The 576,716-nt window shown below is 42.8% G+C and overlaps 5 protein-coding genes, 1 long non-coding RNA gene and 1 pseudogene across 8 annotated transcripts; 2 read left to right on the top strand and 5 right to left on the bottom strand.

Moving 5' to 3' along the window:
* Positions 1-9,379: 9,379 nt before the first annotated feature.
* Positions 9,380-15,883, bottom strand: LOC135564313 (uncharacterized). The gene is made up of 3 exons (XR_010460907.1): positions 15,525-15,883; positions 12,967-13,763; positions 9,380-9,884 (listed from the first exon to the last, which is right to left on the bottom strand). It is a non-coding gene; the product is annotated as an uncharacterized LOC135564313 (long non-coding RNA).
* An 86,342-nt stretch (positions 15,884-102,225) lies between these two features.
* On the bottom strand, positions 102,226-117,849 carry LOC115108042 (sialomucin core protein 24-like). Of its 3 annotated transcripts, none has more exons than XM_029631931.2 (6): positions 117,626-117,849; positions 116,585-116,650; positions 109,665-109,766; positions 107,288-107,347; positions 107,026-107,106; positions 102,226-106,846 (listed from the first exon to the last, which is right to left on the bottom strand). In XM_029631931.2, exons 1-6 carry the CDS (start codon positions 117,693-117,695, stop codon positions 106,671-106,673), a joined length of 555 nt encoding a protein of 184 aa, XP_029487791.1. In that variant the 5' UTR covers positions 117,696-117,849; the 3' UTR covers positions 102,226-106,670. The 3 variants fall into 3 exon arrangements, with proteins under 3 accessions (XP_029487791.1, XP_029487790.1, XP_029487792.1); XM_029631930.2 differs by having other exon boundaries at positions 107,288-107,404; positions 117,626-117,848; XM_029631932.2 differs by lacking the exon at positions 107,288-107,347.
* An 18,719-nt stretch (positions 117,850-136,568) lies between these two features.
* On the top strand, positions 136,569-192,354 carry LOC115107510 (polyphosphoinositide phosphatase-like; annotated as a pseudogene).
* An 18,444-nt stretch (positions 192,355-210,798) lies between these two features.
* LOC115107353 (G-protein coupled receptor 12-like) lies at positions 210,799-211,929 on the bottom strand. Its single transcript, XM_029630751.2, has one exon. It carries the CDS (start codon positions 211,927-211,929, stop codon positions 210,799-210,801), a length of 1,131 nt encoding a protein of 376 aa, XP_029486611.2.
* Positions 211,930-299,615: 87,686 nt separating this feature from the next.
* Positions 299,616-449,200, bottom strand: LOC115108040 (actin-binding protein WASF1). Its single transcript, XM_029631928.2, is given in 13 exon segments — positions 299,616-301,441; positions 301,743-302,009; positions 302,012-302,134; positions 302,137-302,175; positions 302,178-302,287; positions 311,338-311,514; positions 313,445-313,617; positions 317,523-317,579; positions 323,620-323,737; positions 334,696-334,849; positions 374,824-374,958; positions 375,216-375,378; positions 449,088-449,200. Coding segments are annotated over 12 exon segments (1,647 nt in total). The 5' UTR covers positions 375,349-375,378; positions 449,088-449,200; the 3' UTR covers positions 299,616-301,280.
* Positions 449,201-459,684: 10,484 nt separating this feature from the next.
* LOC115107509 (pre-mRNA-processing factor 17-like) lies at positions 459,685-484,585 on the top strand. Its single transcript, XM_065008496.1, has 17 exons — positions 459,685-459,862; positions 460,514-460,600; positions 460,704-460,833; positions 460,985-461,063; positions 461,679-461,689; positions 461,845-461,984; positions 462,141-462,234; positions 462,372-462,511; positions 465,586-465,660; positions 468,193-468,238; positions 470,284-470,385; positions 471,008-471,123; positions 471,439-471,572; positions 475,639-475,697; positions 476,064-476,129; positions 477,304-477,448; positions 483,794-484,585. Exons 1-17 carry the CDS (start codon positions 459,695-459,697, stop codon positions 483,969-483,971), a joined length of 1,770 nt encoding a protein of 589 aa, XP_064864568.1. The 5' UTR covers positions 459,685-459,694; the 3' UTR covers positions 483,972-484,585.
* Positions 484,586-487,513: 2,928 nt separating this feature from the next.
* Positions 487,514-573,821, bottom strand: LOC115108039 (probable methyltransferase-like protein 24). Its single transcript, XM_029631925.2, has 5 exons — positions 573,092-573,821; positions 520,607-520,705; positions 507,236-507,381; positions 499,814-500,039; positions 487,514-490,688 (listed from the first exon to the last, which is right to left on the bottom strand). The coding sequence occupies exons 1-5, from the start codon at positions 573,446-573,448 to the stop codon at positions 490,371-490,373; spliced, it is 1,146 nt and encodes a 381-aa protein (XP_029487785.1). The 5' UTR covers positions 573,449-573,821; the 3' UTR covers positions 487,514-490,370.
* Between the last annotated feature and the right edge of the window lie 2,895 nt (positions 573,822-576,716).

Raw genomic sequence — 576,716 nt, 5'->3', positions numbered from 1 at the left:
ATGTAGATTGATGTAGAGACCGAAAAGCATGAAGGTATTTACGTTGACTGGTATTTCATCAAAGAAAAAAATGATTTCCTTCGCATCGTCATTTTTTCCAGCAAAATAGTCCAAATTGGTGAAGTGAAATGAAAAAAAAGAACTTGTTTCAAAAAATAAAAAATAAAAAAACAGAAAAGTGGCGCGTGCATATGTAGTCACCCCCTTTGCTATGAAGCCCCTTAATAAGATCTGGTGCAACCAATTACCTCCATTTGTTAAATAAAGTCTGCATGTGTGCAATCTAAGTGTCACATAATCTGTCACATGATCTCACTATCTATACTTCTGTTCTGAAAGGCCCCAGAGTCCGCAACAACACTAAGCAAGGGGCACCGCCAAGCAATGGTTGGGTTATAAAGGGGTTGGGTTATAAAAACATATCAGAAACTTTGAACATCCCACGGAGCACCATTAAATCGATTAATAAAAAATTGAAAGAATATGGAACCACAACAAACCTGCCAAGAGAGGGCCGCCCACCAAAACAATCGGACCAGGCAAGGAGGGCATTAATCAGAGAGGCAACAAAGAGACCAAAGACAACCCTGAAGAAGCTGCAAAGCTCCACAGCGGAGATTGGAGTATCTGTCCATAGGACCACTTTAAGCCGTACATTCCACAGAGCTGGGCTTTTCGTAAGAGTGGCCAGATGTATTTATTTTTTAAATAACAAACACGTTTGGTGTTCGCCAAAAGGCATGTTGGAGACTCCCCGAACATATGGAAGAAGGCACTCTGGTCAGATGAGACTAAAAGTACCATTAAGGAAAATGCTATGTCTGGTGCAAACCCAACACCTCTCATCACCCCGAGAATACCATCCCCACAGTGAAGCATGGTGTTGGCAGCATCATGCTGTTGGGATGTTTCTCATCGGCAAGGACTGGTAAACTGGTCAGAATTGAAGGAATGATGGATGGACCTAAATACAGGGAAATTCATGAGGGAAACCTGTTTCAGTCTTCCAGAGATTTGAGACTGGGACGGAGGTTCACCTTAGGGACAATGACCCTAAGCATACTGCTAAAGCAACACTTGGAGTAGTTTTGCCTTGAAGAATGGGCAAATCCAGTGGCTAGATGTGCCAAGCTTATAGAGACATACCCCAAGGTGGCTCTACAAAGTATTGACTTTTTTTGGGGGGGGGGGTGGAATAGTTACCCACGCTCAAGATTTGAGTTTTTTTGTCTTATTTCTTGTTTGTTTCACAATAAAAAGTATTTTCAAAGTGATAGGCATGTTGTGTAAATCAAATGATACAAACACCCCAAGAATCCATTTTAATTCCACGTTGTAAGGCAACAAAATAGGAAAAATGCCAAGGGGGGTGAATACTTTTGCAAGCCACTGCACAATTAAATTGTATTAATATTAATTTGCATATATTTCCATTAATACCCATATACTACCCTAATTCCCACGGAAAGTTTCCACCTTTGAATATTCCCCAAAATGTGTAATCCTCATGTGGACACACCTACTCATTCAAGGATTTTTCTGTATTTTTGCCATTTTCTACATTGTAGAATAATAGTGAAGACATCAAAACCATGAAATAATCATGTAGTAACCAAAAAAGTGTTAAACAAATCAAAATATATTTTCTATTTTAGATTCTTCAAAGTAGCCAACCTTTGCCTTGATGACAGCTTTTCACATTCTTGGCATTCTCTCAACCAGCTTCATGAGGTAGTCACCTGGAATGCTTTTCCAAAAGTCTTGAAGGAGTTCCCACATATGCTGAGAACTCATTGGCTGCTTTTCCTTCACTCAGGTTGTAAAGGCAATAAAATAGGAAATAGGAAAAATGCCAAGGGTGTGAATACTTTCGCAAGCCACTGTACACATACACAGTATAGAGTCCAGCAGTCAGCAGTATTCCACTGCCAACCCTATGTGCACGTTAGGAAGGCCGTGTTCCCAGGGATGTTATTTTAACAGTGAGGGATCGCAGCTGTTACAATACAGGCCCCAAACAAAAATATCACATAGAATAACAGAAAATACAAACCCTGCTCAGGCCCAGCTATCTTTAGCATGATATATAACAGACTGGCAATAAATTAATGAATAGAGCCCCCCCCTTCCAACAAAGTTACCCCTCCAAAACACTCCTGTGTGTGATTAATGCCAACATAACTCCAACCCTGCTCTAATTCCCCATAATCTCCTGGAGTTTGGTGTATCATAGGGTTCTGTGGAAGATACTTCGCTACAGAGATAAGATGTTTCGCTACAGAGGGGTGCAAGGAAGCGTTCAAAGGGTAAAGTTCAGGGAGTAAAGAGGTTTAAAAAAGGGAGAGTGTGCACATTGTAAAGAAAAATCATAAACAAAGATCTGGGATCAGTTAACAATCCCAAAACTATAACCTTGATGCAACATGCAGCTCCTAACTATCCAAACCCCTGCTCCCTTGGCAGAAAGTCCCAGCAGTTTTTTTTGGTGGGTGAGAACCAGACTTGATTGGGCACAAACGAGTCAGCTCACTCCCAGGACCCCGTCCAACACATCCCTAATCAGTTTATAATAAACATTCATAACAGATCCAACCGTTCACCTGAGACAATAATTCACTCCCCTAAGCCTCTCCATCTCCACAAACAACAAGGAATGCCACACCACAGTAAAAACAGCTCACCATCTTGCCACTAAATCATAGGTCATAAAACCTCATAACTAATATAAAACTCCATGAACCTGAACCTCTGCTCAGCCAGCCGGTACATTACAAAGTTAGGGTGTTATCAGTTTCATCTGATTGCTCATACGGTTAAAGGAAAGAAAAACAACAACCTGTCAATGAACTCTGTATGAGAGACCAGGACTAGGAGAGTAGCAGACATGGGGTGATAAAACTCAAGGCTGGATTGTTGGACAGGTTTTATTGTAGCACATTTATGGAAGTGTAAAAGAGTGCAGGTATGAGAGGTACGTCCAGGTCAAATCCTGACCACTGATTCTGAATGACTGACATACTGGGCAGTGAACAAACAGACAGACAGAACCGAAGACAGTCTGATGCAACGTATTGCAGATAATGGCAAACGTCCGAGATATAAAAAGGATAATACAGTGCCACTAACGTGGCCCGCTACCTAGGACTGTGGGCCCCCTTCTCCTTCTCCGTGGCCGACGTGAGTAAAACATTCAAACGTGTTAACCCTTGCAAGGTTGCCGGCCCAGACAGCATCCCTTGCTGCGTCCTCAGAGCATGGGCAGACCAGCTGGCTGGTGTGTTTACGGACATATTCAATCTCTCCCTATCCCAGTCTGTTGTCCCCACATGCTTCAAGATGGCCACCATTGTTCCTGTACCCAAAAAGGCAAAGAAAACTGAACTGAATGACTATCGCCCATAGCACTCACTTCTGTCATCATGAAGTACTTTGAGAGACTTGTCAAGGATCATATCACCTCCACCTTACCTGCCACTATAGACCCACTTCAATTTGCATACGGCCCCAATAGGTCCACTGACGTTGTAATATTTGGACAAGAGGAATACCAATGTAAGAATGCTGTTCATTGACTACAGCTCAGCATTCAACACCATAGTACCCTCCAAGCTTATCATTAAGCTTAAGGCCCTGGGTCTCAACCCCGCCCTGTGCAATTGGGTCCTGGACTTCCTGACGGGCCACCCCCAGGTGGTGAAGGTAGGAAACAACATCTCCACTTCACTGATCCTCAACACTAGGGCCCCACACGTGTGCGTACTCAGCACCCTCCTGTACTCCCTGTTCACCCATGACTGCGTGGCCATGCACGCCTCTAACTCAACCATCAAGTTTGCAGACGACAACAGTAGTGGGCATGATTACCAACAATGACGAAACAGCCTACAGGGAGGAGGTGAGGGCTCTGGAAGTGTGGTGTCAGGAAAACAACCTCTCACTCAATGTCAGTAAAACAAAGGAGATGATCGTGGACTTCAGGAAACAGCAGAGGGAGCACCCCCCCATCCACATCGACGGGATGTAGATAGGGGGGTGGAGAAGGTGAAACGTTTTAAGTTCCTCAGCATCACATCATGCCTATGCCGCTAGGTCATCGCTCATCCAAATATTCACATGTGTATATATTCTTATTCCATTCCTTTACTTAGATTTGTGTGTATTAGGTAGTTGTTGTGGAATTGTTAGATTACTTGTTAGATATTACTGCACTGTCAGAACTAGAAGCATTTCGCTACACTCACAATAACATCTGCTAACCATGTATGTGACCAATAAAATGTCATTTGATTTGAATTGCATTCTCTGTTGCTTAATAACTGTTGCTCAATAACTATATCTTTCTACAGTGCATTCGATAAGTATTCAGACCCCTTGACTTTATCCACATTTTGTTACGTTACAGCCTTGGTATTTTTGCCATTTTGTTTCATGGGTGTCATGATGATCCAGCTCCACTATAAAGCAGAGAGGATGCGATATGCCCTAATCCTTGTGGCGCTACCATTTTCCCCAGGTCCCATTACCTCATAAATAGGTACCGTCCGGCCGAACAAAACCACCGGCAGAGACTCCTTTGAATGCCACACTGCGACCCGAACAACCCCATCAATATTTAATTGTTTATGAAATGCCCATTTGGTTGGGCAGAAATTCAACGTAGTTCTGTCTCCCCCCCACTCTCTCTCTTTCCCTCTTCATCCCCTACTTCCACTACGTAAACATTTTCACACATGAAATATGGAGGGAGGGAAATGTACTGGCTGTAACAGCTGAGGACCTCCATCTATATATCATCTTTCAGGCCTTCTTTCCTCTCCTCATCCTTCACTCCCTCCCCTCTTTTGGCTCTCTATCTCTCACTATGACTAGCTTCATCTCCCTCCCTCTATCAGTCTTTTAATGTCCTATTGTGGTTGACTTTACTAAGCAGTGCTATTTATAAAGAGTGTACACTGAACGTTCTGACTCACTTCATCCAGCGGAATATCAAATAAGTCTGTAAAAGTAACAGAACACACACAAACAAACAGCGCATGTACACACGTGCAGTCTCCTGCACATTTACTTCCATATATTCAAAAACAGACATCTTCAAACATGTTGTAAGGTTTAGTACAACTGGCATGTTGTCTCAAAGATGAGGTCTAGCTCAATTCACAAGAACAACAGTTATACCTGGACTTTTAGGACATTATATTTATAGAATAACAGACTGGTTGGTGAAATGTCTCACCCTCTCTGGATTTCACGGCCCATGTCTGACTATGCCCATCTTGGTGTGTGTGTGTGTGTCTGTGTGCGAGTGGCTAGTTGAGCAGTCCTCTGATGGCTGCGGGTGAGATGTTTGCCATGTGGTTAATCAATAATAGGACCATTAAAGCAGGAGAGGAGAACAAACCAACCAACCAAGGGAAAATCTTCCATATGGCTCACTAGACTAACAGGCCAAGGATGGAGGGAGAGAGGAGGAGAGTGAGGAGGAAGAGGAATGGAAGAGCAGGAGGAACAAAAGGGTTTTTCCGCCACATTGACGTGAGACAGAAAGGAGGGGACTAAGAAGAAGAGAGGGAGAAGAGGGGGTTAAAGAGGGAGAGAGAACCTCATGGTCACGCAAACACTGTGCACCGTACATCTGGAGTGGCATCATCGTCCCAGAGAATCAATAACTAGCCACTTCCTGTTTAGTAATTGAAAATCAATGACTGAACACTACCTATCTGCACCCACACACCTGAGACACATACACACACACACCACATTTGCATGCACACACACAATCGTAGTTAGGACCAGAGTGCAGATTACACATCAGGGGGCCTCTAGTTTTTTTCCACAGGACCTCTTATGTGTGCATAAAAAATGTTTATGGGCATAATAGTAAAGCCAAGCCATTTAACTGTTTTTTAAATTAACTTTTACTTTGGCATGAACCAAACCAGTCAATATGTTTTGCTCTTATTGTCAAACAAATCACTTTATGTGTTCGTCCACTTCAAAATTATTCCAGCATCCACGCTATTTGATGAACGGAAAGAGACATCTGTTACATGACATACAGCGATTGCCATTGGGTATACTCTTCTTGCCGAAATTAATTGACGCGTATTGCTGACCTTTTTTGTAGAAAGAAAAGTTGGGACACTGGAAAAGGGCCTGAGATATGGGACTGTCCCAGGATAACAAGTGTAGCCACATGGAAAACAAATGGTTTAAACCATGACACAGAGTTAGGGGTGTTAGTTTTATTTGGAAAAAGCTTTTATTTCAATATTTACCACAGTACAAATTACATTTTTAACAAATAGGAGAATGATTAAATAACCACTATTTAGAGACCCCCCATATTTGGACTTTGGGGGACTCATGTTGCATTTAGGGGGACTCATGTCTCATTCAGGGGGTCTGACCCCTCTTGGCCCCTTGTAAATTAGCACTCTGTTTGGGACACATAAGTTCCTGTTGATGTCTGCAGAGCCCAGCTCAAGCAGATATATCTCAAGTTTCACCCCCCCAACATCCCAGACTCCCTTACCCCCCTCCCCCTCTTCCACTACTCTCTTATGCTCTCCTCCACTCTCTGTCCCAAACATGTTATTATGTTGCGGTATTGAAACCAGACACCAGAAATAAAAGGCCATGTAGTCACTTGACAGAGATCAGCAACATGCAATAAAAGAGAAGGGAAACACACACACACACGCACAGATGGCCAAGCAGAAGTACAAAATATTAGCCATGCAAACAATTTGTGTCACTCAATACGAACTCAGAACAATGGCAGTGATCTTTCACTAGTGATGCCAGTCAGACATGCAGTCCATAAGGTTCCGTCTATGAGGCTCGCGATTACCTATCCTTGACTAAAACGTAGAATTCAAGTTAAATCATTCTGATGCCGCATATACCATATAGGCAAATGTACATTCATTGAATCACTACAGTTAAGTTATACAAAGTTCACATCCATGAAATCCAATTTCCCTCAGATCACCCCTCTCCTGTACCAAGTCATAGAGCTAACAGAATGTAGTCATAGAGGTTTTGGAGCTTGCAGAAGAGAGAGCCATCAGACTGACAAGGCTGTTGTCAACGCAATGAGCAACTGAGCACAAGCACTACTGTATATCACATCAATCCACCCACTTATCACCTTCTAGCCGACAGAGAGTGCGAGAGAGAAAAGAGGAGAAACAGGTTCCAACAACACTTCAACAACAAGTCACAGAACAGGGGGGGGGAGAAAAAAAAACTATTTTAACAGAAAAACAAAATGGTGCAATGTCACCCATATTAGACACAGCAGATAAGCAGAGAAGTGTGAATACAATACCTGGGGGTTACTGTGATAGATCTATTTGTATTTGGTGAGTGGGTGTTTTTTTTCTTCCATAGCGCCTTACTTGCCTCTCATTATCACATATATTTGTTTTGAGACTAGGATTTTTTCTGTTGTTGCCAACAGCGTACTGTATTCTCGAAGTGAGAATATGCCCTACTGCTGCCTGTCTTTATGCAGACATTTGAGTTGAATATAACTGTGTGGGCTAGAGGGTAATATGCTCTATCCTCCACAAGCCCAACAGTCTAGATCCCCTACAGGGGCATCTGTCCGTCTGTCTGTACTCACCTGCTGAGGTGTCTGTCTGCCCCCCACCTCTAGTAGAGACACCATATGGCACACAGACACCAGTAATGTCTAGAGCCCTCAGCGTGTGGATGCCTGCGTGTGGACCATGATAATATTCGGTTGGCTCGTCGACTAGACTTAACAATGACCATTGAAACGTGTCGCCAGATAGCTACTGACTCAGGGAATATTTTATTTGAAAATCCAATGATTCGTGTTAGTATTGGTGTGTGTGTGTCTGTGTGTGTGTGTCCGTCCATCCATGTGTGTCCCTGTGTGTGTAGAGAGAGAAGGTATTCATTTGCTGCACTAGAGCAAAGTGAAAAAAGCGTTGACCCTTTGCTAACCTTTTCTGAAGACCAGGTCTATAGGCTCCATGGCTCAGTGTAAAGCCAGCAGCCACAGGAAACACTAACATAATACAGACAGGGCCCTCCTCGATATAGACAGACAGTGTGCACAGACAGACGCACAGGTCTCACACCTATCGTGCACTGCAACTCTACCCCAATTTGGTTTGACTTTGATTTCCAACAGACATCAGTTTAAAACGGATAGCAGAAAAAGATGCAATAAAATCATCTCTGAACTATAGAGCAATGTTGTGCAGCGTAGCGTAGTAGCGTAGCCTAGTGGTTAGAGCGTTGGACAAGTAACCAAAAGGTTGCAAGATCGAATCTCTGAGCTAACAAGGTACAAATCTGTCGTTCTGCCCCTGAACAAGGCAGTTAACCCACTGTTCCTAGGCCGTCATTGAAAATAAGAATTTGTTCTCAACTGACTTGCCTAGTTAAATAAAGGTAAAATAAAATAAATAATGCCGTGGATTAAACAGGACACCATTAATTGGCATAAGTAAAAGATAGACAGTAGGGAGCATAGTGAGACAGTACCAAGTATAACAAGACAGTGTATGAGTGAAAACACTAACTGATTGTGAGAAGTAGTGGAAAGGTCAGCTCTAAAATAAAGAACAGAAAACAGGAAGGTTTTATATCCTGTTGATTGGTAGGCCCAAGCACGCACTGTAAAACTATATTGGAGGACATAGCCTACTTGCCACATAAGATCGCTTTGAGCCGGTCGGTCTTATGTAGCTAAATTTGAAATTGTGTTTTTTACATTGGATAAAAGCAGAGACTCAGAGCTACAAAATGGTATATCATACACTGCATTTTTGAGGAATAATGTATTTGAAAGATGACAAACTTGTAAGCTCACTTTTGAGAAAATGGCCTTTGAATGTTTTGGTACCTACTGGGGAGCTCTCCTTTGTCTACACCCATTCAGCAATGTTCACACCCTCTTAAGCCAGCCCCACGCACCTCCTTAAGGATTCACATGTGAGGTCATGTGCTAAATAGTGAGTAGTGTAGAAAATATTAAGACAAAAAAATTGTAAAAGTAGTAGTCTATATAAAAATATTTTATAAATATTAGATGATGCTTTTATCTAAATTGATGGGTCATGTGAAAGAAATGCTATAACCCCCAGCCAAATCCAATGGTGTAAAAAGTACAAAATTGTCATACTTGAGTAAAAGTAAAGATAGCTTAAAAGAAAATGACTCAAGTGAAAGTCACCCGTTAAAATACTACTTGAGAAAAAGTCTAAAAGTATTTTGTGTTAAAAATACTTAAGAATCAAAAGTAAATGGAATTAATAAAATTTACTAAAGTTTCAAAATTAAAATAAAGAATAATTTCAAAATCCTTATATTAATAAACCAGATGGCACAATTTTATGTTTATTTCTTTATTACGTAATTTACAAACAAAGGACTTGTGTTTAGTGAGTCTGCCAGATCAGATGCAGTAGGGATGGCCAGGGATGTTCTATTGATTAGTGTGTGAATTGAACAATTTTCCTGTCAAAATGTAGCAAGTACTTTCGGTGTCAGGAAAATGCATGGAGTAAAAAATACATATTTCTATTCAGAATGTAGTGAAGTAAAAGTAAAACATGACTGGTCTGTCCGAACCATGCATGAACAAGGGAATCTATATTCGGAGAGCCTGTTTCTGTCCTGCCCTTGACTTTGTTGCAGGGCATGTGACGTCCATAGTCTCTTTGTAACAAAACTCCCTTATCTTCTCAAAAATATATGTTTGTCTAGCTGTGTCCAGTCCAGGTGGTGCTTGTACAGGCAGACCATCTATGGGAGGAAGGATGTCAGCGTTGCACAGCTGCTGAAACCTGGTCCTGACTGAGTCCGAACGCTCCTTGCCGACAACACCAGGTTCCAGAGCATCAAAGCTGTAAAACAGGAAATAACTAAATAAATTGAGAAGACATTACAACTTTGCACAAAATCAATTCACCTCACAAGTTTAGATAAGAAGAAGAATAACCTCATACAATGCAATGACAATGATATTCACGTGAAGTGCTGGTACTGTTTGATCAAATCAAATCAAATCAAATCAAATTTTATTTGTCACATACACATGGTTAGCAGATGTTAATGCGAGTGTAGCGAAATGCTTGTGCTTCTAGTTCCGACAATGCAGTGATAACCAACAAGTAATCTAACTAACAATTCCAAAACTACTGTCTTATACACAGTGTAAGGGGATAAGGAATATGTACATAAGGATATATGAATGAGTGATGGTACAGAGCAGCATACAGTAGATGGTATTGAGTACAGTATATACATATGAGATGAGTATGTAGACAAAGTAAACAAAGTGGCATAGTTAAAGTGGCTAGTGACATAAGAATGCAGTCGATGATCTAGAGTACAGTATATACATATGCATATGAGATGAATAATGTAGGGTAAGTAACATTATATAAGGTAGCATTGTTTAAAGTGGCTAGTGATATATTTACATCATTTCCCATCAATTCCCATTATTAAAGTGGCTGGAGTTGGGTCAGTGTCAATGACAGTGTGTTGGCAGCAGCCACTCAATGTTAGTGGTGGCTGTTTAACAGTCTGATGGCCTTGAGATAGAAGCTGTTTTTCAGTCTCTCGGTCCCAGCTTTGATGCACCTGTACTGACCTCGCCTTCTGGATGATAGCGGGGTGAACAGGCAGTGGTTCGGGTGGTTGATGTCCTTGATGATCTTTATGGCCTTCCTGTAACATCGGGTGGTGTAGGTGTCCTGGAGGGCAGGTAGTTTGCCCCCGGTGATGCGTTGTGCAGACCTCACTACCCTCTGGAGAGCCTTACGGTTGAGGGCGGAGCAGTTGCCGTACCAGGCGGTGATACAGCCCGCCAGGATGCTCTCGATTGTGCATCTGTAGAAGTTTGTGAGTGCTTTTGGTGACAAGCCGAATTTCTTCAGCCTCCTGAGGTTGAAGAGGCGCTGCTGCGCCTTCTTCACGACGCTGTCAGTGTGAGTGGACCAATTCAGTTTGTCTGTGATGTGTATGCCGAGGAACTTAAAACTTGCTACCCTCTCCACTACTGATCCATCGATGTGGATAGGGGGGTGTTCCCTCTGCTGTTTCCTGAAGTCCACAATCATCTCCTTAGTTTTGTTGACGTTGAGTGTGAGGTTATTTTCCTGACACCACACTCCGAGGGCCCTCACCTCCTCCCTGTAGGCCGTCTCGTCGTTGTTGGTAATCAAGCCTACCACTGTTGTGTCGTCCGCAAACTTGATGATTGAGTTGGAGGCGTGCATGGCCACGCAGTCGTGGGTGAACAGGGAGTACAGGAGAGGGCTCAGAACGCACCCTTGTGGGGCCCCCCGTGTTGAGGATCAGCGGGGAGGAGATGTTGTTGCCTACCCTCACCACCTGGGGGCGGCCCGTCAGGAAGTCCAGTACCCAGTTGCACAGGGCGGGGTCGAGACCCAGGGTCTCGAGCTTGATGACGAGCTTGGAGGGTACTATGGTGTTGAATGCCGAGCTGTAGTCGATGAACAGCATTCTCACATAGGTATTCCTCTTGTCCAGGTGGGTTAGGCAGTGTGCAGTGTGGTTGAGATTGCATCGTCTGTGGACCTATTTGGGCGGTAAGCAAATTGGAGTGGGTCTAGGGTGTCAGGTAGGGTGGAGGTGATATGGTCCTTGACTAGTCTCTCAAAGCACTTCATGATGACGGAAGTGAGTGCTACGGGGCGGTAGTCGTTTGCTCAGTTACCTTAGCTTTCTTGGGAACAGGAACAATGGTGGCCCTCTTGAAGCATGTGGGAACAGCAGACTGGTATAGGGATTGATTGAATATGTCCGTAAACACACCGCCAGCTGGTCTGCGCATGCTCTGAGGGCGCGGCTGGGGATGCCGCCTGGGCCTGCAGCCTTGCGAGGGTTAACACGTTTAAATGTCTTACTCACCTCGGCTGCAGTGAAGGAGAGACCGCATGTTTTCGTTGCAGGCCGTGTCAGTGGCACTGTATTGTCCTCAAAGCGGGCAAAAAAGTTATTTAGTCTGCCTGGGAGCAAGACATCCTGGTCCGTGACTGGGCTGGGTTTCTTCTTGTAGTCCGTGATTGACTGTAAGACCCTGCCACATGCCTCTTGTGTCTGAGCCATTGAATTGAGATTCCACTTTGTCTCTGTACTGACGCTAGCTTGTTTAATAGCCTTGCGGAGGGAATAGCTGCATTGTTTATATTCGGACATATTACCAGACACCTTGCCCTGATTAAAAGCAGTGGTTCGCGCTTTCAGTTTCACGCGAATGCTGCCATCAATCCACGGTTTCTGGTTTGGGAATGTTTTTATCGTTGCTATGGGAACGACATCTTCGACGCACGTTCTAATGAACTCGCACACCGAATCAGCGTATTCGTCAATATTTCCATCTGACGCAATACGAAACATGTCCCAGTCCACGTGATGGAAGCAGTCTTGGAGTGTGGAGTCAGCTTGGTCTGACCAGCGTTGGACAGACCTCAGCGTGGGAGCCTCTTGTTTTAGTTTCTGCCTGTAGGCAGGGATCAGCAAAATGGAGTCGTGGTCAGCTTTTCCGAAAGGGGGCGGGGCAGGGCCTTATATGCGTCGCGGAAGTTAGAGTAACAATGATCCAAGGTTTTACCACCCCTGGTTGCGCAATCGATATGCTGGTAAAATTTAGGGAGTCTTGTTTTCAGATTAGCTTTGTTAAAATCCCCAGCTACAATGAATGCAGCCTCCGGATAAATGGTTTCCAGTTTGCAAAGAGTTAAATAAAGTTCGTTCAGAGCCATCGATGTGTCTGCTTGGGGGATATATACGGCTGTGATTATAATCGAGGAGAATTCTCTTGGAAGATAATGCAGTCTACATTTGATTGTGAGGAATTCTAAATCAGGTGAACAGAAGGATTTGAGTTCCTGTATGTTTCCTTCATCACACCATGTCTCGTTAGTCATGAGGCATACGCCCCGCCACTCTTCTTACCAGAAAGATGTTTGTTTCTGTCGGCGCGATGCGTGGAGAAACCCGTTGGCTGCACCGCATCGGATAGCGTCTTCCCAGTAAGCCATGTTTCTGTGAAGCAGAGAACGTTGCAGTCTCTGATGTCCCTCTGGAATGCTACCCTTGCTCGGATTTCGTCAACCTTGTTGTCAAGAGACTGGACATTGGCAAGAAGAATGCTGGGGAGTGGTGCGCGATGTGCCCTTTTTCGGAGTCTGACCAGAACACCGCCTCGTTTCCCTCTTTTTCGGAGTCGTTTCCTTGGGTCGCTGCATGCGATCCATTCCGTTGTCCTGTTTGTAAGGCAGAACACCGGATCCGCATCGCGGAAAACATATTCTTGGTCGTACTGATGGTGAGTTGGCGCTGATCTTATATTCAGTAGTTCTTCTCGACTGTATGTAATGAAACCTAAGATGACCTGGGGTACTAATGTAAGAAATAACACGTAAAAAAACAAAAAACTGCATAGTTTCCTAGGAACGCGAAGCGAGGCGGCCATCTCAGTCGGCGCCGAAAAGATCTGTAGCAGCGGCCTGAAGTAGAGAGTCAGGTGTTGTTTTCAGCTATGGCTTTCCACCAGCACCGTACCATCCTCCAGTCCAACCAGCTGTGGGATGTTGACCCCTGTCAGAGTGCTGTCCTTCACTTTGCTGGACAACATGCCTTCATCAATCAAGTAGTTGACTTGTTGTGGTATTCCTTCACAGCAGACACCAAACAAGCCACACTTCCGAGGAGTAAAGAAGTAGATGGGACCTGGCTGCAGGCTAGTGCACCTGCAAACAACAAAAGAACATTAAGATAAATTACAATTAATTGTCTCACCCCTGTCAGTCTGTCTTTACACTGCTCAGTGAAAGGTATTTGCCTTATATATACAGTTGTAGTCATAAGTTTGCATACACTTAGGTTGGAGTTATTAAAACTTGTTTTTCAACCACTCCACAAATTTCTTGTGAACAAACTATAGTTTTCGCAAGTCGGTTAGGACATCTACTTTGTGCATGACACAAGTAATTTTTCCAACAATTGTTTACAGATTATTTCATTTATAATTCACTGTATCACAATTGTTTACAGATTATTTCACTTATAATTCACTGTATCACAATTCCAGTGGGTTGGAAGTTTACATAAACTAAGTTGACTGAGCCTTTAAACAGCTTGGAAAATTCCAGAAAATTATGTCATGGCTTCAAATAGGCTAATTAACATCATTTGAGTCAATTGGAGGTGTATTTATGGATGTATTTCAAGTCCTACCTTCAAACTCAGTGCCTCTTTGCTTGACATTATGGGAAAATCTAAAGAAATCAGCCAAGACCTCGGAAAAAAAGTGTAGACCTCCACAAGTCTGGTTCATCATTGGGAGCAATTTCCAAACACCTGAAGGTACCACGTACCGTATCTACAAACAATAGTATGCAAGTATAAACACTATGGGACCACACAGCCATCAAACCGCTCAGTAAGGAGACTGTCTCCTAGAGATGAATGAACTTTGGTGCAAAAAGTGCAAATCAATCCCAGAACAACAGCAAAGGACCTTGTGAAGATGCTGGAGGAAACGGGTACAAAAGTGTCTATATCCATAGTAAAATGAGTCCTATATTGACACAACCTGAAATGCCGCTCAGCAAGGAAGAAGCCACTGTTCCAAAACCGCCATAAAAAATACTGACTACGGTTTGCAACTGCACATGGGGACAAAGATCATTGAAGACATGTCCTCTGGTCTGATGAAACAAAATAGAACTGTTTGGCCATAATGACCATCATCATGTTTGGAGGAAAAAGGGGGAGGCGTGCAAGTCGAAGAACACCATTCCAACCGTGAAGCACGGGAGTGTCAGCATCATGTTGTGGGGGTGCTTTGCTGCAGGAGGGACTGGTGCACTTCACAAAATAGATGGCATCATAAGGAAGTAAAATTATGTTTATATATTGAAGCAACATCTCAAGACATCAGTCAGGAAGTTAAATCTTGGTCGCAAATGGATCTTCCCAATGGACAATGCCACCAAGCATATTTTCAAAGTTGTGGCAAAATGGCTTAAGGATAACAAAGTCAAGGTATTGGAGTGGCCATTACAACGCCCTGACCTCAATCCCATAGAGAATTTGTGGGCAGATCTGAAAAAGCGTGTGCGAGCAAGGAGGCGTACAAACCTGACTCAGTTACACCAGCTCTGTCAGGAGGAATGGGCCAAAATTCACCCAACTTATTGTGGGAAGCTTGTGGAATTTAAACTTCTGCCCATTTAAGAATGTGATGAAATAAATAAAAGCTGAAATAAATCATTCTCTCTGCCAATATTCTGACATTTCACGTTCTTAAAATAAAGTGGTGATCCTGACTGACCTAAGACAGGGAATTTTTACTAAGATAATGTCAGGAATTGTGAAAAACTGAGTTTAATTGTATTTGGCTAAGGTGTATGTAAACTTCCAAATTCAACTCAATATATATTTTTGGAGTGTACATCTATCTATCCATCTACGTCCTTAATCAGTATAAAGGAGGAAATGTTACTAACTTGTTGAGCAAAATCAAAGCTGTAATGCATCCTGATGTCTTTGCTTGCTGGTTCAGTAGGGCCCCCACAGGTAACTGCAGGTCTTGACAGGTGGTCTTGCAGTCAGCAACCGTCTTCTGGCATTTTGTGACCCTTTGTCTAGGCTGTGCAAGTAAAAAAAATTGTATTGCCACGTTCTACCTGTTCACCTCAATCAAAACGTCCTATTGTTGGGGCGGATAAAAGCACAAATAGAAAAGTGCATTATCCTCATGGTTCCTGTAATAAATTAAAACAGTCTGCCACTGTGCCTGCCTGTTTCGCTGGGGCCGTCTGTTGTAATGAGCGAGCCTCTCAAACGCTTTCTCCCCCTCGTGTGCTCCTCGTGATTGTATAACATTTCAAAATGCTATTGCAGCAAAAAAACAAATAGTTGTCCATATTAAAGAGAGAGGGCAGCTTTCTGTAGAGATAATTTATTTTAATTGCCAACAATCATTATTGAGTTCAAAGTACAGTGTTTTACAATCAAGATATCTGATATGGCATTGAAATACGGAGTGTGCGAAATTGCATATCGGCCATCGCGAGTGCACTATGACTCATTGCAAAGTTTTTTTTAGGACATTACATTTACTGTTAGATTAATACATGGCTACTAGCAGTAGGTGTTATATTTAGAGTTAGCAATCTAGCTAATGTGTTGAGTTTCCACTTCCTCAGCTGGTGAGGATTAGCACCAATTGAATTAGGCCTATATATAATATTAGCGCACATAAAGATGAAGGCAAATCCATCTCTTATTGAACACCCAAAAAATCTGAAAATTCTGGAGCACTATTTTGACAGTAAAATATAACAAAAATGACCCAATTGTCAAACCAAAATTCATGACAATCACTAGATTAGGTTGCATTTCAAAATATATACACATTCTATTACACTTCTTAATAAAGCATTGTGAATAACTTTATAATGAGATGATAAGATGATGAGATGATAAGATGATGACTCAAACGTATTATATTGTGTGACGCTGCGAGCTGGTGCCACCAACTGGAAAAGTTAGTGTCACCAGTGCCATCGGGGGAAAATAGTATTCTGGAGCCTTGCCGTAACTGTCAACACGTTAGACATCCCAGTCATTGGGAACTTATGGGTTGACTCAAATATGTGTATCCCTTATATAACTCCTCCTACCACCTGTCAAAGGAAACCATTGACAGTGTTCAACTTAACGCCAATTGCATGGTGGGAAATATCCATTGAACTTGAGTGAGCTAGCTTGTCAGCAGACCCTCTTTTTTTCCACATCTTCCAGTCTTTCTAAGAAAAACAGATTCCCTGAAAAGCAAATTGATCTACAATACAATAAGTAGCCTTGTTCTTAAAGTGGATAATAACAACAGTTGCCAGCTTCTCTGGTTGTGCAACAAAATATTTGACAGACCAGAAAGACTTACAGTTCCTTCAGAAATTATTCACACACCTTGACTTTATTCACATTTTGTTGTGTTACAACTTTTAAAAAATGTATTAAATGTAAATGGTTTTGTCACTGGCCTACACACAATACCCCATAATGTCAAAGTGGAATATATATACATGTTTTTTTACAAATTAATAAAAAATGAAAAGCTGAAATGTCTTGAGTCAATAAGTATTGAACCCCTTTGTTACGACAAGCCTAAATCCATTCAGGAGTAAAAATAAGTGCTTAACAAGTCACCTAAGTTGCATGGACTCACTGTGTATTCAATAATAGTGTTTAACATTATTTTTGAATGACTCCCCCATCTTTGTATCTCACACACACAATTATTTTGAAGGTCCCTCAGTCGAGCAGAATTTCAAACACAGGTTCAACCACAATGACAAGTTTCTTTTTTCAATGCCTTGCAAAGAAGGGCACCTATTGGTAGATGGTAAATTTAAAAAAGCAGACATCGAATATCCCTTTTGAGAATGGTGATGTTATTAATTACAATTTGGATCGTGTATCAATATGCCCAGTCACTACAAAGATAGAGGTGTCCTTCCTAACTCAGTTGCCTGAGAGGAAGGAAACCGCTGTGATAGGAGAAAACTGAGGATGGATCAACAACATTCTAACTACTCCACAATACTAACCTAATTGACAGTGAAAATCAGGTAGCCCTGTACAGAATAAAAAATATTTTAAAAAATGTGTCCTGTTTGCAACAAGGCACTAAAGTAATACTGAAAACAATTGTGGCAAAGCAATTGCGTTTTTATCCTGAACACAAAAAATGGTTTTGTTTTGAGCAAACCCAATACCACACATTGCGGAGTACCACTCTCCATATTGTCAAGCATAGTGGTGGCTGCATCATGTTATGAGTATGCTTGTAATCGTTAAGGACTGGGGAGTTTTTCGTGATAAAAAAAAAACGGAATGGAGCTAAGAACAGGCAAAATCCTAGAGGAAAACCTGGTTCAGTCTTCTTTCCACCTGACACTGGGAGATGAATTCAACTTTCAGAAGGATAATAACCTAAAACACAAGGCCACATCTACACTGGAGTGAATGTTCCTGACTGTCCAAGTTACAGTTTTGACTTAAATCTACTTGAAAATCTATGGCATAACCTGAAATTGACCTCTAGCAATGATCAACAACTATTTTGACAGAGCTTGAAGAATTTTTACAATTTTGGCAAATGTTGCACAATCCGGGTATGGAAAGCTCATAGAGACTTACCGAGAAAGACTCACAGCTGTAATCACTGCCAACGGTGCTTCTACAAAGTATTGACTCAGGGGTGTGAATACCTATGTAAATGATATATTTCTGTATTTAATTTTCAATAGATTTGTTAACATTTCTTAAAACATGTTTTCAATTGGCCATTATGGGGTATTGTGTAGACTGGTGAGAGAAAAAAATCATATTTAATCAATTTTGAGTTTAGACTGTAACAACAAATGTGGAATAAGTTAAAAAAAAGTATGTGAAAACTTTCTGAAGGCACTGTAACTGGGCTGTTTATTTTACCATCCCTCTTCTCGCTCTTTCACTCGCTCTTCCCACTCCCTCGCTTTCTCCTTTAGGGCACTGTACGACTCCCTTCACACAGGGATTTAAATAACATGTCCTCAGACTCACAGAGCAAGGGAGTGAGAGAGAGCTAGAGGGGGAAGAAAGAGAGGGGGGTTATGTTTTTTTCCTCCCTGCTGACTTTGCTTCAGTTTGATAAATAGCAGGCCTCCTCAAAGCACCAGATGCCCAGGCTCAAACCCCTGCCAATTCCCCAGAAAAATAATACATAAAAAAACAGCCCTCCACAGCTGTCCCACAAAGTGCCTGCAGCAGGGAACACAACACTGTCTGGATAAAAAAACAGGCCCACTTCAACCCTGATATCCAAACCCCACCCCAAAACAGCACCAGTCAGAGTAGACCTCAATCTCCAGACTCACATGAAAGTTTGGCCCCCATATGGAAGACATGGATTTTTAGTTCAAGTTCAAGGTTATTCTGGGTCTTTCTTTTGTGCTATCTTTAACTTAACACAACTGTCTGACATCAAGCTCTACCCACACAGTAACACTCCTACAACTTAGTAATTGTACAGTTGGCTCAATATAGAAACAAGTGTAGAAAACAAGAAAATATGTTTTCCACACATTTCAGCAAACATGAACACTGTTTTCCAAAGACTCGGAATGGTATTTTCAGCGAGAAGCCTGTTTTAAGGGTGTTAATTCTTTTGTGGGTTGTGCAGGAGAATGTTTGCTCTGAGGTGGTGTTGTGCAAGTTGTGTTTGAGTTTAGGAGCCGGTTTGTGGGCTGAGTAGGAGGGTGTTTGGGGACAAACAGAAAATTGTGAGAGTTTGTCAGAGAAAATGTTTGTTTAGGAGAGTGTTGGTGAACCCAGCACAAAGACCACATCTCCCACCTTTCCCATTCTCTCTTTCTCACTTATTTCTCTCTATCAGTCTCTCACATGGTGCTTGTCTCCCATACTCTTGTTATTCTCTCTCTCTCCATCCCGCTCTTTGCACATTTATTTTTGTTCCCTCATCCGTTTCTCTCTCTTAACAGAGAGAGAGCAGGCCAGAGTGGTGACTGACATGGAATGAGCTATTTAAACACGCATAAACTATCTACAGTAGAGACTAGGATGACTGTCCAGTCACTGTGTCTACGTCTGTGTGTGTCATGTCGTGTGCCATTCTGTGTATGTATGTGTGTATGCATGTCTGTTTACAGTATCAGTGTCTTGTTGATGTTTAAGTTTGGCAGCCAAGCACATGTTTATGTGATCCACACATAGGGGAAAATAAAGGCCAGCAGATGGAAGCTGTATTAGAAAGGTGTGTGGAGCCATATAATTAGTTATGTTCTAAGGATGGTCCTTTATGTACAGTACCAGTCAAAAGTTTGGACACACCTACCCATTCAAGGGACTTTCTTTATTTGTACTATTTTCTACATTGTAGAATAATAGTGAAGACATCAAAACTATGAAATAACACATATCACTAAGCACAAACCAGGTGGGATGGCATACTGCTGCAGAATGCTGTGGTAGCCATGCTGGTTAAGTGTGCCTTGAATTCTAAATAAATAAATCACAGACAGTGTCACCAGCAACGCACCACAACACTATCACACCTCTTCCTCCATGCTTCACGGTGGGAACCAAACATGCAGAGATCATCCATTCACATACTCTGCGTCTCACAAAGACACGGCAGCTGGAACCAAAAATATCAAATTTGGACCAAAAGGACAGATTTCCACCTGTCTAATGTTGATTGCTTGTGTTTCTTGGCCCAAGCAAGTCTCTTCCACAAATTAACTTTTAACAAATAATTCCTGTTCATTGAAATGCATTCCAGGTGACTACCTCATGAAGCTGGTTGAGAATATGCCAAGAGTATGCAAAGCTGTCATCATGGCAAAGTGTGGCTACTTTGAAGAATCTCAAATATAAAATATATTTTGATTTGTTTAACACTTTTTTGGTTACTACACGATTCTATATGCGTATTTTCAGATTTCGTTATTTACAAATCCTGTGAAAAGTACAGTAAATGTAAAATGCACATACAATCAATATTGTAATGTTTAGATTCAGTCTTGTGTCAGGTGAACTGTTGTGACCTCACCTTTGGTCTGATCATGTCCCCATAATCCACAAAGTGTTATCTTTCAATTGCTGCCCTGGTCATGCATATGCTTTTTATACTTCTTCTGTTAGAATATTTCCACAAAAGTAAGGGGGTTAACTTCACTTCAGTTGAATGGGTCTCCCTTCGATGACCCGGTTAATTGTGTCTCTTGGGGTTCTGAGAAAAGAGGAGGGACAATACAGTGCTTTCAGAAAATATTCACACCCCTTGAATTACAGCCTGAATGTGAAGGTTTTCCTCCTCTTCAGACGAAGAGGAGGTGTAGCAAGGATCGGACCAAGATGCGGCATGGTAAATGTCCATGGTTGTTTATTTAAAAAACATAAACTGAACACTCAATGAATGCAAAACAATAAACGTGAACAAAACCGAAACAGTACCGTGTGGCGAACAAACACAGACACGGAAACAATCACCCACAAAACAACAGTGAAACCCAGACTACTTAAGTATAATTCTCAATCAATTTGGGGCGTCAGGGTAGCCTAGAGGTTAGGGTCGGCAGAGTAGCCTAGTGGTTAGAGCATTGGACTAGTAAACAGAAGGTTGCAAGTTCAAATCCCCGAGCTGACAAGGTACAAATCTGTCGTTCTGCCCCTGAACAGGCGGTTAACCCACTGTTTCAAGGCCGTCATTGAAAATAAGAATTTGTTCTTAACTGACTAGCCTAGTTAAATAAAGGTCAAATTATATTTAAAAAAAATTCAGGAACAACTAACGACACCTGCCTCTGATTGAGAACCATACTAGGCCGAACACAGAAAAACAACCTAGAAAAACGAAACATAGAATGCCCACCCAACTCACGTCCTGACCAAATAACACAAGAACTAGGGTCAGAACGTGACACTAAATTTAAAATGGATTCAATTTAGATTTTGTGTCAATGGCCCTCACACGATACCCCATTATTTGATAATGGCTGACGTTTTACAGGCTCCTAACTACATGTGCTATTTTGTGTGTTTTTTCGCAATGTTTGTAACTTATTTTTTACATAATGTTGCTGCTTTTAGAACACCTACTAATTCAAGATCTTCTCTTTATTAGTACTATTTTCTACATTGTAGAATAATAGTGAAGACATCAAAACTATGAAATAACACATATGGAACCATGTAGTAACCAAAAACATTTAAAATAAATAACATTTAATCAACATTTATTTTATATTTGAGTTTCTTCAAAGTAGCCATGCTGCCTTGATGACAGCTTTGCACACTCTTGGCATTCTATCAACAGGCTTCACCCGGAATGCTTTTCCAACAGTCTTGAAGGACTTCCCACATATGCTGAGCACTTGTTGGCTGCTTGGCCTTCAATCTGCGGTCTGACTCATCCCAAACCATCTCAATTTGTTTGATGTCTGGGGATTGTGGAGGCCAGGTAATCTGATGCAGCACATGGGAACCACACATGCAGAGATCATCAGTTCACCCACACCACGTCTCACAGAGACACAGAGGTTCGAACCAAAAATCTCCAATTTGGACTACAGACCAAAAGGACACAATTTCCACCGGTCTAATGTCCATTGCTCATGTTTCTTTGCCCAAGCAAGTCTCTTCTTCCTATTGGTGTCCTTTGGCAGTGGTTTCTTTGCAGCAATTCGACCATGAAGGCCTGATTCTCAAAGTCTCCTCTAAACAGTTGATATTGAGATATGTCTGTTACTTGAACTCTGTGGGGCATTTATTTGGGCTGCAATTTCTGAGGCTGGTAACTCCATTGAACGCCTCTTAAAGAAGAAGTTAGAGGTCTGTGAGAGCTTGTTTGTAGGTGACCAAATACTTATTTTCCACCATAATTGGATTTTCTGGATTTTTTTTCTCTCATTTTGCCTGTCATAGTTGAAGTGTACCTATGATGAAAATTACAGGCCTCTCTCATCTTTTTAAGTGGGATTACTTGCACAATTGGTGGCTGACTAAATACTTTTTTGCCCCACTGTATGTGTGTGTTCTTGTATGCGTTTATTTGAATGAGAGTGTGTGTATATGCATGTATACAAACACCTGCAAGGCATCAGCCTCAGGCAAACCGGCATTAGTTGTAAAAACACTGCCACTTAGTGTCATTCAAATGCACTTTTATTATGTTTTATTTGGACTTTTTTTCCCCTTTATCGTTTGACCATCATTCTCTCTCTCACACAGCAACTCCACACCCACTTGTCTCCAATTCCACATACCAACTCTCAGCTTCCCTCAGCCCATCCCATCTATCTCTGCTGGCCACCCACTTCGTGTTTCTACTCAACACATACTTTTCAACTAAGCTATGATGTTTAACGTACAATTTCAATCTATCTAATCGAATAGAATCTACAGATTGTGTGTTGAAGATAAATACTTTTACTAAGAGTATTAGTATATTAGTAATTGACTGACCCGGTCTCTCCAGACCTCCTAACTACTATTTCTAGGGTCAATTTTAGATCAATGCTATGCATTTTCAGCCATTCCTGAACCTGAGACCAGAAACAGGCTACCTGAGGGTAATACCAAAATAAATGGTCTATTGATTCTGTATCCTCACAACAAAATCTGCAGAGCTTCGATGATTTTATGCCCCAAATATTCAACATTTTGTTGGTGGCAAGAATTCTATATAATAATTTTAGCTGAAAAGCACGAAGTCTTGAATCTTGCGTTGTTTTATATATCAACTCAATGCTGTAATCAATTGGTTGTACTCTTGGATTGAGCAGACCTTCCCGTACAATTCTGATAACTCCATGAAGGACATAACTCTACCATTCCAATTTACAATATAATTTAAGAACAAAATACCCTTTTCAAACATCTTTCCCTTAAATACCGCTGTATTTCCCCACCATACCCCTGTCTGTGCATTATGCCCTGAATATATTCTACCATGCCCAGAAACCTGCTCCTCTTATTCTCTGTCCCCAACGCTCTAGGCGACCAGTTTTGATAGCCCTTAGCCGCACCCTCATACTACTCCTTCTCTGTTCCGCGGGTGATGTGGAGGTAAACCCGGGCCCTGCATGTCCCCTGGCACCCTCATTTGTTGACTTCTGTGATCAAAAAAGCCTTGGTTTCATGCATGTCAACATTAGAAGCCTCCTCCCTAAGTTTGTTTTACTCATTGCTTTAGCACACTCTGCTAACCCTGATGTCCTTGCCGTGTCTGAATCCTGGCTCAGGAAGGCCACCAAAAATTCAGAGATTTCCATACCCAACTATAACATCTTCCGTCAAGATAGAACTGCCAAAGGGGGAGGAGTCGCAGTCTACTGCAGAGATAGCCTGCAAAGTAATGTCATACTTTCCAGGTCCATACCCAAACAGTTCGAGCTACTAATTCTGAAAATTACTCTCTCCAGAAATAAGTCTCTCACTGTTGCCGCCTGCTACCGACCCCCCTCAGCTCCCAGCTGTGCCCTGGACACCATTTGTGAATTGATTGCCCCCCATCTAGCTTCAGAGTTTGTTCTGTTAGGTGACCTAAACTGGGATATGCTTAACACCCCGGCAGTCCTACAATCTAAGCTAGATGCCCTCAATCTCACACAAATCATCAAGGAACCCACCAGGTACAACCCTAACTCTGTAAGCTAGGGCACCCTCATAGACGCCATCCTGACCAACTGGCCCTCCAAATACACCTCCGCTGTCTTCAACCAGGATCTCAGCGACCACTGCCTCATTGCCTGTATCCGCTACGGTGCCGCAGTCAAACGACCACCCTCATCACTGTCAAGCGCTCCCTAAAACACTTCTGCGAGCAGGCCTTTCTAATCGACCTGGCCCGGGTATCCTGGAAGGACATTGACCTCATCCCGTCAGTTGAGGATGCCTGGTCATTCTTTAAGAGTAACTTCCTCACCATATTAGATAAGCATGCTCCGTTCAAAAATGCAGAACTAAGAACAGATACAGCCCTTGGTTCACTCCAGACCTGACTGCCCTCGACCAGCACAAAAACATCCTGTGGCGGACTGCAATAGCATCGAACAGTCCCCGCGATATGCAACTGTTCAGGGAAGTCAGGAACCAATACACGCAGTCAGTCAGGAAAGCTAAGGCCAGCTTCTTCAGGCAGAAGTTTGCATCCTGTAGCTCCAACTCCAAAAAGTTCTGGGACACTGTGAAGTCCATGGAGAACAAGAGCACCTCCTCCCAGCTGCCCACTGCACTGAGGCTAGGGAACACGGTCACCACCGACAAATCCATGATTATCGAAAACTTCAACAAGCATTTCTCAACGGCTGGCCATGCCTTCCGCCTGGCTACTCCTACCTCGGCCAACAGCTCCGGCCCCCCGCAGCTCCTCGCCCAAGCCTCTCCAGGTTCTCCTTTACCCAAATCCAGATAGCAGATGTTCTGAAAGAGCTGCAAAACCTGGACCCGTATAAATCAGCTGGGCTTGACAATCTGGACCCTCTATTTCTGAAACTATCCGCCGCCATTGTCGCAACCCCTATTACCAGCCTGTTCAACCTCTCTTTCATATCGTCTGAGATCCCCAAGGATTGAAAGCTGCCGCAGTCATCCCCTCTTCAAAGGGGGAGACACCCTGGATCCAAACTGTTACAGACCTATATCCATTCTGCCCTGCCTATCTAAGGTCTTCGAAAGCCAAGTCAAGAAACAGGTCGCTGACCATCTCGAATCCCACCGTACCTTCTCCGCTATGCAATCTGGTTTCCGAGCCGGTCACGGGTGCACCTCAGCCACACTCAAGGTACTAAATGACATCATAACCGCCATCGATAAAAGACAGTACTGTGCAGCCGTCTTCATCGACCTTGCCAAGGCTTTCGACTCTGTCAATCACCATATTCTCATCGGCAGACTCAGTAGCCTCGGCTTTTCGGATGACTGCCTTGCCTGGTTCACCAATTACTTTGCAGACAGAGTTCAGTGTGTCAAATCGGAGGGAATGTTGTCCGGTCCTCTGGCAGTCTCTATGGGGGTGCCACAGGGTTCAATTCTCGGGCCGACTCTTTTCTCTGTGTATATCAATGATGTTGCTCTTGCTGCGGGCGATTCCCTGATCCACCTCTACGCAGACGACACCATTCTATACACTTTCGGCCCGTCATTGGACACTGTGCTATCTAACCTCCAATCGAGCTTCAATGCCATACAACACTCCTTCCATGGCCTCCAACTGCTCTTAAACGCTAGTAAAACCAAATGCATGCTTTTCAACCGATCGCTGCATGCACCCGCTTGCCCGACTAGCATCACCACACTGGATGGTTCCGACCTTGAATATGTGGACACCTATAAGTACCTAGGTGTCTGGCTAGACTGCAAACTCTCCTTCCAGACCCATATCAAACATCTCCAATCGAAAATCAAATCAAGAGTCGGCTTTCTATTCCGCAACAAAGCCTCCTTCACTCACGCTGCCAAGCTTACCCTAGTAAAACTGACTATCCTACCGATCCTCGACTTCGGCGATGTCATCTACAAAATGGCTTCCAACACTCTTCTCAGCAAACTGGATGCAGTTTATCACAGTGCCATCCATTTTGTCACTAAAGGACCTTATACCATCCACCACTGCGACTTGTATGCTCTAGTCGGCTGGCCCTCGCTACATATTCGTCGCCAGACCCACTGGCTCCAGGTCATCTACAAGGCCATGCTAGGCAAAGCTCCGCCTTATCTCAGCTCACTGGTCATGATGGCAACAGCGCTCCAGCAGGTGTATCTCATTGAGCATCCCCAAAGCCAACACCTCATTCGGCCGCCTTTCGTTCCAGTACTCTGCTGCCTGTGACTGGAACGAATTGCAAAAATCGCTGAAGTTGGAGACTTTTATCTCCCTCACCAACTTCAAACATCAGCTATCTGAGCAGCTAACCGATCGCTGCAGCTGTACATAATCTATTGGTAAATAGCACACCCATTTTCACCTACCTCATCCCCACAGTTTTTATTTATTTACTTTTCTGCTCTTTTGCACACAAATATCTCTACCTGTACATGATCATCTGATCATTTATCACTCCAGTGTTAATCTGCAATATTGTAATTATTCGCCTACCTCCTCATGCCTTTTGCACACATTGTATATAGACTCCCCTTTTTTTCTCTTCCGTGTTATTGACTTGTTAATTGTTTACTCCATGTGTAACTCTGTGTTGTCTGTTCACTCTGCTATGCTTTATCTTGGCCAGGTCGCAGTTGCAAATTAGAACCTGTTCTCAACTAGCCTACCTGGTTAAATAAAGGTGAAATAAAAATTTAAAAATTAAAAAATAAAAATACAGGTATTTTATCAACCAGCACATTTGAGTTCCGCCATAGTATTTGTTTTATCTTTTCAGGTGGATTAAATTGAAATTGTAGCCAGCTCCCCAATGATTGTTTGAAAAAGACAGATACTTTGAAAAAAGTATAATTTTCAATTAATCGAAAATGAGACTATCCAGTCTGCACAAAGGCAAAAAGGCCATTTTGAACAATGGATGAGCTTTTCTTATTAATATACTTGAGAACCATTTAGGGTTCAAATAATACTTTTGAATGAGTCAAGCTTTTAGAGAGAGGTTTAGTGCTTTTATATAGTCCACCGATACCGGATCCGGGTTCGTGACTAGGGCTCAAGCTCATTAGCATAACGCACAATGCGAAAAAATATTCCTAAAAATATTTAACCTCCACACATTAACAAGTAAAATAGCTCAAATGAAAGATAAACAAGTTGTTTATCTACCCAGCAAGTCAGATTTCTAAAATGTTTTACGGCGAAAACATAGCACATATTTATATCAAACCACCACCACAGACATAGCTCATTTGCATAGCCAAGTAGGAAAAAATATGCAATCAACAAACGCAGGATTAAAAGAAAAATCATTTCACTAACCTTTTGAAATCTTCATCAGATGACAGTAATATAACATGTTACACAGTACATTCATTTTTTTTTTCAATAATCTGCAATATATATCCATAAATCTCTGTTTACAATGATGCATCGTTCAAAAAATGCTACTAAAATGTCAGGAGAAATGCCGATAGCTCCGGCAGATAACGTCAGCTAACAAGGAATACACATCATAAACTTTGACTAAATATGCATGTTTTACATATGTATAGGAAGATACACTTCTTCTAAATGCAATCGCTGTGTTACATTTATTTTTAACGTTACAGGTTGCGTTCACTAGGCTATACTAGGAGTCGGCGCTCCAAAGGTATCATTATGGCTACTCTATCTTGGAGTCGACAGAAACCCAAAATTACCACATAAATATTCCCTTACCTTTGCTGTTCTTCCATCAGAAGACCTGGAAGGGATTATACTTACCAAACCAGCGTTTAGTTTTCAAGTCTGTGTCTTTCGGTTCTCAAAATAGCCACATTTCGGTCGAAATGTAGGCAAAATTCAAGTGGATGCGCACCAAAACGTCGAAATTATATATTATATGTCGAGTAAACTTGTCAAACTATGTTCATAATTAAGCTTTAACATGTTATAAAGGTGCACAGAAATCGTGAGGACGAACAGAAACACACACGTCGTTTAATCGATCCTGAATGAAAGACATCACCCGGCCAGAGCGCGCGTAACAGTCACCTTTTTTTCCCGCTTGGCCGAGAGGTTTCAGCTCGCTCAAACTCCCGTGAGCGCACGATTCTCACAATGAGAAGCCCCATTGAAAGCAGGCTTCGCGCTGAACACGTACAGACTGTTCCCAGAGCGGTAGCTGTTTGGGAAGTGCGTGTGAGATGACGTCAAAGTTGGGCCAACTTTTTCCATGACAAGATAGCATTTGGGAGAATGCATGCCCTGAGAGTTCTGCTTTACATAGAGACAAAATTTAAATGGTTTTAGAAGCTTTAGAGTGTTTTCTATTCGATAATATTTTTTATATGCATATATTAGCAATTTTGGGGAAAAATATTTTCAGTTTACTATGGGCACGCACTTTCTCCAACAGGGGCAGTATAGAGGGGGAGCTCTAAGAGGTTAATAATATCAACCCACCCAATTCATATTCATTATATAGATAGGCTCATTTGATTTTTCCCGGTTTAGCGTCCCAGATAAAGCAAAATATTTTTTGATCATATGATTTTAAAAATGAATCATCAGGAGTAGTCAGCGCCAAGTAAGTGAGTAAACTGAGATATGACTAAGGAGTTAATCAGGGAAATTTTTCCATAAATAGACAGGTATTTACCTCTCCATGGTTGCAGGATCTTGTCTATTTTTACAAGTTTTCTATTGAAATTCATTGCGGAGAGCTTATTTATATCTTTTGTGATATGAATACCGAGTATGTCTACTTCACCATCAGCCCATTTTATAGGTAACCTTCAAGGTAATGTAAAAGTTGTATTTTTTAAGGATTCAATGCGTAATATTGTACACTTATCATAATTAGGTTTTAGTCCAGAGAGTACAGAAAAGTTATCTAGATCTTTAATGAGACATTGCAGGGATCTAGCTTGCGGACTTAACATAAAACTTGAGTCATCGGCATACACGTAACACCTTTGTTTTTAACGAATGGATATGGTGACAGCGGACACCCTTGTTTAACTCCTCTTGACAATTCAAAACTCTCTGAGAAGTAGCCGTTATTTATTATTTTACACCTGGGGTTGCTATACATTATTTTTACCGATTTCATAAGAGAATTACCGAAATTGAAAAATTCCAGGCATTTATAAACTAAATCTTACCTTTTTTTTTAAACCTTTAGGCAAGTCAGTTAAAGAACACATTCTTATTTTCAATGACAGACTAGGAACAGTGGGTTAACTACCTGTTCAGGGGCAGAACAACAGATTTGTACCTTGCCAGGTTGGGGATTTGAACTTGCAACCTTCCAGTTACTAGCTCAATGCTCTAACCACTAGGCTACCCTGCCTTTTTGAAAATCCACTATAAATACCATTCCTGGCTTCTTATAAGTTTCATGATGTTCTATTATTTCTAGTAGTTGTCGTATATTATCTCCAATGTAGCATCCATGTAAAAAACCTGTGAGGATGAACAATACCTGGTAAAACGCTTTTTAATTCTGAGTGCTATGCATTTTGCTAATATTTTTGCATCACAACATTGAAGAACAGGTATATTTGCCATCTGGGTCTTGTTTTAATAATAGAGAAATCAGACCTTCCTGCTGAATACCTGACAGACTACCATTTCTATAGGAGTAGTTAAAACAACCTAACAATGGAGCTTTTAGTATATCAAAAAATACTTGATAAACCTCTGCCGTTATGCCATCAAGCCCTGGGGTTTTTCCAGACTGAAAGGATTTAATAGCCTCAAAAAGTTATTCCTCTGCAATTTGGCCTTCACACTGATCTTTCTGCACATTTGTTAATTTTGTGCATTTTTCTCCATATTCCCTCCAGTTTGCTTAATCTTTGTAATAGATTACATTAGATCGTTCTTGAATAAGTTCAAGTTCTTTTTGTTTTTCCTCTAACTTATTTTGTATCTCTGTAGTATCGTTTTTATTGCTATCTACCTGTACTATTAGTTCATGGATTTCCCTTGTTAGTCTTGTTTCTTTAGTCAGAAACTGCTTTTTTTTATTATTGATGAATATTAAATTTAATGACCCCTGAAGGTACATTTAAAGGTATCTCAAACAATAAGGGGATTTGCTGAACCTATATTATACTGGAAAAATTCAGTTATAAATTCCATTATCTTAGTTAAAAATAAGTTGTCCTCCAGTAAACTTTGATAAAATTTCCAATATCCTCGTCCACGTGGAAAATCTATAAGAGTTATGTGAATGCCAATTAGATGATGATCCGATCACATTCTGTCTACTATTAAAACTTTTTTAACCTTTGATGCAAGAGAGAAAGACACAAGAAAGTAGTCAAGATGACTAGCTTGATTAAGTCGCCTCCATGTATATCTCACTAGGTCAGGGTTTTTTAGTTTCCAAATTTCCACTATTTCTAATGTGTCCATAATATTTGTGATTTCCTTAAGGGCACGGTGATGATAGTTTGTAGAGTGATTACCTTTACGGTCCATTGAGGTACATAACACTGTGAAATAGTCTCCTACCATAATAATTAGATCATGTGTTGCCTGTAAGTTCCATAAATTGGTATAAATGTTTTCAAAGAAGTGTGGATCATCCTGATTTGGACCATATAGATTATTGAGCCAAATCTCTTTTTCGTCCACTTTCATATTCAAAAGGATCCACCTTCCTTGAGAATCATTCCTGATTATTTGCACATTCAGATCAACATTTTTGTTAATTAATATCATCACACCCTTTGAGTTCCTTTGTCCATGACAGAAAAGTATTTCACCACCCCATTCCTTGTTCCACGCAACTTCATCTAAGGATGTAGAGTGAGTTTCCTGTAAACTTACCATAACTAGATACTATTCTCAGGCTAAATTGACCATAATTAGTGCTTGTAAAGTTACTGCCATCATAGGTATTATGAAGGTCAAAACTAGAGCTTTCAAATGTCTGATATTTGGAATTCAAGAAATAGGTTCTAGCAATACGCTTTTTATTCCCTTGCCTGTTTGCCTGTGAGCCTGTAACTCTGGCAGATCCTGGCTGACTGGCGGCTCTGGCAGATCCTGGCTGACTGGCGGCTCTGGCAGATCCTGGCTGAATGGCGGCTCTGGCAGATCCTGGCTGAATGGCGGCACTGGCAGATCCTGGCTGACTGGCGGCACTGGCAGATCCTGGCGGCACCTGGCTGACTGGCGGCACTGACGGCTCTTGGCTGACTGGCGGCACTGGCGGTCCTGGCAGACTGGCGGCACTGGCGGCTCCTTGCAGACTGGCGGCACTGGCGGCTCCTTGCAGACTGGCGGCACTGGCGGAGGAAAGCTCTGGCAGCTGGACAGGCAGGAGACTCCGCTCCTTGCCAGATGACCCCGGACGTGCAGGCGCACTGGAGCTCTTGAGCACCGAGCCTGCCCAACCTTACCTGGTTGAGACTGGCGGCACTGGCTGGGGCTGTGGGGGCTGCCTCACCGTCTCCACCGGGCTTCCTTGCCAGCCGTGTTCCCCTCATATCGCCCCCCCAAGACATTTTTGGGGCTGCCTCTCTCCGCCAGCTGCCTCTGCTCTCCTCCGGCTGCCTCTGCTCTCCTAGCAGCCTCCACCTGTTCCCATGGAAGGCGATCCTTTCCCGCCAGGATCTCCCATGTGTAGCAACCCTTGCCGTCCAATACATCATCCCATGTCCATTCCTCCTTGCGCTGCTCCTGCTTCCGCTGCCTGTCACCATGCCGCTTGGTCCTGTTGTGGTGGGTGGTTCTGTAACGGTTTTCTTCTGGTGAAGGAGAGGCGGACCAAAATGCAGCGTGGTTATAATTCATGGTTCTTTAATAATGAAACCATACATGAATAAACTACAAAAACAAGAACCGTGAAAACCCGAAACAGTCCCGTGTGGTACAAACACTGACACAGGAGACAACCACCCACAAAACCCAACACAAACCAGGCTACCTAAATATGGTTCCCAATCAGAGACAATGACTAACACCTGCCTCTGATTGAGAACCATATCAGGCCAAACATAGAAATAGACAAACTAGACATGTAACATAGAATGCCCACTCAGATCACACCCTGACCAAACAAAACATAGAAACATACAAAGCAAACTATGGTCAGGGCGTGACAGAGCCAATGCCACAAATGTTAGACAATTGAGACAAATTATGTGTGTAACAAATCTGTGTAGGTTGATGTGTATGATATTGGATATGATATAATGAGAGTGTGTATGATGTCTGCATAAGAGTAAGACTATAATGTGTGATGTCCAAATAAATAATAACTCTGCCAATTTGCATGTTTGGGTGTCTATGTGTCTAACATGTAGTGCGTATAGCCTTAATATTCATAATTGTAATCCATATCCTATCACCATCATAGTTGCATCATAATTTCCTTTAACATAATTGAAAAACACATCCCAGCATTTCCATAGCAATTGACGTTTCACATGATCATGAAAAGCATTACTCTAGAGACGGCTTCACTACAGTACAAATGTATTCTGTACAATATTCCCCATTGCCCTTATTTTGATATCTTCCCATTGCTTGATGTAAACAGATACAAACTTGTAGACAAATACATAAAAAAGATAGACAAACAATAAACACATTAAATTATAAAATGATTCTTGACAATAGAGGGAGAGAAGAGGAGAAAAGAGAGAAAGAGAGAGTGAGAGAAGAGAGCGAGATCAGGTGTGTGTGTGTGTATGTATAAGTCCGTATGTGGAAGCAAGCATGTCTTAAAGTTATGATGGACTGTCATTTAGCTTTGCTTATTTGAGCTGTTCTTGCCATAATATGGACTTGGTATTTTACTAAATAGGATTATCTTCTGTATACCATCCTTGCCTTGTCACAGCTCAACTGATTGGCTCAAAGGCATTAAGGAAAGAAATTCCACAAATTACCTTTTAACAAGGCACACCTGTTCATTTAAATGCATTCTAGGAGACTACCTCATGAAGCTGTTTGAGAGAATGCCAAGAGTGTGCAAAGCTGTCATCAAGGCAAAGGGTGGCTATTTGAAGAATCTCAAATTTAAAATATATTTTAATTTGTTTAACATTTTTTGGGTTACTACATGAGTCCATGTAGTCCATGTATATTTCATAGTTTTGATGTCTTCACTATTATTTTACAAAGTAGAAAATAGTAAAAATAAAGAAAAACCCTTGAATGAGTAGATGTTAGAAAACTTTTGAGCAGACCACCATAGTTCCAGTGTCCAAGAAAGCGAAGATAACCTGATAAAATGACTACAGACCCGTATCACTCATGTCGGTAGCTATGAAGTGCTTTGAAAGGCTGGTCATGGCTCACATCAACACTATCATCCCGGAAACCCTAGACCCACTCCAATTCGCATACCGCCCCAACAGATCACACAGTCTCAATCACACTCCACACTGCCCTTTCCCACCTGGACAAAAGGAACACCTATGTGCAAATGCTGTTCATTGACTAAAGCTCAGTGTTCAACACCATAGTGCGCACAAAGCTAAAGACCCTGGGACAAAACACCTGCCTCTGCAACAGGATCCTGAAATTCCTGACGGGCCACTCCCAGGTGGTAAGGGTGGGCAACACACATGCTGATCCTCAACACGGGGGCCCCTCAGGGGTGCGTGCTTTGTCCCCTCCTGTACTCCCTGTTCACCCACGACTGCGTGGCCATGCATGACTCCAACACCATCATTAAGTTTGGCAGTGTGGTGCCGGGACAACAACAACCTCTCCCTCAACGTGAGCAAGACAGAGGAGATGATCGTGGACAACAGGAAACACGCCCCTATTTACATCAACGGGACTGTAGTGGAGCTGGTCGAGAGTTTCTCAAGTTCCTTGGTGTCCACATCACCAACAAACTATCATGGTCTAAACACACCAAGACAGTCGTGAAGAGGGCACGATAGCACATTTTCCCCCTCAGGAGACTGAAAAAATTTGGCATGGGTCCCCAGATCCTCAAAAAGATCTACAGCTGCACCATCCACAGCATCCTGACCAGTTCCACCACTACCTGGTATGGCAACTGCTCGGCATCTGACCGTAAGGCACTACAGAGGGTAGTGCGTACGGCCCATCCTGCTATCCAGGACCTATACACTAGGCGGTGTCAGAGGAAGGCCCGAAAAATTGTCAAAGATTCAAGTCACCCAAGTCATAGACTGTTCTCTCTGCTACCACATGGAAAGCGGTACCGGAGCGCCAAGTCCAGGTCCAAAAGGCTCCTTAACAGCTTCTACCCCCAAGCCATAAGACTGCTGAACAATTAATCAAATGGCCACCCAGACTATTTACATTTATGACCTCCCCCCTCCTACCTTTGTTTTTACACTGCTGCTACTAGCTGTTTATTATCTATGCATAGTCATTTTACCTCTACCTACATGTACAAATGACCTCGACTAAGCTGTACCCCTGCACATTGACTCGGTACCGGTACACCCTGTATATAGCCTCCTTATTGTTATTTTATTATGTTACTTTATTTTATACCTCAGATTATTTAGTAAATATTTTCTTAACTATTTATTGAACTGCATTATTCTTTAAGGGCTTGTAATTAAGGGCTTGTATTCGGCGCATGTGACAACATTTGATTTGAATGTCAAACTGGGATTTGTTTGTTTATATATACATTAAAAATGAAAAGCTGAAATGCCTTGAGTCAATAAGTATTCAATCTCTTTGTTATGGCAAGCCTAAATAAGTTCAGAAGAAAACATGTGCTTCAGTTGTGCTTAAGTTGCATGAACTCACTCTGTGTGTAATAATAGTGTTTAACATGATTTTTTTAATGATTACCTCACCTCTGTACCCCACACATAAAATTATCTGTAAGGTCCGTCAGTCAAGCAATGAATTCCAAACACAGATTCAAACTGAGACCAGGGAGGTTTTCCAAAGTAGGGCACCTATTGATAGATGGGTAAAAATAAAAAAGCAGACATTGAATATTCCTTTGATCATGGTGTTAATAATAAAGTTAAAGTTAATAATTACACTTTGGTAGGTGTATCAATACACCCAGTCACGACAAAGATATAGGCGTGATATAGGCGTTCTTCCTAACTCAGAAGCCGGAGAGGAAGGAAACTGCTCAGGGATTTGACAATGAGTGACTTTAAAACAGTAACAGAATTAATGGCTGTGATAGGAGAGGACTGAGGAAGGATCAACAGCATTGTAGTTACTCCACGATACTAACCTAACTGGCAGAGTGAAAAGAAGAAACCTGTACAGAATAAAACAATTCCAAAACATGCATTCTGTTTGCAACAAGGCAGTAAAGTAGTAATGCAAAAAAAATGTGGTAAAGCAATTCACTTTTTGTCCTGAATACAAGGTGTTATATTTCAGGCAAATCCAATACAACCTATTACGGAATACCACTATCCGTATTTTCAAGCATAGTGGTGGCTGCATCATGTTATGGGTATGCTTGTAAATCGGTAAGGACTGGGGAGTATTTTAGAATAAAAAAGAAACAGAATGGAACTAATCATAGGCAAAATCATAGAGGAAAACTGGAAGATTACTTCACCTTTCAGTTGGACAATAACTTGAAGCACAAGGTCAAATCTACACTGGAGTTGCTTACAAAGAAGACCGAATGTTCCATGAGTGGCCGTGTTACAGTTTAGAATTAAATCTGCTTGAAAACATATGTCAAGAACTGAAAATGATTGTCTAGCAATGACCAACAATTGATTTGACAGAACTTTAAGAATTTTGAAAAGAATAATGAGCAAATGTTGCACAATCCTGGTGTGGAAAGCATTTAGAGATTTACCCAGAAAGACTCACAGCTGAAATCTCTGCCAAAGTTCATTCTAACATGTATTGACTGAGGGAGTTGAACATTTATCTAATCAAGATATTAGTGTTTTATGTTATGTGTTTTTTTGTTGACATAAATACTACTTTAATCCCAATTTGTAACACAACAAAATATGGAAAAGGTAAAGGGTGTGAATAATTAAGCACTGTATATGAATAAATAATAATTATATCATAATTATATCAAATAATTATATCAAATAATAAGGCACTGTATATGTTGGGGCGGCAGAGTAGCCTAGTGGTTAGAGTGTTGGACTAATAACTGAAAGGTTGAAAGTTCAAATCCCCGAGCTGACAAGGTACAAATCTGTCGGTCTGCCCCCGAACAGGCAGTTAACCCACTGTTCCTAGGCCGTCATTGAAAATAAGAATTTGATCTTAACTGACTTGCCTAGTTAAATAAAGGTAAAATAAAGGACTCTTTTGCAAGTAAGAGTTGGGGAAAGGGTGGAGGGGCCAAGGAAGGCAAGGCATCGTTTTCTCATGGGCCTGATAAATGGACCTGTCACCATGACGATGATAGCTCCCAACGTTCTTCTGTGCTGTCCTGACAATGTTGGGTCAGCAGAACAGAGTGTTCCCTGAGGAGAGTGTGTGTGTGAGGTTGAGAGAATTTGCATGATGTGTGTGTGTGTGTGTGAGGTTGAGAGAATTTGCATGGTGTGTGTGTGTGTGTGTGTGTGAACACCACTATTAGAGGAAGAGGCTGGAACATATAGTCCTGCTAGGACTAGGAGGGTATAGTCCGGCCTAGGAGGGTGTAAGCCCACCCACTGGGAAGCCAGACCTAGCCAATCAGAATGAGTTTTCCCCACAAAAGGGCTTTATTACAGACAAAAATACTCCTCAGCATCCCCCCTCAGATGATCCCACAGGTGAAGAACCCGGATGTGGAGGTCCTGGGCTGGCGTGGTTACACATGGTCTGTGGTTGTGAGGCTGGTTGAACATACTGCACAATTTACTAAAACGACGTTGGAGGCAGCTTATGGTAGAGAAAAAAACATTAAATTCTCTGACAAAAGCTTTGAAAAAGCTCTGGTGGACGTTCCTGCAGTCAACATGCCAATTGCACACTCCCTCAACATGAGACATACAATGCATTCAGAAAGTATTCAGACCCCTTGACTTCAGATGTTGTAAAATGTATTCAATTGTTCCCCACTCCTCATCAATCTACACACAATACCCCATATTGACAGAGCAAAAACAGGTTTATACATTTTTGCAAATTTAGAAAAAGTACAAAACTGAAATATCACATTTACGTAAGTATTTAGACCCTTTACTCAGTACTTTGTTGTAGTGCCTTTGGCAGCGATTACAGCCTTGAGTATTCTTGTGTGCCAAGCTTGTGGTGTCATACCCCTATATTTGGGGACTTTCTCACATTCTTCTCCGCAGATCCTCTCAAGCGCTGTCAGGTTGGATGGGGAGCATTGCTGCACAGCTATTTTCAGTTCTCTCCAGAGATGTTGATCGGCATCTGGCTGGGCCACTCAAGGTCATTAAAACTTTCCCGAAAGCCACTCCCATGTTGTCTTGGCTCTGTGCTTAGGGTCAATTCCTGTTGTAAGGTGAAACTTTGCCACAATCTGAGGTCCTAAGCACTCTGGAGGTTTTCATCAAGGATCTCTCTGTACATTACTCTGTTCATCTGTCCCTCAATCCTGACTAGTCTCGCAGTCCCTGCCGCTGAAAAACATCCTCACACCATGATTCTGCCACCAATAATGTTTCACCTTAGGGATGATGGCAGGTTTCCTCCAGACGTGACGCTTGGCATTAAGGCCAAAGTGTTTGATCTTGGTTTCATCAGACCAGAGAATCTTGTGTCTCGTGGTCTGACAGTCATTTAGTTGCCTTTTGGCAAACTCCAAGCGGGCTATCGTGTGCCTTTTACTGAGGAGTGGCTTCCATCTGGCCACTCTACCATAAAGGCCTGATTAGTGGAGTGCTGCAGAGATTGTTGTCCTCCTGGAGGTTCGCCCATCTCCACAGAGGAACTCTGGAGTTCAGTGACCATCGGCTTCTTGGTCCCCTCCCTGACCGAGGCCCTTCTACCCTGTTTGGCCAGGCGGCCAGCTCTAGGAAGAGTTCCAAACTTCTTCCATTTAAGAATGATGGAGGCCACTGTGTGGGTACCCCAGATCTGTGCCTCGATTCAATCCTGTCTCGTAGGTCTGCGGATAATTGCTTCGAACTCATGGCTTTTTCTTTGCTCTGACATGCACTGTGTGTGTACTGTCCCCTTCCTGCTGCGTGCGATGTAAGGGCCTTGTATGAAGCAGCTGCATAGGCTACCTGCCAACACAATCAGGTCTGCCAACTCTCTGTCCCCCTTCTTTGTTTTCCTCTATCCTCCCAACTTTATTTTTTAAATGCTTTAAAAACCTCTTAGAGCTCGGGACCATTTTTTCAACATTTTGTTAAAAATCGCGCAAAACTTCAAAGTCATGCTACTCATGCCAGGAATATAGTATATGCATATGATTAGTATGTGTGGATAGAAAACACTCTGACGTTTCTAAAACTGGTTAAACCATGTCTGTGACTATAACAGGACGTGTTTAACATGCGAATTCCCAAGGAAAACTGTTCACCCCCCCCCCAAAAAAGATCAATCCGCCAGGAGGCTGTATTGTCTATGGCCTGCAAAAATATATACCTCCCAGTTTACAAGTCCTACAGCTTCCACACGATGTCGCCAGTCTTGGCAATTTCCTTGAAGTTGTTCCTTGGTCAAACGAAGAAGAAACACTTGATTTCATCCAGTACACGACAGGATGTTTTGGAAGAGAGAATTATCGACCATCATTTCAAGACGTGGAGCTATTGAATACACATCGCCCCGCGATCAATTTGATTGATTATTAACGTTTAGTAATACCTAAAGTTGGATTACAAAAGTAGTTTGAAGTGTTTTGTCAAAGTTTATAGGCAACTTTGTTAATTTTTAAAAATGACGTTGCGTTATGTAAAGCAGTTTTTTCTTCATAAATGGACATTTTGGTTATACATGGACGGATTTAAATCGGGAAAAAGACCCAATTGTGATGTTTATGGGACATATAGGAGTGCCAACAAAGAAGCTCGTCAAAGGTAATGAATGTTTTATATTTGATTTCTTTCTCTTGTGTAGCGCCGGCTATGCTAATTCTTTTGTTTACGTCCCCTTCAGGTATTTCGGGGTGTTGCATGCTATCAGATAATAGCTTCTCATGCTTTCGCCGAAAAGCATTTTAAAAATCTGACTTGTTGGCTAGATTCACAACGAGTGTAGCTTTAATTCAGTACCTTGCATGTGTGTTTTAATGAAATTTTGAGTTTTAGTGAGTACTATTAGCATTTGGCGTTGCTTTGTTAATTTTAAAAAATGACGTTGCGTTTTGTAAAGCAGTTTTTTCCTGGATCAGACGGGCTTCATAAATGGACATTTTGGGTATACATGGACGGATTTAATCGGAAAAAAGACCCAATTGTGATTATGGGACATATAGGAGTGCCAACAAAGAAGCTCGTCAAAGGTAATGAATGTTTTATATTTTATTTCTGCGTTTTGTGTAGCGCCGGCTATGCTAATTCTTTTGTTTACGTCCCCTTCAGGTATTTCGGGGTGTTGCATGCTATCAGATAATAGCTTCTCATGCTTTCGCCGAAAAGCATTTTAAAAATCTGACTTGTTGGCTAGATTCACAACGAGTGTAGCTTTAATTCAGTACCTTGCATGTGTGTTTTAATGAAAGTTTGAGTTTTAGCGAGTACTATTAGCATTTGGCGTTGCGCATTTCCATTTCCTGTTGGCTAGGTGGGACACAGACGTCTCACTTATCCCTAAGAGGTTCACTTATTCTGTCGTTCTCCCATGCAATTGCCTTGTTTCGCCCTCTCATTTAAGGCCTAAAGTAGTCAAAAACGCGATTTCTTGTGTTTTAAATATATATTTCCACACTGAGCTTGGAATAATACTGTGAAATTGTCTAAATGATAGCAAAAGTCCTTTTAGCAAAATAGCTGTTTGAAAAGGCTGTCTGAAATTTCAGCCTGTTGTGTTGGGATGGAGTTTTTACCTGCCTGTTGACATAACCAGGCGGTAAAAATGTGTTACAGTTTTTTACAATCACTTTGGCACGAATTTCGGAACCTTGATGTAATTTATCAAAACTCTAGACACAAAACTCACAACCAATGATCAAAATGCATATTTTTCAAAACTCAAACACTTTTTCCAATTGCTTGGATACAATACACATAAAGCTAAGATCATTTGTTAACTAAAATCACCTGTTCAAAATGACACAATTTAACATCAAAGTATTACCATTTAAAAATTAAATTCACACATTACATCTGAGATGACTGCCTATTCATTTCATTACAATGATCTAACTATCAATTGATACAACTGCTCAAAATGATAAGTAACTGTTGCATTACTCTTACATCGTTTTTTGGAAACAATATTCCATGTTAAGATCATGAAAGTTTCAGGATAACGAGATCCATTGACACCAATTACCGTGGAACATGAACCAATTGGACTACATTATCTATGGATGTAATATTTCATCATCATTCTTTATTAGACACAGTTTCTATGGTCCCATGTACCACTTTTCCAGACCATGTTTTCAGATTTGACATTACTGTACACTCACCGGCCACTTTATTAGATTCACCTATCTAGTACTGGGTAGGACCAGCATTTGTGTGGCCTTTCTGTTAGCTTGAATAAGTCTGGACATTCTCTTCTGACCTCTCTCATTAACAAGGTGTTTTTGCCCACAGAACTTCCGCTCTGTAAACTCTGTAAACTCTAGAGACTGTAGTGCATACAAATCCCAGGAAGGCAGCTGTTTCTGAGATGCTGGAATCACCATGTGTTGCATCAACAATCATACCACGGTCAAAGTTGCTAAGATTATGCATCTTGCCGTTCTATTGTTAGGTCGAACAACAACTAAAGCTCTCTACTCTATATATTGAGTTGCAGGCAGCCACATGATTCGCTGTTCAAATGTAAGTTTCCTTGATGGGCTAAACCAGGTCTGTAGGGCTGATGGCATGACCTATGTCATTGTGTGGGATAATGTCAGGTTCCACCATGCTCAAATGGTGCAAGCATGGTTTCAGGCCCATCCACAATTTACCACCCTGTACTTACCCCCATACTCTCCTTTCCTAAATCCCAAATTAAGAATTTTTCTCCACATGGAGATGGAAGGTATATGATAGGTGCCCTCACAAACAAGCCACCATTCTCCAGGCCATAGATAACGCATGCAATGACATCACTGCAGACCAGTGTCAGGCCTGGATTCACCCTGCCGAAGATTCTTCCCAAGATGTTTGGCTAATGAAAACATCCATTGTGATGTGGATGAGAACCTGTGGCCAAATCCACAAGACAGGGTTGATGGAAATATAGAAGTACAGTAATCAATCCTTTGTTTTGCTTTTTACAGTAAGCCAGGTGAGGAACACCGCAGTTGATGTTTTACTGTAGTTTTTTCTTTTTTGTAGCTAATTATTTTTGCTTTGATTCAAAGAAACCTATGAGTGATTTTATTGTATTTCATCAATACATTTCAGATTTTGTTCAAGGATTCCACTGTGTGATGTATTTACGTGTAGTACCATAATGAAACATGTATCACATATTTTGTACTACAATATCTAATGATTGAACGAACAACTACGCAGTGAAACTATCGATATATTGTGTGTGGGTGATCTAAATTAATGTTCCTATGGTATTTCATGATAAATTTGTTATATGAATCAATGATTCTGCAAGTGCAAGATTTCTTTAAAGATATGAATGCACAATGCAATGTTTTGAACATTGGACAGCCTGTGTTAAAAGTGATGGCCGTTTTGAGTTTTGTGTCTAGAGTTTTGAAAAATGACCACACGGTTCTGGAATTAGTGCCAAAGGGATTGTAGAAAACTGTAATAGACCTATAAGAAAGAGAGTTCCAAACCTCTATGCCAATAACAGCTGGTTTTCAGATTTCCCCTCCCAACTCAGACCAGAAATTGCTCTTTGCTATAAGAAGCTAATACATTAAGGTACTTAATTGTTATCTATAGAAATGATTTGATATCAAGATAAAAACTGCTGCATTGAACTATTAATGGGACATTTCGGGATTTGAAAAACTACAAGGCAGTAACCACGCCACTTGTATTGGTAAGTATGTACTTACTTACGTATGACATAAATTAGGGTTAATAATTATTTCCCCCCAGGTATATTCTTTAAATGTCCTCACACACACACACACACACACACACACACACACACACACACACACACACACACACACACACACACACACACACACACACACACACACACACACACACACACACACACACACACACACACACACACACACACACACACACACACACACACACAGTGTACACCTTAGCCAAATACATTTAAACTCAGTTTTTCACCATTCCTGACATTTAATCGCAGTAAAAAAAATCCCTGTCTCAGTTAGGATCTCCACTTTATTTTAAGAATGTGAAATGTGAGAAAAATAATAGAGAGAATTATTTATTTCAGCTTTTATTTCTTTCATCACTTTCCTAGTGGGTCAGAAGTTTACATACACTCAATTAGTGTTAGGTAGCATTGCCTTTAAATTTTTAAACTTGGGTCAAACGTTTTGGGCAGACTTCCACAAGCTTCCCACAATAAGTTGGGTGAATTTTGGCCCATTCCTCCTGACAGAGCTGGTGTAATTGAGTCAAGTTTGTAGGCCTCCTTGCTCGCACACGCTTTTTCCGTTCTGCCCACAAAGTTTCTATAGGATTGAGGTCAGGGCTTTGTGATGGCCGCTCCAATACCTTGACTTTGTCGTCCTTAAGCCATTTTGCCACAACTTTGGATGTATGCTTGCGGTCATTGTCCATTTGGAAGACCCATTTGTGACCAAGCTTTATTTTTCTGACTGATGTCTTGAGATGTTGCTTCAATGTATCCACATAATTTTCCTTTTCTCATGAAGCCATCTATTTTTTGAAGTGCACCAGTCCCTTCTGCAGCAAAGCACCCCCACAACATGATTCTGCCACCCCCACAACATGATTCTGCCACCCCCATGCTTCACGGTTGGGATGGTGTTCTTCAGCTTGCAAAACTCCCATTTTTTCCTCCAAACATAATGATGGTCATTATGGCCAAACAGTTATATTTTTGTTTCATCAGACCAGAGGACATTTCTCCAAAAAGTACAATCTTGGTCCCCATGTGCAGTTGCAAACCGTAGTCAGCCTTTTTTATGGCGGTTTTGGAGCAGTGGCTTCTTCCTTGCTGAGGGGCCTTTCAGGTTATGTCGATATAGGAATCGTTTCACTGTGGATATAGATACTTTTGTACCTGTTTCCCATGATGTCAAGCAAAGAGGTACTGAGTTTGAAGGTAGGCCTTGAAATACATCCACAGGTACACCTCCAATTGACTCAAATGATTTTAATTTGTCTTCAGAAGCTTCTAAAGCCATGACATAATTTTGGGGAATATTCCAAGCTGTTGAAAGTCACAGTCAACTTAGTGTATGTAAACTTCTGACCCAATGGAATTGCGATACAGTGAATTATAAGTGAAATAATCTGTCTGTAAGCAATTGTTGGAAAAATTACTTGTGTCATGCACAAAGTAGTGATACACTGCTTCTATGTTCTATGTCCTAACCGACTTGCCAAAACTATAGTTTGTTAACAAGAAATGTGTTGAGTGGTTGAAAAACAAGTTTTAATTACTCCAACCTAAGTGTATGTAAACTTCTGACTTCAACTGTATCATCCTAAAAAATCTCCAGTGAAAAACACAGACCAAGCCGCTAACATTAGAGAGCAGTAACTACAGTGAAAACACACACACACACACACACACACACACACACACACACACAATGTCTTCTTTGGCGAAGTCACCAGTTCTTCTCAGACTGCCAACTAAAAAGAGGGATAACAGATGTTTTGTTTCTGGAGCTTCCCCTTCCTTTCTACATGTTGTTGGAAAGATCCCTCACACTATGTGTCCTGTGTGTGTGTGTGTGTGCCCCTCTCTGTCAAAGTGTGTTATGAGGAAACTGAAAACATAAACCATAAGACATATCAGTTGAGAGGTCAGAATGTCACACAGGAGTGTCAGAGATCAGAAATAACCCCTGTGGTCGTCACTGCTGGTGACCATGGGTTACACACTGTCCCCAGGGGGCCTTACTGACTGAGAAACACTCATGTCACATAACTTCCAGCAGCCATCAATGCTATGTTAAGTTATGTGAGTGTGACCTATAGGGGCCCAAGCCTGACTCAATCAGCCAGGCCATAGTCTATGCAAGGTTCATGCAGCATCTTGTTTACATAGCCTACTACTGCCTAGTGTCCATAGAGTGTGATTCAAATTCCTGGAAGGAATCTAGAAGAGGAGGTGGTCCTTGCACAGTAGCACAAACCCGTTCTGTGATTTTATTTAGAGGGAAAAGGTATGTTTATAGGGCCTAGGCTTCACTTTAAATGATGTAATGTGAGTCAGAATAAATGAGTTGGGATAGGGTAGACCACAGAGAAGCGTGGGGAGCACAGAGAAGAGCAATGGAAGGGGGTGTGAGGACAGCTCGCCTCTGATAACCTCAGTGGGTGGCTGGAGGATTAGGGGTTACTTAGTTTCACATGAGCTGGGGTGCCTCCGTGTGCCATGTCTGTGTCTCCCTCTGTGTCTGTATCCTTTGTCAGGGCAAGAAATCATTGGCCCTTGCCCATCTCCCATGCCCCCAGTTTCTTGCCCTAACCTCAGCCCTGAAGGTATCTCATCTTCACCCTCTCCACCTCCCAGGCATAGTGGTCACCGCACCCAGCCTCCCTTTCTCTCGCTCTCTCTCTCCCCCTCGCTCCACAGCTCTCCACAGCTCTGTCACCTCAGTGTTTGCAGCTGTTTAGACAGGAAAGCCCACTGCCAGCTGACAACAATAACAGCCAGACCTTCGTCACAGCTACAGAGTAAGAGGCAGTGTGCGTGCATGCGCACGCATGCTTGCATACGTGAGAGGGAGGGAAAGAGAGTGTGAGAATGACAGAGAGAGAGAGAAACAATATTGTAAGGTATAGGCCTTAATACAGTATGTCACTGCACATACAGTAGCAGTGGAACACTGGATGTCCTTGAACTTATAGCATACAGTACATATTCTGTGTGCAAACACTGTGTATACAGTATACGCACACAGCTGGCTGCTGAGAGAAGGGACTTCCCCCCCAGGATCCTGGCTGAGACGACCTCTTACCCACTCTACCTCCATATCCATCCTGTCAGGGTAACAGACCACTTCCTCTGGCACCAACCAACACACACTTTCTCTGCTTCTCTCACATTACAAATGTCTCCTTCTCTCTGTCGTTCTATACCTTTACAGCTGTCATCTCTTTCCCACACCCTAACGTTTCGCTCTGTCTCTTTTTACATCTTGTTTTCACTCGCTCTGTCTTTCCATCACTATTTCTCCATCAAGTTATGAGTTACCCTGGGAAACACATGTTTGCTTAACTCATGAGAACATTGAGCCTAAAACTCTATCAAACACTGCACAATAACCATGGCTGCTTGGTAGGTACCCCTCTGTTGTGAATAATTCTGTGCTAGTCTTACTATCCCTGTCCATGCTCAGAAGACAAGCCTCTGTTATTACGAAGAGCTCTGTGTAGCCGAGCCACCGCGCTACATCCCACGGAGGAACTAATTTAAACCAGCTCATGCCTAATGAACACACACACACACACACACACACACACACACACACACACACACACACACACACACACACACACACACACACACACACACACACACACACACACACAGACAGAAACCACAGCAGGCCCCACACACACAACCATCACTCCAACACTTACACCATGAGCACGCATCCTCACACACAGTATGTGGTCATACATGTGCTTACCTAAGTCTGTGTGTTCTGGTATGTGTCCGTTTGTTTTAGATACACTACCGTTCAAAAGTTTGGGGTCACTTAGAAATGTCCTTGTTTTTGAAAGAAAAGCATTTTTTTGGTCCATTAAAATAACATCAAAATTGATCAGAAATACAGTGTAGACGTTTTTAATGTTGTAAATGACTATTGAATCTGGAAACGGCAGATTGTTTATGGAATATCGACATAGGCGTACAGAGGCCCATTATCAGCAGCCATCACCCCTGTGTTCCAATGGCACGTTGTGTTAGCTAATCCAAGTTTATAATTTTAAAAGCCTCATTCTGCAATTATGTTAGCACAGCACAGCTGAAAACTGTTGTGCTGATTAAAGAAGAAATAACCTGGCTTCTTCAGTCAAGTTGAGTATCTGGAGCATCAGCATTTGTGGGTTCAATTACAGGCTCAAAATGGCCAGAAACAAAGAAGTTTCTTCTGAAACTAATCAGACTACTCTTGTTCTGAGAAATGAAGGCTATTCCATGTGAGAAATTGCCAAGAAACTGAAGCTCTGGTACAACGCTGTGTACCACTCCCTTCACAGAACAGTGCAAACTGGCACTAACCAGAATGGAAAGAGGAGTGGGATGTCCCAGTGCACAACTGAGCAAGAGGACAAGTACATTAGAGTGTCTAGTTTGAGAAACAGATGCCTCACAAGTCCTAACCTAATGCAGTAGTCTGTATTTATGTCTAAAGTTTATTTATGCCTAAAGTCTAAAGTTGAACTTGAAATCTTCCAGAATGAGAGAACAGAATGTCTAGAGCAGGGGTATTCATTCAACCGGGGGTCCAGAGGTACTGCAGGGGGTCCGCAATTTAAAAAAATAAATAAATAAGTGAGTAGGTGTGTCCAAACTTTGGATTGGCAAGGGTTTTTCTTTATGTTTACTCTTTTCTACATTGTAGAATAATAGTCAAAACTATGAAATAACGCACATGGAATAATGCAGTAACCAAAAAAGCGTTAAACAAATCAAAATATATTTTATATTTGAGATTCTTCAAAGTTGCCAACTTTTGCCTTGATGACAGTTTTGTACACTATTGGCATTCTCTCAACCAGCTTCACCTCTTGAAAGATTTCCCACATTGGCTGAGCACTTGTTGGCTGCTTTTCCTTCACTCTGCGGTCCAACTCATCCCAAACCATCTCAATTGGGTTGAGGTCAGGTGATTGTGGAGGCCAGGTCATCTGATGCAGCACTCCATCACCCTCCATGGTCAAAAAGCCCTTACACAGACTGGAGGTGTGTTTTGGGTCATTGTCCGGTTGAAAAACAAATGATCGTCCCACAAAGTGCAAACCAGATGGGATGGCGTATTGCTGCAGAATGCTGTGGTAGCTATGCTGGTTAAGTGTGCCTTGAATTCTAAATAAATCACAGACAGTGTCACCAGCAAAGCACCCCCACACCATCACACCTCCTCCTCCATGCTTCACAGTGGGAACCACACATGTGGAGACCATCCGTTTACCTACTCTGCGTCTCACAAAGACACGGTGGTTGGAACCAAAAATCGCAAATTTTAACTCATCAGACCAAATCAAATTTCATTGGTCACATACTTATGGGTAGCAGACACAAATGTAGAGGGATGAATAAGAATATGTACATATAAATATATTGATGAGCGACGGTGTGCGGCATAGACAAGATGCAGTAGATGGTGTAGAATACAGTACATACAATTGAGATGAGTAATGTAGGATATGTAAACATTATTAAAGTGACGTTATTTAAAGTGACTAGTGATACCTGTATTAAGTCTGATTATTTAATAAGTGACCAGAGGTTTGAGTCTGTATGTTGGCAGCAGCCTCTCTATGTTGGTGATGATGGTCTTGAGATAGAAGCCGTTTTTCAGTCTTTCGCCTCTGGGTTTCACTGTGGAATCATAACGGACTAAACACGGTGCTCTTTAAAAATGCTTAATACTGGCAATTTAGGAACTGTATTCACATCAGTGAGTGTAAAACCGTGGACTCCACAAATATTGTCAGCACGCGATTGATGTAGGTGTATGTCTACATAACGAGGCCTTAAAGGATGCCTGACTTTTTATTTTATCGCCTTCTGGATTTTTTTTATCACCTTCTGGATGATAGCGGGGTGAACAGGCAGTGGCTCGGGTGGTTGTTGTCCTTGATGATCTTATTGGCCTTCCTGTGACAACGGGTGCTGTAGGTGTCCTGGAGGGCAGGTAGTTTGCTCTTGGTGATGCATTGTCTAGACCATACAACAGTGAAGTTGCCGTACCAGGCGGTGATACAGCTCGACAGGATGCTCTCAATTGTGCATCTGTAAAAGTTTGTGGGGGTTTTAGGTGACAAGCCTAATTTCTTCAGCCTCCTGAGGTGGAAGAGGCACTGTTGTGCCTACTTCATCACACTGTCTGTGTGGGTGGACTATTTCAGTTTGTCCTTGATGTCTACGCAGAGGAACTTAAAACTTTCCACCTTCTCCACTGCTGTCCCATCAATGTGGATAGGGACATGCTCCCTCTGCTATTTCCTGAAGTCCACGATCATCTCCTTTGTTTTGTTGACGTTGAGTGAGAGGTTGTTTTCCTTACACCACACTCAGAGTGCCCTCACCTCCTCCCTATAGGCTGTCTCGTCGTTGTTGGTGATCAAGCCTACTACTGTTGTGTTGTCTGAAAACTTGATGATTGAGTTAGAGGCGTGCATGGACACGCAGTCATGGGTGAACAGGGAGTATAGGATAGGGTTAGGGTTAGGGTCCCAGTGTTGAAGATCAGCGAAGTGGAGATGTTGTTTCCTACCTTCACCACCTAGGGGTGGCCCGTCAGGAAGTCCAGGACTCAATTGCACAGGGCGGGGTTGAGACCCAGGGCCTCAAGCTTAATAATGAGCTTGGAGGGTACCTTGGTGTTGAATGCTGAGCTGTAGTCAAGGAACAGCATTCTTACATAGGTATTCCTCTTATCCAGATGGGATAAGGCAGTGTGATGGCAATTGCATCGTCTGTGGAACCATTGGGGCGGTATGCAAATTAGAGTGGGTCTAGCTAGAGTGGCAGGTAAGGTGGAGGTGATACGGTCCTTGACTAGTCTCTCAAAGCACTTCATGACAGAAGTGAGTGCTACAGGGTGATAGCCATTTAGTTCAGTTACCTTAACACGTTAAAATGTTCTTGAAATTACATGGAAACAACGTTAATTCAACCAGTTTTTGCCCAGTGGGTATTAACTTGTGATGTTATTTAAGTTGGCTAACTTTTTAAAAACGGGAAAACCACATGCCCCCAGTTGAGTACAGGGGCCCTTAAATACTGCTGTTGACTAAATTAGGAGCTCAGCACGCATGGTTCTGGATGTTTTCCAGAATCCCATATTCAATCTCCTCCCCCTATCTCACCTCACCAATCCCACCCCCTGCCTTTCTCCCTCCCTCCTCTTTCTCCCTTTGATTTATGATTTTTTTCTACAGATGCACAATCGAGAGCATCCTGTCGGGCTGTATCGCCGCCTGGTACGGCAACTGCTCCGCCCACAACCGTAAGGCTCTCCAGAGGGTAGTGAGGTCTGCACAATGCATCACCGGGGGCAAACTACCTGCCCTCCAGGACACTTACACCACCCGATGTCACAGGAAGGCCATAAAGATCATCAAGAACAACAACCACCCACGCCACTGCCTGTTCACCCCGCTATCATCCAGAAGGCGAGGTCAGTACAGGTGCATCAAAGCAGGGACCGAGAGACTAAAAAACAGCTTCTATGACATTCTCCCAATCTCCTTCTGGATCATCCAAATGCTCTCTAGCAAACTTCAGACGGGCCTGGACATGTACTGGCTTAAGCAGGGGGACACGTCTGGCACTGCAGGATTTGAGTCCCTGGCGGCGTAGTGTGTTACTGATGGTAGGCTTTGTTACTTTGGTCCCAGCTCTCTGCAGGTCATTCACTAGGTCCCCCCGTGTGGTTCTGGGATTTTTGCTCACTGTTCTTGTGATCATTTTGACCCCACGGGGTGAGATCTTGCGTGGAGCCCTAGATCGAGGGAGATTATCAGTGGCCTTGTATGTCTTCCGTTTCCTAATAATTGCTTTTGATTTCTTCAAAAGAAGCTGCTTACCTATTGCAGATTCAGTCTTCCCAGCCTGGTGCAGGTCTACAATTTTGTTTCTGGTGTCCTTTGACTGCTCTTTGGTCTTGGCCATAGTGGAGTTTGGAGTGTGACTGTTTGAGGTTGTGGACAGGTGTCTTTTATACTGATAACAAGTTCAAACAGATGCCATTAATACAGGTAACGAGTGGAGGACAGAGGAGCCTCTTGTGAGAGCAAGAAATCTTGCTTGTTTGTAGGTGACCAAATACTTATTTTCCACCATAATTTGCAAATAAATTCATTAAAAATCAATACAATGTGATTTTCTGGATTTTTTTTCTCATTTTGTCTGTCATAGTTTAAATGTACATATGATGAAAATTACAGCCCTCTCATCTTTTTAAGTGGGAGAACTTGCACAATTGGTGGCTGACTAAATACTTTTTGCACCACTGTACATGTATCACTAGCCACTTTAAACTTTGCCACTTTGTTTACATACCCTACATTACCCATCTCATATGTATATACTGTACTCGATACCATCTACTGCATCTTGCCTATGCTGTTCTGTACCATCACTCATTCATATATCTTTATGTACATATTCTTTATCCCTTTACACAAGTGTTTAGCTATAAGGTAGTAGTTTTGGAATTGTTAGGTTAGATTACTCGTTGGTTATTGCTGCATTGCCAGAACTAGACGCACAAGCATTTAGCTACACTCACATTAACATCTGCTAACCATGTGTATGTGACAAATAAATTTGATATGATTTGATTCAATTCGATTTTATGTCATAGAAAATCATTACAGAAAGAGCACTCAAATCAATCAATAACATTTATTTATAAAGCCCTTTTTACATCAGCCGATGTCACAAAGTGCTATAAAATAGGAAAAAAAAGATATTTAGATGTTTAGATGTACAAATATTTAGATGTTTCTTGAAAGTCTTTCATGAGCATAACTAGTTCGCTACAGGCAAAACCAAAAATACCCAAACACTTGTTCTGTCGTGTGTGTTTGCATTCACTGAGTTTCTGATGAAAGGAGAAATATTAGTGAGGAAGGAAGAGAGGGTGATGACAGCATGTTTAGCTCTCCTTGCCAACATAAGCACAGATTGTTATGACAATGTGTGTGTGTGTGTGTGTGTATGACCCCTTGCCCCCTCATTAAACTGTCACATGCAAATCTCAAGACTGAGTGGCATTGTGCCCAGGGGAAATTACCCCTAAAAATAAAAACAGAATGCATTCACAGTCTCACACACTACGGACTACATGCCTACATCTTGCAACCAATCACAAACTCAAAATAGACAACTGCTTAGGTATACCTTACATTCTACAGATAGATAGGGGCCTTGGACAATTGTATACAGAATTACAGATCATGGGATCATCACATTTATTGTGTTACATACCACTTTCTAATTGCCAAATAAAGATACACAATAACTATTGTACAGACAGCAACCACAAACACACATAGGCTTATTGAAATGACAACGGCTTTAGCCCAGCTGCCAAGTTCAAATCACTATTTTTTACTTGGGCTGGGAATTGCCAGGGATTTCAAGTTACAATATTATTATGATCGTTCGTAGTGATAGGGTGGCAGGTAGCCTAGTGGTTAGAGCATTGGGTCGGTAACAGAAAGGTTGCTGGATCGAATCCCCGAGCGCACAAGGTAAAAGTCTACCAGGGATCTGTCATTCTGCCCCTGAACAAGGCAGTTAACCCACTGTTCCCTGGTAGGCTGTAAATAATAATTTGTTCTTAACTGACTTGCCTAGTTAAATAAAGATGGAAAGGAAAATCAATAGTTACATTTTGGGATATTATTTGACAATATATTGTATCGCCAATATCACAAAATTATTTTTGCGCTAGATGGCTGTACCTGCACCAAAACTCCATGGCTTGTTTTTTTAAAATAGGGATCCAATTTGTTTTCAGCACTTTAATTTACATGACTGATCTTGTCCCTCTGCAGCAGACATATGGTCTGGTACATTGAATCGCAATAATATCACAGTATCGAATCGCAATACATGTAGAATCGTGAGAATCGCAATACATATCGTATTGGCACCTAAGTATCGTGATATCGTATCGTGAGGTCCCTGGCAATTCCCAGCCATAATACTTAGGTGCTGATACAATGTCAGCCAAACTCAACTGGTGGACCGCGGTCCGGACCCAGAGAAGGGTCAATCCAGACGTCGCATTTTGTTGCTCACCTCTACTAGTGCCCCGTCTAATCCAATCGTGTGGTTATATGCAAATACAAGAGGCCGTGTCTTACCCAATCACATCAATCCAAATATCCTCTGTGGAACTTTGGGAAAAGCAGGCAGAAAGAAACAAAGATTGTTAAAATCACACATATGAGCTTACTTACCAGTATCTTTGTTAATATGGCTAGTTAAAAAAAAGGAAAGTTGACTCTGAAAACCATATATTCAAAGACGGGTGGACGGAGCAGTATTTATTCATTCTCCCCACAACTATTACAACACCTATGTGCCTGATATGCTGCGAGTCCGTAGCTCTTGTGAAAAGTAAGAGCCGTTATGATACCAGGAATAGTTCATTTGATCAGACGTATTCTCTGAACACGGAGGTGAGAGCAAACGAGATTAACCAACTCAATTCCCTGACAGCCCAACAACGTGCAATTGAGTGTTCACTGAGCTTAGCTTGGGTTTTGGAAAACACACACACAAAACAAATTCTGACACTGAGATGGTAAAAGAATGCATGTGTGAAGTTGCTGACACCCTGCTTGAAGGTAAACAAAAAGATGAGATCAGGGAAAAGAACTCACTATCAGATTCCACAGCAACGAGGAGAACTGAAATATTAGCAGAAGATTTAACTTCACAACTTGATGAGGCATTCAGAATGCACCAGGCATTTCATTAGCTGCGGATGAATCAACAGATAATACTGATAATGCCTAGCTTCTGGTGTTTGTCTGATTTTATAATGAAACAAAGAAGGAATTCTGTGAGGAGATGTTGGGCTTAACACATCCAGAAGCACACACACGGGGAGAGGATATCCATGAGGTCATCAAAGGGATGCTGACAAAAAGAGGGATAGATCTGAAGTCAGTGGTCTCCATCACCACAGATGGAGCTCCAGCCATGATCGGAAGAGGGAGGGGACTGGTTGCACATTTGAAAGAGGACCACCCTGACCTGACATCATATCACTGCATTATCCAACCATTTGTCCTGTGTGCCAGAAAGAGTATTCTGTCATGACAATGATGATGACACTGAAACTTTTGAGAGAGCAACATCATTCCCACAACAGGCATTCTGAGACATTCTGGCAGAGGCCCATGCCAGTTTTGATGACTTATTACTGTACAACAATGTCAGATGGCTCAGCAAAGACAGGATTTTGGAACACTTTTTTCTCCATTCAGGAGGAAATCAAAGCTTTCTTATCAGAGCAAAAGAGTGACAAGGCAACTCAGTTTTCTGAGTTTTTGGAAGATGAGAAGATGGAAAGAGTTGTATTTTTGACAGACATTAAATCACACCTTAATCAACTGAATGTTAAGCTGCAGGGATGGGACAACACAGTGCGTGATATGATAACAGCAGTCCAGACTTCCCAAAATAAATTTGAGTTTTCAAGAATGATCTTCAGGGAGAACTTGTCCACTTTCCCAATCTTCTGGCGCAAACGCATGTTGATTTCATTCAGAAGCTGATGGTTAACTTCAAGGCTCGCTTTGAGGACTTCAATGTTGAAGAGAACTGCTGCTGCTCATCCAGAACTCCTTCTTGGTCACAAATGTGACAATGTTGTCAGAAGAAGCAAAACAGATCTTCAGATGGGTACATGTTGCATCACTGCGAATGGAGTTGATGAACTGCAAGAAAATGTGGCTTTGAAGGTGCAAGCTGGTGATTGTGACCCTGTCACTTTCTGGGGAAAGATGGTTCCTGCATCTGATGTACTGAAACATTTCAATGACATAAGTATTTAGACCCTTTACTCAGTAATTTGTTGAAGCACCTTTGCTTAGGTTTGTTGTCCTGTTGGAAGGTGAACCTCCGCCCCAGTCTGAGGTCCTGAGTGCTCTGGGGAAGGTTTTCATCAATGATCTCTCTGTAGTTTGCGCCGTTCATCTTTTCCTCAATCCTGGCTAGAAAGAGGGATACCTAGTCAGTTGTACAACTGAATGCATTCAACTGAAAAGTGTCTTCTGCATTTAACCCAACTCCCCTGAATCAGACCCAGGGAACAGTGCATTAACAACTTTGCTCAGGGGCAGAACAACATCTTTTTACCTTGTCAGCTCAGGGATTTGATCCAGCAACCATTTGGTTACTGGCCCAATGCTCTAACCACTAGGCTACCTACCGGTGCATTCAACTAGTCTCCCAGACCCTGCCACTGAAAGACAATGCTTCACTGTAGGGATGGTGCCAGGTTTCCTCCAGATGTGCTGCTTGGCTTTCAGGCCAAAGAGTTCAATATTGGTTTCATCAGACCAGATAATCTTATTTCTCATGGTCTGAGAGTATTTAGGTGCCTTTGAGCAAACTGCAAGCAGGCTGTCATGTGCCTTTTACTGACAAGTGGCTTCCGTCTGGCCACTCTACCATAAAGGTCTGATTGGTGGAGTGCTGCAGAGATGATTGTCCTTCTGGAAGGTTCTCCCATCTCCACTGAGGAACTCAAACTGTTAGATTGACCATCGGGTTCTTGATAACCTCCCCCATTTGGCCATGCGGCCAGCTCTAGGAAGAGTCTTGGTGGTTCCAAACTTCTACCATTTAAGTGATGGAGGCCACTGTGCTCTTGGGGACCTCCAAATGCTGCAGAAATGTTTTTGTACCCTTCCCCAGATCTGTGCCTCAACTCACTCCTGTCTCGTAGCTCTACGGACAATTCCTTCGACCTCATGGCTTGGTTTTTTCTCTGACATGCACTGTCAACTGTGGGACCTTAGACAGGTATGTGTCTTTCCAAATCATGTCCAATTCACCACAGATGCTCCAATGAAGTTGTAGAAACATCAAGGATAATCAATGGAAACAGGACGCACCGGAGCTCAATTTCGAGTCTCGTTCCAAATGGTCTGGGAGACTAGTTGAATGCACCGGTAGGTAGCCTAGTGGTTAGAGCATTGGGCCAGTAACCAAATGGTTGCTGGATCAAATCCCTGAGCTGACAAGGTAAAAAGATGTTGTTCTGCCCCTGAGCAAAGTTGTTAACGCACTGTTCCCTGGGTCTGATTCAGGGGAGTTGGGTTAAATGCAGAAGACACTTTTCAGTTGAATGCATTCAGTTGTACAACTGACTAGGTATCCCTCTTTCTAGCCAGGATTGAGGAAAAGATGAACGGCGCAAACTACAGAGAGATCATTGATGAAAACCTTCCCCAGAGCACTCAGGACCTCAGACTGGGGCGGAGGTTCACCTTCCAACAGGACAACAAACCTAAGCAAAGGTGCTTCAACAAATTACTGAGTAAAGGGTCTAAATACTTATGTCATTGAAATGTTTCAGTACATCAGATGCAGGAACCATCTTTCCCCAGAAAGTGACAGGGTCACAATCACCAGCTTGCACCTTCAAAGCCACATTTTCTTGCAGTTCATCAACTCCATTCGCAGTGATGCAACATGTACCCATCTGAAGATCTGTTTTGCTTCTTCTGACAACATTGTCACATTTGTGACCAAGAAGGAGTTCTGGATGAGCAGCAGCAGTTCTCTTCAACATTGAAGTCCTCAAAGCGAGCCTTGAAGTTAACCATCAGCTTCTGAATGAAATCAACATGCGTTTGCGCCAGAAGATTGGGAAAGTGGACAAGTTCTCCCTGAAGATCATTCTTGAAAACTCAAATTTATTTTGGGAAGTCTGGACTGCTGTTATCATATCACGCACTGTGTTGTCCCATCCCTGCACTTAACATTCAGTTGATTAAGGTGTGATTTAATGTCTGTCAAAATACAACTCTTTCCATCTTCTCATCTTCCAAAAACTCAGAAAACTGAGTTGCCTTGTCACTCTTTTGCCTGATTTTAAACTGATTTGGAGAAAAAGTGTTCCAAAATCCTTGTCACTCTTTTGCTCTGATAAGAAAGTTGTTTCCTCCTGACAGTAATAAGTCATCAAAAACTGGCATGGGCCTCTGCCAGAATGTCTCAGAATGCCTGTTGTGGGAATGATGTTGCTCTCTCAAAAGTTTCAGTGTCATCATCATTGTCATGACAGAATACTCTTTCTGGCACACAGGACAAATGGTTGGATAATGCAGTGATATGATGTCAGGTCAGGGTGGTCCTCTTTCAAATGTGCAACCAGTCCCCTCCCTCTTCCGATCATGGCTGGAGCTCCATCTGTGGTGATGGAGACCACTGACTTCAGATCTATCCCTCTTTTTGTCAGCATCCCTTTGATGACCTCATGGATATCTGTTAAGCCCAACATCTCCTCACAGAATTCCTTCTTTGTTTCATTATAAAATCAGACAAACACCAGAAGCTAATTATCAGTATTATCTGTTGATTCATCCGCAGCTAATGAAATGCCTTTGTGAAGTTAAATCTTCTGCTAATATTTCAGTTGAAGTCGGAAGTTTACATACACTTAGGTTGGAGTCAGTAACATTCATTTTTCAACCACTCCACAAATTTCTTGTTAACAAACTATAGTTTTGGCAAGTTGGTTAGGACATCTACTCTGTGAATGACAAGTAATTTTTCCAACAATTGATTACAGACAGATTATTTCACTTATAATTCACTGTATCACATTTCCAGTAGGTCAGAAGTTTACATACACAAAGTTGACAGTGCCTTTAAACAGCTTGGCAAATTACAGAAGATTATGTCATGGCTTTAGAAGCTTCTGATAGGCTAATTGACATAATTTGAGTCAATTGGAAGTGTACCTGTGGATGTATTTCAAGGCCTACTTTCAAACTCAATTCCTCTTCGCTTGACATCATGGGAAAATCAAAAGAAAATAGCCAAAACCTCGGAAAAAAACAAGTCCACAACTCCACAAGTCTGGTTCATCCTTGGGAGCAATTTCCAAATGCCTGAATGTACCATGTTCATCTGTACAAATGTTTTGAGGAAAAAAGGGGAGGCTTGCAAGCCAAAGAACACCAACCCGTGAAGCACGGGGGTGGCAGCATCATGTTGTGGGGGTGCTTTGCTGCCGGAGGGCCTAGTGCACTTCACAAAATGGATGGTATCATGAGGAGGTAAAATTATGTGGATATATCGAAGCAACATCTCATGACATCAGTCAGGAAGTTTAAGCTTGGTAGCAAATTGGTCTTCCAAATGGACAATGACCCCAAGCATACTTCCAAAGTTGTGACAAAATGGCTTAAGGACAACGAAGTCAAAGTATTGGAGTGGCCATCACAAAACCCTGACCTCAATCCTATAGAACATTTGTGGGCAGAACTGAAAAAGTTTACGCGAGGAAGGAGGCTTACAAACCTGACTCAGTTACACCAGCTCTGTCAGGAGGAATGGGCCAAAATTCACCCAACTTAATGGGGGAAGCTTGTGGAAGGCTACCCGAAACATTTTAAAGGCAATGCTACCATATACTAATTGAGTGTATGTAAACTTCTGACCTGCTGGGAATTTGATGAAATAAATAAAAGCTGAAATAAATAATTCTCTCTACTATTATTCTGACATTTCACATTCTCAAAATAAAGTGGTGATCCTAACTGACCTAAGACAGGGAATTTTTACTAGGGTTAAATGTCAGAAATTGTGACGTGTGTGTAAACTTCCGACTTCAACTTTATGTAAATAAGATCAGTTTTTTGCCTCTCTCCTGTCATTATGGGGCATTGTGTGTAGATAGATGAGCAAAATGTTTTATTTAATCAATTTTAGAACAAGGATGTAACGTCCTTATGAATATCGCATCAGGCCACAGTGATGTTCTGGTCATTCATATGATTATTTTTGTTTAACTTTCCTTTGTTCTCCAGAAAACATGCATGTTATTAATTTTTTTATTTTTTATTAATTAATTCAAGTCCCATGTACAATGGTTCACAATTATGTAACCACTTTTGTTCTTCAGCAGTGTTGATACAATGTTGCACATGTTTACATTCGAAAGAAGTTGTAATTAGTTACAATTCTTCGTCTCATTAAATGTCAATTTTATATAACATGGTTCCTAAGTTGTAGACGACTATGTTTGTTGCTACACTGTACCACAATGCAGATAAAGGACGATATCCATCCGGACCTTTGCCACCCGTGACATTTGTCAAATAAAATTTGATTAGTCACATGCGCCAAAATACAACAGGTGTGTAGACCTTACAGTGAAATGCTTACTTATGAGCCGCTAACCGACAGTGCAGTTTTAAAAAATATGGATAAGAATAAGAGATAAAAGTAACAAGTAACACGAGCAGCAGTAAGAAATAACAATATATACAGGGTGGTGCCAGTATAATGTCAATGTGCGGGGACACTGGTTAGTTGAAGTAGTGTGTACATGTAGGTAGAGTTATTAAAGTGACTATGCATAGATGACAACAGAGAGTGGCAGTGGTGTTTAGAGGGGAGGGGGCAATGCGAATAGTCTGGGTAGCCATTTGACTAGACGTTCAGGAGTCTGTTGGCATGGGGGTAGAAACTGTTTAGGAGCCTCTTGGACCTAAACTTGGCACTCTGGTATCGCTTGACGTGTGGTAGCAGAGAGAACAGGCTATGACTAGGGTGGCTGGATTCTTTGACAGTTTTTAGGGCCTTCCTCTCACCTCCTGGTATAGAGGTCCTGGATGCCAGGAAGTATGGCTGTAATGCCTTGCGGTTGGAGGCCAAGAATATGCCATACCAGGCAGTGATGCAACCAGTCAAGATGCTCTCAATGGTGCAGCTGTAGAACCTTTAAAGGATCTGAGGACCCATGCCAAATCTTTTCAGTCTCCTGAGGGGGAATAGGTTTTGTTGTGCCCGCTTCATGACTGTCATGGTGTGCTTGGACCATGTTAATTTGTTGGTGATGTGGGCACCAAGGAACTTGAAGCTCTCAACCTGCTCCACTGCAGCCTCTTACGATGAGAATGGGGGCGTGCTCGGTCCTATTTTTCCACAATCATCTCCTTTGTCTTGATCACGTTGAGGGAGAGGTTGTTATCCTGGCACCACACGGCCAGGTCTCTGACCTCCTCCCTGTAGGCTGTCTCGTTGTTGACGGTGATCAGGCCTACCAGTTGTGTCATCGGCAAATTTAATGATGGTGTTGGAGTCATGCCTGGCCGTGCAGTCATGAGTGAACATGGAGTACAGGAGTGGGCTGAACACGCACCCCTGAGGGGCCCCTGTGTTGAGGATTTGTGTCACTGGACCTTCTTAAATAATAGTTGAGTACCACTGCAATATGCGTTGCGATTTCATTTCACAATTGTATATATATATTGCGATTCTATATCACCATCAGTCATGGAAAGAAAAGTGCTGAAAACGTGTTAGCTCACCATTTAAAAGAATATTGAGGCTAAGCTATAGAAGGTGAAATGCCATAGTTTTGGTGCATGTACAGCCGACTAGCGCTAGCTAACATTAACTACCTAGCAAAAAGAAACAATTTATTGCGATTCTCTACTGTATCAATTTTTCTCCTCATCCAGAATTGTTACTAATGAGAAGTTACTAGCTAACATAACATTTACGGTCATATAAAGTGGTTAGCTAGTGCCCGGTCTAGTTAGGCTAACATTGTTTGCTCAAGTCCCACAGCACTAAACTGTAAAGTTATATAAGCTCACAATTCCAGTGTTGTGTAGGATGGATTTATGACAAAGGGGTTAAAAAAGGTTCAAACATCCTGCATCCATTCCATGACAGGGCCAATAAGCGATGTGTATATGCGTTATGGTATCTTTAAGGGTGAAGGGCCAATTTTCCCCCAAATCGTTTTCAATCATTGGAGTATGGTAAGCTGATCCTAGATCTGTGCTTAGGGGAAGTCTTTTTACTTTTCCTTGGAGGTAGTGAAAGATGATGGGGTTGCTAGTGTGAGTAGTGAGGGCCTCTCTGGAGTGTAGTAGTTGAGAACTTGACAAACAGGCCATGTTTCATAATGACTGGATTCCTAGAGACCCACAGAGAGAGCAGAGGAACACAGACAAGGTGTGGCACGCTGCCACAAAGGAAAGAATAGAGCAGGAAAAGGTTTTATTTTTTCTCCTCTCTCCTGATTGGTCTCAGCCTCACTTGGCGTAATCATCCTCAAACTCCCTGTTCCTCCCCTCTCCTTTTCTCCCTCACTTTTTTAAAAACCTTTTGTTCCTTTCAGTGCCTCTCACGAAATCTGACTTACTCAAATCAGATTTTGTGAGAGGCACTTTTCGTTCCACTCACTTTCTTTCATCTCTTCATTCTTCCAGTCTCAGGGCTCCAGACTGAGACTGAGACCATTATTCTAATGATTCCTGTAATGAAAGTCCCTACCCTGCTTCTGTTTCTCTGGGGCCTGCTGCTGTGATGAGCAAGTCACTCACTCCCTCTCCCCCTACGCCGGATGAAAGAAATGCGATCTGAATGTAGGTTGTAACATTTCAAACACATTTCAAACTACTGTTGTCACGGTTGAAGAGACGATATTCATTCTCAGCTTTCTGTATAACTCTTAATATTGAGCTCTATAGGCCGATTTTACAACCAAGATGTTTGATATGGCTTTGAGACATGGGGCCTAGGCTACCTTTAGATTAATACATGGCTACCAGCAGTGGGTATTATGTTTAGAGTTAGCGATCTAGCTAATGTGTTTGGAGTTTCCACTTAAGGCGTCAGCAAGCCTCAGTTCGGCTAGCGCCTTAGCCGAACCAAACGAGCGTGCTCGCATACTCCCTTAAAAATTATTGCGCTTAAAAAACAAGAAGAAAAGCAGCGATAGTACTGTTTGTCCATTTTGAGACAACAAAGCCAGTATATAGTTCCTTAAAATAGATAACTCAAGAAATGTCATTAATGTTGATGTTTTTGTTGCGTGATTTGACATCTAACTAAGATGTTTGATGCAGTATTTTTCAATGAAAAAAATGTGCATGAAAACGAGTTGTCTCTCGTTGAATGACAACAAAGACTTTATTGAAGAATCCCTACCATTGACCAATCACCATCGAAGGGGCGTAGACTTCGGCTCCGTACTTCAGCTTGCCCCGAGAAAAAAATGTGTGTGTCTAAAAACCCTCACCGAAGTCCAAAACGATCAAAAACGTCATGGAATGTCCTAAAATATGCACAAACTCTACCGAACTGTTTCGGCTGGGAATCATGTGGACGCTTCAACTTGAATTAAAGCTTTCCAGACATGAAGCGGCAGCGGAGTTGCCCATTCATTTTCAATTAATTTAGTTGGGGGGCAGAATTCTATCCAGGCAGAGTGACCGGCGGTGCTTCTGGGCCTGAAAGCCGCTCAGCCGATACAGAGAAAATATGGATCTGCTCTATTTTGGCGAACCCCATTCCGCCCCATTGCTTTAAGGGCTGGGAATTGCCAGGGACCTCACAATACCACATTATCACGACTGCGGCACAGTCGATAGCGCGCCGGACCTCGGGCTTGAAGGTTGAGGGTTCGAGACCTGCTCCCTGCTGTTTCATTACATTGGTGTCAGAAGTGATCGGACCTTGCATCCACGACAGTGTGTGTGCTTGGCCGGTGAGTGTGTTCCTGTAAGACGTAGAGTCGCAAGCTAGCGTGAGTGTAACGACCCTGGGTTTATAAGCACGGAAATCGACCCTGCCGCACGAGCATGCTTTTGCGGCACAGTCGATAGCGCGCCGCACTGAGATGCAGTGCCTTAGACCGCTGCACCAACTCAGGAGCAATATATGATCAGAAATAATAATGATATGTAACAGTCTTGATTTATTTCCCCCACCACAAATTGCTTCCTGTCTAGAAAGTCCTTTTAACCCATGATATTACAAAAAATAATTGATCTCCATTGAACAAAATCAAATTATTCCCTATTTTAATAGTCAAATATAAGACAAATAGCCTAATTGTCATCCCAAAATTCATGACAATCCCTGAATTGGGTTGAACATCAAAATATCTTGTATCATTCCTGCATGGACATTTTACGTGAAACAATTTATTTCTTGAATATCATCTCAGTAGATTACTACAGGTTATCGCAAACATTTTGGGGCCAGGGAACCCTTTTGTGATAGCAAATTCATCGAGGACCACCTCACAATCAGTACATATAAAAATAGTCTACATGGAGTTTTACTCTTGACATCAGAAATAAAATATTGCACTTTTTAAGGTAATTTCCTGCAATTCTATACATTTTGTCAGTGGGCAAAGAAGGTTTTGTTGTTTCAGCTTTTTAGCTAATATTCTGCAATTCTTCACATCTCGTCATGAGGCAGAGAGAACCTTTGCCGTTTTAAAACTACTTTACAGTGCCTTTAAGTAAATAAAAAATATTGGGGGAGAGGGCATAGTTTGGAGTTGAAAATAATTGGTGAGTACTGTGGATACCATTATTCCTGTGAGCCTATAGATTGATAATATTACATTGTATTACACACTAAAATTATTCCACGGATCCCTTGGCCAAAAGTAGTTTATTAATCTGTTGCTAATCATTCAAGATTTTTCTTTATTTTTACTATTTTCTACATTGTAGAATAATAGTGAATATATCAAAACTATGAAATTACACATATGGAATCATGTATTAACCAAAAACGTGTTAAACAAATCAAAATATATTTTATAACTTGAGATTCTTCAAATAGCCACCCGTTGCCTTGATAACAGCTTTGCACACTCTTGGCATTCTCCCAACCAGCTTCATGAGGTAGTCACCTGAAATGCATTTGATTTAACAGGTGTGTCTTGTTAAGAGATACATTTGTGGAATTTCTTTCCGTCTTAATGCGTTTGAGCCAATCAGTTGTGTCGTGACAAGGTAGGGGTGGTATACAGAAGATATCCCTATTTGGTAAAAGACAAAGTCCATGATATGGCAAGAACCCTCACAACACAATTGGTCAGAGCTCTTTTTTAATAACTGCCAACTTGAGAAAAGAGGAACACCCATATTTCCTCTAAAGACACGTGGGTTCTGTCTACTAGGGTACATGTCATGACAAAGATCTAGTCTACAACCAGAGAGGCACATACTACAACCCTTGAATATACTGTATATACCCAGTGTATATACAGACAAGTTATCGTTACTCATTGTATATTCATTGTGAGTTGTACTTTTGTACTTTTCTTTCTCTCTCCATTGTTGGGAAGGGCCTATAATTAAGCATTTCACTGTTAGCCTACACCTCTTTACGAAGCATGTGACAAATCAAATTGGATTTGAAGAGCCAATGCGGACCAACATAACCTACATATTATACATACCCATGTATGTCACGCTCTGACCATCGTTCGTATGTGTTTTCCTTGTTTTAGTGTTGGTCAGGACGTGAGCTGGGTGGGCATTCTATGTTGTGTGTCTGGTATGTCTATTTCTATGTTTGGCCTGATATGGTTCTCAATCAGAGGCAGGTGTTAGTCATTGTCTCTGATTGGGAACCATATTTAGGTAGCCTGTTTTGTGTTGGGTTTGTGGGTGATTGTTCCTGTCTCTGTGTTTTGCACCAGATAGGGCTGTTTTTGGTTTTCCACGTTTATTGTTTTTGTAGTGTTCGTGTTTATCTTTTGTTATTAAACATGAATCAAAGAAACCACGCTGCATTTTGGTCCGCTTCTCCTTCACCTAAAGAAAACCGTTTCAATGTACAGTAAATACACACTAACAGCATCAGACACATAGACCAGGCGTCACCAAGCGTCACTTCCTGGTGAATGCGGAATGAGGAAGAGCTCGATTTTGTTTATTTGAAAAGTTTGTAGTTAGAATGTGTATTGGAAAGTTCTTGGTAGCTAGCTAGCTTCTTAGTTTGGATCCCGCGAAGCAGTTTGCATCAGTTGCTGGGACTGCTTGTCTCTTTCCAGTGATCCTGCCGACCAAGGACGGGTCTGAGGAGCTATTTAGCGTCGCAGCTAGCCTAGCTGCTAGCTAACTGCATATCAAGCTAGCGGGGTTTTCCTGAATACAGCCCGCAATGTTGTTAGCCATTGTGGTAGGGACCACGGATTGTCCCAGGTTTGTGACTGTCTAGATCCCTGCTGTTTGTTGTTTTCAATCTTCCTCGTGACCTGCCCTGTCTGGAACTGCGAGGAGTAACAGTGTAACCAAACTTGCTAGCTACCATGACAAAGACCAAAGCTGGCGGGAGTACCATTGAGGACAATGGTGTCTCTCTATCACACATGAAGGATCTTCTAAACTAACAAAAAGATAACTAGAAGCAGTTGTTACAACAACAAGAAAATAGTGTTTTGTCCAAATACTCATGGATTCTAACAGTAAAAGAATGGACGACCAGACCAGAAAGGTCCAGGACCTGAAGAACAGTTTACAGTTCTCCCGGGGTCAGCTGAGTGAGTTGAAACAGGAGAACAGCAAGATGACAACAATCTGTAATTCATTGAGAGAGGACATCAGTTCTGTTTGTGAATCCATGATTACAATGTCAGAGAAATCAGATTATCTCGAGGGACAATCAAAGAGGAACAACATGGTTGTGGACAGAATTGCAGAATCTCCACATGAGAAATGGACGGAGTCTGAGGACAAAGTGAGGGAAATGATCTCTGAGAAATTGAAAATGGACCACAGGAAGATTGAGGTGGAGTGTGCCCACAGGACTGGAAAACCCACCACCGGCCCAGATAACCTCGCTCATCAACTCATCCCTGACCGCTGGCTACGTCCCTTCTGTCTTCAAGAGAGCGAGAGTTGCACCCCTTCTGAAAAAACCTACACTCGATCCCTCCGATGTCAACAACTACAGACCAGTATCCCTTCTTTCTTTTCTTTCCAAAACTCTCGAACGTGCCGTCCTTGGCCAGCTCTCCCGCTATCTCTCTCAGAATGACCTTCTTGATCCAAATCAGTCAGGTTTCAAGACTAGTCATTCAACTGAGACTGCTCTTCTCTGTATCACGGAGGCCCTCCGCACTGCTAAAGCTAACTCTCTCTCCTCTGCTCTCATCCTTCTAGACCTATCGGCTGCCTTCGATACTGTGAACCATCAGATCCTCCTCTCCACCCTCTCCGAGTTGGGCATCTCCGGCGCGGCCCACGCTTGGATTGCGTCCTACCTGACAGGTCGCTCCTACCAGGTGGCGTGGCGAGAATCTGTCTCCTCACCACGCGCTCTCACCACTGGCGTCCCCAGGGCTCTGTTCTAGGCCCTCTCCTATTCTCGCTATACACCAAGTCACTTGGCTCTGTCATAACCTCACATGGTCTCTCCTATCATTGCTATGCAGACGACACACAATTAATCTTCTCCTTTCCCCCTTCTGATGACCAGGTGGCGAATCGCATCTCTGCATGTCTGGCAGACATATCAGTGTGGATGACGGATCACCACCTCAAGCTGAACCTCGGCAAGACGGAGCTGCTCTTCCTCCCAGGGAAGGACTGCCCATTCCATGATCTCGCCATCACGGTTGACAACTCCATTGTGTCCTCCTCCCAGAGCGCTAAGAACCTTGGCGTGATCCTGGACAACACCCTGTCGTTCTCAACTAACATCAAGGCGGTGGCCCGTTCTTGTAGGTTCATGCTCTACAACATCCGCAGAGTACGACCCTGCCTCACACAGGAAGCAGCGCAGGTCCTAATCCAGGCACTTGTCATCTCCCGTCTGGATTACTGCAACTCGCTGTTGGCTGGGCTCCCTGCCTGTGCCATTAAACCCCTACAACTCATCCAGAACGCCGCAGCCCGTCTGGTGTTCAACCTTCCCAAGTTCTCTCACGTCACCCCGCTCCTCCGCTCTCTCCACTGGCTTCCAGTTGAAGCTCGCAAGTACAGTTCCCGCGCAGCCCAGTCAAAACTGTTCGCTGCTCTGGCCCCCCAATGGTGGAACAAACTCCCTCACGACGCCAGGACAGCGGAGTCAATCACCACCTTCCGGAGACACCTGAAACCCCACCTCTTTCAGGAATACCTAGGATAGGATAAAGTAATCCTTCTCACCCCCCCCTTAAAAGATTTAGATGCACTATTGTAAAGTGGCTGTTCCACTGGATGTCTTAAGGTGAACGCACCAATTTGTAAGTCGCTCTGGATAAGAGCGTCTGCTAAATGACTTAAATGTAAATGTAAAAATAATACGTCCAGGCCGATAGTGGTCAAGTTCCTGAGGTTCAAGGACAAGGTAGCTGTTCTGCAAAGAGCCAAGAACTTGAGAGGAACGTATATCTTCCTCAACGAGGACTATCCTGAAGCTGTGCGCCAGACGAGGAAAGAACTTATCCCAGCCATGAAAGCTGCCAGAGTGCATGGGGACATTGCTTACATCCGCTATGACAGGTTCAATCTCCACCCTCCCTCCCAAAAGCCTGGAAAGGATGAGAGAGCCAAGCCTATTGGATTGCAGCTTCAACCCCGCAGCGCGCGCGCGCGCACACACGCGTGCACACACACACACACACACACACACACACACACACACACACACACACACACACACACACACACACACACACACACACACACACACACACACACACACACACACACACACACACACCAATTGATTAACGGACCGCTGAATGTATATTTTTTGCTCTTGCTTTGTTTGCTCTTTTCAGCATTATGTCTATTTCTGATAAGCTACCCAGGAAAGGGCTGAAAATAGCCCATATTAATATATGTTGCCTTTGAAATAAGGTTCATGAAATCAATAACTTGCTAACTTCAGATACCATTCGTATATTAGCCATTTCTGAGACTCACTAATTTGAGGATACATCAGTAGCAATACAAGGATGTAACATCTATAGGAGAGACAGAAATGCTTACATAACTTTACAAACATGTTTAAAACTCATAAAACAATGGTAGATGGGAAAGTCATGCATTTTATTTTTTCAGATTTCTTTGCACTTTTTTTCATGTATGTTTTTTCATATTCAGAGCCATTTCCATGTAATGCTTAGAGAATATCTAAGTATGGTATGGTTCCAGGTTCACTTGGCACATCTAAAGCCTTTTCTTTTGGGGTGTTGCTACCAAGTGCTAACAGTCAGTATCTAAATAATATGTGTGAAATGCTTGATAGTATATGTGATGTAAACAGAAAGGTCTATATTCTTGAGGACCTGAATATTGACAGCTTTTCATCAAGCTGTCCGCTCAAGAGGAAGCTTCTTATTGTAACCAGTGCCTGTAATCTGGTTCAGGTTATTAATCAACCTACCAGGGTGTTTACAAAAACATTATAGGAACAAGATCATCCACATGTATCAATCACATTTTTACAAACACTGTAGTACTTTGTTCTAAAGCTGTGTCTGTACCCATTGGATGCAGTGATCACAATATAGTGGCTATATCCAGGAAAGCCAAAATTCCAACAGCTGGGCCTAAAATATTGTATAAGAGATCATACAAAATATTTTTCTGTGACTCTTATGTGGATGATGTTAAAAATATTTGTTGGTCTTCCAATTATTGATAAACATGCACCTGTTAAGAAACTGACTGTTAGAACTGTTAAGGCTCCCTGAATTGATGAGGAATTGAAAAACTGTAAGGTTGAAAGAGATGGGGCAAAAGGAGTGGCTAATAAGTCTGGCTGCACATCTGACTGGCTTACTTACTGCAAATTGAGAAATTATGTGACTAAACTCAACAAAAAGAAGAAACTGTATTATGCCAAAATCAATGATATAAAGAATGACAGAAAAAAAACTTGAGTAGTTTAAATTCATCTTTATTTAACTAGGCAAGTCAGTTAAGAACAAATTCTTATTTTCAATGACGGCTTAGGAACAGTGGGTTAACTGCCTGTTCAGGGGCAGAACAACAGATTTGTACCTTGTCAGCTCAGGGATTTGAACTTGCAACCTTTACGGTTATTAGGCCAACACTCTAACCACTAGGCTAGCATTAATTCCACCTTTCATTGAATCAGATGGCTTATTCATCTAAAAACCATTTGATGTTGCCAATTGTTTTTATGATTATTTCATTGGCAAAGTAGGCAAACATAGCTAGGGAATGACAACACTGAACAGTGAGCAATTGTATTCATGCATAAAAAGCATGCAAGTTAGAATTTTATAAAGTTAGTGTGGGAGAGGTGGAAAATTATTGTTATCGATCAATAATGACAAACCTCCTGACATTGACAACTTAGAAGGAAAGCTACTGAGGATGGTATCTGACTCTATAGCCACTCCTATCTGTCATACTTTTTTATCTGAGCCTAGAGGAAAGTCTTAGTCCTCAGGCCTGGAGGGAAGCCAAAGTAATTCCGCTACCCAAGAGTGGTAAAGCGGCCTTTACTGGTTCTAACAGCAGACCTATAAGCTTGCTGCCAGCTCTTAGCAAACTGTTGGAAAAAATTGTGTTTGACCAAATACAATGCTATTTCTCTGTAAACAAATTAACAACAGACTTTCAGCATGCTTATAGAGAAGGGTACTCAACAACTGACACATATGACTGATGATTGGTTGAAATAAATTGATAATAATTAGATTGTGGGAGTTGTACTGTTAGATTTCAGTGCAGCCTTTGATATAATTGACCATAACCTGTTGTTGAAAAAACGTATGTGTTATGGCTTTTCAACCTCAGATTGCCATATGATGGATTCAGAGCGATCTAATATAACTCAAAGTGTTTTATTTAATGGAAGCTTCTCTAATGTGAAACATGTCAAGTGTGGTCTACCGCAGGGCAGTGCTCTAGGCACTCTACTCTTTTCTATTTTTACCAACGACCTGCCACTGACATTAAACAAAGCATGTGTGTCCATGTATGCGGATGATTCAACCATACACACATCAGAAACCACAGCTAATGAAGTCACTGAAACCCTTTAAGAGTTGCAGTCTGTTTTGGAATGGGTGGCCAGTAATAAACTGGTCCAGAACATCTCTAAAACTAAGAGCATTGTTTTGGTACAAATCATTCCTTCCTCACCTGAATCTGGAAATTAATGGTGTGGCTGTTGAACAAATTGAGGAGACTAAATTACTACATTACTTAGATTGTAAACTGTCATGGTCAAAACATTTATTTATTTATATTTAATTTTCACCTTTATTTAACCAGGTATGCCAGTTCAAGTTCTCATTTACAACTGCGACCTGGCCAAGATAAAGCAAAGCAGTGCGACACAAACAACACAGAGTTACACATAGGATAAACAAACACACAGTCAATAACACAATAGAAAAATCTATATACAGTGTGTGCAAGTAGAGATATAAGGAGCAAAAAAGGAGCAAAAAAATAAATAACAATATGGGGATGAGGTAGTTGGGTGGGCTGTTTACAGATGGGCTGTATACAGGTGCAATGATCGGTAAGTGCTCTGACAGCTGATGCTTAAAGTTAGTGAGGGAGATATATAGATTCAAATGTTGTAAAAATGGGAAGAGGTCTGGCTGTAATAAAGCAATATTCTGCTTTTTTGACACCACACTCCAAAAAGCAAGTTCTGCAGGCTATAGTTTTGTCAAATCTTGATTATTCTTCAGTTGTGTGGTCCAGTGCTGGAAGGAGAGGTAGGTAGCCTAGCGGTTAGAGCGTTGGGCCAGTATCCAAAAGGTAGCTGGATCAAATCCCCGAGCTGACAAAGTACAAATCTGCCGTTCTACCCCTGAACAAGGCAGTTAACCCACTGTTCCCCAATAGGCCGTAATTGTAAATAAGAATTGGTTCTTAACTGACTCGCCTAGTTAAATAAAATTAAAAAGCTGCAGCAGGCCCAGAACAGAGGGGCAAGTTTGGCTCTAAATTGTAATCAGAGTGCTGATATAAATATGATTACATGCAAGTCTCTCTTTGTTGAGGAGAGACTGACTGCATCACTTCCTATGATAAGAAACATTTAATGTGTTGAAAATGCCAAATTGTTTGCATACTCAACTTACACACACACTTATCCCACCAGACATACCGCCAGGGGTCTTTTCACAGTCCCCAAATCCAGAACAAATTCAAGAAAGCATACAGTATTATATAGAGCCCTTATTGCATGGAACTTCCTTCCATCTCATATTGCTAAAAAAAAACAGCAAACCTGGTTTAAAAAAACAGATTAAGCACAACTTCTCTCCCCTATTTGACCTAGATAGTTTGTGTGTATGCATTGATACGTAGGATACGTGTGCCTTTAATTTTTTTTATATAGTTCTGTCCTTGAGCTGTTCTTGTCTACTGATATTCTGTATTGTGTTTCATGTTTTGTGTGGACCCCAGGAAGTGTAACTGCTGCTTTTGCAACAGCTAATGGGGATCCTAATAAAATACAACAACAAAAAATAGACAAAAAGAAGAGACATTTTGGTACAGTGTCTACACCCCCAAAAGGCAGGTGGAAAAACACAAAAGCACCACACATATTAAGGCATTTGTCCTGTCAGCTCCTGTTGTTCCCCAGCCTCTCCTTTTCCTCGCCCTCCTGGTTTGGACCCTCGCCTGTCCCGTCTCTGTACCGCCTGCCTGACCACTCTGCCTGCCCCTGACCCTGAGCCTGCCTGCTGACCGGTACCTTTGCCCCATCTCTGGATTACTGAACCCTGCCTGCCTTGACCTGTCTCTTGCCCCTTGGACTATTAAACCATTGTTTATTCAACGTGTCTGCATCTGGGTCTTACCTTAATTCCTGATATAGTCTTGGACTAAGTAAGCATGTTCAATGGATTCTGGGAAACCAGCTCTATGCATGTTAACAAACATACACAGTGGTAGCCTATACATCAGTCTCTACACAGAACGGTCTAGCAGAGCAGTGTAGGGTAGTGGGAAGTGGGAGTGGTGACCAGGGGTCAGGGGTGTCATCATCATGACAATCTGGTCCCTCCAACATAAACATCACCACATACACACGGGCCTGAGACAATGCTCCAAAGGATACCACACAATACCCCCACAACGACACCACACCGAGCCTGAAACAATGCCACAGTAACCACACACACTGAAATAACACTGTCACCACAGCTTCAACCAGTCTAACACAATGCAATGAAGTGGGCTTAACAAAACTCTACACAATGTAACAACCTAGCCTATCACAAGACAAAATGTCTGAAACCGCATTAACCCTAGCCTCAAAGTGTGGGATCTCCTAGGTCCAAACACAACCCCTACAGCACACCAGAATCACTTTGAACACTTGAACTAGACTTAGAACAGGACCAAAGAAAATATCCCCAAATAACACCCAGCCTAAACCTTATATCATAAACCAGTTACAAGATTTACAATCAAGCTGCTCACCATCTAGGGACACCACATATGCAGGGATGTCATCAACACAAACAAGAAAATCAAGGAAAACCCAAATATTTAACACCAAGACCCAACAGCTCCCAAAGAAGAACTAAACTATATCCCAGACAGAGGCCTTGGAGTTGTTACCCAACACAGCATACATCAGAATGGGGTCTGGAGACCTGCCATTGGCCTATTCGTGCTTTGCCACAATGTCACCTGATCCTTAAGATGCCTCTCAATCCTGCATGTTATACAAGACGGAAAAAGATACTGTACACATACCAAAAGAGCGAGCAAGATAGAGAGAATCTGAAGTCAAATGTTTACTGATGATATGGTGCTTTGTCCCCCACCAAGGAGGGTCTACAGCAGCACCTAGATCTTGTAAGACCTGGGCCCTGACAGTCAATGTCAGTAATAAAAAAATAATGGGATTTCAAAAAAGATCCAGGATCACAAATACAAATTCCATCTGGACACTGTTGCCCTAGGGCACACAAAAAAATAAAAATACCTATATTGGCCTAAACATGAGCACGACAAGTAACTTCCACAAAGCTGTCTACGATCTGAGAGGCAAGGCAAGAATGGCCTTCTACGCCATCAAAATGAACATTTAATTCGACATCCCAAAAATACATTAAATCAGTTATAGAACCCATTACCCAATATGGTTGTGAGGTCTGGGGTCCACTCATCAATCAAGAATTATAAAATGTGACAAACACCAAATTGAGACAGAATGCAGAATTATGAAAAAACAACGTAATAAACACCAAATAATGCATGCAGAGCAGAATTACGCCGATACCTGCTAATTATCCAAATCCAGAAAAGAGCTGTTAAACCAAACCTTCCATAACAAAGCCATCAGCTACAGAGGAGATTAACCTAGAGAAGAGGCCCCTAAGCAAGCTGAGAGCCCCAGGACCGCAACAGAAACACAATTAGACCCAACCAAATCATGTCAAAAATAAAATGATAAATTATTCTGACACATTGGAAAAAAATTACCAAAAAACAGACCAAACTATATTGCCATTTGGCCCTAAACAGAGAGTACACAGTGGCAGAATACCTGACCACTGTGATGGACCTAAAAGGAAAGCTTTGACTATGTACAGACTCAGTGAGCATAGCTTTGCTTTTGAGAGCAGCCGCCGTAGGCTCGCAAGAGAAGACAGGATATGTGCACACTGGCCACAAAATTGGCTGCACTTCCTAACCTCCTGCCAAATGTATGACCATATAAGAGGCACATAGTTCCCTCATATTACACAGACCTCCAAAGAATTTGAAAACAAATCCAATTTGGATAAACTCCCATATCTATTTGGTGAAATACAACAGTGTGCTTTCACAGCAGCAAGATGTGTGACCTGTTGCCATAAGAAAAGGGCAACCATTGAAGAACAAACACCATTGTAAATACATATATGTATGTTCATTTTCCCTTTTGTACTTTAACTATTTGCACATCATTATAACATTGTACATATTGTCATGACGTTGGCCTGGGGGTAGGTTTATGACAGTCATAAATACCTCTTCCCCCCTTTTTCCTCTCTCTACCCTACTGAGGTTACATTTGCAAAACACTTAGTTAACATAGAGATTCTGGGAACGTCAGAAGGTGGGAGGAAATGAACTAGATTCTGGTAATCTGACCAATGGAACATATGCGGTGGTACTTAATGAATATGATGTCAGTTCGGTTGTCATCTGAGACATTCTCATCAATGATAAGATGACATAAACTCTACAGTGGAAAGTCTACACATCAGAGTTATTAGATTCACATAGAATTGTTGTTCAATTTAAATGTTTGAATATGACATTTTTGGCGATGGGATGAAATATGATTTTAGCTTCTAAAAATGTGAGATTTGGGTTTTCATAAGACAGGGCTCTGCTCAATCAGTGGCCCGCCCCTGTGAAGGGACATGGGCAATAACCTCCTGTTCCAAAGATGTGAGGATGACGGTCCTATGTCAGAATGGTTTAGATAATAACTACAGAACGAAGCCAACATCAGCGTGAGCTTTGGTTGCGAATGGTATGAACTTTGAACTCTTATTCACTACAGAAGTGATACCTCCAAGCCGTTGAGTTAGCAACATCAGATGCAAACGCAGGTTAGGAAGGAACAGACAGAGTATCCCGTCTACCCCACGACGATGTTACTACAACGTATCCAATTGACAACCAGAGACATTCTTCAAAGGACTCGGTTGGGCCACACGGCCTTCCATCTACCACCAACCTACCGAAGCGCAGCTCAGAGTAAGTATTTATTGCATTTTCCTTTTCCAAATGGGCGGTAATTTAGAATGCATCAGATACTGTATTTACAATAGCACAGCTTCTCCCTGTGTCCCTCAGTCTTCTCGCTCTTTCACTCAAACCCAGCCCTTTTCCTTTGTCTAACAAGCTGTCATATTTGTTCCGCCCGCCAGGGACGTTTTACTGTATGACGTAATTTGTAATCAAGTTATGATTTAATTATGTGTATGTGTAACACAGAATTACACATACACATAATTAAATCATAACTTGATTTAATCATGTGCATGTGTATTCACACAGAATTACACATACATCAAGTTATGATTTAATTATGTGTACGTGTAATTCTGTGTGATTAGTTAGGTATTTAGTAAATAAATCATTAAACCCAAATTTGTATTGCTGATTCAAATTGTTAGCCAGGTGTCGTGCAGGTGTCGTGCACCAAGAATTTACAAATTTCAGATGAGACTGAATTAAGACGACGATTGATATTGACTGCTATTGACCTTTAAGAGTCTTTAAGAGTTTATTCGGAAGATAACAGCTCTATAAAGGTAATATCAGCTCAATCAGGTAATAATTAATTACGGAGAAATTATTTTATAGAATAGTATGTCATATCACTTAATCCGGCATAGACAAAGACACAACAATATCCATAATGGCATTTGGAATGTCTCTATTCCTTTGAAACTTTAGTGAGTAATGTGTACTGTTCAAACAGTACAGGGGCGTCAGCGTAGCCTAGTGGTTAGAGCGTTGGACTAGTAACCGGAAGGTTGTGAGTTCAAACCCCTGAGCTGACAAGGTACAAATCTGTCGTTCTGCCCCTGAACAGGCAGTTAACCCACTGTTCCCAGGCCATCATTGAAAATAAGAATGTGTTCTTAAGAATGTGTTCCTTGTCAGCTCGGGGGTTTGAACTTACAACCTTGCCTGGTTAAATAAAGGTAAAATTAAAATAAAAAATTAAATTGCTTTGGCAATGTAAACATATATTTGTTTCCCCTGCCAATAAAGCCCTTTGAATTTAATTGAGAGAAACAGACACACACGGGATGTTTGTTGCTTGGCCAGGGCAGGCAGAAAAAAGTAAAATCCATGCACAGGCATTGCTATCATTCAGTTCAGTGCATGGGAAATTATTTTCTTGAAGCGCAAGAGGCCAAAGCAAGGTGGTGAAGCGTGGATATCTGGCGCCCTGTAGTGCACGGATATAATAACAGCCTTGTTTATTCTGCACATTATTGCAGTGACGTAAACCTAAAGATTATCGTGGTTAACTTGCCTAAAGAATACAATGTCGAGTTTGAAATACAGTGAAAAGGTACACACACATATATACACACAAACGTATGTGGACACCCATTCAAATGAGTGGATTCGGCTATTTCAGCCACACCCGTTGCTAACAGGTGTATAAAATCGAGCACACAGCCATGTAATCTCCATAGACAAACAGTGGCAGTAGAATAGCCTTACTGCAGAGCTCAGTGACTTTCAACGTGGCACCATTATAGGATGCCACCTTTCCAACAAGTCAGTTTGTCAAATTTCTGCCCTACTAGAGCTGCCCCGGTCTACTGCTGTCATTGTGAAGTGGAAACGTCTAGGAGCAACAGCGGCTCAGCCGTGAAGTAGTGGATCACACAAGCTCACAGAAGGCCTGTCCCTCGGTTGCAACACTCACTACCGAGTTCCAAACTGCCTCTAGAAGCAATGTCAGCACAATAACTGTTTGTCGGGAGCATCATAAAATGGGTTTCCATGGCCGAGCAGTCACACACAAGCCTAAGATCACCATGCGCAATACCAAGCATCTGCTGGAATGGTGTAAAGCTTGCCGCCATTGCACTCTGGAGCAGTGGAAACACGTGCTCTGGAGTGATGAATCACGCTTCACCACCTGACAGTCCGATGGATGAATCAGGGTTTGGCAGATGTCAGGAGAACGCTACCTGCCTGAATGCATAGTCCAACTATAAAATTTGGTGGGGGTAAAAAGGAACTGGTTCTCTAGCAGATTAGTAAGAATGGCTCACCCAGTTTTCAAGAATGGCCTATTTCCCTTTATTCAGATTGCAACCTCTCACTTTCGGTTATTTGAAAATGAAAATTACCACAAAAATGGAAGAGGCAAGTGGAAAGGGGAGAAAGTAAGGAACTTGTCTGTCGGCCCTGCATTAAAGACCAAAATCGGTTAAAGAAAACGATATACCAGTTCAATTTAAGGATAAAAAAATGGATTGTTGTGCCATTCAGTTTGCAAAATCGGTAGGAAGAGTTTTTCAATGTACCGATTCCATGGCACATGGTTATGAACTAATACATGAAACGATGCCGGATTCAATACTTTGAATTTTTCTATTTAAATCATAATACAAAATTGCAACCAACAGAATGCTACAGTATATATATACAGTGCATTTGGAAAGTATTCAGACCCATTTTTGTTACATTACAGCCTTATTCTAAAATTGATTAAATACATTTTTTTCCTCAATCTACACAAAATAACCTACATTGAAAAATCTAAAACAGGTTTGTAGAAATGTTTGCAAATGTATTAAAAAAACATAAATATTTGTTTTTTACCTGTGTGTGTGTGTGTGTGTGTGTGTGTGTGTGTGTGTGTGTGTGTGTGTGTGTGTGTGTGTGTGTGTGTGTGTGTCCTTATGGACTGTACTGTCAGAATGCTGTACACTAACTACACTAAAAAATATATAAAAGCAACATGTAAAGTGTTGGTTCCATGTTTCATGAGCAGAAATATAAAATCCCAGAAGTTGTCCATACGCGCAAAAAGCTTATTTTTCTCCAATTTTGTGGACACATTTATATATCCCTGTTAGTGAGCATTTCTCCTTTGCTCAAGATAATCTATCCACCTGATAGTGGAATTTATTTCCTCCTTGATGCATTTGCGCCAATCAGTTGTGTTGTGACAATGTAGTGGTGGTATGATAGCCCTATTTGGTAAAAAGTTTCTTCAAGTGCAGTCACAAAAACCATCAAGCGCTATGATGAAACTGGCTCTCATGAGGACCGCCACAGGAAAGGCGAGTTACTTCTGCTGCAGAGGATAAGTTCAATAGAGTTACCAGCCTCAGAAATGGCAGCCCAAATAAACGCTTCACGGAGTTAAAGTAACAGACACATCTCAACATCAACTGTTCAGAGGAGACTGCGAAAATCAGGGCTTCATGGTCCAATTGCTGCAAAGAAACCACTACTAAAGGACACCAATAAGAAAAAGAGACTTGCTTGGACCAAGAAAGACGAGCAATGGACATTAGACCGGTGGAAATCTGTTCTTTGGTCTGATGAGTACAAATGAGTGATTTCTGGTTTCAACCGCCATGTCTTTGTGAGACGCAGAGTAGGTGAAAGGATGATCTCTGCATGTGTGGTTCCCACCGTGAAGCATGGAGGAGGTGTGATGGTATGGGGTGCTTTGCTGGTGACACTGACTGATTTATTTAGAATTCAAGGCACATTCAACAGATTTCTGCAGCGATGTGTGTGTGTGTGTGTGTGTGTGTGTGTGTGTGTGTGTGTGTGTGTGTGTGTGTGTGTGTGGGGGGGTAAGTAAAGAAATAAAACAACAGTAAAAAGAGAAAATAAGAGTAGCAGGGCTATATACAGACACCGGTTAGTCAGGCTTATTGAGGTAGTATGTACTTGTAGGTATGGTTAAAGTGAATATGCATATATGATGAACAGAGAGTAGCAGTAGCGTAAAAAGAGGGGTTGGCGGGTGGTGGGACACAATGCAGATAACCCGGTCAGCCAATGTGTGGGAGCACTGGTTGGTCGGGCCAGTTGAGGTAGTATGTACATGAACGTATAGTTAAAGTGACTATGCATATAAGTAAAACAGAGACAAGCAGCAGCGTAAAGAGGGTTTGGGGGGAGGCACACAATGCAAATAGTCTGGGTAACCATTTGGAGTCTTATGGCTTGGGGATAAAAACTGTTGAGAAGCCTTCTTGTCCTAGACTTGGCACTCCAGTATCGCTTGCCATGCGGTAGTAGAGAGAACTATGACTGGGGTCTTTGATAATTTTTAAGGCCTTCCTCTGGCAGGTCCTGGAGGGCAGGCAGCTTTGTCCTAGTGATGTACTGGGCCGTACGCACTACCCTCTGAAGTGCCTTGCGGTCAGAGATCGAGAAATTGCCATACCAGGCAGTGATGGAACTGGTCAGGATACCCTTAATGTTGCAGCTGTAGAACCGTTTGAGGATCTCAGGACCCATGCCAAATCTTTTTAGTTTCCTGAGGGGGAATAGGCTTTGTCGTGCCCTCTTCATGACTGTATTGGTGTGTTTGGACCCTTCTAGTTTGTTGTTGATGTGGACACCAAGGAACTTGAAGCTCTCAACCTACTCCACGACAGCCCCGTCAATGAGAATGGGGGTGTGCTCGGTCCTCCTTTTCCCGTAGTCCACAATCCTGTAGTCCACAATCACAGTGCGAATGTTGCCTGTAATCCATGGCTTCTGGTTGGGTATGTACTGTACGTACAATCACTGTGGGGACGACGTCCTCAATGCTCTTACTGATAAAGCCAGTGACTGATGTGATGTATTCCTCAATGTCATCGGAAGAATCCCGGAACATGTTCCAGTCTGTGATAGCAAAACAGTCCTGTAGTTTAGCATCTGCTTCATCTGACCACATTTTTATAGACCGAGTCACTGGTGCTTCCTGCTTTAATTTTTGCTTGTAAGCAGGAATCAGGAGGATAGAGTTGTGGTCTGATTTACCAAATGGAGGGTGAGGGAGAGCTTTGTACGCGTCTCTGTGTGTAGAGTGCAGGTGATCTGTACTGTGGTGGTAAATAAACAGCCACGAAAAGTATAGCTGAAAACTCTCTAGGCAAGTAGTGTGGCCTACAATTTATCACAATATACTCTACTTCAGGCGAGCAAAATCTAGAGACTTCCTTAGATTTCTTGCACCAGCTGTTGTTTACAAATATACACAGACCCCCCCCCACCTCGTCTTACTGTGCTCTTCTATCCTGCCGGTGCAGCGTATATCCCGCTAGCTGAATATCCATGTCGTCATTCAGCCACGATTCCGTCAAACATAGGTTATTACAGTTTTTGATGTCCCACTGGATGGATATTCGTGATCGTACTTCGTCTAGTTTATTGTCCAATGATTGCACGTTGGCGAGTAATATTGACAGTAACGGCAGCTTTCCTACTCGCCTTCTGCGGGTCCGGACGAGGCTTCCGGCTCTTCGTCCTCTGCGTCACTTCCTTTTGCGAATAATTGGGATGTCTGCGCTGTGGGATGTTTTGGAGAATACCGTCCTGCAAATCTTTGTCTAATCCGAGGTGAGTGATCGCTGTCATGATATCGAGAAACTCTTTTCTGCCGTAAGATACGGTTGCAGAAACATTATGTACAAAATAATTTACAAATACAAGTAAAGCGGCAGCCATCTCCTCTGGCGCCATCTTTATGTTTTATTTTTTATTTGTTTAACACGTTTTTGGTTACTACATGAGTCCATATGTTATTTCATAGTTTTGATATATTCACTATTATTCAACAATGTAGAAAATAGTAAAAAGTAAAGAAAAACCTTTGAATGAGTAGGCGTCCAAACTTTTGACTGGTACTGTATTATCTAAAAAAACTATATTTGGGGGATTGGAAATGATGCAGACACTGATAGAAGCCACAATCTGTTTGCAATATTAAAGCTAAGTATTTGGTCACCTACAAACAAGCAAGATTTCTGTCTCTCACAGACCTGTAACTTCTTTAAGAGGCTCCTCTGTCCTCCACTTGTTACCTGTATTAATGGCACCTATTTGAACTTAGTATAATCAGTATAAAAGACACCTGTCCACAACCTCAAACAGTCACACTCCAAACTCCACTATGGCCAAGACCAAAGAGCTGTCAAAGGACACCAGAAACAAAATTGTAGACCTGCACCAGGCTGGGAAGACTGAATCTGCAATAGGTAAGCAGCTTGATTTGAAGAAATCAACTGTGGGAGCAATTATTAGGAAATGGATGACATACAAGACCACTTATAATCTCCCTCGATCTGGGGCTCCACGCAAGATCTCACCCCGTGGGGTCAAAATGATCACAAGAATCCCAGAACCACACGGGGGACCAAGTGAATGACCTGCAGAGAGCTGGGACCAAAATAACAAAGCCTACCATCAGTAACACACTACGCCGACAGGGACTCAAATCCTGCAGTGCCAGACGTGTCCCCCTGCTTAAGCCAGGGCCGTCTGAAGTTTGATAGAGAGCATTAGGATGATCCATAAGAAGATTGGGAGAATGTCATATGGTCAGATGAAACCAAAATATAACTTTTTGGTAAAAACTCAACTCGTCGTGTTTGGAGGACAAAGAATGCTGAGTTGCATCCAAAGAACACCATACCTACTGTGAAGCATGGGGGTGGAAACATCATGCTTTGGGGCTGTTTTTCCGCAAAGGGACCAGGACGACTGATCCGTGTAAAGGAAAGAATGAATGGGGCCATGTATCGTGAGATTTTGAGTGAGAACCTCCTTCCATCAGCAAAGGCATTGAAGATGAAACGTGGCTGGGTCTTTCAGCATGACAATGATCCCAGACACACCGCCCGTGCAACGAAGGAGTGGCTTCGTAAGAAGCATTTCAAGGTCCTGGAGTGGCCTAGCCAGTCTCCAGATCTCAACCCCATAGAAAATCTTTGGAGGGAGTTGAAAGTCCGTGTTGCCCAGCAACAGCCCCAAAACATCACTGCTCTAGAGGAAATCTGCATGGAGGAATGGGCCAAAATACCAGCAACAGTGTGTGAAAACCTCGTGAAGACTTACAGAAAACGTTTAACCTCTGTCATTGCCAACAAAGTATATATAACAAAGTATTGAGATAAACTTTTGTTATTGACCAAATACTTATTTTCCACCATATTTTGCAAATAAATTCATAAAAAATCCTACAATGTTATTTTCTCGATTTTTTTTCTTCTAATTTTGTCTGTCATAGTTGAAGTGTACCTATGATGAAAATTACAGGCCTCTCTCATATTTTTAAGTGGGAGAACTTGCACAATTGGTGGCTGACTAAATACTTTTTTGCCCCACTGTAGCCCTGTCCACAACCATCGTACACCTTTGGGATGAATTGGAACGCAGACTGCAAGCCAGGCCTATTTGCCCAACATCAGTGCCCGACCTCACTAATACTCATAGCTGAATGGAAGCAAGTCCCTGCAGCAATGTTCCAACATCTAGTGGAAAGCCTTCCCAGAACAGTGGAGGCTGTTATAGATGCAAAAGGGGGGGACCAACTTCATATTAATACCCATGGTTTGTGTGTGTGTGTGTGTGTGTGTGTGTGTGTGTGTCTGTGTGTGTGTGTGTGTGTGTGTGTGTGTGTGCGTGCGTGCGTGCGTGCGTGCGTGCGTGCGTGCGTGCGTGCGTGCGTGCGTGCGTGCGTGCGTGTGTTTGTGTGTTTCTAATGGGCTTTCTTTCTCCATGCCTTTCAGTCTACCTCGATCTCTCTCTGTATTCTTCTTTCATTCCCCTCCCATCTCTCCTTCTCTTTCTCAGGTTGGGGGTGAGAGAGGGGTGTGCACTGCACTGCACTTGTGGGGTGCTGGTAGATTTCCACTGGAGGTTGCTGACTGAATACAGAGAGAAAGACATTACAGTCAGTGTGCCGTGAACACTGTCACCCCCCCTCCCCCTCTCCCCCTCTCCTTATTGTCAAATTCTAGGTCTTCTTCCATTTGAACATAATATTTTATTCTCTCCTTTTCATTCCTTCTCTCCCACTTTCTAGCCCACTCTCTTTCCCTTGTTTTTGAATAGCTCTTCCAGAAATAAGCCCAGGCCAGTCCCTTGGTAAATGGGACCAACTGGACACCCTATAATGCCCCTCCTACCACTGGTACCATAGCAACACCCCATCCACCCACCTCAGCCTCCATCCCTCTACGCCAGTATAAAATGCACTTTGGCTAAACATTGAGAGGAATAAAAACAGCCCTACATTTAGAAATGCATGTAGTAAACACCCATCTATTATTACAGTGAGACAACTTTTCCCAAACTCGGTCCTGGAGACCCCAAATACAGACCCCCCAAAACATTTTGTTTTTCGCCCTAGCACTAGACAGCTGATTCAAATATTCAACTAATCATCGTCAAGCTTTAATTATTTAGTGCTTGGGAAATAAACAAATGCTCACCCCTGTGCTTGTATGTAGTGGATAAGAAGTGTTTATAATTTCCATAAAGATTCCAATGGGGTTGACTCTGACCTAGTTCCACACTTCCCACACTCCCCACTCCCTCTCAGCAGTCTGCACTGAGCATTGTGTGACTCGGGAGGAGTCTGTCTTTGGGTGGTTGGAGTTTATGTGTGAGGCGGTGCCCCTAACGCATGTTCAAAATATAGGTCTAGGCGTGGGATGGGAGCATAGGATGTGAAAAACATAGGATGTGAAAAACATATTTGGAGATGGTTGGTTAACATGAAACACATTTCAGCATACAACAAAAGCTTCCCGCATGCAGGTACAGTTTATCTGTCAGATGATCTGATGACATGTCTCCCATAGACCCAACCCACTCAGTCTGATGGCATCCTGAGAAACAGACCAATCTCCCACAGGCCAGGCGGCCCAAACCCCTCCGTCCTGCAACTACACAGGCCCTGCAGACAGCCAGCTGTAAATCCAGGGTGTCATATCACTATCACATTCTCCATACACAGAGAGAGCATCTCTGTGCCAAAGGACGCTGCGCTGCCTTAATACTCTCTCCCCCCACCATGTAATTTGTCTGACCTCGTTTGAGCAATCACAATAATACAGGAGATCTGCCGTCTTCTGTTCTCTCCATTTCTCTTTATTGATACAATAAGAAAATATGTGACTCATTTCAGGAAACTAGAAGTATGTTGCAAGTCACGACTTCACAGGAGAGGCATTTGAAAGTTTATTCAAAATTTTGACCAAAATGCGTTTTTTTGGCAGAAAGGCCTTCTGGAATACTCACCAGCTGGATTCGGTCTTATGTAGCAAAATGTGAAATTGTGTTTTTTTTTATACATTGGATAAAAGTAGAGACTCAGAGCTACAAAATGGTATATCATACACTGCATTTGAGGAACAATGGGAAAGTAATTCAACTTATAAACTCACTTCTGAGAAATGTGCCTTTGAATGTTTTGGTATCTAGTGAAGAGCTCTAATTTGTCTACACCCCCTAGCCTATGCTAGGCTATCACACTTGATGATTTGTTTACCTCTGGATTACATGTATAAACAGCCTAACCAGCTCTGCTGGCAACATTGTCATTACGCTTTTTTGCAGACGTTTATTGACACCGGCCGTATTCAATGGGTGTTGTACACACGTCACGTAATGTTAGCTAACGATCCAGCCAGCTAAAGTTAGCTAGTTAACCTCTTCAACCTATGGGGGCGCTATGTCATTATTGGATAAAAAGACGTGCCCGTTTTAAGCGCAATATTTTGTCACGAAAAGATGCTCGACTATGCATGGAATTGACAGCCTTGGAAAGACAAAACTCTGACGTTTCCAAAACTGCAAAGATATTATCTGTGAGTGCCCCAGAACTAATGCTACAGGCGAAACCAAGATGAAGTTTCATACTGGAAATGCCCCAGATTCTGAAGGCGCTGTGTTCCAATGTCTCCTTATATGGCTGTCAATGCGCCAGGAATGAGCCTGCCCTTTGTGTCGTTTCTCCAAGGTGTCTGCAGCATTGTGACGTGTTTGTAGGCATATCATTGGAAGATTGACCATAAGAGACTACATTTACCTGGTGTCCCGCCCGGTGTCCTGTGTCGAAATTATTGCGTAATCTGTAGGTCCATGCGCATTCCATTTCTTCAGAAGAGAAAGTCAACTGCCACAAAGGATTTTATCGTCGATAGATATGTGAAAAACACCTTGAGGATTGATTCTAAACATCGGTTTGCCATGTTTCTGTCGATATTATGGAGTTAATTTGGAAAAAAGTTCGCGTTTTAATGACTTAATATTTTTTTTTTACCCAAACGTGATGAACAAAACGGAGCGATTAGTCGACACAAATAATATTTTTTGTAAAAACGGAACATTTGCTATCTAACTGAGAGTCTCCTCATTGAAAACATCTGAAGTTCTTCAAAGGTAAATGATTTTATTTGAATCCTTTTCTGGTTTTTGTGAAAATGTTGCATGCTGAAAGACAGGCATAATCCTATGCTAGGCTATCAATACTGTTACACAAATGCTTGTTTAGCTATGGTTCAAAAGCATATTTTGAAAATCTGAGATGACAGTGTTGTTAACAAAAGGCTAAGCTTGAGAGCAAATAGATTAATTTCATTTCATTTGCGATTTTTATGAATAGTTAACGTTGCGTTATGGTAATGAGCTTGAGGCTGTAGTCACGATACCGGATCCGGGATGGCTCGACGCAAGAAGTTAAACAACAATGAACAAAGTGCCAACAATGCCTAACATTAGGCTCTAACTAGAAAAGCAAACAGCTCTGGGAAACGAATAATAGCGTAACGTTAGCTAACGAGCCAGCTAACGTTAGCTAGTTAAACAAAAATGAACAAAGTGCCAACAATGTCACCGTGCTGGGAGCTAACCAACCAGGTCCAATGTTAGCTAGATAACATTAGGCTCTAACAAGAAAAGAAAACTGCTCTGGGAAACAAATAATAACATCAGCTAGGGAGCCAGCCAGCTAATGTTAGCTAGCAAATAGTACACTTTAGCTTGAAATGAAAACACTTTTTTTACCCCTTTTTCTCCCCAATTGGTAGTAGTTACTGTCTTGTCTCATCGCTGCAATTCCCGTACGGACTCAGGAGAGGCGAAGGTCGAGAGCCATGCGTCCTCCGAAACACAACCCAACCACAATGCTTCTTGACACAACACACATCCAACCCAGAAGCCAGCCGCACCAATGTGTCGGAGGAAACACCGCACACCTAGTGACCTGGTCAGCGTGCACGGCGCCCAGCCCACCACAGGAGTCGCTAGTGCGTGATGAGACAGGGATATCCCTGCCGGCCAAACCCTCCCAAACCCGGACGAGGCTGGGCCAATTGTGCGTCGCCCCATGAGCCTCACGGTCGCAGCCGGCTGTGGCAGAGCCTGGGCTCGAACCCAGAATCTCTGGCTTAGACCACTGCGCCACCCGGGAGGCCATGAAAACACTTTTTGTCAAAATTAGAAATGTGTAATATCTGAAAATGTAGCTAGCTAACGCTAGACTATCTTACCTGTCTACATCATCATGCATGATGGACGCATCTCCCAATCAGGAATGCCATTCCACGGTTGCCCTTAGTTTGAAGATGTAATCCAGAGACAGGTGTTTTCTCCATCTCTTTAGCTATCATACTCTAATTCCACTGATTTCAAAACTTGATCCTCCAGAAAGCGGAGAGCAACACTTATGCAGCTCCACTACACAATGATTTTTTTTTAAAGCTGCATTCGACAGGATTACCAACACAGACTGACGAGCTCAAATAGACAGCAGCCTTCAATATGGCAAACCAATCCAAACTCCTCTCTAGGCACGTCCAGCCCACTCATTAACTCAGCCAATTACGGCTTGTGGTAAGATCACTGACTTTTTCTGTGGCTTAACCAACAAAGGTCATAATTTAACAATGGTATTCGTATTTACAGGTGGCATACAAGTTTGTTATTAAGGCATATGAAAGTTTGCATGTTCGAGAAGGCATTTCTGCCAAAAAATGTATTTTGATAAGAAAGTATTTTTTATGTTCAAACGGCTCTCCTGTGAAGTCGTGACTTGCGACATACGCCTAGTTTCCTGAAATCGGGTCACATTTGAACTTTCATGTGCCTTAATAACAAACTTGTATGCCATCTGTAAATACAAATACATTTGTTAAATTATGAGTCTAGTTGGTTTTGCCACAGAAAAAGGAAGGAACCTTCCCGCTTGCCATGATTGGCTGAGATAATGAATGGGCTGGACATGCCGAGAGATGAGTTTCGGATTGGTCTGCCGTGTAGCATCTTCTGTCTATAAAATGAGCTGCTTGTTATGTGTAGATAATCATTTCTACTGCAGTTTTTTTCAAAAGTGATAACGTTAGCATGGAGAACTGCAAATATGTTGCTACTGTGCTCAATAACATTTCTACCCTGAATTTATCAGGCGCTATCAACAAATGTCAGTGGGAAAAAGTTGTGATGGAATAGTTTCAGGAGGACAATTGTATTATGCTGACTCTCTCTGACTCTGAAAATGAATCAAATGATGAGGAAATACCTGACTTAGGGAAAACATTTTAATTGAAGAAGAGTCTTATGATCACAGTGACTGGGAAGAAACGGCGATCAACAGTATTGTTGTCATGGAAGAAGATGACCGAGTTTTGAAATCAGTGGAATATCTGGTAGAAGCAGATCATGATAAGGAGATGAATACAATTCTGGCTTTTCATTGCAAATTCAGAGGGAGTTGAAAAGAGAATACCTGTGTCTGGATTACATCTTAAACTAAGGGCAACCATGGAATCCGTGACAGAGGGAGAAATATCTGATGATTCTCATGGCATTGCACATGGTCAGTGTGAACCAGAGTGACTTGACACAACGGGCCAAGCAAGCTGTACAAACAAAACAGAAACGACAAAGGACGTCTTTTTTAATGACGTGAAGCGTTTATCCATGTATAAGAGTAAGAATCGAGCAACAGTTTCAGACATTATACACTGCTCAAAAAAATAAAGGGAACACTAAAATAACACATCCTAGATCTGAATGAATGAAATATTCTTATTAAATTATTTCTTTACATATTTCTTTACATAGTTGAATGTGCTGACAACAAAATCACACAAAAATTATCAATGGAAATCAAATTTATCAACCAATGGAGGTCTGGATTTGGAGTCACACTCAAAATTAAAGTGGAAAACCACACTACAGGCTGATCCAACTTTGATGTAATGTCCTTAAAACAAGTCAAAATGAGGCTCAGTGGTGTGTGTGGCCTTCACGTGCCTGTATAACCTCCCTACAACGCCTGGGCATGCTCCTGATGAGGTGGCGGATGGTGTCCTGAGGGATCTCCTCCCAGACCTGGACTAAAGCATCCGCCAACTCCTGGACAGTCTGTGGTGCAACGTGGCGTTGGTGGATGGAGCGAGACATGATGTCCCAGATGTGCTCAATTGGAATCAGGTCTGGGGAACGGGCGGGCCAGTCCACAGCATCAATGCCTTCCTCTTGCAGGAACTGCTGACACACTCCAGCCACATGAGGTCTAGCATTGTCTTGCATTAGGAGGAACCCAGGGACAACCGCACCAGCATATGGTCTCACAGGGGGTCTGAGAATCTCATCTCGGTACCTAATGGCAGTCAGGCTACTTCTGGTGAGCACATGGAGGGCTGTGCGGCCCCCCAAAGAAATGCCACCCCACACCATGACTGACCCACCGCCAAACCGGTCATGCTGGAGGATGTTGCAGGCAGCAGAACGTTCTCCACGGCGTCTCCAGACTGGCACATGTGCTCAGTGTGAACCTGCTTTCATCTGTGAAGAGCACAGGGCGCCAGTGGCGAATTTGCCAATCTTGGTGTTCTCTGGCAAATGCCAAACGTCCTGCAAAGTGTTGGGCTGTAAGCACAACCCCCACCTGTGGACGTCGGGCCCTCATACCACCCTCATGGAGTCTGTTTCTGACTGTTTGAGCAGAAACATGCACATTTGTGGCCTGCTGGAGGTCATTTTACAGGGCTCTGGCAGTGCTCCTCCTGCTCCTCCTTGCACAAAGGCAGAGGTAGCGGTCCTGCTGCTGGGTTGTTGCCCTTCTACGGCCTCCTCCACGTCTCCTGATGTACTGGATTGTCTCCTGGTAGTGCCTCCATGCTCTGTACACTACGCTAACAGACACAGCAAACCTTCTTGCCACAGCTCGCATTGATGTGCCATCCTGGATGAGCCGCACTACCTGAGCCACTTGTGTGGGTTGTAGACTCCGTCTCATGCTACCACTAGAGTGAAAGCCAGCATTCAAAAGTGACCAAAACATCAGCCAGGAAGCATAGGAACTGAGAAGTGGTCTGTGGTTATCACCTGCAGAACCACTCCTTTATTGGGGGTGTCTTGCTAATTGCCTATAATTTCCACCTGTTGTCTTTTCCATTTGCACAACAGCATGTGACATTTATTGTCAATCAGTGTTGCTTCCTAAGTGGACAGTTTGATTTCACAGAAGTGTGATTGACTTGGAGTTACATTGTGTTGTTTAAGTGTTCCCTTTATTTTTTTGAGCAGTGTACATTTATAATTTTGTTAGAAAGTTAAAACCTCTTGATATTCCCCATCCCGCATGCGGGAGCGTAATCATCACCTGACAATAATTAGCATAACGCAACAAGACATAAATATCCCTAGAAAATATTCCTATTCATGAAAATCACGAATGAAATATATTGAGACACAGCTTAGCCTTTTGTTAATCACCCTGTCATCTCAGATTTTCAAAATATGCTTTACAGCCAAAGCTAGACAAGCATTTGTGTAAGTTTATCGATAGCCTAGCATAGCATTATGCCTTGCTAGCAGCAGCCAACCTTGTCACAAATCAGAAAAGCAATCAAATTAAATCGTTTACCTTTGATGAACTTCGTAGGTTTTCACTCACGAGACTCCCAGGTAGATAGCCAAAGTTCATTTTTTCCCAAAATATTATTTTTGTAGGCGAAATAGCTCTGTTTGTTCTTCACGTTTGGCTGAGAAATCGACCGGAAATTGCAGTCATGAAAACGGCAAAAAAATATTCAAAATTAGCTCCATAATATCGACAGAAACATGGAAAACGTTGTTTATAATCCATCCTCAAGGTGTTTTTCTAATATCTATTCGATAATATATCCGTCGGGACAATTCGTTTTTTACATTAGGACCGATTGGAGTAATGGATACCTCTGTATTTTATGCGAGAATCTCTCTCTCGGAGCCACCATGTGACCAAATCAAATCAAATTTTATTTGTCACATACACATGGTTAGCAGATGTTAATGCGAGTGTAGCGAAATGCTTGTGCTTCTAGTTCCGACAATGCAGTAATAATCAACAAGTAATCTAGCTAACAATTCCAAAACTTCTACCTTATAGACACAAATGTAAGGGGATAAAGAATATGTACATAAAGATATATGAATGAGTGATGGTACAGAGCGCAATGTGGCCGCCTATGGCTATTCTTCAACATAAATGCGTAAAACTACGTCACAATGCTGTAGACACCTTGGGAATACGTAGAAAGCGTAAGCTGGTTCATAGCATACTCACAGTTCAATAGGGACTCATTGGAACGCAGCGCTTTCAAAACCTGGGGTACTTCCGGATTGGATTTTTCTCAGGCTTTCGCCTGCAACATCAGTTCTGTTATACTCACAGACAATATCTTTACAGTTTTGGAATCGTTAGAGTGTTTTCTATCCAAAGCCGCCAATTATATGCATATTCTAGCATCTTGTCCTGACAAAATATCCCGTTTACTACGGGAATGTTTTTTTCCCAAAAATGAAAATACTGCCCCCTAGTACCAAGAGCTTACTGTTAGCTAGGTGACGTTAGGTGGCTGGCTCGCTAGGTAACATTACGTGCGCGATCTGTGTAGTAATTTTATCTCAGAAAGCCATTTGCATTGCTAGTTATAGCCTATTGTTAGCTAGCTAACTAGCTAACTTTGAACATATCTGGATTGGGATTATGGTTCATTGTTTAGCTCGCTAGCTACAGTTGAAGTAGTAAATTTACATACACCTTAGCCAAATACATTTAAACTCAGTTTTTCAAAATTCCTGACATTTAATCCTAGTAAAAAAAATCCCTGTTTTAGGTCAATTAGGATCACCACTTTATTTTAAGAATGTGAAATGTCAGAATAATAGAAGAGAGAATATTTATTTCAGCTAATATTTCTTTCCATCACTTTCGAAGTGGGTCAGAAGTTTACATACACTCAGTTAGTACTTGGTAGCATTGCCTTTAAATTGTTTAACTTGGGTCAAATGTTTTGGGCAGCTTTCCACAAGCTTCCCACAATAAGTTGGGTGAATTTTGGCCCATTCCTCCTGACAGAGCTGGTGTAACTGAATCAGGTTTTTAGGCCTCCTTGCTCGCACACGCTTTTTCAGTTCTGCCAACAATTATTTTATGGGATTGAGGTCAGGGCTTTGTGATGGCCACTCCAATACCTTGACTTTGTTGTCCTTAAGCCATTTTCCACATGTTATATGTTGCTTCAACATATCCACATAATTTTCCTCCCTCATGAAGCCATCTATTTTGCAAAGTGCACCAGGCCCTCCTGCAGCAAAGCACCCCCACAACATGATGCTGCCACCCCCGTGCTTCACGTTTGGGATGGTGTTCTTCGACTTGCACGCCTACCCCTTTTTCCTCCAAACACAGCGTTGGTCATTATGGCCAAACAGTTCTATTTTTGTTTCATCAGTCCAGAGGACATTTTTCCATGTGCAGTTGCAAACCGTAGTCTGGCTTTATTATGGTGGTTTTGGAGCAGTGGCTTCTTCATTGCTGAGCGGCCTATTCAGGTTATGTCAATATCGGACTCGTTTTACTGTGGATATAGATACTTTTGTATCTGTTTCCTCCAGCATCTTCACAGGGTCCTTTGCTATTATTCTGGGATTGATTTGCACTTTTCTAGGAGACAGAACACGGCTCCTTCCTGAGGGGTATGACGGCTGCGTGGTCCCATGTTGTTTGTACTTGCATACTATTGTTTGTACAGATGAACGTGGTACCTTCAGGCATTTGGAAATTGCTCCCAAGGATGAACCAGACTTGTGGAGGTCTACATTTTTTTGGGGGATGTCTTGGCTGATTTCTTTTGGTTTTCCGATGATGTCAAGCAAAGAGGCACTGAGTTTGAAGGTAGGCCTTGAAATACATCCACAGGTACACCTAAAATTGACTAAAATAATGTCAATTAGCCTATCAGAAGCTTCTAAAGCCGTGACATAATTTTCTGGAATTTTTCAAGCTGTTTAAAGGCACAGGCAACTTAATGTATGTACATTTCTGACCTACTGGAATTGTGATACAGTGAATTATAAGTTAAATAATCTGTCTGTAAACAATTGTTGGAAAAATGACTTGTGTCGTGCACAAATTTGATGTTCTAACCGACTTGCCAAAACTATAGTTTGTTAACAAGAAATGTGTGGAGTGGTTGAAAAATGAGTTTTAATGATTCAAACCTAAGTGCATGTAAACTTCGGACTTCAACTGTAGCTACATGTGTGAACAAAAGACTCAGATAAAATAGCCTCCAATACCCTACTCAATAAATTGGATGCAGTCTATCACAGTGCCATCCGTTTTGTCACCAAAGCCCCATATACTACCCACCACTGCGACCTGTACGCTCTCGTTGGCTGGCCCTCGCTTCATACTTGTGGCCAAACCCACTGGCTCCAGGTCATCTACAAGACCCTGCTAGGTAAAGTCCCCCCTTATCTCAGCTCGCTGGTCACCATAGCAGCACCCACCTGTAGCACGCGCTCCAGCAGGTATATCTCTTTGATCACCCCCAAGACCAATTCCTCCTTTGCCTGCCTCTCCTTCCAGTTCTCTGATGCCAATGACTGGAACGAACTACAAACATCTCTGAAACTGGAAACACTTATCTCCCTCACTATCTTTAAGCACCAGCTGTCAGAGCAGCTCACATATTACTGCACCTGTACATAGCCCATTTATAATTTAGCCCAAACAACTACCTCTTCCCCTACTGTATTTATTTATTTTGCTCCTTTGCACCCCATTATTTCTATTTCTACTTTGCACATTTTTCCACTGCAAATCTACCATTCCAGTGTTTTACTTGCTATATTGTATTTACTTTGCCACCATGGCCTTTTTTTGCCTTTACCTCCCTTATCTCACCTCACTTGCTGACATTGTATTTAGACATATTTTTCTACTGTATTATTGACTGTATGTTTGTTTTACTCCATGTGTAACTCTGTGTTGTTGTATGTGTCAAACTGCTTTGCTTTATCTTGGCCAGGTCACAATTGTAAATGACAACTTGTTCTCAACTTGCCTAGCTGGTTAAATAAAGGTGAAATAAAATAAACTATATTTTTTTTAACAAGACAAAGGAGCTGATTGTGGACTACAGGAAAAGGAGGGCTGAACAGGCCCCCATTGACATCAACGGGGCTGTGGTGGAGCGGGTTGAGAGTTTCAAGTGTCTTTGTGACCACATCACCAACAAACTATATTGTCCAAAGACACCAAGACAGTCATGAAGAGGGCACGACAACACATATTCCTCCTCAGGAGACTGAAAAGATTTGGCATGGGTCCCCAGATCCTCAAAAAGTTATACAGTTGCACCATTGAGAGCATCCTGACCGGTTGAATCCCCGCTCGGCATCCAACCGTAAGGCGTTACAGAGGGTAGTGCGTACGGCCCAGTACATCACAGGGGCCAAGCTTCCAGCCATCCAGGACCTATATACTAGGTGTGTCAGCGGAAGACCCCAAAAAACATCAAAGACTCCTGTCACCCAAGTCATAGATTGTTCTCTCTGCTACCGCACGGCAAGCGGTACCGGAGCACCAAGTCCAGGTTCAAAAGGCTCCTTAACAGCTTCTACCCCAAGCCATAAGACTAACCCTTACCCCCGCACATTGACCCCCTGTACCGGTACCCCCTTTAAACTTTAATTTATTTTGTCAATATTTTCTTAACTCTTTTTATTTTTCTTGTTGGTTAAGGGGTTGTACGTAAGCATTTCACGGTAATGCTTGTATTCGGTGCATGTGGCAAACACAATTATTTTTTATTTTTCAGTTCATGAAACATGGGACCAACACTTTACATGTTGCATTTATAATTTTGTTCAGTGTATATGTAAAAAAAAAAAAAAAAAAAGCTTTAAAGCATTAATAACACTTCCTCCCTTAGCTAGCATAACCTCTGCTCATGCCTAGAAGGCTTTTCTTACTAGCATTGTATAATAGATTAGAGAATACTTTTAATTACAGTGACATTTTTACAAACTTGTGGCAATGAGTCTGGCTTCTTCTGATCAAATCCAAAATGTGTCCCATCTGTGCGTTTAGAAGCTCATGTAGATAATAGGAACTAAATAACATGGTAAAACAGGATCAACTGAGATCATTTATTGTCCCCCATAATGAAATTGTATGTTAGTCACACGTAATATCACAGACACCACTGGCCCGAGTTTGACGAAACATGGGTGAATGATGCATCTTGCCATGGAGATGAGAAATTAAAATTACACTGAATGGCCGATTAGTCTTGGGGGATGACATGTTTATTGTTGCCTTGTTTCACTTTGTGTGTGTGTGTGTCTGTAAAGAAGCTGTGCTCCTACATGCATCGACTCAACCTCTAATGAAAGCACAATGCTAACAAGACCAGGGTGACCTTCTGACCGCTGTTGCTTATGTTGCCAGGGCGAGCTGTTCTAACCTCAGAGCGTTGACCTCTCTGAACCCCCTATACAGTGACGGCTTGTAGAACTCGACCCCCCTGCCCAGCCCTACTATCCCGCAGACATATTTGGACCATGCTCCCCTAACCCTTCACCCCCAGCAGTCTCCAGTACAGAACACAACACCAGAAAAATATGAGCCCACTCCTTTCACTGCAACTGTCAACACTGTCCTACATATTCAGAAGCTTCCTCCTCGGAAAACATAGCACACGACAGCTGCTTATGTTATGTCATGTGCAATTCTGTAAAATGCAGATTGTATTTTAGGATGTGTCTGAACGGGAGAAGCTATTTCTATTTTAAAAAATAGCCTCCATTTACAAACAGCTAACCCAATATTCTCTCAGGCCTTAAGACATGATTTCACTTCATGCTTGAAAGGAAACTACATTATTCAAAGGTCATTAATATAACTCCTGGGTTGTTAACTACAGGGGTATTACAGAAGGATTCTTCTCACTAAGCAGGAAACCCTCACATTGGAGAATATTGTTGGAGGGGGGCAGCTGTGTGATTAGACTAGCCGGACTGCCTGCCCTGTGCTCTCCAAGATTTTCTCTTAATCTTCAGATCCGCCAGAATTAAAGGCCTATCCGCCTGAACCTCTGTGGGACCAGAGCACAGGGATGCTGAGGGACAGATGTGCAGGGCTTATAAATGCAACCTTTGGCAAGCCCTCAACAATGGCAGTTTAACATAATTTGGAAATGCCAGACGGTGGTGCATGCCCTCGGTGGCACACTGTTAAACCACAAAGCAGCTTTCTCTTTGACCCTCGCCCTCTTGCTCTCTCTGTCACCCGGATACACTTTTGGACACAAACATGAATTAATCCTGGAACCTAACAGGGTTTTGTCTATAATGAATATAATCCTATAATCCCATATCGTCATGAGCTGTTCTGATGGTTTGTTCTTATAGACAGATAAACTTTTATCTGGAGAGGATACAGGCTATGTTCACCAACTTATGTAAAATTACACATCATTTATGGCCTATTCTATAGGGTGCATTGTTTAACCTATTTTCCCATGCATGCAACAAATGGCAATATTTATAATAGTCAAAGACACCCCTATGATGATTAACACGGCAAAGTTTCCCTATGCACTGATACTGTTATTCACAGTTTTTAAACGACCGGTATAATTATGACAGAAAACAGGAGATAGGGTCAAGATCAGAGATTAGGTTATTGTCATTTTCCTTTAGTGCTTTGCTGGTTACATAGTTATTGACCATGTTCAGTAGTCAATAATACAGTTGCCAGGAGCCCCTTCAGCATTATGATAGTGTACAGTAATCTCCATCCATTGCAGCCCACACCTGTCAATGGTGATCCATTGAGATCAGAGGTGTGCACAGGGCTTAATAACCAGACAAAAAAAAAGAGCTCACTCTGCCTAGCTACACGATTAAAGGTATTATGACTGTAGGCTAAACATATTGCTACAGACCAACTACTCTTCCTACATGATGTATATTTATAAACAGAAAGACGATGTAGACTAACTGTCACGTTCTGACCTTTATTTCCTTTGTTTTGTCTTTATTTAGTATGGTCAGGGCGTGAGTTGGGGTGGGCAGTCTATGTTTGTGTTTCTATGTTTTTTCTATTTCTGAGTTTGGCCTGATATGGTTCTCAATCAGAGGCAGCTGTTTATCGTTGTCCCTGATTGAGAAGCATATTTAGGTAGCCTGGGTTTCACTGTTGGTTTGTGGGTGTTTGTTTCCTGTGTCAGTGTTTGTGCCACACGGGACAATATATGTTTCGTATATATTCACTTTGTTATTTTGTATTGTGTCATGTTCAGTTTATACTATTAAAACATGGACACTTACGATGCTGCGTTTTGGTCCGATCCTTGCTACACCTCTTCAGACGAAGAAGAGGATATCTGTCATTACACTAACACTTTAGAAAACAGACTGGGACATAGAACACCACGAACAACTGCATCATTGGCAACAGTAGTGGTACAGCCGCTGCCGCATCAGAGCAGCACCACATCTGTCGACCTTGCAATGCGCGTTCTCCTACCTGGACATTCCGTAGCAGCCAAAAGCAACACTCTCTGACATCATCGAAAGGGCACCGCATGGACAGCATGAGTAGATGGGCCAGGATGTCATTCAGGTCGCTGGTGCGGTGACCTACGGTAGCTGGAGGAGAGGGAACAGTAGCTGGTATGGGTCCCTCACCTCCTGGCTGATGTGCTCCATTGCCGTGTCTCTGGATCTCGCGTCACGGCTGCCCAGCGCCCGGGATGTCCATGGTATTCGGATTGTCTTGATTTCTCGTGGCATATGAAATGGACAGTGGTATAAAGTACATAAGTAAAAATACTTTAAAGTACTACTTAAGTCGTTTTTGGAGGTGTCTGTACTTTACTATTTATAGTTTTGACAACTTTTACTTCATTCCTAAAGAAAATATTGGAGTGTTGGAGTGTGCCCCTGGCTTCGCTTAATTAATATAAGGAATTTGAAATTATTTATACTTTTACTTCTACTTTTGATACTTAAGTATATTTAAAACCAAATACTTTTGGACTAATATAGTAGTATTTTACTGGGTGACTTTAACTTTTACTTGAGTAACTTTCTATTAAGGCATCTATACTTTTACTCAAGTTTGACAATTGGGTACTTTTTCCACCACTGGAAGTGCATGAAATGCCAACCGTTGTCAAATACTCAGATGCTAAAATATTTTATCTATAGCCTACCACCAAATGCATTCAATAGACAGCAGCTAGTACAAATATTCATGAATGTTCTTGACAAATATGTCAAAACTTGAACAATGTGGCTGGAGGGTTTCCCCCTATTATGCAAAAGAAAAGAACACATTTTGACTGAATAAAAAGGACATTGTTTGCATTGTCAAGATATGTGTCTAAAGCTGAGGGAATGAACAAAAATGCATATCAATGGACAATGCAGAACAGTTTTCTGAACACTCTGTGCGAAAGCCAGTCGTTTGTAAACCAGAAGGTTAATGCCAACAATGGAAGCCTGCTTTTACAGTAGCACTATTGCAGAGTACAGCAAGCTAGCTGTACAAATCTAGCTAACGTTAGCTGTTTTGCAGTTCGTTAGCAGCTTATAATGTGTTGTTCAACATGCAAAAAAAACACACAAAAAAACATGCTTCCTATGTACTTCCAAAAGGCTTGGCACTGGTCTAACAGTATCCATAACACAGCCATTGTTTTAGTGGTTTCATTAGCTAGTTGTAAACATGTGGTATATGGTTTACAGTTGGTTAGCTAGCCAAATGGTCCATTCAATCTTTTCTTGCTCTCTCGGGCTCGACCCTTTTATGAACAGTGAATGGTTACAAACACCTATTGAGTACAAATATATATTTTAGCATACCAGCAGTTATATACCGTAGCCTCATCTTTCAGTACATCTTGCAAACGAAGGGTGTCATAGACAAATACTTAGTTAATTTACATTATTTCCACAGTTCATGCGGCAGTGAGACACCAAAGCATATTTCATTACTACAGAGCAGCAACTTGGAACTATTTAACAAATTGAAAATGAATCTTGATATGTAATACCTCTGTCTGTTAGGTTTATGTATTCTTGAGGGTATATTTCTGTTTTTTGTATTTGTTGTGTTCATAAAAAAATCTATACAATAAAATGTAAAAAAGCAGCATCTTGGGTTGACACTTGATTGGCAAGACTTATGTCCAATGGTCTGCTCTGTAACCAAATATAGGCAGATCTATCCAGATTTTGGCCTATAGTCATCGTGAAAGGCGGCCAATACCCACTGCAGGGGAAACATGGAAGTTTGTTTCTTTTAGCAATCGGACCCATTCAAAAATGGGATGAAGAGAAATAACAAACTACACCTCCCAGCAAACATAGTGATTGTTGCTGAGCAGAGGGCCCCCTTCCCCTTGTTTATTAGAAATGTATAATAACACAATTTTAGAAGTGCACAATTTTAGAAGTTCTATTCTATATATCAGGTGACACACAGATGCATTTAAAATACTGTTTGCAACAGTGCCAACATTTACAACTCTTTGACTATAGAAATGTGCATTTTTCTATTTGAAGATATAGAGTCCTTCACAATGGTATGGATAACTGAGGAACACTCAACTCTGTTATAAGAGAACGGAGTTGAGCATTCCTCAGCTAGGGGATGGAGAGAATGACATCATTGGACTAATCATTGTGAAAACATTCAGTCTGTGATGGGGAGAGTACCACAGTGGGACGTGTGCAGACTGATGTCCCGTTCACGACTGTCACCAGATGGCAAGTGTCAGACAGACATGTTTTTCTGTTTCTTTATACATGTACACACACACACACAACTCACAAAACCCAAACCTGTGTGGCAAATGCAGAAATCTGCAATTTTTTTCTGCATCTCATCATCATCTGCAAACAGGCTGCTCCAGCGTTGACAACTTTCTGAAGGTATGAAAATATAATTAATCATAATTTTCTACATGGCCAAATATTGAGCTAAAGTTGCTTGAAGTGGCAATTCAATTGATTTAATTATGGATCCAGACTGAGACAAAGAACAAAGGTGTTTTCAATTCTTGTCAATTCTTGTTAGACTGATAAATGAAAAATTTCAGATATGCCCCTGTTCCAAGCCCCTTTGATTCATCATATATTATATTAGTAGATTAAAAGTTAATCTCTCAACGTGTCTCTGATGAGGTCAAACCAAAGAAGAAGAAATCCAATACCGCCTCCAGGGTACTACCCGCAACAGTACGTCCTCTTTTTACTTTGCTCTGCAAGTATATCAATATTAGGTTTGTTGAGAGAACATCTCTGTGACTGACCACATCTCTCCCTATCGTTCTCTCTCTCCCTTTCTCAGTCGACGATCCCCAGCCACTCGGTGCATGCTAACATGCAGAATGTCCTCCACATGATGAAGCTCCACCAGCCCACTCCCCCCACCAGAACTAGCAGACAATATAACATAACACCACAATATGGAATAAGGGGATGTTCTGGGTCTGAAAGAGAAGTGAGAGAAGGAGGATTGGTGGGGACTGGGGAGGGGCTTTTTTGATATGTCTAATAATACTGTATCTCCTCCCCCTGTAAAGACAGCAGGGCTAAGGGGGAGCGGGTTGACACCCCTGCCCTACTCCCCTGTTAAGACCACCTCACGGGAGGGGGGGGGGGGGGGAGCAGGGGTGAGTCAGGAGAACCTAGACACTGTGAACCAGCCTGAAGAAAGATGATATCACCCAGGAGACATACTGTAGCTAACAACATGTATCACAACTGGATATGGCGGATCCTTCTGTGAACAGGTTAATCTCAAACCATGCTTGATTATGTTTAAGAGATGCCGATTGATCAGTGTGATATGAAGATGAAAGCCTGCACACAATTTAACATTTAACATTTAACTAGGCAAGTCATTTAAGAACAAATTCTTATTTACAATGACGGCCTACACCGCCAAACCGGGACGACACTGGGCTAATTGTGCGTCGCCCTATGGGACTCCCATTCACGTACAGATGTGATATAGCCTGGAATCGAACCAGGGGCTGTAGTGATGCCTTTTGCGTCACTCGGGAGCGTATAGGGGTCCTTCAGGACCGGCTTAGGGAAGCACACAAACAAAGCCTTGTGGGTTCCTCATTGTGGTTTTTACATGTCAGCTTCTGCGTGGCCAAATGTCAAAGATATTTTATTAGAATGATTGTAGGGTATCCTTTTGTTACTTGTATTTGTAATGTATGTTTGTTTGTCATACACATTGTACATGCACAAAAATAGTCCTTTTGTAATGATTTAACTATTGTGACATTTGTATGTTTTTGTCTAATAAACACTCTTAATATAACAGCATCAGACTATTTTCTTATGTTCTAAATTCGTCAGATTTTAATGCAACTATTCAAGCCAGATTTGACAACACTACTTCAGTCCAGTGCTTTGTGGCCTAATGGTCACATACAGTCAATATCCACTAGATGGAAATCTTTCTCCGGGATAGGAAACTAGATGCACAGCAAGGCCTCCAGTTCTACTTCAACTCATCAGTCAGTAATTGATTACAGCTTGTTGTGAAATTATTAGTTCGGTTTAGGGACATGGAGACTTATATTTGTTTACAAACAGATGCACAGGCGTTGTCTCAGTCTCAGACACATAATTACCAAAAAAACTCCACAGATGCCCCCAAAAAACAGTGGTCCAACTATTAATCGACCCCAACTTTGGTCCTGACCTGCAGGTGTGTGTGTGGTAATAGGGCAGTGGTCTGCTTTCTCTGGTCTACTCAGGGTTCAATTAAAAGCAAAATCTAAATTGTAAAAAAGTGAAAATGGGGACCTGGCAGGGCTGGTCTCTAACCCTAGCTGGCATGGAATGCACAGGGCCCCGAGTCATGGGAGAAGGGGCTCAGCTGGCACTCGTTGTTTTTACCAGCCGTATGATTCGCTTCCATATCTCTGCCATCACTGGGTTCTGGTATATTCTGTGTGATTCGGAGCTCACTGCATCACTCTGCACAGAGAGAGGGGATAAGAGAGCTGTACTGAATCCAGTGTTTTGTTTCGTACTTCCTTATTAGATTGTCGACTAGCACTGGGAGCAGAAATCAAGTTAACTCAGATGAGCCCTGGCCTTTCTCTACCTCTCCTTCCTTCTCTCTCTCTATCATTCCATCTCTCTCACCAGTTACCTCTTCCACCACCAGCTTTACCCACTCCCTTACTTTCTCTGATTTACTCCCCCTTCTCACTCTCTCAACCTCCTAATCTGGTTTCACTTTCCCTCCCTCCCTCTCCTGCCCTATCTGAAACTGGCCAGTGGACAAGACAGAATGGTTTTCAGTAGCAGCCAGAGGGGAAGCCCAGAGAAATGTCTGTATTGTTACAGTGCCAGGCATGTTGTTGTGGGTGTGTGAAAGTCCCAAAACACAGTCCCTGGACAATTGGCACTCAAGGTCTTTTCAAATTATAATAAAATAAAAACATGAAAAAATAATAATGGTCTCTTTTTCTGTCTGTTTGGGTTACTGACCATCTCTAAACAGTAACTAAAGTGAAGCATGTTGACTTGAATGATTTCACAAGACAAATTCCCTGTCAGTGAGTTGATCAATAATCAAGAAACTGATAAGACTGACTGGGAGATTTTGCCCTCTTCTGTATAAGGGCATCTGGGGACATAGATCAGAGATGGATTTGACTAAAGTAAAAGAACCATGTGGCTCACCAACCATCCATGTCCACTGCACACTAAAAGGCGCTGCATGGTTATTCCAAAGTGGCCGTTTAGCATTTACTGCGGTGCAGCCTCTGCAGATGTCAGGGCTTTCAGAGCTATTGTAAAGGAAGTTGTCAAAGTTGTCAATAGTTTATACAGGACGTACCGCCCCTACCTACCTTCAACCAATCATGTCAATACGGAGCTACGGAACCCTCTGCATTGTTACAAAATTTGAGAGATGCACAGGAAGGCAGTATGGAGCTCGATTTGGCCTCTTGCTTGCCTCCGGAGGCTCCACAATTGCGTCCCACCCTCCATACGAAGCCTCCGGACACATTTTCAGATGAAGCATAAATTTTCATTCAGATGAAGCATAAGTGCAGGGCGTAAGATTGTTAGTGTTGGAAAGATAGAAAGGACAGAGTATTTTGTGTCCAAAACACCTCGTCTTTCCTGTAAGGAAAAGAATGCCAGCCTCGAGTGCTGCTCCTGAACAGAGTGAAACCCTCTAAAAGGCGATGCATTGGTAGATGACGGAGCAGCGCAGATCTGTTGTGAAGTTGTCAAGGAAGTGAGTTTGTTTATTCAGGACCTCTCGCCAACCAAACTTGTCAATGCTGAGCTATACGGAGCCATCTGCATTGTTACAACATTTGGGAGGTGCATGGCAACGCGGTATGGAGCTCAATTTGGCCACTGGAGGCTCCACAATTGCTTCACATTGTCCATAAGGAGCCCCCGACCCCATTGACAGATCAAGCATAAATTATCTTTAACACAGCGACAGCGCAGGCACACACAAACACCTTCAAAAATGCACATGCACTTATTCACACACACTTTCTCTCCCAATAGCATTTTCTGCTAAGTAAGCAGGACTTGTGACCCTGGGAACTGACCAAATATCCTGTTAGTTTGAGAGAGTGGACACTAAACTGGATGTTTGAGGGAAAAAAAAGGAGTGTGAGAGAAAGAGGGGCAAGAGTGAGTGACACCTTTGGTCCAATATAATGTGCCAGTATGGCTCCTTAATGGGTAATGCAGCCTTAACTCTGTCAATAAGTCAGTCATATCAAGGTCACTATTTGCATACACAGCCAGTGGTAGAGATCCTGTTGTGTGTGAGAGCACTAAGTAGAGGAGCGATATAGAGAGAAGGGGTAAAAGAGAAATGTATTTTTTTGGCCAGGATTTGCCCCTACTACCCTGGATAGGCACAAGACAGGTGTGCATGTCTATGTGAGAGACAATGCTGCAGAATAAATCAGTAAAAACCTGTTGCCTTTCTACAGGAGTTGTGGGCAACTTGACCCCTCCAGCACACGGCTAGACCACCAAGCCAAGAGTGATCTGTGTTTATGTTTGACTGTCGCCGACATCCACATCTTCACTCTGGGGCACCGAATGCAGTTGGCACTTCTTATTAATCCAGCAGCTAATCTCTGAAATCTGTAACTTCTGCTGCTGAGCCAACCTGCCACCTTATCCCACTGATAAGAGGTTCAAACTCAAGGCCTTGGTTACCAAACTGTTTCAGTGTAGAGCCCATTGTAGCGGTCTTGGTTTGTGATTTACAGCATGTTGCACTGCATTCTGAATAAAATTTCCCTGCTATGAAACGTCAGAAGTAGCAGCAACAGTAAATACACAAAGTCCATGTTCAACAATATTCAAACTTTATTGAATTTAACATCTTCAAGCTAATGGCAAAACTAATAAAAGAAAACAAGGCAAATCAAGTTCCAGGCAAAATGGATATAAAACAAGCATAACAGAGTAGCAGGCATCATGGCTAAATATAACAGCAACTGTACGTGTACATATTCATCTGCATCTTTGTGCACATGAGAGCAACGCAGAAGAATCATTCCATAAGACCTAGAACCTCTTATTTAACTGGACTAAAATCAAGGTGACATATGGACATTGTTAGAAAGTAACAAACAAAAACTCAATTTTAAAACCTCTATAAACATAAGCTTCACACAGAAAATGGTGGCTGCCCCCAGAGCCATAGACATGTAAACATCAGCAAACTGGGTTTGAGATGTACAATAGTAATGGGTGCCATTGTTCCAAAGACAGCTACATTCTCAGGTCAAGAATGTAAATTGAATTCTATGTTGGAATGTAGCAAAGTCATGGAACACAACAATTTGACATGCCTGTGAATCTGGCCAGCTGACCCATTCTTGTGTCTGGTTTAAGCTCCCAAAGTAGAGCGTGACTGAGAAAACAGACATTTAAAGCTGCTCTCACCACTCAAAGCATCTTTGATTGAATCTTTACAAGGGGTCTGGAAGTGCGGAGTCCCTTTAATATCTACTGGGTGTACTATCAAGTTAAGACAAAAATACAAATCTTAATTTATGTTCAACCGAGTAAGGCACTTTTCTTGAAAAGGTGCATGGAGAGGGGCCGGGCCATGTGACTTAGTTTGCCCGAGCTGAAGAAAAAAAATTGTATCAGAATATTTGTATCAGTTGCTATGGGTACTGGCAATGTCCTGTGACAAACACTGAAAGAAAATACTCACTGCTACATTGTGTGTTCCTACAGCATGCAGACAGTTTAAATCATGGTGTCCTTAAGACCATGGCAAAAGGAGAAATAATGGTGAAGTAACACTCAGAATGCTCTATGGATTCACAAATGCTTATCAGTTGCCTTCACCTGACATTTGGCCATTAACATTCCTTTGTGTGAGTGAGAGTAGAGGACTCAATGTTCAGCATACTGTGAATGCAGACAAAGCAAAACTAGATTTGTACATCTGACTTCCCATAGGTTGGGTGGGGGGGGGTCGTCTTTGGGATGTAGCCTAATGCCATCGGGTGACTGCAGATTCATCTTTAAAAGGCAAACCTAAGGTGATCAAGAACATACATTAAATCAGGGCCAATGAACGACACGTGCACTTTTAAATTACACTGAGTGTTCCATACAAAGCAAGGTGATATATTTTCATAATTATGAAAATATTGAGCTAAGAGTTCTCACAAGCATTCATACATTTTTGGCAGCAACAGGAAGGCAAAAAGTACAAAACAAAACCGTCAGTGACTCCATTTTCCATGCCAAGACTGAGAACTTCGACATTAACACACATTGTTCAGGCATACTCTTCTCTACCAAATTGTTTGACAAATTAATCAAGTGGTTCTTTTTCTTTTAAGTGTCTGAAGCCCCAATAGCATAATTCAACAGAAAATATTATATTTCCATTTGTTTGACATGCATTAATGCAGAAAAAAAGCCATTGCAAGTGAATGCTACTGAAAACTCAAAGAATACTCAATCTTGCCTTTTACAGGATTGAAAGTTCAAATCTTTAAGGTAAATCAACTGAATGACATGATAGCTCTATGTACAAAGGGGACAAAGTCACACTAGTCACACTACAGCAAGCTAATCAAAAAACTAGACCCATAAGGTTTGCACTCTAAACTTGGGAAACTTAGTCACTGCTTTTCTGTAGTTCAACACACATCTCCTCTCCTTGGCACTAGATAAACATTTTTATTTTTTTAAAGGTGCCTCAATAGGAGAAAAGAAAACTCCCAAAATGCAAAGGACAATGTCTCAACATTAAAAGTTCAGGGACCAGTTATTATTAAGTCAGTTATTTGACACTTTCAAAACTCTATCCAATTTTTTGCATGACTCCAGAAAACATTAATTTACTAACTAAGCTTAAAATAACTGCCTGAGGAGGACAGCTCATAATAATAACGGCTGGAACGGCATCAAACCATGTTTGAGATGTGATACTATATACCGATTCTGCTCCAACCACTACGAGCCCATCCTCCTCAATTAAGGTGTCACCAACCTCCTGTGAGAGACACACCGTTTAAACCTCCTATGCTCCTTTGAGACACCTCTATCAAAGTTCTCTTCTTCCTAGCAATGGTAGCCAAAATAATGGGCAACTGGGCATTTTTAATACATGACCCTAATCATGAGCTGTTAATTGCTTTTTTTAACCAAGGAACCCCACCTGTGTGGAAGCACCTGCTTTCAATATACTGTATCCCGCATTCATGCAAGTGTTACCTATAAATGCCTTTCCACCGTTATTATTTTTAAAAACACAGGTCATTAGAATGTGTGTGTACAATATGAGGGGGAACTAGCATTAGGGAGCTGTGTGGAACTTAGGCCCTACATTTAACGAATCAAAATATATTCAGTCTGCATAGGGGTCACTTTTCAACCAATTCCATTCTAAATCAATTTAAACCTAATAGGTCTTCATCCATCCAAAACCACAATGAGCAACTACTGTATCTATCTACTCTTCAATAATAAAAGGCTCTTCAGTACAGCTGGGATACTAGGGTTCTCAGGGTTGGGCTCAATTCCATTTCAATTCATAAAGTAAACTGAAATGTAAATCACTCCCAATCATTTTCTATGAGGAAAATGTGGAATTTCAGTTTACTACCTGGGTTGGCTGAATTAAAATGGAACGGAGGCGGTTGGTTCTGTTCTCGCGATACTGCTCCTGTCCTGTGTCCAGACTGCTTTTACTTCACGACAATCAAGCCTCAGCCAGGAGGAAGAGGAGCATCATCATAAATCTCCCTCATTCCCCCCACTTTAAGTAACAGACATTTAACATTAAAGGCACTTTGCTTCCAATACTGTCAGCATCAAGGTGCATGCTGTCTTTTCTTCCAACTCAATAATTTATACTTCTGATTAATTTATCACTCCCATATATTTACCACAATATTTTATCTGTAGACCCCTACAACCGTGTCCTAAAGACTTGGCTCATTGTGATTTCCTTCCTGTTAAAGGAAGGTGGTGGGTCAAGGGGTCATCTCCAGTCTAGTGGTCCGACTCATCACTGCAATCTGTTTGGCTGAAGTCGGTAAAGATTTGGGGGGGGGGTTGTAGAAATTAGGGGTTGACTTGTGTTTATTGCATTGAGCTGCTCTTTTGGCAGTGTGTATTGTTTGCCAAACGCACACACAGCACTGAGTCTTAACACCAAGAGAGCCCAACTCATCTGCCACTTAGGACGGGGGCATCTACTTAAGCAGGGATCTACTCTGACTTTTTTGTGTGCACCTAAGTTGAAAAATGTAGGCACACAAAGAAATTTAATAGCACAATGCTAAATATTTGAGGTAATAACACTAGAATCATAATTTTTCCTACGTGCATTGGTGCTCCTAAATACATTTTTAAAAATCCAGTTCACACAGCAAAATATTTACACGCATATGTGAGTAAAGTGGTCACACTGTAAGGACCTGCTTAGAGGATGGACCATTGCTTATAGTTCTCCTTTTATTCTTACTTTAACAGGCATCTCTGCCATCAGATGAATACAAACTCTTCATAAAGGAGTTGTGAAAACACCTACCCAGATCTGTCCCATGACAAACAAGAAAAAAAGCTATGCTATCATCCAGTCATTTAGTTCCAAAAAAGAAAGGGGGAGGGGACCTCAATCAAACAGTGTTTCCAAAGCGTTACCAAGGTGCATGAACAAGCTAGTACTCCAACGCTGTGGCAGCCCCACTATACACCAGCAGAATTGAAAGTTTACATAAATTACTATTGGGTCTATTAATGACAGGCCAGGCAGGTAAAACATTAAGATGAAGGGCCAGGGGAGTGAAGCAGTAAACAAGTCTGCTTTTCATCCAGTCAGCACACAGGAGAATATCCACAATGACTCACTGCAGGAGAGGGGGGGGGGGGGTGTAGGATAGGAGAGGGGGAACGAGATATGGGTGGGTGGGAAGCGAGAACGAGAGACGGGGAATCCATAGTGATGTAATCCTCTGTTGAAGGCTCAAATGCCACTGCGCTGGAGTTCACTTCAGCTGCACCAGGGTGTGAGAAATGTGCAGCAAACTACGTACAGTAAAAGATGTGGCGCACTTGTGGGTGTGTACAGTTTATAACCTTGTGTGTATTTAAGCTACAGGCCTAAACCACAGGTTGGCACCGCAATGGCATTAGGCTTTTGGGAAAAACACTGATCGGAAACACTGTGATAATCACAATGGCCAGGGGTTCGGGTTTGGGTGTTCATAGTGGGCCCCAGAGCAGGTATTGTGGTTGGTGGAAGTGGAGTGGGTTCTTCAGAGGGTGTGGTAGTTGCGGTCCTTGGACTTGCAGAACTTGTAGAGGAAGAAGACCACGGCCTGCAGGCCCAAGACCAGCACTATGCCCCCAATGAAGCTCGCTGCGTCAAATGTGGAATTCTTATGAGGCGCTGGAGAGGGCCCCACAGGTGATGCGGTGGTGACACTGACGTCTGCACAAGGAGGGAGAGCGCCAAGTTGGTTATTTCACTGTATGAGCCATATTGATAATACACAGGTGGAATCCAGTTTTTATTCAGTAACAATTTTCTATGGTATCCTTGGTGCCCTACAAGCAGCCATAAATAAAAGTCTTGATTTCATACCAGGCTGGGCAGGCATGGGAACTTACTTGAAGCATGCGTTGCGGCAGAGACTGGGATGGTACCGTTAGTGGCAGGCAGGGCAGTTGGTACTGCAGTGGTCAGGTCAGCTGTAACCAGCGGTGAGATGTCAGTTTAGTATCATTTCACTAAATGCATATATACTAGACATACAAAAACAGTTGACCATTTCACCATATTTAAATTTGACATACAAAAACTCCCTCAAAAGAATCAAGTCACATAGTAAACATACACCGATTTGAAGGGAGCAGACGAGATGCTGGTTACCTGGGGTGGGCTCGGGCTCAGTGGTGCTGCTGTTAGTTGCATTGCTGGCCATATGGGTAACTGGAGCAGCGGTAGGAGAGTGGGAGATTGTGGGTGGGGCAGGGATGTCAGTTACAACTGTAGTAGCAACAGGTGGAGATCCCATTGAAGCGACGGACACCATGAGATAGACAGGGTAAAAAGCAGGAAAGAAGGAGATCGCCAGGTTATGGCGGTGTCTATGTCTGAAAAGTCCCAAAATGATTCCTTCCCTTTCCTTCGTGCCTTCCCTTGTGATCTGACAGTGCTAGATTGGTGAATGTAATAGGGTGAATTAATTTAAACAGCTTTCAGCCATTTAATCCTTTTGGACCAGTGGAAGGATGAGGGATTGCTCACACTGCCCTACCCTGTGCTCTGACCTCTTTCTCCCCTCTCTCTCCAGATGAAATCTCGCGTCTTGTGACGGCCGGCCGCCCAACAACCTGCCCGCTTGACCCTATTCCCTCCTCTCTTCTCCAGACCATTTCCGGAGACCTTCTCCCTTACCTCACCTCGCTCATCAACTCATCCCTGACCGCTGGCTACGTCCCTTCTGTCTTCAAGAGAGCGAGAGTTGCACCCCTTCTGAAAAAACCTACACTCGATCCCTCCGATGTCAACAACTACAGACCAGTATCCCTTCTTTCTTTTCTCTCCAAAACTCTTGAACGTGCCGTCCTTGGCCAGCTCTCCCGCTATCTCTCAGAATGACCTTCTTGATCCAAATCAGTCAGGTTTCAAGACTAGTCATTCAACTGAGACTGCTCTTCTCTGTATCACGGAGGCCCTCCGCACTTCTAAAGCTAACTCTCTCTCCTCTGCTCTCATCCTTCTAGACCTATCGGCTGCCTTCGATACTGTGAACCATCAGATCCTCCTCTCCACCCTCTCCGACTTGGGCATCTCCGGCGCGGCCCACGCTTGGATTGCGTCCTACCTGACAGGTCGCTCCTACCAGGTGGCGTGGCGAGAATCTGTCTCCTCACCACGCGCTCTCACCACTGGCGTCCCCCAGGGCTCTGTTCTAGGCCCTCTCCTATTCTCGCTATACACCAAGTCACTTGGCTCTGTCATAACCTCACATGGTCTCTCCTATCATTGCTATGCAGACGACACACAATTAATCTTCTCCTTTCCCCCTTCTGATGACCAGGTGGCAAATCGCATCTCTGCATGTCTGGCAGACATATCAGTGTGGATGACGGATCACCACCTCAAGCTGAACCTCGGCAAGACGGAGCTGCTCTTCCTCCCGGGGAAGGACTGCCCATTCCATGATCTCGCCATCACGGTTGACAACTCCATTGTGTCCTCCTCCCAGAGCGCTAAGAACCTTGGCGTGATCCTGGACAACACCCTGTCGTTCTCAACTAACATCAAGGCGGTGGCCCGTTCTTGTAGGTTCATGCCCTACAACATCCGCAGAGTACGACCCTGCCTCACACAGGAAGCAGCGCAGGTCCTAATCCAGGCACTTGTCATCTCCCGTCTGGATTACTGCAACTCGCTGTTGGCTGGGCTCCCTGCCTGTGCCATTAAACCCCTACAACTCATCCAGAACGCCGCAGCCCGTCTGGTGTTCAACCTTCCCAAGTTCTCTCACGTCACCCCGCTCCTCCGCTCTCTCCACTGGCTTCCAGTTGAAGCTCGCATCCGCTACAAGACCATGGTGCTTGCCTACGGAGCTGTGAGGGGAACGGCACCTCAGTACCTCCAGGCTCTGATCAGGCCCTACACCCAAACAAGGGCACTGCGTTCATCCACCTCTGGCCTGCTCGCCTCCCTACCACTGAGGAAGTACAGTTCCCGCGCAGCCCAGTCAAAACTGTTCGCTGCTCTGGCCCCCCAATGGTGGAACAAACTCCCTCACGACGCCAGGACAGCGGAGTCAATCACCACCTTCCGGAGACACCTGAAACCCCACCTCTTTCAGGAATACCTAGGATAGGATAAAGTAATCCTTCTCACCCCCCCCCCTTAAAAGATTTAGATGCACTATTGTAAAGTGGCTGTTCCACTGGATGTCTTAAGGTGAACGCACCAATTTGTAAGTCGCTCTGGATAAGAGCGTCTGCTAAATGACTTAAATGTAATGTAAATGGATGGGAGGAAGGAGCCATGGGGTGGAGAATGGCAGGGACAAAAGGAATTAGGAAAGAAGGGAAGCATTTTAGAGTGTTGAGACAAAGCAACTAAGACCACAGAACAAATAGATAGAATCTCTACATATCTCTAGATCAGTCACTTACTGTTGAAGGTAGACTTGTCATGTTAACAAAGTGAGTCACTGGAATGACAACATCTAATCCCTCTGGAGAGGCCTTTAATTGAACCAGGTGATGGTATTAGTCCTTACCTGAGCAGGTTTCATTAGAGCACTTGCCCACGGTCATGTTCTGACCATTTATGGACGAGATGTTGACACAGGAAACATTGGCAACAGTTGGAGTTTCTCTAACTGAACAGGGGGATAAAATAAAAACACAAGCACAAATAAAAGATGTGATTGTTTCCTGTAGAGCACACACTAAGACAAGAAAATATATTCATGTGATCATTTCCAAAAGATTCCTTACACTAATCCTGACACCCCATGGAACACGAGCAGTTTAAAAACACAAGGATCACCTTTGTTTTCAGTCAAATTAATTAGCACAAGGTGAGATGATAATTAAATGGTTGTCAGCTCAGGAGTCCTTCTCCTAGTCCTCCTCCCTGGAAAGTCCTGAGTCAAAGCCCGTTCCCCCTCCCAATGCATGATCTTTCCATTACTGATTACTGTTACATTGTCAGAATCAAGGGCCCTTTAGGGTGTGCATGTGTGAGAAAAAAAAAGTGAGATGAGTGTGGAGGTACAGGAAGAGACTTGAAAGGACCAGAAATCCTAGCCTCTGAGCAAATCCCCTTGCTATGGACATCAGCTACGAGAAGTGACACTGACTAACTCTGTTAGTCTTCATTTAATCCTTAAGAGTCTTAAAACAACCCCCCCCCAAAAAAGATTTATACCATGGATCATTCAGCTGTTCGATTTCAAATTTTAGGACCCCTTAGCGTATCACTTGAAACATTGGATTTGTCCTTGCTGCTATTAGCCCATAGAACACAAAGAATAACAGCTTCTGACATGGATAAACAGATATTTTTTTCTTCTTTCGGGGTGGGCAATGGCCATTACATTTTTTGGTACCCAGCTACCTTCAGTCATTTACATGTTTGTGAGAGACTCACCTTCCCTTAGAGGGGTCATAATAGTTATCTAGGCCAAACCGTTCAGACACGACAGACATTTTCCATCTAGCTCTGCCACCTTTCACCACAGATGCAGAAGAGCGACATCGGCGGATGTGGCGGCTTGAGAGGCAGCCCAAAAAACAGATAGCCAGCTTAAACTGACAAGATTTTGATGGGATTTTTTTATGATGCTAATTACATTTCCGCAGGGGCCCATCAACTCTAAGGGGTTACTAAAGCGAGCGGGAGAGAGTTGTTCCATTGTCAGAGTCAAGGGTCCTTTAACAAGACATTGATTTTCACCACATTTATCATACAGTAAAAAGTTAGGTAGGGCTATACTTACTATTCTGTGACATCATGCACAACAACCACAGCCAAAACTGGAAAACTGAACCAAAACAGAAAATGTATGACAGCTCTCTGCTGAAAAAAAAAACAAGTGTCTGATATTCACCTCGGTTTTGACACAGATCCTCATATGACCAATCTGGTCTGGCCTCACTAAAAAAACAGTGTGAAGACAATTAGCCTAAGTTGACTTGCTGCTGCTCATAGCAAAACATTGACACGAACAGAAACCTTGGTGATCTTATACCCTTCCTTTTCTGTACGTGGAGTGTTGCCACTACCCTTGCAAAGTGTCTGTGACCCCACTACTATCAGTGTATCCAGCAGACATTCTATTGGCCGAGGGGGGGGTAGAAGGGTCCGTTACCTCACAGGCAGCTGTGAAAGATGGAACTCACTCACACACATTCCAGAAGGATTATGACATGCTAGGGGCATCCAGTGAGAGAGCAGAGAGGACGCTTGTTAGAGGAGAAACACTTAAGGCTCATAATACCGACGCGTAAGTGCGCCTTCCGTTTTTCTTACATCAAGACCTTTAAGACCACTGAGCTAAACCAGCTGACACACGTCGCTCTGCGGCATTAAAATACAGCCTTCAGAACAAAATGGTGTCACTCTGACGGAAATGCATTGTTCACATGAAATCCCTAAATCAAAGACAAATCTGATAATAACAGTGGGGTTGAAAAACTCACCACAGCGAGTTGGGTTATTACCTAGGCCTAAGTGAGCTGGGTCTGTTGTGTACTTTAGAACTACCACCTTCATAGTAAGTGTGTGAGCTTTCAGATTTGCTGAGTTCATATCTAATAGGCGATCTGCGAGAAGCATTAGTTCAGTCCTAAGACCTACTGTGTGGTTAGAGAAGTTAGTTCGGGTGTGTGTGTTTAAGAGTGACTGGAGTAGTGATGAAAGTTGTTTGTTCTGGTGTGTGACACACGGTGCTATAGGATTTTGTCTGTCGTTGTGGCTGCTGAGAGGAGTGAATAGGAGCCACACACACTATGGCTGTGTTCACACAGCCACTAAGAGCTAAGGCTGGGAATTGACAGGGACCTTCCGAGACAATATAGTCACGATACTTCGGTGCCGATTCAATATGTATTGCAATTCTAACGATTCTGTGTGCATTGCGATTCGATACTGTGATTACATTGTGATTAAGCGATCTAAAAATATTGCTGCAGAGTGACGAGAGCCATGAAAAAATGTATTTTGATCAGACATGGAAATAGAAGTGCTGAAAACAAATTGGCTCCCTACGTAATTAAAAAAAAATTAGAACAGGCTATGAAGGGAAAATACTGGAGTTTTGGTGCAGGTACAGCAGACTAGGGCTAAAATAATATTGCAAGTGTCAAAACAATACAATATATTCAACAGAAAAATCTAATATTTTCCCCCATCGCTACTAAGAACCCAAATCGGATTCTTTCTACATCTCCACACTCAGTTGTACAGGTGACCCTGTACAAGATAAGATGTGCGCATTCACACGGATGTAGCACACAGATACCACACTCATTTCCTGTCACTGTTCCTTAACATTTTGAGGTGGTAGTCATGGTAACTGTCATTTGCAACAAAAAACTGATCCAAATAAATCAGATCCGAGCATCGAGACAGGAACTTAAGTGGGACAATAACCTATTTTTATACTTGAGTAAAAGTAAAGACATCGTACCCTAATAAAAAATTACAAGGAACAGTGAGTCACCCAGTAAAATACTACTAAGGTATCAAAAGTAAAAGTATAAATAATTTTACATCCCTTATATTTAGCATACCAGACACATGAATTTGAATTTTCCTGCTAAGCATTTGAAATGTAACAAGTACTTGTCAAAATTGTACGGATTAAAACATGCATCGTTTTCATTAGGAATGTAGTGAAGTGAAATTGTCAAAAATATAAAGCACTAAAGTATAGATATCCCTAAAATGAACATTAAAGTATTTTTACTTAAGTGGATCTTTCTATAAAACTAGGGTACGAGTGAGAATTTCTTGTGGAGGACAACTGTTTGGCGCTGTTTCAAAGTCAATAATACATTTGCCCTTTTTTTCCTCATGTAAATACATTAAGATATAAAAAGGGGAACACATGCGTTTAATCAAAAACCTATGCTTTGAGTTCCCATATTTGTCAAAAATCATGTGACAAAGCACTACCTTTCCTTATATGTATGATACTGTTTGTTATATCATATACTAAGCATGTAACAATTGAATTACACATTGACCTTGATCCTGTGAAATTCCTGGATATTGCTGCTGGACTCTTTCTGTATGGAGATCTCGGGAAGTTTACTGGAACCTAATTCAACAGTTTTGTTTCCGTCCGTCTCCTCGCCCCTACCGGGGCTCGAACCAGGGACCCTCTGCACACAACAACTGACACCCTCGAGGCATCGTTACCTATCGCTCCACAAAAGTCACGGCCCTTGCAGAGCAAGGGAAACTACTTCAAGGTCTCAGAGTGACGTCACAGATTGAGACACTATTAGCACGCACCCTGCTAAAAAGCTAGCTAGCCATTTCACACCGGTAACAATAATATTTCATATTTCCCTAGGTTACGATGTGAAAACGGTGTTCAAGGGCACAGATATCCAAAATAATATGCGATTGCAAAATCCAATGATTCAAAACAGAAAGAGGAACTTTAATATGATTAATTAAACAAAACAAACCTAAAATAGGTTTGACACTTCAGAACAAACTTTCTAGAGATTTTTTTGGGGTGGGGACTATGTAGTTCCATGTAGTGAATCTGTCATTCAATGCATTTGTATGGGCTAATAGCAGTAAGGCCAAAAACAATTAAAACATGTTTTTTTGTATACTTCAAAGGGTTCTTAAAAAAATAATAATAAATTGCATAGCAAAATTAACCTTGGTGTGACCTTAAAACAATTCCATAGAGCTTAGTAGTATTTTGGGTTGACAATTAAGCTATTATCGTTATATTTTACTGTTAAAATAGGCCTACAGAAATTGTATTTAATAGAGATTAATTTCCCTACGTCTTTATGTGCACTAACATCACAGGCAAATTTATTTGGGGCGAATTCACCTCCTGAGAATTGTAAACTCCAAACACATTAGCGAGATCACTAACTGTTGACATAATACCCGCTACTGGTAGCCATGTTTGAATCCAACAGTAAATTCAATGTCCTAAAAATAGTATAAATAATAAGAAAAATACTTTGCAGTTGTTGCCTACAACCCAATGAGTCCTATGCACTTTCAATGGCTGTTGAGCATTTCCCACGCTTCATATGTCAAAGCCATATCTTGGTTGCAAAACAGCTGCGATAGAGCTAAATACCTACAGAAAGCTGAGAACCTCCTCTCTTCAACAGTGGCGGCAGTGACAACAGCAGTTGCTTCCAACAGTGTAGATTGCGTTTCCCAGCATCTAGATTTTTATTTCTCTGCCTAGTCCTAACACATTTTTTTCTCATTCCTCTATTCCCTCTCGACATCTTCCTGACATTCGACCAGTCTTCTCCCGTCTCTGGGATTGGAACAGTCTTCATCGAGGTCCACACAGTGACATGGAGAGTGTGTGTCCGAGTAGAACACACGGAAGTCTGTTATGCACCATTGTTCGGCGTCATACTTGCTCAGGCCTACTAGAGGCCTTTCAGAAAGCATCCCAAATACATTTACTCTCTCAAATAGTGACAGGCTCCGAGGGCCTAGATCCAGCTCAGTCCACGTAGTCAAGGAGGCTAGTATGCCTGGAACCTTGACTATAAGCAAACTTACCACACCCACAACTGACAGTATTTTAGGGGACTGTCTAGTTGGTTTGCAATGTTGGTGTTAATTATGCAAATCATGACAGAGAGGCTCTTTATAAAGACATCCCACAACCCTTGGTAGCTTAAGTGGCTCAACCTCTTAAAAAAAAAAACACACAAGCGGATTTGCTTGGGTTCTTCCGAGTATCACTCACACACACACACACACACACACACACACACAGACACACACACACACACACACACAGACACACACACAGACACACACACAGACACACACACAGACACACACACAGACACACACAGACACACACACGAGGGAATGACACAGCTGTTCACCGTTATCATTTAGCAGCGCTCATGGGCTAGGATCTGAGCTTGGCTTAGAAAATCCCATTTACTGGGCTGATAACATCCACAGGCAAACAAATAAAGCAGTGGCTTGGACTAAAATGCCACAGTAACAGGCAAACTGTGAGAGTAGAGTTGGTGGGAGAGGAGAGTTTGGTTGAGTCAGTCGGAGCAGCAGGGAACAACCTCAAAGCAATAGGCTGGCTATATAAAGACTGTTATACTGCATACTGTATGACTCAGGCCTATAGGAGCTTAATATATCACACAATCGACCAAAGCAAAGACCGAAGCCTTAAAAACAAACATCTCCATTGGAGATCCTATACGCACACTATCCTGCATAGTCAAGACATTTCTCAAGTCTGACCGGCACTCCCATTATCATAATGAGATTACTACGTAGAAAACTGTTCTTGTCCAAAGACCATGATATATTTCTCTACTCTTAAAATGGCTGGTGCGGAAGGGATTAAGGCCAAATGTCCTAAACTGACACTTAATGGAGGACACAAATGTGTCTGTTCACTGCCTTGTGCAACCTGCCCATTGTCCAATTCCTTTTTAGATTGTACCCCTTTAGTGGTATCCAATTGGTAGTTACAGTCTTGCCTCATCGCTGCAACTCCCGTACGGACTCAGGAGAGGCGAAGGTCGAAAGTCATGCGTCCCATGAAACACGACCCACCCAAGCCTTACTGCTTCTTGACATAATGCCTGCTTAACCTGGAAGTCAACCACACCAATGTGTCAGAGGAAACACCGTACACCTGGCATCCATGTCAGCATGCACGCGCCCGGCCCACCACAGGAGACGCTAGAGTGCGATGGGACAAGGACATCCCTGCCGGCCAAACCCTTCCCTAACCCGATTGAGCCTGGGCCAATTGTGTGCCACCTCATGGGACCCCCGGTAGTGGCCCGGCTGAGAGTGAGCCTGGACTCCAACCAGGATCTCTAGTGGCACAGCTAGCAACTGCAATGCAGTGCCTTAGACCACTGCGTCACTCGGGAGGCCCGTCCAATTCCTTTTTTACCTGCATCTCAAAATAGCTCAATCTTGATCCTTTGGAATGACTTGGTCAAAAGGCAGGCTCCAGTGGCTTATAATCTACCTGAAGAGACTGGTACTGTCTGGTAGTTCAATGATCATAACCCCAAAATACAGTACATGGCCTAGGAAATTATAAGGCTAACACATTAAGGACAAAATGTATGCCTCTTGATTACAATATCTCACAAATGTAGAAAATGATCGACACTGCCATACCGACCACTTTACCGCAGGCATTTTGTGGATATTGTTCATAGACTATACTAGAGAAATGTGTAGCTTGAAATTAAATACATTTCCTAATATGGGTGATTGTTAATGGGACAATTGATGGCTACAACCATCAAACCAGTAGCAGCAGTATAAAGGATAATGCGCATTTTTAAAAAAGCGGTGCACATTAATGTTATAAACTTAGCGTTCCATTTGTTATTACATCAATTCAGGCAATTTATCACAATATGGATTTTTGTCCATATCACCCAGCTTTAACGGGTAGGTACTACTTACATGTGCAGTTCAACCATTGACAGTCACCGACACAAGTGTCACAAGCGAGTTCAGCACATCCATCATCTGAAAGGGGAACCATCAATCAACATACAAGTAATTAGAAGTGTATACAAAGGTTACTTGTAATATACCAGAATTGTCACCAATGAGGGAATTAGCCCAACTGATGGATATAGACCTAATTGGCCTTATTTATTTAATATCAGGGAGATATTTACTTAATAGGCACATTAGATACTCATCAACTGTAAGCACGTTAGTCACAGGGAGCAGTGAAGTTACTTAGATATGATTTCTGGTAGATGAATGCCTACGAGGTGAGCCTGGTCATGTCAATCGCCAACGTTGGTTTATGACATTCAAAACACCTGTGCATGTAACTAATGGAAATAAGAGGGACTGAGAAACCCGCTGTCCCAATGACGGTCATTAAAATGTATTGTCCCCTCTGTCCGTGTGACTTATGTAGCTTGACCTGTGATATTTTTTTTGCAAATATAGCTATAGATTAATAACGCAATATAAATTAAAATGTGACGCAAGGATGACAGGCAAGCAAGGGCCATCTGGCCAACATAAGCTGGCCATTTCACTAACCACCCATCTTCTAAATTATGTTGTCCAAGGGGACAATAATCAAAACTCTTATTAAACAAAGACATATGTGCCTGTTATTTCAGGGTTGCTGACTTCAGTAATGTTGTCCTAAAAGCGAACAGTAGCAGCTATGACGAAATCAAGCAGCCCACGTTGGCTATGTCGCTCGCAGTCTGAAAAAAAAACTAGAGGGCTAGCTCAGCTGGCTAACGTTACACATCTACCATTAAGAACGAACAAACTTGACAACACGTATGATTCCCACAAATAGTTTTTAGAAACAGTTTGATGTCACATTCGGGGCAACTAGAACGAAAAGTGGCATAAACATGCACTCAAAACGGCTCGCGCATTTATGTATACGAGCTAGCGCTTAGCTCGCAGGCTTTCTTATGCAGAGAGCGCAAAAACAAGCTGTGCTTTACTAGGTCGCAAACTTACCTACGCTCGCAACTGTTGTTGCAGCTACCAATGCAAGGACTAATGTAACGTAAACAAGTTTTAAGTACATGTTTAATTTATATTTTCCACCAACTTGTTCGTCGTTCCACCCGATTTATGGGGAGTCGCGAGAGAGATCTGATATCTGCTGGATACGGGTATTCTGACGCTGTTGCTATCTAACTGGCTACTTCCTTCTACCAGAGATATTCACTTTTGAGGAGATGGGAATTGTATTAACACCTTTTGTATCTTTGCCCAAGGGTTGTCAATGGGCCGCGCGGTGTATTCTGGGAGATTTTGGCACAGGTGCTTATCGGAGTCAATTAGGCGCTTGCTCCCAAAAAATAAATTACGTGAACGAAAAGTACAATATTACAAATATTTTCTGAGATATGAGATGCGCAATTTATTCTCTGAAATATCGTATAGTTTTGTAATCGTAACATTGTGTACTTTCGACGAAAACAGTCAGGTTTCTCATATCCTGACTTTTAGAATAGTTTGCGTTACGGTTAGTTTAGTTTAGCAACCCCTTGACGCAGCATGACAACGTGAACGCAATTGGTCGACGGTGCTGGCCGGAGCGTTATACGTTTTACAGACAATTGTCGATGGGATTATTTTCTCCTCTTTTTCGAATATCTCTGTTTCTACACAGGTCATGTGGCTCTTTTTACTGCTTGCTTGCGGCAGGGTTGCCATGTCCGCGTATTTTTTGCTAATTGTTCTTCATTACAAACTATGTCGCGGGTGAAAATGTATTGGTCACCGGTTTTTGGCCTACCTCACTGCCTCCGCCGTGGCATTGCTCTTATGAAAAATGTCTTTCTTGCAGAGAGAAATATATATATATATATTTACTGTGACCTGCTGACTATCCGGCATTGAGTCAGACTGTCTCTGAGTGATTAAGTGACTTGAGTTGTGGGGAGGGCCGAAGTGGTTTGTTGCGACAGCGCTGCAACTGAGTCACTATTGGCTGAGTCACGTGAGTGAGGAGGCAAAGCAGCACATGCGCATGTCGTGACCTTTTGTAGTTTAAAATTGTCATTAAGGCGACACCTATTTATTTCCAACCCGTTTTCAACAAAACATGCTAAATGCTAGGACTGATGCGCGTTTAAGAAATATTGTCGACATAGCACTGGAAAAAACTTTTGGCGCGCTAGAGCCATTAGACAAATTCGCTATGGAGAAACTGTATCAAGTGAAGTGTTTTACTCAAGGTCAGTTCTTGGGTCTCAAGGGTTGAGAGGAGATTTGTGCTAGTGGACATTTAAAAAAAAAAAAATTGGAAGTTATGGAACTCCCTCTTGTGTTTCTGTTGTGGGGAAAAAGTCCTCAATGAAACTGACATTAAATGTGGCGAATGATACATATGCATCTGTCATTGTAGGCTACTGTAGCCAACCATTTGGTGTAAAGTACTTAGGTAAAAATCCTTAAGTTCTACTTAAAGTAGTGTTTTAGGGTATATGTACTTTACTATTTATATTTTTTGACAACTTTTACTTCACTACATTCCTAAAGAAAATGTACTTTTTACTCCATACATTTTCCCTGACACCCAAAAGTACTCGTTATGTTTTGAATGTTTAGCAGGACAGGAAAATTACCTAATTCACACACTTATTCAGAGAACATCACGCTTCGTTTGTAAATGATGTCTGAGTGTTGGAGCATGCCCTTGGTGATCCATTTTTTTTTAATGATGCCGTCTGGTTTGCTTTATATAAGGAATTAGAAATGATTTATACTTTTACTTTTGATACTTACGTATATTTTAGAAATGACATTTATTTTAAACCAAAAACTTTTAGACTTTTACTCAAGTAGTATTTTACTGGGTGACTTTCACTTTTGAGTAATTTTCTATTAAAGATATCTTTACTTTTACTGAAGTATGACAATTGGGTACTTTTTCCACCACTGGATACAATAAATATGTTAAAATTGCGTTATCACTTGTGTAGCCTATCTGGAGCTGGCAAACATATTCAATAAATAGCCTATAACTTCAGTTTACATCTTCCTTAGGCTACTGTAGGCTATCTGAAATTAGATGTAGGCCTATCAATGGCTATAGACTACCTGCATCTAGGTGAGCAAACCATGGCAAAGTTGAGTTGCAATCATAAACCCAGATTTTACTATGCCGCATATGCCTATTGAAATGACAAGTAAATCTCGCAAATGGTCCATTTATAACAGTTGTAGTCTTAACATCTGGCACATAACATTTGTTTTTTTTTAGTTCGTCCAAGAGTTTCTTGCAGAGAGATTGAGATCCTCTGTCCAACTGTCATCACTCAAAGTTGCCTGTTGGATTTATCTATCGTTATGCACATGTGCAAAAGGGATTTATTTACAATTATAAACTGGGTTTGAACCCTGGATGCGGATTGTCTGAAAGCTGTTGAATATCAGACTGAATACCAGGGGTATGACAAACTTTTTACTGCTCTAATTACTTTGGTAAACAGTTTATAACAGCAATAAGGCACCTCGGGGGTTTGTGGTATATGGCCAATATACCACGGCTAACGACTGTATCCAGATATTCTTGCAACATATTCAAATTTCTTTATGTCACAGCTCGCAATAATGATTATTTTGACGAAAATGTAGCTTCTAATGTCGTTACAAGTTACATTGATACTCCTTCATTGGCACGATAGCATTTTGGAAAAAGGGTTTATTGGACGAATGTGGCAACTCCTCTTGCTGTGAAGAAAAAAAATTGGGCTGGTTTTGATTGGTTATTGTCTATATATTTTTGCTGGACCTGGCAAACCTGGCTTGCATAAAGAGAAGTGTCATGAAGTGAGAAGTTGTCCAGTACTGACTATCTATTTTACAGTCTGGCCTAGGTCTACTGTACTTCAAAAAACTGACCGCCTGTTTATTACTACTTCACCTTAAAGTGGCACAGCTATAACATGTCTCAAGCATCATTATATTGTCTTTTTCTAAAAGAAACTCACACCTTTCATAAATCACAATTGACATGATCTGAAGATCGCATGCCTGCTTACATGCCTGGTTTACATGCCAACAACTCAAAACCTCATGTATACCATACAAAATAATACTTCGGACTTATGGTCAGTGCAGGAAAGGCCTACTGGATTAAATGGAAGACCTAAGATGTATTTCAGTTGAATGCATTCAGTTGTACAACTGACTAGGTATCCCCTTTCCCTTTTTGTCCTCCTTGAGGTCAAGTTAGTTACCATTTCCTGTACAGTCCACCACCACAAAATAATATATCTAGAAGTGCCACAGGTCTTTGCTTTGGTTCACTCAAAGAGAAGAGGAACTGAATCTGACAGTCAGTTTAATCCTATATCAGTTTATGGGGGGGAAGGGTTGTTTCCCAGCCCTTATGCAGGGTAAGCTACATTTCTATCTAGCTTCATTTTCTTGTGAGAGAAAAAAAGCTACCTACGTATTTACAAACATGGTAATATACAGTAACTGAAAAAAGAAAGCAGCAAAGTGTCCAGCCACAAACAGGTCAGGAATAAAGTTGTGGAGAAGTACAGATCAGGGTTGGGATATAAAAAAATAAATATTGAAACTTTGAACATCCCACGGAGCACCATTAAATCCATGATTAAAAAATGGAAAGAATATGGCACCACAACAAACCTGCCAAGAGAGGGCCACCCACCAAAACTCACAGACCAGGCAAGGAGGGCATTAAATCAAAGGCAACAAAGAGACCAAAGATAACCCTGAAGGAGCTGCAAAGCTCCACAGCGGAGATTGAAGTATCTGTCCACAGGACCACTTTAAGCCGTACACTCCACAGAGCTGCGCTTTACAGAAAGGTGTCCAGAAAAAAAGCCATTGCTTAAAGAAAGAAATAAGCAAACACGTTTGGTGTTCGACAAAGGCAGCTCTACAAAGTATGGACTTTGGGACGGTGAATAGTGATGTTGTTTGTTTCACAAAAAATATTTTGCATCTTCAAAGTGGTAGGCATGTTGTGTAAATCAAATGATACAACAACCCCCCCACCCCCCCGAAAATCAATTTTAATTCCAGGTTGTAAGGCAACAAAATAGGAAAAATGCTAAGGGGTCAGGCAGGTGGGTACAGAGTCCAAAAACAGGCAAAGGTCAAAACTGGGAGGACAAGAAAAGGAGAATAGCAAATAACAGGAAAAACCGCTGGTTGACTTGGAAAACATACAAGACAAACTGACGCAGGGATAAATACACTGGGGAAAATAAGTGACAATCACAGGGACAGGTGAAACAGATCAGGGTGTGACATATCACTGTCTTCTCCTGGTTTATGCCAACCAAACAACTGGCAGCCTTGGCTGGGAGAGCTCCTTGGTCTTCATGGTGCCACTTGCTTAGTGATGTTGCAGACTCTCCTTTCAGAACAGGTGTATATATATACTGAGATCATGTAACACTTAGATTGCACACAGGTGGACTTTATTTAACTAATTCTGAAGGTAATTGATTGCACCAGATCTTATTTAGGGGCTTCATAGTAAACGTGGTGAATATATATGCACGCACCACTTTTCCATTTTTTTATAATTTTTTGAAACAAGTAATTTTTTTCATTTCACTTCACCAATTTGGGCTATTTAATGTGTATGTCCATTACATGAAATCCAAATAAAAATGCATTTAAATGACAGGTTGTAATGCAATAAAATAGGAAAACCGCCAAGGCGGATGAATACTTTTGCAAGGCACTGTATGTACTGTATAACATGTATATTAGATTGAAGTATTGTAAAATATGTTTGAGTGTATAGCCCAAACTCTGTCCTCAGTACCCCAAATGGTGCACTTTTTGGTTGTTGCCCTAGGGCTACATAGCTGATTCAAATAATCAACTAATCATGAAGCTTTAATTATTTGATCAGCTGTGTAGGGCAAAAACCCTTGGGGTCCCGAGGACCGAGTTTTGGAAACACTGGTATAGGTTCTTGTGTATTTGATCATTTCATTTTTGACATTTATTACATATCCAATTCCTCAATGTTGGAAATAAAGCTTTACTGAACTGAGCTGAACATACCAAAAATAAAATAGAGTTGGACTAGTAATGTAGAAAACTGTGGTTAAATAAAAATGCGCTGTTACGGTGACACCAGTCGGCCACTTTACAATCCTGTTTGGGTCTCTTATTTTAGGTTTGGACTTCATGTCTCCTCAGTGCCTTCAACCACTTCACTAATCAGTACCCAAATGCAGAACAAATTCAAGACAATTATACAGTATTATATAGAGCCATTATTTATTGATACTCCCTTCCATCTCATATTGCCCAAAAGAACAGCAAACCTGGTTTAAAAAAACAGATAAAGCAACACCTCACGGCACAACGCCTCTCCCGTATTTGACCTAGATAATTTGTGTGTATGTATTTATATGTAGGCTACGTGTGTCTTTTAAAACGTGTGTCTTCCTTCAGCTGTTCTTGTCTATTAATGTTCTGTATTATGTCATGTTTCATGTGGACTGTTTTGTGTGGACCGTAGGAAGAGAAGATGCTGCTTTCACAACAGCTAATGGGAATCCTAATAAATTATCTAATAAAATATCGAATTACAGAGGTGCACCTTGTGCTGGTGACAATTAAAGGCCACTCTAAAATGTGCAGTTTTGTCACAACACAACGCCACAGATATCTCAAGTTTTGAGAGAGTGTGCATTGGCATGCTGACTTCAGGAATGTCCAACAGAGCTGTTGCCAGAAAATTGAATGTTAATTTCTCTACCATAAGCCACCTCCAATGTCCTTTTTAGAGAATTTGGCAATACGTTCAACCGGCCTCACAACCGCAGACCACGTGTAACCACGCCAGCCCAGGACCGCCACAACCGGCTTCTTCACCTGCGGGATGGTCTGAGACGAGCCACCCGGCGAGCTGATGAAACTGTGGGTTTACACAACCGAAGAATTTCTGCACAAACCATCAGAAACCGCTTCAGAGAAGCTTTTATCCGTACTCGTCATTCTCACCAGGGTCTTGACCCGACTGTAGTTCGGCGTCGTAACCGACTTCAGTGGGCAAATGCTCACCTTCGGTGACCCCTGACATACTGGAAAAGTGTACTTTTCATGGATGAATGCCGGTTTCAACTGTACTGGACAGATGGCAGACATCCTGTTTGGTGTTGTGTGGGTGAGCGGTTTGCTGATGTCAACGTTGTGAACAGAGTGCCCCATGGTGGCGATGGGGTTATTTAATGGGCAGGCATAAGCTACGGACAACGAACACAATTGCATTTTATCAATGGCAATTTGAATGCACAGAGATACTGTGACTGGATCCTGAGGCCCACTGTTGTGCCATTCATCCGCTGCCATCACCTCATGTTTCAGCATGATAATGCGTGGCCCCGTGTCACAAGGATCTGTACAAAATTCATGGAAGCTGAAAATGTACCAGATCTTCCATGGCCTGCATACTCACCAGCTATGTCACCCATTGAGCAGGTTTGGGATGCTCTGGATCGAGGTGTACGACAGCGTGTTCCAGTTCCCGCCAATATGCAGCAACTTCGCACAGCCATTGAAGAGGAGTGGGACAACATTTCACAGGCTACAATCAACAGCCTGATCAACTCAACTCTATCCGAAGGAAATGTGTCACGCTGCATGAGGCAAATGGTGGTTATACCACATACTGACTGGTTTTCTGATCCACGCCCCTACCTTTTTTTTGAGGTATCTGTGACCAACAGATACATATCTGTATTCCCAATCATGTGAAATCCATAGATTAGGGCCTGATGAATTTAATTTAAATTGACTGATTTCTGTATATGAATTGTAAACTCAGTAAAATGCATGTTTCGTTTCTATTTTTGTTCAGTGTATATTAGACGTCATTACTTGGCATCAATTACAACACCTTTCTGATCAAATTAAAATTAGTTTCTCATTGAAAGATGGGAATCGGTAGAATTCTAGATAGCTGAGCATCTCAAACAGAATTGTATGTCTTTTTGAAATCGACACAACATATACCATGTAAAACAAACATGTGTTTCTGAATAGGAATCACATCAGTCTAAATATGGCCCAGGTGTTAATGATGCTGCTGATGTAGCATGTCTATATTTTCTCACATTTTCAATTTAAGCAATGATTATGCCAGTTATACCAAAACAACACAGAATTCCATCTCCAAGTTGTTATGTGGAATTTTTTTTTGCAAGAGAATCACTTGGGACAAATCACAATATGTTAAAGGTGGAATCGGCAGAACATCCATTTTTGAACTTATAAATTAATGATATACACTGAGTATACAAAACATAGCATAGACTGACCAGGTAAATACAGGTGACAACTATGATCCCTTATTGATGCCTCTAATTAAATCCACTTCAATCAGTGTAGATGAAGGGTGGAGACAGGTTAAATATTCATTTTTAAGCCTTGAGACAATTGAGACATGGATTGTGTATGTGTGCCATTCAGAGCGTGAATGGGCAAGACAAAATATTTAACTGGCTTTAAACGGGGTATGTGCCAGGTGCACCGGTTTGTGTCAAGAACTGCAACGCTGCTGGGTTTTTCACGCTCAATAGTTTCCTGTGTGTATCAAGAATGGTCCACCACCCAAAGGACATCCAGCCAACTTGACACAACTGTGGGAAGCATTGGAGTCAACATGGGCCAACATCCCTATGGAACGCTTTTGACACCTTGTAGAGTCCATGGGGTCTCAACCTACCTTTGAGAGTTAGAATAGTGGAATGCACAAGGTGCAATTTCGAAATATGGTTGTGCATCAGCAGGTTCTCTTCTTATGTCAGTCACTCAATTAGCCCATGTGAGTCTAGCCAGCTATTTATACTTGCTGTAATCAAGGTCGATCTACCGACCGGGAGGCCGCCATTGATTTTGTTAGTCACTCTCATAAACATTTCTCTCCACCCAATAGAAAAATGTGTAGAATTGAAGGAAATGTGTTATAAAATTGCAAAAAAATTCTCAGCCCCATGGCAAAATGTGTAGAATTGCAGGAAATTAACTATACAACTTTTTCTCTCCACTGTCAAGATGGGGGCTGCTAAAATGTTTTGCTCCCAAAGGCTAGGGACGGCTCTTACTGCATGTATGGGTATGGATGTGGGAATTCTACACATCCATACCCACACATGCAAGTGGTAATTCTACAGATTCCCATTTTTCAATGAGAAACACATTTTAATTAGACCAGATAAGTGTGTTGTAACTGTTGCAAAATAATGACATTAGCATATATTGCTAAGAATTACAGTAGGGTGACTCCCCTAGCAAGTCTCAAACACAGGCCACCAGCACCGATGACGAACACCCTAACCACTGTCCCAATAAGGGATATCTCTAGGTCATGTACTTATTGGGTAAGTATAGTTAGGACAGTAGTAACCCTAACCTCTCCTCCCTAGGCACTTGTGTAGATATGAAACAACTTGATTGGTGTAAGCAATAGGGTGAGTGCACTTTGAAGTAAATCTCAGCTCTGTTAAAAGTACATTCAAGGAAATATTTTATTAATCATAGAGATTCGGGAGTATCATTTTGACAGGTTTTAAAATGCCCCCACCAACTGTATAGAAACCCGTTAAATTGAGTTTCAAAAGTTGAAGTACCTAAAATAAAATAATTAGAATAAGGACTTAGAGGACACATGCCTTTTCTGTGATAAAGAAGGGAAAACTGTTATATGTTATACTGTTATACTGTTTTATGAGTGTGACTCTGTAAAATATGTAATATGTTATTTTTCAAATGAAAACAAAACTACTGAATTTGTCGTTATACACACAAAAACAAATATATGAAATCTGTCCCCAAATGCAATATTTTTACTTGAAATCCAATAGTTAATCAAATCTCTAGAATTAGTCAATAACACAAAAAACATTGCATTCTTACAACTCTATCATAGGTTTATAAAAGTGTCTCAGCTGAAGTTCATAAAAGTCACCTGCATAGAAAATGGTCATCTGGTCGAAACAAATGCATGATCAGAGATGTACATGGCAAATGTGTTTGTTCTTCTGAAGTTCTATGATATTGGGTTGTTTGTTTGAGCACGGTTCGAAACAACATTTTAAGCAGCAATTTAACATGCATCTTATCAGCTAACAACATTTGGTGCATCATCGTTGTCACCAATGACTGTGGTTGTCTCACAGGCCAACCTGCTCGTGGTGGGATGTTTGGCGCTATAGACCGTTAGCTGGGTAGATACAATGTTTCCACTTTCTAGCAGTCCGTTTTATTGTCACACTAACATACATTATTTATTGCTTGTACATTTTGTGGCATATCGTATCAGAGGCCATGTGATCACCTAAGGAACGCGCAGTCCGCGGAAAATCTCAGCTCAATGCACTATACTTGCATGACTCCAGTTAACTTGAATAAAGAAGGACTTATGTTTTAAACAACTGTTGTTTTCTTTAGTATTTCTTCATAAAGAAGATACAACATGGTACCAGGAGTGACAGAACTCACCATTAACTCATCCATCATGGAGTTTTGGTAAAAAATGCTTAACGGTGCCAAGAGGCTTCACGTCAACTAGCTAACTTTAGCGGATGTTAGCTAACTAGCCACTGGGCTAACCAGACTGATGTAAAAAATAACCACGCCAGAGCTAACGGAGCGTGCAGTGCATGTACCTAGTCGTTTTGCAATGCTAGCTGGCTAACGACATGGAGCAGCCTAAAGCCTCCAACAGAACTGAAACTTAACGGCAATGCTGAAGAGCAATGGAAGCAGTTCAAATGACGGAAATAGGAGTGGCTGAAAAAGACGACGCACAGAAGGTCGCACTGTTTCTCACAGTAACGTTTGTTGGCCTGGACGCCATTGATGTATGCAACAGCTTTCAGCTAAGGGATGAAGAGCTAGCAGATTATGAACTGGTATTAGTCAAATTTCTGTCTTTTTGTACTCCCAGAAGAAACAAGACATTTGAGAGTTATGTTTTCAAAAGTAGATGTCAGAATAAAACAGAGACTGTTGAGGAATTTATTATGGACTTAACTGAAATGTCAGCCATGTAATTTTGGTCAAATTGCAGACTCGCTGATATAATTATTATTGGGTTGAGCGACAAGGGACTGAGAGAAAAGTTACTTTGTGAGAATGAATTGAAAGAGCAATACAAATGTGTTAAGCTAGAAAGGTGACTCAGAGTCACATATGGTCAATGGACAGTGGTGTTCGTAGTGACACAGTATGCAGGGTGGAGTATGTTAGCAAAGGAAGAGCTACTTCTAAACGGCTAACTGTACTCTATATCATCTACTGCATCCTTATGTAATACATGTATCACTAGCCACTTTAACTATGCCACTGTCATGTATTGTCATGTTATGTCTTGTTCCTGTTCTTTCTCTTCACTTCGTTTCCCCCTGCTGGTCGTATTAGGTTACCTTCTCTCCCTTTCCTTCCCCCAGCTGTTCCTCATCTCCTCTAACTACCTCGTTTACTCTCTCCCACCTGTTCCATTTTTTCCCTCTGATTAGGTCTCTATTTCTCTCTCTGTTTCTGCTTCTGTCTTTGTCAGATTCTCGTTTGCTTCACCCTTGTCCCGTCCTGTCGTAATCTGCCTCTTCATCAGATGCTACGTGTGATCAGGTACCTCTGTCCTCTACAACCCGCGCCTACCCGGAGAGACCAGCAGTCTGTTGCCGCTAACCCTGCTATAAGGGGACTCTCCTGTAAAGATCAGAGGACTTTATGATTTATTTGTCGCCCTCTCTGCGGGTTGTCTATTTTGTCAACCGATACATCTGAAGAGGATTTATGTCTTCCCTGTGTTTGGACATTAAAAGACTCTGTTTCTGTTAAACCGCTTTTGGGTCCTCACTCACCTGCATAACAGCCACTTTGTTTACATACTCAGCTCATATGTATATACTGCACTCAATACCATCTACTGTATCTTGCCTATGTCGCTCTGTACCATCACTCATTCATATATCTTTATGTACATATTCTTTATCCCCTTACACTTGTGTCTATAAGGTAGTAGTTTTGGAATTGTTAGCTAGATTACTTGTTGGTTATTACTGCATTGTCGGAACTAGAAGCACAAGCATTTCACTACACTCGCACTAACATCTGCTAACCATGTGTATGTGACAAATACATTTTGATTTGATTTGATTTGACTTCGAAGGACAGCGCCCTACAGCAGTCAGCAGCGCACTTCAGGGAACCAGCGCTTGTGCAGCAACTGTGGAGGAGAGCACAGACCTCGCCAGTGCCCAGCATATAGAAAAGGGTGTTACACCTGTGGTGGCATGAAAAAACACTTTGCACTCAAATGCAAGCAGCGGAGACAAAAAATACAGTACACTATGTGGGAACAGTCGCACTTGCAGGACCAGATGAGGGCTGGACTGCTACCTACAAGTCTAATAGAACTGACATTGTGTTCAAATTTGACTCTGGAGCACAGGTCAACATAATTCCAGAAAATTACAGTCGTGAAGTAATTGCTACTTCAGGGACATGCACATTGGTGCTGGAGGTAGATGTAAATTTGTACCTATTCTGGAAACTCACACAAGTCAGGTGAGACATCTACTGTGTAAAACTACAGAGTGGTGTAGGAACAGTAATCACCAGAAAGAGGAGCTCAAGGCATTGTTCACGCAAGCTCCAGTGCTGAGGTTCTATGATGAAAAGCGCAAAAACCAAAATCTCAGCAGATGCCTATAAAGCAGGTTTAGGTGCAGTGTTGTTACAGCAATATGGCACTAGATGGCACCCAGTCGCATATGCTTCCAGGGTTCTGACAACTTCTGAGTGTAACTATGCTCAGGTTGAGAAAGAGGCATTGGCACTGCCACATGCATGTGAGAAATTCCATGTGTTTATCTATGGTAAAACAGTGTTGGCAGAAACAGATCACATATGTTTGGTTACTATTGCAAAGAAGGGTCTAACATACACACCAACAAGGGTATAGAGACTGTTTATAAAACTTCAGAAATATGGCTTGCAACTCAAGTACAGGCCAGGGAAACAATTGTTAGTGGCAGACACATTGTCCAGAGCTTTTGACAGCTCAGAACCAAACCAGATGTACGAGCAGGACGAGACCATACATGTAAACCTTATCAGAAAGACTTGCCCAGTCTCAGATGAAATGTGGACAGTTATATCACATGCTACTGCAAAAGAAGATGTTTGCAAAAGGTGATTCAATTCATAACATGTGAGTGGTCTGTACAAGCTATACCATACCCTTGTGGTCAATACAGGGATGAGCTATCTCTACTTGATGGAATTCTATTTAAGGGTTCAAGAATTGTGATGTTAAGTGTGTTACAGAAAAAGCCATCTAGGGATGGAAAGGTCAAAATTATGTGCAGAAGCAGTGTTATTCTGGCCCAAGGTGAATGCTGATATAGAGTAGACATTCAGAGCCTGTGAAACATGCTAGAAATACAGGTCAAACAGAGCAGAGCCAATGTGGGATGAGGAAAAATAGGTATTGAGACCATGAGGCAAAGTAGTGAATATATCTATTTTCTCTTGAGGGCAGGAGATGCATTATTGATGCGCTATTGCACTCATTACCCAGAGAGCTTTGCTGAAGGACACTACTGCTAGTCAGTTGATAACTCGCATTAAGTAATTCCTTACTCATCATGGGGTCGGAGACATAGTCCGTATGGAAAATGCCTCACAGTTCAACTTTCAGTGATTTTGCTAAACTACGTACGGGTTCAAGCATGTCACATCCAGCCCACTGTACCCACAAACTAATGGGTTAGTCGAGAACGGTGTCAAAACAGTGAAACTACTGCTTAAGAAAGCTCCCGACTCGAAGATAGATCCGTACCTAGCTTTGTTAAACCACCGGGCTACTCCACTAAAACATAGTATGTCTCCTGCAGAGCTGTTGTTCAACAGGAAACTCAATACTACACTTCTCAAAAAAATAAAGGGAACACTAAAATAACACATCCTAGATCTGAATGAATGAAATATTCTTATTAAATACTTTTTTCTTTACATAGTTGAATGTGCTGACAACAAAATCACACAAAAATTATCAATGGAAATCAAATTTATCAACCCATGGAGGTCTGGATTTGGAGTCACACTCAAAATTAAAGTGGAAAACCACACTACAGGGTGATCCAACTTTGATGTAATGTCCTTAAAACAAGTCTAAATGAGGCTCAGGAGTGTGTGTGGCCTCCACGTGCCTGTATGACCTCCCTACAACGCCTGGGCATTCTCCTGATGAGGTGGCGGATGGTCTCCTGAGGGATCTCCTCCCAGACCTGGACTAAAGCATCCGCCAACTCCTGGACAGTCTGTTGGTGGATGGAGCGAGACATGATGTCCCAGATGTGCTCAATTGGATTCAGGTCTGGGGAACGGGCGGGCCAGTCCAAAGCATCAATGCCTTCCTCTTGCAGGAACTGCTGACACACTCCAGCCACATGAGGTCTAGCATTCTTTTGCATTAGGAGGAACCCAGGGCCAACCGCACCAGCATATGGTCTCACAAGGGGTCTGAGGATCTCATATCAGTACCTAATGGCAGTCAGGCTACCTCTGTCCAGCACATGGAGGGCTGTGCGGCCCCCCAAATAAATGCCACCCCATACCATGACTGACCCACCGCCAAACCGGTCATGCTGGAGGATGTTGCAGGCAGCAGAACGTTCTGCACGGCGTCTTCAGACTGTCACGTCTGTCACATGTGCTCAGTGTTAACCTGCTTTCATCTGTGAAGAGCACAGGGCGTCAGTGGCGAATTTGCCAATCTTGGTGTTCTCTGGCAAATGCCAAATGTCCTGCACGGTGCTGGGCTGTAAGCACAACCCCCACCTGTGGACGTTGGGCCCTCATACCACCCTCATGGAGTCTGTTTCTGACCGTTTGAGCAGACACATGCACATTTGTGGCCTGCTGGAGGTCATTTTGCAGGGCTCTGGCAGTGCTCCTCCTGCTCCTCCTTGCACAAAGGCGGAGGTAGCGGTCCTGCTGCTGGGTTGTTGCCCTCCTACGGCCTCCTCCACGTCTCCTGATGTACTGGCCTGTCTCCTGGTAGCGCCTCCATGCTCTGGACACTACGCTGACAGATACAGCAAACCTTCTTGCAACAGCTCGCATTGATGTACCATCCTGGATGAGCTGCACTACCTGAGCCACTTGTGTGGGTTGTAGACTCCGTCTCATGCTACCACTAGAGTGAAAGCACCGCCAGCATTCAAAAGTGACCAAAACATCAGCCAGGAAGCATAGGAACTGAGAAGTGGTCTGTGGTCACCACCTGCAGAACCACTCCTTTATTGGGGGTATCTTGCTAATTGCATACAATTTCCACCTGTTGCACAACAGCATGTAAAATGTATTGTCAATCAGTGTTGCTTCCTAAGTGGACAGTTTGATTTCACAGAAGTGTGATTGACTTGGAGTAACATTGTGTTGTTTAAGTGTTCCCGTTATTCTTTTGAGCAGTATAGTTTGCCAGTACTCCTAGAAACAGAGAAGGGTGACAAGGTCATTCTTAACAAACGGAGAGAAAAGAGTGACGAGAAAAGATACTATGAAAAAGAAAGAGGAGTGGTTGGCACCCCCCTTGGGTTGTGCCGTGGCAGAGATCTTTGTGGGGTAAAATCGGCCTTGTCTCAGGATGGTGAGTTGGTGGTTGAAAATATCCCTCTAGTGGTGTGGGAGCTGTGCTTTGGCAAAGTGGGTGGGGTTATATCCTACCTGTTTGGCAGTGTCCGAGGTTATCATCGGATGGGCCCACAGTGTCTCCTGACCCCTCCTGTCTCAGCCTCCAGTATTTATGCTGCAGTAGTTTATGTGTCGGGGGGCTAGGGTCAGTCTGTTATATCTGGAGTATTTCTCCTGTCTTATCCAGTGATCTGTGTGAATTTAAGTATGCTCTCTCTAATTCTCTCTTTCTCTCTCTCGGAGGACCTGAGCCCTAGGACCATGCCTCAGGACTACCTGGCATGATGACTCCTTGCTGTCCCCAGTCCACCTGGACGTGCTGCTGCTCCAGTTTTAACTCTTCTGCCTGCGGCTATGGAACTCAGACCTGTTCACCGGACGTGTTACCTGTCCCAGACCTGCTGTTTTCAACTCTCTAGAGACAGCAGGAGCGGTAGAGATATCAATGATTGGCTATGAAAAGCCAACTGACATTTGCTCCTGAGGTGCTGACTTGTTGCACCCTCGGCAACTACTGCGATTATTATTATTTGACGATGCTGGTAATTTATTAACATTTGAACGTCTTGGCCATGTTCTGTTATAATCTCCACCTGGCACAGCCAGAAGAGGACTGGCCACCCCTCATAGCCTGGTTCCTCTCTAGGTTTCTTCCTAGGTTTTGGCCTTTCTAGTAGGGAGTTTTTCCTAGCCACCGTGCTTCTACACCTGCATTGCTTGCTGTTTGGGGTTTTAGGCTGGGGCTATATAAATTGATTTGATTTGATAGAGGACTGAGGGTCTTCCAAATATTGAAAGTGTGTAAATAGTTACCGATGTTATTTTATAAATATATATATATATATTTTTTCATATATTTTTTAATCAATAATTATTTATTTTTTCCCATTATTTATTTATTTTTCTCCATTGTTTGGGGGGGGGGGTGTGTTAGAATACCATTTTGGTATTTTGTATATAGTTATTTGTTTCAAAATGTATGCCTTCACCAATTTGGCCACTTGGGTACATTTGGGCTACTTGTGTGGGACACCTGGGTGACTTCATGATAAATGTCATGTAGCACACTCATTTTGGAAGTTATCATTCTGAAACGTTGCACAAGTACAAGTACTCTTATATTTGTCACTGAAATTGTCCCCATCATCCTATCTGAATGTTTATTTTATCTTGTTCATTTTAAAGATGATGATACAAAAATAAAAAACGTTTTTTTCATTGTTTTATCTAAACCAGATCTATTGTGTTATATTCTCCTACATTCAATTCACATGTACACAACCTTCAGAGTGTTTCCTTTCAAATGGTACCAAGAATATGCTTATCCTTGGTTCTGTGCCTGAGCTACAGGCTGTTAGAGTTGGGTATGTCTTCAGGCGGAAATTGCACAAAGTAGGGGGGAGCTGTAAGATTAAAACATTCCCCAACCAGAAACCGTGGATTGATGGCAGCATTCTTGAAAGCGCGAACCACTGCTTTTGATCAGGCAAGGTGACCGGAAACATGACAGAATACAAATTCCCTCCACAAGGCAATCAAACAAGATAAGCGTCAGTATAGAGACAAAGTTGAGACGCAATTCAACGGCTCAGACACGAGAGATATGTGGCAGGGTCTACAGTCAATCACGGACTACAAAAGGAAAACCAGCCCGATCGCGGACCACAATGTCTTGCTCCCAGACAAACTAAACAACTTCTTTGCTCGCTTTGAGGACAATACAGTGCCACTGACACGGCACGCTACCAAAACCTGCGGGCACTGCAGCCAACGCGAGTAAAACATTTAAACGTGTTAACCCTCGCAAGGCTGCCGGCCCAGACGGCATCCCCAGCCGCGTCCTCAGCTGGCTGGTGTGTTTACGGACATATTCAATCAATCCTTATCCCAGTCTGCTTTTCCCACATGCTTCATTGTTCCTGTTCTCAAGACAGCTAAGGTAACTGAGCTAAATGACTATCGCCCGTGGCATTCACTCATGAAGTGCATTGAGAGACTAGACAAGGACCATATCACCTCCACCCTACTTGACCAGACACACTCCAATTTGCTTAACGCCCCAATAGGTCCACAGACGACGCAATCGCAATCACACTGCCCTAACCCACCTGGACAAGAGGAATACCTATGTAAGAATGCTGTTAATCGACTACAGCTCAGCGTCTAACACCATAGTATCCTCCAAACTCGTCATTAATCAAATGACCTTCGTTGACTATTTACATTGACCCACCCCCCTCCCTTTGTTTTTACACTGCTGCTGCTCTATGTTTATTATATATGCATAGTCAATTCACCCCTATCTGCATGTACAAATTACCTCAACTAACCTGTACCCCTGCACATTGACTCGGTACTGGTATATAGCCTCATTTTTGTCATTTTATTGTGTTACTTTTTAAATAATTTTTTACTTTAGTTTATTTGGTAAATATTTTCTTAACTGTCATGACTTCCGCCGAAGTTGGTCCCTCTCCTTGTTCGGGCGGCGTTCGAAGTCGCCGACCTTCTAGCCATCGCTGATCCACTTTTCATTTTCCATTGGTTTTGTCTTGTCTTCCATCACACCTGGTTCCAATTCCATCAATTACATGTGGTGTATTTAACCCTCTGTCCCCCCCATGTCCATATTCGGTAATTGTTTCTTGTAGTGCTTATGCACGGTAAGCTGGTATTTACCGTGTTTTGTTTGACCCATTTATTGTTCTATTGACTGTGTTTTATGAATATTAAATGACACCGTTGTAAATCAGTTTTCGCTCTCCTGCGCCTGACTTCTCTGCCGCCTGTATGCACCTCACTACATTAACTCTTTCTTGAACTGCCCTGTTGGTAAGGGCTTGTAAAGTAAGCATTTCACGATAAGGTCTACACATTTGACAAATAAAGTTTGATTCGATTTGAAAACAGAACTGAAAAGTGTTTTGGAGTAAACCGTTTTGCAACAGACTAAACATTTTGGAATCTGACTAAAGAATACACCACATATGTGTACTGGTCTGAGACAAGGGCTTGCAAACCCTGCCCTCAGCAGAACAGCCTAGGGTTGAGGATCACTTTAGTAAAGAACCAGCTTTGATTACACTGGAAGAGTTTCAGTTTAGCCTTGCTCCTTTCATTGGTTCACTGATGTTCAGACATTAACAACAGAGGTGTAGATGATAGGTAGAACAGGACATTGTGGCCAGACATACTGGATGTCCCCGCACCAAATCTCACACCAATACAGAAACACATAATGGTCAGAAGAAAGATACTCCTAACTTTCATCTTAATTGTGTTCAGGAGAAAAGCATGGTCTGTATAAAACTATATATTTTTTGTACTTCTTTCATCTGACTTCGTTCATCGACCGAAGCACTGCTTTTATCCCGCTGTTGAGTGAGGCTCATAATGTTACTGTATCTATCGATTTCTCGTTTTTCACACACTTCAATGCGTTATTTGATTCCAGAGATATTTTGTTGTGGGGAGCAATCATACCCAAACCAAAAACCGTGTTCTGAAAATCGACCGCACTGAGCCAAACAACCTGGCAATTATTGATGATTGAGTTGCTGCACGCCACGCAACTGCTTTACAGTAGCATCAATCACGGCCCTTATGTTTCACAGCAAACCTCAGGGAAAATTTACAATCTGTCATCTTCCCAGGTGTGCACGGGGGACAGCCATGCTTTTGAGGGCTGAGAGCCTGTACTGTACATTAACACGCCTCCCTTGCAGTCAGCATTTCCACAGTGTATGAGAGTGGAGGAGATTTATTTGTTATCAAATGATTATAATTCCGATTAATTTGTTATTACAGTACAGAGTGGCAACTGGAGAGCTCCCTTTGCATCCATCATCATCCTCCCAATGCTCCCATCCATTCCTGTAAATACTAAAGCCTAGAGTGGGAAATGTGGATCATATTTACATTTGATTGGTTTGTGTTGGTGCACTGCTAAATGGCCAATGCATGTGGTACACGGTAGCTGGCTGCTATGGGATCGTGATGCAGTTCTGGAGTTGATTGATTTAGAAGAGCATCCATTATGTCTTCTTTGGCTGTAGGCTACTGTTCATAATACACATGATACAGTATGTACTGTTCTGTTCTCTGCAGAGGGAATTTATTTACTGTTTGTGATGCAAACAAGCAGAGACTTTACAGTCCATCTATTTTAAAATATATGGCCATTATCTAAATGCTAGTCTAGACAAAACGGCACTCCTCTCCTCTACCAGTTGCCGTAAGAATGGCCATGAGCCTGTCAGGGCATGTCTTGTCTAGTGAGTACTGTACATAAGGGTTTTGGCTGAGATGTGAAGGCTACTAAGACTGAAGCAAGGAGAGCTGATTCTGAATCCGTTATTAGGGGCAAAATGTGTATTTTGTGTACTTGTGTTGCTGTGGGAACCAGCTTTTGGAGGGTTCTGAGATGACACACAGTTAGGGCTCCTAGCAGGCTCTATTTTATAAGAGGCTAATCAATGCTGTCACTGAAGTTTTGGGTTACCTAGTTGACCCATTAATCGGTTGAGTAATCCACCACCATTCAAATGTATTTCTGGCCATAGACATGACAGACACGTTAGTATCTGCCTATTTTTATTATTTTTATTATATATTTTTATTCATAGAAAATGTAACATAAAACATTAAGGCATTGTACATTTTACCCCTTTTTCTCCCTCCTCTTGAAACTCTGGGGGTGGTATTTAATTTTTGGATAAAAAACGTTCCCGTTTTAAACGGGATATTTTGTCACGACAAGATGCTCGACTATGCATATAATTGACAGCTTTGGATAGAAAACACTCTAATGTTTCCAAACTGCAAAGATATTGTCTGTGAGTGCAACAGAACTGATTATACAGGTGAAAGATAAAAATCAGATAAAAATCCAATCAGGAAGTGCCCCATATTTTGAAAGCGCTGCATGCCAATGACTCCTTATATGGCTGTGAATGGGCTACGAATGAGCTTACACTTTCTATGTATTCCCCAAGGTGTCTACAGCATTGTGACGTCTTTTTACGCATTTATGTTGAAGAATAGCCGTAAGGGACCACATTGAGCAAGTGGTCACATGATGGCTCCCGCAGAAAATCTTGCGTAAAGTACAGAAGTAGCCATTATTCCAATCGCTTCTAATGAGAAACCAATTGTCCCGGTGGATATATTATCGAATAGATATGTGAAAAACACCTTGAGGATTGATTCTAAACAATGTTTGCCATGTTTCTGTCGATATTATGGAGCTAATTTGGAAAAAAGTTTGGCGTTGTAGTGACCGCATTTTCCGGTCGATTTTTCAGCCAAACGTGAAGAACAAACGGAGCTATTTAGCCTACAAAAATAATATTTTTGGAAAAAAGGAACATTTGCTATCTAACTGGGAGTCTCCTGAGTGAAAACATCCGAAGTTCTTCAAAGGTAAATTATTTAATTTGATTGCTTTTCTTATTTTCGTGAAAATGTTGCCTGCTGCTAGCAGGGCATAATGCTAATGCTATGATAAACTTACACAAATGCTTGTCGAGCGTTGGCTGTAAAGCATATTTTGAAAATCTGAGATGACAGTGTGATTAACAAAAGGGTAAGCTGTGTCTCAATGTATTTAATTTGTGATTTTCATGAATAGGAAGATTTTCTAGGGATATTTATGTCCGCTGCGTTATGCTAATTAGTTTCAGGCGACGATTACGCTCCCGGATCCGGGTTTGAGAGTCGCAAGAAGTTCTCACTCCCCCCACCGATGCTTTCAAACATGAGTTACATATATCCTTTTTTAAGTATACAGCATAATGTTACTTAAAGCAAACATACAACAGCCTAACTTTGTCAGTTGATAGGTGATCCTAGCAGTAACCTCAAGGGAAGGGGTGGGGGTGAGGCCTATAGTACTAACCTGGATGAAGTGTTTGGAGATGCTCAAAATAGGATACCATCAGATCCCAGGTGGAATAAAATGTGTTTTGATGCTGGACTGGTATACTTAATATTTTTTATTTTTAGGATAGCATCAAATCTTTGAGGCAAAGAGAGGCTAAACGAGGAATGACAGATTTCCAATCGAAGGATCTTTTCAAGTGCTGAAAACAACTATTTGTTTTCAGCACTTTTATATCCATTACTGATCAAAACTTATATCAAAACTCCCTATATAAAAGACGTTGGAGAACTATGGAGGAAAAATACTTTTTTTGATGCAGGTACACAATAATAATATTGTGATATTGTTAAAACAATACGATACCATATCTTCAAAAATCGTATCCAACATGTAACCGTATCGATTGTAACCGTATCCCCCCTGTCACGTCCTGACCTTAGTTCCTTTTTTATGTCTCTGTTTTAAGTTTGGTCAGGGCGTGAGTTGGGGTGGGCATTCTATGTTGTGTAATTCTAGGTTATGTATTTCTGTGTTTGGCCTGGTATGGTTCCCAATCAGAGGCAGCTGTTGATCGTTGTCTCTGATTGAGAACCATACTTAGGCAGCCTATTTTCCCACTAAGATTTGTGGGTAGTTGTTTTCTGTGTTTTACCATACAGAACTGTTTTGGTTTTAATTTATTTCTCTTGTTCTTTTTGTATTCAGTGTTCGGTTATCTTTCATTAAAATATGGACACTAACCACGCTGCGCATTGGTCCGATCTTTCCTACTCCTCCTCAGAAGAGGAGGAAAACCGTTACACCCCTCCCATCACTACTTGTTGGTCTCAACTACTTGTTGGTCTCATTTACACAGCTTTAATCTAAGCGAAACAGCGGTAGTAGTCTTTGTTTCTAGCTGTTGTCAATGACTTCTAAGAGGGGATAAAAGTGAAAAGGCCTGACTAATATGATTGAGAAACAATAATGAGCTCTTAGAGAACATATATTCTGCTTCTCTGTGAGTAGATAAAGTGTACTACAATAGTGAATACACATTCGAGGACTGAAACCATATTTTGGAACCGAAAATATGATTTCACAAAAAGCTTTTGAAGGTTATAATGAATTATGTAAGAATGATGAAAAGGCTGTGAGTGTGTCGTGATCATGCAGCATGAAAACAAGTGGTCTCATGTATCATAAAGACACACGCACACAGATGGGAACTCATTTGCTTGTTGAGATGAGAATAGATATTGTACATAAAAAGGTGGCCTGAAAAAAATCATTGTGGATGAGAAATTCATGGTAAAAGCTGCATACGAGTTGTATAAGTTATCTGGGTGCTTTGGGGTATCCTTGTAAGCTACAGTAATAATAGGCTTATTTGTGCTGTTTATGTGTATTTACAGTGCCTTGCGAAAGTATTCGGCCCCCTTGAACTTTGCGACCTTTTGCCACATTTCAGGCTTCAAACATAAAGATATAAAACTGTATTTTTTTGTGAAGAATCAACAACAAGTGGGACACAATCATTAAGTGGTACAACATTTATTGGATATTTCAAACTTTTTTATCAAATCAAAAACTGAAAAATTGGGCGTGCAAAATTATTCAGCCCCTTTACTTTCAGTGCAGCAAACTCTCTCCAGAAGTTCAGTGAGGATCTCTGAATGATCCAATGTTGACCTAAATGACTAATGATGATAAATACAATCCACCTGTGTGTAATCAAGTCTCCGTATAAATGCACCTGCACTGTGATAGTCTCAGAGGTCCGTTAAAAGCGCAGAGAGCATCATGAAGAACAAGGAACACACCAGGCAGGTCCGAGATACTGTTGTGAAGAAGTTTAAAGCCGGATTTGGATACAAAAAGATTTCCCAAGCTTTAAACATCCCAAGGAGCACTGTGCAAGCGATAATATTGAAATGGAAGGAGTATCAGACCACTGCAAATCTACCAAGACCTGGCCGTCCCTCTAAACTTTCAGCTCATACAAGGAGAAGACTGATCAGAGATGCAGCCAAGAGGCCCATGATCACTCTGGATGAACTGCAGAGATCTACAGCTGAGGTGGGAGACTCTGTCCATAGGACAACAATCAGTCATATATTGTACAAATCTGGCCTTTATGGAAGAGTGGCAAGAAGAAAGCCATTTCTTAAAGATATCCATAAAAAGTGTTGTTTAAAGTTTGCCACAAGCCACCTGGGAGACACACCAAACATGTGGAAGAAGGTGCTCTGGTCAGATGAAACCAAAATTGAATTTTTTGGCAACATTGCAAAACGTTATGTTTGGCGTAAAAGCAACACAGCTCATCACCCTGAACACACCATCCCCACTGTCAAACATGGTGGTGGCAGCATCATGGTTTGGGCCTGCTTTTCTTCAGCAGGGACAGGGATGATGGTTAAAATTGATGGGAAGATGGATGGAGCCAAATACAGGACCATTCTGGAAGAAAACCTAATGGAGTCTGCAAAAGACCTGAGACTGGGACGGAGATTTGTCTTCCAACAAGACAATGAGCCAAAACATAAAGCAAAATCTACAATGGAATGGTTCAAAAATAAACATATCCAGGTGTTAGAATGGCCAAGTCAAAGTCCAGACCTGAATCCAATCGAGAATTTGTGGAAAGAACTGAAAACTGCTGTTCACAAATGCTCTCCATCCAACCTCACTGAGCTCGAGCTTTTTTGCAAGGAGGAATGGGAAAAAAATTCAGTCTCTCGATGTGCAAAACTGATAGAGACATACCCCAAGCGACTTACAGCTGTAATCGCAGCAAAAGGTGGCGCTACAAAGTATTAACTTAAGGGGGCTGAATAATTTTGCACGCCCAATTTTTCAGTTTTTGATTTGTTAAAAAAGTTTGAAATATCCAATAAATGTCGTTCCACTTCATGATTGTGTCCCACTTGTTGTTGATTCTTCACAAAAAAATACAGTTTTATATCTTTATGTTTGAAGCCTGAAATGTGGCAAAACGTCGCAAAGTTCAAGGGGGCCGAATATTTTCGCAAGGCACTGTATTATCCTGGTCTTGCTAGAGGGGTATTACATCGTCTTGATCACCAAGCGGAGGAAGATGGCAGACATTGGTGGTCAATCCATACACAACATGTGTCAACTCATTCTACGGTGGGCCAAGTGTATGAGGGTTTATCGCTCCAATCTTGTACTTGATTGGTGAATTAAGGTCACAAATTAGTAAGGAACTCTCTTCACCTGGTTGTCTAGGTCTTAATTGAAAAGAAAAAGCTAAACCTGCAGATACTCGGCACTCCGTGGAATGAGTTTGACACCCCGATACAGAGATCGACAATACCAACGTGATCCCCAATGACTCAGTGAGGGTGATGCATCCTGATGAGGCCAGGTAAAATAGGTCAACAGACAGTTAAATACCATATACTTCACTGGAGACTTTCTCCTTTCCTTCCACTTTCCTCTTTCCCTAAATGTTTTCTCTCACTCAATTTACGCACACACACACACACACACACACACACACACACACACACACACACACACACACACACACACACACACACACACCAAGCATCCAATGAGATCATTAGGTAATCAACGTTTCACACATGGCTATGCGGTGTGACAGCTTCACCGACCCATTAACCAAGTGTGGCTAGCAAAGGGATAAGGGTCACTCAGGACATGGGTCTATATATGCAGTGCACAGGAAAGTAATATTGCCTTGTCTACTCTCACCTTTTAATTGTGATGACATAAGGTAACATGCTCTTACTGTATAATGTTATATCTCCAGGACTTTTTCCTATGTGACCTGACCAGGGACAGGTCAGGTGATGCGACTGGTGATGAGACAGGAAAAATCCTGCCACTACTATTAGGTCTTGGCTATAAGGTTGTGACTGTTTATTTTTCCCCTTATAGATACGTGAGGATCTTTCAGAACATGGACCTGTCCAGTAACTTCTACTTTAGGTAAGCCTTCCTTGCAGTCTCCAGGGTCTCCGTAGTAATGTGTCTCCCAATGGTGTGTTGTGATGCGTCACATGAGGTAAGGATCTTGGTGGCAGTATGTGTCACCTCAACCACAGTCTATCCAGTTGCCCAATGTCACCACTGGGGCATTGGCATGGCTGCAACGTGTGGGTGTATATTCGCATGGAGTATGCCTGACTTTATGTCCTTTCCCTGAATGTTTATTACGTGATACAATATGCCTCTTGGTTTGTTGTAACAAATGTCACAGATATATATATATATATATAACAGAGGTCATATCTCTCTCACATACTGACACACACACACTTTCAAGACTGAATCTTTCATTGCCGTGGCATTGTGTATGTAGTACTATTCTCCTCATTAAATGTATACACAAATGCAAATTTCATTCAAACAAAAGGTTGTCTTGTATTTCCATCCATCCATTGAATTGTATGTATTTTCTTTAATTGAAAAGTAGTACTATCCACTTCTTGTTAAGTGGAAAAAAACACAATGACATCACTGCCATCTCTGCTTGAGGGAGAGAATAGTTATGTAACATAAAAGTACAGCTGCACTCCTTTCAAAAGTTTCTGTCTGTCTGTCAGTCAGTTTGTCTGTTTGCTTAATATTATTAATTTAATCGGTTCTTCAGTCATTCCTCTATATATTATTCTTTCTACCCATCACTCCATTCATCCATCTCATCGATTCACTCTCTGATTAACAACTGTTGTTCTTCTCGCCATCCCCATTGGCCTTTTCACCTATGATCTTTGACCCCCAGCTACAGCTCTGATCCGAGCCATTTCTGCAGTACAACCTGACCCTGCTGCATAGCCCATGCGACCCGGGCACCATGGAGGAGGTGCACATACAGAGCAACAGGCAGGACAGCTTCAACAACTTTGAGGACAAGGGCCTGCCCACACAGATGATGGCACCCGCCCTCTCACACTATACCTAATTTATTTTCCCAGTTTTAACAGTTTCAAAACAGCTGCTTTTACAGTTTCAAAACATGTGAATAGACAGAATGAATACGTTTGTTTCCATTTCTTATCACTAAAAACATTTATTGTATGTTACATTTGGTTCTCTTTCAAATACTAATTTCGGTATCTCACTATGGGGACACGCCCTTCGAGGCGGTATCACCAGAAATCTCCAATCACACAACGTCTTTCCTAGACAGGAAGCCTGGCGAATAGTGGGGAACCCCACTCCTTATAAGGTGTCACGCTCCTGCCCTCTAACTCATTATCGTTTCTTTATTACGGAGATCACAAGCTGTCTCCAGCTCTTCTCAGCACAACTTGAATTACTGTTGTCCTGCTTAACTGTTCACAGGTGATCCACTAGGATTTGCCACCCATTTAAGGATTACAGCTTTTTGATTAGAGGATTGAGTACTTTTGCCAAAAGGAAAAGTTTGCTTCTTCTCAGTCTCCAGTTGAAGCTAGCACCACACGGCTATCCTTCGCCCTACTAGCCCACTTAGCTACCAGCTTAGTGCTGCTATTTCCGACCACGCTGGAAGAGAGAAAAGAGCCTCTGGAGATGTGGTTAGCTAGCTCACTGAAGACTTATGCCACATGCTTTTTCTTCAGATAGCGGTGTGCTAGCAATAGCTAGGCTATTAGCCCATGAGTTGAACACTAACTAGTTAACGCCAGTAATAGCTTTTTAGCTACCGTAGGCCGGAACATGCTTAGAGCTCATTCTGCTAGTTCTTTCTACCTACACTTGGTAGCATTACTTTTCCCCCCATTTAGCTTACCAGAGCCCTCGCTGCCTAAGCTGACTGGTTTTGCCTCTTGTTACTAGTAGTCATGGGAGATTTTCAGCCTGTAGCACAATACCCCCGTGTGCTGTTCTCCATCTAACGAAGAGTTAACTACAGGCTTTAGCCCACTAGGCTACTGCTACCTAGCTAAGCTGTACAGACCTTACGGTCAGGCTTTGAGTAGGACATGTATAACCCGGTTGATAGAACATTTTCACCCGGAGTTACAGCTACTGCTTCCCCGTACTGGGCGAACTAAGCCAGGCACTCGAATATGTGAAATAACTAGCTAAGGATTAACTGATCAGTTAGACTGCACGGTAGTATGGTCAAAATAGGCTTTCAAGCCTTCTCTTCAGCTAGCACTGTGCTCAGCTAACATTGTGCTAGACAACACTGTGCTAGCCTTGGTTTCCCAATTGACTGCCTCGCCTGGTTCACCAACTACTTCTCAGATAAAGTTTAGTGTGTCAAATCGGAGGGCCTGGCAGTCTGTCAGTCTCTAAGGGTACCGCAGGGTTAAATTCTCAGGCAGACCCTTTTCTCTGTAATATATCAATGATGTCGAACTTGCTGCGGGTGATTCCTTGATCCACATCTACGTAGACGACACCATTCTGTATACATCTGGCACTTTTTGGACAGTGTTTCACAAACCTCCAAACGAGCTTCAATGCCATACAAAACTCCTTCCGTGGCTTCCAACTGCTCTTAAATGCTAGTAAAACTAAATGCATGCTTAACCAATCGCTGCCCGCACCTGCCCGCCCGACTAGCATCACAACTCTGGACAGTTCTGTCTTAGAATATGTGGTCAACTACAAATACCTAGGTGTCTGGCTAGACTGTAAACTCTCCTTCCAGACTCATATTAAGCATTTCCAATCCAAAATTAAATCTGGAATTGGCTTCCTATTTCGCAACAAAGTCTTCTTCACTCACGCTGCCAAACATACTCTCTTAAAACTGACTATCCTACCGATACTCGACTTCGGCGATGTCATTTACAAAATAACCTCCAACACTCCACTCAGCAAACTGGATGCAGTCTATCACAGTGCCATCCGTTTTGTCACCAAACCCACGACTGCGACCTGTATGTTCTTGTCGGCTGGCCCTCGCCACATATTCATCGCCAGACCAACTGGCTCCAGGTCATCTATAAGTCTTTGCTAGGTAAAAATCTGACTTATCTCAGCTCACTGGTCACCATAACAACACCCACACGTAGTACGCGCTCCAGCAGGTACAGTTGAAGTCGGTAGTTTACATATACCTTAGGTCAGGAAGGATCGGTTAGGATCACCACTATTTTAAGAATGTGAAATGTCAGAATAATAGTAGAGAGAATGATTTATTCAGCTTTTATTTCTTTCATCACATTCCCAGTGGGTCAGAAGTTTAAATACACTAAATTAGTACACTGCTCAAAAAAATAAAGGGAACACTAAAATAACACATCCTAGATCTGAATGAATGAAATATTCTTATTAAATACTTTTTTCTTTACATAGTTGAATGTGCTGACAACAAAATCACACAAAAATTATCATTGGAAATCAAATGTATCAACCCATGGAGGACTGGATTTGGAGTCACACTCAAAATTAAAGTGGAAAACCACACTACAGGCTGATCCAACTTTGATGTAATGTCCTTAAAACAAGTCAAAATGAGGCTCAGTAGTGTTTGTGGCCTCCACGTGCCTGTATGACCTCCCTACAATGCCTGGGCATGCTCCTGGTGAGGTGGCGGATGGTCTCCTGAGGGATCTCCTCCCAGACCTGGACTAAAGCATCCGCCAACTCCTGGACAGTCTGTGGTGCAAAGTTGGTGGATGGAGCGAGACATGATGTCCCAGATGTGCTCAATTGGATTCAGGTCTGGGTAACGGGCGGGCCAGTCCATAGCATCAATGCCTTCCTCTTGCAGGAACTGCTGACACACTCCAGCCACATGAGGTCTAGCATTGTCTTGCATTAGGAGGTACCCAGGGCCAACCACACCAGCATATGGTCTCACAGGGGGTCTGAGGATCTCATCTCGGTACCTAATGGCAGTCAGGCTACCTCTGGCGAGCACATGGAGGGCTGTGCTGGCCCCCAAAGAAATGACACCCCACACCATGACTGACCCACCGCCAAACCGGTCATGCTGGAGGACGTTCTCCACGGCGTCTCTAGACTGTCACGTCTGTCACATGTGCTCAGTGTGAACCTGCTTTCATCTGTGAAGAGCACAGGGTGCCAGTGGCAAATTTGCCAATCTTGGTGTTCTCTGGCAAATGCCAAACGTCCTGCACGGTGTTGGGCTGTAAGCACAACCCCCACCTGTGGACGTCGGGCCCTCAGACCCCCCTCATGGAGTCTGTTTCTGACCGTTTGAGCAGACACATGCACATTTGTGGCCTGCTAGAGGTCATTTTGCAGGGCTCTGGCATTGCTCCTCCTGCTCCTCCTTGCACAAAGGCAGAGGTAGCGGTCCTGCTGCTGGGTTGTTGCCCTCCTACGGCCTCCTCCACATCTCCTGATGTACTGGCCTGTCTCCTGGTAGCGCCTCCATGCTCTGGACACTATGATGACAGACACAGCAAACCTTCTTGCAACAGCTCGCATTGATGTACCATCCTGGATGAGCTGCACTACCTGAGCCACTTTTGTGGGTTGTAGACTCCGTCTCATGCTACCACTAGAGTGAAAGAACCGCCAGCATTCAAAAGTGACCAAAACATCAGCCAGGAAGCATAGGAACTGAGAAGTGGTCTGTGGTTATCACCTGCAGAACCACTACTTTATCGGGGGTGTCTTGCTAATTGCCTATAATTTCCACCTGTTGTCTATTCCATTTGCACAACAGCATGTGAAATTTAATGTCAATCAGTGTTGCTTCCTAAGTGGACAGTTTGATTTCACAGAAGTGTGATTGACTTGGAGTTACATTGTGTTGTTTAAGTGTTCCCTTTATTTTTTGAGCAGTGTATTTAGTAGCATTAACTTTAAATTGTTTAACTTGGATCAAATGTTTTGGGAAGCCTTCCACAAGCTTCCCACAATAATGTGGGTGAATTTTGTCCCATTACTCCTGACAGAGCTGGTGTAACTGAGTCAGGTTTGTAGGCCTCCTTGATCGCTCAAGCTTTTACAGTTCTGTCCACAAATTGTCTATAGGAGTGAGGTCAGGGCTTTGTGATGGCCACTCCAATACCTTGACTCTGTTGTCCTTAATTTTGCCTTTGGAAGTATGCTTGGGGTCATTGTCCATTTTGAAGACGCATTTGTGACCAAGCTTTTACTTTTACTGATGTCTTGAGATGTTGCTTCAATAAATTCACATAATTTTCCTACCTCATGGTGCCATCTATTTTGTGAAGTGCACCAGTCCCCCTGCAGCAAAGCACCTCCACAACATGATGCTGACACCCCTGTGCTTCATGGTTGGGATGGTGTTCTTCGGCTTGCAAGACTCACCATTTGTCCTCCAAACATAACGATGGTCATTATGACCAAACAGTTCTATTTTTGTTTCATCACACCAGAGGACATTTCTCCAAAAAGTACGATCTTTGTCCCCATGTGCAATTGCAAACCGTGGTCTGCTCCCTATGCTGTTTCCTGACGTCCAAGATCATCTCCTTTTTGTTTTGTCGACCCCGCCCTGTGCAGCCCGGGGTCTCGAGGTTAATTACGAGTTTGGAAGGTACTATGATGATAAATGCTGAGCTGTTGTAAATGACCAGCATTCTTATAAAGGCAATCCTCTTGTCCAGATGGGATAGGGCTGTCACGGTCTTCCTCCTCTTCATCTGAAGAGGAGAGGCGAGAAGGATCAGAGGACCAAAATGCGGCGTGGTATGTGTTCATAGTGAATTTTAATAAAGAGAACACTGAACACTGCAACACTGTACAAAAGAGTAACCAAAAACAATAAACCAATGACGACCGTGAAGCTACAAATGAGACCTGTGCTGACACAAGCCACTAACATAGACAATCACCCACAAACAAACAGTGCAACCCAGGCTACCTAAGTATGATTCTCAATCAGAGACAACTAATGACACCTGCCTCTGATTGAGAACCATACTAGGCCGAAACATACAAATCCCCAAATCATAGACAAACAAACAGACTGCCCACCCAACTCACGCCCTGGCCATACTAAATAAATACAAAACAAAGGAAATAAAGGTCAGAACGTGACAGTACCCCCCCCAAAGGTGCGGACTCAGGCCGCAAAACCTTAACCTATAGGGGAGGTTCTGGGTGGGCGTCTGTCCGCGGTGGCGGCTCTGGCACGGGACGCGGACCCCACTTCACCATTGTCTTAGTCCGCCTTATTGTCCGCCTCCGTGGCTTCCTAACCATGGCAACTCTTCTCAATGAACAGAGGGGCAGCTCGGGACAGAGGGGCGGAAGCTCTGGCGCCTTTGGGCTGAGGGGCTCTGGCGCCTCAGACTCTGGCAGCAGCGCCGGACAGGCGGGAGACTCCGGCAGCAGCGCCGGACAGGCGGGAGACTCCGGCAGCAGCGCCGGACAGGCGGGAGACTCCGGAGGTCACAGAGGGTACGACATCTCCGATGCACTTGCTAATAAACTCGCTCACCGAGTCAGCGTATGCATCAATGTTATTATCTGAGGTTATCCAGAACATATCCCAGTCCATATGATCGAAGCAATCTTGAAGCGTGGAATCCGATTGGTCAGACCAGTGTTGTATTGACCTGGGCACGGGCGTTTCCTGTTTTAGTTTGTCTATAGGCCCGGGAGCAACAAAATGGAGTCACGGTCAGATTTGAGTTAAATACACTAAATTAGTAGCTAGTAGCATTAACTTTAAATTGTTTAACTTGGATCAAATGTTTCGGGAAGCCTTCCACAACCTACAGAACCCGATGTCACAGGAAGGCCAAAAAGATCCGTATAGATCACTTTCATTCCTGGTTCTGATTATATTCCGTTCTTTTTTTCAGTTCTGTACCCTGAACTGGTTCCTGCCCTGGCCTGAAGAGGCAGACAAATAGTAGAAAATGCATGGACCGTCTGTTAAAATATACATTTCTCGAGGTACAATATTGCAAAAATACGATCAATGGCTCATTCGAGAGAAGACAACCTCCCACGTTATGACATCTGCCAGTATTGAAATCTGAAATGTATGATAGACATTTTAACCATCTAAAAGTCATATTCCTATTAACGTCCAATGTAGTCAGAGTGACTTTATCACAAGGCTACGTCATACTGTCCAAATTTCTGTCTGCTTGAATGGCAATAGCTCGCCTACACATCAAAATAATATCTCTGAGATGCACGATCTTTCCTTTAAATCAGTGGTACCAAAAATAAAAACATCCTCACAACTCATAAAGCCATTCACCAGCTAAATACAGAGTTGATCAGGACATCACTACTAGCCCAGAAACCAAAGCCTTTACTTAGCTGATCCATCTCTCCTCAATACAGTTTCCATGTTCTAATCTACTGTATCTGTGATAAACCACCCCCTTGGTCTAATCCTGTCCATGTAAACTGATCTGCAGTGTTTTGTGTTCCTCTGTAACGGTTCCACTGCAGTGTTCCACAGCCTACAGTGTGAACTGTACGGCAAGTACGTGTGATATGGTAAGCTCCTGGAGCGTCTCAAGGACATGGTGCATCCTGATTGGCTAATGTACATCATCCATGGCTTCTGTGGCCAGTCTAGTATCATTTTTGTCCTCTCTGTTTAATTTAGTAGTCAGCATGAGGTGTTGCAAATGTGCACGTGTTTGTGTCAGTACTTGGTGCATTTGCAATGTTCTAGATGTTGGTATCCACTTAGTGGGTCTTGTTGTGTTATATACAGTAGCTTTAGAATCCACCGATTGTGACCATCAGTTACCTGACAATATTTTTATTTCCATTCCCTGGGTTTCTGAAGCACCTTTTAACGTGCAGCTCAAAGGAATATAATCCACTCTGTCTCCCCAATTATACTTGCCTTTCTTCCCTACCTCCTTCTACCTCCCTCCAAGTCTGTCTCTTGGTCTGTCTGTCCTTTGACTGGCAGCCTTTAGAAGACCAAACTTTTTTCCTCGTGTTCTTTCCCGTCGCCTCGACTCCTCCGCTCCCCCTTGTCGGTGTCTGACATGCTGCTTACTGCCTCCTCGTTCCACAACACGTGAAATACCCAATTAGCCAGATGCTCACCCGGCCGCAAAACTGCGTTAGGCTGCATGATAAACTGATGGTTCAATCCCTGAATCCCTGACTGTAAACCGTGGTATATGAGACCGTATACCACAGGTATGACCAAAACATTTATTTTTACTGATCTAATTACATTTGTAACCAGTTGATAATATCAATAAGGTACCTCGGGTGTTAGTGGTATATGGCCAATATACCACGGCAAAGGGCTATATCCAGGCACTCTTTGGTGCATCGTGTATAAGAACCGCCCTTAGCCGTGGTATATATTGGCCATATACCACATCACCTCATGCCTTCTGATGAATTATTAAGCAATATGTGTTTGTATTCTGGTCTATATATAAAATATAACGATTGAGGCAATTAATGGTTGCTTATCAAGTCTGCAAACAATGAAGTGTTTGCATAATCTGCCCATTTGGTAGAGGAGATGGAGGAGAAAAAAAGAGATGGAGAAAGAGATATTTAGCATAATATTTGTTAATATTAGCTAGACTGTCCTTCTGTTTGGACGAGGAAACGCAGCTAATGTCTCCACTAAGCCAAAGACAAAATACACTTGAATGCCTGGATTGGTTATATGAACTTACCCTAGTAAAACTGACTATCCTACCGATCCTCGACTTCAGCGATGTCATCTACAAAATAGCTTCCAATACTCTACTCAGCAAACTGGATGCAGTTTATCACAGTGCCATCCGTTTTGTTACTAAAGCACCTTATACCACCCACCACTGCGACCTGTATGCTCTAGTCGGCCCTCGCTACATATTCGTCGCCAGACCCACTGGCTCCAGGTCATCTACAAGTCCATGCTAGGTAAAGCTCTGCCTTATCTCAGTTCACTGGTCACGATGGCAACACCCACCCGTAGCACGCGCTCCAGCAGGTGTATTTTATTTTATTTTTTCTACTGTGTTATTGACTTGTTAATTGTTTACTCCATGTGTAACTCTGTGTTGTCTGTTCACACTGCTATGCTTTATCTTGGCCAGGTCGCAGTTGTAAATGAGAACTTAGCCTACCTGGTTAAATAAAGGTGAAATAAAAATAAAAATATTGATGCATGGTTTAGTTAAATTGATGCATATTTGAGTGAGGATGCTTGGGTAGAAGTGATGGAGAAGAACTAAATCTGATGAATTACTGTATGTCCTTCATTTGAAGAACCCTGTTAAACTATTTGTCAGTGCCAATCTTATAAGCAGACATTAAGATATCATCACTATTCATTGAACCAGTGGCGGTTGGTGCCGTTTAAGATGAGGGTGGACATTTTTTCTTCTCATGAGCATGGCCTTATTTCTATTACAGCATATTGGATGACTGTCATTCATTTTCCATTCACCCAGTTCAATGTAACAGCGATAGGTTTAGGTTACTACATGATACTCACATTTTTCCTATACCCATCATGAGGTTGCTAAAACTTAGAGTTTACAACGTAGGTGCACACAGGTCGAGATAAAATTTGAGGTGACAGATAGTGACACATGGACAGACCGCTTTGCACACTCTTGCCTGCATCTAGCTGATCTAGGGTGTAATCATTTGTTCAACAGTTGCAAGCGAGAGTTTCTATTAGACAAATTCCGGTATGTTTATCTCCTTATCTTTCCGTTTGCTTCCGTTGAAGATTGTATTCCTTCTCACATCTATACACTCTCCTCCTCACCTTTTCCCTTCACTTGTGGACTTCAATGCACAACACATCAGGTGTATGTGACCAGGAGACAAAACCTTTCCAAGCCACACCATATCATACTTGTTACACACACTATATCACTATATTAGCTAAAGTAACTTCATAGTCAACAGATTAGTAAACTCACTCACTCCTGCAGTAATGTCACAATGTAGTCAGTAAGCAGTTTAACACTTACACCGGCTGGCCCAGATGCCAATAAATTAGTAAAACCAAAACCTTACCTTACCTTGAGTTACAGTGTTGTGTTGGATAGTCATAGCCAGCTAGCTAACATAGCATCCCTCTGTTTGAGCAGGTTGTTTGAGAAGGCTAAACTAGCTAGCTGCATTTGCTAGCTAAGTAAGTGAACGTGAAAAAAAGTACTAGTCTTGCTTCTCCTTCATTTTGGAAGAAATGTATTTGTTCAAAACTGTTCAACTATTGTCTTTCTCTCTCTTTGTCACCTACTCACCACATTTTATACACTGCAATGCTAGCTAGCTGTAGTTTATGCTTTCAGCACTAGATTCATTCTTAGATTTTTTGATTGAGTGGAAAACACGTCAGTTCATACTACAAGTGCTCTGATAGATTGGAGGACATCCTCCGGAAGTTGTCCTAATTACTGTGTAAGTCTATGGAAGGGGGTGAGAACCAGGAGCCTCCTAGGTTTTGTATTGAAGTCAATGTACCCAGAGGAGGACGGAAGCTAGCTGTCCTCCGGATGCGCCATGGTGCTACCTACAGAGTGCTGTTGAAACTACTGTAGACCTTCATTGCAAAACAGTGTGTTTTAATCAATTATTTGTGACATGTGGATATATTTAGTATAGTTTTATCTAAAAAGGCTAACTTTTTAAATGTTTTACTATTTTTATTTTTATGAAATTCACTTGAGGAGGATGGTCCTCCCCTTCCCCCTCTCAGGAGCCTCCACTACATTGCACCATTTACCATTGAGAGGTTCTTGCTAATCACTTTACTACTTGACTGAAGTTGTTATTGACCTTGTATATGCATGTATTAATCAATCACCTCCACAGTCATGACATTAATAACTGAACTGGGATCTGTCCTCCGTTATATCCCCCCCCCGCTCTCCCAATGAGGGAGAGATGAAAGGGGAAATTGATAGATGCTGTTGTTGACAGCAAACATTGCTGAATAGGACCGGTGTGTGTGTGTGTGTTGTGTGTATATTGAGAGGTAAAGAAGAGAATTGAAGGTAAGAGAGTGACAAAGGGGTAAAGAAGTGGGAGCAAGAAAGAGATGGAGGGTATAGAGAAGGGAACGATGATTAGCAGGGTTGGGGTTAATGCCATTACAATTCAGGAAGTCAATTCCAATTCCATTGTTATTAGAAACCATTATTATTTTATGCCTATGTGTTCCACCTTAACCTCTGTTGATCTACAGTATGGTCCTCCGGGTTACGAGTCACCCTCATCGCCAGGCACTTGAGTAAATTCACCGGCACCCGCTTCCTCAAGAGAGGAGCCAACTGCGAGGTACCCATCCACCACATCCCGTTGCCATGATAACAGGACAAACTCTGGGTGGGTTATGTAGTGGGCATGAGGTTAATGTAACATCTCTGTCTGCATCTCTTTGTGTGTGTGTCGAGTGGTTGATAAATGGGTTCAGAGTCAGCGTGCTGTGTTTTTGAGGTTCAGTGGTGAAGCCTTTTTCCCTCCATGCTGCTAAGCTTAGGCCCATGTTTAGTGTTTCCATTTGGGGATGAGTTTCTCGTTCAGTATACTGTATGGTCCTGACCATGAAACAATTACAGGTCCAAACTTGCACGATTTTTTTAAATAAAAATGAATTAATAAATAAAACAATGTGGGGTCATCAAAGAGTATAGTTCAAGTAAATTGCCCTCATATGTAGATCAGGAGCTCTTCAAACAGAGGTCAAGGTGGTACAATAAGTATCTTACGTCATATTGGTGCTTTGCTCATCATGCAGAGGAGAGGGCGACATAGCCAATGAGGTAGAGACAGAGCAGATCATCCATGATGCGTCGGTGATGTCATTCACGGCGGGGAGTTACTCCTCGTACGTTCAGGTCAGGGGTTCCGTACCCCTCTACTGGTCCCCGGATATCTCCACCATGATGCGCAAACCACCCATAAGACGTAAGATATTTATTGTATTAATGTTATTACATTTACTATGTACACTACAGTATCATTATTTTACTATATTCTATCTCTATCATGATACCTAAACCACATATTCGATATAACATTCTATCATTACCATGTACACTGTACCGAATCAATAATATCATGTATTCTACTGGTCTCTGGACATAACCCCATCATCCATACACTGTGAGATACACTCACAGAGGTGCAGTGCTTACAGTAGTTGTTGTACAGTAGTGCTAATATAATGAACTATACACTGCCCAAACAGACCATGGTAGTATGATATGGTATTGTTTTCCATGGCAGAATGACATGCAACGACCCAAGCAAGAGAGCTGAATAAATGCATACAAAACTGCTGCTGGTTATCCTGAAGGGCTTTTCTCTCTGTACCACTGTGAATGAGATGGAAGAGAAGCCAGGGTGCGTCCCCCCCCCCCAATCTACTCCTCTTTTCATCCATCTTTCTTTTTCGTTATAACTCCAGCAGGATACAATAAATTCTTGGGTGTGTAAAAAAGTGCAAATTAAGTTAATCTGAGGATGACTGAGAATTAGTGTAGGGGTCTATGGCCCTACTATGATATACCATCTGACTCCATTATCATGTGAACGCTATATGCCCATAATCGTACCCAGTGGGTATTGCCAATACTGCAAACCTCACCGCTCGTAATACTATAAGATGCACGTATTTAGGTTAATCATTATGCAACGAGGCTAAGGAGGCTAAGGGACTAGGAGTTCATATCTTGCAATTGATGTCCTAGTATTAACCCTTGTGTAATGTTCATGTTGTGTAGTGTTCATGTTCATGCTGCGGGTCTGATGGACCCACAGCATTATTGGGTTTTTAAAACAATACAGCCATAACAATCTGTAAAATATTTCATACTTAGATATTGACTTTATCAATTACAAGCAATAAAGACAGCATACATGGTTAGTATATACCATTTACCTCTGCTAGATCACATTTATAAATAAAAGTGCCATTTGTTTTTTAAAATTAAATTACACTTTTGTAAACAAAAATCAATTATAATCAAGACGGGTGGAATAAATCATGTCTAACTTGAACAAATATAAATTTACCTTTATTTTACTAGGCAAGTCAGTTAAAGAACAAATTCTTATTTTCAATGACAGCCTAGGAACAGTGTGTTAACTGCCTGTTCAGGGGCAGAACGACAGATTTGTACCTTGTCGGCTCAGGGATTCGAACTTGCAACCTTTCGGTTACTAGTCCAACGCTCTAACCACTAGGCTACCCTATTGATGCTTATTGTTTTGAACTGAAGAAATTGGAAGGACAAATTTTACATGCAGTATTTTATGGAAATGATAAATGAGCCCCATTGAACACAAATTAAGGCCAGTCTACACACCACATGGAGGACAGAGTTTAACTGTGGGTGTGTTGCAAATGTACTATTTCTAGCACTTGATGCATATGTACTGTGTCTTCCTGTCCCTCGGTCTACACACATCGCAGTGCTTCTTCTTGTTGCTGCCGGATGCAATAATCTAGAGTGATGAAAACACTCAGTTTGGGAATTTTACTAACATCTCACTCACTCACATGTGTAGTTACAGCAGGCCAAGGTAGTAGAGTCACACACACACATGAAACAACATCACTCACACTTACTTCCGGTATTGGAGTTGTTGGTTCTGTGGGTCGGGCGGATGGGGCACCAGCATCCTCCTCCTGAATCCTCCTGACAATAGCTGCAGAAGCTGCGGTCCTTGGGATATGTTTCCTCCTCTGGATTTGAGGTCTTACCGATGCCTTGTCCAGCTCCTCGAGAAAGAGCTGTCTCCTCTGGAACTTCCCTCTGTTCCAATCTGGGTTCAATGCCATCCAGATGACAAACGTGTTGTACGCCGAGATGTCCAAGATGTTGAAGAATATCACAAGTGGCCAGCGTAGAGTTCTTCTTTTGCAGCTGTAGCCAGTCACCAGCTTGTCTAAATTATCCACCCCTCCTTTTTTAGCATTGTAATCCATTAAGATTTCTGTTTTTTGAGGTTCCTGGCCACAGATTCTCCCATCCCTATGCAGCATACTCAGGAGTACCACATTTTTGCCTTTCTTTGGCACGTAGGGCACTAGGGACGTGTCGGCCGTGAACACAAACTTTTGATAAGGCCGTTCTGTGTATTCAAGTGCTGAGGTGGGAGCTCTGGTTTGTTTTTTTCGTATGGTTCCTCTCTTTTTTTTTTTTTCGTATGTCAGATTACTCTTGAGGAGCTCCTGTCCCAGCTTGTGCGAAGTAGAAAATGTTATGTTGTGGCCACAGAGTCCCTGTGTCACATCCAGGCCAACCGCATCCCTTGGTTCTTCTCAGGGGCTCCTTCATCTGGCTTCACTGTATACAATTGCAAGTCCCACGCATATGATGAAGCAGCATCACAGGCAGCCCAGATCTTGATTCCATATTTTGCAGGTTTTGACGGTATGTAGTGCCTGAAGGGGGAGTGGCTCTAAATGGCATAAACTGCTCATCAGCAGTAACGTTGGGCCCAGGGTTGTAAAACAGGGGAAGGCAGTCCACCCACTTGTCCCACGCTGACCTGATTGCAGCTAGCTTGTCTCTCTGCCGCCGAGCTGGTCTGGTGTATCAGTTTTCAAAGCGGATAATCCTGGAAATAATGTGGAAGTTTTCCAGAGACATTGCTGCACAGAAAAGTTCTCTGCCAGTTTCTGCATCCCACAGGGATTCTGTGGATTCCCTATCGGATCTGAAAACACCAGCAAGGATAAGAACCCCAAAGTATGCATGTAAATGAGTTAGGTCCATCTCTCCAAAAAACGCCTTCTTTCCAAATTAGTGCACTCACTCCTTTTTGGGATGGTGTCTGGGATGGACATGAGTAAGCACTATCCGCGTCGGCCCTGGTTTTATCCTATCACATTGGCAGCCATGCAGGGTGGCTCATTCCTTGGGCAAGAATACCATTCAATTTCACAATTGTTTTACTTCCATATTTTTCCTCCTGCAGGCTGCTGATGAGCTGGTTACTGATGGGCTGGTCCTGGGGCTGGCGGGCTGGTTCTGGGACTGGCTGCTGATGGGCTGGTTCTGGGACTGGCTGGGTGTAACGGTTTTCTTCTGGTGAAAGAGAGGCGGACCAAAATGCAGCGTGGTTAGTTTTGTACATCTTTAATAAAGATGAAAATACAACAATCTACAAAACAAGAAACGTGGAAAAAACAAAATAGTCCTATCTGGTGCCACAAAGACAGGAACAATCACCCACAAAAGACCTAAAGAATATGGCTGCCTAAATATGGCTCCCAATCAGAGACAACGATAAACACCTGCCTCTGATTGAGAACCACTCTAGGCAACCATAGACTTACCTAGAGTTCTACTCTAACCACAATCCCATACCTACAAACAACCCCAGACAAAACAAACCACATAAATCCCCATGTCACACCCTGGCCTAACCAAAATAATAACGAAAACACAGAATACTAAGGCCAGGGTGTGACACCGGGGGTCAATCTCATCCTCTTCTTCTAACTCACTGTCTGACTCCGAATTGACAGAGACATGATCCTCATATTCGGAAAATTCTTCATCTTCCAAAGTGGAAGACGCTCCTTCCACACTAGCTTCTCTCTCTGCAAAAATTATTTCTAAGTCCCTTTGAGCAGAGATGATTTTTGCCATACTGATTGATTGTGGTAAGGAGCCACCCATGCAAACCTATTTATTTGTTGTGTCCCACCCCCAATTTGCACCTGGATGTGGTAGAATGTGGAAAAATACAACAAAAAACTTCTGTTTCAAAATAATGTATCATGTAACATTGTGCAGGTTCCTGCAAGACATTGTGTAGTTTCACACTCAAATCAAATCAAATCAAATCAAATCAAATCTTATTTGTCACATACACATGGTTAGCAGATGTTAATGCGAGTGTAGCGAAATGCTTGTGCTTCTAGTTCCGACAATGCAGTGATAACCAACAAGTAATCTAACTAACAATTCCAAAACTACTGTCTTATACACAGTGTAAGGGGATAAGGAATATGTACATAAGGATATATGAATGAGTGATGGTACAGAGCAGCATACAGTAGATGGTATCGAGTACAGTATATACATATGAGATGAGTATGTAGACAAAGTAAACAAAGTGGCATAGTTAAAGTGGCTAGTGACATAAGAATGCAGTCGATGATCTAGAGTACAGTATATACATATGCATATGAGATGAATAATGTAGGGTAAGTAACATTATATAAGGTAGCATTGTTTAAAGTGGCTAGTGATATATTTACATCATTTCCCATCAATTCCCATTATTAAAGTGGCTGGAGTTGGGTCAGTGTCAATGACAGTGTGTTGGCAGCAGCCACTCAATGTTAGTGGTGGCTGTTTAACAGTCTGATGGCCTTGAGATAGAAGCTGTTTTTCAGTCTCTCGGTCCCAGCTTTGATGCACCTGTACTGACCTCGCCTTCTGGATGATAGCGGGGTGAACAGGCAGTGGTTCGGGTGGTTGATGTCCTTGATGATCTTTATGGCCTTCCTGTAACATCGGGTGGTGTAGGTGTCCTGGAGGGCAGGTAGTTTGCCCCGGTGATGCGTTGTGCAGACCCTCACTACCCTCTGGAGAGCCTTACGGTTGAGGGCGGAGCAGTTGCCGTACCAGGCGGTGATACAGCCCGCCAGGATGCTCTCGATTGTGCATCTGTAGAAGTTTGTGAGTGCTTTTGGTGACAAGCCGAATTTCTTCAGCCTCCTGAGGTTGAAGAGGCGCTGCTGCGCCTTCTTCACGACGCTGTCAGTGTGAGTGGACCAATTCAGTTTGTCTGTGATGTGTATGCCGAGGAACTTAAAACTTGCTACCCTCTCCACTACTGATCCATCGATGTGGATAGGGGGTGTTCCCTCTGCTGTTTCCTGAAGTCCACAATCATCTCCTTAGTTTTGTTGACGTTGAGTGTGAGGTTATTTTCCTGACACCACACTCCGAGGGCCCTCACCTCCTCCCTGTAGGCCGTCTCGTCGTTGTTGGTAATCAAGCCTACCACTGTTGTGTCGTCCGCAAACTTGATGATTGAGTTGGAGGCGTGCATGGCCACGCAGTCGTGGGTGAACAGGGAGTACAGGAGAGGGCTCAGAACGCACCCTTGTGGGGCCCCGTGTTGAGGATCAGCGGGGAGGAGATGTTGTTGCCTACCCTCACCACCTGGGGCGGCTCGTCAGGAAGTCCAGTACCCAGTTGCACAGGGCGGGGTCGAGACCCAGGGTCTCGAGCTTGATGACGAGCTTGGAGGGTACTATGGTGTTGAATGCCGAGCTGTAGTCGATGAACAGCATTCTCACATAGGTATTCCTCTTGTCCAGGTGGGTTAGGGCAGTGTGCAGTGTGGTTGAGATTGCATCGTCTGTGGACCTATTTGGGCGGTAAGCAAATTGGAGTGGGTCTAGGGTGTCAGGTAGGGTGGAGGTGATATGGTCCTTGACTAGTCTCTCAAAGCACTTCATGATGACGGAAGTGAGTGCTACGGGGCGGTAGTCGTTTAGCTCAGTTACCTTAGCTTTCTTGGGAACAGGAACAATGGTGGCCCTCTTGAAGCATGTGGGAACAGCAGACTGGTATAGGGATTGATTGAATATGTCCGTAAACACACCGGCCAGCTGGTCTGCGCATGCTCTGAGGGCGCGGCTGGGGATCCCGTCTGGGCCTGCAGCCTTGCGAGGGTTAACACGTTTAAATGTCTTACTCACCTCGGCTGCAGTGAAGGAGAGACCGCATGTTTTCGTTGCAGGCCGTGTCAGTGGCAATGTATTGTCCTCAAAGCGGGCAAAAAGTTATTTAGTCTGCCTGGGAGCAAGACATCCTGGTCCGTGACTGGGCTGGGTTTCTTCTTGTAGTCCGTGATTGACTGTAGACCCTGCCACATGCCTCTTGTGTCTGAGCCATTGAATTGAGATTCCACTTTGTCTCTGTACTGACGCTTAGCTTGTTTAATAGCCTTGCGGAGGGAATAGCTGCATTGTTTATATTCGGACATATTACCAGACACCTTGCCCTGATTAAAAGCAGTGGTTCGCGCTTTCAGTTTCACGCGAATGCTGCCATCAATCCACGGTTTCTGGTTTGGGAATGTTTTTATCGTTGCTATGGGAACGACATCTTCGACGCACGTTCTAATGAACTCGCACACCGAATCAGCGTATTCGTCAATATTTCCATCTGACGCAATACGAAACACTCTACAAAGGGTAAAGAGTGCTGACACACAGGTTCTAGGTGCTATGTTGAAAGAGCAGGCCCAGGGAGGAGGAAGGCACCCAGAAAACCTTTTTGTTTCATTTTTACTTGTTTTCGCCTACACACACTTTTCCACACGGCTCCTGTGGACCCGAACAACACATATGTAATATAAACGTGTCGGGGGATGCACATTGTGCACTCAATGAAAATGTGTTATTTTACATGCTCTTCACAGAAAATGGGCAAAGGCCAATGAGTCTCAGGTTTAAAAAATAGTTAATTGTTAACATTGAAAATGGGTCCCAAAGACCCAAACAAGGGTTAAATCATTGAGTTATAAGCTTAGCTCAGAGATGCAGAGTTAGAGACCAAGCATATATGCTATGTGTATTGTGAGTAACATTTACCATTAGACATTTTAACAAATAATAATTCAACGAATATTGCTCGGAAATGTGAGGACTTCGGTTCGTATCCATTCAAAAATAATCTGATTTGTTACAGTTACGGAATAAGAATATAATTAACAAGATAAAAATAATACAACATGTTTGAAGTCTTAACAGCATAGAAAAAAGTCATGGAAATTGTAATCAATATTAATGAGAGAGCAAGGTCAATCACCAATCAGGATATTACTTTATTCAAAACCTATTAATAAGGAAAGCGTAGAGTAATTGCTTCTATAATGATGAGGCTGGTGGGCTCAACACTACCAAGTGTTGTGGCGAGTAGTGCTGACATACGAAGAATACAAATATTTTATAGAAAAGATACTCCCTTTCAGTCTACATGACAAACAGATGTATAGTGCTTATGTTATCGTGTGTGTGTGTGTATGCATGCGTCTTTGCCAATGTTTGTGTTGCTTCACAGTCTCTGCTGTTCCATAAGGTGTTTTTTTTATCTGTTTTTAAATCAAATTGTACTACTTGTGTCAGTTACTAGATTTGGAATAGAGTTCCACGTAGTCATGGCTCTATGTAGTACTGTGTGCCTCCCATAGTCTGTACTGGACTTGGGGACTGTGAAGAGACTTAAAAAAAAAAATATTTAACCTTTATTTAACCAGGTAGGCTAGTTCTCATTTGCAACTGCGACCTGGCCAAGATGAAGCATAGCAGTGTGAACAGACAACACAGAGTTACACATGGAGTAAACAATTAACAAGTCAATAACACAGTAGGAAAAAAAGGGGAGTCTATCTACATTGTGTGCAAAAGGCATGAGGAGGTAGGCGAATAATTACAATTTTGCAGATTAACACTGGAGTGATAAATGATCAGATGGACATGTACAGGTAGAGATATTGGTGTGCAAAAGAGCAGAAAAGTAAATAAATAAAAACAGTATGGGGATGAGGTAGGTGAAAATGGGTGGGCTATTTACCAATAGACTATGTACAGCTGCAGCGATCGGTTAGCTGCTCAGATAGCAGATGTTTGAAGTTGGTGAGGGAGATAAAAGTCTCCAACTTCAGCGATTTTTGCAATACGTTCCAGTCACAGGCAGCAGAGTATTGGAACGAAAGGCGGCCAAATGAGGTGTTGGCTTTAGGGATGATCAGTGAGATACACCTGCTGGAGCGCGTGCTACGGATGGGTGTTGCCATCGTGACCAGTGAACTGAGATAAGGCGGAGCTTTACCTAGCATGGACTTGTAAATGACCTGGAGCCAGTGGGTCTGGCGACGAATATGTAGCGAGGGCCAGCCGACTAGAGCATACAAGTCGCAGTGGTGGGTGGTATAAGGTCCTTTAGTGACAAAATGGATGGCACTGTGATAAACTGCATCCAGTTTGCTGAGAAGAGTGTTGGAAGCAATTTTGTAGATGACATCGCCAAAGTCGAGGATCGGTAGGATAGTCAGTTTTACTAGGGTAAGTTTGGCGGCGTGAGTGAAGGAGGCTTTGTTGCGGAATAGAAAGCCGACTCTTGATTTGATTTTCGTTTGGAGATGTTTGATATGAGTCTGGAAGGAGAGTTTACAGTCTAGCCAGACACCTAGGTACTTATAGATGTCCACATATTCAAGGTCGGAACCATCCAGGGTGGTGATGCTGGTCAGGCGTGCGGGTGCAGGCAGCGAACGGTTGAAAAGCATGCATTTGGTTTTACTAGCGTTTAAGAGCAGTTGGAGGCCACAGAAGGAGTGCTGTATGGCATTGAAGCTCGTTTGGAGGTTAGATAGCACAGTGTCCAAGGACGGGCCGGAAGTATATAGAATGGTGTCGTCTGCATAGAGGTGGATCAGGGAATCGCCCGCAGCAAGAGCAACATCATTGATATATACAGAGAAAAGAGTCGGCCCGAGAATTGAACCCTGTGGCACCCCCATAGAGACTGCCAGAGGACCGGACACCATGCCCTCCGATTTGACACACTGAACTCTGTCTGCAAAGTAATTGGTGAACCAGGCAAGGCAGTCATCCGAAAAACCGAGGCTACTGAGTCTGCCGATAAGAATATGGTGATTGACAGAGTCGAAAGCCTTGGCAAGGTCGATGAAGACGGCTGCACAGTACTGTCTTTTATCGATGGCGGTTATGATATCGTTTAGTACCTTGAGTGTGGCTGAGGTGCACCCGTGCCCGGCTCGGAAACCAGATTGCACAGCGGAGAAGGTACGGTGGGATTCGAGATGGTCAATGACCTGTTTGTTGACTTGGCTTTCAAAGACCTTAGATAGGCAGGGCAGGATGGATATAGGTCTGTAACAGTTTGGGTCCAGGGTGTCTCCCACTTTGAAGAGGGGGATGACTGCAGCAGCTTTCCAATCCTTGGGGATCTCAGACGATATGAAAGAGAGGTTGAACAGGCTGGTAATAGGGGTTGCGACAATGGCGGCGGATAGTTTCAGAAATAGAGGGTCCAGATTGTCAAGCCCAGCTGATTTGTACGGGTCCAGGTTTTGCAGCTCTTTCAGAACATCTGCTATCTGGATTTGGGTAAAGGAGAACCTGGAGAGGCTTGGGCGAGTAGCTGCGGGGGGGCGGAGCTGTTGGCCGAGGTTGGAGTAGCCAGGTGGAAGGCATGGCCAGCCGTTGAGAAATGCTTGTTGAAGTTTTCGATAATCATGGATTTATCGGTGGTGACCGTGTTACCTAGCCTCAGTGCAGTGGGCAGCTGGGAGGAGGTGCTCTTGTTCTCCATGGACTTCACAGTGTCCCAGAACTTTTTGGAGTTGGAGCTACAGGATGCAAACTTCTGCCTGAAGAAGCTGGCCTTAGCTTTCCTGACTGACTGCGTGTATTGGTTCCTGACTTCCCTGAACAGTTGCATATCGCGGGACTATTCGATGCTATTGCAGTCCGCCACAGGATGTTTTTGTGCTGGTCGAGGGCAGTCAGGTCTGGAGTGAACCAAGGGCTGTATCTGTTCTTAGTTCTGCATTTTTTGAACGGAGCATGCTTATCTAAAATGGTGAGGAAGTTACTTTTAAAGAATGACCAGGCATCCTCAACTGACGGGATGAGGTCAATGTCCTTCCAGGATACCCGGGCCAGGTCGATTAGAAAGGCCTGCTCACAGAAGTGTTTTAGGGAGCGTTTGACAGTGATGAGGGGTGGTCGTTTGACTGCGGCTCCGTAGCGGATACAGGCAATGAGGCAGTGATCGCTGAGATCCTGGTTGAAGACAGCGGAGGTGTATTTGGAGGGCCAGTTGGTCAGGATGACGTCTATGAGGGTGCCCTTGTTTACAGAGTTAGGGTTGTACCTGGTGGGTTCCTTGATGATTTGTGTGAGATTGAGGGCATCTAGCTTAGATTGTAGGACTGCCGGGGTGTTATTAAGCATATCCCAGTTTAGGTCACCTAACAGAACAAACTCTGAAGCTAGATGGGGGGCGATCAATTCACAAATGGTGTCCAGGGCACAGCTGGGAGCAGAGGGGGGTCGGTAGCAGGCGGCAACAGTGAGAGACTTATTTCTGGAGAGAGTAATTTTCAAAATTAGTAGTTTGGGTATGGACCTGGAAAGTATGACATTACTTTGCAGGCTATCTCTGCAATAGACTGCAACTCCTCCCCCTTTGGCAGTTCTATCTTGACGGAAGATGTTATAGTTGGGTATGGAAATCTCAGAATTTTTGGTGGCCTTCCTGAGCCAGGATTCAGACACGGCAAGGACAGGGTTAGCAGAGTGTGCTAAAGCAGTGAGTAAAACAAACTTAGGGAGGAGGCTTCTGATGTTGACATGCATGAAACCAAGGCTTTTTCGATCACAGAAGTCAACAAATGAGGGTGCCTGGGGACATGCAGGGCCTGGGTTTACCTCCACATCACCCGCAGAACAGAGAAGGAGTAGTATGAGGGTGCGGCTAAAGGCTATCAAAACTGGTCGCCTAGAGCGTTGGGGACAGAGAATAAGAGGAGCAGGTTTCTGGGCATGGTAGAATATATTCAGGGCATAATGCGCAGACAGGGGTATGGTGGGGTGCGGGTACAGCGGAGGTAAGCCCAGGCACTGGGTGATGATGAGAGAGGTTGAATCTCTGGACATGCTGGTTGTAATGGGTGAGGTCACCACATGTGTGGGATGTGGGACAAAGGAGGTATCAGGGGTATGAAGAGTGGAACTAGGGGCTCCATTGTGAACTAAAACAATGATAACTATCCTGAACAACAGTATACAAGGCATATTGACATTTGAGAGAGACATACAGCGAGGCATACAGTAATCACAGGTGTTGAATTGGGAGAGCTAGCTAAAACAGTAGGTGAGACAACTAATCAGCTAGCACAACAACAGCAGGTAAAATGGTGTTAACTAGGCAGATGGAGGGTCGGATTAACTACACACAGAGCCTGAGTGCGGCTGGGGCCGACAGATAAAACATAAACAAGCAGAATGGAGTACCGTGATTAATGGACAGTCCAGCATGCATCAGCTATGTAGCCAAGTGATCAGTGTCCAGGGGGCAGCGGTGGACGGGGCAGGGAAGCTGGACTGGCGAGTGTTATCCAGGTAAAAAAAAACGAACAATGACTAAATAGCTTGTAGCTAGTTAGCTGGTTAGCTTCTGGAGGTTCTTGAGTGTGTTCTAAAAATTTAAAATAATAGCGATTCCATATCACATTGGGTGAGGCAGGTTACCGGAAGGTATAAACAAATTAAAAATCGAAAGAGATAGAAAGTAAATATGGGTCCAGTGAGTGTTTGGGACGCGGCGATTCAGACGGTTAGCAGGCCTGTGCTAACAAGCTAACAGTTAGTAGGCCGGGGCTAAACAAGGTAGCAGTTAGCGGACCGGGGCTAAACAAGCTAGCAGTTAGCAGGCCGAATTATCAAGCAAGGAGATAGCAAGGGCTAGAGAGTTAGCCTTTGGGGGACGTCGCGATGGGGTGAGTCTGTTAATTCCTCTTCATGCGGTGACATCGATAGACCGGTCGTGGGTCCAGATATTGTAGCCCAGGAGTATGCTACGGTGGTAGCACAAGGGCTCTGGCCGGGCTAGCTTCAAGCTAAGTGGGTGGAAACGCTAGCCAGGAGTAATCATCCGGGGTTGCGCTTAGCTAGATAGCTAGTTGTGAAGATCCAGCTGAAGATGTTCCGTTTGCGGTGGGAATCCGGGGATAAAAAAAATAATAGGTCCGTTATGCTCTGGTTAGAGTCGCGTTGTTCGAACTGGCGAGAGCTTTCCGAGCTAAAGGTTAGCTGATGACCGGTTAGCTGAAGACCGCTAGCAATGTTTTGCTGACTGATAGCTGGTAGTTAGCTGGCTAGCTTCAGTTGAGGGGTTCCGGATCCGAAGTAAATATAAATACTTTAGGAAAAATAGCTACATTGGGTGAGGCGGGTTGCAGGAGAGTATTTAGAAGTTGAGGTTTAGCAAAATGTTTTAAAAGATATGCAAAGAAAAAAAAAAAAACGACATGTCTTGTGGGGTATGCATGGGTGTCTGAGCTGTGTGCCAGTAGTTTAGACAGACAGCTCGGTGCATTCAACATGTCAATACCTCTCATACATTTACATTACATTTAAGTCATTTAGCAGACGCTCTTATCCAGAGCGACTTACAAATTGGTGCATTCACCTTATGACCTCCAGTGGAACAGTAGTGCATCTAAATCTTTTCAGGGGAGGGGGTGAGAGGGATTACTTTATCCTATCCTAGGTATTCCTTAAAGAGGTGGGGTTTCAGGTGTCTCCGGAAGGTGGTGATTGACTCCGCTGTCCTGGCGTCGTGAGGGAGTTTGTTCCACCATTGGGGGGCCAGAGCAGCGAACAGTTTTGACTGGGCTGAGCGGGAACTGTACTTCCTCAGTGGTAGGGAGGCGAGCAGGCCAGAGGTGGATGAACGCAGTGCCCTTGTTTGGGTGTAGGGCCTGATCAGAGCCTGGAGGTACTGAGGTGCCGTTCCCCTCACAGCTCCGTAGGCAAGCACCATGGTCTTGTAGCGGATGCGAGCTTCAACTGGAAGCCAGTGGAGGGAGCGGAGGAGCGGGGTGACGTGAGAGAACTTGGGAAGGTTGAACACCAGACGGGCTGCGGCGTTCTGGATGAGTTGTAGGGGTTTAATGGCACAGGCAGGGAGCCCAGCCAACAGCGAGTTGCAGTAATCCAGACGGGAGATGACAAGTGCCTGGATTAGGACCTGCGCCGCTTCCTGTGTGAGGCAGGGTCGTACTCTGCGGATGTTGTAGAGCATGAACCTACAGGAACGGGCCACCGCCTTGATGTTAGTTGAGAACGACAGGGTGTTGTCCAGGATCACGCCAAGGTTCTTAGCGCTCTGGGAGGAGGACACAATGGAGTTGTCAACCGTGATGGCGAGATCATGGAACGGGCAGTCCTTCCCCGGGAGGAAGAGCAGCTCCGTCTTGCCGAGGTTCAGCTTGAGGTGGTGATCCGTCATCCACACGGATATGTCTGCCAGACATGCAGAGATGCGATTCGCCACCTGGTCATCAGAAGGGGGAAAGGAGAAGATTAATTGTGTGTCGTCTGCATAGCAATGATAGGAGAGACCATGTGAGGTTATGACAGAGCCAAGTGACTTGGTGTATAGCGAGAATAGGAGAGGGCCTAGAACAGAGCCCTGGGGACACCAGTGGTGAGAGCACGTGGTGTGGAGACGGATTCTCGCCACGCCACCTGGTAGGAGCGACCTGTCAGGTAGGACGCAATCCAAGCGTGGGCCGCGCCGGGAGATGCCCAACTCGGAGAGGGTGGAGAGGAGGATCTGATGGTTCACAGTATCGAAGGCAGCCGATAGGTCTAGAAGGATGAGAGCAGAGGAGAGAGAGTTAGCTTTAGCAGTGCGGAGCGCCTCCGTGATACAGAGAAGAGCAGTCTCAGTTGAATGACTAGTCTTGAAACCTGACTGATTTGGATCAAGAAGGTCATTCTGAGAGAGATAGCGGGAGAGCTGGCCAAGGACGGCACGTTCAAGAGTTTTGGAGAGAAAAGAAAGAAGGGATACTGGTCTGTAGTTGTTGACATCGGAGGGATCGAGTGTAGGTTTTTTCAGAAGGGGTGCAACTCTCGCTCTCTTGAAGACGGAAGGGACGTAGCCAGCGGTCAGGGATGAGTTGATGAGCGAGGTGAGGTAAGGGAGAAGGTCTCCGGAAATGGTCTGGAGAAGAGAGGAGGGATAGGGTCAAGCGGGCAGGTTGTTGGGCGGCCGGCCGTCACAAGACGCGAGATTTCATCTGGAGAGAGAGGGGAGAAAGAGGTCAGAGCACAGGGTAGGGCAGTGTGAGCAGAACCAGCGGTGTCGTTTGACTTAGCAAACGAGGATCGGATGTCGTCGACCTTCTTTTCAAAATGGTTGACGAAGTCATCTGCAGAGAGGGGAGGGGGGGGGAGGAGGATTCAGGAGGGAGGAGAAGGTTGCAAAGAGCTTCCTAGGGTTAGAGGCAGATGCTTGGAATTTAGAGTGGTAGAAAGTGGCTTTAGCAGCAGAGAGAGAAGAGGAAAATGTAGAGAGGAGGGAGTGAAAGGATGTCAGGTCCGCAGGGAGGCGAGTTTTCCTCCATTTCCGCTCGGCTGCCCGGAGCCCTGTTCTGTGAGCTCGCAATGAGTCGTCGAGCCACGGAGCGGGAGGGAGGACCGAGCCGGCCTGGAGGATAGGGGACATAGAGAGTCAAAGGATGCAGAAAGGGAGGAGAGGAGGGTTGAGGAGGCAGAATCAGGAGATAGGTTGGAGAAGGTTTGAGCAGAGGGAAGAGATGATAGGATGGAAGAGGAGAGAGTAGCGGGGAGAGAGAGCGAAGGTTGGGACGGCGCGATACCATCCGAGTAGGGGCAGTGTGGGAAGTGTTGGATGAGAGCGAGAGGGAAAAGGATACAAGGTAGTGGTCGGAGACTTGGAGGGGAGTTGCAACGAGGTTAGTGGAAGAACAGCATCTAGTAAAGATGAGGTCGAGCGTATTTCCTGCCTTGTGAGTAGGGGGAAGGTGAGAGGGTGAGGTCAAAAGAGGAGAGGAGTGGAAAGAAGGAGGCAGAGAGGAATGAGTCAAAGGTAGGCGTGGGGAGGTTAAAGTCGCCCAGAACTGTGAGAGGTGAGCCGTCCTCAGGAAAGGAGCTTATCAAGGCATCAAGCTCATTGATGAACTCTCCGAGGGAACCTGGAGGGCGATAAATGATAAGGATGTTAAGCTTGAAAGGGCTGGTAACTGTGACAGCATGGAATTCAAAGGAGGCGATAGACAGATGGGTAAGGGGAGAAAGAGAGAATGACCACTTGGGAGAGATGAGGATCCCGGTGCCACCACCCCGCTGACCAGAAGCTCTCGGGGTGTGCGAGAACACGTGGGCAGACGAAGAGAGAGCAGTAGGAGTAGCAGTGTTGTCTGTGGTGATCCATGTTTCCGTCAGTGCCAAGAAGTCGAGGGACTGGAGGGAGACATAGGCGGAGATGAACTCTGCCTTGTTGGCCGCAGATCGGCAGTTCATAAATAAAAGTAGTGAAGTCAATCTCTCCTCCACTTTCAGCCAGGAGAGATTGAGAAGCATATTATTAATATTGCCTCTCTGTGTACATCCAAGGGCCAGCCGTGCTGCCCTGTTCTGAGCCAATTGCAATGTTTCTAAGTCCTTTTTTTGTGGGACCTGACCACACGACTGAACAGTAGTCAAGGTGCGACAAAACTAGAGCCTGTAGGACCTGCCTTGTTGATAGTGTTGTTAAGAAGGCAGAGAATCGCTTTATTATAGACAGACTTCTCCCCATCTTAGCTACTACTGCATCAATGTGTTTTGACCATGAAAGTTCACCATCTAGGGTTACTCCAAGCAGTTTAGTCATCTCAACTTGCTCAATTTCCACATGATTTATTACAACATTTTGTTGACGTTTAGGATTTAGTGAGTGTTATGTTCCAAATAGAACACTTTTAGTTTTAGAAATATTTAGGGCTAACTTAGACCTTGCCATCCACTCTGAAACTAACTGCAGCTCTTTGTTGAGTGTTGCAGTCATTTCAGTCACTGTAGTAGCTGACATGTATAGTGTTGAGTCATCTGCATACATAGACACTCTGGCTTTACTCAAAGTCAGTGGCATGTCGTTAGTAAACATTGAAAAAAGCAATGGGCCTAAACGACTACCCTGGGGAATTCCTGATTCTAACTGGATTATATTTGAGAGGCTTCCATTAAAGAAGGGCCTCTTGTGTTTTGTTAGACAATTAACCATTTAACCATTAACCAATTAAGCCATAACACATACAATTTCCATCAGCAGACTACTACTAACAAGAAAGCCCCCCCAATCATTTTATCATCAATTTCTCTCAGTCAATCATCAGTCATTTGTGTAAGTGCTGTGCTTCTTGAGTGTTCTTTCCTATAAGCATGTTGAAATTGGAATGGGTCACAGGGTGAAACTTGATATATGAGAAAGAAATATCCCACAGCCAGATATCATTTTCTACGAAGACTGTTCTTATTGTTCAGAGTCTGGCCCCTAAGACAAGGGTCCAATCTCGTCTCAAATGTCAACTCCAGATACTCCCATCTCAATTAAAACCCCTTCTTGACCACACGCCTGGACAAGCTCACTGAGGGGAGTGAGCCTCTAGGTCATACACTATCCCAGGATAGGTGCAACATCAGAGATGACATACAATGGTTCCAGATACTACCCCACACATCTTGTCTCAGACCTTATCTCCCTCAAGGCCAAAGGAGAGAGTGAATGGCGCAAAGACATTGTGGAGACAAGTAGTTGGTTCACCATTAATCACGCCATTCCTTCACATGGTTTAAAAATAGGTAAAGACACATTCACATGTGAAGACAAGTTCCCTCCTGTCCTCTTCTCTTTCTGATATTCTTTCTGATATTCTGCAGGGACATGTGAAAGATAAGCCTGACTTCTCCCCTCTTTGGGCCCCTGGTCACTGAGACCCAGCTGAGGGAGGAAGAGTCCAAAGGGATGCATTCTAATAATACGCATATCATATAAGCATATTATGCAGATAAGAAATCTTAATTATCTATGTTACCTAAGTAATTGTGATTCTTCCCCCACAAAATTCCCCACTATGACTCCACAATCTAAGTTTAAGCCCAGCTTTTATTCTTCCGTGAGCTCCAGATTCCAGTACCTCTCATCGTCTAATTAACATCACCAATCAAATGCTGAGGTCCCCCAACCACTAGAATAGCAGGACCTAAACAAGATGGTGGACTGAACACAGTGGTGCAGATCGCCTCAAGATAAAACATAATATTCAATATCTGTATCTTAGATTAAATATTAGCCTTTACATACTCATGGGTAGTAACCTTCAATCTGGATAACATTACAAAACAAAGCATAAGGCTAGAAAAATGTATTGACAAATATTATGAAAACAAGCGACACCCAAACATGGCAGAGAGTAAACATGGAGAATGAATCTCCAAAAGAAAACAAGACTCCTCGACGGACACAGACACCACTGGGAATGGTAAGGGTGGAAACCGATCTGTTAAAATCGATACATGACAAACTGGGTATACTTTAATTAGTCAGTAAAGATATAAAGGATCCTCGAGACGAGTGACGATAAAGCTACGACAATGGAGAAAGAAACAAACAAGCTAAAAGGGACAGTCAATAAGATTGAAATGGACGTTAATGAACTTTAAAATCTTTCTGAGAGAAGCCTTTACTTGACATACAGACTAGATCTATGAGAGAAGCTGGTACTTATTTGGATCCAAGAACAATAAGGAGAAGTTCCTGAAAGTGTGATGAAGGAATTCTTTCTTACAAGCGCTTCAGATCCCACGCGAAGCTGTCGACAAAATCCGACTCGAACATGTACACCATTTCGGACAGAGAAGACAGAGATATGAGCACCCAATCATTGCCAAATTTGCTTTCTTTAAAGATAAAATAACGGTTAAAAGCCTTGGTAAAAGTCTCGCTGTCATGAAAATAGGCATGAATGATCAGTTTCCGGAGGAAATTGCAGAACGTGGCAAAGTTCTGTACCCAATCTTCAAGGAGAATAGATTCAAAGGGAAATGTGTCGCTCTCGTATTTGATCAACTGTATATTGACAACCAAATGTTCCGAGACACAAAAACTACTCCATGGCTATTTTAAATATTACACAGTTCCCATAGAGGAGTCAAATGATGTAACACCCAATACTAGCCATGGTAGGGATTGTAATAAAAAAAATATATATAGAAAAGCAATAAAATACAACAATTGTTAAAGAAATAAACTACAACTACACTATACCATTCTAGATAGGGAATGTTGGCAAATAATTTGTATTTAACTTTCCATTTATGGTATTTTATAAATGGATAAGACAGCATTAGAAGAAAGGATAACTAGCAAAATAATAGATCTTCAAATATAAGGAACTGGAACACAAAAATATTCAATCAACATGGTAGAGATGAAACACAGCAAACTGAGGACATAGAAGGCACAGTATGTGTGGATGTACTGTGATGGAAGGTGTGGTGTGTGTTTTTGGTGTTTGGAAAAGTGTGGAGTTAAGTGAGTGAAAAAGGAAAAAGGTTGCAAATCCCAGAGCCCATGTGTGTTTGTGAGCAGGGGTTGTGAGAGAAAGCTTTCAATTTTGTGCAGATATGGGATATACATTTAAAAATAAATTAGAAGTATTGTTTATTTATTTATTGCCCTATCATGATGGAACGGTACCCAACCCTATACCCTAGACGCCCACCTGAGTGACCCATACACTTAGGAGAAGTCCTTATCTGTTTTATGGGCCTTCTGTAAGTAGCCGATATGCAGCCAAATCAGAAAGGTGAATGAGGTCAGAGACCGACTAAAGCAGCACAGCCCCCTCAAGATTCTGAGCCTGCTTAGCTTGGCAGGGTTGGTCGAACGCAGATCAGGGTGCCTTGTGAGAATTCGTCAGTGAGTGGGTAACCCGCCTCTACCATCCACTCTATTGGCTAACGTGCAATCACTGGAGAAAAAACTGGATGAACGCTGTTTGACACTATCCTAACAATGGGACATAAACATTTTTTTACATCGTGGCTGAACGATGATGCGGATCATTTACAGTTGGCTGGGTTTTCCATGCATTGTCTATTTGTTATTAACAGCTGGAATGCAATGTATAACATTAAGGTAGTCTCAAGGTATTGCTCACCTGAGGTAGAGTACCTCATGACAAGCTGTAGACCACACTATCTACCAAGAGAATTTTCATCTATATTTTCGTAGCCGTCTATTTACCACCACAAACCGATGCTGGCACTAAGACCGCACTCAACGAGCTACATATGGCCATAAGCAAACAAGAAAATGCTCATCCAGAGGAGGTGGTCCTAGTGGCCGGGGACTTTAATGTAGGCAAACTTAAATCCGTTTTACCTAATTTCTACCAGCATGTCACATATGCAACCAGAGGGAAAAAAACTCTAGACCACCTTTACTCCACACACAGAGACGTGTACCTACTGACACAATGCCCGCTTAAATCAGAAGCCAGCCACACTAATGTGTCAGAGGAAACACCGTACACCTGACGACTGTGTCAATGTGCATGTGCCCGGCCCTCCACAGGAGTCGATAGTGTGCCAGTCAAATCCTGCCCTAACCCAGACAACGCCCCACAGGTCGAGAGGCTCACCAACACCATCATTAAGTTTTCTGATGACAACGGGGATAGGTCTTATCACCAACAATGATAAGACAGCCTATAGGGACGAGGTCAAAGACCTGGCAGTGTGGTGCCAGGACAACAACCTGTCCCTCAATGTGAGCAAGACAAAGGAGATGGTCGTAGACTACAGGAAAAGGAGGGCCGGACATTCCCCTATTCAGATCAACAGGGCTGTACTGGACCGGGTCGAGAGTTTCAAGTTCCTTAGTGTACACATCACCAAAAAACTATCATGGTCCAAACACACAAAGACAGTCGTGAAGAGGGCACGACAACGCCTTTTCCCCCTCGGGAGACTGAAAAGATTTGTTATGGGTCCCCACATCCTCAAAAAGTTCTACAGCTGCACCATCCAGAGTATCCTGACCGGTTACATCACCACCTCGTATGGCAACTGCTCAGCATCCGACCACAAGGCGCTACAGAGGGTAGTGCGTACTGCCCTGTACATCACTGGGGCCAAGCTCCCTGCCATCCAGGACCTATATACTAGGCATTGTCAGAGGAAGGACCAAAAAAAAGTCGGACTCCAGTCACCCAAGTCTGTTCTCTCTACTACCACAGGGCAAGCGTTACCGGAGTGCCATGTCTAGGTCCAAAAGACTCCTTAACAGCTTCTACCCCTAAGCCATAAGACTACTGAACAATTAATCAAGTGGTCACCTGGACTATTTGCATTGACACCCCCCCCCCCCCCCCACTGTTACTCACTGTTTGCTATCTATGCATAGTTACCCCTACCTACATGTACAAATTACCTCGACTAACCTGTACCCCAGCACATTGAATCGGTACCATTATCCCCTGTATGTAGCCTCATTATTGTTATTTTATTGTGTAACTTTTTATATTTATTTTATTTTAATTAACTATCTTCTTAAAACCACATTGTTGGTTAAGGGCTTATAAGTAAGCCTTTCACTGTAAGGTGAACACCTTTTGTATTCGGCACATGAGACAAATATTTTGGGGGTTGAGTCGATTTGATTGAATCGCCATCACCTAGGACTTGACAGTGGTTAATCAAATCTCATGAGTGGCTCCGGGAGAAGTCTCTGAATAACATTGAGTGGCCCAGCCAAAGCCCGGACTTGATCCCGATCGAACATCTCTGAAGAGACCTGAAAAAAGCTGTGCAGCAATGCTCCACTTCCAACCTGACAGAGTTTGAGAGGATCTGTAGAGAAGAATGGGAGAAATTTCCCAAATACCGGCCACTCAAGGAGATTCAGAGACAGTGTGCTTAAGGTGGTTGTCCTGTTGGAAGGTGAACCTTCGCCCCAGTCTGAGATCCTGAGCGCTCTGGAGAAGGTTTTCATCAAGGATCTCTCTGTACTTTGCTCTGTTAATCTTTTCCTCGATCCTGACTAGTCTCCCAGTGCTGCTGAAAAACATGCCCACAGCATGATGCCGTCACCATCATGCTTCAGGAATGGTGCCAGGTTTCCTTCAGACATGACGCGTGGCATTCAGGCCAAAGAGTTCAATCTTGGTTTCATCAGACCAGAGAATCTTGTTTCTCATGGTTTGAGAGACTTTACGTGCCTTTTGGCAAACTCCAAGCGGGCTGTCTTGTCTTTTTACTGAGGATTGGCTTCCATCTGTCCATTCTACTATTAAGGCCTGTTTAGTGGAGTGTTGCAGAGGTGATTGTCCTTCTGGAAAGGTCTCCAATATCCACAGAGAAACTCTGGAGCTCTGCCAGAGTGACCATTTGTTCTTGGTCACCTCCCTGACCAAGGCCCTTCTCCCCTGAAAGTTCAGTTTCGCCGGATGGCTAGCTCTAGGAAGAGTCTAGGTGGAGCCTGTTACGGATACCAGTATCCTGTGTGTGTATCCTGTGTGTGTGTGTGTGTGTGTGTATCCTGTGTTCTTTTCTCTCCTTCTCCCCTCACAGGTGAAAATCATCACTCCCCAATCAGTCACCAATCCAATCATCAATCAGAAGACACACCTCCTCCTGTTTCCTACCCTATCACAGTTCCCTTCCCTTGGTTTAAAAACCCTGTCAGTTGTTTGCTCTAGAGCTCAATCTCTCTGTAAATGCCATGTCTGTAGGTCTCTGTATTTCACTCTCTCTTTGTGTATTGACCTATCTTTTGTTTGAGCACCTCCATAGCACTTTCATCACCTGTGAGTATTGTTTTGGTTATGGTGTTTGTTTGCTGGTGGGGAAACAAAGACAAGTCGTCCATGGGCATACACTACCCGTAGGTAGACTTTGTTAAATACACTAGTTAGAACTGGGCGGACCACCCACTGTATTTTTGGTTAGTTAGTTAGCTGTTGTTAAAGTAGGCTAGTCTAGCTTAGGGGTGTTTTTGAATACTTATTGTTTCTTTCCTTGGGTCCAGCTCAGCCCCTTTTCCTGCTCCCCCCCATTACTGTGTGTTTATTAATAAACCCTGAGTTTGACGGTAGATTTCAGTAGTCGTGGTTATTTCGTTCTCACTTTTACTTTGTCACAATTATAATTTGCATGAGTTGTTACGGGTCTCATTACCATCCCCCCCCCTAGACTGTCGGGCCAAAAGGGATTCGTAACAGAGCCAAACCCCTTCCATTTAAGAATGATGGAGGCCACTGTGTTCTTCGGAACCTACAGTGCTGCAGACATGTTTTGGTACCCTTCCCCAGATCTTTGCCTCGACACAATCCTGTCAGGTTTTTTACATGGACGATACATTGGAGATAATAGAAGACAAGTGTTTCCAATACAACACTATGAAAAATCTGGGAAACCATGCCTGGTATTCAGAGCTGACTTTGAAAAGGCTTTTGAATAAGTATAGTAACCATAGGTGTAAAATAGTACATAATGGCTACTTCTCAGAAGGTTTTGAACTGTCAAGAGGAGTACAAAAGGTTGTCCTCTATCAGCATTCCTATTTATTATTTCCATCAAAATGGTAGCTATTAAAATCAGATACCACAATAATATCAAGGATTTAGAAATCCAGGGCTTCATTGTAACAAAGGTGTCATTGTACGCTGATTCATGTTTTATTTTAAATCCACAATGTGGATCCCTCCACAGCCTCATAGAGGATTATTGTGTTCAACAGGCCTGGTCCTAGCAGCTCGCCTGCTGCCCTATAAGATCAACATATGCCACCCCTGTGTCATGTATAGTAGGCTATAAAGATTTGGAAAGGATTGATCGACTAGAGTAGAGTAATGCTGTGTATCATGCGCAATTAGTGCATTCCAGTAGCACTTGGAAACGAAACATCATTGCCCACTATTCACATCGAAGAGTAACAATGATCCAATCACTAGGCAGCCAGCTGCCTATAGTAGGAAACAGTTATCAACAAGCAACATATATCACACATGACAAGTCATGACCCCACGATAGTTCAAATTACAATAAACATTAACATCATCCAGTAGAACTGTATAAAGAGTGAGATAGGCTAAATGAAATTAGCTGTGTTTTGTTATTTATTAATTTAAAAAAAATAATACAAATAGCCTATAGGACAGGTCTTCACAAATTATATTATTTTTTAAAGTTGTTTTATTACTGTGTAGGTGACTCTTTCTTCTAGGCTAAATGTTTTTTTATATATATAAAAAAATATTTATGATTTATAACAGAGATGAAGACGCAACGTACAATGTTTTGCTTTTCAATAAAACCGGTCATGTTGGTATAAGAACATCGTTCTACTTTATTTTAGTACAACTTTAAAGCCTGATTTCTATTCTGTTAAGATATATTATAATGTCTTAAATATGTTTTTGAGCACCCTAGGTGGACGACCTAATGCGTTATGCACCCAACATATATGGATGTCCGGGTAAATTTCTCAAATGTCAGGTAAATTTTAAGTCTTGCCGGTCACGATATCCCGCGTCAAAATTTCCTGACGGAAACCCTGAGCAGCGCCCCGACACTGCTAAATGAGTATAGGGGAAACAATGCCTCTTCAGACACCACAATCAATGAAAGATACTACTACTGCCTTGGCTTTTATAGCCCATTCCAGCAGTAGTGAGAGGACCTGACCCGCAAGCGGTACTTTTGTTGCCAATATGTTGCTGCTCTGACTTCAAACTCAAAGGCCTCTGTTATTGTGGTTATAAAATAACTTCTATGACTCAATCAGCCATGTTGTTTAATTCTCTCTTTGAAGGAAAGTGATTGTTCCTGGTTCTTGTTCTTGGTTCTGCAATATGTGTTGGAAACTATAGTATTCTTTTCCAAGCTTTCTACGACATTACTGCTTTCTCAAGTGTGTGTCTCTGATGTCTCTTTCACTGTGGGTGGGTGGAGGAGGAAACAAAGGGAGAGGAAGAAACAAGGGAAATCTGATGTAAACTCCAACATGGTGAAAATTAAGTGTTGACAGACACAAGAAAATGACTAAGGATTTCAATTGAGGATTATTCTAAGAAACCAGGATTCCTGGAATTACATCTCTGTGTGATTGGACAAGGTGTAGGCTAAATCCCTAGCTTTGTCAATCCATTGGAAAAGAACAGTTGCTGTGCTTACTCTGAAAGTAAGAGGTATAAAAGAGGAATACTAGAGGGATGAAACTGGTTAGGGGCTAGTGGTTATAAGCCGTTTGAAAACCACCTTAAATATACATCAAATAAAATGTTATTTGTCACATGCGCCGAATTCAACAGGTGTAGTAGACCTTACTGTCAAATGCTTACTTACAAGCTAACCAAAAATGAAGTTCAAGAAATAGAGTTAAGAAAATATTTACTAAATAGTACAAACAATGTGAAAAAACACACAAAATAGCACAGTTGGTTAGGAGACGTAAAACGGCAGCCATCCCCTCCGGCGCCATTACACGCCATTACACACACACACACACACACACCCCTTCTTGCACTTGAACGTCCTGCGCACGTTGACACAAGGGAGCGAGGACAGAAATAGCCTATCACTACCATCCATTGCTTGCACAAGCTCTGGCCATGTGCAGGCAGAGGACTGAGGAGTGGTGTTAGGGAGGGAGGAGGGTAGGGTGGTCACCCCTTATTCACAGTTTCTCCCATCTTCTCTTCTGTAACATAGCTCCAGCTGACCTTAGTTAGGTAGTTAATGGATCGAAATGTTCAAACAACCTAGTTTTGCAGCAGAAGCAATTTTGCCCAAAGACAAAAGTAATGACATTGCCATAGACTTTCATGCCTTTTTTGATAAATCAGAGACTTTTCTTTCAGTCTAAATGGGTAACGCTGACGATGTGTGTGTCTCCGTGTCTGTATGTAGAAACGAGAGAAGAGGAAGCATGATAAGATCCTTCCTGAGGAGCTCTTCCCATCAGTCATCAACCTCAACCAGTTCCTCTCTCCAGAACATTACATTGACTACATCGCCTGGGACATGGCCCGGTACACCAAGAGGTATGGAGGAACCCAGATCTTGGATCAGCTTTCCCTCCCCAAGTTTTATTCTTCATCAATTAAGGGGGAAACACAACCTATACTTCTATGCCTACCACCCCTAACACTCACATGTTCACCCACCCTCTAGATTTGTTGGCGGAGTTGGTGTTAAATTGTCATAATTGGTTTCAGTTGTGATAATTGCTAAGTTTGTTTTAAAGGGTTAGACCAGGAGTTCTTAAAGAATTTCAGCCTGGGAACCAAATGAGAAATTCAGGGTTTCCTGGGACCCAAGCTCATGAAAACGTGCTCCCTTTTGGGGGCTTTAAGCAAGATTTGGTTGGGTGAGAGTGGCTCCGCACTTGACGGAGAGAACATCTTTAGTTTTACATTTAATTTCCTGCAATTCTTCACATTTTGCCATGGGTGTAAAGAAAATGTTGCTGCCATGTTAATATGATATCTGAGTGAGAGTGACTAACAAAATCAATGGGGGTCCCATGGAGGTCAGGGCACCTGCGTACGTGCCCTGCGTGCCTGGCTGGTATTCTGCCAAGATTATTACCATTTTATATAGCTGGCTAGACTAAATTACCAATCTAAAAAGTCTTAACTGACATGACTAATTGAGTGACTGTCACTGACTGACATAACAAGAGAGAACTTTAAGGTTAGACAGTTCCTCAGAGGGCTGCGGTGAAGTTCCATCTGATAGCGAATCATATTTCACAATCATGCATTAATAGCAATTTAATGTAGAACCTTTCCTTCCAATATGAATTATATTCAGTAATGGGAGTAGATGGGTGTGTAAGATGGGAGTTGGTCTTGCTCATGGCCAGGGTTTCCCTGACTTTCTGAGTAGATTACAGTTCATGCAGAATCAGGGTGTGGAGGGGTGCTCTGCTCACAATATCTGCATATCTTAATCACATGCATTGACATTTCCATCTGGTTACATAACCTACTAGCCATGCTTCTACTGCCTGTATTTACTAGCCTTATATGTTACATTATCAAACACCCTCCCACTCACTCGCTTTTATGCAAGCTCTCACTCCTAAGAAACGCATGCACACACACACACACATACACACACAAAGCCGTTAAACCTCTGTTTACTTCTTAATTTGCTATTTGTTTCTTACTTTCAGACATCTGACGTTCTGAGTAGCTCTGGGGTTTCTCGCTTGGAGGCTACCATGCTGCTCTCTGGAGGGCCAGCCTTCTAAGACAACCACAACTGTTTTTTTTAAAGCAGGAAAGAGAATGGAAGGTAAGGATTTTGGGCTCTGCTGGGGAAGAGGCAGGACAATACTGGTTCCTCAGCCAGCCTTGGTTGGCCTGTAACCTTGTCTCCTGTATGAGATGTCAGCATGACCGCTTATATAATCTGTTATCAGGCTAGTACAGCTAGGTCTTAATACTATATCTCTAGTTTTGATTAGATTGCATCTTGAGTTCAACCCCATCAAATCAAGACATGGATGGAAAAAACATTAGCGTATGATGCTTTGCATAAGAACATGGGGCTGGACTTGACAATGAAGCAAGCCTAGAGTGACTAAATTGATAAGCAGAGAAGATTGGATGGTAATCTGGATGGTAATGAAAGAGATGCTATGAGTAGAGCCTATGTTCCTCTGGTTGTTATCATACAGTGCTATAGGCCATTGTGGAATTGGAGAATTACTCCTTGATTCACCTGTCCTAAATGTGTTCAGATTCAGAAACTTAGTTGTGCCATCTCTAGAAAATTGGAGTATAAAAGTTCAACAAACATACTAAACATACCCTCCTCGGGTGGGGAGACCTTGCTGGATTTCTCACCTCAAGAGGGCACATATCAACTTACTGTTTTCCTGTGGCTTGGCTGCTCCTAGCATGACAGCCATTTTTTTTCCCCCCCTTAGCTGTTTTGTAGCTTATATAAGTGAGGAATGATGGATTAAAGATGTTGTCTTGTCATTTATGTTGTATTGTTTATTTCCAATGAATCTGCAGTGGATCTGGGTCAGGGGCTTTAGAAAGACATTGAAACCTCAAGATGGAGATGTTGCCCAACTTTTATCAGCACCTACTTTGAGAAGTTTTTTTGTTGTTGAGATTCCCTCTCCTCAACTCAGACGGGTGTGTTGAGGAATACTGTGTGGACTGTCTGTACCGTACTAACTCCACCCAGTTCATAGTGGGGAAGTGTGCTCTTGTCTATCAGCTCTACTCTCTGGGCATGATTGACAAGCCAAGGTTGCAGTTTGACACGGACTGTGTCAGGTTAAACCCTACCCTACTCCTTACTCTCGCCAGAGATTCATTTAAACATTACAGAAAGCTGACATAAGAACTTAAAGCATTCAGTACATCAAATATACATTGACTTCAGTTCTCTAACCTCTAACCTTGCGGTGCCCCCCCACCTTTACCCCCATGTAGGCTTTTTGAGAAGCTGTATGAGGACCGTGGGGGCCACCCTGTCTCTGCATTACAGGGGCTCCCAGCTGGGCCACATGGTCAAGGCCTACTGCAAGATAACCCCCTGGACACAGCACTCAAAAGACATCATGCAGACCCTGTCCTGCTACGACAGCAATGCTTTCTCAGGTAGACACCACACACACAAACCCCTACCCACACAACACACCCCTGCCCTGTAATTATGAGACCACTGCTTAACTTATCCACTAGTGAATTCCTTTCACCCCATCCTCATCCCCTCACCCCTCTCCCCTTCTCCCACTACTGTTGAACCAGTGCTCCCACTACCTCCATGCTCTCTGTCAGATAATGTGAGCCCTGCCAATTAATCTGTCTGTCCTTCCACCCACACCTGCCCCCCATGAACCTACCAACCCTGCCTCTCCCCGTTACCATGGAAACACTTGATTCGTCATCCAGACCTGAACTCTTGTTACATAACAAGATCCAGCTCTCCCCCCTCCTCCCTCTCCCATCATCTTTCATTTCCCCAAAGCTTTAAATTTCAAAGAAAATCAATGATGAGCTTGTAGACCCAGTGTACGGTGAGCGGCGACCTCTTAATAATATCATACATCAAGTGAATTGTACATACTCTCTCCCACGACCTTGCACACACACACACACACACACACACACACACACGCATGCACATACACATACACTGTGAAGGCACACTGTTAGCATTACAGTGGATACTATGGCTGTAGAGTATTCTGGTAGACAAACACTTTGTAGAGAGCTGGACATTATCCTCATAAATCAACCCTAAATGTACAGTGCATTCAGAAAGTATTCAGATCCCTTGACTTTTTCCACATTTTGTTATGTTACAGCCTTATTCTTAAATGGATTAAATACATTTTTCCCTCTTCAATCTACACACAATATCCCATAATGGCAAAGTGAATACAGTTTTTTTTTTGCACATTTATTAAAATTAGAACACAGAAATACCTCATTTACATAAGTATTCAGACCCTTTGCTATGAGACTCGAAATGTAAAATCTTTCCAACATGTAACATTTTTCCATGTTTCCATTGATCATCCTCGAGATGTTTCTACAACTTTATTGGAGTCCACCTGCGGTAAATCCAATTGATTGGACATAATTTGGATAGCACACACCTGTCTATATAAGGTCCCACAGTTGATAGTGTATGTCAGAGCGAAAACCAAGCCATGGGGTCGAAGGATGCTCCGAGACAGGATTATGTCGAGGCACAGATCTGGGGAATGGTACCAACAATTTATGCATAATTGACAATACAGTGGCCTACATCATTCTTAAATGTAAGAAGTTTATTTATTTAATCAATTTTAGAATAAGGCTGTAACGTAACAAAATGTGGATAAAGTCAAGGGGTCTGAATACTTTCCAATGCATTGTAAATGTGTCCATTTATTTATTGATTGCATTTACTGGTACCATTGTTTGAGGACCTTCTCATTTCCAACAACATTCTAGGGAATAGTTAAAGTAGAGAGCAGAGGGGTAGAATTCTCCATTGTTGTTGCCTTGGAGTACCTTAGAACAGCCAATATAGAACACAGGGGAAATCTTCAATACAGAGCACTAAGTGTTATGTTCCTGGCTTTATCCCTTCAAATCACAATGGCTCTATTTCTGACTTCACAGACCTCTGGTATTGTAGAACACTGTAGACACAGAGTTTATTAGAAAAGCTTCCCCTTGTCTCTGTTTCATATCTCTCCTGTTTAGTGGAGGATTTAATAGAGCTGTAGAAATTCCCCCGGGTCTCCCAGAGAATTTTCTTCTGAATCACCCTCACACACTCCCACGTGAAAATACTTATTCACACACGCATGCACATGTGCGCGGAGACACACACTCTCACACACACACACTCACACTCTCACACACACACACACTCTCACTCTCTCACACACACGCGTACACCCACCCACCTCCCCCATTCTATCATCACCACAAAACCCATATCTCCCTTCAGTCACACTGCCATCTTACAGAGGACAAAATGGCTTCTCAGCTCGTTAACAAACACATTATTTCCTACTCAGGACTTTAGTGAGGAATGCGACTCTGAAGTTTTTTACTGGGGGCCTTGATCGATTTACCTCAATCCTAGTGAGTAATGGGATTGATCCACTCAACAGAGGCCTGATGGGAGAGATGGTAATATTGGATTATAGGGGGAATTGTTTATTTAGATGAGATTATTATCGTTGATATTGCATCATGGTCTTTTCATATTAAAACGTTTGAGGCTCCCTAGGTTGATGTAATTGACCTTGTGTGTTGACTACATACACACAGTGTGTGTCTGTGTGTGTTTGAGTGTCTGGCTGTGTCTTCTCATCACTATCTGCTCCCTCTGCCCCTGTACACACACACACACACACACACACACACAGGGCTTTGGAGGTGAGTTATCTGATTGTGGTGGTAATGCAACTTTGGTTCAGTGAAATGACGTGCACTAAATCCACAGGGGTTATATAAGATATCCACAAAGAGCTCTGCTGGGGCCTGGCTGGTATGGAGTGAGTGGGAGAAAAAAATAGGGCTTGAGAAGTGAGTGAGAAAAGAGGGGATCAGGGGCCTGAGAGTGTGATGTACTTGAGTTCAGTAAGTGCATTCTCACTATGTTGTAGCTTCACTGTCTGCTGAGTGAGAGTGGGAATCAGGTCAATGTCCCAGTGTGGTGGCCAGGTCTTCATTAGTGAGCTTAGTGCATTGCATGTGTGTGTCTTTGTGTGTGTTGGCACGTTCCACACCTCACACTGTCCCCTGGAGAGAGAAACCCACTATACCACTAGCCATTGAGCACAACCATTTGTGTTTGATTCAAATATAAGACAAGAGTGATTATTTCACAGAAAATAATTATGTTCCTTGAGTTCTTTCAATTTAGAGTGACAAAAAAGTAGGATTGGTGTCACGTCAATGGGACATGCAGCGCTTTGTGTCACGATTCCAGAATTGAGAGATTTTAGAGAAACAACGTCGGTACATATAAGTGTCTTCTATCGGCTGAAAGCTTAAACTCTTGTTAATATAACTGCACTGTCCAATTTACAGTAGCTATTACTGCGGAGAAAATGCCATGCTATTGTTTGACGAGAGCTCCTAACAACAAAATACTTTTTTCACAGAAATAGGTTTGATAAATTCACCTCTGAAGTTCAAATGTGTATTGCTCTGATTTATCATCCAAAGGGTCCCAGAGATAACATGAAGGGTTGTTTTGTTAGATAAAATCATTTTTCATATCCTAAAAATAGTGCACGATCGATTTTGTATTTCCACTCGTTCAATTTGCAAAGAAAGGAATCTGTGAAAATGTAACCCTAAACGTTGTTTCTACCAGTCAAATCACGTTCGTATGTATTCCTCAGAGATCCTAGAACTTAGACTTCACTATATAATTAGGGGTGTATCCTATAGGACACCAAATTAGGTCAGAGAGCGACGCCTTCTTGGCACGCCGATGACGCGGCCGGTCTTCATTTGATTGACTAACTTTATCAAATAACCACCAATCGGTGTCAAACAAAGCTAGCTAGATAGCCAATGAGCTGGGCTTTATGGGAGTATCTGGAAACCCTGTATCTGTTGCAAAATGAAGGGGCTAACCTTTTGCGACTGCATGCCTTTTCCTTTTGCACAAAAATTATCAGAATATTCAGAGTTATGAAGTTATGAAAACGGATTGTTTTGCAAATGTTGAACTTATAATATGGCTATTAATACTGGAAAGCTAAATCAAAGTCCAATATACAGATTTGACGATATTCTTGCAGAAAAACGTAATATGAATGCAACTGTCTAGAGACACACACACACCAGCTCCACAACTGTTTTCAAAATTTTAAGCTTTCACTCCATTTCTCAGTTTTATACCCTAAATAAATGTTATTTGGAGAAGGACAGAAATTGCCTTGACATCACATTGTACTGTACACATGTAATCAATTACATTGGGAGCTGTGGAGGATGTACAGAACAGAGAAACTGCATTGTTTAATTAAAAAAACACAAGCTGTCACACACACACAGTTCCCTCACCTGTGTCCCATGTACAATTAACAAACATCGATGACGCACCCTAATAATATGACAAAAACTTGTTTATTTTCTTCTCATTGACGTATGTGGACTCGTGTGCCTGCGTGTGTACTTCTATTGTTTGACATTAATTCCCCTGATTTATTGAACAAATCTTCAGCTGAAAATTGCCTGTAGAAATTACCAGGGAGAGAGAGTGAGAGCGTGTAATTGCAGCCAAACACCCTCGCTTAGTGGCTAATTACCCGCCATGGCCATTAGTACATTACCACATGGCTACGGGGCAGAGAGGGAGGTGTATCTTACCAATCACACCTCGCCCCACCGCAACATGATACAACACGTGGCACATAGACGCTAAATGCACACACACATGCGCACCTGCACCAACCAAAAGATTATCTCTACAGCACCCACCTGCCACACGCCCAAACCGTGTAGTCATCATCATGATGTAGTCTGGTTTTAATTGTGTTTTCCTTTCAGTGATGCTTTCATCTCAGGAGCCCCTGGAGCTTTCATGTAGATATAGTTTGATTAGATTATACATCTTCATTGTCTCTCTCTCTATGCCCTGCCTATCTAAGGTCTTCGAAAGCCAAGTCAACAAACAGGTCACTGACCATCTCGAATCCCACTGTACCTTCTCCGCTGTGCAATCTAGTTTCCGAGCCGGTCACAGGTGCACCTCAGCCATGCTCAAGGTACTAAACGATATCATAGCCAACATTGATAAAAGACAGTACTGTGCAGCCGTCTTCATCGACCTTGCCAAGGCTTTCGACTCTGTCAATCACCATATTCTTATCGGCAGACTCAGTATCCTCGGTTTTTCAGATGACTGCCTTGCCTAGTTCACCAACTACTTTGCAGACAGAGTTCAGTGTGTCAAATCGGAGGGCATGCTGTCCGGTCCTCTGGCAGTCTCTATGGGGGTGCCACAGGGTTCAATCCTCGGGCCGACTCTTTTCTCTGTATATATCAATGATGTTGCTCTTGCTGCGGGCGATTCCCTGATCCACCTCTACGCAGACGACACCATTCTATATACATCCGGCCCGTCCTTGGACACTGTGCTATCTAACCTCCAAACGAGCTTCAATGCCATACAACACTCCTTCTGTGGCCTCCAACTGCTCTTAAACGCTAGTAAAACCAAATGCATGCTTTTCAACCGTTCGCTGCCTGCACCCGCACGCCTGACCAGCATCACCACCCTGGATGGTTCCGACCTTGAATATGTGGACATCTAGAAGTACCTAGGTGTCTGGCTAGACTGTAAACTCTCCTTCCAGACTCATATCAAACATCTCCAATCAAAAATCAAATCAAGAGTCGGCTTTCTATTCCGCAACAAAGCCTCCTTCACTCACGCCGCCAAACTTACCCTAGTAAAACTGACTATCCTACCGATCCTCGACTTCGGCGATGTCATCTACAAAATTGCTTCCAATACTCTACTCAGCAAACTGGATGCAGTTTATCACAGTGCCATCCGTTTTGTCACTAAAGCACCTTATACCACCCACCACTGCGACCTGTATGCTCTAGTCGGCTGGCCCTCGCTACATATTCGTCGCCAGACCCACTGGCTCCAGGTCATTTACAAGTCCATGCTAGGTAAAGCTCCGCCTTATCTCAGTTCACTGGTCACGATGGCAACACCCATCCGTAGCACGCGCTCCAGCAGGTGTATCTCACTGATCATCCCTAAAGCCAACACCTCATTTGGCCGCCTTTCGTTCCAGTTCTCTGCTGCCTGTGACTGGAACGAATTGCAAAAATCGCTGAAGTTGGAGACTTATCTCCCTCACCAACTTCAAACATCTGCTATCCGAGCAGCTAACCAATCGCTGCAGCTGTACATAGTCTATCGGTAAATAGCCCACCCATTTTTACCTACCTCATCCCCATACTGTTTATATTTATTTAATTTTCTGCTCTTTTGCACACCAATATCTCTACCTGTACATGACCATCTGATCATTTATCACTCCAGTGTTAATCTGCAAAATTGTAATTATTCGCCTACCTCCTCATGCCTTTTGCACACAATGTATATAGACTCCCCTTTTTTTCTACTGTGTTATTGACTTGTTAATTGTTTACTCCATGTGTAACTTTGTGTTGTCTGTTCACACTGCTATGCTTTATCTCGGCCAGGTCGCAGTTGCAAATGAGAACTTGTTCTCAACTAGCCTACCTGGTTAAATAAAGTTGAAATGAAAAAAATAAAAAATCCTCATCTTCCATTTCCCATCTTCCATTGGCACCTCAGACCAAGGTCTGATAGAAGATCGACATTCAGACGACTGACCACAGCAGAGGCTCAACTGACCAACACTAGACCAATTTGACTCTCTGTACACCTCAGTCCTGTGCATATTGTCTCCTATCTCTTCTGTCTTTTCTTTCTCTCCCTCTGTCTCTCTCTCCCTCTAACCCCCCCTTCAGTTTCAGACCGGCAGGATGCCATCAACCTGTTTTTGCAGGTGTACCAACCTTTAGAGTCTAAGCCTCACCTCTGAGAGCTGCCCACTGATTTCTACCTGCACCAGAGGAACTCTATGTCAGTGTTTCCCAACCCTGATCCTCGAGTACCCCCAACAGGACACAGTTTAGTTGGCAAACTAGTCCTTGACAAACACACATCATTCAATTCATTGAGGGCTTGATGATTAGCTGACAATTGAATCAGGTGTGCTTGTCCAGGGATATAAAAAAATGTGTACTGTTGGGGGTACTTGAGGACCAGGTTTGGGAAACACCCATGACAGGCGCAGGTGCACGCACGCATACAGTACACACACACACACAGTTTTGTACAGCTAACCTTGTGGCAACACAGAATTCAGTCCCATTGAAAATCTGATTTTCCCTAACCCCTTAACATAACGGATACGCATCATCATGGCAAGCACATAAAGTTAACCTTTTGTAGCAGCTAGAACTGATCACTTGTTTGTCAGTGACAAGTAACATGACCAGATGGACCAATAAAATTCAATTTCACATATCGCGCCAAAACGGCCCAATCACATCGTAGCAGGATTTTCTAACAGTAAAAAAAAGGTAGCTACATGCCATGACAAAAAAAGGTTTCCTAATCAACTTGAAAATAAATGGAGCCTAACGAGGTTGAGCAGGTTCAGGAGACAATACAGGCACACAGAGACAGAGCGAGTGGCCGGGTCTTCTGAAGACCACGACAAAGGAAATCCCTGGCCGCATCTCAAAGAACACTTAAGCTTCAAGCAGAGAAGAGGAGACAGTGTAATTATGGAATGTAAGCTCTGCTTACCAAAGAGGGTGGAGGTGGCTGCCTACAATAACTCTGCGTCAAACTTGAAGCATGTAATGGTACGAAAAGTACGTTTTAAATATATGTTATTTTGTTGTGTAGGTTATGTAATGTAGCTAACAAAGTGTTGCTACTAGCCAGTTTCATTCAATCTGTAGCATAATGCTAACTTTAGCTAGCCCATCCTGTTGCTAGCTAGATAGAAGCTAACCCTGACCGTCTTTACACAGCTGAAGGAACTATAAGCTGTAGTGCGGGCTACTACCGCATTGACATTATGGTGACTAGTAGCTAGCCATCCCCATAAGGTAAGTTGTTGGGGATAGCTAAAAGTTCAATTAAGGAACTTGTGAAAATAAAATAAATAACTCATTTTGAGACCTGGGATTTTTAGGTATGTGCATTATCTTTTTTTTGCATGCTTATTACCTAACGTAAACTCACTCACTTTTGTACATTGCCTTGGTCCGTACAATTGACCTTATTTTAGCGCCCAAAAAACGTAATACTTCCAGATCAACTGTAATGTCAATACCATTGTAAAACACAATGATGCCCATCATGATCATGATGCCCATCTCTGCATGATTCAAGAAGGCAATGAACTCCGTCGGGTCTTTTAAAAAATGGTGGGTGGGGAAGCGAAACTAATGCGTGGTAGTGAGAAGGAGAGATGTCATGTGGGAAAACTGCTTTTTTTCACTCGATCTGTCCAACTTATCACCTTATCGCCTCTAAAATGTAAATAAAACACTAAATAAAATGCAAATTAATTACTTAAAAATCATGTGATTTTCTTGATTTTTGTTTTAGATTCCGTCTCTCACCGTTGAAGTGTACCTATGATACAAATTACAGAACTCTACATGCTTTGTAAGTAGGAAAACCAGCAAAATCGTCAGTGTATCAAGTACTTGTTCTCCCCACTGTATATGTTGAAGAGGGTGGGGCTTAAGCTGCATCCCTGTCTAACCTGTCGTGGACATTTCCTCTATTTACCAAATCATGGGAGCAAACCACACACACAAGTCAGAGTTAGTTATCAAAGTTCATCTTTAATTATGTGAGCTCTATCACAATCCTGTGACTCTCAGGTAATTCAGTGTCTCTCAGTGAATTCTCTGAGAGCCCCCTCCACATTGCAATAGCATTTTGACTCTCAGCAGTTCAGTATCTCTAATGAAAAGTTGAGAGTCCCAACACAACGGCAAAATGGGATCCTTTATAGCAAAGATACACAGGATAAGACAGCATCGACATAATTCATTGTTCAGCTTTGTCTCGTCTCTCAAACTCAGAACCATAAACCAATCCTCCATATCAACAGGCATATATCAAATCCATCCTATCTTGACAAGATCACAGAGACACACTGACTGGCACACAGACATTGTGGAGCCAAGAGATACACGCTTGATGATCCCTTGACCTCTTCCCTCTCTGCGGCCCATGCAACTTAGTCTTGACATAGAACAGATAACTGCAACCTCGCCCCAGTATTATACAAAAATACCATTCTGATGAGAAGTAACTTATAAACATATGATGAATATAAAACATCTTACCTATGTTACCAACAAATTCTGATTATTCCCTAACAAACCCCACGGCCCTGTGGGAAGAAATGTGTGTTTTTTGCCAATTATAACCGCACACTTGTTTGTGTACATGGATTTTATAATGTCGTATGTGCATCAATTTGTATAGCAGACCCTCAGGCCAGATTGAGTCGAAGGTTTTTTTTAAATCAACAAAGCATGAGAAGACTTTGCCTTTGTTTTGATTTGTTTGGTTGTCAATTAGGGTGTGCAGGGTGAATACATGGTCTGTTATATGGTCATTTGGTAAAAAGCCCATTTGACATTTGCTCAGTACATTGTTTTCATTTAGGAAATGTATGAGTCTGCTGTTGTTGATAATGCAGAGGATTTTCCCAAGGTTGCTGTTGACGCATATCCAACGGTAGTTATTGGGGTCAACTTTGTCTCCACTTTTGTGGATTGGGGTGTTCAGTCCTTGGTTCCAAATATTGGGGAAGATTCCAGAGCTAAGAACGATTAAAGAGTTTTAGTATAGCCAATTGGAATTTGTTGTCTGTATATTTTATAATTTCATTAAGGATACCATCAACACCACATGCCTTTTTGGGTTGGAGGGTTTTTATTTTGTCCTGTAGCTCATTCAAGGTAATTGGAGAATCCAGTGGGTTCTGGTAGTCTTTAATAGTTCATTCTAAGATTTGTATTTTATTCTGTATATGTTTTTGCTCTTTATCCTTTGTTATAGAGCCAAACACATTGGAGAAGTGGTTTACCCATACGTCTCCATTTTGGATAGATAATTCTTCGTGTTGTTTAGTGTTTTCCAATTTTCCCAGAAGTGGTTAGTCTATCGAGTCTTCAATTACATTGAGCTGTTTTCTGACGTGCTGTTCCTTTTTCCGTAGTGTATTTCTGTATTGTTTTAGTGATTCACCATCGTGAAGGTCCCAAACTCAGGTTTTCCGGGTCTCTATGTTTTTGGTTGGACAGGTTTCTCAATTTCTTTCTTCGATTTTTGCATTCTTCATCAAACCATTTGTCATTGTTGTTCATTTTCTTCGGTTTTCTATTTGAGATTTTTAGATTTGATAGGGAAGCTGAGAGGTCAAATATACTGTTAAGATGTTCCACTGCCAAGTTTACACCTTCACTATTACAGTGGAATGTTTTACCCAGGAAATTGTCTAAAAGGGATTGAATTTGTTGTTGCCTAATTGTTTTTTGGTTGGTTTCCAAACTGCATTCCTTCCATCTATAGCATTCCTTGATGTTACTCAGTTCCTTTGGCTTTGATGCCTCATGATTGAGTATTGCTCTGTTCAAGTAGACTGTGACTTTGCTGTGGTCTGATAGGGGTGTCAGTGGGCTGACTGTGAACGCTCTGAGAGACTCTGGGTTGAGGTCAGTGATAAAGTAGTCTACAGTACTGCCAAGAGATGAGCTATAGGTGTACCTACCATAGGTGTCCCCTCGAAGCCAACTCTCTCTCTCTCTCTCTCTCTCTCTCTCTCTCATTCAAATCAAAGGGCTTTATTGCCATGGGAAACATAATGTATGTTTACATTGCCAAAGAAAATGAAATAGAGTAATAATACAAAATGAACAGTAAACATTACTCACAACATTTTCTAAGGAATAGAGAGATTTTAAAAGTCATATTATGGCTATGTACAGTGTTATAAAGATGTGCAAATAGTTACAGTATAAAGGGGAAATAAATAAACATAAATATGGGTTGTATTTACCACGTTGTTTGTTATTTTCTTGTGGCAACAGGTCACAAATCTTGCTTCTATGATGGTGCAGTGGTATTTCACCCAGAAGATATGGGAGTTTATTAAATTTGGATATGTTTTCAAATTCTTTGTAGCTCTGTGTACTCTGAGGGAAATATGTGTCCCAAATATGTGTCACGCCCTGGCCTTAGTATTCTGTGTTTTCGTTATTATTTTGGTTAGGCCAGGGTGTGACATGGGGATTTATGTGGTTTGTTTTGTCTGGGGTTGTTTGTAGGCATGGGATTGTGGTTAGAGTAGTACTCTAGGTAAGTCTATGGTTGCCTAGAGTGGTTCTCAATCAGAGGCAGGTGTTTATCGTTGTCTCTGATTGGGAACCATATTTAGGCAGCCATATTCTTTAGGTTTCTCTGTCCAGCGCTGCCAGAGCCTTCCTCCTCTCCAGTGCAGCCGGAGTCTCCCGCATGTCCGGCGCTGTTAGAGCTTCCGCCCCTCAGTCCAGAGGCGCCAGAGCCTTCCTCCTCTCCAGCATTGCCGGAGTCTCCAGTCTGTCCAGCGCCGCCTGAGCTGTCCGTCTGCCCAGCGCCATCTGAGCTGTCCGTCTGTCCAGCGCCGTCAGAGCCTACCTCCTCTCCAGCACAGCCAGAGTCTCCCGCCTGTCTGGCGCTGCCAGAGTTCCCACCCCTCATTCCAGAGGCGCCAGAGCCCCTCATTCCAGAGGCGCCAGAGCCCCTCATTCCAGAGGCGCCAGAGCCCCTCATTCCAGAGGCGCCAGAGCCCCTCAGTCCAGCGCTGCCGGAGCCTTCCTCTCCAGCGCCGCCTGAGCCGCCCGTCCGCCCAGCGCCGCCTGAGCCGCCCGTCCGCCCAGCGCCGCCTGAGCCGCCCGTCCGCCCAGCGCCGCCTGAGCCGCCAGCCCGCCCAGCGCCGCCTGAGCCGCCAGCCCGCCCAGCGCCGCCTGAGCCGCCAGCGCCGCCAGTCAGCCAGGAGCCGCCAGCGCCGCCAGTCAGCCAGGAGCCGTCAGCGCCGCCAGTCAGCCAGGAGCCGCCAGTCAGCCAGGATCCGCCAGAGCCGCCAGTCTGCCAGGATCCGTTAGATCCTCCATTCAGCCAGGGACTGCCAGAACTGCCAGGATCTGCCGGAACCGCCAGTCAGCCAGGATCTGCCGGAACCACCAGCCAGCCAGGATCTGCCAGATCCATCAACCTGCCTGAGCTTCCTCTCAGTCCCGAGCTTCCTCTCAGTCCCGAGCTTCCCCTCGGTCCTGAACTTCCTCAGTCGTGAGGCACCCCTCAGTCCAGGTGGGCCCTTTGTTGGGGTTAGTAGGCCTGGGTCGGCGGCGAGGGTCGCCAATCAAGGGACGTGAAGAAGGTGGACAGAGACTGTTAGAATGGGGTCCACGTCCAGCGCCAGAGCCGCCACCGTGGACAGACGCCCACCCAGACCCTCCCCTATGGATTTAGGTGGGAGTCGGGGGGGGGGTACTGTCACGCCCTGGCCTTAGTATTCTGTGTTTTCGTTATTATTTTGGTTAGGCCAGGGTGTGACATGGGGATTTATGTGGTTTGTTTTGTCTGGGGTTGTTTGTAGGTATGGGATTGTGGTTAGAGTAGTACTCTAGGTAAGTCTATGGTTGCCTAGAGTGATTCTCAATCAGAGGCAGGTGTTTGTTGTCTCTGATTGGGAACCATATTTAGGCAGCCATATTCTTTAGGTCTCTTGTGGGTGATTGTTCCTGTCTTTGTGTTTGTGGCACCAGATAGGACTGTTTCGGTTTTTCACGGTTCTTGTTGTTGTAGATTGTTGTTATTTCATATTTATTAAAGATGTACAAAACTAACCACGCTGCATTTTGGTCCGCCTCTCTTTCACCAGAAGAAAACCGTTACAATATGGTCATGCATTTGGCAGGAGGTTAGGAAGTACAGCTCACTTTCCACCTCATTTTGTGGGCAGTGTGCACATGGCCTGTCTTCTCATGAGAGCCAGGTATGCCTACGCTGGCCTTTCACTGAGTCTATACATAGTCAAAGCTTTCCTTAATTTTGGGTCAGTCACAGTGGTCAGGCATTCTGCTACGGTTTAGTCTCTATTTAGGGCCAAATAGATTTCCAGTTTGCTCAGTTTTTTTTGTACAAACTTTCCAATAGGTCAAGTAATTATTTTTGTTTTCTCATTATTTGATTGGGTGTAATTGCTGTCTTGGGGCTCTGTGGGGCCTGTTTGTGTTCATGAACCAGCTGGTATAGGGGACTCTTGTCCAGGGTCATCTCTCTTTAGGTGAGGGCTTTGTTATGGAAGGCTTGATAATCACTTGTTTTTATGTAGTTGTAGAATTGAATTGCTCTTTTCTGGATCTTTTTTTATTGCTGTAGGCCCTTTTCTGAATTTGGATAATTAGTGGGAATTGTCCTAATTCTGCTCTGCATGCATTGTTTGGGGTTTTACGTTGTACACAGAGGATGCTTTTGCAGAATTCTGCAATTTGATGTTTGTCCCTTTCTGTGAATTCTTGGTTGGTGAGTAGACTAGACAACAATAAAGGTTAATGGTTTCTATAACTATAGCTGTAGGCACTCCTTGGTTGGGGACAGAAGCACCCGACCATCTGTAAACATTCAAGATTTCACTTCAGACTAGGGCTGTTATGGTGACTGTATTACCAACACACCGGCAGTCATGGCGGTAGTCAAATTTCATGTGACCACTTAGTCACGGTAATTAGGCTTCAAAAGTCTATTGGTCGCCAATAGCCAATAGCATATCGATTGCGCAACCAGGGGTGGTAAAACCTTGGATCATTGTTACTCTAACTTCCGCGACGCATATAAGGCCCTGCCCCGCCCCCCTTTCGGAAAAGTTGACCACGACTCCATTTTGTTGATCCCTGCCTACAGACAGAAACTTAAACAAGAGGATCCCACGCTGAGGTCTGTCCAATGCTGGTCCGACATGGGACATGTTTCGTATTACGTCAGATAACAATATTGACGAATACGCTGATTCGGTGTGCGAGTTCATTAGAACGTGCGTTGAAGATGTCGTTCCCATAGCAAAGATAAAAACATTCCCTAACCAGAAACCGTGGATTGATGGCAGCATTCGCGTGAAACTGAAAGCGCGAACCACTGCTTTTAATCAGGGCAAGGTGTCTGGTAACATGACCGAATACAAACAGTGCAGCTATTCCCTCCGCAAGGCTATCAAACAAGCTACGCGTCAGTACAGAGACAAAGTAGAATCTCAATTCAACGGCTCAGACACAAGAGGCATGTGGCAGGGTCTACAGTCAATCACGGACTACAAGAAGAAACCCAGCCCAGTCACGGACCAGGATGTCTTGCTCCCAGGCAGACTAAATAACTTTTTTGCCCGCTTTGAGGACAATACAGTGCCACTGACACGGCCTGCACCGAAAACATGCGGTCTCTCCTTCACTGCAGCCGAGGTGAGTAAGACATTTAAACATGTTAACCCTCGCAAGGCTGCAGGCCCAGACGGCATCCCCAGCCGCGCCCTCAGAGCATGCACAGACCAGCTGGCCGGTGTGTTTACGGACATATTCAATCAATCCCTATACCAGTCTGCTGTTCCCACATGCTTCAAGAGGGCCACCATTGTTCCTGTTCCCAAGAAAGCTAAGGTAACTGAGCTAAACGACTACCGCCCCATAGCACTCACTTCCGTCATCATGAAGTGCTTTGAGAGACTAGTCAAGGACCATATCACCTCCACCCTACCTGACACCCTAGACCCACTCCAATTTGCTTACCGCCCAAATAGGTCCACAGACGATGCAATCTCAACCACACTGCACACTGCCCTAACCCATCTGGACAAGAGGAATACCTATGTGAGAATGCTGTTCATCGACTACAGCTCGGCATTCAACACCATAGTACCCGCCAAGCTCGTCATCAAGCTCGAGACCCTGGGTCTCGACCCCGCCTGTGCAACTGGGTACTGGACTTCCTGACGGGCCGCCCCCAGGTGGTGAGGGTAGGCAACAACATCTCCTCCCCGCTGATCCTCAACACGGGGCCCCACAAGGGTGCGTTCTGAGCCCTCTCCTGTACTCCCTGTTCACCCACGACTGCGTGGCCACGCACGCCTCCAACTCAATCATCAAGTTTGCGGACGACACAACAGTGGTAGGCTTGATTACCAACAACGACGAGACGGCCTACAGGGAGGAGGTGAGGGCCCTCGGAGTGTGGTGTCAGGAAAATAACCTCACACTCAACGTCAACAAAACTAAGGAGATGATTGTGGACTTCAGGAAACAGCAGAGGGAACACCCCCCTATCCACATCGATGGAACAGTAGTGGAGAGGGTAGAAAGTTTTAAGTTCTTCGGCATACACATCACAGACAAACTGAATTGGTCCACTCACACAGACAGCATCGTGAAGAAGGCGCAGCAGCGCCTCTTCAACCTCAGGAGGCTGAAGAAATTTGGCTTGTCACCAAAAGCACTCACAAACTTCTACAGATGCACAATCGAGAGCATCCTGGCGGGCTGTATCACCGCCTGGTACGGCAACTGCTCCGCCCTCAACCGTAAGGCTCTCCAGAGGGTAGTGAGGTCTGCACAACGCATCACCGGGGGCAAACTACCTGCCCTCCAGGTCACCTACACCACCCGATGTTACAGGAAGGCAATAAAGATCATCAAGGACATCAACCACCCGAGCCACTGCCTGTTCACCCCGCTATCATCCAGAAGGCGAGGTCAGTACAGGTGCATCAAAGCTGGGACCGAGAGACTGAAAAACAGCTTCTATCTCAAGGCCATCAGACTGTTAAACAGCCACCACTAACATTGAGTGGCTGCTGCCAACACACTGACATTGACACTGACCCAACTCCAGCCACTTTAATAATGGGAATTGATGGGAAATTATGTAAATATATCACTAGCCACTTTAAACAATGCTACCTTATATAATGTTACTTACCCTACATTATTCATCTCATATGCATACGTATATACTGTACTCTATATCATCGACTGCATCCTTATGTAATACATGTATCACTAGCCACTTTAACTATGCCACTTTGTTTACTTTGTCTACATACTCATCTCATATGTATATACTGTACTCGATACCATCTACTGTATGCTGCCCTGTACCATCACTCATTCATATATCCTTATGTACATATTCTGTATCCCCTTACACTGTGTATAAGACAGTAGTTTTGGAATTGTTACTTAGATTACTTGTTGGTTATTACTGCATTGTCGGAACTAGAAGCACAAGCATTTCGCTACACTCGCACTAACATCTGCTAACCATGTGTATGTGACAATTTTTTTTTATTTGATTTGAGTCTTCAGAATGATATTCAAGAAGCCAGTCAAAGTGTAAGGTTGTCATTAACAAAGTCTGTGTAGCACAGAATCACAAAGCCGTGGTCCCTCATCACCGGAGTCGCCTCTTCACTGTTGACGTTGAGACTGGTGTTTTGCAGGTACTTGTGAGGCGTTTCTTATAGTTTCTTACTTCCCATGAGCCGGGTTGTATGTAACAAAATCACACACTCATTCTTATGTTTAACCTCTTCAGTCGACCCTCTACTTTTTTGAACATTTTGTTAAAAATCGCGCAACATTTCAGCGCCCTGCTACTCATGCCAGGAATATAGTACGTTCATATGGTTAGAATGTGTGTATAGGAAACCCTCGGACGTTTTTAAAACTGGTTAAATCACGACTGTGGCTATTACATAACGTGCGTTACATCGGAAAGCGCAGGAAAACCTGATCACAGAAAATGGAAATAAATATCCTTGCGCCACTACCGCAATTGTTAACAGTGAGCCGAATTAGATAAGACCGAGCATTCAACTCCCACAGCATCCCCATGTTGTCGAGTATCTTGTGAATTTAATCCTCTTTGATTCTTGGTTGAACCGAAAGAGGGGCACGACGTACCTCCGGTCTCCGCCCAGATCATTCCGGAAGAGCTCTCCTGAAATTTTTTCCAAGACGACAGCTAATGATATGTACATCGCCTACGGATGATTTTTATCGCTTATTAACGTTTACTAATACCTAAAGTAGCATTACAAACGTATTTCAAGTGTTTTGTGAAAGTTTATCGTCTACTTTTTGAATTTAAAAAATGACGTTACGTTGTGAAATCGCTGTTTTTTTCGTTTATCACACAGTCTACATATAACGATATCTTGGCTTTATATGGCCCGATTTAATCGAAATAAAGACCCAATAGTGTTTATGGGACATCTAGGAGTGCCAACAAAGAAGATGGTGAAAGGTAATGACTGTTTTCTATTTTATTGTGCGGTTTGTGTAACGCCGAAATGCTAATTATTTTGTTTACGTCCCCTGCTGTGCTTTTCTGTTGTAGTGTATTGGTGCATGCTATCAGATAATAGCTTCTCATGCTGTCGCCGAAAAGCATTTTAAAAATCTGACTTGTTGCCTGGATTCACAACGAGTGTAGCTTTAATTTGATACCCTGCATGTGTATTTTAATGAACTTTTGAGTTTTAACTAATACTATTAGCATTTAGCGTAGCGCATTTGCATTTCCAGAGCTCTAGTTGGGACGCAAGCGTCCCAGGTAGAGGTAAGAGGTTAATAATAAATGTATTGTATAGTGTGTGTGTGGCAGGCTTACAATGATGGTAAAAACAACATTTGAGAGTGCGCTGACCCTGGTGCTAGAGGGGGTACGCAGCTGGAAGTTGAGTGTTTGAAGGGGTACGGGACTATAAAAAGTTTGGGAACCACTGCCGTAGAGGTTAAACATTTTGGAGGTGTGTTTTGGATCATTGGCACCAACAAAGCACTCCTACACCATCACACCTCCTCCATGCGTTATAATGCGAACCACACATTTACCTACTCTCCATCTCACAAAGACACAGTGGTTGGAACCAAAAATCTAAACTTTGGACTCATCAGACCATAGGACAAATTTCCACCAGTCCATTGCTCGTGTTTCTTGGGGCAAGCAAGTATTTTCTTTTTATTGCTGTCCTTTAGTAGTGGTTTCTTTGTAGCAATTCGACCATGAAGGCCTGATTCACGCAGTCTCCTCTGAACAGTTGATGTTGAGATATGTCTGTTACTTGAACTCTGTGAATCATTTATTTGGGAAGCAGTCTGAAGTGCAGTTAACTTTAATGAACTTATCCTTTTCAGCAGAGGTAACTCTGGGTCTTCCTTTCCTGTGGCGGTTCTCATGAGAGCCAGTTTCATCATAGCGCTTGATGGTTTTTGTGACTGAGCTTGAAGAAACATTCAAAGTCCTTGAAATGTTCCAGGTTGACTGACCTTCATGTCTTAAAGTAATGATGGGATATCGTTTCTCTTTGCTATTTGAGCTCTTCTTGCCATAATATGGACTTGACCTTTTACCAAATAGGGCTATCTTCTGTATACCACCCTTACCTTGTCACAACACAACTGATTGGCTCAAACGCATTAAGAAGGAAAGAAATTCCACAACTTAACTTTTAGCAAGGCACACCTGTTAATTGAAATGCATTCCAAGTGACTACCTCATGAAGCTGGTTGAGAGAATGCTAAGAGTGTGCAAGCTGTCATCAATGCAAAGGGGGGCTACTTTGAAGAACCTCAAATATGAAATATATTTTGATTTGTTTAACAATTTGTTGGTTACTACATAATTCTCCATATGTGTTATTTCATGATTTTGATGTCTTCACTATCATTCTACAATGTAGAAAATAGTAAAGATAAAGAAAAACCCTGAAAATGAGTAGGTGTGTCCAATCTTTTGACTGGTACTGTATGTTGAAGAGGGTGGGGCTCAAGCTGCATCCCTGTCTCACCATGAGGAAAGAAATCTGTTTTTTGCCAATTTTAACCATACACTTGTTGTTTTTGGAAATGGATTTTATAATGTTGTATGTTTTCCCCCCCAACACCGCTTTCCATCAACTTATATAGCAGACCCTCATGCCAAATTGAGTCACAAGCTTTTTTGAAATCAACAAAGCATGAGAAGACTTGGCTTTTGTTTAGTTTGTCAATTTGTATATCACCATAGCAGCACCCACTCGTAGCACGCACTCCAGCAGGTATATCTCACTGGTCACCCCCAAAGCCAATTCCTCCTTTGGTCGTCTTTCCTTCCAGTTCTCTGTTGCCCATGACTGGAACAAATTGCAAAAATCTCTGAAGCTGGAGACTCACATCTCCCTCACTAGCTTTAAGCACCAGCTGTCAGAGCAGCTTACAGATCACTGCACCTATACATAGCCCATCTGTAAACAGCCCATCTACCTACCTCATCCCCATACTGGTATTTATAACTTACCTAATTTGCACTCACTGTATATATACTTTTTGTTTTATTTTGTTCTACTGTATTATTGACTGTATGTTTTGTTTATTCCATGTGTAACTCAGTGTTGTTGTATGTGTCAAATTGCTACGCTTGATCTTGGCCAGGTCGCAGTCGCAAATGAGAACTTGTTCTCAACTAGCCTACCTGGTGAAATAAATAAAAATAAATAAATAGAGGACAAAACACATATCACACCAAGAGAGACACCACAACACTACATAAAGAGAGACCTAATACAACAACATAGCAGGGCAGCAACACAACATGGTTGCAGCACAAAACATGGAACAAACATTATTGGGCACAGATAACAGCACAGAGGGTAAGAAGGTAGAGACAAAAATACATCACACAAAGCAGCCACAACTGTCAGTAAGGGTGTCCATGATTGAGTCTTTGAATGAAGAGTTTGAGATATAACTGTCCAGTTTGTATTGGTGTTTGTATTTTTTTAGGATCCTCATTAGCTGCTGCCAAAGCACAAGCTCTTCTTCCTGGGGACCAGCAAAATTAAGGCAGTTCATACAATTTTAAAACATCTTAGGGATAGGCGCTAGCGGACACCAGCCGACAACATCCTGTGAAATTGGTGGGCGCACAATTTAAAGATTCATGAACATACAAGTGTCTTATATAATTTTAAAGCTTAAATTCTTGTTAATCTAACTGTGTTGTCCGATTTCAAATAGGCTTCACGGCGAAACATACCATGCGATTGTCTGAGTACGGCGCCCCTAATCAACATATTTTTCAATCAGCACAGGCTTCACAAAATAGCGATTTAAATAAATCACTTACTTTTGAAGATCTTCCTCTGTTTGCAATCCCAAGGGTCCCAGCTACCGCATGAATGGTCGTTTTGTTAAATAAAATCCTTCTTTATATCCCAAAAAGACAGTTTAGTTGGCGATTTCAGTAATGCACTCGTTCAACATGCAGACAAAGGAGTCCAAAAAGCTACCATTAAACTTTGTCCAAACAAGTCAAATGACATTTCTATTTAATCCTCAGGTACTCTAAAATGTAAATAAACTATAATATTTCATATGGAAAGTAGTATGTTCAATAGGAAAGCAAAATTAGTAAGCACGCACCCTCTCCCTCGTGCGCCGAAAGACTGATATTGTTCCATGGCTTCTCACCAAAACTCCAAATACTTGTTGTTTTTCAAAAAACAAGCCTGAAACCTTGAATAAAAACTGTTGACATCTAGTGAAAGCCATAGGAATTTCAATCTGGGAGACAGATTTACATAGAAGTGTCCGGTTGGATTTTCTTCGGATTTTCACCTTCCATATCAATTCTGTTATAGTCTCAGACATTATTTTAACGGTTTTAGAGACCTCAAAGTGTTTTCTATCCAATGCTACCAATTATATGCATATCCTAACTTCTGGGACTGAGTAACAGGCAGTTTACTTTTGGCACGTCAGTCAGGCAGAAAATCAGGAACCTTGAACCTATTCCTAACAAGTTTTAAAAACATTACAATACATTGACAGATTTCACAACACACTGTGTGCCCTCAGGCCCCTATTCCACCACTACCACGTATCTACAGTACTAAATCCATGTGTGTGTCTGTGCCAATGTTTGTGTTGCTTCACAGTCCCTGCTGTTCCATAAGGTGTTTTTTAAAATCTGGTTTAAAATCTAATTGTACTGCTTGCGTCAGTTACTTGATGTGGAATAGAGTTCCATGTAGTCATGGCTCTATGTAATACTGTGTGCCTCCCATAGTCTGTTCTGGACTTGGGGACTGTGAAGAGACCTCTTGTGGCATGTCTTGTGGGGTATGCATGGGTGTCTGAGGTGTGTGCCAGTAGTTTAGACAGACAGCTTGGTGCATTCAACATGTCAATACCTCTCATGAATAAAAGTAGTGATGAAGTCAATCTGTCCTCCACTTTCAGCCAGTTTGAGTGTTTGTTGCAGCTCGTTCCAGTTGCTCACTGCAGCGACCTGAAAAGAGAACCGACCCAGGGACGTATGTGCATTGGGGACCTTTAACCTCTCTGAACCACCCATACCGGATTCGGGATAATTGTCATCAGCAACGCTGAATAGCATAGTGCCACAGTCAAATAATATTACTAGAAAATATCCATATTCATGAAATCACAAGTGCAATATTGCGAAACACAGTTTAGCCTTTTGTTAATCCACCTGTCGTCTCAGATTGAGAAATTATGCTTTACAGCGAAAGCAATACAAGCATTTGTGTAAGTTTATCAATCGCTCGACACAACAATAAGTACACTTAGCATCAGGTAACTTGGTCACGAAAATCAGAAAAGCAATCAAATTAATCGTTTACCTTTGATGATCTTCAGATGTTTTCAGTCACGAGACTCCCAGTTAGACAAGAAATGTTCCTTTTGTTCCATAGAGATATTTTTTATATCCAAATACCTCCGTTAGTTTGGTGCGTTATGCCCAGGAATCCACCGGAAAGGGCAGTCACGACAACGCAGACAAAAATTCCAAATCATATCCATAATGTCCACAGAAACATGTCAGATGTTTTTTTATAATCAATCCTCAGGGTGTTTTTAAAATCTATTCGATAATATATCAACCGGGACAGTTGGCTTTTCACTAGGACCGGGAGTAACAATGGCCGCCTTTATCTTTTCTGCACAATTCACTCTGAGAGCCCCCACCTTCCCACTTACGCAATGTGGTCATTCACGCTCATTCTTCAAAATAAAAGCCTGAAACTATGTCTGAAGATTGTTGACACCTTGAGGAAGCGATAAGAAAAGGAATCTGGTTGATATCCCTTTAAATGGAGCAATGGGAGGCTATGGAACATGGAGTTTTCAACATAGAAGCCACTTCTTGGTTTGATTTTTCTCAGGGTCTCGCCTGCAATATCAGTTCTGTTATACTCACAGACAATATTTTGACAGTTTTGGAAACTTTAGAGTGTTTCCTATCCAATACTAATAATATGCATATATGCATATATTAGCTTTAGAGTGTTTTCTATCCTAATCTGTCAATTATATGCATATTCTAGCATCTGGTCCTGAGAAATAGGCCTTTGGGAACGTTATTTTTCCAAACATAAAAATAGTACCCCTAGCTTCAAGAGGCAGAGGTTATGGCAAGGCGATCCCCGAAGGGAACTCCACCCCCCCAATCAGCTGAAAAGGTGGCGCAGGGAATTCAAAAATAATCTTTAGAAATATTTAACTTTCACACATTAACAAGTCCAATACAGCAAATGAAAGATAAACATCTTGTTCATCTACGCATCATGTCCGATTTTTTTAGATGTTTTACAGCAAAAACACAACATATATTTATGTTAGACAACCAACAAATAATAAAAAAACACAGCCATTTTTTCCCAGCCAAAGATTAGAGATAAAATGAAAGATAAAAGCAGGATTGTTCCATAATTTCCAATACTAGTGTCCAATTAGCTGCATTTGCTAGCACTTTCAGCTCACGTGCCCAAAAGCTGATGCTGGTCCAGGATAACTCGCACAAAAACTTCAAAAAGATATATTCCAGGTCGAATAAACAAACTGGTCAAACTAAGTAGAGAATCAATATTCAGGATGTTATTTTCATATATATCCAATAACGTTCCAACCGGATCATACGTTTTCATCTGCAGCCACAAATGGAACGACGGTGGCACCCACAGAGAAATGCGCCACAGGGAAATTGCATTCTTCCAAGACCGTGACTATTTCCCCTCCCATTCGGTCAAAGTTCACACCAGAAGCTCCATTCCACATTCTACTGAATGAGGACATCTAGTGGAAGGCGTAGGAAGTGCTACCAGATCCATATCTTGTTTGGAAAGGAAGGGGCGATGACGTCAAATTTGACCCACATTCAGAATTTCACTTCTTGTTTGGAAGATTGCCTGCCCTATGAGTTCTGTTATACTCACAGACATAATTCAAACAGTTTTAGAGTGTCAATTTCAGAGTGTTTTCTATCCAATAGTAATAATAATATGCATATATTAGCAATCTAGGACAGATTAGGATGCAGTTCACTATGGGCACGCAATTCATCCAAAGTGAAAATACTGCCCCCTATCCCCAACAAGTTTTAAATGAAGGATGAACCGTGGCTGTCAAATAGGAATCCTGACTTAATAAAGTGGTGATTAAAGAGCTCAGTCATGTGCTTCTTGTCAGTAACAACCACATCATCAACATTAAGGGACATGGGCAGCTGTGAAGAGGAGGGTTTATTCTCCAGGTCTTTAACCGTTTTCCAGAACTTCTTGGGGTTAGACCCACAGAGTGTCACGCCCTGGCCATAGAGAGGCTTTTTTTTCTCTATTTTGGTTAGGGCAGAGTGTGACTAGGGTGGGCGTTCTATGTTCTTTTTTCTATGTTTTTGGCCGGGTATGGTTCTCAATCAGGGACAGCTGTGTGTCTCTGATTGAGAACCATACATAGGCAGCCTATTTTCCCACTATGCGTTGTGGGTAGTTGTTTTCTGTCTTTGTATTAGTTACCAGATGGAACTGTTTCGGTTGTTCTTTTTGTTTCCTTTTTATTGTAGTGTTCAGTTCAGTTCAATAAAATGACGAACACTTACGACGCTGCATATTGGTCCGATCCTTCCTACTCCTCCTCAGAAGAGGAGGCAAACCGTTACACAGAGAGAGAACTGCTCCTTAAAGTAACTAACTTTGGCCTTCCGGAAAGCCTGAGTGCACTTGTTTCTGAACGAGAGCCAGTCAGCCTGAGTATGCTTGCGCCGAGCCTTTTGCCAAATGCAATTCTTGAGGTGGAGTAACTCTACAAGATCACGGTCGAACCAGGGGCTGCACCTGTTCTTTATGGGAGCGTGTTTGTTTACAATACCACTGAAAATATCAAAAAAGAAGGTCCAAGCGTCTTTGACAGATGGGATCAAGCTGATTCTATACCATTTTACAGAGGCCAGTTAATGAAGGAATGCTTGCTCATTAAAGATTTTTTGCAAGTGTCTATGACAAATCCGGACAGGTTGCTTCATTCAGCAGCCATTACAAACACAGACTGTAAAAGAGTGATCACCAAGGTCATTACAGAAAACACCAGACTGATACCTATCAGGATTATTTGTGATGATGACATCGAGGAGAGTAACCTTTTCTGGGTGTTTGGAGTCATACCTTGTGGGATTGATAATAATCTGAGAAAGATTTAAGGAGTCCCATTGCTTTAGGACTTTGTCAAGTGGTTTAAGCATGTCCCAGTTTAGGTCACCAAATTCAGACTTAGTGTAAGGGGCCAGTAGAGAGTTTAGGGCAGGTAGGATACAGACTAGGCCTGATGGGGGATGATAGCACCCAGCTACAGTCAAAGAGCTATTTGAAAGTTTAATGCTTAAAATCAGACTTGTTGGAGACAACCAAGCACTGAAGGTGATCCTTCAGTCTGCAAGGGTGTGCAGGGTGAATATGTGGTCTGTTGTATGGTAATTTGGCGAAAAAACAACTTCACATTCGTGACACACCACCTGGATTCAGTCTTACATAGCAAAATGTGAAATGGTGTTTTTTTACATTGAATAAAAGGGAGAGACTCAGAGCTAGAAAATGGTATATCATACACGGCATTTTTAATGAACAATGGGAAAGTTATTCTGCTTTGAAAGTTGCAACTTGTACACTCACTTTTGAGAAAATTGCCTTTGAATGTTTTGGTATCTAGTGAAGAGCTCTTCTTTGTCTACACCCATTCAGCATTATTCACACCCCCTTAAGCTTTAGATCCACATATCTCTTTTTGCTCTCGGAGTGCATACTTGAAAACAGCCTAACCAGCTCTGCTGGAAACAATTTCATTACGCTTTTTAGAAGACATTTACCGAAACTGGCCATATTCAATGGGTGTCGTACACACGTAACGTAACGTTAGCTAACGAGCCAGTTAGCTAGTTACACAAAAATGAACAAAGTGCCAACAAAATCTAAAATTAGGCTCTAACTAGAAAAGCAACCAGCTCTGGGAAACAAATAATAACCTCTGCTAGGGAGCCAGCCATCTAACGTTAGTTAGCTAGCTAACAGTGCACTTTAGCTTAAGACATATAGCTAGCTAGCTAAATAATAAATGTTGTTTACCGAGCTAGGTTCAAGATCACCCACGTCACGTAACGTTAGCTAATGAGCCAGCCAGCTAACATTAGCTAGTTAAACAACAATGAACAACGTTCCAACAATGCCACAGTGCTAGGAGCTAACGAACCAGGCCCAATGTTAGCTAGATAACATAAAGCTTTAACTAGAAAAGTAAACGGCTCTGGGAAACAAATTATAATGTCAGCTAGGGAGCCAGCCAGCTAACTTTAGCTAGCTAGCTAACAGTACACTTTAGCTTGAAATGAAAACACTTTCTGTCAAAATTAGAAACATGTCATATCTGAAAATGTAGCTAGCTAACGCTAGACTATCTTACCTGTATACATCATTATGCATGATGGACGCGTCTACCGGTCATGAATGCCACACAACGGTTGCCCTTAGTTTTAAGACATAATCCGGAGACAAGTGTTTTCTCCATCTCTTTAGCTATCATACCCTAATTCCACTGATTTCAAAACTTGATCCTCCAGAAAGTGGAGAGCAACACTCACGCAGCTCCACTACACAATATATTTTTTTAAAAGCCGTGTTCAACGCAGACTGACGAGCTCAAATAGACAGAAGCCTTGAATATGGCAGACTAATCCGAACTCCTCTCTTGCCATGTCCAGCACACTCATTATCTCAGCCAATCATGGCTAGTGGGAAGGTTGCTAGCCTTTTCTGTGACTTAACCAACAAGGCTCGTAATTTAACAATTTTATTTGTATTTACAGATGGCATACAAGTTTGTTATTAAGTCACATTAATGTTCACATGTCCGAGAAGGCATTTCTATATTTTTTACGTTCAAACGGCTCTCCTGTGATGTTTTGATGAGCGACATGCGCCTAGTTTCCTGAATTGGGTCACATTTGCTCAGGACTTTGTTGTCACTGCGGAAATGAAGGATTCTGCTGTTAATGATAATGCAGAGTATTTTCTGTTGCTGTTGACGCATATCCCACGGTAGTTATTGGGGTCCAATTTGTCTCTACTTTTGTGGATTGGGATAATCAGTCCTTGGATCCAAATACTGGGGATGATGCCAGAGCTGAGGATGATATTAAAAAGTTTCAGCGTAGCTACTTGGAATTTGTAGTCTGTATATTTTGTCATATCATTTAGGATACCATCAAAAACAAAGGACTTTTTGGATTGAAGGGTTTGTATTTTGTCAGGTACTGTAGTTCATTCAATTTAATTTGACAATCCAGACGGTTCAGGTTGTCTTTAAATCAAATCAAATCAAATGTTATTTGTTACACGCGCCAATACAACAGGTGCTTGGAGTTAATAGAGTTAATCAAATATTTACTAAATAACTAAAGTAAAATAATCACAAGGTAACACAATAAATGTGGTACCGGTACCAAGTCAATGTGTGGGGTTACAGGTTAATCGAGGTCATTTGCAAAGTTAATATGCATAGATTATAAACAGCGAGCGTTACACCGAGGCCTGTACTCTGGAGCAGGATCGATTTGGAGGTGGTTCCTTCATGGTCTGAGGCGATGTGTCACAGCATCATCGGACTGAGCTTGTTGTCATTGCAGGCAATCTCAATGCGGTGCGTTACAGGGAAGACATCCTCCTCCCTCATGTGGTACCATTCCTGCAGGCTCATCCTGACATGACCCTGACAATACCACCAGCCATTGTGCTCGTTCTGTGTGTGATTTCCTGCATGTCAGTGTTCTGCCATGGCCAGCAAAGAGCCCAGATCTGAATCCCATTGAGCACGTCTGGGACCTGTTGGATCAGAGGGTGAGGGCTAGGGCCATTCCCCCCAGAAATGTCTGTGAACTTGCAGGTGCCTTGGTGGAATAGTGGGGTAACATCTCACAGCAAGAACTGGCAAATCTGGTGCAGTCCATGAGGAGGAGATGCACTGCTGTACTTAATGCAGCTGGTGGCCACACCAGATACTGACTGTTACTTTTGATTTTGACCCCCCCTTTGTTTATGGACACATTATTTCATTTCTGCTAGTCATGTCTGTGGAACTTGTTCAGTTTATGTCTTAGTTGTTGAATCTTGTTATGTTCATACAAAAATTTACACAAGTTTGCTGAAAATAAACACAGTTGACAGTGAGAGGACGTTTCTTTTTTTGCTGAGTTTATTTTAATTGACCATATTAGATTATAATTTTAATTGCACACACATTGATGTCAGACATGCACCTAACCCAATGCTCGGTTGCTGATGACTGAGATGAATGAAGAAGCAGATTTCAGGAGCAGGACAAGACACCCTCCTTTTGACTGATAACTGATAGATGGGCATGTAAGTGATAGGCCTATCTGGCTTATATGATTACGATGGTGATAATGCTACTTGACAGTGTCATAAAGTGTATTTTCTTAGTCCAAGTAAAGTGACGGGAAATGTGTATTTTCTACAAGCTATTTAAAATATGTAAAGAATTCATAACAACACCAACAAAGGATTTAAGAAACAAACTTTTAAACGAAAGGAAACTTCTTGGCAGGGATTTTTGGGAGGGGAATAAATGTGGGTTTTGACACTCTGATGTAGGTGTCATAACCAGCCATAAAATAATGCAATATATGTCACAACAGTTGTAAATATATGGGTCATGACAATTTTCCATCAAGCTTGCTTTACGTTGTAATGAATGTGTAATAAAAGTGTGATACTTAATCGTTCTTGATCGTTCCTCCAGTTATTTTAGTTTTTCCTCTAACTTATTCTGTGCCTCTATAGTACAGTGTTATTGCCATCCATCTGTTCTGCTAGTTCCTCCTTTTCCTTTGTTAGGTCCTCTATCTCTTTTGACTTAAAATGTTTTCATTTTAAAGATTAGTATTTATTTGCATGACCTCTGAAGGCACATTTGAAAGTCTCCCATGCAACGAGGGGCTCTGCTGTACCTATGTTATGCAGGAAAAAGTCTGTTATATATTTTTTTATCTTGGTTAAGAACAGATTGTTATCCAATAGAAAATTTAATTAAAAAAATAACTACAGGTTTGGGTCAAATCCAATTCAACACAACACATCCTGTAACCCACTCTATTTTCAAGAATTGTGGTGGCGGCATCATGTTTTTGCGTATGCTTGTCACCAGCAGGGACTGGGGAGTTTGTCAGGATCAAAATAAATATCAAAGGAACAAAGCCCAGGTTAGAGGAAAACCTGCCTCAGTCTTCTGAAAACCCTGCCTCAGTCTTCTGAAAACCCTGCCTCAGTCTTCTGAAAACCCTGGGATAGAGTTTTATTTCACAGCAGGACAATAACAAAAAATGTAATGCCAAAGACACACCAGAATAGCTTGCCAAGAGGTGTTGAGTGTTCCTAAGTGGTCCTGGTCCAGTCTCAGTCCTGACTCAAATGTGCTTAAGGTTTGAATATTGCTCTCCGTCAATGATTCTGAACCAAATTTACTGAGCTTGAGCAATTTTGACAAAGAAATTATGTATGTTGCCCTAAGAGTTGCGCAATGTTGGTAAAATCTTGTTCAGAATTATTCACAGCTCTTAGGGCTGCCAAAGGTGCTTACACCAAGTTTTAACTCTGGGGTGTGAAGACATACACAATCAAGGTTTTTAAAATTATTATTCATTTAAAAAATGTTAAAGAAATTGTCATTCACTTTGAAAATGTGGGGTAGAATGTGTAGATCGGTATGGAAAATAACGAAATAACGAAAATAATCCCTTTTAAGATGAAGGCACCGAAATGTGAAGACTTTGCAAGGGGGTATGTAGACTTTCACTATGTAATCCTTACATTATCATCTTGCTGCTGTAGCTTCACTCAACTCAGTCGATAAACATTCTACAAACACGTCAAAATTAGCTGATACATTACGCACTACCTCAGCACCGAGATGGATTAAAAACTCTAGTTTCATGTCAAGTCAAACAGCAGTTAGCTAGCCATCTACAACCATCTTCCACCTCTGCAGTATTTTGAGAAAAAAGTTTTGGTAGCCTAATTTAAGTTTTGGTAGCCTAAGACTTTGGTAGCCTAATTTAAATTGTTGGTGTGGAGCTAGGGTATAGAGACTTCCATACTCTGCCATACCCAATTGATGCCCCTGAGTTTGAAGACAGGAAGATGCTGAGCAAAAAAAGAAAACAACCCAGGTGCGGCAAAAGAACACTTTACAGAGAAACATGTGGCAGAAACACGAGGCGAGGCGCACACTTATTTTCTCATTTTATTCATATACTCATCTCGTATAAAATGTACAATCAAATAGACAACAAATCAAAAATTACCCACAGTACTGACAAATACAAAGTAGCAAATAACTCCAACATATATAGGCCTATGCAATACTGCTTTGGCATTTCAAATACATTCAATAAAGTGCTAGTTTTTTCATTCTTTGCTCATATAAATACATAATGCCATATTTCTTTTCTTTACAAAAGCTGTTGTTCACAGCATTTCAGACGTACTGTGTCCTTGTCTTCAGTCGCAATAAAGTGCAGATGCTTGTTAGACATACATTTCGTTTAAAGGATTTAATGGTCAACTGAAAGCGAATTGTCGGTTGTCAACATGCACACGTACACACACACTTACGTTCACTCAGCACCCCTCTAAACTTCACTGGGTGACCTGGAGTGGGTGGCTACGTTGCTCTGAAAGCAGCCGCAGAAGAGGACGTAGAGCGAGCGCTGGATCTCGGCATTACGGTAGGCGTAGATGATTGGGTTGATCATGGAGTTGTAGGTGGCCGGAAGCAGCGTGGCATATGTGTATACCGACGGGTATTCGCGCTCTCCCACCAGGCAGTAGATGGCGAAGGGTAGCCAGCTCGAGCCGAAGGTGCCTAGGATGATGGCGAGCGTGGCCACACCCTTCTTGGTGGCCACGTAGTGCGATGTGGTGAAGAAGTGCTGTTGAAGAGCGATCTGGTGCGCGTGGCGGCACACGATCTTGCAGATCTTGAAGTAGAGGGTCAGCATGAGTATGAAGATTATGAAGAAAGAGACCGCCAACAATGTCACATTGCTGCGAGTGAGTGGGCGTACGATGCTACACAAGCTTGGGTCGTCCAGGCAGTTCCAGCCTAGCACAGGCAGCAGGCCCAGGCACAGAGACACGCCCCATGTGCTCACTAGCATCAGGTGCACGTAGTGGAGCGTCTTCTCTGAGAAGTAAGTCAGTGCGTTGTATAAAGAGAAGTACCGGTCCACTGTTATAGCCAGCAGGCTGCTTATGGACGCCGTGAAGGAGGCCACTAGGAACCCAACAGTAATAAGACTAATAGTCTCTGAGGAGAGGACGTACTGGAACACGAAGTTGAGGATTAATCCCATGCCTGCCAGTAAATCCGCTGTGGCTAGGCTTCCTACGAGCACGAACATGGGTGTGCGCAGGTTTGGCGTATAGAAGATGATAGCCACCACGATGGCGTTCTCGCAGGCGATGACAGTGCCCGACATGCAAAGCATGATATCCCACGGGTTGATGGGGAAGTCCAGAGGGGTGGTGGAGAGACCCAGGCTGACATTGCGCTCTGGAAAGTTGGTCTCCATCCACGGGTGAGCCTCTCCAGCCACCACAACCGTCATTGCGGTGTCGTTACACAGGAAAGTCTTGTTCATGTCTGCGCACATGTCTGCTTTCCCCTCCTGAAGAGAGAATGAGATAGAGAGAGATTGTGGTTTAGTTTCACTAAGGGAAACCATGGAAACCATGACAGAGAGGGAGAAGCGTTCATCCATGTACGGGTAAGATAGTCTAGCTAGCTCCATTTTTTGATATTATACGTTTCTAATTTTGTCAAAGTAGTTTTCATTGCAAGTTAAAGCGTGCTGTTAGCTAAGCCAGCTAATGTTACCCGTCTGGCTTACTAGCTAACACTACATGTATGATCTGTGTAGTAATATTATTCGTAATTCAGAGCCATTTGCATTGCTATTTATAGCTAGCTAACATTGAACGGTACCCATAGTTGGTTACCTTTAGCTACCAGCAGATTCAGGTAGTAACATTATGAGTTGGGATTATGGTTCATTGTTAAGATAGCTAACTAACTACATGTCTAAACAAAAGACTCAACTATGCAAGTAACCATTTCACTGTTCCGTTTACACCTTCTGTATCCTGTGCATGTGACAAATGAACTTAGATTTGACTTGATATAGTCTGTGTTTACCAGAGTGAAGAAGAACATGACCTGCACCACTCTGGTACACTCTGAAATAGGGGTAGATAGCCAGAGGGAATTTACAAATGCATCCTTTGAATTTAGCTAGCTGTTTTAGCTTGTCACCACATCATGTACTGTATATGTTGGATATAATTGAATTTTCAATGCTAGCTAGCTTATGTTAAATGTTGCTTTCAGTGAGGGTTGGGTTTCTCTGAGAGCAATATAGCCAGAACTGGCTAACTAGCTAGATTATTTCTAGCTAAAAAGGTAGTTGGTCTGGAGCCTCATCTGCCTATGGACAGACCACAGCCAATGTAAGTTAGTCTTTTGCATAATTTAGTTAGCTAGTTCCTGAACATTAACCCCTTGTTCTTCATATTGTGTGGAATAGTTTCACTGACTCTCTGTCTCTGCATTATCCACAGGGTAACTGTCAACTTGTGAGTTAAGGTTAACTTGTGAGGTTAAGAAATCTGCATTGTAAGCATCAATTTGAGGTTCATGAACATTAACCTGGAATTCTTCATCTTGTGTGGAATTTCATGTTTCTCTCATTATCCAGGGTTAACTCAAATAGTCTGTGTAGCTATTTTCTTAGCTATTTATTTGAAATATACACTGAGTGTACAAACATTAGGAACACCTGCTCTTTCCATGACATAGACTGACCAGGTGAATCCAGGTGAAAGCTATGATCCCTTATTGATGTCACCTCTTGAATCCACTTCAACCAATGTTGATGAAGGTGAGGAGACAGGTTAAAGAAGGATTTTTAAGCCTTGAAACGATTGAGACATGGATTGTGTATGTGTGCCATTCAGAGGTTGAATGAGCACAGTCCACCACCCAAAGGACATCCAGCCAACTGTGAGAAGCATTGGAGTCAACATTGGGCAGCATCCCTATGGAAGGCTTTCAACACCGACAAATTGAGGATGGTTCTGTGGGTAAAAGGGGGGGTTCAAGTCAATATTAGGAAGGTGTTCCTAATGTTTTGTACACTCAGTGTATGTCGCTATATTTGGCTTCTGTATGGGTGGACAGCAAAAGTAGGAGCCATCCATGGTGCTGAAACTTGGGCAACTTAATAACTGCAGGGTAAAAACATCAACCCTGATTCATTAAAACCTCACAAAAGACAGATATCTAAAACTGTTATGACAACACGGTAATGTGTCCAAGTTTAGAGACCACAGGAACAGCAGCACTCGAGGAGCTATCCATGGTGCTGAAACTTGAAACTGAGTAATAGGATATGATCGTGGATAAAACTTCAACCCTGTCCAACTTAACTCCCCAAAACTAAACAAACTGATAAACAATATTATCATAAGTCAATTAATGAGCATACCTTCTGTTCACCAAGTTTAAGTTTCCATGTAAAAGGACGATGTAGGTTACCTACCTTTGTTTCACACAGAGCTTTAGGAGAAAACCGTCTTTATAGAAAATCAAAACCGTTCCTTTCTTCGAAACCACTGAGGTACAGCCCTCGTTTTTGTTCTGTTTCCCTCGCATGGGCGAGACAGCGAGGGCAGGTGAAGCATGGACACACGCGGGGAGAGTGACTGAAGCTCGATAGCCAGAACCGTAAAGACTAACGTCAGCGAGCGGTGGAGCGTTATTAAACCCAAGTGACGTCAGGCTCATTGTAGAGCGCGAGAGAGAGAGCTGAGAAGTCCGCCTCGCGATCACATGCTCAAAGGGAACCTCTACACCTGCCTGATGTGTTGATGTGAGGCGATAGATGACTGAGATTGAATTTGTGGAGCGGGAATACAGCTATGTATTGACTCTCATGGCCCAGGGGAAGATGTTTTGGAGTGGTGGTGCTGAGATAATTTTTTTCTCCCTGCGCTGCTGACGACTATGTTTGTACACTCATAGTGTAGTAATAGAGGGTTCAACACAGCACCACCACTACTATACCCCCCTTAGTGCTGCTCCACGTGTTACCAGGCAGGCTGAAGAGGAATCAGTCAGCAGTCCATCTTTTCTGGAAGTAGATCCTGTTATGTTAGTCCTGCACTACCCTCTCCAGTCCACTCCACAAAACAGTTTAAATGGCAAGCGTGGTAACCAACATTTAGACGGGTGTCCAAGCTTACTGTACTACTCATTATGTAATGCAGCGAGGACAAGTTGCAGCCCCCCTTTTGTCAGCCAGCAGACCAGTCAAAAGTTTTGACACATCTACTCATTCAAGGGGTTTTCTTTATTTTTGACTATTTTCTACATTGTAGAATAATCGTGAAGACATCAAAACTATGAAATAACACACATGCAATCATGCAAAAAAAGTGTTAAACAAATCAAAATATATTTAATATTTTAGATTCTTCAAAGTAGCCACCCTTTGCCTTGATGACAGCTTTGCACACTCTTGGCATTCTCTCAACCAGGTTTACCTGGAATGGTTTTCCAACGGTCTTGAAGGGGTTGGCTGCTTTTCCTTCACTCTGCGGTCCAACTCATCCCAAACCATCTCAAATGGGTTGAGGTCAGGTGATTGTGGAAGCCAGGTCATTTGATGCAGCACTCCATCACACTCCTTATTGGTAAAATAGCCCGTATACAGCCTGGAGGTGTGTTTGGTCATTGTCCTGTTGAAAAACAAACGATAGTCCCACTAAGACCAAACCAGATGGGATGGAGAATCACTGCAGAATGCTGTGGTAGCCATGCTGGTTAAGTGTGCCTTGAATTCTAAATAAATCACAGACAGTGTCACTAGCAAAGCACCCCCACACCCTCACAATGATCTTTGTGAGAGATTATCTCACAAACCCATGGCAGTTGGAACCATAAATCCCAAATTTGGACTCATCAGACCAAAGGACATATTTACACCGGTCCAATGTCCAATACTCTTGTTTCTTGGCCCCCGCAAGTCTCTTCTTATTGGTGTCCTTTAGTAGTGGTTTCTTTGCAGCAATTCGAACATACAGGTCTGATTCACGCAGTCTCCTCTGAACAGATGATGTTGAGATGTGTCTGTTACTTGAACTCAGTGAAACATTTATTTCGCCTGCAATTTCTGAGGCTGGTAACTCTAATGAATGTATTCTCTGCCGCAGAGGTAACTCCGGGTCTTCCTTTCCTGTGGCGGTCCTCATGAGAGCCAATTTCATCATAGCTCTTGATGTTTTTGTGACTGCACTTGAAGAAACTTGAAACGTTCTTGGAATTTTCCAGATTGACTGATCTTCATGTCTTAAGGTAATGATGGACTGTCATTTCTCTTTGCTTATTTGAGCTGTTCTTGCCATAATATGGACTTGGTCTTTTACCAAATAGGGCAATCTTCTGTATACCACCCCTACCTTGTCAAAACACAACTGATTGGATCAAATGCATTAAGAGGGAAAGAAATTCCTCAAATTAACGTTTGACACGGCACACCTGTTAATTGAAATGCATTCCAGGTGACTACCTAATGAAGCTGGTTGAGAGAATGCCAAGAGTGTACAAAGCTGTCATCAAGGCAAAGGGTGGCTATATTCTATAATGTAGAAAATAGTTTTAAAAAAAGACAAACCATGGAATTAGTTTATCCAAACTTTTGACTGGTACTGTATATATACAGTTGAAGTCGGAAATGTATATACACCTTAGCCAAATACACTTAGCCAAAAACTCCCTTTTTCACAATTCCTGACATTTAATGAAGTAAAAATGTCCTGTCTTAGGTCAGTTAGGATCACCACTTTATATTAAGAATGTGAAATGTCAGAATAATAGTAGAGAGAATGATTTCTTTCAGCTTTTATTTCTTTCATCACATTCCCAGTGGATCAGAAGTTTACATACTCTCAATTAGTATTTGGTAGCATTGCCTTTAAATTGTTTAACTTGGGTCAAAGGTTTCGGATACAAGCTTCCCACAATAAGTTAGGTGAATTTTGGGCCATCCCTCCTGACAGAGCTGGTGTAACTGAGTCAGGTTTGTAGGCCTCCTTGCTCGCATACACGTTTTCAGTTCTGCCCACACATTTTCTATAGGATTGAGGTCAGGGCTTTGTGATTACCACTCCAATACCTTGACTTTGTTGTCCTTAAGCCATTTTGCCACAACTTTGGAAGTATGCGTGGGGTCATTGTCCATTTGGAAGACCCATTTGCAACCAAGCTGTTACTTCCTGACTGATGTCTGGAGATGTTGCTTCAATATATCTACATAATTGTCCAGCCTCATATTGTGTGAAGTGCACCAGTCCCTCCTGCAGCAAAGCACCTGCACAATATGATGCTGCCACCCCCTTACTTCCCAGTTGGGATGGTGTTCTTAGGCTTGCAAGCCTCCCCCTTTTTCTTCCAAACATAACGATGGTCATTATGGCCAAATAGTTATATTTTTTGTTGTCTCCAAAAAGTACAACCTTTGTCCCCATGTGCAGTTGCAAACCGTAGTCTGGCTTTTTTATGGGGGTTTTGGAGCAGTGGCTTCTTCCTTGCTGAGCGGCTTTTCAGGTTATGTCAATATAGGAATCATTTTGCTGTGGATATAGATACTTTTGTACCTTTTCCTCCAGCATCTTCACAAGGTCCTTTGCTGTTGTTCTGGGATTTATTTGCACTTTTCGCACCAAAGTACGTTCATCTCTAGGAGACAGAATACCTCTCCTTCCTGAGCGTCATGTTGTCATTTTCAATTGTTCAAACTATGAAATATTGGAAGGTGAGAAAAGTGTACAATAGGGTTTTGAACAGTAGCCCTATACATCTACTCTATAATCCCCATTAATCATGCAACTGTGATGGCAACGATCCAGTCATCGTGAACTGTGCGCCAGGTTCCAGGTTTAATCTGCTGTACGGTCTGCGGTCCATAATGATTCAAATAGGCTACATGTCCCAAATTATTGCAGAAGTTGTTATACTTTAGCCTAATATCATCCACTATTGTTAGCGATCCTCATGAACAACCACACGAACGTGTCAGAGGAAAGAAAGTTACATTTACAATGTAACTTAATGATGCAAAATGTAAGGAAACAAACACTAAAGTGACAGTTATAAATGTATGTGCGTATAACTAAAATCTAAAGGTGGCTACCAAATTTCATGTTTAACACTATACAAATTGAAAAAAGAAATACAGTAAAAAATGTTGCCATATAATTAAACATTCTAGAAATCAAATCAACTCTGTAGATTTGGTGCTATACGGTCATTTGGACTTTGCTCCAAAAGCCTATAGCTTGGTTCTTAAAATGGAACAACGGCAAGTTATAAGGCCAGCATTTCTTTTAAACTTTATTGTGGAAAAGTAGATATGTTGATGCGCTTCAATTTGCTGGCATATAACTGGTCTCACATTTGTCTCCAGTGATCATAAGGTAAAATAGATCTAAAACATGTCATTTATATTTACAATCCCTCATCCAAATACTAATTTACCTAGCCCTTATCAATTGCTTTTATCCACTTGTAATTTACAGTGCACGGAGAATGGTGTTATTTCCATCGGAAAGAAATGAAGTAGATGTTGTTCCACTTGGAACCGACTGGTTGCTTGACCTTATTCATCGTTTCACTGTGTGTAAAGTGGGTGGAATTATTTTGGAATTAAGTTAAAGTCAGAGTACAGCATATCTGTAGACACATCTCTGCCACACCTTTATTTATGTGATCTAGCATGCTATTCTCATGCTTAACCTCTTCAACCTATGGGGGCGCTATGTCATTATTGGATAAAAAGACGTGCCCGTTTTAAGCGCAATATTTTGTCACGAAAAGATGCTCGACTATGCATGGAATTGACAGCCTTGGAAAGACAAAACTCTGACGTTTCCAAAACTGCAAAGATATTATCTGTGAGTGCCCCAGAACTAATGCTACAGGCGAAACCAAGATGAAGTTTCATACAGGAAATGCCCCAGATTCTGAAGGCGCTGTGTTCCAATGTCTCCTTATATGGCTGTGAATGCGCCAGGAATGAGCCTGCGCTTTCTGTCGTTTCCCCAAGGTGTCTGCAGCATTGTGACATGTTTGTAAGCATATCATTGGAAGATTGACCATAAGAGACTACATTTACCTGGTGTCCCGCCCGGTGTCCTGTGTCGAAATTATTGCGTAATCTGTAGGTCCATGCGCGTCCCATTTCTTCAGAAGAGAAAGTCAACTGCCACGATGGATTTTATCATCAATAGATATGTGAAAAACACCTTGAGGATTGATTCTAAACATCGGTTTGCCATGTTTCTGTCGATATTATGGAGTTAATTTGGAAAAAAGTTTGCGTTTTAATGACTTAATATTTTTATTTATTTTTTCCTTACCCAAACGTGATGAACAAAACGGAGCGATTAGTCGACACAAATAATATTTTTTGTAAAAACGGAACATTTGCTATCTAACTGAGAGTCTCCTCATTGAAAACATCTGAAGTTCTTCAAAGGTAAATGATTTTATTTGAATTATTTTCTGGTTTTTGTGGAAAATGTTGCATGCTGAAAGAGAGGGCATAATCCTATGCTAGGCTATCAATACTGTTACACAAATGCTTGTTTAGCTATGGTTCAAAAGCATATTTTGAAAATCTGAGATGACAGTGTTGTTAACAAAAGGCTAAGCTTGAGAGCAAATAGATTCATTTCATTTCATTTGCGATTTTCATGAATAGTTAACGTTGTGTTATGCTAATGAGCTTGCGCATAGATTTACACAATCCTGGATACAGGTTTTTTTTCGTAGCTAAACGTGACGCAGAAAACGGAGTGATTTGTCCTAAACAAATCATCTTTCAGGAAAAACTGAACATTTGCTATCTGAGAGTCTCCTCATTGAAAACATCCGAAGTTCTTCAAAGGTAAATGATTTTATTTGAATGCTTTTCTGGTTTTTGTGAAAATGTTGCCTGCTGAATGCTAACGCTAAATGCTACGCTAAATGCTACGTTAGCTATCAATACTGTTACACAAATGCTTGTTTTGCCATGGTTGAGAAGCATATTTTGAAAATCTGAGATGACAGTGTTGTTAACAAAAGGCTAAGCTTGAGAGCAAATAGATTAATTTCATTTCATTTGCGATTTTCATGAATAGTTAACGTTGCGTTATGGTAATGAGCTTGAGGCTGTATTCACGATCCCGGATCCGGGATGGCTCGACGCAAGAAGTTAAGAAAAGTGCATAAATAGGGAATTGCGTTCGATTTTACTCCTTTTAAATGAGATCAGAATTCATCCCTTTTTTGCTTATTTCCATGTGTTGCAGTCACTGCTATTTGCTTTAACCACTGTCGGTCTCCTGGTTACCAAGCAACCACATCCCTTAGATACATCTCTATTCTCTACCAAGATTTGGGGAGAGAGAGAGTGAGAATGGAGGAGAGAGAGAAGGGGGGGTGTAATAGGTGGAGCAGAGGGAGGGAGAAACATGGATAAAAGGGAGAGAGGGAACGAGAGGAAGATAATCTCCCTTCTATGTGATGATCACAGCAGGTGAATTACCATTAACCATGCTGTCATGACATGGCCCTTTCTGGGTATAGATCATGGCATCCCCCTCTCTCTCTTTCCTACACCCAGGTTTTGTTATCTCAGGTCAAAAATTCCTGTAGGAGACTCTCTCCCCCTGGCCATGCAGAAAGAGACGCATAGAGAGAACAAGGATTTCACATGGCAAACTACTGAATCCCCAAAATGGGGAGTTGATACAAAATGTCCACTTGTGAGATGGTGGGAATGGTCCGTGGATACTTAATGGATGGGTATGTTGTATGTTGTGTGTTTCATTTGGTGACCTCAGAGAGGACAGGAAACACACACAACTAGATCTCTCTCAATTACGGGGTTTGCATCTAATTCTTGTATAAAATGAATAACATCACCTTACATCATTGTGAAATGATGTAAGGTGATGTTAATCCTTTAATGAAAGAGGATTGTATTGCCTTTAACGTTTAACCACCCCAGTGAGCACATACATGATACAGCCCTTTTCTACTGTTTCTGAGGAAATCCTCTTTAGACCACATGTACCTCGATGGACACTGAGGGGGCACAGGTTGAGTTTAGACCACAAAAACCTCAGTGTCTGCTAAGGTTGCAATGGTTGTTGAATTCCTAACCATACCATGTGGAGCATTGGCTACACGGTTGGAAATGGTTAAACTCTGAGGCTATCGATCCCTACCGAATAAGAACAAATCTTAGATAATAATTACTAGTCTGCAGCTAGAAATTTTGTCAACCTAGGATGCGAAGACTGCCGAAACATCTATTATATGAGAACATTTCTGAATGGTACTCTGAAGTATCCATTCTAACCACGAAAGACTTCAGGGAAGCAGAGAGAGAGACGCTCTGATGAACGGACTCTCCGCAGACTGACGATTCCAACAGAGATCACGATGACACACTGGACGTAAATATATATTGATTGCATTTATTCCCGAATGAGTGAGCATTCATTTGCGAAGGATTAGCATTTAATTTAATATAATTATCAACTGTATAGTGACTCCTTTTGTCTTTCCCACCCTTTTCAGTCCACACCCACTTCCCTTTCTCCACCAAGCCGTCATATTGGCTTAGCCCACTAGGTAACCTCCCCTATCATTTCCTTGTAACCATATCTACTGTGTTGTTTGTTTATGCATTTCTGTGATTATTTAGTAAGTTAGTAAATAAATTACTAAAGTGTGTGACCAAAACAAATCACTGATTTGACACTTGCTGTTTGGGCCAAAAAAAGAGAGAAAAACAGGTTTATATAAAGACTCTGCTTCTCCTAACTAATTGATTCTCACACACACACGCACACACAGTATGCACACACACACACTCACCCTGAAATCTATAAATGCTGCACCTTGTTTACCTCGATAAAGCTGTGCATGCCTACTAATGCCAACAGCCATTTGCAATGAAGGGAAAAAAGAAAAAAAGAGGGAAAGGTGAGAAAGAGGATGAACAATGAGAAGAAAGGGTCAGGAGAGGGTTGCGGTAGAAGGATTTAGAGTGGAGCGAAGAATGAAAGGGCAATGGAAGGAGAGGAATTTGTGTGGTGGGAGATGGTGAGAGAGTGGAATGGAGGGAAAGAAAGAGATGTGGGTGGATAGATAGAGTGGAAATGGGGTTATAGCTGAAGTGCAGTGCAGTTACAGTAAGAACTGGTAGAATTGGAACAATTCAAACTCCCACCTCATGGCCCAAAACAGAGGGATATACTACAAAACGAGATTAAGGAGTTAGCCAGCTAACTTGCATGAAAATTCGGAAATAACTTGTTCGTTTTTATAAAACTCATTGATTCTGCTTTGTAGTATATACACCATTTAGATATGGAAAAGAACAAATCTCTCACGAAAACATGATGACTCATACACACAGGCCTCTCGTCCATAACAAAAAAAATCACACACACATGCAAGAATTAAGAATTCAGCGTTAGGCGAATTTCCTTGCCTGAAGGAGGATGTCGTTTCAGGAGGCATGTTTTCCTATGTACATGACATGCTCTCGTGGGATCCGTTTGCTTATGTTCACCAACTGTCTGTTTGTGATATCACTAGAAAAGGAAACCCGAAAGATGAAGTATACATAGACGTGTTATAATTGTTGTTGTTTCTCTCTGATGTCTGATTGGCCTTGCTCTAGGCTGTGAGAAGGAGACGCTGGCACACATTTTCTCTACCTCCATTGTTATTCCTATCTGGTTTAATCTGGGTTTAGGAACAGCTAATAGATGTTCACTCTCTGATTCATTCTCTGTCTTCTACAAGTGGGCATGTGCAGCAGGCCATTTCCCCCACACCGTTTCACACTTTTTTCCACCTTTTTCACCTTTTCTCTCCACCTCTTTCAGTCTCATTCCTGCATTCTCAAGCAGAGCCTCACAAGTCACACAGACACAGAGACGGCCAGGGTGAAAGGACCAGCTGCCAGTGTGTATGTTTGTGGGAGTGTGTGTGTGATAACTGATTGCGTGTGGCATATCTGTGAGTGTGAAAGGATGTGATAAGGCCAGTTCCCCTCACATTGTTTGTCTGACACCTGTGGCTGCAAACCTTTCTGAGTCACAGTAAAGGGGGAGAGAAAGAGCGAGAGACATACACACACACAGATAGAGAGCTGAAGAGAGAGAGCAATGCATAGACAGAATTGAAGAGAATGAATACGACAATATACAGTACCAGTCAAAAGTTTGGACACACCTACTAATTCCAGGGTTTTTCTTTATTTTTTTAAACTATTTTCTACATTGTATAATAATAGTGAAGACATCACAACTATGAAATAACACATTTAGTAATAATTTAGTAACCAGAAAATTGTTAATTACTTCTTCGGGATCGGTGCCCCTTCCACGGGACAGTTGAGCTAACGTAGGCTAATGCGATTAGCATGAGGTTGTAGGTAACAAGAACATTTCCAAGGACATAGACATATCTGATATGGGAAGAAAGCTTAAATTCTTGTTAATCTAACTGCACTGTCCAATTTACAAATACAAAAGAAAGGTTTGTTTTTTCTTAGTATTATCTTTTACCAGATCTATCGTGAAATATTCTACTACATTACTTTCACATTTCCATAAACTTCAAATAGTTTCCTTTCAAATGGTACCAAGAATATGCATATCCTTGCTTCAGGGCCTGAGCTACAGGCAGATAGATTTGGGTATGTCATTTAGGCAAAAATTGGGGGAAAAAAGGGGCTTAAAAAATTATTTTTTAACTCTTGAGACAATTGAGACATGGATTGTGTATGTGTACCATTCAGAGGGTGAATGGGTAAGATAACATATTTAAGTGCCTTTGAACGAGGTATGGTAGTAGGTGCCAGGCGCACCGGTTTGAGTGTTAAGAACTGCAATGCTGCTTGGTTTTTCACGCTCAACAGTTTCCCTTGTGTAACAAGAATGGTCCACCACCCAAAGGATATCCAGCCAACTTGACACAACTGTGGGAAGCATTGGAGTCAACATGGGCCAGCATCCCTGTGGAAAGCTTTCAACACCTTGTAGAATCCATGCCCTAACAAATTGAGGTTGTTCTGAGGGCAAAAATATTAGAAAGGGGTTCCTAATGTTTTGTACACTCAGTGCATATTACATAGACGTGTTGGCGTTATTACATAGACATTACATAGACGTTTTCATGCATTATTAGAATCATCCACGCACTATATGCGTTATTTGAATTGAGAGTCAAGGACCAGCAGTGAACAGTTTTATCCTTGACATGAGGGCTCCTTGAAACCCACTGTTACTGTGCCCTATAGATTCACAGTTAACCAATTTAGTGGTGTGTGCCATTTGGCACCGATTGTAATGGCGGTATATGACAGCTATTTGACAAGACCATAAGGCTCATCAACTAATTTAAATGATGTTTGATAAACTTAAATGTTGTATAGACCTCCTTTATCTTTTCCCATAAAATCATATGGATTTTTGTGAAACGGATAAGCAGATATTTTTTTTCTTCAAATATGCGAAAACATGCCTTTTGAATTTTGTCTAATGCTAGTAGCTAGTGGCCTAGTCAAGGATGTATCATGCAAAAATATTGGGACAATACACTCTACAGAGACCAAGTGGAACAAAAGTTAACCTTGAATTGGGAGGTTTAAAATATCCCTCTTGGGCCAATTTGACCTGTTTTAAGAAATGCCATTTGTTGTTATAAAGTCTAAGATCTTTGATAGCCTGATGCGGAATTTCCTACAGGAAATAATCACTGCCAACTGGTCAGCTTTTCATAGGGCTTAATGTGCCAGGTTATGTAATGAGAAAAGCTAACGTAGCATTGCAATCAAAAGTGTCAACTTTAAAGTTTAATGTTCGCAAGTATGGACCCATTCTATTCTTATTTACAATCAAAGTGACTCCAAAATGACCCAATACATTATTTACCTTTAATTTCTAATTGGACACAACATAATCTGAAACAATACCAAACCAAAATAAACATACAAAATGGTGTAGTCACAAGCTTGATGGTAGCCATTGCATGCTAGGAATATAGGATCAAATACTAAACTTTTGACTACTTTAAAACACATATTGGTGAATTGGTACTTAGGACACCTTCAAATGGGGGGACTAGATGCGTAAAGTGCTTTGATTTCTAAACAGTAAAACAGATGTGTATGAAAATACCCTCAAATAAAAGGTGACATTCTGTACTGTCGCTTTGAGGGTAGAACCAACTTAAACGCTTTAGCTTCACTATCCAAATAAATACGTAGGGGAGTGTATTTTGCCCTTTTTGGTTGGATTTTGCTTTTGGTTTACTTGAATATGTTTTGGACAACTGCCTTACTGTAAATACTGCGGGCTATTTAGTGTGTAGCTCCATATTAAACTTGCATATTTATTAAATATAATGTCAATTGAAATGTAAGAAGGTTTTATTGGTCAATGGGCAAGGTTGGTGACTGGTGATAACAATACGGTGGCCTCCCACAGACAGCTATGTCATTGAAAATAAGACCAAGCCATAGTTGACACTTCTTCATAGTCTCTTCTTTCTTTCCTCTCCTCCTTTGCCTGTTTCCATCCTCTACTGCTGTCACTCTAAAATAACTGCACATGACAGTACACAGTGCTCATTTATTGAGAATTATTTATCTGTTAGTGACACTCCAAAATTTGGACACACAGGGCATTCAAGGGTTTTTCTTTATTTTTACAAATTTCTACATTGTAGAAGGGTAGTGAAGGAATCAAAACGATGAAATAACACATATGGAATCATGTACAGTAATAACTAAAATAACCCATCTTTAAAGTAGCTATCCTTTGCCTTGATGACAGCTTTGCACACTCTTGGCATTATCTCAATCAGGCAGCAGAGTGAAGGAAAAGCATCCAACAACAGCTCAGCATATGTGGGAACTCCTTCAAGACTGTTGGAAAATCATTCCAGGTGAAGCTGGTTGACAGAATGGTTGGTAGAATCTCAAAAATATATTGTTTAATTAATTTAACAAGTGACATCAATAAGAGATGGATTTCAACTGGATTCACCTGGTCAGTCTACTGTATGTCATGGAAAGAGCAGGTGTTCTTAATGTTTTGTTTATGTAGGCCTAATACACTTGATTATTATCAGTGTGCTTGTCTACAATGCTGAGGAAAGATGCAACTCATGAAATATGGGCTATTCTTAATCTTCATTTTCAATGTGTGAGCTACACTTCCCTACGCAACATACTAACACAATAAATATAATTCTATATTTCAAAGGAAAAACTATATCTCACCTAAGATTCAAATTTGCCTCAAACAGACAAAATTAGTTATTTGTCCAGTCAAAATGTAACATGCTTTAGTAAGTTTGATATTTTTGTAACCTTTATTTAACTAGGAAAGTCTGTTAAGAACAAATTCTTACTTACAATGACAGCTTAACCCAGCCAGGACGATGCTGGGCCAATTGTGCACCACCCTATGGGACTCCCAATCACGGCAGGTTGTGATACAGATTGGAATTGAACCATGGTCTGTGTGACTGGTATCTACTGCTTACATTTTTTATTTATTTTTATTTCACCTTTATTTAACCAGGTAAGCAAGTTGAGAACAAGTTCTCATTTACAATTGCGACCTGGCCAAGATAAAGCAAAGCAGTTCGACACATACAACGACACAGAGTTACACATGGAGTAAAACAAACATACAGTCAATAATACAGTAAAAAAAAAACAAGTCTATATACAATGTGAGCAAATTAGGTGAGAAGGGAGGTAAAGGCAAAAAAGGCCATGGTGGCAAAGTAAATACAATATAGCAAGTAAAACACTGGAATGGTAGTTTTGCAATGGAAGAATGTGCAAAGTAGAAATAAAAATAATGGGGTGCAAAGGAGCAAAATAAATAAATAAATTAAATACAGTTGGGAAAGAGGTAGTTGTTTGGGCTAAATTATAGGTGGGCTATGTACAGGTGCAGTAATCTGTAAGATGCTCTGACAGTTGGTGCTTAAAGCTAGTGAGGGAGATAAGTGTTTCCAATTTTAGAGATTTTTGTAGTTCGTTCCAGTCATTGGCAGCAGAGAACTGGAAGGAGAGGCGGCCAAAGAAAGAATTGGTTTTGGGGGTGACTAGAGATATACCTGCTGGAGCGTGTGCTACAGGTGGGAGATGCTATGGTGACCAGCGAGCTGAGATAAGGGGGACTTTACCTAGCAGGGTCTTGTAGATGACATGGAGCCAGTGGGTTTGGCGACGAGTATGAAGCGAGGGCCAGCCAACGAGAGCGTACAGGTCGCAATGGTGGGTAGTATATGGGGCTTTGGTGACAAAACGGATTGCACTGTGATAGACTGCATCCAATTTGTTGAGTAGGGTATTGGAGGCTATTTTGTAAATGACATCGCCAAAGTCGAGGATTGGTAGGATGGTCAATTTTACAAGGGTATGTTTGGCAGCATGAGTGAAGGATGCTTTGTTGCGAAATAGGAAGCCAATTCTAGATTTAACTTTGGATTGGAGATGTTTGATATGGGTCTGGAAGGAGAGTTTACAGTCTAACCAGACACCTAAGTATTTGTAGTTGTCCACGTATTCTAAGTCAGAGCCGTCCAGAGTAGTGATGTTGGACAGGCGGGTAGGTGCAGGTAGCGATCGGTTGAAGAGCATGCATTTAGTTTTACTTGTATTTAAGAGCAATTGGAGGCCACGGAAGGAGAGTTGTATGGCATTGAAGCTTGCCTGGAGGGTTGTTAACACAGTGTCCAAAGAAGGGCCGGAAGTATACAGAATGGTGTCGTCTGCGTAGAGGTGGATCAGAGACTCACCAGCAGCAAGAGCGACCTCATTGATGTATACAGAGAAGAGAGTCGGTCCAAGAATTGAACCCTGTGGCACCCCCATAGAGACTGCCAGAGGTCCGGACAGCAGACCCTCCGATTTGACACACTGAACTCTATCAGAGAAGTAGTTGGTGAACCAGGCGAGGCAATCATTTGAGAAACCAAGGCTGTCGAGTCTGCCGATGAGGATGTGGTGGTTGACAGAGTCGAAAGCCTTGGCCAGATCAATGAATACGGCTGCACAGTAATGTTTCTTATCGATGGCGGTTAAGATATCGTTTAGGACCTTGAGCGTGGCTGAGGTGCACCCATGACCAGCTCTGAAACCAGATTTCATAGCAGAGAAGGTATGGTGAGATTCGAAATGGTCGGTAATCTGTTTGTTGACTTGGCTTTCGAAGACCTTAGAAAGGCATGGTAGGATAGATATAGGTCTGTAGCAGTTTGGGTCAAGAGTGTCCCCCCTTTGAAGAGGGGGATGACCGCAGCTGCTTTCCAATCTTTGGGAATCTCAGATGACACGAAAGAGAGGTTGAACAGGCTAGTAATAGGGGTGGCAACAATTTCGGCAGATAATTTTAGAAAGAAAGGGTCCAGATTGTCTAGCCCGGCTGATTTGTAGGGGTCCAGATTTTTCAGCTCTTTCAGAACTTCAGCTGAATGGATTTGGGAGAAGGAGAAATGGGGAAGGCTTGGGCGAGTTGCTGTTGGGGGTGCAGTGCTGTTGACCGGGGTAGGAGTTGCCAGGTGGAAAGCATGGCCAGCCGTAGAAAAATGCTTATTGAAATTCTCAATTATGGTGGATTTATCAGTGGTGACAGTGTTTCCTATCTTCAGTGCAGTGGGCAGCTGGGAGGAGGTGTTCTTATTCTCCATGGACTTTACATAGTTCCATGTGAGCCACTGGCTTAATCCTATTCTTTAACTTTTAATATTTGTTGGAGATGTGAATCCAACATATCATTTGTTAGCTTGTCAACAAGTTAATAGGCTGTTGTATTTCAGAGATGTATCTTCTGCTTGGATAGTTCCAGTTTGTTTTCAAATTAATAATTGATGTGTTGGATTCACATCTCCATCTCAACCAAAATTGAAGTGAAAGAAAATCCACTTTAAATAAAGTTTGGTTTGATATAGTCCTATTCTTTCAATTAGAATTTTGGCTGAGATGGAGAAGTGAATCCAGCATATCAATCATTAATTGAAGACAAACTGGATTTAAAGGGGTGACAGTGTCAGCCTAGTGGTTAGAGCGTTGGACTAGTAACAGAAAGGTTGCAAGTTCAAATCCCTGAGCTGACAAGGTAAAAATCAGTTGATCTGCCCCTGAAAAAGGCACTTAACCCAGGCCATCGTGAAAATAAGAATGACTTATTAACTGACTTAAGAATTTGTCCTTAACTGACTTGCCTAGTAAAATAAAATATATTTTTAAAAAGCCAGACTAAATCAGTGGCACAGATTGGACTGTCAAAGCAGAAGATACAGTACATCTCCTTCAAATGTTGATATTTGGTGTTGACAACCAAACACTATTCAATATCACTAAGTATCATTACATTTGAAATCAAGCAGAGATTATTGTATTGTTTATTTTTAGTTGAATTCTGGGATGAATTTAATCAATAGCTGTTGATTACTTGGCAAATACTATATAGGCCTAAATAGCATCACTGATGATATGAGTGATAAAGTATGGTCACATTTCATTTGCTCTGTTAAACCTACCCTTTGGAATGACTTCGATAACAACAATTAATCTCTTTTGTTTTTAAGTGGAGAGCGCTCAACAGTCATTCGTGTGATAGCACATCGGTAATAGTCAGCAACAAATATCAAAGCTAAGCAGGCCTGGGCATAATTTTTATTTGATTTATTTTACCTTTATTTAACTAGGCAAGTTAGTTAAGAACAAATTCTTATTTTCAATGACGGCCTAGGAACAGTGGGTTAACTGCATGTTCAGGGGCAGAACGAATTAAAACCCTGGATGGGAGACCAAAGGATAAATTCTCCTGTAGGAGGTGCTACCCGGCCTATTGGTTTTTATTGTTGTCTGATAGTGGACATGACAAGATTGGACAAGATCTGACGTTGTTTTCAAGACACCAATTCAACATATTTTATACAATGTTTTTCTACGTTGAAACTGATGACATAATCCCGAGATTGAAATTTCAGCCTTAGATCTTTTTCAAATCCAATACATTTTCCATGTAGATTCCAAGCCACATTACGTTGACAAATTACGTTAACAACGTTGATTTCCACCATTTTGTGCCCAGTGGGAAGAGAGCAGAAGACAACAGAAACATTTGAAACTGAGAGAAACGTGTTCATAAGAGAAGAGACCATGGGGCACAAGACAGATTTGGAGATGATTAAGGAGACATGGAGGGAGAAAGAAATGTGGGTATTTTTACAGCCCTGATCATGACCAATAATAACTAGTAAATGTGGAAGCTGAAGCCTGTGCATGTTCAGTCATCTACACAGCTGATTAGCCACCTCAGGATTCTCATGTCATCCTCCTGGAGGGTAGCCACACTACACCACACGTAAACCCCATGCACGTGATGCCCATTTATGACTGTCTGGAGACAAAATGGAGTTAAAAAGTATTCACACCTCTACTTTTTCCATATTTATTTGTATTACAGACTAAAAATGCCTACAATGGATGAAATTGAGATTATGGGTTTCAGGCCTACACACAATACCCCATAATGTCAAAGTGGAATAATGTTTTTAGACATTTTTACAAATTAATTAAAAATGAAAAGCTGACATGTCCTGAGTCAATAACAATTCAACCCCTTTGTTATGGCAAGTCTAAATAAATTCAAGAGTAAAATGTTTCTGAACAAGTGACATGACCAAGTTGGGTCTCGCTGTAAAAAGTTTTCAGTTTATTAAGCCTTCATAAAGCCTTCATAATGCCTTCATAAGCACTACATAAATGTGTTACAAAGCATCTATAACCGAATGTCATGCTTTATAAAGAGTTCATAAATGTAGCATAACTGTGTGACATATTCACCAATGTCAAATGTGACATAACCCACTATGTCGAATATGATATACAGTGCATTCAGAAAGTATTCAGACCCCTTGACTTTTTCCAAATTGTGTTACATTACAGCCTTATTCTAAAATTGAGCAAAAACACGTTTTTAGAAATTGTTGCAAGTCAAGGGGTCTGAATACTTTCCGAATGCACTGTAAACATGTGCTTTATAAAGGGTGACATGTTGTGCTGAAGGATAGCATACGCCATGTGATTTCATGTTAGTCACATTACACCTAATCTCGTTCCAAGGCACGTCCGGCCAAATGCGAGGAAGGTCTGGTGGACCAACGCATCAAACTTGGCTTTCATTAGTAAGGGTTAGGTTTCAAATCAAACTTTAAGAAGATAAATTGTGGAAATTGGCAGGTTTAGCAATAATTATGACTTTTTGACAGTGAATTTATGACTGTGGAAGTAGTGATGATGACAAAAACTTTCATCAGTAAGGTCACCAGTAGGAACACCTGGTGCGGTAGTCTCAGGTTGGACTACTTCAAATCATCTTGAATCTGACACACACACACACACACACACACACACACACACACACACACACACACACACACACACACACACACACACACACACACACACACACACACACACACACAAATACATTAATAACCTATTTATTGACACATTTATGCAGCATCCTATAATACTTAGTTTGAAGTGAGACACTGTCGGTCATTCATAAAACATCCATAAATGCCTTGTATCATATGACGCAGTACTTACAATGCGATCAGACAGCTTTGGTGATTCATAACACATACAGTTAATGTCAGAAGATTAAATTGCTTAGGTTGGAGTCATTAAAACTCATTTTTCAACCTCTCCACAAATGTTAACAAACTATAGTTTTGGAAAGTCGGTTAGGGCATCTACTTTGTGCATGACACAAGTCATTTTTCCATCAATTGTTTACAGACAGATTATTTCACTTATCATTCACTGTACCACAATTCCAGTGGGTCAGAGGTTTACATACACTAAGTAGACTGAGCCTTTAAAAAGCTTGGAAAAATCCATAAAAATATGTCATGGCTTTAGAAGCTTCTGATAGGCTAACTGACATCATTTGAGTCATTTGGAGGTGTACCTGTGGATGTATTTCAAGGCCTACCTTCAAGCTCAGTGCCTATTTGCTTGACATCATGGGAAAATCAAAAGAAATCAGCCAATCAACCAAGTCTGGTTCATCTTTGGGAGCAATTTCCAAATGCCTTAAGGTACCACGTTCATCTGTACAAACAATAGTATGCAATTATAAACACCATGTGAGCACACAGTCATCATACCACTCAGGAAGGAAATGCATTCTGTCTCCTAGAGATGAACGTGCTTTGGTGCAAATCCCACAGACAGTGCAAATCAATCCCAGAACAACAGCAAAGGACCTTATGAAGATGCTGGAGGAAACAGGTACAAAAGTATGTATATCCACAGTAAAATGAGTCCTATATCGACATAATCTGAAAGGCCGCTCAGCAAGGAAGAAGCCGCTCAGCAAGGAAGAAGCCACTGCTCCAAAACCGCCATAAAAAAGTCAGACTACGGTTTGCAACTGCACATGGGGACAAAGATCGTACTTTTTGGAGAAATGTCCTCTGGTCTGATGAAACAAAAATAGAACTGTTTGGCCATAATGACCATCGTTATGTTTGGAGGAAAAAGGGGGAGGCCTACAAGCCAAAGGAACATCGTCCCAACCATGAAGCACGGGGGTGGCAGCATCATATTGTGGGGGTGCTTTGCTGAAGGACGCACTGGTGCACTTCACAAAATAGTTGGCATCATGAGGCAGGACAATTATGTGGATATATTGAAGCAACATCTCAAGACAGTCAGTCAGGAAGTTAAATCTTGGTCGCAAATGGGTCTTCCAAATGGACAATGACCCCAAGCAATTTGTCGGTCGGGCCTGCAATAAAAACCAAAATTGTTTAAAGAAAATTGTGACAAATAAGGAAGTATACCAGTTTAATTTCAGGATAAAGAAAATGACAGTTGTGCCATATAGATCAAAACATTGTTGGGAAGAGATTTTCGATATTCTGATTCCATGGCAACAACTGATACACAAAACGATGCCAGTTTCACAACTTTAAATTTAAAAATGTGATTTATTATTAAAATATAGTTTACTCTGTGTTGAATAAGATTATTTTAGTTTTTCCTCTAACTTATTCTGGGCCTTTATGGTACAGTTTTTTATTGCTATCTATCTGTTCTGTTAGACCTTCTATTTCCTTTTGTCACACCCTGACCTTAGAGATCCTCATTATTCTCTATGTTTGGTTAGGTCAGGATGTGACTCAGGTGGGAAAGTCTATGTTTTCTATTTCTTTGTTTTTGGCTGTGTGTGTGGTTCCCAATCAGAGGCAGCTGTCTATCATTGTCTCTGATTAGGGATCATATATAAGTTGTCATTTTCCTTTTGGGTTTTGTGGGATCTTGTTTTCTGTTTATTGTCTGTGCCTGACCGAACTGGTCGTTTTCGCTTTGTTATTTTGTTTAAGTGTTTTTTGGAATAGAAGGAATCATGAACACCTACCACGCTGCTCTTTGGTCCACTTTTCCTACCACCAACGAGAGCCATAGCACCTTTGTTAGTATTGACTCCTTTGACCTAAATTGTTTTTGTTTTAAAGATGAGTACTGAATTGCATGGCCTCTTTAAAAGTGTCCCATACAGTAAGTGGATTATGTCGGAGAAAAATTTCTGTCACAAATTCCTCTGACCTAGTTAAAAACAAGCTATCATCCAATTGGCTTTGATTAAATTTCCAATGTCCTCGCCCACATGTAAATTCTGTAAGAGTAATGTATATGGCAATTTTCTAGTGGTCCGACCGCATTGTGTCCCCATATCAACACTTTTTAAAGTTTTGGTGCCAACGAGAAGGAAAAAAGAAAGATGTAGTGATGACTAGCTTGATTGAGCCTCCACCATGTACTGTATATCTCACTAGGTGAGGATATTTAAGCCTCCATATATCCACTAGATCCAATTTATCCATGACATTCATGATGTCCTTAAGAGCATGAGGGTAATAGTTTGTAGTGTGATTTCCTTTACAGTCCATTGAGGTATTTAAAACAGTATTATAATCTCCCACTTTAATAATAGAGTACTGTATTGCTTGCAGTGTTGATAATTTATCATATATATATTTTCAAAGAAGCTTGGATCATCATTATTTTGTCCAAAAAGGTTAATGAGCCATATCTGTATATGGTCTAATAACATATTTAAAATCATCCATCTACCTTGCGGATCTGTTTGGACAATTTGCACATTCGGATCAAAATGACTGTTAATTAATATCATCACTCCTTTTGAGTTTCTTTGCCCATGGGAGAAGTATATTTCACAACCCCCCCCCCCGAGTCCATTTTCCACACAAATTCATCTAAATTGTTGAATGAGTTTCCCGTAAACAATAGATATTATATTCCTTCTCTTTGAGCCAGGTATATTAAATATTGTTATTCTTTTCTTATCTGCTAAGCCATTACAAATATAAATGGCTATACTTATTTCACCATTTATCATAATGAGATACAAGTTTCAAATGTATTTATCATAATATTTGTTTGTAAACTTACGAATAAAAAGTACTATAGTGATTGAGTGTCCACATACAGTAGCTGGACCATGATATTTGCATTGTTCTTCACTATTCAACCCGCTAAAGCCCCTCCGAAGTTGGTTTGTCATCCCAGTGACCGGCAGACCCCCCCCTTGTCCCCCAGATGCCTAGCCCCCACGGTGCCACCACCAGCAGATCAAGTGCTAAATGTATTTACAATGCTCTCACCTCAATTTGCTTTATATAAAGCAACTCAAAAAATAGATATAAATACAGTTGAAGTCGGAAGTTTACAGACACCTTAGCCAAATACGTTTAAACACAGTTTTTCACAATTCCTGACATTCTATCCTAGAAAATATTCCCTGTCTTAGGTCAGTTAGGATCACCACTTTATTTTAAGAATGGGAAACATCAGAATTATAGTAGAGAGAATTATTTCTTTCATCACATTCCCAGTTGGTCAGAAGTTTACATACACTCAATTAGTATTTGGTAGCATTGCCTTGTTTAACTTGGGTCAAATGTTTCGGGTAGCCTTCCACTAGCTTCCCACAATAAGTGGAGTGAAATTTGGCCCATTCCTCCTGACAGTGCTGGTGTAACTGAGTCAGGTTTTTCGGCCTCCTTGCTCGCACACGCTTTTCAGTTCAGCCCACAAATGTTCTATGGGATTGAGGTCAGGGCTTTGTGATGGCCACACCAATACCTTGACTTTGTTGTCCTTAAGCCATTTTGCCACAACTTTGGAAGTATGCTTGGGGTCATTGTCCATTTGGAAAATCCATTTGTGACCAAGCTTTAACTTCCTGACTGATGTCTTGAGATGTTGCTTCAATATACCCACATAATTGTCCTGCCTCATGATGCTGTCTATTTTGTGAAGTGCACCAGTCCCTTCTGCATCAAAGCACCCCCACAACATGATGCTGCCACCCCGGTGCTTCACGGTTGGGATGGTGTTCTTAGGCTTGCAAGCATCCCCCCTTTTCCTCCAAACATAGCGATGGTCATGATGTCCAAACTTTTCTATTTTTGTTTCATCAGACCAGAGGTAATTTCTCCAAAAAGTACGATCTTTGTCCCCATGTGCATTTGCAAACCGTAGTCTGGCATTTTTATGGTGGTTTTGGAGCAGTGGCTTCTTCCTTGCTGAGCGGCCTTTCAGGTTATGTCGATATAGGACTCGTTTTACTGTGGATATAGATACTTTTGTACCTGTTTCCTCTAGCATCTTCACAAGGTCCTTTGCTGTTGTTCTAGGATTGATTTGCACTTTTCGCACCAAAGTACGTTAATCTCTAGGAGACAGAACACGTCTCCTTCCTGAGTGGTATGACGGCTGCATGTTCCCATGGTGTTTATACTTGCGTACTATTGTTTGTACAGATGAACATGGTACCCTCAGGCATTTGGAAATTTCTCCCAAGGATGAATCAGACTTGTGAAGGTCCATGTTTGTTTGGATGTCTTGGCTGATTTCTTTTGATTTTCCCATGATGTCAAGCAGAGGCACTGAGTTTGACGGTAGGCCTTGAAATACATCCACAGGTACACCTCCAATTGAGTCAAATGATGTCAATTAGCCTATCAGAAGCTTCTAAAGCCATGACATAATTTTATGGAATTTTCCAAACTGTTTTATGGCTCTGTCAACTTAGTGTATGTAAACTTCTGACCCACTGGAATTGTGGTACAGTGAATTTTAAGTGAAATAATCTGTCCGTAAATAATTGTTGAAAAAATGTCTTCTGTCATGCACAAAGTAGATGACCTAACTGACTTGCCCAAACTATAGTTTGTTAACAAGCCATTTGTGGAGTGGTTGAAAAATGAGTTTTAATTACTCCAACCTAAGTGTATGTAAACTTCCGACTTCAACTGTAGCTCGGATGAACATTACTTGAAAGTGGAGAAGAACTCATGTAATCACGTCACGTGCCACCTTAACACCTTTCCTACTAACATTTCCTGTTGCAACACTGACTTCCTCTCTGTTGTGCAAACATGTATGATGACACACTTCCTCTACTGTAAATCAAATTACTTGCAAGAACATTTCTCTCATCTCTCTTTATACCAGTTCCCCTATCCTCAGTCTCAGGCAGTGATTTGAGTGTGTAGGTTTCTGTGTTGTGTCTGGGAGTACTGAGAGAGAAATAGTTGAGGTATGGTAACGTTCCATTTCTGAAAGGAAAAACATTTAGGTGAATAAGTGAGAGCATGTGTGCGTGTGTGTTTTTGAGAGCAAGGGCGGGTTGCACCAACATCGTTTAAATTAATCTTAGATTAGTCCTATTCCAGATTTACTAAATCTAAGTTTGTGTTGCACCACTTAATTTTAAGACCTGATTAATTAATCTAAGGGTAATTCACTAAACTATGATTAGTGACACATGATAATAATGGATTCACCGTTGCAATAGGATTTATAGGAGTTCATAATCTATGTTGGTGCAACCCACCCTAAGGCTGTGTGAGAGAGCAGACACTGACACTTTAGGAGTGTCCTAAAACATATTGTCAAGTGGAACATGTTCTGACAGAAACACACACAGACACTCGTGAGTCAATGGAGGGTGTGTGGGATGGTCTAGATATGGAAGTGCAGCACCTGCAGCACTAAACTACGAAATACACATTCCCAAAAAATGGTGGGGACCAGAGGATGGAATTGCTGAAGGCTGGTTGCTAATAACAAGGGCATGTGAGGTGAGTGCACACACACATAATTTTGCAAAGAAAGACATTACCTTTTTGGCACTGCCTGAAAGACATAAGTCAGAGAACAAAGACTGCACCAGACTGTCCCATGATCAGCCAATCAAAACACTGATATTGCTTTTCTCTTTTTTTCAGCCTTTCCCACCAATAGGGCGTCTACATTCGGCTCAGCCAGTGCATGATGGGTCAAACGGATAAAGCCAAGCTCAAATGATGGAAAAATTTGAAAAAACATGCCTGAGAATAGCCTTGTTATGTAATGGCAGGCACACCTGCTGGACCCGTGGCCATTACGTGAGAGAGACTTGGAGGGAGGGGTGAAAGGGGAGGGAGATGAAGGGAAGGAGAGAGAGAGGACTAGAATGACAGTAATGGAGAACAAGTGATAGAGCGAGAGAGAGAGAAGGGGGAGAGTGAGAGATTGATCCAAAGATAGCTTTATTGATGAATCAGTTTGTTTCCCTAGACACACACACCTGGGGCCCATCAGGGCTGGATGACTGGCTGACAAAGCTCTCCATAGAGAATACAGAGTGATGAAGAGAATACTCAGCCAGCTTCGCTGAGATGTTAACATCATAACAGAGAATCAGCTAGAACATTCAACAAAGGATGACACGTGTCCATCTATACCCCTCCACAAAGGGTTAAAATATCAATCAAGCAGAAAATCATATGAGGGGGGAGAGATAAAATACCACAAGCACACGAGTGAGCCCCTTCCTATTTGTCTGTATAGGCACACTCATCTATATGATTGGTGATACAGACATCTCCCTTTAAGAGAACAGTACATGTCCAGTCATAAATATGAATAGGTCAGGGCACAGGGCACATCCACATGTATGCATTAAAAGCATGGCTAGATAAGTGGGGAATTGGAAAAGCCTTTCAGAATCTGCTTTTGTCAGGACTGTATTTATTGTTTGACATCAGCCTTCAGATCAACCTTCTTTTTTTCAGATCTTCTCAACATGTCAATTCAACTTCCTGTGAGATGGATCTCTGCAGTGATGTAAAACCATGTGAGTGTATAATTGTGTTGAAGTGTCAGTGTAGTATGTAGTATGTGTATGTGGTATGTGTGAGTGTGTATAAAGCCGGTGCAAGAGAATCAGTGCAGATAAGAAGTGAGTCAACGCAAATAGTCTGGGTCACCATTTGGTTAACTATTCAGAAGCCTTTTGGTCCCAAACTTGGCGCTCCGGTACCGCTTGGTGTGCGGTAGCAGAAAAACAGTCTTTGAGATGAGTAGCTGGAGTCTTTGACAATTTTTAGGGCCTTCCTCTGACAATGCCTTGTTAGAGGTCCTGGATGGAAGGGAACTCGGTCCCACTGGTGTACTGGGCAGTATGAACTACCCTCTGTAGCGCCTTACGATCGGATGCCAGCAGAGTATGTGAGCGGAGCGAGGAGCAGAGTGTGCCCAATTTGACTGGAGCTTGGAGCGAGATTCCCATAGGCTGGATAGTCATCCTTCTATCCTGCTCCAATTTCGCTCCAGTAGCACTCCAGTAGTGTTCACTTCACAAGCTCAGGGCATGCCATGCCCAGCATGCATTTGTAGTCTACTTGTGTGCTGCTATAGCCCCTTGCTTCAGCTACTGTCATGGAGTTCGCGAAATATTTTCATAAAGAAACTGATAAAACACACAGGGGCAACATCAAGATGACTTAATAAGATGAGGACCAAGAGCAAGCGAGGGGGTGCAGTGATGTAGTCCACAACTAAAGAATCATTGTGGAATTGAAAAGAGACATATCCCGAAAGTATGATGGTGTTCTTACAACGTGCACATGCTAAATGAGGTGGTAGATAACTAAGTGTGTCATTGTAGCAACGTATTGATAAACAAAACATCTGATCTATTAAAAGTTTCATGCATTTTTGTTCTACTATCTATACAATAGGTCATTATTGATAGGCCTCGCATATTCCCACTTTCCCACTTTCAAGGAGCTTTCCGTTTTGATCGGGTTATTTTGCCTAAAAACCTTTAGGCCTACCAACAGAAAAATAAAGAAACAACTCTGTGTCTCTGCCCAGCCTGGCAAGAATGCCAAAAGGGTGTTTAGCATCCCCAGTAGCTCTGTAAGCATGGATAGGATATTCTCTGCTGTTGGCCTGCTCTCCAGGCACCATCGCATGAGCCTGAAGCCACAGACTGACCAAACTCATGTTTCTAAAAATGAATTGAAAGGTAGACTGACCCTCATAAGGTATTATTTGATTAATTTGTATTTCATTCAAAGTAAGTTACAGCCTATATGTACAATTTATAGACTATAATGATTTAATTCAACTAAATTATGTTTAAATGCTGAACTCTTTCTGTCCCTACCAACCTATTGTGTCGCACTCGCAAATGCTTCACAATGAATTTATTTGTAGGCTATAGCCTTGAAATAATTTTTATAATATGGCCTAAATAATTCATTTTTGAATTCCTTCCTTCTCAGGCTCCCTGTCTGGGTGTGTACTGTATATGCTGTTTAAAATTACATGTAGCCTTTTTTAAATGATAAAAGGCCATTATCCCGGAGTCGCCTCTTCACTGTTGACGTTGAGACTGGTGTTTTGCGGGTACTATTTAATGAAGCTGCCAGTTGAGGACCCGTGAGGTGTCTGTTTCTCAAACTAGACACTCTAATGTACTTGTCCTCTTGCTCAGTTCTATTCTAGTTAGAGCCAGTTTTCTGTGAAGGGAGTAGTACATGGCGCTGTACCAGATCTTCAGTTACATGGCAATTTCTCGCATGGAATAGCCTTCATTTCTCAGAACAAGAATAGACTGACGAATTTCAGAAGAAAGTCTTTGTTTCTAGCCATTTTGAGCCTGTAATCGAACCCACAAACGCTGATGGACCAGATACTCAAATAGTCTAAAGAAAGCCAGTTTTATTGTTTCTTTAATCAGAACAGTTTTCAGCTGTGCAAACATAATTGGATTTTTTTTCTTCTATTGATCAATTAGGCTATTAAAATGATAAACGTGGATTAGCTAACACAATATGCCATTGGAATGATGGAGTGATGGTTGCTGATAATGGGCCTCTGTACGCCCTATGTAGATATTCCATTAAAAAATCTGCCGTTTCCATTTACAATAGTCATTTACAACACTAACAATGTCCACTTCAATTTGGTGTTATTTAAATGGACCAAAAATGTGCTTTTCTTTCAAAAACAAGGACATTCCTAAGTGACCCCAAACTTTTGAACGGAAGTGTATTTGTGTGTGTGGATTAAAAATAAACTATTTAAAATATGTAGATGATTTCTATGTGTCCACCACTTCAACATCCAGGAGGTGGATGAGACAAAAGAGTGTTACCTTGACAACAGGCTGTGGAAATGAGCAAAGGTTCTATGGTGAGGGCACTCAGGCATGTTTGTGGGTGGTGGTGAAGAGGGATTGATGTATCAGAAAACCCCCCTCACCTCTGGCACACACACAAACACACAAGTAATTAATGTTCTCACAATAATAAGAGATCGATATAGGGGCAAATTAATGAGGTGTGATTGAGTGAACACCACTCCTTTCTAACCCAACAACACCCCTGCACATACAGTGGGGCAAAAAAGTATTTAGTCAGCCACCAATTGTGCAAGTTCTCCAACTTAAAAAGATGACAGAGGCCTGTAATTTTCATCATAGGTACACTTCAACTATGACAGACAAAATGAGAAGAAAAAAATCACATTGTAGGATTGTTAATGAATTTATTTGCAAATTATGGTGGAAAATAAGTATTTGGTCACCTACAAACAAGCCGGATTTCAGGCTCTCACAGACCTGTAACTTCTTCTTTAAGAGGCTCCTCTGTCCTCCACTCGTTACCTGTATTAATGGCACCTGTTTGAACTTGTTATCAGTATAAAAGACACCTGTCCACAACCTCAAACAGTCACACTTCAAACTCCACTATGGCCAAGACCAAAGAGCTGTCAAAGGACACCAGAAACAAAATTGTAGACCTGCACCAGGCTGGGAAGACTGAATCGGCAATAGGTAAGCAGCTTGGTTTGAAGAAATCAACTGTGGGAGCAATTATTAGGAAATGGAAGACATACAAGACCACTGATAATCTCCCTCGATCTGGGGCTCCACGCAAGATCTCACCCCGTGGGGTCAAAATGATCGCAAGAACGGTGAGCAAAAATCCCAGAACCACACGGGGGGACCTATTGAATGACCTGCAGAGAGCTGGGACCAAAGTAACAAAGCCTACCATCAGTAACGCACGACGCAGCCAGGGACTCAAATCCTGCGGTGCCAGACGTGTCCCCCTGCCAGTACATGTCCAGGCCCGTCTGAAGTTTGCTAGAGAGCATTTGGATGATCCAGAAGAAGATTGGGAGAATGTCATATGGTCAGATGAAACCAAAATATAACTTTTTGGTAAAAACTCAACTCGTCATGTTTGGAGGACAAAGAATGCTGAGTTGCATCCAAAGAACACCATATCTACTGTGAAGCATAGGGGTGGAAACGTCATACTGTGGGGCTGTTTTTCTGCAAAGGGACCAGAACGACTGATCCGTGTAAAGGAAAGGATGAATGGGGCCATGTATCGTGAGATTTTGAGTGAAAACCACCTTCCATCAGAAAGGGCATTGAAGATGAAACGTGGCTGGGTCTTTCAGCATGACAATGATCCCAAACATACCGCCCGGGCAACGAAGCAGTGGCTTCGTAAGAAGCATTTCAAGGTCCTGGAGTGGCCTAGCCAGTCTCCAGATCTCAACCCCATAGAAAATCTTTGGAGGGAGTTGAAAGTCCGTGTTGCCCAGCAACAGCCCCAAAACATCACTGCTCTAGATGTAACGGTTTTCTTCTGGTGAAAGAGAGGCGGACCAAAACGCAGCGTGGTTATAATTCATGGGTCTTTAATAACGAAACTATACATGAATAAACTACAAAACAAGAAACATGAAAACCCGAAACAGTCCCGTGTGGCACAAACACTGACACAGGAGACAACCACCCACAAAACCCAACACAATACAGGCTACCTAAATATGGTTCCCAATCAGAGACAATGACTAACACCTGCCTCTGATTGAGAACCATATCAGGCCAAACATAGAAATAGACAAACCAGACACACAACATAGAATGCCCACACAGCTCACGTCCTGACCAACACTAAAACAAGGAAAACACACAAGAACGATGGTCAGAGCGTGACACTAGAGGAGATCTGCATGGAGGAATGGGCCAAAATACCAGCAACAGTGTGTGAAAACCTTTTGAAGACTTTTGACCTTTGTCATTGCCAACAAAGGGTATATAACAAAGTATTGAGATAAACTTTTGTTATTGACCAAATACTTATTTTCCACCATAATTTGCAAATAAATTCATAAAAAATCCTGCAATGTGATTTTCTGGATTTTTTTTCTCACTTTGTCTGTCATAGTTGAAGTGTACCTATGAGGAAAATTACAGGCCTCTCTCATCTTTTTAAGTGGGAGAACTTGCACAATTGGTGGTTGACTAAATACTTTTTTGCCCCTCTGTACATGCCAAAACAAATACGATACTCACACGTGCACACTCCCTATTCACTAGATCAACAGGCAGTTGAAAGGACATTTCTAACTGACCCCAAACATTTGAACGGTAGTGTACAGTTGAAGCTGAAAGTTTCAACCACTCTACAAATGTCTTGTTAACAAACTATAGTTTTTCAAATTCGGTTAAGACATCTACTTTGTGCATGACACAAGTCATTTTTACAACAATTGTTTATCGACAGATTATTTCACTTATCATTCACTGTACCACAATTCCAGTGGGTCAGAAGTTTACATACACTAAGTTGACTGTGCCTTTAAACAGCTTGGAAAAATCCAGAAAATTGTGCCATGGCTTTAGAAGCTTCTGATAGGCTAATTGACATCACTTGAGTCAATTGGAGGTGTATCTGTGGATCTATTTCAAAGCCTACTGCCAAACTCAGTGCATCTTGCTTGACATTATGGGAAAATCAAAAGAAATCAGCCAAGACCTCCCCCCCAAAATTGGAGACCTCCACAAGTCTGGTTCATCCTTGGGAGCAATTTCCAAACGCCTGAAGGTACCACATTCATCTGTACTAACAATAGTATGCAAGTATAAACACCATGGGACCACGCAGCTGTTACGCCGCTCAGGAAGGAGACGTGTTTTGTCTCCTAGAGATGAATATACTATGGTAGGAAAAGTGCAAATCAATCCCAGAACAACAGCAAAGGACCTTGTGAAGATGCTGGAGGAAACAGGTACAAAAGTATCTATATCCACAGTGAAACGCGTCCTATATTGACATAACCTGAAAGGCCGCTAAGCAAGGAAGAAGCCACTACTCCAAAACCGCCATAAAAAAGCCAGACTACGGATTGTAACTGCACATGGGGACAAAGATCATACTTGGATGATGGTGGACACCCATTACAATTTGTGGATATAGCTATTTCAGCCAAACCCATTGCTGACAGGTGTGTAAATTCTGTCATTTGGCACTGTCATTTGATGCTACCTTTCCAAAAAATCATTGCATTTTGGAGCATTGGAAATGCATTCTCTGGAGAGATATATCACACTTCACCATCTGGCAGACCGAGAGACAAATCCTGGTTTGGCGGATGCCAGGAGAACGGTCCTGCCCGAATGCATAGTACCAACTGTAAAGTTTTGTGGAGGAGGAATAATGGTATGGGGCAATTTTTTTATGCTTCGGGCTAGGCCTTTAGTTCCAGTGATAGGAAATATTAATGCTACATTATTACAATGACATTCTAGACAGTTCTGTGCTTCCAACTTTGAGGCAACACTTTGGGGAAGGCTCTTTCCAGTCTCACCATGACAAATCCCCCATTTACTAAGCAAAGTCCATTCAGAAATGGTTTGTCGAGATTGGTGTGGAAGAACTTGACCTGCCTGCACAGAGCCCTGACCTCAACCCCATCAAACACCTTTGGGATTAATTGGAACGCCAACTGCGACCCAGGACTAAACGCCAAACATCAGTGCCCAACCTCACGAATGCTCTTGTGGTTGAATGGAAGAAAATCCCCACAGCAGTGTTCCAACATCTCGTAGAAAGCCTTCCCAGAAGAGTGGAGGCTGTTATAGCAGCAAACAGACTCCATATTAATGCCCATGATTTTGGAATGAAGTCTTCAATGAGCAGGTATCCACATACTTTTGTTCATGTAGTGTACATCCATCTGGCGCTAGCTAACGCTAACTACAGTAGTACATCGATACTTGGATTCAAATAATATTGCGATATGTAACTGTATCAATTTTTTTCCCCATCACTAGGGGTGGTGGAGAGTGGTGGGAGATCCCCAGGAAACAGTTGGTCATATACATCCCAACAGATTGTTTGTGTGTGTGTGTGTGTGTGTGTGTGTGTGTGTGTGTGTGTGTGTGTGTGTGTGTGTGTGTGTGTCCTTTTGGTAGACACCACTGATTCAAATATTAAACATTGAATTAGGAAAAGTATGTAAATAATGTTTGAGTTAACATGGATCACTAAAAACACACAGTGCGTTCAGAAATTATTCACACCCCTTTACTATTTCCCAATTTTTGTTGTGTTACAAAGTGGGATTAAAATGGATTTAAATGTAATTTTTTAGCAACAATCTCCCAAAATTTCTGTAATGTCAAATTGTAAAAGTAAAATACAATGCAATTATTAATGGGTAATAAAATACAAATATATTTTGATTAGATAAGTGTCCAACCCCTGAGTTACAATAACCTTTGGCAGGGATTACACCTGTGAGTCTTTCTGGGTAAGCCTTTTCGAGTTTTGCAAACCTGGATTGTACAGTATTTTCCGTTTATAGAGTTTTTAAATTCTTCAAGCTCTGTCAAGTTTGTTGTTAATCATTGCTAGACTGCCATTTTCAAATCTTGCCAAAACGGTGACTATGCCACTCAGGAACATTCACTGTAGTCTTGGTAAGTAACTCCAGTGTATATTTGGCATTGTGTTTTAGGTTATTGTCCAGCTGAAAGGTGAATTTGTCTCCCAGTGTCTGTTGGAAAGCAGACTGAACTAGGTTTTCCTTTAAGATTTTGCCTTTTTTTATCCTATAAAACTTCCTGGTCCTTGCCAATGACAAGCATACCCATGACATAACACAGCCACCACCATGCTTGAAATATGAAGAGTTAGTCCTGAAGTTATTTAGGCTTGCCCTAACAAAGAGGTTGAATAAGACATTTTAGCTTTTTATTCTTTATTCATTTGTAAACATTTCTAAAATCACAATTTCAATTTGACATTATGGGGTATTGTGTGTGTAGGCCAGTGACACAAAATCTAAATGTAATCCATTTTAAATTCAGGCAGTAAGACAACAAAATGTGAAAAGTAAAGGGATGTGAATACTTTTTGAAGGCACTGTAACTTTGGCGCATAGCTGTATCACAAAACTACAAGATCCATAGTGTTACAGTACAGTGTATATTACATACAGTGCATTCGGAAAATATTCAGACCCCTTTACGTTAGACTTTTCTAAAAATTGATTAAATCGTTGTTTTTTCTCATCTACACAAAAAAAACATAATGACAAAGCAAAAACAGGTTTAGAAATGTTTGCTAATTTATAAAAATATAGTTACATAAGTATTTAGACCCCTTACACAGTACTTTGTTGAAGCACCTTTGACAGCGATTACAGACTTGAGTCTTCTTGGCACACCAGTATTTGGGGAGTTTCTCCCATTCTTCTCTGCAGATCCTCTCAAGCTCTGTCAGGTTGGATAGGGAGCGTCATTGCACAGCAATTTCCAGGTCTCTCCAGAGATGTTCGATCGGGTTCAAGTCCGGGCTCTGGCTGGGTTTTCTCCAGACGTGACCCTTGACATTCAGGCCATAGAGTTCCATCTTGGTTTCATCAGACCAGAGAATTTTGTTTCTCACAGTCTGAGAGTCTTTAGGTGCCTTTGGCAAACTCCAAGCGGGCTTTAATGTGGCTTTTACTGAGCACTGGCTTCCATCTGGCTACTGTACCGTAAAGGCCTGATTGATGGAGTGCTGCAGAGATGGTTGTACTTCTGGAAGGTTCTCCCATCTCCACAGAGGAACTCTAGAGCTCTGTTAGAGTGACCATCGGGTTCTTGGTCACCTCCCTGACCAAGGCCCTTCTCCATTGATTTCTCAGTTTGGCCAGGATGTCAGCTCTGGGAAGAGTCTTGGTGGTTCCAAACTTAATCCATTTTAGAATGGTGGAGGCCACTGTGTTCTTGGATACCTTCAATGCTACAGGAATATTTGGGTACCCTTCCCCAGATCTGTGCCTCAATTTAATCCTGTCTCTGTGTTTGCCTTTCCAAATCATGTTCAATCAACTGAATTTACCACAGATGGACTCCAATCAAGTTGTAAAAACATGTGAAGGATAATCAATGGAAACAGGTCGCACCTGAGCTGAATTTCGAGTCTCGTAGCAAAGGGTCTGAATACTTATGTAAATAAGGTATCATTTAAAATTATTTATAGATTTGCTAAAATTTCCAAAAACCTGTTTTCGCTTTCTCATTATAGAGTATTGTGTGAAGATTACTTTCCATTTTTTTATTTAATCCATTTTAGAATAAGGGTGCAACGTAACAACATTTTTAAAAGTCAAGGGGTCTGAATAATTTCCAAAGGCACTGTATAACATATGTTAAGGTAAAAGCAAGATGACGTATTAGCAATGAGTTTTCTACAATAGCTCCTAGTACTCTACAATGTGTTCAGCTCCTCCAACATGTGATGTCTGAGTGGCCAGGGAACAGGACGACACAGGGACAGATAGACAGTGATATGAACAGCAGCTATAAATACAAGGCTGTGAAGGGAGAGAGAATCACAAAACTTTATTCTTACCCTGATTAATCTCTCCTGGCCTGTTGTTCCATCAGGAACCCACAGGAATGGTGGTGTGTGTGTGTGTGTGTGTGTGTGTGTGTGTGTGTGTGTGTGTGTGTGTGTATACTGTATATATCTTTCTGATGGGATTAGGCTCCAAGGGCTTTCAACGACACACACACACACATTCAGGAGGTTCTCCTTTGTGTTCTGAGTTCAATAGTAGTGCTAGGGGGAATATAGATTTGGATATTTATTTATGAGGTCTATATGGCCATGAGTCATTTATTGTATGTGTCCGACAGGTACAGTATAGCTACAAAGAGTAAGAGAGGACTCAAACTGACATTGGGGCAAGAAGGTCTGCTGGATAGAAGAGTACATAAGGCTGCAGGGCCAGACGGATTACCAGGGCTTGTGCTCCGGGCATGGGCTGACCAACTGGCAGGTGTCTTCACTGACATTTTCAACATGTCCCTGATTGAGTCTGTAATACCAACATGTTTCAAGCAGACCACCATAGTCCCTGTGCCCAAGACCACAAAGGCAATCTGCCTGAATGACTACAGACCCGTAGCACTCACGTCCGTAGCCATGAAGTGCTTTGAAAGGTTGGTAATGATCCACATCAACACCATTATCCCAGAAACCCTAGATGCACTCTAATTTGCATACCGCCCAAACAGATCCATAGATGATGCAAACTCTATTGCACTCCACACTGCCATTTCCCACCTGGACAAAAGGAAAACTTACGTGAAAATGCTATTCATTGACTACAGCTCAGCGTTCAACACAATAGTACCCTCAAAGCTCATCACTAAGTTAAGGATCCTGGGACTAAACACCTCCCTCTGTAACTGGATCCTGGACTTCCTGATGGGCTGCTCCCAGGTGGTGAGGGTAGGTATATCAACACATCTGCCATGCTAATCCTCAACACTGGAGCTCCCCAGGGGTGCGTGCTCAGTCTACTCCTTTACTCCCTGTTCACCCAAGACTGGATGGCCAGGCACGACTCCAACACCATCGTTAAGTTTGCAGACAACACAACAGTGGTAGGCCTGATCACTGACAACGACAAGACAGCCTATAGTGAGGAGGTCAGAGACCTGGCCAGGTGGTGCCAGAATAACAACCTATCCCTCAACGTAACCAAGACGAAGGAGATGATTGTGGACTACAGGAGTAGGAGGACCGAGCACGCCCCCATTCTCATCGACGGGGCTGTAGTGGAGCAGGTCGAGAGCTTCAAGTTCCTTGGTGTCCACATCAACAACAAACTAGAATGGTCCAAACACACCAGGACAGTTGTGAAGAGGGCACGACAAAGCCTATTCCCCCTCAGGAAACTAAGATTTGGCATGGGTCCTGAGATCCTCAAAAGGTTCTACAGCTGCAACATCGAGAGCATCCTGACTGGTTGCATCACTGCCAGGTACGGCAATTGCTCGGCCTCTGACCACAAGGCACTACAGAGGGTAGTGTGTACGGCCCAGCACATCACTGGGGTTAAGCTGCCTGCCATCCAGGTCCTCTACACCAGGCGGTGTCAGAGGAAGGCCCTAAAAATGGTCAAAGACCCCAGCCACCCCAGTCATAGATTGTTCGCTCTACTACCGCATGGCAAGCAGTACCAAGTCTGGGCCAAAAAGGCTTCTCAACAGTTTTTACCCCCAAGCCAAAAGACTCCTGAACAGGTAATCAAATGGCTACCTGGACTATTTGCATTGTGTGCCACCCCCAACACCCCCCCCCCCCAACCCCTCTTTCTACACTGCTGCTACTATCTGTTTGTCATATATGCATAGTCACTTTAACTATACAGTCATGTACATACTAGCTCAATTGGGCCGACCAACCAGTGCTCCCGCACATTGGCTAACCGGGCTATCTGCATTGTGTCCCACCCACCACCCGCTAACACCTCTTTTACGTTATTGCTACTCTCTGTTCATCATATATGCAGAGTCACTTTAACCATATCTAAATGTACATACTACCTCAATCAGCCTGACTAACCGGTGTCTGTATGTAGCCTCGCTACTTTTATAGCCTCACTACTGTATATAGCCCGTCTTTTTACTGTTGTTTTATTTCTATACCTACCTATTGTTCACCTAATACCTTTTTTGCACTATTGGTTAGAGCCTGTAAGTAAGCATTTCACTATAAGGTCTGTTGTATTCGGCACACGTGACAAATAAACTTTGATTTGATCCACTGTTTAACTGTTCAGTCTGCTTTATCGAGAGATAGATGTAATGTTGAGTTAATGATTGACAGTTTTCTGAGGTGTGTTTGTATGTGTGCCAATGTGCATGTGGAGGGAGCAGATGGTGAGGAGATGAGAATAATTAACATCCCTGACAACCATACACACACACACACACACGGTCTTCCCGGTTTTAGCCATATATAGTTATAAACACTACAAGTTTTCACTTTATGGCTTACCAACTTGAATAGCAAGTCTCGGGATAGTCTAGTGAAAAGAACTGAAGCCTTAAGTAAGCCTTCAACAGTGTCCACAGCAAACCGCTTTCCATTTCTTCCACCTAAAGACAGTTTTCCTCATAACATTCAGCTAAAATATTTAAAATAACTTGTTAAAGAACATCCTTCTGGCTAAAGCTGCACTTTATTAACATTCATGGCAGTATTATCTCCAATTGAGAAGAAAACAAACAATTTGGATGTATTCTGAAATGACTACAATGGTAAAAAAAAATAATAATAATAAAAAATAAAAATAAATGGTTTGCCTTCTTTAGGGGCCTACCTATTGAAAGATGGTTGTAGGATCCCTACAAAGAGGGTAGTGTGTACGGCCCAGCACATACAAATCTGAATCTCTACAAATCAGCTGGGCTAGACAATCTGGACCCTCGCTTCCTAAAATTATCTCCCGCCATTGTTGCAACCCCTATTACTAGTCTGTTCAACCTCTCTTTCGTATCATCTGAGATTCCTAAAGATTGGAAAGCAGCCACAGCCATCCCCCTGTCATGACGTTGGCCTCTTTGGGTATAGCAAGCCCATCCCCCTCTCCCTGCATCCCCTTTCCTCCTTCAACTAGGTTGCTGTGGTCAGAGAGACGTCGTAAATTCCTGAGAATCTCCTCATGGACACACAGTATAGAGAGAGTAGATTTTCATGGAGAACAAAGGAAATCCTTCCACCTCACAGAACTTGAGGTACGAACAAATGTCATGTTCCGGAGAAAGTATATCCAGCTACGAACTGGTCCGTTTGTCACAACTTGGGGAAGCTCATGGGAGACGGTGTGGCCACATTACCATAACGCTGTTTATATAATAGCCTCAGATATGAGGTTTACATCTAATTGTTGTATAAGATGAATGGGTGAGTATGATACTGTTTACACAATTTTACAATGTGATTTTGGACTGTTTAATGAAGGAAAACTCAAAAAGGTGACTGGAGTTAACTAAATCAGAAGACCGCCCCTGAGCCCAGTTAGGGTCAGACGTCCTGGGACAGCCTTTTCTGCCATTCCGAATAAAACCCCCACTCGCGTTTTCGATCAGCAGACCGAGCTTACCTCAATTACGAGATGGCTAAAGGTTGCAGACCATATTTTTCTCCATTAGGAAGACAAAGGTTGTAGACCATTGCTGAATCTTTTAACCATACCACGTGGTTAAACTCTTAGACTTTCGATACCGACAGAATAAGAACAAGACTTTGATTTTAACTACTAGTCTGCAGCTAGGAATTCGAAATTCGGAATTCATTGAACGCGAAGAACGACAACCGCCGAAACATCATACTATAACGAATGTCACTCTGAACAATCCCCTCTAACCACATCAGAGAGAGAGAGGGAGAGGGACGGACAATTCTTCAAAAGAAATGAACTTTTCACCAGCGATCAAGACGACACACTGAGCGTAAATATATATATTGATTTGCAATTGTTCCCAAATGAGTGAGCGTTCATGTGCAAAGGATTAGCATTTCAATTGTTATAATTATCACTCTGTAGTAACTTCTTAGTCGACCCCCACTTCCCCTTTTGTCTAACAAGCCACCATGCCGGTTTAGCCCACCAGCGCACATTCTCCTATCATTTCATGTAACCACATTTACCTTGTTTGTTTGTTTGTTTGTGCATTTCTGTGAATTACTTAGTTAGTAATAAATACATGTTTTAAGACAATTGATGTATGGATGACTCATAGTGAAGACTGGGTTCCTGCAGATAACCAACAATTTACGACGTTCGGAATGAGACTAACGTAAGGTAAAGTAAATAATTCATTAATTCGAAGACTATTTGATCAGATAAAATATCTGAAAAGTTATTTTAGGAAATGATAATTTTGTAATAATATTTTTCCTTGGTGCCCCGACTTCCTAGTAATTGCGGTTACATGATTAATCAGTCTAATCACGCAATAACTAATTACAGAGAATCTTTGATAAAAACTATCAGTCTTCAGTTAATGATAGTAAAGACACGACACCCCCCTCCCCCTTTGCAGACACTCTAGACCCAAACTGTTACAGACCAATATCCATCCATCCTGCCCTGCCTTTTTAAAGTCTTCGAAAGCCAAGTGAACAAACAGATCACCGACCATTTTGAATCCTACCGTACCTTCTCCGCTGTGAAATCTGGTTTCTGAGCTGGTCACATGTGCACCTCAGCCACGCTCAAGGTCCTAAATGATATCATAACCAGCATCGATAAAAGACCGTACTGTGTGGCTGTCTTCATCGACCTGGTCAAGGCTTTCGACTCTGTCAATCACCATATTCCTATCGGCAGACTCTACAGCCTTAATTTCTCTAATGACTGTCTCACCTAGTTCACTAACTACTTCTCATATAGAGTTCAGTGTGTCAAATCAGAGGGCCTGTTGTCCGTACCTCTGGCAGTCTCTATGGTGGGTACCACAGAGTTAAATTCTCTAGCCGACTCTTTTCTCTGTATATATCAACTATGTCGCTCTTGCTGCTGGTGAATCCCTGATCCACCTCTACGCAGACGACACCATTCTGTATACATCTGGCCCTTCTTTGGACACTGTGTTAACTAACCTCCAAACGAGCTTCAAAGCCATACAACACTCCTTCCATGGCCTCCAACTGCTCTTAAATGCTAGTAAAACTAAATGCATGCTCTTCAACCGATCGCTACCCGCACCTGCATCACTACTCTGGACGGTTCTGAATATGTGGACAACTATAAATACCTAGGTGTCTGGCTAGACTGTAAACTCTCCTTCCAGACTCACATTAAGCATCTCCAATCCAAAGTTAAATCTAGAATCGGCTTCCTCTTTCGTAACAAAGCCTCCTTCACTCATGCTGCCAATCTTAACCTCGTAAAACTGACTATCCTACTGATCCTTTACTTCGACGATGTCATTTACAAATTAGCCTCCAACACTCTACTCAGCAAATTGGATGCAGTCTTCCACAGTGCCATCCATCTTGTCACCAAAGCCCCATATACTATCCACCACTGAGACCTGTATGCTCTCGTTGGCTGGGCCTCGCTACATTGTCATCACCAAACCCACTGGCTCCAGATCATCTATAAGTCTTTGCTAGGTATAGCCCCGCCTTATCTCAGCTCACTGGTCACCATAGCAACACCCACCCGTAGCAGGTATATTTCACTGGTCATCCCCAAAGCCAACACCTCTTTGGCCGCCTTTCCTTCCTGTTCTCTGCTGTTAGTGACTGGAACGAATTGCAAAAATCACTGAAGTTGGAGACTTCTATCTCCCTCACTAACTTTAAGCGTCAGCTGTTAGAGCAGCTTACCGATAGCTGCAGCTGTACACAGCCCATCTGTAAATAGCCCATCTAACCAACTACCTACCTAATCCCCATATTTGTTTTTGTTATTCTGCTCTTTTGCACACCAGTATTTCTACTTCCATCCTCATCTGCACATCTTTCACTCCAGTGTAAATTGCTAAATTGTAATTACTTCACCACTATGGCCTATTTATTGCCTTACGTCCTTACTTAATTTGCACACACTGTATACAGATTGTTCTATTGTGTTATTGACTGTACGTTTGTTTATCCTATGTGTAACTCTGTGTTGTTGTTTTTGTCGCACTGCTTTGCTTTATCTTGGCCAGGTTGCGGTTGTAAATGAGAACTTGTTAAATGAAATAAAAATCCAATTACCCACATCCATAGAGAGTCAGTGGGGGTGGGGGGTTATGGTGGGGGGGGGGGACTATTGTAATATGGACCAATGAACAACATGGAAAGGTTTGTTGAACATGGTGTTCAATAACAGTTTTTTTGTTTAGCCGTGTTTTAGGGGCAAAATAGTTTTCATTTTGAGCGTCTCGGTTGTTCGATGGTGAAAGAAAGAGAGAAAGAGAAAGCAAACGTAAGAGAGCAAGCGAGAAAGCAGGTCCCCATCCACATCGACAAGGCTGTTGTGGAGCGGGTCGAGAGCTTCAAGTTCCCTGCGATCGGGGACCTCAATATCAGGCGGTGTCTTGCACTGACCATACACGCACTCACTACACTAGACTAGATACACACACCATATACACACACTCACTCTAGACCATTTTAGTTTTCATTTAGAAATAAGTTGGATTTGGTAAGTATTTCAAGACAAATACAAAGCAAGTATTTTTATATTTTTATATATAAGTATTATCAGATGAACTGTTTTGTATAGATAATTATCAGACTCAAGTTACAAATGCTGGTAAGCACTCAAATTAAATTAGTAAAAATGTTTTTTATAAAAGTAGTGCACTGGGCATTTACAAGTCCTATAATAGCAGACCCAGAGTATATAGATGTCTTCAGCGCTGTCAATTTATTTTTCTGCATCACATAAACTCAGCAAAAAAACGTCCTCTCAACTGAGTTTATTTCCAGAAAACGTAAAGTGTAAATATTTGTAAGAACATAAGATTCAACAACATAAACTGGATTCAGATCCGGGCTCTTCGGTGGCCATGGAATTCCTGTCTTGCAGGAAATCACGCACAGAACGAGCAGTATGGCTGATGGCATTGTCATGCTGGAGGGTCAGGTCAGGATGAGCCTGCAGGAAGGGTACCACATGAGGGAGGAGGATGTCTTCCCTGTAACGCACAGCGTTGAGATTGCCTGCAATGACAACAAGCTCAGTCCGATGATGCTGTGACACACCGCCCCAGACCGTGACGAACCTTCCACCTCCAAAATCGATCCCGCTCCAGAGTACAGGCCTCAGTGTAACACTCATTCCTTCTACGATAAACGCAAATCCAACCATCCGACCATCCCACCCCTGTTGAGACAAAACTGTGACTCGTCAGTGAAGAACACTTTATGCCAGTCCTGTCTGGTCCAGCGACGGTGGGTTTGTGCCCATAGGCGACGTTGTTGCAGTCCAGCCTCTCTCAGCCTATTGTGGACAGTCTGAGTACTGATGGAGGGATTGTGCGTTCCTGGTGTAACTCGGGCAGTTGTTGATGCCATCCTGTACCTGTCATGCAGGTGTGATGTTCGGATGCACTGATCCTGTGCAGGTGTTGTTACATGTGGTCTGCCACTGCGAGGATGATCAGCTGTCCATCTTGTCTCCCTGTAGTACTGTCTTAGGCGTCTCACAGTACGGACATTGCAATTTATTGCCCTGGCCACATCTGCAGTCCTCATGCCTCCTTGCAGCATGCCTAAGGTTCATTCACGCAGATGAGCAGGGACCATGTGCATCTTTCTTTTGGTGTTTTTCAGTCACTAGAAAGGCCTCTTTGGTGTCCTAAATTTGTATAACTGTGACCTTAATTGCCTACCGTCTGTAAGCTGTTAGTGTCTTAACGACCGTTCCACAGGTACAATGAAGATCTGTGAAGATATTTGGATTTTTACGAATTATCTTTGAAAGACAGTGTCCTGAAAAAGTGTTTACTTCATACCTCTGCACATTGATCTGGTACAGATATTCCCTGTATATAGCTCCATTCTTGTATACTTTATTTTATTCCTCGTGTTTCTGTTTTATTTGTATTATATTTAAACTCTCGCAAGCACGCATATCACAGTAAAAGTTACACCAGTTGTGTTCGTGTCACCAATACAATACCTTCTATCATCATTATCCACATCATTACTGAGAAAAGGATCATAATCATACAGACTGACTGACTGGCTGAATACTGAATAGCTTGGCAAGTCAGGTCCATCATCAGTTCCGTTCATCTAACAGGGACCACTTTCAATGTGACATAACAAAACGTGATTAGACAGTTTTGTGTCTATAGGTCAGGGAGGTTGACATTCAATACATTAACATTCAGCTCAGGGAGGTTGACATTCAGTACCCAGTGTGAAGGCATTGTCGATCTGTTCTGCATTCAGTCAATCATCACCTGTCAACCTGACACAGTTTCACAAGGGTATTCCACTACATTTTTCCAACCTTTTGGCACCAGAACATGATTTTGTCCAACCAATATATTATATACATTACCGTTCAAAAGTTTGGGGTCACATAGAAATGTCCTTGTTTTTGAAAGAAAAGCACGTACGTCTATGTAGATATTCCATTTAATTCCAGCTGCAATAGTCATTTAGAACATTAACAATTTCTACACTGTATTTCTGATCAATTTGATGTTATTTTAATGGACAAAAAATGTGCTTGTCTTTCAAAAATAAGGACATTTCTAAGTGACCCCAAACCTTTGAACGGTAGTGTATATAATATATTGGTTCGACAAAATCATGTGCTGGTGCCAAAAGGTTGGGAAAACCTTAGAAATTTAGAACATTAACAATGTCTACACTGTATTTCTGATCAATTTAATGTTATTTTAAATTAATGTGAAACTATGAAAAAAACTAAAAGTGTAAAACAAATCCAAATATATTTTATATTTGAGATTCTTCAAAGTAACCACCCTTTGCCTTGATGACAGCTTTGCACACTCTTGGCATTCTCTCAACCAACTTCAAGAGAAATGCTTTTCGAACAGTCTTGAAGGAGTTCCCACATATGCTGAGCACTTGTTTAATGCTATTCCTTTACTTGCGGTCCAACTCATCCCAAACCATCTCAACTGGCTTGAGGTCGGGTGATTGTGGAGGCCAGGTTATCTGATGTAGCACTCCATCACTCTCCTTTGGACACATCAGACCAAAGGACAGATTTCCACCGGTCTAATGTCCATTGCTCATGTTTCTTGGCCCAAGCAAGTCTCTTCGTCTTATTGATGTCCTTTAGTAGGGCTTTATTTGCAGCAATTAGACCATGGAGGCCTGATTCACGCAGTTGATATTGAGATGTGTTTGTTACTTGAATTCTGTGAAGCATTTATTTGGGCCATCTTCTGTATACCACCCCTACCATGTCACAACACAACTGATTGGCTCAAACGCATTAAAAAGGAAATAAATTCCACAAGTTAACTTTTAACAAGGCACACTTGTTAATTGAAATACATTTCAGGTGACTACCTCATGAAGCTCGCTGAGAGAATGCCAACCGTGTGAAAAGCTGTCATCAAGGCAAAGGGTGGCTACTTTGAAGAATCTCAAATATAAAATACATTTTATTTTGTTTAAAACTTTTTGGGTTACTAATGGTTCCATATGTGTTATTTCATAGCTTTGATTTCTTCACTATTATTCTACAATGTAGAAAATAGTAAAAAATAAAGAAAAACCCTGGAATGAGTAGATGTGTCCAAACTTTTGCCTGGTACTGTATATATATTTTTTAATTAATAATGACCTGGCCTGTGTCCCATAATGTGCCTGCATACGATACTGAACCAGGCTAGTAATGACTAGACATATTTTAAATAAGCAGGCCCTTGTGTTCTTACATTAATTTGGATAGATTTACTGTAACAGACTTCAAAATGCCATTGGTTATTTTCTGTCAAATCGTCATGATTTGATAATATGTGATAATAAAAAAAGCAATTTTGGAACAAAAAATGAATGTGACCAGGTACATTTATTTCACTGGTACCCATGCGACCAATTAAAAATGTGTGTTGTACTGCCAAGTAAAAAGTTAGCAAATGTGACTGTTGAACCCTGCTCACATGATGGGTGGAAACACCGCTTTACACGGTGTGTGTGTGTAAAGGTCTTAACCCTCATATATGAGCATGTCCTCCTCGTCAGGGAATTTGGCCAGGTTGAGTACGTAGGAAGTCCTGTGCAGGGACAGGGGTTAAAGGTTAGGGCTTAGATGTCAAAAGCTTACAGCGAGCTGAGAGGTAATGGTGACAAATGGGATAAAATATGGTAAGAGAAAGGAGACAAACACACAGTATGAAATTGATGTCATCCAGAACAACTCTGACTATACCTCCTCAAACTCACTCTAACTGTTCTGTACAACTATTCAGCTTGTTCATATCCTAACCAGGGACCAAACCTGAGGAGAACATATCAACACATCCTCCCCTCTTGAGAAACACTAGGTGTAGGAAGTGTAGTTTACTGTGGGAGGGGTGCTTTGTAGTCCACAGGGGAAAAATACATGGTTTTCAGCTCACACTAAGCCACATAGGAAAACTACAGACTAGAACGCCTGTGATTGTCACCACAAGAGACGAGAGTGAGAATCAATAATAACAACACTAGGGATGAAGTGTCTAGCTCACCTCTTTGTCCCTACATAGCCTGTATGGTCCAGAGGTGGTTACACAACAGCAGTAGCCTTTGAAGCACCTCCCTTCTGCTCTGAGGCGATGGGACAACAATATGTTGAACACCATGCATTTCATTTCCACTCAAAGGCTAGTGATTCAGCCTGCTGCCTTTCATTGTGCCCAAGAGAAGTGAGAACTGGAGAGAAGTGGAGGGATACAACTGAATACAAGAGAGTGAAGCTCTGCCAATACTCACACAAACACAAACAAACACGCACACAGACAGAGGGGAATACAGAATTAGTGTGTGTAATCACACGGCAGGCAGCAAGGTAAGGTAGCAAGGTAATGATCAGCTTAAAATATTTAATCAGTTTTGCACTTTTCTAGCGACAAAGCAATCCATTCTCTGGGACAGGCTCGCAGGCAGTTAACTTGTGTGTGTGCCGACACGTGAGCTAAATGTTAAATGTCCTCCCCAAAATATTAATGACCAGCTCCCCGCTACCCACTCCAGTCCCAAGATGAGGGAGAAAATATGTAGGTTAGGAAAACATATTCTAACTCAACCTTGAGAAGTCCTGGAGTTGCTCAAAATTTACAAAGATATGTATTTTATTCAATGTTTTTTTGCCTGAACAAACATTTAAAAAGGCGTATGGATAAACATCTAGAAGCATGTGAATGAACATGTAAGAGAAAATAAAAGGGATCAGTGGAGGAGGGTAATCCCTTTCTCTCTATCGCTTGTTCTCCCCTTTCCTCCTGTGGTATCTGCTTTTTAGACAGTATGAGATGGCCCTTACATTAAACACTACGCTCAAAAATTTAAAATGAAGAAGTAATTACCCACAAGCATCCAGCTGGCACCGGAAGCCATCTTGTGTGGGGGATTTGGTGTCACTTGAAAAACAAAAAGAAGGGTGTAGTCTGGGTTACCATCACAGCCGACAACAACGAATGTTGCACACAATCATCTCGCTTTGGCAACCGGTTGAAGACAATTGGGTTTTTGGAGCACGGCATGATGTTTTTATGGGTCCCGATCTGCGTCACAGGGCTTGGCTGTCGATTACTCTGTCTCTTGTTATGTGGCTACATTTCCCCTATGATCTTTGTCCATCTATCTATTTCTTTATAGGGCCTTCAGAAAGTATGCACACGCCTTTACTTTTTCCACATTTAGTTGTGTTACAAAGAGGGATTAAATTTGATTTAATGGTCATTTTAAAAAATCAACAATCTACACAAAATAGTGTCATGTCAATGTGGAAGAAAAATGTGAACATATATAGAAAAAATGGAATAAAAATTAAAACCATAACATATCTTGATTAGATTCATCCCCCTGAGTCAATACATGTTACTAGAATGGCGCAAGAGGGGATGGCTGCCGTTTTACGGGCTCCTAACCAATTGTGCTATTTTGTTCGTTTTTGTCACGCCCTGGCCATAGAGAGGCTTTTATTCTCTATTTTGGTTAGGCCAGGGTGTTACTAGGGTGGGCATTCTTAATAAAATATCATGAACACGACTCACACTGCGCCTTGGTCCAGTCATTGACAGGAAGAGAATCGTTACAGACCTACCCACCACCAAAGTACCAAGCAGCGTGGCCAGGAGAGGCAGGAGGCACACGGGACGGTCGGCGGAGCCGAGGATGGAACCAGAGCCAGTCATGGTGAAATTGGAGGTGAGCAAAGGAAGCAAAGCAGAGACAGTGAAGGAGTTGATGGGGAGATTGGAGGAGAGAGTAATGAGAGAGTTGCTGTGTTGGTGCATGAGGCATGACATCCGTCCGACGGAGCGTGTCCTCTATTTGATGTCACCTGAGTCAGCTCTCCATACTAGGGTGCGGATCCAGCCAGGACAGATGGTGCCATCCCTGCTCTCCAGACCTCCAGTGCGTCTCCTCGGGCCAGGGTATCCCGCGCCGGCTCTAGGCACGGTTTCCCCAGTTCGCCAGGGGATCCCAGTGCGTCCTGTTCCAGCTCCCCGTACATGCCGGGCTAGAGTGGGCATTCAGCCTGGAAGAGTGGTGTCAAGGCTACGCACCAGATCTCCAGTGCTCCCCCACAGCCCGGTCTATCCTGTGCCTCCTCCACGGACCAGGCCTCCAGTAGGTCTCCCCAGCCTGGTGAGTCACGTGCCTGTGTCCTGTCCGGAGCTGCCAGAGTCGCGCTCCTGTCCGGTGCCCGCGGCATGGGTCCCCAGTCCGGGGTCGGCAGCGAGGGTCCGCGCTCCAGAGGCACCACCTAGGTGGAGTGGGGTCTCCGTCCCGCACCAGAGCCGTCGCCGTAAAGAGGGCCCACCCGGACCCTCCCCTTGAGAGTCAGGTTTTGCGGCCGGAGTCCGCACCTTTGGGGGGGTACTGTCATTTTGGTTAGGCCAGGGTGGGCATTCTATGTTATTTCTTCTATGTTTTTGTATTTCTTTGTTTTTGGCCGGGTATGGTTCTCAATCAGGGACAGCTGTCTATCATTGTCTCTGATTGGGAACCATACTTAGGTAGCTCTTTCCCACATGGGTTTTGTGGGTAGTTATTTTCTGTTTTGTGTGTCTGCACCAGACAGAACTGTTTTGTTTGTTCTGCTTTGTTATTTTTTGTTCTTGTGTTCAGTTTTATTAAAAATCATGAACACGTACCACGCTAAACCTTGGTCCTCTTCTTCAAACAGCTGTAACAGTTTTGTTTGTAACGGGTGAGTAAACCTCCACTACCATCCGTTCAATTGGCCAACATGCAATCATTGGTAAACAAAATGGATGTAATATCTTAGGTTTCACTGAGTCGTGGCTGAACGACGACACAGATAATATAGAGCTGCCAGGATTTTCCATGCATCGGCAGGACAGAGAAGCTACATTTGGTAAGACAAGGGGCGGGGTTGTGTGTGATGTCTAATATTAAATATGTTTTGCGGTATTGCTCACCTGAGGTAGAGTACCTTATGATAAGCTGTAGACCACACTATCTACCAAGAAAGTCCTCATGTATATTATTCGTAGACGTCTATTTACCACCACAAACCGATGCTGGCACTAAGACTGCACTCAACGAGCTGTATAAGGCTATAAGCAAACAATAAAATGTTGTTTGAAGCGGCAATCCTAGTGGCTGGGGACTTTAGAGCAGGCAAACTTAAATCCGTTTTTCCTCATTTCTACCAGCATGTCACTTGTGCAAAAATCTAGACCCCTTTTACTCAACACACAGAGACGCATTCAAAGCTCACCCTCGCCCTCCATTTGACAAATCTGACCATAATTCTACCCTCCTGATTCCTGCTTACAAGCAAAAACTAAAGAAGGAAGTACCCGTGACTTGCTCAATACGGAAGTGGTCAAATGACGTGGATGCTACGCTACAGGACCGTTTTGCTTGCACAGACTCGAATATGTTCCGGGATTCATCCAATGGCATTGGGCTCATCCAATGGCATTGAGTGGTGCAGCGGTCTAAGGCACTGCATCTCAGTGCTAGAGGCATCACTACAGACCCTGTTTTGATTCCAGGCTGTAACACAACCGGCTGTGATTGGGAGTTCCATAAGGCGGCGCACAATTGGTCCAGCGTCGTCCGGGTTAGTGTTTGTCTGGGGTAGGCCGTCATTGTTAAATAAAGTTTAAATAAACAAATAAAAATTGAGGAGTATACCACCTCAGTCATCGGCTTCATCAATAAGTGCATTGATGACGTCATCCCCACTGTGACTATACATATCCCAACCAGAAGGCATAGATTACAGGCAACATCCTCATTAAGCTAAAGGCTAGAGCTGCCGCTTTCAAGGTGCGGGACACTAATACGGACTGTTATAAGAAATTATGCCCTCAGACGAACCATCAAACAGGCAAAGCGTCAATACAGGATTAGGATTGAATCCAAAAACACCAGATTTAATTCTCATCGCATGTGGCAGGGATTAAAAACTATTACGGACTTCAAAGGAAAACCCAGCAGCGAGCTGCCCAGTGACGAGAGCCTACCGGATGAGCTAAATTCCTTTCATACTCGTTCGATGCAAGCAACACTGAAGCATGCATGAGAGCACCAGCTGTTCCGGACAACTGTATGATAAAGCTCTCGGGAAGCCAATGTAAGCAATACTTTTAAACAGGTCAACATTCACAAAGCTGCGGGGCCAGACAGATTACCACGACATGTACTCAAAGCATGCACAGACCAGCTGGCAAGTGTCTTCACTGACATTTTTAACCTCTCTCTGACCGAGTCTGTAATACCTACATGTTGCAGGCAAACCACCATAGTCCCTGTGCCCAAGGAAGTGAAGGTAAATGATTACCGCCCTGTAGCACTCATGTCGGTAGCCATGAAGTGCTTTGAAAGGCTGGTCATGGCTCACATCAACAGAATCATACCGGATACCACAGACCCACTCCAATTCGCATACTGCCCCAACAGATCCACAGATGACACAATCTGAATCTCACTCCACACTGCCCCTGCCCACCTGGACAAAAGGAACACCTATGTGACATTGCTGTTCATTGACTACAGCTCAGCATTCAACACCATAGTGCCTACAAAGCTCATCACTAAGCTAAGGACCCTGGTACTAAACATTTCCCTCTACAAATGGATCCTGGACTTCCTGATGGGCCGCCCCCAGGTGGTAAGGGTAGGCAACAACATGTCTGCCATGCTGATCCTTAACACTGGGGCCCCTCATGGGTGAGTGATTAGTCCCCTCCTGTACTCCTTGTTCACCCACGACTGCTTGGCCAGGCACGACTACAACACCATCATTAAGTGGTAGGCCTGATCACTGACAACTATGAGACAGCCAATAGGGAGGTCAGAGACCTAGCAATGTGGTGCCAGGGAAAAAACCTCTCCCTCAATGTGAGCAAGACAAAGGAGCTGATCGTGGACTATAGGAAAAGGCGGGCCCGAACAGGCATTGACGGGGCTGTAGTGGAGTGGGTCGAGAGTTTCAAGTGTCCACATCACCAATGAACTATTACGGTCCAAACACACCAAGACAGTTGTGAAGCAGACACAACAACACCTTTTCCCCCTCAGGAGAATAAAAATATTTGGCATGGGTCCCCAGATCCTCAAAAGTTCTACAGCTGCACCATCGAGAGCATCCTGACCGGTTGCATCACCGGCTGGTATGGCAACTGCTCGGCATCTGACCGCAAGGCGCTACAGAGGGTAGTGCGTACGGCCCAGTACATCACTGGGGCCAAGCTTCCTGCCGTCCAGGACCTATATACCGGCGGTGTCAGAGGAAAGCCCCCAAAATTGTCAAAGACTGCAGTCACCCAAGTCATAGACAGTTCTCTCTGCTACCGCCTGGCAAGCTGTACCGGAGCGCCAAGTCTAGGACCAAAAGGCTCCTTAACAGCTTCTACCCCTAAGCCATAAGATGAACAATTAATCAAATGGCCACCCGGACTATTTACATTGACACTGCTGCCACTCACTGTTTATTATCTATGCATAGTCAATTTACCCCTACCTTTACATACAAATTACCTCGTCTAACCTGTACCCCCGCACATTGACTTGGTACCGGAACCCCCTGTATATAGCCTCGTTTTTGTTATTTTATTGTGTTACTTTTTATTATTTTTACTTTAGTTTATTTGTTAAATATTTCTTAACTCTTTCTTGAACTGCATTGTTGGGTAAAGGTCTTGTAAGTAAGCATTTCACGCTTAGGTTGTATTCGGTGCATGTTACAAATAGTTTGTGGCACCCTATTGCCCTCGTAGTGCACTACTTTTAAACAGGGCCAATAGGGCTCTGGCAAAAGTAGTGTTCTATATAGGGCAATAGAGCGCCATTTGGGATGCACTCACACAATTTGTTCTGACTGAGGCTGGCATCATAAGACTCAAGTCCAACTCCGCTTGTTTGTTGTCCTATTAAAATTCCCATTCTATTCCCTCCGCTCCCTTGCTTGCTCACTAAGGAAAATATTCCAGTTGTCGTGGTAACATTGAAAGAGACCTTGAGTCACAAGCAAGGGATGAGAGCCCCCGTTTTTGTGTGTGTGTGTGTGTGTGTGTGTGTGTGTGTGTGTGTGTATCCATGTCCATGAAAAGGGTCAGTCAGATATTTTTTCATTTCATTCACTCTAATATAACCATTATGATACAATGTATTAGACTGGTAACTGTGGATAATTGTCACGTTCTGACCTTATGTGTGTCTGCACCAGACAGAACTGTTTCAGTTTTCACTTTGTTGTTTTGTAATTTGAAGTGTTCGGTTTGGATTGTTATTAAATCAGATGAACACTAACCGCGCTTTGGTCCTCTCCTTCTTCCCAAGACAGCCGCATGCATGCATCATCTAAATGATGCAAAATGGCAAGTAACACTTCTTTAAATTTTTTAAACAGGACCAACCAATGGAACAGAGGGCAATCCAAAGCAGAGCACCACATCAATTGACCAACTAATCATAAATATCCCTAGAAAATATTCCTATTCATGAAAATCACAAATTAAATATATTGAGACACAGCTTAGCCTTTTGTTAACCACCCTGTCATCTCAGATTTTCAAAATATGCTTTACAGCCAAAGCTAGACAAGCATTTGTGTAAATTTATCGATAGCCTAACATAGCATTTTGTCCAGCTAGCAGCAGGTAACTTGGTCACGGAAATCAGAAAAGCAATCAAATTAGGGAAGTGCTCCCGCTGTGGGAACATCAATCAGCGGAAATTTCAAGTGCGCCACCTATAGTTTTTGATAAAACTCAAACTTTCATTAAAATGCACATACAATGTACTGAATTAAAGCTACACTCGTTGTGAATCTATCCACCAAGTCAGATTTGTAAAATGCTTTTCGGCGAAAGAATGAGAAGCTATTATCTGATAACATGTACCCCCAAAATACTGCAACGTCACCTAACGACAGATTTTGCGATAGCCGGGGCTACCCAAAACGCAGAAATAAAATATAAAACATTCATTACCTTTGACGAGCTTCTTTCTTGGCACTCCTAGATGTCCCATAAACATCATTTTGGGTCTTTTTTCGATAAAATCGGTCCATATATAGCCTAGATATCGATCTATGAAGAGTGTGTGATCAACGAAAAAAATAGCGTTTTTTAACGTAACGTCATTTTTTTAAATTAAAAAAGTCGACGATAAACTTTCACAAAACACTTCGAAATACTTTTGTCATGCAACTTTAGGTATTAGTAAACGTTAATAAGCGATCGAATTGATTACGAGGCGAAGTATATTCTATAGCTGTCCGTCTGGAAATAATGTCCGGGTAAATCTCAACCAAAATATCCGGTCGGATACCTGAAGAAATGGCTTGTCTCTTCTTCGTTTGACCAAGAAACAAAGACTAGGCAAATGACAAGACTGTTGACATCGTGTGGAAGCTGTAGGTATTGCAACCTCGACCTCATTTAATCTGGGTCACCTTTAACAATTGTTTGAAGAGGCACATGGATATTTTTTTCCATTTTCAGTGATCAGATTTTCCTGCACTTTTCGATGAAACGCACGTTCTGTTATAGTCACAGCCGTGATTTAACCAGTTTTAGAAACGTCTGAGTGTTTTCTATCCACACATACTAATCATATGCATATACTATATTCCTGGCAAGAGTAGTAGGGCGCTGAAATGTTCCGCGATTTTTAACAAAAAGCTGCGAAAATTCGCAGCCTCCCTAAGAGGGTATTAAATCGTTTACCTTTGATGAGCTTCGGATGTTTTCACTCACGAGACTCCCAGTTAGATAGCAAATGTTCCTTTTTTCCCAAAATATTATTATTGGAAGCGAAATAGCTCCGTTTGTTCTTCACGTTTGGCTTAGAAATCGCCAGGAAATTGCAGTCACCCTGGGAGCCATCAGGTGACCACTTACGCAATGTAGCCGCTTACGGCTATTCTTCAACATAAATGCGTAAAACTACGTCACAATGCTGTGGACACCTTGGGGAATACGTAGAAAGCATAAGCTGGTTGATAGCACATTCACAGCTCAATAGGGACTCATTGGAACGCAGCGCTTTCAAAATATGGGGCACTTCCGGATTGGATTTTTCTCAGGCTTTTGCCTGCAACATCAGTTCTGTTATACTCACAGACAATATCTTTACAGTTTTGGAAACGTTAGAGTGTTTTCTATCCTAAGCTGTCAATTATATGCATATTCTAGCATCTTGTCCTGACAAAATGTCCCGTTTAAAACGGGAACGTTTTTTTTTCTTCAAAAAATGAAAATACTGCCCCTAGAGTTGCAACAGGTTTTAATTTGACCAGTTTATTCATCCTGTAATATAACTTTTTGAAGTTTTCATCCGAGTTCGCCTGGACTGGCGCCAGCGTTTGGACATGTGAACTAAACGTTCTAGCAAAAGTATCTAATTGGACACTATTAATGGATATTATCGAACAAAACATCGATTTATTGCGGAACTAGGATTCCTGGCACTGCATTCTGATGAAAGATCATCAAAGGTAAGGGAATATTTATGATGTAATTTCGTATTTCTGTTGACTCCAATATGGCAGAGGGAATATTTATGATGTAATTTCGTATTTCTGTTGACGCCAACATGGCGTCTCAGATTATTGCATGGTATGCTTTTTCCGTAAAAATGTTTTTATTTTTAAATCTGCCCTCCCAGAAGTTTTAGTAGCAGTGATCGAGTGTTAGCAGCGTGTGTACTACAGTCGATGTGTTGATAGAACTTCGGAAGCCTTTTCCTCAAATTTGTTTTGTTAAAATCCCCAGCCACAATAAATGTGGCCTCAGGAAATGTGGTTTCCAGTTTGCATACAGTCCAGTGAAGTTCTTTGAGGGCCGTCGTGATATTGGCTGGGGGGGAGGGGGTATACACGTCCATGACTATAACCAAAGAAAATTCTATTGGGGGATAATACGGTCGGCAATTGATTGTGAGGTATTCTAGGGTGGGTGAACAAAAGGACTTGAGTTCCTGTATGTTATCTTGTTATGGCTTGGGGGCAGTATTTCAACATCTGGATGAGAAGCGTGCCCAAAGTAAACTACCTGTTACTCAGGCCCAGAAGCTAGAATATGCATATAATTGATATGGATAAAAAACACTCTAAGGTTTCCAAAACTGTTAAAATAATGTATGTGACTATAACAGAACTGATATGGCAGGCAAAAACTTGAGGAATATCCATCCAGGAAGTGGGATATTTTTGATGTGTGTGGTTTCAATTGAATGCCTATACAGTATGTGTTGGGTTAGGACCCGGATTGCGGTTCCTATGGTTCCACTAGATGTCAACAGTCTTTAGAAATGGTTTCAGGCTTGTTTTCTGAAAAATTAGGAAGAATGAGATCATTTTCTAAGTAGACTGTAGAATGAACCAGAGCTAGTTTGCGTGCATGACCGATTGCGCGCCCTTCATTATTTTTCCTTCCTATTGAATACGCTATTGTCCGGTTGAAATATTATTGATTATTTAGAAAATAGACAACCTGAGGATTAATTATAAACATCGTTTGACATGTTTCAACGAACTTTACCGGTACTATTAGGATGTATTCGCCTCTGGAATCAGTTCAATTGCCCTGGGGGGTGCGAACAAAGGATCCGCTTTGGGAAAGTTGTATTACTGGTCGTAATGCTGGTAGTGCTGGTGAGTTACCACAGCTCTGATATCCAATAGTTCTTCCCGGCTATATGTAATAACACAAACCATTTTCTGGGCTAATAATGTAAGAAATAATACATTAAAAAATACTGTAAAGTTTCCTAAGAGCTAGAAGCAGGGCAGCCCTCTCTGTCGGCACCATTTTAGCACTAAACCTTGTGTTTCTAGCGCCAATGGGTGGTCAGCTGTCGTATTCTCCTCCCATTTTGTTTCAGGTCAGGAGAGTCGGTCATCTACTTGCAGAGGTTCATGCCTGCAGTTGACAACATTCGCTTTGCAGTTGTTGTCACAAAGTAAGCCTCTTCAACATCACGTGAACTTGCAATGAAGTCATCTACTCTCTCAATGTCTCTACGACTTCTGGTTGTTCTGTTTAATAGTTTCAGGCACGTTCTGTAGTTGCGAGCAAAAATGGACTTGGGGAAGCTTCAAATACCACTCCCTCTCACACCGTATCTGTTTCTTTCTGCTAGGGATATCTGCCTTCTTGATGTCTGCCATGAATGCGATCTCAGTCTGAACTTTATCAGAATGCTGAGCAGATCCGGATTCAGGTTTGGTCCCGTGAGTAGACAGTCATTGAGGAATGGACAGCCATCTTCATGGGACGAGCCATCAAACACCACTCTCAGTTTTTTCATCACCTTGTCCTCTCGGAGTACTGCATGGTAAGTAGTATTTCACGTTGTCTGCGCTTGATGCGTTGTCCTTGGGAACGCCCTCTTCCATATTCTGTTGTAAGTAGTCCTCCATTTCTTCATTGTATCTGCTGTACAACATCACATCCTTCTTTAGTCTTTTTTTTTTCTGGAGTTCAGGCATTTCTCATTTCCATGGAAACTCCATATGGTGTTGTCCATCTTTGAAGGTAGTTGTTCTCTCGAACCTCTGTAGAGCCTCATCTAGCTCTGGGTTCTGTGTTTTCTCGCTTGTGATACCCAGAGACTCAAGCTCCCAGAATGCATGCAGTTGCTTGGAGACTAGTGTGTCTTCATCAAGTGGGATGAGCATGCAACATCTACAACAGATGCAACATCTGCAACACTTGACATGGACACTGGTCTCTACACCGACCATCCAAAGGTGCTCTCTAAAGCAAGCAGCGCATAAGGAATGGAATTGGCAGATGAACTCATCCCCTTTGGCATTTAATCTAAAATAGCGTTTTTAGGAAGGAAAGGACAGATGCCCCATAATCTTCAGTGTTGATGCAGGGACATATAGAGAGCCGTTGAAGCAGCACCGATCCAACATGAATGGGCTGCGTATAGCTCAGGAGATCCCCCCACAGCAGTGACAGAGGAGACTGAGCCGTCATGAAAAACCAGTATCTTGTCATTGGTTTCCCAGCATCAGTGATGAATAATGGATTGCCTGACGTGGCCAGTGGTCGCCATTGCAGGTAGTGTAACATGGAATAGAGGACAGAAAGCAGTGTTAGTTTGAGCAATGATACCTGACGTACCTTACCCCTTCCTATCAGTTTGGGAATGCTTTAACACGGTGAACATGTGAGTGTCCATAATTAAATCAGAAAATCATGAGATCATGCAATGATTAAATAGAAATGAATACGAAGTGAATTCCCCAACCGTTAAAAAAATGTAGAAAGCTATAAGACTATAAAATATAATTCTACATAAATTTCTTGATAGGTTGATAGGTAACCTTTGTCATTGCCTGAAGATTGCTCTTTTGAAGCCCATGAGGCAGAAAGAGCTGTCATCTTGGTGCATGGGGATATTCTACCTATGCAACATAGCTAATGGACCAGGGGCTGACAGGATCATGATCATATGGCAATACTGCAAGAACTCGGGTAGGTTTCACAATCTCAGAATAAATACATTTTAACACTGTAGCAGCAGAGGACCAGAGTGAAGCCAGGATCAACTGAGAAGCAGCAGCAGCGCCGATATAGAATTGGGCACCAATAGCTCAGATCTAGCCCTCAGCGCTGACGAAGGAACCACAGCTACATGAGTCCTAGTATCTTGTCATTGGTTATCAGCATCAATGTTGAACAGAGGTTCGCCAGGTGCTGCCCGTGCTCAGCATGCAGGCAGCATAACATGAGAGGACAAAGCACTGTAAGTTCTGGTGATGACAATGTTCCACATGTGAGAGTCCATAATGCAAAAAGAACTTGAGAGGTCGTGCAAAATGTAAGGGAAGGAACATTTAGTGTATTCAGACTGAAGAACCCCTAAAGCCACCATATGGACCGCCTTTGGAAAAGCGTAATGTAACAGCGTTGCCTTAACATGAACTCAAACTTGTGCTACTGAGAGAGGAGAGATACTCTTTGATATGCATGTTGGTTGCTTCTCCATAGCCATGAAGAGTAAATGTAAAATGAGTAGGCAGACAGATGTATTCTTGAGCAGACTGCACGCTGAAGGGTCCTGACGCCCAAATATGAACAATCTCTGCTATTGGAGCATGATCAGGCAACATTTGCCTGACTGAACTTGGAATTGAAAAGGCATATGTGGTTATATAACAGAAGACATTGTAGAAAGAGAAAACCATAAAGTAGACTGCTGCAGAGCACACAGCTCAGCCATGACATACCATTACATAGCATACAACATACAGTAATACTAACAAACCCACAAAACTGAAACTAAACGTTAGCTACATAATCAGCTTATCTAAATAACCTGTCCTACTGAAATTGCTTAGCTGATGTATCTGCAGCATGCACGGTGAGAGTGACCTGATAATCAAAACCTACACCTACAAATAGTCTACCTGAGCTGAAGGCTAATGTCTAATGGTATCTGCCGGTAAGCCATGAGAGAAGAATAAATGACCTGATAACAAGAGAAATAGACCCCATAGATTACTAGAATAAGTCTCCATAAAAGTGTCTGAAATAAGCTCTAACAGACCTTCCCATAAGAGGTAATGAACTCTTAATCACCAACACTCATCGCCATGTGAGTGTTTAGCAAGCCTACCACGTGCTAGGTAATGCTAGTATCAACAGCCCATCCAACATGGCTGAAACTATAGCAAGCCTTGATTAGTCACACAGCTATATGGTGTCAGCTTCCCCTCTAAATGTCCAGGGTGACAACTTAAAATCTGAGGAAGAAATGTTAGGGTTAGGCAGAGGTATCAATTTAACATGAGGCTGTACTCCTGTGAATATATGCTTAGTGATGAAAAGACCCAGTAATGTTTAACCGATGACAGATTCGAGTAGCACAAGATATCAAGCTGCTCGCCTCCTGAACAGTTCATGTAGCACCCACACATTTGGGCCAGCAGAAGTTATGAGTCGCGCTCAGTGAGCTGCATCAGGGCATAAGATGCCTGCATATGCACTATGTACATGCATGCATGATAACGCACAGGAACTTGCTTACTATCCTAAAATGATGTGCCATCGTACTGCAACGCTTCAGAAGATGCTGTGGACGGGATAGCTAGTGTTGTCCTTTAAGTCACCACAACCTTACTGTATGCTCTTGCAATAGCAATAATGGCAACCATGCCATAGCGACTACATGCAGATGATACAGAACATAACAGCCAATGCATGAATAAGCACAACATTCAACTAGGTGGTGTATACAAAGCCTAACCAGCACATGCTCCCACAATGCAATATTGGCAGCCATGCTATTATGCATACTGTGTATAGAAAATAAAGCTAAGAATATCAGCTAACACCTGAATGTGCAAGCATTCACCAAAGCATTAAAACCTCTTAAAGATCGGACACTTTTTTCAATTTTCGCCTAAACGGACGTACTCAAATCTAACTTTGGCCAATAGATGTCTGCAGTGTATGTGCAACATTTTACACTGATCCAATGAACAATTGTATTTCTGTTCAATTTTGTATCAAGACTTCCCAAATGTGCCTAATTGGTTTATTAATAACTTTTCAAGTTTATAACTGTACACTCTCCTCAAACAATAGCATGGTATTATTTCACTGTAACAGCTACTGTAAATTGGACAGTGTAGTTAGATTAACAAGAATTTAAGCTTTCTGCCAATATCAGATATGTCTGTGTCCTGGGAAATGTTCTTGTTACTTACAACCTCATGCTAATTGCATTAGCCTACATTAGCTCAACCGTCCCGAGGGGGACCCACCAATCCTGTAGAGGATTGCAGCCTAAACTCACAGTAGATTTTTATTTTTTATTTTTTTATTTCACCTTTATTTAACCAGGTAGGCTAGTTGAGAACAAGTTCTCATTTGCAACTGCGACCTGGCCAATATAAAGCATAGCAGTGTGAACAGACAACACAGAGTTACACATGGAGTAAACAATTAACAAGTCAATAACACAGTAGGAAAAATATATATATATATATACATTGTGTGCAAAAGGCATGAGGTAGACGAATAATTACAATTTTGCAGATTAACACTGGAGTGATAAATGATCAGATGGTCATGTACAGGTAGAGATATTGGTGTGCAAAAGAGCAGAAAAGTAAATAAATAAAAACAGTATGGGGATGAGGTAGGTAAAAATGGGTGGGCTATTTACCGATAGACTATGTACAGCTGCAGCGATCGGTTAGCTGCTCAGATAGCAGATGTTTGAAGTTGGTGAGGGAGATAAAAGTCTCCAACTTCAGCGATTTTTGCAATTCGTTCCAGTCACAGGCAGCAGAGAACTGGAACGAAAGGCGGCCTAATGAGGTGTTGGCTTTAGGGATGATCAGTGAGACACACCTGCCGGAGCGCGTGCTACGGATGGGTGTTGCCATCGTGACCAGTGAACTGAGATAAGGCGGAGCTTCACCTAGCATGGACTTGTAGATGACCTGGAGCCAGTGGGTCTGGCGACGAATATGTAGCGAGGGCCAGCCGACTAGAGCATACAAGTCGCAGTGGTGGGTGGTATAAGGTGCTTTAGTGACTAAACGGATGGCACTGTGATAAACTGCATCCAGTTTGCTGAGTAGAGTGTTGGAAGCAATTTTGTAGATGACATCGCCGAAGTCGAGGATCGGTAGGATAGTCAGTTTTACTAGGGTAAGTTTGGCGGCGTGAGTGAAGGAGGCTTTGTTGCGGAATAGAAAGCCGACTCTTGATTTGATTTTCGATTGGAGATGTTTGATATGAGTCTGGAAGGAGAGTTTACAGTCTAGCCAGACACCTAGGTACTTATAGATGTCCACATATTCAAGGTCGGAACCATCCAGGGTGGTGATGCTGGTCAGGCGTGCGGTGCCGGCAGTGAACGGTTGAAAAGCATGCATTTGGTTTTACTAGCGTTAAAGAGCAGTTGGAGGCCACGGAAGGAGTGTTGTATGGCATTGAAGCTCGTTTGGAGGTTAGATAGCACAGTGTCCAAGGACGGGCCGGAATTATATAGAATGGTGTCGTCTGCGTAGAGGTGGATCAGGGAATTGCCCGCAGCAAGAGCAACATCATTGATATATACAGAGAAAAGAGTCGGCCTGAGAATTGAACCCTGTGGCACCCCCATAGAGACTGCCAGAGGACCGGACAGCATGCCCTCCGATTTGACACACTGAACTCTGTCTGCAAAGTAATTGGTGAACCAGGCAAGGCAGTCATCCGAAAAACCGAGGCTACTGAGTCTGCCGATAAGAATATGTTGATTGACAGAGTCGAAAGCCTTGGCAAGGTCGATGAAGACGGCTGCACAGTACTGTCTTTTATCGATGGCGGTTATGATATCGTTTAGTACCTTGAGCGTGGCTGAGGTGCACCCGTGACCGGCTCGGAAACCAGATTGCACAGCGGAGAAGGTACGGTGAGATTCGAGATGGTCAGTGACCTGTTTGTTGACTTGGCTTTCGAAGACCTTAGATAGGCAGGGCAGGATGGATATAGGTCTGTAACAGTTTGGGTCCAGGATGTCTCCCCCTTTGAAGAGGGGGATGACTGCGGCAGCTTTCCAATCCTTGGGGATCTCAGACGATATGAAAGAGAGGTTGAACAGGCTGGTAATAGGGGTTGCGACAATGGCGGCGGATAGTTTCAGAAATAGAGGGTCCAGATTGTCAAGCCCAGCTGATTTGTACGGGTCCAGGTTTTGCAGCTCTTTCAGAACATCTGCTATCTGGATTTGGGTAAAGGAGAACCTGGAGAGGCTTGGGCGAGTAGCTGCGGGGGGGGCAGAGCTGTTGGCCGAGGTTGGAGTAGCCAGGCGAAAGGCATGGCCAGCCGTTGAGAAATGCTTGTTGAAGTTTTCGATAATCATGGGTTTATCGGTGGTGACCGTGTTAGCTAGCCTCGGTGCAGTGGGCAGCTGGAAGGAGGTGCTCGTGTTCTCCATGGACTTCACAGTGTCCCAGAACTTTTTGGAGTTGGAGCTACAGGATGCAAACTTCTGCCTGAAGAAGCTGGCCTTAGCTTTCCTGACTGACTGCGTGTATTGGTTCCTGACTTCCCTGAACAGTTGCATATCGCGGGGACTATTCGATGCTATTGCAGTCCGCCACAGGATGTTTTTGTGCTGGTCGAGGACAGTCAGGTCTGGAGTGAACCAAGGGCTATATCTGTTCTTAGTTCTGCATTTTTTGAACGGAGCATGCTTATCTAAAATGGTGAGGAAGTTACTTTTAAAGAATGACCAGGCATCCTCAACTGACGGGATGAGGTCAATGTCCTTCCAGGATACCCGGGCCAGGTCGATTAGAAAGGCCTGCTCACAGAAGTGTTTTAGGGAGCGTTTGACAGTGATGAGGGGTGGTCGTTTGACTGCGGCTCCGTAGCGGATACAGGCAATGAGGCAGTGATCGCTGAGATCCTGGTTGAAGACAGCGGAGGTGTATTTGGAGGGCCAGTTGGTCAGGATGACGTCTATGAGGGTGCCCTTGTTTACAGATTTAGGGTTGTACCTGGGGGGTTCCTTGATGATTTGTGTGAGATTGAGGGCATCTAGCTTAGATTGTAGGACTGCCGGGGTGTTAAGCATATCCCAGTTTAGGTCACCTAACAGAACAAACTCTGAAGCTAGATGGGGGGCGATCAATTCACAAATGGTGTCCAGGGCACAGCTGGGAGCTTGAGGGGGGTCGGTAGCAGGCGGCAACAGTGAGAGACTTATTTCTGGAGAGAGTAATTTTCAAAATTAGTAGTTCGAACTGTTTGGGTATGGACCTGGAAAGTATGACATTACTTTGCAGGCTATCTCTGCAGTAGACTGCAACTCCTCCCCCTTTGGCAGTTCTATCTTGACGGAAAATGTTATAGTTGGGTATGGAAATCTCAGAATTTTTGGTGGCCTTTGGTGGCCTATGTAGCCAAGTGATCAGTGTCCAGGGGGCAGCGGTGGATGGGGCAGTGAAGCTGGCTGGCTGTGCCAAAAAAAAAAAGCCGCTAGCAGTGGCTAACAATGACTAAATAGCTTGTAGCTAGTTAGCTGGTTAGCTTCTGGAGGTTCTTGAGTGTGTTCTAAAAATTAAAAATAATAGCGATTCCGTATCACATTGGGTGAGGCAGGTTACCGGAAGTTATAAACAAATTAAAATCGAAAAGAGATTGAAAGTAAATATGGGTCCAGTGAGTGTTTGTGACGCGGCGATTCAGACGGTTAGCAGGCCTGTGCTAACAAGCTAACAGTTAGTAGGCCGGGGCTAAACAAGGTAGCAGTTAGCGGACCGGGGCTAAACAAGCTAGCAGTTAGCAGGCCGAATTAGCAAGCAAGGAGATAGCAAGGGCTAGAAAGTTAGCCTTTGGGGGGCGTCGCGATGGGGTGAGTCTGTTTATGCCTCTTCATGCGGTGACATCGATAGACCGGTCGTGGGTCCGGATATTGTAGCCCAGGAGTATGCTTCGGTGGTAGCACAGGAGCTCTGGCCGGGCTAGCTTCAAGCTAAGTGGGTGGAAACGCTAGCCAGGAGTAATCATCCGGGGTTGCGGTTAGCTAGTTAGCTAGTTGTGAAGATCCAGCTGAAAATGTTCCGTTTGCGGTGGGAATCTGGTGGGAATCCGGGGATAAAAAAATAATAGGTCTGTTATGCTCTGGTTAGAGTCGCGTTGTTCGAACTGGCGAGAGCTTTCCGAGCTAAAGGTTAGCTGATTACCGGTTAGCTGAAGACCGCTAGCAATGGTTTGCTGACTGATAGCTGGTAGTGATAGCTGGTAGTTAGCTGGCTAGCTTCAGTTGAGGGGTTCCGGATCCGAAGTAAATATAAATTCTTTAGAAAAAATAGCTACATTGGGTGAGGTGGGTTGCAGGAGAGTATTTAGAAGTTGAGGTTTAGCAAAATGTTTTAAAAGATATGCGAAGAAAAATGTGTTAAAAAAAACGATATATACAAGGGACACGACACGACAAGACGTCTGACTGCTACGCCATCTTGGATGGCGGTCTCTGGTGAATACATACAAAGCTCAGATTTCTGACTTCCTGTTTTGATTTCAACTCAGGATTTTGCCTGCCATATGAGTTCTGTTATACTCACAGACATCATTCAAACAGTTTTAGAAACTTTAGAGTGTTTTCTATCCAATAATAATAATACAATGCATATATTAGAAACTGAGACTGAGGAGCAGGCCGTTTACTTTAGGCACCTTGTTCATCCAAGCTACTCAATACTGCCCCCCAGCCATAAAAAGTTAAGGACCAACACTTTTTTTTTTTTTTAATTTTCACCTACAATTACATACCCAAATCTAACTGCGTGTAGCTCAGGCCCTGAAGCAAGGATATGCATTTACTTGATACTATTTGAAAGGAAACACTGAAGTTTGTGGAAATGTGAAAGGAATGAAGGAGAATATAACATATTAGATCTGGTAAAAGATAATACAAAGAAAAAACAACAATTTTTTTCGTACCATCATATTTGAAATACAAGAGGAAGGGCATCATGTATTATTCCACCCTAGGTGCAATTTATATCTTGGACACTAGATGGCAGCATTGTATGTGCAAAGGTTTAGACTGGTCCAATGTACCATTGCATTTCTGTTCAACATTTTGTATCAAGACTGCTCAAATGTGCCTAATTTGTTTATTAATAACTTTTCATGTTCAAAATTGTGCACTCTCCTCAAACAATAGCATGGTATTCTTTCACTGTAACAGCTACTGTAAATTGGACAGTTAGATTAACAAGAATTTAAGCTCAGATATGTCTATGTCCTGGGAAATGTTTTGCTACTTACAACCTCATGCTAGTCGCATTAGCCTACATTAGCTCAACCGTCTTGTGGAAGGGACACCGATCCCAAAGAAGTGACATCAATAAGGGATAATATCTTTCATAATGTTTTGTACACTCTGTGTATATTGTCCTTGTGCAAAGTCTATTAGTGTCACGTTCTGACCTTGGTTCCATTGTTTTGTCTTTATTTTAGTATGGTCAAGGCGTGAGTTGGGGTGGGCAGTCTATGTTCCTTTTTCTATCATTTGGGATTTCTGTGTTTGGCCTGGTATGGTTCTCAATCAGAGGCAGCTGTCAATTGTTGTCCCTGATTGAGAACCATACTTAGGTAGCCTGGTTTCACTTTTGAGTTGTGTCTGATTATTGTCCGTGTCAGTGTTTGTTCCACACGGGACTGTTTCGTTTGTTTCGTTAATTCACATTGTTATTTTGTATTTGTGCAAGGGGTGTGTAGACTTTAACTACACAATGAGCCTGGTGTGATATGTATGTTTACTATCAAAAACAGACCGTCAAGCTGGGTACAGTCACTGAACTAAAACAAAGATTGGGATATATTAAATATATTAAATAAGCAAAGCACGGCTGTTAGTTACTGTAGGTGGTAGTGGTACACTTAACCCTGTCAGGAGCACATTAGCCAAAAGAATACAATGCTCCAACATCGCAGTCACGGCTGCATTGAATGAACCGTCTGTAGGCCTGGTGTGTCGACTGTCATGTAGCCTAACTCTGTACTCTGTACTGACCTGTGCACACAGATCCACTTGGTTAAATAAGATAATGTTACTACAATTATATTAGCCTACATGACCACATCTCACTGAGCTAGACTGAAAATTAAACAAGTTCAGCAAATGTTGATTATCTGGCATGACAAACGTTTTAATATTCTCAGTGAAAGTGATAATAATGATAAAAATAGTAATAATGATGCTAATGTCAATCTGAGGTAATCAGATATCTCACTCTCTCTCTATATATATATATATTGGTGTTGGGCCACATTCATACTCTGTTTATGAGGCAGTCTGTTGGCGCATCACTCCTTCAGGATTATACTTGGTAACCACTGATTAAACTGGACAGGAGTTTGTAGCAGCATCTGAATTCTCCCGCACAGTGGTTTATCTGCGAGCCTGTTAAAACAGACATCCATCCCGAGCAGTGATCCAATCAAATCCAATTTTATTTGTCACATTCGCCGAATACAACAGTGAAATGCTTACTTATAAGCCCTTTTAACCAACAATGCAGTTTTAAGGGGAAAAAAAGAAATAAAAGTAACAAATAATTAAAGAGCAGCAGTAAAATAACAATAGAGAGGCTATATACAGGGGGTACCAGTACAGAATCAGTGTGTGGGGGCACCGGTTAGTCTAGGTAATTGAGATAATATGATGAGAAGTTTCCACATGCCGGTAATGGACCGTCTAGTTCGAGTTGTTTGTTCATTATGGTGAAATCTATACCTAGACAGATGTTCCATCTTTTTTTAACCAAGTCGATCCACTTAAAGGTGTCGTCATCATAAGTGGTCTGCCTCACCGCCTGTTTGTTTGCACTTTATAACATGACAGGGTCATCACTTTATAACTCGCTCATGCATAGGCGGGCATAATGTGCAACGAAATAGTAAATAACAACCATACCCCAACCTCGACGGGGGGAAAGGTTTGTGAGGGTTACAGCACAGAGGAAGGCAGGATGGAGGAACTCTAAAATCCACCTTCACTCTTCTGTTGTCCCCTCTGCAATCCTCGACTGTTTGACATTTCATTAAGTTCTCTCAATATTCATGGGCTTTCTTAATTATGGCCACGCATTCACATACATACTGTGTTAAATGCTCATCACTGAAAGTGTGTTCAGTGTAGGTAGGTTAGGCGGCTAGGCGCTGTCCATGCTGCTGAAGATGTGTTGTGCTCTGGTAGTGCTGAGTGGACAGCACACAGAATTCATGTGGGCCCATGCGGCCACAGAAGTGCGCAATCTATATCTCTCTCTGTTTGTGTAATCCACATCTCCAAAAGCATTAACGTTAGCCACATTAAACTAGCCAGACCACTGTGCTCAGATTTGAAGCCATTACCCAGCTAACAATTCCAGGGAGAAGGAAAGTTTTGGAATGTCCTGTTTTCCATTAGTTAGGAGAACATTCCATGTACACTGAACAAAAATATCAACGCAACATGTAGTGTTGGTCCCTTTTTTCATGAAGTGAAATAAAAGATCCCAGAAATGTGTCATATGCATTTCTCCTTTGCCAAGATAATCCACCTGACAGGTATGGCATATCAAGAAGTTGATTAAACAGCATGATCATTACACAGGTACACCTTGTGCTGGGGACAATAAAAGGCCACTCTAAAATGTGCAGTTTTGTCACACAACACAATGCCACAGATGTCTCAAGTTTTGAGGGAGCGCGCAATTGGTATGCTGACTGCAGGAATGTCAAACAGACCTGTTGCCAGAGAATTGAATGTTCATTTCTCTACCATAAGCCGCCTCCCAACGTCATTTTAGAGAATTTGGCAGTATGTCCAACCGGCCTCAAAACCACAGACCACGTGTAAGAATGCCAGGCCAGGACAGGACCTCCACATCCGGCTTCTTCACCTGCGGGATCTTCTGAGGAGGGAGTATTTCTGTCTGTAATAAAGAAAAATTCATTCTGATTGGCTGTGTCTTACAAATGGAGAGCCTACACACAAACAACCCAACACATATGAAGTCAGACAGTTGGAAAGATATTTCTACACATGTAAGCACACACACACATGTACCAATCACACCACTCAGGGGCCTGGAGAGGGGGGTGCAAACTGTACCCTAACAGATGTTGGAAGGAACCAGAACAGGCTAATATGCTCTGAGTAAACACACACACACACACACACACACACACCCACACCAGGGTCTCAGTGATTGTCTCAGACAGGCACGTTAAGTTATATCCATTGTCCACATCTCCTGTGTAGAACAACAGCCCCACTATAAACGTCACACTCATCTTAACCTCTTCACCGGCGTCTGTAACAAACAAGATGTGTCTGTGTGTGTGTTTATTTACTCTGAGCTTGTTAGCATGTTCTGGCTCCTTCCAGAATCTAACAGGTATATGTTTGTGCCACCCTCCCCAGCCCTCTGTATGGTGTCTTATGGTGTGGTATAATGTGGTGTATACAGGGGCAGACTGGTCTAAACCTACCTAGTTCCAAGGACATTTACTCCTGTCCCTGTGTGTGTGTGTGTGTGTGTGTGTGTGTGTGTGTGTGTGTGTGTGTGTGTGTGTGTGTGTGTGTGTGTGTGTGTGTGTGTGTGTGTGTGGACCGTAAATACTTTTCTCTCTGAGTAAAATATGCAGTGAAATATTTTACAGCTCAATCAGCCTATGAAAAATTGTTGAGCCAACCCTCATTAAAAATATTGTGTGTGTGCCAAATCGAATCAAATTGTATTTGTTACATGCGCTGAATACAACGGGTGTAGACTTTAACGTAAAAAGGTTTCTTAAGAGCCCTTCCCAATGACGCAAAGTTAAAAAAATATATATAAAAATAGTAACACAACAGCAATAAAATACATAATAATTAAGCTATATTGAACAAAAATATAAATGCAACCTGCAACAATTTCAATGATTTCATTGAGTTAGTCCTCTCCTCCTTTTCACCCCTGCTCCATCTCTTTCTCTGATCACGGAGGGGGATGACAAGGCCTGTCCAATCAAAAGAGAGGAGTGGAGTGTGAGTAGGACGGTAGTGTAGGAGGAAGCATTCGTTACTACAGAAGCCTACTGTACTAGGCTTCTTATCCTTTACATGAACACAACAACAACAAATATAATTGGCCTTAGTTGGTCACTTCAATCTCACCATTGTCAACAGGAGACTAATGTGTATAATAAACCTCTGATGGGATTTATAAATGAACAAAATCTTAATGTAAATGTATAATATTTAGTTAGTGCCAGGATATGTCTTCTTACCAAATTATTTTATTCCTTACCGATAATATTCTATTATTTTTACAGATCTATTGTTTGACTGAACCAAAACTCCACCTGTCTCCCTTCCCTGCCTGCCTGCCTGCCTTACTTGACTGAGCAATAACAAAACAGCAGACACTTCAGATACAGTTCTTTTATTATTTCTCAATAATCCTTTAATTAGATACAAATATAAGACATCCTTACTCCAAAGGACTATGGAATAAATATTATGAGATGCAGCTACTATAAATCTTCTATTCCCTCTTCTCTTTACCACGTCTTGTTTTATGTCTACTGAACATGCCCCTATGCTGACCGAGCCATACCAACGCCTGTCTTCCATCCCTGTCGGCCTGTCTAAGCCATAAACTTTAATAAAGCCGTTTAGGTAAGTACAAACCTCCATGAGTCTCTGTGCTCCCTCTCCAAAGGAAAACTTTGGGAGCATCTCAGTGGTCTAAAGTACATACTTTAAAGTAGTATTTAAGTCATTTGGGGGGGTATCTGTACTTTACTTTGCTATTTATATTTATGGCAACTTTTACTTTCACTTCACTATATTCCTAAAGAATGTACTTTTTACTCCATACATTTTCCCTGACACCCAAAAGTACTTGTTACAATTTGACAGAAAAATTGTCCAATTCACACACTTATTAGGAGAACATCCCTGGTCATCCCTACTGCCTCTGATCTAGTGGACTCACTAAACACAAATGATTGGTTTGTAAATTATGTCTGAGTGTCGGAGTGTGCCCCGGCTATACGTAATTAAATAAAAACAGAAGATTGTGCCGTCTGGTTTGCTTAATATAAGTTGAAATTATTTATACTTTTACTTTTGATACTTTACATTTTAGCAATTACATTTACTTATACTCAAGTATATTTAAAACCAAATACTTTTAGACTTTTACTCAAGTAGTGCTTTACTGGGTGACTTTCACTTTTACTTGAGTCATTTTCTATTAAGGTATCTTTACTTTTACTCTAGTATGACAATTGGGTACTTTTTCCACCACTGGAGCATCTCAATAGGTCAAATAAAGTCTATCTCTCCTTGTCTCCTCTCCATCATCTTTACTGGTCTGAAAACAGAAGCAACATGGTGGATGACTACCAGGAATATGCGTTCTCCTGTCACCTGTCACCTGTCACCAGACACCTGTCAAATGGAGAAAAGGAAACGAAGGGAGGAAGCCACTTCAGACTATTGATATTCACCCAATCACTTGCTCAGTGCAATGATGTTTTTACACACATTTGTAGTTATTTTTATTTCACCTTTTATTTAACCAGGTAGGCCAGTTGAGAACAAGTTCTCATTTACAACTGCGACCTGGCCGAGATAAAGCAAAGCAGTGCAACAAAAACAACAAAGCTACACATGGGATAAACAAACATACAGTAAATAACACAATAGAAAAAATCTATATACAGTGTGTGCAAATGTAATAAGATTAGGGAGGTAAGGCAATAACTAGGCCATAGTTGCGAAATAATTACAATTTAGCATTAACACTGGAGTGATAGATGGGGCTTTGGTGACAAAACGGATGGCACTGTGATAGACCACATTCAATTTTCTGAGTAGAGTGTTGGAGGCTATTTTGTAAATGACATCGCCAAAGTCAAGGATCGGTAGGATAGTCAGTTTTACGAGGGTATGTTTAGCAGCATGAGCGAAGGATGCTTTGTTGCGAAATAGGAAGCTGATTCTAGATTTAATGTTGGATTGGAGATGCTTAATGTGAGTCTGGAAGGAGAGTTTACAGTCTAACCAGACACCTAGGTATTTGTTGTCCATATATTCTCAGTCAGAACCGTCCAGAGTAGTGATGCTAGTCGGGCAGGCGGGTGTGGGCAGCAATCGGTTGAAGACCATGCATTTAGTTCTACTTGCATTTAAGAGCAGTTGGAGGCCACGGAAGGAGTGTTGTATGGCATTGAAGCTTGTCTGGAGGTTTGTTAACACAGTTTCCAAAGAAGGGCCAGATTTATACAGAATGGTGTCGTCTGCATAGAGGTGGATCAGAGAATCACCAGCAGCAAGAGCGACATCATTGATATATACAGAGAAAAGAGTCGGCCCGAGAATTGAACCCTGTGGCACCTCCATAGAGACTGCCAGAGGTCCGGACAACAGGTCCTCCGATTTGACACACTGAACTCTATCTGAGAAGTAGTTGGTGAACCAGGCGAGGCAGTCATTTGAGAAACCAAGGCTGTTGAGTCTGCTGATAAGAATGAAGTGACAGAGTCGAAAGCCTTGGCCTGGTCGATGAAGATGGCTGCACAGTACTGTCTTTTATCGATGGCGGTTATGATAGGGTTTAGGACCTTGAGGTGCACCCATGACCAGCTCTGAAACCAGATTGCATAGTGGAGGAGGTGCGGTGGGATTCGAAATGGTCGGTGATCTGTTTGTTAACTTGGCTTTCGAAGACTTTTGAAAGGCAGGACAGGATAGATATAGGTCTGTAACAGTTTGGGTCTAGAGTGTCTCCCCCTTTGAAGAGGGGGATGACCGCGGCAGCTTTCCAATCTTTAAGGATCTCAGATGATACAAAAGAGAGGTTGAACAGGCTAGTAATAGGGGTTGCAACAACTGCGGCGGATCATTTTAGAAAGAGCGGGTGCAGATTGTCTAGCCCAGCTGATTTGTATGGGTCCAGATTTGGCATCTCTTTCAGAACATCAGCTATCTGGATTTGGGTGAAGGAGAAGCGGGGGGGCTTGGGAAAGTTGTTGTGGGGTGCAGAGCTGTTGGCCGGGGTAGGGGTAGCCAGATGGAAAGCATGGCCAACCGTAGAAAAATGCTTATTGAAATTCAGATTTATCGTGGTGACAGTGTTTCCTAGCCTCAGTGCAGTGTGCAGGTGGGAGGAGGTGCTCTTATTCTCCATGGACTTTACAGTTTCCCAAAACTTTTAGGAATTTGTGCTACAGAATGCAAATTTCTGTTTGAAAAAGCTGGCCTTTGCTTTCCTAACTGACTGTGTGTATTGGTTCCTAATTTCCCTGAAAATCATGAATATGGTATCCATATAAGAACAGCATCAGTCTCAGCAGGAGTTGCCTTACGTCTGAGACTGTTGGTGTGCTAATATGGACACCCTGCATGTAAAATAAAGGGTTTTGGTTTGGCACCAGAAGTCTGGCCATTTCAATGATATAGTAAGCATGTTGCTTCCACCTACTGGTCATATTGATTAATTCAGAGTGTTTGAGAGTTGCTCATCATGTAAGAAACTTCCTTTGCCAGCAGAGGGCAGTGTTATACAAATCTTACAAAATAGCTTTTCCAAGTGTTTTTCTGTTGATCAGGGCCAGTTTCTGGCCACTGATTATGCATAGTCCTGTATTAAAAGCACTTTAAATGGACATTCTCCTTTGAACCAGGACTGGACTAATGGGAAACTAGCCCATGGGGTCTATAGCAATATTGATGTTACGCAGGAAACGGAAGCCAATTGTTACTTACAGTCTTCATGTACTTGATGTGCTGGTTAACAACATGCATAGTACAGTTTGCTTAACTACATATCTTTGTCTGTCGTGACTACAACACAAAGCATGTTGAAACAGGGTTTTCACAAGTTACATTAAATAAATGGCAATAAATCACATTCAGTCCATTAGACCAGGCAAGGAGGAGGAGGTAAGGCAATGTCACTGAGTCAACTCAAATTTGTTTGTGGGAATGTATTGTGTGAAAGACAGCAGGCAGAGTAAATGTTGTCTACAAGGCTGGAGTTAGAAAGAGAAACTAAAAGAAGACTCCCTACAGTCATGAATAACAGGGGTGCGTCCCTTCAGTTTTAGAAGTGATGGGGGTCTGGGTGTCCTCCCCCAGAAATGTTTGGCCATCTTAAGCTCACACAATCCAATATGCCGACTCCATTTAGAAGAAAAAGTAAGCAAAAATGCCCACAGTCTTCAAGCTAGGTAAGAGATCATTATTAGATATGTTTAAGTGATTAATAAGACTGAACTATCAAAGGTAATTCAATAATAAATATTGTGTTGCACATTTAACCAACAGCCAAACAAGTCTTGTAAAAATGCAAAGACTTTTGATTGTCTTTATTAAGACATCCTCTATATTAAATTTCAGCCAGACCAACCTGTCAGCCCGAGCCGCCTGCACGCCCGACCCCCACCAGTCTAGTCAATAACTCAATTCTCTCCCAATACAATTTCCTTCCCAGTTCACATCTTTAATTTTCATTTCCAAGGGAAAGCAAATCCTCCATATAGCTAATATAGTTAATCTCATGGGACTAATAGTACTGTATTTTTACTTGCACACAATGTAGCTGGTTCACCCCGTCCTGTCCCTAGGGGTCCACCACCCAGCAGTGCCCCACCACCCTGCAGTGCCCCAACCCAACACACCCCACTCAGCTTTAGGATCTTAGTGAAACATTCATTATTGGTTGCGGGTGTGTTAGGCCAAGGCCAGAGTGACAACCCACAGGACGGCAGACCCCCAGGGCCAGGACTGAGCAGCCCAGACGCTTTTTATTAACATTTTATTTAACCTTTATTTAACTAGGCAAGTCAGTTTAGAACAAATTCTTATTTACAATGACGGCCTAACCCGGCCTAACCCTAACCCAGACGACGCTGGGCCAATTGTGCGCCGCCCTATAAGACCCAATCACGGCCGGTTGTGTTACAGCCTGGAATCGAACCAGGGTCTGTAGTGACACCTCTAGCACTGAGATGCAGTGCCTTAGATCGCTGCACAACTCAGGAGCCGCTAGGGATTGCCTAAACAGGTCTACCCTGTTTAGGTAATACTCTTTGCCAGAATTCAGCCACTTTTCACAAGACCATAACATATGCAAACATGCAAAATGCGATGCAGTGCCTTAGACCGCTGCGCCACTCGGGAGGCATGACTGGGCATTTAAACATATCTGTATCCATTCATCATCATCAATAGCTTCTATCAGGTTTTCCATTTTAGTTTGGCATGTTTTGTGTCATCGGGAAAAGCCTCTATCAACCCTTGATACAGTTTGGAAATCAACTTTGGAGGTTTGTCACACTGCCTTTAAATGACATCTGGCTTGTCCAGTGTTTGCTGCAGAGAGAAAAAAGTGTTGTATCTCAGGAAATTCACCTCACCTCCATCACAGACTGGTCTTTCCTGGCTGCCTGACTCTGCTGAGACCCCTGTCACCACCAAAAATAGAATCAATGGTTCAATCATTTAAATGACCATTATTCCCAGATCCCAGACTGTAGCTTCAGGCCTAAACTGATGTCCTTTAGCTACTGTAGGTCTACCCATCAATTCAAGATTGAACTTTATTTCATTCACTGATATTGTTAATATAGGCTTTACTGCAAAATTCATCTGAGCTCCGTAGACTGGCCTTCCCTGGCTGTCTGAACCTACTGGGACCCATGTCACCATCTGATCCTGCTAAGACATGATGAGCATAGCGTTGTCTACTGGCTGCACTAAAGGGCTACATTCCACGGGGGATGCCTGCCTGCAGATCATTGCTGCACTGTAGGCATTTTTCATGCTGCAGCCAGCTGCAGAAGGTCAGACAGACAACTTTGGGATGAAAATATTTTTGTTGTCCCATTTGGAAATGGTCCTCTTTCTGCTTTGTATGGGTTAGCCTGCCTATTGTATTAAAAACATATTTTTCACATGATTCACACACAGAATTTGCTGCTTCAACTTCAGTAGCCTACCTTTCCTATTTGGATGTGAAAGTTCAAGTGAGCCTAGTATGTGTGGTCTCAAATAAATAGGCTATAGCCTATTAGCCTGCACAGGGCAGGAAAATGTAATTATGATTAGGTTATAGTTGATTACATTGCCTAGATATAGGCCTAAATATTGATCACCCATATTTCTCAGTCTGAAAATCTTCCCACTCCTAAAAGGTAGGCTATAAAAATAGCTCAAGAGAAAGTGCAAGTCTCTCCAACTCTGCTCTCTTCAAACTACATCTAGCATTTTGGCTGATATAGCCCAGTAATACAATATAAGGGCCATGTGAGAATCGCTGGTAATTTAACATTTTTCTTAATGTCACGCCCTGACCTTAGATATCTCTATTTTCTATATATTTTGGATAGGTTACGGTGTGACTAGGGTGGGTACACTAGGTTTTTGTATGTCTAGGGGTTTTGTATGTCTATGTTGGCCTGATAATGGTTGTCCATCAGAAACAGCTGTTTATCGTTGTCTCTGATTGGGGATCATATTTAGGCAGGCCTTTTTCTCACTTTCTGGTGTGGGATCTTGTTTATGTGTTGTTGCCTGTCAGCACTAGTTTGTTTTGCTTCAATGTTCATTTTGTGAGTTTGTTCGGTTAAATAAATTCTTTTAAATAAGAGAATGTACCAATATCACCCTGCACCTTGGTCTCCTTCATACGACGAACGTGACGGAAGATCCCACCACAAAAGGACCAAGCAGTGTGTTCAGGAGGAATGGACCTGGGAGGAGATCCTGGGTGGAGCAGGACCCTGGACGCAGGCTGGGGAGTATCACCGTCTGAAGGAGGAAATTGAGGCAGCTAAAGCGGAATGGCGACATTAGGAGAAGTATTATCAACGAGGTAAGCACGAGAGGCAGCCCCAAAATATTTTTTTGGGGGGGAGCACACGGGGAGATTGGCGGAGGTAAGGGTTTAGACCTGAGCCAACTCCTCGTGCTTACCGTGGGGAGCGTGTGACTATGCTAGGCACCGTGTTATGCAGTGATGAGGGCACGGTGTCTCGGGTGCACATTCATAGCCCAGTGCGCTCTATTCCAGCTCCCCGCATTTGCCGTGCTATAGAGTGGGCATCCAGCCAGGACGGGTTGTGCCGGCTCAGCGCTCCTGGTCTCCAGTACACCTCTTCGGACCAGGATATCCTGCGCTGGCTCTACGTACTGTATCGCCAGTACGCCTTCACAGCCCAGTGCGTCCTGAGCCAGCACCCGCACGTATCGAGCTAAAGTGAGCATCCCAGCCAGGACGCATTGTGCCAGCTCTACGCTCCAGGTCTCCAGTGCGCCTCCACAGTCCAGTACGTCCTGTGCCTCTGTAACAGGGTTATATTGGTGATTCCCCTTGCCACTTTATTGTTAAGCCAATGGGTTTTTGGTTTGAGTTTGTCTTGCCTTCACCTACTCAACATGGCATCTTATTGGCTGGTTTGCGTAGCTTGCTTACGAGGGGGGATGTTCCAGTTAGAATCGTCCCAGTGAACAAGCACCAAACCAGTGATAAGTTGTTGGTTGCAAAGCACTGCACATCAAAAGTGATTTTTATACTCTCAAGTGATGATTTAAATGTACAATTTATATCAAATTGTTTGTAAATGTTATTTGAACATCACACATAAGATGCGGCGGTTTTTGGAGAATATTTGTTGTGCATTTTGTTGTAAAGAATTCCCGCCAGTACTAGCTAGCAACTTACTGTGTCTGGTGGGGGGGGGTTATAATATTTTGTACAGTGTGTGAGTGCAGAGTTGGATGGTGAGACGTGCATTGCATGACGTGCAATTTTGTGCCGTTCCTATCAGGTACATTGTTAAAGATATTATATTGTAATTGTATTATTTTGGTAACTAGCCCAGTGAACAAGCACCAAACCAGCGTGTGTGAGTGCAGAGTTGGATGGTGAGACGTGCATTGCATGACGTGCAATTTTGTGCCGTTCAATTTTGTGCCGAATAAATCTACATGACTGGTGCTACATGTTGGAGTTCTGTGTAGATGACTGATTGTACACAACGCAAGAAGAGTACTGTTACACCTCCTCTCTGCACTCTCCCTGAGGTGCATGTCATCAGCCCAGTGCCACCTGTACCGGTCCCACGTATCAGGTCTCCAGTGCGCCTCCACAGTCCAGTAAGTCCTGTGCCTCCCCTCCGCACTCGCCCTGAGGTGCGTGTCATCAGCCCGGTGCCACCTGTACCGGTTCCACACATCAGACCTCCAGTGTGCCTCCACAGTCCAGAGCTTCCGGCGACAGTTCCCAGTCCAGAGCTTCCGGCGACAGTTCCCAGTCCAGAGCTTCCGGCGACAGTTCCCAGTCCAGAGCTTCTGGCGACAGTTCCCAGTCCGGAACCTCCGGTGACAGTTCCCAGTCCGGAACCTCCAGCGACAGTCCCCAGTCCAGGGCCCCCAGAGACGAGCTGCAGTACAGATCCTCCAGCGGTGGTTCCCAGTTCTGAGCATCCGGCAATGATCCACGGTCCGGTTCCTCCGACAACGATCCACGGTCTGGTTCCACAGAAGTGGAGGGATCAATGTAGGGAGCGGGGACTGCATCCGGAGCCGCCAGCGAGGGTAGATGCCCACCCGGACCCTCCTCTATAGGTTCAGGTTTGCACCTTCGGAGTCCACACCTTTGGGGGGGGGGGTACTGTCACGCCCTGTCTTTAGATGTCTCTGTTTTCAATATTATTTTGGTTAGGTCAGGGTGTGACGAGGGTGGTATGTGTGTTATTGGCCAGTCTAGGGTATTTTTGTACATCTATGGGTTTTTGTTTGTCTAAATGTAAATGTAGGCAGCTGTTTATCGTTGTCTCTGATTGGGGATCCTATTTAGGTTGCCATTTCCATTTTGGTTTTGTGGGTTATTGTCTATGTGTAGTTGCATGTCAGCACTCGGTTTATCATAGTGTCACATTCGTTTTGTTAGTTTGTTGAATTGTTCTTTGTTAATTAAAGAAGAATATATTCTTGGTCTCATCATTACGACAAATGTGACAGGCAGCTAGCTAACTGTGATGATCAGGAATAATGGTCCAGGGCTCACGGCAGGAATCCGGTGTTGTAGTGGAGAAAACAGTTGATACTGGAAGGCTGGCAAGTATTATCCAGGCAAAAAAAAACGTCCGGTGTCTGTGAGCAAGGTAAAGGCCGCTAGCAGTGGCTGACAATGACTAAATAGCTAGTAGCTGTTTAGCTTCTGATGGCTAGCTGCTGATGGAGGTTCTGGCTATAAGGTCTAAGGAATAGCGGATCCGTATCACATTGGGTGAGGCGGGTAACCGGAAGGTATATTTAATTTAAAAATGGAAACAGATTGAAAATAAATTGAAATATATACAAAAAATTAAGAAAAATCTAAAATGTGTGTGTGACAGAATAAATAAGAAATTCAAAAATACTGAATACTGTATTATTTACTACAGTTTTTTTGTAGTATACTATAGTATTTACAGTTAACTATAGCATAGATAGTGGAGTAAAAGAACTGTGAAAGCTATGATCCTTTATTGATGTCACTTATTAAATCCACTTCAATCAGTGTAGATGAAGGGGAGGAGTCAGGTTAAAGAACGATTTTTATGGATTGTGAATGGGTGTCATTTGGAGGGTGAATGGGCAAGACAAAATATTTAAGTACCTTTAAAAATGGTATGGTAGAAGGTGCCAGGCGCACTGGTTTGGGTCAAGAACTACAACACTGCTGAGTTTTTTTCCCCGTGTGCATCAAGAATGTTTGCATCAAGGACATCCAGCCAACTTGACACAATTGTGGGAAGGATTGGGTTCAACTTGAACCAGCATGCCCTGACGTCCATGCCCTGACAAATTGAGACTGTTCTGAGGGGAAAAAGGGGGGGGGGTGCAACTTAATATTATATTAGAAAGGTATTCTTAATGTTTTCTACACTCAATGTATATACAGTGGGGCCCACTGTACTATAATTCATTACGTTTTTTGCAGACTGTAGTATAATGTAGTATTTTTGCAGACATTACTGTAGTATTTATTATAGTGTTTTTGTTTTATTATCAGAACCTACTGGATACATATTTCATAACCTGTATGTACTGTATGACTGGGGTCTGAAAGTAGAGAACACAATATGGTCTATACTGGGCATGTTGTTTTCTCACTTGGGTGGCACAAGTTGTGATATGGGGAGTGGAATGGGCAGGGTATATGCAAATGACATACTGTAGTATTTACTACAGGTAAAAAGTGTAGACTGTAGTGTTTTTGTGGAACTTTACTGTAGTATTTACTACAGTATTTGTTTTGCGGATAATACTGTAGTATTTACTGTAATATTCTACCGTCTACTACAACATTCTATAGTAAGTAAGAGGGATACGACAGTGTGTATTATTGTATTATACAGCATACTACAGTTTACTATATAATTATATTGTAAGTTCTGTAGTATTCTATAGTAAACTGTAATAATTTTTCATGTGGGTTTACAGGAGAGGTTACAATGTGGTTACAGATGGAGTAGAACAGTGGGGGGAGAGTGTGGGCAGGAGGAACACAAATGGAGGAACTGCTGGAGCGAGGAGGAGAAGGAGGACTGGAGCAGCAAGGCGAGAAATGGAGTTCAAAAGTTCACAAAGGCAGTTTATATATACAATACTGAAGTGTGTGTGTGTGTGTGTGTGTGTGTGTGTGTGTGTGTGGAGAGGGAAGGTTATCTTCATGAGGTGTATTGCATGGTGTTCCCATTAATGATTCAGGAAGAGCTCTCTGAACCTATTGGTACACCATTACTGAAAAACATATACAGGCCCTGGACCAATGGTTACCTTATGGTTCATGAAGGGAAGTTGGGGGTTTGGTGCTATAGCAGGTGAAGCTTAGAGGAGGAAGGGGAGAACCATCCTCCTCTGTAAAATTTTATGTAAAAAAAATGGTGAAACATTAAAAAAGTTTCCTTTTTCTCTTTTTCTATAATATATATAATATATATTCATATGTCACCAAATAATTGATTAAAATACACTGTTTTGCAATGAAGGTCTACAGTAACTAACTACAGTAACAGCACTGTCTTGGGTATTACCATGTTGTAGCCAGAGGACAGCTAGCTTCCATCCTCCTCTGGCTACAATTACTTCAATACAAAACCTAGGAGGCTCATAGGCATCACCCCGTTCCATAGACATACATGGTAATTATGACCACTTCCGGAGGACCAATCAAAGCTTTTGCAATATGAACTGATAGGATGAACATATCATGGAATTAGGATCAGAGAATTAACCTAGTGTGTTGTATTGGGATTGTGCCACAGAGCATTATGGGGGTTATATGTGTTGAGAAACTAGATGACATTGTTGGAAAGAGGTGAAGAGTGATAGTTTAGCATTTTGAGGATATTATTCAATCAAAATTAGTTTTTTTTACATTACAAGTCCAGAGTTTCCCTAGTTAGGTTAACATTTAAGGAAAAACTACAGGCCCCAGGGGGTAAAAATTGCCCCACCGCTCTGGGACCTATGGTGCACCATTCTGCTTGCAATTGTCAGTTATCGTCAGGTATGTGGATTATCAGGGCTTTATTCAGGAATGGGCTACTTTGATGTGTCAAGTGCGCGAGATGCACAGTCTGTTTGACCGTATGAATTTTTAGATGTCTGAGTTTAACGTCATAGAAACTCGTTGTCCAAACCTACGATGACACAGCAGTAATGGAATGTATCTGCTAATTGTATTTACAGCTAAGTCCCCTCATGTTCCCTGATTAAGAAGTGATGACTACTCCACTCCACTACCATTGTCAACTTTCTCCTGACATGAACTGAAGCCACGTCTCATGTGCCCGCTCATCCACTGGTTCATTGAATGTTTCCCCTTCAAGCACCGTGAGTACCCCATCAATTTTCTCTCATTACTGTATTTAGAGTCAATCACATACACAATCACATTATTACACATCAACAATTTTACTCCTTGCTTGGACTAACTAATTCGCATCTCTTTTGTGTAACTGTGTAGTGTGTAGTGCCTTGTGTTATTGTTTTTTGTCTTCTCAGTCAAATCTTGTTCTGCTCTGGTCAAGCCTCTGAACACCTCAACTCATGCCTCAAACCCTCATTCAATCACTGCTTTGATCCCTTTCCAACACTGTGTAAGTAGCTTCTCATTCCCATTCCCCATAATATTGTACTATAAATGTCTTTAGTAAATGCTTTAACCTGTTACTCCTACCCCCTACTTATTCGAACATTCTGTTAAAAATCGCGCAACATTTCAGCGCCCTGCTACTCATGCCAGGAATATAGTATATGCATATGATTAGTATGTGTGGATAGAAAACACTCAGTTTATAAAACTGGTTAAATCACGGCTGTGACTATAACAGAACGTGCGTTTCATCGAAAAGCGCAGGAAAATCTGATCACTGAAAATGGGAAAATATATCCATGCGCCACTAGAACCCATTGTTGAATGTGAACCACATTAAATGGGGCCGAGGTTGCAATACCTACAGCTTCCACACGATGTCAACAGTCTTGTCATTTGCCTACGATTTGTTTCTTGGTCAAACGGACACGAGGCAGCGCATTTCTTCCGGATATTTTGGTTGAGATTTACCCGGACATTATTTCCAGACGTACAGCTATAGAATATACATCGCCTCGTGATCAATTTGATCGATTATTAACGTTTACTAATACCTAAAGTTGCATTACAAAAGTATTTCGAAGTGTTTTGTGAAAGTTTATCGTCGACTTTTTTAATTTAAAAAAATGACGTTACGTTATAAAACGCTATTTTTTCCCTTGATCACACAGTCTTCATAGATCGATATCTAGGCTATATATGGACCGATTTAATCGAAAAAAAGACCCAATAGTGATGTTTATGGGACATCTAGGAGTGCCAACAAAGAAGATGGTCAAAGGTAATGAATGTTTTATATTTTATTTGTGCGTTTTGTGTAGCGCCGACTATGCTAATTATTTTGTTTACGTCCCCTGCGGGTCTTTTGGGGTGTTACATGCTATCAGATAATAGCTTCTCATGCTTTCGCCGAAAAGCATTTTAAAAATCTGACTTGTTGCCTGGATTCACAACGAGTGTAGCTTTAATTCAGTACCCTGCATGTGTATTTTAATGAACGTTTGAGTTTTAACGAGTGCTATTAGCATTTAGCGTAGCGCATTTGCATTTCCAGATGTCTAGATGGGACGCCTCCGTGTCGGGTAGGAGTAAGAGGTTAAGGTAAAATAATTAGTCTTTGACGATTTATGGAACACACTTTGTCGTCTCAGTGCGTTCCGCGCCTGTACTGTGGTTCTCCCATCCTCCTCAATGTTTCAAGTCACCAGCCTCCGCTGGGCTATAGATGGAATGACTAACCCTGGATCAGCTACAGTGGTGAGAGAAAGTTTGTGAACCCTTTAGGATTGGCTGTATTTCTGCATACATTTGACCTAAAATGTCCTAATAATAGATCAAATGAACTTGATTAAACAAATAACACAAACACAATTGTACTTTTTCCATTCTTTATTGAGAAAATTGATCCAAAATCAAATGTATTTGTTGGAAATAGTATTTGAACTTCTAGATTAATCAGCTCAAAACATTTATTTAAGGAGAAGTCTATCTTTTAATTCTGTGAATAACACTAGTATCTTTTATCATTGTTTATTATGAGTATTTCTGCAAAATCACCGGATGTTTTGGAATCAAACATTACTGCACGTAAGGCGCCAATGTAAACTGAGATTTTTCGTTATAAATATGCACATTATCGAACAAAACATACATGTATTGTGTAACATGATGTCGTATGAGTGTCATCTGATGAAGATCATTAAAGGTTAGTGATTAATGTTATCTATATTTCTGCTTTTTGTGAAAAATTGGCTGGAAAAATGGCTGTGTGTTTTTTCGACATGGCGGTGATCTAACATAATCATATGTTGTGCTTTAGCTGTAAAGCATTTTTAAATCGGACATGATGCGTAGATTAACAAGATGTTTATCTTTCATTTGCTGTATTGGACTTGTTAACTCTAGTGACTCCCCATCCCGCATGCGGAAGCGTAATCATCGACTGACACTAATTAGCATAACGCAACGGACATAAATATTCCTAGAAAAAGTCCTATTCATGAAAATCACAAATTAAATATATTGAGACACAGCTTAGCCTTTTGTTAATCACCCTGTCATCTCAGATTTTCAAAATATGCTTTACAGCCAAAGCTAGACAAGCATTTGTGTAAGTTTCTCGATAGCCTAGCATAGCATTTTGTCCAGCTAGCAGAAGGTAACTTGGTCACGGAAATCAGAAAAGCAATCAAATTAAATCGTTTACCTTTGATGAGCTTTGGATGTTTTCACTCACAAGACTCCCAGTTAGATAGCAAATGTGCCTTTTTTCCAAAAATATTATTTTTGTAGGCGAAATAGCTCCGTGCAGTCAGAGAGGGGGGTGAGTGCCTACTCCACCTACGGCAAGAGGACCAGACTGCTGCAGAGTACGCCCTCACTTTTCATACTGTGGCAGCATCTTGCGGCTGGAACAAACCGGCGCTCCGCACCTTATTCAGAAGAGGATTGCGTGAGGAGGTCCAGACAAAGCTGGCATGCCGAGACGACACCCTCTCATTGGACACAATCATTGCGATGGACATGCGTCTGGATAACCTCTTTCGGTAACGTCGGCACTCCCATCACTTCTCTCCCTCCCTTCGTTGACCGATCTGAGTCAGAGCCTGAACCCATGGAGGTAGGGACCACACGCCTCCCCTCGGCTGAGCAACGCCGTTGGAGACAACTGGGGCTCTGTCCCTATTGTGGCCAAGAGGGTCACCAGCTTCAATGGTGTCGGCTACATTCTAACCTGAGAGCCACTAGAGCAGAGGGACGGTCCAGTGATCATCCTGGGGTAGGTGTGAGTATTCCATCTTCACTGTCCACCAAACCCTTCTTAGTATCGATTTCACTAGCTGGCTGTCCCTCGTGTTTCCACAGCTCTAATGGACTCTTGAGCTGCGGGGAATTTTATTGACCAGGCCCTTGCCTCCTCCCTGATCATAACATCATACCTGCTCTCCTCTCTGTTTCCAGTTTAAGCACTGGATAACCGACCACTGGGATCTGGCACAGTCACACACATCACAGCACCACTCACCATCACCGTAGGACCCCTGCACCAAGATGGCCTCCCCTTCCTCATCATCCAGGCACCTGTACACAAAGTCTTCCTCTTTCTCCTGTGGCTCCAACACCACGACCCCACCATCTCCTGGCCGAGGTTGGAGATTACGGCCTGGACACCCATATGCCGGAAGACCTGCATCCCTTACCTTGTGGTTCCACGTTGGTTGAGACTCCTGTTGTTGCAGTCCAGGGTGACATCCCTGAGGTTTACCTAGGATCTCCGGGAGGTTTTCTCCAATACTTGCACCACCTGTCTCCCTCCTCGTCACTCCTGGGACTTTGCCATCGACCTGGTAATAGACTCTGCGCAGCCGCATATACCCCGTTGGTGGCTGTAACAAAGGCGTACATCCAGAAGGCTCTCCAACAGGGTTTCAACTTCTCATTCACCTCCCCTGCATCAGCTGGGTTCTTCTTCATGGCCAAGAAGGAGGGGGATCTTCATCAGTGTATTGACTACAGAGGTCTCAATGCCATAACCAAGTACCGATATACCCCCCTCCCGTTGGTGCCATTGAAGAGCTCCGCGGGGCCCAGTTCTTTACCAAGCTGGACCTGTGAAGTGCCTACAATTTGATCCGTATCCGAGAAGGGGATGAATGGAAGACGGCATTCAGAACAGTGTCTGGGCACTACGAGTACTTGGTGAGGCCTTATGGTTTAGCCAATGTTCCAATGAAGGGGTGTTTCACCTCTGCCCTATTGCTGAAGCACCCAGACCCTATGTTGCCCTTCATGGTGGACGCCTCAGAGGTGGGCGTGTGGGCCGTCCTGTCACAACTTAAAAGTAATCCACAAAAACTGTATCTATGTGCATAATACTCTAAAAAACTTTCCCCTGCAATGAGGAACTATGACATCTGTGATCGGGAGCTCCTGGCGATGAAGTTGGCATTAGAGGAGTGGAGACACTGGCTGGAGGGCGCCACGGACCTGTTTCTCATCCTCCCTGACCATCGGAACTTTGAGTACATATTGACAGAGAGGCGACTTAACCTGCGCTAAGAAAGGTGGGTCCTTTTCTTTACTAGATTCAAATTCACCTTGTGATACTGCCCAGGTTCAAAGAACATCAAAGCCGATGCCCTGTCCCGACTCCACGATTCAGGGGAGGTTCCTGTCCTGAGTGATCCCATCATAATGCCCTTCTGAATCGTTGCCCCATGCTCTGGGACGTAGACGTGGACCTCCACCAGGCTCTGGAGAGGGAACCCGCACCGGCTACCTGTCCTCTGGAGTGCACCTATGTTCCCACAGAGGTAAGGGATTGCCTTTTAACCTGGTTGCACAAATCCCTTGCTGCTGGACACCCAGGTATCACCTGCACCACTCAATCCATCTCCATTAAGTACTGGAGGCCCACCTTGGCGCAGGACATCTCTCGCTATGTCAACTCCTGCTCCGTATGTGCCCAAACCAAGTCACCCCGGAACACGCCGGCAGGGAAACTCCTTCCCCTTCCCGTGCCTCAGCGGCCTTGGATCTATCTGTCGATGGATTTGTCACTGATCTTCACCACTGTTATGGTTGTTGTGGAAAGATTCTCCAAATCCGGCTGTTTTATCCTATTCTCTCGTCTCACAAGGTCACTGAGGAACTGTTTCAGCAGGTCTTCCGGCACTATGGCTTTCTGGAGGATATCATCTCCAACCGTGGTCCCCAATTCACACCACGTGTTTTGGGTCATGGTCAGCCTCACATCCGAGTACCGGCCTCAGTCCAACGGGCAGGTGGAGAGGACCAACCAGGAGCAGGGGAGGTTCCTGAGGGGTCACTGTCAGGACCGACAGAGGGAGTGGGCCTGGTTTCTTCCCTGGGCGGAGTACGCCCAGAACTCACTTTGTCACTCCTCCAACTGGTTGTCTCCCTTCCAGTGTATCCTGGGGTTCCAGCCGGCTCTGGATCCATTGATCCGGAGCCAGAACAAAGTTCTGGCACTCAGGGGAGGTTTGGGACGCAACCCAAGTGAGGCTTCAACATGCCATCCGGTGTCAGAAGCAGCAGGCAGACCACCACCGCTGTGAGACACCCATTTTCCATCCTGGTGATCGCGTCTGGCTCTCCACCAGCAACCTCCCATCCACCTGTCCTACCGGAAGCTGACCCTCCGGTTTATGGGGCCATTCAATGTCCTCTGGATGGTCAATGAGGTAACTTACTCCAGATGTCGTGGGGGTTGGTTTCAGTACCCGGTGGACTGGGAGGGGTGCGGTCCAGAGGAGCGGTGTTGGGTTCCATTGGGTGACATTCTAGATCCCAACATCATCCGAGATTTCCACCTTAGCTGACCGGCCCTCTCCTCGTCCTTGGGGCCATCCTCCTGACCGGCGTTGTCCAGCAGCTGGAGCCGCGCACCAGTTTTTTTTTTTTACCCCCTTTTTCTCCTTAATTTCGTCATATCCAATTGGTGGTTATAGTCTTGTACCATCGCTGAAAATCCCGTACGGACTAGGGAGAGGCGAAAGTCAAGAGCCATGCGTCCTCTGAAACACAACCCCGCCAAGCCGCACTGCTTCTTGACACAATGCACTCTTAACCCGGAAGCCAGCTGCACCAGTGTGTCGGAGGAAACGCTGTACACTTGGCAACCATGTCAGTATGCATGTGTCCGGCCTGCTGTAGGAGTCGCTAGAGTGCGATGGGACAAGGACATCCCGTCCGGCCAAACCCTGCTGCCAAACCCGGACGACACTGGGCCAATTGTGCTTCGCCTCATGGGTCTGCCGGGATGTCCTACGAAACAGCCCAGTATCAAACCAGGATCTTTAGTAACACAGCTAGCACTGATATGCAGTTCCTTAGACCGCTGTGCCACTCTGGAGGCCCCATATCAGAGAATTCTACAGGAGAATGTCAGGCCATCCATCTGTGAGCTGAAGCTGAAGCGCAGCTGTGTCATGCAGCAAGACAATGATCTAAAACACACAATGTCTATGCCCCATATCAGAGAATTCTACAGGAGAATGTCAGGCCATCCATCTGTGAGCTGAAGCTGAAGCGCAGCTGGGTCATGCAGCAAGACAATGATCTAAAACACACAATGTCTATGCCCCATATCAGAGAATTCTACAGGAGAATGTCAGGCCATCCATCTGAGAGCTGAAGCTGAAGTGCAGCTAGGTCATGCAGCAAGACAATGTTCTAAAACACACAATGTCTATGAACTGTTTGAGAAGGTCCAGTCCTAAAAATGTCCTAAGTGGCAAAGGTCCAGACAGTTAGCTGTGCTTCTAGCCCCTATGCAACTTTGCAGTATTTTTTTTTTTTTTAATGTTATTTCTTACATTACCTAGCCCAGAATTTGTTTTGTGTTACTACATACAGCCAAGGAGAACTTTTGGATATTGAAGCGGCAGTAACTCATCACCATTACCAGCATTACGACCAGGATTACGACTTTCCTGAATCGGATCCTTTGTTCATACCCCCAGGGCATTTGAACTGATTCCAGAGGCTGAGACAAAACAGCGCTGGCCGGAGAAGAGGTATTCGGAGTGGACTTCTAGTCCGACTCAGGAGGCGCGCACACCACCAATCGCTTCCGAGTATATTACTCGCTAATGTTCAGCCTCTGGATAATAAAGTTAACATCAGGGATTGTAACATACTCTGTTTCACGGAAACATGGCTCTCTGGGGATATACTGTCTGAGTCCGTACAGCTAGTTGGATTCTCAGTCCAATGCGCAGACAAGAATAAATATCTCTCTGGGAAGAAGAAGGACGGGGCTGTATATTTCATGATTTAACTATCATGGTGTGATTGTGATAGTGTTAGCAGTTGATGTTCCTCGTCAATAACACAAACTCCAAAGCATATCAGGGGGAGAAAAATTGGTTTATTCAAAGTAACAAATCATGTAGGAAGGTAGATGTTCATTCTCCCCTGTCCTCAGTGACTCTCTCCTCCTCTCTTCTCTTATTTGGATTTTTACGAATTTTCTTTGAAAGACAGGGTCGTGAAAAAGTCATGTTTATTTTTTTGCTGCGTTTATCTCAAGGCCATCAGGCTGTTAACTAGCACGCTAGAGGCTGCTGCCCTATATGCATAGACTTGAAATCACTGGCCAATTTAATAATGGAACACTAGTCACCTTAATAATGTTTACATATTTTGCATTACCCATCTCATATGTATATACTGTATTCTATTCTATTGTACTGTACCTTAGTCTACGCCGCAGTGACATTGCTCGTCCAAATATTGATATATTCTTAATTCCAATTCCATATTACTTGTTAGAAATTACTGCACAATAACATTGGCTAAACACGTGTATGTGACCAATAAAATTGGATTTAAATTGAGAGATAATGTTGCAATTTTAAATTGAATACCCTGCAATTCTACAAAATGTTCCATGTCTTATATGAGTTTATATGATACCAGATAATTAGACCATATTCTTTTTTAAGTTTGTTGGGAAAGTGGTCAAAATGTCATTTTTTAAATAACAAAAAAAAATAATGCATTGCGAAAACACCATGATTGGTAGAAATTATTTTTGTTCCGATTTCAGATTTGAATAGCAGATAAGTATACTAAGATTTCATTTGCTCAACATTTTTGTCTAACTTTTTGGGAAAGTGGTCAAAACTGTATTTGTTTAAAAAAAGTCAAAAATGTAGTTGATGCGGTTATTAAAACAGCTGTATTGTTCGATTGGTTGAATATTTTTTTTCTTCAGATTTCAATATCAGAGAAGTAGACTAAGATTTCATACACTAAGTTGTTGTATAACTTGTTGGGAAAGTGGTAAATGTAGTTGATGTGTTAACTCACGCAAACTATGGGAAAAACTTTTGGAAGTCACAGCTAAGAATGGGAGTTTTTAACAATGGGAGCTTTAGAATGTTGAAGAAATCCCATTAAAGTGGATGAGGTTTAATAATAAAAGCTTAATAGTTAAAAGTCTCATTAATAAAACAAACAACAACAACTCCTGAAACATAACATTAGCTTTTATTAACTCAAGCAAACTGTTACAGTCAACAGTTACATGTTATACAGCATATTGTTTGAACCCAGGGTTCATTTTCCTCTCTCCCACTCCCCAAATATAGAAACAGTTAATTCATACCAGAACAGGCAAAAAGTAGTAACAGCACAATACATTCATCAACTCAACGATATGTCTGTACAAACAATAAGGCAAGTAGAAGAAAGAACAAAAGAAAGAAAAGGACTGCAGGCATCTTCAAAGGGAGCCGTGAAGGCAGATGAATCCTTCTTTCTTATCATGGCCCCACCCCCTTGGCAGCAGAAACACGGGTAGACTAATGGCGTTAATTCATTTAAATTCTTCATAGTAACTGTTAGGGCTCTATTCAATGTGTATCGCTGAAGATCAGCATTACAGCGTGATTGAAATGTAAAGGCAATTTTACCAAGTTAACGGAGACCGCATTCACAGTAAACGCAGCACCTGTCGGCTCAATCGGAAATTATCTTAAAATGTGTATTGCACAATCTGTAACGCTTCAGCGATACAGATTGAATAGAGCCCTTATTTAGTGTTCTAGAGTCAAACGAGGTAAGGCTTCTCGTTAGTTGACACACAGAGAGGGAACCCAGGAAATAATCTGCCTTCTAAAAGTGGTTCCTATTGCTCCGACTCCACTGAGCAAAGACGTCAACTCAACATCTATTCCACGTTGGTTCAACATCATTTCATTGAAATTAACTGGAAACAACGTTGATTAAACCTGTGTTCCCAGTGGGACACTACTGTTAAGTGGTTCTGATTATTCTAATATCTCACCATAATTCTTCTTTATCTTCATCATCAGAATCAGACAACAATCATCACATAACATATCATCATCACAATATTTTCCTTGTTCTAAGGTGATAAGTCAAATCCGGATGATATAAAACACAGAACAACTCCAATAAATCACATCAGCAAATAACCCCAGCCGACTGGTATACAGGATGGCTACCATCCTTCAAGTAGTTCATATTGGCAACAACTGGCCCATTGAAAAACTGCATGTGTTTTTCTGGTAGAAAAGAAACTCCAAGAAGAGATAATAAAATACAGAATCCATTCATCTCCACTTTGGCCCACCAGGAGGCAGGACAGAACTAAGGACAGAAGTGTCATGCCACTTTGTTACGCTATAATATAATAATAATAATAATATAATATATATATAAATATATATATAATAATATAATAATATAATATAATACTGAACAGCGAGAAACAAACAGGAAAACAAAACAAAACGTTTTTTCTTTAAAAGGTTATTTTTGAAACAACTGTACACGAGGAGGATTTCATAATATATGAAAATAACATGACAGCAACTGAACGATGTGCAGTAGTGTAGAAAAATGAGTATAAAAACATAACCCGACCAGAACACATGGAACATACAACTGACGTGGAGCTTTTCATCCGAACACACATAGAAGAACAGTAATTGACAGAGAGAGAGAGAGAGAGAGAGAGGTGTAGAGTAGTGCATGAAAGGGAAGTAAAACAGGACTGACAGAGGAGAGCAGTTGTAAGGACAAACTTCTGACGTCTCGAAAGGGGGTACAGTTGAGTGACAGTTTTGCCCTCTGTCCCCTTCTTTTCTCCTCTCCCTCCTTCTCATTCACTCCATCCAGTCTCCCTCGTCGAACTCCGACTCATCCTCCGAGTCGGAGTACTCGACGGCGATGCGTCGGGACAGGATGGTGGCCACGTCGTTCCCCACACGCGCGTGTTTGGCCGCCTCCTGCTCCCTCTGCTCCTCCACCTTCCTGAGCTGGATACCTGGGGGGAGGGAGGCAAAAAGGGAGGGGTAAGGAGGGAGTGGGGTGGGGGCAGAGAGAGAGAGAGAGAGATCACATAAGTCCAACTCTCTTTCTCTGTCCTCAGCATCAAGGACAAGACAAAGTGCTAGCTAGTTCCCTTTAAAAGGAACACCACTTTAGATTCTGCAACCTATAAGACAGAATGGAACAGCTTTTTTCTGTTATAAAACTGTCCAATGACCACGCACATTGAGCTTCGGACGCTACCATATTACCCCAATACCCAGATCTACTGGCTGATACACTGAGGCCCCACCCACCTTTGCGGATGGCCTCCAATAAGACGCTGCGTGCGTCACTGATGGGCGGCAGGCTGACAGAATGTTTCTTCCCACTGGAGTGAGAGGCTGGGGACCCCACGGCACCTGACAGGAAGGAAGGCACAGGGGGCGGGCCTGGCGGGCAGGGGGAGGAGATCCGTGCTCCTGGGAGGGGGAGAGGAGGAGGAGGGGGCGGGGGCAGTACAGTGCCATCTGATTGGTGAGGGGGCGGGCCCTTGTCCAGGATCTGTTGGAGGCGTGCCGGGAGGAGAGGTGGAGGGGAGGAGCCACGGGAGGAGGGGCAGGGTGGAGGACGCCAGGGGCAATCTGGAGGGGGCGGGGGAGGGGGATGGCCGGGGTCTGCTGCTGGACTGGTAGAGGAGGGATAGGGGAGGAGGGGTGCCCCGTGGGCCAGAGCTGGACATGGAAGGCAAGGGGGAGGAGGAGGAGGCAAGGGGGGAGGTGGAGGGGGAGGGGTGTTGGAATTGAAGCCATGCATCTGTGCTGGAGACTGGGGTCTGCTGTCTGAAAAACCTGAACTGGAGCTGAGGAGAGAGATAGGGAGAGACAGAAAGAGAGAGACAAACAAAGAGAAAGAGGTACTGTTAACCGGAAGCTAACTTATAATCAGGTTGGGGGGGGCAAGAGAGACCAAGAAATGGAAGAAAATCTAGTGGAGATAACAGGGAGATGGAAAGTAAAGCAAGAAGGAGAAAGCTGTACTGTGTTATGTCCGGTGCCACCTAGAGCCGTGTTTCCCAACCCTGGTCCTTGAGTACCACCAACAGTACACAGTTTCGTTGTAGCCCTTGGCAAACACATCTCATTTAACTTATTGAGGGCTTGATGATTAGTTGACAAGTAGAATCAGGTGTGCTTGTCCAGGGATACAAAAAAATGTGTACTGTTGGGGGTACTCAAGGACCAGGGTTGGGAAACACTGATCTAGAGTCAATACGTCTGGGCTGAAAACAAAAGGTCAACACAAAGGGTGAGTGTACTACAGGTTCTCTCGCTCGCTCTGTCTCTTTCACTCTCATTGAGGTAATTTCTCCTGACATGTTCTCTCTCTCTCCACATCTATCCCGATCTCTTCCTGTCCCTGACTAACACTTACTTGTCATGCTAAGCATTACATAACTGATGTCTAGTCATCCAAACACTGTGTCCGTCAAACCTAGATACATTAGTCTGACATGCATGGTCTATACATGCATGGTCTATCCTTAATGTCAATATGTCTTGTCCATTGCTGTTCTGGTTAGTGTTTATTGGCTTATTTCACTGTAGAGCCTCTAGTCCTGCTCACTATACCTTATCCAACCTATTAGTTCCACCACCCACACATGCAATGGCATCTCCTGGTTTCAATGATGTTTCTAGAGACAATATCTCTCTCTTCATCACTCAATACCTAGGTTTACCTCCACTGTATTCACATCCTACCATACCTTTGTCTGTACATTATACCTTGATGCTATTTTATCGCCCCCAGAAACCTCCTTTTACTCTCTGTTCCAGACGTTCTAGACGACCAATTCTTATTGCTTTTAGCCGCAACCTTATTCTACTCCTCCTATGTTCCTCTGGCGATGTAGAGGTGAATCCAGGCCCTGCAGTGCCTAGCTCCACTCCTATTCCCCAGGCGCTCTCTTTTGACGACTTCTGTAATAGCCTTGGTTTCATGCATGTTAACATTAGAGGCCTCCTCCCTAAGTTTGTTCTATTCACTGCTTTAGCACACTCTGCCAACCCGGATGTTCTAGCTGTGTCTGAATCCTGGCTTAGGAAGACCACCAAAAATTCAGAAATTTTAATTCCAAACTACAACATTTTCAGACAAGATAGAACTGCCAAAGGGAGCGGTGTTGCAATCTACTGCAAAGATAGCCTGCAGAGTTCTGTCCTACTATCCAGGTCTGTACCCAAACAATTTGAACTTCTACTTTTAAAAATACACCTCTCTAAAAACAAGTCTCTCACCGTTGCCGCCTGCTATAGACCACCCTCTGCCCCCAGCTGTGCTCTGGACACCATATGTGAACCGATTGCCCCCCATCTATCTTCAGAGCTCGTGCTGCTAGGCGACCTAAACTGGAACATGCTTAACACCCCAGCCATCCTACAATCTAAACTTGATGCCCTCAATCTCACACAAATTATCAATGAACCTACCAGGTACCTCCCCAAAGCCTTAAACACGGGTACCCTCATAGATATCATCCTAACCAACTTCCCCTCTAAATACACCTCTGCTGTCTTCAACCAAGATCTCAGCGATCACTGCCTCATTGCCTGCATCCGTAATGGGTCAGCGGTCAAACGACCTCCACTCATCATGGTAAAACGCTCCCTGAAACACTTCAGCGAGCAGGCCTTTCTAATCGACCTGGCCGGGGTATCCTGGAAGGATATTGATCTCATCCTGTCAGTAGAGGATGCCTGGATATTTTTTTTAAATGCCTTCCTAATCATCTTAAATAAACATGCCCCATTCAAGAAATTTAGAACCAGGAACAGATATAGCCCTTGGTTCTCCCCAGACCTGACTGCCCTTAACCAACACAAAAACATCCTATGGCGTTCTGCATTAGCATCGAACAGCCCCCGTGATATGCAGCTGTTCAGGGAAGCTAGAAACCATTATACACAGGCAGTTAGAGAAGCCAAGGCTAGCTTTTTCAAGCAGAAATTTGCTTCCTGCAACACTAACTCAAAAAAGTTCTGGGACACTGTAAAGTCCATGGAGAATAAGAACACCTCCTCCCAGCTGCCCACTGCACTGAAGATAGGAAACACTGTCACCACTGATAAATCCACCATAATTGAGAATTTCAATAAGCATTTTTCTACGGCTGGCCATGCTTTCCACCTGGCTACTCCTACCCCGGTCAACAGCACTGCACCCCCAACAGCAAATCGCCCAAGCCTTCCCCATTTCTCCTTCTCCCAAATCCATTCAGCTGATGTTCTGAAAGAGCTGCAAAATCTGGACCCCTACAAATCAGCCGGGCTAGACAATCTGGACCCTTTCTTTCTAAAATTATCTGCCGAAATTGTTGCCACCCCTATTACTAGCCTGTTCAACCTCTCTTTCGTGTCGTCTGAGATTCCCAAAGATTGGAAAGCAGCTGCGGTCATCCCCCTCTTCAAAGGGGGGACACTCTTGACCCAAACTGCTACAGACCTATATCTATCCTACCATGCCTTTCTAAGGTCTTCGAAAGCCAAGTCAACAAACAGAATACCGACCATTTCGAATCTCACCATACCTTCTCTGCTATGCAATCTGGTTTCAGAGCTGGTCATGGGTGCACCTCAGTCACGCTCAAGGTCCTAAACGATATCTTAACCGCCATCGATTAGAAACATTACTGTGCAGCCGTATTCATTGATCTGGCCAAGGCTTTCGACTCTGTCAATCACCACATCCTCATCGGCAGACTCGACAGCCTTGGTTTCTCAAATGATTGCCTCGCCTGGTTCACCAACTACTTCTCTGATAGAGTTCAGTGTGTCAAATCGGAGGGTCTGCTGTCCGGACCTCTGGCAGTCTCTATGGGGGTGCCACAGGGTTCAATTCGTGGACCGACTCTCTTCTCTGTATACATCAATGAGGTCGCTCTTGCTGCTGGTGAGTCTCTGATCCACCTCTACGCAGACGACACCATTCTGTTTACTTCCGGCCCTTCTTTGGACACTGTGTTAACAACCCTCCAGGCAAGCTTCAATGCCATACAACTCTCCTTCTGTGGCCTCCAATTGCTCTTAAATACAAGTAAAACTAAATGCATGCTCTTCAACCGATCGCTACCTGCACCTACCCGCCTGTCTAACATCACTACTCTGGACGGCTCTGACTTAGAATACGTGGACAATTACAAATAATTGGGTGTCTGGTTAGACTGTAAACTCTCCTTCCAGACCCATATCAAACATCTCCAATCCAAAGTTACATCTAGAATTGGCTTCCTATTTTGCAACAAAGCATCCTTCACTCATGCTGCCAAACATATCCTTGTAAAACTGACCATCCTACCAATCCTCGACTTTGGCGATGTCATTTACAAAATAGCCTCCAATACCCTACTCAACAAATTGGATGCAGTCTATCACAGTGCAATCCGTTTTGTCACCAAAGCCCCATATACTACCCACCATTGTGACCTGTACGCTCTCGTTGGCTGGCCCTCGCCTCATACTCGTCGCCAAACCCACTGGCTCCATGTCATCTACAAGACCCTGCTAGGTAAAGTCCCCCCTTATCTCAGCTCGCTGGTTACCATAGCATCTCCCACCTGTAGCACACGCTCCAGCAGGTATATCTCTCTAGTCACCCCCAAAACCCATTATTTCTTTGGCCGCCTCTCCTTCCAGTTCTCTGCTGCCAATGACTGGAACGAACTACAAAAATCTCTGAAACTGGAAATACTTATCTCCCTCACTAGCTTTAAGCACCAACTGTCAGAGCAGCTCACAGATTACTGCACCTGTACATAGCCCACCTATAATTTAGCCCAAACAACTACCTCTTTCCCAACTGTATTTTATTTATTTATTTTGCTCCTTTGCACCCCATTATTTTTATTTCTACTTTGCACATTCTTCCATTGCAAAACTACCATTCCAGTGTTTTACTTGCTATATTGTATTTACTTTGCCACCATGGCCTTTTTTGCCTTTACCTCCCTTCTCACCTCATTTGCTCACATTGTTTATATACTTGTTTATACTGTATTATTGACTGTATGTTTGTTTTACTCCATGTGTAACTCTGTGTCGTTGTATCTGTCGAACTGCTTTGCTTTATCTTGGCCAGGTCGCAATTGTAAATGAGAACTCAACTTGCCTACCTGGTGAAAATAAATAAATAAAATACAGAACTAGAGAAAAGGCAAAAGAAAGATTGAAACACAACAATAATTTGGAGAGAGAACAAAATGAGAGATGCGGAGGGGATAGAGCAAAATAAGAGATGGGGGGGGAGATAGCAGAGAGAGAAAAAGGAGAGAAGGGGTAGATAGAAAGAGCAAGAGAGAGAGAAACTGCTCCAGTGTCCTTATTCCCTCTCTCTTCTCTGATTCCTCCAGAGATTGGAAGAGTGAGGACTGTGTTAGCTCTACAGGGAAAACGTCTGCCTCGGCCCTCACTAGCCTTAACACCTTATCGATCCCTTCCACAGCTCCATCTGTCCTCACCTTCGATCCACTATCCCCGCTTCCTCCCATCCCATCCCATCCATCCATCCATCCATGTGTTCATATTTCCCTCTTTTCCTCTGCCCACGCTCGGATAAGACAATTCTGGGGATGGGAAACACATCTGCAGCCGCTCGCATCCCATTTACATTTAAGTCATTTAGCAGACGCTCTTATCCAGAGCGACTTACAGATAGGTGCGTTCACCTTATGACATCCAGTGGAACAGCCACTTTACAATAGTGCATCTAAATCTTTTAAGGGGGGGGAGAAGGATTACTTTATCATATCCTAGGTATTCCTTAAAGAGGTGGGGTTTCAGGTGTCTCCGGAAGGTGGTGATTGACTCCGCTGTCCTGGCGTTGTGCGGGAGTTTGTTCCACCATTGGGGGGCCAGAGCAGCGAACAGTTTTGACTGGGCTGAGCGGGAACTGTACTTCCTCAGTGGTAGGGAGGCGAGCAGGCCAGAGGTGGATGAACGCAGTGCCCTTGTTTGGGTGTAGGGCCTGATCAGAGCCTGGAGGTACTGAGGTGCCGTTCCCCTCACAGCTCCGTAGGCAAGCACCATGGTCTTGTAGTGGATGCGAGCTTCAACTGGAAGCCAGTGGAGGGAGCGGAGGAGCGGGGTGACGTGAGAGAACTTGGGAAGGTTGAACACCAGACGGGCTGCGGCGTTCTGGATGAGTTGTAGGGGTTTAATGGCACAGGCAGGAGCCCAGCCAACAGCGAGTTGCAGTAATCCAGACGGGAGATGACAAGTGCCTGGATTAGGACCTGCGCCGCTTCCTGTGTGAGGCAGGGTCGTACTCTGCGGATGTTGTAGAGCATGAACCTACAGGAACGGGCCACCGCCTTGATGTTAGTTGAGAACGACAGGGTGTTGTCCAGGATCACGCCAAGGTTCTTAGCGCTCTGGGAGGAGGACACAATGGAGTTGTCAACCGTGATGGCGAGATCATGGAACGGGCAGTCCTTCCCCGGGAGGAAGAGCAGCTCCGTCTTGCCGAGGTTCAGCTTGAGGTGGTGATCCGTCATCCACACTGATATGTCTGCCAGACATGCAGAGATGCGATTCGCCACCTGGTCATCAGAAGGGGAAAGGAGAAGATTAATTGTGTGTCGTCTGCATAGCAATGATAGGAGAGACCATGTGAGGTTATGACAGAGCCAAGTGACTTGGTGTATAGCGAGAATAGGAGAGGGCCTAGAACAGAGCCCTGGGGACGCCAGTGGTGAGAGCGCGTGGTGAGGAGACAGATTCTCGCCACGCCACCTGGTAGGAGCGACCTGTCAGGTAGGACGCAATCCAAGTGTGGGCCGCGCCGGAGATGCCCAACTCGGAGAGGGTGGAGAGGAGGATCTGATGGTTCACAGTATCGAAGGCAGCCGATAGGTCTAGAAGGATGAGAGCAGAGGAGAGAGAGTTAGCTTTAGCAGTGCGGAGCGCCTCCGTGATACAGAGAAGAGCAGTCTCAGTTGAATGACTAGTCTTGAAACCTGACTGATTTGGATCAAGAAGGTCATTCTGAGAGAGATAGCGGGAGAGCTGGCCAAGGACGGCACGTTCAAGAGTTTTGGAGAGAAAAGAAAGAAGGGATACTGGTCTGTAGTTGTTGACATCGGAGGGATCGAGTGTAGGTTTTTTTCAGAAGGGGTGCAACTCTCGCTCTCTTGAAGACGGAAGGGACGTAGCCAGCGGTCAGGGATGAGTTGATGAGCGAGGTGAGGTAAGGGAGAAGGTCTCCGGAAATGGTCTGGAGAAGAGAGGAGGGGATAGGGTCAAGCGGGCAGGTTGTTGGGCGGCCGGCCGTCACAAGACGCGAGATTTCATCTGGAGAGAGAGGGAGAAAGAGGTCAGAGCACAGGGTAGGGCAGTGTGAGCAGAACCAGCGGTGTCGTTTGACTTAGCAAACGAGGATCGGATGTCGTCGACCTTCTTTTTCAAAATGGTTGACGAAGTCATCTGCAGAGAGGAGGAGGGGGGGGGGAGGAGGATTCAGGAGGGAGGAGAAGGTGGCAAAGAGCTTCCTAGGGTTAGAGGCAAATGCTTGGAATTTAGAGTGGTAGAAAGTGGCTTTAGCAGCAGAGACAGAAAATGTAGAGAGGAGGGAGTGAAAGGATGCCAGGTCCGCAGGGAGGCGAGTTTTCCTCCATTTCCGCTCGGCTGCCCGGGGCCCTGTTCTGTGAGCTCGCAATGAGTCGTCGAGCCACGGAGCGGGAGGGGAGGACCGAGCCGGCCTGGAGGATAGGGGACATAGAGAGTCAAAGGATGCAGAAAGGGAGGAGAGGAGGGTTGAGGAGGCAGAATCAGGAGATAGGTTGGAGAAGGTTTGAGCAGAGGGAAGAGATGATAGGATGGAAGAGGAGAGAGTAGCGGGGGAGAGAGAGCGAAGGTTGGGACGGCGCGATACCATCCGAGTAGGGGCAGTGTGGGAAGTGTTGGATGAGAGCGAGAGGGAAAAGGATACAAGGTAGTGGTCGGAGACTTGGAGGAGTTGCAATGAGGTTAGTGGAAGAACAGCATCTAGTAAAGATGAGGTCGAGCGTATTGCCTGCCTTGTGAGTAGGGGGAAGGTGAGAGGGTGAGGTCAAAAGAGGAGAGGAGTGGAAAGAAGGAGGCAGAGAGGAATGAGTCAAAGGTAGACGTGGGGAGGTTAAAGTCGCCCAGAACTGTGAGAGGTGAGCCGTCCTCAGGAAAGGAGCTTATCAAGGCATCAAGCTCATTGATGAACTCTCAGAGGGAACCTGGAGGGCGATAAATGATAAGGATGTTAAGCTTGAAAGGGCTGGTAACTGTGACAGCATGGAATTCAAAGGAGGCGATAGACAGATGGGTAAGGGGAGAAAGAGAATGACCACTTGGGAGAGATGAGGATCCCGGTGCCACCACCCCGCTGACCAGAAGCTCTCGGGGTGTGCGAGAACACGTGGGCGGACGAAGAGAGAGCAGTAGGAGTAGCGGTGTTATCTGTGGTGATCCATGTTTCCGTCAGTGCCAAGAAGTCGAGGGACTGGAGGGAGCATAGGCTGAGATGAACTCTGCCTTGTTGGCCGCAGATCGGCAGTTCCAGAGGCTACCGGAGACCTGGAACTCCACGTGGGTCGTGCGCGCTGGGACCACCAGATTAGGGTGGCGCGTGACCACGCGGTGTGGAGCGTTTGTATGGTCTGTGCAGAGAGGAGAGAACAGGGATAGACAGACACATAGTTGACAGGCTACAGACGAGGCTACGCTAATGCAAAGGAGATTGGAATGACAAGTGGACTACACTTGTCTCGAATGTTCAGAAAGTTAAGCTTACGTAGCAAGAATCTTATTGACTAAAATGATTAAAATGATACAGTACTGCTGAAGTAGGCTAGCTGGCAGTGGCTGCGTTGTTGACACTACACTAATCAAGTTGTTCCGTTGAGTGTGATAGTTTCTACAGTGCTGCTATTCGGGGGCTAGCTGGCTAGCTAGCAGTGTTGATTACGTTACGTTGCGTTAAAAGAACGACAATAGCTGGCTAGCTAACCTAGAAAATCGCTCTAGACTACACAATTATCTTTGATACAAAGACGGCTATGTAGCTAGCTATGTAGCTAGCTACGATCAAACAAATCAAACCGTTGTACTGTAATGAAATGAAATGAAAATGTGATACTACCTGTGGAGCGAAGCGGAATGCGACCGGGTTGTTGAGTGAGGAAGTTCTATTCGGTAGACGTTGGCTAGCTGTTGGCTAGCTAGCAGTGTCTCCTACGTTAAGGACGACAAATAGCTGGCTAGCTAACCTCGGTAAATTAAGATAATCACTCTAAGACTACACACTCTAAACTACACAATTATCTTGGATACGAATACCGCAAAGACAACTATGTAGCTAGCTAACACTACACTAATCAGGTCATTCAGTTGAGTGTAATAGTTTTTACAGTGCTGCTATTCGGTAGACGGTGGACGTTAGCTAGCTGGCTAGCTGGCTAGCTGCTGGGCAGATAGCAGTGTAGACTACGTTAGGACGACGAAATACGATAATTACGCAATTATCTTTGATACAAAGACGGCTATGTAGCTAGCTAAGAAGAAATTGCTAAGATTAGACAAATCAAACCGTTGTACTATAGTACCATACACACGTGCTCCTCTTACTCAGCTACCTGGAAGACCCATCATTAGAGTTAACCAGAACAAAACACAACACAATAGGCTAGAGAACGGAGCAACAAAGCAGAGAAAAGAACTGAACTGGAAACATTTTTTAAAATTTGTATTCATTTGAATAGCGTCCTCAGAGTGAAAAGCGTCCTCAGAGTCAAAGCCAGAGAGCCAAAGAGGTGGTGGGAAGAATTTGTGTGCCTGTGTGTGTGTGTGTGTGTCTGCCTCTGTGTGTGTTCGTCTGTGTGTCACCCACCTGATCATGGAGGGGGGTTTGATGTCTCCCAGAGGGTGCATTGGGGGCAGTGGTGGGGGGTCGTGGGGTCGCGTGTACATTCTGTCCCCAGGGCGGTTCAGCAGCTCGTTCATTTGACTGTAGGGCAGCGCTGCTAGGGAGAACGGCCCGTCCATCCCTTCCAAGTACATAGGAGCTCTGAGAGAGAGAGGGGGGAGAGTTAGAGTGGGACACACCCACTCCATATGCAAAGGAGCTCTGAGGGAGACACAAAAAGGGGGAGGGGGGGGTCACAAATGCTCCATATAGAGTAGCGTTGGGGTTTAACCTTTCTAGGGTTTAACCTTTCTAGGGTTTAACCTTTCCGCTAGCGGAACTCGACAACATTCCGCTGAAAAGGCAAAAATGCAAAATTCAACAATATTTTTATGAAATATGTAACTTTCACACAGCAATACAGCAAATGAAAGATAAACATCTTGTTAATGTCACGCCCTGACCTTAGTTATCTTTGTTTTCTTTATTATTTTGGTTAGGTCAGGGTGTGACGAGGGTGATATGTGTTTTTGCCTGTCTAGGGTTTTTATGTCTATGATTGCCTAGATTGGTTCTCAATCAGAGCAGCTGTTTATCGTTGTCTCTGATTGGGGACCATATTTAGGTAGCCATATTCATTGGGTATTTTGTGGGTTATTGTCTGTGGTTAGTTGCATGTCAGCACTCGTTATATATAGCATCACATTCGTGTTGTTGTTTTGTATAGTTTGTTTAAGTGTTCTTCATTTTCATGAAAGAAGAATGTATTCATATCACGCTGCGCCTTTAATCTACCCATCGTGTCCGAATTCAAAAATGCTTTACAGCTAAAGCACAACATATGATTATGTTAGATCACCGCCAAGTTGAAAAAACACAGCCATTTTTCCAGCCAAAGATAGGTGTCACAAAAAGCAGAAATATAGATAAAATGAATCACTAACCTTTGATGATCTTCATCAGATGACACTCATAGGACATCATGTTACACCATACATGTATGTTTTGTTCGATAATGTGCATATTTATATCAACAAATTTCAGTTTACATTGGAGCCTTACGTGCAGTAATGTTTTGATTCCAAAACATCCGGTGATTTTGCATAAATACTCATAATAAACATTGATAAAATATACTAGTGTTATTCACAGAATTAAAGATAGACATCTCCTTAATGCAACCGCTGTGTCAGATTTCGAAAAAACTTTACGGAAAAAGCATAATCTGAGAACGGCGCTCACCACCCAAAACAGCCAGAGGAATATCCGCCATTTTGGAATTAGTTAGAAACAACGCCATAAATATTCACTTACCTTTGATGATCTTCAACAGAAGGCACTCCCAGGAATCCCAGTTCAACAATAAATGCCTGATTTGTTCCATAAAGTTCCATAATTTATGTCCAAATAGCCACTTGTTGTTAGCGTGTTCAGCCCAGTAATCCATCTTCATGAGGCGAGAGCATTTCATCCAGACAAAAACTCGAAATGTTCCGTTACAGTCCTTTAGAAACATGTCAAATGATGTATGGAATCAATCGTTAGGATGTTTTTAACATAAAACATCAATAATGTTCCAACGGATAATTAATTTGTCTTCAGAGAAGCTCTGGAACGAGAGGTAACTCTGTCGGGAGCGTGCGTCATGAGACCAAGGCTCTCTGCCAGACCACTGACTCAAAGAGGTCTCATGAGCCCCTCCTTTATAGTAGAATCCGAATTCAAGTTTCAAAAGATAGTTGACATCTAGTGGAAGCCCTAGGAAGTACAACCTCATCCATATCTCAATGTGTATTCGGTAGGCCAAGATTTGAAAAACTACAAACCTCAGATGTCCCACTTCCTGGTTGGATTTTTCTCAGGTTTTCACCTGCCATTTGAGTTCTGTTATACTCACAGACATCATTCAAACAATATTAGAAACTTCTATCCAGAAACTTCTATCCAGTGTTTTCTATCCAATACTAATAATAATATGCATATATTAGCATCTGGAACGGAGTAGGAGGCAGTTCACTCTGGGCACGCTATTAATCCAAAAGTGACAATGCTCCATGTACGAAGATACAAGGAAGCGCACATGCACACTCACCCAGACCTGTCGTGGTAGTTGGCAGAGCCGTTGGCCTCTCTTTCTTTCAAGGCCTCCTCAGAGTCGTCCTCAGCTAGCTCCGCCCCCAGCGCCAGTTTCTGCCACTCCTTCTTCCGGTCGTGAGGAGCCCGGGGTACTTTCTCAGTCTCCAGAGTACTGTTGTTTCCCCTTACCTAGAGGAGAGACGATGGAGGACGAGAAGGAAGAGAGGACAGACACGGGAGAGAGAGAAATTAGAGTTTTAATCTGCACAGAACTATTAGACAGAAACACAGAACTTTCCTACACCCCTCATGTCTGCTCTGATCACAAGTAGGGGGAATAAATATCTGTTAATTTGACAAAGAGAGCGAGAAAGAGGTGAGTTGAAAGACAGGAGGCAACAGAGAGAAAAGAGATTGAATAGAGAGAGAGTGCATACATTTCTGTGCCCATAACTAAAAACTAAACATCCATCATCTAGGCGGCGCGCACACACAAGCAAATATTATTTTGCCTCTTGGTTTTGCACAGCTGCTGTTGTCATAGCGAATCCTCTCATTTTCATTGGAGACTAAGCAATATGGCATATTTACATAAAAACTGAGTAGGATGCTCATTCTACACATACAGTCCATTCGGAAAGTATTCAGACCCCTTCCCTTTTTCCACATTTTGTTACATTACAGCCTTACACTAAAATGTATTACAATTTTAAAAATGATCACAATCCACACAGCATCCCATAATGACAAAGAAAAAAATGTTTTTTAGAAATGTTTGCAAATGTATTAAAAATAAACAACAGACATGCATTATTAATATAAGCATTTGCTATGAGACTTGAAATTGAGCTCAGGTGCATCCTGTTTCCATTGTTCATCCTTGAGATGCTTCTACAACTTGATTGGAGTCCACCTGTGGTAAATTCAATTGATTGGACATGATTTGGAAAGGCACACACCTGTCCCACAGTTGACAGTGCATGTCAGAGCAAAAACCAAGTCATGAGGTCGAAGGAATTGTCTGTAGAGCTCCAAGAGAGGATTTTGTTGAGGCACAGATATGGGGAAGGGTACCAAAAAATGTCTGAAGCATTGAAGGTCCCCAAGAACACAGTGGCCTCCATCATTCTTAAATGGAAGAAGTTTGGAACCACCAAGACTCTTCCTAGAGCTGGATGCCTGGCCAAACTGAGCAATCGGGGGAGAAAGGCCGTGGTCAGGGAGGTGACCAAGAACCCAATGGTCACTCTGACAGATCTCCAGAGGAACCTCTGTGGAGATGGTAGAACTTTCCAGAAGGACAACCTTCTCTGCAGTACTCCACCAATCAAATCACATTTTATTGGTCATATGCACATATTTAGCAGATGTTATTGCGGGTGTAGCGAAATGCTTGTGTTCCTAGCTTCTACAGTGCAGTAGTATCTAACAATTCACGAAAATACACACTAATCTAAAAGTAAAATAATGGAATTAAGAAATATATAAATATTAGGACGAGCAATATCAGACTTGGCATTGACTAAAATACATTAGAACAGAATACAGTATATACATATGAAATGACTAAAGCAGTATGTAAACATTATTAAAGTGACTAGTTTTCTATTATTAAAGTGACTGTGATTCCATGTCTATCTATATAGGGCAGTAGCCTCTAAGGTGCAGGGTGGAGTAACCGGGTGGTAGCCGGCTAGTGATGGCTATTTAAGTCTGATGTCCTTGAGATAGAAGCTGTTTTTCATTCTCTCTGTCCCAGCTTTGATACACCTGTACTGACCTCGCCTTCTGGATGGTAGCGGGGTGAACATGCCGTGACATCGGGTGCTGTAGGTGTCCTGGATGCCCCCCTGTGATGCGTTGGGCTGACCGCACCACTAGGGCTGTGGCAGTCATGAAATTCCACCAGCCGGTGATTGTCAAGCAAATAACTGACAGTCTCACGGTAATTGACCGTTAATTAACATAAACACATTTCCTGGCTTCCACATGTTGCCTACAAGCCGCTGATGCAGATCTTTGGAACATCTACATTTTAAAAAGTCAAATAAATCCATGTAATATAGCCTACACCTTCACAATAAATACATTTTTACATAGATATTCCTCTTGTACAGATGGGATAGGGAGGTGTGCAGTGCGATTGCATCGTCTGTGGATCTATTGGGGCGGTATGCAAATAGAAGTGGGTCTAGGGTGTCAGGTAAGGTAGAGGATATATGATCCTTATTACCTGGCCTCTCAAAGCACTTCATGATGATGGAAGTGAGTGCAACGGGGTGATAGTAATTTAGTTCAGTTACCTTTGCTTTCTTGGGTACATGAACAATGGTGGACAGTAAGTGGGGACTGCAGACTGGGATAGGGAGAGAATGTATACATCCGTAAACACTCCAGCCAGCTGGAGACCTTTATGGTAGAGTGGCCAGACAGAAGTCACTCCTCAGTAAAAGGCACATGACAGCCCCCATGAGAAACAAGATGCTCTGGTCTGATGAAATCTAGATTTAACTATTTGGCCTGAATGCCAAGCATCACGTCTGGAGAAAACCTGGCACCATCCCTATAGTTACGCAAGGTGGTGGCAGCATCATGCGGTGGGGATTTCTTTCAGCAGCAGGGATTGGGGGACAAGTCAGGAACAAGGGAAAGATGAATGGAGCAAAGTACATAGAGATCCTTGATGAAAATCTGCTCCAGAGTGCTCAGGACCTCAGACTTGGAAAAGGTTCACCTTTCAACAGAACAAAAACTCTAAAGCACACAGCCAAGACAATGCAGGAGTGGCTTCGGGAAAAGTCTCTGAAGTCCAGCCAGAGCCCAGACTTGAACCCCATCGAACATCTCTGGAGAGACCTGAGAGCTTAGGGGATCTACAGAGAAGGGATAAACTCCCCAAATACAGGTGTGCCAAGCTTGTAGCGTCATACCCAAGAAGACTTGAGGCAGTAATCGCTGTCAAAGGTTCTTCAACAAAGTACTGAGTAAAGGGTCTAAATACTTATGTAAATATGATAATTCCGTTTTTTAAAATATATTTGCAAAAATGTCTAAAAACCTGTTTTTGCTTTGTCATTATGGGGTATTGTGTTTAGATTGATGAGAGAAAAAATATTACATCAATTTTAGAATAAGGCTGTAACGTAACAATATGTGGAAAATTCAAGGGGTCTGAATACTTTCTGAATGCACTGTATATTGTTGGAATCGGCTAAACTTTGAACATTGAGATATTAAATAAATGATAGAGAAGAAGCCTAGTGAAAGAGGCTAGGAGTGAAAGAGACTAGGTTTTAATGTCAGAAGTTAATGGTTCTCTGTAGGAAGACAGATAGCTGGCTGGAAGGGAGGAGAGCAACATGTTGAGATAGGGGAGACTGAAGGACATCTGTGGATTAGGTGAAGGAGGGGTTGAAGTCAGGAGGTGAGGTCAGATCCCTTAAGGGAGTAATCAGGGTTTAGTATCTGTTTACCCTCTTCCTGTAGAACCATAAGATGTAAGGATTGGAGAGAATGAGTGTCTTAAGTGGGACGTATATAACTGTGATGGTGAGAAATTTTGCTGTCTGAATTACAGCTGTACAGAACCTTTGGGCAGAATTCAACTTGGTTAAAGCTTCTCTAGTGTCCGTGAGTTATTTACTCTGAAAAATAAGAACCTAACAATGTAAACAGGACACACAAAGGTGGCACACACAACAGAAGTCGAAGGCAGAACATAGAGCAGGTGAGACAGGAAAGCTGTAGGACTGACTGACTGAATAGAACAAGACTATGCTGACATTTACGTTACAGGGCTTGTTACATTTACAGTACCACACAAAACATGGTGTCTATTATACACCAAAGTAAAAAAAAAAGAGATAAGATCCAAATAAGTCAATAACATGTTACTGTACTTTAGTCATTTGTGCTTTTGTTTTGCCCAAATACACTACATATTCCCTAGTTCCCATATCTAGAGCACTGCAAACGTGACATTTGGTCTTTATAATGCATTATAACACTTCTAATTGTTGTCCTAGGGATTATGAGCTGCCAACACTTCACACACTGATACTGGAAGACACACTGTTTGTAATGAGACCACATACCTGCCCTGGGAGGTCTAAGTACCTATAGACCTGATCATACATGCCGGGGTCCTGCAACTACAAGAACAGAACGTCAAGAAAAGCACCAGGGAGCATGAATTAACACCACACAATGCAATAGAACGTAATACCGCTGGCTGCTGAGAGTGGCAAACATAGGAAAGCAGCAGCAGGGCATTGGAACAGATGAGGAAGCAAAACTCTGTTAAACACAAAATGACATGACACAGCTGGACTCAATGGCAGCGCAGTCAGACACAGCAATAGAGCGCAAATCATACAATTTAACATAGTGCACGTGCCACTTACAAACCAAATGACAGAGTGGACTAGAGAGCACTCACTTACACACACACACACACACACACACACACACACACACACACACACACAGTGCCAAACAAACTCAAAGATAACAGCTGTTCAGCCATACAAAAACAATGAAGAGACAGTACAAGACAAGAATTCAAAATAAAATAGCCTATTTGAACACACAAAAAGCACAAAGCAAGCACCCCGTGCACATCAGTGCAGCATGACACAACGCACACTAACACAACATGACAAAGTTGCTTAGCAATTAGCACAACATGGTTAGCATCAGAAGGAAGCACAAGGCAAGCAGCAAAAGAACAAGAGAGTCATCATTCATAGAAACACTTGGCTAGCTTACCATCAACAACATCCTACACAAAGACAGTTGGTGTTTCTACTCTGTTGCTATGCAGCAGAAATCTCAACAATGTGGTCAAACACTTTAGTTAAGCAACGTATCTGTCTCAAATCAATATGCTAATTAGGCACATTTGTTTTTAGATTTTTTTATGCAACCTTGCTTAAACATTCTACACACAGCATAATGAGACACTGATGATGCACTAAGGTATAACAAATGTTTGAAATAACAGTTGTTGTGAGACATTTATTTGGACAAATGTGCAGTAAAATATCTGGAGTCTTGAGACTTAGCAGGTGGGGGTCACATCGCTGGACTGGATTGTATGTGACCACTTGTACTGTAGCATTAATACACCTGCATTGCTTGCTGTTTGGGGTTTTAGGCTGGGTTTCTGTACAGCACTTTGAGATATCAGCTGATGTACGAAGGGCTATATAAATACATTTGATTTGATTTGATTAAAAACACATGCACACATGAAAAATAGCTTGATCGATGGATGTAACTCATGCAGATAACTGATTTTGTTATACTGAACGAAAATATAAACGCAACAATTTCAAAGATTTTACTGAGATACAGTTCATATAAGGAAATCAGTCAATTGAAATACACTCATTAGGCCCTAATCTATGGATTTCACATTCCTGGGCAGGGGTGTAGCCATGTGTGGGCCTTGGAGGGCATAGGCCCACCCAATGGGGAGCCAGGCACTGCCAATCAGAATAACCCCCCACAAAAAGTATCTATTACAGACAGAAATACTCCTCAGCACAAATACTGCCATATTCTCTCAAACAACGTTGGAGGTAAGCTTATGGTAGAGAAATGAACATTCAATTATCTGGCAACAGCTCTGGTGGATATTCTAGCTGGTCAGCATACCAATTGCACGCTCCCTCAAAACATGAGACATCTGTGGCATTGTGTTGTGTGACAAAACTGCACATTAGTCCCCAGCACAATTTCCCCTAGTGTAATGATCATGCTGTTTATTCAGCTTCTTGATATGCCACACCTGTCAGGTGGATGGATTATCTTGGAAAAGGAGAAATGCTCACTAACAGGGATGGAAATGTGCACAACATTTGAGAGAAATAAGCTTTTTGCAAGTAAGGAACATTTCTGGGATTTTTATTTCAGCTTATGAAACATGGGACCAACACTTTACATGTAGCGTTTATAGTTTTGTTCAGTGTAGTTTGTTTCTGTGACACATGCTCATTTGTATGAGTGATCAGGTGGGCGTGTGACACAACGGTGGGTTGTGATTTGACGTGACATGGATTGGGACGGTGTCAGCCTCGGTTTGTTTAACTAATTGCAGTTGACCCCGCCCCCACCCTGTCGTGCCCAGACTAGTCAGTAGTCACACAGCAGAGAGAAGGAAACATAATGAATCTTAAAAGTAATGCACATTGATTAGCCACGATTAATCAGAGGCCATTACGCTGATGGAGAGGGGCACACACTCGTACACACACCAGAGAAGATGAAGTGAGAACCCCCTGTTTATTGTTCTCTCAAGCCTTTCCTTAAGCAGTTATTGGTTATGAGTATGTGGGTCACTGGGGGTGTGTACTACAGGTGTCTTTACTAGGGATGCACGATATATCGGTGAACATATCGGAATCGGTCAATATTAGCTAAAAATGGCAACATCGGTTTCGGCCTGATGTCTAATTTAATGCCGATATTAAAATCCGATGTCAAAGCTACCGTGCATACCTATATAACGTAGGTACATGAGGTAATGACGCAGCGTAAAATGTGCTACACGTGCAACACAGCATTCCTAATCTAGCCCACAATGTCTGCTGTGTGGATCGAGCAGTCAACAAGTCGAGCAGTCATTTAAAAGAGTATGGTAATTTCAGAGAGACAACTCAAATCCATTAATTAAAGCCAAGATAATGGAATTAATTGCCCTTGACAATCAACTGTTCTCTGTCGTGGGTGATGTTGGCTTTCACCGACTGGTCGAGCACCGGTACACATTACCAAGTGCGCTATTTTTCTGATGTTGCCCTACTGGAGTTACACAGTAATAGCGTCACTGCTATTAGCTTCACGACATACATACTATGGAAAGCCGTTTGGGTCTTTGTGTGTCAAAAAAAGATACAGTAGCGCTGTCAAAAATAAACAAGCAAACACTGGCCACGAACGATGTGTTTACAATACCACGTTGGTAATAAAGGGCTAGGGTTAGACCGCAACTTCTGGCGTAGCTAGGTTTAGCTTGGTACCTAGCTAGCACAACTACAACCAGCCTAAAAACAATGACCAGTAGAGACTGCAGTCATTTTCATTATTCTTAGCAATGATTTAGGAATCCTTGTGAGTAAGTATTAGTTAGGTTGCCACTAATTGTTCACCTATTAAAATGTAACTTCAGTTCATGAAAATAAATAGCTAGCCAGCTACTTAACCCTGTTGCCCAAAGCTAATGTTATAAGCAGCCAGATAGCTTCATCCGGCTAGTGAGGCTCGACCGGACCGGGTTATGTGTTGTAAAGCTAGCCACAATAATTGTGGAATTTGGGGTTTGCCTTCAAAATAAAAGTATGTCATTGACAGTGATGCAAATTAATACAAATAGTATAATTTTATTTTGAAGGCTAACCACAAAGTCCACTATTGTGGCTAATCCTTATTGTGGCTAGCTTCACATAGATGGGTCCGACCACCATTAATCAAATAAGAAATGTCTTATAAATTAGGGTTATTTCAGATGATTACACACTGAACTAGATTATGTACTACGTGGAAGAAATAGTAAGTGAAAGTATAGCTTTTGATGTTTTACAGGTCATACTAGGTACATTGTACAAAATACCTACTTGTAAAGTACAGTGAGAAATATGTGATTAAGTCCAAGCTCAGACATCAGATCACAACAATCCTGGCAGTTAGTGGAAACCCAAAACCCAAAGAGTGGAGGGAGGAGGTCTGTGTTAGTGGGTACCACACAGTGGTCACGGGTGCGGGAAGAGGGTGGCAGGTTTACTCAAAAGGTTACAATCACTGTGAAAAAAGCAGAATCCCACTAGTGTCCAGTCAGTGATCGTCTCAGATGCACCTTGTAGTTGGAGAAGTGATTAGCAAAGGGTTTCCAGGTAAGTAGCAGGGGTTTGAAGCAGAGTTAGTGGGGGTCCAGTGCACTGCTTTGAGGCAGGGCAAACCCAAAAGGAGGGGGGTTAGATAGGGGCAGCAGGCTAACCCGAGGGTCTCAGGACGGGGTCTGAGGGGCGGGGCAGTCTTACCTCTGGGGGGGAAAGGAGGGGAGGGGGTTCAGAGGGGACTCTGATAAGGCCCTCCGGCCACACATGAAAAGGCAATTCCATCTGCACAGAGTCAGAGACAACAGAGACCGAGGAGAGGACGAAGGGAAAGAGAGAGGGAGGTAGGAAAGAGAGGGATACTAGCTAAGGCATTAGAGGTTTCAGGAATCTAGATATATTCATAAGAATACATAAGCAGATACATATATTTCCCTATGTCAAATATAACTATCCTACTAGCTCCAGAAACAACACACACAGCTATGTAGCCTATCTGTATGTGTTTGACAGACAGTGTATCAGGCAGTGATGTGTGAATTAGCTGTGGTCATGGCTGCTTATTGACAGTCTGTCCTTCCATCTTACTGCAACTGCTGCTCTTTCAATATCTGGCCAGCTCGGCACGGCAGAACAATGTAGGGTTGCTATGGCAACCCCCGGGAGGGGTAGGAGCATGGGGTGGGGAACCTAAACAGTAACATTGTGTTTGAGTGCGGTAATGGACAGTTCCCTGATCTCCTCAAAGATGTTCTAGAGATGCTTGTACACTCTCTCTCTCTGTTCTATATATCACACGCAAGCACGCACGCACGCGCGCACACACACACACACACACACACACACACACACACACACACACACACACACACACACACACACACACACACACACACACACACACACACACACACACACACACACACACACACACACACCTGCCTGAGAGGCATATTCAGCTGATCTAACTGCATTCAATGACCTCAGCAAGCGAGCGCAAGTCTTACAATGAGTCACGGACACGGTCACACACACTCAACCTGACGACACCCTTATCACTGTGTTTCTCACTCGCTCTCCCCTCTTTCACTCTTTTTCTCTCTCTATCTCTCTCTCCTTAAGGAAGCTCTAATATGTTCATGCCAGAATCCTAGTCTTCACTTATCTCACTATCCTGTAGTTGTATGGCTGTATGTCATGATGTGTCTGAACCCAAAGTGTGTGTGTGTGTAAAGTCCAGTAATCCTCCCTCCCTGGGCTCAGTGGGCTGCCATCCTAGCACTTTGTACGTGGTCTGTACTCTATACTGTAATGGCTGCCAGTGTATTGTGGTGCAGCGAAAATAGTGCCTCATAACTCCACTGGCCTTTTCTGAGACTGGTATCTGGCCTCAACTCCCCCCCATCCCAACTCAAATACTCTGTTTACACCAAATAAGGCCTATTAAATACTGTATCTATCTATATATTGTTCTGTGAGCTATTTTTGTATACAATTTATGTATTTCCAGTCTTTCTCTAAATACATAGTGGTGTGACTGTTACTGTCCCCTGTTCTCTGACTGTGAGTCTTGTGACTGAACCCTTCATCACCACCACAAAAACCCAAACCTCAACTTTTATATCCCCAAACATCTCTGGCAGGGTTCCCTCATTGGTTGGTTGTGCATGAAAATCTAACCATGTTGGGCTCCGATTGGATGGTTATGGTGAAGAGAGGGCTATGGCCCGCCACTCAAGCATGTAGACACAAGCTGGTGCTGAGTAGCGTCGTAGGGAGCCCCTGGGGCTATGGGCGGGAGACCCCCTTCAGTGTGTGTGTGTGTGTGTGTGTGTGTGTGTGTGTGTGTGTGTGTGTAAATCTCACTGAGTATACACAATTTTCTCGCTAATGGGAGCATTTGTGTGTACAGTATGGGTGTGTGTGTCTATGAGGGACCCCACATGAGAGCAATTGTGTGTACAGTATGTGGGTGTATGCATATGTGTGTGTATACAGTTTGAGTGTGTGTCTCTCTCAGGACAAACATAAGCTCCCCCATGAGGTGTGGGGGCAGAGAGAGGGCAGATGCAAACATTAATTAGAGTAAAAAACTAGACAACAGAGAACCACTGTGTATCCTTCCCTCCCTAATAATACAGGCAATTCTGATCCGAGAACAGTTCCAATATTGGGCTCATAATGGCTGAGATTAAACCTGTAATAGGGAGAGCTGATCTGAAATTAGTTAGGGTCCAAAAGCTACTTAGTGACACAGCACCTCAGCTAAGGATCAATGTGCAAACAACACCACGCTGAATCCTACTATAAGAAGACAGGATGCTGGTGATGGCCCGGCCCACTGGCCGTTCCTTACCTTCTGTTTCCTCTTCTCTTTCCTTTTGTCCTCCGTGTCCTGCAGCATCTTCTCTCTCCACAGGTCAAAGAAGTAGGAGGGGTTTGTGTAGAACTTCAGCCCCTCCTTACCATCATCCCTGTAGGAGCAGTATGAAACCAGAGTTAACCCTAGACACTGATTTGAGGTCAGTCTTGCTGATCCTAGATCTGCTACTCAGAGCGTTGCAAACCAAAGATGGCGGATGAGGGTCAAATTTGACCTCTCTCTTTTTATCTTTTCATTTGTCTTTTTATTTCACCCTATCTTCACCCTTAACCAGGAATAATCCAACTAGAAGGAGGAAATTATCACTTCAAAAAAACACACACATATACCCTGCCACCCTCATGCACACATTTGTCCATCATATCATATCATATCAACATGGGAATTCGATGTGCCCAAGAAGCACAAATAGCCACATTGACTCTCTCTCCTTCTCTTACACATTCTAGTTGGTCACACCACCAAAAGGTGCTGAACTAATTTCCATATATTCTACCATAACATCATAATTGTTTCTCCATTAACCCCCTGAGCCACCTACAGAGTTTAGAGGGTTACATAACCCATAATGCACCTATTATTCCTAGCTACCATGGATTGTTCGGTGACGAAAGGGAATGATTGTGAGAGAGGGGTAACAAGAGGAAGAGGAAACATGAAAAGAAAGAACATCAAAAGGAGATGAGGACGTTTAATGATATGCAACAACATGGGGAAGGATGTCAGGAGTGTGTGACAGAGTGGTAGGGTGTGTGTGTTTGAGTGTGTAAGTATATTATGTGTATCGTGTGTGTGTGTGTGTGTGTGTGTGTGTGTGTGTGTGTGTGTGTGTGTGTGTGTGTGTGTGTGAGAGAGAGAAATGCTTTTCCGACTGAGTACTATGCGTGTTTATATTGTGTGTGTGTTTGACAGGGCAGCAGCAGCTGGATCTGAAGAATAACAGCCTGAGGTGAAGCAGACAGCCCCCTGGTGAGAAGTTCAGGAGCGAAAGAAAAATAAAATAAGAAAGAGGGGGCATGGAAGGAAAGAGAGGACAGAAACTCAAAAAGTGGTCCAGAAGTCCTTCAGAAGTTGTCAGAGTCAGAAGTACTGAGACACAGAGGGGTCAGAGAGCGTGCTGAGTAGAGATGTCTGTCTGTATGCAGTCCCATAGCGACAGGTAGTCTAGTATTTAGAGCATTGAGCCAGTAACCAAAAGGTTGCTGGATCAAATCCTGAGCTGACAAGGTAAAAATCTGTCATTCTGCCCCTGAACAAGGCAAGAATTTGATCTTAACTGACTTGCCTAGTTAAATCAAAAATAAAAATAGCGATATCTACAGCTGCTTCTCAGCATAGACTAGTTCAACAGCCGACATCTATCCTAGAGAAGACAGACACTGAGCCGTACAGCTATTAAACCCACACTATTAAACTGAGAACCCAGACAAATAAAATGCCCCGGACCATTTGCTGTGGTTTCATTATGGATTATTTATCTCCAGCTGGCTCTCTGAATTTAATTCAATTTAATGGGCTTTAATGGCATGGGAAACATATGTTTATACTTCAAAGCAAGTCAAATAGATAATTAACAAAAGTGAAATAAACAATACATAATTAACAGTAAACATTGCACTCACAAAAGTTCCAAAATAATAAAGACAGTTCAAATGTCATATTATGTCTATATACAGTGTTGTAATGATTAATAAATAGTTAAAGTACAAAAGGGAAAATAAATTTACATTTACATTTAAGTCATTTAGCAGACGCTCTTATCCAGAGCGACTTACAAATTGGTGCGTTCACCTTAAGACATCCAGTGGAACAGCCACTTTACAATAGTGCATCTAAATCTTTTAAGGGGGGGGGGTGAGAAGGATTACTTTATCCTATCCTAGGTATTCCTGAAAGAGGTGGGGTTTCAGGTGTCTCCGGAAGGTGGTGATTGACTCCGCTGTCCTGGCGTCGTGAGGGAGTTTGTTCCACCATTGGGGGGCCAGAGCAGCGAACAGTTTTGACTGGGCTGCGCGGGAACTGTACTTCCTCAGTGGTAGGGAGGCGAGCAGGCCAGAGGTGGATGAACGCAGTGCCCTTGTTTGGGTGTAGGGCCTGATCAGAGCCTGGAGGTACTGAGGTGCCGTTCCCCTCACAGCTCCGTAGGCAAGCACCATGGTCTTGTAGCGGATGCGAGCTTCAACTGGAAGCCAGTGGAGAGAGCGGAGGAGCGGGGTGACGTGAGAGAACTTGGGAAGGTTGAACACCAGACGGGCTGCGGTGTAAATAAATAAATAAACCTAAATAGAGATTGTATTTACAATAGTGTTTGTTCTTTACTGGTTGCCCTTTTCTTGTGACAACAGGTCACAAATCTTGCTTCTGTGATTGCACACTGTGGTATTTCACCCAGTAGATATGTGAGTTTATCAAAATTGGATTCGTTTTTTCGAATTCTTTGTGGTTCCGTGTAATCTGAGGGAAATATGTATCTCTAATATGGTCATACATTTGGCAGGAGGAAGAGCAGCTCGGGGGCAGAACAATCTAACTTAATCTACTTTATGGAACTTTTTACAACAAACGACTCTTTCTAATACAATATTGTAACTTTCTATGTGAAAATGCAGAGAAATAAGCAACCAAAGGACAATAAATCCACATCGGAGGCCTACTCCCCACCAAACAACGAGACAGACATGGCGGAAGGCACAGGTAACAATGTGACACTTACAGAACTTAGTATTCTAAGGCTACTAGAATCATAAGGCTACTATTGCTGAACTGGACACCAAAATCGAGAGCACCATTTGAACGGTTGCTTCGCAGGGCCAGAGTATTGTGGACCTTGAGAAAGATTCTGAATTCAACGCTGGTAGGATCGACGAGTTAGAGAAGCTATGCACGTCCTTGCAGGATAGTGTGCAGATGCTTTCTGTAAAAGTGGTCGACCTCGAGGGCCGATCCAGACGTCATAACCTTTGCGTTGTTGGTCTGGCAGAGGGGGTGGAGGCTGGCTCTCGCCCCACCAACTTATTTGCCAAGCTATTGAGAGATGCAATGGGATCGGATGTTTTGGCTTCGGATCCCCAGCTGGACCGTGCACATCGCGCCCTTGTCCCAGTGCCTGGTCCGGCGCCAGCGTCCTCGCCCAGTAATCATCTGTTGTCACAGTTTCAAGACCAAGGATCTTATCCTGCGCGAGGCTCGGATGAGGGGTAACCTGTTACATAAAGGACACCCCTTTCCGTGTCTATGAGGATTATGCGCCCGACGTGGCAAAACATCACGCCGGCTGCAGAGATGTCATGACCAAACTCTATCTTCTCCCAGCCTTGCTCTTCCCTGCAAGACTCAGAATTACCCCTCCTTCCGGTGAAAAGATTTGTCTCTCCTCGGTTTTGGACGCAGAGAAGTTTATCCGGGAATATACACCAATCCCCCAGATGGGTTAGAGCACCTTGTCATTGTGTGTTAGGGTCTGCTCATGGACTCGAATCCATACTATACCAGAACGGGTGAAACCTTATTAAACTGTCTCAGCATGGGCTCCCGAACATGTAAGACGCTGAGCCGACCAATGGAGGGCGGTCAGAGCTCTTATTTAACGTTAATTTCACTTTCATTCCGACTAGACGACTGATCTGTCATTGGAGTTCAGAGATGTCTGTTTGGGTGGCCTTCCAGGTTTGATCATTAACACTTTCGGATGGATATACTTATATTCCCCCATTTTTGTTTTGTTTCTTTCTTTCTTTTTCAATTCGTACATTATTCTTATTACCATACCATTTATTTATTACTTGCAGGGGACTGGGGGTGATGGTTGGGCAGACGCAGATGAAGACGCAGACACCTGGATAGCAAGTTGGTGTTTTGTGCCGTTCTGCTTCTGTCATAGCCGTGGGCCGCTCTCCCGATTAGATTCCCACCAGCCTTCTGTGGTGCTTGTGTCTATGTGTAGGTGTGCATATATATAATTATTATTTGTACTTTATTATTATTATTATTATTAAAAATGTTCTCTTAGCATTTTATTATTATTTTGTATGTGTATATTTTAAGTGTAGGTATGTGTATGTGTGTGTGTATGTGTATTTGTGTATGTGTATGTATATGTACGTATTTGTATATGTCTATATATATATTTTTATGTGTGTGTATGTATATATATATATATGTACATATATGTGTGTGTGTATGTATGTAGGTGTATGTATGTATGTATGTATGTATGTATGTATGTATGTATGTATGTATGTATGTATGTATGTATGTATGTATGTATGTATGTATGTATGTATGTATGTGTGTGTGTGTATGTATATATGTGTGTGTGTGTATGTATATATGTATGTGTATGTATGTATATACGTATGTATGTATGTATGTGTGTGTGTGTATATGTGTGTGTATATATATATATATAAATATATATATGTATGTGTTTATGTGTATATATATGTATATGTAAATGTACTGCTGTCTATGTCGCTTGCTGATGGTTTATGTTTAGACCGGCATTGCATAGCAATATAGTCTTGTGATGCTATATCTTGCTTATCTCAGGGATTGACCCAAGATGACGCTTCAGTGCGCAATATGTTTAAGTTGCAACTTATTCTGTTTTGGTTTATATGATGCTAATTGAACACTTTATTCGCGGGAGCCTCATCAGTTCATATGTTAGTAGAAGTTCTAGGATAGTGAGAGGTGAAAGTATATTTGGGATTTTATTTTTGTTTTACCTCTTGTTCGAGGTCGTATCGTGCATTTTTGGCATCGGCCAGACAATGTGTTTATTATTTAGATTTTTCATTTTTTTTTTCTCTCCTATTTGTGTATGCCTGTTGAAGGTGGGTTTATGAGGGGGTAAGTGTGGGAAGTAAAGGTGCTTGCAGGGGGAGGGGTGGGTTGGATACTGCTCGGGTGTAGGTGCTACATATGCTGATCGTGATGGCTTGGTGCCCTTTCTTACCTTTTTATTGAGTTACATGTTATGCAGGCCACCATAGGAACTACAAACGAGAGGAGGGTTGGGGCTTAAATTCACTTCCTGGAACGTCAAGAGTGTCAAGAGTTTAAACAAACCAATTAAGAGAGGCAAGGTCCTAGCCCACTTGAAAGCACTCTCATCTGATAATATATTTTTGCAAGAATCCCATCTGAATAACAATTCTCATAGCAGACTTAAATGTAGGTGGGTGGGGCAAGTGTATCACTCTAACTTCTCGGCCAAAACGAGAGTCACAGCGATTCTGGTACGGAAAGTAATTCCCTTTCTACATAAAACCACTATTGCAGATAAAGAAGGTCGTTATGTGATCGTAATAGGAGAGATCCACTCTATTTCCGTAACTCTACTACATTTATATGGGCCAAACATTGATAACTTCTATTTTTTCCAAAAGAGTCCTTGCCCTGATTCTAGATTGGAGGGGACCTTAACTGTGTGCTAGACCAATATTTGGATAGATCCTCTACCCGGTGAACCCCTACCTCCTATTCAAGCGAATTCTTGAATACCTACATAAAAAATGCTAATTTATTTGATATATGGAGGATCTCTAACCCTACGGGTGGGGAATACTCCTTTTACTCTCATGTTCACAATGTTTATACTCAAATTGACTACTTTTTGGTTGATGTGAAATTACTCCCCTATACCTGTAATGTGAGGTATCATGATATTATAATCTCCGACCACAGTCCATTCACCTTCTCCTTGAGATTGGGTAACATTGTATCAAACAAGAGGGTCGGGTGGTTGAATCCTCAGCTCCTCACAGAACCAACATTCTGTGAACATCTTAAGACCAAATTACATTTTTCTTTGATACCAACGACAACACAGAGACTTCCCCGGCATTATTGTGGGAAACACTGAAGGCTTATGTTAGAGGCTGTATCATCTCCTTTCAGGCTACCAGGACTAGGCAAAACAGAGGAAAATTGGTAGAATTGGGGGGCAAATTACCTTACTGGATAGGGAGAATGCTAGCCATCCATCTATGGAGAAACATAAAAATAATTTACTCTTTAAAATTTGAATATAATCAGATTCTCTCAGCTAAAATTGCTAAATCTTTTCTCTATGCTAAGCAAAAATATTTTGAGTTTGGTGACAAACCACAAATTACTCGCCAGACAACTTCGAAAAAGTGTGAGTGACCAAATGGTTCACAAAGTTAAATCTGCATCTGGGAAATTACTCTCTTCCCCCAAAGACATCAATGACAGATTCTGTCAGTTTTATGAGACTCTATGTACATCTAAAGCGAATCGTAACCCCTTAATTATGCAAAACTTTTTGGAGGACTGTAAAATCTTCCTGAATAAGGAAATGTCTCTTGAAGATATTCGAGAAACAATTAAATATCTAAAGAGTGGCAAGACACCGGGCCCATATGGATACCCTGGTGAATTCTATAAAACATTCAGCAACATGCTCTCTCCCTACCTGCACAAAATGTTGGTTCAGGCCAATGATGTGGGAGCTCTCCCACCTACTTTGGATGAGGCGTTCATTACAGTTATACATAAGAAGGGTAAAGATCCGGAAGAGGTAGGGTCATACAGATCAATATCTCTCCTTAATACAGACCAAAAGATTTTAGCAAAAATTCTGGCTAACAGGCTTAGCACTTTAATTGGAAAATTGATCCATTCGGACCAGACCGGCTTTATCCCTAACAGAAACTCATTCTTCAATCTCAGTCGCCTCTTCAACATGATGTATTCTCAGAGGTTACCTAACGTGGACCTTGCCGTTATATCTCTTGATGCCGAAAAGGCCTTTGACCATGTTGAGTGGTCCTATCTATTCAAGGTCCTACAGGAATGTAATATTGGAGATGGGTTCATGAATTGGATCCAGCTTTTATATAGGAACCCCTGTGCAATAATATTCACTAACCAATCATTGTCGCCCCAATTTAACCTTTATAGAGGGACAAGGCAGGGTTGTGCGCTGTCACCTATGCTCTTCGCCTAATTATTGAACCTCTCACTCAGGCGATCAGATCTCATGCAGCAATACATGGCTATAATACTAAAGATACTGTAAATAAGATTTCCCTATACGGAGATGACATTCTCCTCTATGTAACAGAACCTCAAGCTAGTATTCCAGCTATTCTTGATGTGGTTAATTTGTTTGGTACCTTCTCAGGATGCAGAATAAATTGGAACAAGAGTGAATTAATGCCCATACGGTTGCAAAACACCTCTTGGCTAGAACATCTTCCAGTTAAATTATCTTCAGAAAAATGTACCTACCTAGGAATTGTAGTTACCAAACAATACTCCTCACTATTTAAAGAGAATTTATTTCCCATCTCTGATGCAAAAACTCAAGGCAAACACACAATTTTGGAGAACTCTCCCAATTTCTCTGCTCGGAAGAATTAATGCAATTTAAATGGTCTTCCTCCCACAACTGCTCTACCTATACCAGAACATCCCAGTATTCATACTTAATCCTTTCATAAACAACTGGATTCAATTATCAATCCTTTCATCTGGGATTATAAAACACACAGGATAGGTAAAAAAAAAACACCTCTGTAAATACAAGATCCTTCACTATTGTCGCTGTGATTTTGTCGCCTATCAATCTGGAGATGTCACTTTATCGTAACAATCCTATTATACATAGCACAGTCCAAATCTGGACGCAAATTAAAGTCCACTTTGATCTTAGACCAATATCATTCATGCTCCCTGTTGCCAGGAATCTCTCCTTTGCCCCCTCTAACCTTGATTACACCTTTGAGCGATGGGTAGAGCTAGGGATAAGTACCATAGGGGATCTATATATAGAAGGGACTTTGCCTCCTTTGAGTTGCTGAGGGAAACTTATAACCTTCCCAGAAGTAACTTTTTCAGATAACTACAAATTAGAGACTATGTTAGAAAACACCTTCGCAACATTTGGGAATGCTAAACCTTCCATGTTTGATGGGTGTATAAAAATGTGCCCCACCTCAGACAAACTGATATCTCGTCTATGTGACGCTTTTCAATCTGTTAGCACACCTTCTACAGATGCCATTAAAGCAAAATGGGAGGAAGAACTAGGGACTGACATCTCGGTGGCAGACTGAGAAGATAGCTTGGAGTATATCCACACCTGCTCCATTAACTCCAGACATACAATTCAAGGTATTACACAGATTACACTATTCCGAAACTAAACTGCATAGGATATTTCCTGATACATCCCCTATGTGTTTCCTTTTAGGTGGTTGTAGAATATAATGGCTCTTTTCTGGATTTTGATAATTAGCGGGTATCAGAAAAATTCTGCTCTGCTCTGTATGCATTATTTTGTGTTTTGCGCTGTAAACAAATTCTGCATGCAGAGTCTCAATTTGGTGTTTGTCCCATTTTGTGAATTCTTGTTTGGTGAGCGGACCCCAGACCTCACAAGCATAAAGGGCAATGGGTTCTATTTTTAGCCAGATCCTAATTGGTATGTCAAATTTAATGTTCCTTATGCCTTCTTGCCTTGTCTCTCAGATCATTTGCAGCTTTGTGGAAGTTACCTGTGGTGCTGATGTTTAGGCCAAGGTATGTATAGTTTTTTGTTTGCTCTAGGGCAACGGTGTCTAGATGGAATTTGCATTCATGGTTCTGGCAACTCTACATTTTTTGGAACACCATTATTTTTGTCTTACTGAGATTTACTGTCAGGGCCCAGGTCTGACAGAATCTGTGCATAAGATCTAGGTGTCGCTGTAGGCCCTCCTTGGTTGGGGACAGAAGCACCAGATCATCAGCAAATAGACATTTGACTTCAGATTCTAGTAGGGTGAGGTCCGGTGCTGCAGACTGTTCTAGTGCCCTCGCCAATTCGTTGATATATATGTTGAAGAGGGTGTGGCTTAAGCTGCATCCTTGTCTCACCCCCTGGCCCTGTGGAAAGAAATGTGTGTGTTTTTTGCCAATTTGAACCGTGTACATGGATTTTATAATTTTGTATGTTTTTCCCTCAACAAATTTTAATCAATTTGTATAGCAGACCCTCAAGCCAAATTGAGTCAAAAGCTTTGGTGGGCAGAAGGGGCATTGGTCTGATATGGGGGGTGGTATATGGATGTGGCCAGGGTTTGCTTTGGGTGGTCTTAGCTGGTTGGGGTGTGGCTGGTGGTGCTGTGGTCTGGGTGTAGGTCCTCTTGACGTGGGTTCTCTCGGTGCAGGTCCTTCGAGACGGGGTCTTGCATGTCTGGGAGTGTCTCCAGCTGGTTTGAGCGGGGTGTCCGTTGCTCTGTTGCTCCTGTGTGAGGTGTCCTGGCAAAAGTTGGGATTTCTGCCTTGTAGAGATGGACTTGGTCGTAAAGGCTGTTCAAGTCCAGGGTGGACTGGTGGTCCAGGTATACATTAGGTTTTGAGGCACAGTCTCGTGAAATGTTTGCATTCACCCACTGTATGGTGGCAGAGTGAACATAGTTTTGTGGTAGCAGGGTGGAGATAACCACTTGTGTGTGGGGGAAAGTGGAAGAAGCTTTTTCAATCACTCCCTTGAGTGCTGTTGCCACCCTTTCCTGCTGGGCCCTCAGTCATTTGTGCCCATGTGAATTATAATGTGGCTGGGGGACCCTAGTCTGTCCTTTGACAACAGCACCAGGGCATGCCTATTGTTTAGGAACCAGAGTTTAGCCACTTTGTGTTTGGAAAAAGTTAATCCTCTTGAATGTATTTGCCATTTGAGTCCACGAGGAGCACAATCTCTGGCTTTTGTGTGTCTTCAGTAGATGTGTGGGGGGGGGGGGGGGGTTGTCAGTAGGGCTATCATGGGACCTGACAGGAGGGCTGTTAGGAGGGGATGGGGTCTGTTGGGTTGGTGAGTCCTGTGTTGTCTGTCACATTGTGATGTTGAGGTTGTGGTCCGGGTCTGAGGTGGGCTATTCTGCTGACTTGTCAGGGGGAAAGGTCCTGCTCTCTGTCACACCTCAGCTTTTTGACCTTGTCCTTCAGTGCCATGTGTGCCTCTAAGTTCTCTCACCTCAGTCCATAAAGCAGCCAGCTCTCTCAGACAGCCATCCATCTCCACCTTCTGCCCTCCGGGTCTTGTTGGGGTGGGGGGTTGTTGTGCTGGTCTGTTTGGTGGGCTTGTTCTGTCTGGATTGTGTGGACTAGCTCTCCAGGGAGATGGATGAGCAGTGCAGTTGTGGGACCTGGGTATCCTCATCTGCAGGACAGTTTGAAGAGGTGTGATCAGACTCACCTAGGATGGGGAAGTCATCACAGAGAGAGAGCTTTTCCTGCAGTGCTCTCTCTTTGATCCCATAAAAGTCTTGCTGGAACTGCATGAGGATGCCCTGCACCATTACTGTCCCAGACTTGTACACATTAACAGAGGTTGTTTCAATTTCCCTCAATGTCTAGTATTCTGAGTTTCCACCCTGGGCCAATACCCTCTCTCTTGACATAGAGGTAGTGTGCTCTTGTAGCTGTCGGGCTGTGAAACTCTCCTGCCATTGTTGGGCTCAAGAGTTTTCACACATCTGACTTCACACTTCAGTGCTAATTGAAGGTTCCGTCAGGTCTGTCCTAGCATCTTGGTAGCTTAGTATACGTATTTACTTAGCTTTATATAACAAAATTACTTTGAGATGATTGTATTTTAGTTTTTGGCTTCAGAAGTAGCTCCAGACGGAATATTACTCACTCAGTTTTGTGTTGGATGGTATTTCCAGGTTCCGCTGTGTTTCTTCTGCAGGTTTAGGTTTGTTAGAAGTTTTTTATTGATGGTGCTTACACGGAGAGCCATGTAAGCAAACATGTAACAGTATAAAGATCCACCAGGCAGTTTTCCCTCTCAGGTCAAAGCCGCTATTAGCCTGGTAGTATTTGCTTGGTGTGATCAATAATGCAGTGGTTGCATCAGTAGTGTTATCCCACACAGACACACAGACAGACTAAGATTCTAACCAATAGGGCATGATTTTGAAGAGGTTCTTACCAATGACATCATGGTATGTTTATGGGCTGTTCAGGTGCTGACTAATAAGGTGTCAGGTTACAATAACATTACCCAATCTGGAGGGAGGTTGCTGTGATGCTGACCTGTAGGGTGTGAGGATGTTGAGGGGTGGTGGCTGCTCGCAGAGGTCAAACGTCTCCTGCAGGGGGATGGGCAGCGACTGGCGGGAAAACAGCTGCTGGTCCTGGATGGTGGAGCTCCTAAATGCCTTCCTCATAGTAATGTCCTGGAGAGATACTGGTGAGAAGGAAAGAAAGAAAGAGAGAGAGAGGCAGTCATGCAGAAGAACAGCTCCTGACTTTTTGGTTGATAAAGGTGAGATGAACAAGATGAAATTAGAAAAACATATATAAGTAATCAAATTGTACAACTGAAGATCAACACAAGAGGAAAAGATTGACAGTGTGAGTTAAAAAAGCGATCTTAAAGTGGAACTGACAGCATTTTAGCAACATTAACTGAAATCTTATTACAATCTGTTCATATACTGTACACCCCCGGGAATAATATGACAAGCGAGCACTTAGGTCATTTTCACAAATTCTTAGAATGTTTGTGAATTACGTATGCTAAGGCATTTGTGAAAATCCTATAGCAATATAGAGTGGGAAAGCAGCTGTGCGTTTGGTCAATTAATAGACACGGCAGGAAATAAAACCTAATAAAAACATCTTTACAGTTCTATTGATCAACAACGATGAAAAGCTAGGCTATCTGTTCCCTTACAAAAATGCAAAATTTCTGCAAACTAAATAGGGTGCCAGAATTTTGAAAATGTTTTGTCATGAGTGGTGAATCTGTGGCAAACCAACAATAATATTTATTGCCACCAGTGGTAAACAGTTTACCAGAAACCGTTTCTGGTGAACACATGAGTTCCAAGAGCAGTAATTCTGACCGTTGATGACCAATCAACCAAACTCTTTGAAAATGCAATCCAAGCTATCAAGCTAGCTACAACACCTACCAAAGTTGTCCGGTGAGTGTCTAACTTACTAATTAAACTTCCTAATAAACTTTAACATTTTATTAGCTAAATTATGCCTTGTTAGCAATGTCATGTTTCATGGGATAGATAGAAATACATTTAGTTGATACCAGTTTCATTCTATCAGCACCACTGACCGACTGGCTGGCGCTTACCTAGCTAATGTTATCTATCATATTTTTGCACAATTCATGTGATAAGAAGCTAGCTAACTAATTTCCCTACACACATATTTTTAGGTGAATATGTTGCTGTCTTTTAATACCAATATGCATGTCAATATGCTAGTGTCACAGTTCAGTATCATGTTAGCTAGCACAACTGCTAAGGTAGCTAGCTAGCTACCAGAACTGAACTTCACTTTTGCAGATGGATACCCATCCCCTACCTGTGGATAGGACTAATGAGCATGCTCCCAACGCTAGCTTGTTGTCGCGGAATATAACTACATTTACAGTTTTTGTTGACGTTTGGCTAGCTAACTATGTCAGAGTCTGTAACGGTGGCTAGCTAACGTTAGTTAGCTAGCTAAGTCTGACACTTCTTCTGGACCGTCTCGGACACTGTTTCACTCGTTAGCCAACGTTAGCTGACTAGCTAAGTTACAATACCTAGATTTGACTTATTCTCCATCTGGGTTAATTTAACCAAGCTATTTGGCAGGCTTATCTCATGCTTGCATGGTGATTGATTGAGTTAGCTAGAGTTACTGTACTGGTTTATGTCTGGAACCGAAGTTTGTGTCCCGGATTCCTGTTAAGTAGCAGTTAGCTGCTAGCCATCATGAAAATGGAGCAGACTAATGCTAGCAGTGCTAGCCCACCAGTGTGTTTATCCACGGCTGGGAACAAATGCGTAAGGTGTGATATTTCTTCCCCACAACAATGAAGATAAGGTGGAACTGGAAAATGGACAGGGATTTGTCTGCCTTAAATACACCACCATCAAGCAGCTTAGGGAAGAGATCCTCCAACTGTTAGCTTGGCTGCGAGAAAAGGATAACCTGCTTTCTAAGTATACCGATCTTGCTGTAACCCAGGCAAATTGAATCTCAGTTTTAAGATTTTGGCTTTCCTATAATCTGTGGACCGCTCAAGGTCCACTGTCATCCAAGAGCTCGTATCAATGACATCAACTCCCTTCTGCCCACGGTTCTGGCCAATTACTATATTAAAACCATTGTCACTCATGTAGGTTTTAACAACGATCTGAGGCACTGAGGGAGAACTACAAACTAAAACACGCTCGCTAGCACAGGGAAGAGAATAATTATCTCTGATCCCCTCCAGTGCTACCAAATGGGTATGGAACATTTCAGCCGACCATTTGCCCTTAACGAGTACCTGAAGAAAGTTTGCAACGACAGGAATGTCTCTTTTTGTGACAACTTTGATTTGCTGTGGGAGCAACCAGCACCTTCTAAAAGAGACAGGATTCACCCTAGCCGCACGGGTTACAGGACTATTTCCAGTAACATTGCAAACTGTTTTAGAGACTGACAGATAGGGTCTGTTAGTGTGCCAGTTCTCCCTGTCAGAAGGACATGATATCAACTGCTGTAGAAATGGCACTATGGTTATTGTGAGTAAGTGACTTTATACAAACTGTCATCTCCTACCATTCTGATAGATTGGAGACTGTCTGAAAACGTGGTTGTAACGTTAATAATTTGGTTGTTATTCCATTGGTTACCTTGAGGCAGATGCCACAGGGCAGAGCGACCCACACTCATTGAATATGGCGCTTTTAAAAGTTAGAGCAATCTCAAGTAAAACCTTTCTCAAGAATGACCTCATTACTGAGCACAAAGTTGATTGCATGTTTCTCACTGAAACATGGCTGTCATCGGACTGTATTGCCGCTCTAATTGAAGTATCCCCCGGACTACAGATTTTCATACTCTATCAGAAAAGAGAAAAAGGGTGGGTGGACAGCCTCTATTTCCACTAATGCGCTCAACTGTAAGGACATTGCATTTGGCGACTTTGGGTCTTTATAGCATCATGCTGTACTGTTTAAATGTCAGCCACCAATGCTGGCCATAACCCTGTACAGGCCACCAAAGCACTGCCCCACTTTCTTCATTGACTTATCTGAACTATTATCTATTGTCCTTGAGAACTATGATAAAATCATTTTGGGCGATTTTAATATTCATGTTGACAAAGAGACGGACTCCAAGGCCATTGAATTTATGAATCTTTTGAGCTCTATGGACTTTATCCAACATGCTACTGGGCCCACCCATAACCACCGCCATACTCGGGACCTGGTTATTACCAAGGGGCTTTCTGTTGACATATCCTCTATTGTAGATGTTGCTTAATCTGATCACCACTGTGGATTTTTTACTACCTTGTTGCCCATAGCATAGGGTAATACTGAATGCATTATTAAGAAACACCATCTTAGTTGCTACAGATTTTATTGAGTGTATGAACATTACTCCACTACCTATTCTGCCTTCCTCTTGTGGTGATTTGTTCATAACTTTAACAGCAAATTACTGGAGCTATGGCATCAATGGTTGCCCTTAAAGTTGAAAAAGGCCACATCCAAACGGAGAGCCCCTTGGATGAGTGAGGAAACTAAATAAATTAAAGATAAATTGCAGAAAGGATGAGCGGAAGCGGAGAAAGTCAAAGTTACAGGTCCATTATGATATTCTGAGAGAGCAACTTGGCATACTGTATATAACAAGGTAATTAGAAATGCCTGACAGGCTAATTTTCTAACTTGATCACTATTAATCTGAATAATTTGAGAGTGCTCTTCTCAACCGTTGATGGCCTGATAAATCCTACCCCCGCAAACCTATGTGAACTTTCCTCCACATCTAAATGTGATGAGTTTGAGGCATATTTCAGAGATGACATTAGGCTGGGTAACAGTCAAGCAAGACCTGGTGAGAAGTTGGATGATATGTGCCCTAGCCTACCAGGTAAGTGATATGACAACTTAAGCCTTCTACCTGCCTTCCTGATCCTAACCCCACCACCTTCAAAACAGTTTAATTACATATCTGAAACAGCTAAATTATTTGCCAACTGTGTTTAAAAAAAAGTCCAATCTGTTTTTTTGTGCCCAGCACAGAGACAGCCTTAGTTAAAATAGTAAATTCTTTTAGAGCTAACACAGATGCGAAACAGCTCTCTGTCCTCTTAGATTTAAGTGCTGCATTTGACACTGTTGACCATGATGTCCTTCTGGACATACTGGAGAGGTGGTTTGGCCTCTCCGGTCCAGTTCTAAATTGGTTTAGGACCTATTTAATCGGTCAAGAGTTTTTTTTTGTCACCCTTGTTGAACATAACTCAGAAAAAAAATACAGATCATATGTTGGGCTCCACAAGGTTTGATTTTGGGTCCAGTACTGTTCAGTTTATATGTTGCCCCTTTGCAGTATTATCAGAAAGCACAGCATTGCTTTTCACTGCTACGCAGATGATACACAACTGTACATTTCTGTGCCACCAGAAGATTTTAGCTCCACGGATAAATTCTTAGACTGTAGCAGTGATTTAAAAACGTATATAAATCAAGACAAGACTGAGGAACTTATTGTTGGAGCCAAAGCACAGACAGAGAATCTATCCGCACATTTTAATTAATGGGCAATAAAGATAAAACAACAGGTAAAAAACCAAGGTGTTATTTTAGATTCTGAACCAAATTTCGAATCACACATTAGGAATGTGACCAAAATAGCTTTTTACCACCTGAGGAACATTACTAAGGTGCGGCCATTTCTCTCTCAGGCTGACAGAGGGACTCATCCATGCTTTTATTACAAGCAGGCTGGACTACTTTAATGCTCTCCTGTCTGGTCTACCCAAGAAAGCCATTGGTCAACCACAAGCCTGCAGAATTCTGCAGCACGGGTACTGACCAAGACCAGAGAGCACACATTACACCGGTTTTAAGGTCTCTGCACTGGCTGCTTGTGAGTTTTAGAATACATTTTATGATTATACTATTGGTTTTTAAATCAATCCACGACCGTGCACCTCAATACATGTCAGACATGCTTTTAAGTTATGTACCCAGTATGTCCCTCAGGTCCTCTAGCACTGGCATTTTAACTATCCCAAAGGCCTGTGACGAAGAGGCATGGAGAGACAGCCATGCGTCCTCCATTTCACAACCCAACCAAGCCGCACTGCTTCTTAACACAGCGCCATCCAACCCGGAAGCCAGCCGCCCCAATGTGTCGGAGGAAACACAGTGCACCTGGCAACCTTGGTTAGCGTGCACTGCGCCCAGCCCGCCACAGGAGTCGCTGGTGAGCGATGAGACAAGGATTCCCCTACCGGCCAAACCCTGCCTAACCCAGGCGACACTATGCCAATTGTGCGTCGCCCCACGGACCTCCCGGTCGCGGCCGGTTACGACAGAGCCTGGGCGCGAACCCAGAGTCTCTGGTGGCACACCATATTTACAGCGCCCTTAACCACGAAACACATCTTTTTAGCTTTGCTTTTCATTAGAATGCTTTTTGGTTGAGAGTAGGGAATTCCAGTCATTCCAATAAATGTTACACCCCTTAAATAGGACCTTAACCACGAAACACATCTTTTTAGCTTTGCTTTTCATTAGAATGCTTTTTGGTTGAGAGTAGGGAATTCCAGTCATTCCAATTAATGTTACACCCCTTAAATAGGACTTGGAAATATAAGTATAGATTAGCCAAATAATTTTACCTCAACATAACCCCAAAACGAAGGATTTATTAGCCAGCACTACTCTGTTGTTTATGATCTTATTATCATGGAGGACTGATTGGGTTAATTGATTCGAGTTCCAAAAAATTCTGTGGTCATGGAATGGCATGCTTTGAGCACTACTGAAAAGTGCTATTTACATGTGAAAAATCTATGCAATATGCTGCATTTGCTATAGGCCAATTGTTAACCTTTTTGTTGGTGACACTTTGATTTCTTGATAATATTCAGCTCTTTAAAGGGCAAATCCACAGACGAAACAATAACAAAATGGCGCCCCGCCTCTGTTTTGGTAAAAAAGCTGAGAGATGGGCCTGGAGAAATGTAACCGCTCTGAGATTAATAGACAGAGCTATGGATGCAAGTACTCACCATCCATGATATCACATTTATTGTTTAACCATGTTTTTGAAATGTTGTCTTAAAGTAATGATGGACTGTCATTTCTCTTTTGCTTATTTGAGCTGTTCTTGACATAATATTGACTTTTATCAAATGGGGCTATCTTCTACTTACCACCCCAACCTTGTCACAACACAACTGATTGGCTCAAACGCATTAAGAAGGAAAGAAATGTCACACATTCATTTAAGAAGGCACACCTGTTAATTGAAATGCATTCCAGGTGACTACCTCATGAAGCTGGTTGAGGGAATGCCAAGAGTGTGCAAAGCTGTCATCAAGGTAAAGTGTGGTTACTTTGAAGAATCTAAAATATAAATAATATTTTGATTTGATTAACACTTTTTTGTTACTACATGATTCCATATGTATTATTTCATAGTTTTGATGTCTTCACTATTATTCTATAAAGTAGAAGATATTAAAAACAAAGAAAAACCCTTGAATAAGTGTGTTCAAACTTTTGACTGGTACTGTATATATAGTCCAAAAATGTAGCAACTACAGATTGCCCCTTTAAGTAAAAGGCCTATTAGGCCTATGGATTTGTTTTTTATCAGTATGAATTAGATTGAGCTTTAAAAACTCCACCTTTATTCCATACGCTGGTATTCGCACTATGCAGAGCACATAGTGTCCACTGGTTTCAAAAACAATGATTGATAGCAGTTTAAACTTCTTCAATTCAACCATTATTGGGTTCAAATACACATTTAGATTTGTGAACTGCCATCCAAAGCAACCACAATCATTAAGGCGCAAACAGCGAAATGAGAGAGCAGCAGTGTGACTCACATCAATGCTCTATGTAGATATCAATAATAAGTGATATTCATATCGCTGTAGACTACACCACTGTTGTCATCCTTACCTCCAAGCGTGTATAAAAATGGGATAGTCTTTGGATGCCGACAGCAGAATCACCATTGGAAGACATAGCTACGACTGTAGCCTACAAAAGCATATTCCTGCTCTTTTCTCGCAATCCATCAAACCCATTGTGTGTGTCATTATAGTAGTCTCTGACTTGTAATCAGACTCGCTCAGTTGGAAAAATCTTAAACTTAAGCCTTTTTTCAATGCTGATTTGAATGTCATTGAGTAAACAGAGGACTGTCAACATTTTTTCCCCGCAAAAAGTAATCATCAAGTTTTTCAAAAGTATCTTTAATCTGATTAAAATATTTTTTTTGCTGGTAACGTAACAGATTACAGTTACTTTTTTTTGTAATCCCTTACATGCAAAAAAAATCAGATTTAATTTGAACATATTACTCCAGTGCTAGTCTCTCTACACTGGCTTCCTGTTAAGGCTAGGGCTGATTTCAAGGTTTTACTGCTAACCTACAAAGCATTACATGCTCCTACCTATCTCTGCAATTTGGTCCTGCCGCACATACCTACACGTACGCTATGGTCACAAAATGCAGGCTTCCTTACTGTCCCTAGCATTTCTAAGCAAACAGCTGGAGGCAGGGCTTTATCCTATATAACTCCATTTTGAAGGAATGGTCTGCCTATCCATGTGAGACGCAGACTCGGTCTCGACCTTTAGGTCTTTATTGAAGACCCATCTCTTCAGTAGGTCCTACGTGGGGTGTGAAGGTGAACGAAAATGCACTGGGTCGATGAACTACCCTTGCTGTCTCTGCCTGGCCGGGTCCCTTCTCTCTACTGGGATTCTCTGCCTCTAACCTTATTACTGGGGCTGAGTCACTGGCTTACTGGTGCTCTTCCACGCCGTCCCTAGGAAGGGTGCGTTGCTTGAGCGGGTTGAGTAACTGACATGATCCTGCTGTCAGGGTTGGCGCCCCCCTCAGGTTCGTCCCGTGGGGGAGATCTTCATGAGCTATCCTCAGCCTTGTCTCAGGGTAGTAAGTTGGTGGTTTGAAGATATCCCTCTAGTGGTGTGGGGGCTGTGCTTTGGCAAAGTGGGTAGGGTTATATCCTGCCTGGTTGGCCCTGTTTTAGGACGGGGCCACAGTGTCTCCCGATCCCTCCTTTCTCAGCATCCAGTATTTATGCTGCAATAATTTGTGTCGGGGGCTAGGGTCTGTTATATCTGGAGTATTTATCCTGTCTTATCCGGTGTCCTGTTTGAATTTAAGTATGCTCCCTCTAATTCTCCCTCCCCTCCCATAGGACCTGAGCCATGGGATCATGCCTCAGGTCTACCTGGCCTGATGAGTGCTTTTTAGTTGTACAGTTTGTGTCATTATTTTGTTTTATATCTTATGTTTGTGGTGAAGTACATATTTCAGCTTTTATTTTAATAGTTTTTTTATTAGGTGTTTTTTCTTCCTGTAAAGCACATTGCGTTCCATACCATGTCTGAAATGTGCTATACACAGTTGAAGTCGGAAGTTTACATACACTTAGGTTGGAGTCATTAAAACTAGTTTTTCAACCACTCCACAAATTTCTTGTTAACAAACTATAGTTTTGGCATGTTTACAGACAGATTATTTCACTTAAAATTAATTGTATCACAAATCCAGTGGGTCAGAAGTTTACATACACTAAGTTGACTGTGCCTTTAAACAGTTTGGAAAATTCCAGAAAAGGATGTCATGGCTTTAGAAGCTTCTGATAGGCTAATTGATACAATTTGAGTCAATTGTGTACCTGTGGATGTATTTAAAGGCCTACCTTCAAACTCAGTGCCTCTGATTGACATCATGGGAAAATCAAAAGAAATCAGCTAAGACCTCAGAAAAAAACTGGTTCAAGTCTGGTTCATCCTTGGGAGAAATTTGCAAACGCCTGAAGGTACCACGTTCATCTGTACAAAAAATAGTATGCAAGTATAAACACCATGGGCCCATGCAGCCGTCATACCACTCAGGAAGGAGACACGTTCTGTCTCCTAGAGATGATCGTACTTTGGCAAAGGGGGAGCTTGCAAGCCAAAGAACACCATCCCAACCGTGAAGCACGGGGGTGGCAGCATCATGTTGTGGGGGTGCTTTGCTGCAGGAGGGACTGGTGCACTTCACCCAACTTTTTGTGGGAAGTTTGTGAAAGGCTACCCGAAACGTTTGACCCAAGTTAAACAATTTAAAGGCAATGCTACCAAATACTAATTGATTTTAACAAAGCTAATCTGAAAACAAGACTCCCTAAATTTTATCAGCATATCGATTGCGCAACCAGGGCTAGCAAAACCTTGGAACATTGCTATTCTAACTTCCGCGACGCATATAAGGCCCTGCCCCGCCCCCCTTTTGGAAAAGCTGACCACGACTCCATTTTGTTGATCCCTGCCTACAGACAGAAACTTAAACAAGAGGCTCCCACGCTGAGGTCTGTCCAACGCTGGTCCGACCAAGCTGACTCCACACTCCAAGACTGCTTCCATCACGTGGACTGGGACATGTTTCGTATTGCGTCAGATAACAATATTGACGAATACGCTGATTCGGTGTGCGAGTTCATTAGAACGTGCGTTGAAGATGTCATTCCCATAGCAACGATTAAAACATTCCCTAACCAGAAACCGTGGATTGATGGCAGCATTCGCGTGAAACTGAAAGCGCGAACCACTGCTTTTAATCAGGGCAAGGTGTCTGGTAACATGACCGAATACAAACAGTGCAGCTATTCCCTCCGCAAGGCTATCAAACAAGCTAAGCGTCAGTACAGAGACAAAGTAGAATCTCAATTCAACGGCTCAGACACAAGAGGCATGTGGCAGGGTCTACAGTCAATCACGGACTACAAGAAGAAATCCAGCCCCGTCACGGACCAGGATGTCTTGCTCCCAGGCAGACTAAATAACTTTTTTGCCCGCTTTGAGGACAATACAGTGCCACTGACACGGCCTGCAACGAAAACATGCGGTCTCTCCTTCACTGCAGCCGAGGTGAGTAAGACATTTAAACGCGTTAACCCTCGCAAGGCTGCAGGCCCAGACGGCATCCCCAGCCGCACCCTCAGAGCATGCGCAGACCAGCTGGTCGGTGTGTTTAAGGACATATTCAATCAATCCCTACACCAGTCTGCTGTTCCCACATGCTTCAAGAGGGCCACCATTGTTCCTGTTCCCAAGAAAGCTAAGGTAACTGAGCTAAACGACTACCGCCCCGTAGCACTCACTTCCGTCATCATGAAGTGCTTTGAGAGACTAGTCAAGGACCATATCACCTCCACCCTACCTGACACCCTAAACCCACTCCAATTTGCTTACCGCCCAAATAGGTCCACAGACGATGCAATCTCAACCACACTGCACACTGCCCTAACCCATCTGGACAAGAGGAATACCTATGTGAGAATGCTGTTCATCGACTACAGCTCGGCATTCAACACCATAGTACCCTCCAAGCTCGTCATCAAGCTCGAGACACTGAGTCTCGACCCCGACCTGTGCAACTGGGTACTGGACTTCCTGACGGGCCGCCCCCAGGTGGTGAGGGTAGGCAACAACATCTCCTCCCCGCTGATCCTCAACACGGGGGCCCCACAAGGGTGCGTTCTGAGCCCTCTCCTGTACTCCCTGTTCACCCACGACTGCGTGGCCACGCACGCCTCCAACTCAATCTTCAAGTTTGCGGACGACACAACAGTGGTAGGCTTGATTACCAACAATGACGAGACGGCCTACAGGGAGGAGGTGAGGGCCCTCGGAGTGTGGTGTCAGGAAAATAACCTCACACTCAACGTCAACAAAACTAAGGAGATGATTGTGGACTTCAGGAAACAGCAGAGGGAACACTCCCCTATCCACATCGATGGAACAGTAGTGGAGAGAGTAGCAAGTTTTAAGTTCCTCGGCATACACATCACAGACAAACTGAATTGGTCCACTCACACAGACAGCATCGTGAAGAAGGCGCAGCAGCGCCTCTTCAACCTCAGGAGGCTGAAGAAATTCGGCTTGTCACCAAAAGCACTCACAAACTTCTACAGATGCACAATCGAGAGCATCCTGGCGGGCTGTATCGCCGCCTGGTACGGCAACTGCTCCGCCCTCAACCGTAAGGCTCTCCAGAGGGTAGTGAGGTCTGCACAACGCATCACCGGGGGCAAACTACCTGCCCTCCAGGACACCTACACCACCCGATGTTACAGGATCATCAAGCACATCAACCACCCGAGCCACTGCCTGTTCACCCCGCTATCATCCAGAAGGCGAGGTCAGTACAGGTGCATCAAAGCTGGGACCGAGAGACTGAAAAACAGCTTCTATCTCAAGGCCATCAGACTGTTAAACAGCCACCACTAACATTGAGTGGCTGCTGCCAACACACTGACATTGACACTGACTCAACTCCAGCCACTTTAATAATGGGAATTGATGGGAAATGATGTAAATATATCACTAGCCACTTTAAACAATGCTACCTTATATAATGTTACTTACCCTACATTATTCATCTCATATGCATACGTATATACTGTACTCTATATCATCGACTGCATCCTTATGTAATACATGTATCACTAGCCACTTTAACTATGCCACTTTGTTTACATACTCATCTCATATGTATATACTGTACTCGATACCATCTACTGTATGCTGCCCTGTACCATCACTCATTCATATATCCTTATGTACATATTCTTTATCCCCTTACACTGTGTATAAGACAGTAGTTTTGGAATTGTTAGTTAGATTACTTGTTGGTTATTACTGCATTGTCGGAACTAGAAGCACAAGCATTTCGCTACACTCGCATTAACATCTGCTAACCATGTGTATGTGACAAATAAAATTTGATTTTGATTTGATTTATGTGGAAAAAGCAAAGGGGTATGAATACTTTCCGAATGCATTGTATATGTGAACAGTAACCCGAGGAAGATTTTCTGTAGTATAAATGTACGTGTTCTAAACTTCCATAATAAGCACAATGTCTTAAATAAAAGCCAAAATTCTCCCGGTTGGCGCAGTGGTCTAAGGCACTGCATCTCAGTGCTAGCTGTGCCACCAGAGACTCTGGGTTCGAGCCCAGGCTCTGTCGCAGCCGGCCGTGACCAGGAGGTCCATGGGGCGACGCACAATTGGCCTAGCGTCGTCCGGGTTAGGCCAGTAGGGATATCCTTGTCTCATCTCGCACTAGCGACTCCTGTGGCAGGCCGGGCGCAGCGCACGCTGACCAGGTCGCTAGGTGTACGGTGTTTCCTCCCGACACATTGGTGTGGCTGGCTTCCGGGTTGGATGCGCTCTGTGTTAAGACGCAGTGCGGCTTGGTTGCGTTGTGTTTCGGAGGACGCATGGCTCTCAACCTTCGTCTCTCCCGAGCCCGTACGGGAGTTGTAGCAATGAGACAAAACAGTAACTACTAACAATGTCCACCAAAATAAGACAAATGTATGCTTGCCAGGGTTGCAATCTCAGCCCTGTGCTTTTTAATATTTACATCAACGACTTGACCACTATACTAGAAAAATACTCAGCCCCTGTTGTTATTCTCCACAATTCACAGGTTAAATGCTTGCTCTATGCAGATGACCTGTGCCTGCTGTCACCCACAGCATATGGCCTACAGCAGAGCTTGGAACTGCTAGAGCAGTACTGCCAAACCTGGGCCCTGGCAGTAAACCCCAAAAAGCCCAAAATAAATGATTTTCCAGAGAAGACCCAGATCTCAGGGAATTAGACAAATTCTCAATTGGTACAAAATACTGTACTGCAAATAGGAAATACCTATTCAAATTTGGCTAAAACCAATTTAATGTGTCATTGAACCAATTGCACTTCATTGCAGCGAGGTATAGGGTCCATTTGCAAAATAAGATTTCGTCCAGTGGGACAAACACCCCATTGAAATCCTGCATGCAGAGTTCTGTAATATTCTCCTACATGTCCAGGAGGAAAACTACAAACAATTTATGCATGGCAGAATTAGCCCAATATCCACTAATAATGAAAATGTAAAAAAGAGCAATTACAGTACATTTTGGAAACATCTCAAATACAGTGACCCCCTCTCATATCATAACCAAGCCCTGCAATGGCTGAGAAAAAAAAGGAATCCCCTCATCCAGCTGGTTCTGGGGCTGAGTTCATAAACTTGTTCTACTAACCCACTGAAGCCTCAGGACCAGAACATACAATCAATCAGAATAAAAAAAGAAATACCTCTCTGATGATAATAGGCTACCTGTCCTGTTGGGGGAGGACACAGAGAGCTGTGGGTTGGCAGCGCACTACAATGCTGCCTGCCATGAGATGAGAGACAGTGTCTGACAGACCAACCAACGTGCAGATGTCTTCTACACCATTGTTATTGTCCATTGTATGGTTATTTCTACTCTTGATTATTGTTGTTACTGATTGTCCCATTGACAATCTTGATCATTATTATTTTAAGTATGTTAATATTGTAAATGTATAACTTTATTTCCAAAGTAAGCTTTGTCAATATGTGCATCGTCACGTCATACCAACAAAGCAATCTGAACTGAGAGAGTAAGCGAGAGATATGCAACAGGTTGCGTGTGCAATCTACAGCGGGAATTTACAAACTAAGCATGTTTGTTTCCTCAGTCTGCCAAGATCAGAGGCAGTAGGGATGACTAGGGATGTTCTCTTGATAAGTGTGTGTCCTGCTAAGCATTCAAAAAAATGTAATGAGTACTTTTGGGTGTGAGAGAAAATGTATGGAGTAAAAAGTACATTATTTTCTTTAAGAATGTAGTGAAGTAAAAGCAAAAGTTGTCAAAAATATAAATAGCAAAGTAAAGTACAGGTACCCCAAAAAACGGCTTAAGTAGTACTTTAACCTGTTGCTTCTACTCGGGACGCTTGCGTCCCAACTAGAGCTCTGGAAATGCAAATGCGCTACGCTAAATGCTAATAGTATTAGTTAAAACTCAAAAGTTCATTAAAATACACATGCAGGGTATCGAATTAAAGCTACACTCGTTGTGAATCCAGGCAACAAGTCAGATCTTTAAAATGCTTTTCGGCGAAAGCATGAGAAGCTATTATCTGATAGCATGCAACACCCCAAAAGACCCACAGGGGACGTAAACAAAATAATTAGCATTTCGGCGTTACACAAACCGCACAATAAAATAGAAAACATTCATTACCTTTCACCATCGTCTTTGTTGGCACTCCTAGATGTCCCATAAACACTATTTGGGTCTTTATTTCGATTAAATCGGTCCATATAAAGCCTAGATATCGTTATATGTAGACTGTGTGATAAACGAAAAACATCGTTTCAAAACGTAACGTAATTTTTTTTTTAATTCAAAAGTCGACGATAAACATTCACAAAACACTTCGAAATACGTTTGTAATGCAACTTTAGGTATTAGTAAACGTTAATAAGCGATAAAATTCATCAGGAGGTGATGTAAAGATCATTAGCTGTCCGTCTGGAAAAATGTCCGGCTAGAAACTCAACGAAAATATCCGGTCCTAGACCGGATTAGATACGGTGTCCTGCATGTGTTTGACCAAGAAAAAACTCGAAGGGAAATGACAAGACTCTAGACACCGTGTGGAAGCTGTAGGTACTGCAACCTCAGTCAATTAATTGTGGTTCACCTTTATCAATGGGATCAAGTAGCGCATGGATATATTTTCCCATTTTCAGTGATCAGTTTTTCCTGTGCTTTTCTATGTAAATGCCGTTCTGGTAAAGCCACAGCAGTGATTTAACCAGTTTTTTAAACGTCTGAGTGTTTTCTATCCACACAGACTAAGCAAATGCATATACTATATTCCTGGCATGAGTAGCAGGGCGCTGAAATGTTGCGCGATTTTTAACAGAATGTTCAAAAAAGTAGAGGGTCGACTGAAGAGGTTAAAGTAGTTTTACTTAAGTCCTTTACACCACTGACTGAGACTGCAATAAAAGTAGAGCCCGTATTAACCATCATCATCATCATTATGGTAGTCACAATCAGTGATGAAAACAGACAGACGTAAGACATTTAGCATACAGGTGGATTCGGTAGAGAGCCAAGCTGCTCTGTGACAGAGCGGAGCAGGGGGTGTGGTTGCTGTCAGATCATGTTAACCATGGGCGTGACAGCACAGAGAAGCATCACAGCAGCCGGTGTCAGGGCACATTTTTCAACAGCGTGAAGAGCCAAAAACAGCTCTGCCAAGCAGTGTTGAGCTCTACAGTTACACACTATACAGCGCAGGATGCAATGCACACAGACAGATCTTTAGCATCGTCACATGTTCTACTGTATACTCAAACAGGTAAGGTGTGCAAACCCAAACACTTGGACTAAAGGCAAATCTTTCTAAACAACATATTTCTTCATCCCTTCGGGATTACGGTGGAGGGGAGGATGCATTTGACATATACATATTTGAACAGGGTCTCTGGGTTTGTGTGAGTCTATCTGTTTCTCTGGATTGCAGGGACAACAGCAGAAGTAGCAGGTGCTGTATCTCTGTTAGAGTACCTTCCTTTAGCCCTCTGATGACATCTACAGTGGTTCCTCCTTTAAAAGTTGCGAGCTTACACCGCGGGACATCCCCTCTTTCCACAGGGATTCTCTGCCTCTGACCCTATTACAGGGGCTGAGTCACTGGCTTACTGGTGCTCTTTCATAAGTGTCTCCTGACCCCTCTTGTCTCAGCCTCCAGTATTTATGCAGTAGTTTGTGTCGGGGGGCTAGGGTCAGTTTGTTATAACTGGAGTACTTCTCCTGTCTTATCCGGTGTCCTGTGTGAATTTAAATATGCTCTCTCTAATTCTCTCCTTCTCTCTTTCTTTCTCTCTCTCGGAGGACCTGAGCCCCAGGACCATGCCTCAGGACTACTTGACATGATGACTCCTTGCTGTCCCCAGTCCACCTGGCCGTGCTACTGCTCCAGTTTCAACTGTTCTGCCTGCGTCTATGGAATTCTGACCTGTTCACCGGACGTGCTACCTGTCCCAGACCTATTATTTGATCATGCTGGTCATTTTTGAACATTTGAACATTTTGGCCATGTTCTGTTATAATCTCCACCCGGCACAGCCAGAAGAGGACTGGCCACTCCTCATAGCCTGGTTCCTCTCTAGGTTTCTTCCTAGGTTTTGGCCTTTCTATGGAGTTTTTCCTAGCCAACGTGCTTCAACACCTGCATTGCTTGCTGTTTGGGGTTTTAGGCTGGGTTTCTGTACATCACTTTGAGATATCAGCTGATGTACGAAGGGCTATATAAATAAATTTGATTTGATTTTGATTTGACTTAGAGGTACCCAGCGGCATGGCTTCATTGCTCCAGACCACCACAAGAGGGAGTTAGAGCACTGATTATGCATTTGGGTCCCAAGGTTTTTATTTGACCAATCATAACGAGTGGTTCCAATGACGAATTTGACGCGAGCCACCCCTCCCGGGTGACAAAACATTACGGGGAAGCAAATGTAAGTAGTTATAACGTCATAACGAGTCAAGCAAAAAAATAATAATTTGAGAGGAATATGAAAGTTAATGTAGAGACAAACAATTGTGCATATTTTTTTAATTTACGAAAATCGCTATTTTGCAAGTTTTTTTTCTGTCATAACCAATAGCAGGTGTATCAAACTCCATTCTGTGAATGATGCTGTGTCTGCATGTATGTATTACAATTATACACTTCAACAGTTATATAATATATATATATCTATGGTTCGAATTCAGGCTGTATCACATCCGACCATGATTGGGAGTGCCATAGGGCTGTGCACAATTGGCCCAGGGGTTTGGCCGGAGTAGGCCTTCAATGGCCGGGGTAGGCTGGTGCTGAAAATATAGCTAGCTTGTTATGCAAGTGTTGCACACCAAGAGATGGAGAAAACCTACACCAGTCGAGCAATTCATTTCAACAAAAATCTTCATTTTAATTTGAGATTACAAACAACAAGAGGGCTTAATTGGAGTCTATTTCTTCGGAGCCTAGACCTATAAAAAATAACTTAACCTGTCTTAGGAAGGGGGTCGGTATTTTCACCTACGGATGAAAAGTGTGCCCAAATTAAACTGCCTGCTACTCAGGCCCATAAGCTAGGATATGCATATACTTTGTTGATGTGGATGGAAAACACTCTAAAGTTTCCAAAACTGTTAAAATAATGTCAGTGAATATAACAGAACTGATATGGCAGGCGAAAACCCAAGGAAAATCCAACCAGGAAGTACCATTATTTTGAAAGGCTGTTTTTCCATTGAAAGCCTATCCACCATACAAAGACTTAGGACCCAGTTCACAATATCAGTCTTTGGGCATTGTTTCAGGCTTTTACTCTGAAAAATGAGGGAGATACACCGCTTTCAATGAGAGGACAGGGAACATTTCCAGACATGAACCAAGCACGTGATCGGGAGCGCACATTTCCTGTTTACCTTTTCCATTGACAAAGCTTTTGTCCGGTTGAAATATTATTGATGATTTATGACAAAAACAACCTGATTTTAAACATTATTTGACATGTTTCTACTATATTTTATTGTACTTTTTTGACTTTTCGTATTGGTGTTGAGAGTGCGCATTGTGCCTTTGGATTTCTGAACTAAACGCACCAACAAAACGGAGGTATTTGGACATAAAGATGAACTTCATCGAACAAAACAAACATTTGTTGTCTAACATGGAGACCTGGGAGTGCCACCAGATGAAGATCATCAAAAATAAGTGAATAATTTTAATGCTGTTTCTGACTTTTGTGACACTCTCCTTGGTTGGAAAATGGCTGTATGGGTTTCTGTGGCTAGGAGCTGACCTAACATAATCGCAAAGTGTGCTTTTGCCGTAAAGCCTTTTTGAAATCTGACACAGCGGTTGCATTAAGGAGAAGTTTATCTGTATTCTTATGTTTAACACTTGTATCTTTTATCAAGGTATTTCTGTTATTTGATGTGGCTCTCTGCACTTCCACCGGATGTTTGTTTGAGACAATGCATTTCTGAACATAACACACCAATTTCAAATGAGGTTTTTGGACATAAAGATGAACTTTTATCGAACAAAACACACATTTATTGTGTAACATGAAGTCCTGTGAGTGCCATCTGATGAAGATCATCAAAGGTTAGTGATTAATTTAATCGCTATTTCTGACTTTGTGAGCCTTAGCCTTGGCTGGAAAATGGCTGTATGGTTTTCTGTGACTGGGTGCTGACCTAACATAATCCTTTGGTGAGCTTTTGCCGTAAAGCCTATTTGAAATCGGACACTGTGGCTGGATTTACAAGAAGTTTATCTTTAAAATGGTGGATCATGTTTGAGGAATTTTAATTATGGGATTTCTGTTGTTTTGAATTTGGCGCCCTGCAATTTCACTGGCTGTTGTCAAGGTGGGACGTTAACTGGCTGAGGTAGACTATGAGGCTTTATTAGGCCTACTTACAATTGCGGAGGACACCAAGCGAGCACCTGGTAAATGTAGTCTCTTATGGTCAATGATATGCCTACAAATACGTCACAATGCTGCAGACACCTTGGGGAAATGACAGAAAGTGTAGGCTCATTCCTTGCGCATTAACAGCCATATAAGGAGACATTGGAACACAGCGCCTTCAAAATCTGGGGCATTTCCTGTTTGAAATTTAATCTTGGTTTCGCCTGCAGCATCAGTTCTGTGGCACTCACAGATAATATCTTTGCAGTTTTGGAAACGTGTGTTTTCTTTCCAAAGCTGTCAATTATATGCATAGTCGAGCATCTTTTCGTGACAAAATATCTTGTTTAAAACGGGAACGTTTTTTTATCCAAAAATTAAAAGAGCGGCCCCTATATTGAAGAAGTTAAAGTATCATAGCCTACTGTACCTGTTCATTTTCCTGGGCTTTCAAGTTCGGCGTAAAACAGGCATCTGATGATCGTGTTTGCGAACGGCACAGTCCTTGACCAAAATCCCCAAGTCCACCAGTATTTTTTAAATGTCTCCAGTAGATTTTCCGTTCCTCCTGAAAGCCCTTAATCTGCTCACTTGAATATCACTTGAATAGAGATACTGGTCATGGTGCTACAGTATAATGAAAGTGAGGACAAGCGGCAATCTTCTGTATACTTACAGCCTATTGTAAAGTGGCTGAAAGTCACACCTTTCCTCACTCCACCCAAAACTCCACCCTTAACACAGTTAACATTCAAAAACGAGTTGTTAATAAAACATTTAAAATCACGGTACCTTTCTGCTCATCTGCTGAATGTGCGTTGGTCCAGAGCCAGGTGGTATTGGTGGAAAGTCTCTCCTCATTGGCGGAGAGTCAGGCAGTATTGGCAGAGAGTCAGGTGGAGAATGACGCGTTGAAAAGGGCAACTCCACCTCCGACAGGCAGAGTCAACATACATCGCGGGTTCGTCAGGTCGTCGGTTCACCCTGACATTTCCATTCCTCTTCTGACAACAGAACTTGACCACAACTGCTCACCAGGCACAGCAAGGGCCGCCCTGACCGTTATGTAGTTCTGCTATTCCAAGGATGTTTAACCAAAGAGAGATACCACGAGTGGGCACAGAATACAAACTGGGATGCATCCCGAGGCAAATGTGGCTTACCAGTGAACCTCTGGGTGTTCATCATTAATACTGTGTCTCAAAAGTTTCCGTCCATGACTGATGCAACCCGAAAATAGCATTAAAGACAGAGTTAATGAGTACTTGAGGTCACCGAGAAAGTCTGGACATGGCCTGCTCTTGAGAAATTTGTTGATTGAATATAAGCAAGTTATGTCTACTTTTTTTTCCTTTTTCTTGCTCACTCTAGGTTAAATGAAAACGAAATCTCCAAAATATCATTACTTTTTAAACAAAGTGATTATTATTATTAATACATTTAGTATTATATAAAAGCCCCTGAGGATCTGTGAGAATATCTAACGGAAAATGCCCATTAGATATTAATTTAGAGTCCTCCAATCCTCTAAATGTAATTATTGGCAGAGAGTCACGTCATTGAAATAAACCATTTGTTCGATATACTGTAGGCTTACCATAGGCGAAATTAGTCTCACTAGTGTTGAGTAATGTTTAATGAAGGCAAAACATTTAGAATCCTTCAATCCTGTAGCCTACTCCCAACCGTTACGTCGTACTGGCTTTATTTACAAAGTAGTGAGAATGTCTCACCCCATGTTCAAGAATTTCACTTTTCTCACTCACTCTAGGTTAAATGAAAATGAACGGGGATTTGAACCCTGTGAACCCACTTGTCCCGCATTTTGTAGTAGACATCACATTTATTTACATTACATTACATTTAAGTCATTTAGCAGACGCTCTTATCCAGAGCGACTTACAAATTGGTGCATTCACCTTATGACATCCAGTGGAACAGTAGTGCATCTAAATCTTTTAAGGGGGGGGGTGAGAGGGATTACTTTATCCTATCCTAGGTATTCCTTAAAGAGGTGGGGTTTCAGGTGTCTCCGGAAGGTGGTGATTGACTCCGCTGTCCTGGTGTTGTGAGGGAGTTTGTTCCACCATTGGGGGGCCAGAGCAGCGAACAGTTTTAACTGGGCTGAGCGGGAACTGTACTTCCTCAGTGGTAGGGAGCCGAGCAGGCCAGAGGTGGATGAACGCAGTGCCCTTGTTTGGGTGTAGGGCCTGATCAGAGCCTGGAGGTACTGAGGTGCCGTTCCCCTCACAGCTCCGTAGGCAAGCACCATGGTCTTGTAGCGGATGCGAGCTTCAACTGGAAGCCAGTGGAGAGAGCGGAGGAGCGGGGTGACGTGAGAGAACTTGGGAAGGTTGAACACCAGATGGGCTGCAGCGTTCTGGATGAGTTGTAGGGGTTTAATGGCACAGGCAGGGAGCCCAGCCAACAGCGAGTTGCAGTAATCCAGACGGGAGATGACAAGTGCCTGGATTAGGACCTGCGCCGCTTCCTGTGTGAGGCAGGGTCGTACTCTGTGGATGTTGTAGAGCATGAACCTACAGGAACGGGCCACCGCCTTGATGTAGGTTGAGAACGACAGGGTGTTGTCCAGGATCACGCCAAGGTTCTTAGCGCTCTGGGAGGAGGACACAATGGAGTTGTCAACCGTGATGGCGAGATCATGGAACGGGCAGTCCTTCCCCGGGAGGAAGAGCAGCTCCGTCTTGCCGAGGTTCAGCTTGAGGTGGTGATCCGTCATCCACACTGATATGTCTGCCAGACATGCAGAGATGCGATTCGCCACCTGGTCATCAGAAGGGGGAAAGGAGAAGATTAATTGTGTGTCGTCTGCATAGCAATGATAGGAGAGACCATGTGAGGTTATGACAGAGCCAAGTGACTTGGTGTATAGCGAGAATAGGAGAGGGCCTAGAACAGAGCCCTGGGGGACACCAGTGGTGAGAGCACGTGGTGTGGAGACGGATTCTCGCCACGCCACCTGGTAGGAGCGACCTGTCAGGTAGGACGCAATCCAAGCGTGGGCCGCGCCGGAGATGCCCAACTCGGAGAGGGTGGAGAGGAGGATCTGATGGTTCACAGTATCGAAGGCAGCCGATAGGTCTAGAAGGATGAGAGCAGAGGAGAGAGAGTTAGCTTTAGCAGTGCGGAGCGCCTCCGTGATACAGAGAAGAGCAGTCTCAGTTGAATGACTAGTCTTGAAACCTGACTGATTTGGATCAAGAAGGTCATTCTGAGAGAGATATAGCGGGAGAGCTGGCCAAGGACGGCACGTTCAAGAGTTTTGGAGAGAAAAGAAAGAAGGGATACTGGTCTGTAGTTGTTGACATCGGAGGGATCGAGTGTAGGTTTTTTCAGAAGGGGTGCAACTCTCGCTCTCTTGAAGACGGAAGGGACGTAGCCAGCGGTCAGGGATGAGTTGATGAGCGAGGTGAGGTAAGGGAGAAGGTCTCCGGAAATGGTCTGGAGAAGAGAGGAGGGGATAGGGTCAAGCGGGCAGGTTGTTGGGCGGCCGGCCGTCACAAGACGCGAGATTTCATCTGGAGAGAGAGGGAGAAAGAGGTCAGAGCACAGGGTAGGGCAGTGTGAGCAGAACCAGCGGTGTCGTTTGACTTAGCAAACGAGGATTGGATGTCGTCGACCTTCTTTTCAAAATGGTTGACAAAGTCATCTGCAGAGAGGGAGGAGGGGGAGGGGGAGGAGGATTCAGGAGGGAGGAGAAGGTTGCAAAGAGCTTCCTAGGGTTAGAGGCAGATGCTTGGAATTTAGAGTGGTAGAAAGTGGCTTTAGCAGCAGAGAGAGAAGAGGAAAATGTAGAGAGGAGGGAGTGAAAGGATGTCAGGTCCGCAGGGAGGCGAGTTTTCCTCCATTTCCGCTCGGCTGCCCGGAGCCCTGTTCTGTGAGCTCGCAATGAGTCGTCGAGCCACGGAGCGGGAGGGGAGGACCGAGCCGGCCTGGAGGATAGGGGACATAGAGAGTCAAAGGATGCAGAAAGGGAGGAGAGGAGGGTTGAGGAGGCAAAATCAGGAGATAGGTTGGAGAAGGTTTGAGCAGAGGGAAGAGATGATAGGATGGAAGAGGAGAGAGTAGCGGGGAGAGAGAGCGAAGGTTGGGACGGCGCGATACCATCCGAGTAGGGGCAGTGTGGGAAGTGTTGGATGAGAGCGAGAGGGAAAAGGATACAAGGTAGTGGTCGGAGACTTGGAGGGGAGTTGCAATGAGGTTAGTGGAAGAACAGCATCTAGTAAAGATGAGGTCGAGCGTATTTCCTGCCTTGTGAGTAGGGGGGGAAGGTGAGAGGGTGAGGTCAAAAGAGGAGAGGAGTGGAAAGAAGGAGGCAGAGAGGAATGAGTCAAAGGTAGACGTGGGGAGGTTAAAGTCGCCCAGAACTGTGAGAGGTGAGCCGTCCTCAGGAAAGGAGCTTATCAAGGCATCAAGCTCATTGATGAACTCTCCGAGGGAACCTGGAGGGCGATAAATGATAAGGATGTTGTGTTGTGTTTATGTTGTGAAAACATCACAACTATGAAATAACACATATGGAATCAGTTAAGAAGAACGACAGCCTACCCCTTCCTCCCCGTCGGGGTTCTCTGCACCACACAGGGATTCTTTAGTAAAATATCCCAGTACTGTACTGCCTACTGTCACGTTGTACAGCGACATATTTTCCGTTCCATTCTAACAGATACCCAGAGGGTTTTTCATGGAATAGAAACACCATAATATGAATCAAATTAATTTAGCAAGTACCAGTCAAAAGTTTGGACACACCTACTCATTCCAGGATTTTTCTTTATTTATACTATTTTCTACATTGTAGAATAATAGTGAAGACATTACAACTATGAAATAACACATATGGAATCAGTTCTTACAAATTCTTATTTACAAGGACAGCCTACTCCTTCCTCCCCAATGGGGATTTGAACCCCGGTCTCCCACTTGCCCCGCATTCTGTAGTACAGACATGGCCTGCTCTCCCTTATGTTAGGAATTAGGCACTTTCCCATGTTTACTACAGTATGTATTGTAGACTGCACAGTAGCCTAATAAACAAATAAACACATTTCGTTAATAAAATAATGATAAAAAATCTTTCAAAATGCAGATGTTGATTTGGTTATGGATCATAACGAATTACTATGGGAGCAAATATCACTGATTTACAGAAATATTGGAACAAAGTTGTCTAATGAAGGCAAACAATTTAGAATACTCCGATCCTGTAGTCTACTTCCGACCGTCACATTGTACAGCGCCATAGAAACCCAGAGGGTTTCGTTTTTCATTTTTCTCTGAATACAAACCCCATAATATTAATATAATTAATTAAGCCAAATTTCATCAAATCAATCCCATATACTATGTTATTACAAAAAAGGTTTTAAATTCTCTGGTAATGCCAATACGGAGAACTATCAAATGCTTCTCAAAGATGCCCTCTGGTGGTCAAACTAGCAATAACTTACAATGGCTGAATTAAATGACATGCCACAGAATGCTGTAGTGTGCCGCAACTTTTAAAGGAGGAACCACTGTACCTAATCTACCTTCAACCTTCAACCTTCAACCACACACATGGAGAGAAAGAATGAGAGATGGAGAGGTACAGACACCACTTTCTCTTTTCCTTCTCTTACTCTTTCCCCCTGCTTCATTCATCTCCCCACACCACCTGCTCTGTCTCTCTTTTTCTGCTAACTCTCTCTCTGCTTTTCTTTCCCCACAGCGCCCAACTCCTTCTTTCTGTGTGATTGCATATAGGCAGATAGGCAGTGCTACACAGCTCTGGGGATAAGAGAAGAGAGATGCCCTTGATTTCACCTTCTGTATCTTTTCTCTCTCTGCCCTCAATCTCTCTTTCCTCTATGGTCTTCATCTCTCACTTCCAGTCTTCTCTCAGTTCTGAATATTTCTTAATTCCATTCCTTTCCTGATTGAGCTTGTTCCCTTTCTTCCTTCCCTTTCTTCCTTCTCTCTATCCACTAATATTCTTCCTTTCACTCTCCTCCTAAATGTGTCGAGTCCCTTCATTCATCCCTCACTCTCTCCACTGCGCTACAAATCAGTTGTCTGTGCTGGTGCTGCGGTCCCTGGTTCCTCTGTGTATGTAACTCCTCGCATGGCTCTGGGCTCCCTCTGTCAGACTCACTCTCTGGATGTGTACATCGCTCCCTGACAGCTGACAATACCCATTTTTAGGCACTGGGACTGGGAGGGAGGATATTCTGTATAAGGAGTCAAGGTATGGGTGTATAATGATGCTGGGTGAGGCTGCAGGTGCAGGTGGATAAAGAGCTCATTTGAATCATAATGTGGTCACGGTGGACTGAGGTCCCTGAATTACCATACAACTTTAATTAAAACTCAGACTCAAATAGTCACCTATCCCTTTTAATAGTCGGGCATCAGCACACATTTCAGCAAATAAACGCCGGTTTCAAATAAATGCCGGGTGTAAATGAATTGTTTACGAGGTTAGCATGAATTCTTTACAAGCTTTAATGTTTGATTTGTTACATTAAGGACTCAAACGTTATGGCAATAATTTGTTTTTATTGCCAGTAAGAAACTGCTAGCCATTGGCTGGAAACAGCGGAGAACTGCTAGCTAACTTGCAAACACAAAAACAGTCAACAACTTCGGGTACAGACCTCCAGAAATCGGCTGATCCCTTTCTAGTGGTGCAAGTAAGAACTGCTGAAAAAATGCACATTCAAAGAGGAGAATAATTATTAGGTCAAGGACCTTTTTAGAAATAGAGGCATACTAAGATAAAAGAAACATGTCACAGTGTGTAAATGATAACACATTAGAACAGGAAAATAAGAAATTAAAAATTAAATGTTGGAAGTAAATGCTGGAAGTAAATAATGAACTATGCTAATGAGCAAAAGCTGTGTGCATTAAGGAAATAGATGTCTGGGTCAAATTGAAACCTGTCTCTAATAAGCACCTGTTGTGTTCAGCGATTTAAGCAATTGAGAGTGTCGTGTCTGTGACTACCATTAAATGTGAAGACTATTTTATCAAATTAATTCTCTGTGTAATTATGTGATTAAACTAATCTTGTCTACTTTAATTAACTAGGAAGTTGGGAAAATGTTTATAAAGTCTCTATTTCCCGAATCAATTCCTCAGATATTTTCATATCTTATCGATTAGTCATTCTCATTAATGTATTATTATTACCTCATCAGTTCTCATTACTGAATGTCGCAAACCCTTGCATATCTGCACAAACTCTAGCCTAAATCATGAATCAGTGATGTATGAATTGGCTTAATTATTTATTTACCAACTAACTAAATAATCACAGAAATACATAACAAACAAACAGTAGATACTGGTTACTAACACAATGCATTGATAGGTCCCTAGTGGGCTAAACTGGTATGATTGGTTTGGTAGACAATGGAAAGGGGTGGGGACAGGAAAAGATCGGGAGAGACTAAATGGATTCACTACACACAATTGATAAATACATTAATTGAAATGCTCATCCTTTGCACATGAATGGCCGCTCATTCAAGAATAATTGCAATGTATATATTTACGCCTGTATTTCGATGTTGTCTTCTTTGTTGAAATCGCCGGTCCATCTGTCGGAGAGTCAGTTCAGCAGAGAGTCTCTGGTTAACTTCCCCAGAAATAATGTCTTTCGTAGTTGTAGCTTTCTCAGCGGCTCTGGGTAGTGTCTGTTGTAATGGATACATCAGGCGTACAGATGGTTGTTGCATAGAATAGATGCGGTTGTCGATATTCTCGTACTAGACTAACGTAATTTCCAGCTGCAGACTAGTAATTATACATCTAGGATTTGCACTTATTCCGTAGTGATCGAATCTAGAGTTGAACTATTTCCAGCCGTGTAGCCAAAACTACAGCTGTATGGTCTGTGGCCATTTCAACATGTCGCGTCAGCTCCATATTTTCTGGTCTAATGATCTATAGCCATTCCAATGTGGGGACTCTGTCCCGGCGTTCTCTGACTTAATATACATTTTGTAGGAAATGGGTTTTATGATGCCCAATGTGATGTCTGGGCTCACGGGGGTGTGGCCCTGACAAGTTAAACTTCATTTGAAAATCCATACTCTCATTTAGAAGGTTAACATCACATTACATCTTTTCACAAATAGTTTCATGTTTAATCACATACATTTCACAATATTTAAATGTAAACCTGACAGTTGGGAAATGTAAACTTTAAGAGATACAGTTATGTGTGTTTCCTGTCCTTCATGAGATCACCAATTGAAACACACTCATCATGACTGTCCCTTAAGTGTCCACGGACCACTCCCACATTCTCAAAAAAATAAATACTGTTGAATTATTCCAACTTTTGATGTCCAAGGGTCTCTCTGTGTTCCACAGTTTACATTCCATTCTCGAACACTGCAGAGCATAGAGGCAGTGTATTTTATGACCGCCATAAAACAGACAACTTCCTGCTCTCTCCCTCTACGAGAGAAAGCGCGTGCTGTACATTTACATTTACATTTAAGTCATTTAGCAGACGCTCTTATCCAGAGCGACTTACAAATTAGAGCGGACCCACTGTAACCTGATCCTTCAGATCGTCACAGGAGAGTTATGACAAGAGCGATAGTCAAATCTATCTACATATGTTTGGTAGTGAGCAAGTTTCCGGTTTCAAAGTTTAATCGCCAAGAGCACGGGATACAACAGGTGTAAAACAGTACAGTGAAATTCATACCTTTTTTCCCCAACAATGCGATGATAATAATAATAATCACATAGATAATAACAGAAATGAGAATAAAGAACACACAAGAACTATGATGCGAGTTATAGAAACATGAGAATGTAACCAATTATTCATTTGACTTATTTATCTGTTATTTAACGAGGCAAGTCAGTTAAGAACAAATTCAACAATACATAAAGAGAGACCTAAGACAACAACATAGCACGGCAGTAACACTTGACAACACAGCAACACAATATGGCAGCAGCACAAAACATGGTACAAACATTTTTGGGCACAGACAAAAGCACAAAGGGCAAGAAGGTAGAGACAACAATACAGCATGCAAAACAGCCACAACTGTCAGTAAGAGTGTCCATGATTGAGTCTATGAATGAAGAGTTTAAGATAAAACTGTCCAGTTTGAGTGTTTATTACAGCTCTTTCCTACCGCTGGCTGCAGCGAACTGAAAAGACAAGCGGCCCAGGGATGTGTGTGCTTTGGGGACCTTTAACAGAATGTGACTGGCAGAATGGGTGTTGTATGTGGAGGATGAGGGCTGCAGTAGATATCTCAGATAGAGGGGAGTGAGGCCTAAGAGGCTTTTATAAATAACCATCAACCAGTGGGTCTTGCGACGGGTATACAGAGATGACCAGTTTACAGAGGAGTATAGTGCAGTGATGTGTCCTATAAGGAGCATTGGTAGAAAATCTGATGGCCGAATGGTAAATAACATCTAGCCGCTCGAGAACACCCTTACCTGCCGATCTATAAATTATGTCTCCATAATCTAGCATGTGCAGGATGGTCAGAATCAGAGTTAGTTTGGCAGCTGGGGTGAAAGAGAAGCGATTATGATAGAGGAAACTATACGTCTAGATTTAACCTTAGCCTGCAGCTTTGATGAGAGACGGAAAGTGTATCATTTAGCCATACTCCCAAGTACTTGTTACTACCTCAAGCTCTAAACCCTCAGAGGTAGTAATGAGATATGTATATATGGAGCATAATGTATTTACAGTTTTATTCATGTTTTCAAGTACTGGTGACAAATAATGCATTCCGTTTATTGCATAGATTGTAATGGACACCTATGACGTGTGTATAATACTTCTTTGAAGGGTGTACTGATTATAATGAGCTAATAATAAGCTATATGCCAGCTATGTGTGGCGTCATGTTTGTTGACATTATACAAAGCATTCTGCATGTCACGTAAACATCTGTCAGACCAAAGGTATTATAATGAGGTGATTTTATCATAGACGACACACCCCCTTCAACATGCAAACTGCAAATAGACCAAACTCATCTTCTCTCCTCTTATTATATTCGGTCGACAAAATACAAACGACCCTTGTTGGATAACCTTTGATTTCTATAAAGAGTTTTACTCAATTATTTCAATCAATGTTGAGCTCACCCGTGATCTGATGAATTATAAATATTTATTGTTTTTAGCTAATTAATTTTGTGGTTTCTGTCAGCCGATAGTTATCAAAATATGACCGCTTGTGTTGCGTCAATCTTTCCTCAGTTAGCACAAGTACTAATGTAGCCTACAATTTCCAGTTTGGATGATTGTGTATGCTTTTGCTACATCTGTGAATATCTGAAAGTCACATTCAGGACATAACTTTGTAAGCTAGCTCAAATGCTGACTGTTGCGTCAATCGAAACTGGACATTCTAAATAAGAATTTTAATCACACCATTTTGAGCGTACGCTGCAGGGACCCTGGTAGAATGATCACAACCTTTTGTTGGTACAGTTGAAGTCGGAACTTTACATACACCTTAGCGAAATACATTTAAGCTCAGTTCTCATCCTAGTAAAAATGTCCTTTCTTAGGTCAGTTAGGATCACCACTTTATTTTGTGAAAAGTCTGAATAATAGTAGAGAGAATGATTTATTTCAGCTTTTATTTTTTTCATCACATTCCCAGTAGGTCAGAAGTTTACATACACTCAATTAGTATTTGGTAGCATTGCCTTTAAATTGTTTAACTTGAGTCAAACGTTTTGGGTAGCCTTCCACAAGCTTCCCACAATAAGTTTTGGCCCATTCGTCCTGACAGAGCTGGTGTAACTGAGTCAGGTTGGTAGGCCTCCTTGCTCGCACACACTTTTTCAGTTCTGCCCACAAATATTCTATAGGATTGAAGACAGGGCTTTGTGATGGCCATTCCAATACCTTTGATGTCCTTAAGCAATTTTGCTACAACTTTGGAAGTATGCTTGGGAACAATGTCCATTTGGAAGACCCATTTGCGACCAAGCTTTAACTTCGTGACTGATATCTTGAGATGTTACTTCAATATATCCATATAATTTTACTCCCTCGTGATGCTATCTATTTTGTGAAGTGCACCAGTCCCTCCTGCAGCAAAGCACCCCCACAACATGATGCTGCCACCCCCGTGCTTCACGGTTGGGATCGTGTTCTTCGGCTTGCAAGCTCCCCCTTTTTCCTCCAAACATAACGATGGTCATGTGAACATGGTACCTTCGGGCGTTTGGAAATTGCTCCCAATGATGAACCAGACTTGTGGAGGTCTAAAATTTGTTTCTGAGGTCTTGGCTGATTTCTTTTGATTTTCCCATGATGTCAAGCAAAGAGTCACTGAATTTGAAGGTAGACCTTGAAATACATCCACATGTACACACGGTGTGAATCAGGCCTTCATGGTCAAATTGCTGCAAATAAACCACTACTTAAGGACACCAATAATAAGAAGACACTTGCTTGGGCCAAAAAACACGAGCAATGGACATTAGACTGGTGGAAATTTGTCCTTTGGTTTGGAGTCCAAATTGGAGATTTTTGGTTCAATTCATATAACATTTTATTTGTCATATGCGCTGAATACAACACCCTACACTGAAATGCTTACTTACAAGCCCTTAACCAACAATGCAGTTTTAAGAAAAATACACGTTAAGTGAAAAGTAGATAAGTAAAAAATAAGAAATAAAAGTAACAAATAATTTAAGAGCAGCAGTAAAACAACAATAGCGAAGCTTTTTACAGAGGGTACCGGTAGAGTCAATGTGCGAGGGCACTGGTTAGTCAAAGTAATTTAGGTCATATGTACATGTAGGTAGAGTTAAAGTGACTATGCGTAAATAATAAACAAAGAATAGCAGCAACGTGTCTTTGTGAGACGCGGTGTGGGTGAACGGATGATCTCCATATGTGTATTTCCCACCGTAAAGCATGGAGGAGGAGGTGTTATCTTGTGGGGGTGATTTTCTGGTGACACTGTCTGTGATTTATTTAGAATTCAACACACCTCCAGGCTGGGTAAGGGATATTTTATGAAGAAGGAGAGTGATGGAGTGCTGCATCAGATGACCTGGCCTCCACAATCCCCCGACCTCAACCAAATTGAGATTGTTTGGGATTAGTCGGACCGCAGAGTGAAGGAAAAGCAGCCAACAAGTGCTCAGTATATGTGGGAACTCCTTCAAGACTGTTGGAAAAGTATTCCAAGGGAAGCTGGTTGAGAGAATGCAAAGCTGTCAACAAGGCAAAGGGTGGCTATTTGAAGAATCTCAAATACAAAATACATTTTCATTTGTTTAACACCTTTTGGGTTACTACATGATTCCATATGTGTTATTTCATAGTTTTGATGTCTTCACTATTATTCTACAATGTAGAAAATATTTAAAAAATTAAGTAAAACCCTTGAATGAGTAGGTGTTCTAAAAAACTTTTGACCGGTAATGTATATAAAAACACTCCGGACCCCGACATTGCTCATCCTAATATTTATATATTTCTTAAATCCATTGTTTAACTTTTAAAATTGTGGGTATTGTTGTGAATTGTTAAATATTACTTAGGAACACAAGCATTTCGCTACACCCGCAATAACATCTGCTAAATACGTGTATGCGACCAATAACATTCAATTTCATGCTGTATGCATCAAAACAGTGTCCTTTCTCTACCCATGAGCTAGTCATCTTGCATGCTCTCTATTTAGATAGCTCATCTACATACAACCATTCCACCTTTCTCCAAAATGCGCACACACACATCAGTCCTTCCCACTCTTGTGTTAATGTAAACCTCATCGGCATCAATGGTTCTATTCCTTTAAGAGACCCCCTTTATCCTCTTCATCCCCCACTCACGTACTCCTCTCAGCGACCTCTCTTTATCTCCTTACCCCCCTGCCTTGATTTACAACATGACGCCACCTGCACTCACTCTCTCAATCCCCTCTCCTTCCCTTGCTCTGCGGCTTACTCACTGTCTTTCTCAGGTACAACAGACTCACACAGACCATTACCCAGAATTCCTGCGGTGGAGAGGGGTGTGTGTGTGTGTGTGTGTGTTTGTGTGTGTGTGTGTGGTGGGGGATGAAAAGTACATCTTACGGGAAACAAATCTTAAGCCCTTCCCATAACCGTCCATCTCTCTGTCACATCTCTTTCGCTCTTTTTACTACATCCACCATTTTTCTCTCTTTACCACTTCTTTCCCTATTTTGCCATATAGTTGCAGAACAAGCTGTGTTAATTTATGTATTGTTGTATCATTACAGTAACTCTGTGATGATTAAATGATCTTGTAATGATTATTGTTTGGAGGCTAATTGCACACACACACAAAGACATGCACACACACTGTTGTGTGGAGTCGAATGGCACATACTGCAACTCTCTGCAGCTGGAGATCTCAAACTAACCTGCAGACAGTTCAGCCATTTTAACCTCCGCTGCAGTCTGCAGTACAAAGACTTAACACTCCACTGCTTTTACTGCAGAGCTCAGTATTATGCAGTATAGCTGTGTCTCTGCCCTTCACCTATAGGACCGAAATGGAGCTACAACACAGAAGGCAGGCTTATATTACAAGGAGAGATAAAGCCAGGCTACACTCACCCTTCCAATATGCGTGTGTTTGTGTGTGATAGCCAACTCAGCTTAGCAGAAGCTCAACAGTGCTTGCTACATTGTATTTCGGCATGTAGCTTAGTGGTTAGAGCATTGGGCCAATAACCGAACGGTTGCTGGAATGAATCCCCGAGCTAACAAGGTAAAAATCTATCATTCTGACCCTGAGCAAGGCTTTTAACCCACTGTTGCCCAGGTGCCGAAGACGTGGATGTCGATTAAGGCAGCCCACCGCATCGCTCTGATTCAGAGGGGTTGGGTTAAATGCGGAAGACACATTTCAGTTGAAGGCATTCAACTGTACAACTGACTAGGTATTCCCTTTCAAAGTATTTTGTTTATGTGAGTTTTGTGGTGTTTGTTACACTGGCCGATTTGTTAACTCCTGCACCCCGGTACTGTGGAGTGGCTTGGGACCTGGATATGAGGAGTGTGTGTGTGTCTGTGTGTTGGTCCAACCCGTAACCCCTGGAGAGAGTTGTATGACAGGGTGAACCCGTAGTAGTCCCCGTGCCAGACAGTGTGGAGTCACAACATGGGGGGGAATGAAATTATATCCTCTCTATAGCAGACTGGACTATTAAATCACACGCATCATAACATTTGCACAAAAATGTGGAGGAGGGAGCTGAGGGAAGAGGAGAAGGTGGAGAGATGGATGAAGATGAGGGGGAGGTGGAAGAATGGAAGAAGAGGAGAAAAAGGTGTGAGGGGACCTAAGTGGGACACTAATATAGCTGAAGTGAATACAAGAATAACTCCAAGGCAACTCCACACAAAGCACTGATACATGCCATGCTGAAATATTTAAATTAAGGGACTTTAAGTATTGATCCTGTGAACTAATAAACTGTGGAAGGACCACCAGGGGGCAGGCTGGTCCCACGGATAGTAGCCCGGCATGTGAGTAAAGGTGATCAGAGGCCGTTAAGCACAGCTGACGGTACTAATCACCTATTTTCTTAGCTCTACAAGAGAAAGGAGCGAACCGGCAATGAGGGAGACTGGGGGGGGAAAAAGAGTGATTGATTCTCCAAAGGAGAGGATTTACCTGACGAAAGGGAGAAGAAGAGGACAAACTACCTCTTGGGAATGGCAACCATGCATCTGCACCACCACCCGAAAGGAGCTCTCCACGAACAGACAGCTAAGGCGGTAACACACCAGTGATTTATGTTATAGTTAAAAGTTACTCACTTTGTGTTCCTTATCCCTGTAAAGAAGAAGATTGGTATTATCATTGAGATCATCCTTGATTGTGTGGGAGTAAGGAGAGAAAATACACCTCAATAGAGAACTTTGTGCATTAGGTGGACGAGTTACACGAGGATAAGAAGGAAAACGAAAATCTACCTGTAGACACAGAGGAACCATACAAGAAAGATGGATAATGCTCTACTACAACAGTTGATCACGGCACAGCAGACAACCATAGAACTCATGCAACAACAGCTGAGCAGGCGAGAAGAACCGAGAGTGAAGCTGAGAGCGGCTGCTCACGCCATCTTACCTCGCCTCTCAAAGGAGGATGATATTGAGGCTTTCATCATGACGTTCGAAAGGACGGCCACCTTGGAACAGTGGCCCCCAACAGAATGGGCGAGCGCGTTAGCCCCTCTATTGACCTGGATAGCCCAGGAAGCCTACTATGACATAGACCCCCGCAAAGCTGCTGACTATTGTTGACTGAAAACCGAGATTCTGTCGCAGTACCAGCTGACCGCCCGAGATTGAGCCGTAAAGTTCCATCAACGGACCTATATGGCCGACCAACCCGTGAGGGCCCAGATCTTCGCACTCATACGACTAATGAAACAGTGGCTGGAAACCGGAAATGGAGTAGGACATGTTGTAGAGACTCTCGTAGTGGACAAGATTTTGAAGGAATTACCCATGGACTTAAATTGGTTTGTGAGTTAAACAAACCCCTCGTCAGCAAATGATATAGCCCATGCCGTGGAAACGTACCTATCTACTTGGGAGTTGTTCAAAGGGGACAAGGAAGACCAGGAGGACTCTGGCAAGACCGTTCCCCGATTAACCCCGGCACGTCCACCACTGAAACGACCGAACCCGCTCTGGATGTGGGAGAAGTCATCACCCACACAACAGGTTCGGTGTTATAAATGTCAGTCTCCGGACCGTTACGTCCCACAATATGGCCACCGAGTCATTGCTGCCCGTCCCCACGCACCCCTATCCAAGAGGGCAGGATTGCTCCTGTTGGTTAGCAGAAATAGCCCCAGAGATTCCGGTTCGTATAGAAGGACGAGACATGGTAGCCATTCTTGACTCAGGAAGTATGGTTACATTAGAGGAGCAGATGGTGACCACAGCAACACTGTGTCCTGTATCCATGGAGACACCCACTAATACCCACCATGAGTCTGTCCATTCTCACCCCGAAAGGAAGGTATACAGTCAGGGTGGGGAAAGTACCCCAGCTGATGGTGCCATTGTTGATCGGGAGAGACTGTCCACTATATAAGGAGCATCGACAGACAACTTTACGCACAAAGGGGATCAGGTCTCTCTATCACACGCCAAGGCTTGGCCCACCACAGGGGGGCAAGAAAGCAGACAAAAGAAGAGAAAAGAAGTCCATGCCCGAGTTAGTAGACCTACAAGGAAACGTAGCTTCGGCCTCATCCTCTGGAGGAGAGGAAGAAATACAGACCCAATGCCTCCGACAGCTATTCCAGGAAACCTCCGATGAAGACTCCTGCAAGGGGTTGTACACGATGGAGGAAGGAAGGAGCGACCCAGAGGCTACGGGATATATTTGAAGTCCTGTCAGAGGAGGTCCACCCACGACAGGGATGGAGAACAACCTCTACACCGAGGTCGACCTGCCCCAATAATTAAAGGGACAGTTCAGCATATAGAGACCCAGACCTAGGGGAAGCCATGAGGAAGGTGAAGGTAATCTACGAGAGAAATATTGACGGATCTGGTGAGCCCTCTCTTCCCTACTATGCAGTCAGGCAGGGCCTCTTGTATTGGGTTGTGTTACGAAGGGGGGAAAGCAGGAACTACTAATGGTGACCCAGACCATACAGGGATACTGTCCGACAGCTAGCCCAAGAAGCCATACCTCTTCGCAACATGTCGTCAAAGGGAATCACCAAGGAATTGTTCATGCTGTTCTCCCGGGTGGGCCTTCCCAAGACAATCCTTACTGACTAGGGAACCCAGTTTATGTCCCGGTTGATGAAGGACCTGTGTCCGTTATACCAGGTTCAACAGATACGCACAAGCATATTCCATCCACAGACAGACGTTTTTTGCGAACGCCTGAACAAGATGACTAAAAGCATGTTGGGAAGAGTGGTGTCCAGAGACGACAAAAATTGGGACATGCTTCTGCCCTACTTAATGTTTGCCCTGCAAGAAGTATCACAGGCATCCACAAGGTTTTCCCCGTTCGAATTGCTATATGGCAGACAATGTCGAGGGATCATTGACTTAGCCAAGGAGACCTGGGAGGTCATATGACTCAACCCTGCCCATTCTGGTCGATGATAGAACATGTTAACCTGATGCGGGACTGATTGTCGGCAGACGGGCCCCAAGTAAAGGAGCATATGGAGAAAGCGCAACAGACTCAAGGCCGGGCCTACGACAAGTTGGCGACACCCAGAGAGTTCACTGTGGAAGAGAAAGTGATGGTACTTGTGTTCACGGCCCAACACCGCTTTCTGGCACAGTGGAGTGAACCCTACGAGGTAACGGAGAGGGTCTCTCCGGTCAATTAGCGCATCAAGCAACCTGACAGGAGGAAGAACGTCCAACTCTATCATATCAACCTGTTGAATAAGTACCATGGAAGAGAGGAGGGTGGAGGACAAGGAAAAAGAGGAGGCCCCGCTACAAGTGCACCGTGGCAGAACTCCCCTGCCCGAGCAGTTGAGACAGCTAGACAAGCAGATTATGCAAATCGGCAGGGTATTCTCTCCCTTCCTCGGACAAACAGATGTCCTGTTTCACCATATCCACACCAAACCAGGCAAGAAGGTGCATATCCGGCCTTACCAGATTTCTGAGGAACACCGAGTCATCGCTAAGAAAGAGGTAAGGGAGATGCTTAGGGTGATTGAACCATCTACGAGTGAGTGGTCCAGTCCAATAGTCCTGGTCCCCAAACCCAATGGTAGTATGAGGCTCTACAACGACTTTAGGGGCATAAACACAATCTCTACGTTCAACGCGTATCCCATGCCCTTCGTGGATGAACTCTTGGACCACTTGGGAAAGGCCAAGTTCATCACCACCCTGGATCTGAAGAAGGGATATTGGCAAGTGCCGGTGGCTCTGGAGGACCGCCCAAAGACTGCCTTTCGCCACACCGGAGGGGCTTTTTCAGTATGTGATGATACCGTTCAGACTGCAAGGTGCGGTGGCGACTTTCCAACACCTTGTGAATGCCATTCTACAACCCCGTCAAGAGTATGCAGCGGCGTACATAGACGATGTGGTCATCCACAGCGAGGACTGGGATAGCCACCTCCTGCGACTGCGGGCAGTGCCCGTGAGCCTGGAGGCTACAGGGCTGACAGCGAATCCCCAAAAAATGCTGCTTGGGTCTGTCTGAAGCGGGATACCTGGGATATACCGTGGGGAACAAAAAAATACGTCCACATGCAGAGAAGACTAGGGCAATTCGGAACTGGCCTCGGCCCCAGAAGAAGCAGGATGTCTGAGCTTTCTTGGGAATAATGGGATATTATCACCATTTCATCCCTGGATATGCAACCATTGCCACCACCCTCACATATCTCATCAAGAAAAACCTGCCAAACCGTGTAGCGCGGAAGGAAGAGACGGAAGACGCCTTCCAGTTGCTAAAAGATAGCCTGTGCTCTGATCCTGTCTTGCAGGCTCCCAACTTCTCCCAAGAGATCATTGTGCAGGTAGACGCCTCAGATACGGGGCTCGGGCTGTCCTAGCTCAGGGTGAAGGCGAAGCAGAGAGGCCTATTCTCTTCATAAGTCGGAAGCTCAGTGATCGGGAACAGAGATATGCTACCGTAGAGAAAGAGGCCCTAGCCATTAAGTGGGCCCTCAAATCTCTCCGGGACTACCTATTTGGGCGTAGGTTCGCCCTCGTTACTGACCATGCTCCTCTCATGTGGATGGCCGGTAATAGAAACAATAACAACAGAATTGCCAGATGGTTTCTTGCATTACAACCATTCACTTTCCATGTCATCCACAGGGCCGGATCAAGGAACGGGAATGCGGACGCACTGTCCCGACACGACCAAGGCGGCACGTCTAGCCCCCAGCCCTCCGGTCCGGTCCTGAGAAGGGAGCTATGTGGAAGGACCACCAGGGGGCAGGCTGGTCCCACAGATAGTAGCCCAGCCCGGCATGTGAGTAAAGGTGATCAGAGGCAGTTAAGGACAGCTGACGGTACTAATCACTTATTTTCTTCACCCCTACGAATAGAAAAGAGGGAACTGGCAGTGAGGGAGACTGGAGGAAAAAAAGAGTGATTTTGATTCCCCAAAGGAGAGAATTTACCTCCCGAAAGAGAGAAGATGAGGACAAACTACCTCTTGGGAATGGCAACCATGGATCCGCACCACCACCCGGTGACACACCCGTGATTTATGTTATAGTTAAAAGTTACTCACTTTGTGTTCCTTATCCCTGTAAAGAAGAAGATTGGTGTTATCCTTGAGATCATCCTTGATTCTGTGGGAGTGTTTGAGAAGAGAAAATACCTCAATAGAGAACTTAGTTCAATGTAAGAAAACCTGCTCCAGACTCGTTTATTCCATCTTTCTGCTTTAGAGCAACCTAAAAATTCTTGGTCCGCTCACAAAACATTATTACCTCTTATCCCCCTCCCATCTAGCTTGGGTACCAATGTGTTGTGTTAATGTACAGAGCCAGCCCAGTCCAGTATAGTGTATATATACTGTGCCACATTTTGTTGTGTTACAGCTTGAATTTAAAATGGATTACATTTTTGTCACTGGCCTTCGCACAATGTCAAAGTGGAATGATGTTATTCGAAATTGTTACAATGAATAAAAAATGAAAAGCTGAACGGTTTTGAGTCAATAAGTATTCAACCTCTTTTTAATGGCAAACCTAAATTAGTTCAGGAGTAAGTGTTTAAGTTGCATGGACTCACTCTGTGTGCAATAATAGTTTTTAATATGATTTTTGAATGACTACTTCATTTCTGTACTCCACACATATAATTATCTGTAAGGTCCCACAGTCTAGCAGTGAAATTCAAACAGAGATTCAACCACAAAGACAAAGAACATTTTCCAATGCCTCACTAAGGGTACCCCTTTGAGCATGGTGAAGTTATTAATTACAGTTTGGATGGGGTATCAATACACCCAGTCACTACAAAGATGCAGGCGTCTTTCCTCACTCAATTGCCGGAGAGGAAGGAAACCACTCAGCGATTTCACCATGAGGCCAATGGTGACTTTAAAACAGTTATAGAGTTTAATGGCTGTGATAGGAGAAAACTGAGGATGGATCAACAACGTTGTAGTTACTTCACAATACTAACCTAAATAACAGAGTGAAAAGAAGGAAGCCTGTACAAAATAAAAATATTACAAAACATGCATCCTGTTCGGAACAAGGCACTAAAGTAAAACTGCAGAAATTGTGGCAAAGAAATTCACTTTATTTCCTGAATACAAAACGTTACCACTCTTCATATTTTCGAGGATGGTGGAGGCTGCCTCATGTTATGGGTATGCTTGTCATCGTCAAGGACTAGGGAGTTTTTTAAATGAAAAGAAACAGAACAGAGCTAAGCACAGGCAAAATCCTAGAGGAAAACCTGATTCAGTCTGCTTTTCAACAAACACCGGGAGACAAATTCACCTTTCAGCAAGACAATAATCTAAAACACAAGGGCAAATATACACTGGTGTTGCTTACCAAGACGACACTGAGTGACCTTGTTACAGTTTTCACTTATATCGGCTTGAAAATCTATGGCAAGACTTGAAAATGGCTTTCTAGCAATAATCAACATCCAACTTGACAGAGCTTGAAGAATTTTTAAAATAATAATGTGCAAGTATTGTACAATCCAGGTGTGCAAAGCTCTCAGAGATTTACCCAGAAATACTCACAGGTGTAATCACTACCAAAGGTGATTCTAACACGTATTGACTCAGGGATGTGAATACTTATGTAAATGAGATATATTAGTAATTCATTGTGAAGAAATTTGCAAACATTTCTAAAAACATGTTTTCCCTTTGTCATTATGGGGTAGTGTGTGTAGGCCAGTGACAAATTCACGCAGTAACATAATAAAATGTTGAAAAAGTCAAACGGTATGAATACTTTCTAAGGCACTATATCTAGCTACTTCTACAGCTCTCCTAATCCAAGTTGTAAAAACCCTGCTGGTCAATGGGAAATCGATATGGCGCAGAAGCGTGGTATTGGCCTAATACTACACGCCTTCTCTCTAAGTCCCTCTCTCTCCCCCCCCCATGTCTCCCTACACTCTCTAGAACTTGTTTTACCTAACAGCCTAACCAGGCCCCTCCACTGACAGGCAGACGGGCATTATACATCTCTTTTTCATTACACCACTGTTACATATCACATATATCTGGATATCTAATTTCCTCACAAAGACAGGCCATTGTGTGAGGCAGGGCTACAGTAAGTGAATTAGTGGACAGCTGGTTAGAATGGCTATACTGGGGGCTTACTGAGTCTGCGGATGAGGGAATGTGTGTGTGGAGGGTTTGGTTTGTACAGTGTGGATCTTTGGAGCTGCAAGGATGAAAAATGACACCGTCTCACTGTGGCCTGTTCCTCTAATAAGGCCATTTACACACACACACACACACACACACACACACACACACACACACACACACACACACACACACACACACACACACACACACACACACACACACACACACACACACACACACACACACACACACACACACACACACACACACACACACACACACACGACTGGAATGGGTTTATCCTGATGAGGAATAATCAGTGGTGGAAGTGCTAAAGAAAGGAGTGTGTGAGGATAGAGTGTCTGAGTGTGAGCGTGCGGTTGCCTGCATGCATGTGTGTTTGACACTGGTGTGTGTGTGTTTGTACTTACACTCCTCTTTTAGGTCGAGCTATGTAAAACATGGCGTGTGTATGGTACTCACGCTCCTCCTCCTTAGGATCTAGCTGAGTGACGCTGATAGAGAGGCGGTCCACGCGCTCCTGGAGGGAGTTGACCCGGAAGGAGAAGGAGTGGGCCTCGTTGAACAGCTCCCCAAAAAGATCCTCTGCATACTTACCTGTAGAGCACACACAGACAGAGAACAGACACTTAATACACACACTTAAGTATAATACAGTAATACAAAAATCAAGCATAAAATCAAGCATAATAAAATAATAAACATGCTTACCTAACAGAAAAATGCGGGTACGGAGTGTGTTGTTTAGGTGTGAGTGTGAGCATGTGTGTGTGTGTATATGTGTGCAACAATGTGTTTTCTGAGTGTGTGTATTATTAAGGTGTGTATGTGTGCAGACATTGTGTGTGACTCACTGAGGCTGCTGAGCTGTCGGATGACGTTAGCTAGGGACACATTGGTCACACACTCCAGCTCGTTCTTAATGCCCCGCGGCAGCACCGTGTGGCACAGGTGCCTGGGCTCGATACTCCTCTTCACCAACGGCATCCTGGGAAACCTGGATCTCGGCTACCACACCTGGAGAAAGACGGAGGGAGGGAGAGGGGGGGTTAAAGTTATTACATCGCTGGATACCTCTACCACTACCACACCTAAAACTCAATAGTTGAGTTATATTAAACCTTTAATAATGTACAATTATACAATTACTACTGTACATTTAGGTATATTACTGTACAATTATGTTGCAATTATGTAGTAATTATGGTACAGACTGCTACAAGGCTTCCAACACAGCATGAACTACCCTACACAGAAATAATAACATTTGATTTGATTTGAGCTGGCCGCCTGGCCAAACTGAGCAATCGGGGGAGAAGGGCCTTGGTCAGGTAGGTGACCAAGAACCCAATGGTTACTCTGACAGAGCTCCAAAGTTCCTCTGTGGAGATTGGAGAACCATCCAGAAGGAAAACCATCTCTGCAGCACTCAGGCCTTTATGGTAGAGCATCCAGACGGAAGGAACTCCTCAGTAAAAGGTACTTGACAGCCCACTTAGTTTGCCAAAAGGCACTTAAAGGACTCTCAAGCCATGACAAACAAGATTCTCTGGTCTGATGAAACCAAGATTGAACTCTTTGGCCTGAATGCCAAGCGTCACGTCTGGAGGAATCCTGGCACCATCCCTACGTTGAACCATTGTGCTGACAACATCATGTTGTGGGGATGTTTTTCAGAGACAGGGACTGGGAGACTAGTCAGGATCGGGAGAAAATTAACGGAGCAAAGTACAGAGAGATCTTTGATGAAAATGTGCTCCAGAGTGCTCAGTACCTCAAACTGTGGCGAAGGTTCACCTTCCAACAGGACAATACGGTGGTTTTGGTACAAGTCTCTAAATGTCATTGAGTGGCCTAGCCAGAGCCCAGACTTGAACACAATCAAACATCTCTGGAGAGATCTGAAAATGGCTGTGCAGCGACGCTCCCCATCCAACCTGACAGAGCTTTGGGGAGTTTCTCCCATTCTTCTCTGCAGATCCTCTCAAGCTCTGTCAGGTTCAAATCAAAGTTGATGTGATTTGAACCTGACAGCGTTTGAGAGGATCTGCAGAGAAGAATGGGAGAAACTCCCCAAATACAGGTATGCCAAGCTTGTAGCGTCATACCCAAGATTGTAATCACTGCAAAGGTGCTTCAACAAAGTACAGTAAAGAGTAAAGAGTCCAAAATACTTACGTAAATGTGATAAATGTGATGTTTTTGCTTTGTCATTATGGGGTATTGTGTGTAGATGGATGAGAAGAAAAAAAAATCATACATTTTAGAATAAGGCTGTAACGTAACAAAATGTGGAAAAAGTCAAGGGGTCTGAATACTTTCCGAATGCCCTGTACTTGTAGAAAGCAGAAAGCTTTTCTTACTCAGCATTTTCCCCACTGAAACTGTTTCTCTTCAATCGTGAATCTCCATTTAACGAAATGGGTAAAGAATGCTTCAGAATCTGAGGGAAGGATATGGAGAGAGAGGAGAGGACTGGAGAAGAAAGAGGAAATAAATAAATAGAAGGGAACATTTACAGCGAGTGAAGGTAAAGAAGGAGGCAAGAAAGAATAGGCTCCATTTACAGTAAATGAACCAAGAGGGACATTTAGGCTGAACAGCAGACTAAATGACAGGCTCTTTCTCTGTGAGACAATGGTAGTCTATCATGTCCAACCAGCCATCCTCTCCCTCCCTGACATTAATTAATCATAATGACATTAATGAATCAGCACTGTAATCAAGGAAGACATGTTTGATGGAGTGGAAGCAGACAAGGTGCAATAGGGTGACTGATAAACCAGCTACTACAGGAACTGTCATTAGTACCAACTACTATTCTGTCTTAATTCATCGCTGATATATTTCATTTCTATAGGACTCTATAATGATGTTACAGTCATGGAGCAATTAACATGAAAGTAGTTCAAAAAGTAGTCCATAAGAGGCATTACTAGCACTAGCAACTAAGGACACACTTCTTTATGGGCTAGTAGGAAGCCTGTTAAATGGTTTGTTGATGTGAGTCATGTTACAATCCTCTTAATTGAACTCAACCACCTCCATATAGGGTAATGATCAGCCCTCGTATTTATCTTAGCACGCTTTAAGATTTATAGGATGTACTTCAAACTGTACTGTGACACATTCTTAAAAAAACATAAAACATTATGAGAGCATCATAGTAGCCCAACCCCCACCCAACTACTAGGCTACACCTCCTACCCTCGTCTCATCCCTCCCCACCTCCCTCCTTCTCGATTTCTTATGCATGCACGCATGCAAGCTCACACACTTCCAGTTGGGCCTCCAGTGACCCTGCATGTAGTGACCTTTTTCAGGACCCTGTTTTTTTATTTATTTTTGTATTTAACCTTTATTTAACTAGGCAAGTCAGTTAATAACAAATTCTTATTTACAATTAGTGGCCTACCAAAAGGCAAAAGGCCTTCTGCGGGGACGGGGGCTGGGATTAAAAATAAAACACACATCACCACAAGAGACACAGCGACACTACATAAAGAGAGACCTAAGACGACAACATAGCATGACAGCAACACATGTAAACACAGCATGGTAGCAACACAACGTGACAACTACATGGCAGCAGCACAAAACATGGTACAAACATTATTGAGCACAGATAACAGCACAAAGAGCAAGAAGGTAGAGACAACAATACATCACTCCTGTGTTCCAACGGCACGTTGTGTTAGCTAATCCACGTTTATCATTTTAAAAGGCTAATTGATCATTAGAAAACCCTTTTGCAATTATGTTAGCTTAGCACAGCGAAAAACTGTTGACCTGATTAAAGAAGCAACAAGCTAACACGACGTGCCATTGGAACACAGGAGTGATGGTTGCTGATAATGGGCCTCTGTATGCCCATTGTATGTAAATATTCTATCAGCCGTTTCCAGCTACAATAGTCATTTACAACATTAACAATGTCTACACCGTATTTCTGATCAATTTTATGTTATTTTAATGGACAAATGAGATTCATTCCAATCTGCCAGAATGTTGTCTTCTCTCTTTTCTCCCTGTTGAATAAGGATGCGTGAGAATGGCGTTTCCCTCAATTCACTTTAGATAATTTTGAGATGGTACTCTGAGCACTCATTTTCCTGGAAATCAACTCGTTCATTTCTTACTCATCCCTCTCTTATTGACCGAGGGATGTCCTTCAGGGACATCTTTCAGACAAAACGGAGGAGCATTATCTCCTTCAGTTGCCCTGGACCTTGACAACCCTGATTGGATTCCTTCAGTAAGCCACCAGCACATAGGAACAGAGATGAGAGAATGAGAATAATAAAGGTTGATCTCTCCACAAAGAATCATTACAACTGCAAACACCATTTCCAATGTCCTCTTATTCCTCTTTTTCTTACTCCTCTTCAAATCAGTAGTTTCTTTCCCTACTGCTCCAACCTCCCAACCCCCACCTCAGCTCACCCCATTTCATCCATCTCCACGCTGCTTGGGTGGTGCATCCTACCTGTCACTCATCACCAAGGCAACAGACCATTGGGATGCTGGTCACTACCCCAGGAGAAGAAAAAAAATAGGGAAAAAAAGAGAAGATGGAGTCAGAAGTGTGCATGGAGAGAAGAGATAGGGGGCATAAGAAAGCACAATGTCGAGAGCAGGAGAGAGAGAGAGAGAGAGCGAGAGGGAGGGAGGAGAGGGAAAGAGTGAGCGATCGAGAGGAAGAGCTAGAGAAAGCACAAGATCGAGAGCAGGAGAAAAAAAAGAGAGTGAGAGAGGGAGACAGAGTGATCAAAAAGTCTATTGTGCGACATAAAGGGACTAGTGGAGGGAGTGTGTGCAGCACGTGTCTGTATAATACAGGGTCCTCCTCTCTCTCCGCTCATTGCTCTCTGAACAATATGGTAAAGAGAGGAGCTAATGAATACTAATGGAAAATTAATTTACTCACATGGCAGCACAATGGAACACAGGGCCACACAAGTGGTCAGGTCAAGGGCCCTTATACAGGGCAGACACAGAAAACAGACACGCACCCCTCATTTAAATTTTTATTTATTTTATTTTACAAATCGATACTTGGAGTCACAGTATTGGCATAAAAAATATTGCGATACTCTACTGTATCAATGTTTTTCCCCCATCCCTAATGTTTCTACCCACCTCATGTCTCTAGCCCCCACTCTCCCCTCATTGCACCCTCTTTTGGTTGTTTAACTTACTCACAGATGAGTTAACTGTGTGTGATATAACCACCCAGCAAGCATTATCCCATTGTGTATTTAGTGGGCAAGGTAGGAATTGCTGACACCATTCAAACCGAGAGTTCGGAATTTTAAAGCCAATTATCACACGTTATTGTTATGCAAACATTACTACGAGTGTTTAAGTGTTCTGTTGTGTAATGTCAACATAAATGTATCTTAAACTGCCAATGAGTACGTTGACATGAACAGTAATAATTCAGTAGGCAGATTATGCGATAGTCCTGTAAACATCTTACTATGCTTATGTTAATCGGTGTAAGGTCAAAATCGAAGTAAGCATCATTTTGGAACAACTATATGTATGCGTATCAGAAATAGTTTTCACACACAAACTTTACATGTCTGAACTCAGAATCACATGTTTGCTGTGGTACAACATTTTCTCCATTTATCAAAGTGCCATCAGGTAGCCTGATTTAAGATGTGTCCATGTAAACAGGATTATTAGGGAAATCATTATACTTGCAAAGTATGTACACATTTTAATCAAACTATTATATTAATCTGACTATCCACAATAACTCACATTATTGTGTGCATGTAACCGTACTCAATGATGAAGTCTGTAAAAAGATAAATGCATGTTACATAAGATGAACGTTTAAGTTAGTGACAACTTTGTTGTCATTCTGATGCAATGTTATGGGCAGCTGATCCAAAAAGATGGTCTTATTTCAGGCAAAGTGAGGGCTCCCAAACTGGGCCACACTGGGACAATGCCTTGCGGGCGCTTTTGTGGGAAGCCTACGTGTGTCCAACAATTTTGCCCGCATTGGGCCCACATCATGCCAATGTGGACATGTTTGCTGGAGAGCTGCAGGCTCCGACATAGATCAAATGCGCTTACGCCTGGTCTCAATTAAATAGTCTGCAGGCTATATGTATGGGCAAAGAAGCACGACACAGTTGTCTTTCCATGGAAATGAACTTGCTAAATATGATAGGCTCTGACATTGACTGGAAATAAATATTGAGAACACATTTGTCTGCCTGCAAATCGTCTCACTCCTATCAAAGTTATGCAAAACGTAGGTCAAGTAAGTGTCTACTCTCCTATTCTATTTCGCCCCAATGCTACTCTCTTTGAAACGACATCCACCCTATTGGCTGATATAGCCCAATAATATGATAGCCTAATAAACCATACAGCGTTTGAAAAGTATGTGGACACCTGCTCGTCGAACATCTCATTCCAAAATCATGGGAAATAACATGGAGTTGGTTCCCCGTTTACAGCCTCCACTCTTCTGGGAAGGCCTTCTACTAGATGTTGGTATTGCTGTGGGGTCTTCCATTCAGCCACAAGAGCATTAGTGAGGTCGGGCACTGATGTTGGGCCACTAGGCATGGCTCGCAGTCGGCTTTCCAATTCATCCCAAAGGTGTTAGATGGGGTTTAGGTCAGGGCTTTGTGCAGGCCAGTCAAGTTCTTCCACACCGATATCGACAAACCATTCTGTATGGACCTCGCTTTGTGCACAGGGGCATTGTCATGCTGAAACAAGAAGGGGCCTTCCCTAAACTGGTACCACAAAGTTGGAAGTACAACATTTTCTAGTAATATCATTATATGGTGTAATGTTAAGTTTTCTCTTCACTGGAAATAAGGGGCCTAGCTCAAACCATGAAAAGCAGCCCCAGACCACTATTCATCCTCCAGCAAACTTTACAGATGTCACTATGCATTGGGCAGGTAGTGTTCTCCTGGCATCCACCAAACCCAGATTAGTCCGTCGAACTGACAGATGGTGAAGTGAGTTTCATCCCTCCAGAGAACGCGTTTCCACTGCTCCAGAGTCCAATGGTGGTGAGCTTTACACCACTCTAGCCGACATTGGCATTGCACATGGTGATCTTAGACTTGTGTGCGGCTGCTCGGCCATGGAAATCCATTTCATGAAGCTCCCGAAGAACACCTGGTGTGCTGACGTTGCTTCCAGAGGCAGTTGGGAACTAGGTAGTAAGTGTTGCAACTGAGGACTGACAAAAAAATTGTTTCCCTTTTTTAAGGAGTGGATCAGCTTAATATTGCGCAAAGAATGTTGCTTCCATCAATGTAATTGTCTGCAGAATTTCCAATCCCCCATATATTTTTGGGGTAAATATATATATCCATACACACATGCATACATATACACATATATACATACACAAACCTATATAGACATACATACTTTTTTAAAGAATATACCTTATACCTATTATTATTTCCCGCAAACCCTACCACCCTTCCCCCAATTGGAGTAAACTGATATACACGTTGGCTTTTACCTTCAATTTATACATCTTATACACATTTTACAGACACAGTCTATTTTACAATAGTTATTTTTTGTTTGTTTTTAGTCCTTCCTCTATTTCTGATGTCCATCCAGTTTGATTTCTATTGTAACTGTGCTATTTCACAAAAGTGATGAATCTATATACATTTTACAGACCCCGTACGTTTTACATTGTTTATCATGTTATTAGTCCCACCCTTCAGCTCCATTCAACCCCTCCCATCTATCTCTCAACATCATCCATTTCGGATTTCTATTTGCCATACATTTTTCAACTGTGCTGTGATGCTTCACAAAATAATTGAACCTTTCTATTCTCATAGCTTCTACAGATTGTAAATTAAAAATACACATTTTTGCTAAAATAATTATTATATTATTGATTGATTGACTATGGCTTTTCAAATCTCCCAGTATTGCTATCTGCAGCGTTAGTTCTAGGCAAATGTTGCAATTCTTCAGCCATTCCTGGACCTGTGACTAAAAACGAGCTACATATTGACAATACCAAAATAAGTGATCTAAGGACAATCTAAGATTGTATCCCCCATATATATAACATTCTATTAGTTGCAAGAAATTTGTATAGTAATTTAAATTGAAAAAAAGTTTTGAATCTGGCGTTGTTTTGCGTATCAATTCATAAACCATGTGCCATGGAATGGGTACATCGAAAATATCTTCCCAACTATTTTGCAATTTATATGGCAAAACTGTCAGTTTTTTGGTCCTTAAATGAAATTGGTATATGTTTTTATTTATCACACTTTTCTTTAACCATTTATGTTCTTTAATCCAGGGCCGACATACAAGTTCCTTACTTTTTTCCCCTTCTACTTGGTTGTAATTTTGGGTAGGAGCAGACATTTCCATATGTCTGTGTTAGCTGCATGTGTGACATAACTCCACCAGTCCTATTTATGATATCATTCACTAAAATTGTACCTTTTTTAAACATTTCTTCGAAAAATAGTAAAAAAAAAATATATTGGTATATTTGAATTTAACCACAATATTTGTTGTATTATTTGTTCTGTCTTTTCAGGTGGATTAAACTGAAAATGCAACCAACCTTCTAAGGCTTGTTTAAAAAATAAAGATATTTTGGAGATTATTTCCTTTTCAAACAACCGAAAGTGGTCAGGCTTAATCTGAATAAAGGGAAAAAGGCCCTTCTTGAACATAGGATGAGACATTCGTACCAATTTACTAGAGAACCAGATTGGATTTAAGTATAACTTTTGTATGACTGATGCCTTTAGTGAGAGGTCTAATGCTTTAAAATTGAATAATTTCTTCCCCCCGAATTCATATTCGTTATATAAATAGGCCCTTTTAATTTTATCTGGCTTGCCGTTCCAAATAAAATTGAATATTTTTTGTTCATATAATTTAAAAAGCAGGTCACTAGGTGTAAGCAAAACCATAAGCAAATAGGTAAACTGTGATATGACTAAAGAGTTAATCAGGGTGATTTTTCCACAAATAGACAGGTATTTTCCTTTCCATGGTAGCAAGATCTAATCTATTTTTGCTAACTTTCTATAAACATTTATTGGAGTGAGATCAATTCTTTCTTTTGGGATTTGTATACCGAGTATGTCCACACAGAGAGGATAGCAAAAGTATCTAGATCCTCTATGAGGCCGTGGAGAGATTAATTGTGGTTTTAAAAGAAAACATGAATCATCACCGTACAATGACACCTTAGTTTTTAAGCCACGGATTTCTAATCCCTTAATGTTATTGTTTGATCTAATCTTAACAGCTAACATTTCGATGTCAATAATAAATGGATATGCCGATAGTGGACAACCTTGTTTTACTCCTCTAGATAGTTTAAAACCTTCTGATATGTAGCCATTATTTACTATTTTACACCTAGGGTTACTAAACATAACTTTAACCCATTTTATAAGAGATTCCCAAAATTAAAATATTCTAGGCATTTACAGTGGGGCAAAAACGTATTTAGTAAGCCACCAATTGTGCAAGTTCTCCCACTTAAGAAGATGAGAGAGGCCTGTAATGTTCATCATAGGTACATTTCAACTATGATAGACAAAATGAGAAAAAAAACGTCCAGAAAATCTCATTGTAGGATTTTTAATGAATTTATTTGCAATTATGGTGGAAAATAAGTATTTGGTCAATAACAAAAGTTTATCTCAATACTTTGTTATATACTCTTTGTTGGCAATGACAGAGGTCAAACGTTTTCTGTAAGTCTTCACAAGGTTTTCACACACTGTTGCTGGTATTTTGGCCCATTCCTCCATGCAGATCTCCTCTAGAGCAGTGATGTTTTGGGGCAGTTGCTGGGCAACACAGACTTTTAAAAAATATGTCATCAATCTACACACAATACCACATAATGACAAAGCAAAAACAGGTTTTTTAAATGTTTTCCAATGTATTAAAAATAAAAAATGTACATTATCATATTCACATAAGTATTCAGCCCTTTACTCAGTACTTTGTTGAAGCACCTTTGGTAGAGATTACAGCCTTGCGTATGACACTACATGTTTGGCACACCTGTATTTGGGGAGTTTCTCCCATTCTTCTCTGCAGATCCTCTCAAGCTCTGTCAGGTTGGATGGGAAGCGTCGCTGCACAGCTACTTTCAGGTCCCTCCAGGTATGTTAGATCGGGTTCAAGTTCGGGCTCTGGCTGGGCCACTCAAGGATATTCAGAGACTTGTCCCGAAGCCTCTCCTGCATTGTCTTGGCTGTGTGCTTAGGGTCATTATCCTGTTGGAAGGTGAACCTTAGACCCAGTCTGTGGTCCTAAGCGCTCTGGAGCAGGTTTTCATCAAGGATCTCTATGTACTTTGCTCCGTTCATCATTACCTCGATCCTGACTAGTCTCCCAGTCCATGCCACTGAAAAACATCCCGACAGCATAGGTATGGTGCCATGTTTCCTCCAGACGTGATGCTAGGCATTCAGGTCAAAGAGTTCCACCTTGGTTTCATCAGAACAGAGAATCTTATTTATCTCGTGGCCTGAGTTCTTTAGGTGCTTTTTGGTAGACTCCAAGCAAGCATTCATGCTTTTTACTGAGGAGTGGCTTCCATCTGGCCACTCTACCATAAAGGCCTGATTGGTGGTGCTGCAGAGATGGTTGTCCTTCTGGAAGGTTCTGCCATCTCCACAGAGGAACTCTAGAGCTCTGTTAGAGTGACCATTGGGTTCTTGGTCACCTCCTTGACCAAGGCCCTTCTCCCCTGATTGCTCAGTTTGGCCGGGCAGCCAGCTCTAGGAAGAGTCTTGGTGGTTCCAAACCTCTTCCATTTAAGAAATATGGTGTTCTTGGAGACCTTCAATGCTGCAGAAATGTTTTGGTATCCTTCCCCAGATCTGTGGCTCAACACAATCCTGTCTTTGAGCTCTACTGACAATTCCTTCGACTTCATGGCTTGGTTTGTGCTCTGAAATGCACTGTCAACTGTTGGACCTTATATAGACATGTGTGTGCATTTCCAAATCTTGTCCAATCAATTGAATTTAGCACAGGTGGACTCCAATCAAGTTGTAGAAACATCAAGGATGATCAATGGAACAGGAAGCACCTGAGCTCAATTTTGAGTCTCATAGCAATGGGTCTGAATACTTATGTAAATAAGGTATCTGGTTTATATATGTAAGAAATTAGATTTGATTTTTTAAACTTTTTTTTGCTTTGTCATTATGGGATATTGTGTGTAGATTTATAAGGGAAAACATGTATTTAATACATTTTATAATGACGCTGTAACGTAACAAAATGTGTTAAAAGTCTGAATACTTTCTGAATAATTTCCAAGTCTGAATACTTTCCAAATCTGTAAGGTTCTTCAGTCAGATTCCACCACAAAGACCAGTGAGGTGTTCGTTCCAATGCCTCACAATAAAGGGCAACTATTGGTAGATGGATAAAAATAAATAAAGCATACATTGAATATCACTTTGAGCATGGTGAAGTTATTAATTAGGCTTTGGATGGTATCAATACACCCAGTCACTACAAAGATACAAGTGTTCTTCCTAACTCAGTTGCCGGAAAGGAAGGAAACCGCTCAGGGATTTCCCACGAAGACAATGGTGACTTTAAAACAGTTACAGGGTTTAATGACTGTGATAGGAGAAAACTGATGATGAATCAACAACAATGTTGTTACTCCACAATACTAACCTAAATGAAAGAGTGAAAAGATGAAGCCTTTACAGAACACAAATATTCTAAAACATGCATCATGTTCACAATAAGGCACTCAAATAAATAAAGACATTAACTTCATGTCCTGAATACAAATCCTTCAGTTTGGGACAAATCTAACACATCCCTGAGTAATACTCTTAATATTGTTAAACATGGTGGTGGCTGCATGAGGGAGTGAGGGAGATATGAGTCTCCAGCTTCAGTGATTTTTGCAGTTCGTTCCAGTCATTGGCAGCAGAGAACAGGGAGGAAAGGCAGCTAAAGGAGGAATCTGCTTTGGGCGTGACCAGTGAAATATACCTGCTGGAGCGTGTGATACAAGTGGGTGCTGCTATGGTGACCAGTGAGCTGAGATAAGGCGGGGCTTTACCTAGCAAAGACTTATAGATGATCTGGAGCCAGTGGGTTTGGCAACGAATATGAAGCGAGGGCCAGCCAACTAAAGCATACAGGTTGCAGTGGTGGGTAGTACATGGGGCTTTGGTGACAAAACGGATGACACTGTGATATAATGCATCCAATTTCCTAACTAGAGTGTTGGAGGCTGTTTTGTAAATGACATCGCCGAAGTCAAGGATCTGTAGGATAGTCAGATTTACGAGGGTATGTTTGGCAGCATGAGTGAAGGATGCTTTGTTGCAAAATAGGATGCCAATTCCAGATTTAATTTTGGATTGGAGATGCTTAATGTGAGCCTGAAAGGAGAGTTTACAGTCTAACCAGACACCTAGGTATTTGTAGTTGTCCACATATTCTAAGTCAGAACCGTCCAGAGTAGTGATGCTGGACGGGTGGGCAGGTGTGGGCAGCGATCGGTTGAAGAGCATGCATTTAGTTTTACGTGCATTTAAGAGCAGTTGGAGGCCACGGAAGGAGAGTTGTATGGCAATGAAGCTCATCTGGAGGTTGGTTAACACAGTGTCCAAAGAAGGGCGAAAGGTATACAGAATGTTGTCGTCTGCGTAGAGGTGGATCAGAGAATCACCAGCAGCAAGAGCGACATCATTAGTGTATACAGAGAAAAGAGTCGGCCCGAGGAATGAACCCTGTGGCACCCCCATAGAGACTGCCAGAGGTTCGGACAACGGGCCCTCCGATTTCACACACTGAACTCTGTCTGGGAAGTAGTTGGTGAACCAGGCGAGGCAGTAATTTGAGAAACCAAGGCTGTTGAGTCTGCCGACAAAAATGTGGTGTTTGCAAGTTTCTGTGGGGGGTGCAGGGCTGTTGACAGGGGTAGGGGTAGCCAGGTGGAAAGCATGGCCAGCCTTAGAAATATTATTATTGAAGTTATCAATTATCGTTGATTTATCGGTGGTGACAGTGTTTCCTAGCCTCAGTGCAGTGGGCAGATGGGAGGAGCTGCTCTTATTCTCCATGGACTTTACAGTGTCCCAGAACTTTTTGGAGTTTGTGCTACAGGATGCAAATTTCTGCTTGAAAAAGCTAGGCTTTGCTTTCCTAACTGCCTGTGTATATTGGTTCCTAAGGTGACAATGTTTCCTAGCCTCAGTGCAGTGGGCAGATGGGAGGAGCTGCTCTTATTCTCCATGGACTTTACAGTGTCCCATAACTTTTTGGAGTTTGCGCTACAGGATGCAAATTTCTGTTTGAAAAAGCTAGCCTTTGCTTTCCTAACTGCCTGTGTATATTGGTTCCTAACTTCTCTGAAAGGTTGCATATCGCGAGGGCTATTCGATGCTAATGCAGTACGCCACAGGATGTTTTTGTGCTGGTCAAGGGCAGTCAGGTCTGGAGTGAACCAAGGGCTATATCTGTTCCTGGTTAAAAAAAATTGAATGGGGCATGCTTATTTAACCTCTTCAGTCGACCCTCTACTTTTTTGAACATTTTGTTAAAAATCGCGCAACATTTCAGCGCCCTGCTACTCATGCCAGGAATATAGTACGTTCATATGGTTAGAATGTGTGGATAGGAAACCCTCGGATGTTTTTAAAACTGGTTAAATCACGACTGTGGCTATTACATAACGTGCGTTACATCGGAAAGCGCAGGAAAACCTGATCACAGAAAATGGAAATAAATATCCTTGCGCCACTTCCAGCAATTGTTAACAGTGAGCCGAATTAGATAAGACCGAGCATTCAACTCCCACAGCATCCCCGTGTTGTCTAGAGTCTTGTGAATTGAATCCTCTGATTCTTGGTTGAACCGAAAGAGGGGCACGACTTACCTCCGGTCTCCGCCCAGATCATTCCGGAAGAGCTCTCTCCTGAAATTTTTTCCAAGACGACAGCTAATGATTTCTACATCGCCTATGGATGATTTTTATCGCTTATTAACGTTTACTAATACCTAAAGTAGCATTACAAACGTATTTCGAAGTGTTTTGTGAAAGTTTATCGTCTACTTTTTTAATTTTAAAAAATGACGTTACGTTGTGAAATCGCTGTTTTTTTCGTTTATCACACAGTCTACATATAACGATATCTTGGCTTTATATGGCCCGATTTAATCGAAATAAAGACCCAATAGTGTTTATGGGACATCTAGGAGTGCCAACAAAGAAGATGGTGAAAGGTAATGACTGTTTTCTATTTTATTGTGCGGTTTGTGTAACGCCGAAATGCTAATTATTTTGTTTACGTCCCCTGCTGTGCTTTTCTGTTGTAGTGTATTGGTGCATGCTATCAGATAATAGCTTCTCATGCTGTCGCCGAAAAGCATTTTAAAAATCTGACTTGTTGCCTGGATTCACAACGAGTGTAGCTTTAATTTGATACCCTGCATGTGTATTTTAATGAACTTTTGAGTTTTAACTAATACTATTAGCATTTAGCGTAGCGCATTTGCATTTCCAGAGCTCTAGTTGGGACGCAAGCGTCCCAAGTAGAGGCAAGAGGTTAAGATGGTGAGGAAAGCACTTTTTGAGGTGAGTGAGGAATGGTGGAATGATGGTGAGGAAAGAAAAACCAGGCATCCTCTACTGAGGGAATGTCCTTCAATATCCTTCCAGGATACCAGGGCCAGGTCGATTAGAAAGGCTTGCTCGCTGAAGTGTTTTAGGGAGCGTTTGACAGAGATGAGGGGTGGTCGTTTGACCGCAGACCCATTACGGACGCAGGCAATGAGGCAGTGAGCGCTGAGATCCTGGTTGAAGACAGCAGAGGTGTATTTTAAAAGGCCACTCTAAAAGGTGCAGTTTAGTCACACAACACAATGCCACAGATGTCTCAAGTTGAAGGAGCGTGCAATTGGCATGCTGACTGCAGCAATGTCCACCAAAGCTGTTGCCAGAGAATCTAATGTTTTCCTCTATCATAAGTCGCCTCCAATGTCGTTTTAGAGAATTTGGCAGTACGTCCAACCGGCCTCACAACCGCAGAACATGGTGTCGTGTGGTCGAGCAGTTTGCTGATGTCAAAGTTGCAAACAGAGTGCCCCATAGTGTTGGTAGGGTTATGGTATGGGCAGGCATAAGATACGAACAATGAAAACAATTGCATTTTATCGCTGGCAATTTTAATGCACAGAGATACCATGACGAGGTCCTGAGGCCCATTGTCGTGGCATTCATCAGCCTCCATGTTCAAGCATGAAACAGCCCAATGTCGCAAGGATCTGGAAGCTGAAAATGTCGCAGTTCTTCCATAGTCTGCAAACTCACCAGACATGTCACCAATTGAGCATTTTTGGGATGCTCTGGATCGTCATGTACAACAGCTTTCCAGTTCCTGACAATATCCAGCAACTTTGCACAGTCATTGAAGAGGAGTGGGACAAAATTCCACAGGCTACAATCCACAACCTGAAAAGGAAATGTGTCGTGTTGCATGAGGCAAATTGTGGTCACAGCAGATACTGACTGGTTTTCTGATCCACTCCCCTACTTAAAAAAAGATATATGTGACCAACAGATGAATATCTGTATTCCCAGATCCATAGATTAGGGCCTAATTCATTTATTTTAATTGACTAAATTATTTATATGAACTTTGAAATTGTAGCATGTTGAGTTTTTATTTTGTTTGGCATAATAAAACTAGTTTATATTACAGTTTCAATAAATTCATCTTAAATGGCACTTTGCTTTTTCATTGACTGAATATACACTGCTCAAAAAAATAAAGGGAACACTTAAACAACACAATGTAATTCCAAGTCAATCACACTTCTGTGAAATCAAACTGTCCACTTAGGAAGCAACACTGATTGACAATAAATGTCACATGCTGTTGTGCAAATGGAATAGACAACAGGTGGAAATTATAGGCAATTAGCAAGACACCCCCTATAAAGGAGTGGTTCTGCAGGTGGGGACCACAGACACCTTCTCAGTTCCTATGCTTCCTGGCTGATGTTTTGGTCACTTTTGAATGCTGGCGGTGCTTTCACTCTAGTGGTAGCATGAGACGGAGTCTACAACCCACACAAGTGGCTCAGGTAGTGCAACTCATCCAGGATGGGACATCAATGCGAGCTGTGGCAAGAAGGTTTGCTGTGTCTGTCAGCGTAGTGTCCAGAGCATGGAGGCGCTACCAGGAGACAGGCCAGTACATCAGGAGACGTGGAGGAGGCCGTAGGAGGCCAACAACCCAGCAGCAGGACCGCTACCTCCGCCTTTGTGCAAGGAGGAGCAGGAGGAGCACTGCACGAGCCCTGCAAAATGTGCATGTGTCTGCTCAAACGGTCAGAAACAGACTCCATGAGGGTGGTATGACGGCCCGACGTCCACAGGTGCTTACAGTCCAACACCGTGCAGGACGTTTTTCATTTGCCAGAGAACACCAAGATTGGCAAATTCGCCACTGGCGCCCTGTGCTCTTCACAGATGAAAGCAGGTTCACACTGAGCACATGTGACAGACGTGACAGTCTGGAGACGCCGTGGAGAACGTTCTGCTGCCTGCAACATCCTCCAGCATGACCGGTTTGGCGGTGGGTCAGTCATGGTGTGGGATGGCATTTCTTTGGGGGGACGCACAGCCCTCCATGTGCTCGCCAGAGGTAGCCTGACTGCCATTAGGTACCGAGATGAGATCCTCAGACCCCTTGTGAGACGATATGCTGGTGCGGTTGGCCCGGGGTTCCTCCTAATGCAAGACAATGCTAGACCTCATGTGGCTGGAGTGTGTCAGCAGTTCCTGCAAGAGGAAGGCATTGATACTATGGACTGGCCCGCCCGTTCCCTAGACCTGAATCCAATTGAGCACATCTGGGACATCATGTCTCGCTCGGATGCTTTAGTCCAGGTCTGGGAGGAGATCCCTCAGGAGACCATCCGCCACCTCATCAGGAGCATGTCCAGGCATTGTAGGGAGGTCATACAGGCACGTGGAGGCCACACACACTACTGAGCCTCGTTCTGACTTGTTTTAAGGACATTACATCAAAGTTGGATCAGCCTGTAGTGTGGTTTTCCACTTTAATTTTGAGAGTGACTCCAAATCCAGACCTCCATGGGTTGATAAATTTGATTTCCATTGATAATTTTTGTGTGATTTTGTTGTCAGCACATTCAACTATGTAAAGAAAAAAGTATTTAATAAGAATATTTCATTCATTCAGATCTAGGATGTGTTATTTTAGTGTTCCCTTTATTTTTTTGAGCAGTGTATATGGGGAAATTGAGCAATTAGGATTTGTTATCTGTTAAAGTTATGATAAACCAGGCATTGTTATGATCTGTTGTCACATAGATAAATGCACAAATGTTTTCCCATTCAGGTACTCATGAGAGTACTCGAACAGAAATGTTCAAATGCCCATCCCTACTCCAAATAGCATTTCAGAGTTTTTAAATACAATTTCAGACGATGGGCCACATCAGAATCTCTGGTATTTTAAGCCATTTTTTGAGGCAATTTTTTGTGCATTAAGATCTTCACTTGGGTGGCAAAATTGCTGGGACTGGGCCTGCAAACTGAGCTGCGTCACATACACCTAAAAATAACATTGTGGGACTGTGGTTGGGTTGGGGACAAGTTGGGTTGGGGACAAGAAGTCAGCTGGAGCGGGCGTGCATGGTATGGTATGAAAAGCAGCGGGCGCAGGATGAAGAAATCGGTCCTGAGTAGTCCTCTAATCCGTAGCTCAGCTCCTTGGAGTGGCCTGTTCAGTACCCATAGTGTGGGTTGGGAGAGGGGGGTAGAAAGGGGAAATAGAGCACAAAGCTGTGGATTTACAGACTAGCTAGGGATTGAGGTTCGCGCTGTGTGCTAAATTGAAAATTAATAAAAATTCTACACAATTCTAAACTGAACATTTCTACTCGTGGTATCTGGATGTAAAATTAATTAATTTAATCATCAAACCTCTCAATAGACCACCATGCAAGAACAGAACAAAGAATAGAAGAGGATTCAGTATGAATAACCAACATATCAGCGAACAGAATAGTATTCAGTATACCAACAGAGCAGTGCTGAGGAACCACATGGAACACATATCCACACCCAGACCCAGCAACCCCAACAGGCTCACAGACACACAAACACACTTCATAAGCCTAAAATATAGAACAGAATTCAGACTAATCAAACTCAACAAATCCCCCAATTTCAACAATGAACATGCCTTTGAGTTTGAGTAAAGTCACTGTTTTCAACCCTTCTCCTGTCCCACACAATAGAGTAGCCTAGCTACTGCCAGCAACACAGACACGCCAAAGATTAAACATATGTGTTGGATTTCTGATGCTAAAAACAGCAGGCCAATCATAACACAAAAAGCACCCCGGTAACCAATCCCAAAGCCCTCTAGAACAGCAGCAGCCAATCATAGGAGGGAGAGTTCAAAACGGAAAACAGTCCCACAGCTGGTTTAGATTAGTAAGAGATGCTCAGCGGAGGTCCCCGACAGCTTAAACAGAAAATAGAAGAAAATGAAAAGAAAACAAATTTTTTGTGTTTCCTTTTGTTGTTTTAAGATGAGAGCTGTTTCATGTGGCAACTGAGGGGACCTGTTTGGAAAAATAAGCTTCTGGTGGTGCGTGTCTCCTTTTTTGTTATTCTAATGAAGAATATCTCAATCTCTGAGTTGATATTTGCCTAATTTTCTCTCTCATTAGAACCTCTGCTCTTGAAACCATTTTTTTCTTCTTCAGAACATGATGTTCTTCAGAACATGATCCGTTTTTCTCTCATCCACAACAGCTAAGAAAGTGCTTTAGCTGGGCTATCTGTCTGCCTCCCTGGCTTTGCCTTTCAGATTGATTCACAGTTATCAATGTTTCTTTCAACCTTCTCAAGACGGATGTGTCAAGCGACATATGCACTAAGTTCCTAATATTGAGTTGTATCCACTTTTGCTCTCAGAACTGCCTAATTTTCCAAACACAGAATTGTCTGTCAGACTGCCAGATGGTAAAGCGTGATTCATCACTTCAGAGAATGCGTTTCCACTGCTCCAGAGTCCAATGGCGGCAAGCTTTACACCACTTCAGCCGATGCTTAGCATTGCGCAAGGTGATCTTAGGCTTGTGTGTGCGGCTGCTCGGCCATGTAAACCCATTTCATGAAGCTCCAGACTAACAGTTTTCGTGCTGAAGTTGCTTTCAGAGGCAGTTTATAACTAGGTAGTGAGTATTGCAACCAAGGACAGACGATTTCTACGCTCAATACCCTTAAGCACTCGTTAGTCCCATTCTGTGAGCTTCTGTGGCCTACTATTTCGAGGCTGAGCCGTTGTTGCTCCTGGACATTTTCACCACACAAAAACAGCACTTACAGTAGACGGGGGCAGCTCTAGCAGGGCAGTCATTTGACAAACTGACGTGTTGAAAGGTGGCATCCTATGACAGTGCCATGTTGAAAGTCACTGAGCTCTTCAGTAAGGCCATTCTAATGCCAATGTCTGTCTATGGAGCTTGCATGGCTGTGTGCGCGATGTTATGCACCTGTCAGCAACGAATGTGGCTGAAATAGCTGAATCCACTCATTTGAAGGGGTGTTCACATACACTACCGTTCAAAAGCAGCTTCATTAAATAGTACCCGCAAAACGCCAGTCTCAACGTCAACAGTGAAGAGGCAACGCTGGCCTTCTAGGCAGAGTTGAAAAGAAAAAGCCATATCTCAAAACTGGCCAACAAAAATAAAAGATTAAGATGGGCAAAAGAACACAGACACTGGACAGAGATACAGATGAAGTCGGAAGTTTACATACACATTAGCCAAATACATTTAAACTCAGTTTTTCACAATTCCTGATATTTAATCCTGGTAAAATTCCCTGTTTTAGGTCAGTTCGGGGAACCACTTTATTTTAAGAATGTGAAATGTCAGAATAGTAGTAGAGAGAATGATTTATTTCATATTTTATTTATTTCATAACATTCTCAGTGGGCCAGATGTTTACATACACTTAATTAGTATTTGGTAGCAATGTCTTTAAATTGTTAACTTGGGTCAAACGCATCGGGTAGCTTTCCACACGCTTCCCACAATAAGTTGGGTGAATTTTGGCCCATTCCTCTTGACAGAGCTGGTGTAACTGAGTCAGGTTTGTAGGCCTCCTTGCTCACACACGCTTTCAGTTCTACCCACAAATGTTCTATAAGATCGAGGTCAGGGCTTTGTGATGGCCACTCCAATGCCTTGACTTTGTTGTCCTTAACTTCTCTAGGGTAGGGGGTAGCTTTTGGAATTGTGGATGAAAAGCATGCCCAAATTAAACTGCCTTCTACTCAGGCCCAGAAGATAGGATATGCATATACAGTGGGGCAAAAAAGTATTTAGTCAGCCACCAATTGTGTAAGTTCTCCCACTTAAAAAGATGAGAGAGGCCTGTAATTTTCATCATAGGTAGACTTCAACTATGACAGACAAAATTAGAAAAAAAATCCAGAAAATCACATTGTAGGATTTTTAATGAATTGATTTGCAATTTATGGTGGAAAATAAGTATTTGGTCACCTACAAACAAGCAAGATTTCTGGCTCTCACAGACCTGTAACTTCTTCTTTAAGAGTCTCCTCTGTCCTCCACTCGTTACCTGTATTAATGGCACCTGTTTGAACTTGTAATCAGTATAAAAGAAACCTGTCCACAACCTCAAACAGTCACACTCTAAACTCCACTATGGCCAAGACCAAAGAGCTGTCAAAGGACACCAGAAACAAAATTGTAGACTTGCACCAGGCTGGGAAGACTGAATCTGCAATAGGTAAGCAGCTTGGTTTGAAGAAATCAACTGTGGGAGCAATTATTAGGAAATGGAAGACATACAAGACCACTGATAATCTCCCTGGATCTGGGGCTCCACGCAAGATCTCACCCCGTGGGGTCAAAATGATCACAAGAACGGTGAGCAAAAATCCCAGAACCACACGGGGGGACCTAGTGAATGACCCGCAGAGAGCTGGGACCAAAGTAACAAAGCCTACCATCAGTAACACACTACGCCGCCAGGGACTCAAATTCTGCAGTGCCAGACGTGTCCCCCTGCTTAAGCCAGTACATGTCCAGGGCCGTCTGAAGTTTGCTAGAGAGCATTTGGATGATCCAGAAGAAGATTGGGAGAACGTCATATGGTCAGATGAAGCCAAAATAGGCATTTTTGGTAAAAACTCAACTCGTTGTGTTTGGAGGGTAAAGAATGCTGAGTTGCATCCAAAGAACACCATACCTACTGTGAAGCATGGGGGTGGAAACATCATGCTTTGGGCTGTTTTTCTGCAACGGATGACGTAAAGGTAATGGCGGACTGAACAAAGTTATGTGGAGCACCTCAAGATAAAACGTAATATTCAATATTGGCAAATTAGACTAAAATATTAGCACTACATAATCTGGTGGGTGATAACCTTCAATCTGGATAATAACACAAAACAAATCTTAAGACTAGAGACATTTATCGACAAATATTACGAAAACAATCAACACCCAAACATGACGGAGTGTAAGACAGGGGAACCGATTTCAAAACGCAAACGTGACTCTTCTACAGACACAGACGATTTAATAATCTCACCACCGGGAATGGTAAAGGTCGAAACTGATCTGTTAAAATCAATAAATGACAAACTGGGTATACTTGAATTAGTTAGTAAGGATATAAAAGAGTTGAAGGCAAGCCTCGAGATGAGTGATGAAAAAGCTGCGACTTTGGAGAAGGAAACACACAAGCTAAAAGGGACAGTCAATAAGATTGAAACCGAAATGAAGGAAATAAAAAAGGAGAACACCGTTCTAAGGGAAGCCTTACTAGACATACAAACTAGATCAATGAGGGAGAATCTGGTACTTACAGGTATCCAGGAGAAAGAAGGAGAAGTTCCTGAATCTATAGTTACACAGGTTAGAGAGTTCCTCCTTACAGCGCTTCAGATCCCACGCGAAGTTATCGACAAAATCCAACTTGAACGTGAACACCGCTTCGGACAGAGAGGCCAAAGGTATGACCGCTCAAATTTGCTTCATTTAAAGATAAAATAATGGTTAAAAGCCTGGGTAATAGACTTGCTGGGACCAAAATTGCCATGAATGATCAGTTTCAGAAGGAAATTGCAGAACGGCGCAAAGTTCTGTATCCAATTTTCAAAGAAAATAGATTAAAAGCGAAATGAGTAGCTCTCGTCGTTGATAAACTATATATTGATAACCAGTGGTTCAGAGACACAAAGACTACTCCATGGTTATTTAAAAAATTGCAAAGTTCTCATAGTTGAGGAAAATAAACACAATTCTAGCCCGGTTATGGATTGTAACAATACAATAAAAAAATATAGCTTTTCTATATATCTTCACATATCTGCATACTGTAAGCGGTCTGTATGCAGCCAAATGATGGTCAGAGACCAAGAGCAGCACTGCCCCCTCAAGATTGTGAGCCTGCTTGGCAGGGTTGGTCCTGCAAAGCCAAAGCCCCCTAAAGGGAGAGCATACTATACAAGGAAATTCTCATAGCTGCTAATGAGAACCTTGACGACCTTGTACCTAGCCGGTGGAGATTCTGGTGGGGTAACCCCACCCAGGCAGTTGCAGTGCTGGCAACACTAGCTGCAGTAACCCATGGGGAGGGGGTCACACTCGGACATTCAGAGAGGGGGTATATTATTGTGACCCTAGTGGCACAGAATCAAAGTTGGACTACATGGAGATGCTTGGGAATATGGTCAATACGGGTGACCGTATTTGTAGGGGTTTCAGGGTAGAGGTGTACATTTGACCTCCATCATCTAGGATCTGATAATGGTAAATAAAATCTCTTGATTTTTGTCAAATTTTTTGTGCGGTCTTGCAGGCCTTCTCGTGCAGCTGCAACTGTGAGTACATTTGTAATTCAAGACCTGTCTTGAGTTGGGCTCTGGGGTGGTGCAATTGTCGAGTACGTGAGCTTATGGTTGTCTAGGGGTATGGGTTGAGTGTGTGTGTGTGTGTGGGTGTATGTGTGTATCCCACAACTGTTGTGAAGAAGTAAAATATGTTAGGGACAATAGAGGATGATCCACAGCTATATATAATACAAATCGAGATGAGGGCGATGGAAATGCATTTGGCAGTTAATCTACTTAAATACGGTAAATGGCACTGTGTGCTCTTTCCAAAGGATGGATCCCAGTCGGTTATGGGTTATGGGATACAGGGGGTTGAGGGTGGTCTGCCGGGCATTGGGATGACAAACCAACTCGGGATGAGGAGGGCTTTTAGCGGGTGGAATAGTAGGGACCAATTGGAGGTTTGCTTAGTAGAAAGGCAAAGATCATGGTACAGCTATATAGACACTCCATCATCTCATTACTTTTTAATGGTACGTTTACAAACATATATTTTGATAAATAGAATTGAAAGTTGTGTCTCATTATGGTAAGTGGTGAAATAAGTATAGCCAGTTACAATTGTAATGGCCTAGCAGATAATAAGAAAAGACAATCAGTATTTACCTGGCTAAAAGAGAAGGAATATAATATTTATTGTTTGCAGGAAACCCAATCAACAGTTTTAGATGAAGTTTTGTGGAAAAAGAACTGGGGGGGCGAAATATATTTCTCCTATTGGACAATAAACAGATATGGCTTATTAACCTATACGGTCCGAATAATGATGATGCAAGCTTCTTTGAAAAAATATATAAGAATCTATCAACTCTAAAAGCAACACTAGACTCTATTATTATGGTGGGAGATTTTAATACGGTCTTAAATAACTCTATGGACCGGAAAGGAAATCACACTACAAATTATCACCCTCAGGCATTTAAGGAAATCATGAATGTCATGGATATAAATCCAATCAAATCAAATCAAAATGTATTTGTCACATACACATGGTCAGCAGATGTTAATGCGAGTGTAGCGAAATGCTTGTTCTTCTAGTTCCGACAATGCAGTAATAACCAACAAGTAATCTAACTAACAATTCCAAAACTACTGTCTTATACACAGTGTAAGGGGATAAAGAATATGTACATAAAGATATATGAATGAGTGATGGTACAGAGCAGCATAGGCAAGATACAGTAGATGGTATCGAGTACAGTATATACATATGAGATGAGTATGTAAACAAAGTGGCATAGTTAAAGTGGCTAGTGATACATGTATTACATAAGGATGCAGTCGATGATATAGAGTACAGTATATACGTATGCATATGAGATGAATAATGTAGGGTATGTAACATTATATTAGGTAGCATTGTTTAAAGTGGCTAGTGATATATTTTACATCATTTCCCATCAATTCCCATTATTAAAGTGGCTGGAGTTGAGTCAGTGTCAGTGTGTTGGCAGCAGCCACTCAATGTTAGTGGTGGCTGTTTAACAGTCTGATGGCCTTGAGATAGAAGCTGTTTTTCAGTCTCTCGGTCCCAGCTTTGATGCACCTGTACTGACCTCGCCTTCTGGATGATAGCGGGGAGAACAGGCAGTGGCTCGGGTGGTTGTTGTCCTTGATGATCTTTATGGCCTTCCTGTAAAATCGGGTGGTGTAGGTGTCCTGGAGGGCAGGTAGTTTGCCCCCGGTGATGCGTTGTGCAGACCTCACTACCCTCTGGAGAGCCTTACGGTTGTGGGCGGAGCAGTTGCCGTAACAGGCGGTGATACAGCCCACCAGGATGCTCTCGATTGTGCATCAGTAGAAGTTTGTGAGTGCTTTTGGTGACAAGCCGAATTTCTTCAGCCTCCTGAGGTTGAAGAGGCGCTGCTGCGCCTTCTTCACGATGCTGTCTGTGTGAGTGGACCAATTCAGTTTGTCTGTGATGTGTATGCCGAGGAACTTAAAACTTACTACCCTCTCCACTACTGTTCCATCGATGTGGATAGGGGGGTGTTCCCTCTGCTGTTTCCTGAAGTCCACAATCATCTCGCTTGTGGGGCCCCAGTGTTGAGGATCAGCGGGGTGGAGATGTTGTTGCCTACCCTCACCACCTGGGGGCGGCCCGTCAGGAAGTCCAGTACCCAGTTGCACAGGGCGGGGTCGAGACCCAGGGTCTCGAGCTTGATGACGAGCTTGGAGGGTACTATGGTGTTGAATGCCGAGCTGTAGTCGATGAACAGGATTCTCACATAGGTATTCCTCTTGTCCAGATGAGTTACGGCAGTGTGCAGTGTGGTTGAGATTGCATCGTCTGTGGACCACTGGAGTGGGTCTAGGGTGTCAGGTAGGGTGGAGGTGATATGGTCCTTGACTAGTCTCTCAAAGCACTTCATGATGACGGAAGTGAGTGCTACGGGGCGGTAGTCGTTTAGCTCAGTTACCTTAGCTTTCTTGGGAACAGAAACAATGGTGGCCCTCTTGAAGCATGTGGGAACAGCAGACTGGTATAGGGATTGATTGAATATGTCCGTAAACACACCGGCCAGCTGGTCTGCGCATGATCTGAGGGCGCGGCTGGGGATGCCGTCTGGGCCTGCAGAACTTATTCAAGAAAGATCTAGTGTAATATATTATAAAAATAAAGCGAACTGTATGGAATATGGGGAAAAATGCATCAAATTCTTTTACAATCTTCAATATAGAAATGCTACCAAAAAAAAAGTATACTTGTTACAAATGATGGAGTCACGCATGATTCACCGGATGAAATTTTGAAGGAGGAAGTAAAGTACTTTGGGAATATGTTTTCATTTAAGACTCCTCCATCTCCACTAACTGAAACTAATTGTATGGATTTTCTTCCTAATAATAATGTAAAATTAATATCTGTACAGAAAGACTCATGTGAAGGCCAAATTAGAGGAGGAACTGCTTGAGGCAATTGGGGCCTTTAAGAATGGTAAAACTCCAGGGCTGGATGGCATACCAGTGGAAGTATACAAAACTTTTTTTGGTATACTCAAAGGACCATTGTTGGCTTGTTTTAACCACTCCTATATAAATGGTAGATTATCAGACACGCAACAAGAAGGTCTGATATCATTATTACTGAAACAGGACCCAAGTGGTATATATAAAGATCCAGTCCATTTAAAAAATTGGAGACCTCTTACACTTCAGTGTTGTGATGCAAAAATCCTAGCAAAATGCTTGCCACACAGAATTAAAAAAGTATTGTCAGATATTATTCATCCTAATCAGACAGGTTTTTTACATGGACGATACATTGGAGATAATATAAGACAAGTACTGGAAACAATAGAACACTATGAAATATCGGGAACACCAGGCCTGGTTTTCATAGCTGATTTTGAAAAGGCTTTTGATAAAGTATGACTGGAGTTTATATATAAATGCCTAGAATATTTCAATTTTGGGGAATCTCTTATAAAAATGGGTTAAGGTTATGTATAGTAACCCTAGGTGTAAAATAATAAATCATGGCTACATCTCAGAAAGTTTTAAACTATCTAGAGGAGTAAAACAAGGTTGTCCACTATCGGCATATCTGTTTATTATTGCCATGGAAATGTTAGCTGCAAAGATTAGATCAAACAATAATATTAAGGGATTAGAAATCCGTGGCCTAAAAACTAAGGTGTCATTGTACGCTGATGATTCATGTTTTCATTTAAAACCACAATTGGAGTCTCTCCACGGCCTCTTAGAGGATCTAGAAACTTTTGCTATCCTCTCTGGATTAAAACCAAATTATAATACATGTACCATATTACGTATTGAATCACAAAAAAATTCACATTTTACATTACCATGTAGTTTACCAATTAAATGGTCTGACGGAGATGTAGACATACTCTGTATACAAATCCCAAAGGAAAGAAATGATCTCACTCCAACACATTTTTATAGAAAGTTAGCAAAGATCTTGCTACCATAAGATCTTGCTACCATGGACAGGAAAATACCTGTGTATTTGTGGAAAAATCACCCTTATTAACTCCTTAGTTATATCACAGTTTACCCATTTGCTTATGGTTTTGCCCACACCTAGTGACCTGCTTTTTAAATTATATGAACAAAAAATATTCAATTTGATTTGGAACGGCAAACCAGATAAAATTAAAAGAGCCTATTTATATAACGAATATGAATTCGGTGGGCAGAAATGATTAAATATTAAAGCATTAGACCTCTCACTAAAGGCATCAGTCATACAAAATATATACTTAAATCCAAACTGGTTCTCTAGTCAATTGGTACGAATGTCTCATCCTATATTCAGGAAGGGCCTTTTCCCCTTTATTCAGATTACACCTGCTCACTTTCGGTTGTTTGAAAAGGAAATAATGTCCAAAATATCTTTATTTTTAAACAAGCCTTAGAAAGTTGGTTGCAATTTCAGTTTAATCCACCTGAAAGGACGGAACAAAAAATAGTACAACAAATATTGTGGTTAAATTCAAATATACTAATTGATGAAAAAAACTGTATTTATCGAAGAAATGTTCAAAAAAGGTATACATTTAGTGAATGATATCATAAATAGGACTGGTGGAGTTATGTCGCACATGCAGCTAACACAGACATATGGAAATGTCTGCTCTACCCAAAATTACAACCAATTAATTGCAGCATTATCACAAAAATGGAAGAGGCAAGTAGAAGGGGAAAAAAGTAAGGAACTTGTATGTCAGCCCTGTATTAAAGAACATAAATGGTTAAAGAAAAGTGTGATAAATAAAATCATATACCAATTTCATTTAAGGACCAAAAAACTGACAGCTGTGCCATATAAATTGCAAAATAGTTGGGAAGAGATTTTCGTCGTACCCATTCCATGGCACATGGTTTATGAATTGATACGCAAAACAACACCGGATTCAAAACTTCGAATTTTTCAATATAAATTACTATACAAAATTCTCGCAACTAATAGAATGTTATATATATGGGGGATATAATCTTCCCAGCTCTGCAGATTCTGCTGTGAGGAGGCAGAGTCATTAGATCATTTATTTTGGTATTGTCCATATGTAGCTCATTTTTGGTTACAGGTCCAGGAATGGTTGAAGAATTGCAAAATTTGCCTAGAACTAACACTACAGATAGCAGTACTGGGTGGTTAGAAAAGCCATAGTCAATCAATCAATAATATAATAATTATTTTAGCAAAAATGTTTATTTTTAATTTACAATCTGTAGAAGCTATGAGAATAGGAAGGCTCAATTATTTTGTGAAGCATCACAGCACAGTTGAAAAATATATGGCAAGTAGAAATCCGAAATGGATGATGTTGAGAGACGGATGGGAGGGGTTGAGTGGAGCTGAATGAAGGGTGGGACTAATAACAAGATAAACAATGTAAAACATACGGGATCTGTAAAATGTATATAGGTTCGGAACTTTTGTGAAATAGCATAGTTACAAATAGAAATCATCAAACTGGATGGACATCAGAAATAGAGGAAGGACTAAGAACAAACAAGAGAGAGCTATTGTAAAGTAGACTGTGTCTGTAGAGTATGTACAGTGCCTTGCGAAAGTATTCGGCCCCCTTGAACTTTGCGACCTTTTGCCACATTTCAGGCTTCAAACATAAAGATATAAAACTGTATTTTTTTGTGAAGAATCAACAACAAGTGGGACACAATCATGAAGTGGAACGACATTTATTGGATATTTCAAACTTTTTTAACAAATCAAAAACTGAAAAATTGGGCGTGCAAAATTATTCAGCCCCTTTACTTTCAGTGCAGCAAACTCTCTCCAGAAGTTCAGTGAGGATCTCTGAATGATCCAATGTTGACCTAAATGACTAATGATGATAAATACAATCCACCTGTGTGTAATCAAGTCTCCGTATGAATGAACCTGCACTGTGATAGTCGCAGAGGTCCGTTAAAAGCGCAGAGAGCATCATGAAGAACAAGGAACACACCAGGCAGGTCCGAGATACTGTTGTGAAGAAGTTTAAAGCCGGATTTGGATACAAAAAGATTTCCCAAGCTTTAAACATCCCAAGGAGCACTGTGCAAGGGATAATATTGAAATGGAAGGAGTATCAGACCACTGCAAATCTACCAAGACCTGGCCGTCCCTCTAAACTTTCAGCTCATACAACATTTACTTGCCATATATTTTTCAACTGTGCTGTGATGCTTCACAAAATAATTGAGCCTTCCTATTCTCATAGCTTCTACAGATTGTAAATTAAAAATAAACATTTTTGCTAAAATAATTTTTATATTATTGATTGATTGACTATGGCTTTTCTAACCACCCAGTACTGCTATCTGTAGTGTTAGTTCTAGGCAAATTTTGCAATTCTTCAACCATTCCTGGACCTGTAACCAAAAATGAGCTACATATGGACAATACCAAAATAAATGATCTAATGACTCTGCCTCCTCACAGCAGAATCTGCAGAGCTGGGAAGATTATATCCCCCATATATATAACATTCTATTAGTTGCGAGAATTTTGTATAGTAATTTATATTGAAAAATTCGAAGTTTTGAATCCGGTGTTGTTTTGCGTATCAATTCATAAACCATGTGCCATGGAATGGGTACGACGAAAATCTCTTCCCAACTATTTTGCAATTTATATGGCACAGCTGTCAGTTTTTTGGTCCTTAAATGAAATTGGTATATGATTTTATTTATCACACTTTTCTTTAACCATTTATGTTCTTTAATACAGGGCTGACATACAAGTTCCTTACTTTTTTCCCCTTCTACTTGCCTCTTCCATTTTTGTGATAATGCTGCAATTAATTGGTTGTAATTTTGGGTAGAGCAGACATTTCCATATGTCTGTGTTAGCTGCATGTGCGACATAACTCCACCAGTCCTATTTATGATATCATTCACTAAATGTATACCTTTTTTGAACATTTCTTCGATAAATACAGTTTTTTTCATCAATTAGTATATTTGAATTTAACCACAATATTTGTTGTACTATTTTTTGTTCCGTCCTTTCAGGTGGATTAAACTGAAATTGCAACCAACTTTCTAAGGCTTGTTTAAAAAATAAAGATATTTTGGAGATTATTTCCTTTTCAAACAACCGAAAGTGAGCAGGTGTAATCTGAATAAAGGGGAAAAGGCCCTTCCTGAATATAGGATGAGACATTCGTACCAATTGACTAGAGAACCAGTTTGGATTTAAGTATATATTTTGTATGACTGATGCCTTTAGTGAGAGGTCTAATGCTTTAATATTTAATCATTTCTGCCCACCGAATTCATATTCGTTATATAAATAGGCTCTTTTAATTTTATCTGGTTTGCCGTTCCAAATCAAATTGAATATTTTTTGTTCATATAATTTAAAAAGCAGGTCACTAGGTGTGGGCAAAACCATAAGCAAATGGGTAAACTGTGATATAACTAAGGAGTTAATAAGGGTGATTTTTCCACAAATACACAGGTATTTTCCTGTCCATGGTAGCAAGATCTTATCTATTTTTGCTAACTTTCTATAAAAATGTGTTGGAGTGAGATCATTTCTTTCCTTTGGGATTTGTATACAGAGTATGTCTACATCTCCGTCAGACCATTTAATTGGTAAACTACATGGTAATGTAAAATGTGAATTTTTTTGTGATTCAATACGTAATATGGTACATGTATTATAATTTGGTTTTAATCCAGAGAGGATAGCAAAAGTTTCTAGATCCTCTAAGAGGCCGTGGAGAGACTCCAATTGTGGTTTTAAATGAAAACATGAATCATCAGCGTACAATGACACCTTAGTTTTTAGGCCACGGATTTCTAATCCCTTAATATTATTGTTTGATCTAATCTTTGCAGCTAACATTTCCATGGCAATAATAAACAGATATGCCGATAGTGGACAACCTTGTTTTACTCCTCTAGATAGTTTAAAACTTTCTGAGATGTAGCCATGATTTATTATTTTACACCTAGGGTTACTATACATAACCTTAACCCATTTTTATAAGAGATTCCCCAAAATTGAAATATTCTAGGCATTTATATATAAACTCCAGTCATACTTTATCAAAAGCCTTTTCAAAATCAGCTATGAAAACCAGGCCTGGTGTTCCCGATATTTCATAGTGTTCTATTGTTTCCAGTACTTGTCTTATATTATCTCCAATGTATCGTCCATGTAAAAAACCTGTCTGATTAGGATGAATAATATCTGACAATACTTTTTAAATTCTGTGTGGCAAGCATTTTGCTAGGATTTTTGCATCACAACACTGAAGTGTAAGAGGTCTCCAATTTTTTAAATGGACTGGATCTTTATATATACCACTTGGGTCCTGTTTCAGTAATAATGATATCAGACCTTCTTATTGCGTGTCTGATAATCTACCATTTATATAGGAGTGGTTAAAACAAGCCAACAATGGTCCTTTGAGTATACCAAAAAAAGTTTTGTATACTTCCACTGGTATGCCATCCAGCCCTGGAGTTTTACCATTCTTAAAGGCCCCAATTGCCTCAAGCAGTTCCTCCTCTAATTTGGCCTTCACATGAGTCTTTCTGTACAGATATTAATTTTACATTATTATTAGGAAGAAAATCCATACAATTAGTTTCAGTTAGTGGAGATGGAGGAGTCTTAAATGAAAACATATTCCCAAAGTACTTTACTTCCTCCTTCAAAATTTCATCCGGTGAATCATGCGTGACTCCATCATTTGTAACAAGTATACTTTTTTTTTGGTAGCATTTCTATATTGAAGATTGTAAAAGAATTTGATGCATTTTTCCCCATATTCCATCCAGTTCGCTTTATTTTTATAATATATTACACTAGATCTTTCTTGAATAAGTTCCTCCATTTCTTTTTGTTTTTCCTCTAACTTATTCTGTGCCTCTATAGTACCGTTTTTATTGCTATCTAACTGTACTGTTAGTCCTTCAATTTCCTTTGTTAATATGGACTCTTGATGTAAATTGCTTTTGTTTTATAGATGAGTACTGTATTGCATTGCCTCTAAAGGCACATTTAAAGGTGTCCCATACAGTAAGGGGATCTGCTGTACCTATGTTATGTCTGAAAAAGTCAGCTATACATTTTTCTGTCCTAGTTCTAAACAATTTATCATATAGTAGGCTTTGATTAAATTTCCAATCCTTGCCCACGTGGAAATTCTGTAAGAGTAATATATATGCCAATTATGTGATGATCCGATTCAGGCATTTTTCTTTGCGCTCCCAACAAACTCTCTGTTTTGGTCACTTTTGAATGCTGGCGGTGCTTTCACTCTAGTGGTAGCATGAGACTGAGTCTACAACCCACACAAGTGGCTCAGGTAGTGCAGCTCATCCAGGATGGCACATCAATGCGAGCAGTGGGAAGAAGGTTTGCTGTGTCTGTCAGCGTAGTGTCCAGAGCATGGAGGCGCTACCAGGAGACAGGCCAGTACATCAGGAGATGTGGAGGAGGCCGTAGGAGGGCAACAACCCAGCAGCAGGACCGCTACCTCCGCTTTGTGCAAGGAGGAGCAGGAGGAGCACATCTTCACAGATGAAAGCAGGTTCACACTGAGCACATGTGACAGACGTGACAGAGTCTGGAGACGCCGTGGAGAACGTTCTGCTGCCTGCAACATCCTCCAGCATGATCGGTTTGGCGGTGGGTCAGTCATGGTGTGGGGTGGCATTTCTTTGGGGGGCCGCACAGTCCTCCATGTGCTCGCCAGAGGTAGCCTGACTGTCATTAGGTACCGAGATGAGATCCCCAGACCCCTTGTGAGACCATATGCTGGTGCGGTTGGCCCTGGGTTCCTCCTAATGCAAGACAATGCTTGACCACATGCGGCTGGAGTGTGTCAGCAGTTCCTGCAAGAGGAAGGCATTGATGCTATGGACTGGCCCGCCCGTTCCCCAGACCTGAATCCAATTGAGCACATCTGGGACATCATGTCTTGCTCCATCCACCAACGCCACGTTGCACCACAAACTGTCCAGTCCAGGTCTGGGAGGAGATCCCTCAGGAGACCATGCGCCACCTCCTCAGGAGCATGCCCAGTCGTTGTAGGGAGGTCATACAGGCACGTGGAGGCCACACACACTACTGAGCCTCATTTTGACTTGTTTTAAGGACATTACATCAAAGTTGGATCAGCCTGTAGAGTGGTTTTCCACTTTAATTTTGAGTGTGACTCCAAATCCAGACCTCCATGGGTTGATACATTTGATTTCCATTGATAATTTTTGTGTGATTTTGTTGTTAGCACATTCAACTATGTAAAGAAAAAAGTATTTAATAAGAATATTTCATTCATTCAGATCTAGGATGTGTTATTTTAGTGTTCCCTTTATTTTTTTGAGCAGTGTATATATATTTACGCTCAGTGTGTCGTCGTGATCTCTGTTGGAATCGTCCATTTCTGTTGGAAAGTTTGTCCGCCCTCTCTCTCTCTTCCATGGTTAGAATGGATTGTTCAGAGTCCCATTCAGAAATGGTTTTATAGATAGATGTTTCGGCGGTTGTCGGTCCTCGCATTCACGGGTACATAATTTCTAGCTGCAGACTAGTAATTAGTATTGAAGAGTAGCTCTTATTCTGTCGGATCGATAGTCTCAGAGTTTAACCACGTGGTATGGTTGAAAGATTCAGCAACCATTACAACCTTAGCTCCCTCGATGGTTGAGGTACGCATGCTCTCTACTCAAACCTTCGCTCCCTCTGGATCGAGGTACTGGTCGACTGGGAAATTCCCAAAGTGGGGGTTATATCCAGAACCGTAGGAAAGGGCTGTACCATGATGCCAGATCAATGTCTGTACTCATTGGGCGGGCCTATGACTTAGTTAAACTCCAAAAGGGAATTGCAGTTTCCTTCATTAAACAGTTTAAAATCACATTACATAATTTCACAACTAGTTTCATATTTACTCATTCATTTTATACAACAATTAGATGCAAGCCTCACAACTGAGACTCTTGTATAAACAGAGTTATGGCATTGTGGCTGTTTTGTCTCATGAGTTTCAAAAACATTAAACGAAATGGACCGGTAGTAGCTGGATTCTCCCCCGACCGTGTACACAATCTCCAAAACATGGACATTGTTCAGTTCTCAAGTTCTGTGATGTAGAAGAGGTTCCTTTGTTCTCCTGTGAAACTCTCTCTATATATACTGCATGGCCATGAGGAGAGAGACTCCTCTAGGAATTGCGTGCGTGCGCAGTTGGAGGTTGTGAGCTGCATGCTGCATCAATTATTGATGACGGACTATGACCTTCATTATTTATGACGTTAGGGTTTCTGTTCACTCAGCATATACAGTCTGTTCTTTAGACATATTCACCACTGGTGTTGGCACAACCACTCTGTTCATTCGATAGTGTATTTTCACTACTGGTGTTGGCACAACCAGACTCTGTTCATCAGACATATTCACCACTGATGTTGGCACAACCACTCTGTTCATTAGACATTTTCAACACAGTTGTCATGATGCTGGCCTGGGGGTAGGTGACTATTGTAAATTCCTTGGTTAACACAGAGACTATGGGAACAACAAAAGGTGGGGGGAAATTAACCATATTTTGGTAATCCAACCAGTTGAACTGTGCGTTTGTACTTAATGAATATGATGTCAGTTCGGTTGTCATTTGAGACATTCTCATAAATGATAGGATTACATAAACTGTACAGTGGAAAGTCTACACATTATAGTTATCAGATTCACATGGAATTGTTGTGCAATTTAAATGTTTGAATATGAAATTATTTGTGAGGGGATGAAATGTGATTTTAGCTTCTAAAATGTGACAATTGGGTTTTCATGAGTGAATTAAGCCCGACTCAGTGGCCCGCCCACGTGAAGGGACATTGGTTATAAACTATGAAACACACACTCCTTTCCCTTCCTATATAAAGCCTTGACGACAATATAACTTCCTGTTCCGGGGACATAAAGGTGACGGCCTTGACGTTAGAACGGCAGGTGACACCTACAGAGCAAAGCCAATCTCAGCTACCTAACGAAATTAGCATTGAATTCCCACGTGAAGAGGACGATCGACACTTCGAATATGATGAATTTCGACTATACCAGCCAGAAAATAGCATGAGCATATAAGCATGGCAACGGAGTATGAACTTTGAACTCTGATTCACTCCAGCCGCCAAGCGTGGACTGGGAAAGGACAGACTGAGTATACCGTCTACCACACAGGTATTTAGTAAATAAATAATTAAACCCAATTTTGTATTGCTGATTCAACTTGTTAGCCAGGGTTCGTGAAGATAACCAAGAATTTACAACTTTCAGATGACACTAAAATAAGGTGACGATTAATATTGACTGCAATTGTGTAAAATATTACTAGGTCTTTAAGAGTCTATTCGGAAGATAACTGCTCTAAATAAATAAATATTATTTTGTGGTGCCCCGACTTTCTAGTTAATTACATTTACATGATTAGCTCAAGAAGGTAATATTAATTACAGAGAAAGTATTTTGTGGAATAGCATGTCATATCACTTAATCCGGCATAGCCAAAGATATGACACAGTATTACTGGACCAATAGGCCAGCCAGCTCTAGAGGTGTTGAGTAATAATGGACTAGCGGGCCAGCTCTAGAACTATTCCAGTATTACTGGTTGCCTGTCCAGCCAGTGTTATTGTGGCCTAGGAGCTGTGCCAACACAACATGGGCAGCACTGCAATCTGAGCACCTGTATGCTGCCATGCCAAGGCTCCTGTTGTGATCAATGCTGGGCAGAGGAACAGCAGGCGAAAGGAGATGGGGCAGAGTGCTAAATGGCGGCAGTGCTATATGGTCAATGTGCTATCGCCTATTACTCTTATTGTATGTGAGAAATTATCATGGGAGAGAAAGGGTAAGGGAAGCATCCTGTATGCCAGGAGCTGGGTTGATGCCTGTTCCAATTTCAGTCATTTCCCTTTAGTTTTGGTTGGCAAGAAGATAGCTGTTTCTGAGCATCTAATCAGAGCATTTGTAAGAGCACTGACTTATGAATAATGCAAGGGGGTCTTGGCATTGTATCACAAATAGGCTTAATTATAATTAAGGTCTCATTTAGACCTGTCTCCTGAGACCGATGAGCCTATCTAGGTATTCCATATGCATCCCTGTGGAGTAGAGAGACTCTGTAGCTGTGTCTGAGACAGCAGACCTAGCTAACTGACAGGGGCCATGTCCGAATACGCATACTAGCGTTCTACATACACTATACACCACGTTCAAAAGTTTGGGGTCACTTAGAAATGTACTTGTGTTTTAAAGAAAAGCACATTTTGTCCATTAAAATAACATCAAAATGATCAGAAATACAATGTAGACATTGTTAATGTTTTAAATGACCATTGTAGCTGGAAACAGCATATTTTGAATGGAACAAAAACATAGGCGTACAGAGGCCCATTATCAGCAACCATCACTCTTGTGTTCCAATGGCACGTTGTGTTAAACTAATCCAAGTTTATCATTTAAAAAAAGCTAACTGATCATTAAAAAACGATTTTGCAATTATATTAGCACAGCTAAAAACTGTTGTGCTGATTTAAAGAAGCAATAAAACTGGCCTTCTATAGACTAGTTGAGTATCTGGAGCATCAGCATTTGTGTATAGAGACAAAGTATAGAGATAGAGAGGAGTCGCAATTCAATGGCTCAAACACAAGACATATGTGGCAGGGTCTACAGTCAATCACGGATTACAAAAAGTAAACCAGCCCTGTCGCGTAAAGCCCTGTGCATATTTGTAAATAACAGCTGGTGCACGAAATCTAAGGAAGTCTCTAGATTTTGCCTGCCTGAAGTAGAGTATATTGTGATAAATTGCAGGCCACACTACTTGCCAAGAGAGATTTCAGCTATACTTTTTGTGGCTGTTTATTTACCACCACAGACAGATGTTGGCACTAAGACCGCACCCAGTCAGCTGTATAAGGAAATAAGCAAACAGGAAGCCACTCACCCAGAGGTGGCGCTCCTAGTGGGCGGAGACTATAATGCAGGGAAACTTAAATCAGTTCTACCAAATTTCTATCAACATGTTAAATGTGCAACCAGAGGGGAAAAAAATTCTAGATCACCTGTACTCCACACACAAAGACGCGTATAAATGTCTCCCTCGCCCTCCATTTGACCACAATTCTATATTTCTGATTCCTGCTTACAAGCTCAAATTAAATCAGGAAGCACCAGTGACTCGGTCTGACTGTTTGGTGACTGTTTTCCTATCACAGACTGGAATATGTTCCGGGATTCTTCCGATGGCATTGAGGAGTACACCACATAAGTCACCGGCTTTATCAATAAGTGCATCGAGGATGTCGTCCCCAAGGTGACTGTACCTACACATGCCAACCAGAAGCCATGGATTACAGGCAACATTCGCACTGAGCTAAAGGGTAGAGCTGACGTTTTCAAGGTGCAGGACTCTAACCCGTAAGCTTACAAGAAATCCTGCTATGCCCTGCAACGACCCATCAAATAGGCAAAGCGTCAACACAGGGATAAGATTGAATCATACAACATCGGCACCGACGCTCGTCTTATGTGGCAACTATTGCAGACTACAAAGGGAAGCACAGCCGCGAGCTGCCCAGTGACACGACCCCACTAGACGAGCTAAATCCCTTCTATGCTCGTGTCGAGGCAAGCAACACTGAGGCATGCATGAGAGCATCAGCTGTTCCGGACGACTGTGTGATCACGCTCTCCGTAGCATACGTGGGTAAGACCTTTAAACAGGTCAACATAAACAAGGCTGTGGGGCCAGACGGATTACCAGGATGTGTGCTCCAGGGATGTGCTGACCAACTGGCAGGTGTCTTCACTGACATTTTCAACATGTCCCTGATTGAGTCTGTAATACCAACATGTTTCAAGCAGACCACCACAGTCCCTGTGCCCAAGAACAAAGGTAACCTGCCTAAATGACTACAGATCCGTAGCACTCATGCCAGTAGCCACAAAGTGCTTTGAAAGGCTGGTAATGGCTTACATCAACACCATTATCCCAGAAACCCTAGACCCACTCCAATTTGCATTCCGCCCCAAAAGATCCACAGATGAGGCAATCTCTATTGCACTCCACACTGCCCTTCCCCACCTGGACAAAAGGAACACTTATGTGAGAATGCTGTTCATTGAATACAGCTCAGCGTTCAACACCATAGAACCCTCAAAACTTATCACTAAGCTAAGGATCCTGAGACTATACAGCTCCCTCTGCAACTGGATCCTGGACTTCCTGACGGGCCGCCCCCAGGTGGTGAGGGTAGGTAGCAACACATCTGCCACGCTGATCCTCAACACTGGAGCCCCCCAGGGGTGCGTGCTCAGTCCCCTCCTCTACATTTTGTTCACCCACGACTGCATGGCCAGGCACGACTCCAACACCATCATTAAGTTTGCAGACGACACAACAGTGGTAGGCCTGATCACCGATAACGACGAGACTGCATTTAGGGAGGAGGTCAGAGACCTGGCTGTGTGGTGCCAGGGCAACAACCTCTCCCTCAACATAACCAAGACTAAGGAGATGATTGTGGACTACAGGAAAAGGAGGACCGAGCATGCCCCCATTCTCATCGACGGGGCTGTAGTGGAGCAGGTTGAGAGCTTCAAGTTCCTTAGTGTCCACATCACCAACAAACTAGAATGGTCCAAACACACCAAGACAGTTGTGAAGAGGGCACGTCAAAGCCTATTCCCACTCAGGAAATTAAAAAGATTTGGCATGGGTCCTGAGATCCTCAAAAGGTTCTACAGCTGCAACATCGAGAGCACCCTGACTGGTTGCAACACTGCCTGGTACGGTAATCGCTCGGCCTCTGACCGCAAGGCACTACAGAGGGTAGTGGGTACGGCACAGTACATCACTGGGGCAAAGCTGCCTGCCATCCAGGACCTCTACACCAGAAGGTGTCAGAGTAAGACCCCAGCCACCCCAGTCATAGACTGTTCTCTCTACCACCGCATGGCAAGTGGTACCGTAGTGTCAAGTCTAGGAGAAAAAGGCTTCCGAACAGTTTTTACCCCCAAGCCATAAGACTCCTGAACAGGTAATCAAATGGCTACCTGGACTATTTGCATTGTGTGGCCCCCCTGTCAGATCTAGAATCATAAGTATTTCGCTACACTCGCAATAACATCTGCTAACCATGTGTATGTGACCAATAAAATGTGATTTGACTTGAAAAAGTGTTCAACAAATCAAAATATATTTTATATTTGACATTCTACAAAGTAGCCACCCTTTGCCTTGATGACAACTTGGCACACTCTTGGCATTCTCTCAAGCAGCTTCATGAGGTAGTCACCGGGGATGCATTTCAATTAACAAGTGTGCCTTGTTAAAACTTGGAATTTCTTTCCTTCTTAACGTGTTTGAGCCAATCAGTTGAGTTGTGACAGGGTAGGGGTGGTATACAGAAGATAGCCCTATTTGGTAAATGGCCACGTCCCTATTCTGGCAAGAACGACAGTCCATCATTACTTTAAGACATGAAGGTCAGTCAATACGGAAAATGTCAAGAACTTTGAAAGTTTCTTCAAGTGCTGTCGCAAAAACCATCAAGCACTATGATGAAACTGTCTCTCATGACCCAGAGTTACCTCTGCTGCAGAGGATAAGTTCATTTAGTTACAAGCCTCAGAAATTGCAGCCAAAATAAAAGTAACAGGCACATCTCCACATCAACTGTTGAGATGAGATCTTAATGGTCAAATTGCTGCAAATAAACAACTACTAAAGGACACCCATAAAGAGAGACTTGCTCGGGCCAAGAAACATAAGCAATGGACATTAGACCGGTGGGAATCTGTCCTTTGGTTTGATGATTCCAAATTTGAGATGTTTGGTTTCAACTGCTGTGTCTGAGATGCAGCGTAGGTGAACGGATAATCTCTGCATGTGTGGTTCCCACCGTGAAGCATGGAAGAGAAGGTGTGATGGTGTGGGGGTGCTTTGATGCATCCCAGGTGACTACCTAATGAAGCTGGTTGAGAAAATGCCAAGAGTGTGCCAAGTTGTCATCAAGACAAAGGGTGGCTACTTTGAATAATCTCAAATGTAAAATATAGACACTGTCAGTGATTTATTTAGAATTCAGGGCACAGTTAACCAGCATGGCTACCACAGCATTCTGCAGCAATACACCATTCAATCTGGTTTGTGCTTACTGGGACAATCACTTGTTTTTCAACAGGACAATGACCCAAAACACACCTCCAGGCTGTGTAAGGGCTTTTTGACCAAGAAGGAGAGGACCTGGCCTCTACAATCACCCTATCTCAACCCAATTGAGATGGTGTGGGATGAGTTGGACCGCAGAGTGAAGGAAAATCTTCCAACAAGTGCTCAGCATATGTGGGAACTCCTTCAAGACGGTTGGAAAAGCATTTCTCATGAAGCTGGTTGAGAGAATGCCAAGAGTGTGCAAAGCTGTCATTAAGACAAAGGGTGGCTACATAGAAGAAAACATTTTTTTAAATATAATTTGATGAGTTTAACACTTTTTGGGTTACTACATGATTCCATATGTGTTATTTCATAGTTTTGATGTCTTCACTATTATTCTACAATATAGAAAATAGTAAAAATAAAGAAAAACCTTTGAATGAGTAAGTGACTGGTACTGTATATTGTACATTGGAGGTACTTACCAAGACGACATTCAATGTTCCTGATTGGCCTAGTTACAGTTTTAACTTAAATTTGCTTGAAAATAATCTCTGGCTAGAAAGAATAATGTGCAAATGTTGTACAATCCAGGTGTGTAACCACTGACAAAAGGTGATTCTAATATGCTTTGACACAGGTGTGAATACTTATGTAAATTAGATATCTGTAGTTCGTTTTCAATACATTTGCAAACATTTCCAAAAATAAGTTTTCACTTTGTCATAATGGGCTATTGTTTGTAGATGGGTGAGAGAAAGAAATATTTCAGAAGGCACTATGGACATATCTGTATATTTACCACATCTGTACATACTGTGTCTACCTCAATTACCTCGCACCCCTGCACATCGACTCGGCACTGGTACCATGTGTATGTAGTCAAGTTATCATTACTCATTCTATATTTATTTCTCGTGTTATTATTTCTTTTTTTTCTCTCTGCATTGTTGGGAAGGGACTGTAAGCATTTCACTGTTAGTCTCGACCTGTTGTTCACAAAGCATGTGACAAATAACATTTTATTCTGATAATAGCACTACAATGGCCAATAAGCTGTAGGAAAAAAACAATAAGATCTTACAGTATTTGCCTCTAGTTAATTACAACCGAATCACTGATTAACCTAATTAAAAATCCACTTTAGAAAATGTTGTGCAATTGAGTGGAAACTGCCTCTGGTCTTGGGACTGACATGGAGAAGGATGAGAGGAAGTGGATGTGTGGCTAAAGTGGCCAAACGAGCCGTGACAGCTGCAGCTGGTGCTAACTTCTCATAGACGGCTTCTCTGCTCTGTGTGAAGAGGGAAATGGGTGTCCATTTTGTGCCCTCTCATTGAATTAATGAATGGTCTGATTCTGCACACACACAACACTGGCAGTTGCCAGCGGTTACTGATGGTGTCCCCGCTGTGTGGTGCCCTGTGGCAGTGCCAACGGGCATAAAATGTCAGGCAGTCAGAATAGAACACTGGGACAAGGTTGGCCTGAGTTTTATTATGGACCTCCCGAGTCCACTTCTCCAATCGATCAAGAGTGATTCCTTTAACATTAGCCAAAGAGAAGGACCCTTTTGAAATTGGATGGATGGAGAAAGACAGCACACACACCCACATGCATACACACTCACAGCAGCACAGCCCACTGAGTCGTGGGTTGGAGTTCATTCTCTCCACAGAGGCTTTTCTTCTCTGTAAATGGAAGGTTCTCACACAGGGGTCAGATTGTGGGGCGTCATGTGACCTGTGTCTCATGACAATTGAAGTCCCCCTGATCCCTCCGTCCCCGTTAAGAGTACAGTAACACGGGTGGAGTGGAGTGCTAGAGGCGTCCCTAAAGGAGTCCCTACAGACCCGGGTTCGATCCTGGGCTGTATCACAACCGGCCGTGATCGCGAGTCCCATAGGGCAGCGCACAATTGGGCCAGCGTCGTCCGGGTTAGGGCTCTTCGCCCTCTAGCAACTCCTTGTGGCGGGCCGGGCGCCTGCAAGCTGACCTCGGCCGTCAGTTGAACGGTGTTTTCTCCGACACATTGGCTCCCGGGTTAAGTGTGCAGGTGTTGAGAAGCACGGTTTGGCAGGTCATGTTTCGTAGGAAGCATGACACAGCCTTCGCCTCCCGAGCCAGTTGGGGAGTTACGGCGATGAGACAAGATCGAAATTGGGGAGAAAAAGGTCAAAAAAAAAATAAAAAAAAATAATAAATATATATAATAATCACACTGCTGTGCTTAATGCTGGACTGGACATTCTCAGCATTCATACTGTACATGTAGAGAGAGAGGATGATGGGGTAGGGAGGGAATGAGAGAGAAAGAGAGTAGGGTGGGGAAGAGAGATGTGGAGAGATAAGATTGAAAGTGTGAGAGGGAGAGTAAAGATAGAAAGTGAGAGAGTATAGAGAGAATGTGAGCGCTAGATAGTGTATGTGAGAGAGCGAGGGTGTGAGAGAAAGAAGATTCAGAAAGCATCTGCGTCACTATGACTATCTTGCGTTATCATTCTATACGATTGAGTCAGTGAAGGCGCTGGCCTTCCACTTATTCTGCTATTATATTGAACAATGATGAGGTCATCAATTTGTAATGCCTGCCAAACACTTCTGCCAGCCCTGGGAACCTGATGAGATTTTTAGCCGGCAGAGAACCGTTGGTTAAGGTAGCATGTGTCATTTAGTTAACTTTAGATTAAGGATGGCTTCCCGGGTGGTGCAGTGGTTAAGGGCGCTGTACTGCAGCGCCAGCTGTGCCATCAGAGTCCCTGGGTTCGCGCCCAGGCTCTGTCGTAACCGGCCGCGACCGGGAGGTCCGTGGGGCGACGCACAATTGGCCTAGCGTCGTCCGGGTTAGGGAGGGCTTGGTCGGTAGGGGTGTCCTTGTCTCATCGTGCACCAGCGACTCCTGTGGCGGGCCGGGCGCAGTGCGCGCTAACCAAGGTGGCCAGGTGCATCACTATGGTGTTTCCTCCGACACATTGGTGCGGCTGTGTTAAGAAGCATGACTTTCACGCATGACTTTCAACCTTCGTCTCTCCCGAGCCCGTACGGGAGTTGTAGCGATGAGACAAGATAGTAGCTAGGATTGTAGGATTGCATTGCCTAAATAGCAAACTTCTGAAACTAAGATCTGACGCATCAATATCCATCACATCCGTTATGGTAAAAAAGGACACTGACAATGAAAAGAGAGAAACCAATGAAAGGCCGTGTTAAACCTGGGAAAGTTAGCTTTACAGAGAAAGTTTCAAAATGATCCAATATAAAAGGTGCATGTTTCACAAAACCTTTTCCTAAAAAACATTATGCATGTTACATTGTCACCCTCCCCATCTTTACAAGACCATGGAATACGCAAACAAAATCAAGACACTTGTCTGTATTGCCTCATCATCTTCATAAATAGCATTGAGGGACAAACAAGCTCTGTGAAAAATTATTGACTACTTTGAAATGGCCAAAATACATGCAATTTCATACTTAAACCTTTCAAATAAAGCATGAACTCCAATACATAGAATACCTTAAGGATAAGTGTAAACATGGTTTCACTTGAAATTACAAACTTTATTTGGGTATGCTCAGGTTGACCTTCCAATGGAATCGGCCGCATGTCTCACCTCTCTAAAGCAGAAATCTGGATATGGATGTGTTGTATCACTATGGACATTGTAATCTCTCTGATGGTTGTTTTTTGGCCCGTATAGTGTTGGGAGATGGCCAACTGCTGAAAGGCAAATGTCAATGTCAGTCTGATACCACGGTACTAACCATTCACACAAAATGTTGTTCTGGTAGAGATTAATAGAAAGTGAATGGTGGAGAAAAAAAATCTAGGATGAATAGAGTCTGAGTCTTTTCCAGGCTGCTCTAACATGGTTAAAGTCTGACATTTTGATCAACTTCTTTGGTTCTCCCTTTTATCTCTTTCTTCTGAGTCTAGGCTAAAGGCTTCCACGCGACAACCTGTTTGAATAATGCCATTATTTTTTTTGTTGCTAAATGTAGTGTATTGTGCAATTGTGCAATTGCATTGGACATTGACATTGGGGAAAATGTGTCATTTCCTGGGTCTTGACATTGAATCGTACTTTATAACTTAGCTAGTCATGCTGGCATTAGAACAAGCTTTGAAATGATGCCCACGTGACCCAGATTCCGATTTATAAAAGGACAGTTTTTGGATTGAGTAAACCACATCAGTAATTGTGTGATGGCGGGGATGCAGGCTGTGTTCCAAACAAAACAACTAAAAGTGTGCTTGCTCTAGTTCCTCAACGGCACAGCTAGGAGAGCATATTTTAGTCATAAAAGTCCATTGAAATTACTTAGGAACTGTGCACACTTGTGAGAGGTATGTGGCCACTTGGAGACACCAGTTGTCATAATGATGATAATGTCCAAATAGGCTGTTTTCAGAGAGAGAGCGAGAGACAGACCTACATACCTCTATCTCTCCTCCTGAGGTTGAGACACACAAATGAGGGCCTTGGTCACCCTGAGCCAACATGTACATAAGCACGCTGCTCTGACTCCTGACTTTATGGGAACAGGGGGAGGAGGAGCCATGTGGGTCACCCCAAAGGGAAAACCTCTGCCTGCACCTAAGGGCCTGCTCTATGACACCTATCATACTGGCTTGCAAACTGGATATAAAGAAGCATTACATTGCACTGTGCTATTAACCTTACTTAGCTGTGAGAGAAACCGCCTGGCCCCACTGTAATACATCATATGAGTCGATCACACACACGCACACACACACACACACCACTTGCCAGATGCTGCCATACCCGTGTGGCTCGGAGCAAAGAAGCACAAATACAACCGTGGTTAGTGTCTTGTCGCGCGATTCTGAAGCGCTGCCCACAGAGGGAAAAGGTTGGGAATTTGGAAAGCTCACCTAATTAAAAGATCTGAATGGCATACTGCCTCTTACCCCTCCTCCCCCTTACTTTTCTTCTGTTCTTTTCTCACCACGCTCCCTCATGGAACAGCACTTGCTCCTGAAGGAAATAACTTAATGAGCCACAGACGGCTAATAACGCTGAAATCCATCTGTCAGCTTCACAGCCCTCATGCTTCAACACCTTTGCTTGTGAGTGTGTGCGTGTGTGTGTGTGGTAACATGAGGTTGGTAGCACCTTAATTGGGGAGGACGGACTCCTGGTAATGGCTGGGGCGGAATGGTATGAAATACATAATGGTTTACATTAGGGCTGGGCGATATATCAGATGAATTCAATGAATCAAAAACATTTTGGCGCAATATTTCAAATGCCTGTATTGCAGAATGAAGTTTATAAAAAAAAAATTATGAGCGTTTGTGTCCGCTTGTTATGAAGTTAGGCAAGTTCCATCAATAAGGCTGCTCTGAATGGATCAACACTTTTCATTTATCCAGTAAACTCATAACTCGCATCCCTTTCTCTCACTCATCAGCATAGCAATTATTTATAAGGTAGTATCTATAATGTTAAATCATCACTCTAGCCAGTATTTACAGTGCATTCAGAAAGTATTCAGACCCCTGAACTTTTTCCACCGACAGAGATGGCCGCCTCGCTTCGCGTCCCTAGAAAACTATGCAGTATTTTTTTTTTTTACGTGTTATTTGTTACATTGGTACCCCAGGTAATCTTAGGTTTCATTACATACAATCGGGAGGAACTACGGAATATAAGAGCAACATCAACTCACCATCATTACGACCAGGAATATGACTTTCCCGAAGCGGATCCTGTGTTTTGCCTTCCACCCAGGACAATGGATCGGATCCCAGCCGGCGAACCTAAACAACTTCGCCATAAAAGGGGCAAACGAAGCGTTCTTCTGGTCAGGCTCCGGACGGGCATATCGCGCACCACTCCCTAGCATACTACTCGCCAATGTCCAGTCTCTTGAGAACAAGGTTGATGAAATCTGAGCAAGGGTAGCATTCCAGAGAGACATCAGAGACTGTAACATTGTTTGCTTAACGGAAACATGGCTCACTCGAGAGACGCTATCGGAGTCGGTGCAGCCAGCTGGTTTCTTCACGCATCGCGCCGACAGAAACAAGCATATTTCTGGTAAGAAGAGGGGCGGGGGGGTATGCCTTATGATTAACGAGACATGGTGTGATCATAACAACATACAGGAACTCAAGTCCTTCTGTTCACCTGACTTAGAATTCCTCACAATCAAATGTCGACCGCATTATCTACTAAGGGAATTCTCTTAGATTATAATCACAGCCATATATATTCCCCCACAAGCAGACACATCGACGGCCCTGAACAAACTTTATTTGACTCTATGTAAACTGGAAACCACATATCCTGAGGCTGCATTCATTTTAGCTGGGGATTTTAACAATAATAATCTAAAAACAAGACTCCCTAAATTTTATCAGCATATCGATTGTGCAACCAGGGCTGGTAAAACCCTGGATCATTGTTATTCTAACTTCCGCAACGCATATAAGGCCCTTCCCCACCCTACTTTTGGAAAAGCTGACCACGACTCCATTTTGTTGCTTCCAGCCTACAGATAGAAACTAAAACAAGAAGCTCCTGCGCTCAGGTCTGTTCAACGCTGTTCTGACCAATCTGATTCCACGCTTCAAGACTGCTTTGATCACGTGGATTGGGATATGTTCCGCATTGCCTCCAACAACAACATTGACGAATACGCTAATTCGGTGAGCGTGTTCATTAGAAAGTGCGTTGGCGATGTCGTACCCACAGCAAGTATTAAAACATTCCCAAACCAGAAACCGTGGATCGATGGCAGCATTCGCAGGAAACTGAAAGCACGAACCACTGCTTTTAACCAGGGCAAGGTGACCGGAAACATGACCGAATACAAACAGTGTAGCTATTCCCTCCGCAAGGCAATCAAACAAGCTAAGCGTCAGTATAGACAAAGTAGAGTTGCAATTCAACGGCTCAGACACAAGAGGTATGTGGCAGGGTCTACAGTCAATCACGGATTACAAAAAGAAAACCAGCCCCGTCGCGGACCAGGATGTCTTGCTCCCAGACAGACTAAATAACTTCTTTGCTCCCTTTGAGGACAATACAGTGCCAATGACACGGCCCGCTACCAGAACCTGCGGACTCCCCTTCACTGCAGCCGACGTAAGTAAAACATTTAAATGTGTTAATCCTCGCAAGGCTGCAGGCCCAGACAGCATCCCCAGCCGCATCCTCAGGAAATGCGCAGACCAGCTGGCTGGTGTGTTTACGGACATATTCAATCAATCCTTATCCCAGTCTGCTGTTCCCACATGCTTCAAGTGGGCCACCATTGTTCCTGTTCCCAAGAAAGCTAAGGTAACTGAGCTAAACGACTACCGCCCCGTAGCACTCCCCGTAGCACTCACTTCCGTCATCATGAAGTGCTTTGAGAGACTAGTCAAGGACCATATCACCTCCGCCCTACCTGACACCCTAGACCCGCTCAAATTTGCTAACCGCCCCAATAGGTCCACAGATGACACAACCACACTGCACACTGCCCTAACCCATCCAGACAAGAGGAATACCTATGTGCGAATGCTGTTCATCGACTACAGCTCAGCATTTAACATAGTACGCTCCAAACGCGTCCTCAAGCTCGAGACCCTGGGTCTCGACCCTGCCCTGTGCAACTGGGTACTGGACTTCCTGACGAGTTGCCCCCAGGTGGTGAGGGTAGGTAACAACATCTCCACCCCGCTGATCTTCAACACTGGGGCCCCACAAGGGTGCGTTCTGAGCCCTCTCCTGTACTCTCTGTTCACCCACAATTGCGTGGCCATGCACGCCTCCAACTCAATCATCAAGTTTGCGGACGACACTAGAGTGGTAGGCTAGATTACCGACAACGACGACACGGCCTACAGGGAGGAGGTGAGGGCGCTCGGAGTGTGGGGTCAGGAAAATAACTTCACACTCAACGTCAACAAAACAAAGGAGATGATCGTGGACTTCAGGAAGCAGCAGAGGGAGCACCCCCCTATCCACATTGACGGGACAGTAGTGGAGAGGGTAGTAAGTTTTAAGTTCCTCGGCGTACACATCACGGACAAACTGAATTGGTCCACCCACACAGACAGCATTGTGAAGAAGGCGCAGCCGCACCTCTTCAACCTCAGGAGGCTGAATAAATTTGGCTTGTCACCAAAAGCACTCACAAACTTCTACAGATGCACAATCGAGAGCATCCTGGCGGGCTGTATCACTGCCTGGTACAGCAACTGCTCCGCCCACAACCGTAAGGCTCTCCAGAGGGTAGTGAGGTCTGCACAACGCATCTACCTGCCCTCCAGGACACCTACACCACCCGATGTTACAGGAAGGCCATAAAGATCATCAAGGACAACAACCACCCGAGCCACTGCCTGTTCACCCTGTTATCATCCAGAAGGCGAGGTCAGTACAGGTGCATCAAAGCAGGGACCGAGAGACTGAAAAACAGCTTCTATCTCAAGGCCATCAGACTGTTAAACAGCCACCACTAACATTGAGTGGCTGCTGCCAACATACTGACTCAACTCCAGCTCACTTTAATAATGGAAATTGATGGAAAAACTGTATCACTAGCCACTTTAAACAATGCCACGTAATATAATGTTTACATACCCTACATTAATCATCTCATATGTATATACTGTACTCTATATCATCTACTGCATATTGCCATCTTTATGTAATACATGTATCACTAGCCACTTAAACTATGCCACTTTTATGTTTACATACCCTACATTACTCATATGAATATACTGTACTCGATACCATCTACTGCATCTTGCCTATGCCGTTCTGTACCATCACTCATTCATATATCTTTATGTACATATTCTTTATCCCTTTACACTGTGTATAAGGTAGTAGTTGTGGAATTGTTAGATTAGATTACTTGTTGGTTATTACTGCATTGTCGGAACTAGAAGCACAAGTATTTCGCTCCACTCGCATTAACATCTGCTAACCATGTGTATGTGACAAAGCTCCTCATGGCTTGGTTTTTGCTCTGACATGCACTGTCAACTGTGGGACCTTACATAGACAGATGTGTGCCTTTCCAAATAATGTCCAAATCAATTGAATTTAGCACAGGTGGACTCCAATCAAACTTTTCAAGGATGATCAATGGAAACAGGATAAACCTGAGCTCAATTTCGAGTCTCATAGCAAAGGTTCTGAATACTTTTGTAAATAAGGTTTGAATTTTTAATATGTTTGCAAAAATTTCTAAAATCCTGTTTTCACTTTGTCATTATGGGGTATTGTGTGTCGATTGGGAAGGGGTCTGAATACTTTCCAAATACACTGCACAGGGTAGTGTGTTAATGTTACCTCATTAGCATAGCAGGTATTCATATGGAAGTGTTTATAATGTTACCGCATCAGCAATAGCAGGAATTTATATCGTAGTGTCATAATGTTACCTTATCAGCATAGTGTCACGTCTCGCCTCCTTTACGATTAGAAAGCGTGCGGAATGTCTTCACCTATTAACTTCAGCATATGAGCATGGCATACTAAGGCAATTCCATCACGGTTGCTGATTGACCTCTGGGGTCACTCATGCAATAAGCACTTTCTTTCTTTCGACAAATGGCCATGAATATATGGGATTATTCACATGTCAACTCAAAACCTTGTGTCAACCACTTGCTTATTTGCAGCACCAGTCTTCCAACGACCCTTCACCTCCACACCAGCACCCCCACCAACTGATCCCTGCTCTCTCAGTGGGTGGGTTTGATGCCAGCTAGCCAGCATTCTTCATACCTTGGCCGTTTCCAGTCAGCTATTTTATTTCTCGATGTAGCCCACATTTTTTTCAAAATGTAAATAATAATGCATTTAATTCATCCACTGTCTGAATAATTTCAGTTTTTTTCAAAATGATTGACTAGAAAGGCGTCTTGTTTCTCAAACCAGACACTCTAAACGTACTTGACGTTATCAGAGTGCGACGTATGTTTTTTGTTGTTGAACGCCGAGACAAACCTGTTGAACGCTGAAACATGAACTAAAGACCTCTGTTTAAAAGCGGAGTGTTTTTAGATACTTTCATTTTATTTTGAATCCTGAGGCTCTGTTGGGCTAAATTGCTGTGAGTGCTGCAATCTGTCCCAGGATCCAGCCAGATTCTGTATAGTGGGAGAGACGCGAAAGCGGGTCTCAAATGGAGGCCACTATTGAACGTTTCCAACGTTGCAGGGGCTGCGTTTATTTGGCTTTGATCCGGGACAATGTGGACCGCGTTGACTTTCAATGTAGCAACTGCTTGGTTGTGGAGGACTACAGGAGCAAAGTAGTTACTCTTAGCAAGCAAGTAGCAAACCTACATAAGCTACTGGGGACGCCCACCTACTTTTCCTTTTTCTTCCACCCCAGTATCCGGATGCCGCTCTGGTCTGGTGGAAGTTTCGCCACCGTGTCAGCTCTCCACAGCCGACTGGCCGGTGTTAGGCAGGATTCCATCCCCGAAGTGGTCTCCCCCTTCCCTGGAGAACAGAGCTGATCTCGACCAAACCAACCAGGCATGGAGGTACGTCACTCACCATGGAAGTCTAAGGCGGCATACTCTGGCAACAGGGAGTTGAGCCCGAAACTGACACAAACCAGAAACAGCTTTGCCACCCTGGATCCAGAGGTTCCGGCGCCTTCGTCCGTGGTGGCTTCCCAATCAAGATCAGATTTGGAGGTACCTGCGTCTTCGTCCTTGGTTCTGTATCCCTCTCCGGTGGCCTCTAACTCGGGTTCAGATCCTAGGAGCTCCCAGCCTCACCAGACCGTGAAGCTGCCTGAGACCAGCCCATTCAACATCACCAGCTGTCATCATAGGCAGCTCTATGGTGAGAAACATCTCGGTCCCCAAGGCAAAAACCCTGTGCTACCCAGGAGCATGAGTACAGGACATAACAAGGCTGCTTCCGACTGTTCTACCACAAATGCCGGGAGCTGACACTGTCATAGTCCATGTGGGGTCAAACAACATCAGGAGGGCTAGCTCGGAACATTTGAAAATGGATTTTAAAGAACTGATTTTAGCATGAACACTAAAAAAAACTGCCAATAATGTCAGGTCCAGTACCATCATTGGGCCGCGGGTGTGAAAGATTCAGCAGACTGCTGGCATTACACATCTGGAAAAGACTACTGTAGCTCTGCTGGAGTCACTTTTATTGATAACTTTGACACCTTCTGGAAACAGAAGATACTCTACAGGAATGATGGAGTCCATCTAAATAATCTTGACTCCTGAACAAACAAACAATGACTGGTAAATGATCCAAGACCAGCTCAGTTAATCCCTACCATTGCGACAATGAGTCGTCATAATGCTGCATCAAATGTACATGTTCTTAGGGGCATTGGCAAACACAATGTAAGTCATTTAAATGTAACCCTAATTGCACCGAATACATCTGTTAATCCTACAGTTAGTTATTGGAAGCAGTAATCATGAGTCTATAAACCAGAGTTACACTGTTAGCACTGAGGCGGTGTGCAATAGTAGGAAGACCACTTTATGCAGCTCACCCTGCACTAATCAGCTCCAATGTAAATTACATGAGTAAGTATACTTCTGATAAGCTTCCCAGTAAAGCATTAAAAACCATCAAGCAACACAGAAAAGTGCTACAAATAGCCCATATTAACATTTGTAGCCTCAGAAACAAGCTCCATGAGTCAATAACTTGCTTGTAACAGATGACATTCATATTCGGACTATCTCTGAAACTCACTTAGATAATACCTTTGATGATACAGTGGTAGTAATATATCTACCGAAAAGACAGAAATGCCAACAGTGGCGGTGTTGCGGCCTATATTCAGAACCACATTCCTGTAAAGCTTAGAGATTATCTAATGTTAATGACTTCAACAGTATTATGGCTACAGGCTCATCTGCCTCACCTAAAGCCCATTATTGTGGGAAGCTGCTATAGACCACCAAGTGCTAACAGTCAGTATTATTATTATTTTTTATTTTACCTTTATTTAACTAGGCAAGTCAGTTAAGAACAAATTCTTATTTTCCTCGATCCTGATAATATGTGTGAAATGCTTGATAATATATGTGAGATCAACAGAGAAGTATATTTTCTGGGTGATTTAAATAGACAGGCTATCATCAAGCTGCCCACTCAGGAAAAAACATCAAACTGTAACCAGTGCCTGCAACCTGGATCAGGTTGTCAGTAAACCTACCAGGGTAGTTACAAACAGCACAGGAATTAAATCATCAACATGTATTAAGCAAATTTTTACTAACGCTGCAGATATTTGCTTTAAAGCAGTATCCAAATCCATAGGATGTACTGATCACAATATAATAGCCATATCTAGGAAAAGCAACATTCCAAAGGCTGGGCCTAATATAGTGTATAAGAGGTCACACGAGAAGTTTTGTAGTGATTCATATGTTGATGATGGAAAGAATATTTGCTGGTCTGTGGTGTGTAATGAGGAGCAACCAGACATTGTACTTGACGTATTTATGAAACTACTTATTCCAGTTACTAATAAGCACGCACCCATTAAGAAAATGACTGTAAAAACTGTTAAATCCCCTTGGATTGATGAGGAATTTAAAAATGGTATGTTTGAGAGGGATGAGACAAAAGGTATGGCAATTAAGTCTGGCAAGCCCAACTGAATGGCAAACGCACTGCAAATTAAGAACTCATGTGACTAAACCCAAGAAAAAGAAACTACACTATGAAACAAAGATAAATTATATAAAGAATGATAGTAAAAAGATTTGGGGCACTTTAAATTAAATGTTTGGGGAAAAAGCCAACTCAGCTCCTTCATTTATTGAATCAGATGGCTCATTCATCACAAAGCCTACTGATATTGCAAACTACTTTAATGACTTTTTCAATGGCAAGATAAGCAAATTTATGGATGACATGCCAGCAACAAATGCTGACACTACACATCCAAGTATATCGGACCAAATTACGAAAGACAAGAATTGTACTTTTAAACTCCATAAAGTCAGAGTGGAAGAGGTGAAAAAATATGGTTGTCTATCAACAAGCCACCAGGGTCTGACAATCTAAATTACTGAGGATAAGAGCAGACGATATTGCCACATCTTCAATTTAAGCCTACTAGAGAGGGTGTGCGCCCTCAGGCCTGGAGGGAAGCTAAAGTCATTCCGCTACCTAAGAATAGTAAAAAACCCTTTACTGGCTCAAATAGCCAACCAATTAGCCTGTTACCAACTTCTGGGGAAAAAATAGTGTTTGACCAAATACAATGCTAATTTACAGTAAAAAAAAATGACAATAGAATTTCAGCATGCTTATAGGGAAGGACACTCAACAAGCACAGCACTTACACAAATGACTGATGATTGGCTGAGAGAAATTGATGATGAAATGATTGTGGGGGATGTCTTGTTAGACTTCAGTGCAGCCTTTGACATTATTGATCATAGTTTGCTGCTGGAAACACACAAGTTTTATGGCTTTACACCCCCTGCCATAATGTGGATAAAGAGTTACTTGTCTAACAGAACAGAGGGTGTTCTTTAATGGAAGCCTATCAAATATAATCTAGTTAGAATCAGGAATTCCCCAGGGTAGCTGTTTAGGCCCCTTGCTTTTTTAAATTTTTACTAACGACATGCCACTGACTTTCAGTAAATCCAGAGATTCTATGTACACTACACACATCAGCTACTACAGTGACTGAAATGACTGCAACACTCAACAAAGAGCTGCAGTTCGTTTCAGACTGGGTGGAAAGGAATAAGTTAGCCGTATATATTTCTAAAACTAAAAGCATTGTATTTTGAACAAAACACTCACTAAACCATAAACCTCAACTAAATATTCTAATAAATGATGTGTTGAGATGACTAAACTGCTTGGAGTAACACTAGAGATTTCGGTTTGAGAAGGCCTTTATAAAAAAAAATCTACACCTTTCTGGAGTTAGAACTCGCCGAGTCAGGAGTGTCTGTCTGCGTGCAATACCTGCTATGCGAGCGCAGGTGCGCACTACTGAAGGCTAAGAGCAGAGAAGCATTAGCGGATTGGAAAACCTTATGCGCCATGGGAAAACTTACGTTCTACACAACGTCTACTGGTCGTTGCACACCTGTGCTGAAATACATAATGCTGGTTTTTAGAGGTAACTGTTCTGTGCCTGCTCTTTACTCAATGCCATCCTGGATTAAATAGGCTGAATGATAAATGGGTGAGTGAATTATCTTCACCTTATGCCCTACAATTTGCAAACACTCCGACGAGACAATCATGTCAATACCACCAGGAACTTTGTCTCTCTCTGCAATTGCATTTGTACCACTCTCCAACGCCACTGGACCCACACTATTGAATGACTTTTTTTCTGTGTCGAAAAACTTGGTTCATTTTATTGACAATGGTGCTGGCTCCGCCAAGTCCTCATACATTGGGTAACTGAGATATATTGTTATGCTTTAATTGTTGATCTCTAGCAATGTGCAACCAAACACTGGGCCGGTAGATACCATGCAATCTCTACCGACTCCATATGACTTTAAAAACAGAGCAGGTTTTGGCCTCTTGTATGTTAATGTCAGAAGTCTATTTCCCAAAATAGACATGATTAGAATATGTGCCAAAACGACAAATGCAGACATAATGGTTTTATCAGAAATGTGGCTAAAGAAATCTGTGTCAAATAACTAGATTTCTATTGATGGGTACACGTTTTGTTGGGCTGATCGGATGAGTAAAGGAAGAGGGGTTGCAATTTATGTTAAATCCGAGTTTAACACCTCTGAAATTCTCTCGATTACCAAAGCCAAACATTTTGAATTGCTTGCGGTTAAAGTGAACGTATATAAGGACACCCACATCACTGTAGTCGGCTGCTACAGACCGCCCTCGGCATCGGGAGACACACTAAACTCTCTTTCTGATGTCCTGCAGACGTTAAATGACTCTGAATTCGTCCTTTTAGGAGATTTGAACTGGGACATGCTTACATCTGTATTGGACTCTTTTAAAGAACTGTGTGACTCTCTGAATCTCGATCAATTAATTAATGCGCCGACAAGACCGAATCCCAGAGCACCAAATAAATCAACTCCATTGGACATTATTCTAACGAATACCCCTCACAAATACACATCGACTGGGATATTCTGTAATGATGCCAGTGATCACTGTGCAATTGCTTGTGTTAGAAATACAAAAATAACCAAAGCCAAACCCCATTATATTTTAGACAGTTTGATGAGCAAGCATTCTTACATGATATGTACCATAAAATTGACAGAGTAAGTCTGATTCCTGATGTTGACACTGCCTAAGACTATTTTTTATTTTTATATTAAAATTGTGTCGATTTGTCATAAGCATGCCCCTGTGAAGAAATACGTATCAGTGGAAGGGACAATCCATGGTTTTCAAATAACTTGGCAGAATTCATTAGAAAGAGAAATATATCTTGGGCTCAAGCTAGACATACAAATGCTACTGTTGACTGGGCCTCCTTCAGAGCGCTAAGAAACAAATGTACAGGTTTGCTCAGGAAGTCCAAATCAGATTACTATTTTAAATGCAGTCACAGAGAACCTAAATAACCCTGCAGAGTTCTGGAAGCTAATCAAATCAGTGTCAGGTTCTAATGTATCCTCTGGCCTTCCTGACCATTTAATGATGTATTCTAATGAAGTGAACGATAAAGCTGATATTGTAGGGATTTTTAACAAGCACTTCATATCTGCTAGTTCAGTTTTTAATAATGGTGGGGCCCAGGCCTCTAATGTAAGCAATGTTACAGTCAACTATGATATAGGCCCTCATGTGAACCATTTTAACTTTGAGCCTGTTTCTTATACAGATGTAGACACTAAAAAGTCTGCAGGTCCAGACAACCTGGACCCCTACCTCTTAAAGATAGCAGCTGGTATTATTACTGTACCTGTAGCTCATATTTTCAACTTGAGTCTCTTGACCAATTCCATACCCAGCATTTGGAAATCAGCTTATGTCCTCCCACTGCTAAAGGGTGGAGATCCCTCAGATGCTAATAACTATCGTCCTTTCTCCAAACTCCCTATCCTTGCCAAAGTCTATAAATCCCTAGTTAACTCATAGTTTAAAAAATTCTCAATTGAAAATAACATACTGAGCGGGGTTCAGTCTGGCTTTAGATCGGGACACAGCACCACAACTGCAGCTATGGCAGTGGCAAACGACATCATTAACCTCTTGAGTTTAGGGGGCAGAATTTTGATGTTTGGATGAAAAATGTACCCAAATGAAACTGCCTATTTCCCAGGCCCAGAATATGCATATAATTGTCAGATTAGGATAGAAAACACTCTACAGTTTCCAAAACTGTCAAAATATTGTCTGTGAGTATAATAGAACTGATATTGCAGGCGAAAACCTGAGGAAAATCCAACCCAGAAGTGCTGTTTTTCCTGAAAGCTCTCTGTTCCATTGCATGCCTTTCCTCCATTTAAAGGGATATCAACCAGATTCCTTTTCCTATTGCTTCCACATGGTGTGAACAGTCTTTAGACATAGTTTCAGGCTTTTATTTTTTTTAAATGAGCGAGAAAGATCCAATCGCGTCGTTGGATGGCTGGGTGCCAGCAGCGTTTTGCATGTGCCAATAAAGTGGAGCAGACATTTTTCTCTCTCTCTCCTATTGAAAAAGCTACAGTCCGGTTGAGATGTTATTGATTATATATTGTAAAAACAACCTGAGGATTGATTATAAAAAATGTTTGACATGTTTCTACAAACTATACGGATACTATTTGGAATTTGTCTGCCCTGTCGTGACCGCTCGAGCCTGTGGATTTCTGAACATAAAGCGCCAACCAAATGGAGGTATTTTGGATATAAAATAAAACTTTATGGAACAAAAGGAACATTTATTGTGTAACTGGGAGTCTCGTGAGTGCAAACATCTGAAGATCAAAGGTAAGCGATTCAATTTATTGCTTTTCTGACTTTCGTGACCAATCTACTTTGCTGCTAGCTGTTTGTAATGTTTTGTCTGCTGAGAGAGATGTCCTTACATAAACACTTGGTATGCTTTCGCCGAAAAGCTTTTTTGAAATCTGACACGCCAGGTGGATTAACAACAGGCTAAACTGTGTTTTGCTATATTGCACTTGTGATTTCATGAAAATTAAATATTTTTAGTAATTTAATTTGAATTTGGTGCTCTGCAATTCAGCGGATGTTGACAAAAATGTTCCCGCTAACGGGATGGGTGCATCAAGAAGTTAATGCACTTGATTAAAAGCAACACTGTGCTGCTGTTTGTGGATTTAACAAAGGCCTTTGATTCAGTTGACCATGAATTGTTGCTAGCTAGACTCAAAAACATTGGTCTCAGTAAAGGGGCAGTAAATTGGTTTAGGAATTATCTTGGTGACAGAACACAATATGTATATACTAGCTTTCTTCAGATTAATATACAGTGGGGCAAAAAAGTATTTAGTCAGCCACCAATTGTGCAAGTTCTCCCACTTAAAAAGACGAGAGAGGCCTGTAATGTTCATCATAGGTACATTTCAACTATGACAGACAAAATGAGGAAAAGAAATCCAGAAAATCACATTGTAGGATTTTTAATGAATTTATTTGCAAATTATGGTGGAAAATAAGTATTTGGTCACCTACAAACAAGCAAGATTTCTGGCTCTCACAGACCTGTAACAGGCTCCTCTGTCCTCCACTCGTTACCTGTATTAATGGCACCTGTTTGAACTTGTAATCAGTATAAAAGACCCCTGTCCACAACCTCAAACAGTCACACTCCAAACTCCACTATGGCCAAGACCAAAGAGCTGTCAAAGGACACCAGAAACAAAATTGTAGACCTGCACCAAGCTGGGAAGACTAAATCTGCAATAGGTAAGCAGCTTGGTTTGAAGAAATCAACTGTGGGAGCAATTATTAGGAAATGGAAGACATACAAGACCACTGATAATCTCCCTCGATCTGGGGCTCCACGCAAGATCTCACCCCGTGGGGTCAAAATGATCACAAGAACGGTGAGCAAAAATCCCAGAACCACACGGGGGGACCTAGTGAATGACCTGCAGAGAGCTGGGACCAAAGTAACAAAGCCTACCATCAGTAACACACTACGCCGCCAGGGACTCAAATCCTGCAGTGCAAGACGTGTCCCCCTGCTTAAGCCAGTACATGTCCAGGCCCGTCTGAAGTTTGCTAGAGTGCATTTGGATGATCCAGAAGAAGATTGGGAGAATGTCATATGGTCAGATAAAACCAAAATGGGATTTTTCCTCACCGTTCTTGTGATCATTTTGACCCCACGGGGTGAGATCTTGCGTGGAGCCCCAGATCGAGGGAGATTATCAGTGGTCTTGTATGTCTTCCATTTCCTAATAATTGCTCCCACAGTTGATTTCTTTGCAAATAAATTCATAAAAATCCTACAATGTGATTTTCTGATTTTTTTTTTCTCATTTTGTCTGTCATAGTTGAAGTGTACCTATGATGAAAATTACAGGCCTCTCTCTTTTTAAATGGGAGAACTTACACAATTGGTGGCTGACTAAATACTTTTTTTGCCACACTGTATGTGGTGGTGGTGGAGTAGGGGCCTGAGGGCGTACAGTGTGTTGTGAAATCTGTGAATGTATTGTAATGTTTTAAAATTGTATAAACTGCCTTAAATTTCACTGGACCCCAGCAACAGTAGCTGCTGCTTTGATCCATAATAAATACAAAAATACAAATAGGGTAACCTGTCATCAGCATCTGGCTCTGAGGAGCAATCTGCAGAGACAATATTCTGTTGTCATTCAGTTAAGCCTGGTACTCAATTGAACTCATGTGGCCTTCCCTCCTTTTGTGCTGTGTGCACCTTCACCTTCCCATTTATAATGGAGATCTATACTGAACAAAAAATATAAAATGCAACATAGTAAAATTGTTGAGTCACAGTTCATATAAGGAAATCATTCAATTGAGATAAATTCATTAGGCCCAAATCTATGGATTTCACATGGCTGGGCAGGGGTGCAGCCATAGGTGGGCCTCGGAGGGCATAGGCCCACCCACTAGAGAGCCAGGCACACCCACTGGGGAGCCAGGCCCAGCCAATCAGAATGATTGGCGTTATCGCAGACATAAATACTCCTCAGTTTTGGCAATTATCCGGTGGCTGGTCTCAGACAATCCCACAGGTGAAGAAGCCAGATGTGGAGGTCCTGGGCTGGCGTGGTTACACGGGGTCTGCGGTTGTGAGGCCGGTTGGACGTACTGCAAAATTCTCTAAAACTTATGGTAGAGATTAACATTAAATTCTATGGCAACATCTATGGTGGACATTCCTGCAGTCAGCATGTCAATTGCATGCTCCCTCAAAACCTGAGAGGTCTGTGTCGTTGTGTGACAAAACTGCACATTTTAGTGTGGCTTTAATTTGTCACCAGGTGCAAAAATTTCAAAAAAACTGTTTTTGCTTTGTCATTATGGGGTATTGTATGTAGATTGATGAGGATATATTTTTATTTAATCCATTTTAGAATAAGGTTGAAACGTAAACAAAATATGGAAAAAGGCAATGGGGTCTGAATACTATCCAAATGTCTACTTCCGCAAAACATAAGATTAATCTGTAAAACAAATAGAGACACTATTTGGTTACAACACTGAAAGATGTTGGTGAAGAAACTTTTTAAGAGTCTACAAGAGATCACACTGGGCTACGCATTGCAAAGTTGACATGTTTGTTGACATTATAAAATGCATTCTGGGTGTCGAGTAAACGTCTGTCAGACCAAAGATGCTATAACAAAATAAGGTGAAGGGATGTTTCACTTATCTTTGAGTAAATTTGCATAAGCGAATGAAGGGAATTATGGTAGACAAACACACCCCCTTCAACATGCAGTTTGTGCGTACGCTGCAGAGACCACTGTAGAATGATCACATCATGTGTTGGTACGTGTCAACGGGTTACATTTGTAAAAAAAAAGAGGAATAATTCAAACGAGACTTGAAAGCCAGATCAGTGAGTAGTGCAAAAAAGCAGGTTAAACTATTTTGATATAATAATGCAATTATTAGTGGGTGTTATGGTTGTGGAAGGCTTATATTTAGCCTAAGTATTCATTAGACTATTGCTGACAGTTTGAAATGCAGTGTATTTGACCTTTAATTGTACAACAAATCTTGTTTAAAGATATGGCTTAAAAATCGAGATATATATCGTGAATCGCCCATAAATTAGAAAAATAAAAATCGAGATATGATTTTTAGACCATATCGCCCAGCCTCAGATTGTATTTGTTTGATGCCATTCCATTTGTTCCGTTACAGCCGTCCTCCCCTCAGCAGCCTCCTGTGGTGTGGGTCTGTGTAAATGTAACAGAGAAAGACTTTCACAAGTTTTTTGTTTTCACCTGCTGGTATAAAACCTCACAAACAAATCCTTGTGTAACTGACACACATAATTCCTTGTAAACTCAATATCCAAATCAAATCAAATTTTATTTGTCACATACACATGGTTAGCAGATGTTAATGCGAGTGTAGCGAAATGCTTGTGCTTCTAGTTCCGACAATGCAGTAATAACCAACAAGTAATCTAGCTAACAATTCCAAAACTACTACCTTATAGACACAAGTGTAAGGGGATAAAGAATATGTACATAAAGATATATGAATGAGTGATGGTACAGAGCGGCATAGGCAAGATACAGTAGATGGTATCGAGTACAGAGTGCAGTATATACATATGAGATGAGTATGTAAACAAAGTGGCATAGTTAAAGTGGCTAGTGATACATGGATTACATAAGGATGCAGTAGATGATATAGAGTACAGTATATACGTATACATATGAGATGAATAATGTAAACATTATATTAGGTAGCATTGTTTAAAGTGGCTAGTGATATATTTTACATAATTTCCCATCAATTCCCATAATTAAAGTGGCTGGAGTTGAGTCAGTGTGTTGGCAGCAGCCACTCAATGTTAGTGGTGGCTGTTTAACAGTCTGATGGCCTTGAGATAGAAGCTGTTTTTCAGTCTCTCGGTCCCAGCTTTGATGCACCTGTACTGACCTCGCCTTCTGGATGATAGCGGGGTGAACAGGCAGTGGCTCGGGTGGTTGTTGTCCTTGATGATCTTTATGGCCTTCCTGTGACATCGGGTGGTGGAGGTGTCCTGGAGGGCAGGTAGTTTGCCCCCGGTGATGCGTTGTGCAGACCTCACTACCCTCTGGAGAGCCTTACGGTTGTGGGCGGAGCAGTTGCCGTACCAGGCGGTGATACAGCCCGACAGGATGCTCGCGATTGTGCATCTGTAGAAGTTTGTGAGTCCTTTTGGTGACAAGCCGAATTTCTTCAGCCTCCTGAGGTTGAAGTGGCGCTGCTGCGCCTTCTTCACGATGCTGTCTGTGTGGGTGGACCAATTCAGTTTGTCTGTGATGTGTACGCCGAGGAACTTAAAACTTACTACCCTCTCCACTACTGTTCCATCGATGTGGATAGGGGGGTGTTCCCTCTGCTGTTTCCTGAAGTCCACAATCATCTCCTTACTTTTGTTGACGTTGAGTGTGAGGTTATTTTCCTGACACCACACTCCGAGGGCCCTCACCTCCTCCCTGTAGGCCGTCTCGTCGTTGTTGGTAATCAAGCCTACCACTGTTGTGTCGTCCGCAAACTTGATGATTGAGTTGGAGGCGTGTGTGGCCACGCAGTCGTGGGTGAACAGGGAGTACAGGAGAGGGCTCAGAACGCACCCTTGTGGTGCCCCAGTGTTGAGGATCAGCGGGGTGGAGATGTTGTTGCCTACCCTCACCACCTGAGGGTGGCCCGTCAGGAAGTCCAGCACCCAGTTGCACAGGGCGGGGTCGAGACCCAGGGTCTCGAGCTTGATGACGAGCTTGGAGGGTACTATGGTGTTGAATGCCGAGCTGTAGTCGATGAACAGCATTCTCACATAGGTATTCCTCTTGTCCAGATGGGTTAGGGCAGTGTGCAGTGTGGTTGAGATTGCATCGTCTGTGGACCTATTTGGGCGGTAAGCAAATTGGAGTGGGTCTAAGGTGTCAGGTAGGGTGGAGGTGATATGGTCCTTGACTAGTCTCTCAAAGCACTTCATGATGACGGAAGTGAGTGCTACGGGGCGGTAGTCGTTTAGCTCAGCTTTCTTGGAAACAGGAACAATGGTGGCCCTCTTGAAGCATGTGGGAACAACAGACTGGGATAGGGATTGATTGAATATGTCCGTAAACACACCAGCCAGCTGGTCTGCGCATGCTCTGAGGGCGCGGCTGGGGATGCCGTCTGGGCCTGCAGCCTTGCGAGGGTTGACACGTTTAAATGTTTTCCTCACATCGGCTCAAGTGAAGGAGAGTCCGCATGTTTTAGTTGCGGGCCATGTCAGTGGCACTGTATATTCCTCAAAGCGGGCAAAAAAGTTATTTAGTCTGCCTGGGAGCAAGACATCCTGGTCCGTGACGGGGCTGGTTTTCTTTTTGTAATCCGTGATTGACTGTAGACCCTGCCACATACCTCGTGTCTGAGCCATTGAATTGAGATTCTACAGCTTAGCTTGTTTGATTGCCTTGCGGAGGGAATAGTTACACTGTTTGTATTCGGTCATGTTTCCGGTCACCTTGCCCTGATTAAAAGCAGTGGTTCGCGCTTTCAGTTTCACGCGAATGCTGCCATCAATCCACGGTTTCTGGTTTGGGAATGTTTTAATCGTTGCTATGGGAACGACATCTTCAACGCACGTTCTAATGAACTCGCTCACCGAATCAGCGTATTCGTCAATGTTGTTGTCTGACGCAATACGAAACATATCCCAGTCCACGTGATGGAAGCGGTCTTGGTGTGTGGAATCAGATTGGTCAGACCAGCGTTGAACAGACCTCAGCGCGAGAGCTTCTTGTTTTAGTTTCTTTATGTAGGCAGGGATCAACAAAATGGAGTCATGGTCAGCTTTTCCGAAAGGAGAGCGGGGCAGGGCCTTATATGCGTCGCGGAAGTTGGAATAGTAATGATCCAAGGTTTTTCCAGCCCTGGTTGCGCAATCGATATGCTGATAAAATTTAGGGAATCTTGTTTTCAGATTAGCCTTGTTAAAATCCCAAGCTACAATGAATGCAGCCTCCGGATATATGGATTCCAGTTTGCAAAGAGTCAAATAAAGTTCGTTCAGAGCCATCACTGTGTCTGCTTGGGGGTGAATATATACGGCTGTGATTATAATCGAAGAGAATTCCCTTGGTAGTTAATGTGGACGACATTTGATTGTGAAAAATTCTAAATCAGGTGAACAGAAGGACTTGAATTCCTGTATGTTGTTGTGGCCCCACCACGTCACGTTAACCACAAAGCATACGCCCCCGCCCCTCTTCTTACCAGAAAGATGTTTGTTTCCGTCGGCGCGATGCATGGAGAAACCAGCTGGCTGCACCGACTCCAATAGCGTCTCTCCAGTGAGCCATGTTTCCGTGAAGCAAAGAACGTTACAGTCTCTGATGTCCCTCTGGAATGCTACCCTTGCTCGGATTTCATCAACCTTGTTGTCAAGAGACTGGACATTGGCGAGGAGAATGCTAGGGAGTGGTGCACGATGTGCCCGTCTCCGGAGTCTGACCAGAAGACCGCTTCGTTTTCCCCTTTTACGAAGTCGTTTTGGGGTCGCCGGCTGGGATCCATTCCGTTGTCCTGGGTGAAAGGCAGAACACAGGATCCACTTCGCGAAAGTCATATTCTTGGTCGTACTGATGGAGAGTTGACGCTGCTCTTATGTTCAGTAGTTCTTCTCGACTGTATGTAATGAAACCTAAGATGACCTGGGGTACCAATGTAAGAAATAACACGTAAAAAAACAAAAAACTGCATAGTTTCCTAGGAACGCGAAGCGAGGCGGCCATCTCTGTCGGCGCCGGAAGTCCATCAGAGAAAACAAGGAATGCGGTAACCCTTGATGGCAATGTTTAGTAATTCTACAGGGATCCACAAAACAATAACAAGTAGCCTGAACTCAATTGATCTCTATTCACCTCACTGCTGCAGTGAGCCCACGGTGTTAGCGATTAGCACTCTCTCCATTGACTGGCATTGACTTAGATAGCGTCACATGCTAACTCTCCTCCAGACGCCAGCAGCAGTAGGCTTAGCGCTGTGGTACATTGGGATTGTAGAGTGGATAATAGCCCACAGTAACAGCCAGTGACATTCCACAGGCCACATGGGGCCTCACGGGCAAAACATCACATTCACCACCTACGCTATGTAGTTGAATCCAATTCACATATAATTATAAATACATCCCAAGATATATGCCCATTGGTTGAGAGAGAGGAAGGTGATAGGTTCACTTGTAGCTTGTTCTCTCACTCCTTCTCACCCTCCATCCTTCTTACCCAGTTTAAAGAAAAAAATGTAAACACATGAAAAAAGGGTGCTTATGAAAATGCTAATCTGCTCCTTGACTCCTTCCTCTGTGGCTGTAATTGAATACAAGCACCTCAGTCACCTCCCACCCCTCTGCCTATACATCAATCAACACACTTCTGTCAAGACTCCTACCGAAGGTGGCTCCCCTTCCTGTTCAGGTGGGGCTCGGCGGCGGTCGTCGTCACCGGCCTACTAGCTGCCACTAATCCCTTTTTTCCCCCTTTTCTGTTTATTGGTTTCACCTGTGTTTAGTTTAGGCTGATTGGTTGGGCTTTATTTACCAGCCGGCCCACCTGCTGGTTGTGCGGGATTATTTCGATGTACATGTGTACACGTCGGTCTGTCACGGTTGTCCGTGTGTTTGTTTTTTTTGCTGGACTGTTTAAGTCCCCCGTGTTTGGGGCATTTGTTTTGGTTGGAGTCTGTTCACCGTTGTGGTGCATTAAAAGTTAACGCTACCCTGAACTCTGCTTCCTGCGCCTTACTTCTTCCCCACTACACCCCAGGTGTTACAACTTCGCCATGGTATCAGGGCATTCCCCCTCAATGCCACTCCCATCAGAGAGAGAAAGTGAGAGGGGGGATCAAAAGAGCGAACAGCAGGAGATCCATTTTTTTATTTTACCTTTATTTAACTAGGGAAGTCCGTTAAGAACAAATTCTTATTTTACAAATGACGGCCTACCCCGGTCAAACCCTCCCTAACCCAGACGATGTTGGTCCGTCATGCACAGAGAGAAAGAAAAACCAGTTTGTTACCCGTCGGCTGTCGAGTCTTTGCATATTCAAATCTATTAGAGGAGATTCAGCATATTCAAATCTATTAGCCTACATAGAAAGAAAAATGAATGAAACGCACACAAGCCTGGAGTGCTGCTGAAAGGTATTGCTATGAATCAATTTGATGTAGGAGTGGTGCCGGCTTGGGCCTGATTTATTCATCTAAAGTCTCACACACAGAGACCAGACTACGTGGCAACCCAGGACACAGTATCCAGTGGACGCTGAGGGGGCTCTAGCTGCTGCATGGTGCTGTGTGAGGTATCGGACTACGTTTACCATCCAAACACACAACACCACACAGGAGGGGCCACACACACACACAGAGTCCCTCCCAACCTTACCTGACCCCATTGTGTCACAGCGTTTGGGTCCGTGGCTGGAGTGAGAGAGACAGAGAGAAAGGAGCAGGCCAACCATGCGACAGGCAGGCAGCTCTGGTTGCAGGGCTGAAAATGTATTACTAATTGAATGACTGACTGCAGTCCTCAGGGTCTCCCTGACCTCTTTATATTAATGGCGGCAGGGTGAAACAAGCTATGCTACTAGTAGTTACTGTGTATAAGTAACCGGTTAGGCTAGTTACCCTATTACTATACAAGAGCTACTACTCTAAAGGCTTCCCTCCCCCTATAGGACATTGAACTGCATACATGGCTACTAGAGGCGGTGTGACTTCAAAACAACAAGTTAGGCTACTTCTTACTCAATGACCACTTACTAATCTGAGACTTTCCTGCACCATGCCAGCCATTATTGCTGAAGGAGAAAGAGCTATCATATCCGCCTGGAACACCTGCTGTTTACAAGAGAGAGTGCGAAAGAGAGAGAGAGCGTGAAAAAGAGAGAGCCCGAAAGAAAGAGAGCGCAAAAGAAAGAAAGCGCTTGACAGAGTGCAAAAGAAAGAGCGTGAAAGAAAGAGAGAAAGAGAGAGAAATATACTGTGAGCACCTGCTGTCTACACTATAGAAAGAGGAAGAAATACAGACAGAGGGAGGGAGGATTAGAGCAGTGAGAAATATGGTTAAAAGGGGTTGGAAAAGCGAAGGAAGGACGGACGATTAGAGCAGTGAGAAATACAGGTTAAAAGGGATTGGAAAACTGAAGGATGGAGTGAGAGAGGGCAGGGTTGTCATCCAGACTCTCTCTGGCTGTGGTGATCGGAGGGCACTTCGAGTGAAAATGTGATGATGAGAGAGGTTGTATCTCTGGACATGCTGGTTTTAATGGGTGAGGTCACCGCATGTGTGGGAGGTGGGACAAAGGAGGTATCAGGGGTATGAAGAGTGGAACTAGGGGCTCCATTGTAAACTAAAACAATGATAACTAACCTGAACAACAGAATACAAGGCATATTGACATTTGAGAGAGACATACAGCGAGGCATACAGTAATCACAGGTGTTGAATTGGGAGCGCTAGCTAAAACAGTAGCTAAAACAGTAGGTGAGACAACAACAGCTAATCAGCTAGCACAACAACAGCAGGTAAAATGGCGTTGACTAGGCAGGGAGGGTCGGATTAACTACACACAGAGCCTGAGTGCGGCTGGGGCCGACAGATAAAACATAAACAAGCAGAATGGAGTACCGTGATTAATGGACAGGCCAGCATGCATCAGCTATGTAGCCAAGTGATCAGTGTCCAGGGGGCAGCGGTGGATGGGGCAGGGAAGCTGGACTGGCGAGTGTTATCCAGGTTAAAAAAAAACTGTCCGGCTGTGCAGAAGGTAAAAGGTAAAAGCTGCTAGCAGTGGCTAACAATGACTAAATAGCTTGTAGCTAGTTAGCTTCTGGAGGTTCTTGAGTGTGTTCTAAAAATTAAAAATAATAGCGATTCCATATCACATTGGGTGAGGAAAGTTACCGGAAGGTATAAACAAATTAAAAATTTAAAAGAGATAGAGAGTAAATATGGGTCCAGTGAGTGTTTGGGACGCGGCGATTCAGACTGTTAGCAGGCCTGTGCTAACAAGCTAACAGTTAGTAGGCCGGGGCTAAACAAGGTAGCAGTTAGCGGACCGGGGCTAAACAAGGTAGCAGTGAGCGGACCGGGGCTAAACAAGCTAGCAGTTAGCAGGCCAAATTAGCAAGCAAGGAGATAGCAAGGGCTAGACAGTTAGCCTTTGGGGGACGTCGCGATGGGGTGAGTCTGTTTATTCCTCTTCATGCGGTGACATCGATAGACCGGTCGTGGGTCCGGATATTGTGGCCCAGGAGTATGCTTCGGTGGTAGCACAGGAGCTCTGGCCGGGCTAGCTTCAAGCTAAGTGGGTGGAAACGCTAGCCAGGAGTAATCATCCGGGGTTGCGGTTAGCTAGTTAGCTAGTTGTGAAGATCCAGCTGAAAATGTTCCGTTTGCGGTGGGAATCCGGGGATAAAAAAAATAAAAAATAATAATAGGTCCGTTATGCTCTGGTTAGAGTCGCGTTGTTCGAACTGGCGAGAGCTTTCCGAGCTAAAGGTTAGCTGATGACCGGTTAGCTGAAGACCGCTAGCAATGGTTTGCTGACTGATAGCTGGTAGTTAGCTGGCTAGCTTCAGTTGAGGGGTTCCGGATCCGAAGTAAATATAAATACTTTAGAAAAAATAGCTACATTGGGTGAGGCGGGTTGCAGGAGAGTATTTAGAAGTTGAGGTTTAGCAAAATGTTTTAAAAGATATGCGAAGAAAAATATGTTTTAAAAAAACGATATATACAAGGGACACGACACGACGTCTGACTGCTACGCCCTCTACCGCAAAGCGCTACAGAGGGTGGTGTGGACAGCCTAGTTCATCACCGGGGCCGAGCTCTCTGCCATCCAGGACATATACAGTGGGGAGTACAAGTATTTGATGCACTGCCGATTTGGCAGGTTTTCCTTCTTACAAAGCGGTCTGTAATTTTTATCATAGGTACACTTCAACTGTGAGGGACGGAATCTAAAACAAAAATCCAGAAAATCACATTGTATGATTTTTAAGTAATTAATTTGCATTTTATTGCACAACATAAGTATTTGATATATCAGAAAAGCAGAACTTAATATTTGGTACAGAAACGCTTTTCATCCAAAATTCTAAATGCTGCCCTCTACCCTAGAAAAGCTAACAGGTATGCACAAAAACACAAGAGAGAGAGCGCAACATTACATTTAAACTACTCAATCAGTGTGAGAAGTCTCTGATGGGCATTGGTTCGAGCAGTGACGGTATAGCTTAGGTATCTTTATGTGCAGAATTGCTGAGAGGTGAGAGTAAGTCAGGTAGGTCAGTAAGAGATGATCTGTACCTTGACTTGATATATTTCGTCACTGAAAATGTCTGTTCACATACATAGGTTGACCCAAACAGTACAAACATCTTCTGAGCATGACTCCTAATCTTTGGACAGTTTTGTTCATCAAGAGAATAGAGGTCGACCGATTATGATTTTTCAACGCTGATACCGATTATTGGAGGACCCAAAAAAATCTGATACCGATTAAATCAGACTATTTTTTAGATTTATTTGTAATAATGACAATTACAACAATACTGAATGAACACTTATTTTAACTTAATATAATACATCAATAAAATCAATTTAGCCTCAAATAAATAATGAAACATGTTCAATTTGGTTTAAATAAAGCAAAAACAAAGTGTTGGAGAAGAAAGTAAAAGTGCAATATGTGCCATGTTAGAAAGCTTACGTTTAAGTTCCTTGCTCAGAACATATGAAAGCTGGTGGTTCCTTTTAACATGAGTCTTCAATATTCCCAGGTAAGAAGTTTTAGGTTTTAGTTATTATAGGAATTATAAGGCTATTTCCCTCTATACCATTTGTATTTCATTAACCTTTGACTATTGGATGTTCTTATAGGCACTTTAGTATTGCCAGTGTAACAGTATAGCTTCCGTCCCTCTCCTCGCCCCTACCTGGGCTTGAACCAGGAACACATCGACAACAGCCATCCTCGAAGCAGCGTTACCCATGGAGAGCAAGGGGAATAACCACTCCAAGTCTCAGAGCGAGTGACGTTGAAACGCTATTAGCGCCCTCCCCGCTAACTAGCTAGCCATTTCACATTGGTTACACCAGCCTAATCTCGGGAGTTGATAGACTTGAAGTCATAAAAAGCTCAATGCTTGAAGCACAACGAAGAGCTGCTGGCAAAACGCACGAAAGTGCTGTTTGAATGAATGCTTACGAGCCTGCTGGTGCCTACCATCGCTCAGTCAGACTGCTCTATCAAATCATAGATGTAATTATAACATAATAACACAAAGAAATACGAGCCTTAGGTCATTACTTTGGTCGAATCCGGAAACTATCATCTCAAAAACAAGACGTTTATTATTTCAGTGAAATACGGAACTGTTCCGTATTTTATCTAACGGGTGGCATCCATAAGTCTAAATAGTCCTGTTACATTGCACAGCCTTCAATGTTATGTCATAAATTAGACGGCCCAAACTGTTGCATATACCCTGACTCTGCGTGCAATGAACGCAAGAGAAGTCACACAATTTAACCTGGTTAATATTGCCTGCTAACCTGGATTTCCTTTAGCTAAATATGCAGGTTTAAAAATATATACTTCTGTGTATTGATTTTAAGAAAGGCATTAATGTTTATGGTTAGGTACACATCGGAGCGAGGAGTCTTTTTTCGCGAATACGCACCACATCGATTTTATGCAACGCAGGACACGCTAGATAAACTAGTAATATCATCAACCGTGTGTAGTTAACTAGTGATTAAGATTGATTGTTATTTATAAGATACATTTAATGCTAGCTAGCAACTTACCTTGGCTTACTGCATTCGTATAAAAGGCAGGCTCCTCGTGCAGTGCAATGAGAGGCAGGTGGTTAGAGCGTTGGACTAGATAACTGTAAGGTTGTGAGATTGAATCCCCGAGCTGACAAGGTAAAAATCTGGCGTTCTGCCCCTGAACAAGGCAGTTAACTAGGCCGTCATTGAAAATAAAAACGTGTTCTTAAATGACTTGCCTAGTTAAATAAAGATTAAATAAAGGTGTAAAAAAAGAAATATATACAGATTTCCGATTGTTATGAAAACATGAAATCAGCCCTAATTAAATCAGCCACTCCGATTAATCAGTCGACCTCTACAAGAGATGCATAGAACCTAGTCAGTGACATTAGAGAACTATTCAAAACAATCACTGCATCAGACTGAAGATCGATAAGCTCAAGTTGTAGGTCAGAGGGAGTGTTATCCCCATTGAAGGTGAAAGGAGAGGAAAACAAAAACAGCATGTCATTTTCCAACACGTTGAAATCCTCAAAACGAAGAGAAAACTCACCGTTCAAAGCAGCGATGTATACTTCTCCCGCTGGTCATCTGATAGGGAACAGCCTAGTAGTGTCGGAAGGTGGGTGAGATTGTTGGCTTCTACTTGGTGGGGCAGGAGGAGTAATTTTCCCTTGAAGGCTTTGACAAGGCTGTACATCTGATATGCAAAAAGGCCCTTGTAGTTTGGAATTCAGTTCATTCATGAGGGCCATGATGTCCACAGTGAAGGCAAAAATCAGCCAACCATTCTTTATCTTGCAGTTGAGAAAAATCCACATATTTTCCTTTCATTTATAAAAACTCAGCAATCTCTGACTTCAGGTCCCACACCCTTTAAAGCACCTTCCCCAGACTTATCCATCTCACATGTGTGTGGTAGGGGAGATCTGCATGACCCAACTCTTCCAACAGGGAGACAAACTGCCTGCGGTGTAAAGATTTTGCTCTTATGAAGTTTACCACTTTAGTGACTGTATCCACAACATGGCTCATTTTCAGAACACATTTACAGAGCACCTCCTGAAGAATAATGCAATGCCGGAAAATCATTTTCTGATCTTGGTTCAGCTCAGCTACTTGATCTTGTATCCTTTTCAAAAGGCCAATGTTTTTTCCTGTTAAGTTTGGGCACCCATCAGTGGTCACACTGAATAACTTTTCAAAACTCAGTCCCAGCTTTGCCAAACACTTATTAACCTCCTCCAATAAATATTTCCCTGTGGTTGTGCTGTTCATTGACTGCCCTGAAGCAAGCTTCTCTAATTTCAAAGTCTGGGGTTATACCTCGTAAGAATATCAACAACTGCGCCGTGTCATGTGCATCACTGCTCTCATCCAGGGCCAAGGAGAAATAGGTGAAATCCCTTGTCTTTAAACTGTTGTTCCATATTCTCTGCGATGTCCTCAACACGTTGTGTCACTGTTCGCCTTGACAGGGAAACATTTTCAAACAGCTCTTTCTTGTTAGGGCAAAGTATTGCTGCAGAGTCAAACATTATTTCATGAATTCGCCCTCAGCGAATGGCTTGCTATGTTTAGAAATTTTGTGGGACAGTACATAGCTAGCTCTCGCAATTCTGTCGTTTGTTGAATGCAGTTTTGTGAAAAGTCCTTGCTGCTTTTGCAACTGAGAAATCAACTCTTCCGATGCACTTGTCCTCTGCTCAGAAGACCCATTCCTATATTTCTCTGCATGCTTCGTCTGGAAGTGTCGGGACAAGTTGTAGTCTTTCAAGACAGCGATGCTCTCTTTGCACACTAAGCACACAGCTTTCCTTGATACCGCAAATAAATATTTCAATGTCTACTCTTGCTGGAACACCCTACTTTCCTTTTCTTTGAAAAACAAATGTTTGCGCAATTTCTACCTTGCTACTATTTGTAACTGTGACGTGTATGTCAACATGTCAGTCACTGTCTGCCCTCATGCTGTTATTAATATGGGCATTCAAAATAAAAATGTCCACATGCGGTGGGAGTTAAATCATTACATAAAGGCGAGTATTCACTGGGTTTTTCATTTGAATAACAAATACATTTTCCAAAACGTTACTATCGCAAATTCTTTGTGATCCGAGCATGATTTTGTGGGCCGTATTGAAACAGGTTGCGGGTAGCATACGGCCCCCGGGCCGGCCTTTGCCCAGGCCTGGTCTAGATGAAGGGGACGAGACAAGTTAAAGAAGGATTTTAAAGCCTGGAGACAATTGAGACATGGATTGTGTATACAGTATGTGCCATTCAGGGGGTGAATGGGCAACACAAAATATTTAAGCGCCTTTAAAACGTGGTATGGTAGTAGGTGTCAGGCGGACCGGTTAGTGTGTGAAGAACTGCAACGCTGCTGGATTTTTCACGCTCAACAGTTTCCCGTGTGTATCAGGAATGGTCCACCAGCCAAAAGACAGCCAGCCAACTTGACACAACTGTAGTCAACATGTCAGCTCGGGGAGGCAGGTAGCCTAGTGGTTAGAGCGTTGGACTAGTAACCGAAAGGGTGCAAGATCGAATCCTCGAGCTAGCTGAGAAGGTCAAAATCTGTCATTCTGCCCCTGAACAAGGCAGTTAACCCGCTGTTTCTAGGCTGTCATTGAAAATAAGAATTTGTTCTTAACTGACTTGCCTAGTTCAATAAAGGTAAAATACAAATAAAAATGTGCCAGCATCCCCGTGGAACGCTTTCGACACCTTGTAGAGTCCATGCCCTGACGAATTGAGGCAGTTCTGAGGGCAAAAGTAGGGTGCAACTCAATATTAGGAAGGTGTTCCTAATGTTTTGTACACTCACAGACATTTCCAAACAAACATTATTTTACTAGTCACTTTACCCTGCCTTCGTGTACATATCTACCTCAAATACTGCGTATTTCTAGTGCCGTTCTTGTGTATTTTTTTTTCTTTCATTATTATTTTTTTTACCTTGCATCGTTGGGAAGGGCTCATAAACAAGCATTTCACGGTAAATTTTATAGCAGTTGTATTTGGCGCATGTGACATAACATTTGATTGGTTTGAGAGGAGGAACAATGGCCCCAGTGTGTGTGCTGCCTCTGCCCTCCGCTGCATCCCAACAGCTGGGAGATACAGGAGCCATACAGACAGGCCTCCTAGCAGGTAAGGTACGCCAAGGTGATTCACACACATACAACCACTGGCCTCATTTTGCTCTCTTCTATTTCCGCCCTCTCCTTTCTCTCTCACAGGCAGTGTGAGAAAAGAAAGCTACAGGCTGGCAACAGATCAAACCATGGCCGTCCTGCTCATTAGGCAGGATTAGGCAGCCGCTTCTGGCGGCAGATTGACGAGGGCAGCATTTCCTGAGCTAAACTGAACAAGACGCACCTCCAACACATAAAACCTGACATAATTCTGTTAAAAAACAATTACAATTTCTCTCAACCAGTGGCATATGGGCTTTTTAGGTGAGCGCTGGTGCTGCCCTCTGATAAACAGTGGCCACTTTGTAAAAAGCAGGGGAGATTAAAAAAGAATGTTGCCTCTTCATGTTGCTGATTGGAGAGACATTGCTGCGGCTCTCCACCAACATTCCGTCAAAAAAAAAAAAAAAATTGCGTAGCAGACAAAGAATATGGTAGAAAGAGTATGTGGTCTTTTCTTTAACCTACAGGCTGGAGATAAAACTGTATGACAATGTAATGAGATGGCCACTTAAAATCATGCAGGCTTCTCCGATCAAATAGCCTAACATAAATGGCACTCAAATAAAAAAATGTGCTGGCATGTTAACAAACAACATATCCTAAAAACAGGACAGGTCAAAGTAAAATGGACAATATAGAATAGACAATCACAAATGTTGTCCAGGAGTTTCACCCCATTGCCATACATTATCAGTGGTTTCAAATTTGTATCTGTACATTTTTGATAAGCAGTGTAAACACATTGCAAATAGGATCACGATAACTCCTGATAAAGTTGTGTAGCTGATATTCAGTGCTTAAATAGCCAAACTAATTAGTCACAGGAATCAGGACTAATAAAGCCATGACTATTAATGCAAATGGCCTGTTTTACAAATGGTGGGTAATCCTAAATTTCCATTGTGGCGACATAGTTGGCTACACCCCAGTATGCACGAGTCGACATCTTTTGGACGTCTTTATTTGGTCCTTTCCGGACGTATTTTTTTTGTGTTTTACAAACGGTAGACTTACCACATTTATTTCAGGCAACAATGTAGGCTACACCTCAGTAAGCACGGACCAACGTCGATGCCTTTTGGACGTCTTTTTTTGGTGCGGTCCAGACCGCCCTTGATTTCATAGTCCACGGACATTCATTTTTTTGTCTGGACCAAATCTAAACCAATCATAGACGTCTAAGTTTGGTTCAGATATTGTCCGGTTTGGACCAGCCTTCATTTGGCCCAAAAATAGACGTCTATAAATGAGGTCTTTCAACTTTCATTCATAACTAAAAATGAACCTGATTTCAACATCCGGAAAAATATGGATTTTTCAACACCCGGAAAAGATGCCTTTTCAACTTAGTAGAAAATATTTAAATGTACGGAAAATACGTCTTTTAACCTTTAAGTCAGAACCTAAATTGAACCTAATTTCACCGTCTGGAAAATATGTATTATACATGTCTTTTCAACATAAATTTTACTTACTGTGACTATTCTAGTTTTGCGGGGGCGGCATCTTTTGGTCTCACCTTGGGCGGCAGAATGGCAAGGACCGGTCCTGGATCAAAGCAACCAACACAAACAGAAGTGAGAAGAAAGTCTCACCTTAGAGACTGATGCCAAAGCAAGTGGACATCTCACAACAGAGAAATAAGAAATACACATTGGTGAGGATATTTCTGCAGCTATTACTTTAAATCACTAACTGGGCAAAACTGCAGACATGACAATTTTACTGACAACCATATGTAACATTATTTCCTCCAATGTAACAGTTACACAGGTTAATGTACAACTACAAATACAAGTACTGGGAACAAAGGCATGGGAGATTGGGCAATAGGCCATATATGTAAATCTTCCCCCTCCTCTACTTTGGTTCTGTGATTCTCTCCACTGGGCCTGTTCCAGTTCGTAGCAAGTGTGTCAAGGGTTGATAACACAACCCCAGGAGATAAGGAAATCCCACCTGGACGATAAGTACACACTTCAAAGATAACAAGGACACACTTTTAAAGTGGCTTGGGACAGGGCCATGGGTGGACTCGAGCACCCAGAGGGTCTGTTGGCAAAGGTCCATGGTTTAGGTACATCTCCTCAAACTAGTTGTGCAAGGGTGAATTATAGTGTAGAGAGCGAGAGACAGAACATTTAAATGGGGTGATTTCAAGTTCATGTCTCCAGTCAGGATTTCCGTTAGGAAAATGTGGCACCAGACAACATGACCAGGAAGATTTTAATTTACCGGCCATTTGAGAAATTTACCAGACCCATATGCATTGGGTGCATAACCCATTAGGGCGTCCACCCACGGTGCTCAGAATGACAGAAATCACATGTAGATTATGGCAATGCATCTTAACAGAACATGAAACTCATGTAATTAAGTGGCCGATAAAAAAACATTTTCAAACATTGGTCAAACACCATTCTAAACAGAACACCGGGGAAAACACAATTATAAACAGCACACCTGATAGCGCTACCATATAAGACAGAGAAAAAAAATCGCTGTTAGAAACTTAGAAAGAGGGGGAATCTAAAGATGCAACAACTAGGATGGGTTGCTAATATGAAAACTAGGATTGTGCTTTTGCCTTCTGGACAAGAAAGTTGATATGAAAACCAATAGAACAGGAGATAAATGGCTAGTGATGGGTCCAATAGAGAAGTAAATGGAAATACATTTGCCAAAATGATATAGGCAAATCACTCCTGTCAATAAAGGGGAAAAAAAATCACCATTCAAAATCCTTCAAAAGAAAGCATGACTTAGCCTCAGAGGAATTGAGAATCATTAGCTTCTTTTAAAAATTAGATGTGGATTATTTCAAAATCACAAGCTTGTAGGCCTATGCCAAATTGGGCAGCCGGCGTGGCAATCGGCCTAGCTGATTATTGACTTGCTGCTGTCAGTGAAAAGCATCTAAAATATGGATGAAGATAATGTGTCTTGAGTAAAACAATTTAAGCTGAGAAAAGAAGAATGGGAGGGGTATGTTGCAAGGATTGGTGATTCTTGCACATGTATTTCATTGTGTACATTTTTTGCAATTTGATAAAATAAATATATACATTCACCATGACATACACTAGCGGTCAAAAGATTTAGAACACCTACTCATTCAAGGGTTTGTATTTTTACTATTTTCTACATTGTAGAATAATAGTGAAGACATCAAAACTATGAAAAAACACATATGGAATCAGGTAGTAACCAAAAAAAGTGTTAAACAAATCAAAATATATTTTATATTTGAGAATCTTTAAATATCAAAACAAAAGGGTGGCTGACAGCTTTGGCAATCTCTCAACCAGCTTCACCTGGAATGCATTTCAATTAACAGGTGTTAACCTTCTTAAAAAGTTAATTTGTGGAATCTATTTACATCTTAACATGTTTGAGCCAATCAGTTGTGCTGTGACAAGGAAGGGGAGTATACAGAAGATAGCCCTATTTGGTAAAAGACCGAGTCCAAATGATGGCAAGAACAGCTCAAATAAGCAAAGAGAAACGACAGTCCATTACTTTAAGACATGAAGGTCAGTCAATCCGGAACATTTCAAGAACTTTGAACGTTTCTTCAAGTGCAGTCGCAAAAAGCATCAAACGCTATGATGAAACTGGCCTTCATGAGGACCACCACAGGAATGGAAGACCTAGAGTTACCTCTGCTGCAGAAGATAAGTTCATTAGAGTTACTAGCCTCAGAAATTGTAGCCCACATAAATGCTTCACAGAGTTCAAGTAACAGACACATCTCAACATCAACTGTTCAGAGGAGACTGCATGAATCAGGCCTTCATGGTCGAATTGCTGCAAAGACATCACTAATAAAGGACACCAATAATAAGAAGAGACTTGCTTGGGCCAAGAAACACAAGCATTTGTATTTTGGTGTGGGAGACCAAATTGGAGATTTTTGGTTCCAACCGCTGTGTCTTTGTGAGACGCGGTGTGGGTGAACGGATGATCTCCGCATGTGTATTTCCCACCGTAAAGCATGAAAAAGGAGGTGTTATGGTGTGGGAGTGCTTTGTTGGTGACACTGTCAGTGATTTATTTAGAATTCAAGGCATAATTTACCATGTAGAGTTACATTAGAAGTCCAAGGCTCAAGGACACTGGCCACAGATAAAATGACATCAAATCACAATATATCTACGGTAGTTTTGATTGGACTGATTATGTCAACATCACACTTTCAAAATCTTAGCTAAGAGTAATCATCATGAATCAAGTCGACAATCTACTGGCAAATACTTTTTAATCCGTGTTATATGAAGAGAAATAATGAAGAGAAATTATCGATAAAACGTTAAATCGGCCATAAAGTTGGAAATCGCAGATTCAACAGTGAGTGGTTTGTAAGGAATCAGTGGCTAACGGCAAGCATTGTAAAGCAATCATTAGCCTGCTATTCAGCAGTGGTGGGAAAAGTACCAAATTTTCATACTTTAATAGAAAATGACTCAAGTAAAAGTGAAAGTCATCCAGTAAAATACTACTTGCGTAAAAGTCAACAAATATTTGGTTTTAAATATACTTAAGTATCAAAAGGAAATGTAATTGCTAAAATATAAGTAAAAGTATAAATAATTAAAAATTACTTATATTAAGCAAATCAGATGGCACTATTTTCATGTTATTTTAATGTACGGATAGCCAGTGCCACAATCCAACACTCAATATACAAACTAAGCATGTGTGTTTAGTGAGCCTGCCTGATCAGAGGCAGTGGGATAACCAGGGATGTTCTTTTGATAAGTGTGTTACGTATACTCCCTCTCCAGCACTCGAGGTCATCAGGCTGCTCATTATTACGCCTCTTTTTCAAGATACAACCTGAAGATCACTGATGACATCATGATTCAACCTTTTTCCCCCCTCTGAGTTCCCAGTTGTCTTGAAAGAACCATAAATCCAGAGAATGCCAGACTTCGATGACCAAGTTTAAGTGAGCACAGCGCAACAAGGTGAGTCCAAAAATGTATTTTATGCTACTGCATAAATGTAATATGCCAGGGAGATATGTATACTGTAGCTAAGAAAATATTACTATGTGTATGTTGTGCAGTAAGCTGTTAGTAGCCCATGTGCCTCACCCTAATAATTTGGTATATTTTCACCTCTTAATTTCAGCTACTGTGCTGACTTGGTGGTGCACATGTAGCCTACAAACTATTTTTGAGAAATGTAATCAAAAATTGTAAGAGCTTTCATTATCTGCTTATATGCCCCCTTTATTTATCCTACAGTTCTGACTTTGTGTAGAGGGAGAACACTAAGAATGGCCCATGTTCTGAATTCTGTTGATGTACATTTCAAAAGTGCTGAACAAATAGTTATATTGACGACGTCTGTCCTAGCTCGCTCATTAATGTCTTAGTCGAAATTAAAGATTGCCTCTCATCCGCTTGTCGTCCCCTTATGCCAGTTTGTACATCTCAATTGTCAGTAGAAACCACATTTTTTAAGCAAGTCAGCCATGTTAAAAAGGTAGTAAATGAGGCTGAATGAACTGTTTCACTGCCAGACTAGGCTCCGCTGATAGCCAGGTGTAGCAGTGGTAAGGTGTTGAGACTCTGCTTGTTGGGACAGCTTTATGCAGGTCCTAAAAGTTTTTGAGTTTGTCACTGTTATACTGCAATTAATGTATTGTTTTGTGTTGTGGCATTGCTGGAATGCAACCCACACACACACACATATATATATATATATATGTATTTTTTTTTTTTTTAATTTTGCCCCAAGATTTACATGCAAAAATCACCACCGCATACAATCATTTACGCAGCTGCTGCTCCGTTTATCAAATATCCTGATGCCCAGTCACCTTACCCCATTACATATCTACCTCTATCAGTCTTGTATCCCTACACCAGTGGAGGCTGGTGGAAGGAGCTATAAGGAGGATGGACTCATTGTAATGGCTGGAATGGAATCAATGGAACAGAGTCAAATGTTGTTTCCATATGTTCGATACTGTTCCATTTGTTCCATTCGAGCCATTACAATGAGCCCGTCCTCCTATAGCTTCTCCCTCCAGCCATGCACATGGTGAATATGGTACTGGAACTGACTGACCCAGTATATAAAAAAGAAAAAGCCCTTTTTCAGGACGCTGTCTTTCAAAGATATTTGGATTTTTATGAATTAACTTCACAGATCTTCATTGTAAAAGGGTTTAAACACTGTTTCCCATGCTTGTTCAATGAACCATAAACACTTAATGAACATGCACCTGTGGGACAGTCGTTAAGACACTAACAGCTTACAGAAGGTAGGCAATTAAGGTCACAGTTATCAAAACTAAGGACACTAAAGAAGCCTTTCCACTGACTCTAAAAAACACAAAAAGAAAGATGCCCTGGGTCCCTTCTCATCTGCGTGAATGTGCCTTAGGCATGCTGCAAGGAGGCAGGACAGGTACAGGATGGCAACAACAACTGCCCGAGTTACACCAGGAACACACAATCCCTCCATCAGTGCTCAGTCTGTCCGCAATAGGCTAAAAGAGGCTGGACTGAGGGCTTGTAAGCCTGTTGTAAGGCAGGTCCTCACCAGAAATCACCGGCAACAACGTTGCCTATGGGCACAAACCCACCGTCGCTGGACCAGACAGGACTGGAAAAAAGTGCTCTTCACTGACGAGTCGCGGTTTTGTCTCACCAGGGGTGATGGTCGGATTCACGTTTATCGTCAAAGGAATGAGTGTTACACCGAGGCCTGTACTCTGGAGCGGGATCTATTTGGAGGTGGAGAGTCCGTCATGGTCTGGGGCGGTGTGTCACAGCATCATTGGACTGAGATTGCCTGCAATGACAATCTAAACGCTGTGTATTACAGGGAAGACATCCTCCTCCCTCATGTGGTACACCCTTCCTGCAGGCTCATCCTGACATGACCCTCCAGCATGACAATGCCACCAGCCATACTGCTTGTTCTGTGCGTGCTTTTCTGCAAGACAGGAATGTCAGTGTTCTGCCATGGCCAGCGAAGAGCCTGGATCTCAATCCCATTGAGCACGTCTGGGAGCTGTTGGATCGGAGAGTGAGGGCAAGGGCCTTCGCCCCCAGAAATGTCCAGAAACTTGCATGTGCCTTGGTGGAAGAGTGGGGTAACATTCTGTTTCTGTTCGCCACATGTCTGTGGAACTTGTTCAGTTATGTCTCAATATTTGAATCTTGTGTAAATATTTGTATTAACATGACATGTTATTGTTTACTGAAAATAAACGCAGTTAACAGTGAGCGGACATTTCTTGTTTTGCTGAGTTAAGTATGCTTACTTGTTTTCTCATGTTCTTCTTTATTTATCCAGGCGAATCAATTAAGATTTTTTTTACAATGATGGCCTGGCCAGTGACGACTGGGAAGGGTGTTGCAATAAAATAAAAACATTGAAATCACAGGACAAGACAGGAACACAGAAGGAAAGAGACATAATGACAAACACAAAAGTCAATACCGAACAGTTATAGCACAAGGAGAACAGAAATCACAACACAGCAGTACAGAAACAATGCAACATTTAGTAAAAACAGTCAGCATAGATAGTAGACAGTCAGCACTAAATTTGATAGAATATCAGGTACACCTACCTGACCAAGACTGCTGATATAGAAAAAAAAAAAAAAAAAAAATATCCATGCAGTGATTCAGGGATATTGTCTTCTTCTCTTCTTCAACAAAAATTATTCTGGATCAGATTATCATTGCTATCCTGATCTGTTATTAGATTCGGGACCAGAGATATTAGCCTAAGCAAAGAAACCTATTAATTTCAGGGGATTCCTTTCAAATTTCAGTGGAAATGTATGCAATATGGCATATCATAAAAATAGAGGGTTGAGCTAACCTACCGTTCAATATTTGAATGACAGGTGCTTCTTGCTGGCAAATGCAGGACCTGTTGCGCTCCTTGCCACCTTGGTATACACACAGATGTTGAACTATAGGCATCAAATAGGACAGTTGTCAGTTAGCCTTATATTATGTTGGCTGATATCATGGTGCGAGAGACATTTTAAATAATGCAATCTTATCACAACCAAATGAACTGACAATCGATCATAATATACTGAACAAAAATATAAAACGCAACAATTACTACAATTTTACTGAGTTACAGTTCATATAAGAAAATCAGTCAATTGAAATAAATTCATTAGGCCCTAATTTATAGATTTCACATGGCAGGGGAGCAGCCGTGGGTGGGCCTCGAAGGGCATAGGCCCACCCACTGGGGAGCCAAGCCCAACCAATCAGAATTAGTTTTTCCTCACAAAAGGGCTTTATTACAGAAAGAACTACTCCTCAGGTTCATCAGCTGTCTGGGTGGCTGGTCTCAGACGATCCTGCAGGTGAAGAAGCCAGATGTGGGGGTCCTGGGCTAGCATGGTTACACATGGTCTGCGGTTGTGAGGCCGGTTGGACGTACTGCCGAATTCTTTAAAACAATTTTGGGGGTGGCTTATGGCAACAGCTCTGGTGGATGGTCGTGCAGTCAGCATGCCAATTGCACACTCCCTCAAAACTTAAGACATCTGTGGCAATGTGTTGTGTGACAAAACTGCATATTTTAGATCTTTTAGAATTGTCCCCAGCACAAGGTGCACCTGTGTAATGATCATTGTGTTTAATCAGTTTCTTGATATGCCACACCTGTCAGGTGGATGGATTGTCTTGGCAAAGGAGAAATGCTCAATAATAAGGATGGAAACAAATTTGTGAACGAAATGTAAGAGAAATAATATTTTGGTGTGGAATGTTCCTAGGGTCGTTTATTTCAGCCCATGAAACATGGGACCAACATTTTACATGTTGCGTTTATACTTTTGTTCAGTATAAGTACATCCTGAAATGAAATCCTGTCAATATCTATATGTAACCAGTAGGGATGCCCTGCTGCCGGGGCTATAGCCCTAAACTGCTACTTTGAAACTACCCGAAAAGGCGTTAGAGAAACATTTGCATAATAACAAAAAATGTAGGAGAAAAAAATACACCCAAACTATATAGCCATCTCAAACTAGTTGTGCTTCCGGATAGCGTGTAGCAGTCACATTATGGGTGCGTTCGTTAATTCACTCAGGCTATCTACTCCGATTTCAGAGCACTCAGTGTGCCAGAGTGCAGAATAATTGATTCATTTACGAAAGCTCAACAGCAAATTGAATATAGCCGGTGTCAGTAAACATCGCAAAAATAAGTAATTAAATTGTTGCCAGCAGCAGTTACCAACGCCCTAGATTACATGAAAACAATCTAACCAGCTCTGCTAGAGCGAGTAAAATGGTCAGAGTGAGGTGTTCTCTCATTTATGTCTGGAAGGAGCTTGCAAGCTAGCCAACGTTAGCTTGGTTGCTTGACTGCCGTTGTGATGTCAGAACGCTCGAATCTACCCTACTCCAGCTCTGAACGCTCCGAGAGCGAAACGCTCTGAATTTACGAACGGACAATCTGACAACTCTGATTTACTAACGCCCTCTGGCACTCCAGATTTAATTTACGAACACGCCTTGTGTTTTTGCCACAAAAACTCAAAGTCAGAAAAGGGTTTCAAAGGGACTTCCCTAAAAATGTTGTCCATGGCTGTGGCATCCCCAATAGACAACTTCAATGGAAACGAACTGAAGGTCGATCGAAGAGGACCGCAACCCTCTGCACCGGAAATCAATGCGTTCTTCGTGCAGAAATGAAATCACGTCCATGAGTTGCTTGCCTTCCATAAAGGGTTTGATGCACCGTTATGTTGCAAAAATGCAACAACAAAAAAATCGTCAGCTAATCAAATAACGAATAAATAATTACCCAGTTTACAAAAAAAAAAAGTTCGTGATAATGAATTGAGAAGATGTCTGATGTATATTTTCATTCACACCAACCCTTCAGAATGACAATGTGGTGTGATAGTTAGCATGCTGCTTGCTAACAAGCTCTCCTAATTTACAACCACCATCAATTGAACCAATTACGTTAGCGTGAGTTCTAATTTCAAAACATGACCACTGGTCAAGTAGTTAGATGTTCTCTCTCTCTCTTTTTGTGCATCCCGGTTAATTGCCGTATACATAATGCAACGAATAAAACCAGACGTGCAACAAACGGACAAGTTAAATATTTTCCTCACACCTGTCACCTGAGTGGCTAGCTCAGTTGATCGCTACAAATGTTAGCAGACAGTGATGGCTAAACATTTTAACAGTTTTTTAATTGTGTAAGTAAATGGTCGCGATTTTACTACGTTTCCCAATTCTCAAACATTATTAATGGTTGCAGTTTCTAATGCGTGCAAAAATCCAGTCATGATCAAATGTTATCATACCTTAAATGTCTGTTCAATTCCTCCTATATTCTTGCCATCCCTACTACAGTACAGTACAAGCCGCTGTTTCTATCAGTTGACAGATCCAATCCAACCCACTTCCATGCTTTGGTTATCATAGCCGGGGAGAAATTAATCACGTTCAGCAGCGAAGGAACAAGGCACTATTTCCTCCCAGAAGGGCTCCAGGGGGCACAATCTAATGCAACAGATACTACAACAATCGATTTTAAGATTAATTCACTGGCGAGGAAACTATTTTATCAATGCAAAGTAGAAAATATAATCTTGACTTCGTGGGGAAATGTACCTATCGCAAAGACTGTGATGGTACGTACCACTTTCTATTGTTTGAGAGCCACCTCACGCATCAGAGCGAGGAGCCACAAAACTGACCTTCAGAAAATGCACACCTGATTGGCCCATTTTCTTCAAACCACTCCCGGTCTTCTCGTATGTCCAATCCATAGCAAGGAGGTGGATAAAAATGTGATTAGTTCTGATTGCCCTACTGTACTGTGCAAATATATTTTTCTTTAAATTATTATATACTGATATTTTGTTATTGCAAAACTTTATCACAGTTATACAAATATAATGTATCTCACTATTTAAGTTATTGATATAGGTAACCATAGGATTACATGCAATTATATATAGGGTTTAATAATAATCATCCTGTGGGCAAGGTTGGGTAGGTTACTTTTTTAATATAATTTAGGTTACTGCTTACCTGTCCAAAATTAATTAAGTAGGCCTAATGTAACTTTTGGATTACCCAAACTCAGAAATGCAATCGGATTACTTACTTTTCGATTACTTTCCCCTTAAGAGGCATTAGAAAAAGACAAAAAGGATCCATGCAACACATTTTCTGTGTCATCCTGGTTGACACATGCTCAGGTGAAACAAACGTAAACTTTTTTCAATGCTGAAATTATTTTTTTTGCAAACATCCTTTCTGAATTGAAAAGTAATCCAATAAGTAATCATGTAATTTTTCAAAAGTATCTAATCTGACTACAATATTTTTGCTGATAATGTAACTGATTACATGTATTAAATTATTCCCCAACCTTGCTTGTGGGTTATTTTGGCTGCGCATGTAATTAACTTTCAGATCGCACACAACACCAACTAGTGTTATTGGCTCATTTGTTTCCGTCCAAGGAATATTGGCCAATCATGGTCTTGCATTTTGTCTGCAATAAAAGAAAGAGGCGATTCGATTATCTGCCCCAAATTGCACCGGTGGAAGGAGTTAGCCGGGTGAAAAGTGATTGCATTCGTTTTGGGACATGGTTGCCTCCCGGGCGTGAGCCAGGTGCACATCTCTGGAGTAGGATTCTGTTTTTTTTTTCAAAATGCTAAAGTGATTGCTTTATCTGCCTTCATAATGAAAACTAGTTTGAAAATTCGAACATAAAATATGCCTCGTTGACAACATGACCGAGAATCGCAGATTACTGTTCGATTTGAGGACGCTTTGCCCGTCACGTCACAGGCCAAACACATTGTGCACGACGGCTCAGCTTAATCGAACTCCCTCAGACAACGACCAATAGATAATTATATCCTGAAAGGTTTATAAAATTAATTTAATTGATTAAATATTTAGATCACTCATCTATTGAAAACATAGGAGTGATTTATGTTAATACACAGTTTGTCATCATAATATTTAACTAAACCATGACGTTTATTATATGTTTGTTCACGTTTAGGACATTTCCGGTAGTGTAGTGCTTTCACAACTTCCAAGATGGCGGCCACCCTCGGTTCGTACTTGAGCGATTCAGATAATGAGACCAAATCTCATGTTAATCCCGAAAAGGTTGACCCCGATGCTCTGGCACATCTTCAACCGTTGAAATCTGGCAAAACAATGTCACTGTCTGTCCTCAATTCAGCTCCTGAGGTCGCCGTAAAGGTACGCGAGATAGCTAGGCATATTATTAGCCGGCTGCTAATGTAGCTAACGTTAGCTTGTGACAAAAAAACTAAATGTAACGTTAACTTAATAGCTACTTAGCTAGCTACACTACATGGACCATTGAAAGTAAAGTCACTAATTTAGCTAACGTTAGTCGATAATAATTTGATGCTGACGCGTAACACTAAGTAGCTAAAAGGAGTTCAGTAATGTCGTTAGCTGGTCAGGCGGGAAAATGTTAACTGTCTTTAGCTTGCTAACGTTAGATAGCCAACTTGCTGTTAACGATAACTTGAAGAACGTTGTGATTATGGTGGCCTATAGGGCGATACTTTGGCCTACACGAGTTTTGCGATTTCAAGTGTCACCCATACTGATCAGCCAACAGTCCGTCAAACGGGAGCGAACGCATCTCAATTCAAAGACTGTTTAAGAATGGTACACAACGTTTGAGGGAAACTTGTTTTGTTCTGAACGTGACGGTTTTGTCGTCACCCAAGGTAACAACGTTTAATGAACTGAACGCAACACAGGATAGAAGTGGGACAGCTTAACTTCAATCCTCTTTAACTTAAGTGTCTTCATAGTTTGATGATTGATCAGAATGGTCAGCAGTATAAAACCTGTCATGTTTCTTCACTCCAACAGGAGGCTGTGGAGACTGGTGTACATCTGGACCCCTCTCTCAAAGAGGTCACCTACAACCCCACATATGAAACCATGTTTGCGCCAGAGGTAAAAATTGAGACATTTTAGTCAAGTAAACTGCCTTACTTCATTCTGACTGTACCTACCTAAGATGTTCATCATTAGCATATTCACATTGCACCCCTTCTAGTTTGGTCCGGTCAACCCATATCAAAGTAAACAGATGGCTGCACCCAGGAATATGCTGTCTGGCTATGCAGAGCCTGCTCACGTCAATAACTTTATGTTTGGACAGCAGAGGAGGACCTTCTCCACCTTTGGTAAATATACCTTATTCACACCTCAGTCATTGTCTATGATAGAATACATAGCTGTGACGAGGTCAGCCTTCCTTTCACCTTGAATCTAAAGGTTCAGGGGAATGTAGCGTCTTAGTTATTTTTTTCACTTGTTATTCGCCGTTGCTTTCAGGCTATGCTTTGGATCCATCTGTGGATACAAGCCAAAACTCCTCCAGTAGCTACATCGGTGCAGTGGACGAGGCAGAAAGGTAATTTCCTGCTCATTTTGTTTTGCTTGTGGTGGATACCCCATGTTGGTGACATCATCCTACGTCATACTTCCGGCGTCATGTCCCGATTCTCTTGAATGGGCTTCAGGAATATATAATCAAATTCATGAAAACGTGGTTATTTAACATATATCAGCTTCATGTTTGTTTTCGTGTGTTGATTCAGTCATACCCGATGTCTGTTATCAAAATATTTGACACAGTAAGACATCAACGGAAGTTAGGAAAGTCTGCTTTGGACCACATCCCCTGCTGCTTTGGTAGCATGTCGGAGCGTGTCTGCTTGAGCTGAGGACTTACAGGACGGTAAGAACCTGTTAATAGGCTGTTTGATGTTTTATATTATTTTACACACTTGTTTTTACTGAACATTGCCAGCCAATACTTTTGAAAAATTCTATCCCTCCCGAAAAAAATGTCTACTGGCAAGCTGTCATAAGATTTGCAGTTTGTGTGTAGATTTTCGGCTTCTTGCTTCTTCTTGGCCGTCAAATACGTTGAAACACGGCACTTGGAAACAAGTATGCAATTTAATATACAGTTTTATCTTAAATAGCCGTGTTTTCATGTTCTCATTCTTAGCCACAAAACAAGGAATAACGGAAGTAAAATTGACGCGTGTATATTGCTAGCCGGTAAGGAGAATGTTTTGAAACGCAATGGAAAGCTGTTGAAATGTATAGTGCAGTCATTGCTTTCTATAACAGTCATTGAAAGAAAGAGAATAAAATGACAGTTTCTCTTGTTTCTCCTCTCGTAGGATTGACTGTGTTTGAGGTTGGCCCAAAGAAGACTGACAAGAGGAAAAAGGTGCAAGGAGGTGAAGCGAATGACATTGACAATTACCTCGGGCCCTGGGCGAAATGCGTGGATGAAAAGGACGGTGCCAAACCATCAGAGGTAATCAATGAATCAAACAATATTATGTAAAGCTCAAACAAAATGTGGATGTTTGTATTATACAGCAGCAGTGTGATTATTTGGACTTAACTGCTTTTCCTCATAGAAAGATATTGTCTGATTCAGACCGAATGTTTTCTGCTGATTGGTATGTAGGAGGAACAGAAGGAGCTGGACGAGATCACAGCCAAGAGGCAGAAGAAGGGAAGGAACGAGGAAGAGGCTCCGGCGGCGAAGACCATTCTCCATGGTAACAAACACTCATCTCCGCCATTACTACTTACATAACTGAACTGATCAGCACTCACTCAAATAAAAAGAGAATAAGATGTTGACCATTATGTAGTAAGTTCTCAATGTCTTACTGTTTATCTACTGTGTCTCCAGTCAAAGATGCGTACGACTACCAGGGGAGGTCATACCTCCACGTACCCCAAGACGTGGGCATCAACCTGCGTACTGCAGACATCCCAGACAAGTGTTACCTGCCCAAGAAACAGATCCACGTCTGGTCTGGACACACCAAGGTAGGGTGTGTGTGTTAGCTAGGGTGGCATACTGTGTACTTTGAAATACACTCATCGGGTTCAAATCAAATTTTATTTGTCACATACACATGGTTAGCAGATGTTAATGCGAGTGTAGCGAAATGCTTGTGCTTATGGGTTATTTACAGAGACAGGAAATGTGAGCGAGCGAGAAAGAAAGTGCTTGTGCAGCAGAAGTAGTGTTGTGGAGATGTGATCAGGCCTTTGGTTCTGCCTGTATGCAGAGAGGGGGCTGGATCACTCGGGTCTAAAATGAGCAGGGCTTCCATCTCACTTACACAGGAGCCAGTTGCAGACTGAAAAGCAAGAGGGATGAATACAAATGCAGCATGCTAGTGGGTTTGTGGATGGAGGGATAGAGGATGGATGAGAGGAGAGACGGGTAGATGCATTATTATTATACAGCAAGGCATGCGTGCCTGTTTTATGTCTCTAGCCTTAGAATTCAAGAAGGATTTCATCTCTTTCTGCAGCGCTGCTAGCCATAGGGCAGGCGATTGGGGCCCTACGCAAACAGCATCGGTACACGGTCCGTTCCAAAAAAGTAACCGCACAAATGCATGTCGAAAACAATGCTGCGTTTGTGTGGAGTGTCTTTTAGTCTAATCTCACACACACGTACACACACACTGAACTGTCTATGATTAGGGGGACAGTGTTGTCCCAAGACAAGTTGTTAGTGGGTATTATCATACACACAAACACACAGGGTTGGGGTACCCTGAAGCTTGGGTTCACTATCTAAGATGTGCCAAATAAATTATCTCCAGCTCAGGGCTCCAGCTATGCATTTGGTTTGCTAAGTGGGTGGCTTGCAACATCAAGCTTCTTGGTTACAGCAGAGACAATCAATCCCCTCCTGGATCAAGATCCCTGCTCCCTAAATGTGCTTTGTGTGTAAATCATTATTCAATTTTTTTTGCTTTTTGAAAGAAAGGGCGCCTCTTGTGTGCACTTCCATTAATACCCTATACCCCAATATGAGAAGAAATGTTATGACAATCTTGAGACCGCCCAAACCTACTTTTCAGAGGTTGAGTGAGGGAACACTCATCGGTCACTCAGTTGCATCCAAAGATATTGGCATCCTTGCACTTTTCCAGAGTAATTACCTATTTCTTCTAAAAAATCATTTGAAATTGCGACACCGCTGGTCTCCACAACTTATTGGCTTTTCAACATTGCACAAGCAATTACATTTTGTACACTTGTTTAGAAAATAAAGACAAATGTAATGAACAGAATTATTGGTACCCCGGAGCTAGTACTTGATTGCAAGGACTTTGACCAAGATGACTGCAGACAAACACTTCTTCTAGCCATCAATCAGCTTGCTGCACCTTTCTACTAGCAGTTTGGCCCACTCTTCAGCAGCAATTCTGAGAGGTGCCCTCCACCTCACCTCGCATTATTCAACCTCCCATATTAGATTGTCCTGTGTTCTTTTCAACAGTAGGGATGCAACGGTACAGTGGGCCCACAGTTCGGTATGTATCACGGTTTGTGGGCTACGGTAACGGTACAGTTTCGTTATCTTTATTTAAGAAAAAAACATAGAAACACATCACCCTTTAAACAATGAATAGGGCAGCAAATCTTTGGCTATGAATACTCCCACTGTTTTTGTTATTTCTTTGTGTTTTTCTGAATTTGTCGCAAATTGCTGTGGAAGGCAGCAGTGAGAGATTGTTGTTTTCGCTAAGGAGTGGAATCTCCTTGCTCCACCTGCAAGGGATACGGCCGGGTGACGGCGACGTAAATGACACATCATGTTAGTGTTTCCACTCGAGTAGCCTAGGGTGGCAAAAGCAATGCTTGCAGACTGTACTTTGTTTACGGTCTTACCCTCGTCGTCGTATTGAACTCTGAATCCAAAATGTTCCCACACAGCGGATTTGAAAGACTGCAGTGCCTCTTCAAATTTGCTTCTCTCTGTCTCGCTAGTGCTCGCCATTGTCACGTCGGGGCTGGGAGAATATTTGTTTTTAGGTTCCCCTCGCTTCACGGGGCCCCTTTTTAGGGAGGTTTCCTACTGGGATGTCATTACAAATCGTCCATTGGTTGTTTAAGGGGGGATGGGGTTGAGGTCACTTCAGTTGCTACATTTTGAGACATTGCTGTGGAGTAAAGTGTCAGCCCTCAGGAGCCCCCTAACGGCCCCAAGCAGTTGCCTGCCTTGCCTGTTCATAAGCTGCACGTCTGGATCTGAATGTACAATGTGCGTGTAGTCTGCAGCGCAATCGACACGTTTTGGAAATTATAGGAAAATGACAGGCATATCATAATTCCGCGGGTTCACATGTGTATTGAACCGTTTGGGGCGTACCGAACGGTTCGACAACATACTGTGTACCGTTGCATCCCTAGTAAACACAGCACTGATCTGTATTGCTAAAGAGCTCTAGTTTTGTGTCATTGGTCCACAGAACATTTCCACTAGGATTTAGGCTTGTTTTTGAGAGTTTCAATCAGTCATTCTTGTCTCCTTCTGCAGTGGTATCTTATGTTTACCAACGACCAGATGACGCATTCAAAGAAAATAACCCCATCCCCCATTGGGAGTGAAATGTTCAACCCAGTGTCCAAAAACAGTCTCTTTGTTGAAGGTTGTGGCCAGGGAATAGTTCGGATCTGAATCCCATCCATAACCTATGGCGAGAGCTGAAAACAGCAGTCAGCAAGCTCATTGCTGGCTACAATAAGCATTTTTCAGGAGTTATCTTAGCCAAAGGCTATGCAACCAAGTACTAGCTCTGGGGTGCTCATTCATTTATCCATGCCACTTGTCTTTTTTAATTCTACATTTAAAATTGTAAACTTAAGTGTAAACTTAAATTCTGATAACAAGGTGTGAAGACAGTCTTCGATTTATTTGTGAAGAAATGGGGAATTATTTGAACGTGCAAGGGTGCCAGTGTATTTGGGTGCAAATGTATGTAAGAAGAATTATAGCAATACCATACACAGCTGCATGCTCAAAGACAGGCATATTAATCATGTATTATGTCCCCACGTTAACCTCTTTCTCTCTCATTCTCTCTCTCTCTCTCTAGGGGGTCAGTGCTATCCGTCTGTTTCCTGTGTCAGGTCACCTGCTGCTCTCCTGCTCTATGGACAGTAAGGTCAAGGTAAGGAACACTTGCCTCGCTCAGACACCATCAAGTACTCACTTGAGGACCCAAAATCTGTTAGATTAAGCTAGAGATGTCTGTTTTTTTTTGCGTTGGTTGCGTTTCAATCCGTCGCAGTGAAAGGTGTGCAAACGGTTTGGCCTACTACTACTTGGACTATTATGACCCCTCTCTGGAAGGATAACACTCTCACGAACATGATGGTGGTCTCCGGTTTGCTCTACGACCCCCACACGCGTCTTGGGACTCGTCTGATGTCGGTACAGCCGATCTGTCAACTTCTGTCTGTAGCGTCCTAACAGTTTGGTCTACACACTCACCTTTGTCTTACCTTTCCACAAACAGGTACATGTCAGTGGTTTTGCTCTAGGTCACTCACAGGCATCACAAGACTTGTCTGGTGGTCCCCCGGGACAAGTTGAATTGTTTTATGGAACTACTGTAAATGTGGAGACAGTTTAGTGCCAAAAATAAGAGGTTAAATGCATCTATAACGTTTTTTTTAAATACATTTTTCCTGATCTTTCTTAGATCTCTCAGATATAGAACATAGACTTCAGAACAAACTTACTTTAAAAAATGTTGGGGTACAATCTGTTGTTCCATGTAGTGAATCAGTCATTCAATGTGTTTGCTTGGCCTACTAGCAGTAAGCCAAAATATTTTTGGTTCAAATAATGTTATAATACACTGCTCAAAAAAATAAAGGAAACACTAAAATAACACATCCTAGATCTGAATGAAATATGAATGAAATATTCTTATTAAATACTTGTTTCTTTACATAGTTGAATGTGCTGACAACAAAATCACACACAAATTATCAATGGAAATCAAATTTATCAACCCATGGAGGTCTGGATTTGGAGTCACACTCAAAATTAAAGTGGAAAACCACACTATAGGCTGATCCAACTTTGATGTAATGTCCTTAAAACAAGTAAAAAATGAGCCTCAGTAGTGTGTGTGGCCTCCACGTGCCTGTATGACCTCCCTACAACGCCTGGGTATGCTCCTGATGAGGTGGCGGATGGTCTCCTGAGGGATCTCCTCCCAGACCTGGACTAAAGCATCCGCCAACTCCTCGACTGTCTGTGGTGCAACGTGGCGTTGGATGGAGCGAGACATGATGTCCCAGATGTGCTTAATTGGATTCAGGTCTGGGGAACGGGCGGGGCAGTCCATAGCATCAATGCCTTCCTCTTGCAGGAACTGCTGACACACTCCAGCCACATGAGGTCTAGCATTGTCTTGCATTAGGAGGAACCCAGGGCCAACCGCACCAGCATATGGTCTCACAAGGGGTCTGAGGATCTCCTCTCGGTACCTAATGGCAGTCAGGCTACCTCTGGCGAGCACATGGAGGGCTGTGCGGCCCCCCAAAGAAATGCCACCCCACACCATGACTGACCCACCGCCAAACCGGTCATGCTGGAGGATGTTACAGGCAGCAGAACGTTCTCCACGGCATCTCCAGAGTCTGTCACGTGCTCAGTGTGAACCTGCTTTCACCTGTGAAGAGCACAGGGCGCCAGTGCGAATTTGCCAATCTTGGTGTTCTCTGGCAAATGCCAAACGTCCTGCACGGTGTTGGGCTGTAAGCACAACCCCCACCTGTGGACCTCGGGCCCTCATACCACCCTCATGGAGTCTGTTTCTGACCGTTTGAGGAGACACATGCACATCTGTGGCCTGCTGGAGGTCATTTTGCAGGGCTCTGGCAGTGCTCCTCCTTGCACAAAGGCGGAGGTAGCGGTCCTGCTGCTGGGTTGTGGGCCTCCTCGTCTCCTGATGTACTGGCCTGTCTCCTGGTAGCGCCTCCATGCTCTGGACACTACGCTGACAGACACAGCAAACCTTCTTGCCACAGCTCGCATTGATGTGCCATCCTGGATGAGTTGCACTACCCGAGCCACTTGTGTGGGTTGTAGACTTCAAGGGGTCTTAGAATTCTAAATCAAATAGTAATATGATCCTTAAAACAATTCCATTTATCTTAGTAGAACCCCCACCTACCTGGTTTAGACAGGGCTTAGACTCTTATGGGTGATTAACAACTCAGTCAGATCTTCAATTTTTCCTGTCCTCATATCCCCTTTCCTGACCAGATATATATATATATATATATATTTTTTTTAATGGTGTCCCTCTAAGGCAAACCAACGTGTTTTTGGAGAAGGAGCATCTTCTCTTCCCCTCTGTTTTCTCACTCCTCCATCTGTCCTGTTCTCTCTCCCATGGCTTAGATGAGTCATTCTATCCTGTGGATTTAGATGTAAAGATGGCTCTGTTCTGTCAAAAGGTCTCTGGGCCCCTGACTCCTCGCTGTTTGTGTGTCTGGTAGAACCAGGGGCCTACTGGTTTTAATGCTTTTACTGTCTCGGATGAGCCCTTTGCTGATTTCTTATGAGACCCTCAGTGGTTGCCAGTGGGACTGGTGCATCAGACACTGACCCATGCTGGTCGAATCTAGTCAAAGGATCACACAGTGCTTTTAAAAATATGTTCTTCTCTCATCCCTCTCCTCAGTTGTGGGAGGTGTATAACGAGAGGAGGTGCATACGGACATTTATCGGTAAGTGGACTATCTCTGTTTACTGTTTCACACTCTGTTATACGTGTGTTTTGCTACAGGGATTACAATTCCCCTTGGGTTAAGAGAATAAGACCGTAGCTCAAACCACTAACTAGCCTAAGTGTGTTGTCATCTCTAAGGGTATACAAAACCAAATGCAATTCTTAGTCAATCAAGCACATCACTTCAACATACAATCTATCCACCAGTACAAGTTAGTTGGATTCCAATCAAGCACACTCCTCTCCCTTGGCAGATCCCATTAGTGTTTCTAATTCAATGCGGCGCGAACTTGATTCGAACATCGGGGGAATAATGGTTGTAAGAGTGTGTCAGAGCGGGGGGTGTGTGTGTGTGTAAGCTGTGGAATAGATTCAAGAGGGAGCGCTAAGTGAACATTAATGGAACATAAGCTTTCCGCTGAGTGTTGAGGATAGGTTTAGAGTAGACCGAGGCACGGAGCTAAGAATTGCATGCAGGTCACTCCCCATCCCTCCCTCCCGTGGACAGGCTGGGCTGTCAGAGTAGATTGTTTTCCTTCGGCTGTGGTTCTGCCTGTCGGCTCCCTCAAACACCATGTATAATTCAACAGCTCTGGGTAGATAGGGGGAGGGGTGTATAGAGGGCAAGAAATGGAGAGATGAAAAGTGCGTGTGTTTCAGGAATGGAGCTTCAGAGAGCGCAGTGGGCTTATTTCAGAGTAGCATGCGAGCTAACTAAAGTGCTAACGTCTGTGTAATGGTGACGATGTCTAGCTTGAATGTGTGTGTTTTGCCCTACCTTACAACACATCTGAAGTCAGGTCTGTACAGTGCCTGTGGGGTTAGGAGTCTGTGCTGTTACAGTAATGAGAGAGGCCTGGTTAGAGCGTGGACAGACAGATGGCTAGCCTCGATGGGAACCTGTTATTGCCGTTGTAGGCTTTCTTAACAAGAGGGGCGCCTGAGGGGGGAGAGAGAGACCAGCGGGACCAGACGTTACTTAACCTGACTCTATAGATACGCACACACATACAGTTGAAGTCGGAAGTTTACATACACTTAGGTTGGAGTCATTAAAACTTGTTTTTCAACCACCACAAATTTCTTGTTAATCTATAGTTTTGGCTAATCGGGTAGGACATCTACTTTGTGCATGACACAAGTAATTTTTCCAACAATTGTTTGCAAATCGATTATTTCACTTGTAATTCACTGTATCACAATTCCAATAGGTCAGAAGTTGCATACACTAAGTTGACTGTGCCTTTTAAACAGCTTGGAAAATTTCAGAAAATTATGTCATGGCTTTAGAAGCATCTGATAGGCTAATTGACATCATTTGAGTCAATTGGAGGTGTACCTGTACCTCATGTTGTGGGGGTGCTTTGCTGCAGGAGGGACTGGTGCAGGAGGAAGGGGCCAAAATTCACCCAACTTATTGTGGGAAGCTTGTGGTAGGCTACCCAAAATGTTAGCTCAAGTTAAACAATTTAAAGGCAATGCTACCAAATACTAATTCGGTGTATGTAAACTTCTGACCCACTGGGAATGTGATGAAAGACATAAAAGCTGAAATAAATCATTCTCTCAACTATTCTGACATTTCACATTCTTAAAATAAAGTGGTGATCCTTACTGACATAAGACAGGGAATTTTTACTAGGATTAATATTCAGGAATTGTGAAAAACTGCGTTTAAATGTATTTGGCTAAGGTGTATGTAAACTTCTGACTTCAACTCTAAACAGATTGGAGGGAGAGTGTGAGAAGGAGGGATAGACCTAGGAAGGAGTGGAGACCAGGGGGATGAGTTAAGGGAAAGCGGGGTATTGTAGAGCGCTTCTCACTCCATGTCCCCTTTATGCTTAAGCTTGTTTTTCTTCCTTGATGCGCTCTCCCCACCCACCTCTTCTCTCTGACCATCAATTCCACTTTGGCTTTCAATCTCTTTCTTACCCTTTTTTTCTCTGTCTGCGAGTACATATTCCACAGATGAATGTGATTTGAAAGGCAGTCTGATCAGGGTCTTTGACAGAATAACAGTGTCTGTGTCTCTCCCCCCAGGCCACAGTAAAGCAGTGCGGGATATCTGCTTTAACAACACTGGGTCTCAGTACATGAGTGCAGCCTACGACCGCTACCTCAAACTCTGGGACACCGAGACAGGTCGGTTCAGTCGTGGTGACCATGATCGAATTGCCACAAATGTTCCACCATATCTGGGGACTGTCATTGAACAGAACAGTCGTGGCAATGATAGAAATGGCACAAATAAGAGCTTTCACAAATTACTTGACATTCAGAGAAGCATGTCAGTTCTGTTTAGCACAATTCTATGAGAATGTTCCATAATGTTGTGCCCTGCTGAAGGTGGCCAGCATGGTTGAACATTCAGATAGAAGTATGTTGTGTAGATCTGTGTACTACCATTGGGACCAGGGAGAGTCTCTGCTCTCCCAGTAGAGGGCAGTAGAGAGACTCATCTGCCACTTGTTGTTCTGTAGAACCACTGACTTGTCATAGCGCCTTGTGTACGAGTCAACAAGCTGTATGGTTAGGGGACATTTTAATTTACATTCCGTCAACTTGTTTTGATTAATTGAAAATGCCACATTATTAATGAGAATTCATCAATTGTATTGAGCATGTTGGTTTTGACAAATCTGGTTGAATTGCCATAATGCCACCGGGAAGTTATGGCTGGGTGTTTCTGCTTTATAATGATGACAATGTGTGTTGCAGACAATCTGTGTGGGTTCCTGTCGTGTAGTAAACTGTCCTTCCACAGGCCAGTGTATCTCCCGCTTCACCAACAGAAAGGTGCCATACTGCGTCAAGTTCAACCCAGACGAAGACAAGCAGAATCTGTTTGTGGCTGGCATGTCTGATAAGAAGATTGTTCAGGTACTGTCATGACACACATGCTACCTAGAGGCTGGTGGCAATACGAGAGAGAGCGAGCGAGAGATCTGTGAAAGACAACAACCTACTAGGCAGAGTCCCCTCGCTGGAAAAGCAATTCACTCTTTAAACAGACAATCTCTCTCCCTCTCTATTTTTGAATAATTTTGTCACCTTATTAAACTGTAATATTGGTGTGTTGGTCTATGACAGGAGTGTTGTGTAATTTATCCATCACATTACCGGTGTGCGTTTAACCTGTTTCAATATATATCTATTAATTGATCTCTTCTCTCTATCCTGTGCATCCTCCCCCAGTGGGACGTGAGGACAGGAGAGGTTGTTCAGGAGTATGACCGTCACCTGGGAGCGGTCAACACCATCACATTTGTGGATGAGAACCGCCGTTTCGTCAGCACATCTGACGACAAGTCCCTCCGCGTGTGGGAGTGGTAAGTGACGAACAAGAGATTGCACCGACCCTACCGTAGCTTTTAAGCTTGTGTGTATTGGCTGACGGCCTGAATCAGCGCCGTTAGTTATGAGATGGAGATGATTCACCAACATTGTTGATGAGTAGCATCACTCTTGGTATTATACTTCATTTGCATAATATAGCTTGCTGGTACATTGGAGCCAACAGCTTGTCCTGACAGTGTTCTAGATGCCTCTCTGCAAACTGAACTCATTGCCAAAGAGCGTTTCACAAGTAATAAAGTGTAAATGAGAGTGGAGGAGGAATGTGTGTGGTTGAATTGGGTTAGGGTGCTGCTATGGGTGGCAGGTCATGGGAAGTTCATTACTGTTGAAGTCCTTCGAAGTCCCCTCTTCTAGTGACGTGCCTAGCTTGTAATGTCAGGGTCTTACATAACTGCTCCTGTTCTGCTCTCATGTTTACTTATTTGCTCATGACGTGTTTAGATTTTTATCAAAAACAAATACTAAAACACCAGCGGTGTCAAACTAATTTTGCCCCGGGTCGGTATTCGGTCTTCAACGATGTCCAAAGGGCCGTACTTAAAATGTGTTATTTCCATGCCGTCCAATTTAAAATAAATAAATAACAATAGTCCTCTGTCCATTTTTTTATATTTTTTTTTGATGCTCCCTGAGTGTCGTGATTATTAGTGAGCTGGACAGTCAAACTGTATGAATGTAGGGCCGTTGACTGCACAGCACAGGAGGTTGGTGGCATTTTAATTAGGGCTCGTGGTAATGACGAGTGGAATTTGTGGAATGGTATCTCCATATGGTTGATGCCATACCGTTTGCAACGTCCCAGCCGTTCTCCCCTCCGCAGCCTCCTGTGGTTCACAGTGATAATTACCAAGCTAGACAGTCAATGTATGAATATATGTCCATTATTATTTCTACACATTTTCCATTTGGTTTTAGTCATTTTAAAGTATATATATAGTTAATTTCCCCTGTTTTATTTTTTTAAACCAACCGTGGGCCAGATTGGACCCCATCGCGAGCCGGATCCAGCCATATGTTTGACACCTTGTTTTAGACATTCATGTTCTGTCTTTCCACTCAACCGCCAATCACAAAGCTCGCCGAGAACGACTTGCAAATTAGCTTGGTTCCCATGGTGATAAACAAACGCTGGTGTGATTTACCGCTAAGATTATAAATATTTAAGACCCGGTGACGAAGGATGGGCATTTCACAATGATTCTTAGAGGGAACACAGATTCCACTAAATACCTCTTTTTCAATCAGTTGTGAATCTTTCTGCAATATCCGATTGGCGTGTGTGTTTAAGCTGTAGGATTGACTGGTAGGAAGAGGGTGCCAGGTGTGGGTTTAGTAGTGGAGTCTGTGGAGGGAGTGGGTTTGGTTGGTGAGAAGGGAGTGATATGCACTCTTGGACAGCCCAATTCTGATCTTTTTCCACTAATTGGTCTTTTGACCAACCAGGTCAGCTCTTTTGACAATAATTGGGCAAAAGATCAGTTGGGCTGCCTGTGTAAACGCAGCCTATGTGAGCGAAGGGCTTGAGTGCACATCCACCATTTTGGTCTCTGCTGTAGTTTTGACAGTTGATTGGAGACATTGTACTTGCACTTGTTATCTTTCACAATAGAATGTGCTTGTTAGGGTAGAGTGTGAAACATGCACAGTCTTTTGGCTTTGAGATTTGAGTGGATTGCACACTCAGGATCCTCTCAGGGGCTTTGGGTGTGTAGTTGGGGGTGCGAGAGAGGTTTGTTATGGTGGAGAGAAGAACCTGTGCCAACGAAAGGCTTTACTGCCCCCACTCTGTCTCCACTGGAGACCACCTGGCTGGCTCTGGACTCCCCCTCTCCCCAGCTCAGCTGAATTAGGCAGAAATAAACATGGAGTCAACACTGACATGGTGGTACGTTGTGTGAATTTGGGAAATATGGGGATTTGGAATGAGACAGGAATGAGTTCTTGTTCACACACAGGTATATCACGAACTCTACCACCCCCTTGGCTCCTTTTGTGGACAACACACCCACAGAGTGAAGAGCTCTCTCGGGGGCTGGCTGTCAGTAGTTGATGTATATTTGTTGCAGATGTAGAGATGGGCTGGGGACGATTTAGAATCAATACAGTGTACTACACTATGCCAGCAAGGGGTTTCAAGTCCTTATTATAAACACATCATTTACACACACAGAGAGAGTTACTGCCAACCTTCCCACGGTGGCTACAGACTCTGCACCCCCTATGGATCAATTACATTAGACACTGTAGAGGGTAAGATATAAACCAGGGGCCCTTTTGATCCAAGTGTCACAGGAGTGCTGATTTTAGGATCTGTTTTGTCTTGTAAATCACAATGAATTTGATTTACATGGACAAGGGGACCTGATCATAGATCAGCAGTCCTACTCTGAGTGAAGCTGTTAATGTGGATTAGGACTGACTGGGGCAAGTTAGGGTCTTCAGGAACACAACTTCACCTGACGGTTTATGAGCTTTATTAACAAAACAAACTGGGAGGAAATAGCAGCAGTCCACTACAAACTCTGGTGGTGTTATTCCTATCCTTGTTCTTTTTCTCTCCCAGCTCTATCCGTCTCTTTCCCAGCAACGCAGACACATTGAGAGCAGGGTTATTTTTGGAGCTCTGAGAGGAGATTTCACGTGTTTCGCTTGTGTTCAGAGACTTAGTTTGGCCTGACTTCTCTGCTGTTGACGTCAGCCAGCACTCCGCTCAGGGGGCCATTTTGGGTTGCGTGTGTGTCTGCACATGCTCTACATTTTGTCTTGTTTAATCCCACGACCGACTCCATGTTATGTTGATAAGGTGTTGTATTCAGGATCATAGACAGTTATTTTTCTGTAGTTCCCCCTGGTTTGAAAATGGCTGTCCCTTTCCTTCTGTTCCAGGTTTGTTGGGTGGAGATAGGCCTAGCTGGTGTGTATAGGATAGAACTGTGCAGCACTGCTACTCTAAACCACAACCACTTGTTGTCTGAGAGAGGGGAGGGAGGGATGGAAGAGGGAGCGAGACAGATGGCCCCAGTCCATATAGACAGCCTCCCACTGAGTGAGCAGTCTCAAACCCGACCAAATCAAACCTTTTTTTCCCCTTCCCTTTATTGAAGTTGCCAAAGAGTCTGTCATTGAAATCAGACCCTGGTCACTGTTGCTTCCTAGGGTCGAGGAGGGGAGGGGAGGATCAAGTTAACACGCACACACGACGTTAGTCACAGTCATAGACAATCTGCAGGCTGCCACAGGGGTTGATGTCTGTCACACAGGCAGCCAGGTGGGACAGGACCAGCTAGTTGGTTGATGCTGGGCAGACCCAAGAACAACATACCTCCATTTGACTCTAAAATTCTGAGAGTGGAGGGTTGAGAAAGGGAGAGCACGAGGACAGAGAGGGAAAGTGTAGATTTAATTGGATGCTAGCATTTAAGCAAACTTTTATTTTAGTTTTTTATTTTTTTTTATTTAACTAGGCAATTCAGTTAACCTCTCTGGGATAGGCAGGACGCTTACGTCCCACTTGGCCAATAGCCAGGGAAAATGCAGAGCATCAAATCAAACTTTCATTAAATCACACATGTAAGATACCAAATTAAAGCTACACTCGTTGTGAATCCAGCCAACATGTCAGATTTCAAAAAGGCTTTTAAGCGAAAGCGTAAAATGCTAGTTTCTGATGATAGCACAACAGTAAACAAAGAGAGAGTAGCATATTTCAACCCTGCAGGCATAACACAAAACGCAGAAATAAAATATTAATCATGCCTTACCTTTGACGAGCTTCTTTTGTTGGTACTCATATGTCCCATAAACATCACAAATGGTCCCTTTGTTCAATTAATTCCGTCGATATATGTCCATTTATTTGGTGCGTTTGATCCAGAAAAACACAGCTTCCAACTTGCGCAACGTCACTACAAAATATCTCAAAAGTTTACCTTTAAACTTTGCCAAAACATTTCAAACTACTTGTCATACAACTTGAGGTATTTTTTAAACGTTAATAATCGATCAAATTGAAGACGGTATGATCTGTGTTCAATACAGGAAGACAACAATCTCACGCTACTTTTTCAGTCATGTGCCTCTCAAAAAGTCCACTTCGAGTGAGACTCATTCAAGATGGCCGTACTTCTTCATTACACAAAGGAATAACCTCAACCAATTTCTAAAGACTGGTGACATCCAGTGAAAGCGGTAAACAAGTCCCTTAGAAATCTGGTTTCCCAGTGAAAACTAATGCCAGCACTGTCTGGATCCTAGCTGTACTGTCAGTGTTATAACTTGGATGTCTGCTAGAATCATGTCCTGCTTAGAAACAGCTCAAGCTGCATTGCATGACTTTGTGAATGTTTTCAACCTGAAAGCATTGCCGCTAGTTGTCAATACTTATGCCAGTAATGTCATGGTTGACCTTTGGGCCGTACTTGACTGTACTCTTAACTGATTTGTGACCGTGCTATGTTTTACAGTGGTCTTTAAGTACATCGCAGAACCCAGTATGCACTCAATGCCTGCTGTAACACTCTCACCCGATGGTGAGTGGAGACACACACACACACACACAGACAGAGAGAGATCGGTGTACATATTCTGGCACTTGGCTTTTTATTTGTTCCATTCCCCCCTTCCTACCCCTCTCCCCCATGCTCTCGTCCCCCATATCTTTCTCTGAGCTGTTCATATTTGTCCTGACATGGATTGTTTCTCTTTAGTCTAAATAATGGATGAACTCTCACTGGGAGAGCAGACCACTTCACTCTGTCCCCCACAGCTCCACTCCTAAATGGCAGCCAGGCAGCAGCCCTAGCTGGGACTGGGTATGGAGCCTTTCTTCCTCTTATCGTTGTTATTTTCTCTCCACTTTAACAATGGAGAGCTGAGGTCGGAGCAGTCGGGCGAAATTGGCCCAGTTATTTTCATCCGTTTCTCATCCACATTTTGGGATAATGGCATCCTTTTTATGTGGGTTTGGTAGTGAAGGGCTCAGAAAGGCAGGACATGCACGCAGTGGAACTCACACACACACACACTAGTAATTTCCATCATGTTTCTTTTCAAGAAGCGCAGTGATTCTTGAAATGCTTTGGCACGGCTGCCCAACCAGCATTGCTGTTACTGAGTCCCCGTGTCTGAGAAGGAGAGAGACGGGAGGGTTGATAGCATACAATGTGTGTCCCAAATAGTGACCTATTCACTATGTAGTGCACTATTTTTGAACAGGGACCAAAGTAGTGCACTACATAGGGAATTGGATGTCATTTGGGACGTAACGCAAGCCGGCATTCGATCATCAAAGTCTTCATATTTTCCAAAGGGAGGGCTCATCTTTCTCAAGTGGTTAGGGAGAAGAGCTTCCAGTGCAGTCTTCTGTGGTGGGTCCACTCATACAGACCATAAAAACTAGCATTTTCTTGAGCTCAACCAACCTGGCTTGTTTGACTCGCTCAATCTGCCTAGGAAAGATTTGTACGATTTTATTTCTACAGTTGTATCCCATTCCAAACAAAACTGAGCTCAAATGCATGAGCTGCTTTTCATACTCTGAAAAAGGTTGAACAGAAATATGTTGTTTTGAAATGCCTTGGCCCAGGCCCATTGGAGAAGTCCTGACCTGGACTCAACTCCTAACATCAGCAAGCTCAAACTAAAACTGCACTCTGAATAACTCTAAATCAATTCTAAATGATATTGTATTTTCTCCCCTCGTAGGTAAGTGGCTGTCCTGCCAGTCCATGGACAACCAAATCCTGATCTTTGGAGCCCAGAACCGTTTCCGTCTGAACAAGAAGAAGATCTTCAAGGGCCACATGGTGGCTGGCTATGCCTGCCAGGTGGACTTCTCCCCAGACATGAGGTAAGACACGCAGAGTCTCATTCATTAGAGCACACCATTGCAAACAGTAGCAAAATGTTCTGCAACGTAACAAAAGTTTCTTATTGGACAAATTCGGGTAGTCCCTCCCTCTTTCCTAATGAATATGAACCAGCGCTTCAGGGTTGTGATGTTCAGTGACATCGCCCCCTAAATCAAAATCAAAATGTTTTTGGTCACATACACATGGTTATTGCGAGTGTAGCAAAATATCTATGCTTCTAGATCTGACAGTGCAGCAGTATCTAACAGGCAATATCTGACAATTCCACAACAAAACCTAATACACATAATCTAGTAAAGAACATATAAGTATAAAATATATGGATGAGCAGTGACGGATGCAATAGACAGTGAAGTATACATATGAGATGAGTAATGTGAGATATGTAACCATTCTTAAAGTGGCGTTATTAAAGTGACCGGTGTTCCATTTAATAAAGTGGCCAATGATATCAAGTCTGTAGGTAGACAGCCACCTCTCTGTGCTAGTGGTAGCTGTTTAACAATCTGATAGCCTTGAGAGAGAAGCTGTTTTTAAATCTCTCTGTCCCTGCTTTGATGCACCTGTACTGACCTCGCCTTCTGGATGATAGCGGGGTGAACAGGCAGTGGCTCGGGTGGTTATTGTCCTTGATTATCTTTTTTGCCTTCCTGTGACATCGGGTGGTGTAAGTGTCCTGGAGGGCAGGTAGTTTGCCCCCGGTGATGCGTTGGGAAGACTCACCACCCTCCGGAGAGCCTTGCGGTTGTGGGCGGTGCAGTTGCCGTACCAGGCGGTGATACAGCCCAACCGGATGCTCTCAATGGTGCACCTGTAAAAGTTAGTGAGGGTTTATGTTGGCAGGCCACATTTTTTCAGCCTCCTGAGGTTGAAGAGGCGCTGTTGCACCTTCACCACACTGTGCGGGGACCATTTCAGATTGTCAGTGACATGAACACAGAGGAACTTAACTTTTGAACTTCTCCACTGCTGCTGTTGCGTTGATGTGGATAAGGGGCTGCTCCCTTTGCTGTTTCCTGAAGTCCACGATCATCTCTTTTTTGTTTTGCTGACATTGAGTGGGAGTGTATTTTCATGACACCACACTTCGAGGGTCCTCACCTCCTCCCTGTAGGCTGTCTTGTTGTTGGTAATCAAGCCTACCACTGTTGTGTCGTCTGCAACCTTGATGATTGAGAGAGGCGTGTGTGGCCAAACAGTCATGGGTGAACATGGAGTACAGGAGGGGGCTGAGAATGCACCCTTGTGGGACCCAGTATTGAGGATCAGTGGAGTGGAGATGTTGTTTCCTACCTTCACCACCTGGAGGTGGCCCGTCAGGAAGTCCAGGACCGAGGGTCTCAAACTTAATGATGAGTTTGGAGGGTACTATGGTGTTGAATGCTGAGCTGTAGTCAATGAACAGCATTCTTACATACAGTTGAAGTTGGAAGTTTACATACACCTTAGCCAAATACATTTTTCACAATTTCTGACATTTAATCCTATTAAATATTCCCGGTCAGTTAGGATCACCACTTTATTTTAAGAATGTGAAATGTCAGAATAATAGTAGAGAATTATTTATTTCAGCTTTTCTTTCATCACACATTCCCAGTGGGTCAGAAGTTTACATACACTCAATTAGTATTTGGTAGCATTGCCTTTAAATTGTTTAACTTGGGTCAAACCTTTCAGGTACAAGCTTCCCACAATAAATTGGGTGAATTTTGGCCCATTCCTCCTGACAGAGCTGGTGTAACTGAGTCAGGTTTGTAGGCCTCCTTGCTCCCACACGCTTTTTCAGTTTTGCCCACACATTTCTATAGGAAACCCTTCAGTTCAGGGTTTTGTGAGGGCCACTCCAATACCTTGACTTTGTTGTCCTTAAGCAACTTTGCCACAACTTTGGAAGTATGCTTGGGGTCATTGTCCATTTGGAAGACCCATTTGTGACCAGGCTTTAACTTTAACTGATGTATTGAGATGTTGCTTCAGTATATCCACATAATTTTTACTCCCTCATGAGGCCATCTAGTTTGTGAAGTGCACCAGTCCCTCCTGCAGCAAAGCACCCCCACATGATGCTGTCACCCCCGTGCTTCACATTTGTGATGGTGTTCTTCGGCTTGCAAGCCTCCCCCTTTTCCTCCAAACATAACGATGGTCATTATGGCCAAACGGTTCTATTTTTTGTTTCATCAGACCAGAGAATATTTCTCAAAATTGTGTGATCTTTGTCCCCATGTGCAGTTGCAAACCGTAGTCTGGCTTTTTTATCGCGGTTTTGGAGCAGTGGCTTCTTCCTTGCTGAGCTGCCTTTCAGGTTATGTCAATATAGGACTCATTTTACTATGGGTATAGATACTTTTGTACCCGTTTCCTCCAGCATCTTCACAAGGTCCTTTGCTGCTGTTCTGTGATTGATTTGCACCTTTCACACCAAAGTATGTTCATCTTTAGGAGACAGAACGTGTCTCCTTCCTGAGCGGTATGATGGCTGCGTGGTCCCATTGTTTATAGTTACGTACTATTGTTTGTACAGATGAACGTGGTACCTTCAGGCGTTTGGAAATTGCTCCCAATGATGAACCAGACTTGTGGAGGTCTACAATGTTTTTTTTCTGAGGTCTTTTGATTTTCCCATGAAGTCAAGCAAAGAGGCACTGAGTTTGAAGGTAGGCCTTGAAATACGTCCACAGGTACACCTCCATTTGACTCAAATTATGTCAATTAGCCTATCAGAAGCTTTTAAAGCCATGACATCATTTTCTGGAATTTTCCACGCTGTTTAAAGGCACAGTCAACTTACTGTATGAAAACTTCTGACCCACTGGAATTGTGATACAGTGAATTTTAAGTGAAATAATCTGTCTGTATACAATAGTTGGAAAACTTACTTGTGTCATGCACAAAGGAGATGTCCTAACCGACTTGACACAACTATAGTTTGTTCATCTCTGTGATAGGCGGGACGCAAATGTCCCACCTGGCCCATTGCCAGGGAAAATGCAGAGCTCCAAATTCAAATAAAATACTATAAAATTAAAACTTTCATTAAGTCACACATGTAAGATACCAAATTAAAGCTACACTTGTTGTGAATCCAGCCAACATGTCAGATTTCAAAAAGGCTTTTCGGGGGAAAGCATAAGAAGCTATTATCTGATGATAGCACAACAGTAAACAAAGAGAGAGTAGCATATTTCAACTCTGCAGGCACCACACAAAACGCAGAAATAAAATATAAATCATGCCTTACCTTTGACGAGCTTCTTTTGTTGGCACTCCAATATGTCCCACAAACATCACAAATGGTCCTTTTGTTTGATTTAATTCTGCCGATATATATCCAAAATGTCAATTTATTTGGCGCGTTTGATCCAGAAAAAAACAGCTTCCAATTTGCGCAACGTCACTACAAAATATCTCAAAAGTTACCTGTAAACTTTGCCAAAACATTTCAAACAACTACTTTTGTCATACAACTTGAGGTATTTTTAAACGTTAATAATCGATCAAATTGTAGACGGGACAATCTGTGTTCAATACAGGAAGACAACAATCTCACGCTACTTTTCCAGTCATGCGCCTTCTCAAAAAGTACACTTCAAATGGCACAAATTCAAGATGGCCGTACTTCTTCATTACACAAAGGAATAACCTCAACTTCTATCCAAATCTACTAATAATATGCATATCTTATATTCTTGGCGTAAGTAGCGTGAAGTTGAAATTGGGCACGCTATTTATCCAAAAGTGAAAATGCTGCCCCCTATCCCAAAGAGGTTATTAACAAGAAATGTGTGGATCGGTTGAAAAACGAGTTTTAATGACTCCAACCTAAGTGTATGTAAACTTCTGACTTCAACTTTAGGTATTCCTCTTGTCCAGATGGGATAGGGCAGTGTGATGGTGATTGCATCGTCTGTGGACCTATTGGGGCAGTAAGCAAATTGGAGTGGGTCTAGACAGGGTGGAGGTGATATGATCCTTGACTAGTCTCTCAAAGCAGTTCATGATAACAGAATTGAGTGCTACAGGGTGATTAGTCATTTGGTTCAGTTACTTTTGCTTTCTTGGGAACTTGGAACAATGGTGGCAATCTTGAAGCATGCAGGGACGGCAGACTGGGATAGGGAGAGATTGAATATGTCCGTAAACACTCCAGCCAGCTGGTCCGAGCATAATCTGAGGTCGCGGCTAGGGATGCCGTCTGGGCCGGCACCCTTGCGAGGGTTTTACTCCCGTCGGCCACGGAGGAGGAGAGCCCACGGTCTTTGTTAGCGGCCCGCGTTGGTGGCACTGTATTGTCCTCAAAGCGCGCAAAGAAGTTGTTTAATTTGTGGGAGAAAGATGTCAATATCCGCGACGGGGCTCGTTTTCTTTTTGTATTCCGTGATTGTCTGTAGACCCTGCCACATATGTCTTGTGTCTGAGCCGTTGAATTGCGACTGAAGTACGCTTGTTTGATTGCCTTACGAATGAAATAACTGCAATGTTTGTATTCGGTCGCCTTGCCATGGTTACATGTGGTGGTACGTGCTTTCAGTTCTGCAAGAATGCTGCCATCAATCCATGGTTTCTGGTTAGGGAAGGTTTTAATAGTCAGTGGGTACAAAATCTCCTATACACTTCCTTATAAACTCGCTCACCGACTCAGCATATATGACGATGTTATTATCTGAGGCTACCTGGAACATATCACAGTCTACGTGATCGAAGCTATCTTGAAGCGTGGAATCCGATTGGTCAGAACCGTGTTGGATAGACCTAAGCACGGCGCTTCCTGTTTTTAGTTTCTACCTATAGGAGGGGAGCAACAAAATGGAGTCCTAGTCAGATTTTCCAAAAGGAGGGCAGGGGAGGGCCATGTATGCATCGCTGAAGTTAGATTAGTAATTGACACGCTCGTGTACAGCAATCAATGTGCTCTATAGAATGTAGGTAGCCTTGTTCTCAAATTTGCTTTGGTAAAATCCCCAGCTACAATAAATGCAGCCTCGGGATATATGGTTTCCAGTTTGCATGAAGTCCAGTGAAGTTCCTTGATGGTCATCTTGGTATCCGCTTGCGGGGGGATATACGGCTGTGACGATAACCGTGGAGATTTCTCTTGGGGGAGAATGCGGTCGGCATTTTATTGTGAGGAATTCTAGGTCAGGTGAACAAAAGGACTTGAGTTCCTGTATGTTGTTACAATTACACCATTAGTCGTTAATCATGAAACATACACCCCGCCCTTCTTACCGGAGAGATGTTTATTCCTATCGGCGCAATACACTGAAAATCCCATTGGCTGTATGGACTCCCACAGCATGTCCCCAGCTAACCATGTTTCCGTGAAACAGATTATGTTACAATCCCAGGTATGTCTTTTGGAAAGCAACTCTTGCCCAGATTTTGTTGACTATGTTAACTAAGGACTGGACATTAGTGAGTAATATACTCGGGAGCGGTGGGTGGTGTGAGCCCATCCGAAGCCTCACTAGAAGACCGCTCCTGCACCCTGTCCAACGGTGGCATTGTTTCGGCCTCTGGAATCATTTCAAATGCCCTGCGAGGTGCAAACAAAGGATCCGCTTTGGGAAAGTCGTATTCCTGATCGTTGTGCTGGTAAATTGAAGTCTCTGATATCCAACAATGTAATAAATAATACTTTTTTTAAATTTTTTATCTAAAATACTGCACAGTTTCCTACGGACTAGAAGCAGAGCTTCCATCTCAGTTCACCTGGTCTTTGTCTAAGTGGGAGAGGTAACACAGCAATGGTACGAGCATGTTTTCTAATAGAGAATTTTTTGCTTACCTTTTTTTGTAATGTACCTGGAATCAACCCATGTATTTTTGTTAGCAAATGATTTTGAAGGGTGGAATGTTACAAACTTCAGGAAGAGATAGAGAGAAGCCTCAAGCAGGTAATATTGTGTTTATCCAGAAACACAGATCCGTACACTCACCTCTACTTCCCTCTAAAACGAGTCCTTCAGTCAGTGTTTCTGAGGATATCCTGTACTTAGTGCCTAATATACACCCCTCCAGGAGAGTGCTAACCAGGCCACCTACCTAATTTTAACACAAACCCCAATTAAGAACCCCCTCACCCTTCCCGTGTTGACCCTACCCTTCCCCGTGCCCCATCGCTCACCCTTATCAGCAGGTACCTTCACTTCTCCTAGTAACCATGGAAACAGCAAGTACCCCCCACCCCCTTCGAGCAGAAACCCAAATTCACACAACCTCTTAGGTGAAATGGAACAGGATACATTTTTAGCAGGGTGCCTAACCTCTCTCTCTCCTCCCTTCTCTCCCTTTCTCTCTCCTCATCCCTCTCGCTCTTGTAGCTATGTGGTGTCTGGCGATGCGGATGGGAAGCTGAATATCTGGGACTGGAAGACCACCAAGCTCTATCACCGGATCAAGGCCCACGACAAGGTGTGCATCAGCGCCCTGTGGCATCCGCATGAGACCTCCAAGGTCATCACCTGTGGCTGGGACGGACAGATCAAACTCTGGGACTAGAAACGTGGGGGTGCAGAGGGACTCCCTCTCATAATTTAATGGCAGCTGGTATCCAGTCCTGTTTTAAGTCCGTGTATATTTCTACACCATCTGAAGAGGGGACACTGGTGGATTGAACGTTGAACTGGTGATGTTGACAAACAGCTGTATACATTCGAAGTTGAAAGTTTACATAGACTTGTTTTTCAACCACTCCACAAATGTCTTGTTAACAAACTATAGTTTTGGCAAGTCGGTTAAGACATCTACTTTGTGCATGACAAGTCATTTATTACTTCGCTTATTTCGCTTATAATTCACTGTATCACAATTCCACTGGTGCCAAAGTTTTTAAAAGCACAGTCAACTTAGTGTATGTAAACAGCTTGAAAAATTCCAGAAAGTGTCATGGCTTTAGAAGCTTCTGATAGGCTAATTGACATAATTTGAGTCAATTGGGGCTGTACCTGTGGACCTATTTTATGGCCTACCTTCAAACTCATTGCCTCTTTGCTTACATTTACATTTAAGTCATTTAGCAGACGCTCTTATCCAGAGCGACTTACAAATTGGTGCGTTCACCTTAAGACATCCAGTGGAACAGCCACTTTACAATAGTGCATCTAAATCTTTTAAGGGGGTGAGAAGGATTACTTTATCCTATCCTAGGTATTCCTGAAAGAGGTGGGGTTTCAGGTGTCTCCGGAAGGTGGTGATTGACTCCGCTGTCCTGGCGTCGTGAGGGAGTTTGTTCCACCATTGTGGGGCCAGAGCAGCGAACAGTTTTGACTGGGCTGAGCGGGAACTGTACTTCCTCAGTGGTAGGGAGGCGAGCAGGCCAGAGGTGGATGAACGCAGTGCCCTTGTTTGGGTGTAGGGCCTGATCAGAGCCTGGAGGTACTGAGGTGCCGTTCCCCTCACAGCTCCGTAGGCAAGCACCATGGTCTTGTAGCGGATGCGAGCTTCAACTGGAAGCCAGTGGAGAGAGCGGAGGAGCGGGGTGCTTGACATCATGGGAAAATGAAAAGAAATCAGCAAAGTCTGATTCATCCTTGGGAGCAATTTCCAAATGCCTGAAGGTACCACGTTCATGTGTGCAAACACCATGGGACCACGCAGCCATCATACCGCTCAGGAAGGAGACGTGTTCTGTCTCTTAGAGATGAATGTACTTTGGTGCGAAAAGTGCAAATCAATCCCAGAACAACATCATAGGACCTTGTGAATATGCTGGAGGAATCAGGTACAAAAGTATCTATATCCACAGTAAAACGAGTCCTATATCGACATAACCTGAAAGGTCGCTCAGCAAGGAAGAAGCCACTGCTCCAAAACCGCAATAGAAAAGCCAGACTACGGTTTGCAACTGCACATGGGGACAAAGATTGTATGTTTTTGAGAAATGTTTTTTTTGACAAAAATAGGACTGTTTGGTCATGATGACCATTGTTATGTTTGAAGGGAAAAGGGGAGGCTTGCAAGCCAAAGAACACCATCCCAACCATGAAGCGCGGGGGTGGCAGCATTATGTTGTGAGGGTGCTTTGCTGCAGGAGAGACTGGTGCACTTCAAAAAATAGATGGCATCATGAGGGAGGAGATGATGTCAGGAAGTTAAAGCTTGGTCACAAATGGGTCTTCCAAATGGACAATGACCCCAAGCACACTCCAAAGTTGTGGCAAAATTGTTTAAGGACAACAGAGTCAAGGTATTGGAGTGGCCATCACAAAGCCCTGACCTCAATCTATCGAACATTTGTGAGCAGAACTGAAAAGTGTGTGCGAGCAGAGGTCCATAAACCTGATTTAGTTACACCAGCTCTGTCAGGAGGAATGGGACAAAATTCACCCAACTTATTGTGGGAAGCTTGTGGAAGGCTACCCAAAATGTTTGAGCCAAATTAAACAATTTTAAAGGCAATGCTACCAAATACTAATTGAGTGTATGTAAACTTCTGACCCGCTGGGAATGTGATGAAAGAAAGAAAAGCTGAAATAAATAATTCTCTACTATATTTCTGACATTTCACATTTCTTAAAATAAAGTGGTGATCCTAACTGACCTAAGACAGGGAATTCTTACTATGATTAAATGTCAGGAATTGTGAAACATTTAAACTCAGTTTATGTAAACTGCCAACTTCAACTGTACATACAGAGATAATGATTCACACATACTCACCCACAGTGTATTAGTTGTATTTAGAGGGTTCACATCCTTTTTTATTTTCATTTTTAATCGGTGATATCAGTATCATCCACACAATACTCTAAAATATGTCTCTTTTTTTTATGTATCTTTTTTAAGTTGCTATTTCCTCGTGTCTTTATAACCACATCAAAAGATGAGGGGTATTCATTTTTCAGAATGTTTTCATTTGTAATATGTCAGCCTGAACCTTGTCTACCATTTTGTAATATTTGTTGACAAAGTAGTTGTACAGCTGCAGAGAGTGATTGGGGAAAACAGCAGGAGTCGTTGTGGCATCTGGATTGAAATGTTCTAATATTTCAATTCTAAGGAGGGAGCGACTCTGTACCGTTCCCTCAAGAAACTGCTCATTTTAAAGCTGCAGTTCAGGTAAAATATATACACACACACGCACAGATTTCATCATCTTTGGGATTGCCTTTAGAATAATCCAGATTCAATATTTGAATGTCAGTCAATATTCAATATTGACTGACATAAGACTTGAGTGAGGTGATTCTTCACGTTCTTGAGTTCCCTCCACCTGTAACCTAGATACAGTGCCAGTCTGTTGTAACCCAGGCAGGGTCAGTCTCTGCGAAGACGGTCTGTCTCTCTTCAGGTGGCATAGTCTCCTTCTCTGCCTCCTACAGATGTTAGTCTCTGTGCTAAATGAGGCGTGCTCAGCCTGTCTGACAGCAATGCCCCCCGCTTCATTTACCCTTTTCGGCAGAAGATCCTGATGACAATTTGAGGCTATTGTAATGAACAAAAATATAAACACACTATCCTTGAGCTGATATAAAAGAGCAGAAATTTCCCATATGCTCAAAAAGCTTATTTCTCTCAAATGTTGTGCTTAATTTTGTTTACATCCCTGTTAGTGAGCATTTCTCCTTTGCCAAGATAATCCCTCCACGTGGTAGGTGTGGCATATAAAGAAGCTGATTAAAGAGCATGCTCATTACACAGGTGTACCTTGTGCTGGGGACAGTAAAAGCCCACTCTAAAATGTGCTGGTTTGTCACACAGCACATTGCCACAGACGTCTCAAGTTTTGAGGGATCAATTGGCATGCAGACTACAGGAATGTCCACCCGAGCTGTTGCCAGAGAGTTGAATGTTAATTTCACAACCATACGCCATACGCAATGTCGTTTTAGAGATTTTGGCAGTATGTCCAACCGGCGGCGTAACCGCAGACCTAGTGTGGCCACGCCAGCCCATGACCTTCACCTGAGGAATCTGCTGAGGAGTTTTTCTGTCTAATAAAGCCCTTTTGTGGGGAAAAACTCATTCTGATTGGCTGGGCCTGGCTCCCAAGTAGGTGGTCCTATGCCCACACCCCTGCCCAGTCATGTGAAATCCATAGATTAGGGCCTAATATATTTATTTCAATTGACTGGTTTACATCTGTAACACAGTAAAAAAAAAGTGTTGCATTTATATTTTTCTTCAGTATAGTTTGGGCTGTGGTCTTGCCTGTGCCTTTTTGAATAGAAATTCTCCAGGAGAGAGTGGATATCTCGGTCTGTTCGGGACGGTTTGGCTCAGGTCCAAGCCCAGATAAGGCCATGACCTCCAGCCAGACAGAACACAGCCACTTTGAAGCAGCTCTGACCGATGGACGGACCTCAAGGCCACGAGGCAATTACCTCACAATGTCTAAGGTCATATCAGGGAAGGGAACAGGGAGTGGTGATTCAACATTGTTGAAATGATAGGAGCTTGATAGGAGGAGTAGAGCTCACAAAACTTTCCATAAACCTCCGTAAAAGTATTGGGACAGTGACTTACAGTGGGGCAAAAAAGTATTTAGTCAGCCACAAATTGTGCATAATAATGAATTTATTTGCAAATTATGGTGGAAAATAAGTATTTGGTCAATAACAAAAGTTTATCTCAATAATTTGTTATATACCCTTTGTTGGCAATGACAGAGGTCAAACGTTTTCTGTAAGGCTTCACAAGGTTTTCACACGCTGTTGCTGGTATTTTGGCCCATTCCTCCATGCATCTCCTCTAGAGCAACACGGACTTTCAACTCCCTCCAAAGATTTTCTATGGGGTTGAGATCTGGAGACTGGCTAGGCCACTCCAGGACCTTGAAATGCTTCTTACGAAGCCACTCCTTCGTTGCCCGGGCAGTGTGTTTGGGATCATTGTCATGCTGAAAGACCCAACCACGTTTCATCTTCAATGCCCTTGCTGATGGAAGGAGGTTTTCACTCAAAATCTCACGATACATGGCCCCATTCATTCTTTCCTTTACATGGATCAGTCGTCCTGGTCCCTTTGCAGAAAAACAGCCCCAAAGCATGATGTTTCCACCCCCATGCTTCACAGTAGATATGGCGTTCTTTGGATGCAACTCAGCATTCTTTGTCCTCCAAACACGACGAGTTGAGTTTTTACCAAAAAGTTATATTTTGGTTTCATCTGACCATATGACATTCTCCCAATCTTCTTCTGGATCATCCAAATGCTCTCTAGCAAACTTCAGACGGGCCTGGACATGTACTGGCTTAAGCAGGGGGACACGTCTGGCACTGCAAGATTTGAGTCCCTAGCGGCGTAGTGTGTTACTGATGGTTTACTTTGTTACTTTGGTCCCAGCTCTCTGCAGGTCATTTTCTATGTCCCCCCTTGTGGTTCTGGGATTTTTGCTCACCGTTCTTGTGATCATTTTGACCCCACGGGGTGAGATCTTGCTTGGAGCCCCAGATCGAGGGAGATTATCAGTGGTCTTGTATGTCTTCCATTTCCTAATAATTGTTCCCACAGTTGATTTCTTCAAACCAAGCTGCTTACCTATTGCAGATTCAGTCTTCCCAGCCTGGTGCAGGTCTACAATTTTGTTTCTGGTGCCCTTTAACAGCTCTTTGGTCTTGGCCATAGTGGAGTTTGGAGTGTGACTGTTTGAGGTTGTGGACAGGTGTCTTTTATACTGATAACAAGTTCAAACAGGTGCCATTTAATACAGCTAACGAGTGGAGGACAGAGGAGCCTCTTAAAGAAGAAGTTACAGGTCTGTGAGAGCCAGAAATCTTGCTTGTTTGTAGGTGACCAAATACTTATTTTCCACCATAATTTGCAAATCAATTCATTAAAAATCCTACCATGTGATTTTCTGGATTTTTTTTTTCTCATTTTGTCTGTCATAATTGAAGTGTACCTATGATGAAAATTACAGGCCTCGTCTTTTTAAGTGGGAGAACTTACACAATTGGTGGCTGACTAAATACTTTTTTGCCCCACTGTACGTTTGAGGGTATTTTCATCCATATCACATGTGAACCGTTTAGAAATCACATCCAACAAACGTGTTGGATGTCCCAATACCAAAAGTATTGGGACAAATCCACTTATATGTTAATTATAGTAGTTAAAAGTTTAGTATTTGATGCCCCCCGAGTTCCGCGGCGGTCTAAGATCGCTGCTTCACTACAGATCCTGGTTTGATCCTAGGCAGTCTCAGCCAGCAGCAACCAGGAAACCCATGAGGCGGCGCACAATTTACCCAGCATCGTGCGGGTTAGGGGAGTGTTTAGCCGGCCGGGTTGGCCTAGCGACTCCTGTGGCGGACCAGGTGCAATGCTTGCTGACATGGTCGCCAGGTGTACATTGTTTCCATTGACACATTGGTGCGGCTGGCTTCCCGGGTTAAGCGAGCATTGTGTCAAGAAGCAGTGCAGCTTGGCGGGGTTTTGAGATGCACGCCCCTTCTGAGTCCGTACGGGAGTTGCAGCGATGGGATAAGACTGTAACTACCAATTGGGGAGAACGAAATCAAATAAATATATTTAAAGTTTAGTTATTGACACCACATTCCTAGCATGTAATGGTTACATCAAGCTTGTGACTTTACAAACGTGTTTGATGCATTTGCTGTTTGTTTTGGTTGTGTTTAAGATAATTTTATACCCAATAAAAATTAATGGTAAGTAATGAATGGTGTCATTTTGAAGTACTTTTATTGTAATTAAGAATATATGTTTCTTAACACTTCTATATTAATGTGGATGCCACCATGATTATGGATAGTCTGGCTGACATTACAAGAGCCAAAACAGCAACACAATTATCACTGTCCCAATACTTTTGGAGCTCACTGTAAAAATCCAAAGGCAAACATCCCATGGGATTGACGACTCCTTCTTTCCCATCGTAGCTGGACTACATTTCACAGTCTCCCCTTCTCATTGGCCAGAGGCCTGTCAGTCAGTGCTCTCAAGGCCTCCACTCATTGTTGACCCAGCCCAGTGTATAGGCACTGCTGGAGTTCAGAAAGTTCCTGTGCAGGAAAAGGCGGGGTTTGGCTGGGTCGTTGTGGTAACGGAAGAGGCGGAAGTGAGCTCGCTCCAGCTCCTTCAGCAGGCTGAACCAATAGCGCACCACGGATGGGTCGTCCCCATCCACCTCAAACCCTGCCCAGTGGAGGTGGACTTCTAGTAGTAACTGACCCACTGAGCTCAGAACCCCTTCTAGAACCAGGTTCTCCAGAATCTTCCACTCCGCACTCTCCATGTCTACCTTCAGAACATCCACCTGGAGCAGAGAGCGGGGAAAAGAGGGGGAAGATTTGAATTGCATACTCCTTGTGTCAATTATTTATTTACACTAGATGTCGGGGGGTGCTGTGTTTTGAAGCCACTGCGCCTCCATCTTGGCACTACCCTACCATTGTAAAAATGTTTTGGAAGTTATAGCAATTGATTTGTTTTTGCCACATTTCTTATATTACAGACACATTGCATACCTTTAAATTATATTATGTGTGCTAAACATATTAATAATGTTACTGTCCCCACCACGACAAAATTACTTTAATGCATGTAACTTTGTCCTTGAAACATTTAAGTGAAATACTGTAGAATTCCATTCATTCCTATAGACAGGTTGGTTGTTTAGCATCAAATATGGGGCAAAACAGACAGGGTTGCATTAGATTGTTGACAACATGTAAACTATATTTCGTTTATTGAAAGCATAGATAAATTTGCACAATCAACACTTGTCGTTTCTCAAATACATTGATACAGTTGTTGGTTAGCTAGCTAACTAATTTGAGCCATATTAGCATATATGTAACATCAGTCAAAACACCTCAAAATAAGACATGGTATCAAGCATAAGATAAAAAATTGCTGAAATGAGCCACCTACGATTCCCCACATGGCAGCTTCTTGTCATTGTTGCTAGTTAGCTGGCCATCCAGACTCACAACAACACACAGACCATCTTATAGATGGGTTGGCTGACAACGTCACAAAAATGATGCGTGCGCATTGGTGAGGCAAAAGCAGTGGTGGAAAAAGTACCCAATAGTCATACCTGAGTAAACGTAAAGATACCTAAATATAAAATTACTCAAGTAAAAGTTAGTCACCCAGTAAAATACTAATCGAATAAAAGTCTAAAAGTATTTGGTTTTAAATATACTTATCAATAGTAAATGTAATTGCTAAAATGTATTTAAGTATTAAAAGTAAAAATATTAATAATTTAAAATTCCTTATATTAGGCAAACCAGACGGCACAATGTGTTTTTTTTTTGTTTGCCTGGGGCACACTCCAACACTCACACATAATTTACAAATGAAGCATTTGTCATTACTGAGTTTGCCAGATCAGAGTCAGTAGAGGTGACCAGGGATGTTGATAAGTGTGTGACTTGGACCATTTTCCTGTCCTGCTAAGCATTCAAAATGTAACGGGTACGTTTGAGTGTCAGGGAAAATGTATTGATGGAAAAGTACACTATTTTCTTTAGGAATGGAATGAAATAAAAACTAAAAGTTGTCCAAAATATAAATAGCAAAGTAAACTACAGATACCCCCCCAAAACTACTTAAGTACTTCACACCACTGGTCAGAAGGCCGTGTGGCGTTATGATTATGAACAGTCAGATAGCTAGCAATAATGACAAGAAGCTGCCGTGTGAGGAATCGTAGGTGGCTCGTTTCAGCTCGATGTATCTTGTTAATGATATGTCTTGTGGTATTTTGACTCATGTCATGTCTATATGGCAAAACTTCACTAGCTAACCAACAACTGTAACCATGCATTTGATAGACAACAAGTGCTCATTGTGCTAATGTATTTATGTTTTCAATAAACATTTGGAGACTAAATATATTTTAGATGTTCTCAACAATCGAAGGCAGCCCCTTCTGTTTTGTCCCATAGTTGTGCACGCGTAGGTTTTGCTGGTAAATAACCAACCCGTCTATGGAGGACTGCTCCTACTGGGGAGTGCCAATATAGCCGGCCGGTGGCTTCAAAGCCTTTCAATGGCCAATACATACTGTAGCATCAGCAATACAGGGTTTATATACGGCGGCAAGAAAAGTATGTGAACCCTTTGGAATTACCTGGATTTCTGCATAAATTAGTCATCGAATTTGATCTGATCTTCATCTTAGTTAATCTAACAATAGACACGCATATTGTGCACCTGGATGTTCCACGGGTTTTGTTAAGGAGATGAGAGAGTACACGAGCAGGGTGCAATTGAGATCCCAGAGAGAAAAAGTCAATCATGGTGATATCTAGCAATCAGTAGCTAGAGATAACATGGAGAAAGTGGAAAAGTACTCTTGATGGAGGTGAGGGGAAGTTGGTGCAAAGATTGAGAGGTTGAAAAAGAGATGTACTGTATCGGTCTGAGTTGAGGACGAGGAGAATATGAGGGGGTGTGGGGGGATTTATGTGCTATACGATGAGATGGGGAGGAAAATGCATTCATTTTAACAAGGGCCTCAAGATATAGTCTTACTGAGTCATCATATGCATGGCCTACTTTCAATGCACATCTATTAGGCATTGGGCTGCCATTTAAATGTGTTGGAATGTTTTTGATGTCAGGTTACCTCCTTGACCCATACTTTTTAAAAGCCTAATTAGTGAAAGCGCTTTCATTTCTTTGCTTTTGACATTTTATTTAACCAATTCATTCTCTCCTCCTTCCCCCGTGTACTTTACTACCCCCTCATTGGCCGTTTGCCAACATGGCACTGGTGACATCAACATTGGCAACTTGCAATGCTGCCGGTGATATTTGTCAAATAGTTGACCCAAACTCTCCACACACCAATCATATCTCTCTGATCTGTCTTTCAGCACACTGTTACAGTGTACGTGATGAGTTTCTGACCTGTCTCAACAGAACAACACTTATTCTAAGGGCTACAGTAAAATTAACAACTGAACCTGGCTGGCTCTCTGACATATTGCTCACTCTGTCTCTGGGTCTCCCATTAGATACCATCCCTCCCCAAGGCAAATAAATATTCTTAACTGATCAGACACTTCATACAATGAGAACTGCCCTAACCAACAGAGATGTTATGACCCACAACCCCCCGTCCCTGCGACATGATGTGTGTGTTTTTGGTTTTACTATCCTTGTCGGGAAAGAAGACCTCACAAGGATAGTAAAACAAGGAACATTTGGGGACATTTCGTCGATCCCAACAAGGAAAAAGGCCATATGAAGGTGTTACAAATCCCATAATGGTTCTACACAAGAGATGCTTTTCTCAGGGTGTGTACTACTGAGTAGCCCTACTTTCAATAACTTCATTCTATTTGACAGCTGTCTTCTCCCTGTTGTACCATCACCTGGCATACCAGGCAAAACCTAAGGACTTCACACACACATATCCCTCTCAAAGTCCCTAAACCCACACCGCCAGCAGTACATCTACTCTTCGCTTCCCCTGTATATGGGAAGTTGCAAGCCCTGGAAAGATGCCAGTTTTGCGTGAACATCTCCATATGGTGGCATAGCTCTGAAGAGTTCTCCGACTGCTCCGCTGCGTAGAATTAGAGGCACTAAACGTCCCGTGCCTGGAGCTGGGAGGAGTGTGTGTGTGTGTCAGAGTGAGAGAGGAATATAGATATGCGGACAGGAACTACTTTGACAGGGAGGATTGGAAGAAGGGCAATAACTGATGGATTTGGGGAGGGTGTGTGTGCTTGGTGATTTGGCCTAAATTGTGGTCTACTGAGGGGAGGGAGGTTCAGTGGTGCCGATGGGAGTGTGAGATGGAAGGAGCTGTTATTTAGTCCTTCAGAGAGGCTCTGCCTGAGTTTGCCTTCTCCCAAGGTCATCAGTCGCCTTGTCTTGTTCCTACCTGTGTGCCTTTAACAATATAGGTCTATAGCATTGCTATAAAGCCTGACAAGCAAGGCTAGAAGCTATGTAAACAATTGTTTTATCCTGTTCTCTTGTCAGGAGATACTGTTCTGGAGTTGCAGAACAGTATAGGGGGCAAAAATGGCTATCACCTACTCTGAGCCTGAGGTATGGTGGTGCCTTTTCCCTAACTGCAGAGAATATTCAAGTTGAGTCGGCTTTCCGCTGAAATGAAAGCCCCTCAAGTCATTAAACAGCAGCAGTCACAGTTTGTGTTCACCCCCAGCCAGGGAGGACTTTATGTCTCTGTGACGATGAGTAATTGTTGATCAAAATGTCTGTCCATAAAGCTGCTTTCAGATTAGGGATGCAAATATTTACATTTACATTTTACATTTAAGTCATTTAGCAGACGCTCTTATCCAGAGCGACTTACAAATTGGTGCGTTCACCTTAAGACATCCAGTGGAACAGCCACTTTACAATAGTGCATCTAAATCTTTTAAGGGGGGGTGAGAAGGATTACTTTATCCTATCCTAGGTATTCCTGAAAGAGGTGGGGTTTCAGGTGTCTCCGGAAGGTGGTGATTGACTCCGCTGTCCTGGCGTCGTGAGGGAGTTTGTTCCACCATTGGGGGGCCAGAGCAGCGAACAGTTTTGACTGGGCTGCGCGGGAACTGTACTTCCTCAGTGGTAGGGAGGCGAGCAGGCCAGAGGTGGAGGAACGCAGTGCCCTTGTTTGGGTGTAGGGCCTGATCAGAGCCTGGAGGTACTGAGGTGCCGTTCCCCTCACAGCTCCGTAGGCAAGCACCATGGTCTTGTAGCGGATGCGAGCTTCAACTGGAAGCCAGTGGAGAGAGCGGAGGAGCGGGGTGACGTGAGAGAACTTGGGAAGGTTGAACACCAGACGGGCTGCGGCGTTCTGGATGAGTTGTAGGGGTTTAATGGCACAGGCAAGGAGCCCAGCCAACAGCGAGTTGCAGTAATCCAGACGGGAGATGACAAGTGCCTGGATTAGGACCTGCGCTGCTTCCTGTGTGAGGCAGGGTCGTACTCTGCGGATGTTGTAGGGCATGAACCTACAAGAACGGGCCACCGCCTTGATGTTAGTTGAGAACGACAGGGTGTTGTCCAGGATCACGCCAAGGTTCTTAGCGCTCTGGGAGGAGGACACAATGGAGTTGTCAACCGTGATGGCGAGATCATGGAACGGGCAGTCCTTCCCCGGGAGGAAGAGCAGCTCCGTCTTGCCGAGGTTCAGCTTGAGGTGGTGATCCGTCATCCACACTGATATGTCTGCCAGACATGCAGAGATGCGATTCGCCACCTGGTCATCAGAAGGGGGAAATATTTGTTGGTAGAATGGTTTAAAGCCGTTGGGGTGACTAACACAAGATAACAAGTTTGGCCTGCGTGATTTTTTTGATTGTATCAAAAAAGAGATGGAAGTATTTTGTGTTCGTTAATTAGTGGACGTGAGGTGCGGGGAGAAACGTCTGAAACATAGACGTATAATTAAACATCAATGGGATCAGGAAGGAGAGAGAGAGGTTCTGTTCAGCCGCTCAGAGCGTCCCTCAGTAACTGGTACAGGAACTGTTCTGTTTCCAAACCTCCCTGGAGTTACTGGTCCCAACTGGTCCCAAATTGTTCCCCACCGCTGGTCACAACTGACTGGTCCACAACTGGTCCCCAACAACCGCATGATAACTAACTAACCAGGTGAGGAAAGGCCTGTGCTTTGGAGGAGATATACAATGGAAGCCATGTTGCCTGCTGTGTCCCTTTAGTGACAGTGTGGATGTGAGATATTAGGAAGTGACCTGGTTGTCACAGTGTCTCTGTTTGTTGTTCTATTGACTATTATACAACGGTCGGGACTAATCCTGAATGCTGATTGGTTAAAAGCGCATTCTAGCCGGTGTCTAATCCACAAGTTACCACCTTCTAAATCTGACGTTAAAATGCCTATTTACTCTGTTCCATCTGACACCGCAATCCACTGTCTCATCAGCTCAGGCAGGGAAGTTATAAACTTGATCTCCACTATAAAAAGCATCTCGACATTATCTCATATTTCTTTTAGACAAACATTTAGTTTTCAACAGAGGAGATTTGTAAAAACCTTAATGTCTGTCTGCGACATTTGCAACATTGTTTTAATATTCAAATTCGATCTCCAACTGTCCCATAGTAATGAACGCGTAGGGATCGGGACGAGAGAGAGAGGCAGGCAGCGTTTCTCAGCCAGTCAAAATCCTGAATCAGCTGGCATCATTTTTATGGATATATACAGTTGAATTTGGAAGTTTACATACACTTAGGTTGGATTCATTAAAACTTGTTTTTCAATCACTCCACAAATGTCTTGTTAACTAACAATAGTTTTGACAAGTCGGATAGGCAGAGTAAAACCCTCGCAAGGCTGCCTGCCCAGACGGCATCCCTAGCCGCGTCCATAGAGTATGCTCGGACCAGCTGGCTGGAGTGTTTACGGACATATTCAATCTCTCCCTATCCCATTCTGCTGTCCCCACATGCTTCAAGATGGCCACCATTGTTCCTGTTCCCAAGAAAGCAAAAGTAACTGAACCAAATGACTAATCACCCCGTAGCACTCACTTCTGTCATCATGAAGTGCTTTGAGAGACTAGTCAAGGATCATATCACCTCCACCCTATCTGTCACACTAGACCCACTCCAATTTGCTTACTGCCCCAATAGATCCAAAGACGATGCAATCACCATTACACTGCCCTATCCCATCTGGACAAGAGGAATACCTACAGTTGAAGTCGGAAGTTTACATACACTTAGGTTGGAGTCATTAAAACTCGTTTTTCAACCACTCCACAAATTTCTTGTTAACAAACTATAGTTTTGGCAAGTCGGTTAGGACATCTACTTTATGCATGACACAAGTCATTTTTCCAACAATTGTTTACAGACAGATTATTTCACTTATAATTCACTGTATCACAATTCCAGTGGGTCAGAAGTTTACATATACTAAGTTGACTGTGCCTTTAAACAGCTTGGGAAATTCTAGAAAATTTCTAGAAGCTTCTGATAGGCTAATTGACATAATTTGAGTCAATAGTACGCAAGTATAAACACAATGGGAGTACGCAAGTATAAACACCATGGAACCACGCAGCCATCATACCGCTCAGGAAGGAGACGTGTTCTGTCTCCTAGAACGTACTTTGGTGCGAAAAGTGCAAATCAATCCCAGAACAATAGCAAAGGACCTTGTGAAGATGCTGGAGGAAACAGGTACAAAAGTATGTATATCCACAGTATAACGAGTCCTATATCGACATAACCTGAAAGGTCGCTCAGCAAGGAAGAAGCCACTGCTCCAAAACTGCCATAAAAAAGCCAGACTACGGTTTGTAGCACATGGGTACAAAGATCGTACTTTCTGGAGAAGTGTCCTCTGGTCTTATTAAACAAAAATAGAACTGTTTGGCCATTATGACCATCATTATGTTTGGAGGAAAAAGGGGGAGGCTTGCACGCCGAAAAACACCATCCCAACCGTGATGCACGGGGGTGGCAGCATCATGTTGTGGGGGTGCTTTGCTGCAGGAGGGACTGGTGCACTTCACAAAATAGATGGCATCATGAGGAGGAAAAATGATATGGATATATTGAAGCAACATCTCAAGACATCTGGTCTTCCAAATGGACAATGACCCCAAGCATACTTCCAAAGTTGTGGCAAAATGGCTTGAGGACAAAACAATCAAGTTATTGGAGTGGCCATCACAAAGCCCTGACCTCAATCCTATAGAAAATGTGTGGGCAGAACTGAAAAAGCGTGTGCAAGCAAGGAGGCCTACAAACCTGACTCAATTACACCAGCTCTGTCAGGAGGAAGGGGCCAAAATTCACCCAACTTATTGTGGGAAGTTTGTGGAAGGCTACGTGAAAAGTTTGACCCAAGTTTAACAATTTAAAGGCAATGATACCAAATACTAATTGAGTGTATGTAAACTTCTGACCCACTGGGAATGTGATGAAAGAAATAAAAGCTGAAAAAAATCACTCTCTCTACTATTATTCTGACCTTTCACATTCTTAAAATAAAGTGATGATCCTAACTGACCTAAAACAGGGAATTTTTACTAGGATTAAATGTCAGGAATTGTGAAAAACTGACTTTAAATGTATTTGGCTAAGGTGGATGTAAACTTCCGACTTCAACTGTACAAAGAAATGTAAATTGAAAAAGGTCAAATGAAACGAAGTGCAGCTAGTTTGTTATAAGTTATTTTGTTAGCTGTGTTGTTGGCTAGCTCCTCTGGACAACAGTTTCCTAAAGAGAGAGTACATTTTCTATGCCAAGCAACATTGTGCCTCATTAGCTCATTGTTAAATGTCACTAGAAAACAGCTTAAACAAATGCAGCTACTGTTGTTATTCTGTCTACACCGGCTTCTCTGGCATTATCACTTAATTAGGTGAAAGCAAATCAATTTGCATGAGATCTGAAGGACTGTTGAAGTGGTGTTAATCCCCATGGAGACAGACTCTGATGCTGACCAGAGTGGCATATGACTCATTTATGAGCTGTGTAATCAACGATAAAGAACACAAATTAATGCATATTTTGATCTTTAGAAGCGACTCATCAGTTCCTTGTGCTGTTCTTCTGACGCAAAGCTGGAAGAAAGATAAAAGTCAGGGGGAAGAAAGGCAGACAGTTGTTCCTTAAGCATGCTGTGTACTCACGTTAAAAGCCCATTATGGAGACGTGTGTGTCGCTTTGCATCTAAAGCAGGTACAGGGATCGGGTCTGTCCTTATCTCAAACACATGCACACACGCTCCAGAAAAAGGAATTAATGGCTGATGCCTCTAAGCATGGACTCGCTAATGCTAGGCACCCGTGCGTGGCTTCCAGGCATTCTGCTCAAGAGCCTGGTAAAAAATGTGTACTAATTAACGGTGGCGGTTCTAGCTTGTATGGCTTCCTGGGCGAACCTCCCCTTCTGCACTAACTGTAATTTTTATTCAGACATTTGGAACAACACAAATAAATAATCATAACATTTAAAACTATAAAAATATATACAAAAATAAGACTCATAAATATCAAAAAGAAGTAACAAAGACAAATAGGTAGGTGTAGAGAGGAACTGCTGCTGCAGTCAACCTGCAGCTTTATGTGGTAATGAAGTGAATTCTTCCAGCTCATAGGGAGAGAAAATATGCATTTTCGTGTAGCCTTTTTCGGCCGAAGTGAGGAAGATAAGGATATCTGGTTTGTTTTTATGGTGTCTTTTGCATGTATTGCTTGTATTGGTCATGGGTATGCCATAAACGACAGGTACTGCATATTGTGTACTGTGTAGGACGTTGGTTTGTGGAGTAAGTTGTCACTGTATTATGTATAGTACATATACTCTCACAATATAAGCCCATGTATGACTTATTCCTTATATTTGATTCAGGACACATTTGCCCATTTGTCACTTCATTCACACCTCACCGTTTACACCCTTCTCCTATCTATGTGCCCCCTGACCTGTCTGTGTCCAAAATCGTTGAGGATGGTGGCCAGTTTCTTGGTGTTGCCGTGCTGTCTCTGGGCGGGGATGGCTGGGTTGGGGTCCCTCCAGTCCACGGAGAGACGATGGAGCCACATGTCTGACTCCTGCAGGTGGGCCTGCTTTAGGCTAGGGTCAAAACAGTGTACCTCACAGCCCACCCTGGCCAGAGAGCGCTCCAGGGTTTTATCCTCCACACCCAACCTATGGGAGGGAGGGAGATAAAAAAGGTGGAGAGGGAGAGAGAGGTTATATAAATCATATTTTATGGATGGATGGATGGATGTAGATATAATTATGTATTGTATATTGTATCAGGACTTTTGGGGAATAGTTTGTATAGCTGCTGATGCTGAAAATAACTGCTCACTTCAGCAGCTCGATGAATAATTCAATGTAAGGCTGAAAGTATGGGAGGATATGAGCAGGAAAATATTTGATTTCTTCTTCCCACTGCACACAGACGTCAATTTAACGGCTATTCCAAGATGATTCAACGTGATTTCATTGATATGACGTGGAAACAATGTTGATTCAACCAGTGTGTGCCCAGTGGGTTGCTTGTTTTCAAGACTGACAAAGGCTCATGTTTCACTCCCCCCTCTCTTTCTTTCTCTCTCTCTCTCTCTCTCTCTCTCTTTTCCCCCTCTCTCATTTTCTCTGTTCACCTTTTCTTCTCTTCCCACTCTTTTCCTCTTTCACTGAATGCTCCTTGTTTGTAAATCTATGCAGGCAGACAGACCTCGCTTTCTCTCTCAGTCTGTCTCTGTAGCTGTGTGTTTGTGATGTGGCTTGCTGTATCTCTACACAACGTAAATTGCAGCTCAGGGAGTATCTCTCAAAGTTAATTTCTCATGTATGAGCTACTCTGTTCCCTCATAGACAACCATGCGTTTAGGAGGGAGATACAGGGATGAGATGAGAGAGGGAAGGGAAGACAGAGGAAGGGAATGCTCCAGACATCTCGGTTACCCTCTCTGCTAAATGATTCAGTTAACACAACCACTAATGGTATGAAAGAAGGCCCTACCAGGAGAGTGTCTCATGCCTTGCTACCGTTTTAGTGAAATTATACTTCAGATGACAGTGCTTGCTGTTTTACATGAGAGGATGTGGGAAGAGCAACTGTGGTATATAAGCGGGACAAATGCCTCCGTTCTGCACATTACTCTCGTCCAGCTGCATAATCTGTTATTTCCAAGGTAATGTACAGAACGTTGCTGATTGTCCCTTGCATATGCCAACATTCCTTTCAAACAATGCAGTCAATCCACAGCCATACACCGGTTGAATTCAGTAGATGATAGAACAGACAAGTTGTAAATGCAACAAGTACTGATATTGTATCATATAACAGCACTCTCAGCTTTCCAAGAAAACAAAAATTGAGACATTCATGGTGTGGTCACATATATTTTTGAGGCTATTTATACAGATTTATTTTTTAAACCTGTATTTATGATTATATGACAATTGTCAAGGCTGTGGGTAACTGTGAATCCGGCGCCGACAGAGATGGCCGCCTCGCTTCGCGTTCCTAGGAAACTATGCAGTTTTTTGTTTTTTTACGTGTTATTTCTTACATTGGTACCCCAGGTCATCTTAGGTTTCATTACATACAGTCGAGAAGAACTACTGAACATAAGAGCAGCGTCAACTCACCATCAGTACGACCAAGAATATGACTTTCGCGAAGCGGATCCTGTGTTCTGCCTTTCACCCAGGACAACGGAATGGATCCCAGCCGGTGACCCAAAAAAATGACTTCGTAAAAGGGGGAAACGAAGCGGTCTTCTGGTCAAACTCCGAAGACGGGCACATCGTGCACCACTCCCTAGCATTCTTCTCGCCATTGTCCAGTCTCTTGACAACAAGGTTGATGAAATCCGAGCAAGGGTAGCATTCCAGAGGGACATCAGAGACTGTAACGTTCTTTGCTTCACGGAAACATGACTCACTGGAGAGACGCTATCGGAGTCGGTGCAGCCAGCTGGTTTCTCCACGCATCGCGCCGACAGAAACAAACATCTTTCTGGTAAGAAGAGGGGCGGGGGCGTATGCTTCATTGTTAACGTGACGTGGTGTGGCCACAACAACATACAGGAACTCAAGTCCTTCTGTTCACCTGATTTAGAATTCCTCACAATAAAATGTCGACCGCATTATTTACCAAGGGAATTCTCTTCGATTATAATCACAGCCGTATATATTCCCCCCCAAGCAGACACATCGATGGCTCTGAACGAACTTTATTTGACTCTTTGAAAACTGGAATCCATATATCCGGAGGCTGCATTCATTGTAGCTGGGGATTTTAACAAGGCTAATCTGAAAACAAGACTCCCTAAATTGTATCAGCATATCGATTGCGCAACCAGGGCTGGAAAAACCTTGGATCATTGGATCATTGCTATTCTAACTTCTGCAACGCATATAAGGCCCTGCCCCGCTCTCCTTTCGGAAAAGCTGACCACGACTCCATTTTGTTGATCCCTGCCTACAGACAGAAACTAAAACAAGAAGCTCCCACGCTGAGGTCTGTTCAACGCTGGTCTGACCAATCCACACTCCAATTCCACACTCCAAGACTGCTTCCATCAGGTGGACTGGGATATGTTTCGTATTGCGTCAGACAACAACATTGACGAATACGCTGATTCGGTGAGCGAGTTCATTAGAACGTGCGTTGAAGATGTCGTTCCCATAGCAACGATTAAAACATTCCCAAACCAGAAACCGTGGATTGATGGCAGCATTCGCGTGAAACTGAAAGCGCGAACCACTGCTTTTAATCAGGGCAAGGTGACCGGAAACATGACCGAATACAAACAGTGTAACTATTCCCTCCGCAAGGCAATCAAACAAGCTAAGCGTCAGTATAGAGACAAAGTAGAATCTCAATTCAACGGCTCAGACACAAGAGGTATGTGGCAGGGTCTACAGTCAATCACGGATTACAAAAAGAAAACCAGCCCCGTCACGGACCAGGATGTCTTGCTCCCAGGCAGACTAAATCACTTTTTTGCCCGCTTTGAGGACAATACAGTGCCTCTGACACGGCCCGCAACTAAAACATGCGGACTCTCTTTCACTGCAGCCGACGTGAGTAAAACGTTTAAACGTGTTAACCCTCGCAAGGCTGCAGGCCCAGACGGCATCCCCAGCCGCGCCCTCAGAGCATGCGCAGACCAGCTGGCTGGTGTGTTTACGGACATATTCAATCAATCCCTATCCCAGTCTGTTGTTCCCACATGCTTCAAGAGGGCCACCATTGTTCCTGTTCCCAAGAAAGCTAAGGTAACTGATCTAAACGACTACCGCCCCGTAGCACTCACTTCCGTCATCATGAAGTGCTTTGAGAGACTAGTCAAGAACCATATCACCTCCACCCTACCTGACACCCTAGACCCACTCCAATTTGCTTACAGCCCAAATAGGTCCACAGACGATGCAATCTCAACCACATTGCACACTGCCCTAACCCATCTGGACAAGAGGGATACCTATGTGAGAATGCTGTTCATTGAATACAGCTCGGCATTTAACACCATAGTGCCCTCCAAGCTCGTCATCAAGCTCGAGACCCTGGGTCTCGACCCCGCCCTGTGCAACTGGGTACTGGACTTCCTGACGGGCCGCCCCCAGGTGGTGAGGGTAGGCAACTACATCTCCACCCCTCTGATCCTCAACACTGGGGCCCCACAAGGGTGCGTTCTGAGCCCTCTCCTGTACTCCCTGTTCACCCGCGACTGCGTGGCCACGCACGCCTCCAACTCAATCATCAAGTTTGCGGATGACACAACAGCTTGATTACCAACAACGACGAGACGGCCTACAGGGAGGAGGTGAGGGCCCTCGGAGTGTGGTGTCAGGAAAATAACCTCACACTCAACGTCAACAAAACTAAGGAGATGATTGTGGACTTCAGGAAACAGCAGAGGGAACACCCCCCTATCCACATAGATGGAACAGTAGTGGAGAGGGTAGTAAGTTTTAAGTTCCTCGGCGTACACATCACAGACAAACTGAATTGGTCCACCCACACAGACAGCATCGTGAAGAAGGTGCCTCTTGAACCTCAGGAGGCTGAAGAAATTCGGCTTGTCACCAAAAGCACTCACAAACTTCTACAGATGCACAATCGAGAGCATCCTGTCGGGCTGTATCACCGCCTGGTACGGCAACTGCTCCGCCCACAACCGTAAGGCTCTCCAGAGGGTAGTGAGGTCTGCACAACGCATCACCGGGGGCAAACTACCTGCCCTCCAGGACACCTACACCACCCGATCTCACAGGAAGGCCATAAAGATCATCAAGGACAACAACCACCCGAGCCACTGCCTGTTCACCCCGCTATCATCCAGAAGGCGAGGTCAGTACAGGTGCATCAAAGCTGGGACCGAGAGACTGAAAAACAGCTTCTATCTCAAGGCCATCAGACTGTTAAACAGCCACCACTAACATTGAGTGGCTGCTGCCAACACACTGACTCAACTCCAGCCACTTTAATAATGGGAATTGATGGGAAATTATGTAAAATATATCACTAGCCACTTTAAACAATGCTACCTAATATAATGTTTACATACCCTACATTATTCATCTGATATGTATACGTATATACTGTACTCTATATCATCTACTGCATCTTTATGTAATACATGTATCACTAGCCACTTTAACTATGCCACTTTGTTTACATACTCATCTCATATGTATATACTGTACTCAATACCATCTACTGTATCTTGCCTATGCCGCTCTGTACCATCACTCATTCATATATCTTTATGTACATATTCTTTATCCCCTCACACTTGTGTCTATAAGGTAGTAGTTTTGGAATTGTTAGCTAGATTACTTGTTGGTTATTACTGCATTGTCGGAACTAGATGCACAAGCATTTCGCTACACTCGCATTAACATCTGCTAACCATGTGTATGTGACAAATAAAATGTGATTTGATTTGAATTTATTTAACTGGTGAAAGGAGTCAGGCGCAGGAGAACTGAGATGCGTGGACAAGGTATTTAATACAAGAAAGCACCAGTATAAACACAATACTATGGTGCGGGAACAATACCGGTACCACAAAATAAACAGGCGTAATAACAAAACCCGGCAACAAAATACCAGCCGTCAGTAACAGCCTGATCAATAGAACAAACACGCACACCAACATGGGGGAAACCAGAGGGTTAAATAATGAACATGTAATGGGGGAATTGAAACCAGGTGTGTAGAAAACAAAGACAAAACAAATGGAAAATAAAAAGTGGATCGGCGATGGCTAGAAGGCCGGTGACGTCGACCGCCCAACGCTGCTCGAACAAGGAGAGGGACGAACTCCGGCGGAAGATGAATAATTCTATTCACAATATTTCAATTTCTGATATTTCACATGCCTTTGTTTTATGTTCCTGCATAAGTAAAATCAGGATTATGCCTCTACCGTCATTTATTCCAATTAGATTAGATTTCTCCTCGACCAATATGCCTGCCATTTTCACCCCATTCTGAAACTTCGAGGGTTTATGTCATATCCCCTTTTAGTAATTTAGTAGAATCTCTATGAATAAATGTTTCAAAATTGCCCTTTGTAGTATAGTACTGTAAATTACAGTACATTTCACTTGCGCTACCCATTAAAATTGACTGAACATCACATTTCCATCATTTCTTTCCCATGTGTGATCAAAGGTGTGATCATTGAAGACATCTTTCACAATGTAATCAAATTAAAGATATTAAAGAAACAGTGTTTAGCAGGCACTAGTTTGCATCAATCCTGTCTTGACCATTTGGCCATTGGTTCTCATCGGAATTACATTGTCCATGCCACCCTCTGGCATGGCGAATCCAAGCCTGACATACAGTACTCATTCAAAAATATGCGAAGCTGTCATCAAGGCAAAGGGTGGCTACTTTGAAGAATCTCAAATATACAATATATTTTCATTTGTTTAACACTTTGTTGGTTACTACATGATTCCATATGTGTTATTTCATAGTTTTGATGTCTTCTCTATCATTCTACAATGTAGAAAATAGTAAAAATAAAGAAAAAAAGTTACCTACCAAGAATGTATTTGCTAGCGACAAAGGCATGGTTGTTGTGTCCAACGGCTTTCAGTCCTGGAGCCTTCACCAAGTGAGTGTCGAAGTGAATATATCAAATTAAACTCTTTACGACAATACATTACAGTATATCATAAAGGCATTTCCTTTTGACGGCCTAGTTACACCCTCACTCTAGGGATGTTTTGTTTCAGACCAGAGCGCCGAGGCATGCGTCTAAATCGCTGAGCAGCTAACTTCAGAGCAGTGTGCCGATGCGGGCATCACTTTTTCAGAAATACGTCATCAATGATGTCCGGAGCGTCGCTTGTCGCATGCTTTTTCTAACCGCGTGTTGCAAAATGCCAGATCCCAGTAGTTATATATGTGCCGTGTCAAAGGTTACGTGAACAATCACGATCAAAGGAACAATCCGGCTTTCACACAGCTCTGGGCCCGAGTCATAGATGTATTATTCCCCGATCAGGTAGTCAGGAAAAACCATGGTGCTTAATGATGTCCCCCCCCCCCGCCCACAGTGTTGTAGTGTTGGTGTGAGTGATGACAATGGGGATATACTCCTGTTTATCTAGCTCTGCTATCACAACAGCCCATCAAACTAATGTGGCAGAGAAAACCAACCCACAGATCATTAGATCGATACAGACAGCTGAAGTGTGTGTGGCGACCTATGGCGTACTTTGACCTGAGAGGGCAATACTATAAGTAACATTGTGAAAAGTGAGGAGAAATTGGTGTGTATGTGTATGTGCTTATCAGTCATCAATAGGAAATCTGTTTCTCAAAACCAGTTCATTTGACCCTTGACATTGGTGTAAACAGAGTTAATCCCTAAACCTGCTTTCCCACCCCTCATTCCTGTTCCTGCCCCTCTAACCTCTTCGCTCCTTCTCAGAGTCCACCGACTGCCTACCCTGCTGCTGCCAATACAATAGAATAGGCCATCCAGGGGCTTAATCTCTTCAACCCTACATCCCACCACTGCCAAGCCCAGCTCAGCCCTGGGTATACAGCAAGGGCACATCTTCTCCTGGAAGGTCAAATCCATTTATACTCTGCAAAATAGCATCCAGATTACATGACACAGAGATATGATTTCAATTATTAGATATTTTTTATTTATTTAACTAGGCAAGTCAGTTAAGAACAAACTCTTATTTACAATGACGGCCTACCAGGGAACAGTGGGTTAACTGCCTTGTTCAGGGGCAGAACAACATTATTTTACCTTGTCAGCTCGGGGATTCAATCTAGCAACCTTTCGGTTACTAGTCCAAAGCTCTAACCACTAGGCTGCCTGCCTATATATATATACACTCACCCCATAGAGTAGACCCGGCAGTGTTTGGTGTGTATCCGTTGTGCCAGGCTGTACCTGCTGTCCAGACACACTGCCCAGGGCCCCTTTGGCCCTTCCTGACCCTCTAGTGCCAAGGGGCCCTCTGGGGAAGGGGGGGCACAAGACACCTGTAGGAGAGACACATGGGTCATCAGTAAACTTCTCCCCTAAAATATCATTTAAAAAAAGTATTATTATTATATATTTGTTATTGTATTCTGCATTGTTGGGAAGATTAAGAAAGCATTTCACTGTTAGTACACGCCTGTTGTTTATGAAGCATGTGACAATTATAATTAGATTTGATCGTTATTATCATCGCTATTGTTATCATTTTAAGTTTAATAATCATCAAAATCACATACTGTATAGTGTATACCATAGTTACCCCTTGCCCCCGTCAGATCACATATTCCCCACACACACACACACATATATTCATATTTCAACATGTTTTTCTTTCTCATCGAGTAGCACCGTCTCCATTTCTCCTCCTCTGCCCCTCGCCTTCCTTTCCTTTTGGTTTCAGTGAAGGAGAATTTTTTTTGATTTAGTGTAAACAAATGCGTCCTCCATCCTTGACATGATTCTCCATCTCACAGTGAGGGACAGGGAACCTTAATCTTGCCTTAATGCTTAATTCCATTGACTCCATGTTGCAGTTCAACGTTTCTGTTTATTTTTTTCATTACATGTTCTATATACTGTAAAGTGCATGTACTAACTGAAACTACATACGAAATCAATAGATTCATTAATAGCTAGAGTTGAAAGTGCACACGGCCAAGTTTTTCTTGTCAGCAGAAGAGAGTGAGAACAAGAGAGGAAGTGAGGAAGAGCAAAGTATAGGGAGAGGACGAGAGAAGGAGAGGGAGATATCTGCCCTTCCAGGCCCCTATCTCTCTCTACTGCAGCCACCATTGCCGACAAAAACACCAAGACTAACAGAACCAGTTGGCTTACACTGGCTGGTCTTAGTCTGTGGGGAGTAGGTATTTCTTTGTTTGGGACGGGACGGGGTGTATGTGTATATTAGAGAGAGACGGCAAACTCCAATGCCAAAAAGACAAGGATGGGTGTGTAAAGTATGCGTGAAGAGCTGTGTGTGAGCCAAAGCCATCATTGATAGAGTGTATGTGTGTGCATGCATGGAGGCATTTGTGCATGCATACATACGTGTGTATGTGTGTATGTGTATGTGTGTGTCCTGAATGTTTGTCCTGAATGTGTGTTCGGAATGTGTGTTTGGAGTGTGTGTGGGAGGTGTTAGGACAGACAGGATTTATGACTGTTTTCTGTCTGATTGCTTTAGCTCTTCTATCTCCTCCAGAGACTGTCTGAACTGGACTGGACCAGCGGATATTGACAGAGACAGACTGATTATTTGTTCTAATCTGTCTTTCCACATAGAGACCACTGCCCAGACAGAGACTGGTCATAAATCCTTCTCTTTCTGAACCACCATTTTAGCCCAACACTAACCAGTTCGGTTGCACCAGTTGGTGGGTCGTGACTCTACGTCCAATGTAAAATGTGCTCTACTTTATTGACATTTATGAATTCTTCCCCATGCCACTAATGGGAAGTGGACAAAGTCTAGAATCTCTAGAGGGTTCTTACGCTTTGTGATGTCATAAATCTTTGGAATTGATGGATTCCGACTTCTTCAATCTTTAGAAGAAAAGCATTTATCAATAGAGATGAATAGGAGGACCTCGATGCTTTTATCCTTTCCGAACAGAACTTTTGACATGAAAAGAAAGCAGAAGGCAATAGGAGGCATGACCAAGTCAAGAGCTGTGACTTATTGTGAGGGAATAACAGTCACACTTGGAGCCTTGGGGACTTCTGTCAAGCACTCTGCAACAATGGCATTGTAAAGAAAATCGCAGAATGGAATAGAATTTTAAACAGCCTTATGAATAGATTGTGTTGTGGTGAGCACCATGAGATATGCTAAAATGGGAGGCAGTTATCCATCCATGTATTGCTGTGGTAGCGATGATACTGTTGTATTGGAGGATTTTTGTTTAGCTGTTGCAGTTATGTGTTGTAGAGGTTCCTAATTGCATTGGCCCATTATTGTTGATTTGAACATGTGTTATTGTAACAGTATGCTGGACTATATTGTGAGCTATTATAAATAGAAAGGTACTGACACGTTGTTGTCATTGTGAATATACTGCAACACTACACAGTATGTTACCTTGATCAGTCTCCACCTTTCCCACTGTTGTGTGTGTGTTGCATTGACTGCTAATGATTTGCCAAACGCAGTGCAGCGTACCTCTCTCACAAGTTGAGTTCCACCAGCCACGACGTCAGTCAGAATTACTGCTGAGGAAGCTATTATAGTCACTGCAACTCCCTCTCCACCTGTCAGATGAGATGATAGGCGATTCACCCCCAACAACCCTCCTTCACACACACACACACACACACACACACTCACACACACACACACACACACACACACACACACACATCCAAAGGCTAATTAATTATAAGCTACATGCCTGCCATGTAAGATATACTGTAGAGTAAGTGCTTCGTCATTAGCAGAACTCTGTAGGCCCACGGTATATGAAAGAAAAGACAAGAGGTTTGCTGATGTTTCTTAACATAATTTGATTACAGAGGCTCAATGGCCTTCGTTATCAGAAAATGGTTGGACTATAGCAATGATAAAACTTACTTTACTTTTGAAACAACTTGATTGATGCTATAGCCTCTCTCACACAGTGCAGTTGGAGTTTGTATTTTGTTGATTATAAGACACAAGGGCATAAAAGCCGACCTTGTCTCTGCCTCGCAATCTTTATCCTCAAACAACACATCAATCAACGAACAAAAAAGGCAAGAACATCTCATTGATTTCGTTAAATCGAGTACAGGATTAACTGAATGAACAACAGAGACAGAATGCAGTATGGAATTTTATTACATCGTTTTGGGTATGGCCTCATCTCCAAGGAATGCTCCTCGGAGCCAGATGCTGATGACAGGTAGCCCTTTGCTGGGCAGCTGGCATCGAAACCCCTCGGCTGGAGGAAAGGAGTTCCAATGAGGGGCCTTAAAATTATTATAGCTGGTGGTGGTGGGGAGGTGGATGGTTGTTGAAAACTGTTGCTCAAAACAGCTAGTGAGAGAACATGGGTAAGAGAGAGAGGAAAGTGATAATTGCAAAAGTGAGCCGATAGGTTGAACAGCAAGCATGAGGAATGTGAATTATTGTGCCGTGCTTATAGGCTATAAGTTAAATAGGTGAATGACATTCCACATGTGGCTAATAGGAAAGAGGAGAAGAAATAAGACGCTCTAATGATGATGATACATTTGTATTAATTCTACCTATGTCCGTATAATAGGAAACATTTACATTTAAGTCATTTAGCAGACGCTCTTATCCAGAGCGACTTACAAATTGGTGCGTTCACCTTAAGACATCCAGTGGAACAGCCACTTTACAATAGTGCATCTAAATCTTTTAAGGGGGGGGGGGGTGAGAAGGATTACTTTATCCTATCCTAGGTATTCCTGAAAGAGGTGGGGTTTCAGGTGTCTCCGAAAGGTGGTGATTGACTCCGCTGTCCTGGCGTCGTGAGGGAGTTTGTTCCACCATTGGGGGGCCAGAGCAGCGAACAGTTTTGACTGGGCTGCGCGGGAACTGTACTTCCTCAGTGGTAGGGAGGCGAGCAGGCCAGAGGTGGATGAACGCAGTGCCCTTGTTTGGGTGTAGGGCCTGATCAGAGCCTGGAGGTACTGAGGTGCCGTTCCCCTCACAGCTCCGTAGGCAAGCACCATGGTCTTGTAGCGGATGCGAGCTTCAACTGGAAGCCAGTGGAGAGAGCGGAGGAGCGGGGTGACGTGAGAGAACTTGGGAAGGTTGAACACCAGACAAAAAACGAAGTGAATTGTGTTATCTTCACTGGATGAACTTCAATTAGCATTCAGATCAGTCTGCCTGATTGAACTTTCGTAAACCACAGTAGGAAAGAGACAAATCAGATGAATCAGAACGCTGTCTCTATGGTAATCAATGGAGTATGTTTGAGTTGTCAAGCAAGACAAATTCTCTTTCAATGAACATACAGTGGGGCAAAAAAGTATTTAGTCAGCCACCAATTGTGCAAGTTCTCCCACTTAAAAAGATGAGAGAGGCCTGTAATTTTCATCATAAGGTACACTTCAACTATGACCGACAAAATAAGAAAAATAAATCCAGAAAATCACATTGTAGGATTTTTAATGAATTTATTTGCAAATTATGGTGGGAAATAAGTATTTGGTCACCTACAAACAGCCAAGATTTCTGGCTCTCACAGACCTGTAACTTCTTCTTTAAGAGGCTCCTCTGTCCTCCACTCGTTACCTGTATTAATGGCACCTGTTTGAACTTGTTATCAGTATAAAAGACACCTGTCCACAACCTCAAACAGTCACACTCCAAACTCTACAATGGCCAAGACCAAAGAGCTGTCAAAGGACACCAGAAACAAAATTGTAGACCTGCACCAGGCTGGGAAGACTGAATCAGCAATAGGTAAGCAGCTTGGTTTGAAGAAATCAACTGTGGGAGCAATTATTAGGAAATGGAAGACATACAAGACCACTGATAATCTCCCTCGATCTGGGGCTCCATGCAAGATCTCACCCCGTGGGGTCAAAATGATCACAAGGAACGGCGAGCAAAAATCCCAGAACCACACGGGGGGACCTAGTGAATGACCTGCAGAGAGCTGGGACCAAAGTAACAAAGCCTACCATTAGTAACAGTAATGTCCAGGCCTGTCTGAAGTTTGCTAGAGAGCATTTGGATGATCCAGAAGAATATTGGGAGAATGTCAAATGGTCATATGAAACCAAAATATAACTTTTTGGTAAAACCTCAACTCGTCGTGTTTGGAGGACAAAGAATGCTGAGTTGCATCCAAAGAACACCATACCTACTGTGAAGCATGGGGGTGGAAACATCATGCTCTGGGGCTGTTTTTCTGCAAAGGGACCAGGACGACTGATCCGTGTAAAGGAAAGAATGAATGGGGCCATGTATCGTGAGATTTTGAGTGAAAACCTCCTTCCATCAGCAAGGGCATTGAAGATGAAACGTGGCTGGGTCTTTCAGCATGACAATTATCCCAAACACACCGCCCGGGCAACGAAGGAGTGGCTTCGTAAGAAGAATTTCAAGGTCCTGGAGTGGTCTAGCCAGTCTCCAGATCTCAACCGCATAGAAAATCTTTGGAGGGAGTTGAAAGTCTGTGTTGCCCAGCAACAGCCCCAAAACATCACTGCTCTAGAGGAGATCTGCATGGAGGAATGGGCCAAAATACCAGCAACAGTGTGTGAAAACCTTGTGGAGACTTAAAGAAAACGTTTGACCTCTTGTCATTGCCAACAAAGGGTATATAACAAAGTATTGAGATAAACTTTTGTTATTGACCAAATACTTATTTTCCACTATAAATTGCAAATAAATTCATAAAAAATCCTACAATGTGATTTTCTGGATTTTTTTTCTTCTAATTTTGTCTGTCATAGTTGAAGTGTACCTATGATGAAAATTACAGGCCTCTCTCATCTTTTTAAGTGGATCTTGCACAATTGGTGGCTGACTAAATACTTTTTTGCCCCACTGTATATGAATAGGATGCTTTATTTACAGTTAGAGTTGGTTATAGACCAGCATAAATTTAAAGCTGGTCCATGCTGGTGTCGTGTCTCTGACTATGGTTAAATTATATGACATGCTATTTTATCAAATCGATTACCTAACGTTTAATTGATTACGTGATTGAATTAAACCATTAATAACCTGGGGCACCATGGAAGCATTAATTTATATAGAGTGGTTATCTCCCGAATCCACTCTCTTGAAGGTCTGAAAATCTTTTATATCAATAGCATTCAACTATTAATCGTCACCTCGATTGGTATCATTCTGATTGTCGTAAGTACTTGGTTATCTGTACGAACCCTAGCTAACAAGTTGAATCAGCAATACACATATTGTCTTAATTATTTATTTACTAAATACCTAAATAATTACACAGAATTACATATATATATACACAGGATAGATCACACATAGATTACTAATCATGTCATGAAAAGCCCCTAGTGGGCTAACCCGATATGACGGCTGGTTACACAAAGGAAGGGGGTTTGGTTTGAATGAAAGAGCGGGAAGACAGAGGGACAAAGGGATTGGGTCTCTATTGGACCTTGAGAAGCTATGCTACCGTAAATACAGAATCACATGCATTATAATAAGCGCCCATTCGGGAAAAGGAAAATGCAAGATATATATTTACTCTGAGCTGCACTTCGATAGATGGGTCGAATATGGAAGACTGGTTTGCCCAGCAGACATCATTTTTACTGGGTAGGAGAAGGAGTGTGTTTCATCCTTCTAACCAATGTCTGTGCTCCCATGGATGGTGTAACTGATTGAGCATAAGTTAACTTATGAAACAATTCTCTCATTTAGAAGTTAAAATCACATTTGATCTTCTCACAAATAGTTTAATGTTTAAAAGTTCATTTGTGTAATTTCTTTCCTTCTTAAATGCGTTTGAGCCAATCAGTTGTGTTGTGACAAAGTAGGGGGGTATACAGCCCTATTTGGTAAAAAACCAAGTCCATATTTTGGCAAGAACAGCTCAAATAAGCAAACAGACAGTCCATCATTACTTTAAGACACATTATGTAACATTTCAAGAACTTTAAAGTTTCTTCAAGTGCAGTCGCCAAAACCATCAAGTGCTATGATGAAACTGGCTCTCATGAGGACTGCCACAGGAATGGAAGAGCCAGAGTTACCTCTGCTGCAAAGGATAAGTTCATTAGAGTTACCAGCCTCAGAAATTGCAACCCAAATAAATACCTTCACAGTCCAAGTAACAGACACATCTCAACATCAACTGTTCAGAGGACACTGTGTGAAACAGGCCTTCATGGTCAACCTGCTGCAAAGAAACCACTACCAAAGGACACCAATAATAAGAAGAGACTTGCTTGTTGCCAAGAAACACAAGCAATGGACATTAGACAAGTGGAAATATGTCCTTTGGTCGGGAGTCCAAATTGGAGATTTTTGGTTCCAACCGCCTTGTAATGCGGTGTCAGTGAACGGATGACCTGCACATGTGTATTTCCCACCGTAAAGCATGGAGGAGGAGGTGTTATGGTGTGGAGGTGCTTTGCTGGTGACACAGCCTGGGATCAAATCTGGGTCTGTAGTGATGCCTCAAGCACTGCAATGCTGTGCCTTAGACTGTTGCACTGCTCGGGTGGCTATATTTGTACATTTGAAATAATACCTGCAGTCAACTTGTGCGCTAGGTAATAGATAAAACAGATCGCGTTCATTATTTCGCCTGTTCGATTTTTTTATTATAAAGCTTACCGGTACGATATAGTTTCCCAAAACAGCTGTTTGAGTCTGTCACTTTTTTGTTTCCAAAAAAGCACAAGGAAAATGGGAGTTTCTTGGGTCGAGTCACACATGCAGTGCAACTTAAGTGAGGTGACCAAGTTACATGGAAATTCTTTACAAATGTTTGCCAGCTATATATCTTGTAAGTATTACGTTGACTATCTAAGATGTGCCAAATAAATTCTCTCCAGCTGGGTTTTGCAAACTTCCTAACGTTATCTAAGTGTCTAACTTTAGATTGCGTGATCCTCTCTGGAATTAGGATCCCTGCTGTCTAATATTTGTTTTGTGCATGCTGCAAACTGCGTTTTGAGATACTTGAATAACTTTACGAGCTGTGTTGTCTATCTTAGTAGTAAATGTTTCAATGTGCTCACGAGCATTTTGAGCATTCCGCTATGGGGATGCTGAGTACTTGTTAGCATTTTGTTAGTGTTTTGATAAGTGACGTTTTTTGGGCTTTTCTATGTAACAAAAAAAAGTTGCCTCCCTTGTGTGCACTACCAGTAATACCGTGTATCAAGGGATAGCACAGGCACTGTAAGAAGGTATGGAGCTCTGGATAGTGCCCAAACATACACCAAACACAGAAGAAATGGGAAGCATACTGTATACTGTAAGAATCTTTGTCATAGATGAATAACGGTAAACTTTTTAAAATATTGCTGACACCCTACAGTCAAATCTGGGCACCAATAGAATAGTTATCTAGCTATATAAACCACACTCCTCTGCAAACACGTCTTCTCCGATCTTGGTTACAAGGCGGTACTTATTTCAATTAGGTAAGAGAATATCATATCAATATACACCGTTGGTGTATTAAAATTAAATAAGTGTGATGTCACCAAATTATTATAAATAGAAAAATGTCACCTTTATTTGACCAGGTAGGCCAGTTGAGAACAAGTTTTCATTTACAACTGTGACCTGGCCAAGATAAAGCAATGCAGTGCAACAAAAACAACGACACAGAGTTACATTTGGGACAAACAAAGTAGAAAAAACTATGTACAATGTGTGCAAATGTAGTAAGATTAGGGAGGTAAGGCAATGATTAGGCAATAGAGGTGAAATAATTACAATTTAGCATGAACACTGGATTGATAGATGTGAAGATATCTAAAAATAACAATATGGGGAAGAGGTAGTTGGGTGTGCTATTTACGGATACAGTGATCGGTAAGCTGCTCTGACAGCTGATGCTTAAAGTTATAGAGGGAGATATAAGTCTCCAGCTTCAGTGATTTTTGCAATTTGTTCCAGTCATTGGCAGCAGAGAACTGGAAGGAAAGGCAGCCAAAGGAGGTGTTGGCTTTGGGGATGACCAGTGAAATATACCTGCTGGAGCGCGTGCTACGGGTGGGTGTTGCTATGGTGACCAGTGATCTGAGACAAGGCGGGGCTTTACCTACCAAAGACTTATAGATGACCTGGAGCCAGTGGGTTTGGAGATGAATAGCTTCCATGCCGTCCCTAGGAGGGGTGCGTCACTTGAGTGGGTTGAGTCACTGACGTGGCCCTCCTGTCTGGGTTCGCACACCCCTTGAGTTGTGCCGTGGCGGAGATCTTTGTGGGCTATACTCGGCCTTGTCTCAGGATGGTAAGTTGGTGGTTGAAGATATCCCTCCAGTGGTGTGGGGGCTGTGCTTTGGCAAAGTGGGTGGGGTTATATCCTGCCTGTTTGGCCCTGTCCGGGGGTATCATCGGATGGGGCCATAGTGTCTCCTGACCCCTCCTGTCTCAGCCTCCAGTATTTATGCTGCAGTAGTTTATGTGTCGGGGGCTAGGATTAGTCTGTTATATCTGGAGTATTTCTCCTGTCTTATCCGGTGTCCTGTGTGAATTTAAGTATGCTCTTTCTTTCTTTCTCTCTCTCGTAGGACCTGAGCCCTAGGACCATGCCTCAGGACTATCTGGCATGATGACTCCTTACTGTCCCCAGTCCACCTGGACATGCTGACCTGTTTCACCCTCGACAACCACTGTGATTACTATTATTTGACCATGCTGGTCATTTATGAACATTTGAACATCTTGGCCATGTTCTGTTATGATCTCCACCCGGCACAGCAGAAGAGGACTGGCCACCCCTCATAGCCTGGTTCCTCTCTAGGTTTCTTCCTAAGTTTTGTCCTTTGTAGGGAGTTTTTCCTAGCCACCGTGCTTCTACACCTGCATTTCTTGCTGTTTGGGGTTTTAGGCTGGGTTTCTGTACAGCACTTTGAGATATCAGCTGATATCAGGGCTTTGATTTGATATGTAGCGAGGGCCAGCCAAAGAGAGCATACAGGTCACAGTGGTGGGTAGTACATGGAGCTTTGGTGACAAAACAGATGGCACTGTGATGGACTACAGTGCCTTGCGAAAGTATTCGGCCCCCTTGAACTTTGCGACCTTTTGCCACATTTCAGGCTTCAAACATAAAGATATAAAACTGTATTTTTTTGTGAAGAATCATCAACAAGTGGGACACAATCATGAAGTGGAACGACATTTATTGGATATTTCAAACTTTTTTAACAAATCAAAAACTGAAAAATTGGGCGTGCAAAATTATTCAGCCCCTTTACTTTCAGTGCAGCAAACTCTCTCCAGAAGTTCAGTGAGGATCTCTGAATGATCCAATGTTGACCTAAATGACTAATGATGATAAATACAATCCACCTGTGTGTAATCAAGTCTCCGTATAAATGCACCTGCACTGTGATAGTCTCAGAGGTCCGTTAAAAGCGCAGAGAGCATCATGAAGAACAAGGAACACACCAGGCAGGTCCGAGATACTGTTGTGAAGAAGTTTAAAGCCGGATTTGGATACAAAAAGATTTCCCAAGCTTTAAACATCCCAAGGAGCACTGTGCAAGCGATAATATTGAAATGGAAGGAGTATCAGACCACTGCAAATCTACCAAGACCTGGCCGTCCCTCTAAACTTTCAGCTCATACAAGGAGAAGACTGATCAGAGATGCAGCCAAGAGGCCCATGATCACTCTGGATGAACTGCAGAGATCTACAGCTGAGGTGGGAGACTCTGTCCATAGGACAACAATCAGTCATATATTGCACAACTCTGGCCTTTATGGAAGAGTGGCAAGAAGAAAGCCATTTCTTAAAGATATCCATAAAAAGTGTTGTTTAAAATGTGCCACAAGCCACCTGGGAGACACACCAAACATGTGGAAGAAGGTGCTCTGCTCAGCTCTTTTTGGCAACAATGCAAAACGTTATGTTTGGCGTAAAAGCAACACAGCTCATCACCCTGAACACACCATCCCCACTGTCAAACATGGTGGTGGCAGCATCATGGTTTGGGCCTGCTTTTCTTCAGCAGGGACAGGGAAGATGGTTAAAATTGTTGGGAAGATGGATGGAGCCAAATACAGGACCATTCTGGAAGAAAACCTGATGGAGTCTGCAAAAGACCTGAGACTGGGACGGAGATTTGTCTTCCAACAAGACAATGATCCATAACATAAAGCAAAATCTACAATGGAATGGTTCAAAAATAAACATATCCAGGTGTTAGAATGGCCAAGTCAAAGTCCAGACCTGAATCCAATCGAGAATCTGTGGAAAGAACTGAAAACTGCTGTTCACAAATGCTCTCCATCCAACCTCACTGAGCTCGAGCTGTTTTGCAAGGAGGAATGGGAAAAAATTTCAGTCTCTCGATGTGCAAAACTGATAGAGACATACCCCAAGCGACTTACAGCTGTAATCGCAGCAAATAATTTTGAATAATTTTGCACGCCCAACTTTTCAGTTTTTGATTTGTTAAAAAAGTTTGAAATATCCAATAAATGTCGTTCCACTTCATGATTGTGTCCCACTTGTTGTTGATTCTTCACAGAAAAATACAGTTTTATATCTTTATGTTTGAAGCCTGAAATGTGGCAAAAGGTCGCAAAGTTCAAGGGGGCCGAATACTTTCGCAAGGCACTGTACATCCAATTTGCTGAGTATAGTGTTGGAGGATATTTTGTAAATGACATGGCTGAAGTCAAGGATCGGTAGGATAGTACGTTTTACAAGGGTATATTTGGCAGCATGAGTGAAGTAGACTTTGTTGCGAAATAGGAAGCCAATTCTAGATTTCATTTTGGATTGGAGATGCTTAATGTGAGTCTGGAAGGAGAGTTTACAGTCTAACCAGACACCTAGGTATTTGTAGTTGTCCACATATTCTAAGTCAGAACCGTCCAGAGTAGCGATGCTAGTCGGGCGGGCGGGTGTGGCCAGCAATCGGCTGAAGGGCATGCATTTAGTTTAGCTAGCATTTAAAAGCAGTTGAAGGCCACGGAAGGAGTGTTGTATGGCATTGAAGCTTGTTTGGAGGTTTGTTAACACAGTGTCCAAAGAAGGGACAGATGTATACAGAATGGTGTTGTCTGCGTAGAGGTGGATCAGAGAGTCACCAGTAGCAAGATCGACATCTGTGATATATACAGAGAAAAGAGTCTGCCCGAGAATTGAACCCTGTGGCACCCCGATAGAGACTGCCAGAGGTCCGGACAACAGGCCCTCCGATTTGACACACTGAACTCTATCTGAGAAGTAGTTGGTGAACCAGGAGAGGCAGTCATTTGAGAACCAAGGCTATTTTAATTATTTTAACCTTTATTTAACTAGGCAAGTCAGTTAAGAACAAATTCTTATTTTCAATGACGGCCCAGAAACAGTGGGTTAACTGCCTTGTTCAGGGGCAGAACGACAGATTTTTACCTCAGCTTGGGGATTCGATCTTGCAACCTTTCGGTTACTATTCCAACGCTATTGAGTTTGCCGTTAAGAATGCAGTGATTTACAGAGTCGAAAGCCTTGGCCAGGTTGATGAAAACGGCTGCACAGTACTGTCTTTTATTGATGGCAGTTATGATATCGTTAAGGACCTTGAGCATGGCTGAGGTGCACACATGACCAGCTCGGAAACAAGATTGCATAGTGGAGAAGGTACGGTGGGATTCGAAATGTTCGGTGATCTGTTTGTTAACTTGGCTTTCAAAGATTTTAGAAAGGCAGGGCAGGATGGATATACATAGGTCTATAACAGTTTGGGTCTAGAGTGTCTCCCCCTTTGAAGAGGAAGATGACCGCGGCAGCTTTCCAATCTTTGGGGATCTCAGAGAGGCTGAAAAGGCTAGTAACAATTTTGGTGTATAATTTTAGAAAGAGATGATCCAGATTGTTTCGCCCAGCTGATTTGTAGGGATCCAGATTTTGCAGCTCTTGCAGAACATAAACTGTCTGGATTTGGGTGAAGGAGAAGCGGGGGGGGGGGCTTGGGCAAGTTTCTGCGGGGGGTGCAGAGCTGTTGGTCGGGGTAAGGGTAGCCAGGTGGAAAGCATGGCCAGCCGTAGAAAAATGCTAATTGAATTTATCGATTATCGTAGATTTATCGGTGGTGACAGTGTTTCCTAGGCTCAGAGCAGTGGACAGCTGGGATGATGTGCTCTTATACTCCATGGACTTTACAGTGTTCCAAAGCTGTTTGGAATTAGTGCTACAGGATGCAAATTTCTGTTTGAAAAAGCTAGCCTTAGCTTTCCTAACTGACTGTGTATATTGGTTCCTGACTTCCCTGAAAAGTTGCATAGCTGCAAAATCCAGCTTCCTGAATCCAAGTGTTTGACAGGGGGGAGGTGACCAGTAACTTTATGATAAAACTTTATAATTGTAGAAGCAACAGTACATTTTCATACTTTGGTCATCATACTTTGATCTGATTTCCTCTAAATATCATAAAATTTCATTGAACACATGATTGACTGTTCATTTTCTACCAGACTCGCATGGGTCATGAGGTGAGGGTTTGTTACTACGCTGATAAATGACAATATCCATCCGGACCTTTGCCACCTAGATATAGGGAATAGGGTGCCAATTTGGATACAACCATTAAATGAGTGTGACCCACCTGTGGTGTAGTGATGTAGTGAAGGAACCTCCTAGCTTCCTCCTCCAGGGAGTGGTTGTCACTGGCCCACGGCTCGAGCTCTATATGCCACCTGGGAGACTGGAAAAAGCAACAGGGAGACAGCCAATCAGCATCAGTGTTACTATCAGTGTGGAATCCTAAAAATGACTGAGGCGATTAGATTAATCTGGCCCTGGCTCCTGGGCAGGCGTGTTTTGCACTAGGTGAAAGATGATTGCTTTCGTTTCGAAACCGTGCTGCCACCCAGACATGAGCCAGGTCCCCGTTCAAAGCCCCCGGTGAAGTCGGCTCAGAACAAATGTGACATAATTAACCACAAGTAGTAATGAGTATGATTCTGTGTTTTCACATACAAAATAAATGTTGTAATGCCTCTAACAAGTTAGAAAATTCAAACATATATTTAATGGAAAAGAGATTTTGTATGATTTTCTAAAAATTACCATGCTGCTTTGTTGACAACATGACCAAGCGGCACAGATTACTGATTTGAGACGGGTGCTCCTCTCTCACCGCTTTTGCCCATTCACGTTACGGGCCACAGACCGGTGCTCCACTGCTCAGCATAATCAAATCCGTCCTCTGTCATCCATTAAAGTGACATTAATGCCAAACCTTGTGTACTGCTACAGTATCCACCCAACTGTGAGATTGGAAACGTGTTTCTGTTTCTGTCCCAGTACATACCCCTCTACAGGAGGGTTTCTGTGTCACATTCCTGTTGTTCCTGGCTGCTTTACAGGCCTAGGCTCAGTGACCTCATTCATCATCACAGGAATGTGTCTGTTTGTGATTACAGCAGAGAGAGAGAGAGAGAGAGAGAGAGAGATGTTTAATTAGTTCATTTTCAGTCCTGTGGACTATGTGAGTTCCTACTGGAGGTGAATGTTATCATTAAAACGTAACTCTTTAGAACAATACATTAACTATAAATAAGCAATGTTACCTCAAATTTATTTCAGCATTGAATACATTTCAGGTCTGCTGAGCTCAAACCTGAACGTTCTGTGAAATTTCCAGCACACGTTTACTGTAAACACAGACGCTGTACCCGCTTTAAATTACAGTTTAATTGTGGCTATTTGAATATAATGTAGGCCTACCAGAGTGGGCTACTATAAAAAACAATGGAGAAAATGCATCCCATAACATTTTGAATATGGAAAAAGCTGTTCTATAATTCCTCCTACAGTAGCAACCAATGTGTGGTGTTCAATGTCTATGTGATAATGCCCGAGATGCCTTTGTTTGGAGGATATATTGGCACGGGTGTTGTTAGCAAATCGGCTTCGAGGGCATTATCACTTTTGTACAACGGGTTACCAATATATTAAAATAATGATTGACATATTTTCATAAATGTTTTTATTTTGATGAATGTATTCATACTATTTCATCCTTCCACAAGATATAGTCCCGACACAAATCTAGGGTTGCTACCCAAGCCGACTGGTTGTTCGTTCTATTGGTTCGGTTGCCAGAGACACGACACAATCGTTCAGTCTTTTTGTTCTGTATCTATCCACGTGACCCAGTCGTTCGTTCTAAATGTTCCATTGCCATACTGGCTGGCAATATTCTCATCACTTGCTTGCTAGCTAGCCAACTACAGCTAACTTAAAGTCGTAGTGCTAGCTGTGCCACTAGAGATCCTGGTTTGAATCCAGGCTCTTTTGCAGCCCGCCGCAACCGGGAGACCCATGGGGTGGCACACAATTGGCCCAGAGTCGTCTGGGTTAGGCGAGGGTTTGGCCAGCAGGGATGTCCTTGTTCCATTGTGCACTAGTGACTCCTGTGGTGGGCTGGGTGCAGTGCACACTGACATGGTCGTCAGGTCTACAGTGTGTCCTCTGACACATTGGTGCGGTTGGCTTCTGGGTTAAGTGGGCATTGTGTCCAGAAGCAGTGCAGCTTTGTTGGATTGTGTTTTGGAGGATCTAAGCTTCCAGCTTCAGATTGAAGATCAGATCAAATTTGATGACCAATTTATGCAGAAATCCAGGTATTTCCAATGGGTTCGCATCCTTTTTCTTGCCACTTAATGTAATGTAAGTGCTTTAATGTGTTTGGACCTCATTTAGAGTAGCTGCCTTAGCAGCAGCTAATGGGGATCCCTAATAAATACAAGTACAGTAAAGGGAAACATTGATAGTGTTAACAGGGAAAACTCTAGAACAGTGGTCACCAAACTAATCCGGATTAGTGTTCCGCTCCTTGAAAGCGGCAGCTCAGCCTTTAGTTTGATGCGGATGTTGCCTGTAATCCATGGCTTCTGGTTGGGATATGTATGTGTGGTCACTGTTGGGACGACATTGTCAATGCACTTACTGATGAAGCCGATGACTGAGGTGGTATACTCCTCAATGCCATTGGATGAATCTCAGAATATATTCTCGTCTATGCTAGGAAAAAAGTCATGTAACGTAGCATCTGACCACTTCCGTATTGAGAGAGTCACTGGTACTTCCTGCTTTCGTTTTTGCTTGTAAGCAGGAATCAGGAGGATATAATTATGGTCAGATTTGCCAAATGGAGGGTGAGGGAGAGCTTTGTACGCTTCTCTATGTGTAGAGGTAAGATGGTCTCAAGTTTTTTTCCCCTCTGGTTGCACATGTGACAGGCTGGTAGAAATTAGGTAAAATAGATTTAAGTTTGCCTACAACCTCTTGGAGATAGGGCTGAATACTGCCCCCTTTGGAGGAAGTGCGTGCCCATAGTAAACAGAATTTTTTTGGGTCCAAAATTGCTAATATATGCATATAATAATTATTATTGAATAGAAAACACTCTAAATTTTCTAAAACCGTTTAAATTATGTCTGTATGTAAAGCAGAACTCTCAGGGCAGCCATTCTCCCAAACTCTCTCTTGGCAACAGAAAAGTTGGGGCAACTTTGACGACATCGCCCCCACCCTTCCCAAGCAGCTACAGACCTGGGAACAGTTTCTATGTGTTCAGCGCGATGTCTGCTTTCAAATGGGGATTGTGAGAATCTCGCGCGCCCTCGTCCTTTGGCGGGCTAAAACGTTCGGGTCACGCGAAAATACATGCACTCTATTGCGCGCGTCTGAATTGGAGCCCTCTCTTTTTCCATGAAACACCAATTGATGTCGGTTTGTCTGTTCGCGCTGATCATTGTTTTACACGTTTAAAACATCCTAAAGCTTGATTCTGCACTTAGTTTGACCAGTTTAGTCGACATATAATATGTAATTTTGAAGTTTTGATGCGCAAGAGTGCGGGACCCGAAGTCATTTTGGGTGCATTTCAGCTGAAGCTGTTAGCATATGCTAATACAGAGACACACAACTTGAAACCAAACAATGTATTGGGTAAGTATGACTCCTTCCACGTCTTCTGATCGAAGAACATCAAAGGTAAGGGAATATTTATGTGGTTATTTTGGGTTTCTGTGGACTCCAAACGTAGAGGAGACATACTGATAATATCTGAGTGCCGTCTCATATTATAGCCTAGTGAACGAATTCTGTAACGTTAAAAATAAATGTAACACAGCGGTTGCATTAAGAAGAAGTGTATCTTTGTAACTATATGTAGAACATGTATATTTAGTCATGTGTATTGCTTGTTATCTGACGTTATCTGTCGGAGCTATCATCATTTCTCCGGACATTTGAGTAGCATTTTTTGAAAATGTCGTCATTGTAAACAGAGATTTATGGATATAAATGGCATATTATTGAAAAAAACATAAATGTACTGTGTAACATGTCCTATTACTGTCATCTGATGAAGATTTTCAAAAGGTTAGTGAATGATTTATTTTTTAATCCTGCTTTTATAATTTTATATTTTCTGGGACAAAATGGCTGCCTCTTGTCTTTGTTTCGGTGGTGGTCTAATATAAATATGTGGTGTGTTTTCGCCGTAAAACATTTTAGAAATCTGACTTGCTGGGTAGATGAACAAGGTGTTTATCTTTCATTTGAGCTATTGGACTTGTTAATGTGTGGAGGTTAAATATTTCTAAGAATATTTTTTGCATTTTGCGTTATGGTAATGAGCTTGAGCCTGTAGTCACGATCCCGGATCCGGGATGGGTAGCATCAAGAAGTTAAATTCCCCGGTCACTAGGAACGCCGCTTCTGGATGAGCATTTTCATGTTTGCTTACGGCCTTATACAGCTGTTTGAGTGCTGTCTTAGTGCCAACATCGGTTTATGGTGGTAAATAGATGGCTACAAATAATATAGATGATGTTGGTAGATAGTGTGGTCTACAGCTTATCGTAAGGTATTCTACCTCAGACGAGCAATACCTCGAGACTTTTTTAATGTTAGACATCCTGCACCAGCTGTTATTGACAAATAGACACACCCCGCCCCTCTTCTTACCAGACGTTTCTTCTCTGTCCTGCCGAAGCATGGAAAATCCCGCCAACTCTATATTATCCGTGTCGTCGTTCAACCACGACTCTATGAAACATAAGATATTACAGTTTTTAATGTCCCGTTGGTAGGATCATCTTGATCATCCATTTTGTTTTTCAATGATTGCTCGTTGGCCAATCGCCTACGAATTCTCAGAACGTATCCCAAACTCCGCCGCCTTTTTCTCTGTCTTTTCTTCACGCAAATGACGTTCCTGAGAAAGCAGTATGTCCTCTGCGTCGGACTCGTAAAGAAAAAATCTTTGTCCACGTCGAGATGAGTAATTGATGTTCTGATGTCTAGAAGTTATTTTCGGTCATAAGAGACGGAAGCAGCAACAGTATGTACAAAAAAGTTTTTAAAAAACAAGTTACAAACAACACAAAAAAACGAAAAAACGAACAAAATAGCACAGTTGGTTAGGAGCACGTAAAACGGCAGCCATCCCCTCCAGTACCATTATCATGCATAAGATCAATCAATCAATGTACATGCAAAAATCGTCCTGCGTAGTTCAGTTGTAAGCCAGGATAGTGGGTTTGAATCTCTGGACCACTCATACTTAAAATGTACAGTATGTACGCATGACTGTAAGTAGCTTTGGATAAACGCGTCTGCTAAATAGCATATATTATAAAACACATATTAAAATCAATCCAAAAATGTCTACCTGCAGTAGAGTATGGTGGAAAATCTGATAATGATGGGAGATTACCGACCATTTCGAATCCCACCATACCTTCTCCGCTATGCAATCTGGTTTCAGAGCTGGTCAATCACCACATCCTCATCTGCAGACTCGATCGCCTTGGTTTCAGAAATTATTGCCTCGCCTGGTTCACCAACTACTTCTCTGATAGAGTTCAGTGTGTCAAATCGGAGGGCCTGTTGTCCGGGCCTCTGGCAGTCTCTATGGGGGTGCCACAGGGTTTAATTATTGGACCGACTCTCTTCTCTGTATACATCAATGATGCCACTCTTGCTGCTGGTGAGTGATCCACCTCTACGCAGACCACACCATTCTGTATACTTATGGCCCTTCTTTGGACACTGTGTTAACAACCCTCCAGACGAGCTTCAATGCCAGTGGCCTCCAATTGCTCTTAAATACAAGTAAAACTAAATGTATCCTCTTCAACCGATCGCTGCCTGCACCTGCCCGCCCGTCAGACATCACTACTCTGGGCGGTTCTGACTTAGAATATGTGGACAACTACAAATACCTAGGTGTCGGGTTAGACTGTAAACTCTCCTTCCAGACTCACATCAAACATCTCCAATCCAAAGTTAAATCTAGAATTGGCTTCCCGTTTTGCAACAAAGCATCCTTCACTCATGCTGCCTAACATACCCTTGTAAAACTGACCATCCTACCGATCCTCGACTTTGGCGATGTCATTTACAAAATAGCCTCAAATACTCCAATACTCAATAAATTGGATGCAGTCTATCACAGTGCCATCCGTTTTGTCACCAAAGCCCCATATACTACCCACCACTCCGACCTGTACGCTCTCGTTGGCTGGCCCTTGCTTCATACTCGTCGCCAAACCCACTGGCTCCAGGTCATCTACAAGACCCTGCTAGTAAAGTCCCCCCTTATCTCAGCTGGTCACCATAGCAGCACCCACCTGTAGCACGTGCTCCAGCAGGTATATCTCTCTGGTCACCCCCAAAACCAATTCTTCCTTTGGCCGCCTCTCCTTCCAGTTCTCTGCTGCCAATGACTGGAACGAACTACAAAAATCTCTGAAACTGGAAACACTTATCTCCCTCACTAGCTTTAAGCACCAGCTGTCAGAGCAGCTCACAGATTGCTGCACCTGTACATAGCCCATCTATAATTTAGCCCAAACAACTACCTCTCCCCCTACTATATTTATTTATTTATTTTGCTCCATTGCATCCCATTATTTCTATCTCTACCTTGCACATTTTTCCACTGCAAATCTACCATTCCAGTGTTTTACTTATATATTGTATATAAAATATATTGTATTTACTTCGCCACCATGGCCTTGTTTTTGCGTTTGCCTCCCTTATCTCACCTCATTTGCTCACATTGTATATAGACTTATTTTTCTACTGTATTATTGACTGTATGTTTGTTTTACTCCATGTGTAACTCTGTGTTGTTGTATGTGTCGAACTGCTTTGCTTTATCTTGGCCAGGTCGCAATTGTAAATGAGAACTTGTTCTCAACTTGCCTTCCTGATTAGATAAAGGTGAAATAAAAAGAAAAATTAGCTCTAGTGTCGGAGTATAAAATTATGCAGTCTGCAGTGTAAATTCAACTAAATTTAGTGGAATTTTAACACCATTTTGAGTGAAATTAACTCTGAAAATGTGACACTACCTGTAGAGTAACTTTAACACTGTCACGCCCTGCTCTGTTTCACCTGTCCCTGTGATTGTCTCCACCCCGTCCAGGTGTTACTTATTTTCCACAGTGAATTTATCCCTGTGTTTCCTGTCTCTCTGTGCCTTGTATGTTTAGTCAAGTCAACCAGTCTGTTTTTCCCTGTATTCCTTTTCTATTCTCTTTTGCTAGTCTTCCCGGTTTTGACCACTGCCTGACTCTGGACTACTTGCCTGATCATCCTGCCTGCCATGACCTTGAATCTGCCTGCCCTTCGGTACCTATTGGACTCTGAACTGATTTAAGTCTACTATGGAACAACAACCGTTTGTGGTCATCTGGAGAAAGTTATGGCAGAGGTGAGAAAGGTATTTGAGTGTTCGGTATCCGGGAGAAAAGCGGCCAGTAAATTGCTTGACTTACGACAAAACTCCTGTAGTGTGGCAAACTACATGGTGGATTTTCGCACGTTGGCTCCCGAGAGTGCCTGGAATCCGGAGTCTCTATTCGATACTTTTCTGCACGGATTATCTGAGGAGGTAAAGGATGAGCTAGCTGCTCGGGAACTGCCGGTGGACCTCGACTCCCTTATCACCCTAACCATTAAAATTGATGGACGCCTAAGGAAACGCGGGAGTGAGAGGAGGTCTGGTCTCGGGCACACTCGTGCACCCGCTATGGCTCGTTCACCTTTGAGGGAATCCGGAAGTTTCCGTAGGCAGCTTTTCCGAGAAGATTCGAAGCCACCCGAGCCCTCTCCGGAATCTACTGCCTATGCAGTTGGGAAGAGCTAGGTTATCTGTTGGGGAACGCTCATGGAGGATGAATAGTAACAGTTGTCTGTACTGTGGAGGGGCAGTGCATTTTATAGCTACCTACCCTATTAGGGTGTCTCTAGTGGGTACCAGTACTATGGTGAGTCAGACTGGGAGTTCCATAATTCCCATCACCCGCACACCCTTTTTTGTGCTTGTGCTGTGGAGTGACCAATCTAAGTCTCTCCGAGTGCTCATTGACTCTGGGGGTGATGAAAGTTTTATGGATGCCACTATTGCTTCGGAGCTTGGTATTCCCTGGGTGGCCGCTCTATAGGGGAAGTCACCCATAGTACTCAATTACGGGTTTATGGTAACCACAGTGAGACCATACAGTTCCTCCTCATTGCATCTCCCCATGTTCCGGTTGTTTTGTGATTTTCCTGGCTCCAAAAGCACAATCCTGTGATTGACTGGACCACAAGCTCCATCCTTGTTTGAAGCCCATTTTGCCATTCCCACTGCCTTCAAGTAGCACAGCCTTCCCCAAGTCGTCTTCCTCAGGATGTTAGCAAGACTGTGGATATCTCTGCTATTCCCGCTGAATACCATGACCTCATGGAAGTGTTCAGTAAGACACGTGCTACTTCCCTTCCCCCGCACCGTCCTTATTATTCTTATGATTGTGTCATTGATCTTCTCCTACTCACTACACCACCTCGGGGTCGGTTGTATTCTCTGAGTACATAGAGGAGTCTCTGGCCACTGGGGCCGTCCGTCCGTCTGCATCTCCTGCCGGAGCAGGGTTTTTCTTTGTGGAGAAGAAGGACAAGACCCAGCGTCCATGCAATGACTACCTGGGACTTAACGACATTACTGTTAAAAATCGTTACACCCTACCTTTCCTCTCCTCGGAGTTTGAACCTTTCCAGGGAGCCATCATGTTTTCCAAGTTGGACCTTCGGAATGCCTACAACCTGGTTTGGATACGCGAGGGGGATGAGTGGAAGACAGCCTTCGACACAGCCAGTGGACATTATGAGTACCATGTCATGCCATTTGGACTCACCAACGTCCCCGCTGTTTTCCAGGTTTTGGTAAACGATGTGCTCCGGGACATGCTAAACCGTTTTGTGTTTGTTCACCTTGACGACATCCAGTTTTTTCCCCGATCTGCCCAAGAACATGTACTTCATGTCAGACAGGTCCTTCAGCTCCTCCTGGAGAACCAATTGTTTGTGAAAGCCGAGAAGTGTGAGTTCTACCCCTCTACTATCACCTTTCTGGGATATGTCATTGCTGAGGGCAATGTTCAGATGGATCCTGGAAAGGTGAAAGCAGTGGTGGATTGGCCTCAACCAATGTCCAGGGTGCAGTTGCAACGGTTTCTTGATTTTGCTAACTTCTACCGCCGTTTCATTCGGGATTACAGCACCCTGGCGGGCCCCCCTCTCGGCACTCACTGCTCCCAAGGTACCGTTCAAATGGTCTCTAGCCGTCGACAAAGCCTTTGTGGACCTGAGGCATCAGTTCACAACAGCACCCATCCTCATTCATCCGGACCCCTCGCGTCAAGTTGTGGTGGAAGTTGATGCTTCGGATATTGGAGTGGGGGCCATCCTGTCCCAGCGATCTGCCTAGGACCAAAAGCTTCATCCCTGTATCTTTATTTATTTATTTTATTTCACCTTTATTTAACCAGGTAGGCAAGTTGAGAAAAAGTTCTCATTTACAATTGCGACCTGGCCAAGACAAAGCAAAGCAGTTCGACAGATACAACGACACAGAGTTACACATGGAGTAAAACAAACATACAGTCAATAATACAGTATAAACAAGTCTATATACAATGTGAGCAAATGAGGTGAGAAGGGAGGTAAAGGCAAAAAAGGCCATGGTGGCAAAGTAAATACAATATAGCAAGTAAAACACTGGAATGGTAGTTTTGCAATGGAAGAATGTGCAAAGTAGAAATAAAAATAATGGGGTGCAAAGGAGCAAAATAAATAAATAAAATACAGTTGGGAAAGAGGTAGTTGTTTGGGCTAAATTATAGTTGGGCTATGTACAGGTGCAGTAATCTGTGAGCTGCTCTGACAGTTGGTGCTTAAAGCTAGTGAGGGAGATAAGTATTTCCAGTTTCAGAGATTTTTGTAGTTCGTTCCAGTCATTGGCAGCAGAGAACTGGAAGGAGAGGCGGCCAAAGAAATAATTTGGTTTTGGGGGTGACTAGAGAGATATACCTGCTGGAGCGTGTGCTACAGCTATCTTCCTGTCCCATTGTCTTAATCCTGCAGAGAGGAACTACGATGTAGGCAACCGAGGACTCCTGGCGGTCAAGATGGCATTGGAAGAGTGGAGGCACTGGCTGGAAGGAGCAGAACAGCCATTCTTGGTCTGGTCCGACCATAAAAACTTGGAATATCTCCGTACAGCCAAGCGCCTCAACTCCAGGCAGGCCCGGTGGACCCTCTGGTTTACCAGATTAAACTTCACTATTTCCTACTGCCCAGGGTCAAAAATGTGAAGCCTGACGCTCTCTCCCGCCTATAACAGTTCCTCTGCCACACCCTCGACCTCCGAAACCATTCTCCCTACCTCATGCTTTGCTGCCACTGTGGATTGGGGTATTGAGAACCTGATTCGCGAAGCACAATGCTCCCAGCCTGGACCTGAAGGGGTCCCGGCTAACCAGCTGTTTGTCCCTAACCCAGTCCGGTCCTGGGTCCTGGAATGGGCTCATTACTCCAGGCTGACCTGTCACCCAGGGTCCTGTCGTACACTAGCCTTCCTCCTTCGTCACCACATGCACAGTGTGTGCTCAGAACAAGACTCCACGGCAAGCTCCTTCTGGCATCCTTCAGGCACTACCGGTTCCTCATCGTCCCTGGCCTCATATATCTCTGGACTTGGGGCTCCCTTCGTCTGATGGCAACACTGTCATTCTGATGGTAGTCGATCGGTTCTCCAAGGCCGCCCATTTCATCCTTCTCTCCAAACTACCTTCTGCCAAGGAGACATCCCAGCTTATAGTGCAGCGTGTCTTCCGGATCCATGGACTCGCGGTAGACATGGTCTCTGATCGTGGTCCTCAGTTCTTGTCTCAGTTTTGGAAGGCATTCTGCACCCTTATTGGATTGTCGGCCAGCCTGTCCTCTGGATTCCATCCCCAAACCAACGGTCAGTCGAATCAAGCAAACCAAGACCTGGAAACCACCCTGAGATGCCTGGTCTCAACCAATCCCACTACCTGGAGACGACAACTGGTCTGGGTGGAGTATGCCCGGAACACCCTTCCTTGTTCGGCCACGGGACTCTCTCCATTTGAGTGTTCTTTGGGGTATCAACTTCCACTCTTCCCGGAACAATAGGAAGAGGTCAGCATACCCTCTGCCCAGATGTTTGTCCACCGCTGTCAACTACCTGGAGAAGAGCTCGGGCAGTACTTCTCAAGACCAACTCCAGGTATCGTCGACAAGTGGACCATCGCCGGAATCTAGCTCCCCGTTACTGCATTGGGCAGAGGTATTGGATTCCACTCGGGACCTGCCCCTGTGGGTAGAGTCCCGCAAACTCTCTCCCCATTTAATTCGTCCTTTTCCCATCTCTGGAGTCCTTAGTTCCACTGCTGTCCATCTTGTGTTACCCTGTACCCTCCGTATCCACCCTACTTTCCATGTGTCCAGAATTAAGCCCGTGTCTCACGGGTACTGTCACACCCTGATCTGTTTCACATGTCCCTGTGATTGTCTCCACCCCCTCCAGATGTCACTTATTTTTCCCAGTGTATTTATCCCTGTGTTTCCTGTCTCTCTTTCTATTCTCTTTTGCTAGTCTTCCCGGTTTTGACCACTGCCTGACTCTGGACTACTTTCCCGCCTTTCTTCTCTCACTTGGTCTCTCTTGCGCTGTCTCACTTTCTCACTCTTTCTGTTTCCCTCTCTCCCTCTCTCGCTTTCTGTTTCTCTTGTTTAACCCCTCCTGTGGCCCTATGGCCCCAGATAGGTGACAAGCCAAATGTTTCTGTTGTGCCTTCTTCACCACACTGTCTGTGTGGGTGGTCCATTTCAGTTTGTAAGTGATGTGTACGTCAAAGAACTTGAAGCTTTCCACCTTCTTCACTGCGATCCCTTCAATGTAGATAGGGGATGCACCCTCTGCTGTTTCCCGAAGTCCACGATCATCTCCTTTGCTTTGTTGACATTGAGAGAGAGGTTGTATTCCTGGCACCACGACTCACAGAGCTCTCACCTCCTCCCTGTAGTCTGTCTCGTAATCGTTGGTAATCAAGCCTACTACTGTACTCACACACACATGTAAGCTTGTACACATACAGTACATACAGGCACGTACGCACACATACTCACACACACACATACATACACACCTTCACCCCTCATCTCCCCCTTTCTTTCCATCCTCCACCTGCCCCCTTTTTTCTTTCTCAGCTTGAAATTATATGTGATCATAGTAAGTGCCTCGCGGGCCAGCGGTTGTGATTGGTGTGGTCGTCGCTCCTTCACCACCAGATTTAATTTCTATGTTATTTTTCTGTTTTTCTTTATTTTATTTGTTTCTGCTTGCGGCATCCTCTGTCCCTGACTGTGTGGCAGTGTTTCATCAAGCAGAGCTTGGAAGGGGAGAAAAGAAACACAAAACATAATTGGGCAATTAGTAAGAACTGGAGGGAGAGATGGAGGGAAGGGAAGAGAGCAGGAGAGTAGATGGAGAAAGAGAGAGAAGGAGAGAGGGATGGGGTTAAGGGTAGCTAACAGATTGCAGCCTCTCTCACTTCTGTCAAACAGTGATGCCTTGACCCCAGAACTGCCGGACTCACATCTATGTTTTCTTCTTTTCCACATACTTGAAATACCATATAGACCCTTGTGCCTCTGAGCCGCCTCCCTCAGCCTAAGAAAGCCACATGCCATGGCCAATACATCAGTCTGGATCAGGCCCTGGCACAACCATAGATTAACAGAGCAATGTGTGATAGAAAAATTACATATTTACCTGATTTATTTAATATTAATAGTTAAGAATTAGCGGTCTAATTTCCTGATCCTATAGCTCTGCCATGAGATTGATAGTGTGATAAACTAATTTGAAACATTTTTTTCAACAAAATGTGATGTTATTCTTTTTGACATTGTTTTAGAAATTTGTATTAAGAATATTGGTCCAAAGTAATAATTTGTCATATAGTCAATGTTGTCTGGATTTCCTGAATCAGAGATGCACTGAACTGAATTGTTGTTCTGATCTGTCCTTTCTCAAGGTTATCATTACATTACATTTAAGTCATTTAGCAGACGCTCTTATCCAGAGTTATGGTGGAGATGGTATCTAGATGCATGAAAGGGATAATTTGACCAAACGGTTTGGACTTCAAAACCCCCTCTAACTGGCGGAAGAATTGCGTTCACGTCGGCCCTGCCCTGCACCACTTCCATCGAGAGACCTGAGTCCGAGCCAGTACAGCCTCCAGTTGAAGCTATCGACTACATTTTCTCTCATGCCTTTTCTCTCAGGAGTGCAAAAACATCCACGTGAAGTGACCATGGAGAGAGATCCGTTCCAAAACATATTGCTGGTATACTGGTTGGCAAATGGACAAGACAATGGGAGTTGTGGTGTTGCTCAGGTGAGACATTGAAATTGGGACATTATTTAACACCTCTGAACTGTGAAGCTATCTAAAGAAGAAAAATAAAGAAATGCCAGAAGATTGAGTGCTGGGAAAGGGAGCAGGTTGGTCAACTGTGCCCGTAAATTATTTAGACTTGTCTGAAATTGTCATTTGGGGTATCATGCTGATCGAGGAGGTTTACACACTGCTAAATTTATAGTAATTTAGGCTAAGAGTGCATTGAGATACTGATCTGTAATTATAACCCTGATGAGAGAGTGAATTGGGTTAATTGTAAGGTGAATATATTGTATGTTAATATAAATGTACATTCTGCCAGTGTTGATGTGGGTTAAGTTGAAGGTTTTAATTATTTTGAGTGATAGGACCAATGTGAATCACTGAGCAATGTCATTCAAAATGAATTAATTGAGTTTTGAACTATGATTTGGAAACGGAATGATTTTTAAAACTGACTGATTGATTTGAGTAAGTTTTTGTATGTTAAACTATATGAGTGGAGCAATTCATGTATTATGTATTGATTGTTTTGATTGTTGTTATGCTGATTGTGACATAGGTAAAGAGGTTGTTGTGTGCTGAAAATTTTGACCAATGACTGTTCTCAGCATGCCTTGGTGAATGGAGAGGTGAACTCTGATCCTGAGAGTGAAACTGATCCTAATCTATTTGATTTATATCCATTGCCAAATTGCAATTTTTGATGATAAAGATAATACTCGGGAACTATAGCAGGTTTATGCAAATGGCACTTAGAGTCCATAGGCAATGCCTTATATATAGTGGGATCATTATACTTGTCCTGGGTCATGGTCATTAGACACTAAACGGAAGAAATGTGATTTGAACAGGGAGTCACTACCTGGATTTGTCCAACAAGATATGCTAATTTTAGTTTCTACAGATGGTTCTATGGGGATGGGATTGGTTATTTCTACCATGCTGACCAATGGGAGTATACTCAGTATCAACATTATTTATTGTTTTGTACTGATGGAAAATGTGATTTAGATGACTGAGAATTTCTTAAACAATATTTTAATGTTTATATAATTCCCTATGAACGATATTTTATATTAAGGTAAAAACTCAGTGAACCAACGGATGACAATTTACAATGGTAATATACTAGTGCAAGGAAGTTTTTATGCTTAAGTTAAAAGTTCTTTGATGCCTCATTTAGCTCTCATCTGTGTAGTGTCTTTTTAAACCATGTCACTTTACGTTCAAGTTGAGAGAATTCTCAAAATGGGGGAATGTGATAGAACAATTACATATTTACCTGATTTGTTTAATATTAATAGTTAGCAAATAATACTTAACAAATAGAAGATTTCTGTTCTGTTTAATTCTGTTTCTGTAAAGAGATGGTTTCCACTCTAGCTTCCTGCAGTTGAGCTGACAATGGTGATAAAAACCTAAAAGCCAGCGTTCCATAGACAAGATGTGGTGTGTGTGTGACCTGAGATAAAGATAGCCTGGAAGAGTTTAGAACAATGCCTCATTGTCTCATCATCATGGCATCTGGGAAATGGCATCTGGGAAACTAAGCCAGGTTGGGGATAAAACACCATCCTGTGTAGATAGCCAAGGTGACTTATGGGAGATGAAACCAGTCTGACTAAGGATTTTTAGGTCCTATAAAATATATATTTTTTTCATTTTCAGTTGATGGTTTCATTATTGCAATAATTAATCAATATTTAATAAAGATAATTGTTTGAAGAAATGACCAAGTCTCTCTCAGTACTGAATTTCCACAACAAATGTTTGGGTTGGGTATTTAACTGGGGAGCAGGGAGGGGCAGATTATGTTTGAGGGAGGGAGAGTCATTTGGCCACGGATGGGAGGTGTGTACTTTAAGAGAATGAGAACCTGCCTTCAGTTCGAATTACCTTTCTGAGAACAGAATTACCCTAGAGGACAAAAACTGTAATGTATTCACCCTGAGTCCTTCGGGGCAGTAGCGTACAGTATTCTGGTTTCTTTCTCTCCCTGGATCTTATTTGATGAGGAAATATAATTGCTTGGCTAGAGTTTTCTCCACCCCTGGATGGTCTAAATCAGACAGAACAGATGAGACTGCAGCCCTGAAAGACTGGAGCTGAATACCCCTGATAAACACAGAGATACATTAGCCAGAGTAATTACGTTGATGTGTATACCTACGGCCAATTTAAGAGGTGCTCCTGTGAAAAAAAGAAAAGGAAATAGACACCTTTGCAGCACAGAATCAGAGCTTGGCGGCAATGTGATTTTACCCATGCTTGAAGTTCTCAACTTGTTTCTGCCGGCAGGCTCTCTAGTGTGTGTGTGTGTGTGTGTGTGTGTGCGTGTGCGTGTGCGTGTGTGTGTGAGAGAGAGAGAGAGAGAGAGAGAGAGAGAGACTGTGTGACTATGGGCTGGGCTCCCTGCTGTGAGTTGATGTGGATTACTGTTAGATCTAATGATCAGTGGAGCAGCAACAAGCCATCAACACCTCCAGGACAAGATACTTAGGCAGACTCCGAGGCAGGCCTTCATCTTTGCTCTCAGTCAGTCATCCTATACTACTCACAGATTTCTATTCACACTGTAACTGAACAAACATTTGAGCACTCAGTTCCTCGTCAGGGGGGAGGTAGTTCAATGCCTGCGTGATGGGTAACCTTGTGTAAGACTTCAACATTCTTGTTAGCGGAAGGTTGGCTTTAGCTTAGGATATATATATCTTAAGTCGTGGAGAGCGGAAGAAAAGGTTCTTCTTTTTCAGTGCTCTGCCCTTCAGTGGAGGTGTGAGTACTGAGCAGCAAGACAGGCGGGCCAATCATAAATAATCCCTGGAAATGGTGGAGTGGTAGAGGAGTAGTGGGATGGAGAGGTGCAGGGCTGGAGGGGTGAAGGAGTGGATGAAATAGGAGCAAACAGTGTCAATACATCAGGCCCCACCAGTGAGGGGATGGAGAGTGGGGGGACAATAATTAAGAAACATGAAGGGAATTAGAGAGAAGGAGAGGTCAATACAGGCCTTAGTTTACATTTTGGAGATAGTGAAGTCTGGGCACAAACTGGTTGAATCATTGTTGTTTCCATGAAATATCAAAAACAAAAAGTAAATTTGATGATGTTGAATCAACGTGGAAAACTAGTTGGATTTACAAAAACTTTAAAGGAATTTTGGTCATTTGTCTCTTCTTGCTAATTTTTGTCTTTTCAGTAATTTGTGTATTTTTTCACCCACATTTGATCCTAAATCCAATGAGATACTTATTTTTTGTTGATTTCACTTTGAGTTCACATTAGTTGACAAGTCAATCAAACATAAATCAAAACTAGACATTGAACTGACGTCTGTGCCCAGTGGGGTAGAACTGATCTGAATGAGAAGGCCTGTGTCTCATGTAAAGTATAAGTAAAAGCTACATTCTGAATAGTTGTGCAAATAGACAGAAACATAGGTACTGAGATTCCAAGTCTTTATCCTGTCTGTCAGCTGGACATGTTCCAGTTCTGCTGGTCTGGGACCTGCTGTTACAGAGTCTCACATCTTCAACAGAACAGCCAGGATAATCAAGTCCTTGGGTGGCCGTTATAGCCAATTATAACCCTGTGGCGTGGATGTAGAATCTCCCACAGCCTATTAGCTGCCTATTAAATCTTCACCGTACCGGGTGTCTCTAGACAAAACATTTGGATTAAATGAGAGTTTGGAGTGCATGCTGCTGTTGAAATCTCATTGTGGAAATGTATAATTACAAACACAACCCCAGCCTATTGTTGTACAGAACAGCATCTAGCCTAGCGTAGCGCTCCAGGCAATCTCACTCACAGTGGTAAACTTTTTGATTTATCTGTCTTTATTGTTTTAAGTGTGGGATATCATCCATCTCTATCTCTATTGCTGTCTCCCCCATTCCTCTTGATCTCCTCACCCTCTTTTCTTTATCACCCTTTTAGAGAGTGTCGTTATAGCTATGAATATGATTATGACCGTTGCGGTAGCTATTCCATCACACATTTGGGTGGTAACGGCAAGCTATGCTGTTATGCTGTTAGGCTGTGTGGAGCTCCAGACTAGGGGGATTTTGCCCTCAGAAACCCAGAATAGGAAGAACCTTGATGGGGATTGACTCCTGGAAGCATGGCTTTAGTTTAGGTCCGGGGAGTAAAGGTTAATAAGACATGTATCAAATTGGTGGCCTTATTGTAGTCCCACCCAGGCCACCCAGGCCAGCCCAGAGAAAATGGAATTCCATAGATATAAAAAAACCATAGATATCATATAAAAACCAATATGGGTTCATAAATTTAAGTGAATTGAGGTGAATTGTTCTGCTCATAATCCGACAATGGAAGGCTAATATATACAGTAATAAGCCTATGAATTAAGTTTAACTTTTTAATCCATGTTTTACAGTTCTGATTAAAGGCTCAGTGTAGTGAAAAACTAGATTTCCTGTGTTTTATACTTCCTTGAAAAAGTATTGGATTTCTTCACATTTTATCGTGTTACAAAGTAGGATTAAAATTGATTTAATTGTCTTTTTTTGTCAACAATCTACACAAAATACTCTGTGATGTCAAAGTGGAAGAATAAAAAAAACATTTGTTAAGGATTAATAGAAATTAAATAACTCAAATATAGTCGTTGCATAAGTATTCAGCTCCCTGAGTTAGGAACATCTTTGGCAGCGATTACAGCTGTGATGTCACGACCTTAGAGATCCTTATTATTCTCTATGTTTGGTTAGGTCAGGGTGTGACTCGGGTGGGAAATTCTATGTTTTCTATTTCTTTGTTTTTGGCTGAGTGTGGACCCCAGTCAGAGGCAGCTGTCCATCGTTGTCTCTGATTGGGGATCATGCTTAGGCAGCCCTTTTTCCCACCATTAGATTGTGGGATCTTGTTTTCTGTTTAGTGTCTGTACCTGACAGAACTGTGCTTTTGTTTTCACTTTGGTTATTTTGTTTGAGTGTTTAAAAAAAATTAAAAACCATGCAACACTTTCCACGCTGCACTTTGATCTACACTTCCTACCACAAATGAGAGATGTTACATGTGAGACTTATTGGGTCTCTAATAGGTTTACACACCTGGATTGTGAAATATTAACCCATTATTATTTGATTAATTCTTCAAGCACTGTCAAGATGTTGGAGATCATGGCTAGACTGCAATTTCAAGTATTGCCACAGATTCTCAAGCAGATTTAAGTCAACACTTTAACTTGGCCACTCAGGAACATTCACTGTTTTCTTGGTAAACAACTCCAGTGTAGATTTGGCCTTGTGTTGTATGTTATTGTCCAGCTGAAAGCCTCTCCCAGTGTCAAGTGTAAAGCAAACTGAAGAAGATTTTGTTTAGATCATCCTAAAGATTGATTCCATACATTGTTTGACATGTTTCTATGGACAGTAATAGTCTGCAACTAGGGAACGCGCTTCATGACTTTGGATTTGTTTACCAAACGTGCTGACAAAAGTAGCTCTTTGGACATAAATGATGGACATTATCGAACTAAATCAAACATTTAATGTGGAACTGGGATTCCTGGGAGTGCATTCTGATGAAGATCATCAAGGGTAAGGTTTTTTGAGAATCTGCGGGCCCATCTTTTCAGTGTCCTGAGGGGGAAAAGGTATTGTCGTTCCCTCTTATCGACTGCCTTGGTGTGTTTGGATCATGATAGTGTGCTGGTGATGTGGACACCAAGGAACTTGAAACTCTCGCCCCGCGCCACTTCAGCCCCATCGATGTTAAAGGGGGCCTGTTTGGCGTTCCTTTTCCTGTATTCCACAATCAGCTTCTTTGTTTTGTTCACTTGGAGAGACAGGACGTTGTCCTGGTACCACACTGCCAGGTCTCTGACCTCCTTCCTATAGGCTGTCTCATTGCTGTCGGTGATCAGACACTGTTGTGTCATCAGAAAACTTAATGATGGTGTCGGAGTCGTGCCTGGCCATGCAATCTTGGGTGAATCTTGGGTGAGGGGCCACAGTGTTGACGATCAGTGTGGAGATGTATTGTTTACTACCTTTACCATCCTGGGGGTGGTCCGTCAGGAAGTTCAGGATCCAGTTACAAAGGGAGGTGTTTAGTCCCAAGGTCCTTAGCTTAGTGATGAGCTTTGTGGTCACTATGGTGTTAAATGCTGAGCTGCAGCCAATGAACAATATTCTCACATGTTGTTCCTTTTATCCAGGTGGGAAAGGGCAGTGTGGAGTGCGATTCAGATTGCGTCATCTGTGGATCTGTTGGGGCGGTATGCGAATTGGAGTGGGTCTAGGGTTTCCAGGATGATGGCGTTGATGTGAGTCATGACCAGCCTTTCAAAGCACTTCATTGCTACCAACGTGAGTGCTACGGGGCGGTAGTCATTTAGAAAGGTTACCCTTGCTTTCTTGGGCCACAGGGACTATGGTGGTCTGCTTGAAACATATAGGTATTACAGACTTGGTCAGGGAGAGGTTGAAAATGTCAATGCAGACACTTGCGAGTTGGTCCACCCATGCACTTAGTACATGCACTGGTGTTCTCATGCATGCTTCAATGTTGCTTGCCTCGAAGCGAGCATAAAAGGCATTTAGCTCGTCTGGTAGGCTTGCATCACTGGGCAGCTGGCGGCTGGTTTTCCCTTTGTAGTCCATAACAGTTTGCAAGCCCTGCCACATCCGACGAGCGTCAGAGCCGGTGTAGTAGGATTCAATCTTCGTCCTGTATTGAAGCTTTGCCTGTTTGATGGTTCTTCTGAGGGCATATTCTGGATTTCTTATAAGCGTCTGGATCAGTGTTCCGCTCCTTGAAAGTGGCAGCTCTAGCCTTTAGCTAGGTGCGGATATTGACTGTAATCCATGGCTTTTGGTTGGGATATATATGCAGGGTCACATTGAGGACGACATCTTGATGCACTTATTGATGAAGCCGGTGACTGAGGTGGTGTACTCCTCAATGTCATTGGATGAATACAAGAACATATTCCTGTGTGTGCTACCGAAACAGTCCTTTAGCGTAGCATCCGCGTAATCTGACCACTTCGGTATTGATAGTTACTGGTACCTCGTGCTTTAGTTTTTGCTTGTAAGCAGGAATCAGGAGCAAAAATGTACCAAATGGAGGGCGAGGGAGAGCTTCGTATGCATCTCTGTGTGTGGAGTAAAGGCGGTCTGGAGTGTTTTTCCCCCTCTGGTTGCACATGTGACATGCTGGTAGAAATTAGTCAAATGGATTGAAGTTTTCCTGCATTAAAGTCCCCGTCCAATAGGAGCGCCGCTTCTGGATGAGCATTTTCTTGTTTGGTTATGGCCTTATACAGCTCGTTGAGTGCAGTCTTAGTACCAGCGTCGATTTGTGATGGTAAATAGACGGCTATAAATTATATAGATGAAAACTCTCTTGGTAGATCGTGTGGTCTACAGCTTATCATAAGGTACTTTTCACGTTCTGACCTTAGTTCCTTTTTTATGTCTTTGTGTTAGATTGGTCAGGGCGTGAGTTGGGGTGGGTAGTCTATGTTCTTTTTTCTATGTTTTTCTATGTATATATTTCTGTGTTTGGCCTAGTACGGTTCTCAATCAAAGGCAGGTGTCGTTCGTTGTCTCTGATTGAGAATCATACTTAGGTAGCCTGTTTTCCGCATTTTGGTTGTGGGTGTTTAATTTTCTGTTTAGTGTCTGTTCACCTGGCAGAACTGTTTCGTTTTCTATTCGTTGTTCTTTTGTGTAGTATTCAGTTTTTCAATTAAAATATGACAAACACTTACGACGCTGCATATTGGTCCGATCCTTCTTACTCTTCCTCAGACGAAGAGGAGATTCGTTACAGTACTCTACCTCAGGCGAGCAATACCTCAAGACTTATTTTTTGCTCTACGACTAGCACCTGTTTTTTTTTATGGAGGTCGTTTTGTGCCTACCCAAAAACGGGGTTAAATATGTGTTATATATATATATATATATATTACAGTACAAGTCAAAAGCTTGGACACACCTACTCATTCAACTTTTAAATTTTTTTTTTTTTTTTTTGTAGAATAATAGTGAAGACATCAAAACTATGAAATAAAACATGGAATCAAATCAAAAAGTAACCAAAAAGTATGAAAGAAATCAAAATATATTTGAGAATCTTCAAAGTAGTCACCCTTTGCCTTGATGACAGCTTTGCACACTCTTGTCATTCTCTCATCCAGCTTCTTGAGGTAGCCACCTGGAATACATTTCCATTAACAGGTGTTCCTTCTTAAAGGTTAATTTGTGGAATTTCTTTCCTTCTTAAATGCGTTTGAGCCAATCTGTTGTGTTGTGACACGGTAGGGTTGGTATGATAGCCCTATTTGGTAAAAGACCAAGCCCACATTATGTCAAGAACAGCTCAAATATGCAAAGTGAAACGACAGTTCCATCATTACTTTAAGACATGAAGGTCAGTCAATACGGAAAATGTCAAGAACTTTTAAAGTTTCAAGTGCAGTCGCAAAAACCATAAAGTGCTATGATGAAACTGGCTCTGATGAGGACCTCCATAGGAAAGGAAGACCCAGAGTTACCTCTGCTGCAGAGTTCATTAGAGTTACCAGCCCAAATAAATGCTTCAGAGTTCAAGTAACAGACACATCTCAAATCAACTGTTCAGAGGAGACAGCGTGAATCAGGCCTAGAATTGCTGCAAAGACACCACTAATAAAGGACACAAATAAGAAGAAGAGACTTGCTTGGGCCAAGAAACACAAGCAATGGACATTAGACCGGTGAAAATGTGTCTTTTGGTCTGATGAGTCCAAATATGAGATTTTTGGTTCCAACCTCTGTGTCTTTGTGAGATGCAGACTAGGTGAACGGATGATCTCCGCATGTGAGGTTCCCACCGTGACGCATGGAGGAGGAGGTGTTATGCACTTGAGTGAGGACCCAAAAGCGGTTTAACAAAAACAGAGTCCTTTAATGTAAAAACACAGGGAAGACATAGATCCTCTTCAGATGTAGATAATGGCAAAATAGACAACCCGCAGAGAGGGCGACAAAAGAAACAAAAAGTCCTTCTGATATTTACAAAAGAGTCCCCTTCTTAGCAGCAGAGGAGAATAGCTGGGTTAGAGTCCCCTTCTTAGCAGCAGAGGAGAATAGCTGGGTTAGCGGCGACAGACTGCTGGTCTCTCTGGGTAGGCGCGGGTCATAGAGGACAGAGGTACCTGATCACACGTAGCATCAGATGAACAGGCAGATTCCGACAGGACGGGACAAGGGTGAAGCAAACGAGACGATAGTTTGGTTCTGGCATGAGAAACTCAAACGAGAATCTGACAAAGAAAGAAGCAGGAACAGAGAGAGAAATAGAGACCTAATCAGAGGGAAAAAGGGAACAGGTGGGAAAAGGGTGAACGAGGTAGTTAGAGAAGATGAGGAACAGCTGGGGGGAGGAGAGAAAAGAAGGTAACCTAATACGACCAGCAGAGGGAGACGGAGTGAAGAGAAAGAACAGGAACAAGACATAATATGACAATACATGACAGGAGGTGTGATGGTGTGGGGGTGCTTTGCTGGTGACACTGTCTGTCATTTATTTAGAATTCATGGCACACTTAACCAGCATGGCTACCAGAGTATTCTGCAGCTATACGCCATCCCATGGAGTGATGGTGTGCTGAATCAGATGACCACCCGACCTCAACCCAATTGAGATGGTTTGGGATGAGTTGGGTTGCAGAGTGGAGAAAAATCAGCCAACAAATTCTCAGCATATGTGGGAACTCCTTCAAGACTGTTGGAAAAGCTTTCCAGGTGAAGCTGGTTGAGATATTGCCAAGAGTGTGCAAAGCTGTCATCAAGGTAAAGGGTGGCTACTTTGAAGAATCTCAAATCTAAAACATATTTAGATTTGTTTAACAATTTTTTGGTTACTACATGATTCCATATGTGTTATTTCATAGTTTGATGTCTTCACTATTATTCCACAATATAGTAAAAATAAAGAAAAACCCTTGAATGAGTAGACTTGTCCAAACTTTTGACTGGTACTCTATATATATTTCCTGAGCATTCTTTTTTCTCTTAGATATAGGACAAACACTTCAAAACCCTGTTTCTTTATGATACATTTTTTGACTGTCTTTTTTGCCCTCCCCATTAAACTATCCCATTAATGTGGAAGTATTAATCTAGTACTGTTTAATAAAGACCATAATCTGACTGGGATTTAGCTAGGTTTTATCTCCACCTGGCACAGCCTGAAGAGGACTGGCCACCCCTCATAGCCTGGATCCTCTCTAGCTTTCTTCCTTCGTTCTGGCCTTTCTAAGGAGTTTTTCCTAGTCACCGTGCTTCTACACCTGCATTGCTTGCTGTTTGGGGTTTTAGGATGGGTTTCTGTACAGCACTTTGTGACATCATCTGATGTAAAAAGGGCTTTATAAATACATTTGATTGATTAATTGAAATGAAGAGTGACAGAGGGAGGGAGGGTGTGAGGGAAGGTAAGAAAGAGTATGTTTGGCAGGGACAAGGATAAAGGAGAAAGGGAGGGAGGAAGTCTGTAGGGAGGGAGGCAGGGGGATTGATGGATGGGGAAGGTACTGATTCCATCTCTTTTTCTCTGTAGAAGGGATTTAAAGGTAAATACATGCTGTACTCTCACTAACTAACATCTGGGCTACATTTACAAGGTATCTGTGTGTATCCTGTGGGTTGGGGGTGAGGGGGTTCTTCATAGGATTCAACGGATTCTTGAGAATGTGTTTAGTGTAAAGTGGAGATGTGTGTGAGATTGGAGGATCGCTGCCTCTGTGTTTATGTTTCTCAACAACATCATAACAATACGATAAACTCATCTTTGAGCAGTTTTCTCAGGGCAGTAACACTGCTATCTATCCATTCCTGAGCTACAATCAAGCTGCTCTGAGAACAGAGTTTGTCCTGGCCTCTAATACAGCTCTGTTATACACTATGAAGCAGTCACTCATCCCAATCCTGTTTTCACAGGTGGTTCCATTTAGCCCCCCCTCCCTCCCCCCAGAAATATCCCAATAAGGAAACCCCCCTTTTGCTCCCCAAATACTGCACCTCTGTGCTCTGTTCCACTAGCTTGCCATGCAGTGAATATGAGACGTAGTCTTAGCCAAAACGACTGAGAGGCGATTGATTGCCCTGCACTGAATACAGATTCTAGAGAATTCGATTTTACTGGTGCTTCCTGAGTAAAGAATTGGACTTCAACATCATCATTGTTATGGATTGCTGTATGAAGCACTTAGCCCAAATCCCTCTAACAGTCTGTATGGGACGAGAGAGAAAAGTAGGGAGGAAAAACTCAAAACAAGCAGTCCAAACAAGGAATGAATCCAAGCACTCCTGTTGATGTGGACAATCAATTATATAAGCCTCTTCAGCACAAAAAGTACTTTCCCTCATAAAATGCATTTCCCCTTATAAACCTTTACACAGAGTTCTTTAATCTCTTGTCTCGTTCTCATCTTATCATGCATGGTTGGTTGTGTTATCGCTTCACTGCAACATCTCCATGACGGGTAAAAAAAGCTTTTCTTTGCGAATGCCTTTTACAGTAGTTTGTCTTTTTCTCCAGTATATCCTAATATGTAGCCTACAATACATGGGCTGTTAGTTATCCATTCATCTATAAAATGCAATGAGGGGGTTGACCACTCCAGAATCCCCTGCCTACCTTTGTAGGAGAGCCACACCCTTCCTTTGAAAGATTGGTGAGTGGGCCTCCCGAGTGGTGCAGCGATCTAAGGCAGTGCTTGAGGCGTCACTACAGACCCGGGTCCTATCCCAGGTATGTGTCACGACCGGGCATGACTGGGAGTCCCATAGGATGACCCAGCGTCGTCCAGGTTAGGGGAGGGTTTGGCCGGGGGGGCTTTATTTGGCTCATGGTGCTCTAGCGACTCCTTGTGGCGTGCCGGGCACTTGTAGGCTGACCTCGGTTGTCAGTTGAACAGTGTTTTCTCTGACACATTGGTGCAGGCGGTTGTTAATGAGCGTGGTTTAGAGGCTCATGTTTCAGAGGAAGCATGACTTGACTTTCGCCTCTCTCGTTGGGGAATTGCAGCAATGAGACAAAATAAACCAATAAAGACTGGAGTATGTCATAAAACGCTGCATGCAGGTGCACACTTCAGTCATTTAGCAGACACTGTCCTGTCACATGAAGGGAGAGAGTGGGTATGGTGCTTACATTAACCCAAATCTCTCCAAAACTTGGCAGCTGTTGCCTGGGAACTACAGAATTATCTTCCCAGAGTAAAATAATAATTTCTCCCCTATTTGCTCATCATTCACAGCAGGCCTCGTTTCACCAAGGGTGACAGTAGTTTTGTGTTTGAGTATGAGCGAGAGACTCGGGCAGGTTAGAGTGTATGCTTGTGGTTGTGTATTTCAGTGTGTATTTCAATGTGGAAATGTATGTGCGGCTCTACTGGTGCACCCACCTGCGTGTTTGAGTGTGTGTATGTACATGTTTTTTAAGTACCAGCAAATATATGTCATTAGTCAATAACAACATGCCCAGACCGGACACGCGCATGCGCCATCATGCGCCATCGTGCGCAAATGGATTATGTCCCTCACACCAAACGCGATCACGACACCCAGGTTGAAATATCAAAACAAAATCTGAACCAATTATATTAATTTGGGTACAGATCAAAAAGCATTAAACATTTATGGCAATTTAGCTAGCTTGCAGTTGCTAGCTAATTTGTGCTATTTAGCTAGCTTGCTGTTGCTAGCTAATTTGTCCTGGGATATAAATGTTGAGTTATGTTACCTGAAATGCACAAGGTCCTCTACTCTGACAATTAATCCACATATAAAACGGCCAACTGAATCGTTTCTAGTCATCTCTCCTTTATATGGCGATTGGCATCTAACTTTCATAGTTACCACGACTGACCGACCGATCTCAGTTCTTTCAATCACCCACTTGGGTATAACAAATGAGGAGATGTATCTGCTTCTATAAACCAATGAGGAGATGGGAGAGGCAGGACTTGCACCGCATTCAGCGTCACAAATAGAACTGACTTATATGGCAAAGCAGAAGCTCGTTGGCGCACTCGAGCAGTGTGGGTGCAATGAATGAATAACTTGTATGTTTAAATGTATTTTGCAACGCTCGCGGTGTGGTCAGCATGTAAGAGCGTGTGTTTCTCCTTGGCTGTCTACTGTCTAGGCAGATGGGTCCACAAGCTCCACATTGGGGCGGCAGGGTAGCCTAGTGGTTAGAGCATTGGACTAGTAACCGGAAGGTTGCAAGTTCAAACCCCCGAGCTGACAAGGTGCAAATCTGTCGTTCTGTTCCTAGGCCATCATTGAAAATAAGAATTTGTTCTTAACTGACTTGCCTAGTTAAATAAAGGTTACATTTTTTTTGCCAACAGGCCCTCTGGTTAAACCCCTTCCTCCCTCCTGCATGCCTGTCTGCCTGGACCAAATGAGATCTGTGGTGGATTTCTAATGGAGATGAGAGAATATGTTCAACACCACAGTGCCCACAAACCTCATCACTAAATTAAGGACCCTGGGACTAAACACCTCCCTCTGCAACTGGATCCTGGACTTCCTGACGGACCGCCCCCAGGTGGTAAGGGTAGACAACAGCACATCTGCCACGTTAATCCTCAACACTGGGGCCTCTCAAGGGTGCATGCTTAGTCCCCTCCAGTACTTCCTGTTCACCAATAACTGCGTGGCCATGAACACCTCCAACTCAATCATCAAGATTGCTAACAACACAACAGTCACTGATAACGATGAGACAGCCTATAGGGAGGAGGAGGAGTGTGGTGCCAGGACAACAACCTCTCTCTCAATGTGAGCAAGACAAATTATTATTATTGGGACTATAGGAAAAGGAGAGCCGAACAGGCCTCCATTAACATTGACGGGACGGAAGTGGAGCGGGTCGAGAGTTTCAAGTTCCTTGGTGTTCACTTCACCATCAAACTATCATGGTCCAAACACACCAAGACAGTTGTGAAGAGGGCACGACAACACCTTTTAACCCTCAGGAGACGGAAAGGATTTTATTTGGGTCCCCAGATCCTCAAAAAGTTATACATCTGCACCATCGAGAGCATCCTGCCCAGTTGCATTACCGCCTGATATGGCAACTGCTCGGCATCTGACCATAAGGCACTACAGAGGGTAGTATGTATGGCCCAGTACATCACTGAGGCCAAGCCTAATGCCACCCAGGGCCTATATACTAGGCGGTGTCAGAGGAAGGTCCCAAAAAATGTCAGACTCCAGTCACCCAAGTCATAGACTCTTCTCCCTGCTACCGTAGCACCAATTCTAGGACCAAAAGGCTCCATAACAGCTTCTACCCCCAAGCCACGAGACTGACAATCAAACCCCCCGCTTGTCATTACACTGCTGCTACTCTGTTTATTATCTATGCATAGTCACTTTACAAATTGCCTTGACTAACCTGTACCCCCGCTCATTGTCCCAGTAACGGTACCCCTGTATATAGCCACCTTATTGTTATGTACATTTATTGCGTTACTATTTGATTGATTAGATTTTTTTTTAAGTTAATCAATATTTTATTAATTCTTGTTGGTTAACGACTTGTAAGTAAACATTTCACGGTAAGGTGTACATTTGCATGTGACAAATACAATTTGAATTGATTTGCCGAGAGCCATATGACACAGCAGGAGATGGAAGTAAATGGGTTAGGGGATGGGAGAGAGAGGGGGAGGAGGAAGACAGAGGGGAGGTAAGGGAGAGAGAGGCAGAAAATAGAGAGGAATGAGAGAGAGAGCGAGAGAGAGAGAGACTACTTAATCCTAGATGTGAGATATATTGGACATCTTGTTCAATTTCTTCGAACTTATTCACCATCGCTCTGCTATGCACTTTGACATTTGAAATTGTCTTCATTGCACCTCTATTACAGGCGACCGGTGGCACCTTAATTGAGGGAGATGGGCTCATTGTAATGGCTGGGACGGAATAAATGGAATACTATCGAACACGTAAAACACATGGTTTCCATGTGTTTGATACCCTTCCATTCACTACATTCCAGACATTATCATGAGCCGTTTTCCTCTCAGCAACCTCCTTTGACCCCCAAACTACACGAACAGAAAAAGACACATGCCCTTTCAGTTTCTCTGGGCATGACGCCTCTGCTCTCTCTACCTCGCATCTTCCCTCTGTCCCTGGTCTCTTCACAGCGAGAAAGCCTTCCTAACAAAGTAAAAAAGAAACGGAATGTTTCAACACAGTGAGCTTATACCAACACACAGCTCTCTCATTGTCTGCTGTGCTACTCAGGTCTCTAACAGTGTCCACCTAACCACAGCCGTACAAATTTCAAGGTTTACGTTTTATTGTTACGTGCACAAGTACAGTGAAATGCCTCTCTTGCAAGCTCTTTGCCAACAATACAGTAATCAGTAGAACTATAAAATAAAATAAAACAAAAACATAAACACACAAGAAATAGAACTATGAAGAACACAAGAAGGTAAGTAAAGTGGAAAATATTCAAATCCCTTTAATTTCCCCACATTTTTTTACAATGCGTTACATTCTAAAATGTATTACATCGTTCCCCCCATCAATCTACACACAATACCCCAAAATGACAAAGCAAAAACAGGTTCAGACATTTTAGCAAATTTATAAAATAAAATAAACTGCTGCAGAGCTATTTTCAGGTCTCGCCAGAGGTATTCAATCAGGTTCAAGTCCGGGCTCTGGCTGGGCAACTCAAGGACATTCAGACTTGTCCCAAAGCCACTCCTGCATTGTCTTGGTTGTGTGCTTAGGGTCGTTGTCCTGTTGGAAGGTGAACCTTCGTGCCAATCTAAGGTCCGGAGCGCTCTGGAGCATGTTTTCATCAAGGATCTCTCTGTTCATTGCTTTGTTCATCTTTCCCTCGATCCTGACTAGTCTCCCAGTCCCTGCCGCTATAAAAAACCTCCCCACAGCATGATGCTGCCACCACCAGTTTTTTAGGGAATTTTTTCTAACCACTACAATGCATTGCTTTCTTTTTGGGGTTTTAGGCTGGGTTCTGAATAAGCACTTTATGACATCTGCTGATTATTTAAATACATTTGATTGATTTATTGATTGGTTGGACCGATATGACAGCGGCAATACAATAGCCCTCTTTACAATACAATAGCTGTCACGACTTCTGCCGAAGTCGTTGCCTCTCCTTGTTCGGGCGGTGCTCGGCGTTCGACGTCACCGGTCTTCTAGACATCATTGATCCATTTTTCATTTTCCATTGGTTTTGTCTTGTCTTCCCATACACCTGTTTTCAATCCCATTCATTACCTGTTGTGTATTTAACCCTCTGTTTCTGTCACGTTCTGACCTTAATTTCCTTTGTTTTGTATTTATTTAGTATGGTCAGGGCGTGAGTTGGGTGGGTTGTCTATGTTTGTTTTTCTAGGTTTTGGGAATTTCTATGTTTCGGCCTAGTATGGTTCTCAATCAGAGGCAGGTGTTATTAGTTGTCTCTGATTGAGAATCATACTTAGGTAGCCTGGGTTTCACTGTGTGTTTGTGGGTGATTGTTTCCGTGTCTGTGTTTGTTCGCCACACGGTACTGTTTCGGTTTTGTTCACGTTTATTGTTTTGTATTCATTGAGTGTTCAGTTCATGTTTTTAAATAAACAACCATGGACACTTACCACGCCGCATCTTGGTCCGATCCTTGCTACACCTCCTCTTCAGACGAAGAGGAGGAAAACCCTTACAGTTTCCCCTCATGTCTTTGTCAGAGATTGTTTATTGTAAGTGTAGTGTTTTTGTATAGGTGTGCGACGGGTCTTCGTACCCATATTTGTTTATTATTCATTTTTCTTATTAGTGTTATGGAGCATGTTACTTGGACATTTATTAAAAGACTCCATTTTACACTTCGTTTGACTCTCCTGCGCCTGACTTCCCTGCCACCTATACACATATTTCCGACAATAGCCCTCGAATCCATGTGCTCTAATTCTTTTAGAATATGTTAATTATGGAAAAATAAATAAACAAAAAACTATTTACTATACAGTATCTAATATGTTAACTTCATAGAGTTCAAAAGAACCTAGAAACAACTGGGTAAACGTAGATGCAGTGTGTTTGTGATTCTATGGGTAGTTCCGTTATCAGCGCCAGCCTCAGCTCCAGGAAGGGGAGAACAGACCGTGTGACCCAAGGTGAAATGCCACTTTTTCAGCCATTCATCTACTGTGACTACCTTGTCCCTTGTTCCCCCAAATCTGGTTTTAAAGCTGCCTGAGAAACTGAGTCACACCTATGGGATAAAAATGTCTACTTCTACTACTCTCTTTCTCCCTTTCTCACTCTAGTTCTCTCTCCCTCCATTTCTAGACTGTTTAGACTTGTTTGTGAAAATCTTTCTGAGAATTGATAAGAAAGCGATTGACATTGAAATTGAGAGGGGAAATAGAGAGAGATATGGAGTGTGCCTAGCCCTATTCTAATACATCTCTGGGCCTAGTGCCTGTTTATCTCCAAATCAAGTTTATTGGTTGAGTACACAGATTTGCAGATTTTATCGCAGGTGCAGAGAAATGCTTATGTTTCTAGCTCAACAGTGCAGTAATATCTAGCAATACAATATCAATAAAATAAACAAATAACAGAATGAGTAATATCAGAATGAGTAATATCAGAATGAGCAATGTCAGTCTGGAATATAAATAAAATGTTGAAGTCGGAAGTTTACATACACCTTAGCCAAATACATTTAAACTCAGTTTTTAACAATTCCAGACATTTAATCCAAGTTAGAATTCCCTGTCTTAGGTCAGTTAGGATACCCACTTTATTTTAAAATGTCAGAATAATCGTAGAGAGAATGATTTATATCAGCTTTTATTTCTTTCATCACTTTCCCAGTGGGTCAGAAGTTTACATGCATTCAGTGAGTATTTGGTAGCATCGCCTTTAAATAGTTTAACTTGGGTCAAACGTTTCAGGTAGCCTTCCACAAGCTTCCCACAATAAGTTGAGTGAATTTTGGTCCATTCTTCCAGACAGTGCTGGTGCAACTGAGTCAGGTTTGTAGGCCTCCTTGCTCAAACACGCTTTTTCAGTTCTGCCCAAATTGTTTTTATAGGAATGAAGTCAGGGCTTTGTAATGGTCACTCCAATATCTTGACTTTGTTGTCCTTAAGCCATTTTGCCACAACGTTGGAAGTATGCTTGGGGTCATTGTCCATTTGGAAGACCCATTTGCGACCAAGCTTTAACTTCCTGACTGATGTCTTGAGATGTTGCTTCAATTTATCCACATAAATTTCCTCCCTCATGATGCCGTCTATTTTGTGAAGTGCACCAGTCCCTCCTGCAGCAAAGCACCCCCCACAACATGATGCTGTCACCCCAATTCTTCACGGTTGAGATGGTGTTCTTTGGCTTGCAAACCTCCCCCTTTTTTCTCCAAAATAACGATGGACATTATGGCCAAACAGTTCCATTTTTGTTTAATAAGACCAGAGGACACTTCTCCAGAAAGTACGATATTTGTCCCCATGTGCAGTTGCAAACTGTAGTCTGACTTTTTATGGCGGTTTTGGAGCAGTGTCTTCTTCCTTGCTGAGTGGTCTTTCAGGTTATGTTGATGTAGGACTCATTTTACTGTGGATATAGACACTTTTGTACCTTGTTTCCTCCAGCATCTTCACAAGGTCCTTTGCCGTTGTTCTGGGATTGATTTGTACTTTTTGCACCAAAGTACGTTCATCTCTAGGAGACAGAACGCGTCTCCTTCCTGAGCGGTATGACAGCTGCGTGGTCCCATGGTGTTTATACTTGAGTATTATAGTTTGTACAGATGAATGTGGTACCTTCAAGCGTATGGAAATTGCTCCCAATGATGAACCAGACTTGCGGTCTACAATTATTTTCAGAGGTCTTGATTTCTTTTGATTTTCCCATGATGTCAAGCAAAGAGGCACTGAGATTGAAGGTAGGCCTTGAAATACATCCACAGGTACACCTCCAATTGGCTCAAATTATGTCAATTAGCCTATCAGAAGCTTCTATAGCCATGACATACTTTTCAGTCATTTTCCAAGCTTTTTAAAGGCACAGTCAACTGAGTGTATGTAAACTTTTGACCCACTGGAATTGTGATACAGTGAATAATAAGTGAAATAATTTGTCTGTAAACAATAGTTGGAAAAATTACTGTCATGCACAAAGTAGATGTCCTAACCGACTTGCCAAAACTATAGTTTGTTAGTTAACAAGAAATTTGTGGGGTGGTTGAAAAACAAGTTTTAATGACTCCTACCTACAGTAAGTGTGTATGTAAACTTTTGACTTCAATTGTATATACAGTAGACAGTATAGACAGTGTATGAATAGAAAAGATGTGTACTGCAGTAGTTATATAGGATGAGCCATGACTAGAATACATTATATACTGTTTTAGGATAGAAGGGGCAATACATGGCACAATGTACAGAAAAGTCCTTGAAGAAAACTGGCTGCCCTCTGCAAGAAAGACAAAACTGGGACAGAAATTCACCTGACCCAAAGCACACAGCTAAAGCTACAATAGACTGCCTAAGGAATAAAAGTGAAATGTCATTGAGTGGCCCAGTCAGAGCTCAGACCTAAATCCAATGGAAGAAACCTGCTCCTTTAACTCTCTGTTCCGAACGTGCTAAACGACCAGTTCGTATAGTTTGTCGTACGCTTTTCCTACTTCTCCTCTGTTCCTCTGGTGATGTAGAGGTTAATCTAGGTCATGCAGTGCCTAGCTCCACTCCCACTCCCCAGGTGGTCTCATTTGTTGACTTCTGTAACTGTAAAAGCCTTGGTTTCATGCATGTTAACATTAGAAGCCTCCTCCCGAAGTTTGTTTAACTCACTGCTTTAGCACACTCTGCCAAGCCAGATGTCTTAGCCGTATCTGAATCCTGGCTTATGAAAACAACCAAAAACCCTGAAATCTCCATCCCTAACTATATTATTTTCCGCGAAGATAGAACTGTCAAAGGGAGTGGTGTTGCAATCTACTGCAAAGGTAGCCTACAGAGATCTGTCTTACTATCCAGGTCTGTACCCAAACAATTCGAGCTTCTACATCTAAAAATGCACATTTCCTGAAACAAGTCCCTCACTGTTGCCGCTAGCTATAGACCACCCTCTGCCACAGTTGTGCCCTCGACACCATGTAAATTGATTGCCCCCCATCTATTTTCTGAGCTTGTGCTACTAGGTGACCTAATCTGGGACATGCTTAAACCTTTTGTTGTATTTTGTTGTATTTTCATTTTTGGAAAAATAACGTTCCCGTAGTAAACAGGATATTTTGTCAGGACAAGATGCTAGAATATGCATATAATTGACAGCTTAGGATAGAAAACACTCTAAAGTGTCCAAAACTGTAAAAATATTGTCTGTGAGTATAACAGAACTGATGTTGCAGGCTGAGAAAAATCCAATCCGGATGTGCCTCATGTTTTGAAATCGCTGCGTTCCAATGTGTCCCTATTGAGCAGTGAATGGGCTATCAACCAGTTTACTCTTTCTCCGTATTCCAGAAGGTGTCTAAAGCATTGTGACGTAGTTTTACGCATTTATGTTGAAGAATACCCGCAATCGGCTACATTGCGCAAGTGGTCACCTGATGGCTCCCAGAGTGACTCTCGTGTAAAATACAGAGGTAGCCATTATTCCAATCGGTCCAACTGAAAAACTAATTCTCCCGGTGGATATATTATCGAATAGATATTTGAAAAACACCTTGAGGATTGATTATAAACATTTAACATTTAAGTCATTTAGTAGACGCTCTTATCCAGAGCGACTTACAAATTGGTGCATTCACCTTATGACATCCAGTGGAACAGTAGTGCATCTAAATCTTTTAAAGAGGTGGGGTTTCAGGTGTCTCCAGAAGGTGGTGATTGACTCCGCTGTCCTGGCGTCGTGAGGGAGTTTGTTCCACCATTGGGGGGCCAGAGCAGCGAACAGTTTTGACTGGGCTGAGCGGGAACTGTACTTCCTCAGTGGTAGGGAGGCGAGCAGGCCAGAGGTGGATGAACGCAGTGCCCTTGTTTGGGTGTAGGGCCTGATCAGAGCCTGGAGGTACTGAGGTGCCGTTCCCCTCACAGCTCCGTAGGCAAGCACCATGGTCTTGTAGCGGATGCGAGCTTCAACTGGAAGCCAGTGGAGAGAGCGGAGGAGCGGGGTGACGTGAGAGAACTTGGGAAGGTTGAACACCAGACGGGCTGCGGCGTTCTGGATCAGTTGTAGGGTTTAATGGCACAGGCAGGGAGCCCAGCCAACAGCGAGTTGCAGTAATCCAGACGGGAGATGACGAGTGCCTGGATTAGGACCTGCGCTGCTTCCTGTGTGAGGCAGGGTCGTACTCTGCGGATGTTGTAGAGCATGAACCTACAGGAACGGGCCACCGCCTTGATGTTAGTTGAGAACGACAGGGTGTTGTCCAGGATCACGCCAAGGTTCTTAGCGCTCTGGGAGGAGGACACAATGGAGTTGTCAACCGTGATGGCGAGATCATGGAACGGGCAGTCCTTCCCCGGGAGGAAGAGCAGCTCCGTCTTGCCGAGGTTCAGCTTGAGGTGGTGATCCCTCATCCACACTGATATGTCTGCCAGACATGCAGAGATGCGATTCGCCACCTGATCATCAGAAGGGGAAAGGAGAAGATTAATTGTGTGTCGTCTGCATAGCAATGATAGGAGAGACCATGTGAGGTTATGACAGAGCCAAGTGACTTGGTGTATAGCGAGAATAGGAGAGGGCCTAGAACAGAGCCCTGGGGACACCAGTGGTGAGAGCACGTGGTGTGGAGACGGATTCTCGCCACGCCACCTGGTAGGAGCGACCTGTCAGGTAGGACGCAATCCAAGCGTGGGCCGCGCCGGAGATGCCCAACTCGGAGAGGGTGGAGAGGAGGATCTGATGGTTCACAGTATCGAAGGCAGCCGATAGGTCTAGAAGGATGAGAGCAGAGGAGAGAGAGTTAGCTTTAGCAGTGCGGAGCGCCTCCGTGATACAGAGAAGAGCAGTCTCAGTTGAATGACTAGTCTTGAAACCTGACTGATTTGGATCAAGAAGGTCATTCTGAGAGAGATAGCGGGAGAGCTGGCCAAGGACGGCACGTTCAAGAGTTTTGGAGAGAAAAGAAAGAAGGGATACTGGTCTGTAGTTGTTGACATCGGAGGGATCGAGTGTAGGTTTTTTCAGAAGGGGTGCAACTCTCGCTCTCTTGAAGACGGAAGGGACGTAGCCAGCGGTCAGGGATGAGTTGATGAGCGAGGTGAGGTAAGGGAGAAGGTCTCCGGAAATGGTCTGGAGAAGAGAGGAGGGGATAGGGTCAAGCGGGCAGGTTGTTGGGCGGCCGGCCGTCACAAGTTTCTGTCGATATTATGGAGCTAATTTGGAATATTTTTCTGCGTTTTCGTGACTGCAATTTCCGGGCGATTTCTCAGCCAAACGTGAAGAACAAACGGAGCTATTTCGCCTACAAAAATAATATTTTTTGAAAAAAGGAACATTTGCTATCTAACTGGGAGTCTCGTGAGTGAAAACATCTGAAGCTCATCAAAGGTAAACGATTTAAATTGATTACTTTTCTGATTTCCGTGACCAAGTTACCTGCTGCTAGCTGGACAAAATGCTATGCTAAGCTATCGATAAACTTACACAAATGCTTGTCTAGCTTTGGCTGTAAAGCATATTTTGAAAATCTGAGATGACAGGGTGATTAACAAAAGGCTAAGCTGTGTCTCAATATATTTCATTTGTGATTTTCATGAGTAGGAATATTTTCTAGGGATATTTATGTCCGTTGCGTTATGCTAATTAGTGTCAGTCGATGATTACGCTCCCGCATGCGGGATGGGGAGTCACTAGAGGCACCCCGGTCATCCTACAATCTAAGCTTGATGCCCTCAACCACACACAAATGATCAATGAACCTACCAGGTACAACCCCAAATCTGTAAACACGGGCACCCTCATAGATATCATCCTAATTAACTCGCCCTCCTGCCCCAATACACCTCTGCTGTTTTCAATCAAGATCTCAGTGATCATTGCCTCATTGCCTGCATCCGTAATGGGTCTGCGATCATACGACCACCCCTCATCACTGCCAAATGTTCCCTAAAACACTTCTTCTGAAGTTAGGAACAAATATACACAGGTATTTAGGAAAGCTAAGGCTAGCTTTTTCAAACAGAAATTTGCGCCCTGTAGTACAAACTCAAAAATGTTCTGGGACACTGAAGTCCATGGAGAATAAGAGCACCTTCTCCCAGCTGCCCACTGCTCTAAGGCTAGGAAACACTGTTACCACCGATAAATCCACTATAATTGAGGATTTCAATAAACATTTCAATAAACATTTCCTTACGGCTGGCCATGCATTCCACCTGACTACCCCTACCCCGGTCAACTGCCCTCCACAGCAACCCGCCCAAGCCCCCACCATTTCTCCTTCACCCAAATCCAGATAGCTGATGTTCTGAAAGAGCTGCGAAATCTGGACCCCTACAAATCAGCCGGGCTAGACAATCTGGACCCTCTCTTTCTAAAATGATCTGCCGAAATTGTTGCAACCCTTATTACTAGCCAGTTCAACCTCTCTTTCTTATCGTCTGAGCTCCCCAAAGATTGGAAAGCTGCCGCAGTCATCCCCTTCTTCAAAGGGGGTGACACTCTAGTCCCAAACTGCTACAGACCTATATCTATCCTACCCTGTCTTTCTAAGGTCTTCGAAAGCCAAGTTAACAAACAGCTTACCGACCATTTCGAATCCCACCATACCTTCTCCGTTATGCAATCTGGTTTCAGAGCTAGTCATGGGTGCACCTCGGCCACGCTCAAGGTCCTAAACGATATCATAACCGCCATTAATAAGAGACAATACTGTGCAGCCGTATTCATCACCACATTCTAATTGGCAGACTCGACAGCCTTGGTTTCTCAAATGATTGCCTTGCCTGGTTTACCAACTACTTCTCTCATAGAGTTCAGTGTGTCAAATCGGAGGGCCTGTTGTCTGGACCTCTGGCAGTCTCTATGGGGGTTCCACAGGGTTCAATTCTCGGGCCGACTCTCTTCTCTGTATACATCAATGATGTCGCTCTTGCTGCTGGTGATTCTCTGATCCACCTCTACGCAGACGACACCATTCTGTATACTTCTGGCCCCTCTTTGGACACTGTGTTAACTAACCTCCAGATGAGCTTCAATGCCATACAACTCTCCTTCCGTGGCCTCCAACTGCTCTTAAATGCAAGTAAAACTAAATGCATGCTATTCAATCGATCCCTGCCTGCACCTGCTCGCCCGTCCAGCATCACTACTCTGGACGGCGCTGACTTAGAAGACGTGGACAACTACAAATACCTAGGTGTCTGGTTAGACAGTAGACTCTCCTCCCAGACTCACATTAAGCATCTCCAATCCAAAATTAAATCTAGAATCGGCTTCCTATATTGCAACATAGCATCCTTCACTCATGTTGCCAAACATACCCTCGTAAAACGGACCATCCTACCGATCCTCGACTTCGGCGATGTCATCTATAAAATAGCCTCCAGCACTCTACTCAACAAATCGGATGCAGTCTATCACAGTGCCATCCGTTTTGTCACCAAAGCCCCATACACTACCCACCCCTGCGACCTGTACGCTCTCATTGGTTGTCCCTTGCTTCATATTCGTCGCCAAACCCACTGGCTACAGGTTATCTACAAGTCTCTGCTAAGTAAAGCCCCGCCTTATCTCAGCTCACTGGTCACCATAGCAGCACCCACTCGTAGCATGCGCTCTAGCAGGTATATCTCACTGGTCACCCCCATAGCCTATTCCTTTTTTGGTCACCTTTCCTTCCAGTTTTCTGCTGCCAATGACTGGAACGAACTGCAAAAATCACTGAAGCTGGAAACTCATATCTCCCTCACTAGCTTTAAGCACCAGCTGTCAGAGCAGCTCTCAGATCACTGTAAACAGCCCATCTATCTACCTCATACCATACTATATTTATTTATCTTGCTCCTTTGCACCCCAGTATCTCTACTTGCACATTCATCTTCTGCACATCTACCATTCCAGTGTTTAATTGCTATATTGTAATTACTTCGCCACCATGGCCTATTTATTGCCCTAAATCTTACCTCATTTGCACTCACCGTATATAGACTTTTTGTTGTATTTTTTTCTACTGTATTATTGACTGTATGTTTTGTTTATTCCACGTGAAACTCTGTGTTGTTGTATGTGTCAAATTGCTATGCTTTATCTTGGCCAGGTCGCAGTTGCAAATGTGAACTTGTTCTCAACTTGCCTACCTGGTTAAATAAAGGTTAATTAAAAAATAAGAAAAAAAAAATGTGGGTGGGTGTTGACTTGAATATTGCTGTCTATTAACTTTCCCCAATGAACTTGACAGAGCTTGAACAGTTTTGTAAAGAAGAACGGTCAAATATTGCCAAATCTAGGTGTGCAAAGTTGGTGGAGACGTATCCCAACAGACTCACAGCTGTAATTGCTGACAAAGATGCTTCCACCAAGTATTAACTCAGGGATGGAGACTTTCTCCTAAAAGTGTAGAGTATGGTGCAAGATAAGTGGGGGAAAAATCCTTACTTAATGCTGAGGCACTGACACAACAAAATGTGAAAAACGTTCCAGGGGGTGTAGGCTTTCTATAGGCAGTGGGTTAAGTGGGTTAAGCAGTATGTAAATATAGTTAAAGTGACCAGAATGGGTTTTTGGACACGGCCAGTGTCTAAGGTACCAGATAGAGTACCGGGCGGGTGCCAGCTAGTGACGTCTGTTCAACGGTCTGATAGTCTGGAGCTGTTTTTCAGTCTCTTGGTCCTGGCTTCAATACACCTGTACTGTCTCCGTCTGCTAGATAGTAGCAGGGTGAACAGGCTGTGGCTCGGGGGGATGAGGTCCTTCCTGTAGATGTCCTGGAGGACAGGCAGTGTGCCCACAGTGATGCTTTATAATGCTCTGGATGGTGCACCTGTAGAAGTTTGTCAGGGTCTTAGGGGCCATGCCGAAGAGATCACAGGTTCTCATTCAATTCTGTCTGTCTGTCGCTCTGTCTGTCGCTCTCTCTGTCGCTCTCTCGCTCTGTCTGTCACTGTCTGTCACTGTCTCGCTCTGTCTCACTGCCTCGCTGTCTGTCGCTCTGTCTCGCTCTGTCTCGCTGTGTCTCCCTGTCTGTCGCTTTGTCTCGCTCTGTCTCTGTCTCCCTGTCTGTCGCTCTGTCTCGCTCTGTCTGTCGCTCTGTCTGTCGCTGTCTGTCGCTCTGTGCCGCTATCTGTCGCTCTGTGCCACTGTCTGTCGCTCTGTGCCGCTGTCTGTCGCTCTGTGCCACTGTCTGTCGCCCTGTCTCGCTGTCTGTCACTCTGTCTGTCGCTCTGTCTCGCACTGTATCGCTGTCTGTCGCTCTGTCTCGCTGTCTGTCGCTCTGTCTCGCTGTCTGTCGCTCTGTCTGTCTGTCTGTCGCTCTCTCGCTGTTTGTCGCTCTGTCTCGCTGTCTGTCGCTGTGTCTCGCTCTGTCTCGCTGTCTGTCGCTCTGTCTCGCTGTCTGTCGCTCTGTCTCGCTGTCTGTCGCTCTGTCTCGCTGTCTGTCGCTCTGTCTCGCTGTCTGTCGCGCTGTCTGTCGCTCTGTCTCGCTGTCTGTCGCTCTGTCTCGCTGTCTGTCGCTCTCTCTCTGTCTATCTGTCTCTCGCTCTCTCTCTGTCTATCTGTCTCTCGCTCTGTCTCTGTCTGTCTCTCGCTCTCTCTCTCTGTCTGTCTGTCTCTCGCTCTCTCTCTCTGTCTGTCTGTCTGTCTCTTGCTCTCTCTCTCTCGCTCTCTCTCTGTCTGTGTCTCTCTTGCTCTCTCTCTCTCGCTCTCTCTCTGTCTGTGTCTCTCTCGCTCTCGCTCTCTCTCTGTCTGTGTCTCTCTCGCTCTCTCTCTGTCTGTGTCTCTCTCACTCTCTCTCTCTCTCGCTCTGTCTGTGTCTCTCTCGCTCTGTCTGTGTCTGCCTCGCTCTCTCTCTCTCTCTCTCTCTCTCTCTCTCTCTCTCTCTCTCTCTCTCTGTTAGCTGTTGTTTATCTTGACCATGTTTGTAAGTGGTTTAATGCATTCTGGTCCTCTATAATTTGCAATACTGCCTCATTCCCTCTACCACCTACCACTTCCCTCCATCCTTCCATCCCTTTACTTAGAGCTCAAAAAGGCAAGCAGAAGAAAGAAATTAAGCCTTTGAAAAAGTAAATGATTAAAAAAAATATAGGATGTTTGTGCTAGCAGGGGATTTGACAGCTGAGAGATGGATCTCGTTTGGTTTGTTAATTATCCAAACAAACCCTCAGGATGTCTTACACACACACACACACACACACACACACAGGATTTTGTTTAGCAACTTCAGAGGAGGATGATTAGTCGAGCAACAATTGTGCTAACGGCCTTTAACCTTTATTGCAGAGCTATGGAAAATATTTTCTCTTTAGAGTTGAGTTTTCTACAGCTGTTTTGCCCAATCAAAGGCTCTCATTGAACTCATTCTGAAGCTTAATAACATAAGTGAGTTACAGAGAGGAACCTGATTTTTAGAGAACAGTGTTTTAACTTCTTCCATAGGGGATGAGGAGTAACAATTATAACAATGAACTAACAGGCAACTACCAGAACTCCTCACTACTGTTTGAACAAATCGGAGGCCCCAATGTTCCAATCCACAGAAGTACGACATAGAACAGACAGAATAGACATGATTCGTGGATTGTCGTTACATTGGACACATGCTATGGTCTGCTATGTGTTTTTCTACACAGCTTCGGGTTTTCCAATCACATTCCCTGCCTCTTTTAGCAGCATATACTGAAGTGTGCCACGACAGCACAGTGTGTTCCTGTGTACTTCTAACTGCTCATGAAGTTCATATGTTTCCCATTTGGCTCATCTTCTCAGTCAGAAACACTGCGCCTTCCCATGCCTTCCAGACCCATGTCATTCATCTATTATGCATAAACACGTCTCCATGAGGGAGAGCGAGAGAGAGTAGTGGGGAAATAAGAGAGAGTGAACGAATGTGAACTATAATGAAGGCTAGTGATGAAGATGCGTCTGCGGCTTGTCGGTGCCAAGGCCCAGTGTGATGTTTCGATCACTGTTTATGGCTTTGTCCAGGAGTGAAACCCACCAATGCAGTGGCATTCTCCGTGGCTGGGCATTCCCATGGAGCCCTGGGGATTACTGACTTTGACTGTTGAAATTTAAAGTTACTAAATTAATGTTACCGTGTGATTTACACTGTCATGTTTAGATTGTTTCAAGAGCTCATTAAGAGCTGAACATTTGTAAATGTCTTATTGTACTGTACGGGTTATGGATATAATTTTACAGGGAGCTAAAACTGTTCGTCAGGTGGCGGTCATTTCTAAGTGAGGGGCAGGTCAGATGCGCTCCTATTATTGTGTTGATTAGATTCGAGAATGTGTGTGGAAGTGTTATTATTTTGTTTCGGTGTTTGGGCCAAGCAGAGTGATGCTGTTAAACGATGGGTGTTGTTGAAATTTGGATCCACCCTGGGAAGGATAAACGTTAAAGGGAATTTTTAGTTCATGTAGTCATTTTTAACCAATCTCCAGACATATGCTATAGTGGTGTTTATTTTATTTATAGACAGATCATTTTGTAACTTTTTACATTGAAGACTTCTGTTATGTACTCTTTGTAGTCCTCATATTTCAGAGTAATATTCCTTGAATTATTCTTTGATGTAATGGTCTAATGGTAAATGTTATTACACTACACATAACAAATGTTTGGGTCCTAACTTTGCATATTGTGTCAAAGAAGGGGGTCGAGTGATAAATGGCAGATATGTGAGAGCAGAACTAATAAACGGGCTCTGCCTGATCACTAAAATGGCCACCCCGATCAGAACTACAGATCACAAAATGGCCGACTGCCAAACCTACAAGTCCCAGAAGCAAGGGGAACCCTCAGAAGGTGGAGCCGACCCACAGATAGGGTCAAGAAAAAACAGGAAGAGAGAGAGAGGGCTGGAAGGATCTATGAACTGTAGAGAAAGAGACAATAGATATTGACTGGATTTACCATGTATGAGCTGGACTGTTTTGGACTTACCTGTTGGCGTTTGGACCGACAACCTGATTCGTGTACCGAACCCTGCTATCCTTGACCTTGCCTACGGCCTGAGTGGACCAGGACGGAGAAACAAACACACAGGTACTGTCCTGTTCGAAATAACTCTCATTCTGGGGTGATTTGGTGACAGTTTCCCACTTAATTTGTGACAAACGCTCATAACCTTGAAGAGGCTTGCCACACGTGGTGGAGAATGCGGGCAATGGACTAACCATACCGCTGGTTAGGTAGAAAAAGAAAGAAATGTTCAGTTAGCACTCCAAAGGGGAGTCGGGTTTCTTTTGTGGCTTTGTTTGGTTAGGACAGTTTCTCAGGAAAAGGAGTATGGAGGGAGCCATACAGGCCCTGTTACAAGCGGCGGTCACCCAACAAGAGGCAACTAGAGCTCAATAAATAGCTCATCAGGATGCAATGCGAATGTACCAGGACACGTTACAGGTCCAGCACCGCACCAACCAGCTGCTCAGAGAAGAGCAAAAGAGAAAAACCCATGGAGTTAAGAGAAGGCCTAAAGGAGCTAGCGGACCAAATTGGGGCTCAGTTACCAGCTGCCAGAGGCGGGCCAATCATTTTCTTAAAAAAATGACAGCACAGGATGATGTGGAATCATATCTTACCACCTTCGAAAGGACGGCAGAGAGGGAGAAGTGAAAGAAGAATGGGCAGGGCTTCTGGCACCATACCTGGCAGGGGACGCTCAAAAAGCGTATTTCGACCTGGAGTTGAAAGATGCACAGGATTACGATAAACTAAAGGGAGAGATTCTGAATAAACTGGGAGTGACCGATACCGTGAGGGCACACCACTTCCACCAGTGGTCCTACCGACCTGGACAACCTCCCCGAACACAGATGTTCGACTTGATTCACCTGGCACGGAAATGGTTGCGACCGGAGACCCGTTCCTCCGCCGAGATCGTCGAGACCATCGTACTCAACCAGTTTCAGCGAGGTCTACCCCAAGAAGTGAGACGATGGGTTGGCCAGAACGAGGTACTTTCTGCCGACCATCTAGTGGGCTTGGTTGAACGGTATTGTACGGCAGGAACAGCTGAGCAGGCACAGGAGGAAAGATTCCCATTCCCCAGGAATGGGCAAACCAGCGGACAGGGTAAGACTGTCCCAACATGTGGAGGGGGAAGAGAGCAGCGGTGGGCCATGAAGAAAGAATCAGTATCGGGCCAAGACACTAAGGAAAAAAACGGAAACCGGGACCGGAGATTGAGGGGGTCTCCCCCCGAACCCCTATTATTTGTTACAATTGTAATCGACCAGGACATATTGCAGCCTACTGCCCTATTAACCTCTTCAGTCGACCCTCTACTTTTTTGAACATTTTGTTAAAAATCGCGCAACATTTCAGCGCCCTGCTACTCATGCCAGGAATATAGTACGTTCATATGGTTAGAATGTGTGGATAGGAAACCCTCGGACGTTTTCAAAACTGGTTAAATCACGACTGTGGCTATTACATAACGTGCGTTACATCGGAAAGCGCAGGAAAACCTGATCACAGAAAATGGAAATAAATATCCTTGCGCCACTTCCAGCAATTGTTAACAGTGAGCCGAATTAGATAAGACCGAGCATTCAACTCCCACAGCATCCCCGTGTTGTCGAGAGTCTTGTGAATTTAATCATCTTTGATTCTTGGTTGAACCGAAAGAGGGGCACCGCTTACCTCCGGTCTCCGCCCAGATCATTCCGGAAGAGCTCTCTCCTGAAATTTTTTCCAAGACGACAGCTAATGATATTTACATCGCCTACGGATGATTTTTATCGCTTATTAACGTTTACTAATACCTAAAGTAGCATTACAAACGTATTTCAAGTGTTTTGTGAAAGTTTATTGTCTACTTTTTGAATTTTAAAAATGACGTTACGTTGTGAAATCGCTGTTTTTTTCGTTTATCACACAGTCTACATATAACGATATCTTGGCTTTATATGGCCCGATTTAATCGAAATAAAGACCCAATAGTGTTTATGGGACATCTAGGAGTGCCAACAAAGAAGATGGTGAAAGGTAATGACTGTTTTCTATTTTATTGTGCGGTTTGTGTAACGCCGAAATGCTAATTATTTTGTTTACGTCCCCTGCTGTGCTTTTCTGTTGTAGTGTATTGGTGCATGCTATCAGATAATAGCTTCTCATGCTGTCGCCGAAAAGCATTTTAAAAATCTGACTTGTTGCCTGGATTCACAACGAGTGTAGCTTTAATTTGATACCCTGCATGTGTATTTTAATGAACTTTTGAGTTTTAACTAATACTATTAGCATTTAGCGTAGCGCATTTGCATTTCCAGAGCTCTAGTTGGGACGCAAGCGTCCCAAGTAGAGGCAACAGGTTAAAGAAGAGCCAATGCAATGAAAAAAGAACATGGTATATGGTATGCATGTCCTGTTGTAACCACTGTACTTGAAAGATCAAGAAACAAACATATGTGCAGGGTGAAGGTTGAAGGGAAAGAGGTTCGAAGCATTGCTGGGTTCCGGCAGTATGCTAACCCTGGTCGTTGCAAACTTAGTGTAAACTGGATACAAGTCAGGATATCAGTGTTAAATGCATTCATGGGGATACCCGTCTGTACCCCACAGCCTTAGTGAGCATACAAACAGAGGACGGTCTGCTGGATTATGAGGTCGGTGTGGTCCCAAAGATGCCATATGATGTAATATTGGTTAGATACTTTCCTATCTTTGCGAAGTTATGCCAAAAGAATGGCATATTTGAGAAGCCAACAACCCTGACCAAGCAGGAAGAAGCATGGGGTCTTCAACCAAAGCCAAGAAAAGAGGTATCCCAGGGGCCAACGTCACAGGTACTAGTAGGGGAGGATGAGGATGAAGTGGAAAACCTTGTTGATAATGAACAGCCTGGTACTAGTGGGGCTGGGGTCAATCTGGACGACGATCTAGAACCAGCAGACCTGGCAGGGTCCTTGACTAATTTCGGGACAGCCCAAAACCAGGATCCAACCCTGCAGCAAGCCAGAGCAGAAGTGCAGGTCGTAGATGGTACTCCCATAAATGATGGGATGATGCCTAATAGTTTTCCCCACTTCATTATGAAAAGGGTTTGGTGTACAGAGCCTCAAAAATAGGGGTTGATATGGTTGAACAGTTGTTGGTCCCGACCCGGTACTGGAGGACAGTACTGGATCTAGCTCATGGGCACATTCTGGGTGGACACCTTTGTATCGATAAAACCCGAGACCGGATTGTAAGGAGATTTTACTGGCCAGGAATCCAGGCTGAAGTGGCTCGGCATTGTGGAGAGTGCCCGGAGTGCCAGTTAACAGCTCCCCGACCAGCTGTTAGAAGTCCGTTAGTGCCACTCCCCATAATCGAAACGCCATTTGAGAGGATAGCGATGGATATAGTGGGCCCACTACCCAAATCCGCCAGAGGGCACCAATACACTCGGGTCATTCTAGATTATGCCACTCGCTACCCAGAAGCCATTCCCCTTCGGACGATGGCTTCCAAAAATATCGCCAAGGAATTAGTGCTCTTGTTCACCAGGGTAGGGGTTCCAAAGGAGATCCTTACTGACCAGGGGACCCTCTTTATGTCCCACCTTATGGCGGACCTTTGTAAATTGTGGCAGGTGAAACAGTTGAGGACATCGGTTTACCATCCTCAGACGGACGGGCTGGTTGAGAGATTCAACAGGACCCTGAAGTCAATGCTCAGGAAGGTAATCGATAAAGATGGGACAAACTGGGATTGCATGTTGCCGTATCTGATGTTTGCCATTAGAGAGGTTCCTCAAGCCTCGCTGGGGTTTTCTCCCTTTGAGCTGGTATACGGGAGGCACCCCCGGGGAATCTTAGACATCGCCCGGGAAACCTGGGAGCACCAATCCACCCCGTATACTAGTGTCATAAAGCACGTCATGGCAATGCAAGACAGGATAGCCAAAGTCATGCCCATCGTCCGAGAGCACATGAGACAAGCACAAGAGCACCAGCGGCACACTTATAACCGGCAGGCTACCCTGAGAGAATTTCAACCGGGAGATAAGGTGTTAGTGCTGATCCCCACTGTAGAGTGCAAACCACATGGAAAGGACCATATGAAGTACTGGAGAGAATAGGATAAGTTAATTATCGGATCCGACAGCCAGGTCGACGGCCCCAGGAACAGATCTATCACATAAGAGAGAGAGAGAAACACTAATGGTCACATACCCCCCACACACTCAAGAGACAGCCAAAGTAAATATTTCACCTACTCTGTCCCCAGCACAAGTACAGGAAGTAAAGACCCTGATCCAGAAAAACAGAGTTGTGTTTTCAGAGGTACCTGGCCGAACTGAGGTTACGGCTCATGATATCGTTTCGCTACCAGGGAGAAAAGTGAGCATGAGGCCATATCGGGTACCCGAGGCTCGACAGGCCGCGATTAGAGCAGAGACAGAGAAAATGTTGACAGCTGGAGTGATTGAGGAGTCACATAGTGAGTGGTCTAGCCCAATTGTGATGGTCTCCAAGCCCAAGTCTTTGCGGTTCTGTAACGACTTTCAGAAGGTAAATGAAATCTCCAAGTTTGATGCCTACCCCATGCCCCGAGTAGATGAACTACTGGAGAAAATTGGTAAAGCTCGGTACATTACGACCCTGGACCTGACAAAAGTGTACTGGCAAATTCCTCTGACCCACAGGGCCAAAGAAAATACAGCCTTTGCAACCCCTGACAGTTTGTTTCAATACACCGTCATGCCATTCGGCTTACACGGGGCCCCAGCCAACTTTCAATGGCTCGTGAACAAGGTCCTAAAACCGCACCAAGCATACACCGCAGCTTATTTAGATGACGTGGGGATCTACAGCCCAGATTGGGAATCCCACTTACCCCGGGTACAGGCGGAGTTAGACGCCCTTAGAAAGGCAGGGCTTACGGCGAACCCTGCCAAGTGTTATTTACATTTACATTTAAGTCATTTAGCAGACGCTCTTATCCAGAGCGACTTACAAATTGGTGCATTCACCTTATGACATCCATTTGTTATGTGGGGTTAGAGGAAACAGAGTATCTGGGATACGCCGTGTTAACTGGGAACTCGGTTAAAAACTAGCTCCAACTGGGAAAATACATTTTGAACGGTCATCCAACTCGGAATTCCAAGTCGGGAACTCTTTCTAAAGCTCAGACTTTCCAACCTGAAGCTCACTGAGGTCATGATTCCACCTCGTTTTTTTGTTTGAGTTCCCAGTTGTCATGGAAGCACCATAATACCGTACAAAGTGATCAAAATGACTGGCTACTTTGACACTGACAAACAGATTCTGAGATCAATAAAAACGATATTGTCTTGAATCCATCAATAGCCTAGGCCTAGGTGTGTGGAGACACATATTGTAGGCTACAATATAAGGAGGAAATTATAGTCCTAAAAATGATTTCCAGTTACATTGACTCAACCAATGATGCTTAGCTCACTCACTGGTGATGGCCGATGCGCCCGTGCCAAAAGCCTCTCTCTCGTTTTACTTTGTATAGCAATATTTCGGTAGCCTACAGCAGACAGATTAGTCTTCTCTTTTCAGCAGGAGCCATTTGCTTTTCAATCTGTGTTTTCCAGCGATTGTATTTGAAGTATTGCGAAAGGCCTGTTTTGTCTGCATGCTGTTTGTTCACTGACAGATTTTCCTCGCGTTCCCAACTGTACGCAATACCTTGTTATTGGGCTACACCCCACAGCTAAGCCATTTTTAAAGAAGCTGTTGATCGTGTGTGGCTAAATGATATGCTTTCTCATGGTGTAGTAGGCTATTCTAAATTATTTTATTTAATTCTGAAAAGGCCGCAGTAATTCTATAACTTTGGCAAATGTTTTTCAATTGACCAGGGGTGCTGCAGCTCCTCAGAACCCTGCGCAAGCTATGATTCTGTAAGGAAATAAATTATGAAGCAAGGCTGGTGAGATGATAGTTGCAGGCTCATTCATGTCTATCAGAGCAGGGAGAGGGAGAGCGATCATAGAAAGGGAATCTCGTTCCAGTTCTGTGAGAAACACAGGCGAGCTTCTCACAAGGCCATGCATTGGTCTCAAACATAGGTTACCATGTTGTGCAAACCTGATATCGTACCTAAACCGGCCGCACGCGTGCACCATCATGCGCACATTTTGACACACAGGTTGAATCATCAAAACAAACTGAACCAATTATATTCATTTGGGGACACTTCAAAAAGCATTAAACATTACTGGCAATTTCGGTAGCTAGCTTGCAGTTGCTAGCTAATTTGTGCAATTTAGCTAGCTTGCTGTTGCTATCTAATTTGTCCTGGGATATACAGTGGGGCAAAAAAGAATTTAGTCAGCCACCAATTGGGCAAGTTCTCCCACTTAAAAAGATGAGAGGTCTGTAATTTTCATCATAGGTACACTTCAACTATGACATACAAAATGAGAAAGACAATCCAGAAAATCACATTGTAGGATTTTTTATGAATTTATTTGCAAATTATGGTGGAAAATAAGTATTTGGTCACCTACAAACAAGCAAGATTTCTGGCTCTCACAGACCTGTAACTTCTTCTTTAAGAGGCTCCTCTGTCCTCCACTCGTTACCTGTATTAATGGCACCTGTTTGAACTTGTTATCAGTATAAAAGACACCTGTCCACAACCTCAAACAGTCACACTCCACTATGGCCAAGACCAAAGAGCTGTCAAAGGACACCAGAAACAAAATTGTAGACCTGCACCAGGCTGGGAAGACTGAATCTGCAATAGGTAAGCAGCTTGGTTTGAAGAAATCAACTGTGGGAGCAATTATTAGGAAATGGAAGACATACAAGACCACTGATAATCTCCCTCGATCTGGGGCTCCACGCAAGATCTCACCCCGTGGGGTCAAAATGATCACAAGAACGGTGAGCAAAAATTCCAGAACCACACGGGGGACCTAGTGAATGACCTGCAGAGAGCTGGGACCAAAGTAACAAAGCCTACAATCAGTAACACACTACGCCGCCAGGGACTCAAATCCTGCAGTGCCAGACGTGTCCCCCTGCTTAAGCCAGTACATGTCCAGGCCCATCTGAAGTTTGCTAGAGAGCATTTAGATGATCCAGAAGAAGATTGGGAGAATGTCTTATGGTCACATGAAACCCAAATATAACTTTTTGGTAAAAACTCAACTCGTCGTGTTTGGAGGACAAAGAATGCTGAGTTGCATCCAAAGAACACCATACCTACTGTGAAGCATGGGGGTGGAAACATCATGCTTTGGGGCTGTTTTTCTGCAAAGGGACCAGGACAACTGATCTGTGTCAAGGAAAGAATGAATGGGGCCATGTATCATGAGATTGAGTGAAAACCTCCTTCCATCAGCAAGGGCATTGAAGATGAAACGTGGCTGGGTCTTTCAGCATGGCAATGATCCCAAACACACCGCCCGGGCAACGAAGGAGTGGCTTCGTAAGAAGAATTTCAAGGTCCTGGAATGGCCTAGCCAGTCTCCAGATCTCAACCCCATAGAAAATCTTTGGAGGGAGTTGAAAGTCCATGTTGCCCAGCAACAGCCCCAAAACATCACTGCTCTAGAGGAGATCTGCATGGAGGAATGGGCCAAAATACCAGCAACAGTGTGTGAAAGCCTGGTGAAGACTTACAGAAAACGTTTGACCTCTGTCATTGCCAACAAAGGGTACATAACAAAGTATTGAGAAACTTTTGTTATTGACCAAATACTTATTTTCCACCATAATTTGCAAATACATTAATTAAACATCCTACAATGTAATTCTCTGGATGTCTTTTTCTCATTTTGTCTGTCATAGTTGAAGTGCACCTATGATGAAAATTACAGACCTCTCATGTTTTTAAGTGGGAGAACTTGCACAATTGGTGGCTGACTAAATACTTTTTTGCCCCACTGTAAATGTTGAGTTGTTATGTTACCTGAAATGCACAAGGTCCTCTACTCTGACAATTAATCCACACATAAAACTGTCAATCAAATAATTTCTAGTTCTTCTCCTCCTTCCAGGCGTTATATGTTGATTGGCATCTAACTTTCATAGTTACCACGACGACCAACCAAACTCAGATCGTCTTTCAATCACCCACATCGGTATAACCAATTTGATGATGGCACGTGGGTATCTGCTTCTATAAATCAATGAGGAGATGGGAGAGGCAAGACTGGCACCGCATTCAGCGTCACAAATAGAACTGACTTCTATTTTAGCACTTGGCAACGCAGACGGTCGTTGGTGGGTGTGAGCAGTGTGGGTGCAATAATTGAATAACATGTATGTTTAAATGTATTTTGCAACGCTCGCGCACGCGACGCGAGCAGTGTGGTCAGCATGTTAAGCTCGGGCCGGCCCAACACGAATCAACCTTAAACTTTGATAGCCTTATACATTGCAAAAAGTGACAATTATTTTTCATGCCATGAGAGGTACCGGAACCGGCCAAATGGGTCCCGGAACTGAACAGTCCAAATTAAGCACTGGTTCTGCTCCCGTAGTGTAGTTTGTGACAATTGTGTTTTAAAAGCAGAGAGCTCCAGGCAGCATATGGCATATGGTGCTTATGGTGCTATGTATTATTGATATCACAGCAGTGGCCAGCTAACTCTCAGTGCTCAGGGTGATGAGGCATAATGTGTGATTTATTTTCTTTTGGCCTGCAGTGATCTTCAAGCAGCCTCCTTTGAGACGTGGCTGAGGAGATTGGAGTTTTGTGTCTCTTTAAAGATTCAGAGATGAAAGAGTGGGTAGCTAATGAGCAGCATGGCTTGCTGAGGAGTGAGACAGAAAGCAGAGGTGTAACGCTCCGTCGGAAGAAGTGGCCCAAGATGCAGCGTGTTGAGTGTTCATACTTTATTTCAACTGACCACAAAACAACAAAGGGAACAACGAACATCACATTCTGACGGCTACACAGAGCTAAAATAAAACAACATCCCACAACCTAAGGTGGCAAAACAGGCTGCCTAAGTATGATTCCCAATCAGCGACAACGATAGACAACTGTCCCTGATTGAGAACCATACCCGGCCAAAACGTAGAAACACAAAACCTAGAAATAAAGAACATAGAATGCCCACCCATATCACACCCTGACCTAACCAAAATCGAGACCGAAAAAGCTCTCTATGGAGGGGAAAGAGATTGAGGGGTGAAGAGAGGGAAGGAGGGAGAAAGGAGTGAGATGAAGACAACAGGGAAAAGAGAGGGATGGGTAGGCTGTAGGAAGAGAGAGCCAAAGTGATAAAAAATGGTAGACAGATAAACAAAGAAAGAGAATGAATTTGGAGTCAACAGGTAGTGTGGTGGGTGTGGTGCATGGTCAGAGGTCGTGTGTGTGTGTGTGTGGGTTTGTTCGTCTCTGAAGGTTTGTTTGTTAGGACTGGATCCTCTATTGACATTCAGCTTCAGAAACAGCCAGAGGAGACTCAATAGTGGTGTGTGTGTGTTTATAGGTGTGGCAGCAAGGAGTGTCTTTGTCTCTTTGTGGGACTCCCACCCCAAGTAACTTAGTAGCAAATCTCTAAAAACCCCTAGTTAAAACTCTTTTGCCCACCCACTTTCATACGTAAACATCTCTCACAGCATATATTTATTATGTTTCACAAGTGCTAGTACTCTCACTCCAAGCACATTTCAGGATTCTAAAGTTGAATTTTTTCTTCCAAGTTAGAAGTAGAACATTTGAGTCTACGTTTCTTTCAGTTTGAAAGTGTCTATCAGAGTAATTCTCCTCAACTCTCTCCATTGTCTGTAGTTCAGTGCAACAGCTCAGTTTATCATCGACCACTTAAGAGTCCTTTCCTCTCTGTAATCTAACAGTCAGCCTCTCTCTCCTCTTCAGGCTACAGCCTACCCATTGATCTCTCATTGATCCCACTGCCCTTCTCCTCGCCTCCTCTTAGTTTGAACTCTTATCTGTCAGCCCCTAAGGATTAAGCAGCTTTGTGCCAACAGCACAGTGACTGAACAAGTGCTCCCGAACGTCCCCTTATTGAGTCACACTCTCCAGGTGGGCATTGTCCACTAAGCTCTGATCTAGGATCAGATAACACTTCACAATTCTAATCCTCAATCATGAACAATTAAACAGCAGAATTGACTTCAGATCAGATAAGTGTTTAGTGGTCACATCACCCTACTGCAGGTATAATCGCTCTCACTCACCTTTCTCTTTGGTCGCAAAGGTGGGCAGCACGTGGAGGGGTTGTCCCCTCCCCCTGTCTTCCCTGCTACAGAGTCATTCTTCAGCGTGCGTACGTGGGACACCATTCTCTTCATGGCTCTGTCCTCAGTCCCGAAGTTGGGCTCCATGGGGTCCTTTGTCCCCCGTGTCCTCGCACCCTTGTCTGTTAGCACCTGGTTGGTCTGTGTGGGACATCCTAAAATGAGGTGCGAAGGTGCCCCCCTCCTGCTCCCCAGCTCCAGGTAAATGTGAACACAGACACAGAGAGCGGTGAGGAGAAGACACAGGCGCAGAACCAGTCCTCTAGTCAGTCTGTCTCTCCCCATGCCTGGCCACATCTCTCTCTGTATCCCTCCCTTTTTCCTGTTCCTCTCTTTCTAGCCTCGGTCCATGTTCTGAACAGTGAGATTGTTGTTCTCTGTCTCTATCCCATTCTTCCTCTCCTCCTCCTTGGAGTGGTTAGTCTTTCTCCTGTCCTCCTTCTTTCCCTCCTTCCCTCCACTTGGAAGTCCACAGTTTGATCAAGATAGGCAGGAGCAGTGCTGAAGGTTTGTGGAGGAGGACACCTGCTCTTCGCAAAACAACTACCTCAGTCTGTGTGTGTGTGTGTGTGTGTATATATGTCTCTCTTTCTCGACTCCTTCCTGTGTATGTGTGTGTCAGTGTATGTGAGCCTCTGCACACAACTCGTGGAAAAGAGCATGTGGCTTTCATTGAAAAGTTTGGAACTTCCCCTTCTCTCTCCTAGCCCTCACACCTCTTTCTCGCACACACCCCTCTCACTCCATCTGTCCCCTCCCTCTCTATGTTCCCCTGTGTCTAGGGTTACTGTAACTCCACACTGGGCAGGGCCAACACATCCACAGCTTGCTGTTACCAAGGCCTCACATTCTCTCTCTACTTAAACTCTGTTTCATGCACAGAGGAGGTCATATAGAGAGGGAGATGGAGGAGTGGGAATTAGAGAAAGCGAATGACAGGGAGACAATGAAGTGCAGCCTTGGAGGGTGGAGCATTGTATTAACGGCGTGTGTGTGTGCTTTTAAATCAAAGGTGTGTTTTGCAGTCTGTCACAGAAAGAGAGGAACGAGGGAAAAGAAAACAAATGGGAAGAATGGAGAGGAAAGGGATACAGAGGTTGATTAGAAAAGGTTTCGTGATGTATTAAATGAAAGAATGAGGGAGTTTCATCTACTTTAGAGCTCTCGTTCTCGCTTTCATTCTCCCTTTCTCTCTCACACTGTGGGTATAAACATGATTATTCTAAACTGTTGGGTCCTATGAAATCACTTTGAAACACTCTACACTCTTAGAAAAAAATTGTTTCAAAAGGGTTCTCCGGTTCTCCCTGTGGAAGAACCCCTTTTGGTTCCAGATAAAACTATTTTGGGTTCCATGCAGAACTATCTTTGGAAAGGGTCCTAGATGAAACCCAAAAGGGTTCAACATGGAACCAAAAATGGTTCTTCAAAGGGTTCTCCTATGGGGACAGCCAAAATGTACACTTACTCCCACTCCCCAGAAGCAGCCCAATTGCTCCATAAAACAATTATTCCAATCCCCCTACTGCAGCTCCCATCTATTAAGTCTGACATTGCAAGTGGTAAAAAGAGTTTACAGTATGCCTGGCTGATTGAAATAAGTGGATTTTTAGCACATCTGGGAAAAGTTTTGGGGACTTTATTAGTTGATGCCAGTGAAGTTGTGGGGGTAATGAATAAGGATCCACACAGGCTTTATGAAAGGAGAGGAATGGGAGGCACCCAGACAGTGTACTCTTTATTTGTGAAAACAGACTTGTGGTATTGACCAGAGACACACAGTGCTCTGTTGCCACCTGCATGTAGAGAGAAGTATCACTCACACACACACACACACACACAAACACACACATACACACACACAATTAAACACCTTCTTTGCCCGCTTCGAGGATAATACAGTGCCACTGTCGTGGCCCGCTAAGGGATGTACCCCCCCCTTCCTTCTCCGTGGCCTGATGTGAGTAAAACATTTGAATGTGTTAACCCTCGCAAGGCTGCTGGCCAGATGGCATCCTTAGCAGCGTCCTCAGAGCATGCGCAGACCAGCTGGCTAGTGTGTTTACGGACATATTCAATCACTCCCTATTCCAGTATGTTGTCCCCACATGCTTCGAGATGGCTACCATTGTTCCTGTACCCAAGGAGGCAAAGATAACTGAACTAAATGACTACCGCCCCATGGCACTCACTTCTGTCATCATGAGGTGCTTTGAGAGACTTGTCAAGGATCATATCACTTCCACCTTACCGGCCACTCTAGACCCACTTCAGTTTGAATACCGCCCAAACAGGTCCACGGACGACACACTCACACTGCACACTGGCATCTCAATGTATGCAGCAGCCTCTCTGATTTAGTGATTGCTGTTTAGCAGTCTTGAGATAGAAGTTGTTTTTCCAGTCTCTCGGTCCCAGCTTTGATGCACCTGTACTGACCTCGCTTTCTGGATGGTAGAGGTGTGAACAATGCCACTTTAAATAATGTTTACATATCTTACATTACTCATATCACATGTATATACTGTATTTTATACCACCTATTGCACCTTACCTATGCTGCTCGCCCATCGCTCATCAATCAATACGTATTCTCATTCACCCCTTTAGATGTGTGTATTAGGTAGTTGCTGGAGAATTGTTAGATATTACTGCACTGTCGGAACTAGAAGCATTTCGCTACACTGCATTAACATCATACATGTGTATGTGACCAATACTATTTAATTTAATTTAAATTAAACTTGGTTATATTCCCCAGTCAATATGGAGGATGTTAGTTAAATTTGTTTTCAATCGATACATGATATCGATACATTAAGTATGTGGTGAATTTGAAAAATTCTTAGTACAAAACTACAAACTGGTAACATGTAATGCAATAATGCAGCAAGCCTTATTTTCAAAACCTTTTATTGTGCATTGATTTTGTTTGGAGACATCTTTCACCCCACAACCATTGACTCAAAATATAAGTTTATTGTGAAATACCATGAGAACACTGACTGAATCACCAGAACACAAGATAATGATATCTTCTCAATTGAGTTGTTTTACCAACCAGTTAATCCAATAGCAAAAAATGCAAAATACATGTTTCAAAATTGCCCTTTGATTGTTATATGCTACAGTACTGTAAGTTACTTTTCACATAGACAATACACTTGCACTCCCAATCATTTATAACCCATGTGATCAAAGGTGTGATCATTGAAGACATCTTTCATAATAATTTATGCATCAAAAATAAATGAATTGTTCATATATAAAACATAGGTGTACTGTAATCAAATGACAAATACAATTATTTAAAGAAACATAAACGTTTAGCAGGCACTAGTTTGCATCAAGCCTGTCTTGAGCATGCCCACATACAAATACTACAATTTACTACAGTACTATAGTACTTACTATAGAATACTGTAGTATAGTATAAAATACTATACTACACACTGTAGTATCCCTCAATCATGTCTAGTACTTTGTATAGAATTGTGTAGTACACTGTGGAATACAATAGTACACTGAACAAAAAGCAACAAATTCAAACAAGGAAATCAGTAAA

This window comes from Oncorhynchus nerka, linkage group LG24, assembly GCF_034236695.1.
Source record: "Oncorhynchus nerka isolate Pitt River linkage group LG24, Oner_Uvic_2.0, whole genome shotgun sequence".
In the NCBI taxonomy this organism is placed as follows: Eukaryota; Metazoa; Chordata; class Actinopteri; order Salmoniformes; family Salmonidae; genus Oncorhynchus; species Oncorhynchus nerka.
This window is presented reverse-complemented; position numbering and strand designations above follow the sequence as displayed.

Bases quoted from the DNA above. Each gene is read 5' to 3' on its own strand.
- LOC115108042 (XM_029631930.2), bottom strand. From the start codon at position 117,695: ATGTACTTAAAACTTGTTTACGTTACATTAGTCCTTGCATTGGTAGCT. The intron at 116,651-117,625 runs GTAAGTTTGCGA...TTCCCCTTTCAG, and splicing joins AACAACAGTTGCGAGCGTAG to ATGATGGATGTGCTGAACTC. The intron at 107,405-109,664 runs GTAAGGACTAAT...TTGCTACTACAG, and splicing joins CTCTAATGAAACCTGCTCAG to TTGTAACTGACATCCCTGCC.
- LOC115107353 (XM_029630751.2), bottom strand. From the start codon at position 211,929: ATGGATGAACGCTTCTCCCTCTCTGTCATGGTTTCCATGGTTTCCCTT.
- LOC115107509 (XM_065008496.1), top strand. From the start codon at position 459,695: ATGGCGGCCACCCTCGGTTCGTACTTGAGCGATTCAGATAATGAGACC. The intron at 462,512-465,585 runs GTAGGGTGTGTG...CTCTCTCTCTAG, and splicing joins TCTGGTCTGGACACACCAAG to GGGGTCAGTGCTATCCGTCT. The intron at 465,661-468,192 runs GTAAGGAACACT...CCCTCTCCTCAG, and splicing joins CTATGGACAGTAAGGTCAAG to TTGTGGGAGGTGTATAACGA.
- LOC115108039 (XM_029631925.2), bottom strand. From the start codon at position 573,448: ATGTGGCCAGGCATGGGGAGAGACAGACTGACTAGAGGACTGGTTCTG. The intron at 507,382-520,606 runs GTGGGTCACACT...TCTCTCCTACAG, and splicing joins ACTACATCACTACACCACAG to GTGTCTTGTGCCCCCCCTTC. The intron at 490,689-499,813 runs GTCAGGGGGCAC...TCTCTGCTCCAG, and splicing joins ACGATTTTGGACACAGACAG to GTGGATGTTCTGAAGGTAGA.